This window comes from Camelus dromedarius, chromosome 5, assembly GCF_036321535.1.
Source record: "Camelus dromedarius isolate mCamDro1 chromosome 5, mCamDro1.pat, whole genome shotgun sequence".
NCBI classification, from domain to species: domain Eukaryota; kingdom Metazoa; phylum Chordata; class Mammalia; order Artiodactyla; family Camelidae; genus Camelus; species Camelus dromedarius.
The window spans coordinates 32,416,959-32,993,674 of record NC_087440.1 but is presented as its reverse complement, the minus strand read 5'-3'; the positions used below and the strand labels follow the sequence as shown (position 1 = coordinate 32,993,674).

At 43.3% G+C, this 576,716-nt stretch overlaps 13 protein-coding genes and 2 long non-coding RNA genes across 31 annotated transcripts; 7 read left to right on the top strand and 8 right to left on the bottom strand.

Moving 5' to 3' along the window:
* Positions 1-133,379: 133,379 nt before the first annotated feature.
* Positions 133,380-355,737, top strand: STXBP6 (syntaxin binding protein 6). Its single transcript, XM_031453518.2, has 6 exons — positions 133,380-133,616; positions 198,450-198,638; positions 304,471-304,601; positions 305,530-305,695; positions 347,389-347,546; positions 352,706-355,737. Exons 2-6 carry the CDS (start codon positions 198,485-198,487, stop codon positions 352,727-352,729), a joined length of 633 nt encoding a protein of 210 aa, XP_031309378.1. The 5' UTR covers positions 133,380-133,616; positions 198,450-198,484; the 3' UTR covers positions 352,730-355,737.
* Positions 334,103-484,085, bottom strand: LOC116153493 (uncharacterized). Of its 8 annotated transcripts, XR_010380922.1 has the most exons (8): positions 483,952-484,085; positions 481,798-481,850; positions 427,747-427,793; positions 355,132-355,325; positions 352,361-352,550; positions 345,906-345,991; positions 337,014-337,261; positions 334,103-336,612 (listed from the first exon to the last, which is right to left on the bottom strand). It is a non-coding gene; the product is annotated as an uncharacterized LOC116153493 (long non-coding RNA). The 8 variants fall into 8 exon arrangements; XR_010380921.1 differs by having other exon boundaries at positions 334,103-337,261; XR_004137278.2 differs by lacking the exons at positions 334,103-336,612; positions 337,014-337,261 and adding an exon at positions 343,121-345,698.
* On the bottom strand, positions 452,646-478,577 carry LOC135321300 (uncharacterized). The gene is made up of 3 exons (XR_010380923.1): positions 478,390-478,577; positions 476,077-476,166; positions 452,646-454,196 (listed from the first exon to the last, which is right to left on the bottom strand). It is a non-coding gene; the product is annotated as an uncharacterized LOC135321300 (long non-coding RNA).
* Positions 480,348-487,690, top strand: LOC105094200 (granzyme B). 2 transcript variants are annotated; one of them, XM_064485867.1, is made up of 9 exons: positions 480,348-480,576; positions 481,594-481,741; positions 482,216-482,351; positions 482,553-482,816; positions 483,457-484,983; positions 485,432-485,696; positions 486,508-486,729; positions 486,838-487,095; positions 487,417-487,690. In XM_064485867.1, the coding sequence occupies exons 1-5, from the start codon at positions 480,516-480,518 to the stop codon at positions 483,631-483,633; spliced, it is 786 nt and encodes a 261-aa protein (XP_064341937.1). In that variant the 5' UTR covers positions 480,348-480,515; the 3' UTR covers positions 483,634-484,983; positions 485,432-485,696; positions 486,508-486,729; positions 486,838-487,095; positions 487,417-487,690. The 2 variants fall into 2 exon arrangements, with proteins under 2 accessions (XP_064341937.1, XP_010984482.3); XM_010986180.3 differs by having other exon boundaries at positions 483,457-485,696.
* Positions 485,958-487,950, top strand: LOC116153492 (mast cell protease 1A). The gene is made up of 5 exons (XM_031453516.2): positions 485,958-486,058; positions 486,508-486,643; positions 486,838-487,095; positions 487,417-487,486; positions 487,796-487,950. The coding sequence occupies exons 1-5, from the start codon at positions 485,958-485,960 to the stop codon at positions 487,948-487,950; spliced, it is 720 nt and encodes a 239-aa protein (XP_031309376.2).
* Positions 487,951-488,170: 220 nt separating this feature from the next.
* Positions 488,171-492,513, top strand: LOC105106638 (granzyme H). 2 transcript variants are annotated; one of them, XM_031453514.2, is made up of 6 exons: positions 488,171-488,317; positions 489,302-489,507; positions 490,600-490,760; positions 491,282-491,417; positions 491,617-491,874; positions 492,252-492,513. In XM_031453514.2, the coding sequence occupies exons 2-6, from the start codon at positions 489,454-489,456 to the stop codon at positions 492,393-492,395; spliced, it is 753 nt and encodes a 250-aa protein (XP_031309374.2). In that variant the 5' UTR covers positions 488,171-488,317; positions 489,302-489,453; the 3' UTR covers positions 492,396-492,513. The 2 variants fall into 2 exon arrangements, with proteins under 2 accessions (XP_031309374.2, XP_031309373.2); XM_031453513.2 differs by lacking the exons at positions 488,171-488,317; positions 489,302-489,507 and adding an exon at positions 489,556-489,781.
* A 3,788-nt stretch (positions 492,514-496,301) lies between these two features.
* Positions 496,302-500,345, top strand: LOC105106639 (cathepsin G). Its single transcript, XM_031452781.2, has 5 exons — positions 496,302-497,704; positions 498,454-498,601; positions 499,051-499,186; positions 499,357-499,611; positions 500,056-500,345. The coding sequence occupies exons 1-5, from the start codon at positions 497,512-497,514 to the stop codon at positions 500,215-500,217; spliced, it is 894 nt and encodes a 297-aa protein (XP_031308641.2). The 5' UTR covers positions 496,302-497,511; the 3' UTR covers positions 500,218-500,345.
* Positions 500,346-502,959: 2,614 nt separating this feature from the next.
* Positions 502,960-506,040, bottom strand: LOC116153491 (cathepsin G-like). Its single transcript, XM_064486372.1, is given in 6 exon segments — positions 502,960-503,055; positions 503,057-503,197; positions 503,642-503,896; positions 504,067-504,202; positions 504,652-504,799; positions 505,549-506,040. Coding segments are annotated over 6 exon segments (969 nt in total). The 5' UTR covers positions 505,742-506,040.
* Positions 506,041-510,739: 4,699 nt separating this feature from the next.
* Positions 510,740-515,095, bottom strand: LOC135321299 (granzyme H-like). 2 transcript variants are annotated; one of them, XM_064485869.1, is made up of 6 exons: positions 514,948-515,095; positions 513,746-513,951; positions 512,493-512,653; positions 511,836-511,971; positions 511,379-511,636; positions 510,740-511,001 (listed from the first exon to the last, which is right to left on the bottom strand). In XM_064485869.1, the coding sequence occupies exons 2-6, from the start codon at positions 513,797-513,799 to the stop codon at positions 510,858-510,860; spliced, it is 753 nt and encodes a 250-aa protein (XP_064341939.1). In that variant the 5' UTR covers positions 513,800-513,951; positions 514,948-515,095; the 3' UTR covers positions 510,740-510,857. The 2 variants fall into 2 exon arrangements, with proteins under 2 accessions (XP_064341939.1, XP_064341938.1); XM_064485868.1 differs by lacking the exons at positions 513,746-513,951; positions 514,948-515,095 and adding an exon at positions 513,472-513,711.
* A 479-nt stretch (positions 515,096-515,574) lies between these two features.
* Positions 515,575-518,048, bottom strand: LOC135318497 (mast cell protease 1A-like). The gene is made up of 4 exons (XM_064485871.1): positions 517,207-518,048; positions 516,622-516,757; positions 516,170-516,427; positions 515,575-515,848 (listed from the first exon to the last, which is right to left on the bottom strand). The coding sequence occupies exons 1-4, from the start codon at positions 517,479-517,481 to the stop codon at positions 515,687-515,689; spliced, it is 831 nt and encodes a 276-aa protein (XP_064341941.1). The 5' UTR covers positions 517,482-518,048; the 3' UTR covers positions 515,575-515,686.
* Positions 518,049-521,004: 2,956 nt separating this feature from the next.
* Positions 521,005-523,492, bottom strand: CMA1 (chymase 1). The gene is given in 8 exon segments (XM_064486370.1): positions 521,005-521,293; positions 521,296-521,326; positions 521,709-521,950; positions 521,953-521,974; positions 522,213-522,348; positions 523,101-523,180; positions 523,182-523,274; positions 523,472-523,492. Coding segments are annotated over 8 exon segments (735 nt in total). The 3' UTR covers positions 521,005-521,183.
* Positions 523,493-526,950: 3,458 nt separating this feature from the next.
* SDR39U1 (short chain dehydrogenase/reductase family 39U member 1) lies at positions 526,951-530,005 on the top strand. The gene is made up of 6 exons (XM_010995802.3): positions 526,951-527,035; positions 527,334-527,440; positions 527,518-527,600; positions 527,976-528,097; positions 528,867-529,010; positions 529,261-530,005. Exons 1-6 carry the CDS (start codon positions 527,020-527,022, stop codon positions 529,671-529,673), a joined length of 885 nt encoding a protein of 294 aa, XP_010994104.1. The 5' UTR covers positions 526,951-527,019; the 3' UTR covers positions 529,674-530,005.
* A 1,349-nt stretch (positions 530,006-531,354) lies between these two features.
* KHNYN (KH and NYN domain containing) lies at positions 531,355-539,843 on the bottom strand. Of its 2 annotated transcripts, none has more exons than XM_031453512.2 (8): positions 539,714-539,843; positions 538,731-538,951; positions 536,802-537,922; positions 536,519-536,649; positions 536,336-536,432; positions 533,648-533,755; positions 533,337-533,438; positions 531,355-532,783 (listed from the first exon to the last, which is right to left on the bottom strand). In XM_031453512.2, exons 2-8 carry the CDS (start codon positions 538,929-538,931, stop codon positions 532,531-532,533), a joined length of 2,013 nt encoding a protein of 670 aa, XP_031309372.1. In that variant the 5' UTR covers positions 538,932-538,951; positions 539,714-539,843; the 3' UTR covers positions 531,355-532,530. The 2 variants fall into 2 exon arrangements, with proteins under 2 accessions (XP_031309372.1, XP_031309371.1); XM_031453511.2 differs by having other exon boundaries at positions 539,579-539,753.
* Positions 539,844-539,956: 113 nt separating this feature from the next.
* CBLN3 (cerebellin 3 precursor) lies at positions 539,957-546,028 on the top strand. Its single transcript, XM_010995805.3, has 3 exons — positions 539,957-541,063; positions 541,357-541,476; positions 541,815-546,028. The coding sequence occupies exons 1-3, from the start codon at positions 540,764-540,766 to the stop codon at positions 542,010-542,012; spliced, it is 618 nt and encodes a 205-aa protein (XP_010994107.1). The 5' UTR covers positions 539,957-540,763; the 3' UTR covers positions 542,013-546,028.
* A 4,796-nt stretch (positions 546,029-550,824) lies between these two features.
* On the bottom strand, positions 550,825-569,988 carry NYNRIN (NYN domain and retroviral integrase containing). 6 transcript variants are annotated; one of them, XM_064485866.1, is made up of 10 exons: positions 569,180-569,988; positions 561,572-562,224; positions 559,917-561,452; positions 558,904-559,034; positions 558,677-558,773; positions 556,947-557,048; positions 556,636-556,737; positions 553,518-555,463; positions 552,886-553,029; positions 551,446-551,510 (listed from the first exon to the last, which is right to left on the bottom strand). In XM_064485866.1, exons 1-9 carry the CDS (start codon positions 569,375-569,377, stop codon positions 552,890-552,892), a joined length of 4,905 nt encoding a protein of 1,634 aa, XP_064341936.1. In that variant the 5' UTR covers positions 569,378-569,988; the 3' UTR covers positions 551,446-551,510; positions 552,886-552,889. The 6 variants fall into 6 exon arrangements, with proteins under 6 accessions (XP_064341933.1, XP_064341934.1, XP_064341936.1 ...); XM_064485863.1 differs by having other exon boundaries at positions 550,825-551,603; positions 552,886-555,463; positions 569,180-569,987; XM_064485864.1 differs by having other exon boundaries at positions 550,825-551,510; positions 552,886-555,463; positions 569,180-569,987.
* Positions 569,989-576,716: the final 6,728 nt, after the last annotated feature.

Here is a 576,716-nt window from a genome sequence, read left to right as displayed (position 1 = left end):
CGTGCCAACTTTCACCTTCAGCCTACAGCAGCTGTACTTCCACAGCTTTGTGTCTTCCTCCCCACCCTCCCCGACCCCCATTCAAAAAGATTGTTGCCAGGAAATAATGGAAGCTGCTCTGATCTGTGCTCTTGGCCCAATGCTGCCTTTTATTCCCCTGCCTCGTATATTCTGATACAGTATTACCTCATTGCTGGGTTGGCTGAATTCTGCAGAACTGTTGGTGAGAAATCAGTATTATGTTGGGGTTTTTTTTTAATGCTCTAGTATATTCTTTTAAGAACTGTAGTTTGTAAAGAGGCCAACTTCATATTCATGTGTATTCCTCAGATTTATACTTTAAAACTACAAACAAAAATGAGAGCGATCGTGATTTTATAATTATCGGTCACAGAGCCTAACAGTCTTTCAGCTACTTTTAATTTGGAGATAAAAATGAAATGCACATGTTCATTTAAATGATATGGGCAATGCTAAAAGGTTTCTACTGCTTGAAAAGTAGACTTTGATAATTTGTTATGTATAATACACTTAATTTTCAAGAGATATTTGACCTAAAAAAATTCTAAATATTAAGTTTCCAATTTAAAGATTTCATCACTTCAAATTTTAAAAACATTTCCCCAGGAAATTAAGTGAAATTATAGTATAATTTCCATTTTTATATTTTCCATATAATTTCTATTTTTTCTGGTGGATTCAAAAAATTAAATATTTGCTCTAAGGGAGGGAAAAATGGGCTCCTGGGTATTTTTTAAAAAATCACACTTATCTCTTTACAAAGAAAATAACAACGTTGGTAGAGTAATAATAACCAAAAAAAACAGTTCTTAAATGAATAACAAGTATTAAAAACATTCATTATTTTACTATAAATGTCACAAACTCAAGTGAAAATGTCATGCATCAGAAACTATACAAATATGGTTATCTGCATTGATTTTTCAGCAAATTGCTTTTAAACAGTTCCAAGTATCTTTAAAATGTCTTAATTTTTTTCATAATTTTCCTATCCAAACTTTAACCATTATATCCAGTATTTTGCCACTTTGTCCATTAGCTTTACTATTCCAGGGCCTGACTACACCACTTGCCAATTCTTTACAACATCCATATACCTCAGAGAAACCATCTACCAACTGTGGGATAAATCACAGAAATGGTTAGACACATTCGGCATAGTCCTTTCATAAGGTAATAATGGATAAAAAGAATAGCTCACAATAAGTCCTATCTAAAGATGTAACTGTCAGGGAAATCCAACCACACTCTTTAAAAAGGCACAGCTTTTTTTTTTTTTTTCCGATGGAGACTCTGGGGATTGAACCTAGGACCTCGTGCATGCTAAGCGCATACTCTAAGACTGAGCTATACCCTCCCCACAAAAAGGCACAGCTTTTGAATGACAGGTTAACCTCCCCTTCACACACATGCACGAATACAAGACTGACTGGTATACGGAAAAATATTTTCAACCTTACTCAGAATTAAAGAAATGCAAATTTAAAAAATTAGACGTAATTTCTTTAACCTTCAGATTGGCACAGATCAAAAAGTTTTAAAGTGTAAAAGGCTAGCGAAAGTGAAGTGAAACAGGCACTCTCATATCCTGTTCAGAGTGTGAGTATGGCAGCTTCATATTTTTAAATGCGAATATTCCTTTTCCCAGAAGTTCCCCACAGGAACTGATTAGGAATCTGCCTTACAGGTATACTCACAAAATTATGTCATGGTGTATTTATAGGTATATTCATCTTGTTATCTGTATAATAGCTAAAATAAGTAAAACATACAAACTACAGGTGCGTTTTTATATACACTATATGTAGTACATGTATTACAGTCTGAATATAATACATAGTATATACACACTAAATACATACTGTATATAGATGCACTATATATAGTACATGTTGATAGCATATATACTGAGAGAGGACCATATATATATGGTTAATATATATAACTGGAGTATATATATTTTTGGATAATGCCTAAAAATGCATCTGGAAGGTGACTACTTTAGGCAGAGAGGCTAAGCCTAATTTTTCATCTTTCTGTTTCATTTAAATATTCAGCATGTATGTATAACTTATTTAAAAATAAAAACTCAATCCTGGAATTAGCAATGGAACACTAGGAAGATGGAGGACTCAGTCACTCATTCACCCTGAAATGTAAGCCCTGTGATTACTAAGGGCTGAGATACCCAGTCTCCTTCATAATAGAGGCTTCCCCAGTGTGTCCTAGGACATGGAGTTGTCTGGCAATTAACTAATGTCCAATAATGATCTGTAAATTAGTAGATTCATCACATGTGCAGCTTCTGCCACCAAACTAATGGTTTGTTTAACAAATGGCTGATGTCTCCATTAGAGGCTCTTTTGTTTCTAAGTATCATTTGTTGCATTTGGCAAGTGCCCCAGCATGGGTGTTTGCTAGCTGGCACTGCTTGATATCTACAATAACAAAAGTGTGCTCTACAGTGGTGGGCAGTATCAGGGGACTGTGAGAGAAGGCCTCCAGATTCTGAAAGCTCAGAGGTGTTCAACTGCAGATGAAGCCTAAGGCTTAACTTTCTTCCACTTGTTGACCTGCCATTGCCATCCATCCATCCATCCATCCATCCACCCACCCACCCATTGAGGCATTCACTGAGCATATGCTACATGCAGATAATGTTCCAGGTACTAGAAATGATTAAAAGCAATGAAAACCCTGCCTCTTGGAGCTGACATTCTAGTATAATATTGGAAAAAATAAAAAGTTAAAAAAATGTAGACCATATTTGATGGTGATAAGTATGTGAGGAAAATATAGTTCAATCTTATGGTCAGGAAAGTCCTCCCTGATAAGGGGATCTTCAAGTGAAGATCTGGAGAGGTGATGGAGCAAAGCCTGAAGATATGTGAGAGGAAGAACGTTTCAGACAATGCAAACAGCAAGGGGGCAAGCCCTTCCACGAGACAGTACCTGGAATGTTGGCGAACAGCAAGGAAGTGAGTAAGCAGGAAGAGAAGGTGAAAAAGGTATCTGCCTGGATAAGGTCAGTCCAGACCAGGTAAGGCCTTCTAAGTCATCAAAGGACCCTGGGCTTTCCCTCTAGTCAGATGAAAAGATATTGAAAAGTTTGAGTAAAGCAACTTGACATGACCTATGTCTTTAAAGAATCACTCTTGCTCAGTAGTTCTCAACTAGGGGTGATTCCTCCATTACCACCAGTCAAAGGAAGTTTGACAATGTCTAGGGACATTTTTGATTGCATGACTTGGGGCAGGGAGGTGTGCTACTGGCATCTAGTAAGTAAAGATCAGGGATGCTGCCAAGCATCCTACAACTCCCTGCAACAAAGAAGGATGCGGCCTGAAATGTTAGTAAGTGCCCAGGTTGACAAAAGCTGTGCTGGGCTGAGAGCAGTATGTAGGACAGGCAGGGGAGAAAACAGGAAGCAAAACAATCAAATAAGATGTAAACCAGATGAGAGTATGGCTTGGACCACCTGGTAGCAGTGATGAGGAGGGGTTAGTTTCTAAATGATCTTTGAGCATCGATTCCATGTGACTTGTAAATGACTGGATGTTTTAAGGCACAACAGAGGGAGGAGTCAGTGGGGAGAGCGAGGTAGTTGGTCTTACTCTGCCTTTTGAACCTTGTTTTCTCCTAATCCTTATTTTCTCCCCTAACCACAGGTCCTGAACCTCCTATCCTCTCCTGCAATCAGTGCTACCACACTCTGTCCCACCGCATCTAGTTCCACACCACGGCTTCTAACTTTCATCCTCAGTGTCCCACTGCATTTCACACCTTTTCCATTCCTCGAACACAATGCTGGGCCACGCCTGCTCAGTCCACACCCACGCTACCACGTCATTTTTCACTAAATCACGCTGTTGATCCAGGGTCCTTTGCTCCCCATCAACTCCCCAAACAATGGCACAGTGAAGACTCATCAGTTTAACTTCTAAACCTCCTCTTCCATCTACCTTCCAATCCAAACGTGCCAACTCTGCCATCTCTCACACGGACCTCATGTCATTCCCTCCCTCTGTAATTTTCCTCTCTTTACCTCTAAAATGGTTTTGCAATCTCACCTGTTACAAAATGTGGCTCAGTCAATGCTCATTTTTCTAAGAAAGCTTCCATGATTAAGCCGGGATAATTCTGTTCATACCTCTACTAGGAAGTTGGTTAGATGACTATTTGGTGGGCTGCTTTGAAAATTATTGTTCTTCTGATATCGCTGCATATTTCAGAATACTCTTAAGTTTCATGAAGAATTATATATTCAGTTCCCTTTGTACCCTTCCCTGAGATTCTATACAGTGCTGCCCATACAGGAGAAATTAATTAAATGCTTTCATTTACTGATCAATGAAAGAAATGTTGATGTATTTATCATACAAGAACATTTTGTAAAATACAAAAATTTTAAGACACATGATCAGATAAATGACAAAAATATGCCTACTTAAGGCTTGCTTTCTCAGGTGAGAGGCATATAGCTCAGTGGTAGAGCACATGCTTAGCATACACGAGGTCCTGGGTTCAATCCTCAATACAATGAATGAATGAATGAATAAATAAATGTACCCCCAACACAAAGAATTAACTTTAAAAAAAAAAGCTTGCTTTCTCTATTAAAACAATGATTGTCAACCAAAAGAAATAAAATAACACAATGCCAAAAGAACTAGAAATACAGTGAGTAGAATGCTCAAGACAGGAGCTGGAGAATATTGATGGAAAGAGGGCAGCTCATAATAGGCGTACAGGCACTGTATTAATTCTTGCTTCAGGTACTGCCTGGCTAAACGGCTAACTTGCAGGCACAAGTCAACAAAGGTGAAGTGCCAGTCAGCCTGCTCCAGTCTCTTTCAGTAGGTGCTCTTGCTGGTTTCTGTGGGTCCAATGGCACAGGCATTTGATTTTTCACAGGACCATAGTCTCGGGCCTCATACAGTGGGTCTCCCCAACAGGTAACACTTAGCCTCAGACACATGGATAATCCTACCAATAACCTGGCCTCCTCTCCTCCCATTATCTTGTCCTCCACCTGCTTCTGCTGCCACTGACTCCCAAGGCCATCTCCCAGCACTGTCATCACCAACAGAAGCCCCTCCACTGGCCCATGGGAGCCTCCTCATTGGTCTCCCTGCTTCTTCCTCACTCCTCTCTAGTCTACTGTGAGCACAGCAGCCAGAGGAGTAGAACAGAAGTCAGATCATGTCCCTCCTGCTCAAAACCCCCCAGAGGCTCCCATGGCACTCAGAACACAAGAACAAGTCCTTACACCACCTTCAAGGTCTTCCAGGATCTGAACCCCTTTTACTTCTCTAATCTCATCTCCTACAACTCGTCCTCACTTGCTCAGCTCCAACCACCCTGACCTTCTCTTGTGTTCCTCCAGCCCACCCAGCATGCCCAGCCTCAAGACTGCTGTCACTGCTGTTCCTTCTGCTTAAAATGCTCTTCTCCCAAATGACTCACTTCAGCATGAGGGACTTCAGTCTTCCCTGCTCATTCTATATGATGAAGCTGAACCTCCCACAATATTCCTTTTCCTCTGCCCCTACTTTTCTGTATAACACTTGCCAGCATCTGAATTGCAACCAACAGTTTTGTTACTGATTGCCTCCCTCCACTAAAACATGAGCTCCGTAAGGCAGGGATTTTTGTCTGTTTTCTTCACCCCTGTACTCTCAGTATCCAGAACAATGTCTGGCAGGTGCTTGGTGAATAGTTGAATGGACACTGCCTGCAGTGCCAGGACCTGTGCCTAACCTTGTGCATTTGCACACACATTTATGAGCATGCACGCACATACACACACCCACAGACAAGCGTGCACACATGTGCACACACAGAAACTGGGTTTACAGGTTTACAGAAGCATTGATTGAAGGGTAAGAGACTTCAAAAACCTCCCATTTTCCTCCTGCTCTTGGTTTTGCACTGTTCACTCCTTAATTCAAAGGCTATGGAATACTACTGAGCGATAAAAAAGAATGAAATGCCATTTACAGCAACATGGATGGACCTGGAGATCATCATTCTAAGTGAAGTAAGCCAGAAAGAGAAAGAAGAATACCATAGGATATCACTCATATGTGGAATCTAAAAAGACAAATGAACTCATTTACAAAACACAGACTCACAGACATAGAAAAAAAATTATGGTTATCAGGTGAGGAAGGGGGTGGGAAATGATAAATTGGGAGTTCAAGATTAGCAGATACTAACTAATATATATATAATAAACAAGGTCCTACTGTATAGCACAGGGAACTATATTTAGTATCTTACAGTAACCTAAAATGAAAAAATATGAAAAGGAATATATGTACGTATGATTGAAGCATCGTGCTGTAAACCAGAAATTGACAGTGTAAACTGACTATACTTCAGTTAAAAAGAAATGGGAAAAAAAGGCTATGGAAGTTGTACCCACACAAGGGACAAGATGACCAAATCAAGCACTCCCTCCGTTGATTCATTTCCTTAGGTACATTTCACTCCTGAAATGCCTGACTCTTCCAAACACTCACGTCTCTAACTTTACCTGAAGTTTCAAGCCTCTGCAACCAGAGATCCCAATAGCGTCCCCATCTACCTGATAAAAAGAAATAACTGGCTTTATCTCTGACAGGATATGGAATTGACTTTTATGCATTAGTCATTCAACCGTGAATTGAATTTTGACAGGCTCTGCAGTGTATTAAATTGCTCCCGCAAGGATGAGAAGTGTACATTCCTTATTAAATGTGTAACAGAACTCAATAATGCCTGTCATTTTCCACTGCTGAGATGAACTTGAATTAAAGCAGAATTAATTCAGCTAACTTAAGCAGAAGTCTAATACCGAGTTTACTTCAGTTAAGGAATAAAATAAATAAATCAGATTCCTATGCAAAGCTCCGTAGCAGTTCAAACAATAACCTGATTCAAAATGATAGCTAGAAATATGCCAGAATCAAAGATTTTATGAATCCTTTGCAGCCCACAAATGCTTAGATGAATGACATATGTTAAAAAGAAATGAACTATATTTTTAGAAAGGACATAGAGTTGCAGAAATGAGCCTGTCCTTAAGACAGCTCTGCTGCACATTCACAGGCAAAGTGGAACGCTGTGGCCTGTGTGGAGCAGATCTCTAACACTCACCGAGCACCTGCTATGAACACCTCATTACCTCCTTTTAATATAGCAATCCCATTAAGTTTCCTTCTCACTTCCCTTTTTATGTCAATTATGCCTTTCCTTTCTTCAAGACTCTGCAAGTGTATGATACACAACATCCTCACCCAAACAGTCCTCATTTACCTCTAGGTCATCTCACTGTTCATTATGCCCTGCTATTTGTAGATTTCAGTCTAATTTCATCATTTATGTATTTGCCATGTACCATAACACCACACACACACAGAGTCATGATTAATTTTTCCTTCATTAATAAACCTTACTTAACCTGAATTCTTGTTGTACAGGACTGGTCTTGGGCAACATTTTGAGGCAACTGCTTTTGGTTTTTTACCAAATCCCTGCTTTCCCGTCTTTGAATTTTCTCACTCCCCGGAATCATCAACAGCCTTCACAATTCCCCAGCTGTCCAGCACTTTCACAGCCCCTGACTCAGGCCTGCAATCTGCAAGCATCACTCTGAGTCCCTGGTCCCTGTCTTTCTCTTCCTCCTACTCTACAGAAAGCAGATCTGTTCTATGTCCCAGTCTCTCTGAGCCTGGGGCTCAGATAAACTAAAACATGTCAACATCAAACGATTAAGACGTTTTATCCAAGCCAAGTATCTGTAGTTACAGGCAGTCATGTAAGTAGTAACCGTCTAGCAAAGGAAAAAAGAAAAGAAAACAGGCCCGAAATACCAAGCAAGACAGCAGGCCAAGCCAGAAGCCACTTTGGAGCCAATGAACCTTCCATCAGTTATCAACCCCATCTTCATACGACTGCCAACCCAGCTCCTCACAGGACCGGCCTTGGCAAACCTGCATCGGTGCTCCCTGCTAGCAGCATCTGAAGGCATTTCGTGGTCCAGAGCTCACGTCCAGGTCCTTAGTTCCCCTTGTGTCCCTGTTATCTAAGTCAGCAAGTCAGACCTTCAGAAGCTTGTGCAGAAATCCCTGATGCAGAGTGAGCATCACAGGACTGCAACTAAGTTCTCACGGGGAGAAACGATGATCTTAGGATTCCAATCCATGCCTAACTGTCCTGCTGGACTCCTGAGAATGACTCATCCTTGGATTCTCAATTCCAGGACTTTGCCCGGCTGTTTGGAACCCCATTGCCTCTTTCTGATCCCCTGAATGCAACTGTTTGCCTGATCCACACTCCCCTTTGGATACTAAGTTCTGTTTGGCCCTTCTAACCTTTAAAAGGTAGTTTTCTTACTCCAACTGCAGGGAAATCTGCCTGTAGGTCTCGGTCACTCTAAATCTGTCCCTCTAACTGGACTTAAGGAACTGCTACATCTTGCTGTTCCAGAGAGAACAGGCTTGCTTTCCCCATCAGGATTCTACTGCTGTCTTACCTAAGATTGTGACGTAACAATCTACATAGCATCTTCCAACTCTGTTCATCCCATTTTTCCATGTTCTTCCAAATGCTCCACTATGGGTTACTTTACTGAGAATAGAAATCAGTCCTTTTCTTCTGAAGTCAATGATTCTGAAGATCATTCTAGTGGCCTGGGCAGTTGGCCACAATGATGTTAGTCCTAATAGACAATTTGTATCTAATTCAGCCAGCCTTGGTCAATAACAGAAGACTGCTAAGGAGTGATAAAGAAGGGGCATGTAAAGATAACAAAATTGGTTTTTTTTTTTTTATAAGTGATCTTAAAGGTTTATTCAAAAAGTGACTCAAAACTATAGGGCAAGGTGAGGACAGTTAAATGCCACATTCCTCCAAAACAAAGCCATATACATCGTGTACACCTAACACTGTATGTATCCTTATGCTCTTCAAGGTGCTTTCACATAATACTTTAGTACAACTTCTCTCCCTACTCACTGGTCCGGAATATGTCCACAATCTGATTTGAGAACAAGTATCACGGTCAAGGACACTTCCTGACATATCCCATCTCACAGAGCCGAGCCCCGTGAGGATGTCTTCTCCTCTGGGTTTTCTGCCTCACAAGCAGTGCAGGTGATCACAGGCTATTTGTCTTTATTTCCAAAGCACTCTGGGAGATCAGAAGAGATGAGAATTGATTAATGCTCTCTATGCAAAGTTCAATAACTATTTAATCACAGCTTGGAAATAAAGCAATGCACCTGATCTTTTACAAATTAATTTAACGTTGCATTAAAAATAAAATAGGCCGTAAATTGTGCTGTGCAGGGATAATCAATGGCTCATTATCTTTGCTTCCAGCAAAATGCACTGATTCTTTTAAAGCCATTAATGAGCAATATTGGGCAGTACACCGCTGCAAATGTGGCCAAGTATTATTGATCCTACATCTATGAAACTAATCTCATCTGGGCAGAATTTATGAGCAATAGCAATAATCACGCAAACTCTTCTACGGTTCATACTAAAGAAATAAAGAAAAAAATCCCTACGCATAAGGCAAGATTATAAGATCACTGGAGAGAAACAATTTCTGAGCCCTTACTCTATTTTGCTGCCAGGACATCATGGCACTTAATCACTGTTAAATATAAATCTAATAAAAAGAGATAATCAGTGGGGACCAGTGAAATGCCAGAGTCTTTCCACAGAACCAAACCATTATGACAATTCCATCATTTGGATTGATGTTATCGCTTTCTCTGGACAACTAGGACATTATGCACACATTAGCTATAAAGTTACTTCTGTATTATTCATATTTTGTGACATAATGCTTATAAGCATTTTGCTACTAAAACAAACATTGAGCTCATCGACGGTTTTCATTGTCCAACTTTGTAAAATAGCTGTGTTATCCATGTGTAGAACTGCCTGTTAGGTATCTCCCCCTTGGACATCCTTTAAACCCCTCAAACCTAACATGTCCAAACATTGTGGGGCAGCTCCCGGGGAAGTGGGGTCACAGCAGAGCCTTGGGACCTAGCTTACCCTGGATGCCAGAAGTGGGAAAAAGGCACAACTGACTCTTGCAGCTTCTTTAGAGGGAGAATGGTGGGAGGATGGAGAATTCCCCACCCACAGAAAGGGGGGTGGAAAACAGGCATCTAACCACTTCAACATGTATCAGATGTTTATGTTCCATTCTATTTTCATGGCTGCAAAATCGAAGTAAGACTATTTTCAGGCAACACCAAAGACTGCTTTGCAGTGAAACTGTAAATCATCACCAAAATGTATCATAAAAGGGGGACACATTTTGCTGAATGCTGCAGACTGGTTCCCTTCCATGCTTTTGGAGAACTTCACCAGCTTCGCTGAGCTGAGTTATGAAATGCAAAGATTTGACATCCTCCTTTTACTACCTGCCCTCATCTCAAACAGCAGGAACAAGAAACAACAACAATGCAGATGATACAAGTAGCTAGAAATTGCCAACATTCGTTAAGTCTCTTTAAAACCGTATCTCGAAATTCCAAACAACTAATCGTACTGCACCCCTTCAGGGGATTAGGATTGCTGGTGTTAACACTGGCAGCCAACTGACCGGCAAGCTCATGGAGAGACAGAGAACCCTTTCTCAGCATTTCTGGGTCCCAACATGCAGACAAGCAATATATCCCAATCTATCCATGGTAAGAAGACACGTATTTCCTTACACGGTGCTTAACTCTAAACAAATGTTCTTGCCTACTTATAAGAAAATATAATTTTATTATAGAACAAAAACTCATTCCCAATATGGCCTCAAAAAGATTACCCAACTTTTTATTTTTCAACTGTCAAACAGATTCAGGGCCAGATTAAGTCAACATTCAGTAATACTTGGCCAGTGTGAATCTGAAGACACCCATGTTTCTTGGGGATGGATAAAAAAGGGAGACAAATTCAGAGGGTGAATGAGGCCAGAAACAGGACGTGAGCTGAGGTGAGACAGTAAGTCCAAAGCAGAGGATGTTCGACTTCTCTCAGAGGCCGAACCATCCCCCAGCTAATCCAGGAGGGGGCAGCAGAGTGACAGCCTGGGTCTCTTAGCAGCTCCCGAGGTACACCCAGCACATGAGACAAAGATGATTTCTCTTTTTCACTTACTAGCTCCCAAGACAAGGCAGTCTTTGACGCATAATTGCTTTCAGCTATTGGGTGTGCCACAGACTCACAGGCAAGGAAGCAAGCTAGTGGGAGTTTCTGAGGTCATATATACTTGTAAAGACTGTTGGCCTAATCATGAATTATTTTATTATACTTTGAAATAGGCCAGTTTAATGTGAGTTTAATTCTAAGATCCCAGTACAAGGGTTTAAGCTGACTAATGACTCTGAATTCTAGTACATCTACAATCCTTCTCAAACTTTACTGTGAATGAAAATTACAAATCTTGTTTTTAAAGCACAAGTGTACAAAAAAAACCTCAACATCATGCATCATTAGGGAAATGCAAGTCCAAACCTCAGCGAGATACCACTTCATACTCACTAGGCTGGCTAAAATAGACAATAGCAAGTGCTGGCAAGTAGGTAGAGGAACTGGGTTGTAAAATGTGCAGCCACTTTGGGAACAGTGCGGAATACAGTTTCCAAAGTGCTCAAAAATGCTAAATACAGAGATACCATAAGACTGAGCAATTCCATTCTTAGCTGTATACCTGTATTATTCTGCTGGGGCTACCATAACAAAATACCACAGACTGGGTGGCATAAAAAACAAATTTATTTTCTCACAGCACTGAAAGTTCAAAACCAAGGTGCCAGCAGGGCTGGGCTCTCCTGAGACCTCTGTCATTGGCTTGCAGATGGCTAACCCCTTGCTGCCCCTTCACACATCATCCCTCTGTGCACGCACAGCCCTCGTGTCTCTTTGTATGTTCTAACCTGCTTTTCTTATAAGGACACTGGTCAGATTGGATTAGGGCCCACCCCAAAGGCCTCATTTTAACTTCATCACCTCTTTAAAGGCCTGCTCTACAAATACAGTCACATTCTGAAGTCCTGGGGGGTTAGGGCCTCAACATACGACTTTGGAGGAGACAAATCAGGGTAGAACATACGTCTACACAAAACCTGTATATAAATGTTCATAGCAGCATTACTCACAATAGCTAAAAGTGGAAATAAACCAAATGTCCATCGGCTGACAAATGGATAGCATAAACTATATCTACACAATGGATTATTATTGGGCAATAAAAAATGAAGTACTGATTTATGCTACAACATGGATAAAACCTGAAAGCACTCTGCTAAGTGAAGGAAGCCAGTCACAAAAGGCCACGCATTATATTATTCCATTTATATGAAATATTCAGAATAGGCAAATCCATAGAAATAGAAAGCAGATTAGTGGTTTCCAGGATCTGGAGGGAGGTGAGTACAGGGAGTGACTGCTGATGGGTTCAGAGTTTTTTTGGGGGGTGATAAAAATGTTCTGAAATTGCTTACTGGTGGTGGTTGTACAACTTTGTCAATATACTGAAAACCACTGAACTGCATATGTTAAAAGAGTGAACTTTATTGTATGAGAATTATATTTTAATAAATATATCATTTAAATTTTTTTAAATGAGTATATTATGGGCCCCAATTCCAGGAGTTCTGATTCAGGATATCTGTGTAAGGTCCAGAAATCTGCATTCTAAACAAGTGTTTCCACCCCATCAAAGATTCTGTTGAACTTTGAGAAGTAGTAACCTAAAAAGTTGATGATGTGAGCTTCTGGAGGCTACTCTGAATAAAAGATCAGGGAACTTTTTTTTAAAAAGTGGACAATAGAACCCTTAGACTAAGTTCTTTAGTCTTCGAGGGGTAAGTAGTCACCTTCGGGATGGGGAAGGAGTAGGAAAGAGCTAAAGTATACAAATCCACACTCGAACAGGTGGGAGGGAAGCTACAGTGTCTGACACAATGAGACAGATGGTCATCTGGGTCCTGGATGTCCTGGGAAAATGAAGCTCTAATTCATTTTCAGTCAGAGACAGTCAATCAAGTATTCACTAAGAACTTAGTGTAAAACCAAATGCATACAGTCTAGAGTTTTTTGCACAGGGGAGGAATATGGACTGCTTTCCCAGCTTCAATTCTGAGACAATTAGAGATCAAAGAATAATTACCACAGTCAAAGAACAGTTTTTTAGAAGTTACTTCATATAGAAAGCTGGCACTGGTTTTATCAGCTATTATTTGATTCTTTTAACAATTATTAAGACAATTGGCAGGCACACAATGCCAAGTTTTGGGGGTTAGGGTTCAGGTTGAAATGTCACACAGGATTCAGAATTCTGTCAGTCTTTCTAGCAAGAGTGTAAGGCCTGAGTAGCTCCACACAAGTAATGAGCAAGTTTCTTCCCAACACATGTGTTTGACAGAAAGCTAATGAGACGATAGGCAAATCATACAATTTTAAAATATTATGAAAAAAGCAGGCAAACAATGTCAACATCATCAATTCATGATGATGAATTCAACTCTTCCCAATTCTCAGCCACCAAAAAAATCAAAGTTGTGGAAGGTGACAGCCAACCTCCAGCACGGCTCCCAGGTAGCCTCCTGATATTCACAGGCTTCGTAGCCCCTTCCCACACTGACCAACAGAACATGGCAGAAGTGATCGTGCCGCACTTCCGAAACTAGGCTGTAGAAGACACCACAGCTTAGTCAGTCTTCCTCTCTTGTATCACACAGTCTGGGGGTAACCAGCTGCCCTGGCAGGAGAAACCCTAAAGAGAGTCTCCTATGTCAAGGAGCTGGGGCCTCTTGCTAAAAACCAGCTCCTCCTGCCCCAGCAGGCCACTCAACTGCTTGAAAGCTGCCTCGTGAGAGACCCTGAGCCAGAATCACCCAGCTAAGGTGCTTCAGATTCCAGACTCTCAGAAACTCTACTGTCTTCATCTTCTATTTTGGGGGGTAATTAAGTTTGGGGATCACTTTTGCATTGTAATAGATAACTAATACAGCAAGCTAATTCTGTTTTTTATACTATATTGTTTTAATCCATTGGACCTAATACCCATTGTCTGCTAAAAAGATAATACATATAAAGCAAATAACTAATGGTATTAATGAAAAAGTCAGAAGCTACCATCCACAGGGAGGAGGCATAATGCACTGAGAAGAGGTTCAGAGTCAGACAGACCTCGATTCAATTCATGCTCCACCACTTTCTCATTGAGCATCTTTGGGCAAGTTTCTTAAATGCTAACCTTCAACTGCGGACAATACCTTCTTCATGGGGCTTTTGGGACATTTAACTAAGTCATATATGTGAAGCATTCAATCCTTAGAAAATGTTCAAAAAAAGCTGATCTCTCCCCTACCCTTTTTGATAACTTATTGCAATCTTGGTCCTAAGTGACTGTATAATAGTCATCTTCTGGCAAAAATGTTCCTAATCAGATATCATAAAATATACCACTCCTTCCTAACGTTTTATGGAAAAAGAAAACCTTGACTTCTAGCTGCATCATTTGAATTTGATGAGAATAACTAGATTCTATGACTGACTTAGAACATACAATTATTCACTAATCATATGCATGTGGCAGGAATAAATAACATATCATTCAAGTTAACTACTTAGACAACCAACTCCCTTCCTTATTCCCATCTTCTGAGATGACCAAATTTAAATTGACACTAAATTCCACATGCTGAAGAACAGAGAGCAGCTTTAGGTACCATTCCAGGAAGTGGTATTGCTATCCTGTAATCAAGAAGGCCTGCCCTTTTCTGGACAGAGGAGAAAAGAGCAGAATTCAGTAGAAATCTCAGTAGAAATTTAGAAATTCATAGTAACGTCACACCTGAACCAGTCAAAGATCAAAAAATTTCCTCTTCAGGGAAACGTTTTTGAGGAAGTTACTTCTCTCAGCATGTTTTTTCCTCAGGCTGTAAAACTCCGGAGATTCTCTTTAAGAAAGGGGAAAGAAACATAGATGCTCAACCTTCCAGCTTTTGCCATGAGAGGAGGTTCCCCTTGGAGATTCTCTGAGTAGTTGGTTTCCGCTCCTCTGCCTGCACTGACTCTGTTCGTCCACGTACATGGGTAAGATGCTGTCTAATCCGGCTTCAGAGATAGACAGGTGCCATCTGCCCACGACTCAACTGTGGCACATCTAACACCGCCTAGATGATGAGGATTCCAATGGCACAAAAGGACTCAAGCTTATCAACAGCCCATCTGCTCAGCCATTCACCTCAACTGGATGTGAGAACAGGACGGGAAAGGCCCAGCAGAGCGGCCCCGTGTGCTATTAAGCGGGTTGATTTTAGAGTATTGATGGTGGTTTCAAGATGGATTATTTAATTAAACTGACAAATGCTCATCTTGAAATTAAGAGTTTAGAAACTAATACAAACACTGTGTTCCACCTTCTATTTTTCCTTAAACCACAAACTCTAGTGATATCCACATCACTTGTACCCTCCCCTCAAGTCTTTGTCCAACAAGCTCTCACTGGAGTTTTTCCAGACCACCCCATTTAAAATTGTTGGCCTTTTCCCCTTGAACAGCCTCTACTTCCTCCCTCATTTTACTCCATAATACTTACTGTCATATAATATAGCATCCAATTTACTGACGTGTTTAATATGTAGTTCCAGGAGACTGTAAAGTTCTGCTAGAAATGAAAAATGAGGATTTGTTGCCAATACCTAAAATAGTAACTCATGCGTAATACGTACGTGCTAAATACTTGTTAAACGACCACTATTTCCCCCTGATCTTTATGTACCCATACAGTGCCTTAGAGCTTTGTCTCCACCTCCAAACTAGCTCCACTGCTCTCTCCCTACTCATAATAGGCCTATCCCAGTGCTAAACACAGGATGGAGTAAACACTAAGAATATTGATCAATTAATCACTGACTCCACTAGAGAGACATGAGAGAACAGAAGGGAAAAAAGAAATCAATCACCTGGACTGAAATACCACAGTTGTTACTCATCTCTTCACTGGGCGAACATTTATCAAGAGTCTTCCATGCTATCCTCGCGTTCACAGGTGGCTTTGCTGCGATGGGAGACTGAACAGTGAAAATACCTACGCTCAGTGTAGTCACTTTAATATGCCGTTGGAATTTGTGATTTTTGCCTTTAAACAGCTTTCCTGAAGCAATAAAATAGAAACTTAAACATATAATGAGCTGTCTAAGAGTCAGGCACAATTATATATCATACTCTTATCAATCAGTTGCTTAGCAAATGGCCAACAACCCATTTACAAAAGGAATTTGGGGGATTCTGTTTAAAATGCAGAAATAGTTTAAAAGCTTGAGAGCACAGAATGGGCTGGTTGCTCATATGAGGAGAGAGATGAGGTAGAAATGGGGCTTTAGAATGGGACAGGCTGGGGATGCGATAACAAGGACAGAAGGGTCATGGGGACCCAGCGTCAGTGGGACTAAGACTCTACAAAGTACACAGAGGTACACCACAGGAGTATTGTCATTCTGAGGTCCCCTGAGATGCCATTAAGTAAATGTACTTGTTCGTGTATAAATGGTCTATTATTAACTTGTGAGGACTAGCCCCCATTCTAGAGGGTACCCAGCTCACCCAGTGAGCAGTGCTTTAAGCACCGAAGGAGTCTGGCTCACAGTGTGAAGATGGAGGACTTTTCAAGTGATCTTATGATCAAACCTATGTCATATGCATGTTCTTTGGAGTTAAAGATTTCCACAACTACAAGTTATTTCATTCATTTATTTAACCAACACAAGCTGAGCACCCATTCCACAAATCCCCAAGCATACAGTGGTGATGAATCAGACACTGAAGTTTCTTGACCTCAGAGTGGACATTTGAGATGGACAGGCTACTCAGGAACAACAAAAAAAATTAAAAGTCAAGATATCTACGGACTGTGGTAAGTGCTGTGAAAGAAAGATACAGAGTGATGACAAAGACTAACAGAGAGGCCACTGTGAGGAGTTGACATCGAAGTCGTGAAATGAAGGATAAACCAGCCATACAAAGAACAAAAGAAAAAAATTCCAAAGAGTCCAGAGAGGGCTTGCCCTGCTCTCCAACAGACAGGAGGCCAGAGTGGCTCGAGGGAGGGGGGAGCTGTGCGAGATCAGGTTCAAGGGGACAGCGGGGCCAGGTCACACAGAGCAATGCGGGCCAGGTTTAAGGAGTCGGGATTTTATTTTAGGTGTAATTGGGGAATAACCTTTTCCTAGGACTTCCAATTAAGGCCATATATAAAGGAGGCTAAGTGGAAAACTTCCAGCTAAAAACACCTAGAAATGCTGGATAAAACCACCAATATATTTTTTTCAAAAACTAAGTGCAGGATTGGGATAAATAAAGGGAGAGTCCCAGGATGTAAAATCTGTTACTAAAGAACTATTGAGAACACTGGAATAAAAAGTTACTCAGTAATACCTAGATTCTCAAAATTAGAAAATGCAGCTCTGAAAACCATCTCTTACTGTATTCTGTTATCTTTGGTTTATGCAATACTTTTGACAGTCCTAAATTTCTGTCCAAACTTATCTCCTTCCTGGATTACAAATCCCCCCAAATTAAGGGAAATGTCATATCCGCATCTTTTACATCTCCAGCAGAGTACCTTTAATTATACCAAAGGAATTGAATTTGAAGTGACAAGGGAGTCACTGTCACTGAACTACTGGAGCAGTGAGACCTCTGGAAAAACACAGGACTAACCATCATGAGTGAGGAGACCTTCCATGCACAAGACCTGCCTACGGTGTCTCTGATTGAATCATCATCCCCAAAGTTTCCATCCTTGAGTGTCAGTCCTGATTTCTGAAATACTACTTCACCATCAGAAACACATTCCTATTTCCAAGTACCAGAGAGGAGGAAAAAAGAACAGCTGAGAGCAATAAGTATTTGCCATTGCTGCCTTTCACCTTAATTAGGAGATTTTCTTCTTTAATATAGAAATATCCTTATTCATTAGCATCTTCCTATTTTGTACTCTATTCCTACATTTTTGTGATCAACAAAGTTTTGCTCCAAAATGTGCTTCATGGATACCAACACTAGAAATCGGGAAGCATCCATAAAGTAGTGAAAAAGGTCCAACTCAGAGGAAAAAATAATACAGACTGGAAATGGAAACTGACCTTCTCACATACAGAAGCAGCTTGATGTTCTCTCGGAATTAGTGGAATAATGTAGGAGTTTTCCAAGTTCACCTGAGGACAGAGATTGCAGCATCTTGGACAGAATGTGGCAAACACATCTGTTGGTGTTCACGTCCTTGCGTAGTGGCTGAGACTTGCCCATAGAACTGTGTACCCATGCCCTCTCCCAGGCTGCCTGAGAGAGGCCTATTTAACACCACAGCAGCTACGGAATCATGAGGTTAGGGGTAAGATTGTGCTTGCACCACTGGGGACAAGTCTGTCTTGCAAATTCCCCAAATGGCAGGTTTGGGAAGCCACTCTGCTCACCTGGAGCAAATTCCTCATCCGTAAAAACACATTTAGAACCATCGCCCCTATTTAGCTGCCTGTATTTCAGGCCCATCTTTCGTCTCTAGACATGGAAAGTTTAGCCCACCTATCCAGTGAAGAGAGGCTAAAATACACAACTCAAAAAAGAACCAAAGCAATTTTTTTTTTGAGGCTGAAAACTAGCAAATGGCCCTGTGCCAGCCAGTATTCCATGGTGTTCTGTGGACACTGTGTGACACACTGGCAAGAACATGCCCTGTCAAGCCGTGGCCACCCCTGCTCAGAGTAGAAGGTAACCATTCTGGTCCTCGCTTTCCTCATCTATAAAAATGGGAATAATGATACTTAACTCACACTGTGGCTACTAACGAAACAATGTTCAATGAGGCAATCACACTGCCAACTGTGTGGCGGTGAACGTGCACCGAGTGTGCTCACCCCTTTTAATGCCCCTCACTCCCAGGCCCCCATCCCTGCAACAGCTACACTTTCTCCATTAGAAGGAAAGACGTCATAGGACCAGATTACAGAGAACACCGTCTGCTCAGCTGCACCAGGCAACGAACTCGAAAGGCTAAAACATGTCTGGAAAGAAAGGGAGAGAGCTCCTTAGTGAGCAAAATGTAAACGGCGCTAACTCATATATGCATTAAAATATGCATATATTTTGAATGTTAATATTAACAGTGAAATAATGTTATATGTAACCTCCTGGAACCTTCACAGGAGGATCCTTTTGTTTTTCCTGAAAACAATTAAAATCTTCATCCCTCTCTGAATGGCTATCAAGGCGTTAAACTTGAAGGCAGTCTTAAGTTGTGGATGGTGGCATAAAAGCTGGGAGGTAGAAACCAGAAAGTTAAAAAAAATGCTCTGAATAAAAAGAACGACAGAGAAGGGACAGGAGAGGATTTAGAAAAATTAAATCAGAAATACCAATTCCTGGAAGGGGGGAGGGGAAAGAAAGAATATAGAAAGCTGTTGGGTCAAGAAGAGAATGAATGGTAAGAAGTGAGACATCCAACGGGCGCTTCCGGAAATGTTATGTATGGCAAGGTGTAAACATCCTCCCTGATCTCTATGGAATTTTTATTAAATTTTATTAAATTAGACAACTGCATTTTTGTTTTAAGGGAATTTAAAAAGGATAAAAGAGGCCAAATAAATGCATACTGAGGCATACTACATTTGTATTAGTAGAAAAGTGGTTTCACCCCACCCTCCCAGAAACAGATGTTGAATAAATACTTAAACCTAAGTTTGAAACTGTACCACAGTCCCTGGATTGCCAACTCATTTCTTCAGTTCAGCTGGTATTTGGGGAAGAGGAGAAACCAGATTAAGAAAGCAGAGATACTCAGAGGGCAGACCAGTGTGAAGCGAGGAGAGAACTGAGGAAGCCGAGAATCCGCTTATCTGCTGGGATTAGTCTGAGGTTGCTAACCTACTTCTACAGGATGGGATGACAAAGGAATTGCACAGAAGCAGGGAGGGAGAGTAACAGCCAAATGTGGAAAGAGGAGGGAGCTTCAGAAAGGCAGAGAAAGTGACTATTGATGTCAAATGCTGCATCAAGGTCCAGTGAGATCAGAAGGAGCAATTTTGTTTGGTGGCAAAAAGTCATCTCTGTGAAGCAATGAGACCTCCAGTGATCTCACAGATTAGCTAAGAGACCAACTTAAAAAAGGATGCTTCTGAGAGTCAGGGAAGGGCTCCATCCGAGGCTCTCCTCTCCCATCCTGCACACTCTCCCTAGGCGAGTCCATCCATTTCTGTAATATCAGTGACCTCCTAAATGATGATCTCCCCAAGTCTATCCCCCTAGCCCAGACACTCCCTTCTCCCCACTCCTCCCCCACCCAGCTTCAGGCCAGTCAGCATTCCCACACCTTGTCAGGCATTTCCATCTGCTTGTCCTATGGGACTTTCCATTTTGCTGCATCCAAAATGGAACTGATCTTCTTCCTTCCAAAGTGTCTCGCCTTTAACTTTCTACCTCAGTGAATAGTATCTACGTTGACACCTGAGAATAGCCTGGATTCCTCCCTTTTTCTCACTCTCCACATAAGCCACTAACCAAGTGTTAATGGTACTTGTAACCCCTGGATATCTCTTTATCCACCATCTCCCTTCCTTCCTCTGTTCAGTTTTTCAGGTCTTCATCATTTCCCACCTGTTATTGTACCAATTTCCAAAATGGTCTCCCTGTCCAGCCTGGCACTGTTCTACATCCTGGCCAGAGCGACCCTGCTGAAACACGAATCTAACCATGTAAGCATCTTAGATTCCTATTCTTCCCTTAGCATCAGTAATTAACAGGGATACAAGATACAAGAAGAACACGTCTCTTCAATGCTTTAACTTTCCTTCTGTAAAAAGGGAATCATGCTGAATTTCTTTACCTACAGCAGAAGGATTTCTGTGGTGATTAATTCAACATTGCTTCCTAAAAACTATGTTTTAAGGATTGTAAATGTCAGGGAAATAGGCCTAGGTTTTAAAGTTCTAACTAGCAGAATCCTCACTTATATTTTATAGGGTGATACCAGTAATGTAAAATGCATAGGAAAATCCTAGAAGAAAATGGTCTAAAATTTTAAATCACAAGTGTCTCTTAATGATGTGATTATGGAAATTATTTTTTCATAAAACATCTTCTACCTTTTCCACAATGAACATATAGTTCTTCTGTAACAGAGGCAAGATAGTCAACTTTTTAAAGCCTGAGCTGTCCAAAAGAGGCACTGGTGTAATAGAGAATTCCCAATATTTAAAATTGCTGTCGTAATTCTGAGGAGGACTGCTGGACTTGATTAGTTACTGAACTGTTACAAGGAATTGATCCTCTCTTTGTGTTTTGCCCAGAGTTAATGTCTAGGATGCATGACCAAGGACAGTTCTGAACCATCCCCGCACTCCTCAGCTAAGGAGGGTGAAAGAATACAGAAACTGACAGTTAATTAAAGGAGGCTACCATGTGGCTGGCAGGTCCCAACTGTGATGAGTAACAATTGGAGCTCTTCAGGGGCCTCAGAAGAAAATTCTGAATACTAAAGCAGGTTCTGAATAAAGTGTAATTCTTATTGGTACTTTAACAAAATTGCTAAGTGAAAATTCAGCCCATAATATTCTCTACCAATTTTATGCATACCATCCAAGGAAATTGAAGAACAACCCTAAAAGGAATCATTTATAGATTCTTAGAGTCTGGATTTTCATTAAAAGACTATTTCTACCTATTTTCAGCTTCTTGGCTTATCTCTTTCAAAGAGAAAGTTCCTCTTAAATGTTTCTATCAAGCAGGAGAGTAGACCCACACTAATTACAGGGGCCCAAGTAGATTTCTCCAGCTTAGTGCTTCTCGTTTCACACAGAACAATCTGCATAACAATTGTTTAAATGAAACAGACTTTGTAAAAAGTGGTCATTAGGAAAATTCAGTCACTTTAATTCAACGGTCCTCCATCAGGGGCAATTTTGTCCCCAAGGAGACATTTTTCATTAGCATTAACTGAGGAGGTCCTGCTGGCATCTAGTGGGTAGAGGCCAAGGATGCTAACCCAGCATCACACGATGCACAGGACAGCCTCCCCGCCACCCCGGTCAAGAATCATCCAGCCCCAAATGTCAAAATGTTGAGAAACCCTTAGATGGTCAAAAAGAGCAAAATTCTAGGTCATGGTAACCAACTTTCAAGAGTGAGAGCAAATTTTTATCTTTCTTTGCTAGACTGAAAGTCACCTACTTTCCTCCTAAGGGCCTGCCCAGTAGAACCCAGGACTCTCTCCAGAAACTTGGAGAATCCACTGCCCAGTCTTTTCCAATTTCTTTCTCCAGTACCCAAGAAGCAAGCCTCTCCTTATCAACAGAAATCAGAATGTTCCTCCTAGATTTCATACATACCTGGTCATCACATTAACTATTATTTTTCATCATATTAATTATCATCTTATACTTGACAAAGACTATTTAACAACCTGAAAGCAGAGAACAAGAATTAGGTTCAAATTAGGCTCTAGGTTGAACAGAGTCCCAGGGTGGAAGAAAAGGAAGAATGAAAGGAGAAGATGATCAAGACAAAGTCCAATATCCTCCAATTTCACCTAAATTCATCATGGCAAACAAAGCACATGGACTTTGGAATAAAGAAAACGGGGTTTGAATTCCAACCCTACCACTTAATAGCTGTGCAGCACATGACAAGTCATTATCTAATTTGAGTCTCAACTTCCTCCTATCTGAAGTGGAAATAATTACATCTACCTCCCAGTAATCCTTTTGATCCCCAAAACAGTGAATGATCAGTCAATATCAGCTTTCCTGCTCTCTTCTATATTCAATGCTGTAATAGTGATGGGATCACATTTCCTAACACTCCTCCTCAATGGAAAGTCGTTCAGTATCTCAGAGCCTTGGTTTCCCCCCATCATAAACAATATACGTAAAGTGAATAGCAAATGATACATGAGCACCGTGTATGGTGCCTGGTACTCAAAAAGTGCTCTAAGAGGGTAGCTATTGTTACTCTCCAGTCATTATCAAGGTTTAAGTTCATTACTGTATCTCGGCCTTGGTGAACACGTAAATAAGTCAGCAACAACACAGGAGGAGGGACTTTGCGTCTGGGACTTCAGATGAGTGAACAAGGCTGTCCTTAGACCTGGATCCTTGCTAACCATGATGAAATGATCTCTAATATGTTGACTAATTCTCTACTTGGAAATTTACTTATTTCTATTTTGACCTTTGAGAGAGTATATAACTATGCTCTGTGTCTTTTTACAGCTTTTGATCCAGAGCAATCAAAGTCAGCCTCTCAAAGCCATTGCGTGGGCTGTGCTGTATGGTCAGCTCCACAAAGAACTTCTTCCCTCCTCCAGGTTTGTCCTCCTCCCACCCTTCACTGAAAACCCAAGCTGATTTAGCAAAGACAAATCCAGGCAATCTTTTGTCCCAGAAAAATATTCCATCATCTGTCCCATCTTTCTACTGCAGTGGATTTTTGCTGCAGTAGGTAAGACGCTATAGTCTAAAAGAAGTCCAGTTAATCTCGTCTTCCATGAGTTAATTCCCAGATAATCCTTCAATACTCCCACCCCATCCTCTGCCCAACACAGTACTAACAGCTCAGCCCTCTTTACATACAGCTTGATGAGCTTTTTGTCCTCCTGCACTGTACCTGTTCACCTTTCCATGTAGATGCCAATTAGATGCTAAGCAAGGGCTGTCTCATTTGTTTCTATAAACTGGTATAGCACTGGGCATGGCCCATTAGAATTAAGCAATAAATATTTGCTTAGAAAATTTGCACCTAAAATATGTCTATTTGCACACACAACATAGGGAAACCCTATATACAGAAAATATGAACAGAAGTGGTTTATAAATCACTGTCATTGCACTACTTACACAACAAATGGCTGGCTATCCATACTCACAACAGACTGAGAAAGGCCTTTGAGTAATGGAAGGTGGTGATGCCAACCAGCAAACTCTGTTCACAAAAAAAAGGACCCTAAAGCCTATGAGACCTGGCATTGGCGTACCTTGCCTTCTTTCAGGCAAGCCAATTCAGATTAACCTCCACTCTTGCTGAGGGTGAGATCCTCTGGCTTCGTTCCCATGAACCCTGGGCTCATCCCTCAGAAGAATAGCTTCTTTTCTGAGGAGTTTGGGCAGTGACACATCTGAGACCCTCTCATCAATGAGTGTCTCTTAGAACCAATCCAGATCTGGAGACACAAGAAGGAAATACATTTTGAAACTGCTACAAAGGAGCTGAACTTCCCTAAGAGCAAGAAAGGAGAGGAGAAGAAATGGTTTCTGGGTTCACTATAATGCAATCCTGTATACAGTGTTGTAGTGAATGTTGAGGAAGAATTTATCTGACAAGAGCAGCATACAGGTCAGTCTTAAGAACCAGGATATTCAGGATAATCAACAATTCCATGGGCAAGGAGATGTGGTGGCCTATAAGTCAGTTTCAAGTACTTGAAATATTTATTGTTCAAACTTGTAAACACTTAATTTTCTTTAGAAAGAGAGACTGTGGGGGCTAAAAACAAACTAAAGAGTTGATCTGGCTCAAATCTCTCATTTTACAGATGAATTACCAAAGCCTCATAGATTAATTTGTCTAAAATCAGTGGTGGCTTGGTCTTAAAGTTGTATTTATTTATTTACACTCCAACTTGTTTCAGAAAATATTTAAGTCAGCTGAGCAAAAAAATACATTCATTTCAATAAGAGGAAATAAATGTTAAATAAGACTAAAGAGGAATGAGCAGGCAAGAGTGAGGTCAGTACACCACAAAGCCCTGTATACTGGTTAGAAGTGGGCAACAAAATTGGTCCCCAGCTTTCTAACAGCCAATGATATAAAGAAAGAGCCCCCATCTGTTTCACAGTTTAGGGTCTATAAATTAGGAGCCAGTTGATTTGAACGTTTCTAATCCTGTACTGAGATCACAGGACAATCTCTCCCACTCATCCTCAGGGCCTGGGCTTCACAGAAAAGGCTGCAGTGTCACTCAGTTCTTCCTGATAACATCCCCCTGTGCAGAATGACGGCACCACAACAAAGAGCAGCTCAGTAAGAGGGATTCTTGGCGAGGACTAAGATGTTTCAGACACATAGCTCAACAGAGGAGTAGACTCTAGAGAACAGAGATGGATAGGTCGACTATATACCCTAAGGCGAGGCTCTAAAAATGACACTCTTCTCCAGCATACTTGTGATGGATGTTGAGTGTTGACTGGTCAATACTTAACCTGCCCCATCTTCACTGTGTTCTCTCTCAACACGGGCTCCCACTCACTGTTCAAGCAACATCCAAGACCATTCTCGGATGTCTCCCACTCTCCCCCTACCCAGTCAGTCAGCAGGCTTTATTCCTTTTGCCTCCTAAATATCTCAGGATCAACTAATTCCCTCCCCCCTGAATTTTTACACCAACTTATCCTTTTACCTACCACCCAATTCTCTGCATCTAACCTTATGCCCTTCCAGTCGTGGTCCCCACGGAGACCCTGAGACCTTTCCAGATGCAACTCTGATGACATCTCTCCCCTGTTTCCCTGGTGCCCTCAGGATAAAACCCCAAGTCCTTAACACAGCAGACCAGGTCTTGTGTTGTCTGGTCTCCAACTGTCTCCAGCCTTTCTCACAGCCACTCTCCTCCTCACTCCTCCCTCCAGGCACATAGGTCTTTGGGCAATTCCAGTAAGTACTTTTCACTTTCCTCCATCAGAACCTTGAAGTCTCCAGTTATTCATTTTCATAGTACCTTATTTGCATTTATCACACTTAGTTGGGTATTTGAGTAATTATGTTGTTAACATCTCTCTACCCATGGACTGTAAGCTTCATAAGGTACAGAACTGCATCTTTCTAGCTCACTGTTGTATTTCTTATCTAGCACAGTACCAGGCACAATGCCTGAAACACTGTAACATTCAAATACTTGAATGAATGAATGAATGAGATAATTAAATGAATAAATTAAAAGTGAGCATTAGAGTCTAGCTATTCTATTTTTCTACATAAAGAGATGACAGATTAGATAATTTTGTATGATGTGTAGGGCCACATGTCGGCAGACATACTCCACTGGTCTCTTGTGTTTCAGCCTGTCTTCCAAGAAAAGGGCACCAGCAGCTTTGTTCTGGACAATCCCTGCAAGAACGTCTACAGAGCAAACAACCCTGGAAGACAGGTTTTTCTCCCTCTAAGGCAGAGGGCATATTTGTTTCCTGGCCAGAATAATCAACATAATGACTTCCCCTGGAGCAAAGGTTTGGAAACTTTGCCAGCAGCCCTCTTACACACTTAAGGGTTTCCTAAATTCAGAGTTTCTATGACAAAAACCTCCTGTGTGCACAGCATCAGCTTTCATGGCTCTTCATTGCCTCTGTGGGACTTAATGGGCCAAGGGACCCAATATAAAAATGAAGTTCATGAAGCTTGCAGTGCCTGGAGTAATCAAGTTCTTTGCCTCTGACCCTTGAGTCTCTTGTCTTCTGCAAGCATCTGTGAAACGCTAGCAGGCTGATTTGTTAGCTTGCAAAAAGGATAAAATCTACAGACTTTTCACAATTGTTGACACCATGTGATTGAACAACAAGCAGAGCTGTGAGGAGAGGTGGAGGCTGAGATTCTCTTATGAAAATTGAGAAATCTATGAAAGATAGTGTTTCCATCGGCTGTGAATTACAGACCATCCTCAAAAGCTAATTTTGGTGTGACTCAAAAAAGTAAAGTTGTAGCCCCAGATTTATAAATATCATGAAATACATTATAAAATGATGTTTAAAAAAACAATTCCTGGAACTCCTGCAACAGAAATATCTGTTAAAAAGACCCCTGCATCTTATTCCAAGTCTATTAAATCAGAAATATACTTGTAAAAATTATTTTTCTAGTTGACAAAGCAAGTTTTCACTGATCCATTAATATTTTCCCAATACTTCCTAGGAACCAAGAGTATGCATCTTCCCTGAGACCAAAAAAAAAAAAAAAAAAAAAAGATAGCGAATAACCGGCTTTGTGTTAGGATTGGGCCTAAATACAACACATATAATATCTATTCAGCACCAAGATCAGGACCTCTTAACTCTTAAGAACAGTTATAGCCATGCCCCTTCTCCTTACTCTCATTCCAATTTATGTGTAATAATCTCACCCATTTCTTTCAGTTCTATATATCACCGTGGTAAATAAGTTTTATAGACAGATGATTAATTAGATAAAGAGGCAGCATATCCAAAAACTATATACCACAAAAAAATAAGACTTCTCCCTTTGGAACAGGGCAAGTACACAAGGCAAATTTTTAAAAATGATGAAGCTACAGTTCAGTAAAAAATAAATTAACTTTAAACCTACAGATGCAAAATTAAATGATATCAAATCTACAAATACAAAATTAAATGACATCTCCAGCAACTGAAAAAGTTCAGTATTTATCGTCTTTCTTGCTGCAGTAAGGTCTGCATTTTCTGTTTCCCCTCATTTCACAAGTAAGCTCCAAACCTTGCAGTGTCCTGTATGAAAAGCGCTGCTTGCTCAAATGCCAAGAATGAAAGATCTAATTACCGATGGAAACTTACCTGTGAGCACAACCCAGCAAGAGCTGCTTGCAGGGCTCATTTAGAGGCTCCTAATGGTTTTGATTCAAAGAACTCCCTGAAGACAGAGCTGATTACATCAGGATTTCTGGCTGCATGGTCAAAGTGATATCCACAGGATATGACAGGAATTATGATGGATATCGAAAGCTCTGCAAGTTGAAGAGTAAAATCACTTTTCTACCTGAGAGTTCTGTTCCATGCAAAACTCAGTATAGGTCAACAGTGAAAAGTTAATCTCTTCCCAGCACAAGTAATGAAGACATACAGCACGCAACTCGGCCAGACAAAAGGAAAAGAATCTTTCCTGCATGAAGATTTTCTCCACAACCTAACTGGAAATTTGTGTATGTTACTAAATAATCCATCAGATTATTAAATATCCACCAGATTAACATGGGAAAAAATTAAATAGCCCTCACAGTGTATATAAATTTATTTTTGAAATCTGTTCTCAAATCAGTATATTCTAGATTTTAAAATGTATCTTTGAAAGGTATCTAAGGTTTGGTGCTATGGTAAAAAAAATTTCAATTTAACTTAAAAATCTAGTTGCAGGAAATTATTATTTTCCTTGCTTTTGAACCTGTATTTATAGAGCCAAACCTACTACTTTTCTTTTTTTTTTTTTAATGCACACACTTAAAATGAAAAGCATTTAAAGCCAAATAATTTGTGAAGCATAACTCTCCACTTCTAAAATGTGGCGTGCTCATAGTGACTTCCTTCCAAAGGAGACAGAAGGGAAAGAAGGGGAAAAATTCAAGGGAGAAACCTGACAAACACTCTGCCAGCCAAGTGATCAAGGCTTGTATCACCTGTGACAATTCATGGTCTCTTGAAATGACAACAGCACGTTTACCCCTGTGGTCCTCCTCTGCAAAACCCACAACCCCAGTCTAATCATGCAAAAAACATCAGACAAACTCCAGGCAAAGGACATCTACAAGATACCCAACCAGGATGCCTCAAAACTATCAGAGTCCTCTGAAACAAGGAAAATCTAGAGGTCAGTAAAAGGGTACAAACTTTGTTTTAAGCTGAAAAAGGTCTGAGGAGCTGATACAGAACATGGTGACTATAGCTGATAATACTCAATTGTATATTTGAAATTTGCTAGGAGACTAGAGTTTAAATGTTTTCACCAAAAAAAAAAAGATAATAAAAAATAATTTTTCTTACCCTACATATTAAATATAAAAGTAAAATGAGCATTATATACATATATATGGTATATAGTGGGTAGCAATTCTTATCGTATAGTGTTCATGGAATAATCATTAGAGGTACTCTGATTTGCATGTGAATTAAAGAGATTAAACTGTACTCCTGAAATCAACAAAACACAGGAAAAAAAAAAAGTCTGAGAAAGTTGTCACAGCCAAAAGAAGCCCAATGAGGGAGGAATGATGACTAATTGTAATGTGATATCCCAGGTGGGATCTTGGAACAGAAAAATAACTAGGTAATACTAAAGAAACCTGAATAAAGTATGAGCTTTAGTTAATAATCTGTCAAAATTAATGACTATTGACACATGTGCCATACCCTGAAATGTTAATAGGCGAAACCAGGTGTAGGGTATATGGGAACTCTGTACTATCTCTGCAATTCTCCTATAAACCTAAATCTATCCTAAAATACAAATTTTAAAAATTATTTTCATGAGTCAATAAACTTTTCTGAAAAACAAAGCTACAAGTACATTAAGCCAGTCGTGATGCTAAAATTCAGCAGTGATTACCTGACGTTATCCATGTTGGCTAATTATAAAGTATTAATATTTCCAAAGAACGGATAGCATCTAAAAGAGAGATGAATTACAGACTAACAAACCAACAAGTAAGAATGCACCTATATTTACAAAATCTTTCATATCACATCTGATTAGCATCTTCCACATGTCAATTTTTCTAGCAAATGCTTTCAAAGTGGAAGCCACTGTTTTATGCTGTTCCTGGTTAAATACCAAGCACTGACCTTGGATGACAGCACAAATTACATATGCAGTGCTAATGAGGTATGAATTCAGAATTAAAACTTACCTTCTCTTTTAAAAAAAATCCTTCTATACATGGTCCCTGAAAATCCTTTCCCAGGGCATAAATATCTCCTAACTACAGAGATTTAATTACAAATTCTTTCTGATTCATAATAAACCTAAATTTCTACTCAAGCCTAAATGACCCATATGGGTTGTTTTTCTTCCTCAGCTTGGCGATGACCTTTCACGAAGACATGGATTGAGATGACAAACAGAGGAAAGGACTGTACAATTCATCCTGGGACTCAGCAGCTCAGCGAGTTGTGTATTTATATATATTTCATGTACACTGAAGTGATGTTATAATTGGTATTTAGGTTGCCAATATATCTCGCATGAGATTTATTGGCAACCTAAATACCAATTATAACATCACTTCAGTACAAAAGTATGTCCTGATTTTCCAACACTGAGTTATAAGCAGCTGACTCTGGAATCCAGACCATGTGTAAAATGTTGCCTACTGATAGTCATTCGTAGCAGGAATTGTACGTATTGTATCCACTTGCAGTATTTGAGTGATGCTATTCCTATCCTTGTCTTCACGGAAGCCCTATTCAAGTACCAACATGGTTTGTCCTAAGGAAAAAGTTCAGGAGATACAAAAACTCTGTAGCTAGAGTTGAACAATTTTTATAATAGGGAAAAGCTCCTCTCTAACAAAAAGGAGACTGTTTAAATGACCGTGTGCATCTGTGCATCGGTGTATTATACCATCATTAAAATGGCTGTAGAGAAATGTTTAATATCAGGGGAAAATGTTTATGACATATTGTTGGGGGTAGGGGTTAAATTGCCTGTTGGTTCTCAAATGTTTCCCCATCATTATCTGCTCAGTTCCATGGCCCAGGGAGCTGTTTCCTTGCCCTGCGGCACCCAGTAGTTTCAGGTAATGTAAGGCACCGGCAGGACACTGCATGTGAGTGTCGCCTACAAGGTCACACTGCATTCAGATCACCCAGGATCTTAATGATACAATTTAGCCACTAAATTAGCCAAAGCTGGCACTGCCCTATTCTTGGTTTGTGAGATGCTAAATATCTATGTTTAAATGGATTACATTTGGAGTTTTCTATTGCCTGTAGCCAAAAACATTCTCATTGATATAGAAAGTATATCAAACCTTCTCCTGATGGTGGTGTTTTGGATGGAGTTTTTAAAGCTAGTTATACTACCAAATGACCCCCAAATCTCAGTGGTTTAACACAGTAACAGTGCAGTGCTGGCTCATGATCAGATGTTTGGCAGATGACCTCTTCTGTGTGGTTCAGGGATTCTTGCCTTTTCTGTATTATGGTTCTAAAATCCATTGGCATTTCCTTGATGTCATCTGTTGGGTCCTCTGCGTTCAACTCACTGACAAGTGAGCTGAGAAAACATGGAAGATGGCAGAAGATGTTTAGGGGCCAGAACTGCACAAGTGGTTGGATGCTCCACGCATTTGAGTTTCCATTTTCTACAGATAACAGGAGCCCAAGTACACTAGCACTAGCAAATAGAGTTTGTTTCCTGCCTCCTCCCCTCCAAAAAGGCAGTTTAATCCAGTACAACTGTACCAAGAAACCACTAGGTCCTAGAATCCTTTGATCTTTTCACTCTACCATTCTTAACACATGTATTTCTTCTTCATGCTTCCAAAATGGTGTTACACTTATAGGGATCAGAGCATTATACCAAGTTACAGACAGAAAGGAGGAGAGAGGGCTAAGCCACATGCCATCTGTCTGCCTCTTACTTAAATTTTTCCTGGAAACTTTAACCAGTAGACTTCCATTTATTTTTCACTGGCTAGAACCAAATTTTCTAGCAAGGCAGATTGGCATCATGAGTGCTTAACTAGCACATTGCCACACTGAACAAAAGCGGGCTTCTGTAACTAAAGAGGGGAGGGTGGAGTCAGGGTAGGCAACCATGAGTGTGTACCTCACCTACACACGTCCACCAACCAGAGCTTTAGTCGAGATCTCTAGTATATCCATTTTTTCCCTCCACCACCTTTAAAGGCCTTTAACTCTAGAATTTAACCAATGAAAATAAACACCCTCATCTTTAATATCCCTGTGTTGGAGGAACTAAAGATTTCAGATTTGCTGCCTCACCCAAGATATCACACTGATTTCCTATTTGAATCAGACAGGAGTTTGATCTGAGATCAAGTAACATAGGGTAGGGTCCCAGTCATTCATTTTCAGCCCAGGCACTTTCTGCTACATTCTAACTTTATCATGGTTTCCTGATCTGGGAATGAGATTTGACTGACTGTCTATAACTCTGGTTAGCAGGAACAAGAACTGGCAGTTCTGATCTCCCTGAGAGCACACATAAAACTGAGGAGACATCTCACTAGGGGAACGCAGTTTAAAGGCACCACGTAAGATACAACTTTTCTGAAATGGGGGAGGGGTCGATAGAACCACTTTGCATCAGCTAACGCGCTTTTGTTTCACTCACTTAACACATTTTGTAAAATATTTTCTATTATGTGTAAAATCAATATTATGTAATATTTGATATTCAAAAGAATATCAAAATATATTAGGCACAAACCACCTTCAAAGACTAAGGTTATAGACAGCATATAATGTATACCACAATAAACCACAATACAAATTAAATTATGATAAGCGCAATATGTATACTGAAAAAAAACACAAAGGACTGAAAAAAAAATCACTTCCTCTGTGGATGTTTAAAAAGGTGATTATGGAGTACTACTCAGTGATAAAAAAAATAAAAAAATAATGCCATTTGCTGCAACACGGATGGACCTGAAGATTGTCATTTGAAGTGAAGTAAGCCAGAAACCGAGAAAGAGAAATCCATATATCACTCATATGTGGAATCTTAAAAAAAAAAAAAAAAGAAAGAAAAAAGAGGACACTAATGAACTCATCTACAAAACAGAAACAGACTCACAGACATAGTAAACAATCTTATGGTTACTGGGGGAAACGGGATGGGAAGGGATAAATTTGGGAGTTTGAGATTTGCAAATGTTAACCACTATACATATAATTAGTTAAACAGATTTCTTCTGTATAGCACAGGGAGCTATGTTCAATATCTTGTAATAACCTTTAATGAAAAAGAATATGAAAATGAATATATGTATATATGTGCATGACTGGGATACTATGCTGTACACCAGAGACTGACACATTGTAACTGACTATACGTCAATAAAAAAAAGTTGATTATGGCATGCATCTGGGTCCTAAGTATGGACAGGATTTTGGTAAGTGGCTACAGGGAAGAGGAAGTTCAAATGGAGGGAAAATATAATATGTAAGCTAAACCTATAAAAGAAATTTATGTTCAGAAAAATCTAGAAGATACCTAGAAAATAAAGTTGTCAAATGGGTTGAGACCAAGTTATGAGATGACAGAAGCCTACATGTAGATGATATAAATACACCCACCTGTCCTGGGTTGTAAAACTGGCAAGGTTTAGTTTTGTTTTCTTTCTGAAGTTGCATTTCAAAAAGAGAAAGAATTTACAATTCTAAGTTTCCTAAAGTGAATGATGTAAGAAAAGGGAGGTCAGGGCTTAGAGTCAGGAAGAAGTCCATCTTGAGTTTAGCTGCGCTGAGGGGAACAGTGAGGTTCTATTGATCTTATATGAAAAAATTAACTGGGATCAGTGGGTCATGGCTATTTCCTGACATGTGGACAGGAACTGTAACACTGAGCTAAAACATAGTTACCAAATTCTGTACCTTTTTAATATTCATGGTTAGGTGGCTGAACATTTTAAAGTAAATATATGAAGGTTTTTGTAACAATGGCTTTATTTTTAAACCTGAAATGCATCACTGTTCTGAGAATCTGTTCAACCAATGCATATTCCTAACTGCATGCAAACCCACCTGCGGTACTGAGGGTACACAGACTTGCACCACAAGCAGAATCTTTCACCCCACCTGTTCTAAGAGCCAAGAATTTTGTGTTTCCTTGGCATCGATACCGGCATGGCTGTATCTCGCTGTCACTCATCTCTAAGAAATTAATGCATTAGTAGAACAAGAGCTACCCTCCTACCAGCATAATTCTGAGTTACTAGTGTCACTAATATGAAGGTGGGAAATTGAAGATTATTTTCATAATTGCCACCTACTCTGACGGAAACAGAATGAACTGCCTTTTTTTTTAAGTGTCAATGAAAATATCATCTCAAACATATAATCTCAATGATTCATAAAGCACACTGAAAATTTGCCCTTGCTCAAAGGCAAAGAAAAAAATTTCATAAAGAGTTAAGTAGGTAGAAGTGGGGATAAAAATAGATTCTCAAAAAAGTATCGGGCGGCAATAGGTGATGGTAAGAGACACTTCCTCTTAAATAACAATTTCTTTTCAGGATCGCTTGAGTCTTTCAGAGTACATCTAAAATTTTCCACTTATTTTCTGCTTCTCCAACTGCCTGGATGAAAGGCACAATAAGATTTAGTGTAGATGACTTTTATGTAAATGTCATTCGAAGAAAAATCCTATATCCCCAGGGCAAGAAAATCAACCCCGAACCTTACTCACGGTTTGGTCTATAATTACCTTTCTAAATTAGGTATTGGAAGAACATATTAGGCTTAATTCCACAGAATATTTTTAATGACTATTTAAATCATCACTGACACCTCCTATAATTATAATTTTCTCAGATAATTTTATGAAGAAATCTGATGATTCTCAGGGATTGTTTAAGGAATTTTCAAAGCCGTGCATCAGGAAGACAAAAGAAGTGCTGCATTACTTTGCTGAGTGATTTTCTAAGTGAACGAGGCAGAGTCAAAAGTTTGAATTTCAGTGTTTTATAAAAATAAAATAATCTATTAAGCAAAATTATTTAGGAATTAGAAATTAAGTTCAACATAACTACAGGTTTGGTTTGACTTAGTGCCAGCCATCTAAAAAAACACATGGAGGAAGGGGCCTCCAGATGGCAAAACAGAAGGACGTGGCGCTCATCTCCTCCCACAAATGAAAGATAGATGGGGCCACTTTTCCGATGGCAGCCCCGTGCTTCTTTTTCTTGCAAAAATAAGTAGCAACCAAAAAAGGAATAGGCAGAAGACCAACAAAGTGAAACTGAGAAAGCAGAGAGGTGAGCAAGTGCCGAAGCTGGCTTTGCAGAACGGTTTCTGCTGGACCTGGAGCCCTTGTTTTTCCTGCTTTGAAGTCTGCGTTAGTTTTAGGGAATCAGGGAAAGCAAGTGCAAGGTAAGGAACCTTTTAAGAGATTATCCTCCATGAGACTGAAATTCCAATGGGTTTTACCCCAATGTAAGGGTGAAAAAGAAACAAATACCTCAGGCATAAAAATGCAGTAGTCTCACCCCTAGCCCTGGTAAACGGGCAATGAAGAGATCCCCCGAGAACTTGTAACCACAGTCCAGGTTTCAGAGGTTAGCAAGGCAAACCATGTGCCTGCATGATCCACAAAAACTTTACTGAGCATTCACAGTGATTCTGCATTAGCAGTTACCTAATGGAACTAAGCAGATGTGAACACCAATTATCTCTGGAGATCTCAAATATTCTTTTGGATGAAATTCAAAAGAATATTAGCAGCTTGAGTCAAAAAAAAAAAAAAGACATCACAAAACATACAAGGAAACAACACTATAGGCAAAGGCAATTTAAAAAGTAAATGTTAGGATCAGACCAGCAGAGACTGAGGTTTTGAAATTATCAGAATACTAAACATTCTACACAGAATATTAGATAACTATTACAATATATATACAGAAATATAGGGAAAGTTGAAAATATGAGCAAGGAAATTATAAGGAATGGCAGAATACATATGAAAATAAATTGAATTTCTAGAAATGAAAATATAATTAAAATGTGACACTCAATGGTAGATGAAACAGCATAGTAAGCACTGCCAGAGAGAAATAATTAACTGAAAGATGAATCCAAACAAATTATTCAGAACATGGCATAAAAGACAAAGATATGAACATTCTTTTTAAAGAGATTAGGGAAATGTAAAAAAGATTAAAAAAATGTGACATGTATCTAACAGAAGTTCCAGAAAAATAAAATAGAGTAACAGGGAGAATTCAGAAGGACGTTAAAACAGACAATGGGCGAGAATTCTCTAGAATTTTTGAAAGTCTCCAAACTTTAGATCCAGAAAGTCCAACAAGTACCAAGCATGCTAAAGAAAAAAAAAAAGTAAATATCTGTATATATTTATAAACACTTTAAGTATATTCTGTATAAATCTACACAATTAGATGATATATCTCATGTTGGAAAACAAGACACTAATGATCATGAGATCTTAAAATAGATCACCTTGACTTTTTCAGAGCAACAGTGAAAGCTAGAAACCAAGTATGTTCAACATGCTAGAAAACAAAACAAGCAAAAAACTACAAATCTAGAATTCTATAACCAATGATGAAACCTTTCAATATTGAAGGCAAAATAAGTACATTTCAAGATGAATAAAAATCAAATTTGCTTTCTGCAAATCTGCACTAAATTCTAAAGGATTTCTACTTCAGAGATGGAAAATTACCCCAAATAAAAGGAATAAGATGCAAGAAGTGATGAAGAGCAAAGACAGTGACTATGAAGGCAAATCTAGGTGAATATTGTATAAAGCACCAATTACAAAGCCTTTGAGGATTCTTTTCATACACAATTGAAATATATAATAAAATAGCATATAGTTGAGAAGGGGATAAACAGAGTTATGGACCTTGTGTTGTCCTAGAGGAAGGTAAAGATTTTAATAACAGAATTTTATAAATTAGGAATTCATGTCATTAATTTGTACAGAAATCAGCAAAATAAATAATTGTATAAAATTTAAAGCTAGTGAAGAAAAAAGCTGATAAAAGATATAATTTAAAGGAAAAGAGAACATAGCCCAAGAAACATATTTAGGGGGAAAAAGCATAAATATATAAATACATGTAAGAGTTAAGTATGGATATTAAAATACAGAAACATAAAAATACAGAAAGCTGGACAACAGTACAAAATAAGGTGGTAGATTTAATCCAAATATATCAATCGTCACATTAAATGTCAATAGAGTAAATTCTGCAGTTAAAAGACAAAAATTATAAAAATGGATATGAAAAATATAGCATGCATGTGTGTCTATATTATATATATATATGTAATCTAAAACATGCACAGAAAAATTCTAAGTTAAAAGGTAGCAAAAGATAAGTACTAACAATAAAATAGTTGGTGAGCAAAATGAAAAAAATTTAAATTACAAGAGATAGTGACAAAAAGTTTAAATCACCAGGATTTATAGCAATCTTATATTTGCATGCATCTAGTAAAATTATTTCAAAATATATAAAGCAAAAATTGACAACATAACAAGAAGAAACAGAAAACTCCACCATCCCAATGGCATATTTTAACACCTTTCTTGCTGATCAGATGAGAAAACAAGAATAACCCCCAAAACAAAAGATGCTCCAGCTGATTGGTAATGGTGCGGGGGGGGGGGGGGGGGGGCGGTGGAATACCAGATAAAGCTATGTAGCAAGATACAATTTCACACCCAACAGTTTGGCAGAAATTGAAAAATCTAAAAAAAGGATGTAGAGCAACAGCAACTCTCATCTATTTGCAGCTCTTTAGAAAACATTTGGCATGTGCATCGCCTTAATCCCACAATTACACTCCTGGAAATAGACTTCAGAGAAACTCTTGTACATGTGTGTCAGAAGATTTGTTCATGAAAATGTATTTCAGCATTTTTCAAAATCCCCGAAGTAGCAGTAGTAGAAAAGATAAACTGTGGTATAAACAAAGGAAAAGTATAAAGCAATAAAAATAAGAGAAACAATGAAAACAAACATAGCAACAACCAGACCATGAAAGTCTCAAAAATATAATACCAAGTAAAAGATGAAAATCACGGACAAGAACATGGATTATGACTCCACTTAAAGTTCAAAGCAGGCAAAACTAAAGAATATGAGTGTGTGCACATCCATGTGCTGCAACCCACTACCGGGCTTACACTGGGTCCACTAACGATGTCAACCAACACAACCCAGGAAGATCAGAGCATCTTATAGTGATAGTCAAGATATTAGACAAGGGCTGACGGAACCCAAGCCTCAGAACATTTTTCAGTCCTCCACAATGATTGCCCCAAGTAATACAGGCACCAATCAAGTCTGAAAGGAATTTGAGGTTCAAAGAAGGAATCAAAACTCAGATAGTTCAGAAGCTGTGGCCCAAGAAACAGAAGCTGTAAGGTGTTGGAAAGATTCTCTCCTTCTCATCTTCCAATTATTCCTCTTAGTTAAATACCAGTTCCTTAGCACTCTGAACTCAAGCCACCTTAAACATGCTACTTACATTCCTCAACTCCACACTTTCTCCATTCCTCATTTTTTTGACTATTATTGCTTCTCTAAAATTCTTTTTGCTGCATCTCAGAAAGTCAAAATCGTACTGATCACTCAAGGTACACATTGTTATGCTATGAAATTTTCCCCCCTTTTCCTGGTTAACAGTAACCTCTCAACTTGCAAAACGCAAGAGCCCTTATGATAATGCAGAGCATTCTCTCCTGTATCACAGCTTAACAGAAGTCTGGGTAGAGAACCTGGTCTCCCAGGGAGACAGGTCCAGTCATTCTATTTGCATGCGCACCCCTGCCCCCCAGGGGCCGTGGCAAATGGGACTTCTGCAATGACAGATGCAGAGATTGAGGTTCCTGAACAAAGAGGAGTGATAAAAATTAGTCCACCCTATCCCTGCTCCTTGGGAAAGTGCTCGGGTGAGAAGAGTATACACTCTGAGGTGGGAAGTTAAGGTGTATGTGTTGCGCAACTCGAAGAGCCAGTGACCTGGCTACCCCAGCCCTCTCATATTTAATTGAAAATTGAATATGCCAGCCTATCAGTTTATGACTTTGAAGAAAATATGCAAATGATACCGGTCTTCTCAACATCAGGAGCAGCAGTGATGTCAGTAACAAAATTACAGGAAACCATCCACAAAGGCAGCAGCCACTGAAATATGGATCGAGGTCACCAAGGGGCAGAGAGTGATGGTGCTTTTCTCAGCAAAGGCAAACAAGACGTCACTCATTTCTACTAACAGCTATCAGGTGTTTAAACAAGTGATGCTAATAAGTGCAGGGAAGGTGAGCTTCTTTTGAAACAATCTACCAGTTAGAAATGCAGCTGCAGAAGAACGGAGACTGAAAAGAAGTGGCCATCGCATAACATTTCTCACATCTTTATGTGCAGAGCCAACGGTTTTATTATTTATGAAAACCACACAGGCGGAACTGTCAAGAATGAAACAGAACTGCCAGATCTTAACCCAAGGATTACTATATTGTTTTGAAACCCCAGTTTTACTTCATTAGAGACTGTTCAAAGAGAATGAATGTGATCATTTGTAACCATGCACCTGCCACTCTTTCTGCAGTGACCAAAAATCTGCCTAAAACCTCTGCAGTCTGGCTCTCAGGCTCAGCCTGCTGGGTGAGCAGAGCACGGGATACAGGACATAAACTGAGCGTCTTGCAGCATCCCCCGCACCAACCCTGTGAGCTCTCTCCAAAACAGGCCAAGTTGAGCACACTCGTCTCAGTCCCTGATCAGAGTCATCAGTCAAGATTACATTAGCTCGCAGTTATGACATATTAAATAACATTACCGCTGCCAGATTATTAGGACCAGTCATCGCCACGTCCCATTTGATCCAAGCCCTGCTTGGGTGTCGGCCGCAACTGAATTCTCTTTGGGAAATCTCAAGCAGCAGAGGTGTGTAGAAGATTCAGTGTCATTACATTTAATGAAACTGATCTTCGAATATGAAATTGCCCCCAAGAACTGTTATCAAATATATTGCTTTCATTCGTCATTCACCTACTCCAATGTCAGCTCAAAAATAAATCAGACTCCAACAAATTTATTTCTAGTTTGTATGTTTCAATAGCAACTAATGGAAAACTTAAGCAAAGATCTGTTAAAATATTTTTGAGAATGTAAAGAAGTGGATTATGAATTACCTTTGTTGAAAATGAAAAATAAAGGTGCATGTTAGCTGTGTTTGCACATTAATTGCCACAAAATTTAAGTTAAAGTTATGCTTATTCAGTCTATTGTAACCATAAAACTGATTTTGTCTACATCTGTTTACTAATAGGGGAAAAAATTGAAATATTTGTAACAATTACAAGGCTGTTGGTTTATAGCCTTAAGACTATGAATGTTATCAGAAACTATTTGTTGAAACAAAAGTTAAGTTCTAACACTATCATAGGAGGCTGATTTTTTTTCTCACCAACCTTGAGGTAATTAACCTACATGCTATGATTTCACTAATCTAGCTCTAATTTACTTCATATAGAAGACTAGAAAGATCCTCTTAGAATTAAAAATAGATGTAAAATGGATCGACTTCCAGAGGTGTGAGGACTGTGGACCTTCTATCCAATGATACAGCCATTCAGGTGCTGAAAATTTAATCTCTGGAAATCGTCCTAAGGGCAAGTGGGAAACGTCTAGTAAATTTCAGTAAGAACTACCAGAGCCTGAAGCCTCCGAGCCATGACCTGCTCTTTTCCATCACCCACCCGCCCCCAACTCATTTATTGTCAACTTAGCTTCAGGATGTATGTCCTACCTCCCCATCTAGATTATCAATTCCTTGAAAGAATGGCCTTTTTTTTTTTTTTTTTAACTCTCATATGTTCTAGGCCAGTGTAATACAAAAAAGTTCTAAATAAATACTTCCTAAACAAAATTACTTCCAGGGGTCCCTATCCAAGGAAAAGGCCAGGGATTTACAGCTGGGAGAATTCTATTGTTCTGGCTCCTGTGGTAAAACAAACATAATGTGTAAAGCTATTATCCTCTCCAAACCCAGGAATCTTTTCTCAATATACCCAGGCTGTTGGAAATATACTCATTCCTCTGTAAATGGTGAAATGGTGGGAACTCCATGTGGAGGAGACACACATTAGTGCACAATCAGATTCTGATACAAAGGAAGGATAAGCCCCTAATAACCAAGTATGAACTGTTTGCTTGCCAATATAGCCTTGTTCTTTAACACAGACTTGTGTCGTCTGTGGAGCCCTGGTCCTTGTGAAATTGGTTTGTCTGACACACACAGAGGTATCAGTTAGAAGCACTGGAGAACCACTGGGCTCTTTGTTCAGTATCCATTTGTGTAACACATGGCAACTCCAAGGCAAAAGTTGTGATGCCTTAGTTTTTCAGCTTCTGGTGGAGTCACCCATGAGCACTTTCAAACAGCTGCTGGAGAAAATTGTGATCACCACGTGTCTTCCTGGGGTAAAATTAATTTGAAAATAAATTCAAATGAATTTGATGAGGTTTACTCATGTCCAGGTTAGTCCCTCTGTAGGAAAAAAAAGAATGTTCAAACGCAGATAAGGACTCCATGAGCTGGGAGGGGGAAAGCATCCGGCATTCCTAAGAGGAGCAGAGCTGCCTTAGGCAACAACGGCTCCTTGGAGAACCCCAGCCTGCCGCAGCCACCAGGGCCCCAAGGCTGCCTGGGAGCCTGCAGAGCTGAGGAGTAAATTTCAGTGTGAAGAGGAGATTTGAGTCTATTTCTCTGGCAGACGCCATATGTTGACCAAGACACTATCAGTTTCATCTGATTTTGCCCACCTCTCTAGGGGATCAAGGAGCCAAATGCTACACCTGAGCTGTTCTGGCCAAAGAAATATAAGGGAAAGTCTCCTGGAATTTGTAAGAGATTTTCTCAATCACCCATGGCTTGTTCCACCCTCTTTATCCCTCCTGCATTGAAAGAGAGTGTTACAAGGTAAAGGTCCAGAGAATTATCAAGAAAACAACTCTGACGTCACTGAGCCACTGAAACAACCCCAGCAGACGCCTACTTCCGGACTCCTCATTCTGAGACAAAAACAACTTTTTATTAGTCCACTGTTGGTGAGGATTTCTATTTTTTGCAGCTGAAGGCATTCCTAACTAATTATACTGCCATACCAGGATGGGGAGAAGACAGTGCTTACAATTTCGACTGAGGCTTCCCACAGGACAGTGTGGAACGTCATTGTGGAATTTATATCACAATTTTGTTTCCCACACATAGCGTTCTGTTAGGCATCACATGAGAAGTCACTAGTACTAGGCTATCCACAATCTTAACCACCCCACACAGCCCTGCCATAGAGCAACCCTGTTTGTCTTCCAGGTTCTCAGTTTGTAGTTTAAAGCCTTTGGCCTAAAATTCATTGTCAGTGTGGTCAAAGTGGAAAACGTTGGCGTCTACACCAGACAACAGTAACACTCATTCCTATAAACAGGGTAAATTTAAACCCTGATAGCAGTGGTTGTTGTCCCCAGGTCAGCTCCATCGATATCACTGGGGAGCTTGTTAGAAATGCAAATTCCAAGGCCCCTGCAGGCGAAATGAATTACATGCTCAGTCTGAGAACCATTGCCCTGTAGTGCAATAGTGCAAGGGCCTCTCAGGTGCAATGTTCCCTATCCTGGTACTTTCACATTTTCCTTTTCTTCCCATCTTCTTCTAGTCTCCATTTTTCACCCTTCTCTTCTGTTAATGTTAAGTATCTTCAGGTGATATTCAGATAACTTAGTCTCATTAGTTACTAAGAGAATTACAGAAATCACTCTACGGCTCACAGGAGACGTGCCACTCACAGGTGAGAAATACGGAACTTGAAAGTCCCCTGTCCATGTGTGTCCCCACCCCTACTAAAGACATTGAACCCTTTTCCTCATTAATCCATCCTATATCCTGGCTCTTATTTCTCATGCTCTCCTATCCTAGTCCCTTCAAGGTTGCTTTAGTCCAAATACCATCCTTGTGGCTACAACAGAAACGTATTTCTCACAGTTCTGGAGGCTGGGAAGTCCAAGATCAAGTTGCTGGCAGATTCAGCATACAGTGAGACCCCACGTCCCAGTTCACTGTGGAAGGAGGGGTGAGAGGTCTCCCCTGAGTCTCTTTCATAAGAGCACTAATCCCATTCATGAAGGGGCCACCCTCGTGACATGATCACCTCCCAAAGACCCCACTTCCGAATACCATTCCCTTGTGGTTTGGGATTTCAACATATGAGTTTGGGAGACACAAGCACTCAGTAACATTTCTTTTTCTCCTCACTTACTGGTCAAACAGCTCTCACTTCATTTTCAAAGTAGCTCTTACCACCAACCATACCTCACTTCAATGTCAAATTATTATCCTTGCTTCTGCCTAAACCTCACGCTATTTTCATTTCCTTCTGCTAGGAGAGTGAAAGCTGGGCTTCGATGAACTGTGGATATACAGCCTAGAGTCAGTCTAATTACCTTGTGCTAAAGACAAGGTATTATTGTTTCATCCATTTTTAATTGGCTGTCACCAGTCACAGAACATCCTGTTTGAAGAAGCTGAGCTCAGCGTGAACCACCCCCCACCCCTAGTCCCCTTTTACCAACCTCTAATTTATGTAAATGTTCACATCACAAAGTTGTGTTTATCTGCTCCCCCACCGTGCATCCCCCCCAAGCAGATTTTTCAAACAGATATTCCTCATGTATTTTCCTTATCTCTTAAAGACTTTTGAAAATGTGGTTCTGGTTGTATGCTCATTAGAATGTCATCGAACACTGTGCCTCCACCTGAGACATCAAAGAGCACGGAGAACAGACCACAGCCAGGAGACCCCCGGTCGGGGTGTGAAGCAGGGTTCTCCCCAGGTACTATCAAGTGCCCTCGTTTAAACATCTGAAAAGCAATTTTTAGAAGGGCTATAGGACAGACATCTCCTCAGGTGGCAGCTGTTTGAAGGAACAACGAAGGGTTTAACAGAAGTGACACCTATGTATGTCTGTACGTCCTCTTTCACAAGCAAAGCTACACTGTGCTAACCTCCACAGTCTCCTTTTTCCTTTGGTCCTGATATTTTTCTATTTCTGGTTTATTATGCTCTTTGAAGCCACCCTAAATCCTTTTTGCAAAAACACATGAAGTCAATGGATTTATTCTTAAAAATAGTCACAATACTGTTACTTTCAGGAATGATTAAACATTAATAGCGTAATTTTTACAGTGATTTTAACTTTTCAAAGCATTAAATTTTTTTTTTTTTGAAGGACACTTACAGTAAACGCAGGAGCAGGACTTTTTTTCTTTCAATGGATGAGGAATTAAAATCCAGAACATGACTTCCCCAAGGTCACGCATTTAGTTGCTATTAATAGTAACACAAAACAGTAACAGCAACTCACGACGCTTGCTGATTACTAACCAGGACTTACACTCAGGTCCCCAGACTCCAAATCCCACACTATTGCTTCTATACATAATATATCCCCCCCCTCACAGTCCCCTCGAGACAAAGTAACTAAGGGACTGGGTTACCGGGATGGAGAAATAATGAAAACCCTGAGCCGATAATACACGTCATTAGTCACTGGCATATGACAGAATTTTCACTTAGTTGCTCTATTTTCTTAAGAAAATGTGGGCGAGAAACACGTAGGACAAAATAATGGAAAATCATTTTGGTCTTGGACCCACTCAGCAGGAGAACCAAGCCCAAGGTCGTTACCTCAACAGGTTCGATCTGCCCCGCGCACAGCAAGCCAAAACGCTGAGATGCCCACGTTTGCAGCAGACGGTCTCCTCGCACGGCAGCCAAGCTAGAAAACGGAAAAACAAAGCTCAAATCCGTGCTCCAGAAAGCAAGGGGCTTGGGGTATTTATGGGATGAAGAACAGAGCAGCAGGGCGGCCTGGGGCCGGGAGGCGCGGGAGGCGCGGGAGGCGTGGGCGGCGCAGGAGGCGTGGGGAGCGCGGGGTAAAGATGATTGGGAAAAGATGTGGTAATCATAGTTCTGCAAAGCCTTAACTAAGCTGCAGGCCTCTGCACGTGCAAAATAGAGGCTCTTAACAAGATCTGAAGGTAGAGTTTTCAGCCCTCCAAAGTCAAAAAATCCACAAGGATGCTAGTGAATGAACGTTGGAGGGTCGGTGGTCCTTAACCAGTCTTAACCAGTTCAGTTTGAACCAGGCACAGCTGACTCCACGTTCCTGGAAAACATCTTGTTGAGGCTCCGTGCCGCTTGGAGGACGTGCAGGTCTTCTGCAGACGACCTTGATTAGTGAAGGCAGGTGAAATGGATATGATTAATGATTACCTGCAGTTTCCATTACTACTCTCATCATGGCTGGGAACGCCAAATTACTCCCCCTTTAAATCCGCTTCTCTGTCTTCCACTCTGACATATGAACTTGGACTAGGTGGGTTGCTGAGCTCTGTGAACCCTGATGATGCTGCCTTTGAAATAATGTTCTTAGACCAGATGACCTCTAAGGTCCCTCTGTTCTAAGCATTTCTGCTTCTGTGAATGAGAGGCCGTCAGGTCCTTTGAACAGATCTTAAAGTGCAACAACTGAGAGAGCCATGCTAATGATCATCAGGTTGGGCCTGACCAGTCATAGCTCGGTGATGCCCTTGGTGCAGCAGAATCACCTGTAGTGCACATTTCTTAGTCCGCATGTCAAGATATTCTGATCCATGGACTACACTTTGGGAAACATTTATCCTCTCCTTTAAATGCTAACCTTGAATTTGGTGATTCACTGCAGTAATATCTGCTTCCAGTGGGTGTAGCTGAAGCTATTTGTCACCTCAGTTCTGGATGAAAATATTAATTGCCTTGTAAGACTTTTTAATACTTTTACTTGCCAATGAAGTAAACAAGTTTTCTATTTCTAACAATGACATTAGTAAAAAAAAAATACACAAATAAATCATTTGAAGAGAATGAATTAGCTATTAAAACAGTAGAAAGAGAAATTACAATATTACATTCTTTAAATGCATTTTTAAGATCTTCACAAATATTAAAAGGCATTTTATTGCAATAGAGACTTTCCCTTTCTGTAAAGATTCTCAGTCTCAACTTCAATATCAATTATTTATAAAAAATGAAAACATTAATTTTGAGTAATCTTAACTATTAAAATAAAGGTTTGATTGCTCTATGTATGAAATGACAACATCTCTGATAAAGTAAAACATTTTGGAAAAAACTCAATCATATAAACGTGTTAGCAGAAGGAGACAATGGGGAACAAAATATTGAACAGTAAAGGTTTGGAGACAGGGAATTTCCAAAAGCAGAGTAAATCCCTATAGTGCCAAAGGGGTAGTGTAGAATTCAGTAAAAGATGGTTAATAATAAACAATTTAAAACCAACTGATACATATCTGGTATAACTCACTGGACATGAGTAAAGCATAACGTATTTGTAGAGAGAATGCTACAGAAATACAGATTATCTTAAACCCTTCCTCAGCTCAGTCTTCTGAGAGATTTCTTTTTAACCTAAACAGCTTTCCACACATACACTGGAAATCAATGAAAAACTAAAACCCCTGTAACTTGATCTTATTGTACTGATGTGTTTTCCCACGAGGTTTCTAATTTAATATTTTTGAAGCAACATAATTGTTCTTCTAGTCTTAATTTTTTTAGGAAATATTTCATATTCTTTCATCTAAGACCAAACCCAAGTCAATGAATTTTGATTTTCAAGAGAAAAAACAGTATTTCCAAGCAAGGTTTCGGACTCTGTGATCTAACAGAGCAGTGCTTAGTCCACAGCAGATGCTCAATAAACTTTTGTTGAAAAAACAAGTGAATACAGTACCCATCCAAGAAACTATATTTCTGGTTTAATCATCACTTTTCTTTGTCAATTAATTCAATTTCTTAATTATTATTCTGTATCACATGGAAGGAAAGAACTTAACACGACAGAGAAAACTAAGTATAAGTAAGAGGTAAGTTGCTTCCTTTAAAAAGCTGAAAAATAAGAAATTAAGACAAATACATAAATAATTATAATACCAGATAGACTATGGCAGGTGCCCACAAAAAGATGCAAACATAGCTAATGCAGGTTAGATAGGAGAAAATAATTTTATTCAAGTAGGAAAAATATTTTATGGAGGCTGTTTTACTGGATATGTCTTGAAGGACTGGTGGAATCTGAACAGGTGGAAAAAAGATGAAAAGCTATAGGGCACAGATGAGTTTTTAAATTGCCAAATAGAAAAAAAAATCAAATGTATCCAAACAAATACCAGTTAGAAAATAAATGGAGGAGACAACACAGAAAATACATGGAGGAGAAAATACAATTTACATGCGAAATCTTGTAAAATAAAATGAAATACTTAGGCATAAACCAAGCAAAATATATTCAAAACCTATATGAGAAAAATGTTTAAGGACTCCTAAAGGACACAAATGTAGACTTGAAGAAACAGACACTCATTCCATGTTCTTGGATGTGTCATCGCAAATATATCATCTTCTTTATAAATTAATATAAATAGTATTAAATACCTTTATAAATTTAATGTAATCTCAAAAAAAAAAAGAATAGTCCATTTTGACTGGCCTAGGGTAGAGTGGGGTACAACTTGGCAGACTCGGAGCCTCTGCGTCACTGGGTTTCAGAGGAGTCTCTGGGTCTGACTGAATGGAATTGGCACAAACACCTCCAGCCAAGGGAACCCAGCAACAGACACTCTTGTTGAGAGTGTGGAGTCATCCACGGACCAGGCTTGCTGCAGCCGGGACTGGATCTGCCTCACCGCAAACTTCACTGAGCTGGAGAGCCAGAATCCAACAGCACAAGGGTAGTTGCCAGCAACGGCAACTTCAAGGATTTTCCACACTTGACAGTGGAACTCTTGTTTAGATTCCAAAAGCCCCTCCAAGTTCTTAACCCATGAGAAAGGGAGAAGGGGCAAGAGCGTGGTGACGCCCTCCCTGCAATATGCTAGGCACCAGTTTTAATTTGTTTGAATTGTAATCATTTGAACCAGTCGAACAAATTGGGGTGGAGGGAGAGGGAAGGGTGAGATATGATCACTGCCTTAGGAGAAAAAACTCCCAGTGAGCTTGTTTTATTGGAGAGTCTCCGGGAACACCTGTGCAGAGGGAGGGCAGCAGAAGTGGGCAGAGGGGGAGGTTGAGCTGGGATGTCAATCCAGGATGGCCCTGCAGAGTTCCAATTGAACCAAGGGGGACCATGCATTTGTTCCCTCTAGTTGGCCAGTTATTAGGGTGAGTTGTGTACCCTCAGGCAAGGCAGCTCCTTCCTGCAGGCAGACAGTGCAGCTCAGAGAAGGACTCAGGTGGGAACCATCAGCAGCCAACACACCAGGAATCAGGGAGAATGAATGGCTTGTTTCTGAAGGGAAATGGGTGGCACACCACGGCACCCTTTCCATCCACATCCGCACCGCCGATGGTTATGAAGCTGGTCATGCCACCTAGATGTTTCTGCTCAATGTCATCATCAAAGTTATGAAATCAGTGTATCTGCACATCTCTGTATACCCCACAAATTTTAACCCAGTGATTTGTGCATATTAAATACTCAGTAACTATGTACTGATATTCACAGAGGTTCTGAGACTAGAGACCAATGAAATAATCAGATCATTACCAGTGATAGGGGAACCAGGAAGGGACAATAGTTGGAGAAGAGGTGAGGGGAGCCCATCTTGGACAAATTTAATTTAAAATGACAATGGTGCAGCTAAGTAACGATGTTCAAAAGGGGTTAAAAATGTAGGATAGTAGTTTTGGGGCACTTCAATGTTATACAAAATAATTTATGACATCTTTTTCTCAGTTTTTCAGTGGAAAAAACATCTAGGAGTGGACGGTGGAATAGTAGGTAAATACTCCGCTTAATAATTTTTATAGAAGATGCAATATAGTTAAAATGAACACCAAGGGTTATCCTTGCAGCGAAAAACAAAGTAAAGATTGTGACCAGAGGGGTTAAGGGTTAAGTCTACTCCATTTGTCTTAGGATTCAGGCCGTATAAGCAAAGAATATAATAGGGCTACGTGCACAAGAATAACCCCAACCTCAATGCTTCAAGTCCTCACTCAGGTAAAGAGCACAAAGTGTCAGCTTTTTCATATAGGATGTCCTTGCCCTAAGTATGCCAAAATTTTCCAGAATTTTCCACACGTAGCACTTAAATGACCCCTATGCCTCACAGGAATGGGCCATTAATGAATTCACCTTCTCGGAGACTCCAAGGGTGTGGAGGGGGCAGTATGTGGTGTACAGCAAGGGAAGAGTTAATCAAACACCATCAGAGCCACTACTTACAGCTCAGCGGTCTCCCTGCTCCGATGTTCTCTACTGATGCTGGCCTCGGACCTCGGCCATCCTACAGGAGCCGCCCCCAGATGTCTGTTCTCTCCAGTTAGTAGAGAAATTCCTTCCCTCTTTTTGTTCACTTCTTCAAAGATGATCTCAGAGTGGAGCTGTTTTGAACCCAGACAACAGTCCTTTTTTCCTTCTCAGAGTTCGTGATCGCTTCCACAGTTATCTTTATCTTTCTTGAGTGCCTGGAGAACCTTGGTGGAGGAGGGAGGGGATTTTCACTGTACAGGTGGCCTCTCAGAGCCCCAGCCAGGCTGCTCCTTTCCCTGCATGTTAATGAGCCATTGTTCTATTCATCATCACCTTGTCTCAGTCCCCATTTCCCTCCTCTCCTCTTCCCACAGCTTCCTTTGATCCTAACAGGTACCCAAAGTGCCCCGAAGTATAAATCGCACAGTCATGCCCCTAACTGGGTACATCAAGACTGTCTCTGGTACTTTCTTTGTATCAGGCAAGTTCCACCTAAAAACAAAAAGCACAATCTATTTTCAATATGAAGAGACAATGTGGTCTGAAAGCCTGGGGATAACAGTTAAACCCACTGAAAATCAATAAAAAGCCCTTTAAGGGCCACCATTCTCTTTCATGACATTTTTCTTAATGCCGGATGGCCCATACCAGCAGGCAGTCAGGTAATGGGATTGATTTTTTATATAACTCTGGTTTAGGAACATGCAACCATTATAGGGAAGGTGGAAGGTCTGAGGAGAAAAGAGAAAAAGGAATTTTCTTTGCCTTCTCTCTGGCTCAGCTCCCCAGTTCTTTCTCAGGAAATAACACGTGCACAAATAGGATGAGGCAGCAGGTTTTTCAGCCCCCACATTTATTTGAGTGCTGGGTCCCCAACCCAGATATCCCAGGGACTGACCATACTCCCAACTCCGCCACTAATGTGCATTGCTGGGTGCGGGTGTAAAATGGAGAAAGGCATCAACCCCTTTTAAGTCAGCACCATCCTCCAAGCAAATCTACTGGTGATTTAATGGAATAAAGTAGGTAAGGAGTTCAAAAAAATACAGAAAATTTTAAAATGAGGGATATCCCAAAGGAATTTATGAAATCATTAAACATTTTCAGAAAACAATTTTCAGTCTTATCCAGGGATAAGCACAGTAAAGCATCCTCTCCAGTCAAGCAGAAAGCAGGGAAGGACAAACTGCTCCCCTTCGAGAGACCAGCACTGGGTCGATGCTCCTGACTGTGAACCCCCCAATTGCACTTCCACAGCTGGCCACGGACTTTCACAACTGGCTTTCTTTTCCATTTCTACTCAGTTTCCACCCTTGATATGGGACTCCGCTGGCCTTCAACTCCATCTCCCAGATCACATCTTTATTAGGCTGGCTCTGACCTCCGATGACTGACATCGTCTGTCCTGAAGACCTCTCTCATGAATAAGCTGCCAAAGTCCATTGTACTCTGACTTTCATACGCCTTGGTCCTGATGAAAACATTCCTTTGTACACAGAGAGTCAGAAACATTCTTTAGGAAGGCAGGTGTTTGCAAGAACTAGCAAATGATGGCAACATATCAACTCAAAAATGTTATCCCAGGAGTAAAACCCAGTCAAAAACCCAGAACAAATAACTCAGCTGTTCCTCCAAAAGGGCAGCTTTAGACAATGCCTGCATATGAGACATTGAAAAGTAAATATTCAAGTGATTACCTACCACCACTACTCCATGCGGTGCCTGGATATTCAACTTGCATTCTAGACCAATAAAAGCTTCTTGGACTATATTTGAGTTCTACATCTTCTTTGTTAGGAGAAGCATACAGACAATACTCAGCTTATAAAGGAATCACCCCTTCTCCTGTCTACCCTTCTTTCTCTGTTCTGTCAACATTCTTGCAGAAAAATGTGTTACAGCTCAGTTGTGACAGCCTGGATCCGGGCAAGACACCAAGCACCACTCGGAGACTCGCAGAGTTGGAGAACTCAGATTTATTACACCAGCAAACACAGAGAAGTTAACACTCGAAACTCTGGACCCCGTCTGTAAGTTTACACAGGCCTTTCATAGGCTGCCAGTTTTACACTTTGCAACATCGTATGCAAATAGAGTACAACAGAAGTTGACCAACCAGGAACAAACTTTGTACCAATAGACCAATCAGGAGTGAGCTCCATGCAAATAAAGTACTACAAATGGGCCAATCAGAAGTTAGGGAAGTGGACCAATCAGAAGTGAGAGTAATAACCAACAAGAAGTGAGACTAATAACCAATCAGGAGTGAGTAATAACCAATCAGGAGTGAAGGAAATAACCAATCAAAAGTGAGCTCAAGGAACCAATAGAATTCTAGGTGTAAGTTAGCCGCTTTAGAGGCAAAAAGTGAGATATAGCCTCAGGGCCAGGGAACGGGACGGTGCTAAGAGAAGAGCAGCAGCCCTGCCTAGGGGTCCTGCCGGTCTTTTTATGGGCCTTCCCGCCTCAACATGAGAGCTCTTTTCAGCTAGCAGATCCCTGAACAGCCGGAATCTGACCACTGCTGCTAGCACAGAGTTAGAAAATAAGTTGGTGCTCTTGGGTGCAGAAGTAAGGAAAGGGAGTTAAGAAGTTTTAAGTGTTACGTGCATCACTTAGAAATGTTCCTTTTCCATCAAACTGAAAACCTTCATAACAAGATACCTGTTGTTTTCTTAACAAGAAGTCCAAAAGTAAGTGGCCTTAAGATTGGTCCAACCACTAAGTGATTAATTTGAAATAGACATACGAATGGACTGAGGGCACCAAGGTCAAGAGGTCCACCCCGGAGGAAGTTGCAACAACCCAGAGAGAAGGGGCGAGGACCTGATCTCCTAAGAGTGAGAGCACATGATGAGGGGACAGAACCTTGGGGCCCTGGCACTGAAGGGATATGCAGGGAAGATAAAGGGGAAGCCAGGGTGGCCTTGGTGACTATGGCCGAGCCAGGAGTGCCATTAACAGGACAGCGAGATCAGGAGGAACATCATTTGATGAAGCTGGAGAGAAGTGGGGAGAGAATTTTCACTTTCAAAGTGTTAACTTTTAATGCATTTCCTGACCTATAGATAAATAAATCAGGCAGGTGTTTGGAAATGTGAATCTGCTATTGGGAGACAAGTAGTCAGGGGTGGGAGGTGTATCTATATACACAGTGTAGTCAGAGCCTAAAGAATGGATGCGGTCACCAGGGAGAGGGTGCAGAAGAAAGAAACAGAGAAAGGAAGGGGACGGGAGGGGAAGGAAGGGGCCCCAGGCATAGAAACCTAGAGAGTGCCCACATTAAGACAGAAGCTTACATTCTCCCCTCAGATAATCTCCCTGTACACAAGTTACATGCGGGCAGACTGTGTCCTGTTCACTATTGTAATCCCCAGTGTCTCCCACAGCACACATAGACACTTAAATATCATTGGATGACTAAATAAAGCTAAAGGGAGGAGGGCAGGGAAGGACAGATCCAAAAGAAACCAAGCAATGCAATGTCTCTGTAAGCAATGTCTCTGAAAGAAAGAATTGGAAGGATAAAGTTGTCTGTGGTATCATTTCCTGCATCAAAATGAAACAGGATGAGGACAGAGAGAAAGCTCCAGGATTTGGGAACTCATTCCAAATCTCTAAGCACAAGCACAGCTGACTCAGGTCAGAGTCAACATTGCAGTTGGATAACTGGGAACCGGCAGTTCAAAAGAAAAAAAAAGTATAGGTAAGTGATATACTCACGTCTTTAAAGAATTTCAGCTTTAGTAAAGGAGAAAAGATAGAATTTGGCAAAGTCCCAGAGTTAAGGGAAATTTTTGCTTAATGTAGAATTTCCTGAAAGGTGTTTATACATGTTAGTAAACATTACAGAAGAAAACAAAAGGGAAATGGTGGGGTTTATGGTAAAATAACTTGGGGATGTACTGAGTCAGCAAAGGTAAATTTCCAGCATTGCAGAACTTCTCAGAATGTTTAACAAACAAACTGATGAGTTCTAAATATTCAAAACAGGGATAACAGTATATAGGACACTCAAAATTATTTGACAAAGTGGTTCTTTTTTCCCACTGTGTACCTCCCAAAAGTAGTATTAGGTAGCTAGACTTTGGAAAACATGGTTTAAATGAAAGAGGAGAGAATTTTATAAGCCAAGGAGAAATAAGCAGTGAAAAAGGGAGAGGTTAAGGAAGCATTAGATAAAGAGGTACCTGATGGGAGAAGATCCAGAAAGTGTAGGAAGGGACAGAGTGAGCAGACAGAGAAGGGGAGAATACTCTATCCTCAGCTATCTGAGAGATAGGAAGAGAGAGGGAGATAGTAAGATGTCAGCAAAGTTTACAGGGAGAAAAAAAGTTGAGGCAGTTCATAGCAGAAGCCTTCATTCTTTGAAAACAAAAAAAGTTAAATCTGTAGAAAGGGTAAAGGGCAGGATTGGCTAAGGGAAAAAAGCCAAGAAGCCACAGACCTGGGAGGGGCACCAGGGACAAAGGAAACAGAAAAAAGGGAGGTGGGACAATATCAGTTTCAAAAATGTGTTTTTATTAACTGTCAAAATTACAATTATACATGAGCTTTGGCCTAACATTTCACTTTAATGGAATTTACCCCATTAGATATATCTGCATGAGTCTGTAGTTAGTTGGATGAGGATGTTCATGACAGTGTTATTTATAGTAGCAGGAAAAAAAATGTTTAACAACTATATGTAAATTAAGAGGAATTGATAAATAAGGCCACATCCTTACATCAAAACACTAGGTAAGCAGACATTAAGAATGTACTGACTTGAAAAAATTAAAAATAGAATTACCATATGATCCAGCAATTCTACTCCTGGGTATATATCCACAGAAAATGAAAACACTAATTCAAAAAGATATATGCGCCCCAATGTTCATAGTAGCATTATTTACAATGGACAAAATACAGAAACAGTCTAAGTGTCCAACAACAGATGACTGGACAAAGAAGAAGTGATATGCATGTACACAATGGAATGTTACTCAGGCATTAAAAAGAACAAAATTTTGCTATTTACAACAACACAATAGACCCAGAGGATACTTTATGCTTAGTGAAATAAGTCAGACAGAGAAAGACAAATACTGTATGTCTTTGCTTACATTTATATCTAAAAAATAAAATGAGAAAAGAAATATAACAAAACAGAAACAGACTCATAGTTACAGAGAACAAACTAGTGGTTACCAGTGGGGAGAGGGGCCAGGGGAGGGACAAGCTAGGGGAAGGAAGTTAAGAGGTACAAACTATTAAGTATAAAATAAATAAGATACAAGAATGTAATGTACAGCAGAGGGAATATAGCCAATACTTTGTAATAACTTTAAATGGAGTATAATCTATAAAAGTATTGTATATCTGAAACTAATATAATATTGCAAATCAACTATATTTCAATTTAAAAAGTACTGACTTAGACAGATGTCCAAGATATTTTATTAATGACTAAATCAATTTATAGAATAATTTGTATAGGATGAACCCATGTGAAAAAAGTGTGTGTCCATGTGTGTGTGTGTGTGTGTGTGTGTGTGTGTACGCCCAAAAAAATACGTGGTGGTTGCACATTCAAGTAGATATTTGTCGGCTATAGGTTTGGAAGAGCCCAGGCTGGAAAGGAAGGGGGAGTTTTTACGTTTTACTTAACATCTCTCTCTTTGGATATTTTAGGGGGAGGAGCATGGAGTACATGTTTGTTTCTTCCTGAGCTGAAACTCTTGAAACCCTCTTCTCCTCTGCAGCATGGCATTGCCCATAGCTCCAAGAAGCTCCTCTGTGATCAGCCCCTCACAGATCTCTGCCTAGATCTGCTGACAGTTCACTTTGAGACTCCAGACAAGTCACTAACCCTTTCTAGGTCTTTGATCTTCAGTAGATCATCACAAGAATGTCACCCAGCTCTAGGGTTAATTCCAATTCTATAGCAAACAGACTAGAAAGAGGCATGCTGGGATGAAAACAAAACATTAACTGCAGAGTAGAAACAAGTTTTGGTTTCTAATAAATAATTTAAAATGGATTCCTGGAACATAAGCATATTTATAAGTAAAGCCAATAAAAATACAGATTTGGAAATTATTTTCATAGAAACGCAATGTTGCCTGAATTAGCCTTTTATTATTATTTCTTCTCTGAATTCATATCTTCTCTCTCATTATTATTTTATTTACCTTCAAGGAGGAATTCATTGTCTCATACTCACTTTTCATAAAATCCAATCAAACTTAGCTGCTACAGTTAGAGTGCAGATGTTTCTTATAACCACTAGGGGTCAGACTACTACATTAATACAAACCAATCTCAACTTGAAAAGGAGCATTAATTGGTGGAGGGCTATGCCAACTTACTTTCCTGCATAAAAACGGAAGGCTGGTCATTTGAATTAAACATTACATAAAAAAAGATAATGAGAAAGAATGCATTTGACAAAAGAGACTCAGAAAGTTGAAACTATCATATATAATAAATATTATATAATAAAGAAGTTCATCCTTAATAAAAATTTCAATTATTCACTTGCTCTTTCTGGTTGGCAAGATATGACTCCAGTCTGAGTGGGTTCAGATTGGAGGATTAATCATGGAGCTGGGCAAATGCTAAGAGAGCAGAAACAACTAAAATTATAAAACATGTCAGAAAAAAGGAGAAATTCTCATTTCTAAAGAATGGATGGCACGACTAGCAGAGGATTGAGATGGATGGCAGAAACATTTTTCCAATCGATGTCAGCCATGGTAATAATAAATCTGAACCATCTTACAGCAATGAACGTGTTCAGTGATATGGGCAGAGGGCAGCCCAAGACTAGGTCTCTCTTTCCATCCCAGGTCTGCTACAAACTGACCCTGTGGCCTTGAACATGGAACTTGTATTCTCTTGATCTCACTCACCACATCTTCAGAATAAAGAAGTAAGATTATATTATTTCTAAAGAATCTTCAAGCCCTCAAATTAAACAGATTTATCTGGAACCATATTTCTTTATATAGTAAGGAAAAAACCTGCCAAAGTTTTAAAGAAGAAGATTTTGACTGTCAATATACATTATTATAAAGTTTCATCATTAAAGTGAAAAAACTGAAGTCATAGATCGTATCCAATGTCAGAGTTAAAATAATAAACAAAAAGTCAAACCTGAATTTGTTTACATTTTTAATGACCAAGTATTCTAAAGTAAATACTCTAAGTATACATGTGAAAATATATGCAGATCATTCTCTGGAATGGTGAAGAAAAAATTCAGAAGTAGTTACCTGTTGGGGGTGTGGTAGAACTGGATGGATTTGGGTTTGGGTAGGATGGGTATAAGACTATAAAGTGTGTTTCTTCATATGTTGTTTTGATATCGTTGCCCATGTGAATTTAGTAGCTATTTTTAAAAATTTTAATTAACTTAAGAACTTCATAGATGGGACAAAAATGTATGTCAACATGAAAACAAACACAATTAAAAATCCCCCTGATTAGAATGGGGATTAGGAATGGATATAGGGATATCTGTTGCTAATATAAGTTGGTAGTAAAAGAGTGATACTGTGTTTTAAAAGGACTGCATCAAATTACCTCAGCCAAACTGGTCCTGTCAGGATGGCTATATCCAAAATTTCTACCTGGCAGTTCTATGGCCTGAGCCCCAAGCCCTCACTGGGCTGCTTGTTCCTGAGCCTCTATCTCCAGAGAGGCACTAAATCAGGACAAGTACTATTCCATCCCCCTTCTTTCTTCACACACACACACACACACACACCCCTGCACACAAAAACATGTTTCTTTGCAAAGTCTTCATGAATATTAACCTATTGAAATAAACAATGGAGAGGGTCACAAGCCAATCAGTTCTATAAAGACCTGAACCCTGAATCCCAGACTTCCTAACATACAGGTTTAATGCAATTCCCATCAAAACTCCAGCAAGATAATCTGTAAATATAGATGAGATTATCTTAAAATTTATACGGAATGGCAAAGATCTAGAATAGCTAAAACAATTTTGAATATAAAGAAGAAAGTGGGAAAATCAGTCTCATTGATTTCAAATTATTCTATAGCTACAGTAGACAAGAATTTACGGTGTTGATGGAGAAACAGACACATAGCTCAGTGGGACAGACTGGAGAGCCCAGAAATAGATCTGCACAGATTTATGTCCAATTTATTTTTGACAAAAGTACAAAACCAATTCAGTGGAGGAAAGATAACCTTTTCAAAAATAGTGCTGGAATAAATGGACCTCAACCTCATTAAACAAAACCAACTCAAAATATATTAAAGACTTAAATGGAAATGTAAAACTAAATACTTTCAGGGGGAAAAAAAAAAACAAGAAAAAAACAGGAGAAATGCTTCCAGATCTAGGACTAAGCAGAGAATTCTTAAAGTTGACACCAAAAGCACAATCCATAAGGAAAAAAATGATATGTTGGACTTGATCAGAATTAAAATGCTTCTTCTGTGAAAGACCATATTAAGAGGATAAAGAGAAAAACTACAGATTGGGAGAAAACAGTTGCAAACCATTTATCTGACAAAGGGTTGGTATTTAGAATAAACTTGAAAACTCTCAAAACTCAACAATAAAAATTCCAGTTAGAAAATGGGCAAAGACATGAACAGAAATACTACTGAAGGGGATATACAAATGAGTACATGAAAAGATGCTTAACATCATTAATCATTAGGGAAATGCAAATTCACTAAAACCTCACTAAAATATCATGACACAGCAGAACGGCTAAAACTTTTAAATTGTGGCTATGCCCAATTCTGGCAAGGAAGTAAAGAAACTGGGCCTCCTACATTGCTGATGAAAATGTAAAGTGCCAAGAGAAAAGAAAACATGTATTCACACAAAACCCTGTACACGAATGTTTTAATGCACTTTGTCATAGCCTAAAACTAAGCATAGCCCAGATGTCCTTCAGTGCATAAACAGTACCCAAACTCTGGCGTGTCCATGTCACGTGATACCACTGCTCAGTAATAGAAGGGAATGTTGCAATGATAAATGCAACAACTTCAGTGCACCTCCAGAGAATTGTGCTGAGTCCAAAAAGCCAATCCCAAAAGGTTACATACTGTATGATTCCATTTATGTAACATTCCTAAAATGAAAAATGTACATATAGAGGAACAGATTAGTGATTGCCAGTGGCTAAGAATAGAGTTGGGGAATGGGTGGGGGAAGGGGCAGGGAGAAAGGAACGATGGCGATAAAAGGGCAACTCAAGGATCCTCCTGGAGATGAAACGTTCTGTGTCTTGTTGTCTGCATGCCAATATTCTGGTTGTCATACTGTGCTTCAGTTCTGCCATGTCTTACCATTGGAGGACAGTGAATAAAGGGTGCATGGTATTGCTCTGCATTATTTCTTGCAACTTCATATGAATCTATAATAATCTCAAAATAATAACTTTTTTGTGAAACATATATGCAAACACACACACAATACAAACTATGGCTACAAGTTCAATTACAGAAATAAGGCCAGCCACAGCTATGTATAGTTTTTCTTTACTAGTTGTGTGTGTGTGTATGTGTGACCACAAGTTATTAAGCTGTTGTCTATAAATTCTAAATCTACTCTTGTCTCTGCTCTGTGTTTGTAGGACTGGGACTCCACAAATCACATTCCCACTTTTTTAGCCTCTTCCCTCCTGAGCCACCAGTAAGGGGTGACTTAGGGGGACGAAAAGCCTGGAGGAGAAGGAAGAGACTTCTCCCAGTCCCCAGAGACTTCTTGTGGAGTCCCAGTCCCCAGAGACTTCTTCCTTCTCATTTTCTTCCTCTGGGCTTCCTCTCTGTTCCACAGCCCTCTGCACATCACACAATAAGATGTCTTCTTCACCTATGAGTAGCAAGGCCGTCCAGTAGCAGCAGCTGAATCCAATTTGCATTCTCCCAACACTTGTAAAACCAGTCACATAGAACAGATATCAGCAAACTTGGGCTGTTAAGGGCCAGATAGCAAATATCTGAGACTTTCCAGCCAAGCAGCCTCTGTAGCAACTACTCAACTCTGCCACTGTGGCATGCCAGCAGCCGAGACAGTAAATGCACAGGCGTGGCAAGTGTAACTTGATTTAGAGACACTGAAATTTGAATTTCACATAATTTTCACATCTCACAAAGTATTATTATTGTTATGGGTTAAATTGTATCCTCCAAAAGAAATGTTGAAATCCTAACTCCCTGTTCCTGTGAACGTGACCTTATTTGGAAATAAGGTCTTGGCAGATATGATCAAGATGAGATGAGGTCACTAGGGTGGGTCCTAATCCAACAAGACTGGTATCCTAATAAGCAGAGGAATATATCCTGTAAAGACAGAGATACAGAGAGGAGAACGCTATGTGGAGATAGAGACAGAGACTGGAGTTAAGGGACGGCAAAGCCAAGAACACTAAGGACTGACAGCCACCAGCAGAAGCTAGAGAGAGGCGAGGAAGGGTGCTGCCCAGAGTCGCAGAGGGAGGACAGTCCCACTGACAGCTTGATTTTGCATTTCCAGCCTCCAGAACTGTGGGAGAGTAAATGTCTGTTATTTTAAGCTACCTGGTTTATGAAATTTTATTACAGTGACCTTAGGAAAAGAATACAATTATTCTTTTGATTTTTCTCCAACTATTTAAAAATGTAAAAGGCATTCTTGACTCACAGTCTATACAAAAAAAACAGTGATCTGGTTTTAGCCAATGGGCCATGTCCTAGGGACTTCCCAACCCAGAGACACTAACACCAGCCAAGTTGTGTCCCCAAGGTCTAAGTTTTTGCTCCCTACTACTAAATGTCAGTAATTCTAACAACTTTCCCCTTTTCCTCCACTCTTAGGGGAAGGTAGCTACTTTCTGTAATTGCTGCCTCCATTATACCTTACTGTTCCCTTTTTCTTCTTCAGTTATCTAGTTAATAACTTCATATCTAGTTAACAATCATTTATATTAATTTCCAGAATATATAAACAGCTCATACAACTTAATAACAAAAAAAAAACAACCCAATCCAAAAATGGGCAGAAAGTCTAAACAAGCAATTCTCCAATGAAGACATACAAATGGCCAATAGGCACATGAAAAAATGCTCAATACCACTAATTATCAGAGAAATTGCAAATCAAAACTACAGTGAAGTATCACCTCACACCAGTTAGAATGACAAGTTCAAAAGTCTACGAATGATAAATGCTGGAGAGGGTGTGAAGAAAAGGGAACCCTCCTACACTGCTGGTGGGAATGTAGTTTGGTGCAGCCATTATGGAAAACGGTATGGAGATTCCTCAGAAGACTAAAAATAGACTTACTATATGATCCAGCAATCCCAGTCCTGAGTATATATATGGAGGGAACTCTAATTTGAAAAGACACATGTACCCCAATGTTCATAGCAGCACTATTTACAATAGACAAGAAATGGAAGCAACCTATATGTCCATTGACAAATGACTGGATAAAGAAGTTGTGGTATATTTATAAAGTGGAATACCACTCATCCATAAAAAAGAATAAAACAATGCTATTGGCAGCAACATGGATGGACCTAGAGATCGTCATTCTAAGTGAAATAAGCCAGAAAGAAGTAAAAATACCATATGATACTATTCATAAGTTGTTTCTAAAAGAAAAAAAGAAAGAAAGAAAAAAACTATGAACTCATCTACAAGACAGAAACAGACTTGCAGGCATAGTAAACAATCTTATAGCTACTGGGGAAAGGGAGTGGGAGAGATAAATATGGGAGTCTGAGATTTGCAAATGTTAGCCACTATATATAAAAATAGATTTTAAAGCAACAAACTTCTTCTATATAGCACAGAAAACTATATTCAATATCTTGTAATAACTTTCAATGAAAAAATATTAAAATGAACATCTGTATGTACATGCATGACTGGGACATTGTGCTGTACGCCAGAAATCAGCACATTGTAACTGACTGTACTTCAATAAAAATAAATAATTAATAAAGTAATTACTGACATGGGGGGGATTATTTGTAGTAAGTTCTCTTTGTTAAAATCACTGTGTGATTTCCGTCTCCTGACTGGTCTCTGACTGGTATGATTTTCTTTTTTAAAAAAAGTCTTCCAAATTTTGTATAAAGTGCACTGACCTTCAAGGCTTTTTGCACATCTTGGTAATTACTAAATTTAATCTTAGGTAATTAAGACAACTCTTTGCAGAGTTGGAATTTCTGACATAAAAATTGCATACTTTATTTGTCACAAACTTTAATTAATAATCATTCTTGCTTAATAGACTTGTTCCTCTGAGGATCCCCAAGTGCTTTGGAAGAACTGAGAAATTAATATCATGTTATATTGAAGCAGGAATGAAGCTGCCAGTGTCTTATAAATTTAATGTGCACCTATCCTTCAACTCAGAAATTCCATTCTAGGTATTTACCCAAGGGGAAAAAAAAAACATATGCTCACAAAAAAGCCTAACACAAAATGTATAACTGAATCACTATGCTGTACACCAGAAACTAACACAACATTGTAAGTAAAAATAATTTTAATTAAATAATATTTTAAAAAGAAGCAGAAGTCACAAAGAAATTTAAAAAATGGTATGTTACCAAGCTGCCTATAACTTCCCCCAAAACACAGCTGGTCACACAGGAGGGTTCTGGAGAAGCCGGTGGGTCAGGGCACTCTGGAATGCAGTGCAGGGGGAATTTATCATCTGGATCCTTCCTGTCACTTCTCTCTCCCCAGGTGGCATAAATATCACTACACTGCTTAGTGTCCTTCCTCGCCCCCTTCAGGGGCACCAAGAGAGCCAGAGCCTCTGCGGGCCCAGTGGCATCTGACCTGGGCACAGCTCCACAGTAAGAGTGACACAGGATGTGCCAGAGCCCACTGCTCACCCCAGGGAAGGTCAGAGACAACTCCTGGGTAAGAGGATAACTTGCCCACAATAGCGGCAGCGGGCAAGCCTTATAACTGGGGGAGTGGCAGGACGTGGGTTTAGCAGCCAAGATCTGGGAACAGATGAGGCTGAGCAGCTACAGGCTGGTCCACAGATGCACCAGTACAGTTTAGTAAGATGTTTTTTCTAACACTCAAAACCATCCAATAATGGAAAAGTCCAGCTCTTCTTAAACATGAAGTGTACATGAATAGCCCAGGAGCTTGTCAAATGAAGCAATTCCGTATTCTTAACTAACTCCCAGGTGTTGCCCGGCTGCTACTCCCAGATGACAACTGTGAATACTCAGCGGATGGTCTGCTTCACAGAGTCGTGAGTTTTACATCCCTAGATGTTTCAGCAGACCCTGCATTGATTGACCTTCCGTCACAAAAAAAGGCAAAGATTTCACAGAAAGTTCTGAGTGGGATGAAAGGCCATTAGAGAACCTTCCAAATCTAAGACTTTGATTTATTTCCAAAACATGGTAAATACTAAACCAAGGATGAACGATAAAATAGTTAACAAAGAAGAAATGCCTGGATTGTATTGTATTCATTGCCCACTCCTCAGTGACTCTTTATCAGACCCAGAGCACAATTAGCCCAGACCCTGATTGAAATTTGGAGTTTTGTCTAATGACGATTGACCAAGGACAGATTGTAATTCGGTCAGTAATTAACAGGTCTAATGCTTTTCTCATCATTTTTCTCCCAATATCCTTCCTCATCCACAATAAACTCAAGGAGTTAATGCAAAGATGTTAAAAGGTATAGACAAGACACCATTAGAGACTCTCCATCAGAGATTTATGGACCTTGAGTTAAATTCAAAGTAAAAATGCTTTCGTTTTATTTCATTCCCTAGTAGATAAAACCCGAAACAAAATCTCCCCAATCCAGAACCTCAGGGAGTGAGAGTTTCTGGATAGCTGTGTTTCCTAGAGAGATGAAAGTCAACGCCTTAGAACTGTATGTTTCTCCCTTTTTTTAATCTAATTATTCATAACCACTTAAAATTGCTCTAAGAATTTGAATTACAGATAGTTACTTCTATTTATTTTTCAACTAATTTCTCAAAGTCTCATATTGTCTAATATCAGGAGGCAGGACATCAGCCTCTTTAAGCTTCCTCCACGTACACACTGTCCCCTAGGGCTGGGGCTCCCACACTTGGAGAGCCTCCCAGCTTTCACGCTCCAGAGTCCAGGCTGGCTTATAACTGCCACTGCTCCTCTCTGCCACATGGTGGCACTGTTGAGAACTGGTTCTACCCCGGAGCGCGCCCACTGCTGCAAGGAGCCTTTGTGATCTAGACCTCAGTCAAGATTTCCATGATTTCCTGAAAAAGACCATCCCATCTCCCAGTGCTGAGCTCAGCCGCACGGTTGCAGCTCTTTGTGTCTTGCTCTTTCTTGTCGCACGCGCCCACTTCCTGGTCGCCGGTTAGCCCCCACGGATGCTGTCAGGGACTATTTCCAACATCCATCACTTCGCAGACTCAGAATCCTTTTCTCTTTCTTTCCCAAAGAAGGATGTACAGTTAGTGTTTAAACCCTCAAAGACAAAAGGTCTTATTACACCCCTCTTTCTTGTGCAATTGGCATTAACTTTTCCCAGGAAAGCTAACCTCAATGAGTTCTAAGTGTTCTAACCTAGCCTCCCATTCACTTCCCTGACTTCTTAGGCAACATACACTGAACACAATCTAACTTTGTATTCATCTCTCAAGGCCAACATCATGGTTTGGTTTGGTTTAGTGTTTGTTCTTTCGGGGTTAAGTATACAAGGGCCTTGTAAGTTGAGAGAGGTGATTTGACTTCGCTTATATGACAGAGCTGATGTTTGGGGGAGCCTTGATTTCAACTCCATCTCTGGAGGGAAGTTCACCACAAGGCCCCCCTGCCCAGGGCTTCCTGACACAGGTCATCAGCCTTCTCCTCCAACCTTACTCCTTCTTTTTTGACTTGCATGTCTTTATGCACCAGCTAAATTTAACGATTGCCTTTTCCCCACAAGTGAGTACACTTTTTTTTATCTCTGTGCCTTTCTTTGCTCATATTGTTTCCATTTTCCTACCTTGCCCTTTATTTAATTTCTGCCTTTTCAAACCTTAATCATTCTTTAAGGCCCAATCCATACACTAACTCCTCCTTCAGATCTTTTAAAACCCCTCCCACTGAATGTGACCATTTTCTCCTTTGAATCCCACGGCATTTTATGCAGACTTTCCTTAGAGTGATTTCATTCCTACCTTACAGACACTGAAGGACGTCTTGATCTCGGCAAACATATATCTCTTTAATTTTTTATTCCCTGCAGCATCTAGAATAGCATTTTATACTTAATAAATATTTAGTAAATACATGTTGAATGGAAATTCACTGCCAAAAACATCCCTAAAATTTTAGTAAAACCCTCCTTCCAACCTGACCTTGGTCCCTCTTGGTGTACTCTAATCCAGGAGGATTCGATACAAAAAAAAAAAAAAAGGAAATACAAAACAGGAAGTAAAGGAGGATATTGAGGGCATTTTTTATATGTTGCAAAAAACCCAAATTGTTCTAAGAACTGAAAACAACTATTGACGAGTTCAGTGACCTCACAGCACAGGAGGAAACCATCCGTCCCTGCAGCTGAGAAGGACAAGTGGGGAACTGCAGGCAATGAGAAAGGGGATGCCATTCCATGGAGATCATCACACTCTCTTCCCTTGGGTACCACGCTGCCACGCTCAGTTTGCCCAGGACTTGGTCTCTTTATGCACTTTCTCTTTCTCCATAGGACGGTGGCTCTTGCCACCTGGGCAATTTGTAGTCCACTGGAACTGACCAATGAGGGGCAAAGACAGGCACTGGTCGATGCCATTCAACCATCATAACACATTTCCAACTTCAGACATTGTGCAGACTGTGAGTGACAGGCAGTGGTGACTGAATAGAACCTGAACTTTGCATTTAGGTGCCTCCTGGGCCATGTGATGATTTCCAAGACTTGTAAATAAAATCAAATACACATTTGCTTGAGAGGCATAAGAAATCACCCTGAACTAATGTCTCTCTTTCTGCTTTTCTTGATGGTGATCAGAAAACTCCACAGGCAGCCTCAGACCTCATAAGGGAGGTCGCTGCTTGTCATCTTTTGCAGCCCTTTTGAAGATGAAAAGAGAATCATAATTGCAATAGCCTTTCACGCTCATTTCTTGTACCACCGCTAATTTAAAGCCTGCTGCTCAAAACACCCAGAATGCTGCTTGCTATGTATTCTTCCACTGTGGAAGGAGTAGCTAGGCCTCTGATAAAGAGCAGGTCAAATCTTCCCTGTAGGATACATAAGTGCTGGTGCGTGTGTGCCTGTATCTCTGTGTGTACATGATGTGTCTGGAGTTCTCTCCTTATCAAGTTCTAAGCCCCGATGCTTTGACTGCATTCTCCAGGGGTAGCTGCTGGATCACCCAGTTTTCTTCTCTGCGAAATGACCCAAAAAAACTCCTAAATAATGGGTTGGTGAGGATCCTTTGCAACTTTTTAGGGTTGGACCTGATTTTCTTGCCACTGAGAGAATTTTAGCCATGGTAGTAAATAGAAGACAAACGTTAAAGAAAAAAACTTAGCAAAATTAGTTTCTGTATAGGAATGGATTTATATAAGTCACTTTAGAAACTATCTCCAAAACCTGAAACCCATCAAGAAAGTATTTAAATCCTCATGGGAAAGCGTGAGTCACAAAAGTCATAAAATTTCTTCCTCTTTGAACAAAATTCTGGTTACTTCAGGACCTCTATTGCCTTGAAAAATGGCTCTATCATGTCCTTGATCTGAAAGACTGGAAATATCCAGGTTTAGAAAGGAGGAATCTAAGCTCTGTGATTGTGGCCAGTGATCCCTAAACATCTTTAATCACAGACCCTGCCAATAAGACCCCTTTGAGTGATATCTTGATATCCCTCATATGTGGAATCTAAAACAAAGAGAGAGAAAGAAAAAAGAGGACACTAATGAACTCATATACAAAACAGAAACAGACTCAGACATAGTAAACAATCTTATGGTTACGGGGAAAAGGGAGTGGGAAGGGATAAATTTAGGAGTTTGAGATTTGCAAATGTAAAACACTATATGTAAAAATAGATAAAAAATGTTTTTTCTGTATAGCACAGAGAACTATATTTAATATCTTGCTTGTAATAATCTTTACTAAAAAAATATGAAAATGAATATATGTATATACATGCATGACTGGGACATTATGTTGTATATCAGAAATTGACACATTGTAACTAACTATACCTCAATTTAAAAAAGAAAATGACACATTTGAGTACATTTATGTATATTTATATCTGTAAGTTTTACATACGTTCTGCTGTTTAGACTATCACACTGATTATATAATAAAATGGAGATAAAAATTTTAGAGGCAATTAAAATAAACATCACTATTTCAAACATTTTATTTATTAATGGTCCGCCAAAGCCTTTCTGCCCCTCCTTAAATAAACATTATAGTAATTTTTTAGTAACAGCAGTGATTGACTACATTTCATTGTTTGTGAACTTTTGGGTTGTCTCCATGGGCTGAAAGCTTAGTTTCAAATGTCTTTCTAGCTTTAATGGCTTCACACTATCATTAACTAATGCCTCGGGGCATAACACAGAAGGACTGAGGCCCATTACGTTGTCTTGACTGGATGTGCATCTGTATTAGTTGGCTAGGGCGGCCGTCATAATGTACCGTCATCCGGGTGGCTTAAACAGCTCACATTTATTTTCTCACAGTTCTCAAGGCTGGAAGCCTGAGATGGATGAGGTGCCAGCAGGGCCGGGTCCTTCTCAGGGCTATGAGGGAAGGCTCTGTTCCAGATCTCTCCTAGGCTAGTAGATGGTCACCTTCTCCCTGGGTCTTCACATGGTCGCCCCTCTGTGCACATGTCTGTATCCAAATTCCCTCTTCTTAAAAGGTCAGCAGTCATATCAAACTAGGACCCACCCTAATGACCTCATTTTAATTTAACCACCTCTGTAAAGATCCTCTCTTCAAATAAGGTCGCATTCTGAGATATTAGGAGTCAACACATGAATTGGGGATGCAGGGAGAGTGGGGAGGACACAATTCAGCCCTTAAAAAAATCCATATTTCAAACAGTTTTATTCATAATTTTGAAGTTTTGGGTCAGCTTTGTGTCAGATGTGATCAGCTCTGCCATTGACCTTGCATAGTTAGCTAACACTGCCTTTATTGCACGGTTCATAACAGAAGTCTTTAAAGACGCTTGCTCATTTAACCAAGCTCACAAAACTGCAAAACATCCCAAGATGCTGGAAGAAAACTAGTAAATGGTACTGGTGCTGGGCAACCCCGACCCTTTCCTCAGGGTACCTAGATTATTACAGCATCCAGACCAGTTGAGGTCACTGCTAATTTCTTAACTGTCTAGATTTAAAACTCCAATTCCTTCTCTTTTATCTATTAAATCAACATCTGGGTTCTAACATCTTTTTCCACTGTGCCAATGGATTGTCTTGTGGGTGTGATCGTCCCACGTGGGAGACCTCTGATCTGGACCAGGCTTTGAAGAAACTTTCCTCACATTTTCAAATTCTGATGGGGAAACTGACTTATAAGAAGAGCCTCTGGCTGTGAAGGAGGCTGTGAAATCATGTTGCAGTCAAACCACATCAAAAGGGCCCACAGAGCTTATGATTCTCACATTCTCTTTCCCTCGCTGCGTATACACAGGTATGTAACTGTTCTCCGAGGTTGAAGGCAGAGGACTGAGAATCAAATAGTCTCCAGCAGCACTGCATGAGCTCCATGGACGATGCCATTCCGACCCCATAGTTCAGAGGATTTGTTGAAAATGTCATTCAGAAGACGTCAACACTGCCCGAGTCATCGTTGGACTGCGTCTGTAGAATAATGGCGTAGGAACTGCGTTCGTCACAAGGCGGTAATGACGGCGGGGGTTGGGATGAAAGATGCCAAATATTCTGTCCAAACCCATCAGGCAAACAGACAGATTAAGGTAGTCGGTGCTGCAGGCATCCGCCTCAGCAGAATGAATGGCAATATTACCTTTTTCCTAAAGAACCCCAGGAGTAAGATCTCTTCTTTATAGTGAATTTGGCCAAGTGTATTCTAGCTCTGGGGGCCTAAGCCAGCCAACAAAAGAGCAGCAGTACTGTGGCCAGTGGTCTACCTAGAGGCAATGCAGGGAAGGGAAATCCAAATCCAAATCCAAAGGGAAAAGGCCTTCCCCCGGAGAGCAAGAAGCAACAACGCCACGTCGAAGAGCCCCAACAGTCTCAGAGCTGGCCCTGCCTGCTGCCCAAATGCAAAGGAAAAAGCCAGTTAAATGGAGGAGACCATGTTTGACAATTTTCACCCTTACAGTGCATTCCAAACTGGCACAAAGTGATTACTTTCTCCAATTCTGAGTAGAAAGGCAATAGCATGGGTGGGGACGACAGCTGTATCCAGTCACGGCACAGCCAAAGTAGAGCCAGCCCCGGGCCTCAGTGCTCTGTGACCAAGTGATACTGGCCTCAGAGCTGCCCCACCTCACTGACCTGCCTCCCAAGCACCCCATGTCACTGTGTGTCTGTGACTTTAATTGAGAGTCAGTGGATAAGTTCATGTCTCTGCTTTACGAAAGGGTTGCACTCAAGCCACTTTGATTAGTGCTTCTCTTTCATTGCACGTATTTCTATAACGATACATATTATCTTATTTCCTGACTTAAAAAAAATGCCAACCTCCTTTACTAGAGTATAAGTTCATTAAGATCAGGGACCATGTCTAATCTTTGTATTTCCATGAAAACACAGATCTTGACGCTTACTAGGTGCTCTGTAAGTGTTTGAGGGCATAATGAATAATAACCAGGTCTGCTACTAAAAATGCTTCGAAGTCCCTAACAATGTTATACAATGGTCTCAGGACTCCTCACAATAAACCTGTGAATTCTTTCTCAATATTCTCATTTTAAAGGTGGGAAACATGTACCCAGAGGAGGTAAGCAGCCTGCCCAGCATCTCAGAGCTTTGAGCAAGAGACTTCCACCCAGGGGGTGACCTCAGATCATTACAAGACTTTTTATTACAATTTTTATACAGTTTCCTCTCTGCTTTTTCCATAAGGATTAAGAAAAGACATCACAAATTCAAAACTACAAAGGGAAGCGTCTCACACTGGGCATGTCTGTATCTCATCACTCAGAAACCAGTAAATAAGGAAAGAGGTAGCAGTTACCACGTAGTCAAATAAGGACTGGCTTACCTGTGGATGATTCATCCCCAAACTGCTCTGAGTATTTGTGAGCTACAAAGTCCATACCTCTGAGTATATTAACCCAGTAGCTTTGCTGCAGGAAACCAGCTGAAAAGTATCTCTAAATGACTGATATCAGCCCCTGTGTTCTCTAAGTCAAAACCATGACAAAGGCATTTTTTTTTTTCCAAAGCCCCAGGGAGGGTGGGAAGGAGATGATTTTTTAACGTATAGTACTAATTCTTAGGTTGGCATCCTCTTGGTCAGTGAGCATCACATCTCCTTTCATTTAAATTCCCTGCTTTTGTGATCTTGTGATTTGGAACAGAGGAGGCAGAAGTGACAGTGTAACCTGCATGCTAAATTAAAATCTAGTGAATTCAAAGTAAAAATAGGTTTCCAAATTGTGGAGTCAGGCACATGGATGGTTAGACTGGTTGGGCCATGCTAAGGAAATGCGCCACCATGAGGAGCAGGCTGCCTTGGACTAGCCCCACCGTGTCCTGCTGGTGGCGCTATATCACACATGCTTTCTTCCTTCATTTAGGTATAATGTGGATGGATCTTCTCAAATAGGTAACATGTTGTGGACCAAAGGAGAGCATCTAAGCCCAAACAGCAAACACACAGGATGTCCGCAGATGCCTGGTGGGAGAGCTTGGCCCCATTATCACCATAGTGACTCATGCCTGCAATCTGTGTCTCTTTCCCAAACACCTGAACTCAGGTTGGACACTGAGAGTCAGTTGTGATAGACGTAACTGAAAGGATAAAGACACAGGAAGGCAATAATGACAGGTTTATATTTTGAGTAGTTCTGGGTCCCAGGAAATCCTGTAACAGGTGGCACCTATTATCTCCTTTAATCCTACAACAAGTCTATGAGATAGATAGAATTAGTATTCTCATTTTTCTGACAAGAACATTGAGGCCCAGAGAGGTGAGGTAAAGTGTCCAAAGTCATACAGATAATAAGCCAGCATTCTAACTCAAGCAGCCTCATTCCAGGACTTCAGCTAAGCCACTCTACTATGAGCAGAGACAGAACTGTTGAGTCACAGGAGGAGTAAGGCACCAGAGGAAGAAACCACAGACCCCTGCAGCTGGGCAAGCAATGAGTCATCCTGGTGAATCTCTCCAGGTCCTGAATCACAACTCCATGGTCCCAGACCACATCCCAGTTCCTGGATGCTGAGCTGTGCCAAGGAGTTTCATCATATCCATACCCTGGTTTTCAACTTTTCCTGGGTTCCCAGGAAGCCTGATTTCTTACTTCCACAAATGTTCTTGCAATAAGCCTTCTCCGTTGATTTGGATAACCCGGGGGAATCTTTCTTGCTTCTCAAAAGCAGACTTGAAACTATTATCTGGCAGTGGTTCTCAAACTTCAGGGTACATGAGAATTAACTGCAGGGCTTGTTAAGCTGGATTGCCAGGCTCCAGCCCCTGAGCTACTGATTGACTCGGCCTGGGTTGGGGCCCAAGAGTCTGCATTTCTAACAGGCTCCCTGGTGATGCTGATGCTGCGGATCCAAGGACCACACCTTGAGAACTGCTGACTTGGAGCCTCGCTCCCCAAAATGTGGACAGTAGCAGCAGCAGCCTCACCGGGGAACTTGTTAGGAATGAGACTTAGCACCCACACAGGCCAACTGAATCAGTGCCTGCATCTTAACAAGGCCCCCAGGTGCTCTCTGTGCATGTAGGAACTTGGAGAAGGGCTGCTAGAGACAAAGTTCCCAACTGGCTGCACATCGGAGATACCAGGGAGCTTGGAAAAAAGGACTGATGCCTGGTTCATACCCAGAGATGCTGATTTTGGTGCCTGGTCCTTTCCCCAGATTTAGCCAGGTCGGGGTGTGGCTATGACAGAGAGATGTTCTAAGTCTCCCCACTGTGATTCTGCTGTGCAGCCAAGTATGTGAACCACTGACACAGAGGTGCTGACTTTGGTTGATCCGCTAACATGTTCCCTTGCCCCACACTCATTTACAAAGTCTGTACTTCTAGAAGGATAAAGCCATCACCGTCATATTTATTAAACTGACAGAAGAGAAGAAAAAGTGGAAATAACTTTATGCCTGAAATCTCCATTTTGGCCAGGACAGGCTTCCAGTCGTAAAGGATCGAAGAATAAAACGAGAGCAACAAACTGAAATCATCTTTACATCCAGCAAATATTCCTGCAGCTCTGGTCTGCTGAGCCAACAGTGGAGTCAGAGAGAAAAAATACATTCTTCCCAAATGAGTACTTGTTCTCAGGATGAAGTGTTTCACTGCTGCCCCCTTTCCTTCTAAAGCACTTTTCCTCCCCTATCTTTCTGTTTGTTGGTTTAGTTTTTGTTTTTTTTAATAAGATATGTGACTTTAGACAAGTTATTCCAGTTCTCTGTAACTCAAGTTTCTCAACTGAAAATGGAGACTGATCCCTAGGTCCTTTGACTGTGGGGATGGAGTTGGATGCTGTCCGACGTGCCCAGCACCTGCCTCGCCGAATAGTGAAAGCACAGTAAATGGTCTACCTGGGAGAACTCCTCAATTAAGAACTTTAATGATTAGGTATCTAATGATCTGTAATACCCTCCTGAGCACCTGCTAATCTCACTTTAATAAGGAGAGTGTGTCTAGCCTTCTACAAGAAGTCACAGATACTTTAGCCAGCAAGGTTGGAGGAAAGGCTAGATCTGGACCTAGCAGGCTGGTCAGCAGGTGCTCATAAGCCAAGCACTGAAATCATGAATCAGAAAGGTTTCCTGCAGCTTCGATGGCCTGTAGGATGGGCAGTGGCAGGCAGCTCTCTAAATCTTGCTGTAGTCAGAGAGTTCGGGATGTGAGCCCACACAGAAGGGGCGGGGTGCAGCATTTCAAGGACTGTTTTCATCACCAGGAGAGAGAAGTATGTTTGAAAAGGCAAATACTTCTACAGATTCTCCTGAGAGATTTTTTTTTTTAAATAGAGGTACTGGGTATTGAACCCAGGGCCTTGTGCATACTGAGCATGTGCTCTACCACTGAGCTATATGCTCCCCACCACTCTAGGGAGATGGTTTTTATGTGAGAAATACAGCGGGGAAGGAGCTGAAGTGAACAGTGAAACAAGCTTCCTTCAAGCTTATTTCCTTCGAGCTTCTCCCTTCCCCTCCTTCTGAGCTCTGAGATGGGTGGTATTTTAAGAAGACATCTCTCCTAATAGATGTTTTGTAATGCCTCAGAGGCATTTCCAACTTGGAGTCAATATACTTTGTATATTGATGAGATAGTGCAGTAAACTAATTAGCTGTCTGCAACTAGTTAATTAAGAGATACTGCAGTACCTTGGCCTCAGGCATTAAGCAAGTCTAGCTGATAAGCTGGAAACTGGCAAATAAGAGGACTGACAGGACACGAGGGGATAATATGTCACTCACTTAGGAATTTGTTTTTCCAATGGGTAGATGAACAGAGCCTAGAGGAGGTCATATGGGTGGGATCTTCATGAGGCTCAGTTATTGTCAGAACAGGGATTTCCAACTCTCGGAAAATGCAGCAATAAACAGAGTTCTTCCTAAATTTCATTGTTTTCCCTCTATCACCCCAAGACCTCGTTTACTGTAGTCAAGGAAGGCATTGACTCAGAGATCTTTGGGTGTGCCACCTGGTAGGGCCATAATTAGCAGAGACCCTGGGCAGATTTGTGAAAGGTACCCATTTCTCTGGCTAGGCAGAGTCTGTCACCAAACCAAACTTGGGTCCACTTGCCTGCTGAGCAGCAAAACCAATCTACTGACAATAGACTGTGAAGAAGGAAAGTGCAGTGTTTATTGCAGAGTCTGGCAAGGAATATGGACAGCTCATGCTCAAAAGACTCGAACTCCCCAACAGCTTTCAGAGAAGGGTTTTTAAAAGGCATCACTGGGGGACGAGGGTTACAGGGTACAGGACTTTCTTCTGATTGGCTGGTGGTGAGGTAACAGGGTGACGTTTTGGGAATCTTAATCATCAACCCTCTGGTTCCAGCCAGTCTAGAGTCTACATGCTTGTAGTCAGCATGTAGTCACCATCCTCCACCTGGGTAGGGGTCTTAGTTTCTGCAGAACAACACAGAGTTCCTGCTGGGTTTCAGGCCCTTGACTTTGCTCTAACATCAGCTTGGTAAGTGGGAACTAGACTGGATTTCAGCTACCCTCACCCTTTGGGAATGCACCTGTAGCCTGCCTCACAGGAAGCAGGGACGCCACTTTCACTCCCAGCCCAGACCAAAGGGAGTCTAGACTGAAGGGGAGCTCTCATGCAGAAGGGACCAGGTTATCTCTCCCCACCCTTGAAGGGAAGGAACATTCTCAAAGGCAAGGTCTTGTCTGCTACTCGCCCACAATGCAAGTCCCCTGGTGCCCTGAGTGTTAGCAAGTCTCCTCACACATGGAAATTCCCCAAGAGATACCTGCTTTTCTCCAAGCTAAGAATCACCTATTGGTGAGTGGAGTGGGAAATAAGAAATACTACCAGAATCTGAGAGGGCTTTACATACGCCTGCCTGGAGACTCTGATGTGTGATTCCTGCCTCCTCATTGGTTCAAGTAGTCTCCCACTACCCCCACCCCTGCGGCCAGTTTTCAAATTCCTATCTGATGATAGTAATGGTGAAAGAACAGAGCAAAGTGAAGAGGATTAAAGCAGAAAAAAAATTTGGAAATTACAGATAACCCTTTAAGTCAAACTCTGGAATATCTGAATGGTGTCTCTCTCTGCCCCAAGCAGTTTCTGCTATTCAATGCCATGCTTTCTCAATGCGCGCTCCCTGACGACTTGCATAAGAATCACTTGGGGCACGTGTCAAAAATACATCCCAGGACTCCTCAGTCAAAATAACTGACAGCAGAGCTGGAAATTTACATTTTTTAACAAGGTCCCCAGGTGTCTTTTGTGTATTTTAAAGTTTGTGAATAACTAATCTACTAGGATAGGTAGCTTATATCATGAATATTTCTTCATCCGATTTATCTGCTTATGACTTCTTTCACATTTAGAGAGTGTAGAGTGAGTCCCCAGTACTATTCACACAGTTATCTATTAGCCTAAACCTAGTATAAGGTCATTCTACTTGGCTGTGAGCACAGAACAGCAATCTAGCTTCCAGTGGCCATAAATAATCAATCGTAAGCTTTGACCAAGCAGTTCCCTTTGAACTTATATGGCCTTAAGCACCCAGTTCTGTTTCTAAAACAAGTCTTATCTGAAGTACATGCCTTATTATCTAATGTGTAGTCCCAGGCATTCTGTTTCTAACTCTTGAGACAGGAGCTCTTTCTTGGAAAGAAGAGTGAAGGACAGAGCAGGGTCCTTCACTCTTGAACAGGGCAGTCCACTTCCGGGCCACATTCAAAACCCAGAGGGGACTGTGTAAAGTCAGAGGGTCCCCAGGGCTTTGGGTCAGAACAGGAAAGACTACAGACAGTGAAGTAGCCATGGAATACTACTTTCTTTCCTCTTTCTGCTGTAGCAAATTACCACAAACTTGACTTTCTCCGTATCTTCCTCTTAACCCTTACTTAAACAAAAAATTAATGAAAGGAAATCAACTATGTTGATTATCAGCTACCAGCTGGAAGCAAATGAACCTCTTTGTCATTATTTTCTGAATTTAATTTCATACATAAACTACATGTCAAGGACATCTCCTCAGGTGCGTTGCCTTTTATTCACCTATGAATAATTTCTCGAAAGTTTTGCATATATTTTAGCACCTATTATAAAGAATCTTACAGTGTCACGAACCCACTAAGCATTAAAATGTAAACTGAGGGGAAGAGAAAGTTAAAAAAGATTGCTTTGGTGGGGGGTGGAAACAAGAGGTCATTCTGAAGTTCAGCGTCAAAGGAATTGCTGAAGAACAGATAATAATGCTACTAGGAACACTGGCTGGAGTACATTGGTATATAGAGAAATTGGATTCTTGTTCTCCCAGTGGCAGCTCTGCCTGGAGCAGATTTTGTGGTTCTCCTAAAGTGGGGCTGATTTCAGCATGTGTCTGTATTTCTGTGGTATACACTGCTACAGACTCACCCACGACCTCAGGTCGCTTTTCTCTGCCCAGAAAAATAATTGTCTACTATTGACTCTTCTTCACTTTTATTTTATGAGTATATTTTAAATTATAAGAATAACAAATGCTTAATGTATCTTCTGCAAATTCAAACTAAGAAGAAATGTGTGAAGAGGGTCATACATTCATTCCCTCCCTACTCTACCTTCTTTCCTCCAAAATAACCACAAAATCCACTAAATGGTAGGCATCCTTCCTGACCTTTTCCCACATAAATACGTATATCATTTTTATTGTTCTCATTAGCTTTTTGGCACTCAATATATCCTGGACACCCTTCCACATAAGTGTATATTGTTCAACCACATTTTAAAATGGCTTCATTGTACTCCTTAGGGAGAAATGCACTGTAATTGTTTAACACTTTCTTTATGAATAAATATTTGCTTGGATTCAGGTTTTTTTTTTTTTAAATTTTTAAACAGTGTTGGAATAAGTACCATTGTACACATATCCTTGCATACTTGCAGGGTGAAAATTTCTGGGCAGATTTTAATAGGCGCTGCCAACTTACATGCCTACCAACAGGAAATTAGAATTCCTTTTTTTCTATACTCTCAGGGACCCTGGATATTAAAATATTTATAGTTTTCCTCTATCTGATGACATGAAAATGTATCTAAAGGTTCATTTGATTTGCTTTTACCTGATCAGTTATAGGCTTGAGCATCTTTTCATATTTTATGATAGAGTCTCCTTTGAAGACTATTAGGGTCCTGAGGATCCTGTGGAAGATGTCTGTGGTCACTGACAGACAGTATAAGGTGACCTGGAATTGATCTAGAACATAGCAAGCTAAGATTCTGGGAAAGTGGGAAAGAAACAGCCTTTAGATTCCTGATTAGGCAGCTCCCTATCTGTTCAGAGGCTTCCTCTTCCCTCTCTGTGAACTAATGAGAGGCTTATGGAGGCGTCGATCAATAGTTCTCACTCAGCAGGTCATCGACGTTGGGAAGGATCTTAGCCTTTTCCAACACTAACCTCCTGAAAGGGCTGTTGGGCAGCAATCCCTGAGAATCCCCAACATGGCAGAAAAGAAAGAACAGGGGTTGAGAATCAGTCAAACCTAAATCCTCTACTTAGTAAATTCATGATCTTAATCAAATCACTAAATTTTTCTGCAAAGAGTGTTCCCAGGACCACAAGAATCCAAGTAAAAGGAACAGTAGATGCTCAATGAATGTGAGGATTCCTTGCCTTTTCTCATCTCCTCTGTCTAGACCGTTTGAATGCCTGGGGTCTCTCCCTCTACCCACAAGGCACCCGTGCCAGCTGGCACAGTCCTGCCCTCTGCTTGAGTCATGGATGGAGGCTGGCTTTTTGGGCTCTGTCCAGCTGGCTGATATCTCCAAAGGTTGAGCTTTTGTCTTTGCTCTTCCTCCACCTTTTACTTAGAAAGATTATCTTGAAGGACACTGTTCTTCCTCATTGTCTCATCATCTTTTCCCTATAGTTTAAAAGCCTCATCCCCTTCCTCTGGATTTCAAAGCCTCCCTGACACTGGCCCAGAATTCCCTCTCCCAAGCTTGGATTTGGACTTGATCTTCTATTAAGCACCTCCACCCCCTCATTAATTCAGTCTCCATTTCTATCCCCATGTCCTTACCCTCCAATCTCACCTCCTGTTCCCGCCCTACTGTAATTTTCCTTTGCTAAAACAAGACATTGCAAAGTAGTCTCTTCCAGCCTCCCCGGAGCTCATGCTGACTGCTTATCTGCATTCTAGCAAGTGATGCTGATGAAGAGAAGGAAGTAAAGTCACCGTAAGAGAAAGACAGCCTCCCACTCTTCTGTTTCTCTTTCTTATCTATTGGCTTTCATGCAGCCACTCCCAGTACGAGAAGCTCCCCCTTCTCCCCAAATTGGAACGCTTTATCAGTCCATAGGGATAAATGTCACAGCCAGCTGAGCACACAGTATCCCATCCTGGATGCAAGGGACAGGAATGGAAAACAAAAATTGCCACTAACAATCTATAGCTTTGAGACCAAGTTTTAACTTGTAGAACTCAGAAAAATGTTCACCTTTTTCCATCTGCATCTGTTGCTTTTCTGAAACGTATGTGTATCTGATTATCAGACTAGCACAGACACCATGTTAAACATTTTCCCTTTCCTAATGAATCCCCTATCAGGACTTGCTACTTAGTTTTAAGACCAAGACCATTAGTGCCTTTCAGTATTAAATAATTATAAGGAATGAAAATTTAAAGATATTCAACACGGTTGCTATCTGTGCTCGTTAGGATATTAGCTCAGCTGCTTAAACTCAGACCAAACCGCAACGGCTGAAAACAAGATAGAAGCTTATTTCTCTTGTCAAAGTTCCATCCAGTGGGTTCAGCAGGGAGAGGCTGTACTCCACAAGATCATCCAGGCACCAAGGCTCTGATCTCATGGCTCTGTCATTCCTTAGAGTGTTGTTCTTGTCCTCAAAATCCAAATCGGCTCACCCACTACTGCGTTCACATATATGCCTATGGAAAGGGAGAAAGAAGGCACAGAGGGCGAGCAGCTCTCTCGGAAGTGGCGTACATCATTTCTGCTCACACGCATTGGCCGGAACTTGCTTGGGTGGCCATCCCTGGCCAAGGGGAACTGGAAATATCCTTTCACTGGTGTTTCTCTACCACCAAAACAGCATCTGGCACATAGTAGATACTCAGTAAATCCTTGCTGGATAAATAAATGAACCTCCTTCTCTCACTGCCAGAATCTCTTGACTATGTCAAATACTTAGGCACAGTCTGCAATTACCTCTTTTCAAAGACAAGTCTCGAAGGCCCCACACACCCGCTCCTGAGTCCAAACACACTCACTCACACTTTCAGGCTCTTGTCTTTGCCTCCCTCTGTCACACTTACAATCCCAGCTCCGTGCACCACCACCAATTACGCTCGCTCGAACGCTCCCTGCCCTGCATGACACATCCGGCACAGTTTCCACAAAGACTTATAGTCTCTAACCAAGATTAAAGAGAGAAGAAGAAAAGAGGAGGAGAGCCGTGATCTGGCTGCCAAAAAACTATTGTCCTCATGCAGAAAGGAATGTGGCTGCCTGACTTTCTGGTTAGAATCCCTGAGCTAAGAACAGGCTGTGACAGTAACAGAGCCAAATGATGTGTACTTTTCCAAGACAGAGGGTGGAGCAAATTGAGTCCACAACTGTGCTTCTCAATCCAACACCACTGATGTGGCAGTTTGTGGAAATCCTCCCAGAGTCTAGCACATGATTTTCCTGTATTCTGATTAGCAGAACTGCTGCAATTAAAAACTAAAAAAAAAGTACTTATACATTTTCAAAGGGATTTTTCACTTAATGTTAGGAGATGACCAATAAGTTACCTCTAGCATGACTTATATCAAACTGGAAGTCTAGCTAATGTCTAATTTTAAACTCACTTTTTTAGCATCAAGTAAGAGACAGGTACCATAAATCTTTGTGGATATTTTGCCCTATTTTACTTTCATTGTCTCAGAATTATTATGAATGGTTTCAAATATATTTTCATATTTTAAAATTCATTCCGCTTTAGTTAATATTCTGTTATGGACAGGACACCATAAATATCCTAGAAGAGAACATAGGCAAAACATTCTCTGACATAAATCCTAGCAATGTTCTCCTAGGGTGGTCTACCAAGGCAATAGAAATAAAAGCAAAAATAAATAAATGGCATGTAATTAAAAGTATAAGCTTATGCACAGCAAAGGAAACTATAAACAAAACAAAAAGACAACCTACAGACTGGGAGAAAATATTTGCAAATGATGTGACTGACAAGGGCTTAATTTCCAGAATACACAAACAGTTCATACAGTTCAATAACAAAAAAACAAACAGTCAAAAAATAGGCAGAAGATCTAAACAGACATTTCTCTGATGAAGATATACAGATAGCTAATAGGCATATGAAAAAATGTTCAATATCACTAATTATCAGAGAAATGCCAATCAAAACTACAATTAGATATCACTTCACATTGATTAGAATGGGGCCATCATTAAAAGTTCATAAACAACAAATGCTGGAGAGGGTGTGGAGAAAAGGGAACATTCCTACACTGTTGGTGGGAATGTAGTTTGGTGCAGCCATCATGGAAGACAGTACAGAGATTCCTTAAAAAACTAAAAAAAAGACTTAACAGATGATCCAGCAATCCCACTCCTGGGCAGATACTCAGTGAAAACTCACTTTTGCAAAGATACATGCACCCCAATATTCAGAGCAGTACTGTTTACAATAGCCAAGACATGGAAGCAACCTAAATGTCCATTGGCAGATGATTGGATAAAGTTGTGGTATATATACACAAAGGAATACTACTCGGCCACGAAAAAGAATGAAATAATGCCATTTGCAGCAACATGGATGGACCTAGAGATTATCATACTAAGTGAAATAAGTCAGAAAGAGAAAGACAAATATCATACGATATCACTTATATATGGAATCTTTTAAAAAATGACGCAAATGAACTTATTTACAGAACAGAAACAGGCTCAGACATAGAAAACAAACTTATGGCTACCAAAGGGAAAAGCAGGAGTTTGGGATTTGCAGATACACAGTATTATACATAAAATATATAAACACCAATGTCCTACTATATAGCACAGGGAACTATATTCAATAAGCTTATAATAACCCATAACAAAAAGGAATATGAAAAGAATATATATATGTATAACTGAATAAATAAGCAGTACACTAGAAATGTTACCAAGTACAACATTGTAAATCAACTATTCTTCAATTTAAAAAAATTATATATACACACACACTATTACGGTCTATAGTTATAAGAGTAACCACTTTGGAGACCCAACAATTAAGTACTTAACTTCTAGAATTTCTTTGACAAATTAAAAAGCAGAGGGCTGCACCAAACTGCATTCCCACCAGCAGTGTAGGAGGGTTCCCTTTTCTCCACAGCCTCTCCAGTATTTGTCATTTGTGGACTTCTGAATGATGACCATTCTGGCTGGTGTGAGGTGATACCTCATTGTAGTTTTGATTTGCATTTCTCTGATAATTAGTGATATTGAGCATTTTTTCATGTGCCTATTGATCATTTGTATTTCTTCCTTGGAGAATTGCTTGTCTAGGTCTTCTGCCCATTTTTGGATTGGGTTGTTTGTTTTTTTCTTATAAAGTTGTATGAACTGCCTATATATTCTGGAGATCAAGCCTTTGTCAGTTTCATCTTTTGCAAAAATTTTCTCCCATTCCGTGGATTGTCATTTTGTTTTGTTTATGGTTTCCTTAGCTGTGCAGAATCTTGTAAGTTTAATTAGGTCCCATTCGTTTATTCTTGCTCTTATTTCTATTGCTTGGGTAGACTGCCCTAGGAGAACATTTCTGAGACATATGTGAGATAATGTTTTGCCTATGTTTTCTTCTAGGAGGTTTATTGTATCTTGTCTTATGTTTAAGTCTTTGATCCATTTTGAGTTTATTTTTGTGTATGGTGTAAGGGAGTGTTCTAACTTCATTGATTTATATGCTGCTGTCCTGTTTTTCCAGCACCATTTGCTGAAGAGACTGTCTTTATTCCATTGTATATTCTTGCCTCCTTTGTGGAAGATTAGTTGACCAAAAGTTTGTGGGTTCATTTCTGGGCTCTCTATTCTGTTCCATTGGTCCATATATCTGTTTTTGTACCAATACCATGCTGTCTTGATTACTGTAGCTCTATAGTATTGTCTGAAGTCTGGGAGAGTTATTCCTACAGCCTTTCTTTTTCTTCAGTAATGCTGTGGAAATTCTAGGTTTTTTGTGGTTCCATATAAATTTTATTATGATTTGTTCTAGTTCTGTGAAATATGTCCTGGGTAATTTGATAGGGATCACATTAAATCTGTAGATTGCCTTGGACAGTATGACCATTTCAACAATATTAACAAACAACCCAATGCAAAAATGGGCAGAAGACCTAAACAAGCAATTCTCCAAGGAAGAAATATGAATGATCAATAGGCACATGAAAAAATGCTCAATATCACTAATTATCAGAGAAATGCAAATCAAAACTACAATGAGGTATCACCTCACACCAGCCAGAATGGTCATCATTCAGAAGTCCACAAATGACAAATACTGGAGAGGCTGTGGAGAAAAGGGAACCCTCCTACACTGCTGGTGGGAATGCAGTTTGGTGCAGCCACTGTGGAAAACAGTATGGAGATTCCTCAAAAGACTAGGAATAGACTTACCATATGACCCAGTCATCCTGCTCCTGGGCATATATCCAGAAGGAACCCTACTTCAAAAAGACACCTACACCCCAATGTTCATAGCAGCAGCAACATGGATGTCCCTGGAGAATGTCATTATAATTGAAGTAAGCCAGAAAGAGAAAGAAAAATACCATATGAGATTGCTTATATGTGGAATCTTAAAAAAAAAAAAAAGAACATAAATACAAAACAGAAACAGACTCATAGACATAGAATACAAACTTGTGGTTGCCAAGGGGGCAGGGGGTGGGAAGGGACAGACTGGGAGTATGAAATTTGTAGATACTGACAGGCATGTGTAGAATAGATAAACAAGATTATACTGTATAGCACTGGGAAATATATACAAGATCTTGTGGTAGCTCACAGAAAAAAGAATGTGACAATGAACATATGTATGTTCATGTATAACTGAAAAATTGTGCTCTACACTGGAAATTGACACAACATTGTAAACTGACTATAACTCAATAAAAAAAATGTTAAAAAAAAAAAGAAAAAGAAAAAGCAGAGGGAACATATAAGTTGCTTTGGGAACTTAGGCTGAATATTCTCTAGTGAAAATAAGACCTATTCTTCTGCAGTGCCCGGGGCAAGCACACCCCTGGTCCTCCCAATTGCTAAACATCTTCCAACCTCTCTTACTCTTCCTGCATCTACTCAACTTCTCTTGTGAATTCAACAGAAGCCCACTTTAGTAAACCTTCTTCAAAACTGTATCGTGATCACTCTCAACCCCAGATCTTTCCATCTTGAAACAGGGGGAAAATGCTGTTTTTTCCCTCATTGCTCCATTTAAAAAGCTCTACAAACTCATGAAAATACTGCATGTTACTTTAGGGTCACACCAGCTACATTTTTACTGGTTTGAAGGTTTACTGGTAAGAGAACGAGCTGTTGGCCAGATAACCAAATCCCCCTCTGTGTGTCCCATCACATTACCATGTCCTAACCACGTGTTCGATGGTGCTGTCTACTGTGGCCAACATCCAGCACGCCTGGAACGGAAGCCGACTTAAGTCGTTTCTTTAATGTCTTCCAGATCTGGCTGAGCTGCTGGGAACAGGGATAGAGCACCTCGAGAATAATTAAGTAATAATTAAAAGGAAGAATATTTACTAAACAATGCATGGATGTGGCAAGCCAACCAAAATATCCCTGGTCAGGGGTATGATGACAAACTGTGTCTCTCTTCAAGTCCTCTTGTCCAGCCATTGCTTGAGTAATTATATCTCATTCCTTCTCAGCACTTCTTAATGTTCCTCACAAATTGATGACCTAATACTTCATGCCAGGATATTCTTGTTATGCTGGGAATCCAAGACATTCTTATTATCATTATGACTTTAGGGATGTTGATTTCTATGATACAGAAAATGTTAGGAACTTGCATGTCCGTGAAATCAGCACTTACAAAACCTGTCTTGTTCTGGGTAGCATGAAGACAGTCACGGGATAAACTGGTCTCTAATAAAACTACTCTTTATTACACAGGAACTCTCTGCAGCACACAAATACAAATGCTCTCAGGGAATAAAATCAATAGGATTGATACACTGTACCCCCGGCATATTAAAGATGAAGCAAAATGACGTACAAATATATACAATTTTAAACAACTTCATGGGAAGACGTTTAAAAGTTTCCAAGGTGCTCAGTTTATAAAGCCAATTTTTATAAAGTTTTAATACACCAACAAAAGTTTTAGGAGCTCAGTAAGAACCTGCCTGATAACTAATGAATCTGGAGGATTCAATCTGGGCAGAATTATCTTTTTTTCTCCCCATAGTATTTTAAAAGACATGAAATCTCAGATGTTCCCCGATTATTCCTTAGAAGAGTTCAAATAAATGGCTTTGACAGAGATGGCTTTGAAGGTGGACCGATGATCATTTCTAAGAGGAAATTTGAAACTAGGTTGACGCAGTGACAGCACAGAGCAAACACAGGTCCACGAGCCTGTAAGCAAGGTCAGGCTTTAAACCCAGCAAGAGGCCTGCCTCACAGACGCCTCAGACTGAGGACAAGTTACAATCCTAGCTGCAGAAGTAGGCGAGCTTCTCAGCGATCCTGCAGGACTTCTAACAGCCAAGTAGAGATTGATAAGACAGGTTCATCCAGAGGAGGTATGAAGGGAAGACTAAATCATTTTTTCTGTTGAAGAAGTAGTTTTAGAAACTACTAGGAAAGGAAGTGTGCTGACCTGAATGCAATTCATGTACCCGAACTAACTGTGAGCAAACTGGAGGCTCACTGAGTTGTGATGGGCCTCACGGGTCAAAGTATCTACATCAGCGGTCCCCAGAGGCCAGCCTGCAAACCAGCTGGATCAAAGTCCTCTTGGGGGGACATTTGAAAATACAGATGCCCAGGCCACCCCCTGGGGGCTTGATTCAGTTGGTCTGGAACAAGGCCCAAGCATTTCTGCTTTCGACGAGCTCCACTGTTGGAAAAGCCACTTGGAAAAAGAAGGATGGATCAGACTGATAAAGCTCAGGGCCCAGGAACCTGGCCCACCTGCCATCTGGATGCAGGCACTTGGGTGAAGTTCCAGGCAGGAAGTCACACCAAGGGGCTAGCAAACTGGGTGTCCAGCAGAGGCCGGACATGTGCAGAGATCCAAGTAGACAGGCAGGCCAGCAGAGGCCACCAATTGTATCCAAAAGTCTGGAAGGAAGAGCCGTCAGAGCCACAGGCCAGGTTCACAGACAGATACTCAGTCTTGAAAGTTTTCAGGCCCTGAGGAGGTTATGCACACAGGGACATAGGCATGGAAGGACCAGAGAGGTACACGGAGGTGGGCAAAGCTGGGGCCTGGTCACGAGAACACAGCAGAAGCCCAGTCTTGAACACTAAGACAGAACCAAGGGGTAATAATATTTGCTGAACAGCATCTCTCTGGAAAGCACTTTTTACAGGCTGTCCCCTCCCTGTGTTACCCTAACACATGCTAATTTAATCCCCGCTTAACAGGTGAGGTGAATTTATAAGGTGACCATAGATCAATTTTTCTCTCTCTAGGCCATAAGATCATCATCCTTAAAATGGGTGGGAAAATCTATACTCCACAGAGTTTGCAAAGGATAAATCACAGCAGTATAGTCAAAAGGGAATTTCATACTTTCTAAAAAAAAAAAAAAAATCTTTATATGATACTATTTTGCAAAACAATGTGTTTAAAAACCTACCAGGACTTTCTATATCCAGTTAATTTCCCCATCTAGCTTTTAGAGCCATCTGTTAACCAATCACATCCTCTGCACCAACTGCATTTCTTACCAGTCCTCTGAGCCCCACACTGTGTACAGACCAACCCAGAGGGACACCAGGCTCCCTCCTCATCCTCACCTCGGTCTAAATGGTTGTCCTCACCTGTACATCCTTCCCTCCCTCCTTCCTTATATAAACAGTGAAACTGTTTTCAGCACAAAGACAATGCCAGCTAACTGTACTGAGTATTTTACTGGTATTATTTCCTTCAAGGACCACAATAACCCTATTAGGTAGGTACTATTTTTTTAACCCTTTTACCAGTAAGTCAGGGCTTCACAGAAGAGAAGTAGCACGCGTAAGCTCACACATTCAGTGAGCAGCAGAGCCATGTCGTGGACTCAGGTTTACCTGCGGCCAAAACCCTTGCTTCCAGCCATGCTGTGCTCTCGGCTGTTGGCCAAGCCATCTGTCACTCAAGGTGGAATTCAAACTCCACAGAATGAGGGCAGCTCTAGGCTTCACTGGATCAAAGAAACACCATGAAATGTATTTAAGTACATCCTCATCTGGAAACCAAGCAGAGAATCAGTGAGAATGCCTCATTATCCTTTGCAAAAGGTGCCTGCGGGGCAAGCTGGGAAATGGCGAAGCTCACTGAATACTTAACTGGAGTCTTTTCCCAGGAAGACATAAGCTGAACCTCGTTTTTTAAAAAACAGTCAGTTAGAAGCACAAAAACAAACAGCAATAAATGCTTTAGGAAAATCACTCTGACTTTGGTTTTAAGTCTGTTTCAGTGGAGATGGTGTTTGAGGACAAACAGGTCAAAGTCTGCCCAGTTCTCATGTCTGCATCTTTCCTCTCTTCCTGCACGACAGCCTCCTCGCCCACACCTGTGGCCCCAGCCTCGCCAGGAGGACACTGAGTTCTAGCCTCACGCTCTCTGACTGAGGATTGTCACCACTTATGCTATTCTGATCTTGTATTCAGTTTCAAAAACTAAGAGATAATATTTAGATAAATATATAGAAAAGTTTATATAATTATACACATATTCACAGGTCTATGGATCTATATAGATTAATTTAGCTATCAAGCTATATAAATATACCTGTATATCAGTCACCCAGTAGGTGATATTGCACAGTTTAACAAACATTTATAAAAGGCCTATAATGCACCAGACTCTGTATTAGGCACTAGGAAAAAAAATCAGAATAAGAATGGGTTTCTGTCCCCGAATACTTGACACCTAGAAGTTTCTTCATTTATTCGTTAAAGTAACCCTGTGACACCATTATTGTTTTAAACAAAATAAAAAGTGAGACCAGGGACACCCAGAGAAATTAAATAATTTGCTCAAGGCTGTACAGAGAGTAAGTGGTAGGTAAATGTCTCTGACCCAAAACACAAATACATCCAGTCTCCATGTGTTGCCTTTGAGTCTTTCCAAGACCTGGTCTTCCATTTTGATCCTGCTTTTAGCAGTTCAACCAACCTATTGATCCCTTTCCTTATTCCTCTCCCAACAACCCTTGAAATTATTTCTGAACTCTCGCAGTCTAGTCTGGGAAGCTACCCTAGGGATCGAAATTCTTCCACTAAACTCCACGTGGCGCTCTGTCCCTTGAGGCTGCTAGACTGCCTGCTTAAGGAGGAGAGGGCCACAGTGCTGGTCCCATCAAGATCTGTGTTATTCCAGTGGTGACCTCCCTGATGCTCCCAGCTTCCCCACATGACCCCACTGCCCGTCCCCTTGCCCTCTGGAAACGCTCTGCCTAGCAGCCTGCACATCCTCACGGGCCTCCTAGGCGTGCTTGAGTGTGTTCTAGGTCTTTACTTCTCCATGTGTTGTGTGTGTGTGTGATCCATCTCAAGGTGGTTAATCAACTCATGCCCGACCACGCCCCAGGACAGAACAAGAAGTACCATAAACGTATTCAATTTTCCAGCAGTGCAGTTTGTCAATAAGTAAAGGCATATAAAATGTCTGGAAGGAAAGGGGTTCTGCACCAGAGGAGAGAGGACTGGCAGGCTGGAGGGAATGACCTGAATGAATCTCTCTCTCACACACCTGCGCACACACACACACTCACTCACTTTCACATACACAAACACAGTTTCTGTCTCCTTCTCTCTCCTTTCTCCCTCTCTCTCCTTTCTCTCTCTCTCTCTCTCTCTCTCTCTCTCTCTCTCTCTCTCTCAGTTATGATTCTATAGAAGTAAAGTTCAGAGCAAGGAGTTCTCACCCAGAGCCACAGTGGAGGGGTCAGAGTGACTTAGTCCAGTGAGGCTCAGCTTTGGGGCCCCTCACTGGCACTGGCCTCTCTGAGTAGCAGGAATACTCTCTGGGTGTTCTAAGTGGCAAAAGGAAACCAGGCTACAACAGGAAGCACTTCATGTAAGCTTTCCTGATAAACTGCCTAACGAGCTCTCTGAAGAAAGAACCAGGAATCTCCAAGGAGTCATGCTGTGATTTATTTTCTTATTCTAAAGAAGCGTTTACATTTGTACTGAAGTTAGTATTGATAATTTTGTAGGCTATTGAGAAAGCTCCCCAAACTGAATAAGATTTGGGCGCCACAAAACCAAGATCTGCTCCTGGGAAGGAAAATACTGATACTGAAGAAGCAAGGGAACTCAAAAATTGTGCTGAGATCCAAAAGATTGGAGGGTTCTGTGAAGCGGCAGCTAGCAGAAGGAGCAAAAGCAGTCAGGGAAGTCGATGCATCCAGTCTGGGATCCAGGAGTCTAGTGATAAGCAAACAAAGTGGGAGGGATTCCAAGAAGTGCCAGAGTGTGGCAGCTTGCTGCGAGGGGTCCCAGTCAGAGCAGAGGGTGATGGGAGGGGGGATGGGTAGAACAGGCAGGGCAAGGCAGGGTGTCAGGGACCCAACCAAGAGCACTGGGGTCGGTGGCCAGGCTGCAGCCCAAGCAGAGAAAACCAGGACATGGGCACCATTGCCTCACCCTAAGACACTGCACCCCAGTAGTGCAGTTGGGTACCTTACATGATTTTAGGCTGCATCAGGACATCCTCAGAGAGGATGCAGTGCTAAATTAGTAGGATTGGGGAAGGCAGGCAATGACAGGGACACAAGATAAGCAGCAGAATCTCACCTATAAAACAGGGATAAGACTATTACCCATCTCAGAACATTGGTGGGATGCCCCAGTCAACTGGGCAACGGTGTAGGTAGGATGTGTAGCCTGGTGCCTCATTCAGCCCTGGAGAAGCACTCACGCTCTCTTGAGTGTGATCCTACCCAGCTGCCCTTCATCCCGGAATGTGGTGCACTGTGTGAGCTGAGTTGCTGATATCTATTCAGAGATAGTCTCCAGCTTCTGGTCCATCACTCAGAGATCCTGCCCTCAGGAAGACACGTTGATCCCTGGCACTGAGACCTGTCACCAAGGCTTTTGGAAGTAATTTTATCCCCATCTGAAAAGCTAGGTTCTAATTCTCTCACAAAAGGCCGAGTCCCAGCCTTCCAACAGAGCTGTTCAGACCAAAGCATGAGATACACGCAGAAGATGCCAAAGGACCTCAGAAGGTTAGAGGCTGGGATTTTTATTCAGTTCAGACGGGGACCCTCTTGCCTTCCTCTGAGGGGAAAAACTACTTAATGTTTTTAAGCAAAAATTTCCACTCACTGTAGTCTGTTCAAAGCACTCACAGAAAATATTTCGAATGCACAAGGTTTCTCTCAGGGAAGAATATTTATTATTTCAGAGGGGGAAAAGGAATCAATCATAAATTTTCTCCCACCTACCCTAGCATCCACAGTTAAGGGAATTAATTCAGTTTTGCCCAATCTCCATGACAAAGCAATCCTTGCCTGACCTTTCAAACTTCCCTCAATCTGGAGGTTATATAACCAGAAGGAGTGGCAGTAAATTCTCAAGAGACGACAAAGGTGAAAATGGGCTGAAGTCTGGAATCACCAATTGCTGCCGAAATTTGTGGGCTCTGGGAGTCTTCCTAAATTATATCCATAAGCCATAGCAAGATGCTTAAATCTCTCCATCCATTTTTTTTTATTGATAAGTTGTAATTCTTTTTGAAAGACAGGAAACATCCACCCCAGCTCTTATTTATTTAAATGAGAGCGATCACCTACATAAAGAAAATGCAAGTGAAAACAAGGCTACCATCAGCATATATTATTTTCTGAAATGATTTATAACACAACACTGCATAAATAACAGCCAAAATTAAAAGAGATTCATCAAGTACAAAATGCATCCAACTCAATAAAGTCAAAGTCAAATCAACGTTCTTTAGGAAATGTTTGCTAGAACCTCAAAAATGTACATGAATTTTAAAAAAACTTCAGAAAGAAAACATCTGTACAGAATTCTGCTCAGTGTTTTGTATTTAGTATGTGCCAAATAAATTTTTACTAAGTTTTTCACCTACAACTATAATGGCCCATATACCTTTATAGGATCTTCTGGGGACATTTGTGCAGTTTAAAACTAATTCAGTTAATTCAGTATTATAAATGCTACCACTAAGCTGCCAAAATTATACTGCCAATTCCTCCTTATTTATCTAGTTGATTTATCAGCCCCATATTGCATTTTATGTCTGACCTCAGAGTGACATACAAACATAATGAAAGTGAGAGTTGAGGACACTGGCAGACGTGGTTCAAAATCTAAATCCATGACAGTGTGGGCGTCGAGAGTGAAAGAGCTCTCGCCATGTGGTCTCCAAGGATCAAGGTAGCAACAGGCCATCCCTGCAGCCAGGCCCTCACAGCTGAAGGAGGAAACTGACAAGCAGTGATGCCTCCGGGCAACTCTGTGCTCTGCTGTAGAGAAAATCCAGTTGGGGAATTACCTGATTGGGTACATTGATTTTTGCCCTAATAGATATGGATTATCTGCCAGGCCATGGCCTCCTTCTAGGTGCACTGTTGAGAGACGCCAACAGATGCTCTCCTCGCACTAGGCTGCTAGCTTAATCTGTAGCCTTACATAGTGATCAGGGCAGCCTCTGAGTAATAGAGTTCAGCCAGTTTGGGAATCTGGTTGGAGAGGAGGGAAAATCCTTCAGTGCTTCACAAATGATTCTGACTCTGAGATAGCAGGAAAAGGATGCTTAGTAAAAAATAGGAACAGATAAATGGTCGGTAGAGGTGACTCTTTCTAAGCGCTCATGCAACAAGCAGGCCTCCTTCCTTTATTGATCCCTTGAGATCTTTCAGCGGTTGGCTTTGAAGTTAATTTTTATCTTGGGCTTCTGAGACTTCCATCAGTAAGATGGGATGATTTTACAAGGAGAACTGGTCCTGCTAGCTTTGAGTGTGGTTTCAGCGTAATTTTAGGCAACAAGGAACACATTTCACAAGGCAGTATGGGAGGGAGAGCGCCTGACTGTGAGTCACAAGACCCAGGTCTGGTGGCGCCCCCACCACCAACAATCACATAGTCACTGTCCAGGTCAATTTCTCCATCTTCAACATGGGGTTGATAGGCTACTTTCTACTATCTCAAAGGAAGTACTGTGGGAAAATAATATACGAGAGTTCAAATACCTTACAATTCTTTGGAAGAGAAACTCAGACCATTAAGATAAGTCAGGGACATAGGCTGTTTGCACATAGAGGCAGAGAATGGCGCGGTTAGTCAAACAATTACTACAAAAACCACTCCCACCTGCCTCAGAAAACAGGAAACACTTCGCCCACACTTACCAACACTTACCTCACTAAGCCAAGTATGTCAGATCAAAGGAAATTTTTGATCTGATTAATTATCTGAATTATTCAGATATTTCCCTTAAAAATCTCAATTTCACATGGGTAGTGATAACCTCAATAAGGACAACATTCTCTTTTTTAGGGAAGGAGGTCCTGGACCTAAAATCACTTGTTTCCCTTTCAATGTCATTTCTGAGGAAGACACATTATTATGCTATGTTCACTCAAGTGGAACCTGAAGACTTCTGAAGACCATGAGAGCTATCTGGAGTTCAGCTAAGGGGTTAGGGGTCAGAATCTTCCAGAAAGGCATCTCTCTTCAAGACATCTCTTTAAGGTGACAGACTGAGCCCAGGGGATTTCTGGGTGGCTCTAGCGAAGCATTACACTTTAGTTGCTGCCAGGCGGTATACATCAAGACGGCAATAAACTGCAATGCCTCAGGCTTGGACAAGCTTTGAGGGATTTTATTGTGGTCATCAGTCTAATTTCTGAAAAGAGTTTGGGAAAGTTCTTCTCAAACCAATGGATAAGATAAGAAAATGATATACCAACTTTGTACATTCAATTTAAATATTATTTAGGGGGGAGGAGAAATAATTCACTCGCCATATCTTGCTCTTTGATCCCAGAAATAAATCTACATTCCTAATTTTTCAGATACTTGATATATACAACTATATATACATATACTTCTCAATTTATGACTACCCTTAGTTGTTTTTATAACTCAGATAAGTCATTTAGCATGACAAATTCCTTATCTTTCTAAAGCAGGTACTTTAATAATGCATAAGAGTTACTAAGAATTTTAATTCAAAACCTTTATTTATGTTACATCTTTATAGTAGCCTTGGGTGGAAGACAGGCAGTGCTGTATGTTTATGACTATGAGATGTTATATATAACTTGAATATACCTAGTTGCCTAAGGGGAAAAAAATGCCTCTTTTAGAAGCATCTTCTGTTAAAGTGTCTTATGTTCAGGAGAAATTGACTGAACAAATGTGACAATGCAAACACCACACCTACTTACACTACTACTTTGTCAAATTTGGACTCAATGTCAGCCTTCCACAGCTCCTGTAAGTTGTCAAATTCACCATCAAATTGTATAAACTTGGAAAACCAAGCTTTCTAATAGCTTACTGCATAAGTCTTACCCCAAACCTTCACAGAGGTCAAAGTCTCCCCTTTTGGCCTTAATGCTCAACCCTTTTATCCAAGCAGTGTTTTTGCCCTTCTCCTAAGACACAAGCTCTTTTTTCAGCTTCTGTCTCAAGCCAGTCAACCCTACACCCACCTCTCCCAACCTCGGGAGAGCCACACTCATGCTGGCTTCATCCTGGACCCTGATTGGAGCCAGAGCAACCCAATATTACAGAAGAAACCACATCAGCAAGAGAGAGAGGGAAAAAAGGTCTTCTGGCCTATAGTGCCCTAGTCCTGCTCAGTAAAGCTTCCTTAAAGATACAACTTGAAGCACACTCAGAACCTTGCATTATATGTTCTCCCAGAATTCCAAATCAACAAACACTGATTTGTTTTACAGATTCAAGGAAAAATAGGTTGCAGGAAGATATGTCAAAATCAAGGATCTCATTCAAAAATATATTGTTATGATTGCAGAAAATAATTTGAGGCAATATGACTATACATTGGGTTTCATAATTTTAAATATTTGAGGTAAATAGACCTATCTAAGCCTCCACATTAAATATATATGTATACATGCAAATCTGTATGTCTGTGCATATCCTGACCCCTTATAATTGAATATCAGGTTTAACGGGGCTTAGCATACAGACACTCAAATGCTGACCTACAGGCCCATTAAGTTGATATTGATATTTGCAAGATTTAAACAAAATAAGAAGAAAAATTCAGTATGTGAATATGTATGTGTATCACTGTAAGATTACTCCTATCCTTATCCCAAAAGACCTATTCTTTATGATTTTTTTTTTGTAAAATTCTCTCTTTCTTTATGCAATGATGCTTATGATAGAAAATTATTGTGCTTCTTTGGGGTTGCTTAGTTTGTTTTTCATTTGGCAAAATACAATGTTGAAAACCTGGTATCAGTCTCCAAGTCTGGGGCGTGGCATGAGTTTTTTTTACTGATCCTTGAAATTCTTACTTCTGGGATATAAGTCCTGGGCAACATACAGCAAACTCTAGCTGATGTTTAAATGCTTCTTAATAACCTTCCCCCAGCAGTCCTAGTTCTGGGTCCTGCAGCCACATTATTGTCCTTCCACATGAAAGCCCTTTTTATAGTTGAACACAGTTCCTCTGCTGCCCCTCAGACCTTTTTTTTCAGAATAAAAAAACATATATTTTATTGTCTTCAACTATCCTTTTGAGTCAGACCTCCAAAAAGAGCTTGTCAAGAGGAAGAAAAAACTTGAGAGAAAGAGAGATGTCTATATGATTGTTATTATTATTATTATCATTGAAGGAAAGAAACCACATCTCTTCTATGTTTTATAAATGAGGAAGCACAATCCAAGTGGTTAAGAGACTGAACCAAGATCAAACAGCTTGTACACGACTTTCAGTACACATTCAGCAAGACAAAATGCCTTGCCCTCGATCAAAGTATACATGAAGAACAAGGACAGAGACAGGAACAAATGTATATACATTGACTCAACAAACGTTTTCCTTGTGTAAATGATACCACGCCTCACTGCAGCAGCAAGGTTAGAGAGATCCTGGAAGAGTCTCTGCCTTGGGGGAGCTCCCAATCGTGACACAGTAGGTAGGCAGAGCAGGGAAAGTATGAACACGTTGCATGAGAAATCGGAATGAAAACAACTAAGCTCACTTGGGAGAGCTGGAAAGTCACAGGAGAGGACGTCACATTTAGGCTAGGCCATGAAGAATGAGAAGTTTGCCAAGGAGAGGAAGCCATGACCTAAGATATTTACCGCAGAAGGAGGAACATGTTTGGAGGGGAGACGTAGAGTTCCATTCCCGGGCTGAACTTCAGGTAACCTGGCGACGTCCGAAGGGATAGCCTGGAGGCAATTACCCTTCGTTAGAAATACATATATGAAAAAATAGACTTAGGGGGTACACACACACAGAATGTAGAGCTGGAAAAAACTTTTTCTCCCTTTTACTAAATTGCAAAATGCTTTGTATAAAAGCTTAGGATGAGTTACTTTTAACTCTATGATCCAAGAGGACTTTCCTTCCTTTATCATGGTGCAGAAAGCCATTTTTATTGATAATGATGAAATGAGAAGGCACATAGGAAAAAAATATCCTCCAAAGAAGTTTCAACAGTGTGAGAATAAAGTTATTCAGCATAAAACTTCCTATCTTTAACTCACAGATACATACAGTTAATCCAGAGCCAACAGCTTCTCAGGGCTTCAAGAATGTTTACTGTCGTTTGTCATTATAGGAAAACAGAAGTGAAGAGATAGCCTTAGCTTTGGAATTCTTGATACTGCCTGCCTAGGATTATTTTCATGTAAATATGGAAGTGACTTCTGGAGACTGATAAGCACTCTGTGATTTTTTTTCATCCTAGCAGAGATAGGTGGCTTGGTTTAAGTCTCCGTAGATTGGAATGTCTCAGAGATACTGACATACAGATCTGCCATCATTAACTCTGTAAATGCAGGCGGCTGGAGGACTGAGCTTGCCAAGGAGCCTCCATGTAACAAGCAGAGTCACTCTGATCATGGTTAAGGTGTAGGGAGCTTCCTTATAACAGGGTTACTCTGCAGGGACCGCAGCTGCAAACGACAGGCCGCACTCGCAGGAGATGGTTCTGGCATGATCTCAGCCTTGTGTTCGCTGAGCCTGTGTCCTGCATGCTCCCTGCAACACCCACAGACTCCGCTCCTGGTGTCTCCCGGAATGGAAGCTTGGACCTCAGCATCTTAGCTTCCAGCTACACATACACACAATGCCGGACACAGAGTAGTCGCTCAATAATTACTTTTTGTTGAATAAACACAGCCAACAACAGTTACCAATTCAAAAAAATCCATTTGAGTCCACCCTACCCAGCAACATCGCCTGCTCACCCACTTAGAGTCCACATGTGGAGGACTTCGGAAGACACTGATCCAGAAAACTTCCTACTGGCATTATTTCCTCCTTCCTTCTTAACCACCCCTTGCAAGTTTCAACTTGAAATTTTGAATAATAACCTGGATAATCAATTGGGCTTATTTTAACCTCTAATGCTGCGTTTAAACTTACTGAACAAAATGATCTCTCTCTGTCCTGAGGCTTCTATTTTGAGTTTTCTCTTGGCACCATTTTAGCGTGCACTTAAAACTGGGATTTTTTTGAGCTTGGATGAGATGCAGAATAATTTTCTGTTATGCATGACTGAGAGGCTGGAAAAAGTATTTTAGAGAAAGAAAGCTCTCTCTAAGTGGTTGTAGGAATAATTTGGGATAGCACTGATAGAGAATTTAATTTTAGCAGCATTAATGTGTAGAACAAAACACTAAATGTCACTTTCCTACTTTGTGGCGTATTGCTAATCATACGTAACAGCTGTGATTAATACATATTTTAGCTGCATCTAAAGAATTCTCATCTATGTGCCTGCATTATTCTGTAAATATAATTAGGATAAGAGCATTTTGGTGTGCTCTTGTTTATTATTATTCCTCATTCGTACATAAAGCCCAGGAAAGAAGAGCCCTTAGCAAATACACTCTAATAATGATCCCGGGACATTTAATTTATGCACAAAAGTTGCTGTAAAAATTCTTTCTGTTAGTAGCTTGTTTTACACATTGATGGCGAGAAAATTGAGAGCCTCTATTACAGAGCTTCAAAATAAAAAACGAAGACTTAGATAGAATCCATTCAGGAATATTGTTCTCTTGGGCTGTTGTTGGTCAGCTCTCTCCAGTTTAATCTGTCTTGCAGCAAAAAATGCCAAGACAGTTTCAGGGAATATCACACTCAAAAATATTGCTTCTGTATTTATGGGCAGGAAGCACATCTGAGAAGGAAAACCATCTTGTCCTAGAAGCCAGCCGAAAATGTCCAGCAGAAAGCAAGTAAATTCAACATGGCAAACCAATCTAAGGGAAGGAAAAAAACACTGTCTGAAGGCATTGGAAGCAAATCTGACTTTCTTTTGAAAATTTTTGAGTCCTGCATAGACTCTACTTCATAAGGCTGGGGAAAAATGGCTCTCTCTCTGATTATGAACCCTTCAGAGGAAAATCTGAGCAATAATTTGTGGTATTGTGGGATAATCCATTTTAAAACTAATTGTGAAAGCAAGGCCATAATTTAAAGAAAATCAGTGGGTGGTTTCCCAGCTAGCTAATCAGGGAATTGATGTATTCCTTGTTCTCTTTCTCCTTGACTTCTCTGTCCCGCCAGACACAGTTGGAAATCTTTGCCCCTTGAGCCTCTGGTGACAGCACCTGCCTCATTCTTCTTCCTTTCCGTCATCTTTGCGTTCCCTACTTTCCCGCTCTGATCATTAATTCACACGAAGGTCTCTACTTATGTCAAGTTATGGGAACCTCTCTCTTTTATTTTATGATTTTCCACAATAAATCTAATGTTTAAAACCCTACACATCATCTCCTGTCCCAAACCTGGTGTCCCTCCTGACTGTTGTATTTCTGACAAAGGCAGGCTCATCACTCAGACTCACAATCCCAGTCAGTGAATATCACACTTACGCCCTGATCTTCAGTTACCCAGTTAGACACCAAGCCTTCTAGATTTTCCCATTGGAATATCCCCTGACGATGTTTGTTTCTGGGTGATGAGATTTTATGTTAAATACATATTAATCATTTAAACACACATACTGCATCTCTAATACACACGTAGACAATACATTTCCCTATGTACGTATATTTTAGGTCTTTTTCTTATCTCAATACTAAACTTTGTGTTTGTCTTTACCTCAGTCCCCAGTTCATCTCACTTGTCCTCAAACCTCACTTCTGACTTGGCTAAGAAGATCTAAGGCTTCCAAAGTATGTTCTCCCTACTTCTGTTCTTAAAAACTTCAAACGGGGTGGGTACAGCTCAGTGAGTAAGGGTACAGCTCAGTGTTAGAGGGCATGCTTAGCATGTATGAGGTATGGGGTTCAATCCCCAGTACCTCCATCCAAAATTTTTTTTTAATAAATAAATAAATAAATAAATAAAAACCTCAAAATTTCCCAAAGTATTCAGATATTCCTCCCCTTATATTTTCCAACTGGCCTTGATTCTTTGCCTTTATATCTGTTCTTAGAGCTTGGCCCATCAATTGGTTATCCTGTATCTCTCTCTGGCATTTTCTACCTCTTTCAGAAAAAAAAAAAAATCAACTTGTCCTGTACCCACAACATTCCCACATTTTATCTGAGAAGAAAAGGTCTTTTTTTAACTCTGATAATCTCCCAAGCTACCAGGCCCACTTCCCTCTCCCTCACACCATTCTTCTTGAGAGAGATTTGCCTTCCCTCCCTAACTTCCCACTGATTCCTCAACCCGCTGTACTATTTTAAGTTTTTAGCACTCTACTCCAAGAGCTGTCTCAAAGATCATCACTTAACTTCCCCAGAATAAATCCAATAGCCTCAGTGTAGTTCTTAGCCTTCTTGGCTTCTCTAAGACATTTGCCACCTCCAACAACCCCCTGATTCTCAAAATTCTCTCCTCCCTTGGTCCTGTGGCTCTCCAATCCTCCGAGTTCCTTTTATTTTCTCGACACGTGTCAGGTCTCCCTTTTTGGCATATCTTCCTTCTTCTAGCCCTTAAATATAGATTTCCCCCAAGGTCCCATTGTTAAACCCTTGTTCAGCTATATGTTCTTTTTCAGGTGAATTCATTGGCTCCCATGTGACTGGCTAGCAAATTTGTGTCTCTTACTTCTCCCTTGAAATGAAGATTCAGTTTCTAACCACTTTCCACATAGCTCTAGTCGGTCTTTTGCAGGCACCCCAGACTCAACATGTCCAAAAGGTAGCATAACATCTTCCCTATAAATTTCTTTTCCTTGCCTGAATTTCCTATTTTATCCATTTTCTTCCACATTAAAAAAAAAATCTATTTACTCAACCATTTCTTCATAGCTATTTTAAGTGATCTTCATTACTGGGATATCTTTCTTCTTTCTTCCCAGAAATCCAGACACTGTGTAACTTTTCCAGTCAAAGTGTCATGTCCCTACTGTGTCATGACCTGACCACTTCTCCCCCGACACTTTTATCACTTATGGTCCATTTCTGTGATTGAACATTTAACAATATTACTTGTGCCTCATTTATTTCTGTATCATATTTCCATTTAACATTTTATGTGTCTATATTCCATTCATTCAATTAGATTGTAATTTATTTTAAAGCATGGCTCATTTATTACCTTTCCTCAATCTGTCTTCCTCATTCATGTATTAAAAACATGCTTGTGGGTATGGATTATGAACCAAACACAATGTTAGATATTGGAGAAAAATATATGTGACATATTTCAGGCCATAGAGGAGGATGGCCATAATTTACCATCCAATAGAAGAGTCAGAAGTAAAATAAACAGATACAGCAATGTGATGAGTGTATGTTAGAGATGTGTGCAGTGTACTTTGGGCAAAAAGGAAGAAAGGACTTAAGGTATTAAAAATTACTCCAGAAGACACCACCTGGGTTTATTCTTAAAGGAGGAATAATGGTTTAGAAGGTGGACAAAAATGAAATGGCATTCCAGGCAGAGCGAAAGTAAATAGCTGAGAAAAAATACAGTCTATTGGTAGGACACAAGTCATGAGGTATGGGGGCTGGGGATGTGACAGGTATATGGAAAGACAAGACTCACAAAAGATTTTAAATATCAAACTAAGGGTTTGACTCAATCCTGCGGACAATGGGAAACCATGAGGAGATTTTTAAATATAACCTTTTGATTTAAGTCAAACATACACAAAAGTACACAACTCATACATTCACAGCTCAATGAGTTTTCACAAAGGAAACAAACCTGTGCAGCCAACACCCAGGTTGAGAAAGGAAACACTACCAGAACCCATGGAAAGATCTGAAGCAGTAGAAATATATTGTCAGACTTGCATTTTGAAAGATCTTTGCAGTGCATTAAAGGAAGAAACTGCTTGGTAGGGTTTTGTTTGTTTGTTTATTTGTTTGTTTGTTTTTGTAGTTCCTGAATTGTTCATTTTCCCCCTGAGATGGGGATAGAGATCTGAAGCCAATTTTTTAGGTAAATACCACTCACTTCTCCTAAGTAAGGGGCTCTCCAAATCAAGATGTCTAGAGCGGGTCTTAGCCCTGATAAATCGGACTCCAAGGGAGATTCTCCTCTGCCCTTCCCCAAAGGTCCTCCAGCAAATAAGACAAATTCGCCCAGGTGAGCTGTTCCCTGCACTGCATCACTTGTTAGGAGCTGGTGGACCCTCAAAGGGGATAGGTGAGAGATCTCTCCAGAGTTGCCAAAATTTGTTACCCAAAAACTGAGTTCACTTCTTAGTGAGTTTTAAGCGAAAAGACACAACTAAGACAAAGAGAAAGGTACTGTCCAGGGCCTTTGCACATACAGTCATCTTTACCTGAACATTTTTTTCCAGATACAATTTTTGAGATACAATTGACATATAACATTGCATGAGTTTAAGGCATGTAATGTAATGATTGATATATGTATATATTGTGATAAATTGCTTTTGTCTGTTTATCTTGCTTTAAAATAGTGAATTTTTAAAAGCTAATTGAACAGTTCTTAGTTTTAGATACCCTCTTATTTTTTTAAAAATTTCTCTAGCTTCAGAAGCCATCTTGTTTCTCCTTGGTAAATTTTTAACTTTTTATCATGCCTGGAAAAAGCTGTGGAATGATACACACTCAATGATGGTTTGTTCCGGAACACCACTCTCCTTGGTTGTCTGCCTGCTTATCTGACCACTCTTTAGCTCTCTCCCCTGTACTCTCTTTCCCACTCCCTAAATATTCATGCCCTGTAAGCATCCCTCTTTGGCCCTTACCTCTTCTCAGTTCATGGCTCTGCTTGAATAACTAATTTACTCTCATTGCTTCAACCAGGTGCTAGTCTGGGTCCTCTGAGCAGCAGAAGCCAAGATGCAAAAGAAAATGAGAAGGGAGCTCGTATAAGCTGAAAAGCCATCAGATTCTGATGCCAGCCCAAACCTAAGTGAGGCACAAAGGGTAAGGAAGTTTGATGGAAGCATCCTGGATTGTTGTGCAATTCTGAGTGTTTGGCAAGGTCACCAGAGAGTCCTCAAACAAATCACACGCCATAGGAGCCCCCATTTCCCTTCTGCACCCACTCATTGTCTTGGATCAGCCTGTAGGAAGGTTAGCCTCAGGGTAGAAGGATTTCAAAGTGTAGCAGCTGGAGCCATTGATCAGTTACACTCCCTATAGTCATTGATATAAGAAAAGCATTGCACAGCTGCCACCAACCACCACTTCACAATTCCCAAGCCCTAATCTCCAGTCCTGGCTTCAATTCTGAGCATTAGAATCATAATTTTGATAGCCACCAATTATTTTCAACATATTCCCCATATGAATCTCATTAATGTATACAATAAATCATTACTGAGTTCCTATTATACACCAGACATTTTACTCTTCTGAAGAAGCTCATAGACTGGACAAGGGGATAAACATGTAATAAATAAATTACAAGTTGCTTGTTCTTTCAACAAGTATTGATTGTGTACCTATTGTTTACCAGGCACTGGGACAAGGTCTAGAGATACAACAGTAAATAAAATACGATATATGCCCTAAGGAGCTGACAGTCCAGTTGGAGAAGTCAAACAACAACACAATTATCATACAATATAGTAGGTGAAACAGGAAAGGCATAATCTATGTGTGGAAGTATAAAGAGGGAGTGTCCACATGGATAAGGGCAAGGACAGGGTTTTATCAGTTCTCAGCGGCATAAACAAAGACACAGTGACAAGTAACAGCATGGTGTGTGAGGAACTACACAGTCTTATTGTCATAATTGGCTATTTCAATAATTTTAGTGAAAAATAGTAAGTACCTGAGTTGATTACCAAATAAATGAAAGACTAAGAAGAGAGAAAGGAGGTAAGGGAAAGATATCTAAGACATACAATTGTGAAGATTTGGCAAAAGACTGGATTTAGGATGTCAGAAAAGAAGAATCTTCTCAATCTCAGCATGTCCCACACCTGTCCCACCTCCTGTATTTTATCTCTTCCTGCTGCCACCCCTCACAAAGGTGCTCTAGTTAGAAATTTCAGTGAGTTCCTAACACAGAGCCTGGCAGGCATACGATAAATGCATAATGAGCAAAGTACAAAATATCTGTGACTCTGAAACGTGGATTGGCATCACAGCCTGTATCACTGGAGTTCTTAGCTGCAACCACAGAATCCAGTCCCACCAGCTTAAGCAGAAAACTGTTAAAGGGCATTCGGCAGCTATAGCTAAAAAGAGAGTGCTGGAGAATGACTGGAGGCTAGGCTTCAGGAAGAACGTTCATGTCCAAACCACAGAACTGGTCTGAGGAGGAAACGGCCGCCACTACCTCCAATGCTAAGTATTAAACCTTGGGACTTGACCAAATGGCGGCTGCAGCCGGCACCAGGGCCACTTCTGTGACAAGCACTCAGCCTTCCCAACATGGCTGCTGCCCCACTATCAAAACTGGGCACCACCCACAGCAGCAACAGCCAAAGCCTCACTTCCAGATGCTCACTTCCAGCATCAGTGGGTGCATCCTGCGCGCGTGCATCTGACTAGTGGAGCCTGGACCTCTTGCTTGAGTCTCTGCTGCAAGGGCTACTGAGGTATTTCAGTTTTATCAGGCTTTTAATGAGGGAAATGCCCAAATATAGACAGTTATGATGGGCAGCTATACACATGATATGCACAGCCTCACTCATCGTGTGATTCTGTGTAAGAATTAATTTCTATGCCCATTTAGAAAAGGCACCAAGAGGACGCCCAAAGTTAAAAAGGAAGAGTCCCTGCCTTGAAGCACACACTCCAGAAGCTAAGACCCTTTTCAAGAGTGTGAGACCCTTTCCTACTGCAAACAAAGGTAGTTTTCATTGCCACTGATATGTGACATTGTTTCAAACAAATAGTTAGGCCTGTGTTCCACAAAAATACATTCTCCTTTTTCAGGCCTACCAAGTTGGCTGACAGTTTCTTCCATTTAATGGGTTCCATTATTTATCTTGGATTGAATAATAATAGTCTGTTTTCTTCTTCCTTCTTCAAATTGAACAGTTTGGGAGTGCTGTGTATCATTCTGCCAGCTACCACTGCTAGTTCCTGAATAAAAATGTGCTTGAATGTTTTATGGTCTAAACCAGCGCTTCCACTAGGAAATTTCTGTGATGACAGAAATGCTCTAAATCTGTTTTGTCTGATCAGAAGCCACTAGTCACAGGAGGATATGGACCCCTCGAAATATGGCTAATGACACTATAGGACTGGATTTTCCATTTTATTTTATTTTAATTCATCTAAATTCTGTATTGAAATTTAAATAGCTACATATGGAGGGTAGCTAGTGAGTTGGACAATTAGCTATAAATCTTAAATATTAAAAAGTGATTTTAAATATTCAAAAATGATCCTAGGCTCTTCAACCCCCAATTTTCTTTCCTTCTTTCTTTCTTTTTTTATTGAAATATAATCAGTTTACAATGTTATGTTAATTTCTGGTGTACACCATAGTGTCCAGCATTCTTTCCATTACTTCTCTTTATGCAAAACATTACTACCCCTGCTATGCGGGATTGGGTCATTTTCCTTTCCTTAAATTTTATTGACAGCCTTGACGTAGGCTTGCATAACTGTCTTCTTTATTGGAATCAATCAGAATTGGACACAATCCATGTAGATAAAATTAAGACGATCTAGATAATTGGGTAAAGCCCTCCTTGATCTATCCCAGGCTCTACCAGGAAAAGAATTCAGTGGTTAACAGTGAAGTGTGATTATACAAGCAAATTCTGGGAAAGGTTATGTATGTATCTGTTTTAACAATAGAAAGATAGATCATTCATATCCACTACATGTGTGTCTTTGAAACCTAGTTACAGAGGGAAACGGCCTCAACACTATCCATGCAAATATGCATCACAGCAATTGTGGGGTTAACCAAGTGATCTTAAATGAAAATAAATACACAATGATGAAACTAATCACAATTTATGTTTAAAAAAAAAAAAGGACAGATTGAAAACCACACCAGTGCCAAGTCTATACTTTATCAGCATTGAAGCAACTATGATATGAAGCAACTATCACTCACGTGCATGCTCAGCAGGAACCTGCTACAGAGCTAAACAATGCTTGGCAGCCAGACTTCTTAGCAGAACAGAGATATGATTTTATTTTATTATTACAAAACTTTAGAACTCACTTGAGAGGACAGTCAATTCGAATACAAATTTACCATCCACATAAATGGGGCATCATTCACCTGGAAAAACTGAAGGAAGGTCATGCTTTGCTTTTAGACTGGTTCACAGCCCAAACAAAGGACTCTCACACTTTGAGACTCCCTGCTCTAGAGAGGAACAGCATTGCATTTAGATTCTTTGTTCTCTGACACGGTGTTCCTTCATTTGGGTCACAGTCTGCAGAATTTAAATGGATAAACAAGCAGATAAGAAAAGCAAGGATCAGCTGCATGATGTTTAACTGCACTGGATATTAAAAGGCTTATCTTATAGTTATTGGGGGAAAGAGGGTGGGAAGGGATAAATCTGGGAGTCTGAGATTTGCAAATGTTAACCACTATATATAAAAACAGATAAAAAACAAATTTATTCTGTATAGTGCAGGGAACTATATTTAATATCTTGTAATAGCCTTTAATGAAAAAGAATATGGAAATGAACAAATGTGCGCGCACACACACACACACACACACATACGCATGACTGGGACATTATGCTGCACACCAGAAATGGACACATTGTAACTGACTGTACTTCAACAACAACAAAAATTTTTTAAAGGCATTCGTATCTATTTTGAGACTTTCCTTACCCGTCTAAAATATAGTATTTTCCATCACAAAAGCCCTCTTGATCCCTACACATGAAACTTGGGGGAAACAAAGTAGGAGAAACCAGAAAGCTGAGAGGGGTCAGCGAGAATGTCCTTTGGGGCATGAAGAGAGACATCAAAGCAAATGTAAACACCCAGGTATGCCTGAGTCCGGGTCTGTCCTGTGGCTTCTTAAACGAAAAACATTCACTCATTCAACAGTATTTTCTGGAGCCCTGCTTAGCAACTTATCCTAGATATATGAAAACCAAGACACATAAATGCTCTTCCTACCTCCCAGGGATTACAGTCTATTCAGTGAGACTAATTTATCAGGCTCATTCTGAACCTAAAGTGACAAAATATAATTCATCTCAGCATTAGGTAAGATGATCTTATTTTTTAGGGTGGCACATCACATTTAAATATTCCAGATGTTTCTATTCATTTAATTGTTTTCAGTAACGAATAAAAACAGAACTAAGAAATTATTTATCCACAACAATAATGTTAACGGCATTATGATACGGATGGTGATATTTGTATGGTGAAAAACAAACCCTTAGCATCCAAAATATTCAAGTCATATGGAAATCAAACATCAGATTCTCTTACTATGAAGAGTAATGGAAAAGCCAACATATCAAGAAGAATAGTTCCACAACCAGAGATGGAGATCTTCTATAGAAAAACAGAGCACTGAACCATTCTTAACATTTCTATGAACTAAAAATAAAAAGTGACAAATCTGAAACATAAGCAAAAGATGTGTTTAACCCTCCTGAATCCAGCTTCCTCCAGTCAATTCAATAGTAAGAACTACTTGTAAGCCTTTCACCCAACAGGTCCTTTCAATGCCTGGATGTAGAGAATAGTAAATCAATAAATTAATTTTAATGCTTCACATTATCCCTGGGAAAATCTTTATAAAGTTTTCTATGACACATTCATGACAGATTTCAAAATACACTGTTAATATGGTACAAACTCATTTATACAAATAGATTATAATAGGACATGATTTCTGTATATAAAAATATGGATATTCACAAGTCCAGAGGGACCACATTTACTTCTACATTTACACACAACATAAATTCTGGTTTGGAAGTAGTCACGAGCAAATCTTTTCAGCTCCTTTTCCATATACATCCAGATTCTACTGCCATTACCTCCAAAGAGAGGTGCACGTACCCCTGAGAACTATATTAGAAGAAAATATTAGAACATCTACTTGTATGTATACAAAAAATAAGAAATAGGTTAAGGTTACTAATATCTTCCATACTAGGTCCCGTACTTTGTTCACTCATTAGATGGTCACGTGAGTGTAAAACGTAAGGTCTCCAGAGGGAATCTGGGGCGTTTCATGATATGGAAGGATTGGTATTTGGCCATCTCACCCCATCTCTGCTTCTATCAAACTTCAGTAAATTGTAGTTTACAGTGTTAAAGTTATTTTATCTTTATTAGTTGAATCCTAGGCACTGGAGTCTAGTTGTTAAAAGGAGAGTCTCTAAAGCCAAAATGGACAGGCTCAGATCTTGCCTGACTTTGAACAAGTTTCTTGTTGATTTGTCTCTGCCTTAGGCAATTTCATCTGTAAAATGGGAATGAAACCAAACTGATAATGTAATTATGAGATTAACTGAGTTAATATTTGTAAAGTGCTTGAAACGGTGCCTGGCAAGTAGTAAGCACCATATAAATCTGTTAAATAAATATTTACTCATGAGATGAGGAGTGCCTCTGAAAATATTTTGTACTGCAGAGAGGTTCATTGGTTGTCCCTTGGCAAAACATTTCAAACTCTTGTCAAACTTAAAGGTGAATTATGTATTTTTCTTTTACAGAGAAGAAATGTGTTCCAAATTTGCTGATCTTTTCTGTGATGCTCTGGGGGAGACAAGTAGAGAAACCCCAGTTGCCCATCCAGACAGGGCAGTCAAAGACAAGAAGCAGGCAATGATCAGGATGGATATGCCCAAATCAATATTGTGCTCCATCAATATCAAGCATTCTAGCAGATATGGAGAAAAAAGAGAAAAGGAAATTTGCTAATCTTTTCTGTGATGACAGATGCCTGTCAGTAAGTAAGCCTCCTAAAAATATTAAAACAAAATAAAATGTATCTGTCCCATCAAGGTAAAGGTGAGATTTTAGCAATGAATAAGAAAACAACTGCTTCTTTTTGAATGCTATGAAAGTCTTCTGAAAACGGGTGTTTAGAAATGTTTAAATCATTGTGCAATTTTGTTTGAAAATGATGTGTGTTATCCATAAACATTTTCATTTCTACACACAGAAAAAAACTTAGAAACAGAATTTTCTAACTCATTACAAAAATCTGGAGCCTCACTGGAGTCTGGAAATGTTTGAAAAACTTAAAAAGCAACACATATCTCATTTATACCTTATATTTTTATTTATTTTTAAGTAGTGCTTATTTTATCTTTGCCATGTTCTTTTCAAATTTTACTTTTATGTATGTTTTACACCCATGCAATGTTAGTCAGAAAGGAACACGTATATAATTTATAAATAAATAATCAAGGCTATTTGATGAAAATATTTTTACTACTATGGGTACATGTGAAAAAAAAACCACCATCCTATTGCCTAGAAATGGTCATTGTTGAGTGACTGCTAAGTAACAGAAACTTACCACATTGACCCTCCTTAATCGTCACAATAACTCTAAGAGACAGGCACTTCCATTCTCCCTGCTTTACAGAATAGGAAACAAAAGTTGAAAAGAACTTAAATAATTTCCCCAAAGCCAAAGGGCATGCAAGAGATTGAATCAAGATTGGAGCACAGTTCCATCCGGCTCCAAGAGCATAATGGTGACCACGCTGCCTACACACTTCCCGAAACACAGAGCAGAGGGGTTGTGGTGGTATCACACAGCAAAACAACTGGACAGAATAATAGCAGAAAATGCAGATTGGCTAACTTAAAGAAGGTAATTAATTATATTTTTGGTTATATATATACAAGCAGTCTTCAACTTTCAAATGGTCTGTGCTCTAAACTTGGGAATTACTTGCTAGGAATGTAGAATGCATTTTCTTCTAGGAACAGGACTAATGATAGTGGCTGAATTTCTGGACTATACACAATCTTATTCTGCTCATAATATATCTGAGTTATTAGACATTAGCAATGAAAAATAGTAGAAAACCAAACTTCTGCAACGGTCAGCAACTGAACACACACACGCAGAATCAGAATATTGCTGCCTAAGGAAATCATGTTCTAAAGGACTGTGATGATGTATAGGGAAATTTTGTGCATGTTTTCAAAGCAATAGTTTCTCATTTTCATGGACTTCAGAAGTTAATGGCATCATTTCTTCACAACACTTAATTTAACTTCAAAGGATATAAATTTAATTTTCTTGGTAGAGGTGTATAATTAGTGTGCTCTTACTTTTATCAGAATTGATTAAGGCTGGTTTTTCAGCTAATGGAATGGGGAAATGGGCAGAGAGAAAGAAAGAGGGACTGAGAGTTTGATTTTCCTGAGGTAATTAGGAGAAGGTAGCAAAAAAAAAAGACAATTAGATTAGCAATGACACGTGTATACCTGTGGAAGAAAACAGTCTTTAGTAAAACTGACATGGGGTGGAGAAGAGATAGCATGGCAGGGGCTTATTCAAACCCATTCCCTGTGGTTCTGCTAGGTGCCCATTTTGCTGTTATATTATAATCTTGTTTAATGTCTGGGAAGAGGTAGTTTCTTCTCCCAAGATTGCCAGGAGCTTGGATGGTCTGGTACAGTTTGGTTGGGTGGTGGTGACTGGGTGGACGTCAGGTATCTCTGTGACAAGAACATCCTCATGGTGGCTTTGAGAGCAGCAAATGACCAACACCAAAGTTCTGAGCCTGGGGTTTTTAATTCAAGAAGCACTTAAGATGCATCATTATGCTTGCTGGCAATGAATTAAAATGAATAATCTTCACTGAAATATTTAACTAATCACTCTGTGAAATCTCCCAGGATTCTCTAACTCCAAAGAGGAAGAACATTAGACTTGGAATACTTTTCAGAGAACAAGTCATTCTCATCTTTAAGAGAAAAATATTTGGTTTATTTTCTGTCAGCTTCCGTAGACTGTTGCTCTTGGAAATACTCTCCTCTTTCTTATAATACACTTTTTTTTGGCTTAAAAAGAAATTTATTTTCTCATAGTTCTGGAGCATAGGTGTCAGCAGGTTTGTTTTGTCCTGAGGCCTCTCTCCTTGGCTGGCAGACAGCTGCCTTCTTAATGTGTCTTCACATGGCCTTTTTTCTGTGCATGTGACTCCCCAATGTCTCTCTTCTTATGCATTAGGGCCTCACCCTAATGCCCTCATTTAAACTTAATCACCTTTTTAAAGACCTTTTATTTCCTTCTAGTCTTACTGAGATATAATTGACATAGAGCATTGTACAAGTTTCAGGTGTACAGCGTAATGATTTGACTTCCATTTATCAGGAAATGATTATCAATAAGTTTAATGACCATCTATCATCTCATATAGACAGAAAATAAAAGAAAAATTTAAAAACATTTTTTTCCTTATGATGAAAATTCTTAGGATTTACTCTTTAAACTTTTGTATATAACATACAGCAGTGTTAACTATTTTTATCACATTGTACATTGCACCCTAATACGTGTCTGTATTATAACTGGAAGTTTGTACCTTTCAACTGCCTACATCCAATTCCCCGCCTTTCACCCCTGGCCTCTGGCAACCAAAAATCTGATTTCTTTTTCTATGAGTTTCTTCCTTTCTTTCTTTCTTTCTTTCTTTCTTTCTTTCTTTCTTCCTTTCTTTCTTCCTTTCTTCCTTTCTTCCTTTCTTCCTTTCTTCCTTTCTTCCTTTCTTCCTTTCTTCCCTCCTTCCTTCCTTCCTTCCTTTCGCTCTTCCTTTCTTTCTCTCTTTTCTTTCTTTCCTTCTTTCTTTCCTTTCTTTCTTTCTTTCTCTCTCTCTTCCTCTCTTTCTTTCTTTCTTTCTTTGTTTTTGAAGTGTAATTGACCTACAACATTGTCTTAGTTTCTGTTACACAACAGAGTGATTCACTATTTCTATACAGTTCAAAATGATCATCATAATAAATCTAGTTGCCATCTGTCACAATACAAAGATACTACATAATTATCGACTATATTCTCCACACCGTACATTTCATACTTGTGACTCATTTATTTTGCCACTGGAAGTTTGTAACTTCTTAATCTCCCTCAGCTATTTCTTTCTTCCCTTCACCCCTTCTCCTCTGGCAACCACCTCTTTGTTCACTATATTTATGATTCTGTTTCTGTTTTGTTATGTTTGTTCATTTGTTTTGTTTTTTAGATTCCACATATAAGTGAAATCATACAGTATTTCTCTTTCTCTGGCCTAGTACCCTCTAGGTCTTCCATGTCCCAGATGGCAAGGTTTCATTCTTTTTTATGGCTGAGTAATATTCAATTGTGTATATGTATATATCTTCTTTATGCATTCCTCTATTGATGGGCTCTTAGGTTGCTTCCAAATCTTGGCTGTTGTAAGTAGTACTGCTATGAACATTAGAGAGCATGTATCTTTTTAAATTAGAGTTTTCATTTTTTCCAGATATACACCCAAGAGTGGAATTGCTGGATTGTATAGTAGTTCTGTCTTTAGTATTTTGAGGACTCTCCATACTCTTCCACGGTGGCTGCACCAATTTACACTTCTACCAGTACTGTAAGATCTGTACGGTACCTAAGATTCCCTTTTCTCCAATTCATTGCCAACACTTGTTATTTGTTGTCTTTTTGATAATAGCCATGCTGACAGGTGTTGAGCTGATATCTCGTGGTTTTGACTTGCATTTCCCTGAGGGTTAGGGATGTTGTGTATCTTTTCATGTGCCTGTTGGCCACCTGTATGTCTTTTTTTGAAAAATGTCTGTTCAGATGCTCGCCTCATTTTTTAATCAGGTTGGTGGTTTGTTTGTTTGTTTGTTTGTTTTGATGTTGAATTGTATGAGTTTTTGGTATATTTTGGATATTAACTGCTTATCGGGTATATCATTTACAAATATCATCTCTCATTCAGTAGGCAGCCTTTTCATTTTGTTCATAGTTTCCTTCACTGTGCAAAAGATTTTTGGTTTGATGTAGTCCCATTTGTCTACTTTTGCTTTTGTTTCCCTTGCCTGAGGAGACAAATACCCCCCAAATATTACGAAGACTAATGTCAGAGAGCATACTGCCTATGTTTTCTTCTGGAATTTTTATAGATAATAACTTACAACAAAATGGGTATAGAGGGAACATACCTCAACATAATAAAGGCCATAGATGATAAGCCCATAGCTAATATCATATTAAATGGTGAAAAGCTGAAAGCATTTCCTCTAAGATCAGGAACAAGACAAGAAGGCCCCCTCTTGCCACTTTCATTCAATCTAGTATTGGAAGTCCTAGCTATGGTAATCTGACAAGAAAAGGAATCTGAATTGGAAAGGAAGAAGGAAAACTGTCATTGTCTGTAAATGACATGATACTATACACAGAAAATCCTAAAGACCCCATCAAAAAGCTACTAGAACTCATCAATGAATTCAGTAAATTTGCAGGATACAAAATTAATATATGGGAATCTGTTGCCTTCCTATATGCTAACTATGAACTATCAGAAAGAGAAATTAAGGAAACAATCCCATTTATAATCACATCAGAAAGAATAAAGTACCTAGGAATAAATCTAACCACGGAGGTAAAAGACCTGTACTCAGAAAACTGTAAGACACTGATGAAAGAAATTGAAAGGGACACAAATAGATGGAAAGATATGCCACGTTTATGGACTGGAAGAATTACTATTTTTAAAATGGCCATACTACCCAGGGCAATCTACAGATTAAATGAAATCCCTATCAAAATACCAATGGCATTTTTCACAGAACTAGAGCAAATAATTCTAAAATTTGTATGGAAATGCAAAAGACTCCAAATAGCCAGAACAAATGTGAGAGAAGAACAAAGCCAGAGGTGTCATACTTCCAGATTTCCAACTATACCACAAAGCTACAGTCATCAAAGCAATTTACTGCTGGCACAAAAACAAATATATAAGTCAATGGAACAGAATAGAGAGCTCAGAAATGAACCCCCACTTATATGAACATTTAATCTACAATGAAGGAGGTAAGAATATACAATGGGGAAAAGACAGCCCCCTCAACAAATGGCATTGGGAAAACTGGACAATTACATGCAAAAGAATTAAACTGGACTACTTTCTCACTCCATATCCAAAAATAAATTCAAAATGAATCAAAGACTTAAATGTTAGACCTGAAACCATAAAACTAGAAGAATACAATACACTTTTAAATTCATTGTCATTTAATTTCTTGGTCCTCATCCTCTCTAACCTTAAGATAGGACATAAATTGATACTACCTACCTCCTTCCTTCTAGAAGCTCTCATGTCTCACTGTACTCCTTTCACTCTTCTCCTACTTTTTAAAATACACCATTTCTGTCTGTCTATGACTTTATACTTTATACTTGCCACACTTATAGATTTAAATATCTTCTAACATTCTTCTTTCAGCTCTACTTTTTTCTTAAACCCTCCTATGGGGTGTCGTCCACACACAACTTGAACAATTACCCCTATTGACTAATTCCCCATGTACAGTTGACACTTGAACAGCATGAGTTTGAATGGCTAAGGTCCACTTATATGAGAATTTTTTTTCAATAAATACGTATTACAGAATCTGAAGTTGGTTGAATTCATGGATGCAGGACCGTGAATGCAGAGGGTCAACTATAAAGTTATACACGGATTTTTGACTGCATACAGGGTTGGTGTCCCTAGCCTCCAAGTTGTTCAAGGGTCAACTGTTTATCTCTGTCTCTCCCACACTTACATCTCTTGACCTCTAAAGTCTCAGGACTTTACATCAATGGTCTATAGCAATTCAACTTGCTAAATCCAGTAGGCTCTTTTCCTCAGTGGTTTTCTCTTTCAATCTCTCTATCCAGTCCTACTGTCACATTGGCAATTTGGGAACAAACATTATTTCCATCCTGAGCTGTTGGATAGCAACTCAAATACTATCCCTGCTTCCATTTTTCCTCTATGGATTCTTTCTTCCTTCCTTCCTTCCTTCCTTCCTTCCTTCCTTCTTTCTTTTCTTTCTTTCTTTCTTCCTTCCTTCCTTCCTTTCTTTCTTTCTCTTAAGTTGCCTTTCACAAGCATATTCTACGTACAATATCCTTGTTCAGAAACACTTAATGGCCCTGAGAAGAACCTAGACAGGCTGCCTGGGAATCCTGACCTACAGAGCTAAAAGCTAATAAATGGGTGCTGTTTTAAGCTGCTAAATTTGTGGTGATTTGTTACACAGAAAAGGAAAATTTGAGGAAGGGTATAGCTCAGTGATATAGCTTAGCATGCACAAGGTCGTAGGTTCAGTCCCCAGTACCTCCATTAAATATATACATACATACATACATACATACATACATACATACATACATACCTAAACAAACCAACCTAATTACCTCCCAAAATTTTTTTAAAAAGAAAAAAAAATAGAAAACTAACACAGTCTTCATGACATGACATCTAATACCCCCTATAGCGAGTAATCCAAGAGACAGCAAGGAGGTAGTGACAATGCTTTTTTGGGGAAAAACAACGTACAGTCTATTTGTTAGAAGTCACTAAGCCACTAAGCCTCTCCCACACTCAAGAGAAAAAAATTAAGCTTTACCGGTTGAAGCAAGGAATATCAAAGAATTTGTAAATATGTCTAAAAGCCACCATAATAATAGAAATAGTTTTTTTAAATGTTTACTATTGCTAAACAATAGTTTATTTAATACAAAAAAAGTAGATAGCATTTTTACACACATTTTATAGATCCAGAAACCGAAGCACAGAAAACTTAAGTAATTTGTCCAAGTGTCATGGCTAGTAACTGGCTGTTCTGGATGCCAGTCTCAAATCTTAACTCCAAAGCCTGAGTTCCTAGCTACTATGTTAATTTTAGAAATGCAGTGAAAAATAAGTTTGATAATAAAATCCGTAAACTGAATACTAAAATATTGGCCAATGAAAATATAACTGGCTGAATTCATAATTAGTTCAATGACCGTTTCTTTCTAACTAGGGATGATCAATTAATGACTGAAGTCTACATGGAGGGGAAAAAAAGAGTAGTTTGTTTAAAATTATATCTTCTACTGTCCACTTGAAAACATTTCATTCATGCCTTGAATATCAACGGCAAAGGCACAATCACTGAATTAGTGAATGGCAAGAAGATAGTAGAGTAGCCAATATACCAGACAACTGAATCAGGATCCAAAAAGTTCCTGTGGTATATAATTATAGGCCAACTCTAACACAATGAAATTTTTAAATGATAAATTTAGAAGTTCAGCACTTGACTACTGGATTGAGAAAACTGACTTAATATTAGCACTTACAAAAAACAGTATTAGGCAGGTGTTAGTTGACTCTAAGCTTAATATATGTCAACTCAGTGATGCACCAGCCAGGGCTTTGAATAGAACCTCAGGCTGTATTAGAAGCAGAAGTGATTATACTTAGACCAGACCAAAAGAAAAATTCCAGTACTGACTGCTACATTGCAACAGGAGTGCAGGAATTTGCAGAGAACAGATTAACTAGAATTGCAGGAGTCTGAAAAAGCATGTCGTAAGAGAAACAATGAAAGCAGCCAAGAATATCTAACTTAGAAAAGGGAAGAAAAAAAGGAGAACATATTTCCTGACAAATACTGGTAGAGCTGATATGAAAAAAATTCATTTTATCCTGTGTGGTTTCAGAAAGCAGAACTAAAATAAATGGATAGAAATTGTGGAGAGGTTGATTTTCAATCAATACAAGAACTCTAACAGTGTGAGTCATCTAACAGCAGTCAGGCTGTCTTAGAAGGTGGTGACTTCTGAGTCACTAGAGGAATTCCAAAAGCAGCTGAATGGCCACTTGTCAGATACTGTAGGAAAGATCCACTTTGTAGGCGGAAAGTTGGAAAAAATTACTTCTAAATCACCTTCAAACTCTAAATGTCTCCAGTCCTCTCCTATCCCATGAGTCCTTGATACCTCCCAGCCTTAAATTCCATCTTTGGCTTACTAAACTATGCCCTCCAGCCAAGCTACTCTGTATTCTCCATAACCACCTCTCATTTCTTGACTGTAATTTTTCTCGTCTTTTCCCCTTCACTTAGATTGACCGTTACCATCTTTTGTGATTGGCAAAATCATATCCATCCTTGAAGATCAAACACAAAGCTTTTGCATCTATGATGCTTTCTCCAATAACTAATTATCCTCTTCATTTCCTTTCCACCTCTCTTGTATAGTTGTTTTGAAATTGTTTTGCATTAGACATTTTTATAGGTATCTTTATTCCCTATAAAATTGAAAGCTACTTGAAGGCAAGGACCATCTATTGCTCATTTCAGCATTTCTGTTCAGCTCTAAGTAAAACTTCCGATGACAGCCTGAATAATATGTGCTTATTAAATTGGACTTGACATAGTTACCACATGAAATCAATAGTAATATTGGAAGGATAATTTAAATATATTTTTTGATGAAATGTATTTCTGAAGTGGAGTATTTGTGCCTCTTTCATTGACCCTACTAATTCTATTTTTTTTCTGTCTGATTTTCAAATTATGGTGAAATACATGGCATTTACCATTTTAACCACGTTAAAGTGTACAGTGGCATTTAGTATATTCACAGTGTTGTAAATCATCACCACTAGGTAGTTCCAGAACTTTTTCATCATCCAAAAAGGAAACCCCATACCCTTAAAGCAGTCACTCCCCATGCCCCTCCCCCCAGCCCCTAGCAACCACTAGCCTGTTCTTTGTCTCTATCCTGTTAATTCTTTCAAAACTCTGACACAAAATCTTGTACCAAGTGGTTATTCAGCAAATATTTGTAAAACTAAATTTGAATAAAAAGGCTCTCCCAGAAAATACACATGATGCAAGAGAAATAAATAACAGGAGAGATCCATTTTTTTAAAGTGAAAATTATTTTTTAAAGGATATTGTTTCTTAGCATAATATTGTATAGAAGAATGTTAGTGATTTTATCAAGCAAGCACTTTGAAATATAAATTCCTTTACAAATGCTAAAAAAAGACCTAATGAGCTATACAAACAAATCAGAAATTAGCTGTGCAAAAATATTTTGGAAGAAAGTTCTTTGAAGTCTAATTTTGCAATTATAACTTCCTAATTTCCCTCAAAATACACATGAATGATTAAGAGGACAAAAAAACTAGGAGCAGCCAAGATGGCGGAGTAGAAGTAGCTTACCCTCTCCCACGAATACACCAAGAGTGACATCCACGGACCCACCTATTCACTCAGAACACCTGCTTAACTTTGACAGAACATCGCCTCTTCAAAACACAAAATCTGTCACAAATCTGGAAGAAGAAGAAGAAAAAGGAAATTAGTGTGGGACAGTCCCACAGGGAGGGAGAAGCAAAGCAGGAGTAGCACTCGTTTGCTGGGTCTCCCCCTCTCCAACAGAGAGGTCAGTGGGACGGAGGGTAAGCCTCCGAGGCCCGGATCTGTGCAGAGCAGCCCTTGACTGACAGAACTAAGTGAAATGGTCACAAAGAGCCCCTGTGAGCCCCAGCCCTAGACGTGAGCCTGCAGGAGTGGGACAGGACAGGCTGCCCGAACCGGGCGGAGGACTGGGGCCTGCTGTACAGAGGCAACCTCAGGGGACTGCAGGGTGCTGCGCGCCGTGGCTAGAAGAGCATACAGAACAGAACAGCCTGGTTCCCTCATAAAATAAAAAGACAGAAAGAGAGAAAACAAGCAAGCAATACTGCTGGTGTGCCCTGGGGGGAGGGGCGTCTTAGCCTTTGTCTCCTCAGACCCCGGGCACCATAGAGAGGTAAGGCTTGGCCACCATATTCACTGGTGCAAGGCTCCCAGGTGGAGGGGCCTCCGAAACCTGAATACATACCCAGGGGCTCCACAGCTTCGTAGGTGGGACTGAGGATTATTTACAGCCCCAGGTAGAGGAGACTGTTCTGCTCCATAGGTGCCTTTGTGGACCCTCACGCCTAAGACAAACGAGCAAGGAGCGGAGTTTTGGCACACAGCGGGGCAAGGGCTGGTGCGGCAGTTTTCTGCGAGCCCGCCTACTGCGCAGACGCAGTGCTGGGAGCGGCACTGACCCAGTGGCGTGACCCGCGGGGCTTTGGAACAAGCAGGTGGAGTCTGCACAGTGGGGTGAGTGCAGGAATGACGTTTTGGCACCGTGAAAGGTGCTGATCCAATAGTGAGCCACAATCCAGGTTGTGTGACCCAGAAATTGGCGTAACTGCACTTGTAGCTCTGACAGCAGAGAACCTGGGGGACACCAGAGCACCACACTGACATTCCCGCAGCTAAAGCAGGGACAAGGGCAGAGTCAACAAAGAGTACTTAAGGCAATCCAACCCCACCTACAATGCATCGCAGCTCAGAAACGGGTCTGGGAGCCTCCACTCCAACAAAAGGGTAACAGACCTGGCCGCTGTCAGGGCTGTGACAACCACAGGACAAAAAGGAGGCCCTGATCAGTAGCCAGGGCAGGCTCTGGTCACCACAACACCGGCCACACCCCCAACCAAAGGGATAACAGCCAATATACATGGAAGAAAGAAGTGGAAACCATCCACACTTATAACAGACCTCACAACAAAATTATTACGGGCACACAATCTACACAAGAATACATTCTCTCTTTTTAAAAAAATTTTATTTATTTATTAATAAATTTTTTTCTTTTTAAATTTTTAAAAATTAAAAAATTATTTTTTTATTTTTATTTTTATTTGTTTTATTTTTCATTTTTTCTTTTAATTTTTTTTTAAATTTTTTTAAATTTTGTTTTTGTTTTGGGTTTTGGTTTTTGGTTTTGTGGGGTTTTTTAGTTTCCTCTCCACATCCTCTTTAAAAAATAATAATAATAAGGGAGGAGGATATAGTCAAGTGGTAGAGTGCATGTCTAGCATGAACAAGGTCAATCCTCAGTATCTCCTCTAAAAATAAATAAATAAATAAATAAATAAATAAATAAATAAATAAATAAATAAACCTAATTACTCCCCCCTCCCAAAATAATAATCGCTTTAGGACCACAATAGATAACTGAATATCCATAATCCATACTGCCAGAGAGATATAAGTAAAACGAAGAAGCAGAGGAACCGCTCCCAATTAAAAGAACAAGAGAAATCCCCAGTAAGAACAATCAATGAAATAGACTTCGATAGTCTACTAGATCATGATTTCAAGAAGGGAGTGATCAAAGGAACTGAAAGAGACTATGAATAGAGACAGAGAATATGTTAAAAAGGAAATTGAAACTATAAGGAGCCAATTAAAAACAGAAAACTCAATGGCAGAGATAAGAGCTGAGCTAAAGGCAGTCAAAAGCAGAATAGACAATGCAGAGGAATGATAAGTGACTTAGAAGACAGGATAACAGAAGTCACCCAATCAGAACAGCTGAGAGAAAAATGAATAAAAACCAGTGAAAGCAATATAAGGGACCTATGGGATAATATAATGCATGCCAACCTATGCATAATAGGAATCCCAGAAGGAGAAGAAAGAGCAGAGGGATTGAAAAGGTATTTGAAGAAATGATGACTGAAAACTTCCCAAACCTAAAAAAGGAATCAGATATCCAATTACAGGAAGCACAGAGGGTCTCCAACAAGAAAAACCCAAAAAGACCCACACTAAGACATATTATAATCAAGATGACCAGGGTTAAAGGTAAAGAAATGATTCTAAAGACAGCAAGAGAAAAACAAAGAGTTAGTTACAAGATAACTCCCATAAGTCTTTCAGCTGATTTCTCTACACAAACACTGCTGGCCAGAAGAGAGTGACAAGATATATTCAAAGTCCTGAATGAGAAAAAGCTGCAACCTAGGATACTCTATCTGGCAAGACTATCCTTTAGAGTAGGAGAGAGAAAGAATTTCACAGACAAGCAAAAATTTCAGCAATACTAAACCTATCTTAGAAGCTCTACACAAAAAAAAACTTCTAGAGCTAATAAAAGAATTAGGCAAGGTAGGAGGATACAAAATTAACATACGAAAATCAGTAGCATTTTTTTACACTAATGATGAATTAGCAGAAAAAGAAAGTAAATAAACAATCACTTTTAAAATTGCATCCAAAACAATAAAATATTTAGAAATAAATCTGACCAAGGAAGTGAAAGACTTATACATGGAGAACTACAAAACACTGATTAAGGAAATTAAAGAAGACTTAAGAAATGGAAAGATAACCCATGCTCTTGCACTGGAAGAATCAATATTGTTAAAATGGCCATATTGCCCAAGGCAGTCTACAGATTTAATATAATCCCTACCAAATTACCCAGGACAATTTCTACAGAACTAGAACAAAGAATCCTAAAATTGATAGGGAATCACAAAAGACCCAGAATTGCCAAAGCATTACTGAAGAAAAAGAACAAAGCTATAGGAATAACCCTCTAAGACTTCAGACAATATTACAGAGCTACAGTAATCAAAACAGCATGGTATTGGCATAAAAACAAACCTGGATCAGTGTAACAGAATAGAGAGTTCAGAAATAAATCCACAGACCTATGGTCAATTAAACTTCAATAAAGGAGGCAAGAATATATAATGGAGAAAAGACAGTCTCTTCAGCAAATCATGTTGGGAAAATTGGATAGTAGCATGTAAATCAATGAAGTTAGAACACTCCCTCACTCCATACATGAAAATAAACTCAAAATGGCTTAAGGACTTATAATATAAACACAAGACGTGATAAATCTCCTAGAAGAAAACAGAAGCAAAACATTTTCTGACATAAATCTTAGCAATGTTCTCCTAGGGCAGTCTACCCAAGCAATGGAAATAAGAGCAAAAATAAACCAGTGGGACCCAATTAAACTTACAAGCTTTGGCACAACAAAGGAAACCATAAGCAAAACAAAATGACAACCTACAGAATGGGAGAAAATACTTGCAAATGGTGCAGCTGACAAAGGCTTAATTTCCAGAATATATAGACATCTCATACATCTTAATAACAATAACAACAACAACAAAAAACCCAATCCAAAAATGGGTAGAAGACCTAAACAAGCAATTCTCCAGTGATGACATGTGAATGGCCAATAGGCACATGAAAAAATGCTCAATATCACTAATTATCAGAGAAATGCAAATCAAAACTACAATGAGGCATCACCTCACACCAGTCAGAATGGCCATCATTCAAAAGTCCATGAACAATAAATGCTAGAGAGTGTGTTGAGAAAAAGGAACCCTCCTACACTGCTGGTGAGAATGTAGTTTGGTGCAGCCATTATGGAAAACTAAAAATAGATTTACCCTATGATCCAACAATCCCACTTTTGGGTATATATCTGGAGGTAACTCTAATTCAAAAAGATACATGTACCCCAATGTTCATAGCAGTGCTATTTACAATAGCAAAGACATGGAAACAATCTAAATGTCTATCAACAGATGACTGGATAAAGAAGTTGTGGTATATTTATACCATGGAATACTACTCAGTCATTGAAAAGAATGAAATAATGCCATTTGCAACAACATGGATGGACCTGGAGATTGTCATTCTAAGTGAAGTAAGCCAGAAAGAAAAAGAAAAATACCATATGATATCACTCATATGTGGAATCTGAAAAGAAAAAAAAAAGACACTATGAACTCATTTACAAAACAGAAACAGATTTGCAGACATAGTAAACAATCTTTTGGTTACTGGGGAAAGGGGATGAGAAGGGATAAATTTGGGAATTTGAGATTTACGCATGTTGGCCACTATATATAAAAATAGATTTTAAAAAAATTCTTCTGTGTAGCACAGGGAACTATATTCAATATCTTGTAATAAGCTTTAATGAAGAAAATGACAATGAATATATGTATGTATATGCATGACTGGGACATTGTGCTGGACACCAGAAATTGACACATTGTAATTGACTATACTTCAATAAAAAAATAAATTTAAAAAAAGACAAAAAATCAACTTAGGAGTTGGTCTTAAGAAATCTTTGGTTTTCCATGTAGTCTTCACAGCTTATTTTGTAGTATTCTTACAAAAAATGGATTATTTTGTAATATTCAAAATACTATTCTTTTTTATTTTGCCTTCTTAAAACCATTCAAGAAAGGAGGGGTTTTTATATATATATATATTTTTGTGTGCTTTCTGGTAGTTAGAAAATGCACGAGAGTTCCCATACCAGTTGTTACTTTCAAGCAAGAACCTCATTTAAAAATTCTGGCACTGGTTTGTAATCTTATCTGTTAGTGGTTGCAGAAAACTGAGTTTGACACATTAAAATATTCCTTTATCTTAATTTTTCTCTTTCTCCATTCATACGTTTATAATTTTATACTTTTTACTCTTGCTACTGTAGAATTCACTGCTTTATGCCCTAGTTTCTCCACCTAATAAATTGTTTGAGTTGATCTTATAACTTAGAGAAACTGTGCATTTTTTGTTCAGTATTAACAGCCTTCCAACTGAGGAGGGTTTTCTAAAGGTTAATGATGCAATGATGCACAAGTGACAATTTAAGTTAATTAAATTCAGTGACATTAAACTAACCATAAAACTCCCAATGGGTACAAAATGACTCGTTTCCAATAAGTCCCACTTAATCTCATGAAATGGTAAAGGGTTATGATTTAGTTAGCTATTATTCCAAACAATCTTGAGGCCAAAATTAAGAGCATCTTTTTGCTGAAAAAGACTACTTTGCAGTTATGGTTATTTTTACTTATTTTAATCCATTCAAGACATTTTTAAAGTCATGTTTTATTTCTTTGTATGTTACACGGGGAAATGGAATGCAGGAATTTCTCAAATTGTTCTAAGTGGAAGTAGAGTAGGTAGTAGATACATAAAAGAAAAAAAATAAGGGGAAAAAAACCTTTCAAAAAGTGGCAGCATTGCATTGGAATATATGGTAAATGTCTCATTGCCAGAGGAAATGTAAATAGGTACTGTCTTTCTGGGACTTATCTTGACAAGGGTCTTAAACAGGTACATGCTCTTTGCATTAGCAATATCACTTCTAGGAACAGATCCTAGGGAAAGAATTTGAAAAATGAGAAAAAATATATGAACAAGAATGTATAAGAGTTTCTTATAAAGAAAAAATAAAACCTAACTAACCTAGAAACAACCTAAACATCCAAAGATAGGGGACTAGTTAACAAATTATAGAGCATGAATTCTATTAAAAACTAGACAGCTATTAAAAACGATTACGTAGCTCTAGATTACTGTCATGAGGAGAAGTTACAACATAACACTTAGTGATAAAAGCAGTTTACAGAACAGTATGCCCAGCATGAGTCCATTGTAATTAAATGTATATAAAAATACACACATGCAGGCACACACAGAAAAGAAATTTTGTAAAGAGAAACAGTGAAAGTTAACAAAGGTTATCTCTAAGTGGTGTATTCATGTAGGTTTTTCCTTTTCTGTTTATTTGCATTTTCTCATTTTGCTACAATTATCACAGATTTCTTATGTGATTTAAATGCAAGAAATTTAGTTTTTTTCTAATCCTAAATTCTTATGTGAATTACCTAAAACCCATTGCATTGTTCCTAGATGACTATATAGCCTGCAAAAATAATGAATGTGGATAGGTGGATGGATGGATGGGTGGATGGAGAATTGATCGTAAATAATAACATTATTGCAGCTCTGGTACTCACACAAAACCACCTTATTTAAGAATGTATTGGGGAGCTCTCCTGCCAAAAATATTTGAAAATGAAATGACTTTATTCATCTTGAATGACTTTATTTTATTTATTTTCAAATTTCATGTATTTTTATATAAGTTCCATTTTATAAAAAGATACAGTGAGTCAAATTTATTTCAAACTAGATGATGTGACTAAATGATTTGATGCTGTCCCCTTTATGGCTTAGATGGAAAATTATTAAGCTAGACAAGAAGTTTTCCTGTGCTTACATTTATGCCAATTCTTCCAAATATGTTTATTAGTCAGCTATTGCCACAGCAAACTGGCATAACAAACTACCCTAAAACTTTGTTGCTGCAAGAACACACATTAGATGCTCATGGTTCTGTTGGTGGCTATGGCTCAGCTGATTTTTGCTGGTTTAGCTTGGAAGTTATGCTTCAGAAAGCAGGGTGTCTAGACTTGGCTCCAGGCTTTGGGTTGGATTCAGGGCTGCTTCATTAGTTCTGGGGTTTGGGATGAAGTAGCAGGATCTAACAGGAGTATGTTCTTCTCAGGACAAATCACTGGAGCACAAAAATTAAGCAGAATTACACAAATACATTTCATTTATAGCCTCTGCTCACTCCCATTAGCCAAAGCAAGTCACATGGCCAAAGTCAGTGGGTTAGGGAAGAATATTCTGTCTCAAAGGGAAGAGAAAGTGATTGAATATTGGTTAAACAGTACTCCAAATTATCACAGTAAACTAATCAGCAACTGAGAAATAACCCACAAGCCATTACATGGAAAACTCTGTAACAGGAAACTTTAATTTTGGGGTTGAGAGAAACCTTAAGTCAGTTCTTGAATGGGCATTTCCACATTCTGTTTTTGCTTTAGTATCTGGTCTACATTATCACTCTTTCCTATCCCACTAAATTTATCCCACTCAGTGAATCACAGGCTCATATGTGAGGCCAGTACTACACTGTGCTAACAAGCATTCTTGTGTAGCAATATAGTTTTCCATAGGCTGAAAAATATCTATCCACTTAATTGGACAACTTCACAGCAAGTATACCCCGAAGGACAACCAAAATCAGTGGGACATTTCTCCAAAAAGAGAAGTTGGTTTACAATAAAAGTGAAGGCGGTCATAGTAAGGTGTGTTTTTCGCCTACGACCTCTATCCTCTAATAGATAAAAGGAGAAATGCAAGTTAAACGTGACTGTATTTAATTCTCTCTAGGTGCAAATTAAGAGTCAAGAATGTCACTGGAAAAATGCAATCATCCTTCCCTAAGCAGTCTCATCTCTGACACCGTGGCATCTGCTGTGTAAAACCTTCAAACGAAACGTGCGCTTGCTTAATCTCCTCCATGCAGCTGCCAGAGTTCTCCAACTTCCCCATTTACTCCTTGTATCCCCAGTGCGGTGTGGGTTATGTTGTCCCATCCATAACCCAGAGAGGAAGGGTAACATATTTTCTTGATGCCTATTTGAATTATGCCCCATGATACAGATAAGAGGAAGTAGGAAAGTGAAAATATGAGCCAGTGACGGAGCTCTAGCTTGTCGCATGAGACATTCAGCATGGAAGCAGAGTTTGGACTGGCTCCGAGAAGCATAGCAGAGTTGTAGAAGCTTACAGAAGACAATCTGCACAGATCTGAACTGTTGCCAAGAAGAATTTGTGCTTGAGGCAAGAATACTATCTAACAGTTTAAGTAAAGTCCAAGTTGGAAAGTTAGGGGCAGTGAATGGAGTCTTGCTAAGTTTCCTGAAATCCGTCCTTTTGGAGCCTCGTTCCTCTTTCTTGTTTTCCATTCAGGAGTGTCACAGGGTGGTGATGCTCTGAGTCATTGTAAAGAAAATGAATAGTCAAGGTATTTAAGTTGAGGGGGCGATCAGAGAGTTTACCGCTAGTTCCTGTTCCAACCATCTCATTTCCTTTCTTCAGTTTCGAATATAATATCAGAATGTGAAAAAAAATTATACATACAGTCATCTTTGCCTAAGTCATCATCTGTCAAATTAAGACCAGAATTTACCTAAATAAAGTAGTTTTTTTTTAATCAGGAAAAGAAATGCTTTTGATGCTGTACATCAGAAATTTGCACATTGTAAACCAACTATACTTCAATTAAAAAAAGAAAAGAAGTACTTTGGGCAAAATTCTAAAAATTTAAAGAAAGAAATAGATCAACTGCTATAGAATATTCAAAAACTGATATGTAGCAAACTCTCAATTCTGTGTGGTGTCTATAAGGCAGGAACTTTGTGCATTTAGCAATTGTGCTTTTGGGCTGGAGGGCTGATCAGGTTTGAATCTTTTGAAGATTTACTCCGAGACAGGAAGTAACAGAGTTAACTGTTTAATATATAAAATGATAATAAATAAAGAGATGCAAAAATAATGATTAACTAAGTTTGGGGATTAAGATGATGTAAATACACTACAGCTATTATTCTGCTACAATTAAGTTATCAAAAATAATTTGATGTTAATTCGGTTTTCATTATTAAAGCTTAAACATTATAAAAAATAATACACTTCTAAACCACCACCCTAATAAAACAAGTATCTTTTAATCCATAGAAGTACATCATCTTGTTTGACATCTCAGCAATATTCAGCACAGCTGACCACACCTTCCTTCTTGAAATACTATTTTATTTGCTCTAAAATTATTCAACATCTCTCCAGCCCAGAAGTCACCTTCAATAGCTCCTTCTCCTCAACACACCTCTTAATACTGAAGCTGCTCAGAGCTGAAAATGGGCTGTTTCCCTAGTCATTCTCTACTCATTATAAACAATAGCATCAAATGCCACCTAAACACTAGTAGCTCCCAGATGTGTAACTTCCAACCAGATCTATTCTCTTGAGTTCCAAACCTGTATATTCAACTATTTGACTATTCCAGTTAGATCACTGATAAGATCTCATGTTCAAGATGGAGTTTTAAGTTTCCCTTCCTAAATTTCTAACTATACCAAATATGTCAATGACATCACCATTTACCTTGTTGCTTAAGGAAGTAGTGTAGAGGTTGGAGTTAATGTTTCCATTCCTACTCCCAACCCATTTGTAATTTACTTGTCTTACCTGCAGACTACAGCACTATCTGTCCTCTTTTCCTCATCTTCCCAGTTTTAAATGTCGTCTAAACCATTTCCATCTCTCTCACGTGGACTATCACAGTGGTCTCCAAAATGGTTTTTCTTCTTTCACTCTTATTTATTTTAACCCATTTCTCACATAGCACAAAAAGGTCTTAAAACGTAAATATGTTCCTGCCACTCCTCCACTCAAGAAGCTTTAGTGGCTTCCTACTGGGTTAAAAAGATAAATCCTGAAGGCATTGCATGGTCTGGTTCCTCAGCGTCCACCATCCTCCTCTCACTCATTGTGCTCCAAACATTCTGTTCCTTCTTCCACTTCTGTAATGGCATCAAAACTTACCACCTCTGAGCTTCCTCCTGTTCCTCTGTTCTTGCTGTTTGCACCTGGACGCTCTCCCCAAGTCTTCCCTTGTCCAACTCTGATTCCTCCTTCACTTCCTCAGAGAGGTTTCCTTGAGGAACACCCTCCTCCTCCATCCAGCATAAGTTCCCCCATTATCTATAACACCCTTACTTCATAGCACTAGTCACAGTTTGTAACTATATATCTACTTATTTAATAGCTTTCTTCCCCATCAGACTGTGAGGCCCCTATGCCAGGAATCACTGCTGCATCCCTGTCTAGCACAGTGCCTTGTCCAGAGTAAATTTTTAACATTGGGTGTGTGATTGGTTGCAATAATATATCAAAACAATTTTTATGTACTGAACTTTTTATAAAAATTAAGCTGGTTTCACGAACAGTCTCTAGTTAGTTATCCCATGTATAGTCTATAAAAGGTACATTATATTTGATCAAACAAATAGGACAAAATGCACTCAGTTATTTCCTGTTTTCTGAGAAGTGTTACCTATTTTTGCTATTATAACTAACACTGCTGTAATAGAGCTGTTTCTCTGAGAGAAACTCACAGAGGTGGGACTCACAGGACTATAATTTCTGACTATTTTTTTCCCGTAAGGTCATCATTTTTCCTTTGAAAGTATTATAACAAATAAACATAACCCCCAAAAGACTGATCTTGAATAATTAGGTCAAACTTTTTTAATCCTTATCGAAGAAAGCATGCCTACCTGATGCGAACTCCGCTCCTACAGCGAAGTCTCCCCACATAGGTCATCTACTCATTTTATGACTCACAACAGTACTGACACTCGTAAAGTCTAATTTCTTATAAGTCCTTAATTTCTAGGAACATTTCCCATTATACTTTATGTGTGGTAAAATTATAATGACACCAGGATGTCTGTTGGGAAGATATGTTTATTGGGAATATGACATCATAAATCTGATCTAGAGTCGAGGCTTTTAATTGACTCAGCTATCAAGAGTAATAAAATGACTGGTTCTTTTAACTTGTAACTTGCAGCCGGAAACTCACTGCCTTTACTCAAAGATGCATCACAAAAACTTGAATTAGGAACACTAGATATTTTTCAATACAATTTCTTTTTAAAGAAAAGATACCAGAACCTGAAAAAAACATATTTTAAATACTTTTTAAAAAAATGAATATTTTAACTTTCTAGTGGGAATAGACCTAGGACAGAAAGTGGCTGAAGAGGAATTCCTTTCTGAGCCCATAGCATGCTTTTTTAAAGCCAGGGGTCAAGCCCCTAGAAGACAGAATTGTGACTCTATTCCAGAAAGAGGCCTGCTTTGGGCCAGTTCTGGGTGGTGGGTGCTATGATGGGGTGGATTTGAATCTGATCTGGCTCTGTTAGCTCTGAGAAACTGTGACAGTTCCAGCCCAGTGTATTTGGGACTCTTTGGGGACAGACATGATGTGGTTCTTCGATTCCTGTTTCAAACAGGCTCATGTCTACCCTGGGGTTAAGCTCAGTTTTTCAGATAAACTGACTTCACAAATGGAGCTTTTTCTTCTCTGTTTCCCTTCCTTCCTTCCAATTCATAAACAAGTTTTTTTTTTATCCAGGGCCTACTGTGCTAGACTTTCCAGAGGACCTAAAGAAGGTTCTGGCAAGTCTTAAGCCCCAAGCGGGGTGGATGAGACCCGTGCAAACACGTTTGCACGGTGTAAACAGACCCTGGGAAGAGCTAAAGGGAAGATCTGAGTAAATGAGTGGGGGAGGCCTCTAGCTGACACAGTCAGTAAAGATCTCCACAAAGCAGGCATGTCAGACAGCTCAAAGCAAGACAGGGGTAGGATTTAGATAAGCAGAGATGAGGCCGGCAGATTGCAGTAAGAAAGGGCTTCCAGAGCAAAGGAAACAGATTTCACCATTAAAGTCCTTTTTGTTTTCTCCTTGTCTTTCTTGGCCAGGTGTCCTGGGGCGATGCTCCTTAAACTTAAATGTACAAGTGAATTACCTGTCAGTCTTGTTCAGATGCAGATTCTGATTCACAGGTCTGGGGTAGACAGGCATCTGCATTTCTAGTAAGTTCCCAAGTAATGCTGAGGCTGCTAGCCTGAAAAGTGCACTTTGACTAGGAAAGTCCTAGGCTGCTTGTTTCCAAGAGGAGGCAGCAGCAGTGGGAAATGATCGGTCCACCTCTGGCCAGGCACGTCCATTTGGCCGGAGTAGCTTCTGGGGACACGGCAGTAGGAGCTTCTTTCACTGTTAGTCTTTGGCAGGGCTCAGGGGCCAGAACAAACAGAAGAGATAGAGCTACCAGAGGCAACAGAGGAGACCCATCCTTCTCTGATCGTGAATGGATTGCATCATTCTATCCTCTAAACCAGCAGCACAGAGACTCGGGAAGAGATAACAGCTCTGTGTGTCCTGGCAGAATAAGGGATTCTTTGTTAGCTCAAAGCCTAGCAGCTTTTCTGGATCTTGGTGGAGAAAGTCATTTTGAAACAAAAGGACTGCTGAAGTAAAAACATTGCTGAAGTAAAGGAAGAAGGAAAAAGGATGGTTTAGTCTACTGAACCCTGAACTTAACACCACAAACCAGGTCTGAGTTAAGGTAATGGCCCTGCTGCCGCTGAAAGTGACTGTAAGTGTCTTAGTAGATTTTTATTTTTCAGCTGGAAACTATTCCTCAAGATTTTTAATTCAAGCAACTCAGGAGATAAGAGCTATACTTGACTATCTGAGATTGAAATACAGATCTAGTCACTGTTTAAACTTACATATCTGTCTAATATCTTTGTAAATCTTGAGTCCTAATTTAAAAAGTACAAATGTTGAAATCTCTAAACTACTTATCAACCCCGGATTGGGTCTTTCCTTTGGAAATAAAGTAATAGGTGGAGACGCTAGGACACCTGACCAGAAGAAGATGTAAAAAGCACTTTCTGTAGAGGTGAAATTGTTTTTGTGAAAACAGGAATGCTATATCACATCTGTGGAAATAAAATATGATCACTAACAGAGGCAGTGGAGCCGCTTAGAAACAGCTCAGGTTAGAAGTCCAACATGGTCTCCCCTCCCGCTTCTCTTGAAATTACCAAGATGGGTGGTCATGGGTTGAAAGTAATGTTGATTCAGCACTTGCTGTGGGCCAGGTACCGTGCTAAGTGTACTAAATATGTGTTCCCTTTTAACCCTCCAATTAAAACCATAAGGGGATAGTAATATACATTTTTTTTAGAGATAAGAAATCTGATGTTTAGAGAAGGTGTAGACTTTGCTCAAGGTTATAAACAAGGAGTTAAAGTAGAGGTTCAAACCCAAATGGTCTAAAATAAAATTCAGGTCCTTTCTACCACAGCGTGCTGCTTCTTAACGCCAGAGTGCTTTGTGGTTAAGACATATATTAAACGATAGTTTAATAACAGAGCATCTAAGCCCAGGATATAATCCAGCCTTTTTGCAAGACTAAAACTTCTTTGGTTTCACTTTTATTTCCAGGAACTGATTCTTGTTTCAGTCTATGTCTTATCTGTATGTTGGTATATGAAGGCTGCAGCAACTTAGGGGATAAAATAATATAGAGAAGGAGAAAGAAGCTTTGAGAAAAATGGGAGACCATTAAAGATAAAAAGGAAGAATGAGAATGACAGTTCTTTTACAGTAAAGAGCAGTGGACTCGTCCCATCATATTTAATGTCAACAGTCAATATTTACCCTGGTTCTTAAAAGCACTGGAGAGAAAAAAACTAGAGGCTTAGTAAATTAGGGACAGAATGTTGTCCCACGGTAACTCAGTCAAAAAAGAAAAGGTGGATTCTAATTATAAACCGGCCAGAATTCTTAAAAAGTAAAACCACAGACCAAGACTAATTGTGTGGGAAACAGAATAGGGTCCCAAACATAAGCTCCAGAAGCCCTTTGAATTCTGCAGATTTCCCAGACCCCATAGGCTCCACATTACTAGAAATGAGAGGTTTTGTTCCCAATCTGGAAATGATGCCTGCATGCAACAGCCACAGACCTATCCCAGCCTGGGGATGCTCACTGCTATTGCCAGGGGAACACTGTGGAAAGAAAAACAAAACCCTAAACTTCAAAAGAATCCGTAGTTTTCAAGAAGGAGGATGGGAAGAAATGATAAACTATAGAACGATCAGGAATGGAACTAAAATTCCTCTTCTTCCATGTATTGTTTCTACCCCTCACGACCAGAATTGATTCTCCTGTCACTTTTCATATGCTGGAATTGTATTATGGAAATGTTTCTTCGAGACCACAAAATACTCTTAAAATTGTATGTATGTTTGGAAAAGTTGAAAGGTTGATGGTCTTGCACAGATGAGTGTGAATTAGTTTAATCAAGCTATTTTACTGAGTTCTAACTTGCGGTATACTAAAGGAATGCTGATTTTTAAGACTACAGAGCACCAGCCAGGCTGGGTGAGACAGGGAAACTAAGACATATAGAAAATTTGGGGGAGAATACTGGGGAAGAAAGGCGCAAAGGGAGCAGAAAGGAGCTAGAGACTATTTTTGTTTTAAGACCAACCAACACTGGTGCTGTACTCACCAAGACAGGAAGAGAAATGTCCTCCTTTTTCAACCCTTCTGTACAGAATGGGCCCAGCTCTAGTATCATTACAAACTGCAAACATTAAATCAGCTTCTCTGAGCTGGTTAAGTGACATGGCTTTTGTAGGAAACTGAATGGTATTCCAGGCAACTTAAAGGAAAGATGCTTCCAGGTCTAAAAACAATGACCAAGTTTTGGTTGATTAAACCATGTAAAATTGCCAATATTCAAGTGACTGTGACCAACAAAAATGGCGGTTTCACATGGACCAAGCTACAAGTTGACAAATCGAAACATCCTGAGTTTCCTACCTGAAGTCACATCATTGGAATGAAGAATGTGGAGAGCTATTAGCTATGCTGCGTAGAAGGATAAAAAAAAAAAAAATACAGACTTTACTAGACTTGAAGACACTCTGTGATTGCTGATGCTGCACCACAAGTGATGCTGTTAAAAATAGTGATGCTATAATGCACAGCTCCCTAGATGAAGCTCTCTCTATGTCAATTCATTCCTTATTTAGACAGCACCTCCTTCTACAGCCCTGGGCAACCTAGGACACCTAAATCCGTGGGTCTTTTAGGTTGAAGTTGACAGTGGGCATTATGGGTTTCAGGAGAACTCTAGGTTTTTCTTGCACCACTCAGTGTTCAGAAGGAGGGCTTCACACATGTGATCTAATGTCTCTCTGGCCATGAGTTTACTTGGGCCACAAGAAAAAACTGCTTTTATGGTTTCCTTTTCTATTCTGTAATGTAATAGTAATTTAAAAGCCTGTAATTTGGCATCTAGATGAACTATATAAGATATTTTTCAGGTCTATAGATTCACGATTAGACTTTAAGGAAGAAAACCCAGCTATTCTTATTCTCATGCTCACAGGCTATTTCCATAATTATATGCAAGAAACTGGCAACAATAGTAGTTCTTGGGGAGAGAAACTTACTTTTTCTCTTTACTGAGCTTTTTTTGCATTGGGCTTTTATTCAATATCATATATGATTTACTACTACTAATAAAATAATTTAAAAACAAGTACAATTAAAACTTTAAGTAGACAAAGCATTTTACTTGTAAAAGCACAGAGCCTCTCCCTTTATAAATGTTTACATCCTGTTCTTCTTGCTCTTCTGTACAACCTTATCATTGTTGTGACTTTTAAAAATAATTCTTAGGAACTGTGGGAGGTGGAACAGAGATACAGAAGATTCTGATGATCGAAACTGCTATTTATTCTGAAAATATTTGTAATTACCTGTTATATGATAGGTCCTGGGCTAGGTACTTCCTTCTTTCCATGATTTCTGGAAGGCTTCTTGTGTAAACACCCAAGCAATTTTTTTTTTAAGAGTTCTTCATGCTTAAAATACTTCCCATAGATAAGTGGCACTCTGTTTTTCATGAATGCAGCAACCAATGAGCTCACCTGCAGGGAACATCAGGCAGGGCACTGAGGGAAGTCCCAGCTGTTAGAGGCAGAGACAGCACTGATGACTTGCAGGTGAGATAGAGGATAGTCATGTGTGTGTTTCTGTGTTTGTGTGTTTGTGTGTGTGGTGGGGGGAATCATTCTGAGCTAGATCTGCAACACTGAGAAAATAAAAAAGAGGAAGATATTAAAAAGGAAGGTGGAAGGGAGGTGGCAATAGAAACTAGTACAGGGACAATTTTTTTTCCTTCCAGTTTTATTGAGATATAATTGGCATACAACACTGTACAAGTTTCAGTGGTATCGCATTAACGATTTGACTTACATACATCATGAAATGATTATCACAGTAAGTTTAGTGAACATCTATCTCATATAGATATAAAATTCCTTTTGATAAGAACTCTTAGGATTTACTGTCTTAGCTTTCATATATAACATATAGCAGTGTTAATTATATTTATCATGTTATACATTATATACCTAGTACTTATTTATCTTATAACTGGAAATTTGCACGTTTTGACTGCCTTCATCCAATTCCCATATCCCCTATCCCTGGCCTCTGGTAACCACAAATCTGATCTCTTTTTTTCTATGAGTTTATTTGTTTGTTTGTTTTCTATGTATAATTGACCTATAACACTATGTTAGTTCCTGTTACACAGCATAGTGATTCGCTATTTCTATATATTTCAAAATGATCACAGTAAGTCTAGTCACCATCTGTCACCATACAAATATACTACATAGTTATCAACTATATTCCCCACACTGTACATTTCATACCTGTGACTCATTTATTTTGCCACTAGAAGGAATTTTGTACCTCTTAATCTCCCTCATCTATTTCTTTCTCTACAGGAATATTTTAATTCACAAAAATGTTGAATTACTCAAAAGCTGATTCCGAAGATTTGTAAACAGAATCTTGAACACACTGAAAGAGCTTGCCACTGAAGGCAATTTTGTAAAGCCATAGAACTTCCTTGTTTAAATTTCAGATAGAGGAGGTGTAGATAAGAACAATGCCTTATATTCGCTTAAATTCTCAGAGTTTTCAAAGCCCTTAGACATACATTGCTGCTCTGAATCCGTACAAAAATGCTGTGAGAATTGTTTTCCATTTCACAGATGAGGAAAGTGCAGCTTAAAAGTGGGGTCTCTTGCCCATGGAAACCTGGCAGAAAATGGCTGAGGCTTAGGCCCAGAGGCCCTCCTGCTGGCCCCAAGCTACCCTGCCTCGAGCCTCTCCAGAAACAAGCAGAGCTCATGTGAATGTATTAGGGAAATCTCTCTGATTTTCATAAAACCACAACAGTGACTATGCCTAGGTAGGCATCCCTATTCCTCCCATTCTTTCCCTCCAAGCCACCTTCCCGGGTCTGCAGCTCAGCCATCTTCCTAGAGTTCCATTCCACAGTTTGGATTATGCCTCGCTCTTCCCCCAGTATCTTTGCTAGCTCTGCACAGCCTACAAAATCAAGCTCAGGCTCCACAAATTGGCAACCAAGTCCTCTGCGTCAGCCCCCATCCACTACTCCACCCCTCCTTCCCACTTCAGCATGATGTTTCTTGCCCTTTATAGCTAGTCAAGCGGAGCAGTATACCACCATTTAATGCCCCATCAGGCCTGGGTTAGGATGAGGCGGGCCTTAAAATTTAACAGGACATCAAAGAACTCAATAATCAAGATAAATCTTTCAATGCAATATTTAAAAAATTAATGCCCTACATGAAAAATATCAAAATTTAAAATACAGACAGTGTCGGTCATATTACTCGTTTTTCCCTTTCCCCTCCCCCAGACTTCAACATGTCTCAGCAGAGTACTGTTAAGGAACCTACAGAGACTTTCCACTTGGGTACTTTTATTAATGATGTTTATCCAGAGTCAGTTCTCACACCCCTTTCCACATCAGTAACTTAGTTTCTTTTCTTGAATACCTCAGCATTTATCTGTAGCCCTCTTCTGTCTGGAAAATCTATTTTCCTTAGTAACTGGCCGTACTTCGATGGCAATCTGAATCATCTTGGACTCTTGCCAGCGCTTTCCCAAACCACCATGGGCACTCAGTTCCTCTTTGCTAAAAGAACGCAGAAATCATAATCCTCAAATTGGCTGGCTGCGGGTTGAGCAGAGAAAGAACTTAGATAGGTTTCGTTTGGTCTAGAGTTTTTAAAAAACTGAATTTGTTATCAAGACTTAAAAGTCGGGATATTTCACAGGAAAAAAATCGAAATCTCTGTTATGTATTGGAAAATCAGAAAATCTAGCCAAAGCAGGCCCAGATTCTTCCACGACACCAATAGGAATTTAGAGCCCAGCGCTCTCTGCCTTCAGAGTTCTCTCCAGTTCGCTGCCTCCTACCCGTTTCACTCACTTACATTGCCGGCCAGACCCTATTAGCTCTGTTAGTTTGCGACCCTAGGCAATGAAGAAACGAGTACATGGGATAAAACCCTTGTGCTGGGTCCACTTGTCTCTCCGGGAGAATAAATGTTTCCTCCTTCTCCTTTCCAATACAGTCTTGCAGAGAGGCTCGCAGAAGCAGCTCATCTTTCTAACACAAACTTCCCCCAACCCGTGAAACTTGCAAAGCCCTCCGCACACTGTTTCTCCCCTGCCCTTTGCTCCAGGGTCCTCTCCCCGGCATCAGCCCTCCCCCCCACCCCTTCCCTACCGCGGGCGCTCGGGAGCCTGGGGCGGGTCCCGGCCCCCAGCTCAGTGATTGCCCCGGGCCGGGGCGCTCGGGCTCGCCCACGGCGGCACTGGGCATGCTCAGAGGCGGCCGCGGAGGCAGCTTCGCTTCTCAGGCGCTCGCACTCGGCGGCGGGCGGGCGCGCGGCTGCAGCTGGAGCTCCAGCGCCCGGAGTTGGAGTTGCCGGGAGTTTCCCCTCAACCCCTCCCTCCTCGCGCGTCGCAGCGGGAGCCGGCGCGGGAGCCGCGGGCGGCGGCCAGCCAGCACACGGGCCGGCCGAGCCTTGTCCGGAGCCCGGAGCCCCGCGCGGGGCAGCTCCCGAGGAGGAGCCTCGCCGGCTGGGACGCGTGCCGCGCACTGGCACTGCCGGGGCACCAACTGGGCTACACGGTACGGCCGGGGCGTGAGGAGCCAGGCGGGTGAGGCAAAAGCCAGGCCAGGGTTTGGGGGGGTGGTGGTGCGGCTTCAGCGGCCGCGGCAACTGGGGCGCCCGGCGCTGGGTCTGATGCGGGCAGCTAGGTCAGGGACCCCGCTACGGGGCCGGGGGAGTAGGCAGGCACCCAGAGAGATGCTTTCAACTTGGCGGGCGCCGGGAGAGGGGGCTGTGCGCCCGCGCGCAGCTGCTTTGTGTGCGCCTAGAGGGACTCGGGTCCCTGGTTCTCCCCAAACCTGGGACCCGGTGTGCGGGCAGGGCTGGGCAAGCCGCACAGTGGAGCAGTTTCCTCTGAGAAAGTTGAGGATGGAGCCCTTCTTTCTTGACTGTCCCTGCGGTTGGGTGGGTCCCCAGGGTGCCTTCCCGAGGACCCCGGTGTGGAGGAACTGAGTGGGTCGCTGCGCCCCTGGGCTGAGTTCCTCCACCCCCGGCTGAAATTCACGGATCACCCAGATCTTCGCTTCGCTGGCGTCTTCTAGGAAAAGCATTCCTGCCAAAACTGAGGTAGGCTGTCCGAGCGGGCATGGCTCCCCGACTCCCGGACGTTTAGCTGGGCGACGCCTCCTCTCCAACCTCTGATGTGGCCAAGGGCGCGGGGTTCCAAGTTAGTGTTTATGATGCGCACACATGGCAGGGAACGTGGGAGTAGGTGGAGGGCCCGAGTTTTCCTCCAGCCTTTTCTCAGGTTTACAACAGCCCACCAACCCCAACCCCTTCATCTTCGCAAAGGACGTAACCTGGAGGAAGAATCAGGTGGAGAGTTTGGGCTGGCCTACTGCTCCTTAGGAGAGGATGCCAGGGTTGTATCTGGCTTGGGCTCCAGCCCCAGGACTTCATAACAGACCCTCTCCTCTGTCTATTATTCTTCCTCAGGGACTGGGTGGGAAGAAATAGGGGCAGTGGGTCCATAAGAATTTCCACTTCATCCTACTATCTCCTAAGATTGTGTTCCAGGCGACCCCAGGACCCTGGAACTGGCATTGGATGGATTAGGAGAGTGTGGAGGATGCTGACGCTTTCTTCCCGCTCCACGTTTTTCACTTCTTGTTTTGAGTTTTGGGGTTTTGCCTGCACACGAGTCAGAGCTGCTGTCATAACCTGGGGGGTGGAGGAGCTTCAGCCTGGCAATGAGCCGCTGTTCGCCTCTGAGGCTGCTAGTGGGAATTGGTCCAGAAATGATTATGCAGGCTAGAAATATGCCTCTTTTTCCCCCCTCTTTTGGCTGAACACCTTGGCTGTTGGGTTTATGTGTTAAGTTCTTAAAGGGGAACCCACACACTGCTCAAGTGCCATGTTTTAGGGGCTCGTCATTTCTGCTGCGCGCTTTTCTCTTTGCTTTTTCCTGGGGGTTAATCAGCTTTGGGGCAGATTTCCAGGTGCGGAAATCACTGAGTGTCCGGTTTTAGACTGAGATAGACCTGAGGTCAAGTTTCAGGTTTACAGCCAGATTACTATGCTGATGGACAAATTGTTAGACACTATGAACTTCAGTTTTCTCTCCTGTCAGTTGGGGATAATAGTGACCTTATCCCCTTGCATTGCAGGGTTGTTGTGAGACTCGGGGGAGATAATGGCCATGAAAAGGGCTAAGAAAACTTTAAAAGCACCTTTCATGTCTTACTGTGGCTGTGCTCTTTACTCAGTTTTTTTGAATTAACTAATTCTTTTGATTACAACAAGATACCTAAGTCTTCTCCCTTCTACCCACTCCTCACCAAAAGGTTTGGTTTCGCAGTCTTTGAAAGGAGCTCTTTGTCTTCTTTTTTTCTCTTCCCTTAAATCCATCTCTCTTTTGATTTTAAGAGTTGAAGCTCTAGTCCTCTTATTTATCTGAAGGAAGCAGTGTGGTGTAGATTAGGAGATGGGGGTGGGGCGGGGTGCCTTATCAATGTGCAGAGTCCTGGGCCCCAGAATTGAAATGTTAGTAAGGCCCAGTCTGAGATCCAAGGTTGATGAAGGAGTTAGCAGACCCTGAGCCAGAGCTCTGGCTTGATCTGTAATAGTGACCTTGGACTAAGGACTCAATCCCTCATCAGTGGAATCAGTCTGTGTGATTAAGGGCCAGTGCTGATCAGAGGCAAGAACAGGTGAGGATGCCTCTCACTCAGTTAATAAGGGTTTAATCAGGCTCCTGAGCCCCTCGCCCCCCAGGTGCTGCATCTTTCCTAATCCTAGGGCAGTGGTTCTTGAACGGGCGCATCAGAGTCACATGGAGGGCTTGTTAAACCACAGATAGCTGGCTGCACTGCCTGAGCCTTTGATTCTCTGGGTCTAGGATGCGGGGGCGGGGGGTGTCCAAGAATTTGCATCTTTAACTAGTTCCAGCTGATGCCAGTGCTGCCAAGCTAGGGACCATGCCTATAGAGTCACTGACTTCGGGGGTGAGAGAGAGAGAGATGAGGTTTGTTCTGAAATGCCGTTATTTTAATATTTCTTGTTATAGAGACAGGTTTTTTCTAGGGCATTTTAGGAACTTGCCGAAAGCATTTTGTATTTCTGATACTTGTGCCATTTCCCATCATCCAGCTTAAAGAATTCTGATTCCTCTTCAGATGAATGAATTTTACAAAAAAGAAAGTTCCCCCTTCTCTTCATACTGTAAAATACTTAGCCATGGCGTCCAGGTCACTCTGGGTTAGCCTGAACTTGGTGACTCTGATTGATAAATCCAACAGCTACCCTATTTACTTTCTCTGGGGGTCACAGACATTTGTGGAGAGGAGGTTGCAGAAAGTTCTGGCAGCTTGAACCTTAAGACTGGAGAACAGGTAAATCACTTATGAGCACATTTAAAAAGAATTTGCAATGTGGTATCTTCTCTGAAGGGACAGCTTACCCAGGTCTTGGAGGGAGGTGACAGATGTCCTGTGGTGATCAGACCTGCTTAAGGCCTTCCATCCTTCTGGAGGGTGGTGGTGTTGGCAGTGACTGAGAGAGACCCTCTCCTACTCTCCCCCTAATTTCAGGGGCAGCTGTGCAGTAGCTTCGCTATTCTGTATAATCGAGCTTATAATCAAGCACTGTTTGGGCGCAACCCCATCTTAAACCTTTCTCCTTGCCCCCTAAGCCACAGTCCTGGGCTGACAGCTTGCCATGACTTAAGAAGGCCTAGGTTGTGGCCTTGAATTTTAGCTGCTTTGTATCAGAGAGCCTTTCGGGAACCCGCTGGAATCTGAGGGTTCCTGAGATGACATCGAAGGGCAAGAATAAGGTTTGTGTCGCACCCAAGTGGACTGTGTATCCGAGGAGGTCAGCACTTTAACTAGTTCTTGTGTTGTCGTGCCAGATGGGGTCCCAGCGGACCGTCAGGCTTTATCTCAGCTTTCCATTTGTGCTTTGTTTCAGTTTTAAAATGATTAGCACTAGAGAAGCCTATCAGTAGATCAGAGACCTATTCAAAAGCTCAAGTGTACCACTTAGTGTTTCAGGAGATAAAACCGCAAGGTCTATGCTGGCCTTCCTGACCATAATCAGCATTCGGTGGAGAAACAACCTTGCGCTTGCAATTCCTGAGATTCACTAGCTAATTTAAATGCTTTCTCCCACTTAACTTGAGTAGGGAACATTTCTGTTTCAAAATTATTTTCCGTAACTTTATGTTTTGGGTGTTACCCCTACTTTTCGCTGGTGGGATTTTTTTCCCAAGTGGACGAAGCTTCTTTCCTTGCCTGGGGTTCACTTTTCTCAGCGCGTGACTGCTTGATTCTCTTTGCTCCCTAGGGAAAGTCTGTTGTGAGACGGTCATTTTGATACTTTATTTCTCTTTGATCACCAGGGCCTGTTGTTACTGAGTCAGAGAGAGTCCTGGTTCCTTCCTAGAGGGTGCTTTTAAACGAACACTCAGTTTACGTGGCCCTAACTCAATTCTAAGATACATTTTTTTTTCTTTTCATGCTTCGTCGTTTTCTAATTTCAGAAATCCAGGTAGGTCTTAAAGATTCTGAACTCATTTAATGTATAGTTTCTTCTTTCTCTTTCTGTAACCTATGGCATCTTAACAGTGACTTCCAATTAATGGCATCCTAAAACAAAGCAAGTTTGGTTCCTTACCCTGGTAGAAAATACGGTTTCTGCTGTCCAGCTGATAGAATTGAGCAGCAACAGAATTAGCTCAGCAGTTCCCAGAATATTCGGAAGAACGCTGTTGGGTGGATGTTAACAGGTGTGCTCTTGTAACGGGCAAATCACTTGGGGAGCATGCCTAATGTTTTTCCCTCCCTTAGAGATTCTCAACACATGCATCATATAAAAGACTCCGAGGAGTACTGCAGTCAGCAGTATCAACCACAGAAAACTTGGTTATATTTATTCAACTAAACGTTTCCCAGGACATTTTTGAGGTTATGTGTGTATCTTCCAAGAGCCCATTTCCGCAGCATCACATTCCAGCAGCACTAATGTGTTGTTTAACACCGTCTACGGGTGGGTTGGTTCCCCTTGGTATATCCCTAAAACAGAGGGGCATTCATAAAATATGGATGTTAATTGGTGAATTGGTGGTGAACTCTGTAGGTGATTTCTGATAACTTCAGAGTAGAGAGAAACCATTTTAAGCTGTGGTGGCCGAGGAAGTCTCCATGGAGGGGCTAGACTCTGAAGAGGTTGGAAACGATGGGTGGCACTTTTGTGGAGAGGAGAAGGGGTGTTTTAGGTTGGTGGCATTAGGGAGCATGAGTGCGAAGTCCTTGAGCCTACGTGTAAATGCTTGGCAGAGCACGGAAGAAAAGGGCCGTGCCTAGCATGGAGCGAGACCAAGTGAATCTGTGGTGCTGGTGAGAAAACCTGTCATTAAGTTCCTTCTTGATTCTGTAAATTCACCAAAGTAACAGAGGCGTTCTAGTGACCCCAGGAGAGCTCACTGTGGATAGAGAGGAGGGGAGGCACAGGCTTAGGTTGAAAGCAAGGAGGGGGTACATGGGACAGAAAGGGAGAGGGAAATGTTCCTAAGCTTTTTGAGGATAGTGGCTTCAGGCACAGAGGGATTAATTCAGATGTAAGTCCCGCTGGAGAATATTGGATATTTGGAGGAAGAACTTTCCAGGAAGAGGGGGTCTTGACTTGGGTTTCACAAAGAAGCAAAAAGAAAGAACTTTTCCAACTCAACAACAAAAAGGCAAACAATCCAATTTAGAAAGGGGCAAAGGATTTAAATGTACATTTTTTTTTCCAGATAAGATACACAAATGGCCAATAAGCAGATGAAAAGATGCTCAACATTATTAGTCACTGGGGAAATGCAAATCAAAACCTCAACAAGATACCACTTCACACGCATCAGGATGGCTGTGATTAAAAGGACATAGATAACAAGTACTGGTGAGGATGTGGAGAGATCAGAACCCTCCTACATTAGCTTGTTGATGGGAATGTAAAATAGTGCAGCCACTTTGGAAAACAGGCAGTTCCTCAAAATGGTAAACACTGAAGTACCTCATGAACAATTACACTCCTCAGTATATTCCCAAGAGAACAGAAAACCTGTCCACACAGGCCCTTGTACACAAATGTTCATAACAGCATTATTCATAATAGCCCAAAAGTGGACACAACCCAAATGTTCACTAGCCGATGAATGGATAAACAAAATGTGTACTCATACAATGGAGTACCATTCAGCCTTAAAAAGTAATGACATTTGATTTATGCTGCAACACAGATGAGCCTTGAAAATATGCTCTATGAAAAAAAGCCAGACACAAAAGGCCACATATTGCATGATTCCACTATGAAATGTCCGGAATGGGCAAGTCCACAGTGACAGAAGGTACATCAGTAATGGCCAGGGACCAGGGAGAGGGAGGGGTGGGAGTGACTGTTGAGGGGTGTGGAGTTTCTTTCTGGGGTGATAAAAATATTCTGGGATCATTGTACAACTTTGTGACCACATTAAAACTACTGAATTGTACACTTGAAAAGGGTGAATTTTATAGTGTGTGAATTTCTTAATTAGAAGGAAGCTGCAAGAAGGCCAGTTGGGTGAGACGAAAGGAGAGTAAGAAAGTGATGAGAGTGATGCAGGAAGAGGCTAGAGTTTCAGGCCAAACTTTCTGCTCTTGGGCAGAAAACACAGTTCTAGATAATTCCTTTCTCCTTGTTTGTCTTTGGGTCTTCTAGGATTTTACTGTTACTCTTTCATCTCAAAGTCCTTCCTCTGAATTAAAAGGGTTATGTTCTAAGTTGCTCCTGAATCAGTGAGATGGTTTTCATGGCAAATACCTTGTGATCTTCACAATGAAGTGTGTTTCTAGATTTCCCTCTGGAGACTAATTCCGTATTTAGGCTTCCTTGTTGTGGTCCACCAGAGGGCAATGGGCAGTGCTGACCATCCGGACAGCTTGTTCTTAGCTCCTCCCTGTTAAGATTTAATTGTAGTAGCCTTTTTGTTTGTTCGTTTTAATTTTTTCTTAATAGGAGTATAGTTGATTTGCAATATTGTGTTAGTTTCTGGTGTACACCATAGTGATTCAGTCATACATATATATATTCTTTTTCATATTCTTTTCTATTGTGGCTTATTACAGGATATTGTGCTATACTGTATGACTTTGTTGTTTATTTTATATATAGTGGTTTGTATCTGCAAATCTCAAACTCCTAATTTATTCTTCCCCTACCGCCTTTCCACTTTGGTAACCATAAGTTTTCTGTGAGTCTATTTCTGTTCTGTAAATAAGCTCATTTGTATCATTTTTTAGATTCCACACATAAGTGATGTATGATATTTGTCTTTCTCTCTCTGACTGACTTCACTTAGTATGATAATCTCTAGTTTCATCCAAGTTGCTGCAAATGGCACTATTTCATTCTTTTTTATGGCTGAGTAATATTCAATTGTGCATATATATATATACACATATATATATATATGTGTATATATATACCACATCTTCATTTCCAGTTATCTATCTATGGAGATTTAGGTTGCTTCCATGTTTTGGCTGTTGTAAATAGTGCTGCCGTGAACATTGGGGTGCTTGTATCCTTTTGAATTAGTTTCCTCCAGATATATGCTGAATCATATGGCAACTCAATTTTTAGTGTTTTAAGGAGCTTCTATACTGTTTTCCATAGTGGCTGCACCAGTTTGACTGTGGTAGACATTTTAGTGTCATCTTCTAAGCGGTTAGAACCGTGTCAATACTGCCCTTAAAAAAAAAATCTCTGACTGTATTAAACACGGTTCATGTGATACTTTACACTACACAATCACCAATGTATTTGCCTCTAAATCATGATGCTAAATGAGGTTTAAGACCACTGAAGCTGGAGTGGTTGTTCCCCTCTGTAGACTGTTTCTACCTCTTTAAGAGTGGTGGCTGTGCTTCTCAAACCCATGGATGAGAAGCACCTGGGGATCTTGTTAAGGGGCTGATTCTGATTGAGTAGAACTGGGTTGGGGCAGGGATTCTGCTCTTAGAACAAGCTCGCACTGATGCGGCTGCTGCCAGACTGAGGACCACTCTGTGGAAGCTGATCCAGTGTGAAGATGGCAGTGGGGTGAGCAGAGCTGACTGTGAAATGTGGCTCCACCATTCAAGGAGGACTTGGGGCAAGGTAACTAGCAACCAAGCCATGGTTTTCTTATCTGTGAGGTCAGAGTGAGACCTAGTTTGTAGAAAAGTGCTCAACACGATGCACCTGGAGTGCTAAATGTTTCGCCTTCTTCCCACAGTGCTGAGAATTCCATGGTTAGGACTAAGGAAAGAATATATAGAAGAAAGCCAAGGGCTTCAAGGAAGTTTCTGATTTGTGTAGGTGGGGTTGAGGTAGAGGGAGAGGTTGTAGGGAAAGGGGTATGAATTCTAGTCCTCAGAACAGCGTTAATTGGCTTCCTGGTTTTCAGATGACCATGGTTTTGGTCAGGTCACTGTGCGGGCCTCAGCTGAGTCCGGATCACTTTCAGTCCAGGTGTTGGGTCTTGACTCTGCTTTCATGAAATAGGTTTCTTTTTGACCAGAAGGGCGCCCCGGGGCTGCTCAGTTGGTGCTAAGCTTCCTTGGTGTGGTGGTCTCAGCCCATCCTTGCCTGGCCGTCTTTCCCCTTCACTGATGTTTATCTCTCACAAAGATGGCAGGAAATAAAGGGATCCAAGATGCACTCCATAGAGCTTCAGTCATAGCATGAGTGAACGTTTCTGGGGACCAAGTTGAGAATGTTTGCTCTGTGTTGGCTTTAGAAAATCTAGGTGTTTCATAAGTTTATTTTCTGTGAGTCTCTTAAACTCTGGAAAGATTCAGTTGAATTAGGTGAATGGGGAACAGCCAAAGAGGAGGAACTGGGAACTAAATCCTGGCACTGGCTGTAATTCTCCCGCCTAGAGCCTGGGTCGCTGCCCTCACCAAGCCTCAGTTTCCTCTCTTGCTCTCTGGGACCAGTCCCTGCCGGCTGGCCTGCCTCCTGGGCTGGGTTTGAAGCTCAAATAAATAGCACCTGTGAGAGCATTTGCGCTTTAGGATGGTGGGCTGCCGTAAGCATGGACCGCCACTCTGCAGTGCTGGCATAGGTGATGGCATCCTCTCAGGGTTACACGAAGTGTGTGGTGGCCTGTTAACTTTTGTTCTTTCTCCTTTGTCATCATCCGAAGGGGGAGAAATAAGAGATTGTGTTTATGTTTCGGTTAAGTTGATGGAGCCTTTGCACTTTCCTCTGGGGGGTGGGGGAATGACTCGCAAATAGTTTGTCAGATTTTTAACAAAACCACAAGTGCTGTAAATCAAACCAGTTTCCCGTCTTCACAGCCTAAACTTCATCGCTTTCCTCAGGGTGCTCATTTCACCTGTGAGGCCCTGTGTCACCTTGTTTGACTGTGGGGTGCACTGGCAGGGGTGGGTCTTTCTTGCCTGGTGGCTCCGAAGAAGAGGGGCTTGTTCACTGTGTCACAGGGCCAGGGCTGAGCGTCCAAACTGATGCTGCACCAACATCAAGTAATCAGAGGCAAGATGCCGGGTTGAAGCCTGGTAACCCGGGCCTCGCCGGCACGGCACTGCCCTTCCCGAAGGTGGAAGCGGGAACGATCTGATTTCTGAGGCAAGTGAATATGTGTGTTCTCCTGGCGTCACCTTTCACGAGCACTGTTGGTCAGAGAGGTTGTAGAGCACCAAGCTGGTCTTTTGTTTCTCGACTGTGCGGGAATAATGTGGCCTCATAGTCTCAAGTGACAGGCAGCACTATCTAGTGGTTAAGAAGTGAATATTATTCTTGAAGAACTGAAGCTACCCCGTCATTAAGCAGCAGTAAGGAAGCTGACCTGCTGCTGAGAAGGAGCTAGGTGTGTAAAGCTGGGTGTTCCTGAAGTAAGTCCTTTTAAAATGAAATCCTTATGCAACTGTAACAATAGTTGGGGGGAAAAAAACTCCATTGGAGGTAGAAATTTGGTGCTTATATAAAGAGCTCAGTGCTCATAAAGTAGACATTTCTCCCAATTTCACCCACAGAAAATGAGACTTTTCCTTTTGAATCAGATCCTTCACTGACATTGCCAGCCACACACACCCAGGTCTGTCTGGAGGTTGATTTTTAAAAGTGGAACAGGGAAAGCTGAACTTGTTGATGACCAGCCTTGCTGTCAAACCCCACTCAACCGTGAACCCCTCCAAAGGCGGGCTCTTCATTTTTCTATCTCCAAGGCCTCGCATGTCTGGTGTATGGGGAGAATCAATAAAAATACGTTGCGCTGGACAGCCGCTTTCTTCTGGGATTCCCCTTCCCGTCTGGTCTGTTCCGTTTTCACTTCAGTGTATTCTTTGGATAACATCTCCCTAGAGGTGATTATGTGCTCCCATAGTACATTGTTCTAAGTGCTTTATGGATACTGGTTCCTTTCATCCTCCCAGCCACTCTCAGAGCTCTGTACTGTTATTTATCCCTATTTTACAGTTGGAAAAACTGAGGCAGAGAGAGGTCACGTGGCTTGTGTCAGGTCCGGCAGCTGCCATCTCGCAGAGCTGGGAGGGACCTGGGTCCCTGCTCTGATGGACAAGACGAGCTTCAGTAGACTCCCCTCCCTGCTCAGAGCTCCAGTGTTGCCCTTCTCTTCCACCCTCTGGCTTTCCTGAAAGCTGCAGAGAAATGAGGGCAAGACATATCTCTCCATCGTCCTTTCTCCCTACCTCCTTTGTCCCCTGCCCCATGCCCTTTTCTGCCTGCTCCCAAGTTCCAGGAAACTGTGACCCCAAATTTGGAAATAGAGTAACAGGCACAGCACATGGCTCATGGGGATAGGCCCAGCCTGGGGGGAGGCCATTCACACAGGAATGGACTCTATCCCCTGGGCAAGGCTATGCCCTCTAGCCCTGAGTCTCAGTTTATCAAGTGACAGGCAGTGTGAGCTGGGTCTAGTGCCTCTTAAATCTTGAGGTGCACATACATCACCTGGGCATCCTGTGAAGGCACAGATTCTGATTCACTGGATTTGGGGTGGGGCCTGGGATTCTGCCCATCTCACAGCTTCCAGGATTCTGAGGCTGCCGGTGCTTGGCCCCAGGCCCTAAAGAAACCCTGAGTTAGGGTGAGGCCAAGACTGCTTTCCCAAGCACTACCTTGCCTCATCAGGCCTACTTCCTAACCTGGGACCCAGAGGGGACCTAAGACATTTAGAGAGAGACTCACCAAGAACCTGGAAGTCCCCTGAAGACAGAAGCTTCAGAGAGAATGAGGACATAACTGGGAGTCAAGGAAATTTGATGCTTCCAAAATGAAGCGTGGGTGTCATTTCCAAATGTAAGCTGAAAAGCCCTCTCTTTCTGGTGGAAAGCTTATTACGGAGTGGCTCCCGTGATGCAGCTGTGAGAACGCAGACTACAATAACTCCAGTTGGAGCTTCAATGAAATTTCACGAAGAACCTATGCTTCGGCCCCTGAAAGTAACTCCCCGGAGCTCCTCAGAGCCTCCCTGTGTCTCCTCCAGTTCTCCCTGCTTTCCAGCTGCATCTGCTGTGATTACGTGCTCCTGTCCTAGGAACCAACGTCGGAACACCAACTGTCCATACAAATACGAAGTGCTCTCATCGTATCTCTGGTTCTATCTTTTTTAGGGGGGAGGGGGTGGGGAGGTAACTCGGTTTATTTATTTATGTATTTTAAATGGAGGTACTGGGGATTGAACCCAGGACCTCGTGCATGCTAAGCACACACTCTCCCACTGAGCTGTAGCCTCCCCTTCATTGTACCTCATCTAAGTCTCATAATTACCCAGCTGTTTTTATCCATGAATATTGAGACCTGGGGAGTCAGACTCCCTCGGAACCACAGGCTCACAAGTGCAGGCACGAGAGGGGAGCGTGACCTGGTGTCTACTGCTCTTTATACTGGCCGTGACTGCTTAAATAAGTTTATGCCAGTAGATCATTAAATCAGTTTGTCCTCTTTGGCTTTGCACAGGAGGAGACATCTTGGTGGTTATACTTTTATTTTAAAAATTATTTTTTTAAAATGTAACATCTAGAAACAAGCACATATTACATGGATACAGTATAGTGAATTTCCGTTCCCTGAACACATCCGTTAAGTCTTAACACAGGTCAAGAGAGGGAGAGCCGCGAGCAGCCCGGAATCCCCCCTTCTGCCTGTACTTTCCCGTTACTTCCTCCTCGGGAGCACCATCCTGACTTCTAAGACTATAGAGCACCTTTGCCTGCTATTGAGATTTATATAAATACACTCATACTTTTGTATTCTTTTATGTCTGACTTCTTTCCTTCAACGTTATGAGATTCATCCCCCTTGTGCATGCAGCAGTAGCTGGATTATATTCCATTGTATAAACATATCACAATAACCGATTATGGACCTTGGGATTGTTTCCAGTTTTTGGCTATTATGAATAGTGCTGCTGTGAACAATATGTTTTTGTACACATAGGTATGCATTTCTGGGGTGTGTGTGTGTGTGTGTAATTCCTGGGTCCTTTGATGTGAATATGTTCACCTTTAGTAACGGCAGCTTAGCAGTTTTCCAGTATGGCCATTCTAACATGTGTTCCCGTCTGGCGTGAGTGAGAGTTCTGTTACTTCACATCCTTGCCAATACTTAGTTTGGTAAGTCATTTCAGTTTTAGCTGTTCTGATGTTCATATGGAGGTCTCTCATTTCGGTTGTAATTTGTATTTCCCTTATCACCATTTGAAGCTCCGTGTCTTTGCACTTGAATATCCTCTTTTGTCAAGTGCCTGTTTGCGTCTCTTGCCTAATTTTCAATTGTGTTGTTTGTTTTACTTTTGAAAACAAAGTGAAATCATCTATGAAAAAATCCTTGAAATCTGTAATGATGGGAGTCACCTGTCAGTGAGATCAGTTTATATTCTCAGACATTTTTTTTGGAGATCCCTCCCTGCAGGAGGCACAGCAGGATGAGGTGGGCCAAGCATATGCAGAGGCATAAAACCTTTAGTTGGGAACTTGCTGAAAAGTTGGGAAGCCCCAGAGTCTGTGGCTCAGGGCGACTGTAAGGTGGTAAGATAACCTGAAAGCTTAAAAGTACTTCACATCTAAATGTTTGCCTTTTATGGGCAGTCACTCTGGAAGATTGTAGACCGACTACAAAAGTATTGCCGAAAACATTTTTGGAATTGCTTTGAGTATATCGCTATGGATATTTTTAGTGGCTTTCCAGATGCCCTTCGAGCATGTATTTGATTTGGGGAAATAGCAAAAGACATCTCAGAACCCAGTGCTGTGAATAAGGAGGAGGCTTTGTGGGTGACTGAAAAAACAAAACGTTCTATCTAAGGCTTGCCTAGAAGGGGCTGAAAGATTAGCCTGACTTTCACGAATTCTTTTCATTTTTACAGTCACCTCTGAAGTGCTTACTGTTGTGAGTGTTCACACTTTGTAGATGAAAAGTCAGAGATGTGGGAAGAGAGCGAGCGTGACTGAGGAGGCAGGCTCAGCTCTGCTTACCCCAGGGCCACGAGTGCCATTCCCTTTCCCCACCCAGCCTCGCCTCTGATAAGTGTTGAAGGAATCACAAAATTGTTGCCTCCAGAGAACCACGTGCTGATGGCAGAGGTCTGGTTTCCACCCTGTCCTGTTGCAGACCCTGGAATCTGGGTGGGTCCTTGCCTGGTAGGGATCTGGGGGGAGGAGAACCCAGAGTCAGACTTCAGGGGGCTTGTTTTTTTCCAAACATGATTTCTGAGGCCCTGCTGCTCTGGGCAGCGGTGGAGGGCCTTTCCGTGTCCCGCCCCACATCCTGCCAGGACTGACAGTCTGACCTGCAGGCTTTGCTCTGCTCTTTCTTCCTTGTTGTGGGCAAACAGCCACCCAGGAAAGACGTGTTCATGGATATTGATTGTCACCATTGGAGACTTGATTCTGTGAGCACTTTTAGAAAATCTGATTGGAGGAGGCAGAATATGGCTGAGTTCTTTATTATTTATTCATTCCTGTTTTTTTTTTTAATTGAAGTATAGTCAATTTGTAATGTAATTTCTGGTGTATGGCATAGTGATTCGTTTATACATATATTCCTTTTTGTATTCTTTTTCATGATAGGGTATTAAAAGATATTGAATATAGTTCCCTGTACTATACAGTAGGACCTTGTTGTTTATCTGTTTTATATATAGTAGTGTGTATCTGCAAATCCCAAACTCCCAATTTATCCCTTCCCACCTCCTTTCCCCCTGGTAATCATAAGTTTATTTTCTATGTCTGTGAGCCTGTCTGTCTTGTAAATAAGTTCATTTGTGCCCCCCCCCACTTTTTTTTTTAAGATTCCACATATAAGTAATATCATAGGGTATTTTTCTTTCTCTTTCTGACTTAGTATGATGATCTGGAGGTCCATCCATGTTGCTAAAATGGCATTACTTTATTCTTTTTTATGCCCGAGTAGCAATCCCACTCCTGGGCATATATCTGGAGGAGACAATTTCAAAAAGATACAAGCACCCTAGTATTCATAGCAGCACTATTTAAAAAAGCCAAGAGGTGGAAACAACCTAAGTGTCCACCAACAGATGACTGGATAAAGAAGATGTGGTATATATTTTTATACGATCCTGATCTTGAGAGAAAATCACCCACTAGTTTTCTCCGACACAGAGTGGATTGGTGGCTTTGGTGTTTAGTCAAGACCTTCAGAGATTACTCCCTGAAAAGAGTGCTCTGGGCATGGTGCTTTCAGATAAGCACTGGGGCATCCAGCCAGCCCTGAGATGTGAAGGGTCTGGGAGAGACACAGAAATACACTTGGCCATCCCAGAGGCTTGTTCTCACCCTTCCTGACCCTCGGACCCCAGTGAGCCAGCCCCGCCCACTGAGCTGGGAGTGCTGTCTAGAAGCTGCGTGCGTGCAACGTGGAAGCTGCTGCTGATTTTTCTTGCTCGGAGCTGTAGCAGAGAAGCCTCCGGGCTCCTCTTGAGACTATAGAGCAGAATGGCTTCTTCGGTTGGTGGTTTCTTTATTCTTAGCACCTTACATCCTGTGCAGCCTTGGTTTTCAGGGCACAGCCCTGGGCTGTGGGTAACCAGATAACCAAACCATTCCCTAAAACAGATTAGAATTTTATTTCATTCATACTCACAGTTTTCCCCAGATAAAATGAGGGCTCTGAGAAAAACTGTGAGGACGTTTTAATGAACAACCCCCCCCCCCGTAAGGCACTCATTTTCCTACCACATTTAATTCCTACAGAGCATTCTAGAGCAGGTGTGAAGAGCCAGGTGTCGCTAAGGCGCGCTCGGCCCCAGTGCCTGTGAGAACCTGACTGGGCCTCTTTCCGTGCTTTCCTAGCAGATTACACGATCCCATGCGCATGTGTGGCTTGAACACCTCAGATTTGGACCTGGCCAGGGGACACCTGAACGTACTAGTCACCTCCTGCCAAAAGAAAGGAACTTATAAATGGTGCTTTGTATTTGAAATTTTCTAGGGCACTGAGTAAACACAAGATACACACTGTGATAGGAGGAGTAAAAAGTTCCGCCACGTCTTTATTTTTCAAGTGGGTGTAACTGGATGACTAGTTCCTGGATGTGTAACGAGGATGTAGGTCATGGTCCGGCTGTTGTCTCCGGCAGCTCTCACCTGTGTTATCTTAGAGGTGCTCTCACCTGTGTTATCTTAGAGGTGCAAGTGTCTAAAGTTCTTTTTATCCTCAGAAGTTTTCCTCGAAGTTTTTTTGTTTTAATTGGTTTGGTTTGGTTTTGTCTTAAGAAGCCTCTTGTTTTGGGAATAAGGTGCTCACTTCAATGAATACCTGAGGCTTCCTCAATACTGGATGTTACAGATGAGGACCCCAAGGCTGTGCATTTCTAGCGTGAATCGGTAGTAAACCTGGGACTCTTAATTCCAGCCCTTTGTTCCTCAACTCACTGTGATTTTCTAGAACTTTAAAATATTTCTAAGATTCTTTTCTTTCAAATCTAACTTTCAGTTTAAGGTCATTCTCTCCTAGAAGTTGGTTCCTTGCTTTATGGTAACCAAAGCTTTAAATTGGTCTGTACAAGGGGAGAACCAAGCAATGACTTTGTCTTGTTCCCAAATTAATATAACAACTTGTAGCTCTGTGAGTAATATTTACTGAATTCAACAGTATTTATATGTATGAGTAAATGATTTTGAAGTGTCCCCATATTTTATGAGTTCTGGCCAAATTTCCACTTGGAGGAGATTGTATTTGTGTTGAAACACACTGTCCTTCCTCCGTCAACCTTGTCATTATGTAGGGCGAGTCCTTGGAATCATCAGTTTTCACTCTGAGTTTGTGTAGGAAGTCAGGATGTGTTTAATTGTCATATAGGGTGTCAGGAAATTCTCATAACAGTTAATTTAAATCCACTTTAATTAAAAATAACACCTTATATAGCAACAGAATTTCCTTTTTTCTTTTGAAGAGGGATGGGAGGCCACAAATCAGACGAGGAATGGAGAACACATGGGGATTATTGCTCTAAAGGCCCAGGAGGCGCAGTTAAGAACCCACCAGCGCTGCCAGTCCTCACTGTGACCCGGCGCTTAGGAGGCTATTGATGCTCTCTGTAACTGGTGATCTGTGATCTACCTATTTCTCTTTAAAATCTGTCTATTTAAAATCAGTTCTCTCCTCTCCTGCCCAGCTCCGTGAGCATTTCTTTCTTTTCTGGGCTGACCTTGGAGCTGACCCTCAGGATGAAGAACCTTTGATGGAACAGCATCCTATCCTTGACTCAAGGTCTCAGAGTCATGATTAACTGGCAGATACTGGCTTCAAAAAATAAAAATGAAAGCAAGACAGTAGTACTTAGAATCCACAGAACTTAGGGTAAGAATAAAGGAGCTAAGAAGAGAGCTGGAAAGAGATGGCCAGGCTCTCCTGGAGGGTCGATGAGCACCGTGGCTTCCCTTGCCCCTGGCTGCCCTGACTCCTCCCTTTTCCCCATAGGGCAGGCCACTGTCTTGGGTGCTGAGCTCAGACAGGTGCAGAAGTCTGGTCTTGGTGGACTGGGACGTGTTTGACCTTTGCTTCTCCATTGGCCGGCTCCATCCTTCTTTCCCGGCTTTCTCTCTCCATTGTCATTTGATACTATTCTGAATGATATGAAGTACCCCAGTAGCATCATTCATTTTCATTCTTTAGTCTTTAAAATGCCTTTCTCCTCCTGTCCATCATATATCTTTGCAATCATTCTTCAGACACCACCTGTTTGACACCTTCTGTGACCACAGAACTTATACCCTGGGGCAGAGTTGGTCTGTGCTGCTTCTATGCCATGTAGACTGAACATCTGAGGGATGGGACTGTGACTTGCACATCTTGTATCTTCAGCATGGTGCCTGGTATGTGATAGGTACCCAAAAGGGGATAGATGGATGGGGCACATTCAAAGAGAACTTCTAAGAAGGAATAGAGAACACATTGTTTAGCTGGGATATATGAGAAAAGCTTTAGGTGTGAACAGGGGAGTTGTTTCTGCTATATACATAATGAAAAAGACGTATATATAGTAGGGGATAGAAGTGTGTGCTATGGAGAATGAACTGTGCCATTATTTTCAGAATAGAAACCAAGTAATTGGCAAGAGATGACATTGCAGTCATCTGGCTTTCCTTCTTAAAAGCTCTGGGATCTTTATTGAAAGATCCAGTTTCTTAGGTGTAAAATGAGATGATAGCCTATAAGGTAGGTTATTTTATTAATGCAAGGAACAGTTGAGACTTTGAAAGGGCTCAACACCCTGCCTTGTGTGTTGTGAAGGCTCAGTGGGGTAAATAGTAGCTCTGGCTGTTACTGCCTGCCGCTGGTGTGTGACAGAATTGAGATGCCCACTGTAAATGTTCTGAGGCAGCATTCCCTCCCTCCCTGAAATAAGAAATTTAGATTCATAGGTCACCACAATACGGTGTCCAGGTGGTAGGATTCATTGGAAATGGGATTATGTAATCTTTCCTCTTTCTGCTTATTTAATACTTTTTTTAAGAAAGGAAAGCACTTGGTTCTAAAGCAAATTTTTCATGCAAGGCATTAATGGGAGTCTTTCTGGTTGTTTAAAATATATATATGTGTGTGTGTGTATGTATATATTTATAATATTTGCAAAAAGTATAATTCTCTTCTTCCCTGCAGCTCTGGAGAGCAGGTGGCATGCACTGCTGTTTCTATTTCAATACAGAAGCACGTTGTGTTGGTCTGGGACAGCTTGATTTTGGCTTCTGAGTGTCATTGTTTGTATGTGTACATTTCTGCCCCCACAGTTGGAGAACCATTTAGAAATCAGTGGCGGGAGTTCCTAATGGTCTTTATTCACACAGTCGTTCATGCATTTCCTGCACTGGGTATCACTGCTTTCTCCCACCTGGTCCTTCAGTGCTGGGTCTGGCAATTATTACTGTTTTTTTTTTTTTTCACTTAATGTTCTAAGAACATCTCCAGTTGCCAGTGATGAAGACTATTTGCGTGTACCTCTGAACCCCTTCTTCTCAGAACATTTTGTAGCCTCTCTGTGGCTGTTTGGGTGCGTGGCCACTTTTATTTGTTGCCTAAACACAGGTCAGTCCTGCCGTAGTGAATTTCTGAGCAAATGAGAAAATGGATATGAAGGAGCCATGGACACCAATCAGGTGAGGTGGACTCCCCATCCTCGCTCTCTAATTCCGAAATCCCAACTGCTCTGAAAGCTCTTGTAACCCATTTGGTAATAGCTCTCCTGAACAAGAGGCTGTTTATAGTCTTCATTTAGCTCAGTCAGGGGGGTAATTTGTAAGCTTTGCTGCAGAAGTATTACTGTGTTTGAGTACGGGGTCCTGACCTACAGCCCACGGGGAGTGAAAGGTACATATTACATTTCCAAAATGTCAGCATGTTTGCATTCCCAGATATTTCTGGCCATAAGGGATTTGGATAAGAGATGTGTACCTACAGTATTTTTATTAGGGCCTCTAAGCATTTTTTTCGTTGACAGCCTTCCCTTGAGATTCTTTCCTTGGTACCATCTTTATGTGTTATGCAAATGAGGATCTCCCTTGCCAGTCGCTCCAGGAACATTTACTGAGCTGCTTGCTGTAGACTGGCTTGGTGCGAGGAATGGAGAAGGAGGCAGCATTGGCTCTCCTTGCCCTGGAGAAGCTCGAGATTCATAATGATGTGGAAGGTGGTATATGAGCCAGGCTGTGGAGTCCTGGGTGTGGTAGGAAAATCACAGCCAGAAACTTCCCCAAGAATGCAAAGGTAGAGAAATGTGGAAGAGAATGTGATCAGAAAGCAGTTGTGTCCTTGCTGTGGTCTTTGAAAAGTAAAGCCAGAAACCTATAATGAAAAAGAATATGAAAACAAATGTATGTATATATATATATATATATGACTGAAACATTATGCTATACACCAGAAATCGACACATTATAACTGACTATACTTCAAAAAAAAAAAAAAAAAAAAGTAGAGACAGATGGGGCTGGAGAGGAGTCAGTTTTTGAAGAGCCTTATCTACCAAGCTAAATGGTTAAGAATTTATCCTTTGGCAGTAAAGAGTCATTAAACCTGGGAATGAACTATTGGGTTTGCATTTTAGAAAGAGCCCTCTGACTTTAGCTTAAGGGACTCCCAAAAAGAAGTCATTGAAATATTCTGGGCAATAGGACATTTTACTACTCCTAAAATACTTTACATACTATAGTATTGGATGGTTTGCAAAAGATTTCCTCTAGCCTTAATTTCTTTTGCAGTTGCCTTGAGGGATGGTTAGGGAATAATTAAGGAAATGTTTCAAGAAGTGACTTGCCCAAGGTCATATCCAGCAACTGGCTACACCGACTCTCCTGATTCTATATCCATCCCTGCTTGAATGTGATGCTAAAACGTTTTAGTATATTGTCTGGTTATTGAGCATACTTAAGGTAACCTTGCCACCTGCATATCTTTTATATTTATACTTAATTGGACTGTTGCCCCTTGAGGATTTCCAGTATTAAATTTGATGTGCCCTTGGCACAGCGATAGGCTCACTGCAGGCACCACCAAGAATTTGCTAAACTGTTTCTCCTCCTCCAGAGCCAGCATAGCCTTAGGAAGAAGGAACCTTTATGAGGACAGAGGGACTGTCATTTTTCTTGTTGTGTATCTCACCATGTGTATTTAGTAGGCAGTTTCTATGTTTAAGACACAGCATTAGGTATTGTGGGGGATACAAAATGCAAAACAATTAGATTTAAAAATTTAAAATGTCACAAATTAAGCCTATTCTGTCTTATTCGGATCTCACACCAAATTTCTTGGCTTTTTGTAGCAAATCTTTTTTTAAAGGATGTTAAGTGTTGAAATCAGAAGACTTCTTGCACAGACTGATTAGAACTATTAGGCTTACCCCTTTGCTTTGCAAGAAGTAGGTAGAACGTGGCACCTTTCCAAATGGTTATTTTTGAAGCAAAGAAACAAACAAAATCATTAAATAGGCATATTTTATTATAAAAGAATGAAAGTCTTATCTTAACTAGATACCCAGTAATATCCCCTCACAAGTGAATATCGTCTTGTGATTCATGCTTAAAATTAATAGTCAACTGTAAGTTTTGTGTCAGCCCTACCGAGTTAGCTGTGAAATGAATGATGTAATCTTTTGCTTACACACCTGGCATATATTGCTCTTTATGTTTGAAGTCTTTCCCAGGCTGTCTAGGAGTTAGAGAAAAGTCAAGGCCTTAATTATTCCATCTTAGAATCCATGTTAATTTAAAAGCATTTTGAGTTGACTCAGTTCTGATTTCCTTTACCACCTTTGTATCAGAAAAGCATTGGGAGCCCCAGAAGAAATTTTCAAGATCATTCAGACCCAGGGGCTAAACTCAGGGAAAGACAGATTAGGAAACTGATCCTATGGGTTCAAATCTATTCTTCATCTTACTAATTAAAAATTCAAGCAGGTGTCTGAGCCTCTGGTTCCTTATCTGAAAAGTGAGGCTTATGATAATGTTTTTCAAAGATTCTAAGATGTACTTTTTTTTTTTGAAGTATAGTTGCTTTACAATGTTGTATTAGCTTCTGGTGTGCAGCATAGTGATTCAGTTATATATATATATATATACACATTCTTTTTCATATTATTTTTCATTATAGGTTGTTATAAGCTATTGAATATAGTTCCCTGTGCTATACGTATATAATAAGATCTTGTTGTTTAACTATTTTTTATATAGTAGTTTGTATCTGCTAATCCCAAACTCCTAATTTATTCCTTCTCCCCTTTCCCTTTGGTAACCTAATAAGTTTTCTTTTTTTTTTCTGTTTGTGAGTCTGTTTCTGTTTTGTAAATAATGTTATTTGTGTCATTTAAAAAAATTCCACATGTAAGTGATATCATATGGTATTTGTCTTTCTCTGTCTGACTTACTTAAGTTAGTATCATAATCTTGAGGCCCCTCCATGTTGCTGCAAATGGCGTTATTTCATTCTTTTTTATGGCCGAATAGTATTCCATTGTCTTTATATACCACAACTTCTTTATCCAGTCATCTGTCAATGGACATTTAGGTTGCTTCCATGTCTTGGCTATTGTAAATAGTGATGCTAGGAACACTGGGGTGCATAAGACATACATTTTTATTTGAAAACAAGATGCATTTCATAGTGCATTATATGTGTGGTTTACTTTGTGGTGTTTTTGTTTAATATAGTAGTGCATAAAATGGTGCATCTTACAGTCAGTGATTTCTTAGATCTGGTGAAATATGGTAATAATTTTCCTTACCAACCTCCTGGGTTGTTGTCAGGATCAAATCGGTTATGTTTGCTAGACAACTACAGCTGTGTTAACAAACATGCAAGCAAGAGCACCTTTCAAGGTCCCTTGACAATTTTCCTGCCTTTGTTAGTTATGATATTTTATTTCTATGTGTCTTAAAAATAAATTGAAAAAAATTGGGAGCTGGAACATGAAAATTGTAAATTTAAATGAATTAAGCTATCAGATGTCTTTCTGAGATATTTGAAGTAACAAACGAATTTCAGTTGACTGACAGTTGACTTTCCAAAAGATTTTATTTTTCTTGCAGGACCCCAGTCATGTTGGTCTTGCCGCCTCTTAGGTTCCCCTCCACCCCCCGCCCCAGATAAGAACTCTGAGTAAGACTACTTTGGGTGGGAGAGGAGTGTAGGGTGGGGAGACCATTAATTTCATCTTGAGCAAACTGAATTTGGGATGAGTTTGAGGCAGCCAAGTGAAGATGTTGAGTAGGCAGTTGAATTTGTGAGTCAGGGATAAAAATGTGGCATTTTTGGTATAGAGATGGTACATGAAGGCTCAGGCTTGGATGAGATCACCTAGGAAACAAATAGAGGAAGGAGGATTGGAACTGTAGGTTGACAAGCCACCTTCAGCCAGCAAACCTGTTTTATTTGGCCTGCGTAGTGTTTTTAAAATATTTGAACAAGCTGCTGTAGCATGTTTATGGGTTTTTTGGCTGCCCCAAATATACTTTCTCTCCTGATGGCAGCACCTTAATTTCCTTTTAAGAAATTCCCTATTCTCCAATCTCCGACCTTCTGCTTAGATAAAGTTCTTCCCCTGACTCTGAACAAAGCATGTGACTCGGGGCTGGCCAGTCATTCCGCAGTTGTCCAGCCGCAATGATTGGTTCAAGAATGGCCTTGTAGTCCGAGCTGGCCCAATCGGGGAATTTTGAGACTGGGGTGGGGTTGGGGGGAGCTCTTGAAAGAGCATCTTCCTTGTTTTCTGCTTAAACCTGGCAGGATGTGGTCAGGAGGTCTAGCAAGTGCCGTGCTGCCGTGGGGTAGATCTTACCTGAGAATTAGGGACACAAAGAATCCAGACAGAGAAACTGGTCCTGATCACGTTGATTAAACCCAGTGTCAGGCTGTACCTCTAGGCTTTGCAGTTAAATGAGCCGATCAATTCTCCTTTTGGTGTATCCCAGGATTTCTTTGCTTTGCACCAAAAGGAAATCTTAATTGCCAGAATTTAAAAAGCGTGAGTTTTCATGTATAAATCAGGACTTCTGGCTTGAGCTAAGTAATTGTTGTTTCAGTAGGAGCACCTGCTCTCCTCTCCATTTTATTATCGGCTGTACCTGTCCCCACTGCCATGTTACCCTGATGCCTATGTTCTTGCCAGCTATCCTGCCCAGTTTGTCATGTTTTAGGTTGTCCCCCTCAGTGGGAAGTGAAAGTCAACTTTGTTTCACATAACTGTATTACCTGCTTGTCCCTATGAATACTTGGGCTTTTGCCTGTTGCTGATACAGAGCAGAAAGCGAGGGAGATCTAGGTTCAAGCTTTGAAGAGTTTGAACTCTTAAAAGAATAGGTAGAGGAGGACAGGCCTACAAGGAGAAGGGAACCATGATGGCAGGAAGAAGAGCTTTGGTTGTAGCGGCCAAAGTAAGGAGGGCTTCAGGGAGAGATGGATCGACATTGCCAAATACCAGCAGGATGTCCAATAAGAGAAAGAATAAATAAATAAATAAATTCTCCTTTGAATTTGGCAACAAGAAGATCGTTATTGATCTGGCCTGGACCTGTTTCAGGGAATGATGGAGCCATGCCATTTGGAATGGGTTGAAAAATGAATGGGAGATAGAAAAATGGGAGATACCCAAGGAGGACAGTTTTTACTTTGTCTTTTGTAGGAAGCGGGGAGGTAAGCCACCAGCTAGAAACATGTGAGGTTGAGGGTGGAGTGCTTTGAAAACAGGACCTGAGTATGTTCAAGTACTGATGAGAAGGATCTGGTTGAAAGGGAGATGCCGATTGAATAAACAGGAGAGAAAAGATAAGGAGTAATTGATGATGTGAGTCTGAAGGTGAGGTGAAGTGGGATCTAGACCCTGGTGGAGAGCTTGACCTTGGATGAGGGGAAGCAGCAGGATGCAACAGGAGGGCAGGAGCTGAAGGTTGGTAGGAAGTTAGTCTGATACTGGCGAGTTGCTATGTGATGGGTTCCATTTCTGTGTTAGGAGGCAAGGTCATCTGAGAATGGGGGCAGGTGTGGTGGTGGTGGTGTGGCTGTCAGAAGAGGTGGTCGTTTGAAAGTGAGATGAGAGTGGAGGAAAGTGGGGGGAGTGAGTGGGAGACGTGAGCACTGGGATCACCCAGCGTGGTGGAGGACTGACTCATTTGTAGTTGGCACTCACGGATGCAGGGTGAGTGTCCAGTGCCCAGGTGCTCAGTTGTGGGCACAGACAGAGCTACCGTAAGTGTCGGGCTGGGGTTTGGCAGAAGAGGAAGGACAAAAGGGTGATGGAGAGAGGTTGAGGGCACTTGAGGAGGGTGATATGGAAGATGTGCTGTGGAAATGTCGGCCTTTAGAAAGAAAGCTGAGTCAGAAGGGGTGTGGAATGAAACTCATATGAGGCCCACATGGTGCAGCACAGTGAAGGAGGTTTGAATGAGGGACCCGAAGCTGAGGATATTGTGGTCAGAGGTGGGATGTTTGGGTGGTGGGACTCAGGTAGAGGACAGACAGGAGAGGTTTTGTTGGAGGTGAGACAGGCAAGAGAATGGAGACCAGAGTGATGATTCTTTTTTTTTTTTTTTTTTAACATTATTATGCTTTTTTAAAAATTGAAGTATAGTCAGTTTACAATGATGTGTTAATTGCTGGTGTACAATGTAATGATTCAGTTACACATATATATATTCTTTTTCATTATAGGCTGTTACAAGGCACTAAATATAGTTACCTGTACAGTAGGACTTTGTTGTTTACCTATTTTATATATTTATATGTAGTAGTTAGTATCTGCAAATCTCACACTCCTAATTTATTCCCCTATGTCCCCCCTCCCTTGCTGATAGCAGGATGAAGAGGAAAGGAAGACTTTGGCCAGGGTGGGGCATCATTTGTAATTGAGTTGGCTGTTTCATAAGAACAGGCTGTCCACTTCCTCTTAACCTCCTTACCTTTGATTTCAATGGAAATTCAGCTGGGATAGTATATTTAAGTGGTTTGGAGCCTCTCTCTGATTTTGCAGTGTGTCCTGAGAGTGATATTAGGAAAATTGTGCCTTAAATCACTCTGTGGTACTACAGAAAATGTATATCACTTAAACCTCTTGCGTTCATAGAATCTTCAGTTGCTGGGAGGATTTGGTGCTCCTTTGCCTTCCATGGTCATGTTGCTTCTGAAGGTGACCGATGGTGTGATCAAAACCTCTAAGAGGAGGCCAAGTTAAAGTGACTCCCTTGTGGCTCTCACTGTGATGAGCTTGGAAGGAAGGGTAAGTAGGAAGCTGTGTTAGCGACATCTGTTGTCGTTTGTACCGTGTGTCGTGCTTTGGCAGTAACTGAGTCTGAGCAGGCCTCCCAGTCTGTAGTTTATACGCAGTAATCTGAGAGCTCAAAAATTTCTTCTCTGAATGGTAAGGCATTGAACCAGCTTTGCTTATACTTGAGAGGGAAGAGGGCTTGGAAGGCTCACCAGGAAAGAAAAAGCACTTGGGTTTGGGGTTTCATAAGATGCTAAATGTGATCATCTCAAAACAACTGAAGGTTGTGATAAAAACCCTCACCAAGTAATCAGGATGCAGAAGTCTAGACTCAAAAAAAAAAAAAAAAATCGAGCACGTGGGCTTTCAGCCATAGCATCTTTTGGTTACTGATTCTGGAAAGATTGAATCAAGACAGGGCACGGGGCAAGAGTGTCCGCGTTCTCAGGCTGAGGGTGGTGAGGGAAGGTAGCGGGAGAAGTCCTGCGACACCCGGAGACCTGCCCCGGCACAAAACGCCTTCCAGCCCAGGGCGGCTCTGCTGCCCCCCGGCCCCTCTGGGCTCTCTGGTGGTCTGCGTCTTCATTCTTCCCCAAGGAACCTCTCTATTCATCCCTGCCCTTGCCTGGACTTTGCCCCACCCCAGTGCCTCTCTTCCCTTTCCCTGCATCTCATCCATGTTTCTCTGCCCAGTGAGGCCAAAGCCAAGTCCAACATGATGCCAGATCTTTTCTTTCTCTTACTCTTTTGTATCTGTTGTTTGTGTACCTTAGTAAGTTCGCTCTTCTGTAGATTTATAGATTAAGATTGTGAGAAACCTTGGGTTTTATTTTTATTTTATTTTTTCCCAAATTGTTCACAAAACAAGGATCACTTTACCCAACTCAAGGCTTAAGCATCTGCAAGCTCCTTTGGACCCTGGTGTATTCAAGAGACTGGAGACTTGGCTTCTCCTCTCTGGGGCTTCGGGCCTTTAAGGATTGCTTCATTTTTTTTTCTCCAATAAAGAGAACAAAGTGTTGCTGATGAGCACTGCGTGTCCCTGACATCTGCTGTTTTATCCTGTTGTACCCAAGTAGTCGTTTTGGCCCTGCCTTGATCATTTTTTCTTGCTTTCGAAATACTGAAACTACCTGCTTTGTTCTTACAATTTTTTTTTGAAAGCCTTAGTTCATTCTAGACACAAGTCATCTTGCGGCTTATCCATTCCTCCCATGCTCCTGTGTACATCTTTACTAGGTCTTTTAAAGCTTGTAGAGTGGGAGATAAGGTGTAATCCATCAAACATGGCTTCCTGGGCTCAACAGAACAGAAGGGGACCGAGCTGAGTTGCAGCTAAGGAGCCTAGCCGCCCTCACATCCTTTAGGAAGTCTCTGTTGAATTTGTAAACTGCCATGGGCGTTGCCTGGGACACAGTAGGCCATTGATGGTAATTATTCTTACAGGGCCGGGTAGCTGGCCAGCAAGATCCACATTAAAGAAGTTCATCGGTAAAGAGCTTATCTCCTACAGGAGTTGCACCTCACGATTTTCACGTCATGGTAGTTCTCTATACGTAGGCCAAAGAATAAAGAATAAGTGGGGACTTGAGAATCATAGTGTTACAGCTGGCAGGAAATTGATCTCAGCATCCCAAAGCATTACATGGAAGGAAGCTGAAGCCTGGAGAAGTTTGGTGACTGTCCCCAGGCCATATAGTTTGTGTTGACAGATTGGGACCAGGATTGCAGCTTTCTGGGTTCTGGAACCTGAATTTTCCTCCTAGACCAAGCTGTGTGACTCTGAAAAGTCACCCTGGAGGGAGGAATGTGGAAAGACAGGAGAAAGGGGGTGGTGTCCGGAGGGCGCCCTAATCCTGGTGGTGATGTTATAGAAGAACATAGGTTGAGAGGTTTGGCCCCTTCTGTTTTACCACATTGCTGCCCCGTGATGGTCGGATGGTACATCTGCTCATTTTTACTTAGATTCTGGGTCAGGCTTTGGGAAACCAGGAGAGTCTGGGATTCCAGGGATAATTAGAGCCTCCCGTACTATTAAAGGTCATAGTTTTGAGACTGCATCTGGAAAAGAGTGAGAGAAGAGCCTGGGCTCAGAGGCCCCCGGGCCTCGTGGAAGCTCAGGTTGTAGTGCGTTGCTGTGGAGGCCTGGGGTGGGCGCTCCGCATTTAGCTGTGTGAGAACTGAGTTGTAGGCAAATGAGAAGAAGCCACTAGCGGTGGCTGAGGTCCTAGATGTATGGAGAATTTCTGGGAGTCTTGCTTGTGGACACTGCAGGAAGGATGAGAGAATAAAGAAATCATGCGAGGGGGAGGGTATAGCTCAGAGGTAGAGTGTGTGCTTAGCATGCATGAGGTCGTGGGTTCAATCCCCAGTACCACCATTTAAGTAAATTAATAAACCTAATTACCCCCACAAACTAAAGTAAAAAAATAAATAAAATTAAATCAAGAAATCATGCAAAAAAAGAATAAAAGGAGTAATGCAGCACCATGATTACAAAATAGAAAGGAATCCATCCAAAGATCAGGTGAAGAATATGTTTTCTGAAATTGCTGAGAAGGGGGCAGAGGATAATTAAATTGTCTGTTGTCGAGAAGACCGCGTAGTGACCCACACCCAAGAGAACTCGGACAGAGGGGAAGTTCAGGGATGGATGTCTGAGCAGACAGAGCAGGCGCTGAGTGTGAGCTAGCGGACGGCAAGCTGAGGTTCAGACCCAGGTAGTTTGGTCTCACAGCTGGAAATCTCAGCGGCGTGCTGTCGTCTGCCCCTGCTCACCTGCCGGCGGTGATCCAAGGCTGGGAGAAGCAATCAGATCTAATAAGTGCTCTGGTAAGTTCCCCTCCCCGGGTACCTGACAGCCTGGCGAGTCCTTGAGGTGCTCTGTGGTCCCAGAGCCTCCCTCAGTCAAGTGACCATGACTTTTAGATTCCTATGGAATCTCCATCTTTTAATGTTCTTTCCTTTCCTTATACCATCAACCTTTTATCTTGGTAACTGAGTAGCAGCTGGTTTTCTCTGCCCTTTGGAGACGTGGCTCAACCCAGAGCCTTCTCATGATTCTACACGTTTCTGTGTCTTCCTTGCTCACACCTCCCTCTGCCTCTGAGCTTCGTGTCCTGACGTGCATCTCGGTGTCACTCACGTGCGTCCTAAGTGCAGTGCTTCTTCCCACACCGGTTTCCATGGGAAACCGTGTCCCATCAGAGAGGCTTCTCTGAAGGTTTGACGGTTCACAGTTTGACACATGTGATCCTTCCCCAGCTTGACTGATTCTACCCCACCTCATAATTCTTTCTCACTCGAATATCAATCAAAGTTCTACCCACACTGGGGCAGCGGTGGGAGGAGGAATCCTCACATTATACCTTAACCATGAGCACAGATAAATGCTGCCTGTTTTCTAAGAATTCTGGTGAATAAAAATTTGCCCATTACATGCACTTCAGCTTGGGTGCAGACATATGCAATCAGAGATACCTAATGTCTAATCCACTAGGCTGTTGATTCTGCCATTACTGGACTGTTTGTGTTAATTCCCCATAAACCTTTCACTGCTTAGTCAGCACCATACACTGTACATCTGGGCAGCACTCACCTCAGATTTCTTTCATCTCCTTTATCTGCCAACTTCACTTCAAGGCAAGTCTCATTAGCCTTGCTTTTAGCTCTCATACTAATTCCCAGGTTTTTAAAGCCTGAAGCATGTATGAATCTCATTCCATCTCCCCTTTCCCACTGCTTGGGGCCTGGAATATCATCTTGGGTGTTTTGTTTTGTTTTAGTTTTGTGTGTCTTAGGATTATTTTATGATTTCAGCCATCTTTTCTATGTCCTGTTTCATCATCCGGAAGTCTCTCTGATAGTAAAGCACACCTAGAATTTTCTTTTAAGTGAAAGTTCTGTGTGGCATGCCAGTGTTCTTTTTATTTTTTAATTTAAGTATAATCAGTTTACAATGTTGTGTCAGTTTCATGCTTATTCATATACACACACACATATATTCGTTTTCATGTTCGTTTTTATTATAAATTACTATAAAATATTGAGTATAGTTCCCTGTGCTGTACAGAAGAAACTTGTTTACTATCTACAAATCTCGAACTCCCATTTTATCCCTACCTACCCCTTTCCCCCTGGTAACCATGAATTTGTTTTCTGTGTCTGTGAGTCTGTTACTGTTTTGTAAACAAATTCATTTATGCCTTTTTTTTTTTAAAGATCCACATACAAGTAATATAATGTGTAATATTTTTCTTTCTCTTTCTGGCTTACCTCACTTAGAATGATGATCTCCAGGTCCATCCATGTTGCTGCAAATGGCATGCCACTATTCTTAAGACTTGTGTTCCTTTTTTGTAGAATCATGTGAATTTCTGCCCATCATTCTTATTGGTATGAATTGGCTGAAAGACTTTTTTTCCTCAAAAGAGCCAGGAGAGAATTAGTGTAATTGGAAACTAGATTCCTAATTCAAGTTAGGATTTTGGGAGATTGGGGAATCACTCTCTAATTCTCAGGAGTGCCTAGTATCTCAGAAAGTGTGAGATTCTTTTTTGTTTCAGGGAGTTAGGAATCTGTTACCATTCGCGACTGGCACAAAGTAAAGAGAAATCTAACTCCATCTTTTCTTATGTTTTTTTCCTAGAGAAAAAGTTAATTTCTACTCTGGGGAAAATAGAAGAGTCCAGGTTTAAAATAGATTACAGTATTCACTGATGAGGCTAAAGAATTAGGCATTTGTAGAATCTTTGTTTCTTGGATGAAAAAAGGAAGGAAAAGAGAGGAGATTAGAAAAAAGGTGTCTTAAGTTATAATAACAATAGTTGGTAGCATTTATAAAGCATGTATGTGTTAGGCTTTACCCTAAACATTTTTCCACTTCTCATCTCAGTTATTACAACAGCCCTGTGACACTCCCACTCTTTATTTTATAGAGGAGGAACCCATGCTGCTCAGAGAGGTTAAACAGCTTGCTCAAAGTCACAAAGCTAACAAACGGCAGACTGGTGGAAGGCTAGTGCTCTTTAACTACAAGCTTACAATGCCAGATATTGAGTCATTTTAACTTTTCCCCTCTCTTTGAGTACAACCTCCCCCGATATATATAAAGTACAAGAGAAGTGGCAGTTTCAGCTTTTTTTTTCCTTGTTGTTGTTTGTTTATTTAATAGCAGGGCTAAAAAAAAAAAAAAAAAGGCAGGGTGCAGTCTAAGTCAAGTTTAATTAGACCCACGTGGAAAACTTACCAATTATCTACGCCAAATTGCCAACGTTTTTCTTTTTTCGTGTTCAATTATTAATAGATACTGGTGCATATTTCTTTCATTTATTTTCTGAGTGAAATAATCGAAGCAAGCATAGGATTCTAAGCTGTTGCCTAGTTCTTTAAGAATCTTTAGCTGAAAGGAACGTTTTCTCTAAAAAAGAAAAAAATCTGTCTTTGTTTGTGGGACACATCTTCCTTCAGAGATTACGACGTTACCTTGTGGTGTGGCATCTTGGCCTTAAACAAAATTTCCTGTACCCTTCCTTGAACTGATAGAAGGGAGTGGGAGGGGGTGGGGGCGAACAGAGTATCTGGTGATACATAGATATATAGATGTATATGTCCAGACTTGTCCAGTATCTGGGCAGAAGGTGTTTCAGTAGGTCTCAGACATCCCTGTTTGCCCCCAGCTTCCTGTGCTGAAACTGAGGTTTTAGAAGAACCTCAAGAGATCTTCTCAGGGTAGGTTGTCCAGATGTGATTTAAAAATAAAAAAATAGCATCTTTATTTTACAGAGGAAAAGGTAATGAAGGATATCCTCCTCTTCCCAAATATTAAAAGGGTGTTTTTCTATTGCTTTCATAATTTAACTGAAAATCCCTTAATGATAGTTTTCAATATTTTCTTCATTATTATAATATTTTCCCTTTATCTGAACCATAACGGGTCACAGGAATAAAACAGATACAATACTCTTACTATTTAAAAATAGCTAGCTATAGAGTTTTGATATTATAAATGACTTAAAAAATAGTTGATTAGGTTTCTGCCCACATTTAAGATAATACAGCAATTGCAGAACATTTGGAAAATTCAGAGAAACAGAAGTAAAGTAAACTCCCATAGTCCCTATACCCAGGAGGTTAAAAAAAAAAAAAAAAAAAAAAAGCTTACTGTTTTCACATGTGTATCTGCGAAGAGTTGTTACACCCTTTTCTGTGTTGGGTTTTTGCTTATATTTCTTGGTTGGGATCATACTGTAAATGTAGTGCTGGTTCCTGCTCTGTTGGAAAAATGTCTCAGGGTCAGAGACAGCGGGATCAGGACTTCTTTGCTGAACCCGCCCCATCACAGGTCATCTCTCAGATCTTGGGCTGGTGGCCTGGACCATGGGGTGTCCTGGACACGTGCCGTGTGCACCGTGTTGCTGAGTGCTGGGTGGCGGAGAGGTCTTGCCTTCCCAGCTCACAGAATCGCTGGAGAAGACAAGCAGACGTTTTCACGGCCACTTTTGTTTTATTTTTCTGGTGTGGAAGATTTCAAACATGTACAGAAATAGAATATTATAATGGACCCTTTGTGCCTCTCTCTCAGCTTTAACAATGGTCAGTTTATAGCCATCTTTTTTTTTTTTTTTGAAGTACAGTCAGTTACAGTGTGTCAGTGTCTGGTGTACAGCACAATGTCCCAGTCATGCATGTACATACATATGTTCATTTTCATATATAGCCGTCTTGCTTCATTTAGACCCCAGCCTCTTTTCCCCAACCCTGGACTATTCTGAAACAGATCTCTGATACCCTATTATCTCATTAGTAAGTATTTCTGTACACATCTCTGAGAGAAAAGGGCTCTTTTTTTCTTTTAATACTATAATATCATTATCATACTGAAATTCTCTAAGATAATCAAATATGGAACATCCGGTCAGTGTTCAGATTTATCTGTTTTCCTCCTTGCTTGTCAGTTTGTTTGTATCAGGATCCAAATAAGGTCCATACAGTGCGGTTGATTGACATGCCTTTTTAGTCCATTTTATCTGTATGTTCACCCTTCACTACCTCTTCCTTGCAATTTATTTTTTTGCCAAACCAGACAGTTTATTCTGGTCTAGAGACTGGATTTTGCCAATTACATCCCAGGGAGTTAAATGTTAAATATTCCTCTGTTTAACATACTCCACTAGCCACTGTGTCACTTGTGAATTTGTAGTCACATCTAGAGGCTGATCAAATTGTTTCCATTTTTTTTTTTCAAGAATACTATGAGTGTGTTGTGTACTCTCATCAGGAGGCACTTAACATCAGTTTCTTCTGTGTGTGTGTATGAGAGAGAGAGATGTTAACAGTGAATGCTGATCACGGCTGTCTAATCAATTCGTTAGGGGTTGTAAAATCTTTATTTCCATCATTCATGTATTAGCTAAGAATACTTCTATAAAGAGAAACTTCTGCTAATTAGCTACTTGGTTCTCCTGAGGCACAATTTATATAGGAAAGACAGGAAATATGCCTGATTGTTTCCCTTTATTTATCAAGTTTTAATTACAGTCGACCCTTGAACAATGTGGGGGTTAGGGGTGCTGACGTTTTGTGAACCTGTCAATTTATGTATGACTTATAGTCTGACCCTCCCCATCAGCAGATTCAACCAATAGCAGATCGTGTAGTACTGTAGTATTTGCTGTTGAAAGAAATCTGCATATACGTGGACCTGCATAGTTCAAACCTCTGTTGTTCAAGGGTCAACCGTCATTGGCTCCACTAGCCAACTAATTAGTAATGCCTTCAGAAGGTAACCATGGAGAGGGACGGAGAGAGTGACCAGAGGTATGTGATTTTTAAGGAATTCATGAATTTAAATATATTGCTGTTTTAATCCATTGCATTTATTTTTGGCACTAAAATTGTCCCGTCTTTGGCCAGTGGGAGTCCCTTTGTGCTGGTTTCTGGATCCTTTGGTTATGATTCTAGTGGTTTTTGACAGCTTCCTTGCTTTCCGTATGTTAAGATACCTGAGGCTAGTGGTCCTCAAAGTATGGTATGAGGATACCTGAGGGTTTCCAAGACCCAGTGAGTACATCTATGAAGTCAAAACAATTTTCATTAGAGTACTAAGACATTATTTACCTCTTTTACTCCTATTTTTTATGTTTCAGTGGAGTTTTCTAGAGGCCATGTGTTGGCTCTTGGAATGTGTGTGTATATATTCTTAAGTTTTCTAGAATTTTCTAAGGTAAACTCTTTGACGTATTCAATAACCTCTAAGAATATAAAGGGGTCCTGAGACCAAAAAAACTTGAGAACTGCTGTTCTAGGCTCATCTTTTAACATTTCTCGTCACATACACAGAATCACTGGTGACCTTAGAAATCATCTCCCTTGCTTCCCAACTCTTATTATGTGAGTGATCTGCTCCAAATCTCAAAGACAGTAAATAGCAAGACCAGAATTTGAATCTCGATGTTTATGCAATAGCTTTTTCCCCCCATAAAACAGTCACTGCTGTTCAAAATGTGTGATTAATTAAAGCTTAGAAGCTGTTAACACTGCCTGAAATGCCAGATATGTACATTTTAGGGGCCACCAAGCAAAATCAGCAAAATCAAATGGAATACCCCTCAAAAAGGGAAAAACATGTCGAGGCTGGATGAGTGGTTGCTGTAGCTCTGGGATGTAATAGAGAACAATGCACTGAATACGTTTTTCTGGTCACAGTAGGGAAATTCACAATCCAGTAGTAACTCAGTAGAGTATTAACTTTAGAAGATTTCTGTCATCCGGAGAAGAGCCTCTGTGGCCCATGGAATTCAATAATGGCTCATGCGTTTTCCACTAATTTCTGAACCCAGGATCTGATCAATCTTTTGACCATGTAGCTTAGAAATGCTTTTTTTCATCTTGTCGTTAGTTGAACCAAATTGTGCAAGAAAGCATCCTGCAGTTTTACAATAATGAATAATGGTGCCTTAAGCCTGGGACTCTAATTTTTCCATCATGGAATGGTATACACATCTCTAAAAGATGGCTACTTGAAACCACTGGAGTTTGCAGTTCTGGGTCCTCGAGGGAATCTTTATTTGGTCTCACTCTGTGGACCTGAACTCAGTAACTTGTCCTTTGTTCACTATTCCCAGTAATAAAGGGATAAAGAACAACATTGACTCTTACTTCCCAGGCACACAGGGAGCATTCCCGTCATAAGAAAAGGACGTATGCCTTCAAAATGGCTTTCTAAAGTTAGCGTAGGTACAGGAGAGGAGCAGCCTTACGTAATGTCCTTGACTAATTCCCAACGTAAGAAGCACCTGACGGCCTCAGGTGCCATCTGGAACAGTGTCATCACAGAGGAAGTTTGGCTCAGCACTCACATCACCGTTCAGGTGCTTCCTAATTATTTTGTGGTTCAGGTGGGGAGTGAAGCAAAGAATTTGTCAAGCGTTTCAGGGCTCTTAGGAAAATGTGAATTTCTTTGTTGGAAAGTAGATTTTTTTGAATACTAAATAAGTTTTTATATTTATGAGCAAACTCATTTTCTACTGGAGCCCCATTTGTGATTTTTCTCAACATTAAATCTGCCCTAGTGAAATGATTTCTGTGCCTGCTCGAGGTGACCCGTTGCATTTAGATTTATGTATTTGGAAAGTCAGGTGCCTGGACTTTTCTAGCAAGTCGTCTCATTGGTGTTGCTGAAGGCAATTTTAGAATACACACACGCCAGAGTACGAAGTGGAAAAGTCTGTTTCATGGAGATGGGCACTACCATCAGTCATGTCAAAATTTTATTTTCTTTCGTATTTGTCACTTTTTTGGGGGGTTTTAAGTTTCATGTTAAATTCATGGATCAGACCCATCTCCATGTGGAAATCATGTGATATATGATGAAGCAAGCCTTGAACTTATGGCTGGGGAATGTCAGGAATTTGCGGTTCTGGTGTCACTGAGGAAAATGGCCCCACCTTACTACACTTTGGTTTCCTGTTTAGAAAGTTCTGTTCCTTCATAAGGACCTTGAAGCACTAGGAGGAAAGGTGCTGTGTGTGTGTGGAGTTTTCCATAAGTCCGGTCCTAACTAAAAGGCTGAGTTAAAGGTAGGTGATTGCTTTATCAGAACATGTTTTACAGATATATGAAATATTTATTAGTTTATGCTGCACTTAGTTATTTACCGAAGTATAAAGCAGCCCCAGGCGATTTGAATTCAGATTTAAAACTCATGTTTTGTTTACTGAATGCTCTTCTTTCTCTTAAGAGCAAAGAACAGAAAGGCTCAAGAAGTGGAGATTGAAATTGATTTTAATTGCCTGAGTAGGTTTACTGGAGAATTTTACTGAAGTGAAAACGAGGGCCAGGTTATTTTTGTTCTTGCTCTGTGTCTAATTCCAGACAAGTTTGGAGTAGTCTGTAAATCTCTTTGCAAGTCTAAGGGAGACTATCGCTCTTACAGTGGAGCCAAAATGTGACAACTCACTGTGACAATTGCCTTGGCTAAAAAATCTCTATGGTGAGAACTCAGAATTCCAGGAGTGCATTTGGAGGTGGAATCAGTTATGCTGATGATCCCCACGAGGAACATGAAGCTATTTTAGAGTCTCCCAGGGTGCTTCTGAAACTCTGAAGACCTCTTTCCTGTTCTCTCAAAGTTCAGTGAGCCCGTGTTAGGAGCAGTTGTGTTGTGTATCCTTCAAGCGTGTGTTAAGAGTTAAAAAACAGCTGAAGTTGGACTGGTATTGAAATCGAGGCTAGTCTATTAGAGTAGCATTTCTCTTTGGAGAATACTACTCTTTCCAGAACATATAAATAATGGCATTGAGTGATTCATAACTCCTACACTGGCAGTCACTGTTGCTTAAATGTAGGACCACGCTGTGTACAAATTTGTGGTGTTTTGGTTTCATTCTCAATGCAAAACTTTTGTGTGATGTCCTTTGGCATCAAGAGGCTCCATGTGGGTCTTTTGGACCCCAGTGACAGAAACCAGTGGGACTGGAGAAGCTGCACTGTTGAGTTGAGGGTCAAGGCCAAGCTGGAGTGAGTTCTCAAAGAGTTTGGGACATTGCGGCCATGGCGTGTTCCTTAGTGAGTGGGGTTGGGCTTGCTGGGTTTCTGTTTCACCGAGGGATGGAAGCTTTTCTCTGCATTTGGCTATGCTCCAGGAACTATGGACCATGACATCTGGGGGCTTAGGTCTGGGAGAAAAATGTGGTTTAATTATTTATTGCATAGTTTGGTATTGTTCGTGTAATTTTTCTTTCTTGTTTTGCGAAGCAAGTAGGGAAATGGAAAAGCAAAGGATACAGTTGATCTGCAAATGAGATTAAGAGAAAAAGTCCCTAGGAACTAAGATAGGAAGATGTATGTTTAAGTTTTAGAACATCAGATATTAGAACCCAGGGATCAAGAATTCTCTAGTTACCAAACTATTTTGCAAATTTCACTTTTGCATCGCTGCCGGCCTTAACTTTATGTCTTAGGTGGCTAAAAGCTTTTGATTTGGAGGAAAGAATCCAAATATGTTCTTTATTTCATCCATTCCTTCCACAGATGTTTATTGAGTGCTTCCTGTATTCCAGGCACTGTTTTAGGTGCTGGACAGCATGGACATAATTCCCTGTCCTTATAGAGCTTCTCGTGGGATGAAAGGCACACAAATACGTTTCATGTGTCAGGTGGTGATACATGCTAGGGAGAAAATTAAAACGGGTGGGAGACAGGAATTGTGCTGAGGGGTCAGGGACCCCGTATTAGGACCTGGGGTCTTGTACCACTTCCGGTGGCTGATTAGACCCACGGACGTGAAACAGCATGGTCCTTTATGCCTGATCATGCTGTCATAGCACCACCAGCTTTGTCACTGTCACAGTCAGAAAGCATTTATCTCATACCTGTTAGCAAGGTTGTGTACAGAATGAGTCATACTGATGAGTCCTCGAGACTGACAGATCTAGGTGATGCATGCAGAGGACTTACAGTTGACAAATTTTAAAAATGACAGGATTCATTCAGTACATATTTCTTGAGTGATGGTATATACAAGGCATTGTGGAAACTAACAAGATAAATCACATGTATACCTTGCCAAAAGAGTGTATACTCTAGTATATTTCTGTATTACAGATCATTTGCATGTCAGTGATTTGAGGTAGACTATGAAAAGTCCACGACATACGCTGATCTGTCATTTTGCTGAGGCATGGTTTTAAGTCAGCTGCTTTAGGAGACAGGTGGGGGGTAACGAACCCAGGAGCAGTGGGTTAGTGGGTTAGCAGCTACCTGGTGTCCATATTCCAGTGCAGTGTTGTTTCTACCCATTGTTTAGGTGTGAAATGCCTTTGAAACAAAATATGCTCTCTTTGTGAAAGATGACTCTGAGAAAAAAGCCAGCTTCTAGTGCTTGTGATGAAAGTGCTAATTCCAAGACGTGATGGTTCTTAGCTGGGAAATGGAATCACTGAGGAAATACTCGGCATTTTGCTCCCTTTATGAGGGAAATCACATACTGTACTAGTGTTTTGCCAGCTTGAGATGAACCCTTCGTGAGTGTATTATTTGGGTGGATCTTGATAAGGTCCCTAAAGGCAGTGTGGCCATGGGAGTGTTTATCTCCCTTGTCTGGAGGTGACTCTTGGAGGAAGCTAAGCAAAGCTTCATGAGCTGTTTCTTCTGGGTCCCAATATCTGGTTGTTCCTGTTCCTTCAGAAATTAAGGGTCAGCCATCTTTGTGTGAGGGTCTCTGGCATTTATTATGCAGATGGGATAAAAAGTTTACTGTATAAAACCACATTTTATATATACACATATCTACATACACACGTTCATCCATACACGTATGTCGAGAGCACGAAAAAGCTCGGAAGGGGGAGGAAAAACCATAAAATACAGTGACAGAGGGTGTTGGCTTCTCACCACCATCCATGTTTCCCTCTTGCAGAGCCCACAGCAAGAATGCATCTTCCAGGCTCCTTTGCACTTGGGTACAGCATGTGACTGAGTTCCAGCCCATAGAATGACCCAGATGGAGACGGCAGAGCCTGGCAACCCAAGTCCCTGATTCAGTGTGAGGGAGAGGAAGACCTCATTCCCCCATTCCTCAGACACAAAGCTCTGAGTTGTCTGAGCCATTAGATATTTGGGGGTCTATTTCAGCGGTGACTAGCCTTCCCTAACTGATACTGATACTCTGGGTGGTAGAGGAGAAAGGCAGAGACCACCACATCAGGGCCTTAGTCTTACTTGGTTGGGACGCTGGGCCCAGTTGTTTCCGCCTGACTGGGATGAGCTCGTAGGTCCAGGCTGTGCGTTTGTTACTGCGCTCACCATTCCTGCTTGCAGAGAGCTGTGCTCCTTCCTGTACCCCCAGGGGCTGAGGGCAGAGTCCAGGCAGTATTAGCTGATGCTGATTTTTCTTCTTTTCTTCCTCTTCTCCACAAATACTGTGGTTGACCAGACAACCCTCAGTGAGACTCTCAGCTGGAGGTAACAAAAAACTCAAAGAGAACAAACAGGTGGTTGCCAGAGGGGAGGGAGTAGAAAGAGGAAAGAAGTAGGTGAGGGAGATTGAGGTACAAGCTGCCAGTTGCAAAATAAATGAGTCACAGATATGTATGTACAATGTGGGGAATAGAGTCAATAACTATGTAATATCTTTGTATGGTGACGTATCGTAACTAGACATCGCGGTAACCATTTTGAAATAAATATCAACTATCGAATCACTCTGTTGTGTAACAGGAACTAACACAGTGTTGTAGGTCAATGATACTTCAAAAACAACTCATAGGAAAAGAGATCAGATCTGTGGTTACCAGAGGTGGGAAGTGGAGGGAGGGAGAATTGGATGAAGGCAGCCAAAGGGTACGAACTTCCAGTTATAGGATAAATAAGTACTAGCATGTAGTGAACAACACAGCAAGTAGAATAAACACTGCTGTATGTTAGATATGAAAGTTGCTAAGAGAGTAAATCCTACCAGTTCTCTTTACAAGAAAATATATTTTTGTATTCTGTTCCTTTAATTCTGTATTTAGATGAGATGATGGATGTTCACTAAACTTACTGTGATAATCATTTCATGATGTATGTTAGTCAAATCACTATGCTGTACACCTGCAACTTACACAGGGCTGTATGTCAATTATATCTCAACAAAACTGGAAGAAAAAATAGATTTCTTGTAGGGAAAAAATGTGTTTAAACAATTAAGTGATTTTATTAAGAGCCGAGCAGTACATTTGACTTAAGGTGCTGTTTCTCTGTGGTTCTTAATCCAATCGGGCCTTAATCCGAAGACCCCCACACCTCAGCCGTGTTTGTGCTCTTTTCCCCGGTCATTTACCTCCGAGCATCGCATGGTGCTTTATATATTATGTATGGCTAAATAAGTGGTTGATGAATTAATTGATTACTTAAATCTCTTACATGGGAAGAGCTTCTCGAGCTAGCTTCATGCTTGGTGGATAATTCTTTCCACGGCAAACATCACTTCCGGTTGCCTTTGTGTTGCTGTCAATTCGTGTGATGTTTCATCTTGTTGCTTAACTTTGTGACACTGGCCTTAGCCAATAACAGGAGTCACCCAGCATGAGGTTTAAGAAGGGAGAGTGGTGATGTGCTAAATAGTCGCTGTGTAAGTGTAGTAAGATGTGACTTGACCTGGTTCAAAGAGGTACTTGTAGGTGCACGTCTGGTGGGTGATGCTGAACCGGGATTCCTATGCTTTTCTTGACAGAAGAGTCCTCCTATGTTATAGGTATTCTACTGCTCAGTTTAATAAAAGAACAACAGGTTAGTCTTTACCTGTCTGCTAACTAGGTTTGTATCTTAGGTCTTGCTTGACTCACCAAAGTTTCTGGAGAATTTTCTGAAAAGAGGTTCATGCACATTCATAAGTAGGCTTATTTCCACGAATCAAATTACAGCTGAAGTCCTTCCCTCAGGGATTTGTTACGTTCCTTCCTCAGAGTACATTTTAGTAGTGGTAACACAACAACAGAAGGGTGACTTAACAGGATTTACGGCACTAACATCCAGCGGAGAAATGAGAAGTTTCATCAGCCTGTCTTCCTTCGAGCAACAGTGGGATTACCTTCCATGTCTCTCTTCACTGGTCCTTCCTTACTCTCCAGCTGAGAGGTGACTTTGAGAGAAGCTGGCTAGAGCTTTTCTCTGATCTTGCTCTTCTCACCTTTTTCAGTTTATGATCCTTTTGCCAAAAGTCAGGGAAGCAGAAGATCATCTTCACATCTTTGAAGGTTTGACCTTTACGTTCAGGAATCTGTGATGTGAACGTTTCAGTGCTGACTTACTTGTTGCTTAACTTCAGTCAGCTTTGCAAAGACAGGGAAACCATTGTTTCTTTAACAGAACTCAGAACACAATTGTATAGGGAGTCCCTGTCATGAATTACATAAAAAATTGTAAGCATTTATGTTGGAAATATGGAGCTTATTATCTTCTCTCAAAATAGTCTGTGATGATTAGTAGTGAAGGAGTTCAATTTTTCCTGCATCTCAATTCACTGGCCTAAATGACATTATAGTAGCCTGAAAATACTGGTCCAGTCTCAAGTACTTAGAGATTAGTTTTGGAAAACGTTTTCACCAAGCATCTGTATGCTGGATTATATGAAAAGCAACTAGTTTGTAATGTGGATAGGTTAGTGCTCTCTCTAACCTTGGTTGGTGGTGTGACCCCACCTTTCATAGTGGCCTAAATGGTGTTGTTTCAAGTGGTAGCCTGAGGAACTAGCTCAGTGACTCTATGTGTACATTTTAGACCAGACACCTAGCAGAAGGTACATGTTTGAACAGAGAATAATGATTAATAATTTCAAAAGTATGTGTTATCATGGAAGATAATGTTACCCTCTACCTTCATTATAGTCTTTATGATGGAAAAATAACTAAATCATCACTGCTTACCTCGTTTCCTATCAACTGTTGTGACATGTCCCACACTCAACCAAAAATTACAAGGCATGACAACAGGTAAGAAACAGTCTGGAGAGACAAAGTAGTAAGCAAAAACTGGACTCTGCTATGACATAGATGTTAGAACCATCAGACAAGGAAATTAAATGAACTATGATACATTAAGGGCTCTAGTGGAAAAAGCAGACAACATGCAAGAACAGGTGGGTAATGTCAGCAGAGAGATTGAAACTCTAAGAAATAATGAAAAGAAAATGCTAGAAGTAAAAAACATAGTAACAGAAATGAAAAATAACTTTGACGGACTCAGTAGTAGACTTGACACTGACGAAGAAGGAGTCAGTGAACTTGAAGTTAGAGCAATAGAAACTTTCCAAGTTGAAGTGCAAAGAGAAAAGATAATTAAGAAAAAGGACAGAACATACAAAGTCTGTAGAACAGTATTAAAAGGTACAGCCTGTGTGCCACTGGAATTCCAGATGGAGGAGATAAAAGAGCAGAAGAAATATCTGAAGTGATTATGGCTGAAAACTTTCCAAAACTAATGACAGACACCAGACCACACATCCAGGAGGCTCAGAGATAAATACCTGAGGGTCCTTCCCACTCCCACACTAAATATGTGTTGTTGTTTTTTTTCACATGAATTCTCCAGATCTCTGACACCAACTGGGTGTCTAGCAATTCAATTCAATCCTGACACTAGTTCTTGGAGTTGGCACAGACCCTGCAGATTAAGGGCTCAGTCTCGCAAGTCTGTCCCCACTTCAGATGCCAGCCACAAATAGGGTACACAGGCTACCCACATTTCTGCCCAGCCAACTTCAAAGTCTGGGGTCCTACAACCCCAACCCTCTGAAGGTGGATAATTCACTGAAACAAGTCACAGAACTCAGGAGAAGTGCTTGGCTTACTATTACCAGTTTATTATAAGGGATACAACTCAGGAACAGCCAAACGAAAGAGATGCACAGGGTGAGGTGTATTGAGGAGGAGGGGAAATAGAGTTTCCATGCCTTCTCTGGGTATGCTCTTCTCCTTGTACCTTTGTGTGTTCACCAACCTGGAAGTTTTCTGAACTTCATTGTTTAGAGGTTTGTATGGAGGTTTCATTATGTAGACATGATTGAATCAGTGGCCTTTGGTGATTGAACTCAATCTCCAGCCCTCCTTCCTCCCTGAAGGCCAGGAAAGGGTAGCTGCTGAGAATTCCAACCCTCTAATCGTTTCCTGATCTTTGTGGCAAGCAGCCCCCATCTTGAAGCTCTCTACCTAAGGGTCCACAAGAGTCACCTTATTAGCATAAACTCAGGTATGGTTGAAAAGGGCTTTTTATGAATAACAAGACACTCCTGTTACTTCTGTAACTCTGGCAATTTCAAGAGTTTTGGGAGTTCTATGCCAGGAACCAGGGTCAAAGACCAAATAGATACTTTCCATTATATTCCAGGACCCTCTCCCCAAGAAAAAAACCATAGTAGGGCATGTCTTATTCAAACTGTAGGAAACCAAAGACAAGAGAAGATCCTGAAGGCAGCCAGAGGGGAAAAAGGAACACCTTACCTGTGATGGGACAAGGATACAGTGGCTTCTTGCTCATCAGAAACCATGCAAACAAGAAGAGAAGGGAGTGAAGTCTTCAGAATGTTGAAAGGAAAGAACTTTTTCATTCAAACTAACAACATATTGAGTATCTGTGCTGTCATCTAGGGTATAAGCAAGAAAGAGTAAACCATTGAATGTTGCCCCAAAAGAGCTCACAGGTGGACCAGGAAAGAAACATAGATGTGTGACTTGCCATAAAGTCACGTGCCCGCTCTAAGCCTCAGTTTCTCAATCTGTTAAATGAGTGTGGTGGACTAGATTAGTGGCCTCCAGTGCTTTTATTTTCCCCTTTCTTTCTTTCCACATCCAGTGTCATTTCTCATCGTGCCTGAAGGGCTTCTTCATTTACGCCCGTCTTCTTGCCATTTTTCTTCTTGCATGTCTCTTATTTCTTATCAATTTTTTCCACTGTAATTTGTGGGAATTTAAATTGTGGGCTAGCCATTTTTAGGAAACGAAATTATGAGAGGCAACACTTACTGAGTGACTACTGTGGCTACTGTTCTAAACAGTTGGTGTAAATTGTCTCATTTCATTGTCACAACACTTCACGGGGCAGGTGTTAACATCATCATTTTACAGACGAGGAGCAGAGCGGGTGCAAAACGGCACATGTCGTGATGAGGTCAAAGAGAAACAGTCGTCAGAACTGACTTGAACATAGACCTGCCGGCTCCAGAGCCCTTCCACTTAATCAGGGCCTAACCTTTTTAACTTTCACTTTCTCAGCTGTCACTTCCCAGGAGGGCACCCCCTCACCCCCCAATCATGTCTCTGTGGCTCTGCAATCTCTCCTTCCTTTCTCCCCACCCCCGCTTCTCTTTTTTGAAAAGAAAGAAATGAAGAAGCCCTATGGGACACCAAGAATGAGATACTTAATATTTCACTGAAACTCACAAGAGAAGTGGTTTGGGGATTGTTGTTTTGAGTGAAATTCTCTGGATGTGACCAAGGGAAACAAGGCTGAGAGGTTCAGGTGTAGCAAGACCACTTAGGTTGACAGTTGGAAGTTAACCAAGGAATTTGCTGCGAGGGAGAAAGGGGGCAGGGCCAGCGCTGATCCACCGTCAAAGTCAAGAGAGAGTAAAGTAACGATGGAAAGTGGGGACACTTCCCCTATTTCGAAAAGCTTTTCCTACTTTAAAAAGCTTTCTCTATTTTGAAAAGCAAAACAAGTTTTGAGAAATGATTTCTCCTTTTGTGGTGCTGTGTGATTTTAACATCATGCCAGGAATTGTCTTAATATAATTACCTGAAAATAAATAAGGATTATGTGCTATTTTTGATCTTTGCTAAGTATATTGTTGCTACCAAGAAATCAAGGACAAAATAAATGATTAACCAAATTCCTAAGGACAAAAACCTTTTAACTTATTATGTTTACTTAGCAGAAGTAAGTCTACTAAATGGCCAAGAAGCATTAAAAAAAAGTTAACCTGGAAGCTTTTGGCCAATGTTTGATCTATTTCATCATAAAGTCTGAAAGGTAAGTTTTGAGAAGTAAAATTCATGTAGATCTGTTACTTGTATCTATAAAGTTATGAAACTATCCTATTGGAAAACTTAGCCATTTCTCTTATTATTTCAACTATTTGAGGGTTAGGGGAAGAATGATTTCCAAATAGGAAAACACATCTCCAATTTATATAGCAAACCTATGCAGAGAAATCAATAGAATGATTTTTCCCTCATTGAAGCATTTCTCTTTCCATTTACTGAGTTCTGAAAGTAATGTTCAGATTTATGACATACTTGGTTTAAAGCAGTTTCTGAAATCTGATGTGTATGAGGTTTTTGAAAGGAAAGCGATAAAGGGAGTTTATTGGGATCTCAGTACACATTTTACTTTAGAACAGATGTTGGCAACCAGGTAGGCCTTCTAAAAGGGGAAAGGACGGGTCCATAAACATCCAGGGGAGTTTAGTCCCTATATTTCTAAGGTAGTTTTATCCAGGTGGTAGCCTGTGGATAAATATCAAAGATGTAAGTTTTATTCCCAAGAAGCTTATTTTTCAAGAGTTGCTTGAAAATTTGGGTACCCCTGAAAGAATAGGAGATCTTTTTACTTGTTTTGTTAGAGAGTCCGTGGAAGCTAAGGATGGTATCTTCTGTAAACTTTCTACAGTGCTGGAGATTGGGCTTAGCACCCCAGGGCAAAATTCAAACTTTAAGAAGCATTCCCAGATCTCCCTAGTAGGAGTTAATCTACACCTTCTCATTCATGGATTTGTTCATTCATTCAATAGACTATCATTAAAAACCTGCTATGTGGGGTTAAAAGTGTGAGCAAGCTAATCATAGTGCTGTCTTCCCAGAATTCCTGGTTTTGTGTAAACACAGAGTTAACAGGCGATGTTATTCCTGCTGTAGTGGATGAAGTTAGACCGCACGCAGATCTGGGAAGACTGCTTGGAGAAAGTGTCGTCTGAGCTAAGTAGAAATAAACCGGGTGAACAGAGAGGATTAGGGGCACCATATATGAGGCTGGGGAAACAGCTTTGTGAAGGGAGTGAAGGAGGACAGTGGTTCTGAAATGGAAAGGAGTTGAGAGTGGTTCGAGCTCGGGGCATGAGGAGGAGGAGGGAGCAGCAAGGGGAGAGACGAGGGAGGCAAACGGTGGCTCTAGAACCTGAGAGCCTTGGTGCACCCACTCACCTGATGGCCGCTGAGGTGACAGGCCCTTTATCAAAGTCACAGTGGCTGCTGTGTAGGGAGTGTCCTGGGGAGAGGTGTGAAGTCATCACTGTTCAAGGTCAAAGAGATCAGCAACCCAATCCCAGAATCCCATTTTAAGGGCTTCTTTCCTGGGAGCTAACCCTGGTGCCAAATACCGCATCAGCCAGGGTCCAGTCAGAAAATAGATGCCCAGCTGTTATTTCAAGTAGAGGTTATTTGACACAGGGAATTGGAGGCACAAGGTACTGGGGGGCTGAAAGAATAACTGGTGGAAGCAAAGGTAACCTGGAAATGAGTAACTTCAGGAAGTAGCTGCCATCCTGGGGCCTGGGGAGAGCAAAAGGGAGTGGGTGTAGTTAACGGAAACGAGACACTCAGAGAGGGGCCATGACAGAGCTGACCTGCCGACTGCCCAGGAGCTGCTTGGGCCTCTGGGGACGGATTACCTTATGGCCAGTGCTCCTACCACCCAGGGGGTCTGTGTCTACTATACAGGGTGCTAAAAGCATGGGGAACTGGAGTGGCCACTACTGTGAAGTCTGACAGGAGCTGGAAAACGGGGAAGAGAGTTTCTTCTCTCCACCTCTGCCTTCCAGTCTGCTATAAATGGCTCCTGTTGACAGAATTCAACAGGAAGCCAAGTGCAACATGATCCTGGAGGACATGGTTTGCAGACTTCTAGCTCCAGGCACCATAAAACAGCATATGAAAGGGTGGGCTTGGGCTAAGAGACAGCTGGTACTAATCTGCCCTAGGCGTTTTAGAAAAGTAACTCTAGCTCTGCTGTGGGAAGTGGATTGGAGGGAGGCAAACCTGGGTACCCGTTGATCCGTTCAGAGGTTGTTCTCTAGACAGGAGATGGTGGCAGCCTGGTTGAGGACAAGGACAGAGAGAGATAGAGAAGTGGGTAGATGTGGAGAATGTAGACATGAACAGAGTTTGGTGACTGATGTATTGTGAGGGATGAGGACATAGATCAGAGGGAATAAAGGAAGGGGAAGAGTTAAGGAGGAAGCTTGTGTTTCTGGTGTCTGACTTAGGTGGTGGGTGGTGCTGTTTGCCAAGATGGAAACACAGGCCAAGAAACTGTTGAGGGGAAAATGGGTTTTGGACTGTTGAGTTTGATGTGCCTGGGGATCACCCAGGTGGAAATTCATTATGGATATCTGGGAAGATGCAGATGTAATTTGTTTTCAGCCCGTAGGTGGTACTTGAAGTTTTGGAAATGCGGGAGTTTACCAAGGGAGACTATAGAAGGCAGAGAGAAGAGAGCAAGGGCAGGACCTGGAGGAGTAAGAGCATTTTAGGGAAGAACAAAGTAGTGGGGAAAAGTTGGTGAAGGAGACTATGAAATACTGGTCAGAAAGATTGGAAGAAGACCAGAGTGCATGGTGTCCCAGAAATCAGGCGGGAGTGGTTGAAAATGCCGTGGTCAACAGTTTAGGTGCTCAAAAGCTTACTGTTGAGTGGTGTTTGTGCTTCTTTTATCACGCTCATAAGTCTGCTTGTTTTTCATAGTTACTTTTGGGTGCCTCTCCTCTAGAACAATGTGGGCCTGGGACACTGTGCTGCACATCCCTCAGCATCTGGCGTTGATGTTTTGCACGTTTCGCTCATGTGTACGTACATGATACGTGTTTGCTGCATTGTGTAATTAGGTATCTGCAAACTCCAGCTTGTGGATTGGCCACGTGTTCTTGTAAATTCCGTTTTATTGGAACGCAGGCCTGCCCGCTCATTTACCTGTTGTCTGTGGTGGTTTTCGTGCTGTAACAGCAAAGTTGAGGAGCTGTGACTGAGACCTTGTGGCCTACAAAACCCTAAATCTTTATTATGTGGCTCTTTGTTTACTGATCCCTGGATTAGGGTCTTGAAGCTGTTCTGTGTAAACTGGTAAGATTGTATCTTTGACTTTTTCTTTTTTTTTAAAAATCTTTTTAATACTTTAAGGGAAAATGTGGGGAATAGAACGTACCTTCTCAGGGTTGGTTGTGGTCTTGATTTTGGGATGAAGGCAGCAGAGCCAGGGGAAAGAAAAGTTAGCAGATGGTCGCAGCAGTCTTTTTCAACATGACTGTGGGCCTGAGCAGTACCCTTATAAGGAAAACCACCAGCCCAGGGAAGGTAGGAAGAGAGGGAGCACGGACCCACGCATTTGAGATGTGCCTTTCCAGCCCTGGGATGTACCAGCTACTGTGCTAGGTGCTTGGGTTTCGCTAGTAGCTCAGAATCTGTTTGGAGATGCAGATCCACAGGCAGAAACTTACAATTTCCTGTAATATACCACGCACACTGAAAAAGCTGCACACGTGGTACAGAAGAGGGGCAGCTAGCCCAGCCTGGGGGGAAGCAGTGGGAGGAAGAATGGCCATTTCAGGAGGAGGCCACCAGGTCCTCGGGTGCTGCCTCGCCACGTGGGAGCTGGGAGTGGGTGTGGAGTATAGGAGGCTGGGTGGGGAGGTCTACCAGCTCTCCAGTCAGAAGTCCTATGTGAGAAGTTAGGCCCTGAGGCTGTGCAGTCATGGAGAAGAGGCAGTTCTGAGAGGTCTCCTTGTCTGTCACCAAAGTTTGTCTTCTAGACATTCTTTTTATTTATTTTTTTTCTTCCAGATGACATATTTAGTGTGGTTTAAGTTTGTGGGGATCGTAACCTTGAATTGGTTGATTTTCCCCTAACAAAGTGCAGAAGTCATTTTGCATTAATATGTCTTTTGACTGGAGTTGTCTTGCCTTCAGGGACGATAAAAGCTCAGTGAGCTGAGTGGCTGACATAAGCAAGGAAAGTTCTGTTTACTTACAACTTGCTGTCATTGCACTATCCATGCCCCTCAGTAACAACAAATTTCACGTTCACATCAGTCTGACTGTGCTCCCCCAATGGCCTGGGTGAACTGATGGGGCAGATATTAGGCCTAATATATGAACAAAGAAAGTGAGATACATACTTAGATTTTAAGTTACTTGCCAATGTTCATGGCTTCCAATAAGTTTTTTTTGTTTGCATGTAAGAGCAACTCATCCAGTTACTTCAGAAAAGTAAGAGTTTTTCATAACACTGTTTATGAACTGTAAAATTGGGTGCACCCAGGGAGCTCTGAGTGCTTCCTTTCCCTTTCTCTCTCCCTCTCCTGCCTGTCTCTCTGTCTTCCTCTCCTCCTCTCCACTTACCTGCACCATCCTTTCCTCAATCTACAGATCCATTTTCTCCGTAACTTTGCCTTATTTGTAATCTGTCTTCTCTCAGACACTCTCTGCATCATAGACAACACTTAAAGCTTCAGCTCCCAGTGTTCTTTGGGTCATTAGCTGTTTTCTTCCAGAATCTGATGGGCCCAGGTTCTCTTTACAAGTGAGGCCATATTGTAGCTGGATTGACTCTTCCTGGGTCAAGGGCCTCTCCTGTTGCACTCAGCTTGGACTGAGAAGGTGCACCCACGTGGTTCTTAAAAGTAGGTGGTTGGGCAGCTCCCCTGAGAACCATCAAGTGAGAAGCGAGGCATCCTGAGTTGTGACCTGTCCCGCACGCCACTTCCCTGCCTGGCTCATAACTCACTTCCTACACCTAGTTTCAAAGATACCCTCTTCTGATGTAAGCTGATCCTCATAGGTAAATGCACACATTCACTTACCCTCTCCCAACAGAAAGCACCCCAAAGTCACAGTCAGCTGCTGCTACATTAAGAAGCAGTCATGGGATCCCATCCAGTCTGAATCCACCACCCTCAGTGGTGTCCATTTAAACTCTAGTTCTCTCCAGATGCAGTCCTAGCCATTCTGGACCCTGTGGACTAAATGTTATGTGTGACAGCAGCACACGCTGTGTACAATGGTGGAGACTATCTTAATTCTCACTTTAAAAATGGAGAAGAAATGTCTACCTCTTAATCTCGCTGCGAGAAAGACACGTCCTGCATTGGTCACCAACTCAGTCTGTATTCTGTCTGGTAGAACAGAGCCCGGATCCGCTGATGGGCAGCCTCTTGCTGGCATTCTGAAACCAGATGCTTGGATGTAGTAAGGTTAATCGGAGGAGCCCTTACTCCTAAGCCCTTGACTTGCTGCCTTTTCTCTACTCCTATGAAAAGAGTTCCCTCATCTAGAAACAAGTACTCTATAGAGTTGTTGTCTTTGGCTATTGAATGACTGCATCTTTGGAAATACCATGGAATCTTCTGTTTTCTTCCTGTGCCTTTCTTTGTTAAAATCTGGTTGTGGAGAGTTTTCTTTTCTTTTCTTTTTTTATGAGTTCTTCAGTAGCTAGTGATGTGACATAGAATTATCAGCTCAGTGGCTGCATCTCAAACCAGAATCTTTTTGGATGTTTTTCCCCCTCAACTCCTGTTAAGAGTTTTGAGCACTCTAATTTTGTAATAGATAGAGTAGGTATCTATGGGGCTTGGATTCCGTAATCAAGCTTGTTTATTTCTGAGTATTCTTTCTTGGCTAATTTCCACTGGCTTCTTAGTTAATTGCAAAGGAAAAAAAAAAGAAAAATTTCATTTTCTGCACAGTATTGACATGACTTGCATTTGCACTTAATCATTTGCACTTCTCCCTCAGTAAGTAGAGTAATGTCTTTATATTTACATACCATTAAGAACTATATGATAAATGAAGGGTGGAATTAGAATAGAGGAAATCAGCATAGTCATTTCGTAAATAACCAAGCATCAAGGAATGCTTCAGCCATCAACCAACACCAAATAACTTTAGCCTAATTAAGGCATTGGAGTTTTTTTTTTAACATATGTTGTTTATCTAGTCTTAATTTAGGTAGTAAAAGTTCCCCTTCCCAACCCTGTCCTCTTTCTTTTCAGAGCTTCCCAGCTTTTACTGGGTTGGGCTGGGCTTACCCAATGAGAAATGGGTACCAGTATATCCAGAGCCACAGGAAGATATCTGTGTTATAGGAACACACACACACACACACACACACAGAATTAACAGACCAAGTATGTAATGCTGTATAGTGTTAGATATATCATACAGGGAGTAAATCAGATGGTGATTGTCCTGGGAACAGTGGTTTGGCATCATGTCATTTATTGCTCTCTAGGTATTTTCGAGGTGAACATAGACAGCTAAGAAGTCCACTGCATGGGCTGTGAGAGAAAGGCCAGCTATAAACATTCTTTTAAAAAAAACAGAATGCAGATCTTACATGTTTAACTCTCCACATGAAGCCGGGGTTCTTTAGGACAGCAGTGGTTAATGAGATCCCCCTGCAGTTTGAGCTCCTTCCTGCCAAGTCTCCTGCCCACGCCCACCCTGCTGTGACTCTCATCTCATGTGCGTGTCTCAAGTCTAGCACAGACTTGGAGTCTAGTAGACATTCGATGAAGTGCTTGGTCCAAAGGATGAAAATGTGGGTAGGTTTCGAGGATTAGGCCTCCAAATTTCTGTGGAACACTGTCTCTTTAAGGTTTATATTGAGATTAAATAGGACATTAGTGAAAGAAAACTACCGGGCTCATGTTTGAAGAAAACCAATCAGGTATATGAATATCCGTGAACATGTGTTCTTGCCCACTTGTTTGATGATTTCTTTAGGTGTGGAATTGTTGTGCCAGTTTTCAGAGCGTTTGATAAATATACCAGAAGTGGCTTCTGGTTGGCTGTGTATGAGGCTGCAGGTGTCCCCATCATCCATATTTCACTTTGTTTGTGTTTGTGGCTCTAGGGCCTGCTTGGTGGCACTTTCTCAGAGCAGTTGGCTTGTTGGGAGAGGTGAGAACAGAAGGTGTTTATAAACTTCTAGGATAACTATGTGATAGGAACATTTGACTTGTTTTTTGTTTACTTTGGTACCCTTCCCCAGAAGGGTTTCATTCCCCAGAATTCATGGGATGATTTCTTGATCTTGGCTCTACTCCCCATTGGGCAGTAACTTTTTTTTTGAACTGTGCTCTCTCTCTCTTATGTATTCTTACAACTTTCCTAGTCATGCTTATTACTTTAGTATCTACATCAGGTTCTTCATACTCAGGAACTAGACAGAATTAAATTAATCAACAGGCCAGATAGAAGAAGAGCAGGGCAACTTGGATGATGGTCAGTTGACATTAAGCCTCAGTTTGGGCTTAAGAGTGGTGGAGATGATGAATTTGAGACTGTAGACATTGCGGGGATGGGGGCAGCTGCAGGCCAGGAGTTGCCAAATCCTCCCAATTTTCAGGAGAAACTAGAAATCTGTTGTACATTAAAAAAAATATTTTTTAATGCACGTGGGCCAAGAAAATTTCTCTCAAAACTACCCATTGATGACCTCGAGTCTGTCCACCCCCACTTCAGTGAACAGGTGGGGATGAACATTTTAAAAGTTCACCTTTCAGCTTCCCTCCTCCCACCCTCCTCATCATACTTAGTACCAAATGGACATCTCAGGAGCTTATGTTTGTCTCAGTCACCTTTTTCCTGTATCAGCTTCTCTGTGACCGTTTTCCCCCCATACATGTACAGAGAGTTGCCCCTTGCTGTTCTGGAAGTGTGTAAGGTCTGTGCAGATGTGTGTCCCTGCAGGGAGTCTTCTGTGCTCACCTTAGATCTGGCTGTGTCTGTCTCTCGAAGCATCTAGGGCATGTCCCTGGCATGGATCCCAGAGGGAAGCCCAGGTGTGCGTCCAGGTCACTCAGAGTTAACAGCTTCCAGGGCTTTCTATCGAAGTGGATCCCCCTGTGTCATCCATGCTGGTCAACATAATTAAATTCTTTGATTACATCTCAAGGATAGGCTTCAGAGAGTGAGTACCTCCTGATCACCAGCCTCAGAAGGATTAAAGTGCCTGCATCTTCTGTGGCTGCAGAGCAGCAGCTGCACACCCCTCATTTGGTCCAGGGTGGCCCGTTGTCCTTATCTTTCCCCTTAACTGGACTCTTTCCCTTGAATGTATCTAGCTTGTCTATCATCTGCATCCTTTGTGCAGAGCCCAGGTCATGCTAGTTACTCAGTGAAATTGTATCAAAGGAAGAAAGATAAGTCCCAACCCTGGGTGGAAGTCCTTTGTTACCTCTGATAATAAAGAACAATACATGCTGGAGCAGAAATAGTCATCGAAGCTGGGTGAATGTCCTCTCAGAAGTCTTGGAAAGCTTTGCCTCCATGTGACGCGATTTCCATCCCAGTCTGACCATGAAGGGTGAGTGAAAGTGACTGTTATTCTTCATCCCTTTGCTTAATTGCCGAACCCACAGGACCAGTCTAACTCCCACAGGAGTTCTTTTCAACTGCTGCACTGAATTGCTTGCTTGTTTGTTGTTCTTCTCCACTGGAATGTAAGCTCCATGAGGGAAAGACTGCCACCATCTCATCTCCCTGAGCGTCCTCAGTATCTGGGACAGGGTTGCATGCTGAATAAGTAAGACTGTGTCTTAACCCAGCTCTGCTCCTTGTGTGTGCTTTTTCTTTTCTTCCCCTCGCCTTTTTTTTTTTTTTAATGTCTACACAAGCCTGCACCTCCCTTGGGTAACAGCCCTTCCTCCACATTGGGGCAGACTTAAATTGGCTCTGTCATTTTCCTGCTTAAGCTGGCAGTCCCACATGGTGAGGCAGAGAGGTACAATGGAAATAGGACAGGAATGCAGGAAGAAAACCCATCTTTTTCCTGGCTGAGTCTAGCAGAGTCATCAAGGTAGGTCCCCTCTCTGAGCCTCATTCTCTTTACCCGACCAGGAGAGATGATGAAACCTCCCTCACAAGATGGGAAGATGCAATAGGATGACACCTGAGGGAAGCTTTGTAAAATAACACTGCGATGTGTATATGCTGCTGCAAGTGTAGGCTGACTTGTTTACATGCTCGTCTGTCTTTCAAGGACCAGGGCACCCCAGGTAGGAGCAGGCTGGTCCAGGGAGCTGATTTCCATAACCTCTTCCTTCATCCTGCATGATAGTCTTGTGAAGTGGGTGGCATCATCCCATTTTAAAGACAAACTTTCGGCTGTCAGAGATAGAGAATTTTACCCGCAATTATTCATCAAGTAAAGGCAAAGCCTGCTCTCAGATCTGGGTCATCTGATGACAAATCCAGCTTTCTTTTTACCACCCAGCATCTGTAAGATTGAGACGGGGAGGAAGTGACCACTGTGCCTTGGCCCCGGATTCTGAATGGTGAGCTGGCATACGTACTTGAACATCTCTGCAATTTGCTAACATGTGACACCATACGCTTGCAGTCATGTTAACCCGAGTTAGTATTAGAGTAGCAGTCAATTGATAGATTTTCCCTGTCAAACACTGCACAGCTGGTTAGGTCAGAAGTTAGTTGTTTTCTGGAACATGCTGATTAAGAATGGGGTTGACACTGAATGACAGAAGAGCTGATTGAATGGGACAGAATTTGCATTTGCATATGGGCCTTGAGTCTGACCTGGATTTGTAGGCTATTCTGTGGCCTCCCCAAACATAGAACATGGATGCCCGCCTGCCCACCCATCCCTCTTATGTGGGGATGTCACTGTTGATTGGATGCTGGATCCCAACCAAGGCATTCTATAGTTGGTTGCTTCCGGGGAGTCTCGAGTGAACCTGGAGAGACTCTTCAGTTACCCAGCAGGACCTTGTGCAGCTGCGTGTGGAAATCAGGGTAATTTTGGCATTTCTGAGAGCATTTTAATAGAGCACTGATTACAGATTGCAGGCACCTGGTGGTGGTTCTGTACTGCAGCTGAAGGGTGCAGTTCCAAAGACAAGAACGGGGCTTGACAGATTCCCATTTTCCCACCCTGCTGTATCCCAGGGCCTGGAATAGGTACTGAGGCACCCTTACAACAGCTGATCCAGGCTCTTGGCATGGTTAGCTTGTGCTTTCAGGAGACCCCCCTAATCCAGAGCATTAATTCCCAGAATGATGATGGACTTGTGCCTTGGCCCAGGGCGTGTTCTCCTTCCAGCGGCTCAGAGCACTGAGTCTGTAGGACGGGCTCCTCCTATTAGTTGGGGTCAGCATAGAGCCCTGTGGCTTGGGACTCGGCCAAAACAACTCTGTGCTTCTTGGGCTGTCTTAGGCTGTTCCACTTGGGCAGACCATCGTTGCTTTTGGCCTTGACAGCCAAATGAGCAAACATAAACTGTGAAAATTCAAGAGAAGAGAAGGTGATAGCCAAAAGTTGAGGTTGAGAAATCTATGGGCTGGAGATACTCTAGTCTAACACTAAATTTCATACCAATTCATAAGAAAAAAGATGACTCTGAGAGGAGTCCCCAGTGCAGTTAGTGATGTCTTCTCTCTCTTTCCCCTTCTCTGTTGACATACTTCCTACTCTCACCTTCCACGAGCTTTGGGTTGCTCTAACAGCTTCTACTTGAAAAAGCATCGCAGAAAAGTGGAGAACAGTGGCTAGCCCTAATCTCGGGCTTGCTACTCTTTAGTTGGATGATGTGGGAATCTCTGGACTTCAGTTTCCTTGTGATGTAAGGAAGAGAATTGGATGATCTAGACAATAACTATATCACTTCCATCTGTTGAATTTGCAAGCTCAAGAATACCGACCTTCTAACTTGCCCACATCTTTCTACTGAATGAGCTACTGGTGAGTAGGGCCCCCAGAGATGTCAAGGGATGGTGGTTGGTTTGGAAGGTCTTGTTGAGATGGAAGTCCTCTTGCCAAGACTTTCAGATTTGTGAAGCTGGGGGCATTGCTTCTAGGGAAGCAGCTGTGGTGGCTTGGAGCACTGGCAGTGGAAGATGGAAGACGCAGAAAGAGTGTGGGCTATGAGGTAACAAGGAGGGTCCAAGTTGTGCTTTTGAAATACCAGAGGGGGCTAATACAGCACAGGAAGTGGAAAGAGGAGTTTCCCCTGAGAACCAGCAGAAACCTTTGAAATCTGTGCCTTTCATTTTTAAGCCTTTTCCGGTTTGGAAAATAGCCTACAAGGTTCATAAAACTGCCTGGTGGCAGCCATCCAAGATCCTCCCAGGAGCTGACTCCTGTTGTAAATGGCTGGTCTCCAAAAGAGGGTGGCAAACAGCTGTGGTGAGGCTTCAGTGGGCATTGTCCTGTTTATGGAGATCAGGATTTATTGTAGACTCTCTCTGCTAATGTCTTCTCAACAACCCAGTTTTTAATTTGTGGAATCAAAACAAGCTCTATTCTAACTAGATTACATGATCCTCTTCCAGTTACACAGTATGACCTGCACACTCAAGATGAACAGATATCCAGAAAGAATGATTTGAAATTACAGCCTGATTCATTATCTTTGTAGTTACTGGACAGGGATGATAACAGTATCCTGTCCTCTTGAAAGTAAGGCTGATCAGAGGCAAAACTGTGAAGCAGATGAGTTTTGTCTTGATTTACCTGGAATACGTTTCTATCTCATCTTTTCCGACCTTTTTAATTTCTTCAATAGGAGATGGTGAGGGAGAGCAAAGACTTTTAGGATCACGCTTCCTAGGTTCAAATCCCAACTCTGCCTTTGAAAAGCTGTGTGACCTAGAGCAACTTACTTAATTACTCTGTGCCTTAGTTTCCTCATCTATAAAATGGAAACTTTCCTTCCCTCCCTCCCACTTATAAAACATACTAATGAGGACTTTCAAATACCAAAGTCCCATGTTTAAGTGTGTGTGCCTCATGTCGCATTTGAGGTGCTGATGGGGAAAGCTTTGGAGGCTTGGGTGGAAATCTTTCCAGCACTGTTCAGATTATACTGTGTAGGCACAAAGTCATTCAGTTGACCACTGGGGAGACTGATTAAAGCTGAAATTACAATCCTTGGCTAGGTCCGTATGAGAATAGTTTAATGACCTTATTGAAAATTTCATTCGTGAAATTCAGCCATTGAAGGACAGAGTGCCTTATCTTTTAAATTTTATTTTTATTTTTATTTAAAAAAAATTTTAGTGGAGGTATTGCGGGTTGAACCCAGGACCTCGTGCATGCTAAGCATGCACTCTACCACTGAGCTACACCCTCCTTCCAAAAGTGCCTTGTCTTTTAAGTTGACAAGGTAAATATGTAACAGGGCTCCCGAATGTGTCACATTTCTTCGGTGCCCCTCATTGCTGTGAAAGACTTCATGTCAGAGTGTAACACTGACAAAACAGCAATTACAGAAAACTAATTGAAACTCTTTCAAGAAATGATGAAGTGATGATATTCTCCAAATAAGGGATTCAAGTAGGAAATACTCTTAAAACTGATGATTTAGAGAATATTTTGAGAAGTTTCGTTGTGAGTTTTAGATTTTTAGACAATACATAAACTTGTTTCAACTATATTTTCAGTTTTTATAGGTTTCATACACTTAAAAAATGGAGGGTCTTTTTAAAGGCTCATTATCTTTTTAGTGTTACATTCTCAAGTCTGTTCTAAAGTAGAAATAGCTGAATCAAGAGAACTTATAATTTACCTATGATTTAACAAACAGCTGATAGGAAGACTCATTTTATCCTTGCTGGAGGATTTATTTCATCTGTTTGTTTCTTTGTTTTTAATGGTTGATGTGTTTGGTCCTTTTTTTTTTTTTTTTTTACCCATAACTTTAGTTGTAAACTTCGGTATAAATCAAGCCCCTCCTCTAAAAGGGAAAACACCTGCACCACACTACCTGCGTCTTCCCCTTCCTTTCATGTGTGGGTTTAGTGTTTCCCCCACTTCCAGCTTCAATGTGAGGAAAAGAAGTGTACTAATTCAGCAAGCAGTACAGAACATCGCGCACAACTGAAATGTTTATTTTCGTGTTGTCAGTCCTTGTGTGGCTTTGTCCGTATTTGGTTGGGATAGATTTGTATTACCGGTGTTGTCTACAAACAATGGTCTCAGGCCAACATCCTGTTTTCTTAGTTTGCCAACGAGCCGTGGGGCACCACAGTGACATGAGTACTCAAACATTGGGAGATGCTGCCAGTTCAAGCTCCTTTGGGTTCGATTTCTTTTACAGCCCTTTCTTCTTCCTCTGATATGGTTAAATTCATTTCTGAGGCCCCCTCACACTTTGGATTGATGATAATCCTGGCGTAATCCAGTTGAGTGCACCCCAACCTGCCTTTCCCTCTGGTAATTTATTTCTTCCCTGTAGAATCGAGGTATGGGGACTGTGGAACTTCACTGGTCCTTGAAATTTATGCTTGTGAATGTGGAGGCTCTGTTTTAAAACGAATGCTTTAAAATGGGCGATGCTTTATGAAATCTCCATCTCAACTGAACAAACCCTCCAAATGGCATACTCCTGGCATCTTTGTTTGTGGTTGGTAATGTTGTTTTCGGGTTTTGTCATATCATTTGTTAAAGTTAGGAAGTGATTGACAAGGTGGTTCAAAAATCCACTCACCATATAAATAAACTTGTGTAAAGACGAGTCTTATGGTTTGGGTATAGAGCAGGATTTGTTCTTTGGATATTAACTGACAAGAATGTGCTTGCTGAATATATAAACAAGGAAAGAGGAGATGACAATAGTTTAGGTTTATAATTGAAGCAGGCATGAGTCACTGGCTTGGAGGATCCTGTGAACATAATGTCTCTTACAAGAGGAGGGCTAGTATATACACGGAAGTGAAACCCAACCAGGTCTTAGGGTATTTGGCAGCCTGATGGCAGAAAAGGGCTGCTGCTTTTCCTTAAAGAGCTGAGCATCATGACCAGGGGTGCTGTGTATGGTCGTGCTATATTTGCACTGCTCCAACGGCGTGTGTCCAAGGGAGCAGGGGCAGGCTGACACCTGCTCGGTGTTAAGTTCACATGTCACGGGCCCCGGTATGGAGCTACATTGGCTTAGGGGAAAGGTGCCATTTACTTCTTACAAAAAATCACTTCCAGGCCTCGTTGTAACTGTTCACAGCATTTGCTCTCCTTTCTCACAACTCTTTGAAGATGGGAATTTATCCAGTTTCACCTTTGGGAGTCCTAACACCAGGCCTGGACTGGAGTTGGAAACAGAGTTGGGTAGGCTGATAATTGGATCTCAGTAAAATAGATTTTGATATATCTTCCAGGTTGGGGAGAAAGAGTGTACCTCAAAAATGACATTTTTAAGGAGCACTGTGGTCCAGTTATAGTGGATTAAGAATACTGCCCTGCAGAATCTCGGACCTGTTTTTTTTGTGTCAAAATCCAGAGAGAATCATATTAACATTTCAGCAGACTTTTTTCTAGACATCTTTTTGTGCATATCAATACACACATATAATTTTACATTCATTTTTTCAAGCCATTATGTATAGCTCTATGCCATGATTTTTAAACATTATGTGATATTCCATTGGGTGGAAGGGCTATACTGCATTTTACCAATGAATATTGGATGGTGATGGATATTTAGGTTTTTTAATAATGTTTTGCTTTGAAAAAAAGTGGATCTGAAGTAAGTATGCATCATGTGTAAGACACACAGCATTTCCTTTTTTTCTTTAGTGGAGGTGCTGGTCAAAAGATTTCAGTTCAAATACCAATCTCTGTAAGAGAGGAATTATAACTTCCTTAGACCAGTAAGGATGGGTTAAAAATGGCATAGTTTACAGTTCGTCAGTGCACATACCTAAAGATTCTAATTTACAAAATAAGCAAACTTTGGAAGATGCATTCAGGTACTGTCTTGGTTGTATACATGGGACTGTGTGTGGAAGCGTTTTTGTATATTGTGAAGTGCTGTGCAGACTTCAGTGACTCACTGCTAGAGCTTTACGGATTATTGGCCATGTACTCCCCCCCAAATATTTATGGAGCCTTTTTATTTATTTTATAAATAATTCATTAAATACAGGGTGAAAAAAATCCCAAAGACAATGGTTCTGGACCTGGATGTACAGTAGAATATATCAAAGATATCTTCAAGAAAACAAGTCCTAGGCCCTGCCTCCCAGGTCCCCCGAGTCTCTGTGAGCAGGATTTGGGCACCACAGTTAATGTCGACGTACAGAGTCTTTGTTTGGAATTCCTCCTTTAAGGTATTTTTTGGCTTCTCTGAATATTTTTCTGGCAGAATAGAGAATATTTTTAGCTGTTATTCATACACTTAGATTTTTTATTTTTCCTGTTTGAAAGTTTCAGGCTCCCTCTGGGATATTTTTTTGTGGATTTGCTGTGTGAACTACTGATTTAATCTCAATCCTTGTAAATCTTGTGAAGTCTAAAGTATGGGTTCTTGGTCTGCCATTCCCGTCTTTTTTTTTTTTAATTATTATTTTTTGTTGACGTGTAGTTAATTTGCAGTGTTAATTTCAGGTGTACAGCAAAGTGGTTTGGCTATACATGTACATACATTATATATATATAGTTTTTCAGACTCCGATCCACAGCTCATTACATGAAATTGAATATAGTTCCCTGTGCTATACAGTAGGTCCTTGTTGTTTATCTATTTTATATATAGTAGTGTTTATCCATTGATCCCAGACTCACATCTCGTTTTATACCCTTGGCAAGCCCTTTCTTTAGCCTTTGTTGTTTTACTGAAAAGAATGATGAACTTGTAGTGATGTCATTACTAGATTATAGTTATCTGACCACTAGGGCATATCCAACTCCCTTTTTAGATTCTACTTACAACAACTTTTAGCTAAGAGTTGTATTTGAACTACATGGAAAAAATGGGTGGTGGATTGAAACTTTTGTCTAATTTATCTAATTTATCCTCATGCTTACAGGCTATGGAGAGACTGAAGTTTTCATTTTTTTTTCCTTTAATTTTTTAATCGAGATACTAGGGATTGAACCCAGGACCTTACACATGCTAAGTGTGCACTCTACCAATGATCTGTACCCACACCCCCTAAAGTTTTCATCTTGAAAACTATCTCACCCAAGTTGTCTAAGTAGAAATTTTGCATATTGAGAATAACCAGTAACCCTTACTTGAGTAAACTTTCATAAAGTAGCTAAATTGGCCACAAATAATCTCACTGGCCTTAATTTATGAAACCAGAAAAAATAAAATTGATTTTGATCACATAACAAGTGGCATATTTTCTGGCTACCAGGTGAAGTTTTTGGATTTTGGAGTGTAATTAACTTTTTAGATTATCTCTAAGGTTAATGATTCTATAATATCTGACTTGTAACATTTAGTATTTATATACTGTAGGGTTAAGGGAAGCAATGTAACATTTCTCTACTTTGGTTTCAATATTTATAACATTCCCCAGTTCCTTGTCAAGGTAATTGTGTTTCTCCATCAGGACCTGAGGCTTAGAGAAGAAACAGTTGAATACAGTTAAACTTGAATCCTGTTTATCCTTTAGAATATTACATTGGATGGTGTAGAGGGACCATTGTGAGCAAGATGGGAGTTGGTACTGGAGCCCTTTTAGGATGCTTCCACATTATTCAAACCAGGGATGATGAGGATCCTAGACCAAGGCAGAGGATGTGAGGATGAGGAGGAAATAACTGGTGGAGTCCAGAAATATTAAATCAGATCCACAGACCTTGGTGATTGGTTAGTTATGGGGACTGGGAGGTTTTGAGGGACAAGACTGAGTCCAAATTAACTCAGTGGAAATGCTCAGTTGGCAGCTAGATACATGGATTTAAAACCAGAATGGCAGTGGGAGCTGGGTGCTTGATTTAGGATTAGTGTCAGCAGGTTAAAGGCAGGAGTCAAAGTTGCACGTGAGAAATTTCAAAAACAAAGTGGCAATGCAGAGAAGTCCTATCTTCGAGAACAACCTTATTTCTCTTATTTCTAATTGTTTGAGGTCACCTTACTAGAGTTCCCATGCACTAGGGGAGACCAATTGATTCTCCCCAAAAGTATTCCAGGATGATATCCTGTTTGCTGCTAACTTGGAGAATTCTGAAACTTGCTATCAGCTTATTTTGAGTGCCTCTACCTCAGGGTTGAGTCACAGTGACTAGTTTAAGAGGGTGATGTCTAAAACCAGGGGTTCTGGTTACTCCTTGGTAGTGGGAATAAAACTGTCATGTAGTCCAGATTACTTGTGTTGACACAGTGTAACCATGATCAGAAGATTGCATGTTAAGCATGCAACGTTAATGAGGTTAGACGAATCAGTTCTCTAGTAACATTAAGCTCGGTAGATGGTGGCTCTGTTTCTCCAGAGGTGTCTCTTACCTCTCAGGTGAGAAATATTTAAGCCTTGTAGGCTGTACCAACTTAGAATCATCTGCCTGATAACGAACACCCTACCACGGGTCATCTGCGGTTTTAATTTGCTGGAGTCCCTGCCACTCCTCCTTGTCGCCTGACCACAGTACAAGTGTCAGTTCAAGTACTGGAAACGTTAGTGTTGAAATACAAAAACACCTCACCTCCCCACCCCTTTACTTGTGTACTTTATCTGCCCTACCCGTGCGGTCGTTTCAGTTGACAACTCCTACTGGAAAGGAGGATTCCCTGGGAGTGACAGAAGTGGTTATACGTTAGATGGCTTCAAGTGAGAAGATAGAGGAAAAGACTTGAGGGAGCTTAAAGCAAACTACGATTAGTTTCCACAGCTGCCACTTAAGGCAGCCAGCTGCTTTGACTTGCAAATGATGCTGTAGGTTGGTTTCTTGGATGGGAAAACTTTGTAATTATAGCCTCTAGAAACTGTGGACAGGGAAGAGAGAGAACTTCCATGGGGTTGTAGTGGAAGATAAATGATTGTTCCTGTACTCTTCTGAGTTCTTAGCCGAGACCCCTGTAATAAAAGACAGGTTAACTAGAGAAAAACAATTGGAAGTTTATTACCTCATGCATACATGGGAGAGACCCTTGGAAAAATGAGTAATTCCTGAGGTGGCTTATAGAATTCAGGACTAAATACCATCTTACTAGAGAAAAGGGCCGGTGGGGAGGGGAGATGTCAGCCTCTTAGGAAGAGTAAATGATTTTTAGAAAAGATGAAGGGCCCTTAGAAGATTAAGTGGGAGATATGACAGTTCATAATAAAGTGCGTCTGAGTGTGGTGTCCACTTCTAGCCTCCTCTCTCTCCTGTGATAAGAGTCAGTCTTCCCTGTGGATGAAACTCCTGGAGAGGGGACTGAAGAAACTGAGTTCTCTTTGGAGGATCTTTCTCTAGACAGATAAAGGGAACTCAGAGAAAGCCCCTCCCTGCATTTGTTGTGTTTTTTTTTTCAGATGCCTTCAGCTCAAATCAGTCAATGTGCCAAAGCAGTGTATTTTGGGGTGGCATGTCCTGCTCCCCTCCAGGGTAATGTCGGTTGGAGTCACTGTGGTCATTGGGGCACTGCTGCTCTGTATTCATCTTGTTTTCCTCACAAAGAGGTCCCAGCGATGGGCTGGACTTTGATTTACCAGGAGGAAGATGTAGGACCTGATAAAGCTGGTTGCTTAAATGGAGAGAACAAATCCTGTACATTCTCTTTCTGTATTCTCCCATTCCCATAGGTCCTCCTCAGGCTCTCGGCTTTTAAATTAGGTGTTGGGGTGGCTGCAGGAGAGCCGGTTAGGGGGTTGTTTAAAATACAGATCTCAAGATTCTGATTTGGTCAGGTGGAAGGCAAGGCCCGTGGGTCTGCAGTTTTGCAAAGCTCTCCTTGCCAAGTTGAGATGTGCAGTCAGGTTTGGGAGACATTCAGAGATGATTGCCATGAAGCTACAGCAGTATCCCTTTTACTCTCTGATTCTTGCTCTCCTAATCTGCCGTCCATTCCCGGTTCTGGGGTGGTGTTAAAAACATACACAGGTGCTCCAGTCACACAGGTCTGTTAGTATCCTCGTCCTGAACAAAACCTGGAGACAATTTCCCATAAAAATGAGCCTGATAATCTCCTACTAGTGACTTTCCTGAGGGTGAAGCGTATAAATTCCTCATCCTGATAACACTTTGTACAGAGCCTTCCATGTATTAGACTGTTTATCCACATGTAGAGGGTTTCATACCAATGAAGGAGAAAAGCAAGGCTTTGGTAAATAAAGTTGAGTTTCTGGTATGGATGGCCACATTTGTTCAGTGTCTATAAGTTCAGAGTGTCTTTTATTTTTTATATGAAAAAATGTGAATCTGAGTTGCAAAAGCAAAAGTCATGCCATCGTTGGGAAGCCCGATGAGTTTGGGAAGATGACTTTCTACATTGATTACAGGACATTTGAAGCCACTGTGCTGCCACTGGCTTTCTTTTTCACGTGTTTCCCAAATGGTGAGAGGTGGGAGGCCTTGGAGCTAGAAAAGAACTAGTACATGTTTCTCTCTTTTTAAAGAAATGTCCCTGTAAATTATAAAACCTTGCCTTGGAAAGTCATGGTGTAGATCATGGCAGGGGAATTTCTGTTTGTCAGGGTATCAGTTAGAGGTCAGCACACTGAGAAGCAGGTCCCCCTACACTGTTGTCATTTTGTTCTCACCAGTATGAAGAACCTGGTGGCAATGATAAAATGTCATGATCTGAGCACATAGATCTGGCCACAGAGCTCTAATATGTAGACAGAGGTATAGCTAGATAATAAAAAGCAACACTTTGTATTCTTTATTCTTGGTGCCATTAAGAAAACCTGTTCTATTACAAAATTGAAACTAGGAGAAATTTCTTTAACTAGAGAAATTTTTTTTTAAAAATATATCTCTTTCCTGCCCTAAGGTTGCAGGTGGATGGCTATGTTGGTTGCATTTGTGAATCTTGCATTGGGAAGGATGTTTCCATGGTCTTCCATTATAAATCACCTGGACTTAAGGGAAACCTTTGATGTAGTCAGTGGTCAACTCCTGGAGAACAGGGACTATTTCTTAGTTATTTCTTGTATCTCTAATACTGAGCATTGAAGTGGCACAGAATAGGTGATTGTTTACCAGCTGGCTCAATTTTACAGCAAGTTGATCAGCTCTTTGAGCTGCTGTTACCATATCTTGCTGCACTGTAGATCCCTATGCAGGATGTCTGAGTACTCTGTACAGCCTGCCTGACCAACCCACAGGTCCTCTCTGCATCTTTAGTCCTGATTTGTTAATTGCTTGAACAAATGTCGGTTACTGATTAAGACATAGTCTCTGACTAGGATGATGGAATGGAAGATGCTTACTCAAGTTACAGTTGAGTTTTTCGATGATAGCGTTAAGATTAAGCTTGACCTTCAATATAATAAACACAAAGAAGCAAAATTAAGACCTTGAGGGAAGTACAACTTTGGAAAACTAAATATAACATGGGGACTGTATATATGTAAATTTGGGGGTAGGGGAGAGGGGAGACTCATTGTGAGTCAGCAACATGTTGCTTTATTTTCTTAATTATTGGGCACCACTGCCAGTTAACCACAGGAGCATGACATGTGGGAACTGCTGGGTCACATTTCCAAAATACTTGGCGTTAGTCAGACTTCTTTTTTTTTTTTTTTTTTTTTTTTTTTTTTTAAGAATTCTGTGTCCACTTTGGCTGAAGAAAACTGGAGAATTTGGCAGGGGTCCAGAGCATGGCATCTAGAGGGAGAGGAGCACTGGAAAATAGCACCTGTTGAAAGACGCCAACAAATACAAATAAGAGTTAATTTCTTAGCCTGCTCCAAAGCAGCTGAAGGGTGATTAAGTTAATGGTCTTCTATTGTGTGTATACTTATCATGTGGAAGATGATATAATTATTTCTGCTATGAATGGAATTAGGGAAATGGGTTTACGTTAGAGTTAAAGGAGATTTTGAAGTTACCTGAGGAACCTCTTGACCTGGAAGATGGTTAGACAGTGGAAAGACCTCTCGGCTGGAAATTTGAAACCGTGGTCCTTACAGGATGGGAATGGGTTGGGTACCACTTGTCAGTTACAGTCAGGTGCAGGTGGGTCAGAGACTGGCCTGTCTTCCAGATCCCATTTTGTGCTGCTCATCTTACATGGCGTTTGTCATTTTCAGCGAGGAAATCTGAATTCCCTTTCTGTCAGTACTTTTATCACAATTATTATCTATGTGAAGCTCTTGCTTTTAATGATTCTCTGATACATTTCAAGCAAGTGAGAGGTTAGACCACCAATTGAAAATTTTCTTCACCTGCAAATCGACTTGGTGCTCGTTCTTACATGGCCTCTGACAATATTGCCGGTTTCAACCTGCCTTTGCTTGTTCTTCTCTAGAAAACTCCCTGAGTGCTCTGCTCCCTTGGTCTACAATGAGCGCCAAATCTGCCATCAGCAAGGAAATTTTTGCTCCGCTGGATGAAAGGATGCTGGGAGCTGTCCAAGTCAAGAGGAGGACAAAGAAAAAGATTCCTTTCTTGGCAACTGGGGGTCAAGGCGAATATTTAACGTACATCTGCCTATCAGGTAATGAAAATCAGATGTGAATATTACTGAAACAGCTTCTGTTGTAAAGCAGTTAATGCTAAGATATCCAGGAGGGTTGTATCCTCAGGTTTGGATGCGACCTCCACCCATCCCCCGTTCTCTGTTGCCTTCTCTGATCTGTATTTACTCGTGCCACCTCGGCTTTTGAGGTTGCCTTGTCTGAAGAGGTAATGAAATTCAATTGTAATGTGTTTTCTGTTTCATTAAGAGCTTCCGTAAAGTGGTTGGCAGACACATCCCTTTGTCCATCCTTTTCCTTCACCAGGGCCCCGACACAAAACGGGCTCTTCTCTGAGATATTTGTTTCAGAACTGCTCCTGGAGTTTGCATAATTGTTACTACTAGCAGCCTGAGTTCCATGGACTTTTCTTTCTCTTCACAGTTGCCAATAATCAGTAATAGTTTGTCTCAAGATAAATATTGACACGTTATGGAATATGAGCAAGTAGACCCAGCTCGTAAATCACAGCTTTGCCTGACAGCTGTTCCTTGTCAGAAAGAGGCATCTGTTCTATTACGCTTAGAATTTTGTGGGATTATTTTTTTTTTCTCTTTCTGTTTGTGTTTGTGGGCTTCCCTGTGGATTCATACCAAGTGTTTTGAGATAAAATTTGGATAAGTTTTCCATAGAGTTGTGGGTGATGCTAATCTGAGCACCTGGGGCTTTTGTAATATTTCTGATATTTCTTGTAACTGGGCACTGGAAGAAATACGCTTACCCTAATGCATCTTTTTCCCAATTTTCTTCAATTGTGGCTTGGGAATACAACTTTATTTTTGGACATTTTTAGCTTTTTTAAAGAATTAAGCCTCTGATCATTTAAGCTTATTAGAATTTATTTTAGGGTAGAGATAACATTTTTCTAGAAAGAACATGTAAAGATGATAAGACTGTCTTAGTTTAAAATGAGATGAGAACATAGCCCTTCAGTAAGAAGGCCTTTTAAGTGGTTAGAAGAAAGCTTTTATCTAAACGAGTGTGAGAGAGTTAACTTTGAAATATTGGTCTCTCTTTCTCAGGTTATAAAATTTGGTGATTGTTGGACATTTCCAATCCTTTAGTGTGCTGGGCAGTGCTTGTCATATAATAGGGGCTCAATTAATATCTAAGGAAATCACCTTTCCAAATACCTTCCTCGTATTTTCTTAATGAGATTCAGGTCTTAAAAGTGTTTTCACATTTCAAAGTGTCAATTCTGGAGTTTTTGCTTGCATCAGTCATGAGCAGTATGCATTCAAGTGAATTTTGTTTTATATTTGGGCTGAGCTGAACATGGGACGAGCATGGACACAGTGATTCTAGTTTTATTACGTTCTATTTTCTCAGTGTATAATTGAGATTTCTTGAAGATGGGTAGTTGCAGAAAAGGTGGATGGTCTAGAAGCCCCTAGAGTTTTGCCTGAAACTGAAAAAGAGGGTGGTTTTGTTTGCCCTTGAGGCACGTGCTCTTGTCAGCCTGCTTCTGATCATGAAGTCTGCAAGAGTGATGCGGGGCCTCTCACTGCCTCCTGCCATTGAAATAGCATGACCGCAGCCCTGCCAGGGGAGGTAGTGACCTGGCGCTTGTTGGATAACTGCATTTTCTTTACAAGTTACACAGACCTTCAGGTTTAAAGTCTGAAACTATGATAATTGCTTTTTTGGTTGCATTCTAATAGAGGAGAGTCTTTTGTTCTGAAAGTCTTCATCCTTTTCATAGATTTGAATTTCGAGGGGTTAGGTTGATAGAGGAGGTCTGACATTTAAGCAGCTGGTTTAACGGAAACTAGGGCAGAGGAAAGCCAGGCAACTTTGACACCAAGTTTTTGGCAGTTTGATCTTTTATATAATTGAGAAAGAAGCAGCCACCTTTATTTTCTAACTTACACGAAGCATAGAGGGCTAACAGTCCCATCTCTGGTCAGGTATTGTTTTAATTAACAAGTTATTAATTACTCAAATATTTATTAAGCACTTTTAGTGTGCTGAGCGCTCGCGGTGCTGGGGGGTCAGTTAGGAGACAAACTCACGAAGTTTACCTTGTTTGGTGGGAAAGGAGCAGTAGACGTATATACATTACTCACTAAAGTAAACAAAATTATGAACTGGGAAGAGGTTAAAGAGGAAAAATACAGTGATGTGAAAGCATGTGTGGGGAGGATTTGGGAGAACCTAGAGCTGCAGGAAAAGTGGGGTCTCACTGGGTCTGGAAAGAGCTGGTGTGAGTACAGGGGGCATTTGCATTCCTGGCGGAGGGACGGACGGGCATCTTCATTAGAAGACTAAGCTGGATTCTGAGTTCTTGTCTTCTGTTCAGTCCCACTTAGTCTTTGCAGCTGAACTCGCACAGGCGGCTGTGATGTGAAAACAGAGCCCGGGAATGACAGCTCTCCCTTCCTGCTATCCGCGTCAACCACCTCTGCTTTCTGGGAGTCTGAGCCCTTCAACGCTTGTGTTTTGGTTGATGAAAACCAGCTATCCATTCTGAATAGACAGAATGTGTCCAAATCAGGGCAATGCCTGCAAATAATTTTTAATCACTTTCCAAACAGCATAAAGAGTTAAATTCTTTCTTTAAAAAAAGAGGAATATCAGCTTTAAAAGCTTGCCAACATATGCGTGTATAAGCATGGGTGTTTTATATATCTGATGTCTTTTACTAATGTTTCTCTGTGCGAGTTTTTTTTCCACCAGTGTCTGGCAGCATCTGTAATCTGAGAGGTAGGGGCCTGTGATCATAAGGCTTATTATTTTCAGAGTGGGTTGTGTATCCTCTGGAGAAATCCAAAATTTGCTGGAGCAAAGGAAATAAGATCTTTCTTGAGTTATTTCGCTATACGTGTGTAAGGAAAGAAATAATCTCTCCAGTTCATTCATGGACCTTTGGTAGAATCTGAGTCTTTCTCATTGGGCGTCCTGACTGGCTTTTTGAATTGCACACAAATACTGTCATATAGAGATGCCTCTGTGGTTGGCATTCTTGGTTTCTACTTTTCTGTTCAGCTATGGCCAAAATTAAAAAGACCGACAATACCAAGTGGTAGCAAGCATGTGGAGCAATTTGAGCTCTCCTACTTTGCTGGTGGGAATGTAAAAATGATAGAATCGGTTTGGTAAACAATTTGACAGTTGTTTATAAAGTCAAACATACATTTATATGACTCAACAACTCTGTTCCTAGGCATTTACCCAAAAGAAACAAAAACATACGTCCACATAATGACATGTACTTAGAGGTTCCTAACAGTCTTATTTATAATCAAAAATCAGAACTCAGATGTCCAGCTATATGTGAGTGGATAAGCAAATTATTTTTGTAACTGTGCAGTAGAATACTACCTGGCAGTAAAAAGAAGTGAACTACTAGTACATGCAGCAACGTGGATGAGTCTCAGAAGCCTTATGCTGTGTAGGGGAAAAAAACCCAGCAAAGACTACATGCTGTATGATTCTGTGTATAGGAAATTTTAGAAGGCACAGAACTTAGGCTATAGTGACAGAAAGCCCGTTGGTGATTTCCGGGGGGTGGAGTTTATGATTGACTGCAAAGGAGCATGAGAAGATTTCTTGCAATGGTCTAAATTCTCTGTGTTGATTGTGATGGTTAACTGGGGCATATACATTTTCCACAGCTCATCAAACTACATGCTTAAAATGGGTGCATCCTATTATATGTATACGTATCTCGGTAAAATTGATTTTACAAAATGTCTTACAGAGTCACTTGTGGGATGATTGTAAGAGTTTATTAACCTTTTTATCTCTGTCTGCCTGGTAAGGTGGACAGAAGCTAGCTCTCTCCTTTGTAGATATGAGACGTTATCCTAGACAGCCTTTTGAATCCTCAGACAGGAGCAGCTGTGTGTTATTAAACCTGTGCTTCCATCTATCTGGTCTGTGTGTCAGTGGGTTCTAAGTTGCTTTTAGCACCTGGTATGTTGCCAAATATAGACCCAGTAGATGCTTAAATGGAAGATGCTGTTTAAATGTATGGCTTACTACATACCTGGTTATAGTATAGACTTTATTTATAGCTTAGAGCTGTTAACTCATTCAAAGTGTACAGCAAGCTCTGCCCACAGTCGTTTCTACAGTTGGTTGCCCTCTCCATGATGTCTGGGTCTATGAAACTAAACTAGAATCATGCTAAGAAATTAAAATCAGTTTATTATTCAAGGCCAGTTACCTGCTGAACATTCTGCAATTTCATGTTTAAAGTCTATTTTCCTGATGCTGTTTTAATTCTGTATGCAGAATGTGTAATGCTACCTTTCATGTCCATAGATGGATAAAAATCTTTCCTTGGCTGCTACTCATTGTCCCCATAGAAGGAGCATGAAGAAATTTTAATTTCTGTGATTAAGGCATTCTCTTCCATATTTTGTTAAAACAGGAAATCTTAGTCTTTTCAAAATGATTTTAAATTTGTAGTGAGCCAAGTTTTCTTATACAAAAAGTTCTGAATGATCTTTGATGGAATCGTTTATGTAAATGGATCCCCATGGAAGGTAATGATGTAGATTAGGAGCCTAGAACCTGGCAATACTGTTCTTTATCTCTGTGGTTGCCAGTCCGAAGTGTTCCTTAGAATAACCTCTAGAACTTCACAGGTGGCCTGGTCCCACCTAGGCCCTACTAGTGCAGCACTAGGAGTTGGGGGAAATGCACCCGCATCTTGAAAGTATCATGCAGGAGACGCTTAGGCTGAGGTTGAGAAGCTTCGCTGTCTTGAGGAGTTATGCTTTTGTTTGTCTTATTGGTATACTTGACATAATGATGTATTTTTGGTACTCAAGTCTATTGAAAGAGGGACTTCTTAGTCGTTTTCTTCTTGACTGGCCATGGCCAAAGCTCTGAATTTCTCTGGTATTCAGAATGACAAGTTCTTCAATTCAGTTGACAGGTTCAAAGCTTTCTTTGGGCTCTGAGGTTCTAGGATTTTATAGCAAATTTCATTCTCATTTCATACATATCATGTAGGGAGAAATTCAGCTTGTTAATAATCCAAATGGACACTCAGAACATTTACGAGGGTTTGAGGACATGCTTTGTAAGTTGTTACTGGAATTAGGGTAACCACAGTTAATTGTCAGTGATCTGGCATAAGAAAGACATTCTTTTTTATCTGCTTTCTAATTCAGACTGGAACTCAGCTCAAGGTCTATAAATATTAGAAGAGAGAGAAGAGAAGAATACAAGACAGATGAAATTTGACCTTGATAGAGATGGTTTATTCAGGAGTGGTGAGTTAATTTTCCAAGAGTTTTTATCCAAGAAAAATGAAGAAATCAACACTGAACTCAGAGGCATACAAAGATATTAGCAGGGAAAGAAGAAATACAAAACGCCTGTAAGGATGATATTTATTTATTATTCTTTATTACAGAAGTAGTAAATATTGCTGAAAATATCCATCTTTCAATGCAGAGGAAAATAACAATCATCTGTGTATATTTTATTATATGTTTTAATCCGGTTAACCCTCACAACATCCCTATCAATTAGGCAGTATGTTCTTTTCCCAGATGAAAGGACCATTGTTGATCAGAGAGGTCGTGATATTACAGGGCCACCACTTTGGAAGTGACAGACAGAAATCCACACAGTCTTGTAACCCCAGTGGCCATACCTGTACTGCTGTAGCACCCCACTTTTTCTGACATAAGTCAAGAGGGGTGTGGTGAAGAGACGGCCATGTTTTAAAGACCAGATTTCTCCCGAACTCTTCAGAATTGATAAAGACATTGAACAGTTTTGACCTCTAGTGTCTTCTATGTAATTTCCAAGGTTATTGAATAATAAACTCTCCTACATTTGGAACATACATCAGGGTGAGCCTTTTATCACTTTATTATAGAGATTTGGTATGTAAATCTAGCCATAAAACTTTAAGTAGCTCTGTAAGACAATGCAATAAAGCAAAGTTATTTCCAGTGTCTTGATTATATGAGTCTTTCTACATCCTTTATTTTATTTTATTTTATAGAAATACAGTATCTTATGTTATACTTTATATTGAGAATTTGGCTGTTTTGTGATACATGCTTAGACATATGAAAAAATTTGCAACAACAATATCCTTAGTTAGGTGAAGTTGGGATTAGTTAGGGCTTTCTTCTGAAATGTTTTCAGCAGATTTTGCCACTGGGTGTCGTTGGTAAATGACCTTCAGTGTAGCACCTGCCATACATCTATCACATGCTTCGTGCTCAATATCCTTAGGGCAGCACCAGCCCCCGTTTGAATTAGGAACAGTAATAATACTAACAGTAGTAATGGTATCTATTGAGTTCTTGTATTGGTCAATGTTCTATACCCTTTATGTATATTAACTCACTTAATTCCTTATAATGATGTTCTGAGGTAGATGACAGTACTGTCCTCATTTTGTAGATGAGGAAACCAAGCATAAAGAAGTAAGCTGGCTTGCCCAGGATTATCATTTTGTGAACAGGCGTTATCTCATTTAATCCTCACAACAGCGTTGGGATGTACTGTCTGTTGTAGTTTCTCTTTACAGACGAAATAGCCGAGGTTTGAAGTGGGTAAGGACACTGCCCGGGGTCAGGCAGCTGGATGATGATAAGGCTGAGACTAATATCTGGGTCCTTCTCACTCCCAGGTGTGCACACTTAAGCATTTTTTTTTCTTCCATCCAGGCCTCGGACCAAGACACCAAACTCCCTACTTCCTTAAAAACAATGTGGCAACATTCCTTGTACAAAGCATCTTAATCTCCAAGGATTTAGAGGATGTGTTGTTGGCCACTTCTGCTTTTCTAGTGGTTTAGCACGGCAGCAGAATTTTCTTTCTCCCTGTTCTCGTGTATGTGTTCCAATACTAAAACCAGATGGAAACAAGGGAAAACTCTTCACAGAAGCTGGTGCCAAAACATTTCATTTAAAAAGGAAACTCCATCTGCGCGCTCTCCCACCACACAGCCCACTGGGAAGAACAGGAATTTCACAGCTGATTCACTTCTGTTCATTTTGATTGGTTTTGACGAATTGCAAAGGTAGAGCACGCGGTGGCGGGGAGATTGCAAACTAAGGCGGCTCTTCTCCTGGAATGAGGCCGGCAAGGCTCTGGGAAGCCTGCTGACGTCCTAAACAGCAGCCGAGCGAGCGGCAGGGTTTCAGTCCTCGCAGATGCATTCCTTAGTGGTGGTGATGTCCTGACTTTTAGATGTTAGTGCTCTTTGCTGTTGTACAGTGAGTTAAACATCACCAGGGTTTCATTTGTCAGTAATTTGTAGTCATAGTCAGTAATTTGTGGCCACTTGTCAATAATTTGGAGTCCCCATTGCTCCTTGTGTTTTTCCAGCCCAGCTATGTGGAACACAGGCATAGGCATAAGACTCACTGGGTAAAATACTGGCTGTACTAGGTCTTTCAAGTCTTTGAGCCTCTGTTTTCTCATCTATATAATGGAAATATCTCTATCCCAAGGGCATTTTGATGATTAACTGAACCATATATGTATGTATATAAGGCTTTACGAGCAATATTATTTTCTTGTCATTAAATGGGATATCCACCTGTTCTTGCTACATAAAGGTGATTCATCTGCGGCTTTTAGAAAACATGTTGATGTGTGTCTGTGACAGGCTTCTGTGACTGATGTCATGGGAGGCAGAATCACGTGAAAGATTTGTCTTGGGCGTTTCCCACCTCCCCTTCCACACTTTTCCCCCTTTACCTGTCAAGTTCACTTTCCCCCTCTGTCCCGCACCTGCCAGGGATCTCAAGATCGTTCTGACTCCTGATTTCTAAGCCTGGCTTCTCTTAATTCTCTGTTCCAAGTTATCCCCCCTACCTCCAAACTGGAATGATGCATCCCACGCCGTTCTGTTCCTGGGAGTTTGAAGACTTCCCCTCTGATCTCATGAGGATTTGCGCGTTGTTGGGTATACTGGATGCTGAAGTCCTTGTGTTCAGGCCCTTTTATCCACCTTTGTGGGGAGTTAGAACTGGCTTAGTCGAGTTCCAGTCCCTGAAATGGGAGATGTTATTTTCCTACACCTGTCTTCACTGGATCAAAAGAAAGTTGAAAACAAAATAAAACAAAGCCTTCCCTGGGGTCAGTCCAGTGCACTGGTAAGCAAACAGCAGAAGTGGGAGAGGCAGGCACAGACGCCCATGGACCCAGCCTTTCAGCCCAGATCAGGTTCTTGTTTGCCCAGCTCTTTCCTGTTACCCTTTCTTGAGAGAGAGAATGATTATGAGCGATGTTTCCATGCCAGTTGCAGTCATGCTAAAGCATATGCTAGATTTTCCAGAAGAAGCTAGAGATGACCATGAGGACAGCAAAGCTGCACGAGACCAGATGACCAGTTAGTTCCTGTGCTCTGACCTTGTTCACTTTTCTCTCTGGCCTCCCATGGCATCTCCAGGATCGCAGTGAGCATGGCTGGGTTGTGCTTGTCAGTCTGCTTTCTGTTTACCTCCCCCGACTGCCGGCCCCTACAGGGTCAGGCCCGTGTTGTAGACACCTCTTCCCCGTGTGGAACAGATGAAGCGCCTGGAGGGGGAATCAGGCAAAATCTCACTTCTGCTAAGGCTGCTGGTTAGGGCTCACTTTCTGGGCTGGAGCTCCAGTCTGTGAGCTGCAATGTGGTGGAGTTTTTTGTTTTTGTTTTTGTTTTTTGGTTTTCTTTGCTGTTATTTGTACTAAAATGCTACTGGGTGGTCTTTTAATTTCTTTGAAATTTATCAAGTTGCTGAGCAGGAGTTTTTATTGCACCTAACAGCCCAGTTACCAAGAAGAAAATGTAGATTTCTCTCTGATTTATTCTGACTACAAGAATCATCAAAAGCGAGCAGTTTAGAAATGCTTCCATTGTAACCTGCAGTGGGAAGCTGTTATCTCAAATTGCTGAGGTACCCGAGTGCATCTCCTGAAGAAGGAGTTCATATTACAGGGGAATAAATGATCATTTAATTGAGCATTGAATATATCAAAACTGGCCCTGAGTGCTCTTTTCTCACAGTAATCATTTTCAGTTCTACATTTCCTTAAAGTCGGCTTTCAAGGGAAAAAATGGAAACTCCACTTTTATTAAACATCTCTCCGAGGATATTCATACTGTCTCCCCTGCCCCCCCCCAATACCCTTTTAACACAGATTATTTTTGATCCGCCACACATGGCTCCCATGTAGCTTAGGTTGTAGACCTCATGCCCAACTACCTTTTGATGTTTGTATCAGTTTAACAAATTATGCTGTTCTGAGAAGTTGCAGCAGCTTGGCAAGTAGGTTTGAGATGACAGGAATGTATCCAGCCCTTGATTCTGCAGATCTAAGTTTCCATTTTCATAAGAGCAAGCAATAGAATTGAGAGTTGCCCTCTTTGATTTTCCAGTTAATATGAGTAAGCCGAGTTTTATACATACTTTCCTCTGGTTAGAATCCTTTTTTTACCTTGTGGCTAGGTAAGAATCAATTGTTTTTGGATGCGTGCATTTTTCAATGGTTCTTCTCCCTATAAATTTAAATGTGTTCTTTATCAAAAATGTAAAGTGCCACAAAAAGTAGGAAAAAAATGGGAAAAATCATGACTTTGGCTTTTTAGGTTCGATGTTTTTAATACTACCCCCTTTATTATATTCTAGGTACAATTTTGCCTTTTTTCATTTACATGGTAACAAGGTTTTTAATTTTTTCACAATTTTTATACGGTTAATTTTAATGACTTCTTGAGTACCATAGAGTACTTAACCATTCGTCTATTGCTGGCTATTTTGTTTTTTTAATTTTCACAGTGAGAAATTAGGAACTTGGGCTTGCTGTTAAGAAAAATACCCATCTTACAGATGAGGAAACTGAGGCACACACAGATAACTTGTGAGAGGAAACCTCCATGCTGCTCATGAGTGGTACAAGCAACTGGAACCTCAGTGCTCTGTTCTCTGCTCTGTGCTCTGCCACAGGCCAAAATGAGCTTATTTTAAAACCCACATCTGACAGAAGTCCTTAAAAATAAAATATGCTATTGACTTGGTGTGCTTAACAGCTGGTTAGTCATCTCCATGATATTTAACCTAATTCTAGATCAAGTTCTCTTTGAGGTTACATCTGGTCCCTGCTCCCTATAGGGTTAAGTCATCGTGTGATTTTCCTGTGCATTTGCAAGTGTATGTCAGTGTGCATGGTGTGTGTGTACATGTCTATGTTCTCAGAGAGAAGGTTTGTGTCTTCCTTAGAGTCGGCCCTCATGTTCCTTCAAAGAGGTGTCTCTTTGCCTCATCTCTTTGGTCTGGGTCACACACTAATTCATTTGACATCTTCTTTATAGGTGTTAGATGAGGAATGGAGGAAGTGGTAAATATCAGCCAAACGTATGATGCTTTTTTTTTTTCCCTTAGGTCAGTGCATTTCATTAATGATTCACATCTGACATTATATCAGATCCAATATTTGAACCTACAGAGCAAATAAAATGAGGGAAATTAACTTCTTAGGAATTTTCTTTTCGAACTCTAGATTTTTATGGCTTGGAGACTCCTTAGTCCTTCTCAAATAGAATACCCATGTTTACATGGAAAATGAAGCCCAGAGGGGTTGGATGGTTTGGCTGACATCACTGAACCACTACAGTCTGGCAAAAGAAGGAAGGAAGAAAATGTGCCCAGATCTTCTTGCTGGGCTGGTTTTTGACCTTGGGACTGACTCTGGTTGAAGCGGGGTTAGATGAGAAAGAGACAGGCTAAGCTGAATTTAAGGATCTATCTCCATGCCATTCCTTTTCACATCAATAGGCAGGAGCGAACTGTCCCACTCACTCCCGGGAAGAGCCTGTCGGCTGCCATTCAAGGAAGTGGCTCTGTCTTTTCTAGGGCCTGGGTATTGTAAGAAGTTGGGTGTGGGTTATCTGAAACGGCCAAGTGTGCAGCTTCACCCCACTTCTCCATCACTTCTTCCAGGGCTTGGGGCCACATAGAATGGAGAGTGCCCAGGGAGAGTATTTTTGAGGGGAAAGGCCAAAATGCCATTGTCTTTAAATGTGGTGTACTGCCTGATCCATTGGGTTAGGAGAAGAAAATATTAGAAAATTTATTTAAAATGTAATTGTTTTCAACTTTTTATCTTTCATGTATTCTTTATAATCGCCATGATATATAGAGCTATAGTCCAAATCTGTAACTGACAAATATGTGTAGATTGGCAGTTAATACTCATGATTTTTTATTGAATGAAGCATAGTTGGTTTACAACGTTGTGTTAGTTACTCTTTTACAGCATAGTGATTCAGTTATACACATAAACACAAATATATATTCCTTTTCATATTCTTTTTCATTGTAGGCTATTACAAGATATTGAATATAATTCCCTGTGCTATACAGTAGGACCTTGCTGTTTATCTATTTTTTATATAGTAGTTAGTATCTGCAAATCTCAAACTCCCAATTTATCCCTCCCCACCTGCTTTCCCCCAGTAACCATGTTTGTTTTCTATGTCTGTGAGTCTGTCTCTGTTTTGTATACACGTTCATTTGTGTCTTTTTTTTAGATTCCGCATATAAGTGATATCATATGGTATTTTTCTTTCTCTTTCTGACTTACTTCACTTAGTATGACGATCTCTGGTTCCATCCATATTGCTGGAAAAGGCGTTATTTTATTATTTTATGGCCAAGTAATATTCCATTGTATATATATATACCACAACTTCTTTATCCAGTCATCTGTCAATGGACATGTAAGTTGTTTCCATGTCATGTATTGTAAACAGTGCTGCTATGAACACTGGGGTGCATTTATCTTTTCAAATTAGAGTTTTTTCCAGATATATGCCCAGGACTGGGATAATACTCATAATTGTTTTACTGAAGGAATGCGTGGACAAAAATGGTTAGAGAGCACCAGCCAGATCCTGGGGGGGGGGTGGAAGCTTTTGCTACAGTAATGACTACTTCTAGCCAGTGGACTGGAATCTACTATTGTGAAATCTCTGGCTTTAGTGGTAGTTGCACAAAGCAGTGAGCATGCAACTGCCTTTTGGAATCAGCCTCAGCCCCACTCCCTGCCCCCAGTGATTCCACGGCTTTCTGGAAGGCAGAGAGCCGGCTGCTGTGCGGACTAAGTGTCCTAACACAGGGGAGGGGCCTGTCTCAGTGCTTAGCGCTTGGTGGTTGGAAATGGCAGCTCTCCTTTTGGACCCTGAAATCTGGCTGAGACAGGTACCCGTTTCAGTTCTAGCACTGGGTTTGGTTTGGACTGGCAGTAAACAACTGTGACTTTGCCTTTCCTACACTATCATCAGGTCTGGCCTGGTTGATTTAGTTCTGAAGCTTCTTGGCCCTTTGTACTGTTTAAAGAAGGGAAACTTGCATTTCCTTTCTGGACCTGATGTTTATTGATTCATCCAGGGGAGCCTCGTTCTTTGCTGATAGAGCAATGTCCTTGGTTCTCGTATGAGCAGTTCTGTTGGAGTTCATGCATTTCCTTTTTTGTACGTAATTATTTCTCTTTATTTGTCAGTTATACTTCATATGTAAGAGTTGTGGAGACCACTTACTTAACAGCATGGCTCTGTCACCCTTCATTTTTCGAACTTAAATTCAAATACGAGGTCTCCAAAAGACACTCAGATTTGCCACATCTTTTATAAACACGAGTCACTTTTCCATGGAACTATTTCCATGGAATTTGGAACTATTAAGAGTTCACTTTTGGAGCGGTGGGTATAACTCAAGGGGTAGGGCGCATGCTTAGCATGCGTGAGGTCCTAGGCTCAATCCCCAGTACCTCCTCCAAATATAAATGAATAAATAAACCTAATTACCTCAAGTATCACTTTTGTCTGTAGAAGTAGCATAGCTCTGAGATTACATTTGATTTTTTTTTTCCGAGTATGTATTTCAGAGATTGTCTTTTCCCTCCGTTCCCTTTTCTGTATTGCTCCTCACTTCAGGTGTCCTGTTCAGCTCCTCTTAGGTGCTAAGAGCCTCCCAGAGCCTCTCTCTGCAGCCCGTCACGGTGACCACTGTTCTCTCAGCCTGAAATCCCTCTCTCCCTTCCCTCACCCACACTATTGAAAACATAATTCCTTCAAGTGACTGCTCTGACACATTAGGAGAGAAATCTTTACAGACTGATACATAATCTGAATACCTTCCCCAAGGGCATTTGTATTTGCAAAATGCGGCAACCCCTCTGAGGCTGATGGTGATGGTGGTGGTAGTAACACTGAGAGCATTTATTGAGCAACGACTATCACCCATCTTAGACCTCAGATAATGAAATCTGGGGTTAATACACACACTGGCTAAACATGTGGGTGTCCTGTTTTGGTCATTATTGGCTAGTGCCTATTTCCTTTTGTCTCTGTTGGAAGCATTCATTTGTTCAATGTTAATACTGAGGGACTCTTGCCTGGAACCTTTATATGATGACAGTTTTTACCTTGAATTTTAGAGGGCAGCTGTGAAATGGACTTTGATTTCATTTAATTTGGCCACCGTTGGTTTGCATTTTACCAAAGAGTATTACAGAAAAAAAGCAATTTGATACTAAGGAGCCTTGCATCACTCATTTTCATAAATCGACTTACTAACCACATGCACTTAGGATTATAAATGCCTCCTTCAGTTTCAAAAAAGTGTGTTTGTAGGTTTCTTTTTTTTTTTTTTTTTTTTAAGATCACAGTTAGCCAGCCTTCCAGATAAAATTCTCTGGCTTTAAGACTATGATATGATACGGCTCTTGTTGCCAAGATTTTTCTACATAATATTTCAAACTCGCTTCTTTCCAAAATCTAATTTTATTTTGAGCTACAGTACAGCTTTGTGAATGTCGAGGTCAGAAGAAGAAAGGAACCTTCTTCCTCATAAAATGAGCTCTTTGAATCTGGACTGGAAATACCTTACAGGTCACAAGCAAGGGGGAGAGTTTTGCAGACATGAGTTTAAATTTCCCTGTGACCAGTTTAATTTTTGCCTAGAGGCAGGAATACGATGGCAGTACTTGAAGTCTTTTGAGGATACAGCATTTGGCATAATATAGTGTAGTTACTATCATAAATCCTTTGGTCTGTGCAGTATTGAAAACAAGATTTGGATTGGCATGATTTACTTAGATTTATGAGTTGAATTGCTCTAATTTTAGCCTAGCCACATTGAGTCCAGTTAGAACTTTCAAGTTCTGCTTTTGTGAGAGGTGCTCTGTAGAGCATCGTTTTCCTGAGTTCTAATCGGTCTTGAAAAGATAGAGTTGTCTGTGTATGTTGACAAGTCAGGTACACCGTATCAGTGAGAAGCTGCAGGAGCCCTTCTGATAGGCTTTCTTTTGTCACACACAGAGTAACAAGCGGAGAAAAGCCAGGGCCCAGGAATGGCTAATCAAGTGATGGTTCTGCGTGCACCATCTGTGTTTCATCCTGTTTCTAGGATTAAAGCGACCAGAAGTAACCCTGCTTAAGGGCAAAAGGCTTTGGAGACAGAAAAATTGGGATTGCAGTCTTGGTTCTCTACGGACTAGCTGTGTAACCTCAAGAGAATTATTGACCTTTCTGAGCCTCAGTTCCCACTTATGTAAAATGGTGATTAAAAATATCTATCTCAGTGGACTATTATGGGAACTTCTTAAAAATTGTATAAGATGATATGTATATATATATATATATATATATATACCACCTAGTTTGGCCCCAGAGTATAATAAATGCTTCATAAATGTTACTGTCTTCATCACCCTCATCTGACATTTGGAAGTGTTCTTCTACGGGTGACAAGGAGTAAGAGTCATCAGTCATCTGTCAGAGACTGGTCTAGAAAAGGCAGGAAAGCAGCCGGTGACTTTGCACTTTCCTCCAACAGGAATTGGAATCTGGGGGAGGGGCGGAAGAAGGTTTCTAGTCCAAGGGGCTTGACACACAGTAGGAGCCTGATCACAAGTTTTGTCTCTGCCATATTGGCTTGTATTAAATTACGCACTCCGAAGATGGAAAGTATCCATCTTTTCTGAACAGCACATGAGTGACAGGTTTCAGTTTAAAGCAAGGAGGCAGGATGATCCTTAATGTCATTAAATATGTCAAAAGGTTTGGTGCTCTGGGAGAGCATGGCTGGGCTCAGGGACAGCGCTGTTCGGAGCTCAGCCAGATCCCTTTCTAGCTGCAGCCACAGAGCACACTTAACCCCTGTGAACCATGTTCCTCCACTAGACAGTGGGGACAAATCAGACCTTGTAACAAGAAGCAAGGCTACCTACAAAGAGCCTGGCTCACCAAAGACCTCAATAAATGCTGGCTGACAGCGTTCTAAGCATCATGCTTGTGTGTGTGAGTGTGTGTGTACACACAGAATCGTGCAAAATGCAACTCCAGAGTCCTGAGAAAACAATGAATCCTTCAACAGCAGTACATTCAAGGGAGGAACACAGGGGCACCCGCCTCTAACTGCTTTGTGGCTGTACTACTGCTTGACATGAGTGCTGGCCTGGTTCAGAGCTAAGTTCCACCACCTTCTCTGGAAGGTATGGTTGATCATCATGTTATAAAAACAAAGCCCACAGATGCTTGCTGGTCGTTGAGTGTGAGTTTTTTTTAATTAAGCTGATATACTGTCAATGTTTTTTTGTTCTTACAACATCGTTGTTTTGGTGGAGAGCCTGAAACCCCTGCAGGCAGCTGCGGCAAGTCTGCCCACAGCCGCGGCTTTAAGCTGGGCGCCCAGTCCCCAGAGAGCTTGAACTCCCTGTGGTTTAATAACAGGCTCTCAGAATACAAAGGAAACCTCTGCAAACCCGTTTCTGGTTTATCATTTTATTTTCTCCATGTTCATTTTTATGCAAACTAATGCCATTCATTTGGATTTTCTTCTACCATTAAAAGCTTAAAAAGCCTCTGAGGACTTAATCAGCAGCGTTTCAGCTGTGCCCGTGAGGAGGTACCATTCCCTTCATCCTGGTGGGCAGTTGCGACGGTGGGTGTACCGGCCTCTTAACGTGGTCCTGAACTCCTTACTGAGGGCTTGTTCTTTTCTGTGTGACTCCAGTCTCTCCAAAGTTTCAGTGATTTTTTTTTCCTCTTAACTCCACTGACCCGCATGACCAAATACCTGGTAGGTGATGTTTTCTTCATGTTCAATTACCCAGTTGTTTTGCAGCTGAAAATTAAACTTCCTCTTGTGCTTTTGCCTGTGCAGGTAGCTCAGTAACCAGCAGCTGCCTGATGTGATAGAGGAAAGAGCTGGGGGTTTGCAGTCGAACAGGCTTGGGTTTGAATCTTGCGCTGATACCAGCTGTGTGACCTTGAGCCAGTGTCTTCCCCTCTCTATGCCTTGGTTTCCTCAGTAATAAAGCTGAGTGTTTGGTGTGGCTGTAAAGATTGGAGGTTAGATGTGTGAAGCACCTGGCATGTTTCCTGGCACATGGGAGGTGCTGTTGAGCGGCAGGTGCTTGTCTTATGGTGGTGGTCTCCTGGTTGTCTGCCCCGGCACTGGTCTCTGGGGAGAAAAACTTGCTTAGGGAAATGGGGCCAGATCCTCGAAGCACCTGCAGGCTGAGATACACGGTGCTTTGAAGAGCCTGATTTCCTCACCACAGCTGCCCACTGCCCATCATGCCTTCGGTTTGGCTTGCTGCCATCGAGGGCTGTGATTCCGTCTCACTTTGCCCCTTGGGGTTGAATGCTGGTGGTGAGAGTTCCACATTACCAGTTCCCTCTGCAAACTTGTCCACAGTGTCTCGGGTACCTATGTTCCCACTTGTTTGTCCTGATTAGCAAAGGATGCAGCCAGGACTCCAGGGGCCATATCCAAAAAGATGATAAACCTTAAGCCTTTCCCTTCCACCAGTGTGGTGAAGACACAGAAGGTGCAGCAGGTGAACGGCTGTTATGGCAGCTGGAGTGGAAGAATTTGGAGGTGTGGCTGATGGAAGCTTTGGCATCAGATGTGGGACTCCCGGGTCTAGTGGCCCCCAGGAGAGTGATCACTTTAACATCTACCTGCCAGACATTCCACTAGTCCTTTGACCATTTGGAAGCAGATGACCACTTAGGCATCCTACTGAGGATGTTACTCTCCTTTCCTGACACGTGTGATTTAATTTCCAACGGCTGAGCATAACATAAGTCTCAGATGGGAACAGCAGTGCAAATAGCTGACACTAATTGAATGTTTATTATATGCCAGTTACTAGACTAAACAGCTTACATGCACAATCTCCTTCAATCCTTACACCAAACCTCCCAGAGAGACCTGCGTGATTGTTTTCCCCTTGCTCAGATGAGGTAACTGAGCAGCAGGAAGATTCAGTAACTTACCTCATATGACAGAGTCAGTAAACATTGGAGCAAGGATACAAACCAGGTCCTTCTGTCTCTAGAGCCTGAGCACTTAACCTTCATGCTTCCAAAAGCCACTTCTTTCTGGGTCAGGCTGTGTCCTACTCCTCAGAGAATATTCCTCCATCACCAGAAGCCAAGGGGGAATTATTGATCATTTATTGTAGCACCTCTGTTGCACTGCCTGATAGCAACCTTATTTCTCGGAAAGATGACCTATATCTTGCCTGGTGGTAAATTACCAGGTGACCCAGACAGCACTTGGCCTCTCCTCGCCTGCCTCCTGCACACATACCTGTACCCTGTCTGTGGTCACACCTCGGTCCAGATCAGGTCACATGCAGATCTCAGTGCTCCGTTAGGACTCCATTCCAGGCAGTTCACTTAGCAAAGGGCATTAGTGAGCAGTGTAGATGCTGTGAAGTTTCCTGAGTTGAGGTGGGTGAGAGTGTTTACATCACATACAATAGCAGGTAATGACGTACTCTGTTCCCCAGAGCCCGGGCTGCCCTGCTTCTTGGGACTGCTCTCTCACAGCTACCTTTTTAGGAAGAGTGTAGGGCTTCTCAGAGCCCGCTCTCCCCCTGATATTACACAGAGCAATTCAGGACTTCTTCAGCTGCCACTCCCACCCCTTGTTAACCAAGCCCATTTTAACCCATAGAAAGCAACCGTAGTCATTAGGACCTACCCTCCCTAGAAAGCAAGTAGGGTTTATTTTTTATTAACTTTATTTCCCTCTTTGTTCCCTGAGTTAAGGAGCTTTGGCAACCCCTTCCATGTATGCCAGAGATGTAGGTGGGCCTCTTTACTTTGGAAAAGTACTGGCCACTTTCGTCTCTAAGAGCCAATGACCAGCTGGCTCTCCCCTTTCTTCTTGTGAGCTGGCAGCCCTGGCAAGGATCCTCAGCCCACCCTGGGATTTGCTGTCTTCTTCCAGTCCTCTTGGAGCCCCCTCTCTCCTCAGCCCAAGAACGGCAAGTAGCATTTATTACACACTCCACGTCTTCATGCTCTTAGCCTTTTCTCTGTTGGTTCTGAGCGAGATGCTGACCTCTGCCATGAGCATCAGCGATTCTAAGCCTTACCATCACCATTTAGCTCAAGTTATTTTTTTCATCCCTTCAGCAAATATTTATTGAGATCTTACTGTGGACCAAAAATTAACATGATCATAACGTAACTGTTCCTATGGTGTATAGATGGGGAGAGAGCCATAAGTTAATCAGCTGTAAACCCTGAGTTGATTTCAATGAAGGAGAGCATAGAGCAGAACTTGAGGTCTTTAGGAGGAAGTGAGTGATGAACTGGGATGTGATGTTTGGAAAGAAGTTTACTTAAAGTCTTGAGAAGAGGGTGGGAACAGCAGGGCTACAGGCAAACACTCTGCTGTCTGTGACAGAAGGGAGCAGGCCCACCTTGAGAAACAGCCAGAGAGCCAGTGTAACTACAGCACAGCAAACGGGGAGTGAGGGACCAACAGGACCAATAGCGGCTCCTGAAGATCTGTGCACATCCTCATGCCGGAACCTGTGAATTTTACCTTATTTGGAAGCAGGGGCTTTGCAGATGTAATTAAGTTAAGCGTTCTGAGATAAGATTGTTCTGAATTATCTTGGTGAGGCTTAAATGCCACCTCATGCATCTTTATGAGAGCGGCAAAGGGAGATCAGGCACACAGGGCTTCCTTCTCTGAGCTGGAATGTCCTTTGGTCATCTTTTCTTGTTGTCCTTGTTTGACAGAATTCGTTGAGAGCATTAAACAACCAAGAGGGGAATACACCTTTTCCACCTATGCTAGTGAGGGAGGTACTCATATGCTTCCAAGGATATTTTCCTTGAATAACAATACTTCAGAATCTTTCAACTCAGAATTTTGTTCTAATAATAGAGTTTTAATTGTGGAGTCGGGGTTAAATTTTCATGATTCAGATCATTTAATGCTGCTGGCAGAGCATGAATAGTCACATTCCTGCCACTTCAGAAATTTAGTTTTGTCTAGAAGAACTCAAAAAGAGAAATATAAAATACTTGGTTTAGCCAAGTAAAACCTTTAGAGTTGCTTTTGGTTGTGCAGGGTATCAGCAGTGAACTTCATGGAAGTTTAGAAAACATTTGGGGAACAAAAGATCTGTGCTATCAATAGCAATAGTAATATGAATGTAATACATGATAACTCTGCTGACGCGTAGTAATTATTTATGTGCATTTACTAAAATCAGCCTCTTGGTCTGCAGGCTTGAAATAAGCTTATTTTTCTGAATGGAATTTTCTCAATATTATATAAAAAAATTTTTATGGAAAGTCGTAAATATGTAAGAAAAGAGAGAAGAGTATAATGTATCCTATGTACACATCATCCACTTAGAACACTTAACCTTCCTGGCCAGACACACTGCATTTATTTCCCATCCGCTTCCCGTCACTGAATCATTTTTATGTAAGTCATCTCATTTCATTCTTAAATATTTCCATTGTATATATTCAAAAGACAGAGACCTTTAAAAAGCACGGTCACGTACATCAGAAATGAAAATAACATTGTAAATAGACTGTATTTCAATAAAATAAATAAAATACACCCCCCCAAAAAAGGCACCTTCTAAATCAATACCTGTATCATAACAAATTCCTTAATGTCATCAAAGATCGAGTCAGTGTTCAGCTTTCCCAATTGCCCTATATAGATTTCTCTGTCATATATATAAACTCAAAAAGTGTGAAAACTGGAATGAACTGTAAGAAATATGATTTTTATACCTCATACATATGTGTACATGTTTATGTACAACTCTAATTAGAATCCAGATATGACCTAGACAGTACAACTGCTTGCTAATCTCATAATTACTTAAATTTATATTTACATACAAGGAAGTATTCGGATTATAAGTGTGCAGCCTGATCAGTTTACACAAAGGGAACACTTCCATGCAGCCAGCACCCAGATCAAGAACCCAAATATTACCAGCTCTTCAGAAACTCCCTGTGTCCCTCCCATTAGTACCCTGCTCCCTACAAGGTAACTATGATTCTGATTTCTAGAACCACAGTTTCAATTTGCCTGTCTATGAATTTAAGGAATCCCAGAGTATGTCCAATTTAGTGCTTGACTTCTTCCTTTCAATATTGTTTGCGAGACTGATGTGCCCATGCTGTTGCATGTAGCTGTAGTTTCTCATTCTCATGACTGTGTAGGATTCTATTGTAAAAACTGTACCACAGTTTTTCATTCTATTTTTGATCGACATCTGGATTTTTCCCAGGTTTTTGGTTATTAGGAATAGTGCTGCCTTGAACATTTTTGTACTTGTCTTTTGGTGACTATGTACCTACTTGTTTCTGTTAGGTCTATACCAGAAATACAATTACAATATGGAAGAGTATGTCCCTCTTCAGCTTCAGTGTATACTGCCAGCCAGGTTTTCAAGAGGTAGTACCAATCTGACAGTCTCGCCAGCCGTGTACAGAGTGTCAGTTTCCCTACCTACACGGCCGTTATTAATTGCAGATTACTTACTTAGGCAGCGAGGGTTACTTAATGAAGTTCTGCAGCTGAAAGTAGATTTCAACAGTAAGAAAGTTCTTTTCTCTTAGATCTTAGATACAGAGTTTAGAAAGCACATCCCTATTTCTATTAATCAGAAAGTTTAAGGAAATGGATTTTGACCAGATTTAAAGGCAATTTTTCTCATTCATTCTCCATCTAAGAAACAGTTCCCATTTATCAAGGATCCAAATCTTTGTTTGACCATCTTCTGTGAGTGTGTCTCTCTCACTGTGATGAAAATGGAGAATTCTTCGCCATGATTCCTTTGGGAAGAACTCTTAGAAATCTGGTGACTTAGTCTTTTCTTTTCAAGGCCAACTAGTGCTTAACCCAGGTACCCACTTTCCATCTCTTTAGCTGTCGGTTACTCTTCTGTGGACGCAGTCAGTTTCTGCAGAAACCCAGGTGGCTGGCCACTGCATTTCATTGGTCGAGACTCTGTCACGTAGCCACGTTCAGCCTTGAGTGAGGTTGAAAACACAGTGCCACCTTCCCACTGCCAAAACCGGGGTTCTGTTACGAATAAAATGGATATTGGGTAGGCTGCCAACCCTGTTAGCACCTGGATAGTGAATATGCACATTTGAAGGGTTTTCACCTTAAGGAACTGATCCTAATTAAATTAAGATTTTTCTCTGACCCGTCTCTCGCTCGTTTTCTTTTCTGGGCCACGTCACTTTCCTCCTTCCTAGTAAGTGGACCCGTCTTGACTTTTCTGCTACGTAGCAATCAGTTTGATAACAATCGCATAAGCATTTAGATAATTGGTCTGCGGCATTAGGAATAGGCCAAAAGGACACGAGTCACCCCGTTATGTTCTGTGGAGATTCGTGCCATTTATGGGTAATTGACTTGCTCTTTCCATGGTCTTCACAGCACAACCTGCCCTCAGATCAAGGGTGGCTGTGTTCAGTAAATGCTGAATAAAAAACAGAACTGTCAGTGATGAAAGCCTGAAGACAAAATAACTAACCATTTGATTCTGAGCATTTTAATTTTCTGGGGACAAGTGTGAGAGAATACCATTCATGTTATCGTGATGACATGCGGTTTTCTGCAGAACACACGATCTCCCACCCAGCATGGCCCCTGAAGTTCCTTAACCTCATCCCCTCAGTGATGGGACCGTATGTGGTGGATACAGTCACCAGGGAGTTTTCTCACACGCTCCCCTCCTCCTTCCCACCTCTACCCGCTGAGTGTGAACCATTTCCAGATGATTGACTGGTCTCACCGTTCTGCCTTGTCTGGATGGAATTGTTGTTAATGTGCATTTGGTTATCCAGTCTGCTTTGAAATGTGGTTCTAATTTTCCCCTATAAAAATGAGGTTTGAATGGTCCCACTCGTGTGCCTTTAGTCTCATTTTCACTGTTAAAACATCTACCAGTGGGATCAAAAGTGGTTCAAGACCTAGTTGAAAAGAGCTGTCTTCTGCTTACGCTCCTTCCCTTCATTTTCTTTTAGAAATTCTGTCAAACTCCATCCTGCACTTTCATTGACCCATTGCTCTCTACAAGTTAACGGCATTCTGTACCTTAGATTTTCATTCTCTCCTCTTCTCAGCAGTCGGTCTCTTCATAATCTCGGTGAACTGAAGGAAGCCCATCTCCCAGACAGGTGTGTTGAGGAGGAGGTTGTGCAGGTGTCCATTATGGCAGCCTGCTGGCGTTCAGCCAGCAGCTCCTGGACCCATCCTCCTGACCTCTTGAAAACTGGAGGAAGCATTACCTCACTTGCAGACTTGTACTGGCTTCTGGGATGCTTTCCTCCTGTGGTCCCTGTGTACCTAGGATGGCACTCAGTCAAGTAGAGGAAGGAGCCAAGGAAGAGGTTGGACTGAAGCAGGGAAGGGCAGACACCTAGGAGTAAGGATGCAGGTGCAGCAGGTGGAGGGCTCCCAGCCTAACCCTGAGAGGGAGAACCCATCGCAGGGCTCTGTATTCATGGCAGTGACCCTGATGTAGCTAGTGGATACAGCGTCTGCTCCCTAATGGCCCCAGGACCAAAGTTGAAACTCCACTTAAAATTGTAAGGTTGTAATGATCTGGTGTTTGCTCATTTCTTCGTTACTCACAACCTCCTGACACATATCAGCCTCTGTTTTCCCTAACCCCACACAGCACCTTCCTGTCTGTGTCAGCCATATTGATCAATCTGATGGACTTTCATATTCTTCCATCTTCCTTTTTATTTATTTATTTATGTTTATTGAAGTATAGTTGATTTATAATGTTAGTTTCTGGTGTACAGCCTAGTAATTCAGTTATACATATGCACATATGTGTATATTCATACATATTACATGTGTAGATATATATTCTTTTTCTTATCCATCTTCCTGTAATTACATCTCCTATTTACTCAGCCAGATTTAATGAGTCCTCCCAACTTCTGCTCACATGTCTCTCCCGGATGCCAGCTTGAGTCCTGCATCCTGAGAGGGTGCCCCTCAACTGAACTCCCACAGTGTCCTTGTGCATCCCCGTCATCTTGCCCTGCAGTTTTTGTTTTCTTGTCTTCTCTCTTATTCGATGGCAGGACTTTGAGGTTAGCCATCATGTTTTTCAGTGTCCTAAACACAGTGTCTAACATGGTGTCTGACAGAAGGTTTTTGCTCAGTACTATTAGCTGCATTAATGGAGAAAAGCCTAAGAAACTGGCTCTGTTGTCAGGTGTTACAGCTGCATTTTTCATCTCTCCAGTTGACATAATAGACCCTACTTGCCAAGCCCCTGGATGATTACTTAGTCTGAATGTCTGTTTGGGTTTGGGGTGAGGCGGAGTGGGAGCGGAGGAAGTTGCTGTGGCGAGAGAATGGGGGAGGATTGATTTTGGAAAAGGTTTGCTTGCAGGTCAACAGGTCTTTGACATGCACCAGCTTTAAAAATAGACCTGCAGTTCTTATCGGTCTGCAGTAGCCTCTTTACTGAAAGGTCAAAAAAGAGGCATCAAGCATCAAGCCAGCAGAGCAATAATGAAAAGCAGCCAGTGTTAGATTCAGGATGAAGGGAAGGTGAACATCCTCTTAACCGCAGACAGTACGTACACTTCATGGGGTTTCTCACCCATGGAACCTCCATCTGGCTAAATGCTTTCAGTATGAATGTTGATTTTGCATAGTCACAATTCTGAGCTGCAGTTTGCCTTGTCCCTTTCAGCAGTCATATTTCCCACTAAGGTTACCCCTGCCTACGTGAAGGTAAGAGTTTTGGAACTGGAACCATCCTTCTCTATTCCTTCTAATACCCAATCTTGTCATTTTGTCTCACATTAGGAACCACCCCAGTAAAGGTCATCCTTTTCACCCCAGTTCTTCTTTAGGTACCAGTTGCATGGACAGGCAGGTCATCCTCCAAAGTTACTCTGAAGGGTTTACATCACTCTCTCAGCTTTATGGAAACATAAATAACTCAAAAAGAGCAATATTTGGGGGTACATGTGCAGGAGGTCAGTAACAGCATACTTTTTGAGGATACTGTGGGCAAACAGGTAGCAGAACCCTGCTTTCTAAAGGCTGTGGATGGGGCCTTAATTTGCTGTATTCTACAGAGGTCCAGGGATGTGCTGTCCGGTAAGGCAGCCATAAGCTAGATGTGGCTATTGTGCACTTGGAATTAAAGCTAGTCCCAGTTATGTTATGCCCTAAGTCTAAAATGTACACCATTTGTTGGGTTAAATAAAATGTATTATTAATGTCATCTGTTTCTTTTTACTTTTTAATACAGCTGTTAGAAAATGAATGTTGTGCACATATTATTTCTCTCGGACAGTGCAGGCCTATTAAGGTAACATCATGATGCAGTACACATACTGTATACATAGTAGGAATTCAATAAACGTATCTTGATAGCTTTGACTTAGAGATAATGGCCACCCCCAACTGTAGAACAACAGAAAATCCCCCATTTTCACTTCTCAGATTAGCCCAGCAAAGCTATAATTCCAAGGATAGATATACTTGCATTGTGTAACCTCATCTGATCGAACCTTTCGCTGAAATCTTTTATCTCGGTTGTTTCCAGAGGAAAACCACTGCTTTTCAGTTGCCTAACCAAGCATTTAGGGCTGGAATCAAGACTTCCCAAACTAGAATAGAAGTCAGGAAGATTCTCAGACACCAAGAGCCAGAATTACATTTGTCCATATGGTCTGCTGATGCAGTATCTCTGTTGCCTTGACCACCAGATCACCACGAGGGGAGGTAAATGTTATTAGGTAATTGCAGCAAAACATCTTGGCGTTTCACTTGATCTAAACCTCTTTAGACAAAGGCAAATAAATGCAATATGGTTAATTTCTTTTCATATAATGTTGAGACATAATTTTCTGATTTTCAACACCCCGTACTGACCTAATTTTTTCATTTCTGGGTTTATGCCACTTTCTGGGTGCCTGGAGTTGACCACTTAAGTCCTCTTTTTGTCCCTGGACATCAGTACCCCGCTTTGTTAGTTCACCAGCATGGCTTATTTGAGCATTTGAACAAATGTTTACACAGAAACTGGGCTCGACCATGTCTTAAACCAGCACGGTGACTTTTCTAACAGAAATGTCTGGCCAACTGGGAAGAGACTTGATGTGTAGGGGCTTTGTGAAAGCTTCTGGGTGTGGTTCACCACAGAGATGTTTTCTGCTGTTTCCAGGGAGGCCAGGCCTGATTTGCCCCCATTAGGAGCAAATATTTAAAAATCCAAACATCATTCCTTATATGCAGTTTAGTACCGGTGCAATGAGCTAACTTTCTTTTGGGTTTTTTGTTGTTGTTTTCCTTTTCTTATTAAAATGTGAAAGAGTGATTTCCTCTGGACCTTAGAAAATGGAAGGGGATCTGGTGTAGACGTTGATTGTAGTATGCCTTAGAAATGGAGGAACAGTGTCTCACATAAAAAAGACAGGGCTCTTGTGGTGGGGTGTTTTTTTCTTTTAGCAGAGATAAAGTCTGAAGTGTGGTTAAGTACCATGGTCATCAAATCATCAAAGAAGAGAGAAGTGGATTCTTTTGAAAAATGTATCTTTTCTTGACTATGTTAGCTGTTATAGAGATTAGGAGAAAAGTGAGCCTTTGGTCAGCAGAGCACAGCATCTAATAAAGCACTCTCCTGCAGTTACCTGTTTACTATTGTGGTTAATATTACTCTTCTATTAAAACTACTATATATAAAATAGATGAAAAACAAATTTCTTCTGTATAGCACAGGAGACTATAGTCAATATCTTGTAATAGCCTATAATGAAAAAGAATATGAAAAGGAATCTATATATGTGTATGTATGACTGAAACATTATGCTGTACACCAGAAATTAACACATTGTAACTGACTATACTTCAATTTAAAAAATCAAAAACAAAAACTAAAAAACAAAAAACAAACCCACAAGAAAAACACAAAAAGTGGTGAGATTGCCATGGTCCCTGTATATTGTGTTTTCGGTCCAACAGCCAAATACAAGGACCTAGCCCTCGTGTTCTCCTATATGTAGTTTCATGTGATTTCCATTGCAGAGTACAGTGTGTGCATCATAGATAAACAAGAATTATTTTCTTGCCCACGTAAAGCTCGGCAGAATTTTTGCACCTAATTAACATGTTACTGCATTTGTAAAGTGCTAAAGTATTAAGTGATTTTTGACTGGCAGTTCTAAAATGCCTTCCATCCGTAAAGCCCAGAATACTGGAAGCAAAATGATTACCAAAATCTCTGAAAGCCTGAATGTACACAGGGAATATTGTTTTGTCTCAGCCAAATGCCTACGTGTGGACACACAAATACAGAGACACACACACACGGACGATACAGCTTAATGCCAATTTATTTAAAGGCAAAACTTATAGCCAGGAAAATAAGTGCATAATTATTATCATGTTTCATGTGTTCACATGTTTAAAATGTGTCATCTAGAGTCAGAAATGGTAATATAAACTATTGTTTCCTGTATTTCTAAGGTGTATTTTTTTTCACATTTTACTGCTTCTCCAAGATGTGTCTGAGAATCTGTGACATCTTTTAATTGTTATCAGCTGGGTGGCAGTCGTGGCATAGTTGTGTTTGCTGTGCAGACTGGGTGTAACTGCCTGTACCATCATCACTTCACTTCAGGTAGATGGGATATGGTTGCCCTGTAAGCTGCCTGCTAAGGGATGATGCTCTGCAGTGTAAACCCATGGAAACAGAGCAACAGAATATATGATAAGTCTATGGCTAAAGGAGCTCTTTCAGAAAGTAAAAGAGTATGTGGTCAAAAAGCATTGTGTCATGGTTTAATTGATGATTTCTTTACTTATGTAGTTTTACATTAATAACAGTGCATCTTGATAATCAATAGTGACTTGGATATGACGAAAACCAAAGTGTAAGATCAGAACCTTTGCAAAGGGACTGTGGACTTTTTGCCTTTACACTCTTCCTGTGGGTATATTTCCCATTTCTCTGTCTTCCTACAAACCAGCGGTCTCTTCTATCTGACGGCCGCATTGCTGACTCAGCAGCGGGAAGGCAAGCCACTCTGGCTTTTTGGTGCATCTTAGTGCACCAAGGAACAATCCTCGCATGTTCTTTTGCCCATCATCTACCTGTGTGTGTGTGAATGTGTGAATAAGAGTGCTGAAAAGGCACAGGGCCAGTGTTCAAGTAGAGCTGTGACGAATGGAATAGAGTAAGCGGCTCGACTCCCAAATGGCCCTAAGTCTTGACTATGATCTAACACAGGCCTCTAGCCAGCAGAGCTGATGAGTTACAGACACAAAAATGAAGCGAAGTTCGAAGACATCTGGTCCTAGCCCACCCCGAGTCACACTTCTAAACCAAAGGAAGTCTCGCGTGTGCTTTGTGAGTCTACGCACATCCTCCTATTTCTCCCGTTTGTTCCGGACTCCTGGGCTAGGTCTCTCGTGTGAAAATAGACATGAAGGAGAGTAGCCAGGTTATTTCTGTCTGGTCTACGTGTGGATGCGCAGTTGTTTTGTGGTACGTGTTCATCAGGAGAAGACTGTTACTTCCGAGGACAACGCAACGTTTGAGAAGAAGGCCTTTCGTGGTAGAGATATGTTGGCTCCTCCTGGGTTTCAAGAAAAGACCTCAAAGAAAAAGCAATCTAGTATTATTCTATTCTAGTTTATTTTAATTCTGTAAGTCTAATTCTCTAATTCTTTAATTCCAAGTTTATTATAATTCTGTAATTATGTGTTCTAAAAAATAAGTTTTATATTCCTTGTGTTTACTCTTAGGTTTTAGTAAGTACTATTTTTTTGTATGCTAAGCCCGCCCGACTTCATCTTGGATTACCTTAAATTTCACTTGTTTGCATGATTCTTTTACCACAAGTACTTCCACAACTTTCCTTTTCCTGTTAACATTCAGATCATTCTTACTACTTGTTTTGCTCTAGTTTGGCTTTTTTGTTTGTTGGTGAGCTCTTTTTCACTTGAATCATGCATATGGATTTTTCCCTTGATTTTCTTTTTTCTTTCTTTTTTTTTTTTTTTTTTGACATTTTACCTTCAGTTCATTTTCAACTTTATTTTTTTTACCTTTTCTACATCTTCTACCATTGCCCCAAATTCATTTATTTCCTTAATTTGGAGATTCCTCTATTACCCATATTGTCCAGCAAAATCTATCTCCAATGGAGAGGCTCTGCAGGCGACATGATGGTAAAATGGTTTCTTGCTATGAGAAACTGTGCCTAATAATCCTACATTTGTCTCTTTCACTTTTTCATATTTACCAGCTGAGTTTAATCCAATGCTATATTTGAATATTGATCTTTATAAGATACAGCTCTAGGTGGTGCTGAATTTCTCTCTGGGAAGATGAGTCCCCTGGAGAGGTTTTCTGTCCCTCCTTCTTGTGCCCCCCTCTTCCACCATCCTGCTGCCCTGCTCAACATAGTCTGGTACCTGATACACAGCAGGTACCCTCTAAATGCACTTGAATGAAAGGGTCTGCCTTTCATGTGTGTTTTTTTCCCTTCCAAAAAACAAAGACGCCTAACTCTCCCAGGAGAAGTTCTGTGGAAGCTCTGAGGAATGCGGGAGAAAATGGGTAATAACTCTTTAACAAGTGACTTTTTCATCTTGGGAAGCAGTAGCTTGCCGAGGGTGCAGCATGTGCTTGAACAAGAAGGTGTTACTTCATACACATCCAGGTAATTTAATTACTTTCACTAACATAGGAGTGTGGTAACCATTTACAAATTCTCTTGTGAAAGGGCCAAAATCCTTAATCGTGTCACTCACACACGCACTTTTCAGCCCTTGTCCATGTTCTCTGATACAGTTGTAATTTTAGTAAACCACCCCCTCTCCGTATCTGATAGAATGTCTCGAGAAATGTTCTCTGTGGTGTTCCTGGTTAACCGTGATGGAAGATCTTCTGGATGTGATCACCCGAATAATGAAGTGATTTACTTAGTTCCTAGAGAATAAGGCACAGAGCATTTCTCCCCCTAACAGTCATCATGAAAGAATTTTTTTCAAGGATACTACATGCCGGCAAAAGTTTTGTTCATAAAAATCTGTTATCACTAGCATGATGCTAGTCTCAGAAAATGTGCGGTCATGATTTCATCACAAAGGATATGATTTATTTATTTTTTTAAGGAAATGTGGCTTTTCTTCAGAAACTCCAAGTTCAATGGACAACGTAAAAACACTTTAGAATACTCTGCACCATTTCAGGGAAGTGCAGGCACGGTGAGATCCGAGGCGAGAGCGGGCAGTGCTGTCTCCAGCTGGCCTGTCGCGGGCCTGCTCTCCCGGAGGCTGTCATGAGCCGTCAGAGGAACATGTCACCGCCAAAGTGGATTCATTCTGTGCTAACAGAAGCCTAGCAGGTCTTGAGGAAATCTAACAATATTTCTGCACCTATGGCCCGGGGAATATTTTCAAGTTCAAGTGCCTCTGAAGGTTCAGCCTTGCACCCGGCAGACACCACCATGTTCCTTGGGGGCCAGTAATGAAGTGCTGCTTTGTGAGTGGGAGGCCACGTGTTTCCTAGATTCTCTAGACGCCATTCTGGTATGACACTGACACCATTTTTGCCAGAATTCGCTTTCCTAAGGGCTGGGATCCGGGAGGAGAGGGGAGGGAGGGGAAAGAAGTTAAGTGGAACATGTTTTCCTGAGAGTAGTTGTTTGGCTTATTGAGTGATGCCCAGGGTGATGTAGAGGTCACTGGCCCGTCCTGTGGAGAACATTTTTTCTCTCCGTAAGCCTTTTAAAGCTGGTACAGTCTATAACATTTTGTTGCTGATATAAATATCTAATTTGAAGAAATTCTGCTTGTGCGGTGTGTTCCTCTCGTACTAAAAATCTAAATGGGAAACTAGACAGCTGTTTATCCGCTTCCTTGGAGGTTCAACAGTAAAGTTCCTAAAAACTGCCGATGTGGGCAGAAAGTCTTTTTAGAATTGCAGACTACTGCTTTAAATCTCTGTAGTCTCTGGTAAGAGATGAAAGAATTTCCTGTCCCAGAAAAGGAATGGTTTGGACTAGGTGGTGTCATAAGCAAACAGAAACGTTCAGAAGTCCAGCCTTTGGCCTGAGTGTCTCACACCTTACAGGGAATGATGCAGGGAAGACAGCTGCAGCTCTGTGCAGGTGCGTGGGAAGATGGAATGGAAGATGTTTGCTGTTGCAGTGTTAACTGTGTCCCAGGAAGGGGAAGATTGAAAGGCTCCCAAGAACTCTTTGATTTTTGGGACACCTTGTTTCTGAAATGCCTATGACTTGCAAAGAGAATAATTTCCCACTAAGAGATTTTATTCAAATAACCGGTCTCTACTTGGGATTAGTGAAGGGTCCATTTGGGGGAGAGGCCTGTGTTCACTCTCTGTTTCCAAGCAGATTCTTCTTCCTACTGGGTTTCTGGGTGAGGTTTGGAAATCTCAGGACCTATTTCCCTTTGTTGTTCTGCTGAACTTTTATCTGATATCTTCTGTCATCCATTGACCTTGTAGAGTGTCACACCATTTTTTTTTTTTTTTAAATCTAGTGCCTGTGTTGGGTTGTACTTTCCAACCCAAGGGAACTACGTGGATTGATTGAGTCCTTTTATTTTTCAATAAATTTTAAGAACACTTAAAAACTGTCTTTACTTCTTAATACCCATGCACCAGAATCCTAGAGATATTTAAATATCTGGGAATGCATGGTTTCAAATAAGTCAAAATAAACAATGATCAGATATGAAGACTGCCAGTCTGGTTTGGAAGCTCTGAGCTGGTGATTGCATGTTTTTGCTTTAATTACCAAGATACTAAATTATTTCAGCTCTGTGTGCCTTGTGTCTATATATAGGTTTATCAGTATCTGAAGTGATTGCTAAAAAGCTGGAAAGTGGTGTCAAAAGCTGGGTAGGTTATCCAACTCTTAATTTGTTTTCACAGTGTGAGGTTGCTAATAGACTAATAAGCTAGTAGGGAAAGAAATAATGAGTTTATGAGCTAGAGACACTATTAAAATTGCAAATGAACAACTTAGCATATGGCTGTGATGAGAATAAAAACAAAAATGTGGAAAAAACAGAAGACAAAACAAACCCTGAAAACGCCTGGTTTGTTTAGAAACATTGACAGGGAGCAAGGTTAATGAGGGTGAACTGGAATCTCTGTGTTCCAGAACATTTTCTCCCCACTTTGCAGTCATTTCCATTGTGGTGCTGGGGGCGAGCTCTTGTTTCCGATGTAATTGTACAGTTTTAATTTTCTAATTGGTAACGATCTGCATCTGTATTGATTAGGCCTGGTTTTCTAAGGAAAGCGAGAAGAAGTCTGTAGGATGTGGACAGATCAATCCAGTTAGGCGTTGATTATTCTAAATTCAGGGGGACTATTTTGCAGTAGGCAGGGTTTCAATTTTTCAAATTTTTATTTATTACTTTAGCTGGGGAGGTTTAGGTATTTATTTATTTTTAATGGAGGTACTGGGGATTGAACCCAGGACCCTGTGCTTGTTAGCAACATACTTTGCCACTGAGCTATATCCTCCCGCTTTGTGTTTCAGTTTTTCTACTCTCTCCTCACCTCTCCCTCCACTCACTTGTGTGCAGAGGTGTAACAGCATTGGACAGTAATTCACAGCTGTCTGTGCAGTAAACGAAGATTAATGAGAATTAAATCCCTGACTAATGATTGCTCTCTAAAACTAGAGGAAGAGGACTTTTTGTCAAGTGGCAAACATAAAGATTCGGCAATATTTCATTTTAAATGTTAATACAATGCGCTGAAGGGAGGGAAACTATAATAAAGAAAAATAAGCCCCAAACATCTCTGGTTGACATTTCTGCTAATGTCACCCAAAGGAAAGCCGCTGCACTCCATCCATCCCTCGGACGGAGAGGGACGGCGGGCCTGTCGCCGTACAGACGCCGGGAAAAGGACAACGTCAGAAGGGATTTAGAGAATAAATAAACTGTTCTTTTGAAGATGTCTTTAGAGAAAAGGTTATTGCAAAGTATGATAGTTACAAAAACTTTCTCCGCAAATCAAGATTTGAGGGATAACACTCGTAGGGTTTTTAAAGGATTTTGAGCATAATACGCTCCTGCCTTTGGCAGTTATAGATAACATGAAAAATATTCTGGCTTGTTCCACTTGACTCTTATTTCAGAAGGATGTCAACACAGCCCAGAGGCCAAGGAGGAAACAACCTCAGCCACTGAGAACCAAAGATTAGCCTTTGAGGGAAGATGGATTGTGTAGCCGGGAGTGGGGGGGGGGGGCGTCAGGGGCGGCCTGGGTGTGGAAGCGTGGAGACCCAGGAGGCCGCCACCATCACACACCTCAGTCCTGCCTTCACGGACATCCTTCTTCAGCGGTGGCTCCCAAGGGCCTGATTCTTCACGCTGTGCCTGATAGCCCACTCAGAGCAGGCGAGGAACACTGGACGCATACCTCTCATTTTCACTGGTAGTGTTCTACGCACAGACTTCTCTTTGTTTTTGTCCACCAAAAGTTTTTTATTATTTTAAAATTAGGGAACTGACCTTGAATAGTAGGAATCGGAAACCTTATTCAAAAAAAAAAAAAAAAAAAAAAAGGCCAGCTGGCTAACATTTCCGGAGTGCTCACTCACTCTGCTCCAGGTAATATTCTAGGTATTGCATGTGGATTAACTCAGTGGATCTTTGAAACAGCCCTCTGGCCTGGTTCGGATTATTGCCCTCCTTTTAAAGATGAGGAGCAGGCACAGAAAGGTGGAGTCACTTGCCCACATGTATGCAGTGAGTTAACTTAGAGCTGGAGGAGGAATTGAGTGGCCTGGTTTCACAGTCTGTTCCTTTTTCTTTTTTTAAGTATGTTAGTATAGTCTTTACTTATGCATTCATTCATTCATTTATTTAATGGGGTACTGGGGATTGAACCCCGGACCTCATACTACATGCTAAACATGCGCTCTACCACTGAGCTGTCCCCTCCCTCACACACAGTCTGTTCTTAACCATTGTGCTGTTCTTTCCTAATTGGCAAATGATGAGCTTTGCATTGCAAATATTTTTTAAAATCTTAGTTTATCATTTGTTTGTTTATACCTCTACTCTCCAGCTATAGGCCCAAGCACGCGCGCGCGCACACACACACACACGCACACGCACACACACGCGCACACACACACACACACACACACACACGAGCAGTGTACCACTAGAGTTCCTTAGCCTCTATGTGTTTCTCAATAATCCCAGGGAGTAAAATCTGTGAAATCTTGCCTCTTTAACTTGCCTGGCATAAATGGTTACCTGCCCAAATGAAAAGCCTTGAGACAGGCTAACCCCCTGGTTTGTACCTGGTGGAACATATATCCACCTCAGTAGGCAGAGCAGTGTTGCGAACCCAAGGACATCGAGAGAAGCAATTTCAGAAAGTCTGTTTAATCTCTCCTTTTAGTCCCACACTTCGTGTCCTAATTTTCACCACCTACTCGCAATTCCCATTGTGTTCTGCCCTCTTTTTGCAAGAGATCCTTTCCTCCCTTTTTTCATCAGGCCTTTGCTGGGCTGGTGGGAGATCAACTCAATGCTTTCTTGTTTGTTTATCCAAAGGAGACAAGTGGAAAGGAGAAACAAGTATAAAACTTCTTGCCAAAAATTGAAGAAAACTAGACAGGCAGCAGAGCTGAACTGTTTGAGAACATGTCCAAACTCTCCCTGCCAAAATATTTCCATTGGGTTTTTTTGGTATATAGTTTAAATTGAAGTATAGTCAGTTTACATTGTGTCAATTTCTGGTGTACAGTGTAGGGTTTCAGTCATCCATCAATATACATATATTTGTTTCCATATTTTTCACCATAAGTTACTACAAGATATTGAACATAGTTCCCTGTGCTATACAGTGTAAACTTGTTTATCTGTTTTATATATAGTAGTTAGTATCTGCAAATCACGAACTCCCAATTTATCCCTTTCTACACCCTTCCTCTGCCTCGGTAACCATAAGTTTGTTTTATATGCCAGTGAGTCTATTTCTGTTTTGTAAATAAGATCATTTGTCTTTTTTTTTAGATTCCACATATAGGTGATATCATGTGGTATTTTTCTTTCTCTTTCTGGCTTACTTCACTTAGAATTACGTTCTCCAGGACCATCCATGTTGCTGCAAATGGCATTATTCTATTCTTCTTAATGGCTGAGTAGTATTCCATTGTATAAATATACCACAACTTCTTTATCCAGTCATCTGTCGATGGACATTTAGGTTGCTTCCATGTCTTGGCTATTATAAATAGTGCTGGCTATGAACATTGGGGTGTTATGTATCTTTTTGAATTAAGCTTCCTTCTGGATATATACCCAGGAGTGGGATTGCTGGCTTATATGGTAAGTCTGTTTTTAGTCCTTTGAGGAATCTCCATACTGTTTTCCATAATGGCTGCACCAAACTACATTCCCACCAACAGTGTGGGAGGGTTCCATTTTCTCCATGCCCTCTCCAGCATTTATCCTTTGTGGACTTTCGAATGATGGTCATTCTGACAGGTATGAGGTGATACCTGATTATAGTTTTGATTTACATTTCTCTGATAATTTGCAATACTGAGTACTTTTTCATGTGCCTATTGGCTATTTGTATGTCTTCACTGGAGAATTGCTTGTTGAGGAGGTCTGCCCATTTTGGGGCTGGGTTTTTTTATTATTAAGTTGTATGAACTGTTTATATATTCTGGAAATTAAGCCCTTGTCAGTCTCATCTTTTGCAAATATTTTCTCCCATTCCATAGATTGTGAAATATTTCCATTGTAACAGTCCTGTTCTGTCTTGCTTTTACATCTAAGCCACTCACAAACACCTACCCTTACCAGTTTCCTCGGTGACAGCGTAGGGAGCTTCTGGCCAGAGCAAGGTGAAGCGCTCTCTCTTAGTGTGATGCGGTAACTCCCAAACAAGTCAGAGAGCTGTTTTTTAGTTGGTGTCTTCTCCTTTTCCCTCTTTAATGTAGGGAAAGGTTGGAGATTATAAAATTTATTGGGGGGGAGGTATTTGCAGGTGATGAAAGACTTTAAAAACCTGTTGTGCAAGCTTATTCAGTGTATCTGAAGTCAACTGACTAATTGCTAATGTTTTGCTTGGTCCATATATATGCTCTTGTTAAACTTTAAAAATGGAATGGCTGGCTTCTGAGAAATGACTCAGAAATCTCTGGAGGTGAGAAGTGTCTGCGTGTGGGGAAATGCCCGGGCCCCTCTCCTCGATATCTACTCCTGCACTGGGCAGCTCCCAGGACTGAGCCAGAAGCCTCCCTTCTCCCACAGCTACTGTAGTTTTACACTTTTGGAGGCAAATACCTGAGTAGCTGTGGTATTATCTTGCAGTGTTTTCCAGCCAGTGTTACTTGAGTTGTTTTGCTTCTGTAATTGCTTGTGCCTGGAACGGAGTTAGTTGTCTAAACCCTCTAGTGATGGTAGGGAGCATTCTGATCGTCAGGGTCCATGGACCTTTGTGTTCAGCTGATGCAGGGTGATGCCTCGTGTGATGCTGGCATCCGTGCACAGGCTGGCATCTTCGTCAGGGTGTCTTGTAGGAAGCAGAGGACTCCTGAGATACTTAATCTAAACCACATTTCATGAATAATTGAATGAAAATGCATTTAGGGGGATTCACCATTTAATGGCATTCTACTGTGAATTCACCTTTAAGGTCAAGTCTTACCCCTCAGTAACTCCACATCTCTACATGTCACGTGTTGTGAAGGTGGGGTGCATGTGTGACTGCGAGTAGCTTCTCAAATTGAGCACCGTACCGTGAATGCAGAGCTGAAACTTGCTAATCATATGGGCAGAAGAGTATCTTGGTACAGTGTATCTGATTTTTATGGTAGCTGATTCTTAGCTGTAACTTTTCTGGAGAAATTTGTAGAAAACAAAGGAGGTCAGGAAGTATTGCTCCTTTTTGACAATTCCCTGAACATCCCCCTTTGCAGAGTTAATTGTTCCCTCCCGTAAGTGTATACCCCTAGCTTGTCACTTGTCATAACCTGAAATATACTGAGCCATGACCCTGTCTGTGTCCCCACTGAGTGTGAGTGCCCCCAGGACCCAGAGACTGGGGCCTAGTGATCTGGGTATCCCCTGACACCAGCACAACAGTGAACATACAGGAGGTAAACACGCGCTTGTTTTAGTGATTCTTTGAAGAAATTGACAGGTAAAGAGATGGCTAGTGAGAACGTAGAAACACCAAATAGGGCACAGAGATCATGAAGAACTAAAAGTAGGTCATGACCATTGGTACACTTACTGTTTCTAACTACTCCCATGGAGTTTGAGATTTTATCTATTTCTAAGTGTACTCAAAGGTCTGTAGTAACTTTGTAATTTTGTGTTCAAGGAATAATTGCATTGCTGGGTTAGAAATGAGTCGCTTAGCTCTTGGTGAATGTGCCTGTCAACCACTCAGCATCTCCATTTCACTATAGTTGTGGTCCCTGTTTATCCCAGAATAGGAAGAATTTTTCTGGGCCATTTCCACAAAAATGCACTGCTAATGCAGCAGAGGGAAGAGATAAAATAAACTGATGATCCACGCATAGATAGAACCTTGATATTTGACAGTTCTCACTGCAGGTCAGTAGGGCAGGGTGGGCTGACTGTTCAATAATTGGAACCATGACATTCAGTTGGTATAATGAGAAGACAGTGGACCTCTATCCCACACCAAAACCAAAAATCAATTCTAGGTAGACTGAGGATCTAAATGTGAAAAGCAGAGCCTTAAAGCTTTTAGTGAAAAATATGTAGGAGTCTGTTCTTACTTTCTTAGGGTAAAGAAGGATTTCTTAAACAACTTCAGAAAGGGTGAATCATAAGGGAAAAGATTAATTTGACTACATTAATGTGAAAATCTTTTGTACATGGAAATGCATCATCCACAAAATGAAGCAATTGCTGCATTCAAGAAAAAGATACTTGCAACTTTGTGTAACTGACAGAGGATCAGAAGAATTTCCAGAAATCAATAAGAACCACCCAGTAGAGGACAAAGGCTAGGGGCAGGTAGCTCAAAGAAGATGAAATGCAAATGAGCAATAAACATGAAATGTGCTTAGCCTCACTAGTCATCAGGAAGATGTAAATGAAAATGAAATGCCATTTCACACTCATCAGATTAGAGAAAGGCTTTGAAATTTGGTAACAGAAGCACTGGTGAAGATAGAGAGCCATGGGTAGCTCTGATACATCGTGAAAAGAAATGCAAATTGATCTAATCACCTTGGAGAACCTAGGTGGGTCCTAAAGTGTAAGATATGTTTCTAGGACTCAGCTACTAGCCACACCCTAGAGAAACTAACATGTTCATAGGGAAACATGAGAAAGAATTTTCAAGGCAGCATTGTTTGTAATGCTGAAAAATTGAACATAGGAAAATGGATGAATACATGGTGCAATTTTAATGAAATGGAATACTCTACAGCAATGACAATAACTAAAACTACAGGGATCAACATGAATAAATTTCACAGACATAATGTTGAGCACAAATAGCCAGTTGTGGAAGGAAATAATTTCCTGTGCTGACATTTATATAAAATGTACATATGTATAGAGTTAGTAACGTACTAGTATAATGACATGCAGAGGTGTTGTTAACATCAAATTTAGGGTTTTGTCCCAGCAGAGGAAACGTAATCAGAATGGATCTGCGAAGTTCTTGTTATGGGTTATTTCTTATATTGAGTGTCAGAAATATTTCATATTAAAATGTGAGCAAAGAGAAGGAATACTTCTTAATTGAGAGATAGAAATTAGGTTAAAGATTAGTATACTAAATTCACATTGGCTCAAATTTTTGTTATGAATAAGTCCATTGTTGAACTGGACATGCTCTTCTCTTATGGAAATTCACTGATGTTCAGAATCAACTTCTTCATCTAAAGTACACTTTAATTAGTCAGAAGTGCTCTCAACACTGTGGCTGCTTCTCATCTGTCAGAGCCGTCAGTGCCATTACTTGTCCTTTCTGTAAAATACGTTGCCCAGGGCATGTTTTCCTCTGCCCCAGTCAGGCTATCATCTCTGTAAAGATACTCTCTTTCTCTTTCTTAGTTCTGACCTTCCCCTTACTAACTCGTAGTGGTTGGAATTCTGCTTGTTTCCAACACTCTTCTGAGGATGCATCCTTTTCTACCGCCTTCTAAGTCCTTTACGTCCTTTAAGTCTGCAGGAATGCTGCCCTTTGCAGCTGCAGCCTGGACACCAGGTGAATGCACCTTTCCACTTGATACAGTCTTTATTTTGCATCTCTGCTCTGAGAGCACATTTGACAAGGAATCAAAACGAGGGAAGGCCTGCCCTGGGCTCCCCCGCATGCTGACTGTGTGGCTTTGTAGCCGTCACTCAGTCCCTCTGAGCCTCGTTTCTCTTATCTCTAACATAAGTTAGGGAGTTGCTTTTGATGACCTCTAAGGTGACCTTCGGGTCTGAAATTCTTGGTCTGCTAATTTTCCATCTGCAGAGAGGGAAGCACACGGGAGAGGAGTTAAGGGGAGAAGGCAGAAAGAGATGAAGAAAGGACAAAGGGATGAATAGAAGGGCTGAAGGGTGACTCATCCTGGTGAGATGGCAGCCGTCAGAGTGAAGGAAGAAACCTAAGAAATCCGGTTGTAAAAAGGAAGAGCCAGGTAGACTACTGAAGGAAGAAAGGAGTCTTGGTGAGGTCCCGAATTGGATGTATGGTGTTCTGAAGAAATGGGATGAAGACTGAGGAACGTGGATGTCCACTGGGTGTCTTACCAAGTAAGGGTGATGGTGGAGGGGAGCGTGGGGACCCAGTGATGGGAAGTGTGGGAGGTGGGGCCAACTTTGGAGCAAGAAATAGCTGAGATGTCAAAGGAAGGGTTGGAGCTTTGGGGCCGTGTTCTTATTTAAAAATACAGTAGGGAGGGCAGCAGTCAATAGAACAGGTTAAAATAGGCAGATGGGGGCGATTTCCTTCCTATGAGAAAATGACTAATTTGCTGCCTGGCGTTCCTGAGCCATTGGGGACACTGTGCATGTGCCCGGGCACTGCGGGTCTTTGTTCTGGAGGAACAGGGACAGGCCTTCAGCTGGTATCAAAAAGGGATCATGAGCTCTGGTTACTTTAATGCCAGTCGATTTTAAACCCTGAATTGGTATAGTCTCCTACCCCTTACGATGAAATTGTATTTAAACAAACAGAAAGAACTTAAACAAGATGCCACTTGATACCCAGAAAGAAAGGATATTATATAGATTGAATTAAGCCAATGCTTGCTGGTATGTGTTTGCAAATATTGGAAAATTTTACTGAAATTACATTTGTTAGGCCATAACTATAAATTCCTTCACGGAGCTCACATTCTGCTGTAAGTACCTTATTAAACTGTTAAAGGGCCATCAAACAGATCCCTGGTGAAGCTGGGAAGATAGAGCTCACCTCAGGTTTGCTTTGCTCAACGGGATGAGAACAGTACTGATTGTTATTTTGCATGAGCTCTGGTATTGTATAGCATTGCATTAATTAAGTACTTCACAGACATTTCTTTGAATCCCGGCCATATCCTGGTGAGGGAAGTGGTGCTATTCCACTTTACAGATAGGGGGTAAAAAATGAGGCTTAGAAGGATGATACAACTGGCCTCCTAAGTAGAAGTGACTGAAAGGCAGAACCTGTTTGAAACTGGGACTCTGACTCCAAAGCCAGGTTTATTAAGGATGGTCCTCGCCTCTGGTGCCTGGTGTCTGTTGTGCCCTCAACAGTGTACCCCACGTGCCAGGTTTCTAGATGCCACGCTTGCCTCATCGCTGGAGGTCTCGGCACGCGCTGCGCTGCTGAGCTTGTGTTGCGTTTCCCGGAAACCAGTGAAACGCGTTAGTGGGAAAAGACAGTCTCCAGTTAGGAACGGGCATTGCTTGGCAAACCCATCATAAAATAAAAAGCGAGATGTCTTAGGACATTTGATACCGAAGGTGAGAAACTGTGGGGTGGTTGGAGCTTGAGGGATCTGGCACCGAGGGAGGCGTAGGGGATTGATTGGCAGGTGAAGAAGATGGAGGCGGGGCTTGTCGACCTCCCTTGGGAGCAGCGTGACTCCACTGGGGTGAAGGTGTGGCTGGTTAATGGAATTTTTCCAATTCAAATAAAATATGGTGTGTTAATCAGGGTTCTCCAGAGAAACAGAACCAAGAGGATGTATATAGATAAATAGGAAGAGATTTATTATGAAGGGTTGGCTGGCTCGTTTATGGAGCCAATTGTGAAAGCCAGAAGTCTCACGATCTATTATCTGTCAGCTGGAGCCCAGGAAAGCAGGCAGTGAAGTTCTATTTCAAACCTGAGAAAAGGCCCAAGAACCAGGAGCACGGATGTCTGAACGCAGGAAAAGACGGATGTCCCGGCCCAGGCAGACAGCAGATTCACCCTTCCTCCCCCTTCCTGTTCTGTTCAGGCCCTGGGCGGTTTGGATGACGCCCACCCGCCTGGGTGAGGGTGACCCGCTTCACTCGTCCACCAGTTCCAGTGCTTATGTCTTCCCCAGACACCCTCTCACAAGCATGCCCAGAAATTTTTCACCAGCTACCTGGGCATCCTTTCTCTTGGTCCAGTTGACATAAAATGAACCATCACACGTGGCGAGCATTTTATTAAAAATGAAACAGAAAATAGCTAGGAATGTGCACTTACTCAGGAGCCTTGTGCTTCATGCTCAGTAAACTAGAAAAAGAATAAACTATTACCAGCAAGGAAGTGTACAGCACAACCCTGAGGAATCACCTCATCTCTTTAGAAGCAATAAAGAGAAAACGTTAAGTAGTATTGATCAAACATTAAAAATAGTCACGGATTTTAATGAGCAAGTGTTTTTAAACTGTTAAAAAAAATTAAAGATGAATTGTAAAGGATAGTCTTGTTATTTTTCTAAAAATGGCCACATTTAACACACCTCTTTTAAAAACGAATGTTGTATACAAACAGCGGACATTTACATACCTTCCTCCAGTGTGTTTTGGGTGGTGAAGTCCAAATTCTTGCTTTCTGAATACCAGGAGCAAGTACACATGTGAGTTTCCAGACTGGTTTCTCGTGCTTTTTGATACCTGGCTGCTGTTTGATATTCTCTTTCCCTTAAATTGGAAAGACTGAGAGCTACACATAAGAACTTTTACAGTTTCTAGGTATCAAAATCTTGAGAAGCTAAACTTTTTTTTAAAGGTTTCCTTCCTCTTACTTTATTTTATATTTCTCAGTAGGACACAAATGAAGCTTCTGTGGTGTTTGATTTGACCTAACTTATATCTGCTCACCTGAGTAGCTATTTTCCTTCTTATTACAAGCAGACTTTCAAAATTTCAGCTCTTGGGCACAGTAAGCAACTGAAGATTTATAAGAAATGAACCCTGCTGTCACCCACGTACTCCGTCCTTAACTATGCACACATGTGTGCCTAGACACACACACGCACCCCTCCCCCTTCTCCCACTGCTGTTTTTCCTAACAAGTATACATTTACTTATTTACCCAAATTGCTGTTTCACACCAAGAAAATGTAGGGTAGGACAGAGTCACAGATGTGAAGTATACTCACAGGTTTGTTAAAATCATGGTCGATCAGACAAAATCATTCCTTCTAGTTTCCAAATAAGAACAAAATTTAACCTGAAGTACTAAGCAACTTGAGGGCAATTTGGTTTTAAAAAAAAATCCTGTTGAATCTTTCTGAAGTAATTCTTCTTTAAAGGAGCCTGATATACTAAGTGAAAAATTCCAGAAATTAACAACTCGTAAGTCTTAAATTGCTTGCTGTTCTGACTATCATGATAGCGTCTCACGCCCGTTGGCTCCGTTCCACCCGGGATTCCCAACCATCTCATGGTCTGCCCCTGACATCCAGTTGTCGATGTCGGTTGTCATGACTGGAAGACCCAGCGTCACCCAGAGCAGATGATCCTCCTCCCGTTCCTCATTTGGATGTATTGTCAGAAAGTCAAAAGTAGCCTAATGCTGCATCACAACGCTTACGTCATTGACCTCACTTCATCTGTCACATAGGCATTTTCTCATCTCTCACCATCACATAACTACTATATGTAAAATAGATAAACAACAAGGTCCTACTGTATAGCACAGGGAACTATATTCAATACCTTGCAATAGCCTGTAATGAAAAAGAATATGGAAAGGAATATATATATGTGTGTGTAACCGAATCACTGCACTGTACACGAGAATTTAACACAATATTGGAAACCAACTACACTTCAGTTAAAAAAAAAAGTGTGGTGAATCCTAAAGGAAACTTAAAATTTGGTTTTTGGGTTTTTTTTTTTTTTTTTTTGCATTTATTCATCAGTTGTTAAAACATTTGAAATGTTTTCATGAAGAACTGGGAAATAAAACCCCACACATTTCTGCCAGTGTATTTGTCATAGGGTAATCTTCCCTTTCCTAGAAACCTTTCTTCCTTCTCTTTAATATGATCTACTAGTGACTCTATCATGCACCCATGTCAGGATGAGATTTGATAATGAGGTTATTTTAAGCATCGGAGGCAGAAATTGCCCCGAAAGTACGTGTTTTCTGAGTGAGCCTGTGCCTAAGGAAAAGGCAGCCAACACGGGCAGCCCTGACACATCTCACCCTGAGCAGCGGGCCTTGGGAAGGACAGAGTCAGAGGCCAGGGTGTGTGACACCTCCTCGGCTGTCACGGCAACAGCAGGGATCTCATCTGGAGGACACACTTGGATTCAGAGCCCCCTCTCTCCTTCCCCTTGGGGCAACTTAAGCTTTGAAATCAGAAAGCAGGCGATACTTCGTAGTGCAGTTGGGGGCAAGTTCCTTTCTTTCAAACTCTTACTTTAGAATAAAATCAAAACCTAATATTTAGACCCGATATTTGCCAATCAGTATTCCCATGGGAGGTATGATTTTTGCTTTCCTCTGTCTGTGAAAGTCAGTGGTGTTCCAGGGCAAGAATGTGCTGTCACGGGAGAGAAGGCAGGACCAGAATGATGGATATCATAGTCTCTGTGTTATAATAAAGCATTTGTATTGAATAGATAAATCCTTAGTCTTCAGCAGTTTGATGGACTGCCAATTCTAGAGGACTTCATCAAATGAAAATTTTCCTTTCTTTCATTTCACCAACTAAATAAGATTTCCTGTTGGTTAGACATCCATGCCTGCAGTTTATTTTTTGTTTGATTGGGTTTTTTGAAAGAAATAATCACATCATTTTAAAAAATTAAATGTTTCCATGATTCTTAGAAGTATCAGTGACTTCCTCACATCATGAACACCCCATAATTCCAACTCCTTTGACAGTGACTGTAGGTCAGTATTGACACAATTTAAATAAAACCTTTAGGGGTCATTCCTTTGTCCCCTTATCTCTATCTACTTTTTTTTTTAAAGAATAACTTTATTGATATATAAGTCATAGACCATGGAGTTCTCCTATTTAGAGTGTATAATTCAGTATTTTATATATTCACAGACTTATGAAAATATCACTGTCTCTTCAAAACTGTTTATCACACCCCATCTACCCTGCAAAAATTACCCCTTAACAGACACTCTTCACTCCCTGCCCCACCCCCATCCCCTGACAACCAGTAATTTACTTTCTGTCTGTGTGGATTTACCTACACTGGACATTTCATATAAGTGGAATGATACAGTCTTTTGGACTGGCTTCTTTGATTTAGCATAATGTTTTAAAAGTTCATCCATGTTGGAGCATGTATCAGTATTTCAGTTCTTTTTATTGCTGAATACTATTCCATGGTATGAATATAGCTCAACTGGTCTATTAATTCATCAGTTGATGGACAGTTTGATTCAGTGATGGGCAGCATAATGGTACCCAAGGATGTCCACGTCCTTACTCCCAGACCCTGGCATGGCAAAAGGGACTTTGTAAATGTGGTTAAGGTTTAGGACCTTGTGAGATGAGGTTATCCTGGATTGGCTGACCAATCACATGAGTCCTTCAAAGTGGAGAGCCTTTCATGTCTTTGATCAAAGGAGATGTGACTATGGGAAAAGAGACAAAGAGATGCAATATTGCTGCCTGTGAAGATAGAGAAAGGAAAATTCCTTGAGCCATGGAATATGGGTGGATTCCTAGAAAAAGCAAGGAAATGAATTCTCCCAAAGTGCTTCCAGAAATGAGTGAGACCTAGCCTGTACTGAATTTGTTGTGGTTTAAGGCATTAAGTTTGTGGTAATTTGTCACAGCAGCAATGGAAAACTCAGGTAGGGTTGTTTCCACTTTGGGGACCAGTGCTGCTATGAACATTTGTGGATACAAGTATTTGTGAGGGCACACACGTCTTCATTTTTCTTGAGTCTCTACCTAGGAGTGCAATGGCTGGATCAAATGGTAACTGTACGCATGCCATTGTAAGGAACTGCTACACAGTTTTCCAGAGTGGCTGCACCATTTTACTTTCCCATCAACACAGATTTCCACTTCTCTGCCTCCTTGCTAATGCTTCTTATTATCCGTCCTTTTGATTGTAGTCATCCTAATGGATGTCACGTGTTACCTTGTTACAGTTTTGATTTGTATTTTCCAAATGACTACTAATGTTGAACATCTTTTCATCTGCCCCTCAGCCATTTGTGCATCTTTGTAGAAATGTCTATTCAAATCTTTTGTTCATTTTTAAAGTCAGGTTGTCTTTTTTATTGTTTAAGTTGTTCTTTATATTCTGGACTGCAAATCCCTTATTAGATGCATGGTCAGCAGATATTTGCTCCCAGTCTCTAACTTGCCTTCTCAACTTATTGATGGTGACCTTTAGCCTGAAATGTTTTCACTTTGATGAAGTCCAATTTATTTTTCCTTTTACCGCTTGTGCTTTTAATGTCTTATCTAAGAAACTATGGCTTAATCCAAGGTCACAAAGATTTTGAAAGTATTACCTCTTACATTGATGTCTATGATCCGTGTGGAGTTAGTTTTTGTGCAGGGTGTGGGTAAATGTCCAGCTCCATTCTTTTGCATGTGAGTATCCAGTTTGTCCAGCGCTTAGATGCAATTAATTTTTAATTGGAAATGTTAACCCCTAGAGCTTATCTGCAGGTGTTCAGGATGCTGCTGGTGCTTGGGGGAGGCTGCTGCTGCTGGGCTCCACGTTTGGAACTTGCTGTGCAGGTGACAGCCTTTTCTCTCAGGCTTCAGTAAAGACCATATGATGAAACTCCTGTTCTCAGATAGGTTGCAATGTCTTGTCAAAATGTGTGCATAATATAGGAAATCAGACAAATTTTGCCTACCTCACCCTTTGACCTTTTCCTATAGTTTTTGTTTCATTCCTGGTAGTATTGGATTTTTCCTATAAAATCATCATGTGAATTGCCATGATCAGGAAGCATGTCAAAAAAAGGATTTTTTAGTATTATCTTTTCCTCACTAACTTAGAATTGTTCAACTCCTTCACCCCCTGGAAATTTTCAGGTGCACCAAGGACCTAAATGCATTTTTTTCCTTCTCCTTTGGTTTTCTTATACTCTGCTTCCTGTGCAGAGATGGATTTTTCTCAGCTATTCCTAAACCATAGGATTGCTCTGTTCTATCCCTAGTTTGTCCATGATAGGACGTCCCTGGAAACTATGGTCTAGGAATGGTCATGTTTGTGTCCAGGAGTTAACGACTACCTCTAATTCCCAAGCTGGAGAGATCCTTACTCAGGAAAGGACTGGTTCCTTAAAGCAATGCTTCTCAAACTTGAATGTGCGTGCAAATCTCTGGGGGATCTTATTAAAATGAATTCTAATTCAGTATGTCTGGATTGAGCCTGAGGTTCTGCATTTAGTCCACGCACAATCTCCCAGGGGTACTGAAGCTATTGGTCCACAGACCATATTTTGAAGAGTAATGGAACCGGGAACCCAGATGTTAGGGGGAATTCAGGAACTGGTAAACTTGGAGGCATTTAAACCTAGACACTGAGTTTTCCCTTAAGTTTTCTGGAAACCAAAACAAATTTTTGTTTGTTTCCAAGAAAAATGGAGAAAGTGTATTTCTTAACAGAATTTAGAACTGTTCTGACAGACGTAATACACGAAATGTGCTGTATCAACTTGTCTTACCCCCTGTTCTCTTCATTCATTTATATTACCTGCCTAGCCTCTCAAAACAAAAAAAAAATTTCATAAAACAAAATACCCCTCCCACACCCTTCAAAACAAGCCTGTTCCAGATAAACTCCAGCAGCTGTAGAAAGGAGGTAGAAATTAAATTTTTTGAAGAAATGAAAATTTGCCTTAGGACAATCAGAAATTTTGCTGTGGCTAGTTACATCATTGCAAAGCTTGGATTTATACGCACCAGGTGGTGTCAGAGTGACATCTCTGGTCTTGTGGTATATTATCCCCATCATGGCTCGGAAAGGTGTTACTTGATTTGTGCTTTAAGAACAGTGCCCAACTGGCTGTTTTAGTAATAGACTTCCCCAGGTGATTTAAGAATGAAGTAGGGATAAGAGTTGGATCCCTGTAATTGGTCAGTTTTCTTTTTTCTTAGTTCAGCTAAGCTTTCATAGCAATTTAGGCAGACATCATCTGATTCCTTTATCATGAAACTCATGTCTACCCCATATCCAAGGGTGGGAGACCTTGTATGTTACACTTCTGGGGAATGATTTTACCTTAATTCATACAGTGAAAGGCTGGTCTGTCTCTGGCCAGGGCGTATATCTTAACTATTAGAGTCTTTCAGTTTTTACTGGTAGTTACTTCAAAATCAAAGTTATAACTGCCTTAACTATCACAGTTAAAATAGTGACTTTTTTCAAAAGACATGCAACTGTCTGCTGAATGCTATTAAGAAACCAGTTTTGAAATGTCAGTGAGTTTCTGGAAGTACAAACCACATTTCTGGTTCTTTTATGACCATTGGAATTTTCCTTTAGGTTCACAGTTGATGCATTTGTGTTACATAAAACTTAGTTCAGGAAGGGAAAGGAGGAGAGATTGATTGACTGACTCACTGACTCATTTGTTACTCCACCATCACCTGATTAAGATTATTTTTCTTGAACCTGGATTAGAACTACAGTCGTCCCGTGGTATCTGCATGCAGTTGGTTCCAGGAGCCCCTGCAGATACTAAAATCCACAGATGCTCACGTCCCTTATATAAAATGGTGAAGAACAATGAATACAGTCAACCCTCTGTATCCACGGGTTTCACATCAGTGGATACAGAGGGCCGGCTGTGGGTGGGCATATTGATTGGAAAGGGGAGAAAAAAGATAGGAAGATTGTATAAATGTACCAAGACTTCATAGTGTATGTGAATTTCTGTAACTTAAAAAAAAAAGTCTTTATAACTTAGCTTCTTCACTAGAAGGATGAAGCAAGTTAAAAATTTGTATGTCCCCCTATTTAAAAGTCCAAATGATTTATATAATGTATTGGGGCTTTTTTTTTTTTTTAAGTTACGGGTTTTTTTGGAGGGGGTAGGTAATTAAATTTATTTATTTACTTTTGATGGAGGTACTGGGGATTGAACCCAGGACCTCCTGCATGCTAAGCACGTGCTCTGCCACTGAGCTATACCCTCCGCCACTTAATGTGTTGTTTTTGATAAGAGCCAGCGCCTTACTATGACTGGATTAGAATGAAATACAACTGTAATAGTAATCATAATAGTAATACCTAATAGGGATAGTGGCTGTGGTTCCATTGTTTTAGCTGTGAAGGAATCCAAGCTCCAGCATGTGTGTGTGTTTGTATGTCTGGGTAACTCAGTGCACCATCTGCTTGGCTCTTGAAAACTTCACTTCTAAATACTCTCTGTAGGAATTACATCAGAGTATGGTTCTCAACCATCATTGAAAGAATTTGCAACGCCCTATCATTTGTGCTCTTATCTCAATATAGTCATTTTTGTTCTATCTCAATGCTGAAGTATTTACAGGAATGCTGGGAGCTCCAAGCCTGACCTCTGCAGTCAGTAATGACGTGAAATGCAATGGCATCCTTTTGTTAGGCTCTGAGAAACATCAAGTTGCCCTCATCGATGATATTCCCATCTCTCCTCCTTGAAAAAGACAGTGTTGACCCAAGCCTTGTGATAAATAATTTCTGGCAACAATGGGGAAAGCTGAGGGATGGTCATGTTTTGCTTTGCAGCCATCCCGCTGCCTCATACTTAAATTTGAAACAGTTAAGGAAATAATTTTCTGAAAATGAGTAAAAATTCTTAAGCTAAGAGCTATGCCTGTGGACATGGTTGAGTGAAATATTGAAATGCAGAAGCAAATACTGAAATATGCCAAAGCAAGCTCATAAATCTTGATGCCTCATTGCAAACCTCCATCAGTGAATTATATGCAGATCATCCTTTGAATGTACATTTTAAATGTGAAAGATAAGAAAAGGTAAGAGTCTTTATGACAACTCATACAAGATGGTGGAAGAGATAGACATTGCAGATAGCCACCAGAGTCCTTGGCAGGGATGTGAGGGGCTGATGCAGGATAATTCCACGTGGTTTGTTTTTTTAACACTTAATCTTCATTAGAAGTGTATTTTTGATATATTCTACAAGAAATTGTTTACTTTGTGTTTATCTGTAACATCAGCCTCTTTCATTCTGGAACCATATGGTCTTGAAAGTGGGGAAAGAAAGGGATGGATAGCTTCTTTAGAAAGGGGGAGGACAATGCAGTCAGCCTGTCTTTCAAGATGTATAGTTGTCATGAGTTTGTAGATTTTTCTTCCATTCACTTCTTAAGGACAATACAAAAAAAATCATTGCATTAGCTGCGAAAAAACAAAGGGAAACAAAAAGCTCAGCATTCGACTCTCCGGTTAAGATGCAGATCTCACATCTCAGTCTTCTGATTGAGAGTATATTAAATGATACTATAAACACTGCAGAGGTACTAATCTATTGTACTGAAAAATGAAGGATCAAGGAAAACTCTAAAATATTTCTTATGACCAAAACTTGGAAGAGAGTGCTGGAAGGACAAATGATTAATTAGAAAAATATTAACCTCAGCCACCAGAAGGTGCCTGTAAGATCAAATCCATAAGAAATTAATTTTAAATAACTTCATTTTTTTGCATCACAGTGGCATATTTTCTGATACTAGCTTTACTGTCTGTTACCAAATGACAGTGAAGTATGATGCATAATTTAAGGTTCAGTAAATCCCAGCAACCCTGAGCAGCTAAAGGAAGAATGACATGTTGACATCAAACAAAGAGCGCAGCAGCAGAGAGGGAAGGACCACGCTGCCTGTTGGCTGCAGTGTCTGTTGAATCCTTCCCTGCATCAAACCCCTTCCCTGGAGAAGGAACAATGTTTTTCCCTATCCTGGCGACCTCTTTATCCCATTTCCACTTCCTTGGTGGCGCTTTTTGGAGATTGGTACGATGTGAAACAAGACAGCAGACTGTTTTCAGGGACCGAAAAGATTTCATCACTCATTGTTTTCAACTGATGCCTTTAAAACACCAGGTTAAATGGAGAAATTTCAGACTATAGCAAAGCAATTCACTTTTCAAATTGACTTTAAAAATTTTCAAATGAAGACTAATTGCCTTATAGACTTTCCTGTCCTTCTTCTCAGCATACCCGTGAACTAGAGTTCTAAATGAGATCAGTCATGCTTTTCTAAAAGTAGCCCAGGAAATGCACAAAGATGACCTATTCTTTTTAAAGTGGTGTTCGTCTCCTGTTTCCAGGACTGTGGCCCCTTAGCACGGAGGGAATAATTGCCTTTTGGCCAGGGAAGAATTGAGTGACTGTAATACTCGAGCTACTTCTTTTTGTTGGAACCGCCTCAATGGACATTTTCCTGTGCAACATCTTTTAAGATAGTTTGAGTTTCAGACCCTTTAGTGATTCTGCACATCACTCCCTCATTACATCCATCTCCTGGCAGTGTAGCTGTTTGCAGCATTAAGACTGGGCACATAACTCAGGATAGCAAAGAAAAAATTGTCTAAGAAAAAGAGCTCAAACTCCAATGAATCTAGTGCTAACTTCTCAAAATAGCTGTGTGGTGAAGGACCCATTTTTAAATTTCTAGTCTGCTTGGGCCCACGCTTTAGTAAATGGGGTCAAAATGAATTGGTAGAAAAAGGAAATGAGAAAAGACAAGTCCCCATTTTTTTTAAAAAAAAGTATTATTAGATTCAACAGTCATAAAATTACTTGGTCCCAGTTCTACAGTAGTTTCTGAATGCCATTTCTCAATTTCTTCTCTTACTGCAGAACAGGACCAGATCGCACAGCACACCCTCTGAGTAGCTCTAATCTCACGCACTCACCCTCACTCACTTGTACCCAGAGCCATTCCAAGTCGTCTTATTCTTTTAATAAATTGTAGTTTAAACCTTTAGGCAAACTGTGTGCTTCAGACAAGGCCGTGTGATTTTTAAATAGATGGAAGTACATCTAAATTGCAAACTCGAACACATTGTTAGTCATGGAAGATTTGAACAATTATTTGGCAACCGCTAGTTGCTGCATTTAACATTTCTTTGGCATCATTTCCTATCACCCATTATAAATCTCACCGGCCACTTCTCCCTATTAAAAATACCAAAGAGTGCTACCAAGTGACTTTCAAATATATCCATCTAGATACCTTTCATATCTTAACAATTTTTTTAAAAATCTTGAATTATTTCATTGGAAAAAGCTAATCTGGGACCTTAGTTTTGTTAAAATTACTTTTAAGACTATAGAAAAATAATCACATTCAATTTCTAATCTCACTCATATCTCAAGCAGTTAAAAAAATGTTTGAGTTCCATGAATTCCTTGTTCAGATTGAGTACACAAAAATAGAACGTTACTTATGCAGAATGCCAGCTTGATGGACCTCGCATACCAAAGAGAGATTGCCTGCCCTTGGTGGTTAGGTGAGCTTCTCTATTCCCAGTGCACAGGTAGTGAAGTTTAACATGGAAAGAACTCATGGGGATGCATTTGGTATCTTGCAGTATTTGGAAGGCTGCCACGTGGAAAGGAAGGTTGAGTTGCTCTCCATGACTGGAGAGCGCACAGCCCTGTGGGTAGAAGTCAACAGAGAGGCTGATTTCAATTAAATGAGGGGTTTTCAAACATGCACACACATGTTTAGAGGGAGACAAAGAGAAACTGAAGAACTCTTCTGGTCTTTCTCAGCTATGTGAGTTCCTGTGCAGCAGAGGAGGCTGCTGGGGTGAGCATGAGAATAGAACGAAAGTTTGGAATACTCATTCCGAGAAATGGAAGAAGGCCTTGCCAATGGAGGAAAGATGGCCAGGCAGCACTGCCAGGAACATGACTGACTGTTGGGCTATTGGAGAACGGTACCTACCCTCTGCTACAGACTGGTCTGGGTGAATGTTCAGGTGTTTTCCATCCCTGAGAAGCTGAGATAGCAGATTCTGGTATTGCAGTGGAGATGTCCTACTGCTTCCTTCCTTCCTTCTTCCTCCCCACCCCTCCCCATTATGAAATGGCTTAAGTCTATAGAAAAGTACCACATTTAACATTTTGCCGTATTTTTTCCATCTCCCTCTGTCTTTCTCTTTTTTTTGGTGTTATGGGTACAGCTAAAGCCTTATCACCACCACTGCATTCTTTTCCCTTCTTTCCTTCTCGGAAATGGCCACTGAATTGTTCAGAAACTCTTGACTGTCTGTTGTGAGATTCCTGTTGTGAGGAATTTTATTTGTACTTTCTGACTGATGCACAACCAAGGCAATTCTGAGTGGTGATGGTTTTTTAACATCTCTGGTACAAGCAATACAGATAGAAGTAGAAGCTTTGAAGGCTGTGCTGAAATTGATGTTGTTAAAATCAGCCTCTGGTAGCTAATTATCATACCTATGTGTTCTCCAGCCCTGTGATCTGCTAACTTATACGCGGTTGTGAGTTGCGAGGTTTCCTCTGATTAAAGACACAGATTTTAATAGTCATCCGATGGTGGACAGACCAGAAGGGACTTGAAGATGATCATCGTAATACATTCATTCATACAATTACTTTATTCACTTATTTCCTCCATTTATTAGATCAGTGTTTGAGGGGCACACTCGATGTCAGCCACTGTACTAGGCATCGGGGATACCAGGGAACAGCATAGAATTCCCTGCTTTCATACAGTTGACAATCTAGTTATGAGAAGACTGAAAAACAAACATGTCAGATGGAGAGAAAATAGGTTCTTTGGAGAACTATAAAACAGGATAGGTGAAAAAGCAGTGTGGGTTGGGAGGCAGGGGCCGCCATTGTATTTGGGTAGTCGACGAAGACCTCTCTAATATGGTGCCATGTGAGCAGTAGCCTTCCTTAAAGAAATGAGGGACAGGTTGTGGGTATCGAGGGAAGCCTGTTCTAGGGATCAGCAAGCGGAGGGATGTTTCTGTGGAAGGGTGCTCTGTGTGGGGATGTGGCGAGGCAGTGCGGGGCGACTGAGGTGAGCTGAGGACGAGCCACTGGAGATGTGATCAGAGATCACAGTTGCTTCTCAAAACAGTGCTGTGGTGGAGCTAGGCCAGTTGTTATTATGCCCATTTTTTGGTTTATTTTCAGTTCTTATTTTTTATTGAACTGTAGTAGATTTATAATGTTAGTTTCAGGTATATAGCAAAGTTATACGTATACATACATGTTTTTTGTTTTTCAGATTCTTTTCCATTACAGCTCATTACAAGAAATTGAATACAGTTCCCTGTGCTATACAGTAGGTCCTTGTAGTTTATCTATTTTATATACAGTAATGTATATCTGTTAATCCCAAACACCCAATCTGTCCCTCCCCTCCATTCTCTCCTGGTAACCACAGTTTGTTTTCTGTGTCTCTTTCTGGTTTGTAAATAAAATTTGTATTTTTTTTTTTTACATTCCACATATAAGTGACATCATATGATAGATATCTGTCATATCTGTGACTTACTTCGCTCAACGTGATCATCTCTCATCCATCCATGTTGCTGCACATGGCATTATTTCATTCATTTTTATGTATTATGCCCATTTTTTATATGTGAGGAAACTAAGACCTAAATAGGGGACTCATTCAAGGTCACCCTTGCTGGTTGATGACAGGACCAGGATGGGCTTGCCTCCTGGATTCCAAAACATGGCTCTTCCTGTGCCACAGCTTCAGCTTTAAAGTACTCAGACATGGTCTGGTCTTGCCTTTGTAACTCATTCTTTGGTCAAATTGTGTAAAATCCCTGGACCTCAGTTCCCGCATCTATAAAATGATGGAAATTAGATTCAGGGTTGTTGTAAGATCCAAGCGGGAGAACATAGATGGGGCCCCATGGAGTGCGATGCTCTGCACATGGTGTGCTGCTGGAGCTGGCTGGTGCCAGTGGCCAGGTTCCTGATGGGCAGTCCTGGAGCTTGTAAACTGACCTTATTCAAGGTCAAACCTGTGTAACCAGCGCAGAGCACTTTTGGTTCTATAGATGCCCCCTTATTCTGGTTTTCTGGGAATCTTAGACTTAAATTTCAGTGCAGGTTCTAACACATTGAGAAATACTTCAGTGACTCTGCATCTCTTTTCCTGCTTGTCCCTAAAGATAACACAGAAATGTAAATATGGTTTGATGTATTTAATTGGCACAGATTCGACTACTGTGTATTTTACCTGTTTCTATTTTAAGTGCATTTTCCTTTGTGATATCTTGTTTCCTTTTATGCTCTGCCAAATCCCATTAATTTGTCCTTGAGCTGTGTAATCTAGAGTTAGCTGCTCAGGGTGGCGGGATTTGCCCAAAGTAAAACCTGGCTGCCAGGAGTGATGAGCTCCTTTCTGCCAGGGCCACAGCTCAGCCCAACCTCTCACCCCTCCGGGGCTCCTCGATCTCCCCAGGGCAGCTGTCGGCCTCACAGGCTTGGTACAGCCTGCACCTTCCAGGGGAATCCCAGGTCTGGCTGGTCTTAGCAAGGGAAGGACCATTTGTGGAGGCAGCCCTGAGAAAGGGCTTTCCAGGCAGAAAGGACAAAAATGATGCAATTCAAGGACCAAAGAAAGGTCAATGTGGCCAGAGCATAGTTGGGATGGAGAAGAAATGAGACTGTGGTGGGAGGAGGGTCCAGATCCCACAAGGCCTTGCCAGCAACAGTATGGAGCTTAGATTTTATCATATAGATGGTGAGATGTGGGGACAGGTTTTAAGCAAAGACATGACATGATATGTTTTACATTCCTGCTGCCATGAAGACAAATGGGGTCACAGTGCACACCGCTAGGCAGCTGGTGCAGAGGTTCTGTTGAGATATGACTGGCAGTGGCCAAGTGGAAGCCACAAAAGTGGTGGGAGGTGTTGGATTCAGGATGTATGTTGAGATGGCACTAACAAGTCTTGATAATGGGTTGACTTGGGAAAGAAGGTTAGGAAAAGAATGGAATCAAGGGTATAATGCCCAGTGTTTTGGTGTAAGCAACTGAGTAAATTGGTGATACCACTTCCTGTAAAGGTGAAAGACTCCAGGGCATGCGGACTAGGATGGGAGAGGGAGGAGGTAGTGAATCAATGGTGCTGTTCAGCAATGTTGTGTTTGAGAGACCTGTGATAGTCCCGAGTGGGACTGTGGGGTTGGAGGGCGCCATCCAGAGCTCAGGGAAGAGATGTGGGCTGGAAATACAGACTTGGGATGCATTAGCATTGAAGTGACGTCCAAAACAATCCACTGGATGGTTGAGATCACACAGGAAGGGAGTGCGGTCAAGACAGAGACCTGGGATATTCCAACACTTAGAGGTCTGACAGAGGAGGAAGAGTCAGAAGAAGGAGCAGAAGGACGCAGACTCCAAAATAAGTGGAAACAAAGGATTTGGTAACATTTTTTCAAAGAGGGAATAGTATCAGAGTCTTTTTCATGGGAAGAATGTTATTGGTATAATTTCTTCAAGTTCAAGAATAATTCACAGTGACTATCTTGTTTTAATTTTTAATTAAAAATTAATTAATTTAAAACTAATTAAATTAAAATTAAAATATGATACATTTTCATTCTTTTTTTTAAGTTGAAGTGTAGCTGGTTTACAATGCTAGTTTCAGATGTACAGCAAAGCCATTCAGTTATACATACACATATATATGCTCATATATTTTCAGATTCTTTCCCATTATAGCATATTACAAGAAACTGAATATAGTTTTCTGTGCTCTACAGTAGGTCCTTGTTGTTTATCTACTTTATATATAGTAGTATGTGTCTGTTAATCCCAAACTTCAAATTTATCCTTCCTCCCTCTTCCCCTTTGATAACCATAGTTTGTTTTCTATGTCTGTGAATCTACTTCTGGTGTGTAAATAAAATTTGTATCTTTTTTTAGATTCTACATATAATTGCTATCATAGGATATTTGTCTTTCTCCGTCTGACTTAAAACATTAAAAATATAAACTAGAGAGAGGAAGAGAAATCACTTAAAATTTGAAGATTCTTAGACATTTCAATTTCAAATGCTAACATTTTGGTGTGTTTTTCTAATCATTCCTAATGCTTCCAAGGTATTTTATATAATTGAGGTGACATTACATAGATATAGACAGCTATTATAATGGAAGTGAGTTCTCATGTTATAAATTTTTAAATAAAATGTTAATTCCTGCAAATATATTTTTAAACTTTTAAAAAATGTTTCCAAATATGTATCTTTGCTATTCTTGAGAAGTTCCTGATTTTTTCATTTTTTCTCTTGGGGGAAAAAGTGAAGTAGACCACTCATCTCCTTGAGCGAGTATCTCCCTACTGTATCAATTGACTGCACAGAAAAAGTAAAGTCAGTCAAACTGCCTGTTTAGAGATTTGGCTTAGCAAGATACCCTCTAGTGAGGGACATGAAAACCTTGTGATTCCGTGCTAGCCTTCAATTTTTCTGTAGCCCTTCAATTAAACCTTGTCACGAATGCTCCATTTTCAGATTAGATTTTATAACAAAACAGTCCTTTAAAATATCCAGTCCAATGACTTAAAAAATAAAATGGCTGACAAAAAGGGGAAATACTGCTGAAATATTCAGTGTTCTGAATTTGGAATTCTTCACGCCAGAAAGCTAAATGTACTTTCTGCTCAAGATCATCATCAGTGGCAGTTGAGATAGTGGCCGTTTCTGACCTGATGATTGGATTGCTGTGTGTAAAAATCATTAAAATGGCCTCAAAAAGACAGACTAAATAAGTCAAAGGTACGCCCATACACATACCTGATTTAAAAGTGTTCTGTGTATATTGGAATATCAGGGGCAATTTATAAGCAAATTGAAAAGTAACATGATACTCATTTTATGGTAGTAAGGTTTGAACTGAGAAGCTGTCTAAATAAAAGGATGAGAGAATTGTCACTCGTGGACTTTCTAAAGAAAATCTGATTATTTGGGACTATGGAAATACATCTTTAATCAAGATGCATTCACCTTTTAGGGAAATTGTATGATGAAGAAATGATAATTAGAAATAGTTGATGAGTGTTCTGTGTGTAGGTGTGCAATGTGTGCATTCCTTTTTTGCTGCTCCAGGTTTTTACTCTCATGTTTCCATGGCTGCTACTTGTGACAAGGGATCCAAGGATGTCTGTGGCCCATGCTTTCATCTCCCATTGCACATTGGCACCATCTTCTACAAAAAGCGTGTGTGCGTGTGCACAGTTGTGAGAGCATGAGGCTACGTGAGCTCCGACCACCAGCAGACCCTCTGTTGTCCTTCCAAGATTTTCTTTAGGAACTGACACATTAAAAAGTCTCCAGTATTTATTTGTTGGAGTAAGTGAAAAACAATGTTGTAGAAACAAAAGTGAGTCCAGCTGGGAGGGGATCGCCTGACATGTGGAACTGGAGTGAGACAGCTAGCCTCACAGGTTGTCTTCCTCCTTTGGCAGTTTTGCTCCATAGGTCACGGAGCCAGAGGTGCCATGCTGTTTGTAGATCGGAACAGCAGACTTCCTGTAGCTTCTCAAGGCTTTCCTCCATAGACGGGCAGGATTGCAGAAGACCAGAACCCTAGGGCGGGGAGCACACAGCAGGGTTCAGATTTCAGCAAACATGTATTGAACGTCAGTTGCATCCCAGGCTCTGGGGATCACTTTCTCGTGTTCCTCATGTCAGATGGCACTCCTCTACAGAGACATCACTACCCCATTTGACCGATGAGGAATCTGAAGCTTAAACAGTGTAAATAACTTGACAGGCCACTTTGTGTAAAGGTAAGACTGAAATTTGAACTCAAGCCTCCAGACGTTTAAACCGCCAGAGGGACTTTGAAATAAATAGCCCCAAAGAATAGATGGTTAAGTCTGAATCCTGTTTGAGATGGTTTCTCATTTGTCCCTTTTCTTCTTTTCTTTTTTCTTAAATTTAATGAATTGTACTTGACTTACGATACTATATTTAGTTTCAGGTGTACAACATAGTGATTTTTACATTTTTATAGATTAGGCACTCTACAGAGTTATTATAAAATATTGACTATATTCCCAGTGCTGTACATTACATCCCTGTGGCTTAGTTATTTTATAACTGCTCGTTTGTACCTCTTTTTTTCCTCATTGTATTTTTTATTGAAGAATAGTTGACATACAATATTATACAGCATAGTGATTCACAGTTTTAAAGGTTATACTCCATTTATTTGTATTATGAAATACTGGTTACATGCCCTGTGTGGTACAATGTATCCTCGTAGCTTATTTGTTTTATACATAACAGTTTATAGTTTTTTTTTTTAACATTTTTATTAATTTATAATCATTTTACAATGTTGTGTCAAATTCCAGTGTAGAGCACAATTTTTCAGTTATATATGAACATACATATATTCATTGTCACATTTTTTTCTCTGTGAGCTACCATAAGATCTTGTATATATTTCCCTGTGCTATACAGTATAATCTTGTTTATCTAGTCTACATTTTGAAATCCCAGTCCCTTCCCACCCCCCATCCCCCTGGCAACCACAAGTTTGTATTCTATGTCTATGAGTCTGTTTCTGTTTTGTATTTTTGGTTTTTTTAGATTCCACATATGAGCGATCTCATGTGGTATTTTTCTTTCTCTTTCTGGCTTACTTCACTTAGAATAGCATTCTCCAGTAACATCCATGTTGCTGCAAATGGCGTTATGTTTCGGTTTTTATGGCTGAATAGTATTCCATTGTATAAATATACCACATCTTCTTTATCCAGTTATCTATTGATGGACATTTAGGCTGTTTCCATGTCTTGGCTATTGTAAATAGTGCCACTGTGAACATTGGGGTGCAGGTGTCTTTTTGAAGTACGGTTCCTTCTGGATATATGCCCAGGAGCAGGATGACTGGGTCATATGGTAAGTCTATTCCTAGTCTTTTGAGGAATCTCCATACTGTTTTCCACAGTGGCTGCACCAAACTGCATTCCCACCAGCAGTGTAGAAGGGTTCCCTTTTGTCCACAGCCTCTCCAACATTTGTCATTTGTGGACTTTTGAATGATGGCCATTCTGACTGGTAATAGTTTATACTCTTAATCTCCTAACTCTATCTGGTCCCTCTCCCTTCCCCCTTCCCACTGTTAACCACTAGTTTATTTCCTATATCTGTGAGTCTGTTTCTGTTTTATAAATATTCACTAGTTTTTTTAAAATTTTTTAGATTTCACTTACCTGTCCCTTTTCTGATCTCCAACAAAAGATCCATACAAACCATGGCAGAATCAAATAAATCACAGAATTCTCTGTTCAGAAAAGATAGTTTATTTTATAAGATAGGCACAGAGAGGACAGTGATTTACCATAGCCACATCGCTACCCGTGACAAAGCCAAGACTGAACTCTCAGACTGGAGTCCTTCAGCATCCTCTTAATGACCAACGTTCAAATGACATGGTAACTTTTTAGTGACTGGCTACGGTCAAATAGATCTGCTTTAGATGAGTCAAAGGAATATTAGAGCACTGAGCCCCTATCACTTAGACAGGATGTTTGACCTAACAATTTAGGTGTGAAGTTGTGGTCACCCTATTAGATTATGCCATATAATATAATGCAGTATCATTCCATAAAATCAGTTCAGTGACTTTGGGTCTGTGTTTGGATTGGACGTGTGGGATTTGGGGAACATATTTTATTTTGATTTCGTAACTCTGTTGGTTCTACTATGAGTGAGTGGTAAGGTCACTCACAAGCGTGAGGTTCTTGGTGCAAAGCCTCTGGCATCCTTTGCGCTGAGTCCAGCCCTTGAATTCTGTGACTGAATGTCGTTGTTCTTGCTCCCAAAGGACTATATCAAATCCTGGATGGGGCGGGAGAGGGACGCAGAGCCGGAAACATAAAACTAGTCTCTACGTGTACAGGCCCTTTTATAGAAATCCTCATTTAAGCCTATAAAATGTTCTGCAAAGTAAGCACTATCCCCATTTTCTTAGATGGAACACTGAAACTCAATGATGTTACATAGTTCGAACACGTTCTTTAACGTGGAGTGAATGCCGAAGCTCTGCTTTAAACCTGAGTTTTTAACTTTGAGGTTCATACTCTTTTTCACCTCTCTGTGTTAAGTCCCTAAGGTACAGATAACAAAATAAAGCATTCTTATTTTGTAGATTTTTTTTTTAACGATAGATTTCACATTGGCTGAACTGGTCATCTCTGATTGAACTTTTAGGCATATTAAATTTTAGAATTTCATTTATGTACCAATGGTAACACATCCCTCAAATTTTTGTAGAGAACTTGGTGGGGTGGAGGGAGGAGAGAAATAGATGAGGGAGACTGAGGTACAAACTGAGTTACAAAATAAATGAGTCACAGATGTAAGATGCACAATGTGGGGAATATAGTCAATAATTACGTAGTATCTTTCTCTGTTGACAGATGGTAACCAGGTTTATCATGGTGATCATTTTGAAATGTATAGAAATATCAAATCACTGTGTGGTGTACCAGGAACTGACATAGTGTGATAGGTCAACTATACTTCAAAAACAAACAAACGCATGGAAAAAAAGATTAGGCTTGTGGTTACCAGAGGCCAGGGGTGGGGGAAGAAGGAATTGGAAGAAGATACTCAGAAGGTCCTAACTTCCAGTTATAAGATAAGTAAGTACTAGGGATGTAATGTACAACATGATAGATATAATTAACGCTGCTGTACATTATGTATGAAAGTTAAGAATAAATCTTAAGTTCTCATCACAAGGAAAAACTTTTTTCTATTTCTTTCATGTTGTAGCTAGAGGAGATGATGGTTCACTAATCGGGGAGGGTACAGGGCAGCCTTGAGATCAGTAACTAGGCTAGTCTGGCAAAAAAATAAAAGGGGGTTTATATAAAACAGTATTCATAGGTAAGGGAGGAAAGAAACTTTTAAGTTCAATTTAAGGTACAGAACATTTAAAACTTAAAGTTTGAATTTGTCCCATGGAATGCTGGTTTTGGTTTTCACACCCTGTCGCTGGAGACTTCGGGATCCGTCAAAAGATAGCAAAGCACAATTCCAGTCATGGTAGGTATGTTATGGGTTTTTTTTTTTTTTTTTAAATCTAAAAAGAAGTGTGTGTGTTTAAATGACCTTAAGTAGCTGGATTTGAGAACATTTTCATTTTACATAAGAAAAGAAAATGTTAATATACTCTGTACGTAATCTTGCTTTTTAATAGGTAGAAAAGCCAAAAAACCTGTCTATTTGGGCCCATTAAACTAATTATTTTTCCTCTCCTTATTTAAAAGAAGACCAGTAATTAGATTCTCAGTTTTGAGGTTAGGCTTTTAAATGTAAGTGTTTTGCTTTACGTTGTAAATTTCAAGACTCAGTCTGTCCTGGGATAATAAAGTTCATGCTGCCACAAGCAGAATTGCTCCTTCTTCACCCAATTAAGCAGACACCCAGTTTTTATTGCCTTCGTCTCTGCTTTAGATCTTGCTGGTCACCGTTTATCTCCGATGTTTAGTCAGAGCCGGGCCATTGGGGGTCCTGGTTCCTTTAGAGAAAATAGACACTATTACAGGACAGGCTGATGCTTCAGTGTTGGGTGGAGAGGTAATTCATTTTCATGATCTTTATGGCAATATCATTGGATGCTGTTATTCTGCCAGTCTGATATGGACCTCATTTCTTTCTCTTTCAATCCTCTGATGACGGGCCCAGAGACCTCTAAATAGCACACTGGAAAAATTAGGCATGACTAAGCCACAGTAGCTCAAGGGAATAATTCTGCAGAAGTTTCTCTTGTCATTTGGCCCAGTTGTTCCATGTAGAGCTCTTCCAACATTGCTCCCCAACAGAGGTCTGACTCTCTTAATCTGTATCAGATGCGAGGAGGAAGCCTGGAGTTTATTTTGGACTTCATGATGGGTTAGAAAACAAGCCTGCACAGAGTTTCTTCCTTGCTGTTGGCCACTGGTTGTGTTTTGTTTTGACTCTTCTGCTGCTCTCCTGTAGTTCTACAGAGCCTGGGATCATACCACACCCAGTAGGTGCTTTGATAAAACCTTTCAGGGATAACATTATCCTATGGGGTTGAACTGTAGCTCTCCTGTAGAGCTGAGAGGAAAGAACTTGAGATGTGCTAGCCCTAGGACTTCAGGGATGTATGTAAGTTCTCCCTATAGACAGTAGAGATGTGCCTTTCCCTTAATATAGGTCCTAACAAGATGGAAAGAGACGAATTTTACATTAGGAACAAAATTGAGCAGATGAGCTAAGATCATATGCATTCATTTTAATCTTTCTCACTGTTTGTAAATTACAGTCTGTAAAACATAATGCTCTGTTTACCAGTTAGATAATTTGTCCTGTGGCATTTAGCAAGACACTTAACCTGTCTCTACTTCCTTCTTTGTGAGAGTTGGTTCTAATGGTCTCTAAGGACCTTCTCAGGTCAGAGATCAACCCATGGTTGCATAGCATGGTGTCTCGGAGCATCACTCAGGGTTCTTAGTAGATGTGTGATGTCTGAGCAAGTCACTCACTTTCTTGGCACCCTGTATAGCATGGTGGTAATTACAGCACCACCTCGCTGGATTGTTATCATGATTCAATGAGGCAGAAAAACACTTCAAATTCCTCCGGGCACAGAGTTGTTTCTCTAAAGGGTTAAATCTGATATCTCTGTGGTATCTGTGCTAATTTGAAATTTTTAAAAATCATTTTTAAGGAAGTATCCTTTTACATTCTTACTGGGCACAAAGGAAGACAAATCAGTATTGACTCTTTATTGAATATAGTGCTTTAATTTCACTGAAATAAATTTCCAAATCAGATTATATAAAATATCCAAAAATATTTTGGAAAATACAAACTAGTAAGAAGAAGAAAATAATTAAATGACTTCTATGCTCACCACCCAGATGTAATCATTTTGTTTTATTTTCAATCAGGCTTTGATTTTTTCTTTCCTATTCATAGGTTAACTTCATTTATTTTCCAAGTTGTAATCATTCTTTATAAACCATTTTGATTTTTAAGCTTTTCACTAATCATCAGTCTTAAGCATTTTCCTGTTATTACCTAGGATTAATTTAACATCACCTCACTGGTTGCATAATCATTTTGAATAGACACTTTTTGATTTATCTATCTTTTGCCAGACTGTTGAATATCATGGTTGTTTATGATTTTTCAGTCCTATAAATAATGGTGCAATAAATATCATGTTTAAACTTAAGTTTACAGGGTTCATTATTCCCTTAGGGTAGGTTTCCAAAGGTAGAATTATTAGATCAAAGGCTATGAATATTTTGAAGAACTTCAGTTTGCCAAGTAACTGTCCAAAATTGTTGCTAATAGTGATGTATCGGGATGTCTATTTCATCATATTTCATCAGCAGTGATTATTATCATTTTTCTAATCTGTGCCAATTTGTAGGTAAGTTCTTTAGTACTATTCAGTTGCACTACTACTGTTTTTATTTGTGCTTCGCTATAGGGTGCCTAACTGTTTGGTCATGGATTTGCTTAGTAAAGGTATTTGCTCTTTCGGGAAATGTCTGTTCATGTCCTCAACCTGATGATTAGGAATGTTGGTGTCTTTCTCACTAATTTGTGTGAGTTCTTTTACAAAAAGAACACAGCCTATATGTGAAATATTTTCTAAGAATATTTCCTCTTGTATTTTTGCCTCCTATTTTGATTTTGATCTTTCAAAATCATACAAACATAAATGAGAGTGTAGGTGGTTAAATCTGTAGATCTTTTCTATTGTCATTTCTTCTATAGTTTCTAAGCTTAGGAGGTCTTCACATTGTAGAGGTTAGGTAATTATTCAGTTCTTTGTCTCTGGGTTTTCTAGAAGTTTGCACATGCATCTGTCTATATCTGCACTTAATGCCTTTATATAAACTTAAATGCTTTTAAAGGAAAAAAATGCTTTTGATCATTTCCTTAGTTTTCTTTTTTTCTTGTGAACCACTGAAATAGCCTGGATTCAAACTTAAACCCCTTGACTTTCTGTACTTGGTTAGAAAAGCCTGTGGTTTCAGTGGCTTCAGTAATATTCCCCAGTGGTGCAATTATACTAATGAGGATCACTGTCAAGGAGTATCTGTTAAATCCTCCCTGTACGAGGCAGTGTCTAGTCACAGTAGATGGACTCCTTGTGCTCGAAGAGATTGTAGTCAGAGATGGAAAGTTGGGATGCTCAGTAAATGCCAACTGTGGAAACTTCTGATGTGAGAGTCTAGCAAATGACTTCCCTGCTCTGCCCTCAGTTTCCTCATCTGTGAAATGAACGAGTTGAACTGAATGATTTCCGAGGAGCTCTGCAGCGCTGAGATGGCTGGGTTTGATGTACACAGATGCACCTATACACAGACAGCTGTGTGAAGGTGAAACAGCCTTTGTCCACATCCATTCACCATCTGTTTTCCAATTTGCAGCATCATAGCCTCCGCTTATTTACCCTTGGAGAGACAGGGAGGCCAGGACTGATAAGAGTAATGAGGAGGAGTTATAAATGCCAAACCACTTCGACAGTCCAAAGGCACCTTCCCCTTTAGATAAACCTCCACATCAGTTACGTGGTCCTGGAAAATTGGCTGCTAGGAAAGGTGGCACTGATGACCCATACTTATATATCACCTTCTAAAAGGTTTCCTTTGTCTCTTAAAGCATCAAGGCCACTGAACCTCCCCGATGTCTGTAAAGGTCCACAATTCCTTATCAAACCTTAAGATGTGTTTTGAAATTCAGAATTTTTCTGAGTTCAAAAACGTACATAGTACATGAACTAACTATTGTAGCGTCCCCAAATGGGGCTTGGGGCAGCATCTCTAATGAAACAGGTTAATATTCTGGCAGCAGAATGCATGAAGATTCACAGTAAGTTGGCCAAATAGTGACTATAAGTAACCCCACTTCGTTTCATGGCAGGTTTTGCCACCCAATGAGATACAGAAACAGCTTCTTGTTTCCATAGCTTTTTGGATTTAGGAATGTAGATAAGGCATTGTGGGTCTGAGTCACCTTTTCCCACTCATTATTCCAGACTCACCTTTCCAAAGCTCAGATCTGCTTATGACCCCTCTACAGAAACCCTCCACAGCAGCTCCTGCCAAAGAGACACCGGAACCCAGACTCCGTCTGGCATTAAAGGCCTTCCGTCCTGTATCTCATCCAGGAGCCCCCCTCCCCACAAGCCACTCACTGGGGCCACAGCCATACTTACCTGCTCCGACATATTCCAGACCTGCTTACTCCCGGGGCACCTGTTTAGCCGCTCCCCTCTCCCAGTGACACGCTGGCGTCCTGCTGCTCCTTGTTCTGAGCCCAGCTTTTTTTCCTGCTGTTTATCCTAACTGCCTTCCAAGCTCCCCTCCAGGAAGTTCTCCTAGATTTCCTTGTTGGGAATGACCCTTTGTCTCTTTCATTCAGCCTCTATACTCCACATCTTTATTGTGGTACCTGTCAGAGGCTGCCTAGTACTAGGAAAGCTTGTGTGTGTGTGTGTACTCTACTAAATTATGAGCCCCTAGAATAGTGGTTCTTGAACCTGAATATGCATGAAACGCTGCTCGTTATAATATAAATCTCTGGGTACCCCCTCCCACCCCCAGGAGATGCTTTTTCAGCAGGTTTGAGTGGGACTCAGGTAACTGCATATTAGTAAGCCTCTAACAGATTTCAACTCTTCTGTTTCATCTCCTCGGCTCTGAGGAGCTCGACAGCAGATCCTGTTTTTGAAACAAGAAGCTGCCCCAGGACTCCAGCCAGAACTGAAAACCAGACTGTGGCCTCAGCGTCATTGCACACACAAGTGCTGCCTTTGATTTCCTTGTCTTACCTCTTCTCCTTTGTGTAACTCTGTTAGAAATTAAATCCACAACAGATGATGGTGATTGTGGGAGAGTCTCTGGTAACAATATATAGGAGGTCTCTTGGTTGAGCAAAACTGGAGTCAGCCCTGCCTCTGGAATCATCAGTGTGGAAAACAGCCATGGCCAGTGCCAAACCAGCTAAGCATCCCCAGACTGACAGGTCATCAGCCTGAGAATACTGGATTATGGACTTGAAGGGTGAAGAATTCTTCTTTGACATCCTTTGCCTGAGACAGACAGTTCAGAAGTTCTGCTGCCTCTTATTTAGATTTCTGAGGTTGGAGAGAGCCTAGTTGTAGCCCATCCCTCCGCCCTACCGAAGACACCCCGCGCTCTTCTCTTTTGGTTTCTGATAAGGATGCTGTTGATGGACATGATCTCTGATGTAGCTGATGTTTGGTGAGCTCTGTGTGTCGGAACTGTGTTAATCGCTGGATGTAAATTATCTCATTTAATCCTCAAAACAGCCCTAAGAGGAAGTGTATTCATTGCCTCATTGACCGGTGAGGACTCCATGCCCAGAGAGGTTAGGCAGTGTGCCCGTGGTAACACAGCTAATGAGATGTCAGCCCACGTGAGCGGACTCCAGAGCCCACGCTCTGTAACTGCTCCAGCTGCACTTTTGAAGTTCTCAGGGCCCTGACTTACCATTGTAATTAGAACTCTGCTGTATCTCTTGTGCATTTGAGTATTATTCAATTTTTCAATTGTATCTTCGAGTGTGTAGGTTGTGAATGAGTATAATTCAATTCTGCATGTATCTGGACTGCTACGAGGCGTGATTTGGCGTATGAGCAGCTTGCCCAACTCAAGGCCAGGCCACCAGGAACGGCTGGATGCTACTGTAACTCTTCAGAGAAGTTAAATGCAGCTCCTAGTTGCATTTTCACTGAACACGAATGCCAGTGTGTCTTGGCTGTGGGTTAAGTCAGAGCGGAAGAACGGCACACTATATGAAATGCAAGCGCATTACATTTATATCACTTCTGATCACTCTTAATGGGACAAATAGAAAGGGATAAACAACAAAACATGTGGGAATTACCTGTGACTTTTTAAGTTAGTTTCATGGCTGTCGTCCATTAAGTGGTCATTTCAAAATGAAGGAATCTGGACATTTTGATGTTCTGTTTCTTGCTCCTTAGCTGTTGATACTGGAAAATGCCACAAATTGGACCAACTACAAATTAGAGACTGATTTCAATGTGGAAAACATTGAGGTGATTAACACATTGACCATAATTGGGATTGAGATGAAAATAGATACTGATTTGGCATTATTTACTTAGAATCTTATTTTAGAGGTCAGAACTAATACATGAGAGGTAGAGAAAAATCTCCAGACAGGCTTAAGGGAAATATCATAAAGCTACTGGAATATGACATAGAGGGAGTTGGAGAAATTTTCCTGAGCATTAGTTTTTTTTTTTTTTTTAAGAAAGGAGAAATAAAAAGAAGCATTAGAATGGAAAACTTTCAGTTGGAAGGAAGTTATGCAAGTAGGAAGCTATACTGTCCATCAGCCTTTTATCTGCTTGGTAGCTGCCACCTTGCAGTGCAGTGAGGGAGTTTCCTAGGCTGGGTAGAGAGGGTGGTGTGTCCCCTGCCCCACTGGCCTCTAGAGAGGTTATTTGAATGTGTGCAGAGTTGTGAGATATGAGCAGGTAAGTACCCCATAAAGCACACAGGTGTGGGCAAAGCCAGCTCTCAGACTATGAATATAGTCAAAAGAAAATGCAACGTGTTCTGCAAATGTGATGATATGGAATCTGTTTAGATTTAGTTCTTTTAACCAGCATTAACGTCCTGTTCCTAGGAGACAAGCCTGCCCTGGTTCTCCTCCAGTTAGCACGGCTGTCTCTGGTCCTCTGCCCACTCCACCCTGCCAGGCTGCCTATTAAATATTTCCACCTGACCTGAATCCAGGCACCACACAGCACCTCCTGGCCTCCCTCCCATAAATGACTGACTATATTACCCTTGATCACTTTCCCTGAGCTAGAAACCTTAGAATTAATTGAACTTGGTCTTTCCACTTTTTTTTTTTCCAGCTTTTACATTTAAGTCAGTTACCAGATCCTCATCATTTTGCATTGTTTGTTTCAGACCTGCATCTTCTCTCCTGTAAAATACCAAGATACTTTCCAAATTTATCTTCATCTTTTCTGTCTCCTTCCATTCAGGAAACACTCAACTCTGCCAAGAGATTTCTATTTCTCAAATGCAAACCTAATTCTAATAGTCCTGGTTAATTTCTAAAACAAAGACCGAATTCTCCAGCATGACTTCATCAGGCCCCCCACTGTTTTTCCCAGAGAACCCCCTCCCCTATATTGTATGCTTTGTCCTCTTCTCTAGTTTGCTGCTGGATGCATATTTTGATTATCCTTGGCTGTGATTTTTATTCTTGTTTATTTTTTGTCATTATTTTATATTTTACGGTCTTTTTATGAAATGCCAAAAGAGAAATGACTGAATTGAAGTTCAAACCCAGATTTTACTGTAAAGCCAGCTCTTCCTTAACAAGATTTGTGATCTTAAACTTGAATGTCATCCAGGAGGTCTATTCACTAACTTTGGAGTTCCTGGAAAGTATTCATGGGGGAGGGCATGTATTTCATTTTCATTTGAACACAGGGGAATGAAGTACCTGACGAGTGAGTATCCCTTACAGCCCCAAATGCTATTTGTTAAGATTCTCTGTTGGGGATTACTCACAAGATTTTGGTTGTAACTGAAAATCACAGATCCCTCTTTAAAACCCCACAATTTGCACAGCTAGGGTTTTGTTGTTGTTGTTTGTATATATACTGTTATTCTGACACTCTAAGTGCTTGAGGAGTCCCAACACACGAGGTAGCTGGCAGGTCACAGCACAGACTCTGAAGCCTAAGGGCTATGTTCTTTTTGGGGGGTGGGGGGTTCTATTTTTTTAAATTGAAGTATAGTCAGTTACAGTGTGTCAATTTCTGGTGTCTACTTCTAATCACAGTTCTGCCACAGCTGTGTGATCTGGGGCATATCCCTTAATTTTTGTGTACCTTTATTTCTCCATCTGTAAAATGGGTTTAAGAATAGTAAGTTTTTTTTAGGTTTGTGGTGAAAATTAAATGTTAATATATGCAGAACCCTTAGAATCAAACCTGACATGTGACAAGCCCTCTTGATGTCAGGTGTTGTTTTTTTGTTGTTAGAGCTGTATTTAATCATGGGCAAGGTCAGGTTCCCTTTGTTCTCTGTTAATATTTCTACCATTGGGTCAAAATTCATCATCTAAGGACTGCCAGGATCTCTGGATATCTGAGCAGGGGGGCTACACCGCATGGTGACCTGGAGGCTGAGCTCACAAGGCCCCTCTCAGCCCAGCTGCTGTGAGTGGGGTTCTCCGCCCCTGCTCCTTGCTGAGGATCTCCCCAGGGAGTGCTCCAGTGCAGCAGAATGTGGAAAACGAGGCTCGTTGTGCTCCCTTTTCAGGACTGTGGGAATTCTGTTTGTAGTAATTGATGGTTGAGACTGTGCCGGTCCCCTCAGCTCCCTCCTGGTTCTCTCCAAGCCCCTGCTTTGTGACATCTTGGCAGCGTGCCTCGCATTTGAGATCCTCTCTAGTGGCTGCTGAGGTCAGCAGCTCCTGGGTCTGCAGGCCAGATGGAGCAGTGTGGGAGCTGCGTGGCCCAGAGGGCTGCCTCTTGAGGCTGCCAGTGCAGCACCTGGACCCAGGCACAGGGTCAGACACCTGCTCAGGCAGTCTGCTCCCAATGCTCCCAGAGGACCATGTGGAGAGGAGGCCCTGCCCTTTGCATGACTCTTCTGGAAAGAGGGACTCTCATCCGAGGGGTGTGGTTGGCCCCAGATCAGGATCACCTTCTGAGGATGCGGCCTCATGTTTACCCCCCTCTCAGAACTCTCCTGTTAGAGTGTAGGAGCATCTGACTCATTTTCCACGTCCTCTGGCAACCTCTGAAATTTCTAGAGCAAAATGACAGGTAGACACAGAAATAAATAATAAAAAGTTCATTTAATGTAAAAATAAACACTACTACCTAAAACTCAGGATTTGTGCCCAGAACTTTTCTTTCTTGTCCCTTCCTTCCATCCTCCTCTCTTCCCTCCCTCCCCGCTTCTTGTTTTTCTTCCCTTTCTCTCTCTTGCTACACACCTCCTTCCTTCTTTTATTAACTCATTTATGCATGATGGATGCATTGGCTGCCTGCATTGTCAGACACGGTAAATATGTGGGTGAGCAAAACAGACACTACTGTGCAGTCATGAAGACCTAGTGTGCGGGGGTGGGGACACAGTCAAATAATCTCAGAGATGCGTAGCAATGCACTGAGACAGGTGCCAAGAAAGAAAAGTACTAAGAGCCACAGGTATTTATGAGGGAGCCTGATCTGATGTGGAAGTTGTGCAAAGTGGATGGGCAGGCGGGCCATTCCAGGAAGAGGACAATTCATGCTTCAAGGTCATGAGATGGAAGAAGCAGTATGTGTTCAAGACATTAGGATTTTTATGATGCAAATGTCAGAAGAGAAGGAATAGTGTTCCATTAGAGTTAACTTTTAATCTGGTATAGAGATTTTATATACATATGTTTTATATATATATATATATGAAACAAATCAAAGTTTTACCTAAATATTTTTTCAGATATATTTTCAGATAACTTTTTCTAAGTTATTAAAAGATGGGGTGCCCTCAAGGCTAATACCAGTGGTGGGTAAAGAATTTGTTTTCCTCTATTTAGCTAATTAAGGTAGGTTATAGTACTCAAAAGGATTCTAAGTAAACTGCTAGGGGGTCTCCACTCCACAGTTTTTTCTCTTTATGGTATGAGGCTGGAGGGTAAGGAAAATGAATTAATGGTGAGGTCTTTGTGTGAAATTGTGATGTTTTAGTGGCCTTAGTGGCATTTTATTTGCCTTTTGACATACTGGCTGAACATCACGAGATATAAACAGGGTAATTCAGGGCGTTGTTAGTCTCCATTTAACCTTCAGAGGAAGAAGCTCTGGGAGAGACAGATTCAAACTCTCAGTTGATTGCCCCATCCTTTTTTTTAAATTGGGCGTATTTTTGTCTGAAAATGAAATGTCCGTAAGCCTCTTAGAACTGATTGGTGGAGGCAGTCTTTTCTCCTGACTTGTTTTTAGGCCTTATTTGGACACTGCCCAAAGGTGTCTGTGTGCAGAAGTTTTAATAAACCCTTCCTTAGGAAACTCCTTGAGAACAAAGATGTAACTGAGCAAGAGGGAAACGTGAGATACGAAAAGCAGGGATTCAACACAGGAGAGAGGTAAAGGGAAGTCCCCAAATGAGGGTCTTGCAGGCAGACAGGTTGTTCATGCCTGCCTGCAAATGTTGTGAATCTACCCTGATACTTGACTGATAGCTTAGCTAGGTAGAAAATTCCAAATTGGAATGAGTGTCCTTTGAAATTTTTGAAGGTGTAGTTCCATTGCATCCTAGCTTCCAGTAATGCTGTTGAGAAGTCCAAAAGGTTCCAAATCATTGATCTTTTCTATATGATGTCTAATTTCTTTTTTCTGCAAGCTTGTGAATAAGATCCTCTTTTGATCCCTGGTGTTAATGGAATTCCACAACAATATATCTAGGCGTGGTCTCTTTTCATCTATTGTACTTGGATGCCATGGCCCCCTTTAGTGTCGAAATTTATTTCTTTCACATTTTCTTGGACCATTTTATGCATGTGACCCCCCTTTCCTCCCTCCCTCTCTTCCCCCACCCTCTCTTTTTCTTTCTCTTCCTGAAACTTTATTATTCATACATAGAGAACATTGTGATGGACATGGTGAATTACCTCACATCCTTACAACCTCCTTCTAGTTACATGTGGGTACCGCAGAGGCAGGAAAGCTGAATACTGAATACCAGACTCTCTCGCAGCTAATGCTCTGGATACAATTTAGAGTCAACTGTACTTCTTTCTATTTTATTGGCAAACATGGTCATGGAGACTTTTTACAGCATTAGCAGGCATCCTGGTGTTGGATCTCTAGCTCTGTGAGGGTCAAGAAGCAGGCTGCTCGCCATTCACTTTGCTCGTATGGATAGTGGCAGGCACAACCTGGCCTTGGAGGCAAGAGCAACAGCTGTGACTCTCTGATCTTGGCAACAGCAACATGCTTCTGGATTTAGCAGCTATGCGTGGCAGTCTGCCACTTCCATAGGCAGTGTCCTGATGTACAAGTGGTTGCAGCTCCCTCTGTGGCTTGATTCTTTGGTGTTATTTGGGAGTTGGGCTGACAGCTCAACCCCAAATCTCTTTCTTTAGCCCTTCCAGTGGTTATGTCCTTTAATGTATTGTAAGAAATAATTCTGCTAAAACTAACAAGCATGGATTCTGTTGTCTGCAAAGAACCATGATCAGTACAACACTCCTAGATTTGTTTCTTTAATTTCTTTTTACATTTTTTCTGTCTTCCAGCTCTATTTGGGGGGAAGATTTCCTTAACTTTAGCTTCTAACCCTACAATTGAATAATTGAGGTTTATTTGTTTAATTAACATATAGTCATTTTATAATGTCAATTTCTGGTGTACAGCATAATGTTTCAGTCATACATATACATACATATATTCATTTTCATATTCTTTTTCACTTTCATTGTAGGTTTCTACAAGATACTGAGTATGGTTCCCTGTGCTACACAGTATGAACTTGTTGTTTATCAATTTTATATATAGTAGTTAGTATCTGCAAATCTTGAACTCCCAATTTATCCCTTCCCACCCTATGTCTGTGAGTCTGTTTCTGTTTTGTAAATAAGTTCATTTGTATCTTTTTTCAGATTCCACATATAAGTGATATCATAGAGTATTTTTTCTTTCTGGCTGAGTAATTGAGGTTTTTTAATTCATATATTCGTACACATAATATCCAAGTATATTTTTTCTTCTCTGAATGCTCCTATTTTATAGTGTCCTATTCTTATTTTATCAATAGATCATGTTCTGTTATCTTTCTGAGGATATTAATGCTAGATTTTTTTTTTTAAGTTTTCTTTTTTTTGGCATCGTCCCTGTTTTCTCCAAGTTGCTTTTGACTGTCTAGGTCTCTAACTTTCATACTCAGGACTGGCTCGGTGATCCTTGATTATCTACTCATTTTGGAGAGTAAGTCCTTAAAAGCCAGTCAGAAGCCCTGAGCATGTGGTTGGATGCTGTTACCTGTAGGCGTCCCTATAAGGTGGTCCAGCTGTGCTCTTTCACTGGGGGAAACCCCTGATGTTGGCACTTTTATAAGTTTGCTTCTTGTCCGGATTAGATTCCCCAGAGAAGGAATTGTAATAGTCTGCCTATGAAGTATGGGCTGGAGACCAGGATCCTGGACACTGAGAGTGAAAACAGTCATGGGGTCTAAGCATAAGTGTATGAATATTCTCTTTGAAGGAAAAAGCAATAGGAACTCTTTTTAGTATATTGCCTCAGCCTAAACTGTGTCCAGTACAGAGAGGGTTGGAAAAGTCAGGCACCCATCTATAAGAGGCTTCCAGAACAGCCTTTCAACTGTTTCTTCTATTTTAGCTCCATCTTTACCCCTACTTCCAAAGGTGCCTGGTGCCTTAAAATCCTTAGCTTTGGGGAGGTCCTCTACCATGAATTGGCAGGGTTTTTGTTTTGTTTTTATTTTGGTTTTGGTTGTTGGTGTTTTGTTTTTGTTTTTGTTTTAGCTTTTCCCCTCTGTCGGCTTTGACTTCAGCTTTCTTGATCCTGCTTGAGTCACGAACCACCATTGTACTATTTGTTCTACAGCTTGCAAAGTTTTGATGTATATTTCCTCCTGTTTTCTGTGTCTTGGTGGGTTTATGCCTTTAAAACAAAAATCTGCTGCTGTCATTTAAGTCAGATTAAAGAGAGACTGTAGGGAAAGTTGTCTGTGCAGACCCACCGTTTTGACCTGGGAGGTGGTTAACGTTTGTGTGACTGGTGAGGAATAGAAGGGTATCGATTTGCTTTACATGTCTTCACTTGATTCGTTATTAAACTTAATTGTGTAGTGTGTGTCTTTAAACGGTGTGTTATTAGACTTACTTGTGTGTGGATGTCTCAGTTTAAAGTAGAACGGAGACAAGCTGAAAGACAGAAATGCTGTATGTCCTAAAATATACCCCCATTTCTTTCCTTCACAGCTGGTGGGACTTGCTTCCAGTGGCACTAGTACCATAGGTTTGTTCTCCATGATGGTTTGAATATATTTAATGGGAAGCGTCTGCAGTCAGCATCATCTCTGCCTTAACCAGGCAGGGGGCTTCTCTTATCGCGTTTCATGTGAGGGGAATTTCTGTTTGCCAGCCAAAAAGCGTGCTTTTTCGGCATTTATGCTGGGGAGTTGTGGCAAATCAGAAATGATTTGCTTGAGTTCAGTGAAACCTTTCGCATCAGCACCTTTTCACTGTTCTTCATTCCCGGCGCCTACAGCAAAGATTTAATAAGCCCTGTTTGTAAAACAAAAGGAGAAAAAGGGTAATGGCTCCACGGAAAGCCCATTAATGCCTGAGACCACTGACTGTTGCATCCAAACATGGATTTTAGGAAGGAGGGCTAACCTCGGATGAGGAGGGTGAATTTCCTCTAGAACATAACCTTCTCATTTTTGCAATGAAGAAGGAGTTTAAAATTAAACCATGGAAGGGAAATATTAATGGCAGCAAGGTATGCTAACTCTAATAGTTTTGGTTTGGAATTTCTTAGTTCCTGGGGATGACAAATTAACAGGTTCAGCATTTTGCTGATTTTGAGGAAAAAGGATTAATGCATGACTTACCTTTTAACAAAAGGTACACTTAAAAAAATCTGTTATGAAACAAAGGATCAAAGGGTAGATAAAGGGTATAACTAGCGTAATAGTTTTGGGGGGGGGTTCATTGAGGCCTTGACTGTTGAGCGCTCATAAATGTGTGGAAGTAAAAATCCCATTTCTGCCAAAGTATATTCTTTCATGTTTTGAGTCCTGATACCACTTAGGGTGCGGCAGAAACTAGATGAACTAGATTCTATAGTTGATGTTAATTGTTTGGAAACACAGAGGAGGGGGTTTCACTGAACGTGACTGGCTGCCTCTTGGGGGAGGATTTGGGGAGTGGAGGATATAGCTCAGTACCTATGTGGATTCAAGAAACTGCAAAGTATTTTTCACTAAGAGTTGGGCAACATGGATTTTAATACAAATGTGTCTGCTGACTAGTTGCATGACCTGAAGCAAGTCCTTCTCAATTGTTTTGTTGGTAATTTTTTTAAACTCTGAGTTACAGCTAAGATGCATTGGCAGAAGAATAAAGTGATCAAGAATCATGGTAGTGTTACTTTGAAAGTCAGATGTAAGTTCAGTCCACTTGAAGTGCTGGACAAAGCATGTATATTTAAAGGTTAGAGCTAAATAACAGATCACAAAGGTGAACTGAACTGTTGGCATTCCATGGGGCAAGTCACACCATCAAAATTCCAGAATTCCTGTTTAGCACAGGGAACTATATTCAACATCTTGTAATAACCTATAACGAGAAAGAATATATATATAACTGAATCAGGATGCTGTACACCAGAAACTAACGCAACATTGATTCCATAAAGTAGCGAATCAACTATACTTCAATTAAAAAGAGATTCTAGAATAAAATAGTGAGAACATCTGATCTCAGTTGTTGATGGGTTCTAGATGTCAGAACCCAGGGATGATTGTTATGATAACCAAGACGTACTGAGTACTTAATATATGTCAGGCCCTGGACTAAAGGTCATTAAGTATATTAGCTTATTTATGATCCCCATAACAATTCAGATTTATAGTTACTGTTATCATTCCTATTTTGTAGGTAAAGGATCTCAACCAAAGTCATACAGATAAGAAGGGGGCAGGTCAGGAACTTGGAGCTGGATCTGTTAGACTCCAAAGCAAAAACGTTTTCAACCACTGTGTGAGATGGTGCCAAAAACGGGCACCAACTGAAGCTTGTATCAAAGAGTCAAACATCAAAAACAGCTAATGCTTCTTTTCTCTCTTTTATGAGCTCTCAGCTATTGGAGCTAGTAGAAGATTCAGCAAATTATATACAAAAAGTGTCTGTCAGACTGTCCTACCCAGTAGGAGGGTCTAGTCTAGTTGAAGAGGTCAGAGATTAGAGCAAGCTGAGCAAGGAGACAAAGCAATGTGTGATCGTAGGTGAAGAAGTGACTCCTATTTACCCTAAAAAAGAGCGAATTCATGAAGACTAATTCCAAACATCTCAGGATAGTAAATGAAAGGCGAACCAGATGTATCTTCTGGGACTTGAGAACCACATTTGTACTTCTGTGCATGGAATGAATGGGCGTCCGTCCACAAGAGGCAGTCAGTGTCCTTTCACTGCTTAAGTTCAAGTGACAAGGATGTTGTGGAGGGAGTTCACACAGCCAGCGCTCTTTAGGTCCTCTTCCACCTACAAATACTCAGGATAAGGATGCTTACCAAAGAGATTTAGAAAAGATCAGCTGGGGGGAAATGGAATGAATAGGGAGGACTTCAGGATGAAGGCACACCCGGAGCTAATACCTGGGAGAATAAGTGTGATTCATTTGTGGGTTAACAGGTCAAACTGCTTTTACAAGTGGAGAAACCAGGAAACCCAGAGAGGTACTAGGGTTCACCGTCCTGGGCAGGTGATCTGTTCTCTAACCTTTGGTTGTGCCCCACGGTGAAGCAGGGAACTGGGGCTGGTGGTAGTTTTAGGGGGTCGGGGAGTAACTAGGTTTATATATTTATGTATTTTAATAGAGGTACTGGGGACTGAACCAGGACCTCATGCATGCTAAGCACACGCTCTACCACTGAGCTGTACCCTCCGACTGACGGTGATGGTCCTAAAGCCTATCCATTCCAGGCATTCTCAGGGTCCTGAGGGGCCTCCCCTGTAGCAAACCTGCCCAGCCTTAGCAATGTACCCTGTGGCCTTTGGATCTGTCATATCTTGAGTAGAGAAAACAAGCTCTCTGCCCAGGACCTTTATTTTGGAGACAGAGAGTCTCACCAGAGCATGAAGACTAGCCTTTTTCAGCAGCCTCTGGAAGTGGTGGCAAACAGCTCAGAAAACCTCTCAATTCAAAGATACCAGTTGTATTTTTTTTCCCCAAGCAATGCTTTGCATCCAAATGAGTAACAGAAATATCACGGAAACTCACAGTCCTCCAGATTTCCAGGGATACCACACAAAGTTTTATTTTACCCTGAACAAGCAGGTTGAAGCCTTGATTTCCTTCCAAATGGGTACATTGTTCCTGCACCTTGATTTTCCATGGCTGGGTCAAAGCAGAGCCCTGGCAGGGAAAGGTGCGAAGTTGAGCTTGGAAAATCTAAAAAAGTAGCTCCTTTCCTTGCATTTCTGACTAAACAGTGGGAAACATGCTTCCTTATGTTTTTTACCTGCAGAACTTTAAAAATACTTGTTTCTTGTGTGACTTCTGACACAAAGACAAAAACCACATCCAGGTACCCAGTAAGGGGATTTAACATTCAATATCTCATTTTGAGTGTACCTCTCTTGGGGCAAAAATATGAAAATGGAGGATTTACAGGTAGTAGTAAAAATAACTATCAACAGGTCTGCATGCTTTACTGAATGCACGCATATTTTTGGAACATTGGAATTGAAGATTGATTTGCCAGAACTCCCTTGATGCCAAAGCATTCTGTGTGGATGTTTGGGGAAAAGACAGAGGCAGTGTTTGAAATGCCATGTCAGCAGGTGCTCTCACTGACTCCTGGATCAAGTAGGCGAAGCTTGGGGTTTTTATTGCTTTTGGAAAGGAGAGCTTTATTAGAATTACCATTCTCTGAGAAACAAGTCAAAATAGTATTCCTTCAGTATGTCACTGAAATTTAAAATGAAAGCGTATTGATTCAGAAGTGGAGATAGGGGTACTTCTGTTCTTGAATTTCCATTATGAATGGAAGATGGAAGTCAGGAACTGTTGCAGACCTTCCTTCAGATAGTTTTAACTGAAATTTTAAAAAATTATGTTTGAAGATGTTTTGACATGAGGAAATGGGTTCTGGGTTTTTTCCTAGCCTACCTTTTACGGAGTAGACTAGTCTGCAGCCTGCCTCCCTCCACAGAATCTAAGTGGCTGAATCTCAGTGGCTCTGCTGAAGCCTTCTCTTTCTCTTTCTTCTATGTAAGTGATGGCCTTTTTGCAAAGACAGCTAGACAGTCACGTGCTAAAAGGTGACTACGACTCCGCTTTAATGAGGGACGGCAGCCTTTAATAAAACAGGATTTCTGTTTCTGTTTCAGTTGTTTTCCCTCCTTTTAAACATGGCCTGTTTCTGTCCTTTCCTTTGCCAGTTACTTAAGAGCTTATGTTGTGGGAAAATTCCAATTCAAAATAGTTTAAAAAGGCATTCTTCCTGAGGAAGCTAATCTGACATTTCCATCCACTTTTGCAGAAGAATCCCAGGGGTAAGGAGACATTATGAAAGAACAAGCGACTGATCAGGGAGTCAACTCCCTGGACCATAACAAGGTGATGGTGGTTTGCAGACCGATTCCAGGTCAACAGTGGCAGTGGGTGTTTTTTCTGAATGTTTTGGAAGATTTTTTAAATGTCTAATAACAGCCTTTAAAAGTATTCAGCTCAGCATGGGTACTTCAGGGAGTAAGGCGTTCTCATGTCTAGGTAGTTCGCTTGAAGCAGGCGCCTCCTCAGTGCAGGGTATCTGAGATTTCATCGCTCGTGAACACTGGCTCCATGGTCTCTGACATCAGCTTTGGGGTATCCTTGATAGCTACTGGAAGAGAAAAAGGACAGTAGGTCAAAACTAAGGAAATCTGAATCAAGTGTGGGCTTAATAATGACGTATCCATAAGGATTAATTAGTTTTGACAGATGTACCCCTAATGGAAGATGTTAGCAGTAGAGGAAACTGGATGTGGGATACAAAGGAACTGTCTGTATTATCTTCAAAACTTTTCTGTAAATTTAAACCTATTCTAAAGTAAAAAGTTTATTAACAAAGAAAAATATAACATGATATCACTTCTATGTGGAATCTTAAAAAAAAAAAAAAAAGACAGAAGTGAACTTATTTACAAAACAGAAACAGACTCACAGACATAGAAAACAAACTTACGGTTACCAAGGGGAAAAGGAGTGGGAAGGATAAATTGGGAGTTCGAGATTTGCAGATACTAACTAATATACATAAAATAGATAAACAACAAGTTTTATACTGTACAGCACAGGGAACTATAGTCAGTATCTTGTAGTAACCTATAGTGAAAAAGAATATGAAAATGAATATATATGTATGTATATGTATGACTAAAACATTATGCTGTAACCAGAAATTGACAGAACATTGTAAACTAATACACTTCAGTAAAAAAAATTTTTTTAAATAATAGATGCTTGTAGAAAATTTGGGAAGTACAGAGAAGTAAAAAAAAATTGGCTTGCAGTTCTAACACTGAGAGGAACTGTATTTTTGTAACTTTCATATATAGTTTAATATGTATGATTTTACGAGACAGATATGCATATCATAATCCCCTTTTCTGATATACATATTTCCCTATCATTAAATGTGTTACAGCACTGTACTTGTTACATAATATTACATTATAGGAAAATATGCCGAAATGTACTTAACCAGTCCCTGCTTGCAGAAATTTGAAGTTATTACCCATGTTTCATTATTATAAATAATGCTATGACTTAGCCATGTAACTAAAACTTTGTTCACATTCACTGTTATTTCCTCAGATGCAGTTTCTAGAAATGGTATTACAGGCTCAAAGAATGTGCAAGTTTCAAAAGTGTTGCTAGCTTTCCGGCTGAGTACGCGTGAGGGAGCATGTGAACAATAATTCATGGTGGAAAGATCGGGGGCTGGAACCAGTTAGGTAGGAAGAGGAGGAAGAGCTGTTGTAAGGGTTCTATTTATTTATCTATTTATTTTTGAGGCTTTCCTGAGAACGACTGTGGGTGGGGTAGGGAACTAGAAGAGGATGACTAAATAAATAAAGCCCCATGAAGGCCTGTGAAAGAGACCTGAGCAGATGCTGGTCAGTGCAGGCTGGGTGGGAAGTCGAGCTCTAGAGACAGGGGTGGGGGTGCAGGCCTGTGGTGAGGGGTACGTATCTCCTTCTGCTGATCCTAGGAGGACACAAAGGCACGAGACTCAGGCATCTCAGATTATTTAGGTTGGGACCAGGTCCACGAGGTATGGGAAGGCCCCTTGTTAATGCTCCATCACCCAGGAGAGGGAAGAAAGTTTGGTATTGACAGACAGTGGCCACTTTAGGTAGAAACTGTCTTGAGATAGGTTAAGACATGTCAGATAGTGAGGGGAGGACCTGCCAAGGTATAGGGAGGAGAAAGCTCACACCCTGATTGGCACCTTTCAGTCTGTAGGCCACTAGCAGCCAATTTTGAGCCAACTGGGATGAACCTTTCCTATTCGTGGAGATACTCATCTGTCTGCACTGGGCATTGTCCCTGCAGCCGACCCCCAGCCACTGTAGGCCCAGTTCCTCTCTCTTTCCCACCCTTTGGTAGCTGCCCTCCAGGGTAGTGACCAGACTCTACTGGCTCCTAAACATTGCAGTTATCCTGCCCTAGCTTTAGGAAACGCGTCCGTGTCAGTGCTGGGAACAACCCCCAGGTAATTTCCTGGTCTGCCCTCTGCCTTCCAGGGGCTCGGGGCAACTCCAGTGGAGCCTAGATGGCTCCACATCCTGAGTGGCTGTAAATGCAGCAGTGTACGTTGTGTGTCTGTCTTCAGAGCTGCTCAGTGGAGGGTCATCCCTGTTGTTTCACCTTGACTTGTCCTTCTTGATGTTTTGTCTCGTTTCAAACGTCTTCCTGCTTTCAGGTCTAGATGCCTTTTCATGATGTTTTGAAAGGAATTCTTTTCTGAAGTCTGCTCCCTCCAGGGCCATGCTTTCCTGCCATAACCTTGCAGAGTATTCCAGTGTAAACTCCATCTGCTGGCTCAAGCTCCGGCCACCCAGCAGGGCCGGCAGAAAGCGAGGAGATTCAGGAAGTCAGAGTTCAGGGGAGGTGTAGAGAGTGCTGCCTCTGAATGAATGACCTGCAGACACTGAATGCAGCCCAAGCCTTGTCCCCCAGAAAGCCCACTCTTCTGTTCAGATTTGCAGAAAGACCCAGGAGATCAGATCTCTGGACATCTCTCTCGGGGTAATGTCACCTGCTAACTACGGTGGATAGGGAAGCAAATCGGTGGTAGGGGAAGGAAAAGCGTGTGAGACAATGATGACAAGACAATAGACTAGTATCTAAACAGTGTCCTTGATTTGGGGATTCTCACGGCAAGGAGAAAACACCCTTGCAGTGGATGAATGTGGAAAAGCATAGGAAACGTGACTCATCTAACCTTTCAAGGACTGGAATGGCCAACCTTCTACTCAGCTGAGTCCTCTTCTCTGCCCCTAACCGTCCCTGCTCCCTCTTCTGTTTCTTTTAGGACTAGATGTAAGGATGTGGGTTCATCGTAATTGCTGGTTCATGACTGGTTCTCATCACTGATCCATACGTGACCCACTTTCATGGATTTGGTCATTTTTAATAACTATTTCTTCTATTAACAAAAATTATGCTGTTTCTAGATTTTTGCTCTTGTATCTACCTTTACCTCTCATTTCCAAATTCCCAGCCCCAGATGGCAGGGAGCAGTGAATCACAGCTCGACTGCGGGTCCCAGCACTAGAGACGTGGTGCTGCTGCTTCCTATTGTGTGTTTCCCAGCCCCGACCTTCAGAGGCTCTGCCATCCTCCCAGGCTCTCCTGCTCTGCCGACCTTGAACACAGAGTCTTTGATTGACAGCCCTCCGTCTTACCTGTGGCCGAGTAAAAGCGTGGGAGTGAACTTCGTGCCCTTGTACCCCCTAGGGGTTGAGAACTGGTTTCAGTTTCTCCAGGAAATTTTCAAAATCTGTGATCTTGTTCCTAGCCACTGCATTTTTTTTTTTCTTTAATGTCAGAAGTGAATTCTTACTAGTGCCCAGACCAGAAACTTTCCACTAGTTTCCCTAGGGAAGCATTTGAACAAAATCGTGAATTAGTAAGTCTGTTTTTTCTTTTTGAAGTGTTTTCCCGTAAACCCTTTAGTACAAGAAAGCCTGGAACCCAATGAAGAGAGAAGAAAAATGTCAGTTCTGTCTTGTCATTTCTTAACCTTGCTTGCAAATGCAGCCACATTGGCAGCTTCTCAGAGCACATGGCTGTCAAGCCTCTTGGTAGAAACAGTCACCGTGGAGTGGGTGAAGAGAGAGCGGATGCCAAGAGGAAAAGAAAGAACAAGAACCGCATCGTGGAAGTCTTGGCCCTGAGGCAGTAGGGGGCCAGGAGCAGGGCAGCCAGACGCCCCCTCCAGAGTCCCTAGGATGCTGCCCCCAGGTTGTTTGGGAATCTGCTGGGCTTTTTATTGGTCACAGAGGGCAGCTCCTGCCCACCAAGGTCCTGTTTCTGTTTTGGTGAAAAGGATGCCAGGAGCTCAGAGAAAGAGAGGCTGTGTAGAGAGACAAGAAAGAGTCAAAGGAGAGGAAGAAAATGGATTCTGTCAAGTTGTTGGTACAGTTTCTCTCCTTTCTTCCTCGTCTCTTAAAATAATTGGTTTAGGACTGTAATAGAATTCCCTCCAAACACAGCCTGAGAGTTGGTTATCTTGATGGAGGCACATAAGTAAAAGTGTACCAAATGAGATCGTGAAGTGAAAATGAAAAGAAATATCGATCCAGACTCCAGAGCCAGCGGGAACAGGGAAGGAGGGTGATGTGTGTGTGTTTGGATCAATAGTATGTTGATATACTAAGCATTTGTCCCAATATCAAAATGGATTACAGGAAAAACATTAGGGTACAGAACTCTTTACTTTTGCTCTGTTCTTTTTCTTCTTTTTTTAAGAAGGAAGACTTATTCACATTGTGTGTAAAGGCTACAGAGAGGGTATCAGTGGCTGTAAAGAACCCAGTCTTACGTATTTTCTATGTAATATTAATATTTAATGAGTAATTGTTTCATAGGAATGATGAACTGAATACGTGGAAATTTCCTTCCTTGTCTTTAACAGGAATCTGTTTTCTAACCCGCTTCAGCAGCGTGGCTCCTGTGGTGTAAATTTCCTTGGCCATGTCATTGTTTGTTTTCTTTTTTTTTTAGAGTTCACATGCTTTGTTTCTTTTATAGACTCTCTGTAGTCTTTTCAGTGTTGTCCATTGCAACATCGAGGCCTGTGGAGGTCCCGAGCACGCACAGCATGATGGGAACCTCAGGTGCTGTGTGCTTGGACAGGCATTCTCTCTCGCGCACACCTTCATTTCAGTAGGGACGGGAATAGTTGTAACAGCTCCCTTACTAGTTTATATTGTGCGTGTACATCTATTCAAGCAGATACCAAACCACCTCCTGAGGCGAGAGCGATTACTGAATTTGTGTCAGACAACAGGGCAAGGATGGAGGGAAAGGGTGGAGCAGAGGGACACAGAGGTGGGAGTAACATATCTCAATATATAACTTTCGGTTTTGTTTGTTTTAACCCCAAGGTTGAGATTTTTAAATATAATTTTTAAAGGCTACACTCCATTCACAGTTATTATAAAATACTGGGTATATTTCTTCCCCATGTTGTGCAGTACATCGTTTAGCCTGTCTTACACCCAAGAGTTTGTGCCTCCCGCTCCCCAACCCCTATGTTGCCCCTCCCCCCTCTCCCCACTGGTAACCACTAGTTCATTCTCTGTATCTGTGAGTCTGCTGCTTTTTTGTTATAGTCACTAGCTTATTGTATTTTTTAGATTCCACGTGTAAGTGATATCAATACAGTATTTATCTTTGTCTTATTTCACTTAGCATAGTGCCCTCCAAGTCCATCCATGTTGCTGCAAATGGCAAAATTTCATTCTTTTTATGGCTAGGTAATATCCCATTGTGTGTGTGTGTCTGTAGGTATATATACCACAGCTTCTTTATCCAGTCACCTGTTGGTGGACATTTAGGTTGTTTCCATGTCTTAGCTATTGTAAGTAGTGCTGCTATGAATGTTGAGGTGCATGTATCTTTTCAAACTAGTATTTGTGGGCTTTTTATCAGTTTCAGTATATTACTTTTGAATCATGTGAATGTTACTACCCATTTAAAATACCAATTAGTAAAATTTTGAAAAGAATAAGAAGTCAACAGGCACCCGCAGTCACCAGTGGCCTTGAGGTCTTTGATGGAGATCATCACAGCAGGACCATTCCGTTCGATGGACAGCCAGCTCACTGCCTGTCTTCTGATGCCCCCTGAGTGGCCAGATTCTAACGTGCTTTTTGCAGTTCAACCGTGTCATGTTCATAGTGCTCAGACTTCTTGGTATTCGCTGTAGGCATAAGCAATCCTGATTGCTTATCAGACCAAATATATACCTGCTGAATTGAACTGAACACTTTTAAGGTGGAGTTTTGTGAGTGGGGAGGCCAGGCTTAAAAAGTAAAATATTTTGATAACCCCCAGCATGTGAGAAAATTGAAGAAAACCAGCCAAGCTCAACATCTTCAGCTGAAAACACTAGTTAGCTGTGTGTTAAATTACAGTGCCAAAATTCATCCACTTTCCATTTGCATCTGATTCATCATTGCTCTCATTTTGAATGTTCTTAAACATTACCTGTTGAAGCTGTTAAAATCCCGTAAGTGCCTTCGCACTCCCAACTAAATGCCCAATTACCAATTATGGGCTCTTGACTTACGTTTTAAAATGAGATGGACCTGGCCCTGCAGCTGAGTTGTTAATGGATGGCAGATCTCAAGGGAAGTAGGATTTTCAGCGTTCTCGCTCAGAAATGTTGTTTCCACGGTTTAAAGAGGAGCACAAAGCACATCATTGCTGCTTCTACATCAGACCCTGTGTAGTCTGTCCTGAACCAGTGTGAGCAATAACTGTGGGTGTCCTTTCAAGAAGAAGAAAATTGAGGGCATGTCGGAGTCTTTGGAGCCTGGACAGGGGCACTGGAATAATTTCCTTTTCGAGAATATAATCGTGCCTTTGTGTTGAGGCCAGGAAACAAGACCAGGAAGCTTGGAGTCCTGCTTTTGAATATAAATACGTATTTAACAAAATGACTTCCTAAACATTGAGTTTGAGCCCCGAGGAGTATCCAGGATTCTTGGCCAGGAAATGAGTTGTTTTAAGATTCATTCCCAGGTCAAGGTAATCGAAAAGAAATCAGCTGCTCTCTGGGTGGTCTTATTTCTGTTTCCCAGACAGCGGGACTCATCTTCTTAGTTATAGAAGCACATGGATGGTTTGAAGGGAAAATCAGATCTGCTTTGCTTTTTTTGCCTTGATCCTCATAAGACTTACCCAGCCTTCCGGCCACAGCTCAGATGACACAACTTCAGAAGAGAGCTGTCCTGCCTCTGCCGAAACCCACCTCACATCCCTCTCTCCTGTTCCATTCAGTGTGTGTTCCTTCCCTCCCCCAGACGCCTCATTATCTGCCTGCTGGTGGTAAGAAATACACATCGTGGTATTTATCATGCCCCGCCTTGTACTTTAGCACTTAGGGACTTGTCATTTCTCTTCTAAAATGCAACCTTCCTGAGCAGTAGGGCTGGACTTGAATCACCTTGTCCTTATTTTCCCCTCAACTCATCTTCCTTCCCTCTACCCTCCCCCCTTGTCCATCACTGTTCCTTCAGTGTGCGCACAACAAATATTTGTTGAATGAATGTTGTTTGTGCCTTCAGATTTTTCCCTGAAGAATGGACTAGTCACACTGCTTTCTGATCCAAGTGTTGGCAGTTTAAATTCTTCTTAAGCCAAACAGAAAATTTACATAAATGTCTCCTGTTCAGCCCTGATTCCCTCTAGGGGAACTTAGGAAAGTTGGGAGCATAACATTTTGCCACTCCCCAAAGAATAGTTTTCTCATCACCATGACACTCCCTTCCTGCCAAGAGACCTCCCCCTGCCACGCCTTGGTTCATCAGCGCTGTGAAGGGAAACAGCAGGGCTGGCGATCTCTGTTGAAGAATCTCAGATGAGTCTAGAATGATGACTGAGTAGAAGGAATTAAAGATATCCTTTGCATGTTCAGCATTTTAAAATGAATGGGTATTTTGCATTTTCTGCTTTCATTAATTAATTGATTGAACTAATTTTATGAATAGAAAGATCAGCCTTACTATTTTTATGTGCAGAATAGTTTTCTGAGTTTGTTTCTCATCATATCAGTGAGATAGCTACATTGAGACACTGTGCATTCGTGTGACTCAGAGCCCTAGAAAGTTAAAGCTGGGAGGGGCACACAGCATCCCTCTAGTCTAGCTTCATTCTAGAAATGATGAAATGAGACCCAGACAGTCCAAGACATGTGTCTAGAGTGCCCAAAGACAGGTGGGCAGGGTTGGCACGAGAACCAGAGCTCCCCGCCTCCCAGTCCAGTGCTCTCTCTCACTGAAGCCTTCCCCTGCCTTAGAAGCATTGCTGGGAGTCACTGAGCTCCAGTCTCAGGTGAATGGACATGCGGTTCGTTCCCCGTGTAGATCACCTTCCTTCACAGAGGGGATCGCTTCGTTTCGAGGCCAAATCCTGAGCCTGGATGGCAGTTTTGGTGCATCGTGGAGCAGAGGAGGAGCTGCAGGGTGATTCAGTGCAGGTAATGGTGGCCTCCGCCGGAGAGCCGTTTTAATGAGCTCATCCTCTGACAAGGTGTCAGTTAGAAGCATTACCTCCCTCTCAGGCGACAGCACACTGAGCTGTGGTTCTTTTAAAGGGACTTTTCTAAGACTCCCAGCAGGAAACATGTTATGTATTCTCACAAAAGTTTCTTCTTACTTCCTTGTCTCAGCAAATAACTCTTTCCTTATATTGGAAAAAAAATAGCCATTTAATTAGCTTTACTCTTTCTGTCAAGATGAGCTTCCACTCATGACAGTGCATGCCCTGTACCAGCTTTCTGCTTGGCTTATATTTGGTGAACAGAGCTTGGGTACCATTAGGAGCTAACGTGGGTTCCAGCTGTGTGTCTCAGAAAGCTTTCAAGTGTTGGGGCCCAGATGACATGCATGGGATGGAGTCTGTGGCATAATGTGGTCTACACCTGCGGAGGGACCTGGGGCAGGTGGTTTTCCACAGTCCTCTTTTGAACATGCCTGAACAACAGAAATGGAGGCTGCAACACACATTTGACATCAGGGCATAATCCCTGGACATCAGAATCTGAGGGACTAGTCCTCTCATCAGCTCTGGCTTTGATAATGCAGCCTGGAACCTGCCCCTCTCAGCTCAGACCACTGACCAGCAAATCTTCCTTCCTCCAGGAGGAGGGAGAAGGAGTGAGCAGGACTCAAGGACAAAGCAGGTTTTTCTCCCCTCACTCTCACTCTTAAAAAAGGCCATTCCTTAAGATGTGAAGTTCCCATTTGGAGTGCTCAGTGGATGCTACTTTTAGTTTGTATCCTACAAATGCTTCCCTTATCTCATTCATAGGCAGTAGAATTGACAGTGGAGATCTCTGGCACCTGCACATCAGCAAGAATAGGCACCTCGGCTGTCCGAGGCGGGTGCAGGGCTCTGCAGATTGCTAGACACATTGTCTTAGGAGCAGAGTGTACACAGGGGTCCAGGCAAATACGGCTGTGTCTGCGATATTTAGACACTTCACTGTGAGTTCTCCCCTCGCACCCTCGTTGTTCCCAGCAGTCAGGGAAGAATGAGGTGGACTTGCATCTGCAGAATGAACCTCCTTCCAGCAGAGCCCTCAAGAGAAGGAAAAAAGTTAATGGTCGTGGTCCAGCACACAGGAGGATGGACAGACGTGGATGCAGAAGACAGTGACTTCTGTGCACCCTTCAGTGGGGACACCATGATGGCTCCAGTCCAGACACGGAAGTCACTGTTCTCATTTGTCTGTTTCCCCAGGATCCGGAACCAATCATGCTGATGCCCGTTTCCACCTTTACTCTTCCTTTTGGAAATGGGGCTTTTCACTATTCATTCTTGCACTTGAGAGGGTGCATCGCCCAAGTCTGTCCTTCTACTCCTCTCTGAAGGATTCCACTTCCTCGCTTTCTTAGAGTCTTCCTCTAGGATGCGCCTCCCCTGAACACTGGCCCGGCTCTTCAGGCCTGTTGAACCCTCTGTTGGCATTGAACTATAACTACCATTTCTTGCTTGAATTTTTTTTTCATCCAATGTATCCTGAAAACTCTTGAGAAACAGGAACTGTATCCTATTTTGCCTAAAGTGCCAAAAAAACTAACTAATTAACAACATCAAGATCCTATTGCAGTATTATCAGGGAATACATTTCCATCTGATAGAGCCTCGTGTGTTCTGAATTCAGAATGTTGGATAATTCGTCCCAAGTGTGCCTGGAGTGTCTCTTTGCTTGACCTATGGGGTAAAAATGCATCCTGAGCAGATGAACAGAATGATAAGATGTGTACAAAAAGGTTTAACCTATTAAATTAAAAAAAAAAAAAGAAAAAACCCGGCAGATGAGGACTAATCATTTGCTTGCAGACAGCATATTCCCTTTGTGTTCCTGAACTAGATTCCTGAACCAAACCCTGAAATGAGTGTTACAGAGAAATACCATAGATGTGTTGGGAAGGTGAGGAGAGTGGACTGCCAGGAAAGGTCTTGTAGCTCAGGGAAGATCTGGAGTTGGCAGGTGAAGGATGAGCACAATTTGGATTTGCAGAAGGTGGCCCAGAGGCCTCCCAGGCTGAGAAGTCCCAGGGAGCAGACAGGTGGGCGAGGACATGAAAGGCACTGGGAGGCACTGGTGCCAAGTCTCTGGTGGTCAGTCTTGGAGGTGTGGAGGCTCGCTAGAGGGGGACCAGCTGGGCATTCAGTGCCCAGGAACACTTATGATCCATTGCATTGTATTACTTAAAGAACTGAACATCTGTTTTTCTGAAAATAAGCTCCAACCCAATCCATCAGCTTGAGTTGTCAGGGCTTCTGAATGGTTTCCCCATCAGGATAGCATCTTGTACACGTGGCAGCAGTGGAAGGGCTCACACCCAACACCACTGGCACAGGCTTCTCGCTAACTGTGAGGATCTAGAGATGATGGCCTGGCGCCAGGAAGGCAGCCTTTGCCATACATCTGGGGTGGACACTGGCTGCTCCCTGTAGAACCCTCAATGATGTTGTTGACCTCTATTAGTTAGAAGCATTAATAATATTCTTGTAACAACATCAGACCCTAAAGTGGCCTTTGTGACGTGCAGCAGTCACTTCCTCAAAGTCTGTGTGGAGTCGGCACAGTTTCGCCTGTGCTTTGTGTTGGCTTGTGGGATCTGTCTGTACAGGGTCACAGGTGACTCAGAACTCCAGAATGCGCATGCCCAGCATCGCCTACTATCACTGACGACAGGTATGGAACTAAAGCAGCCGAAAGACCAGGAGTCTGCGGATCTGTCGATAGAATCTTTGTGGGGATCTCAACATAGTTCAGTTTCTCTATTTGTTTAACATTGCTAGATCCTGGAGAGTTTTCCACCTTCAAGGAAGTAGTACCCCTCGGTGCCAAGGCACGCTAAAGGCTCAGCAAGGGTGAATTAGGGAATGGCTCTGCTGGTTGTGGAGATCTTGGCCTGCAGAGTCAGATGGGGAAAAATTGGTACAAATTTGTGCCTCGTCTAGGAAGTCCTCCATTAGGATGTTCTTGGAGATAATCAGGAAGTTGATCCCTGTAGCCATTAGTGGGATAAGGAAGAGGCACCAGACTGTAGGTAAAGACCCTCAGGCAGATGCAAAGCCTGTGTTACCTCACTCATCCCTCAGAGCCAGGTGCTTACAAAGATACTGCCTGTGATGAGCAAGGTGAGTATTTTGAGTCCATGTTCCGAGGCAGTGTTATTTGAGGGGACTAGAGCTTAGGTTATGGGAAGACATCAGAGTTTCTGAGTTAGCGATTAACATTTGGAAAATGTGATCCGGTCTTAGCCCCAACCCCCCAGGAACCATGTGGCAGTGAGCCTTGGCTGGGGAGCTGCAGCACAGCACAGTGGTCCAGGCGCTGGAGATGAGATCTTTTATCATCTGCTTCTATAAGTAGTTGATATTCAGCTGGTTGCTGCATTGTGAGAGTTCTGTGACCTTTGGACCCCTCACATCGTCATCTGGCACATTCCAAATGTACAGGTTGACAGAACAAGACCTCCAGCACATACCCGTCCTCTCCATGGCAGTTGGTGAAACCATGGCAAACTACCAATTATGCCTACATGGGTAGACTTGGAGCAAAGCCTTTCATTTTGTATCTTTTCATTTCCAGTGCCATCCTCCCGCTTTCATCAACCCGCATTCCCTGACGTTCACGGCATCTATTCCACAGATAGTCAGTCACTACTGATGCTTCCTGCATGTGAGGAAGGTGTTTGACTGAACTTGGATTGAGAGTAGGGGATGGAGAAGGGATAGACGCAGAAGCCATGCCTGTGCAATGTAAAATCTTTAGAGAGGCCAGGAAATAGCCTCTCTCCCTCAAGGAGCTCAAAAAGGGCATGATACCTGCCGTAGGGAAATAATGGCCAAAAGAACATAGTAGGATGCAAAATATTGGTGTGGCTTGTAGAGAAAAAAAATGTTTAAAGTGTCAATTAAATTTTTCTCTGACCTCTTTGAGAATGTGGCCGAAGACTGGGCTATAAATCCTTGTGATAAATAATAAGATGATGTAAGTGTGCGGCATCCTGGATTTAAAAAAATACTAGCACAACCAAGTAGGCAGCCAGCCCAGTCCAATGCCGAGTGTGAGCCGGTCACGTTGTGTTCGCCAGTTTTTGGCTGTTCTACTCAGATCTGGTTCCGTGTCTAAAACGGAACTGGGTCACTGGCAGCCCACGGAGGGTAGTGATTGAAAAAGAAACCCTATCTGGGAAGGCTGAAGGAACTGGGAAGGCTTTAACTAGGAGAGAACTAGAGACCAATTAAATAACGACTTTCAAAAATGTGAAATGCAAGTGTCTTTCTTCATAACCCAAAAGGAGAGTTTCTCATCAGTGAACAGTTTCAACTATTAGGGTGAGTTGAGAACTATTATTGCGGGCACAAAAGAAGCTAGAAAAAGAATCTATATAAAGTAGCTGAGGAGATAACATGCCCAAAGGCAAGACGTGGACTGGGGGAAAACCTCTTGAGACATCTTCCAACTCTAGAATTCCAGATTTCTGTGATTACGTAGGCAGAAGTACAGACCATACAGGTAAGGTCAGTTAAGTGAACTTTATGTCAAACTGGTGTGAAAGCTGAACAGAACTTTAGCTTGTACATTAGAAGAATGCAAAATATTGCTTTCGTAGGAGCCAACAGAAGTTACAATTTTTAGTATATTGTTGATGTGAAGAATTCACATATTTGGCCCCTGGTTATAAGTGCTAAGTTTAGTTTTGAAACTAATTTGGGTTCCCTTGCAATGCAAAATTGGTGATTTCTGCTTCACATTTCAGTCAAAGTACACTGAGCTTTTGGTACCAAATTAATTGCTTGCAAAGGGTTTGAGAATTCAGAGTTGGTAGGTCTATTTCCTGGCATCCATGATCCTTCGGTAAGTTCATTCTCTGCCTAACAGTAACTATGCTTGCTCTTGCTATTCATCTTTTAACATAACGTCTTTACTTTCATTGTGAAGCTATGTAGTGACATCCAGTGGGACTGAGGAACTGCGCTCCATAGTATATACATCAGGGGTTGGGTAAGCACTCTACTGTATCCCTGAGGCCCTGGGCACGGAGTTTAGTGACCGCATTCGGCATTTACAGCAGCCGATTCTCTCTTTGGCACGGAGTGGCTGCCCAGTACAGCTACTGCTCTCCGATTCAGACTGGCCTCATCAGAAGAGCCCATGGTCTAGGCTGTAAGTCCGAGGGAGACGAAGGATACCTTGGGACAGACAAGTGGAGGCCTGCGGGCATCACGACCAGCTGAGTTTGGAGCCGAGCTGAAGTCTCCAGTCGTGCCTCACCTCCCTAAGCCCGTTTGTCCTCCAATTGTGTTCTGATTTATGTGGGGATTGTCACTGGGGAGCTGGATAGAGAAAGCCGGACGTCTTGCTGCTCACGCGGCACAAGCGGATCAGGTGTTTTTCTCCCTTTGTTCTGAATCTTCATCAAAGCTGTGCTATTGAAAGATCCCCGGGGATTTTTCTTCAGAAGGAATCATTTAACATAAGTGGCATCATTTATTTCGGAAATGATTCCTAGGCGGTTCCATAAATACTAATGAAGTGCTTAACAATGTGTTCCACCTTGGAATTTGCAGCAGAAGTCACGGAGGTGCTGGCTTTCTGGGTGAGAGGAGCAGCTCTTTACCACGTGTCAGAATTTGTAATCAGGTGTGCATGGTTATTCTTTTTTTTTTTGTTTCTTCCCCGACATTGCCTTAAATGACTCCAGATAGAAAAAGAACAACAGCGACATGGCCAAAAAAGAGAGTGGGGTGGGTGAGATATTGCTGACCACAGTCATCAGTACGTACAGCAAATAACCTGTTTATTTCTGATGGGAATGGCGAGATTTCATGTGATGCATAATTGAATTAGGACTCTGAGTAGGGCACCCTCCCAGGTGCTCTGAAGTATGCAGAGACATACTCTTTTATTCTCAGGGTGTCTGTAATGTGGTAGATGAGAAAGCACACGCCGATTAATAAAAGTAAGTACAAATTGGAGAGTGATCTTTATTCTGACATGTACAAAGTAAACAGCAGCTTACAGTGCACCAGGCATTAGAGTAGGAAGGTGACTGGGACTTGGTGACTGACCTTGAGGATTTCCTCTGGGGGGTCAACAGCTATGGAAAGTGGGACACACCATCCATCCCCTTTGCTGTCTGTCTCCACTACGTCCGCCTGGTCTAAGCCCCTGTCTCCTCCCTCAGGGACTGCTGCTGTGGAAGCTCCTAAGTGGTTTCCCTGCTTCCATGCATGCTCCTGCCATGACCAGTTTGCCCTACAGCAGTTAGCCAGCATCTTTCAAAATGTTAATCAGATCCTGTCACACTCCTGCTTCATGCTTACAAAGCCTCGTGCACCAGGGCCTTCATGATCTGGCTTGCTTGTGTCTGTGACCTCATTCATTCATTCCTTTCCTCTGTGTTTCGCTTCCCTGCTCTTTGTCTTCCTTGAACATGTCCAGCTCTTTTGCACCTTTGAGCTTTCATATTAACAGCTGTGCCCAAAAGGCTTGTTCTGTCCAAAGAATTCCTGAAGAATTGTCTTGGGTGTGTCTAGATTACAGGGAGTGGTGCAGGGAAACAAGGAGGCTGAAAAAAAGAAGCAAAAGCCACAGAGTTTTACAGTTTGGAGGCATTTTCATTTCCATGGGGAGATTTCTGGAGCCTGGGAAGTGGACAGGGAGGTGACAGGTTAAGCAGTGAGTGGGTAGTAAGCAGTAGAGACTTAGCACACATAACTTCTCTCTCACCACCACATTCCTCAAAAGTATGATGGGGCTTGAGGACCAGCCTTGCCAGTAAGAGATTCTCATAGGAAAAGAAAACATTCAACATGTTCACAGGCAGAGCAGAAGAAATCTGAAAAGTGGGAGCAATGGAGGCTTCAACTAAGAGAAGGAGTAACTGAAGAAGGATTCTAGAAGAGGTGAGCAGAAAAGGGGACCATGAGCCCACCTGGAGAGTTTTGCAAGAAGAATATACTTTCACGTCTCACAGGTAGATTTTCATAAAATCAAGTATCAGAATTGCGGTGAATAAATTCACTTCTGTTATGGACTGAATGTTGTGTCCCCCCCACCGCCCCAAGCTCATATGTTGAAACCCTAAACAACCCCCATATGATTGTATTAGGAGGTGGGGCCTTTGGGAATTAATTAGGTCATGAGGGTGGGGCCCTCACAAGTAAGATTAGTGCCCTTGTAAGGAAGCCCCTCGAGTGTCCTCTCCCTCTTCTGCCATGTGAGACACAGCAAGATACTGGCCATCTGTGAGCCAGGAAGTGGGATCCCACCAGACACTGAATATGCTTTTGCCTGGATCTTGGACTTCCCAGCCTCCAGAACTATGGGAAATAAATTCCTGTTTATAAGCCACCCAGTCTGTGGTGCTTTGTTATAGCAGCCTGAACAGACTAAGAGACCTTCCAAGTTTGCACATTATTCCTCCACGGAGAATATTCTAGGTGGTGTGACCTTGCTGGCATTATCCTTGAGGGCAGTAGGTGTGTGGCACCTGCTAAGATACATCTCTCAGGGCTGGTAATTAAAAACTGGTAGCAGAGAAGTTCACGGCACCGCTACTGGGAGACTCTCAAACCCTGCCGTTATTATTATCATTATTATCATTGGTTTACCTTTTATTAAGGTGTAACTTACATATTGAAAGGTATACAGATCGTAAGTGTACAAGTCAGTGAGTCTCTTACATGTGTATAAACCCATGTAAGTATCACCTATATTGACGTGTAGAATCTTTCCAGCACCCCAGAGGGTTCCCTTCTGCCTCCATCAAAGGTATTCTCTATTTTGACCACAATTGCCATTGATTAATTTTGTAACTTTTTAACATAGCTTTGTTGAGGTATAATTGATAGGCAGGAAACTTCACATATCGGAAAGGTACAGTTTAGGAACTTTTTACATGTACACACCCATGAAATCACCACCACAATCAAAGTAACGAATCCATCCATCATCCCCCAAAGTTTCCTTCTACCCCTTTATAATGCTTCCCTGGCCCCAACATTCCCATACCCCACCTGTTATGTGCAGGCAACCACAAATATGCTTTCTGTATTTCTACATAAATTTGCACTTCCTAAAATTTTATATAAACTGAAGTGTAAAATATGTACTCTTTTTTTGATCTGCCTTTCACTCAGCCTAATTATATTGAGATGGATATTTGGGTGGTTTCCAGTTTGGGGCTATTGCAAATAGAGCTGCTCTGAATATCTGTGTACAAGCTAACACCTGGCATGGTCAGACTTCTGAATTTTAGCCATTCTAACAGGTATATAATGGTACCTCATAGTGGTTTCTGTTTCCATTTCCTTAATAGCTGATGATGTTGAGTGTCTCTTGTGCTTTTTTGGTTTTTTGCATCCACATTGTCTTTAGTATAGAGTTTTTTCAAATCTTTTCATCATTTAAAAAAAAATGGGTAGTTTGTTTTCCTTTTATTGGGTTTGGAGAGGTTTTTTTTTAAATATATGCTGGATACAAGTCCTTTTTCATACAATGATTTGCAAATGTTTTCTGCGAGTTCATGACCTGTCTTTTTATTCTCTAGAAGAACAGTTTTTCATTTTGGTCCTAATTAGTTTATTCCTGTGTGAGTTATGTTTTAGTGTTATATCTGAGCAGGCTTGCCTAGGACAAGGTCACAGAGATTTTCTTCTATGTTTTCTCCTAATAGAAGTTTAAAGTTTTAGACTTTTGCATTTAGGTCTCTGATATGTTTTGATTTAATTTTTGCATATGGTACAAAGTGTGAGCTGAAGTACCGTTCAGGTTTTTTTTTTTTTTTGGCATGTAGATACACAATTGTTCCAGTATCATTTGTTGAAAAAGCTACCCTTTATCCACTGCATTGCCTTTGTACTTTTGTTGAAAATCAGTCATCCACATATAGGTGGTCCCCAACTTAGCTTATGTTGGTTCGACTATGATTTTTCAGCTTTATGATGGTGCAAAAGCGATGTGCATTCAGTAGAAACCGTACTTCGAATTTTGATCTTTCCTGGGCTGGCCACGTGCAGTACGATCCTCTCTCATGATGCTGGACAGCGGCAGCGAGCCAGGCTCCCAATCAACCAGGCACTCACAGGTGTAGACAAATGACAAACAAATTCAAACCATTCTGTACCCACACAACTGTTCTGTTTGTTCACTCTCAGTACAGTATTCAGTAAATTACATGAGATATCCAACACTTTATTATAAGACACTTTGTGTTACATGATTTTGCCCAACTGTAGGCTCATGTAAGTGTTCTGATAACCTTTCAGCTAGGCTAGGCTTAAATGTTTGGTACGTTAGGTGTATTAAATGCATTTTCGACTTAAGATATTTTCAACTTGCAATGGGTTTATTGGGATGTAACCCCATTGTAAGTCCAGGAAGGGCTGTATACTAGACTCTCTGTTCTGTTCATTAATCTATGTCTATCTTGATGCCAGTACCACAATATCTTGATCAGTTTAGTTTTATAACAAGTCATGTAATCAGGCTGTATAAATCTTCCAACTTTGTTCTTTTTTCCCCCTCAGAGTTATTTTTGCTCTTTTAGATCACTTGCATTTCCATATGAATTTTTGTAATCAATTTGTCATATTCTACCGGACAAAGCCTGCTGGAATTTTGATTGAGATGGTGTTAAATCTATAGATTATATTGGGAAGAACTGACATCCCCTTTCGGGGGGGGGCTTTTTTTTCATTGAAGTATAGTTGATTTACAATATTCTATTAATCTCAGGTGTGTACAACATAGTGATTCAATATCTTATACTTGATACTCCATTTGAAGTTATTACAAAATAATGGCTGTAGTTCCCTGTGCTATACAGTTTATCCTTGTTGCTTTTCTATTTTATACATAGTAGTTTGTATCTCTTAATCCCATATCCTAACCCTTCCCTCTCCTGACCTCTTATATTCTTGCCTTCTGATGTCTTAGTAATACTGATTCTTCTAACCCATGACCACAATGTGTCTTTCCGTTTGAATCTGAAGATCAATTTGGGGGTGATTGCCATTCTTAACAATATTAAATTTTCTAATCCTCGAACACAAGATGTTTTTATATTTATTTAAGATGCCTTTAATTTCTTTTAACAGTGTCTTATGGTTTTCAGTATACAATCTTTGTTCTCTCTTGGTGAAACATGTTCCTAAGCATTTTACTCTTTGATGTTACTGTAAGTAGAACTGTTTTCTTTGCTAGCTTATTAGCTATTGTGTTAGGGTTCTCCAAAGAAATAGAACCAATAGGATGTGTGTATATATTATTACTATATACAATATGTCTATTATATATGTTTATGTACGGAATTCACTCATGCGATCATGAGGCTGTCAAGTCCAGAATCTGCAGGGTGGGCTGGCAGGCTGGAGACCCAGGAAAGAACTAATGTCACAGTTCAACTCTGAGCACAATCTGCTGGCATAATTCCTTCTTGCTCTGGGGAAGTCAGTGTGTTGTTCTGTTCCAGCCTTCAGCTGATTGGATGAGGCCCACCCACATTATAGGGTGAAAACTCCTATGCTTAGAGTCCACCGATTTAAATGTTAATCTTATCCAAAGACACCCTGGCAGGAATGTCCCAAGAATGTCTGACTGAATGCTTGGGTGCCATGGCTTAGCCATACCCACATTGACCCAGAAAAGTAACCATCATGGCTGTGACTCTTTTGTTATTTTAGTGATTGCTTTAGAGTTTATGGTGTACATCTTCAACTTAACGTGCTTTACCTTCACGTGATACTGTACGACTTCACGTATAGTACAAGAACCTTCCAGTAGCTCACTTCCCTTCCTCCCATTCTGACCTTTGTGCTATTGTTGTCATAAATTTTACCATTTCGGGTGTTACAAGCTCTATACACCATTGTCATTTGTAAGCAAGACTAGAGCGTCGTTCAGTCCAGGGCTAATTATTCCTCACTAATAGGGCAAGAGTCTCCTGTGTATTCTCAGTGCCCCCTGAATCTTGAGATTCTCCAGTCTGGCCCATGGAAACATTCCGAGCCCTGTTGGAGCCTGGAGTACTGGTCCCTCTACTCATTTTGAGCGGTTCCTTCTCTGGCCGCAGGTAATTTGCTCGCACACCTGTGGTGGGAAGTACTCGGCTAAGCACCGCGGGCCGAATCTCCGCAGGTCTCGGGTTCTGTGTGTGCGCAGTCCTCTTTTCCTCATTACTCTCCCCTGAGAATGCGAATGACCGCGGGCTCCCCGGGCTCCCCGCTGTGCCCCTTCCGTGCAGGGGTCTCCCGGTCTCTGCCTGGGGACCTCCTCCTTACACTACAGCCTGAAGGTTCTCTCAAAGCAGGAGAGCAGGGCGGTCACGGATCTTGCCTCGGCCGTTTCGCGTCTCTCGGGGATCGCTGCCGTCCCTTGTTCCGGGCGCTGTCCGCTCGGGGTTGCTCCAGGCGGCAGGGTGGCTGTGTGTAACACTCGTTTCTGTTGTGCGGACGCAGGGTTAGAATTGCAGGGTCGTATGTATGTTTAGCTTGAGCGGATATTTCCAGAATTCACCAAAATAAATTCTGCTCATTTTAATTGTAGATAATTTTCACAAACACAGTTGGCGTCCATTTTACCTAGAACAGGTTGCTCGGTTTTGCTCCCCAATTCAACACAGTGGAGAGTGAAGGTGACAAGAGCTTAGTGACATGGGATTCACTTTCTTACCAATGTGAGAGATGTGCACCCGCATATTAAATGTATTGTTAAAAGTATCGAGCGCATGTGGCGGTGAGGCGGGAGGAAAGCAGAGAGCAGGTCAGCCTGCCTTTGCTCGGCTGAGAGTTGTCATGGTATTCGACAGCATATGTTGGCTAAGTAATAGCGGCTTTGATTTTCCCAAAAACCTAGTGACGTTCTACGTGGCCATTAAATGTACCTGGTGCATTAGCAAGTTCTCTCTGCTGCTCTTTCTCAAGTCTTAGTTGCATTTTGGGGGGATACGCTTGTCACGCAGAAGATGGTGACCCACACCCACAGAACACCCTTCCATGGCTCTTTTAGTCTAAACATTCATGTGAAAAGCCGCGGGGAGACCAGGAAGTAGATGCTGCAGAGATGATCCCACCTCTTCTCGCTTCAAGAGGCATTTGGGCCCTAAGGGTGCTTTTTAGCTGCTCCCCCTGGTAAAATCCGGATTGAACTTCTACCGAGTGTGACCCTTCCCTCACCAGAGTTGCTGCTTGGCCTGTGCTTTTCGGTATATAATGGATCGTATGGAAGGAAAAAGTGTCACGTTAAAGAGATCTCTTTTCCCCTTTTCACCCCAGCCTTTGAGCTGCATGCAGAGTCATTGCATCCTTCGTGAGCCAGGTAGCTGCTGCTCTGATGCTTTGTCTTTAGGGCCTCTGTCTGTAAATCTCTCCTAAGAATAGATTAAAAAATGGCGCTCAGATCCTTTTCTAGAATTAAGTAAGAACAGAATGAGACTTTATGACTGCAGTTAACCCCTTCTGTTACCAGCTCTGTCTATGATTTAATCTTTTTGAAGCCATCACAGGCCTCACAGATTGAGGCATTTACTTCCCTGGCTTGGTTGGGCCTGTTAGTGTGTTCCACGGTTACACTACACAAAGCAGATGTGTTACACCCTTTCTATATAAAATATGAAATTGCAATAACTAATATTAACCAGGTTTTATAATTCATTATATGTTTACCCTTTACCCAAAATGCATGCAAACTGATTTTTTCTGCAGGTCAATGGGGGAAAGTCTAAGGGAGTTAAAACCTCAAGCAGAATGGGAATCCTTGGGTTGCTGAATCTCGGGCCTGAAATTGTATTTTCAAAGGAGGCTGAGACAAACAGAATTGCCTGAGAGAGGTGCTGCTAGCGTGAGGATTGCAGGGGGGGAAAGATTGTTTTAAAAGGTCTTAACCCAGAAACTTTCCTCCTTCTAGTCTCCTAATACTTCTGTAATGTCTTGGTTTTTACCATTTTCTCTACTCTCTTTAGTTCCCAGGATACCCCTCTTTAAGTTCAAATCTCTTACAACCGCGGCTTGATCTTGGAGCAGAACCACTGAGCCTGAAATAAGCTGTTGGCTTATTCATGCTTTCCAGTGGGCACAAGAACTGTTCTTCCTTCTGTCCAGGGAACCCTTGTTTATTCGCTCATTCATTTTTGCGTGTGTACCTGGATTGGCTCCGTGTATCAGTTTATAATAGAGAGGGCGTCGAGGTACTGGTGGGCACCACCGGTCTTGTAATGGGAACTCAAGCCTTCTGGGGATTTGGCTTCCTGATTGCAGGCTAAAGATTTAAAGCCCAAGATGACCTTTGGTGTACCTGAGCTGGTCATGACTCAAAAGTATAACTCCCCTTCAAAATAAAAATCCGCATATTTTTACAGTTAAAAAAGTTTAAATTATGAACAGGGTTAAGAAGATTACAGTTGGAAAAGACTAGATTTTTAAAGTCCCAACTGGAGTTCGTGTTGGCATGAGACATTGAAGTTGTACATTCCAAAGTATGCTGTCTCCTCGTTGGGAAGTTGGAAATACTAAAGCTAGTACTTCCAGCAGAGTTGGTGGAGGGGGCTGCTTGCTGTGCAGTGTGTGTTGTTGGCTACCCTGGGTATGATGCTGTACCTTCGTATTAAAAGCACCCTTCCTGAAGAATGCTTGATGCGAGACGTTTGTTATTCTCCTTCTACTAAAGGACTCATCCCAACATAGCCACAAAAAAAGTTTCTCATGCAAACTTCTTTTTTTGGCATCCCTTTGGAGAAGTTTCCTGGACTTTGATTCTCCTCCTCTTTGGAGGTGAGAATGTGATGTAGGCACAATCCTAGGAACTAGTGGTACTAAATAATCGTTTGTGTGGAAAACTCCTTTCTTGGTGACGATCCCTTCTGTAAATGACAGAAGTCTGCCTTTAAGATAAAAATCTCAAAGCCCTGTGCACTGACTCTCCCCTCCCTCCCTTTAGGGCCAGGGAAGCAGGAACCGTGGACTGGCATCCTCTAGTCCTCCTCACTAGCTTGGTGGTCATGGCTGAATTGCCACCAGTTTGTCGTTGTAGCTGTTGTTTATTTGGAAGAAAATTTTCTTCCTTAAAACGTGCAGATTCAAGTATACCCCTTCAGACCCATTCGGGTCCTGCCAAGAATCTTGGCCAGCGAGCCCCCAGGACCTCCGGTGGGAGGAGAGGATTGGGGCCCCAGAGATGAGCTGGGCTATTTCATGAATTGGTCTAATTTGGGAGCCTGCGGAGCTTAAACAACTATGTCCCTAAATTATGGCACATTTTGAGAAATAATGTAAGGATCACTGTGCTCCTTTCCCCACTTAACTATAGCAGAGATAACAGGTCTCTGTTCTGCAAGTATTTGCAGTAACAGTCTAGATATTTTTGTTTTGAAGCTTTGTAAATGTTCAGCCATCTCACTGGATAAAATTGCTGATGCAGCCTCAGACCTGCAATTTATTTCTCCATCGCTACAGTGAAATCCTGGAATTATCATACGTTAGAGTTTTAGAACAGCTTTAAAAAAACAAACAGTTGCAAGTAGTCATTTCTTACCTTGTCCTCTTGTCCTTTTCTTCACCACATCAGCACCCAGAAGGCATGCTCAGTCTTGCTTTTACTTCCTGAATCACATCTCAGAGGATTTCTTTTTTTTTCCCCCCCTTTATGTCAGTCACCTCTGACACAGCCAGACAGCGGCCCTGATGAGATTCTGTGTGGACATCACTTTTTTCCTTTGTTCCAAACTATTTCTTTCTGGTCAAAAATCGTGTTGAAATCAAAATGTCTGTTCATTAGGCTTCTGCAGAGCACAAAACGCTGACCTTCGCTGAACTTGAGATCATGAGAGGACTAGGCGTGGCGCAGGTTTAAGGTATCTTAGGTACTGAGGTGTGGTAAATTCTACATTTTAGCTGCCTGGCCTTAACATCAAACTATATTGTAGATACAATTTGCTTGTCAACATCTTTTTTTTTTTTTTAAAGAAATGACCACATAAAGTTATAAGATGATTCGAGTTTAACATGTAAAAGGAATGTTTGTGTAAATGTTAGTAAATATACCATGTATGTGAAAAATGAGATGATACAGAGGTGAGTCATCATTTTGTTTGAATGCTGATTATTTCTTTTCTTTAAAATAATATCTTAAGGACTGAGACTAGATATTTCATATTTAGGCAAGATTGATTTTCCTGTTTGAAATGATTGAGAAATGGTGCTGTGAATAATGAGATTATAAGGGAAAGAATGTGACTTAAAAAAAAAAAAGTGGTCTCTCGACCACTGGACCTTGAAGTAGAAGGTCAGACTCTTAACCCCTGGCAGTCTGTGCTCTTCTGTCATTTTTCATCACGGGGGAGTAACTTGGATTTCTGTCTTTCCTGCCCTCACCAGCCTTTGTCCTGTCTTCCACCAGTTCCTGGCTTGGTGCAAGACCGGGTTTGATCTGACTAGATGGTGCTTTACTATTGGCCGGCTTACTGAGTTTTAATTAAATAGAATTTTCTGATTGGGCAGAAGCCTGGCTGGTGGTCTTCACTCTTTGACTACAGATCCATGTCTTATTTGATTTTTGTATGATGTTTCATGGCTGGGCCATTTTTAAAAAGAACTCTTTTAGGCCATTGGTTCATGAGAGAGAGAGACGTTACACCACTTGAGTAGTGATGGCAACGATATTCTAGACGTAATAGTTCCTATCACTGCTTCTTAACCACAGCTGAGATGTAGATCAAGTCTACGTGAAGGCTAAAGAGGAGGCATGCAGCCATGAAGACCACATTCTTTTTATCAGAACTGAGCAGCAGGACCTGGATTCGATTTGCTCCGTGCTTCTGTCTTCCTCTGATAACCACCATCAGATGCAGTGGGTTCCGGGAGTGGGAGTGAGTGAAAAGAAGCATTAGGCTTGGATAACCCCCAAAATGTATCGAGTGAGTCCCAGTGCACATGACTCAGTGGTCTGGGGGAAGCCATTTCCGGTTAAGCTCTTGATCACATCGAGGAGGACATCTGTGTGCCGTGATAGTCTTCAACACCCAATTAAAGGTCGCATTTGACGTTGCAGCAAAAAGCTGTAGTGGAAAGAGCAGTAGACTCTAAGCTCATTGTTTAGGTCACAGTTTCTCCATTCATTGACAGTATTGCTTTGGAGAGTCCACTCTTTCTGTGCCGCAGTTTCGTCGTCTCTAAATCTAGTAGGGGACAAGAGCGTGGACCCTGCCCCTGACTTTCCCCAGCTCTACTTTGGTCCTTGAAGCTCCCTCCCTCCCCCGCACTCAGATGACTCCTGTGTCATTTATCCTGTTATGCTTTAATATTCTTTTGCATCATTCTTATCTTCTCCCCACCAAAGTACTTGACTCAGAACCACACCTCGTTCAATATTTGAATTATCCTCAAAACTTACTTCTGTCTTCCATCTAATAAACATCCCATAGACATTTGTTAAGTGAATAAAGACATGGTTCAGTGGTTCTCAGCAGTCAAAGTGCCTCAGAGTCAACTGGAGAGATTTAAAATATGGATGCGGGGGCCACACCCCCAGAGACTCTGATTCGCAGTATTTGGCGTATTTGTTGTTAAACTCTGGAGTGATTCTGATGTGTAGGTCTGAGTGGAGAACCAGGGGACTGGGCTGGTTCTCGGTGGTCTGCAGGGTTACCTGGGAGTGTCATGCCCACCCTACCCCCTTAAAATGCCTGTGTATTTACCTTTTCCTCATGAGTATTGAAGGCGTGATGGAAATGTCCTGATTTATCTCACCTTTAAAGGTACTCAAAATAATGAATAAGGAATCTATCATACGGAGGTAGGCACACAGCAGTATGATATTACTGATCTAGGCCATTTGGTTCCTTTTTTCCAGAGTGTGTTATTAATTAGCTTTCCTTTGGGAGGAAAAGATAAATTACTGTTTTTCACTAGACATCGGGAATTTGACTGACTGACGTATTTTTAACAACTGTGGACCCTGAAAACACCAAAACAGGAAGGGGTTAAAACATGACTCCTTCAAGCATGGAACTCAGAAAGTCTGGCAATGGTGTGATTGTGCAAGTGTTTTGATTTCAGAAAGTTAAAGTCTTTATTTAATTCTGTATGATGTGTATATAATAATATAATTTTAAGGCACCTGCTTCAAAATAGAAACTGGGATGTTGGAGATAATTAACAATAAACAAAAATTAAACCAGACTGGGCTCAGCGCCCAGGAAAGCTATCAGAATCCAAGAACTAGGCAAGGAATAAACTAATATGGGGGGAAAAGGCAGGAATGGATGAAGCTGTAACTGCCTCTGTTAGAAATGGCCACTCCACTATGTGGTCGCTGCTGAACAATTCCATGGGGCATTTGTTGGGTGGGTGGAGTTCCTGCCCTTCTCATTTCAGTGACAAACTTCCAAGGGAGCTTGCCTTTCTAAAATGTCAGCCCTAAACATGCCAATAATTACAGCCATCTTGCATTATGTTTGAACTTTTATAATGCTGTAAACCACTTGGCAATAAATGGGCCAGAAATAAAAATAGAAGTTCAGAGCAACTTTAACTGAAGTTAGAAGAGAGCCTTCATGTTTCCCAGGGTGCCTAACTGTCATGTGATTTACATAAACAAGGGAGGAAATCCTCTTGGTGTGTTTAGGGGTGTGTGTCTAATACAGGAACCCATGTTTTCCTGTTATTGAGAAGCATTCTTTAATCTTTTAAGCACATTTTAGGACCTGCATATATTCCAGGTGTGCTGTTTCCTTTAACATTAAAACAGCAGAGCAGAGCATGCCTGTCAGAGAAATGTTAGATCTCCCTTTTGGGTCATACAGGCATACAAAATAAATGAGTTAAATTAAACAGACAGGCAGCCCTGGACAGACTGGTAATATCGCCTGAAGTTAGTTAGGGGAATGGTTGTTCCTAATGGGACTTAAACAGACTTAAACATGGAACTATAGGCTGGACAGGCCATCTGTGAGTGGAAGGCTATAAAATGTCCTCGACTGTGTTAAGAGATGATGACTTTTTAACCATGGAAGTAAATGTAATTGGTGTGAAATGTGCATAAGCTTTTAGCCAAATATAACTGAAATCATGGACAACAAACCTGAGCATTATTTGAATTTTTTTTTTTAACTTTGCTAAATTCTGGTTATGAGCAGAGGGAGAAGATTGTACCGAGACCCTAAAAATAGCCTAGTCCTGGAACAGTAGGGTTCTCACCAGACCTAAAGGCAGGGTGCCCACATTTCATTCCCCTCTAGGTCGCTGCTTTCCTGCCCTAAGGCCCGCAGACACCGAAGCTGCAGGCAGCTCTGTCTGGTATACATGGAGAGCCTTCTGACCACCAACCGTGACTGGAATAGGTGCTTTCTGTCCTCATCCCACAAGGCTTCTTTTTCTGCCATCCGTGGAGCATTTGCATGGTTATTTGAAAGTGGAGGATCTGTGGGCTTATTGAAACTAAGAAGGAATGTGCCACTGATGCGCACTCTTACTAGGACTGCATTCATTACAAGGAGTGTTTTCCACTTTTCCTCACTCCTTCTACTTAATCTTAACAATTCCTACAGCCAGGGCTCAGGAGGGGCTTTTAGGAAAACCCTTTTAAAATCCTTAATTACCTCCCCACCCTTGAGGCTCTAAGTCAGGGAGTAGGCAGACCTAGAAATATTCAGAGTGACTCTCTCCTGGTGGCTGGTGCTGGACCTCTGAGAGGTGACAAGGTCCATCCTCAGCATGGAGGGGAGAACGAAGGCCGGGAGCTGGAAGGGTTCTGACCCTGCTGGTGTGGTGACTTCAAGAATTCATATGGGGCCAGGGGTGGGGGGACCCAGAGTGCCAGATATAGTTATAATCAGATGCAAAGTAGATACAAACCCAACTATATTTTAAAGCCAAATCGTTCTCTCTCTCTTTTTTTTTTTTTTTTGAGTGAGGTATTACTTCTTATCACTGAAGCCTGGAATATTTACACTGGACTATAAAATTAGAAATATGCATTGCATTTCCCTAGGGGAACCAGTAACCTCCACTTCCTGTAAAATGCAGCCTTTCCCAACCGCCCCTGCCTGATGCTCGTCAGCCCCGCGCGCTGCTTTCCCTTTGACCATCACTGGGCGTTTGTAGCCTCCATTAGAGGTACCCAGTGTCAGTTGTTCCAGCCGTGTTCCGTGTGAGTGGATGAAGGCATAGATGAAGCAGCCCTTTGATTATAATTATGTTGTAACTGCTTGAGAGTGCAGATTGTAACTTCTGTTTCCTTCGCATTCACCCCTCACTAAAGGTGCACATAATGATTTTCATTTTCTTTCTCTGCTTCTCTTTCTCTCTCTGTACTTGTCTCCAGCTCTCCCCATCCCTTTGTCCCTCTTTCCCTCCCTCCCTCCCTCCTTCTCTCTCCCCCCAGTATGCACACACATATCTCTCTGTATATACACACAGGTGTATATATACACACTGTACACATACACAGATAGATACATATTATGTCTTTCTCTCTCTCTCATTGCACATATGCATGTAGGTATAAAGTAGAAACACCACTGAGTGAGGACCCAAACCACCCTTCACATCCACTAATCCGAGTGATCTTTCCTTGACAGTGACAAACAAGAAACCCACGCAGGCGTCCATCACGAAGGTCAAACAGTTTGAAGGCTCCACGTCGTTCGTGCGGAGATCACAGTGGATGCTGGAGCAGCTTCGCCAGGTTAATGGCATCGATCCTAATCGGGTGAGTGAGCTGTCCAGTGCTGAGCAAAGGGGTTTTTTTCACACAGAGGCTCTCACTGACCTTGGCAGTTGTCTGAGACATTTTTAACAAGGCTATTTCTCTGTTTCAGTTATGAGGCTAAGACTTTCTGATTCCTGTGCCCTTCTTATGGGAAATTATAAATCTTTTCATCATGTTTGATGGAGACACCGAGGGGGATGCATACTGAAGAAATGCTACCTCCAGTAATATGTTTATCAGCCAAGTGCAAAGAGCAGAGTTCAGATAATCATATCCATGGGTATCAACATGAAAATTGAAACCATGTTCACTGAAGCTCTGTTTATCTCTGAATGTCACCAATCAGATTTATTTACCAAAACTCAAATAAATGATCTGCACCTTAAAAACTACATATTAGAATTCGTTTGGGTTTAATAAGAGAAATATTTCATGGTAGAATTATCTATTTCAAGTACATTCTCTTTGCTCACACCCACCCACCATAAAAGACATCAATAATGAGGAAAAATAAACTGTAAAATGCAACTATGTACTAAAATAGTAAGGGGGAATCTTTTGCTGCCAAATGTTAGGGACAAGATGAATATGGTTCAGTGCTGAGATCCTGAAGGAATCCTTTTCCAAGTCATTGGGAAGGCAGTGTGTAGTCTGCATTCTGACACAAGCTGACATGCAATTAAGCTGCAGGGAATTCTGTGCTCTTAGCTTCCTGGGAACATCTGAAAATACTGTGAGATTTGGGGTTTGTTTGATCAACAGAGAAAGGCGACTCTCTGTGCATCTAGGTACTAATGAAGATGAGTCTTGTGATTAGGACCAAACTCTTTGAAAGGTGTTTTAGCCTTTATGAGTGTCTTGACGTGGTAAACTGGGAGCAGCGGTTTTTACAGCTTGAGATCAGTTGTTATTTCACTGTCTTTTCCAGGACTCTGCAGAGTTTGACTTGTTGTTTGAAAATGCTTTTGACCAGTGGGTAGCCAGCACAGCCTCAGAAAAATGCACCTTCTTCCAGATCCTCCACCACACCTGCCAGCGGTACCTCACAGACCGGAAACCGGAGTTTATCAACTGCCAATCGAAAATCATGGGAGGTGAGTGGGCGTTTGTATGACTTTAGTCATCGTGTTTCCTTCGACTCACTTTTACATACAAAGTTAGGTGTTCAACAGCATAATTAAAGACCAGAAAAAAAAGAATCGAGATGCTCAGTTACTCGGCATGAGGACCATTCCAGGGAGTTCACTGTATGCTTATCTAGACACAGTGGTTTGTTTTCACTCTTACCCAAAAGCTGATCTTTTGAGGAAATAACCATTCAGCTAAGATTATTTGTACTGAGAGAGCAAACCTATCCCATTATTAGAAAAACCTTTTAGTTTGGTTTCTTCACTGCCATTTCTATAATTTCATTGCAGAAGAGTTTTCTGGGTTGCTTTTTCCTAGTATTTCCCAAGATATTTTGCAAATATTAACATGAGCGCTCCTACAGATGTGGTCCTGTTCATTCAGATAGCAACCAGTCTCACGTCTATTCCTCGAACGGCAGGCAGAGCTGAGTTAGGATGAGTTCTGTAAGCCAGCCTTAAGGGGGCGACGACCAGCAGCGGCATCTGAATGAGAAACATTTAGAGGGTGCTTAGCACGTTTCTTTTAGGTGGCATTTCTTTTTAGGGAATTGAAACTGCTAAAAATAAGAAAGCCTTGCCAATCACTCTGAGTTGAGGAAGACTCTTTATATCATTGGTCTTTTCACTGACCTGTTCTCCTGGTTTTGAAAGCATCTTTTAAAAAATGCACCGACTTTGTCTTAATCCAATGTCAAGTGAAGGTCACGTGAGAGACATGACCTCTCCTTGGGCTGTGTATATCTTTCATATGAACATGAGGCAGAATTGTTCTGTCCCAGCAGTTGATGTACACGCTGTCATTTTGCTGTTATGCCGCTAGACGTGAGGAGAAGACGCTGTCCAGTACTTCACTGTTACCCACTGAAGTGTTCGTGTTCCTCTGAAATAGGGAGTTGCTCACATCATAGGAACCTTGAAAGGTCTCCCTTAGGCACTAATGCAGACTCTTGTGCTATAGCTTCTCTATTTCGTCTTAAAAAAATGTAAGAGTTGACGAGTGCATATTTTCTTTAAAGTGGCCACATCCTACGGTACAAAAATGGAAAAAAAATTAGATGTAAGTGTTGAAAGGAAAGGGAATATCAAACATTAACCTCTTACCATTTGGAAAATATAATAAGATGTAGCTTTCTATCATGTCTGTGCCACCGAGGCTGTTCAAATGAATCCTGCTTTGAAAGTCCAGCCTTAATGGACTTAGCCAAAGGTCACAGTGCCCATCTGAGGACCACAGATGGCCACGTTTTCAGGAAATGGAAAATTGCCCAGGAAATCCCAGCTTTCCCTCGTTCTTCATTAGGATTTTCTCTGCTATCTTAGAATCAAATTTGTCTCTTGAGCTGAAGTTCCTGTTATGAAACATTTTCCCCAGTGATCTCAGTATGGTCAGTAGCTTGTCTGGCTAGCGCTTAAGCAGAGTCTCCTCTAAAAATAATATGACATATGGATTTGAAATTTCTGTTGCCCTTGGAGATAGACTTCCCTCAAGCATTCCACTCCCCCAGGTTCCATCCTGAGAGCAGAGAGCATCAGAAACAGTTCCGTCCACAGGAAGGACTGCACGTCCTCAGAATGGAATTGTGAGGTGGAAGCAAGGTGGGCGGAGGCTCACTTCTCCTCTGTCCCTGCGAGGGAAACAAGACGCCTCTTTGCTGCCAAGGTTGGGGAGAGCTTTGGGACTCTTCTCTTCCTCCTCCTCTAAGGGACGGCACTGAGTAGCCCTCTTCTGTGTTGCATCTGAAGCTCTCATTTCTTCTCTCAGAACAGACTCTGTCATTCATTCCTTCTTGGTTCATCGTCCAATAAGATGTACCCTCAGAGTTCCCACACATTCCCACCCAGCTGCTTCTGTCAGTCATTGACCCAGTCTTCCGATGTCTTCCACTGCCCTAGGGACCCCAAATTATGCCAAGTTGAGACAGGAATCTATATATCCAGTGTTAAATTGTTGGTATGTATATTGCATAAAGCTGAAGACTGATTTCCCGTAGTAAGAAAAAGAATAATTTGATGAGACCAAGTGCTAGCAGTGGCTCTGCCTTTTGTGACCATAGGTATGTCTCTCGTCTTCCTTAGACCTCAGTTTTCCCTGGTGGAACATGTGGAGGTTAGACTAGAGGAAATCCAAAATCCCTCTCAGGTCTATCACTGGAGAATCTCTAATTCCTAAGTTATAGCTTTATTGTGTGGGTTAGTCATGTCTTAGCCACTCAAATAGAAGAGTTAAGCAGTTAAATATTGACTAGTCCTGGATTCCCAAGGAAGGCAAGAAGTTTGAACTGAGCAAATTGTAATTTGTTGGCAGCACGTACATCCTTAAAGAGCACAGCCGGTCTTATTTAAACAGCCGCTTACCCTTGATAGCAGCTGCACCCGCACGCCCTAGGTAATTAGCATGCTGATTAGTTTTCCTTTCTGCCAGTTATCACAATTCAGAGACTTCAGAACTGTGTAGTTTTCAGGTCAGTACATTCTGACCGCTTTAACTTTTACGGTACCCACCCCATCTTCAGCAGATGATATCTGTTCCAAATTTGACAGTAGCTTTTGGTCTGGCCTCACAGTAGGGGCCACAAGTGCTAGACACAGTTGTTTGCTGTGCCGTGAACTGTGATAGATTTTGTGATCTGGAGGAACTGGTGTTGGTGTTGGTGTGCTGCCCTCCCTCTGCCATGTCCCTTATGAATGTTATCTCATTTACTTTTTACGGCAGCCTTTGGAAATATCATTTATTATCTCTATTTTACAGAGAAGGAAATAGGAGCAGAGAGATTATTAAACAGCTTGCCAAGGCTCATACAGCCTTTGTCCTCCAGTGGAAGAGCTGAGATTCAAACACAGGCCCTCTCCACTCTAAGAGCATCTTCTTTGGAGCCACTGAGTGGCATGCTCTAGGGAACACCATTGACGTGGTCTTTGGTATGAATGGTGCCCCCCGGAGTTGTGCAGGAAGTTTTGGAACTATTTTAGCCAGCACATTTCCAGGTATTAAAAAAGGGAGCTAAGAGGAGAGGGCCAGAGATTATGGGCAGTTTTAACTTTTTTCCTACTTTTATCACAGGTATATGATTAAGATAATGACTCAAGCATTTTTCCCCCATACTAAGAATGATGGAATCATCAGGGACCTCTAAAATTGTCTTATTTTTGTTTGTTGTTTGTTTTTGTTCATCAGAACTTCAGAATATTAAAGAGATGAAACTGAGGCTGTTTTAGTGGGTGGGGAAGACGCTGGAGCCCTGCCCACTCACCAGGCCTCTCACATGCTTTGTTTCTGGTCCAGCGTGTCACTGGGAAAACTGAAGCCCAGTGATTTCCGGTGGCACGCTGACTTTTGAAGGACAAATCTGCCTGATTCCCACTGAACCACACTTTCTTTAAGACCCCTTCAAATAGGATTGTCGTGTAAGCCTCTACAGTTCCATGAGGTTCTTCTCTTAATACTTATTGATTGTGTATCTCCCATATGGCCATATTTTTCTTCTTCCCTTGGGGAAAGTCAGTTCCACAGAAATAAATTCTTCGGCATAGTTGAAACTCTTTCCTCCAAACATGATATTTCCTTGTCTCCAGAGAATAGACTGGGAAGCTTTGCTCTGATGCTGGTTACAGGATTCAGGAGACACGTCTAAAGTCTACAGTTGTAAAGACCCTCATAAACTGAAAGCGAGCAGGATGCTGTAAGCAGCTGTGAGAGGAGAAGCATTGGCTTCCTCTGCCTCAGCCAGCATCTTTGCAGCCATCTTCCTTCCCTGGGTGGTTGGGGGGGTTTGTCTTCAAGCCTTGATCATTCCTAACCTCCACTTTACCTCTCTTTCAGTTCAGTAAAGGTCAGTCACCTTCAAAACTACAAAGCCATTCATTCAGCTGCTGGGTTCCTAAGGTACCAAGCAGCCTGTATAGATGGAAGGCAGAGGTGTGGAGCCAGTCTGGCTGCTGCGATGTCAGGTGGCATCGTGAGCGATGGAGCCCTGAAGGTGAACTCGCGGGTTCACAGAGGTCATATTTACTTCTGAGATGGTAGCTTTTTCCTGTTTATCACAAGCAGAGATGATGCTGTGCTGTTACATGTGTGATAACACATCTGTACTTCAAAGATGCCTCGCAGGAGTTAATCACACACATAGAACTTTAGACTCCAGAAGAGAGACTTGCTTTCAGCTAGGGGGAGAAATGGTCTGCTCCAAATAGTAGCGTCAGTTTAGCTATAATGGACGTGTCATATTGAGACACAGTCCCAAGAGAGACTTTCTGTTTCACTTTCTTCATGCTGCTTAATAAAATGTGAGCGAATCCCACATAGCTCCCCGTTGCTATTTTATTTCCGCTGACCTTCTGTAGTGATTATTGTTGGCCTGTTATTTTTTTATGCCTAATACTGGAAACTAAAGAAATCCTTAATGGTGTTGGCAACATCTATGTTAGAACCACAAAATAGATGCTTTGTAAACCTATTTTCTTTTTAGTAAGTGTGGTAAATTATTTGCAGGGGGAAAAAAGTGACTTATTCTTCAAGGCAAGGTTTTATTTAAACTGAAGCCGGGCCTAGCATTTTCCCTCAATTCTGAGCCCAAGCCCCTTGGCCGACTCATTCAGTTACCTCTCCTCACTCTTTCATCTGTTCTCCGTGGGGCATCCTTCCGTGGGCCCCACCTAGACCGTTCGAGGCCCAGCTGGTTCCACAGGCGTTTACTCAGCACCATCTGCCTGTCGGACACTGAGCTACCTGTGAGCATCCAACAACCAAGTAGGCACCTTTGCCAACTTTACTTACGTCCCTGGAGGGACGTCAGGTGCAACAGGTATAAAAGAGTTATGATACACCAGGGTGATGGTGGAGCTGCATTTAAAGGATGGTTGGCAGTTGACAGACATTACAGGGCAGGATGAAACAAATTCTCTCATTACAACAGTAAATCCAGACTGTTGCATTTCAATGTTGGCTATATTCAGAATTTGAAATGTGGCAGATTGTTTTTCCACAATGCAGGCTATTTTGAAGTGGCATGTATTTTTATCATCATCAAAGGGTATTTCTTAAGCATTGTCCTTCTGTGCGCAGTCCTTCAGAGGATGGGATGAAGCCTAGACTTCTGAGCTCTATTAGCATTGCAGGGACGCAGATGTCCCTGAGGTCTCCTTCAGAGCAGGCTGGCCCTCGTTTGCCCCTGCTGATGGGTGTGCTAAACGAGAACCGAATGGCTTTTTCTGGACTCCCCTGAGGTGGAACAGAATCTCAGGATTCAGACAGTGACTTTGTACTGTACCTTTCTCCAAAACAATGCAGGGGCATCCCTGGGGGAGTCGTGCAAGCATTTCAACTTGGGAGTGCCCCGAGCACGGGCATGTGTAAGGTGTGGTCACAAAGGAACGACACAAAGAGCGCAGGTGCGCATCCTAGCAGGGTTCTTATGAAAAGGAAAAATCAAAAAAACAAAAAGGTGGTTGATATGGTCATTCTTAGTCCAAATATATTAACATAGTGCTCTAAGAGAATCTATAACATTTGCCACAATTTTAATTTTCCTTGTGTTTTAAGGTTTTCTGTCAATGAATAATGGCTTTGTGGGATGTAGACCTCACACTCCTAACCGTAGGCACATTACAAAGAGTCGCTTGTTTCTCAAGAATAAATTCACATGTAATTTTGCCTCTACGTCTCAAACCTTTAATATACTTTGGGATTCAAGCGCGCGCACGCGCACACACACACGCGCACACACACGCACACACACACACGCACACGCACACACACACACACACCCCGGAGATTATACTTCACATAAAGAGTTACACTGTATTAAAACTACCTTGCAGTGGGGAGGTTATAGCTCAGTGGTAGAGTGCCTGCTTAGCATGCACAAGGTCCTGGGTTCAATCCCCAGTCCCTCCACTAAGTAAATAGATTAATAAACCTAATTACCTTCCCCACCCCAAATTTTTTTAATTAAAAAAAAAAAAAACAAAAAACAACCCGCCACGTCGTTGCTTCTTGATCTCATGTAGATACAGAGCAGGGGAGGAGGACAGGCTGATGCACTGTTGTGAGAGAGTCAGAAAGTGTTTCCACCAGCTCTTTAAATCCTGAGGAATCCATGTCATTGTTCCTCCAGTGAGGTTTTGTTGTCCTTGAAGAAGAAATAACAAAATAACGAACTTCGGTTATCCTCTACCGTGGTACAAACGAGGAAACTGATTTGCAGGGAACCTGGCTCGGATCCCACAGTGACAAGGGCTGGAGCTGGTACCTCCGTCAGCTCTACCACTTACCCCCAGCCATTCAGTGGAGACCAGGACTTCCAAATGCCCTCAACAAGCAAAGGTCTTCTTTTCCTTACATTGATTCAGCCAGGCAACAGAGGCGATAACACCAATTGAACAAGATATTTATGAGGCTCAAATTAATGGAGGTACTGGGGATTGAACTCAGGACCTCATGCATGCTAAGCATGCGCTCTACCACCAAGCTGTACCCACCCACCGAGGCTCAAATTAAAAATTCTGTTACAAAGTTCTCTGTAAATGACTGTTCATATTAATTGCATGCACATACAGGCTCAGCACCCGCTCTCCATCACTCCATCCTCTTCACTGCAGCCAGTACCATCTTTTCTTACACAGCGTGATAGTTTATTTAAGAGTTGCTTTATAGAACCTTTTTGGAGAGAGTAAGAAATTAATAGGAACCAAAAATTGTGCATCAGTAAAAATAACAGTATAAATGTTTTCATATACAATTGGAAAAGCCCCGTTTGGGGGATTATTTTTGTCTGGGTTATTGGGATCCCACCAGTGTAACCACTACCTGAAACAAGTTCAATGTTTATTGTGCTACATAAACTACTCACGTAACTATCTGACATCAGCTGACTGCTGTTTGGAGCAGGATGTTGTATCAGAAGCTATGTTTCAGGATCTGACTCTTTTGCGCATTTATTTTTAAAATTTGGGATGAGATTACCAATCATTATGTTGGGTATTTTCTCATATTTTCTGATTCAGTCATTTTACTTCATCTTGTTTCCACAAAGTGAATCGAAAGCAGATACTTTTATTTTCAGTGGGAAAATGAAGTAACCAAGGACTAGTTCCTTAAGTTCCACCCGATTCTGTGCATGATGTAAATGACTAGTAACTAAAGAAAAATTGGGTCACAGATGTGGTTTTATCTTTTTCATTGCCTGTTGGCTGTAAGCTCCACTGAAATGCATGCTGTGAAACAGCTGGTGGGTTATGGTTAGTCATCCTGGGCCCAGTGACTTTGTGCATTAAGTGCTCTTTGAATCATAGCTCTCCATCAAAATCTTGAAGCAAACCAGGCTACATAAGGGTACTTCCGAGGTATCATTTATTGGCGTGACAAGGATCGTGAACACATTTTGTCTATCCCAGGGTTAAATAATCTGCAATAGATGATAGCCATTTCTACTTTCAGAATCCACCAGAACATGTAATCAATTACACAAATTGATGTAGTGAAAGAACAGACTAGATTCATTTCCCCCTGACTTTGGCAGCCTCACTCATTAGCTCTGTAACTTTCTCTAAGGTGCTCAACTTACACTCAGCCTGCATGTTTTTCTATATCGTGGATAGCAGCATATACCTTGAAGAAATAGTGTGGGGATTAAAATGAATTTAAAGTACTCAACCAGATGGGAATTTTGCAAAGTGCCAGTACAAGTCTGAATATTCTATTTAAAAAGCATGGAAATTATACTATGACTCTCCATAATATTATATGCTTTCTTCCAGGATATTTATCAAAAGCTCTTTCTTATGAAAGAAGCAAGAAAATATTCTTAAGCTTTCCTGATCCACGTTGGGCATAAGAATGGCAAAAAAAAAAAAAAAAAGCAATTTCTTTGTTCCAAGTGGGAATGAACTGAGCTATATTATAGATATTTCAAATGTCTAGAATTCTGGGTTGTTGGCCATGGTTTATAGAATGCTGAACGTGTTGCATTTTATGTCTGACATTTATAGAATGCATATGTTACTGATGACTTTACCAAAACAACAATGCTTAGAATATATTGAGTGCCACTGTGCCAGAGATCAGGGCACATAATTCAGTTCTTGTAGGAAAGAAAAAAAAAACCTAAAACATGTTTTCTGAACTTTATGAGAGAAAAGAAATATTCTTTTTTTTCCACCAACGTTATCTTCAACCTAGACTATTATTTTGCGTCCACTTCTCTTTCCACATCCAAAAAAGGAGGCAATTGGATCAGAGTCAAGTTGTTTAATACTGTTAGACATGAAATGGTATTTCTGAAACAGACATAAAAGGCATGCTGTATGATGTCCATACTTTTAGATACCCAGACACATACCATTTTTAAAAGAATTTGGGTGACATGAGTTTGCCAACCAATTTTCTGTGTAAGACGTTAAAAAATCTTCATCTCCAGTATCACCCTAATTTCATAAAGGTTTACTTTGATACTAAAAAGGGACATAATCTCTGAGTATAAAGGGCTATTCCTTATACTGAAAGCATTTACCTTAATGAAAACCTTAACTACGTTGTCCTCATTTTTCCTAGACCAATAAAAACCCCATCGTCAGCTGGCATTTAAAAATTGTTGCTCTGCTGTAACATAGAAGCATCAAGAACTAAAAATTACTTGGAATTTTAGTGAAGAGAAGCTGTAAATTCTCAAGAGCAGTAACTGGTTCTGAAAATGGTTATTTAGCGATTCATGAAATTCATTCCCACGTCGGGGGAAACCACTCAGAGCACACACCTTTAGGACAGCAGATCAGAATGTAATCTTCAGGGTTGAAAGCTCTAGTCCTATTCCTTCCCTGGAATAGAAGTAAGGAATTTATGCTTAATACCTGAGAAACTATCCAGAAATATGAGATTTCAAAAACCTTTAATGAAGGGGTAAATAAAATGGCTTTCCCCCCCATTATATCCTAAGCTTTAAAAAATTTCAGTCTTGTATCTGATCATTAAAGTAAGACTGAGTCACTAGATTTATCACATGGAGTTATTTGAAATTTGGACATTGATGTAAATATGAAGCTGGAGACTTCAGATTTATAAGACCAAACGTTTCTCACCCTTCTACTCACAATATGCCTGCCCAGGGTTGGGTTCATTAGCTGTCCTGCAAGAAGCAAGAGAATTAGGGATGCCAAATTTAGGAAGTCAAAATAGAAGATGCACAGTAAAATTTGAATTTCAGATAAACAGTGGATATTTTTTTGTATAAATATATCCCACGCAATATTTGGGACAACTGAAAAATTATCCATTGTTTACCTGAAATTCGGATTTTACTGAGTGTCCTGTATTTTATCTAGCAACCTTCGTGGGCATCCCAGTTTCTAGCCACCATAACAAATATTAAAAGCAAAGTAAGTTTATAGATTAAATAAACTTAAGGATGGCCAATTATTAGGACTTAAAGATAATTTGAGATGGGAATCTCTCAGGCATAATGTTAGCTGATCAAAAATACAGAGGAAAATATGAGACAGACTGTGAAACAAGGACTATTAAAAAACCTATTGTGGGTATTCTACAGAGAAAAGTGCTTTTAAAATGCAAATTAAATTAGTAATAATTATAGAAATTCCGCTAAAGCTCTTTTGTAACCAAACATGAGATTCCTGGTTAATTTTGCACAGGAAAGGAAGCTGAATCCTGAGTCTGAATGTCTTTGGCTTGGTTTTGAGGAGTTAGTTTACTGCAAGAACAAGGAAAGGAGCCTGCCACTGACTCCTGGGGACACCAGCAGAACTAAGGCTCCCCATTTATGGAGAAAGAGTAAGGGTCTCAAGAACTGGCAGGAGCTGCCCCTTTAAAAATGTAGCCTCCTCTCTGGCCAGTCTGATGGTTTTCTTCGTGATGGAAGTGACTGGTCTAGCGAGGACCCTGGTCGGACCCTGTGGCTTGCCTGCAAGCTCTGCCTCACCTTTGTCCACAGGGTCCATCTGTAGCCTTCTCTCACTGTCACGTAAACGCGCACGGAAAGTGACCCTGGCTTAGCTTTTGGTTGGCTGGTTTGATTTGGGTTTTGTTCCAGCTTCATATGAGTACAGCATCCAAAGGTCTTGCTACTGTCGGGTCCCTGAACCATTCCCTGCGTCATACCCGTGAAGGGGGAAGAATATCTTCAATGTTTTCTGGCCATGAAAGCACACCGAGCATATTTCAACTGCAAGACTTGAGTGGCAGGAAGGCAATAAAACAAATCAGTCATTATATTGAGGAAAAATATATGTTTTAGGAAAAGAATGAGGAAAGTCTTCGTTGGCTTAGGGACTCTCTTTCTCCAGCTTCCGAGTGGTTGAATTGTGAGGTGGCAAATGAGTGCCTTTTAGACTTAGTGGGTGCTGTTAGTGGCAAAGCGACTACTTGTTTTCCTTTTGTTTAAATTAGTGGTTCATGCCAAAAAAGACAGTAGTAAGGAAGACTCAGAGTATTTTTGAGTTTAGATATCTAAGCAGAAACTGAGTGTTTATGCTTTGAGAAAATCTAAATTGTTATAATTACTCGTAATACTATGCCTTGTAGAAAAGAACCTTCAAGTGGAATCAGTGTCCCCCTCCTTGAATCCGACTGAGAACATTCTGGTCAGGATCAGCTTCATGCCCCTTATGACACAGAGAAGTAAACAGCACAGAGTATGATGGGTAAAAGTCAGGGGCATTCCCTGCATCACGTATAAATATGGCACACGATCTAATCTCCTTGTGATTATTTCTACTATCATATATTATTCCCTTGATCAGTGTTTCACTCCATCCTGTGGACCTTATTTTCACAGTTGGTTGATTTTATTGATCTTCTTTCCAGTTCTCATTATAAGAGGTTGAGACTTAAGGGGAGGGGAGGCTGTTTTGTACAAGCTCAGAGTAGATTCACACATCTGTGATAAGAGCCAAAAGCTTGTCCTGACGGTTTGCTTCTAGGACTGTTAGTTTTTTAGAGACCACGTAAAGGAGAGGAAAAACACGTTTGTACTTGTAAGAAAGTCTTTTTTTTCATAATTTTATTTTTTTAACTTTTTTTATTGATTTATAATCATTTCACAATGTTGTGTCAAATTCCAGTGTAGAGCACAATTTTTCAGTTATACATGAACATATATATATTCATTGTCACATTTTTTTCTCTGTGAGCTACCGTAAGATCTTGTATATATTTCCCTGTGCTATACTGTGTAAGGAAGTCTTTTAGGTGTCAGTATACAATCCTTGTGCATTTTCTTTAACCTTTTGACTTTCTGACTTGAATACGATGGAATATAATTGTTTAAAGGCTTAATCATTTAAAAGCAAATGGTCATAACCTTAGAGTTAATGCATATTTTAATTTTCTATTCACAGTAGGTTTACCATCTTGGCCATTTGTATAGTTTCCTAATAATGCTATAAGCATTTAGCACAAACTTAGTGGCTTAGAACAACACAAATGTATTGTCTTACAGCTGTGGAGGGCAGAAGTCTAGAGTGGGTCCGTAAGGCTGTGTTTCTTCTGGAGGCTCTAGGGAAGAACTTGTTTTCTTGCTTTTTCACCCTCTAGAGGCTGCTTGTTCTGTGGTTTGTGTCTCTTCCCTCTATCTTCAGAGTCCCCAGTGCAGCATCTTCGAATCTTTCTCTCTGGCTTTTACACTCCTGCCTCCTCCTTATAAGGACCCCTCTGGTTATATTGAGTTGACCCCGGTAATTCAGGACAATCTTCCCATCTGAAGATCCTTAACTTAAGCACAGCTGCAAAAATCCCTTTTACTGTGTAAGGTAATATGTTCACAGGTTCTGGGAATTAGGATGTGGGCATCTTTGAGAAGCTGGTGTTCTCCTACCGTACCATTTTTCTAAAAGCTAGAATATACACTATTGTAAATGTCCTACATTTTTTTCCTTTTATAAGATGTATTTTTAAGTATTTCCTATAGGCTGTATTTCTTGTATGAATCTATTATGACTTAACACATTTGAATTTAGAAACACGTAAACTTTTTAGGAAGACTCAGTACTTAAGTGGCTGAAAGGGCTTGCTTGTGCGACATTATCCAGAAGCTCCTTACTTTACCGGCTGCAATATTTGTACCCTGGCCCTTTCTCATCACTTAAGGAGTTGATTTTCCTGAATAATTAGGTTCTTTACAAGTTTCTAGGGGGTCTGAGTATTTTAGGAAGTCTTTTGAGGTGGAGATGCTGTAGTCCATTTTGTTTTGTTAAAGATTATTCTTTTCCTTGGTGTTCCCCTTCCTGCATCCTCAGAAAATGATCTACCTGCCCTACCTGTAAACACCTTGGTGGTATTCCTCTAGAGACTGACAGTTCCTCTTCAGCTTTGATATAAAATGTCAAGGTCAAGTGTATTTAACACATACTCATCAGACAAGTTCACGTTAGCTGGTTGGATTTATCGCTTTAATTCAACATACGTTTAGAAGTGATCCAACATGAGCACCTGAAATGCAATTAACATGTTCATTCAATAGTTTTCTGTATTTCTTGGGATGTGTATGTACCTCCTTCTCTGTGGTATTGCTTCTTAAATCTTGTCTTCCTGGTATGGTGCATTACACATTAGAAAGAAAGAAACTTTGTGCAGATCTGGGTTTGACTTTCTGATCTGTTGTTTACTACCCATGGATGAGTTACTTAAACTGTAAGCTTGACTTCCTCTTCTAAAACAGAATAATAATGCTTATTCCATGGGGTTGTTGTAAGATTTTAAATAAGGTCATGTGTGAGCATTTAGCGTGGTGCATAGGGAGAACTGTGGAATGCAGTGGTAGCTGTTATAATTAATAATTATATTAGTACATTATAATTAATGTTTTCCTTTAAATTCTGCCTTCCTGTTGTCCTGCCTTGCCTCCTATTAAGGGGAATTAATACAGAATTAGAGACACAGAGGAGAGAGTGGAGGTACAGAGATACTTAGCTTTCAAAGTTGCCCTTACATCAGGTACAGCAGAGATGCAGCCATATGTATTCGTATTTGCATTTTTCTTAACTTCTAGGGAAAAAGGCAGCTAATGGATGATGACACTGATAGTCACCACACTGAGTTCCTACTATATGGGGCAATTTTTTTTAGTTCACATTAATTTTAAAAAGTAATTATCGTTATCCCCATTTACAGGTAAAGAAATTAGGTCTCAGGTTACTTAACTGCCTACAGTCACACAGATAATAAAAGAAAGGCAGGATTTGAACCTGTCTGTTCCTAAAATCTATCTTTCCGTCTTACCCCTTGGAGAAAAGCAGAGAAACTCTTCAGAGCTGTCACTGATGCATGGTTTTGTCTAAAAGTTCGAAGTGTTCTTCCAGCAAAATTGGGTTCTCTTCTCATTTCACCAGCAGTTAGTATAGTTCTTGGCATTGGTCAGTGTTGTATTTTCAGTATAATATTTGAACTACCATAGTCATTGCTTTATCACTATTAAGTTTTTTTCCAGTTAAGTGTTTGACTAAGTTCACTCTCCTAAGGCTGCCCTTTCTTATGTATTTCAGGTCATATTTTCTTTTCCTCTAGGAACACATCTTTGAAATTATATTATACTTTAAAAGGAAAATGCAGTTTTATTTGTTGAAATTTAAGATATACGTACATTTTCAGCAATACATATGTTACATAAAGTATGATACATTTACATCCAACTCTTTTGCATAAATAAACACTTACAGACCAGCGACACCAGGGGTAACTAAGGTGGAGTCCCTGGTAAGGCAGCCTTTGAAACTAGAATATGTATGAATCTTCTTCTGGAAAGTAAAAGCCTTGGAAGAACATGGTAAAGCTTTCCTCAATGATGACTAAGAAAATTCCAAATTACGATTCCCCTCTTTTGGACTATTATCCTTCTCAGCTTTATCTCTTAAAAGCTGAGTAAATGCAAGCACAAATAGCTGGATTTCTTTCTGATTAAGATTAAGTAAAAAGCTGCCAAGTTTTAAGTTCTAAAACAGATCATAATAAACAAGACCACTGAATTATTGCTGCTTCTCCCCCCCCCCCCCCCCAACTGCCGTTAAAAAAAGTAAATTTAAATGCAGCATTTGGGACCATCTACTTTCAATTTGCCAGGCTTAGGTAAATAAGAGAATCTGTCATAAGATATAATCAGCTTTTTCTTTGTTTGCTGGTGAGAACAAATGGAAAAATAAGTTTTATCACTGCTGAACGTTACAGAATTTTTGGATTGTTATACTGATAAAAATGAATGTTTTAAAAATTGAATATTGGAGCTATTCAGCATTGTAAATTCACATTTTGAGACTCCTTCAGCATCACCACATACAAAATAGAGGAGATTGAAAAGAAATGGTCACTTTCAGGAAAAAAGATAAGTATGTGCCTAAACCAGAATCATAAAACAGCAGGAATGAAGCTACTTGCCTGCTGGGCTGCAGGTCTGGAAAGAGGTAGTTTGAATTCCATGCTGTAAAAGTGACTAAAAGTGCCCCATGCAAAGCAGAAGACCAGAGCCACATTCACTGCTTGGAACCAAGCCTGTTCTGCCCAAGTAAGGAATCTACCAGTAAGTCATGACCAACTGCTTTATGGGGTAGTGGCTTACAAGAACCTGCATTCCTGGGGAAGCAAGAGAAAGCAGACACAGCCTTTCACCCAAGACTGGGAGCCAGCTGCCCGCTGGCTTAGGGCTGGCTCTGCGATATCCAGAATAGCACCCAGGACAGGAGCCTCAGACCATCACTTTAAGTCCCAGTTGTCTTAGGTGCCAATCCTGGAAAGAAAACTACACATAGGGAGGAAAGGACCAAAGTGAGCTTTATTTTTTTATTTATTTTTAATTATTTTTAAATGGAGGTTCTGGGGATTAAACCTAGGACCTCATGCATGGTAAGCACATGCTCTACTATTGAGCTGTTACCCTCCCCCTGAGAAAGAACCAAAGTGATGAGGAAAAGGGGGAAGAAATTAAAATTTCCCACTCAAGAAGAATGTACACACCAAAATTCTACAATATATGAAAAAAAAGGAAATGAATTTACTCCAGGTGAAATTAAAATGACAGAGCAGCTTGCAAATGACTTTAAAGTAAGTAGTTTATGATACTCAAAAGATAAAGGAAGGAATTAGGGAAAAAAGAACAAGGTATTACAAACCAAAACCAAATGAAAAGATGAAGTAGTGGGGAGGAAAGAATTCTGGAAATGAAAAAATATAGTCTTTGAAATACACTGAGTTATTAGAATAAAATCTAGATTGGCCATAGTCAAAGACAGAATCATTGAACTGGAAAACAGTGAGAAATCCACCCACAATGCAGGTCAGAGACATGAAGCATATGAAGGAGCAGGTGTATGTGATGGGCAGAAGCACAGAAGAGGCCCCAGCATGCATCTCATAGGAGTTTCTGAAGCAGAGGGGATAAGAATGGTGGGAAAGCAATATTCCAAAAGATAATGACTAAAACTTTTCCAGAATTGAAGACTCAGATAGGGAATACCAGCAAGTGCCACACTTGAAGATTAAACAAAGCTATAGCTAGAAAAAACATAATGGAGTAAAACATTGAGGACAAAGAGAAAAATCTTAAAAGATACTAAAAATAAAAGTTTCCTTCAGTGGAAGGACAAACTGATGGCTGCTTTCAAGCACCAAGAGATACCAGAAGTCAAAATTAACTTCCAGAAATAACTGTCAATCTAGAATTCCATACCCAGCTAGACTATAATATAGAAGTGAGAGAAAAACAGATCTTTCTAGACACGCCAAGATTACTTGCTCCCTCCCCCACCCTTGCTGAAAGAACTACTAAATGATGTACTTCAGTATGAAGCAAGGTGAACCCAAAGGGAAGGAGCAGAACGTAAGAAACAGCAGTGATCATGAACAGGGCAAAAATACATGGCCAAACTTAGTAGCCCAATGATTATTTTTTAATTATTCTGGATGTCTCCTTAAAAAGCTGGAGCTAAAATTCTAGACATAGTTATCAAGGAATATATGCTGTATGTTTAGTGGATAGTTAATCCATGCTGAAGTCTGTACTGGGAATGATAGAATTACTGAATTAATTTGACTTTGACAAGGCAAAAAGGCATAGTTGCATCTGTTAGGCTTTGGGTTTTAAAATAATAGAATAAAAAAGGATTTTCCTCTCTTCTCTTGAACAGTATCCAAAATCAACTAGGAGAATGTAGGAATCAAATTATCTCTGATGAGATGAGTTGCTGTTTCTAATTACAAATCCCTGTATGTAGTGAAGGGCTGACAACCACAGTAAAGGTCAAGGTAGACCCCAAGAGAGAGCTCTCACTGCTGTGGTCTCAGACAAATCCAGCAGAATGAAATGGTCCAAAGTGGATGTTAGCAATCCTTTCTTGAACAATGAGCCAGTGCCAGGAAGCTCTGGGTTTGATGGACTCAGCTTGGCACGATGCCTGGACAGCAGGAAAATATGGGCTGAACACAGAATCACACAGTCAAAGCCATATTTGCAGGAATCAATCTGTTGATGTGGGAGGAAGGAAACTGCATTCTCTGCATCCCTGTGGTACAGATCTTCTTTGGGGAAGTAAAGACTTAAGAGGTCTCTGTCACACATACAGCCCTGTGTCATAAAGAGAACATCTGCCGCCTGCTAGATGGAAACATGGTCCTCTTCCCTCTTCGGTAATATGAACCTCCTGCAGATAGCTGTTCAGAAAGTGATCATATTATTTTCAAAATGGTCATCCCAACGGAGCCAGCATAGGTGGCTCCATCACTTAGTAGGGTGTGTCCCTGCACAATTCATAACCTCCTTAAGCCATGGTTTTTGTTAAAATAGGGTAATAGTTCCTCCCATAGAGCACTATGAGTAGGATTAAATAATATATGTAAGACACTAGGCATGCTATCCAACACATGGTTGAAAGTCGGGAAATATTTGCTGATGCACAAAGAGCCAAGCATCCATCCCTGAGGTGGAACTCCCAGGGCTAAATATTGACTTGCCTTCCTTCTCCTCTTGCTCTCTGAAGAGTAGTGATTAAGATCACAGATTCAGGAGCAAGACTGCATGAGTTTGAATCCCACCTCTTTCACCTACTAGCCTTATGATCTCAGCCAGATTATTTATCCAGCCCTCAGTTTTCCCAACTGTAAAGTGGGAATAATAATAGTACCTACCTACCTCACAGAGTTGTTGTGGGGATTAAGTGAGTTAATTCTTATAGAGTATTTTGTATAGTGTCTGGGACAGAGTAGTTCAGTACATATTAAGTATTGATACTTTTATTTTTCAAGAATTATAAATCACATCATAGATATGGTTACTATATTTATTAGGTTTTTAGGGACTGTCACCTTCTCAGGAAATGGCATTATTGAAACAGAATTGACTGAATTTTTTTTTTTTGGCAGGTGTAGTACCCTATTGCTACATCGTGTATTCCTAATTCTGATTTATTTAGATCATAAGCAAAATTCTCTTTTGCCTACGGTTATTTTTTTAAGGCACTGAATAAATTGGTTGTATGCTGATACCACCCAGGCGAATTTTCAGTTATAACCCCAGAGCAGAGGTCCACAAACTACAGGTCCCAGGCCAGATACAGATCCAGCCTATTTTTGTAAGTAGAATTTTACTGAAATACAAGCACACCCATTAATTTACATATTTGCTTATGACTGCTTTCATGCTACAACAACAGAGCTTATGGCCTTTCAGAAATATTTGCTCTTTGGCCCTTTACAGGAGCAATATGCTGACTTCTGCCCTAGAGGAGTCGTTTTCAGTGAATTTTTAGCTAGTCAAAAATAGCATTTTTGGATGCATTTGATTATAGCCTTCAGTGTACTTTGAAAATATGAAGTGTAATATAATTAGAAGGATGTTGGTCATGATACGGTTCCAGTCCTCCAGAATGTTTTTTGTGATTACATAAAAGCTCTCAACCTACAAGAAGATGGCAGGGAATCCCGCTCCTTCCTCTTAAGTGCGGGAAACGTCAGATTTGGGACCTGAGCACTTACTGCTGATCTTTTTATTAAGGGACACTGTCAAGGCCAGTATGTCTAAAATTAGAGAAAAGGAGAGAAGTAGGGCACACAGGGACAGACAATGCAACTTTCACTCATCATCACAGAACTCAAGTCCCCGTGGGGCTGCTTGGCCGGGTTCCCAGTTGAGAAGGGAGATCTCTGATGGGCTTGGATGGTCTGGGCTAGCTTGTTCTTTTCTTCTTTTTTAATGGTTTGGATTTTTTTTTGTGTTTTCATCTGACTGACTTTTTAATCTCAGCTTACAGGAAACCTCACTATTAAATCTGCTGGGAATGTTTCAATGGGTAGGAAGTAGGGGTTAAATAAGGGAGGGCATTTAAGTTGTTCATGCATATAGGTGCTTATGCTTAGACTTGCTCAGTCCCCCTCAGTACACCTCTGAAAGGCATTAGATTCAAAGTACTTAACAGACACGGAAGGGCCCTCAGGTATACTGGCCAGTGTGTGCGTGTGTGTTTTAGTAACTTTATTTTCTAAAAATCTATCCTACAAATATTTTTTTCTGCATCTCCACTTCTTTAAGAAGGAATAGAAATAAAGACAAAGCTTATCATGATACAGGTTTAGTCAGCCAAATTCACTAAGAGTTAAGGGCAACCAGAAGTTCTGCAGCTGGCTGCTGCAAAGCCCTGGCCCTCGAGCAGCATTGGACGCTCTTCTCAAGTCTCTCCCCAGGGATGGAGTCCATGACGTCAGCAGCTGGGAGAGAGGGATGGAGACTATAGACCATTATAGCAGAGAGCACGTACTGACGCTCCCCTGAGTAAGGTACCTCCTGGGTAGTCATTTGCCATAGAGTGATGGCAAAAGAGTAGATGTCAGCTTTGAACGTTATGATCTGTCTTTTCAAGCGCTCCTGGTCTCTCTGGGTGTTTGTGCCTCCTGGGTGGTGAGGAGGAGTCTGGAAGCAACCAGTCACCAATCTTGCAGGCAGCCTGCTTAGTCCCATGACTACAGACCACAACAAATATGTCTGTTGCTCATTTAAAAGACAGCAAAGCTCTCCTTTGGGAAATTGAATCCAGGTCCTCAATCAGAATTTAACAAGAAGGAAAATATTCTTTCGATTGCCAGACTCTAAGAGGTCATTAGCTATTGTTCTTCCTTTCCAGTTCCTATTTCCAGCCACCCTCAGCTCCCCAGAGCCTCTCTGACACTTACAGCCCCTTCTCCCCCCCGGCCCCACTCCGTTCCCTTGCAAGTGACCAGGGTGGGAGGTGAGAGTGGGCACTGCTGAGTGAAGCTCCACCATGGTTTTTTCTGGAGAATTTGTTTCACTGGGACCCAAGGCCCCAGCGCAGGCGTGGAGCAGATGTATTTCCACCCATGGCGGTGCGAGTGGGAATCACAGCGGTGGCTCCGGATGCTGTCATCCTCAATGATGTCATTCTCAATGATGTCATTCATTCCATTGGGACAGTCAGGCTGGAGAGCTGGCAAGGAGGGGCTGCTGCTTCCCCACACGCACTGATCCCCAACAACCCAGGCCAGGGCAGGGCCGGGTCTGGGGATGACCTGTCTTTCTGGCAGACCTCCCCCAGGGCGGGAAAGTCCAAGATAAAGATGCTCATTTACAGCCAGTCATGTCAGAGTGCCAGGCGAGATTTCTTTGAGTAATAGCAGGATTATGTTTCCTACTCAGCTGTCGTCTGTTCATTTCATTTGACTGACACATTCTGTCCCAGCCTTCGCTGAAATGAGCCCAAGTCCCTGTGTAGCAGAGCTCTGGGTGACTCTGCTGGCAGGTCCTCCACTTGGACTCAGCCCCAAAGTTCTGGGGACTGACAGTTCCAACCTGCCCACCACCCCCAAAGCCCCGAACAACATTTTGCTGCCTCTTTTTCTTGCTTTTGACTAAAGCGTATGTGTGGAAGGACTTAACAGGTGATCACGCCATCTAAGCGTACAGCTAGGCGGCACTAAATTCAGATCACTGATGGTGAATCTGCTTCTAGCCCTGAACTTAAACCAAGAAAGACAGTCTCGCTTCTTACAAGAGTATGAATTTAAATTCTTCCATGGAAATAACTGCCTGGTAGCCCCTCAAGTCTGCATAGTTTTCAGACTCCTTTTCATCTTTAAGAATTCTCAATTCTCCTGTGTTCTGCAGAGCTTAGGAATTTGTCCTGTTTCTGCCATCTTCCCTGCTGTTTCAACTCCTTGTTCTAGATCATTTGTGTCAAGTTACATTTATTCAAAATAAGCAAAGTGTTCAATTACCTAAAAAAAGAGACTAGAAAAAAACGGCAATGCCATATATTTCCCGTAACTTCTAATAATTATGTCTGTATCGACTAACGCGTGAATTAAAATATGCATGTTCTTGATGTCGTCTAGTTCACAAAAGGAAATGATTAGTGCACTTTGTCAAACTAATGCCAATATGATGATAGTTAAAACATCCAGCCTGCAGCTGCAAGTTACTAAGCCGTGTAAGGGAAAGCTTTAATTACAGCTTCATCCTGCAGTAAAAGTGCTTAATTAGACTCATGTTAAGATTTTACTTGAAGCTGGATTTTTTTCCCTGAAGATTTAAAGAGTTAAGAGGAAGATTTCTTTTCCTCTTCATCTTCCTTTTTCACTTGTTGACCTTGATCTGTACGTACTTCCCTAGCTTCTCTGTGTAACAAGAACTGACGCAAGGAGGTTTTAGTCTGTCAGTTAACAGATACGCCCTCTTTACTGGTTACTGATTTTCACTTCAGACTTGGGAGTTTTCAAACGCTAGTTGTCTTTAGTATTTTGACCAGGTCTTGAGTACAAAATAAGTATTTTACACTTACAAAGTCCCTTCGGTACTGAATCGAGTTGCACCGTTTGCATGTTGCCAATAATCTTATTAAAAACCATTCAGGTACCAAAGGTGGAGTATGATTTCATACACACATTCAGGGGTGTCTCTAACTAAAGGGTGAACGAGGGTATTGCTCCTGGCTTCTCTAGTGGCAGTGAAGAATGGAGTGACAGCCAGCACCCCACTTTTCTCTGCTACTGGATCTGGTCCCCCCAGTGGCCACAGTAGTGGCACTAGACGGTCTCACTTGTACAGCGCAACATTTCTTACCTTGCTGCTGCTGCTCCTTTTAGTTTACCCATGGACACATTTTCTGATAAGAAGGCAAGTAGAAAATGGGTATTTGCATCTATACCACGCAAGAGAAAATGACATTTTGAATACTGTTACTGAGCGTAGCTACAGTTACAAATTCAAAGCAGAAAATGAAGTTTTAACTAACTATATTAGTATATTAATCTATATAAAGTCTATGTTTTTATATTTTAAACCATAAAATTAGGTTAATTCTTATTTGTCAATAGCACCTACTTTTTTGTTCTGATAATATAGAAGTAAGAAAAAAACAACTTCCTTAAAAAATAGTTTGTGTTTTTTTAATTAGATAATGTTATGGACTGCATGTCTGTCTCCCCCCATAATTCATATGTTAAAACCCCAATGTTCAGTGGGACGGTATTAGAAGGTGGGGCCGTTGAGAGTTAGGTCGAGGGTGAAGCCCTCATGATGAGATTAGTGCCCTTATTAGAAGGGCGCCGGCATCCTCTCTGGCTACATGAAGGCGCAACAAGAAAGCCATCCACAGCCCGAGGAGAGAACCCTTAGTTTAGTTAAATAAAACATTTTTAAGGAGGTCTTCTAAACCTGGGTACTTTCCTCAAAATGTGTTGAAAATGTGAACATCATCCTTTTTATTGGTCAGAACGACACCTGGTTATGCTTCGATAACAAACATACATACTTCAGACTCAGTGGCGTAACAAATAAGATATTTCTCATGCCAGCAAGTTCTGTGAACTCAATTTCTCTCAAGGGTAGCTTCTAAGTAGTGACTCAAGGATCCAGCTTGCTTGCATCTTGTTGTCCACCATCTCAACAAGTGCCTTCCAGAGTCAGATTCTAGGAAAGAGAGCTCCAGGGCCACCCCGACTTCTCCTAACCTCAGCCCAGAAGTGACACTCACTGCTTCTGCTTACGGCCCACTGGCAGGATTGCTGATCTAACTGCAAGGAGGGCTGGAAAATAGATCCTCTCTATGTATCCTGGAAGAAGGGAAATGAAACACAATTTTGTGAATACCTACCATTATTTCTACCAAACTCTTTTTGCGTATCATGCAGGAGCACTTTTTGAGATTCAGAATTTCCAATCAGACAACTTGAACTGATCTTTTAATAAATTACTCACCCAAAGACCCTGCTTTTTCCCTTAGAAATCCATGATGCACTGTCTGCAAACAAGTCATCTTTAACAAGCCAGTCTCCCTTACTCTGGGTGCTCCCTCTGTCTCTTAAAATTCTGCTCTTTTATTTCCATCTTTCCTATTACAGTTTAAGCCCTTGTCATCTTTTCCCGGAATATTCGCAACAGTCTAATCACTGGTCACCTTACTTTCATGCTTCCCACCCCAAACCCCTCATCATTATTTACTCAGCACTGCGTGGTCTCTCCACCTTATAAATTTCAAGGAGCACTAGCATCTGTATGATTTATGTAATATGTAACAGTCACATACCTTAGAAGTACAGAGTATTATTCCTCAAGATATAAAGTTCCTTCCCACAGCAAAGATTGTAAGTGGCTTAAAATGACACTTGGAAAACCCAGTGAGTGAAATACAATGTTTTTAAATTGACAGAAATCTTTATCTTTCACATGTGATTCTGTTAACATTTTAACCTGTTTGTTGGCAAGGGATGAAATACACTAAAAGTTGATTCTTCTAAATTGAGTTTTCAAAGCTTAATCCTTTTTAAAAGTGTAGTATTTAAGCAGGAGGTGTGAAAAGCATGCCTTCCTTAATATTCTAAATAGAGTAAACACAGGAAAAAGCAAAATCTGTTTTGGTTTTCACTCACTATGTGTGTCTCTTCCCCACCAGAACCATAATAACAACTTTGTAAATAGTGCCATTTCTTTTGAAAGGAACATTTTCCATACCAGTCAAATATCCTGAGCTTGTATTTTGTACATGATTATATTTTTGGTATAATAAAAAGATGTCCCAAGCAATTTAGAAAAATGCTGTAAAACTTGAATTTTATCTTAGTGCCTCCAGGAGTTGCTCCTTTCTGTGTGCCGGTAAGAACAGCACAATCCAGGATGAAGGCCAATGAAAATAGGATTTAGGCATAAATAGTAACCTCATGACATCTTTATAAAACCAAAACTATTTTCTATTCTTTATCAGTTCACTATCCATTCAACAACCATCTCTTGAACGCCCACTAAATGACAGGCATCAGACCTGGAAATGCCCAAAGAACAAAGGGGCTGCCCTTGTGATCAAAAATAAGTACAGACAAGCAGACTAGCAGTTTGGGTGCACTGCAATGAACACTTCGTCAGAGAAGCGCTGAGGGTGCTGTGGGAAGCATGGACAGAATGGGGATCCGAACTGGATTCCAGGAGGAAGCACTGTGGCTTATGTTACTGAGCTGATCAAAGGTAGGGGATGACAGTCTGTGAGTGCCACGCTCACAGCCTGAGTACATATCATGAGGCTGGGACAAGTGAAGATCTATGCTTGGTACGTTAAGATTTCACCTCACAATGTGTATGTACCCTTAAGAAATTTCTTTGGAAACTCTTAAGATACGAAAAAAAAAAAAAGTGATATTGGAGTCAGCCAGACTTGAATTTGAACCAAGATTCTCTCACTCACTAGCAGTATAATCTTAGGTGAATTTCTGAGTTTTAACAGTTTTAAGGGGGAGGATAAGAATATCTTCAAGGGTAGTCATTAAGGTTTAGAGAATAATGGATGTAAAGCATTGGCACAATTCCTGGTGAACAGCGGGCACTTAGCAGTAAGTATAAATAATAAAGAGTACAAATGGAAATTGGGTTGCACTTGTAACTTTTATAAATAGACATCCAGGTCTACAGTTGGCTGAGCCTTCTTTCCTTCAGTTTGTGACTTGCTAATATGAATTGAAAATATTTGTGTTTAAAGTGATGCAGCATGGATTAACTCCCCTGTGTAATTGAGAGCAATTTGATTCAGTTGATGATAATTGTTGTGGATTTTAATGACCAGTTGGCAGGAGTTTTCAGAGCATTCTTCTTAGGAAGTAAAATATGTTACAGGAATTCATTAGTAATCAAACAAAATACATTAAGACTGTAGAATAACTAATGAATAGTCATGAAACCCATTGGAATTTTGTATCAATTTTTAAATTAAGTATGATACCAGAGAGATGGTAAAAACACCCCTACAGCTATCAGCCTGGACAGAAACTGTACTTGGCATCTGCTAGCATGGCCGTTAACTCATCACCGTATTCCCAGTTTGTCTGTGAGATGAGATTCCCTGTTTTGCATTCACCATATTAAAACAAGAAATTAAGTGACTCTCAATCCTTACGGGTGTCAGTATGGGACGGAGTCAGAAAGAGATGCTGAAGTTCAGTGAACTGACTGCTGAATTCGACTGCCCTTTGTGACAATGTCTGAAGCATAAATGACCCAAACTTTGAAACTTTCAGATGCCAGTGTCATAAAAAGAAATAGGTCAAGGCTGCAGGCTGACTTGATTCTCTATCTCCTAAATAATAGGATTTAACTACAGCAAAAAATGACCTAATCCAGTAGTAAAGCAACCCCTGTGACTAAAACAGAAGACTTTTGTTATATGCAGCATAGTTCACCTGAAATTGAGCAGCAAGTGTATCTCTTTCCGTGGAAGTTCATCTGTCTCATTTCTCCTGCTCAAGATAAGAGGTTTCCCACAGCGCATGGTTGCATTCTCATCACTTTGCCGGTTTAAGGACTGAACTGTCAGAAGAGCTTTCAGTAATTGAAAGTTTTCTCCACGATTCTCCAGTCCTTTGGCCCACGTATATTGGCCATGTAAGATATCCCTGTTGGTATGTACACATACACTTTGCCTTGAAGTGTACGATTTTCCCCTTGGATTTATGTTTATGAAATCAGAGCTGGGTAGTAACATACACTGAAATCACAAACTGGTGTATGTGTACATACCCGCTGGGGTGAAGTTCTCCAAAAGGTAAGGGTCACACTTTCCAAAGGGGACACAAGCATGGGTGGTTTCACGGAAACCAGTTGCCAGATTCTCAGCTTCTGCATGTGTTTTCCTTAAATGCTGAAGACCATGAGTGAGCTGAAAACTTTACTGAGCGTCAAGCCAGCGAACACGGCTTCCAGGTCCAGCTCTGCTGTCACCTGGGGTGCACCTTGAGCAAATCCTTTCGCTTACCCCTCCGACCACAATTTTCTGAGGAATTAGATGACCCCCAGGTTACTTTCCAATGTGAAGCAAAAAGGGCTTCAGCCTGTTTTACTTGAAGTCATGCTAAATTCCCAGAGCCTGATCGCTTAATAGCAGTAGGTTTGAGGCACATTTGAATTAGTTTGAGGTAAAACATCTCTTAAGAAACACTTTGAGCTGGACACATACTGTGGCGTACATATTTTTTTAAGTCAAAGAGTACAGTAAATTCATCTTTGATTGTTATGAAGGATGCTCAAACCTCAGACTTCGTTCTCTATTAAGTTCTCAAGCCACTTAACCTTTCATTGTTTTAATCCAAGACCATTTAACTTCCTACCCCATGTTAGTAAATCAATCTTAATGGGTTCTTCTTCCTTGGTGAGGTTTCTCTATTATTTTCCACCCTTTGTAGTCTTATCTCCTATTTGTAAAAATGTGTTTATTTTCATACAGTAGTGTTAGCTACATAATGCATAGGATGTATGGGTGGTACTTGCCTTGATACCAAATATACAAATAAGGAGGCGACAATGTCTTTCTTACGAGAAAATGTAAGAAATTCAGTCTAATTGGCTAAACAGATACTTAACCTGGTAATCATAATAATGGGTTGAATATGGTAATGGAGGCCTGAATAAAGTGCTAGGGAAGCTTGGAGGAGAGGGCACAACCTTCTTTTTCATGTTGATGAAATCCAATTTACTCTTTTGTTGCTTGTGCTTTTGGTGTCATATCTAAGAAAACATTGCCCAGTCTAAGGCGATGAAGATTTGTGCCTATGTTCTAAGACTTTCATAGTTTAGCCCTTATGTTTAGGTCTTTGATCCATTTTGAGTTAAATTTGTATGTGGTATGAGGTCAGATCCAGCTTCATTCTTTTCCATGTGGCCATCCAGTTGTCACAGTACATCTCATTGAAGACGATTCTTTTCCCGCTGAATTATCCTGACACCACTGTAGCGCCACTTGGGTGAACTGTCCTGACTTAATCCCACTGTGCCAAATTCACCTTGGTTTTCTTCCTGCCTCTCAGGCTATCTCCTCTCAGTGCCCTTACAGGCACTTTACCTTCACCTTACTCTAAATGATAAAATTTTTAAAGGTGTGGTTTGGAGAGCTCTTCCCATCTCTCTCTAGTGTTGCTTCCTAGTAAGCTTACCCACTCCCATTCTCCTTCTGTGCCAACGACTTGGAAACTTTATCTCCATCCCAGACCTCTGCAGAGCTTCGTATCAGAATATCGATTTGCCTTACTGGCTTCACTCAGATGTCTCATAGACAGCTTAAGTATAACATTATCTAAAGTGAAATATTTGATTCTCAGGCCTACTCACCCTTCAAGGAACTTTCTTTCCTGCAGCTTTTTCTATCTTGTAAATTGCACTGTGTACATACCCACGAGTTCAAGTCGGAAACCTGGGATTCACTCGCTGTTTTTCCTCTTCCCTCATCTGCCATATGCAGTCCCTCGGTGTGTGTCTCAAATCTGTCCACGGCTCTCATCTCCACTGACATCATTCTACTGTAGGCCACCATCCTCTCTTACCTGAGTTACTTAGCTTCTCACCTGTTCATTCTCTTTTCTCTCTTGCTTCTGTTCGCAGACTATAGCCAGAGTAAGAATTTAAAAACTGACCTCAGTCCAGGTTACCCCCGTTTTAAAACTCTGCAGTGGCTTCTAGAATCTCTTACTATCCATCTCTTTACCACGGTCCCTAAGCCCCTGCATAATCCGGCTCCTGCTTCTCTCTCTAGGCTCATCTCAAAGCATGTTCCCCCTTTTACAGCTGCACTAGTATTTTGGTTCCTAGAACACAAGTCCCCCCCCCCCTTCAAGCCTTTGCCCATGGGTTTGCCTCAGCTTGTCTTTTCACAACACAGCTTAAACATTAGCTCTTCAGACGGGTCTCCCTCACTGAAGCTAAGTCAGTTTCTCTTCCCTTGAATTCACTATCGCAGCACATTGTTTGCTAATTGCCTGGCAATTTTTAAATTGTGTGTGTGTGTGTGTGTGTGTGTGTATGCGTAACACATACACACCTACCCATACGTTGTTTGAACCTATACATGATGTGCCTCTTGAGACAAGCTCCTGGCCTGGCATGGAGGTGAGGACAGTGTGTTAGGGGAGCTTGTCGACTTTACCTAGGACTGTGTTCTCAGCCTGCTCCTTTGCCTGTGGCAAGTAAGATGACCAGAAACCATTTCAATGAATAAACAAACTAGCAGGGAAATGTGGAAAAGACGGGGTGACCTCTGATGGGTGTGAATTACCAGGTAGTCAAGGAAGGAAAGTGCATCACAAGTTGAATAATAGCCAGAGTGTGCAGAGGCTCAGGGCAGGGAGAGAGAGCATGCTTGAAGATACTGTTTATGTTCCTTGAAGATTGGTAGGACTTTGTGCATGGAGAGGAAATACTTTTTTCACTTTGTTTCATGCTTAATTTATTAAATATTTCTACTAAACAAAACTTGGAAAATCAGATTTTCTTAAGCTTTTAAATGTTCTTCATCACAATCTAACAGGACTGATTATTCTGAATACTTTAGATACTTTAAACAGATAAGACATATGCAAAAATAACAATTACAATACTTAAAAGAATATTATATTTAAACCTGTTATGAGCTAGCAACACCATGAGTTTATTAATATATGTCTTCGCTACTTCTTTACTTCTTCATAGATCTTCCAAATGTAACCAAAGCGCTTATTTCCACATTTCCTGAGTCTAGAGGAATCGGGTTGCCAAACAATTTGTTTTCAATGGGACACAGCCTGATGATACTGTCTCCCAAAGTGATTCCAGCCTGAGTCCCTGGATATCTAACTGGGCCCTTTCTGTAACTGGACTTCGTTTCACATCAGTCGCACTTATGTTAAGCCCATGGTTTTTACATGAGTCTGTCTGGGATGTATCCTTTGCTTGGCTGGGCCGGCATTATATAATCCTCCACCATGTCATTATACACTGATCTGGTATGTATCTTGTCATCATTGGTCAAGTTATCTAGGGGTTTCTTCTGGCAAATGTGATCTAGTGTCAACAGACAGCCAAATTTCTAGAGAAGAGAACACACTGACCACTGACACCTTTCAATCCTTTCTGGAACGGTTTCTATTCTTTTTTTAAAAAAAAAAACCATTTTTTTTATTGAGTCATAGTCATTTTACAATGTTGCGCCAAATTCCAGTGTAGAGCACAATTTTTCAGTTACACGTGAACATACATACATTGTCACATTCTCTTTCACTGTGAGCCACCACAAGATCCTGTATATATTTCCCTGTGCTACGCAGTACAATCTTGTTTATCTATTCTACTTTTTGAAATCCCAGTCTGTCCCTTCCCACCTCCCATCCCCCTGGCAACCACAAGTTTGTATTCTATGTCTATGAGTCTGTTTCTGTTTTGTATTTATGTTTTGTTTTGTTTTGTTTTTTAGATTCTGCATATGAGCAATCTCATATGATATTTTTCTTTCTCTTTCTGGCTTACTTCACTTAGAATGACATTCTCCAGGAGCATCCATGTTGCTGCAAATGGCGTTGTGTTGTCCATTTTTATGGCTGAATAGTATTCCATTGTATAAAAATACATCATATTTATTCAGTCATCAGTTGATGGACATTTAGGCTGGAACAGTTTCTATTCTTTCTGAAATGCCTTAGCTTACTCTCAGTTTCCTGTATTTACCTACTGCTACTGGCACAGATAGAAACAAGTAATACTTTCACATATAGATAGATACATAAAAGAAATAAAACATCTAAGTATTTTAATAATCTTTACATATTAACAGCAATCAAATAAAAATTAAGCATCTGGTTATAGTTAATCTTGTTTTGGATTTCAACTTCATTTTTGTACATTTTCTATTAACTCAACATTAACCAGTTATGGCTGCAACAAAGTTATATAAAATTATTATAATTGTTATCCTCTTCACTGTTACGACTTTTATTGCTATCGATGTTCTAACATCACAGTGGATATACAACTTATCTAGTAGTACCTGCTTTAAACTGGCTTCTCTTTGGGTGCTATCCCTACCATCTCTGAAGGTATCTTTAATATCTTTGTTGTCTGGCAATAAAATATGTCAGGCCGTTCTGAGTTTTCTTTGCCCCAAGGTATGGAACCCACTGCTTTCCGAAGAACTTTGCTTTCTTCTAGCAGAAAACAGGGTTGGCCACCAAAATCTGTTAATGTTTGGACACCGTTAGGGACAGAGCTGGACATAGCATTCCTTGTTATTCACACTGATTTATTTACAAATTCATTTATTACATACTCTACCTACAGAAAGAGACTGATCAAAATTTAACAATTTTCTAAAATTTGTCAAGGAAAAAATTAGGCAGTAGATAGAGACTGGAGTTTGTTGGGTGTGGCAAATGAGTAGCTTGGCACTTGATTAGGAAGGACCCAGTTCAGTTGACTGTAGCTGAGATAAATGCCCTGGACTGCATCAACACTTGGATGCAGGGTATGATGGAGAGTTAACAGTTAAAGGTGAACTGAATGTAGGATGCTGGGTGGACAGAGGGCCACTAACTAACACAGTAAATTCAGGAGGAAGAGGAATAAAGGGTCACATAGAGGGTGAGGAGGGAAAGAATGGGCTAATGTTACAGTAAAGGTTGAGAAGCAGACAAATATAGATAGTATCTGGCCCCTGTTTATTCCACAGTAAATGTGCTGAATGACAGATATTACTAATGCCACAGTAGGTATGAGTTCAGACTGCACTACAAATGCTAGGCTAAATACATATTTTATTTAATTCTCAAAACAAACTCTGAAAAAGAGGTACTGTTTTTATCACCTTGAGGCTGATGAGAAAACACAGGCTCATAGAGATTAAGAAGTTAACCTGAGGTCACACACCTAGTACGCAGCAGAGACGCACTCAAACCCAGACCTCTCCGACCTCTTACCCCAGCCAAGAAAGGAATGAAACTGACAGGGAAGAATCAAAGTGATGGGGAGAGGTGGGGAGAGAATCAAGAAATGGTGTGCCATGGAAGCCCAGGGAGAAAGCCACTTTTAAAAAGGAATAGTCAGTCCACTTGTGGTCCCATGGCCAAGTGGAAGAAACTTAAATTAGGCAATAGACTTGACAGGTCATTGGTGAGCTTGAGAGACCATGTTAGGAGATTGGGGTGGAAGCCACAGCACTGAAAGTTCAAGGTGCCTGGGAGCATGAGAGGTCACAGTAGGAGTAGACTCTTCCTTCAAGAACGTTCATGGTGAGTGAGAGAGTAGGGAAGGAAAGATGAGCTTAAATGGAAAGCTTAACAGAAAGACACTTTAGTGCCAAATACCTGAAGTTTCTTTTTTCAGTAATGGCTAAAGTTTAGTGTCTGCCGTGTGCCCAACACTATACTAAGTACTCCATTTGGACAACTTCATTTATTCTTCACATCCTTACGAGGTAGGTTCTAGACCAACTCCATGACTGGTGAGGAAACAGAGGGCAAGGTATTTGTTCAAGGTCACACAGCCAGCAAGTACCAAGCTTCACATGTTGAACAGAATTTGTTTTGGCTAGTAGCACTGTGGAGGGTTTTCAGATTGTATCTATCAGGACTTGAAACTGTGGTTTTTATGGTAAAAGGCACTCGCTTCCAACTGTAATAAAAAGCAGAGCAGATCATAGCCGGTTTATTGCCATATATACCAAAGACAGAGAACAAAATCCATTTTACCAAGTTTAGAGCTATTTTAGGTTGTTAACTTTAGAACAAGGGTTCCCTCTCTGCAGCTGCATTTCAGCCACCCTTCTGAGAGCCTGATATTCTCTGAATAAAAGAGAACCAAAAGAAGTGTCCTTGAATTCATTCTCCTGATGCCCTGTGACTCAGAACATCTTCATAAGGACCAAGTTTAAATGAATACTGAAGGAGACTGGTGGATTTCTCTACATATCTCAAGTTTAAGTGTTTAAAGGACATGAATAAAATCCTAAATGTTTGACCCCTGCTGTTGAAAATATTGGGACAGTGATTTGACAGCATAGTATGAACTCATACCTTTTATGGAACAGGGAGGGGCTGAGTCCTTGGCTATGGCACATTCCTGTGACTTGGGAATGGCCGAGGTTCCACTAAATTATTTTAACGTCACCAGCAGAAGAGATTTGCTTAATAGAATGGTCTGTTCTTCTTCCTTTGGTAACGCCAGCAATAGATAACTTCAAGGTCTCCTTCAAGTGGACTTTTGAGTTTATGGGTTTACAAAGTGCTCCTGAGCGCTGAGTCCATTTTTCTTTGTCATCCAGCTGCAGGCAACAAACAAATTTCATGGTCCCTGAAATTAGCCACCAACTTAAGACAAAAGATAATTCTGGACCTGCCACTCAGCATGCTATATCTGTTCTGCTGCCTCTATAAAGCAAGCCTTTTTAATGTAATTACATGACTTGTCCATCTGTTGCTTAGTTGATGAGGACAGCCTGGATTTATTTATTTTTCCTTCTTTAACTTAGGAGTCAGTATAGTTTATTGTAGCATTTCCCAAAACAGATTCTGCAGAAATCCAGCCTACTAAAATCATCTCTGCAAAAGGAGATTATCTGGGAATAAACATGTTTGGGAAATTCTGCTCACAGAGCTTTCCTGCTTCCACCTCTACCACTTTTTGATTAACAGTTTACATTCATATATTCAGGGTTTTCTAAAGTTCTGCATTAAGGAGCCAGCTAGAAAGCCATTTCGTAAAGCCATTTACTACAGAATTGAGTTTTCTATGTAGCACTTTGTTAAACCACAGGACCACTTTGGGAAATGCTGACACAGTCATTCAGAGCTTTGAGGTCAACTCTCAGCTTCTATGTATTCGACTTTTGTTGATTCCATATATAAGTGAGATCATGCAGGGTTTTTTCTTTCTGTGTCTTGCCACCAAGGCAGGGAGGTGGGGGAAATGGGAAGGTGCTGGTCCCGAGTACAAAGGTGAAGCTATGTAAGATGAGGAAGTCCACAGAGCTAATGCACGGCATGATGACTGTAGTTAATAACACTGTATTGAACACGGGGAGTTTGCTTAAAGAGTGATTTCAGGTGCTCTCACCACAAAAAAAAAAAAAAAAAAAAGGAAAAAATGGCAGCTATATAAGGAGATGGCTATGTTAACTAACTTGATTGTAATGATCACTTCACTATTTACATGTATATAAAATCAGCATCTTGTATTCCTTATATGTATACAATTTTTATTTAAAAATGGTTTTTAAAAAAGAGCTTTGAGGTCAAGATCTGGGTGACCTTGGGCAAGCTATCTCCCCTCTCTGAGCACTTGTTTCCTTAATTGTAAAGTAGGTTAAGAATAGGTTCCTCTGAGGGATTTGACGAGTTCCCACGGCACCAGCACACAGTAACCATTCAGCGAACTGCAGCTGTCTCTGTGAGTGACTGGCTGATGTTCGCACCGCATCCGTGCCCAGCATGGGTTAACAACTCTTCCTTTTGGAAAGGCTTGATCTAACATAACCTAGGTTTGTAACAGAATTTATCTGATTAGTCACTACAGCAAAAGTACAAGTGAAATTTAACCTTTTGGAAGAATCTCCTATCTCAAAAGGGAATCCTAGAGATTGTCCAACACTGAGATGCAGCTGTGTGATTAGTATTGATTAGTCCATGTAATGTAGAAAGAACCTGGTAATTTACCCAAGCTCTCAGAGAATTAATGGAGTCTGTGAATTAAGAACCAACTTATTTCACCCGGTAGGCCTCTGCATTTAATCACTGTTTGCAGAAGTTAATATCACCATTCTTACTTAAATTATTCATTTATAAAATGTTTAATGCAGACACAGTCCTAAGCAGCAACTCCCTGGAAGCATCACGATTACCATGCAACCGAATTACCACCATCTGGGGAGGAGGTGCCTGCTCACGCTGGGACGCAGCACTGCGTGTTAGTGGTTCCGAGCGCCTTTAGGACTGAGAAGGGACCCTGCGGTCTGGGAACCAAGTTTCCATGGGACTTTTCTTTTCTTTTGCTAAAATGGCCCCTAGTGATAGAGACCTGAGCAATGAAAATTGGAAGCAGAAAAAGGAAAGAAAAAAACATCTTGGATGAATCCCATAGATTTGTATCCAATAAAATTAATTTGTTTCCAGTACTGGACCAGACTTAAGTGAACCTTACGTACCCATGAAAATAGTTGTGCTTTAAAAAAATTAATACTATAGACAAGAATAGAATACGGACTATTTAATCTATTCAAGGAATAAATTATCATTGAATACTTTGGGAATACAATATGAGAGTTACTGATGTTCCTGGCCTATTAACAGGTTTCATATAATAGATCTCCCTGCCAACTTTTTTGAGTTTATTATATTAAAACCTAAATTTTTTTCCCCCACAACTGGTCTTTCTTTAAGTTAGTTTGGAAAAATGGGGCTTTATTGTACAGTTATTCCTAAGTGGTTGATTGCAGAATACAAGTAGTCCACACAAAACTATTACCAGATTTCAGTTTTAAAGAGCGCCCTGCAATGACCATGTTTCCTCAGCACTGAGTACAGACTGGCAAAGTTTGATCAATCGCCTATCTTTAGGTGATTTTTCTACTTTTCTCCAAATGAGTATTCTGCATTTCAAATATCTACATATATATTTGATATAGGAAGTAGCTACTGAAATTGTTTAAATTGCCTCTTTACTAGCCATAGAATTAGAAATTTTGATTACCAAGATACAACCTGAACGCTAGGGAGATATTAAAAAAACCAAACAATGTTTATAGTTGTTGGCATGGTTTGTGTGCTTCTAAAAAAATCTTTCCTCTTCTTTCTCTTGTCACTTTTCAATATATCTTACTCTCCTTCCCTCATTTTCCTATACATTCAGATTTCTTTTAATTGTCTTCAGTGACTGAATACAATGCTATAGCATTATCTCAAATTGCTCTCAGTAAAACCTTCTCAATCACTTAATGTAAAAGATGCCAACATAATTTTTTTAAAAGCACATATTGAGTAGAGCCAATGTGAATGTAACATCAATGAAGTAAGACTGGTCCCTGCTCTGTCCTCAGAGACTATAATTCAAAAGGTAGTTGACTTTATTTGCAGTGGCTGACAGCCTCTTTTCAGACTGCTTGAATAAATTTGGGTATTAATATGCTTCCTGCCTATTTAGAGAGAATTACTGTTCTGTCTGCCTCAGGAGACTGTTTTATTTCCAGCTTTAACTGAGCACAATATGATGGGCCCCAACTTTTGAGTTACGCATTCTGCTTAACAAAGCATACCTTGATTTAATAAGCGTGTGTTCCGCTCTCTCTGAGCAGCACACCAAACTGCACACAGCAGGTATACAAAGATCTGAGTGTCTCCTGGGAGCCTCAAGACACTTGGCCCCAGGATAAAAAGAGAAATAGACATGCAAAGGAACTGGGTGGGGCTGTGCAATTTTTCCAAAATTTCTGGAGAACAGATGTGATCTTAGGGAGGTGAAGGGACAAACAGCTACTGAGCACCTGCAGGCACTTTGTATTAATCCTTATCTTCATGTCCCCAACAGCCATGTGAGGTGGATGATACAGTCAAGGAAACCAAAGATTAGAGCAGTTAAATCACTCCCTCAGCATCATTCTGCCAGTGTGTCAACACAACACTGCCTGGCACATTGTGGGCACTCAAATGAGGAGTTTTGAACATTGAATGAGTCTTTCAGGGAAGCAATTTTTAGCATGCGCCAAGAACCTCAAAAATGTTAGGTCCTTTTTTGTGTCTTGTGTTTACCAGTTTATTATAAAGGATACAAATAAACATCCAGACGAAGAGGTGCATGGAGTAAGGACTAGAAGGGTCCCAAGCACAGGAGCTTCTCCTGTATGTCCTTTGAATCAGCAGTTTAACCTCTAAGAATTATCAGAGATGTGGACAAAGATTGTGTGTGTGTGCATGTAAATGCAAGAAAGAAACCGTAGCCTCACTCTAAAAAGTAAAACTTTCCTAATGATTAGTGATCGTGAACATCTTTTCATGTACCTGTTGGCCATCTGTATGTCTTCTTTGGAAAAATGTCTATTCAGATCCTCTGCTCATTTTTTCATTTTTTACTGTTACTAAGTTGTTTCAAATATATTTTCTATATTAACCCCTTATCAGATATATGATTTGCAGATATCTTTGCCCATTCATTAAGTTGTCTTTTTGTTTTGTTGATGGCTTTCTTTGCTGTGCACAAGTTTTTTAGCTTCATGTAGTCCCATCTGTTTAATTTCGCTTTTATTTCCCTTGCCTGCAAAGACATATCAAGAAAGATACTGCTAAGGCCAAGGTCAAAGAGTGTACTGCCTGTGTTTTCTTCTAGCAGTTGTATGGTTTCAGGTCTTACATTCAAGTTTTTAACCCATTTTGAGTTGATTTTTGTGTATGGTGTAAGATCGTGGTCTAGTTTCATTCTCTGGCATGTGGCTGTCTAGTTTTCCCAGCGCCATTTATTGAAGAGACTGTCATTTCTCTACTGCATATTCGTTGCTCCCTTGTTGCAGATTAATTGTTCGTGTATGTGTAAATTTGTTTCCGGGCTCTCAATTCAGTACCAGTGATCGGTACGCCTGTTTTTCCGCCAGTACCATACTGTTTGGATTACTATGGCTTTGCAGTCTAATTTTAAATCAGGGAGTGTGATACCTCTAGCTTTGTTCTTTTTTCTCAGGATTACTCTGGCTGTTTGGGGTATTTTGTGGTTCCATACACATTTTAGGATTTTTTGTTCTATTTCTGTGAAAAATATCATTGGGGTTTTGATAAGGATTGCATTTAACCTGTAAATTCCTTTAGTAATAGGGACATTTTAACAATGTTAATTCTTCCAATCCATGGGCAAAGAATATCTTTGTGTCTTCTTCAACTTCTTTCAACAGTGTTCAACTTCTTTCAACAGTGTCTTACAGTTTTCAATGTATAGATCTTTTACCTCCTTTGTTAAATTTAATCCTAGGTATTTTATTCTTTTTGTTGCCAGGGTAAATTGGATTGTTTTCTTAATTCTGCTAGTCATTAGGGAAATTTAAATTAAAACCACAATGAGATATTACCTCATACCCATTAAAATGGTTATTTTCCAAAAAGATAAGAAATAACAAGTGTTGGGGGGGGGGTGTAGAGGAAAGGAAACCCACATGCACTGTTACTGGGAATGTAAATTGATGCAGCCACTATGGAAAACAGTATGGAGATTCCTCAAAAAATTAAGAACTATATGATCCAGCTCTTCCACTTCTGGGGATTTATTGAAGAATATGAAAATACTAATTCAAAAAGATATTTGCACCTCTATGTTCACTGCAGCATTAATTACAGAGGCCAAGATATGGAAACAACCTAAGAGCCTACTGATGGATGAATGGATAAAGAAAATATGGTATTTATATAGAGAGAGACAGACAGACAGGCAACGGAACTCAGCCATAAAAAATGATGAAATGGTGCCATTTGTGACAACACAGATGGACCTTGAGAGTATTATATGAAGTGAAATAGTCAAGGAGAGACAAAATACAGTATGATTTCACTCATGTGGAATATTTTTAATTAAAATTAAAAAAAAACCCACACAGATGCAGAGACACAGTAGTGGCTACCAGAGAAAGAGGAGGTTGAGGGAGGATGAACTGGATGAAGGGGGGTCAACTGTACGGTGACAGATGGAAACTAAACTTGGTGGTGAGCACACTACAGTGTATACAGAAGTCGAAATAGAGTGGTGTACACAGGAAACATGATGAAAGCCAGTGCTACCTAAATAAATAAGGCCAGGAGGAAGGAAAGAAAGAACTAATGACCAAACACTTTTGGACACACACCCAATATCTCTAAAAGGGAACTAACTGAAAAAATTACAAGTGTCATGTAGCCATTTATAAACAGTATTTTCAAAGAAGTCTTCATGACATGGGAAAGTACCCACAATAGGACATAGTACTAAATAAATACAGTATGGTCTCAACGTTGTTTTAGAAAATTTACTGGAATGAAAGGTACCATAAATGTAAATATGGTTATCACTAAGCAATTGAGTATTATACAATTTTATTGCCTTTTTATAGTAAAATGTATTCTAAATTTTCTATAGTAAGTTTTTTTAGCTTGTAATAATGACAAGATGTGTTCGTTTGTGTTGTGATTTAAAGAAATGCTTTAGGAACTAGTACACTGAAGTCATTCCATATAGTTAATGCAGACTGTCATTAATCTCAACACAAGAGAATTCCCACGGAGAGCCAATGAAACAGTGCGTCAGAGAACTGGCTCTGCGGCTGGGCTGCCTGGGTTCAGAACCTGGCTCTGCTGTTCACTTCCTGTGTGATCCCTGGTGCACTGCCAACCCTCTCTGTGTTCATTGGTGCTCCCATCTGTAAAAATGGGATCAGTGACATGCCCAACACATAAGGTTGTTGTGAGCAGCAGACTTTAGTAAGTGCCTAGACCGTAGTAAGTGTTCAGGCAGCTGTTATTTCTGCATTGGATTTACGAAGCTGTTTAACTTCTATTATTTTTATACCTTAAAGTTCTTTATTTTAAGGCTAATAAGCACAACAGATTTTTTTTAATAAGCTCTCCCTTTACTTTTACTATAGCAATAGCATTCCCCTTTCTGCATTTTGTTGTTGACTTAATTCATTGAATTCCTGGCACAATCTCTAGATGAGATAGTTGGCTTCATTAGACACAGACTAAATAAATCCTTAGTCATTTGGCAAGTTTAGAATTTCAGAACCTAGTTAGATCATGTAGCAGCATCAATCATGTGTCCAACCCTCTGCTAAGCCATGGAGAAAGCATTAGAAGGATGATATATACCTCCTGTCTCTATGTCAGCCAGTATTTACTGAGTGTCTCCTGTGTATCATGGATTGGAGATACATAAATGAGAGAGGCACAGTCCCTGCCCTCAAGGAGGGCACACTAGATACCCAACAATTACAGGCATCGTAATAAATGCACCATCTGAAACAGACACAAGGTAATGTGTATGCTGGGGGAACCTATGGTACAGGGCAGGCTAGACATGACAGAGTTTCCTAGGAGAGCGGTCTGAAGGGTACTGAAGCACAGGAGTAAGTGGGGAGGCTGAAATGAGAGCAGAGGTCAGGCAGAGGTAGCAGTCAGCATGAAAGCATGTAAGTAAAAGAAACATGACACATCTGTGAACATTTAGGTAATCTGGCAAGACGTAGGATTAGGGAATGCTAGGGAGGAGGGAAAATGGATGGGCTTCTAAGAGATGAGCTGAGAGAGAGGCAGGGCAGAAGTCTCAACTTTACCTTGGAATTAGTGAGCAGATGGTATCGGATTTGCCTACTTAAAAGTTTACTATGAGGGAACTACATTCAATATCTGATAATAACCAACCGTGAAAATAACCTGAAGCTAACACAACCCCATACATCGATTACAGTTAAATAAATTTAAAAAAAGTTTAGTATGGAAGCATGTGGAAGATGGACCAGAAAAGGTGGTGAGGGCACGGGACAACAAAAGGCTACTGCTGTAACTCTGAGGGCAAGAGGGACTGGACAATACAGAGACGATGAAGGTGGCCGAGGGCCAAGAGTAGAGAGCTGGATAGGAGGTGACCTGTCGTATGTGGTAAAGGTGAGGGAGGAATCTGGACTGGACTCCCAGGTTTCTGAATGGGGGAGCACGCTGGGCAGATAGTGGGGTTATTCACTGAGCAGGGGGCCCCAAAGGGAAAACAGGTGTGACAGCTGAGCAGGGGGCTCCAAAGGGAAAGCAGGTGACAGTGGGTCAGGTATATACATACTGAATTCAGGGTGACTTTGGATCACTCACCTGGAGTCGTCCAGTAAGAAAACATGGGTCTGGGTCTGCAGCCTCAGCAGCCCAACCCAGAAAGAGAGAGAAGTTTGGTCACTGAAGCCATGAGCTGAGTACAACTGTGCCAGGAAGGGTCTGCAGAGTGAGAAAGAGAAGAGGGCCAAGGACAGATCCCTGGAATTACAGCATTTGCAAGATCTCAGAAGAGAGTAAACAAGCAGGAGACCCAAGTCAAGAGGAAGATTTTGAAGACTTAGGGAATGGTCAACAGAGTGAAAGGGGCCCGTCTCGGAATTTACAATCCAGCTAGGAAGTCACTGCACCTACAGGTGAAGAAATGAGGTAGAAGAGTTGCCCACGACTGTGTCTGATCAGGTGCCCAAGAAGGACACAGACAGTTCTTACGAAGTTGAGAAGAGAATGGAACTGACCTGAAGCTTGAGAAAGGTGATGGGACTTCACTGAGCTTGAAATATGGGTAGAATTGAAACCAGGAGAGGACATTTCAACAGAGGCAATGAGATGGGTTCAAATCCATCTTCATGCCTGAAAATAACTGAAGGTAGATTTTTTATTGAAGACAGTGTTTGGTTCCCTCTTACAGTTAAAACATTTGGTTCTCTTTTAGTTGTAACAACTGCTGGTTAAATAGTTCTCATATAAAACTGGGGTAGTGTTGATCTGACATCTTGTACGAGACGAAAAGGAAGTCATGACAGGACAGCAGTATGGCTTACGCAGAGCAGATTCACTGCAGAAACACAGATGGCTTTGAGGGCATCGTCAGGGTCAATTCCATATACCCTCTTCATTTTATGGCAACTAACTCTAAAATCCCTTTGGTTTAATATAGCTGTTCCCGGCTATGAAGCTGCAGCGTCCCTGCCCCATCTTGTCTTCAGCCTCTGGTGGCTAAGTGTGGATATGAGGAAGGAAGCAAGAAAGGGAGGAGATTTTCTCGTGCCCCACCCCCACCCCCTGCACCTTCAGTCCCTTCTCCATCTTCCCATCCCATCGGCCTGCTCCTTCCTGGGAGCACCAGACCTGCAGTGCAGCTTAGGCAATAACTCTTCATTTACCAAGAGGAGTACCTTGAGGACAGAGACAGTCAGGCGTTACCTTGGGAAATAACCTGTCAGAACCTATCTATGCTGGTCTGCTCACAGTTCTGTCACAGTGATTGCTTTCCAGGATCAATGCCGTACCTGCAAAGAGAAGGGTACAGAATCAGGAAAAGGCATTAGGAAACCAGGTTCCAGTGCTAGCTGTGTCACTTCCCCAGTGATGTGATCTTGTGCAAGCCACAGAGCCTCAACTAGTCTCGGTCTTTCCACAGAATTTCTGTGACAATCAAATGAAACATTTGTGAAGATGCTTTATGACTGCAAAATGCTACTCAAATGTTAGGCAATAGTATAGGCTATCATCAGAGTCGTGATGTGAGAGCAAAGGGGGACCCGGATTATTCCTCCTAAATGTGTTCTGAAGACCTAGCATTTCCATTCCAGCCCTTGCATTCAATCAGGTTTCTCCAGAGCCACATCTCCTCTGGTCCCTATCCATCTGTGCTGATTTATCTTGGCTCCTATAGGGCCTGATGCAGCTGAGTAATAGTAAGTTAACTCCATTCTCCTCCCCTTAGCGCATACCCTTAAAATCCATCCCTAAAGAAGAAAAATGGAGAACAATTTACAAAGTGCTTCCTCGGGGCCAGGTACTTTCTTCGCCTGAGATCCTTTTCCACAAACCACAGACTGTTCCCACGGAGGAGAAATTAGGACACTTCTGCAGTTGAGACCAGTGGAAATTACATTTCTATTAAAAGCTGTCTGTGGCTAGATGTATCCATCCCAGGTACAAAGTTAAATGATGTAATAAACTTACTCAAAAACATAAAGCTATTACATAAAATGCCACTTAAATTATCTTCCACTCAGTGTTAACAAAATACAGCCATCAATTTCCCCTGGCTGTAATATTCCGAGTTGCTAGGTCTCAGTGGGTTTTGCGTCTGCAAGTTCTTCACTGTTGAATTCTGTTTCCCGGTCCTGGCAAATGGGATGTCAGGGCTGCGTAACTGTCTGAAACGTGATGGTTTTCAGCTTTCTCAGTATCATCACTCGTGAATCTGGGAGTGCTAAGTTTCTTCTAGGACAGGTTTCTGTCACTGTTTCCTACCTGCTGGCTAAGCGCAGTGCCAAGGCCCCGTATTTCATGTCCTAGAGATGGAGGCAGAGAGGCCCAGCCAACCAGGCCATGGCTTAGGATTCAAGGTCAGGAGCCAACGTGTCTCTTCTGAACTATGAGGCTGATCCAGAGCTTCTCACGGAGCCATACATTTAGGGATGAAGGGGCAAAATGGAGGGGAAACATTGAAAGGAATACAGACATTGTATCTGGAGAAGTTCCGTGCGCCCAGTTTTCCTGTGGTTTTTCACCTAACCCCAGGTCAAGAGGACGTGCTCCTAAGATCCAGATGTGTCTCACTGAACTTGCGTGATTCTGTGAACGTGTTAGGATTTCCAGGGTGCTCACCCCTGCAGGGGTCTGTCCCTGTAGGTCAGCTGAGCCAGCTTCTGACGTGCTTGCTGTCCTCCTTCAGGAAACAGCATCCTCCACTCGGCGGCCGACAGCGTCACCAGCGCAGTACAGAAAGCGAGCCAGGCCTTGAACGAGCGCGGGGAACGGTTAGGCCGCGCAGAGGAGAAGACGGAAGACATGAAGAACAGCGCCCAGCAGTTTGCGGAAACTGCACACAAGGTGGGTCCTGCAGAGGTTGTCAAGGAGCTTCGGTGCCCAAAACTGTATTTCAGTGTATTTCCCATGATGGGAGGTACAAAATCAAGCCCTCCTTTTTTCCTTTGGCCCCTTTATGCAATTTCCTTCCACTACTTAGTTAAGTACTAGAGTCATGGAAGATTTCGTCTTGGACCCGTTTCTTTGGTTAAACCAGTCTCCTTCCTGACATCTTCATCCTTGTCTCTGATCTTGGATCTTTGGGAAGTTTAAGGCTCAAGTTCCAGGGAACAGGATGGAGGGTGAGGAGGGGCGGCAGGTCTAAGAATGTCCCCCCTACCTTGGCCGGCGCTTGAAAGGACTGTGGGCTGCTTGTGCTTACTCTTTTTGTGCTGTCCCTTTCTGGTCATGAGCCCGGCATCCTGTGTTCTTATCTCTTTATCATATGAAAAGCAAGCTGTAGTCCAGGGCACAGGGCACCTCGGGGCTAGTTTCCCCTCACCAGGGACCTTGGACCTCTAAGGCTGACCTGCGAGACTCCCACCACCTCTGGGTCCAGAGGATGCCGTTGGTGCACACACTCACCAAGAATCTGCCTCTCAAAAGGGTAAGGGAGAGTTTTTATTGGCAGCCAGCTGTCTAAGGCAGGCGCAAACCAAAGGAAACAGAGGCCCTGTTGGTCAGGTGATGAAAGAGGATTTATTACTGTTCTCGTGCTTCAGATCAAAGTACAAATACAAAGTACATTCGAAGTTCTTTTCTGGCTAGTGATTCAAATTTAGGTTTCCAGAAACAACAACTGATAATTGTTGGCATCTCAGACTCATAATCTGGCCTTTCAGATATGCTTTTCAGGTGACCTTTAGGGAAAAAAAACTAATTTGCTTTAACAGAAAACCCACTTCTGCTGAGGAAACAAGAATGGACAACCTGAAAAATAATGGGAAAAATCTCCCCAGCTGAGCCGGGGTGGTCTCTCCCTGGTGGATCTGGATCTGAACAGATGCTTCTCACATCCCCTTCCTCCAGCCCTTCTGCACAGACCTGTGTCGTTGTGCCATCAGTTCCCTATTATGACAGCATCTTACTGCACTGCTGCCTTGAGGGCCCATTTGGAGTTCAGAGTTGGCCAAAAATGCAGGCAGCCTTGCTGGGGGCCAGAGCCTTGCTTGCCGTGGCTGTCACAGAGTGAGTGAGCTCAGAATTAAGGTTCCCCTCCTCCCTTCTCCAGCCTTTGTGATGCAGGAATGATGATGGAATGGGGATGCTAGAATTCCCACCCAGCTTCATTTATAGCAACAGCAAGTGTAGTGATTTAAGTGGTGGGGGTTGAGATGGGCAGTGGAAGTCTGGGGAAACATTTAAAGTGTTGATCTGGGGAAGAGAAAAGCTCAAGGGAATTATTTTTTAATAATTGTCCTCAAGTCTGGGAAGGGTGATAATGCAGGCAGTTCCCTTTTCTGTCTTGTCAGACAGAAGAGGACACTCAGTAGTGCACTGATAACATTTTGCTAAAACAAGAGTTTAGGTTGATGATTAAACCATGGACCAGGTTACCAAGGAAGTCTGTGAAACCGCTCTTCCTAAGGTAGAACAGACAATACTTGGAGGTCATCCATGTCGGCGTCCGCCTCTGATGTACAAATAGTGGCTGGGATAAGCTAACCATACGGCTAGAATTCCTGGCCTCAGTCACCGTTTCCCTGACACTGTGGCCAAGTCTGCTAGGCAGCTGGGGAGGCAGTATGGCATGGCAGTTAACGTCTTGTGTTTGATCTACCGTCTCAGTGACCTTGGATAAGGGCTCAATTTCTCGAAGCCCCAGCTTCCTCATCAGCAAAAGAGGGCCAGTTAATAGTAGTAGCACCTCTGTCCTAGGGCACTGAGCAAACTGAGTGCACTCAGACCTTCAGATCTGTTAGCGCCATACTTGCTGCATATAAACCTCAATTAATACTAGTTATATTTCCATAAAAATGGTTTCTGCCGAACCTGCCCTAATTGGTCATATGCTGAGAACCATAGGGGGTTGGAGGAACGTGACCCAGGATCCCAGCACAGGGATGCGGAGGGACTGGAGGTGAAGATTTTGTGTCCTCCAAAGTAGGCATCCTGCTGAATGCCGATCCTGTCTAGACACAGAGCGGCCCTTAAAAACTGGACCTGTCAGAACAGAAGCTGACGAGGCCACCAACGGCCCAGGGGGCCCTGCCCACTGGGAGGACCGTGCCAGCCAGTTACCTGCTTTGCTAGAGACAGATGAGGTGTGGGGCAGTCTCCACTTACTCTCATTTCCCCTCCAGGGGGTGTTATTAGGGCAGGTTCGGGAGCTGCTAGTGTCTGTTAGTACGTTTGAGGAGGTGTGAGAAAGACACTATGGCAGCCAGACTTGTGGTTTTCTAAAACGGACGTGTGCTTATGAATCACAGCATTGGCAGGGTTCCTAACAAGGAGACTGACCCCTTGTAATAAGGTGTGGCTATTTTCCCAGGGGCTAGGACTGATCTGTCCCCTTGGCATAGGCTGACCACGATGGTATCATTTACAGGCTGAGACTCCGCCAGGCCTACTGGTAAGGAGAGAGTTCAGAAATGGAACCCAGGCCTTCCGCTCCCCCCAGCATGGCTATGTTCAGAAGTTGACACACAGTACGTACGTTAGAGCCCTAACAGAGCGAGGCAGTTCTGGGTTACAGTTTCTTTGGACTCCCTGGCTTAATAAGGACACACAACCCCAGCTGGAGAGTAGGGCACACCTTCTAGACTGCAATAGAAGAGGATCTCCTAGGCTTTTCCCAGGACCCCGACAGTGATCCAGGTACATTAGTGAGTGAATCACCTTCACAGGACCCTGCCATCAAGATATCTGGTTGCTTGCCTCCTGTAAAGCTGATAGAAATGTACCTGCATCCCCTTTCCCCCACTTCCCTTCAGCCTGGCTTGGAGAAGCATGGTTCCTTCCTGAGCTGTGGGCTTGGCACAGTCTCAGATCTCAGGAGAGGCCAGAGAGCAGGCCTGCTCTCTCTCCCTGCCCCAAAAAGCACAGCGTTGCAGTGTGCACGGTGCTTTGACACCCGCCTCGGCTGGTGAGTCAGCAGGCGAGAGCGGTACCCACACCTAGGCATCCTCAGATGACATTTCCCCCAGAAAGGAGCAGTGATCTGCCCTATTTTGCACAAGCCCACGTTTGTGGGGGAGGGAGTGGTAAGTGGCATTTCCCTCACTGGCCAGGAATGGCTGCCTCTGTCGCTACTACACTCATCTGCTTCCTGTGGGTCTGAGCCAGAAGGGACCTCAGGAGCCCAGGCCTCTTAAAGAACACCCCCAGTGTGAGTAATGGCTTTCTCCACGATTGCTGTTGTTACTAAGATGGGGCTATTTACAGTTTTGAAAGAGAAAGCTTTCCATGTGTTTAAAAAAAAATAGCAGAAGGAAATTTTTAACTTGTATAGGAACTCTGACATCAAAATTAATCCATAAGCAGTTGAGTTGGAGATATTTACAGACATGAGAAAACTGAGGCACCGAGCAGTCGTGACTTTAGAGCTCAAGGTCATACAGCAATTTGCAGCAGGGAAGCAACAGTACCCTGCCTTCCATATTCTAAAGCTTCTAACTCCCAGGAAATTAAAGAAAAAAAAAATTAGGTAGCATAAAGAGTGCTGGCACTTCCCACAAAAATACCTCAAATGGCAAAATGTCCAAACCAGCTGCATGTCTGTAAAGCTGAGCTGGCACGGCCCTGCCCAGCTGGGACTCCCTCAGCATCAGTTCCAGCTGCACTGGAGTGGTGACCAGGGCCCAGTGTGAGCAGCAGCACGATCACTGCCGAGGATTAATGGCTGTGGGTAAATTGGCACAAGCCCATTAGCTGAAGGCTAACAGCTCAGTGAGTAACAGGACAGCAGCACTGATCAAATATTTATGGTTGGTATTCATTATGCATGATACTAAACAGCTCTGTGTGGATCTGAAGGGTCTGCATTGCTAAATAACGTATAAAACCTAGAGACAAAGCGAGAAGTGGAGGCCACACAGGGGAGGGGCTCCGAGCGTGGCTGAGGGGTGGGACGGATCTGAGGGAGAGCACCGGCCCTGCCATTTCCACCCACCATGTTTCCTGAACTATAAAGTCTCCGAGGTCAGGAGTTAGTAACCACCTCCATCCTTCTTGGCAAAAACCTACAGCACTTAGCAGGGCAGCCTGGGCATACTCGGGACTTCATGAACACCATCTGACCATTGACTGCTGGTGTCAGCACTACTGAAGGTCCGTGGTTTAGGATGGCTTCACCAGCCAGACGCGCCCAGAGCTAAGGTTTCCCAAGTAGAGACTGATTTAGCAACACGACTACTCCCAGTCACTCCAGCCCCAACCTCAGAGTCAATCCCTAATAACAGACGCTGGACACACAAGGACTCCCATAGGTCAGCCTCCGCCCTGCCTTCTGCTTCACACCAGCGTATGGGCTCCTTGGTAAGAATCTGGCTAAGGAATGCAGTATCAGGTTTACTTTTATGTTTTGTACCTGCATACATTTCCTTAAATATTTATCAACGTGGGCTCCAGCTGGCTTGGGAAGCTATTGCATGATACAGTGGTATCTGGTGTTCCCATTTATAAAGACCTTACGTTTCAATAAACAACATTTCTCAAACACCAGTGGGAGTAGTAAATCAAGGTCTGAATTTGGTCTATTGTTCAGCCGTGCTCAGTGACACATTCTGTCAAGTGCTCTGGACCTCACTGAATGTCCAGGATGTTACGTGGCTTATTGCAGACTGTTTCTCTACAGCTGGTGATTTGTAATACTTTATGAGATGTCAGTAAATACTTACATTTGAGGAGTGTTGGTCTTCCTGGATAACCACCAACCTGGGAGCCCAGAGGCCTCTGCTCTACTCCCACTGATCTGTAGGGTAGGTCGCTTGTTCTGCCTGCGCTTTGCCTTTTCCATTTGCTCCTTCAGTGAAATGAAAGGAACATCACAGAACATCCTCCGGGACCTGGACACATTCACCACCATCACTGTAAGGAGGGGAGACAAATGCAGCGCTCAGTGGACGGTTCGGGGAGATGGTGCACACCTACCAGGTGCCGCTGTGGGTAGTAACGGTGCTCGGCCGCAGCAGGAAGACTCCTGGGGCTGCTAACATCTTACTTGTGTCCCTCTCTCTGTTTAGCTTGCCATGAAGCACAAATGTTGAGAAACTGCCTCTCCTGATGACCTCTTAAGAGAAATGGAAGTTTGTTCAGCAGTTTTTACAAGAATTCCAGACCTCCGCTTGCTTCTTTTCCAAAATACGGACATTTAGGGGGTTTGTTTTGCCTTTTCAGATGTTAGTATGAAAGAAAAGATGCTGTGTTTATACATTTCCCTAATAACCTTGCTAAGAAATGCTGCATAGCATCAGCTTCAGTTCTTTTCCACTGTGTGTGTGCGTGTGTTTGTGTTTTCCCTTTTTTTTTTTAAGGTTTTTTTTTTTCAGTAGTTTGAATATGAAATTTTGACCAAATGATATACTGGCAACATGGTTTTTTTTCCCCTGATATTAAGCAGGAAGACATTTTAATGTAGTGACATCAGCTGTTACTGTTCCTGGTTGAAAATAAAATTCAAGCAGTGACTGGTTTCACTCAGTCTCCTAGCTACTCTTAATTTGAAGGTTAAGATTCTATATCCTGAGATGTAAGTCTGTATTATGGAAAACAAATGGATTTATCAGGGGAAACAGCAGTCTTAGATTTTGCTTTTTGTGTAGTAATCTCATGCATGAGCCATCACCAGCATTCAAAAAAAAAAAACATCAGAATCACAGATAGAAGTCTACTTTCTGAGCTACAGTTTAAGTACTTCCACTACTTGTTTCCAGGCTGATTATTTGGAATTGTCAAATGAAGGATAAAAATTTGAGATTAAAGACCCAAGGAAAAGCCTATTTGTAAAACCTCTGTGCATTCACAAATGTTTCTTTTGTCACTGTCCCCAATTACTAAGTTAGCTGGTCTTGAAAAGAGCTTGGATTTTAATCAAGAATCGATTTGTCCAGATAAAAGTCTGTGCAAATGATAATGTGAAAAGATACTACATTAAAAATCTTTTTTTTTTTTTTTTTTTTTTTTTACAAAGTCATGCCTATTTCAGAGACACCCTCACAATGCCTTGGGAAATGGCCATCAATAGCTTGGTATCTGATTTTTGGAGGTTTTTATGTTGTTACTGCTGTCTGTTTACTTAATGTAATTTAAAGTGTGGGTTTCTTGACACATCACATTTCATGGCAATTGCAACTTGCCAGGTCTGGCATAAAACAGCAGTCAGGAAGCCTTTCCATTGCAGTCAGACTGAATAAAGTCAGTTCACACACTTTCCGATCTCGTATTACTCAACACAGTCCTGGGCTTTCAGTCTGGGAATTTGGTTCCTTAGAGGGTTAAAATGCTAAATAGAAGCTGTGCTTTGTCTTCATGAAACAAGGAGGCAGGCTGCACATCCCAGACACATTCTCAGCCTCCTGCTGCGGTGCATTGATTTTTAAGCTGCCTGGATCTTCAGGACCCTGTTCTATCCATTGAGCCGATTGAGGCCACGTGTATTATAGCCTCTTACACAGCAGCATACAATGACTTTGGGATTATTTATGCTGATTTGAATAGCTTAAATTCTCCTGATAAAGCATTCCCAAAGTGATAGAAAATTAGGCTATTGGGGGGGGGGGATGATCTTGGTACATATCAAAAGGGAGATAGGATTTACCAGAGACAAATTTCTGGATCCTCTTAGGGAAATGATCCAGTTCAAGAAAACTCTGTAAAGTTAAATAGTTTACCCTATAAAGTTTAATATTTTGTACTTTTTTTTTTTTGGTGTCTTAAAACTTTAAAGAATCAAGGAACTTGGTATCTGGTGAGTATCATTAGACACATTTATAATTTTTAAGAAAAGCTGCAAACATCACACCAAATAGGTGTTGTTTGCAGACCTCGGTCAGAAAATGCACACGTACACACACATATATTCATCTTCCCAAGTTGGATTCTAGCCTCAGAGATAGATAGTTGGTATAAATAATTGAAAGGGTAAATCTAAAACCCCCTGACAATCGGCCAAACTCAAATATAAAATTTGTTGCCAACTATCTAGCAACAGTGTTTGTGAAGCTGCTTCTCAAATAGCAGAGGGTGAGGGCATAAGCATACTGTGAAATCTGAGAGTCCTCCTTCCTGGTAGCCTTGTGATAGTTACTCTTCATAAATATAGGTGTTCAACACCTTGCCCTTTCTTTACTATTTGTCCTGATAGACTTAAGTCTTACTGGAAATAGCCTGGACTAGAAGAAAGTCTATGTGCATCTTTATTAGCATCCTCTCCTGATTTGCTTCCAGGCTGTGGTCATGCCCTTGACCTCCCTGTGTCCAAGTCCTACCTAGGCTTCCACCCCACAGAGGCCAAAAAGCAACCCCGGCCCCTCCTGGACTCCTGACTGTTTGCAGAGGAGCGAGCCCTGTGATGGCACACGTGAAGTTCTTTGCTATCCTTTTGTGGAAGGTGCTGCTATACAAAATATTAATACAGTCTAACGTAGAGAAAATTGCTAAAATAACTTACATTACTTGGGAGCAATTCAGTGGCTTGCTAGAAGACGTTTGTTTCATTTCCGCACTTCACTGTTGAGTTTTGGAAATACTCTGTATCTGTGAAGGCTTTCTTAAATCGTATTGACAGCGCATAAAGATTTTCCCAGTGTTCTCACTTCCGCCTGGAGCGCAGCTGCAGTATTCTTCACTAGTCCTATTAGATACCTGTGTACAGGAAGTAGACGCTAATTCAGGCTAATGTTTCATATTAAAGAATGTATTTGTAAAATGTAACAAGATCAGTAGTTACCTTTTTTAAGCTCTGAAAAAAAGATTATGTGTTAGATTTAAAATTACAGTGAAATTTGTCTTAATACTACTTTTATGGCTAACAAAGGTTGTGCATTTATGTAAAAATATTTACAGAATGTTCTCAATAAAGGATATTAAAGATAGGTTTTGCTCTTAATTTTTAGAATTGTAACACTGCTAATGTCTGTTGTACAGTTATTCATTCTCCAGAAGTTCTCTAACATGTCAAAGATAATTTTTGTTCCTTTCAGAGACAAGTAACACTTGCCCTGTGATTCACTATTACAGCAAACTCTAATTTTATCATTAAATATTTTAACCGCGATGAATGTTCGTTTCTGTCAGTTATTTTCGAAATCTATAAAACACTACCGGATAGGCAGGCATCACCCTTTGGATGCTAATGGGAAGAACTTGTGTGCCTACAGGAGCCATTCTGGTAAGTATTCTTATGGACATTTGACTGGGAGAACTTGAAATTTAAAAAAAGACTAAAGAGCTAACTAAAATTAATTTAAACAATGAGCTTCTACCCAGGAAGAGTTAAGATTTTTTCCTTCTTCTCATGGGCAAAGCAGTTAAGCTGATTAATAGTTATTTTTCTGAGGATATTAGTGATGTCTCAACTCAAGTGCTTATTACTGCACACACCCTCATTCAGCAGACTACTTTCATGTCCTTTTAAATTGGAAAGAAGACAGTCAAATTATCTCAATTTATTTTTATGGAAAAGCAAATGCAAGTTATCGCATTGCCCCGCTTGTTTTCAAAGGAAGTGACTGAGGTGACGACTGTTGCAGAACAGTTGTCATGGACACTGGGTGAAGCAAGTAGGACTCTGAAGTATTTCCTGGGAGGACTTCAAGTGTAAAGGAAAGGCTACCACCTCCACTTTGCAGAGAAAGGACAGAGAGATGGTTCGGCTAGATGAGGACCTGGCCTTGAGTCATTAGATATTTAAAGGCACCTTTCTTACAAACTAATTATCAACCCACTGATTTGCAAAGATGATCTTTTTTCTTAATATAATTTTTGCTAGCAATTATACCACAAGCAACTCTCAAATTTTATGGGAGAATACAAGGTTTAAGACAAAAATCAATGGTGCCTTTCCTCCTTGCTGTCAATGAGAACACACTTAGGAAAAACGTTTGTCCTAACATGGGTTTGAACTGCCCGGGTCCACATATATGGGATTTTTTTCAATAGATGCATACTACAGTACTACAAAATTCACAGTTGGTTGAATCTGGATTCAACCAACCACACACGGAGGACCAACTGTGAAATTATAGGCTGATTTTCAATTATTTGAGGGAGGTGGGGCTGCACCTTTAATGCTCACATTGTCCAAAGGTCAACTGTATTGACTCATCAATCATCGTCTGCCTAAACAAGCAGACTGAGGGCAGGGCGAAGTAGAGAGAAGAGAGGGGAGAAAAATACCAGAAATAAATCTCAAACAAATGCAAAGTCTCCATGTTATTTCCTGATGATATCCCTTCTGTGTGCCTCTTTCCCTTGGTGCGGGCGAACCTGGGTGGTAGCTGGACACAGGTATGCACATCCATATAGGCATGCACACAGCTGGCATCGAGAAAAGAGCTGAACTGCGCTGCTAGCTTCCCCCGAAGTCACATCTGGCCATGGGTAGGCAGGTGACAGTATTCCTAAAGGTCAGTGGAACCGGGAAGTGCCTCAAGTGGGCCATGATCAGAGCAGGAGAAACGTGAAGACTGAGACACTGAACACATCCCACCCAAAAGGCAATGCTCACTTCGTTTCTCTAAGCCTGAGTGCGCTAATAGCCCTCTTTTAACAAGATGTTGCAAAAGACAGATTTCCTTTTGGCGTGCTTTTTGAAAATCCAGAAACTGCATATACGTGAAATGATTTTGTAGAGCCAGAGACAGTCTGATTGCAAAACTGATCTTTATACCCACCCGCCAAGTCACATTTCTCCCCTCCGTGCCCTTCGCCTTGTTTTTCCACCTTACCTGCACTACAGCGCCGGTTTATAGCCACTTAGGGCAGCTTCTCCATCCAGGCTGCATGTCACAGTTACTTGGGGAGCTTTTGGAAAATGTACACATTTTATTCCCAAATTTGCCCCTGGCCATCTTGTCTTTTGCTAAAGAAATAAAATGGCTCCAGCAGGCCTGGATGGTGAGGCACCTGGCTTCCCCAGATGCTTACTAGGTTTAAACCAGCAAATTAAAGCCCTCAAGGAAATTAAACATAATGTGCATTTAAGCTTGATTACTGCTATAGTGCAACCTCCTGCCTTGACCCCCATTATATTTTCTCCCTAGAGCCTCGTCTAGAGCCTCAGGATTTCCTGAGTCATATTTTCACTTCCCAACCCCCTCCCACCCCTGAAGTTTTCTGCCACATTTTCTTCTTTCTGCTAATGAGTCATAGTCCTGGGCATTGCAGGTCTTCAGGGGGGCTGCTTCGGGGGTCCGCCCCACTGGGCACTGCTGAATGTAGGCTGGTGGGGCAAAGCCACCTTGCTTCCCTCAGTCTCACAGGAACCAGTGGATGGACCTAAGAGGTTCTGAGTTGACTGCTGAGGGGTATTGTCACTGCGTCCACATTTTGTCTATTAGACATTGTAAATGCTGAGATGGAGTGGAGATGTTTTTATAGAGCATACATTTTTTTCCTGTCTTTAAGTGGTCGACCGGCTCAAGGATGCCTGTTTCAATGGGGGCTGGCCTAGATGTGTCAGAGGCTATTCAGGAATCGCCATTCCTGCAAGTCCCAGGTGTCACTTGTCAACATTGGATATAAGCCTTTGTCCTATGACATCGTATCCCCCACCAGTTTCACCACTCTGATTATTTGTCAGATAACCAGAAAGAAGAAAAATGAGGCCATGAATTCTCAACTTTACCCTGAGATCTAAAACATGGCTTGGGTGATTCACAATTTCTGAAGAAAACACCTGTTACGTGCTCTGATCAAGTGCGCCAAATGCTCTGTTTAATTGTAAAACCACATCCTTGATGACTGAAACCTGAAGCTTTCTGTTAGTTTTTTTTTTTTTAAACCAATCCTTTTTAGTTACTACCTCAGGAGGGAAAATCTGGTTCCAACTATCAAACGTGCTTTTTTTATTCACAGTACAGTGGCTTCCTTCAGGGAGCTTTGCTTTTTTTAAGACCTGGAATTACAGTGGCTGATACTGGTGGACACATTTACATTGTTCTGAAAATTTCCAATATTGAAATGGCCTCAACATTTGGACAGAAAGAAACTGTGGGAAAGAAGGATATATGAACTGTGCCGCACCCCACATCCCCAGAAGGAGAAATAAAACACATCTTTAGCTAGAGTGGACATGGGCAGGGCGCCCCCTTGTGGTGGCTTGCTGAAGACAGCGTTGCCCTGTGGTCCTGCAGTGCTTTGAGGTCCAGCTCCAGGCTTACCAGGTGGGTGGCCTTAGGCAAGTTACTGACTCTTTCTGTGCCTGCTTTCTTAACTTTGAAGTGGGAGTGGCTATCTACTTCACAGGTTATCATAAGGATTAAATAAAATAATGACTGTAAAGGCTTCAGCCCTGTGCCTGGCACATAAGGGCTCCACAGCTCATCTGCAGGCTGTTCTCTATGATGGATCCAAAATAAAGCAGTGAGCCCTGCAGGCTTCCCATGCCTGTCAGATTGTGCTGCTGGCTGGAAAAAAGGATGTATTTTCCTTAAATCCATGTTGGCACAAGGCACTTGAGCAGACATTCCAGGCCTCTTTGGCCATTTTTAGGATCTATGGACATAGATCCCTTGACATTTCATGTATCCCAACCCTGACATAAAAGAGAGGCTTCTGGCCTAAAGGCACATCTTTGGAAGAAACTTCCAAAAGGACTAAATTCACAAGAAAAAGGAATGGAAGAAATTGGCTTTAGTGTCTGGCATCAACTGCAAGAATGGAACTGAGTGGTTTTACAGTCCGGGAGATTATCTGATGTGTCCTTTGGGCAGCAATTCATACTCTAAAAAGAAGCTCAAGGTTGGTCTACATACGTATACGTATAGCGTGCCTTTTTTGGAAGCATCTTTAGACATTCAGCTAAGAGACAGAAAAAGGCTCCAGAAAAACTCTGATGTCAGCCTACTGTTTCCCACAGCTGTCATGGGTCTATTATTTATGATGTCCAAGTTAAGCCTAACATTACTTGGGAAATAGGCTACTTGTAAAGGACCGTCCAGGCAAGAAGGATCAGGCTAGTGATAATAGTGGATCTGTCCCGCCCCAAATCCCAAAATCTACTTTTCTAAAAATTGCCCTGAACATTACTTTTTAACAAATTGCAAGCCATACAAATTTCTTTTAAAAAATTCTTCCTAACAGAGAGCCTCCTGGCTTTGTCATTAGCTTTCTGTCCTCAGGCAAAGTGCATAATTTTTCTGTGTCTGGTTCTTCATGTTTCAAAGGAACATAATCTACACCCTGCCTGCCTCAGAGTCCTGGGAAGGGGGAGGCGTGGAAAGTGAAGGAGCTCTGGGAAGTGCGAAGTGATAGAGAGGCGGGTTACTCTCTAAAACCTCGACCTTCAACTGTTCCGCCACACCCCTAAGGGATTCCTTTACCCTCCGACTCCCTCCTACAGGCCCATCCTCCTGGGACCGAGTGGTATCATCACTGCCTCTTCCCTCTACTGAGGGGAAAATTCCCTACAGTCAGAGGCTACTTGCCACCTGGGAAGTGGAACAAAGGCAGTAAGTAGTAGGAGACAGCCCTGAACTGCTCAGGGAAGGGGACAGCTGGGCATGCCAGGGGCTAAAGGAGGGCACTGTCCTGGGCAAGTGTCCTGGGCAAGACACAGCTCACCCCAGGACCACAGGTAACTCTTTGAGAGTTCTGACATCCTGTGTAGAAACTGGTCTCCACCGCCTGGGAAGACTCGTTGAAAACAAAACAAAAAAAATTCAGAAACCAGTCAGGGAGGCTGGACATACTCTGCTCATGTACAGGGACTGGATGGAGGCACATCTGAATCCTTACTGTGTCTGGGCATGTAATGTTAATGTAAGATTAACATGGAGAGGGCCACAGAAATGGCCAAAGTCTTAGGAATTCACTGAGTAAAAGTGAAAGCAATGACAGTTATTCCAGAGAGACAGGATACTGATTAAAGGATGCGATCTGAGGATGTTCCTTTAGACACAGGAAAGATTAACACTCTTCAGCTCCAATCACTGGTAACAGCATTATTTTCCTGACCAGGGAAAGCTGGGGAAGCCAGCTCTGTACTCACCTTTAGGAGTGCCCCATCTGGCCTTACTTTCCCTTTAGAAAACAGCAGGATAAAGGGCTGGAAGTGGGCATAACTGTCTCCTCCCAGGCGTAAGGCTGAGCTGGTCTAAGCTATCTACTCATACTTGTAGGCTGGGCTACCTGGGCTACCCCAGATTCTCCATGGTGGGTGAGTCCCCACCACACACACACACACACACACACACACACACACACACACACACACACACACACACACACACACACACACACACCTGCTGCCCTCATGCCCATGCCACTCAAGATAAGAGAGCCTGAGGACCCCACAAGGAGGAAGGGAGTGCATGGGGACCACAGCTGACCCCGTGAGACTTCCTTCAGGTCCCTGTTCAGTTTTCTGCCTACTCAGTTTCTTCTCCCCGTAGTAGAATGAGGCTGGATGAAAGGCAAAAGGAGGCTGATGTTGCCACAGAAGGCACACCAAATACCATCCTTACGAAGCGTAAGTGACAGGAAGGGACAATTAAGGGAAGTACCAACTCTTCCTTCAAAAGCCATTCAAACCCATCCTCTGTGAGGAACAATCCAACAGTAGCCAACAGCAGACGTCACCTTCCAAGCCTTAATTCCACAAGCAAACCCACAAAAGACATTTCACTGTAGAGTTTTTACCTAAGAAAAGCAAGCCTTAAATAAAGTGCTCGGGTCTGCTTAAACCTGTACAGATCTATCCCTCTGAATTTGGTCGGGACTGTGAATAAATGCCACCTCATTACTCACTGTGCTTTCACTGGTCTGGCCATCTTTCACTTCTCCAAGCAAGCCAGATTCTTTTGCCCCTGAAAACCTTCACACGCTGTCTCTGATGCCAAGAGTACTCTCCCCAGCTGTCTTCACGGCTGATCACTTCTCACCTGTCAAATCTCCACTGAACGCCTCCTCAGAAAGGCCTTCCCTGACCACTGCATCTGCCTCTTCCTCGCACAGCACCCCTTCTTCCCTTTCACAGAACTGATGGTGATGTGTTTTTATGCATTTGTTTTCTTTTCTGTTGTCTTGCCCACATGCAGCCCTGAGAGGTCAGGAACCGTGTCTGTTTAGCTCGCCAGGTTGCACCAGGATTAACCAGACACTTAGTGCACTCTATTTCACACAAATGGACCTGTCCCCCGTGAAAGCCCCCACGCAGGACCAGCGGGAGCTCACAGAAAAAAACCCAAAGAGCTGAACATACGAAAAACATTAGCCTCACTCATAGTTAGAGAAATTCAAAATTCTTAAAAAGTGGCATTCGGAGACTTGATAACACTTGATAATCAAATACCATTGAATGAGAAGATACATTGAGATCATATTTTTAAGGGCAAACTGTCAGCATTTATCAAGATTCAGCTCGCTTGTACGTGCCCCCCTAATTCAGCCCCATCCCCAGCCTCCTGCTCCACAGCTCTTCACCCACCAGCCGCTTGAGACCAGCCCACCCTGTATCCACTCAGCTCACCGTTTCCTGGCTTGTCCTCATTAGAGCAGCAGAATTACAGTAAGTTTCCCCACCTCTGAATCCAGAGAGCAGTTAGCAGGGGTCAGTTAATTCCCCCAAATGAGCAAATAAAACAAATGTGCTCTGCTTTTTATTTTCCTGTTTTATATCGGACATAGCACTGCTCCCAGCCACTTTCTGAAGGGATGCGTTTTCCTTGACTCTAGTGCTTCCCTCTTCTGTGGGACTCTGAATCTGGAAAGGAAGGAAGGAATGATGCTTCTCTAAAGTACGAGATGATTTATCTACTGTCTTGGGCAACCCTTTTATTCATCTACACCAGTTGTCAGTTAATTGTCTCTCAGTTCCAAGTCCACACTTTCTAGACCTGCTTTGTGATCCTGGAACTGGACTCTGAACACTGCACCTGCTGCTTTTGGACCCCTTAGCACTTAACTACTTTTAACTATTTAACAATTATTTATGTCAAATTCTGCCTATTCCAATAACTGGCATGGCTGCTGCTTCCTGCCTGGACCCTGCCTGATATAACATCTCAGTAGATTCTCAGGCATCTTGGCACAGTATCTGTTTCAGCCCGTAACCATTCTCCCCAAGTCTCTTTTGACAAATCCCTTACTGCTGGCAAATCAACTCATTTTCTACTTTGCTAAGATAAGGACTAGCCTATTTAAAATAGTTTCACTCCCCCCACGTCCTTCTCTAAGTTCAGCTGCATCTCCTGCACTCCCAGCTTTAACACTCCTCCACCTGTTTAAGAGGACCCCTCTTCCGGAGCCCTTGATCCCCACTTCTTTCTGCTTCTTCAGAGATCTCACTCCATCAGTAATAGCCTCATTTTCTTGTATCTTTAGTTCCTCTTGCTCCACTTTTACTTCTCTCAGAGGACAAATGTTTGCCTCCTCTATCATGAAATCTCTTAAAAACTTTTCTTTGTCCTCGCTGTCCATTAAGATACCACCTTCTCATCACGCCTGCACAACAAACTTTATGAGCGAGTGGTCTCGACTCACTGGCCCTTACAAGTCTGGTTTCTTTCCCCATCACACTGCTGGTGCTGCTCTCTCAGGGATGACCCAAACCAAAATCCAGTGACCAGCTCTCTGCGGTCCCACTGCAGACATCTAGTTTCCAGCTCTCCAACGTGCCTTCTTCTCACCCCTAATAGCATATTTTCCCCTAAATTCTGTCCTTTCCCTTTCCTCTTTTTACACACCTTTCCCAAATCAATGAATTCATTTCACAAACTAATTTTTTACTTGTAATGCAATAATATTACTCTAGCCTTGACCTTTCTCCTGAAATCCAGAACTGAATTTCTGCTGGAAATTTTCCACATAGCTCAACAGGTCCAAATCTGAATTCATCTCTCCTCACAAGCCTGTTTTTCCTTCTGTTAACATATCCTACTCAGGCTGAAAACCTAGCTCTCCTTGACTTTCTCTCCCTGTTCTCAGTCATAAACTAGGAATAATAACAGTGCATATCTCATGGCATTGCATAGGGATAAAATTTTGTTGTAAAACCATTAGGAGAGTTAATTTTTTTATTAATATGGTCCCTTCAACTAGTGGAAGTCTGGCAATTATATTTCTATACACAGTCATTCCTGCATGAATTTTTCCATCACTGCCTTTGACCCTCACCAGTGTTTACCTGAACTATTCAAGTTGGTCAACATTTATCCATAGTCTACTGTATGCAATGTTTTGCATAATAAGATCATTCATATCCAGTCTCAAATAGTTCTACTTTCTACCCTGGTGGGAAAGGCAAACATATAAATTGAATACAACCCAAAATGAACTGAAGTCCGCTGCACCAGAGATTAGGGATTGCAACAGCATCTTCCTGCCTCCCCTGTCCAAACCTGCCTGTAAGTACTGTCAGATTCATCTTCAGAAGCCAGATCTGATCATTCACGTCAGAGCTCACAAATTCACATGCCAACAGAGGCCAAACAGGGAATAAAACTGAATGAAACAGATCTGAAGAAGGCCGTAAGAAGCGGTGTGGACTGCGGCAAACTGGAAGTGCATGAACGTATGCCGTCAAAGGGCAGGCTGCTACTCAGCTGCAGTCGCTGCAGCTAAACAGGAAGCAGGCGAGCCCTGCTACATCTTCTAGACACTTTTATGTGAACCAACCCATTCAAGCCAAACAAAACACATCAGTAGGTAACACTTGGTTCTTTGGCTACCATTTTGGGAGCCTTCATTTATGTCTCTTATCTGCTCAACAACCTGAAGGGCATCCTCATTATCTACAAAATAAAATCTGAATTCCTCAGTCTGGTGTGCAAGGTCCTATGTGATCTAGCCCCAGCCACTGACCCGGCCTGCCCCTCACTTTCACACATGACAGTGCTATCATAATTCCACCACACGAGGCCACTGCTCCTCCCACTCCTTGCCTTTGCTCAAGTGTGTCCTGGGCCTGGGACTCAGATCCCATTCAAATCTGGTCTGTCACTCAGGGTTCCACTCAACACCTCTTCTTCCCCACAGCTTCCCCTGATTTTTTTGCCAGGCTGAAGTAACCACCTCTTCCTATACATTTCCATTGCTTTTCCTGATATTCTGGCACATTCTGCTGTATATTACAGAGGTGACTTGTCTTCACTGCCAAAGAGGCATCTACTGCAGAACTGAGACTGAATTTCAGTTACCTCTGCATACCTAACAGCACACATTAGTAAATAATACATGTATGTTCATGTATTGAATGAATATACTGTCTCTGTCAGCTCGGGCTGCTGTAACAAAATACTATAAACTGGGTGACTTAGCCAACACCTGCCTCTCGCAGCGCTGCAGGCTGGGAAGGCTAAAGTCAGAGTGCCAGGCAGATCTGGCTCTCGGTGAGGACACTTCCTGGCCTGTAGACGGCTGCCTCTTCGCTGCATCCTCACACAGCAGAGAGACATCGCTCGTGTTTCTTCCTCTTTTTATAAGGGCATTAATTGCATTATGAGGGTCTCACCCTCAGGAGCAAATCTAACTATAATTACCTCCCAAAGGCCCACCTGCAAACACCATCACATGGGGGATTTGGGCTCTGACATATAAACTTGGGGGTACACAAACATTCAGCCCACAGCGCACACAAATGATGACACGTTACTGTAACGCTTTGCCATGCCTTCTCCCCTCAAGCCCAGCCTGAAGTATTTTTCTCTCTTGTTGACATTTTCTTACTGCTTCCATTTATATATTAATTTTTGGATTTTTTTTCCTTGAACCTAAACTCTGCTGAGAAGTTGTGTGTGTGAGTGTACACGTGTAGTGGGTATGTGTGGTGGGTGTATGTACATACGTGCATTGAACAAGTCACTTTTCTAAATCTTAGTTTCTTCTTTGTAATGTTAGAAAATAATACTCATTTCATTGGGGTGTTGTCAGGATTAAATGAGATGGTACACATACGACAGTTTGCATGCTAACTCCACTGCGGTGGTGGCTGTATGTATGTTTGGCCATGAGAAGGCTGAGGTCTTCCTTTTTATGACATAACAGATCTGAAAGACTACTCAAACTGTGGCACCTATGAGCTCTGCCAATACCTGTTGTACAAGAACTAACTGGTCATGCAGAAGAAAGAGGATGAGAACATAACATCCCTGGAAGAGAAGGCAAGGATGAGAGCCTGAGACAGAGGTGACATCAACAGATGACCATTGAAACTCTGTGTGGTAGTGGTGGGGGGAGTGCGGTAGATTTTTTACTCTGAAATACAGATGCCAGCAGCACAGTTGGTGCTTCCTGTCAAGTCAGGTGGAGCTCGGGGTGAGAGCAGGGCAGAGAACGGGAGGGGGCAGACCGGGTCCTTCCTAAGGAGGCCTAGGCCCGGGGAGAGGGTGCTGATGATGAACTCACATTCCCTGTCCCTATTGTGTTCTGAAGGCTTCCTCTTCGACCCTTCTCAGAAGTATGGATGTAGATCACGCATGTAGATACACCAAGGTGTGCAAACCAAGAGCCAGAAGAGACCTTGAGAATATGTGCTCAGCCCCAGCAGGTGAATGTTGAAGCCACCTGGAGAAGAATTTCCCTTCCCTTCTCTGACCACCTTGATGGCACTTCTGAAGCCTACGCACATATTGGAGTTCTTCACTCCCCCTGGACACCTTATAAGGAATAGATTTCCTCATTAAGACAGACTGGAAAAAACCTGTGAGAACACTAACGATGGCTATGACCTTTCAGTAACAAAGCCCCTAACCAAACAACCTAAAAGTCTGGCTTGAGAGGACCCTTGGAGGCCAAATAATGCCTTCCCAAAAGTGTCCATGTCCCAATTCCTAGAATCTGTGAGTATGTTACCTTACACGGGAAAAGGGACTTTGCAGAAATGACTAAGTTAAGGATCCTGAGATGGGCAGATTATCCAGGTGACCCCAATGCAGACATAGGGTCCTTATAAGAAAGAGACAGGTGGGTTAGGGCCAGGAAAAAAGCAGTGTGATGAGAAGGCAGAGAGAGAGAGACTGGAAGATACTAAACTACTGACTTTGAAGATGAAGAAAGGGACAAAAACCACGGAACACAGATGGTCTCTAGAAGCTAGAAAAGGGAAGAAACAGATTCTGCCCTGGGCTCCTAGAAGGAACACAGCCTTGCCGACACCTTTATTTGAGGACTCTTGACCTCCAGAACTGTAAAATAATAAATTCATGTTGGTTTAAGCCACTAAGTTTGTGGTAATTTGTTACAGAATCAATATAAAACTAATATATTCCTTAACCCCCAAGATGAGGTGAGTTCTTAGGAGGGGAGAGGGGGCTAGAGAGTCCCTCTGATACCAGAGAAAGCCAACAGCTCCACTCCTGCCAAACTTGGTCATGATCAACAAGCATTTATTGAGGCTTCTGGGTCTCTCCTGGAGGGTGGAAATATGAATTCAGACCCAAACCTCAAGCACAGATCCATATAAAGAGAAATGAAATTTTAAAGCAGTATATACTAATTGCCAAATGGGTAACAAGTTCAGCTAGGGCTTCAGGCATTCAGAGATGTTCATCCTTGCTTGCAATGAAATGCTTCTCCTATTCAGCCTTTCCATGATAGGCAGAGGGTTGTGCCCCCAGGTTTGTCTAGGACAGTTCGGACTTATAACTGTCGTCCTGGGGTACTCATGAGTAGGGACTCCTTCCATTCTCAAAATTGTCCAGCATCATGATAAACCACATGGGCACTCTAACGATAGGGCCCTGGACATAAAGCCACTGGACACTCCATGCCCTGTTAGGAATAGCTTTGAACTTGAATCTCAACGCAGAAATTAAAAGTGATCCTCAAGTTACTACGCTGCCAGCAAAATCTTAGTAGAGAATACTTCCGATTGACTGTGAGTAAAACAGACATTTCAATAGTACTTGACATACAGCACTCAGATCCTCTTCCTGGCAAAGGTGAAGTGAGGAAACTTCATTTACATTGTCTAATGAGATACAGTGATTTTAATGTGTGATACCTCCTGCAGCTGAAGCAGCCAAGGAGAAGGATTTTTGTTTTGTGTCATTTTGTTTTCAAGCATTACTGTGAGCAGGATGGTGATAGTGGGTGGAGAGTTGGGGAGAGGAAGAGGAGGAAGAGTTGGAGAGGGAGATTATAAGACTACAAGCAACACTGAAGGGAAAAGACAGCGAGTTCTAAGTTTCTTACCATATTCACCAGACTTAAAGAGCAATCATTTAATTCTACCCTTGAACTTGATTCTCAAGGTGCTTTCCTTTCAAAGAAATTTCCTGTTCCAGATGGGAGGATGGGCAGTGGTGCCCTACTGAACTCCCAGTCTGTGCCGGGAGTTGGATTGTGGAGGTGAGAGCTATGTGTGGGGCTATGAATCTACCTATCACATCAAACGAGGCGTGGGGTGAATCATGTCACTCAATTTGGTCCATAAAGGGATAAAAATTAAAATACTGATAAACAACACAATTATCAAACTACAGGAAGCTATTTAGTGTGCTCAGGTTCACGCCTGCCTTTGGGGGATTTTGATGAGACTCTGTTTCTTCTGTTTTTTTCTTATCTTCCAGCCAACTTATTAGCCACAATTACCACTGCCTCCTGGAGGCAGCAGTGACTTCTTTCTCAGGATATTTATGTAGTTTTATAAGAGGAAGAGAGAAAAGGAGAGAGGAGGAGAAAGGGGTGAAAAGAGGAAGGGAGGGGTGAGGGGAGTGGGGAGGGGTGGGGAGGAAGGAAACACAGGAGGAGGGTAGAGGCCGAGGAGAGGGGAAAAGACTCTAAAAGTTCCTGGTCAGTCACAGGTCCTGTGTCCCCTCCACGCTTTAATGTCTCACACGGGCTGCAGACGGGTCTGTGGGAAGTCGTAACACCTACCAAACCCTTGACAGCCGCTATTCTTCACAGAGGCTGTGAGCAATTGCCCGCCTGCCAGCATCTGACTGAAATAATAGCTGTACCTACAGGATCATTTGGAAGACAGATGGTGGAGGCAATCCCCATTCATCTGCCAGCAGCCATTTCATAATCCTCACTGTCCTGTCAGGCCCGGGACGGAAGGCAGAATGCAGCCTTGCTAATTATCCGAGCTCATTAGATAATTGTGTTAAAGACAGTACTTCTGCCCCACGCCTGTCCGGCTCCTCCACCCAGCCCCGCCGTGCCAACGCTGCTCTGAGGTGCTTCTGAGAATACCTTTGGTATCCTGAGAAAAGCACGTCTCCAAAGCCTAACGGCCCTGACGTTTGCTAGGTGGGGGTTATTTCTTCCTCTCTATCCTCCTTCCCAAGGAGGTCCTGCAGCTCCAGAAACAGGTCCCTCACCCTCCCTGCTATATGCTGCTCCCGTGGTCCGGCCCATCAGTATCCTGCATTTCAAAGACTGGGTTGCCATTTTCTTCTTAAAGTATCAGACACATCTGTTATTATTTTTATAGCATGCATTAAGCCTAAGACTTAACTCAATACACTTTTTATGGATTTAGGGAACTTTTCAAGAGCTCTATAACATTCCAGCACATCTGAGATCCTCGGCTGTCATTCAAACACAATGTCTAAGAACCTACTAAGTGGATGGGAACAGGAATGAGGGTGGAGAGGAGCACGGAAGCCCCATAAGTGAGGGCGGTTCACTGAGCTTTGACCTGCACAGTGACACAGGACCTGAGCTCCCTCTAATACCCTGCAGTCACCACTTTGAAATTCTTAATCATTATGAACAAGAACTCTGCATTTTCATTTTTACACTGGCCCCCAAATTGGCAGCTAGTTCTGCTTCCATTGTTGGAAAAGGGGAGCATTTGGCAAGGGCTCAGGAAGGAGTACTCCTGAGCAAAGCTGAGAGGTTGGAACTTCAGATGTAACAGATTAGCCAGTGGAGGAGAGGCAATGATCAGTACGTGCAGCAAGGGAGACACAGACGGCACAGATTATCAGTGTCTGCCTGAGTACCACCCCAGGCGTGACTGCTATGGTGCCTTTACTGACAAAATCAAGTATGTGAGTCTGAAAACTTGAGACAGACCTGAGATCTCTGTAAATTCAGCAAACAAACAGCACCACCTATGATTCTTCTTGAGAAACAATTGGCTGGCATCAGTCCCTTCCCTACATTACCAAATTCACCATGTACCAGACCTCAGCAGAAGATGCATTAGAAGGATTTGTGGGAAATAAAGTCAAAATGTAACTTGGACACTATAAAGGGAAGGCTTTGAACACCCGACTGTGGAATGTGGGAAAACTTTTGAAAAATTTATTCAGGAGGGTGACTATTGGAGCTCTGGCTGCCCCCTAAAAAAGAAATACTCTTTCTAGGCCATTGGGCCATTTGTTCACAAGGCTTATATAACAAATAACTCTCCACCACCTTCCCCTTGGGGCACGTCTTCCTCCCACTACTCTCCTTCCTTACTGCCTCTGCCACTCATGAACACGCAGTGGAAAAAAGCGTAGCTGTTGTCTCCAGTTCTGGCCCCGCTGCTGCCTTGACCTCCCTCGGACTCAAGTCACTGACCATGTTTCAGTCCATGGCACCGCACATGTCTGAATTCACATCTCTGACCTCTTCGAAACCGCTTAGGTGAGCAACCCCACCCATGACCCTGTCTTTGGTAGACAGAATCCTACAAATGACCCCAGTGACCCCTGGCCTTATATAATCTCTCCATCAAGAGGGTGAGTGGTACCCATGAACCTGATGAGACATCATTCCAATCATTATGCTGTGTCGTATCGCCAGTGTGATTAAGGGTACTAATTAGAAATAACGGGCCTAACCTAGTCACACGAGCACTTTAAAAGTGGAGTTTCTTCCAAACGGTGTCGAGGGCAAGTCAGAGGTGGAAGGAAGTAGGAGAAGGACTCGATGCCTGATGGGCTATGAAGATGGAGATGCCATGTGAGAAGGAATGTGGGTGGCCTCTTAGAGCAGTGACCCCCAGCTGATAGCCAGCAAAGAAATGGAGACCTCAGGCCTAAAACTGCAAAGGCACTGAATTCTGCCAACATCATGAATGGCTTGGAAGACTCTTGCCCAGAGCCTCCAGGTAAGAGACTAGTCTAGCCAACCCCTTGATTCTGGCCTTTGGAGACCCTGAGCATAGAACGTGACCAGTTGGCTGGATGTCTGACCTACAGAACCGTGCGACTATAAATGTATGTCATTTTAAGCTGCTGAATGTATGGTAATTTGTTATGTAGCAACAGCAAAGTAATATACTCTTTCAGCCCTTCTCAGCACTCTCCTGTTCAGTGGCTTAAGCCCTGCCACTTTAACACTTAGAATCACAATAAAAGAGCTTCAGAAACTACACCTGAAGGGACAATAAACTGAAAATGAGAGATGAATGTTGCATTAACCAGTTGGGAGATCACTGCAAATGACCAGCATGAATACATAAGGTCCTAAATTTAGTGGCATTAGGTATGGATAAAAGTGATGGATTTGAGTCCTTATGAAAGAAAAACTGTCCAGATGTAGCAACTGAATGGATGGAAGAGAGAGCGAGACGACTATCATGTTGGCTTCTGGAAGGAGCTGAAGAGAACACTGGTCCTCTGTGACTGCATGTAAATTAAAGTAAAGAGAAATAAAGTGTGTGCTCAGCTCCTAAAGGTGACTCTTCTCCTAAGAAGGTACCATGTTAGTTAAAACTGTTGGTGGCAAGTGACAGCACTAGTTTAATTCAAACCAGTTTGAAGTGGGGGAAAAGGGGAGGGGGCTTCATATTGAGAAGCAGGTGTTTCACAGACCCTAGAGAGAAGCAACAGAGCCTCGGAGAGGGCTGGACTGGGATACGAACGTCCCTGGGGCCAGAGTGTGGTCCCTCCATCTCTCATCTTTTCTTCCCCCAGTGACCACTCCTGTGTGCCAGTCAGCCCACCCAGCTGACGGATGATGGCCACAGTACAACTCTCGGGTTGAAAGGGAGCCCAGGCTGGACTGGAACTGCTAAATCCAATTTTCAATCTCCAGGGGAGATGGTCAGGTTGGTTAACATGGTTGCCCCACCTCCCACCCTACCACCAAGCTGCTGCTCTCTGGAGAAGTGGGAGAAGGGTTGGTTCTTGAGCACGGCAGACATTCCCAAAGTTGTTTACCCAAAAAGCAGAAACGACTTTTCGAATCCTAATTCCCATAGACACAAGAACGTGCTCTCCTGTCTACGGGAAAAGCACAGCATCACGCGGCAAGCTGCTGGATTCTAATCCTGGTCCTCCCTCTAACCAGCGGTGTGAACAACACTGAGGAACTTCTCTAGATCCTGGTACTCTGAAGCTATAAATCAAGGAACTTGGTCCAGTTGGCATCGAGGGCTCCAGCTTTAATGCCTTGTGATTCTAAGTCCTTGTGAGCAGAAACAATGCTATATGGATCCAGTTCCCTTGTTTAACTTTCCCTTGCCTTCCGAAAGATCAGAAGTAAAGCCTCTCAGCATTAATCCTCTCATTGGCTTACAAGAGGAAGAAAGTCAGCCAAGGAAAATATATAGTTTGTATTCCGAGAGAGCTGGACCACCCAAAAATCTGCTTAGGACTCAAAAAACACTCACCCTGAGCCTGGTGTTAATTGGCTCTAAGCCTCTTCCTGAACAAGAGCAGTGGTTCTGTGCTTCCAATAAAACTGTGTCTCAGATCCCCTGGGAGCCGCAGCTGCCAAACTTCCTGGCTCGTCTTGCAGTTTTCTTTAGAGCCAAGAAGGTTAGAACGTCAGGGGTTTTATTCCAGTTCCTTCATTTCCTATATGACAGAGTGAAGGCTGAGAGAAGAGAAGGGACTCGCCCAGGGCCATATGGATAGTAGGGGGCCAACTGCGGAGTAGAGTCAAGTGGCCTGACTCAAATTTTTCCACTGCCCCTTCCTCTGTGAACAGGTATGTGATCCGAGGCTGGAGCCTCAAGGATGAATTCACATCCTTCACTGATGGTACCTATTACGGGTTCATTGGTGACTCACCCCAACCAAAATTCATATTCTGAAGTCTTAACCCTTAGTATCATAGAATATGACCTAATTTAGAGACAGGGTCTTTACAGAGGCAATCTAGTTAAAACAAGGCCATTCGAGTACACCTTAATCCAGTATGTCTGTGTCTTTACAAAAAGTGGTTATTTGGACAGAGACATACACAGAGGGAAACTGATATGAAGAGACACAAGGAGGAGATGGCCATCTACGAGCCAAGGAGAAAGACCTGGAACAGATCCTTCCCTCTCGGCCCTCAGAAGGAACGAACCAGCTAGACACCTAGACTTCCGGTCTCCAGAACGGTGGGACAGTGAAGTCCTGTCGTTTAGGCCACCCAGTCTGTGGTGCTTTTGTTCCAGTGGCCCTAGCACATGAAGAAAGCACCAAAACTGCCTGCCAGTCTCTCTTCATTTCAGGGCAACTTCTCTGACTGGGTTGAAAATTGAAAGCAATGTAGGCAACAGTGGGTGTGAGGAAACTGTCCTCCCTCACTGTCTTCCTTAACCTCCTTCCTGACCTCTTACCCTTTCTCTTTCATTCAGTCCCCTCCAAAGCCAGAAGTCCTCGCTTGCTTCCACCGGTGCAGGAGCCTAATAACCACCCCCACCATCACCTGAGTAGCTATCCATGTTAGCATTCTTTCTTTTAAGCTACAGCTAGAAGCACAAATCAGTTTAAAAATAATGCAAAATTCATGTTTGCAAAAGTATGCTGTGATCATCTCCTGTCATATATATGATTATTTCAACTGTCCCTGTGATAGTGGGTTGTGTCCTTTCCATAAGCAAAACCATCTCTTTGGAGCCAACATAGTATCTCACCATAGTGGTCACGGGGGTGCACCACACAAACTCTGAACAAGGAAGAAGTATGTGGGGGAACTTGAGAACATTTTAAGGTAAAGACAAGCTAGTTCCTGACAATGCAACCCTCCCAATATTTTGAGATTTTCAAAATTATGTTCGGTGCATACCCTACATCCACTGCTTCTTCTTTTCCATGTGAACTCATGGCAGTGGACTCAGCCATAGGTCATTCTGTCACTAAACTGGAGTTCACAGGAAAATTCTGGTCAGTATCAACAATTCCCTCAATACCAAACCATCCTAACATAACAAGGAATTCCAGAGTTCTAGACCCAAGGGTGTCCAGAATAGTCTTCTGACATGTATTTGCAAAGCAGCCTCAAAACTAGGTAGATCAAGGTTCAGAAGCAGATGGATAATTCTAAATTTCTACCCCACCTATTCTTCTGCCCTGACACTTCCCTCTGCTGGATATCTCCTTCTGTGCTTTCTGCGCCCAGCCATGGAGGTCCTGCCCTCTGCTCCCTCTCTATCCAAGGCACTGAGATGCCTTTCTTCACCTCTCCAAACTCAGGTTAGAGTCTCATTTCTGCTGCATGATTTTTTAAGGCTCTGAAGACATTCACTTCTTGCAGCGTTCATCTATTTCCTCTGCACAGTGGCCATAATCTCTCAAGCAGCCATAAGTAAAGCGCCTGGTTAAAACAAAAACAAAAAAACAAAAAACAGAAGTCTCTGTCTAATACTGGAGCAGTGGACCTGGGATCCGAACAAGAGAGGCCATGGCAGGAATGTGGCCTCCTAGGTCCTCACTTTTAAAGGGAGAGTTAAATAAGGCCCAGTGCAAGTCTGGCACCATGAGATGCAAAACTGTCTACTCAAGTGTTGGCAGTTCTCAGATAAGCTCAGGAAATCATAAGAAGGAGGATGACAGACTTTTAAATTTTGTAGAGTATCAGTTTTAAATTGTTGATGTGCATTACTCAGAAACTGTCTCTGTAAAATGTCTGTCAACCTGTGTCCTCGTCTATACAATTTGTTGACATAGAGACTTGCACAGCATGCTAGCTAACGCAGAAGCAGGTTAAAATGGGACACAGTCTCGATGTCAGCAGAGACCTCAAGACTACCGATGCTGCTGGAACTGGAAATGGGGGTATGTGAAAGCCAGTTTCTGTGACCATTCCTCATCTCCAACCTCCAGAGACGCTGAAGAGACCAAAAGGAAAGATGGGAACTGGAGAGAGGGTTTTCATTTGGAGGTAAGTGGTTATAAGCCTCTAAAGAGGTTAAAGCCCCTCCATGAGGGAGGCTGATGCCGTCTGTCAAGCCTAGGAATAAAGATGTTAAGGAGGCCCTGCAGAGGGCTTCAGGTGAGCCCCCCTAGAGAGCAGTCCTCTTATGTCTGACTCATGGGTAAGAATCTGAATGTGCGAGAGGTTTGCAGAAGCACCATGAGGCAACAGCATGAAAGTCCCTGGTTGGGAGTAATTTTCATTCCCTCTTCTGAAGGATTTAACATGAAGACATTTTCTGTGCACCAGAGGTAAAAGGAGAGAGACAGAGAGAGAGAGCAGAACCATCTCAGAGGGACTTTGGCAATAAGGCCACCTGGAGGATTAGTGGGAACAGAACAGGGGAGAGTCTGTGTGGAGGTGGTCACAGAGAATTGGGGTTGTTATGGACTGAATTCTGGCCCCTAAAATTCATACGTTGAAGCTCAATGTAACTATATATAGAGATAGAGCCTTGAAGAGGGTAATTAAGGTTAAATGAGGCCTTAAGTGTGAGGCCCCAATCTGACAGGACTGGTGTCCTTATAGGAAGAGGAGCTCTCTTTCTCTTCCCTCATGTGGCCACTTGAAGACACAGTGAGAAGGTGGTCATCTACAATCAAGGAAAAGAGCCCCACCAGAAACCAGCACTGCTGGCACTTTATCTTGGACTTCCAGCCTCCGGAACTGTGACAAAACAAATGTCTGTGATATGCCACCCAGTCTGTGTTATTTTGCTACGGCAACAAGAGTAGACTAATACAGGGGTCTTAGGCAGCCAGCTGGGAAGTGCGTCCCCTAAAGCAGAGGTTCATAGGTGAGTAGTCCCTAGTGATGAGAGAATCTCCAAAGAACCCCCAAAGCAATCCAAAAGGAACAGATTCAACCTACAAAGAAATCTCCAGGATTAACGTTTCACTGGTGACGTCTACCAAACATTTAAGGAAGAAATAACAACAATCCTACATAAACTCTTCCAGATAATAGACAGAGTATGTATTTCTCAAGTCATTTTATGAAGACATAACCATGATAACAAAACCTGACAGAGACATTGCTTGAAAGAAAAAATGTCAATCTTCCTCGAAAGTATAGATGCAAAATCTTAAACACAATATTAGCAAGCTGAATCCAATGATTTAGGAAAGGATAATAACATCCTGACTGGAGTTTAATCCAAGGGTGCAAATGTTACCATTTTAAAAAAAATCAATGTGATTCACACAGTTACAGAAAAAAGAAAAAGGATCACTTGATCATCACAATGAATATAGAACAACTTATAAAATTCAGTAGTCATTCACAGTAAAAAAAAAATTTTTTTTTACCAAACTATGATAAATATGACAGTGTCTCCCCCTCAAAATCCTGAGATCAGAAATAAACATTGTACTTACTGAAGTTTCTTGCTTACTGAATAAGGCAAAAGAGCCCTGAACATCTGCCAGACACAAAGATAACAGTGCCAGATCAGGACTGCACCAGTCAGGTGAGGCCTTCCTAACCTCTGGTCCCTCCTTCCCACCACTCCAGCACTGGAGGGCAACAAATTCCCAACTAGAAAGTTGGGAGTGGAGTGGGGAGATGGCAGAAACAAGAAAGAAGAAACTAGGGGGAGATACAGCTGAGTGGCAGAGAGCAGTGCTTAGCATGCATGAGGTTCTGGGTTCAATCCCTACTACCTCCATGAAATAAACAAATCACCCCCAAAGATTTTTTTAAGGAAAAAATTTTTTTTAATTCTCTCTATATATATACGGGGGAAGAGAAAGAAAGAAAGAAACAAACCACCCAGCCTCTCCCATCTCACGCTGCTTTCCATTGAAGGCATTCTATCATAGCAATGCCAAACTAGGGGAGGGAAGAGTTTTAGACATTATTTTTAAATGAAGATTGGAGTTTTGACTCTTACACAAGGCTGGAAATTTCAGTTACTGAGATGGTGCTATGTTGTAATATGTAGTGGCCACAGACTTTTCCTTACCTGAGAATGACCAGGAAACCAGAGAATCTGCTCTAGATTTTATCCAAAGGGTGAGGGGATACTGTATCAGAGAACAGGCGTGCACTAGAGAAATGGAGAATAAAGTTGTTTTCCATTCCACGTTACGACTAAAGCTCCTTCTAAATCCTGGTCATCTTGTTCTTAATGTCGTTCAACTGTTCACTGCTAGTCCTCAAAGGGCAAATGCTTCCCCTGGACCACACTTTCCTAGGTTTGTTGGAAAAAGAGCCTTCTTCTGCTGCCTTTTAAGACTCGCCTTTCGGCCTGGGCTGTTCCTGGGCAGGCAAAGCACACATCCTGTGCTGACTGAGAAGGCAGGGGACTCTGCAGCAATCACAGATGGTAGTTTCTGTACTGGGTGTGAGCAGAATGTCGCCTTGTGCCTTGTGCTCATGCCAGCTCCACACTAACCATCCCAACCACCTTACTTTGAAGCAAAGCAAGGAGGAGCAAAACATAAGTGCTATGGGAAATTTGTCATCATGCAAAGATGGAGAGATGGCCCTGAAGGGTGTCGCTCTGCAAGTCTGAGGCAATTACCCACACAAGAAACTCATTCTAAGGACATACTTATTGTGCACAACATACTCAGCATATTATTATAAAGACTTAATAGACATGGTCTCTATCCTCAAAGAATTAACAATTTAAAACCAAAGATGGAACTAACATACAAAACACTATAAAATACAAACAAAATGAATATACAAGGTTATTAAATATTGCCTTGAGACTGATGTATCATCTCAGTCAGTGGAGAGTCCAGTGTCATTAGAAACAAACTTATTTGTTAAAAGTCATTTTCTTAATATCTGACTTAGTTCATGCCAGATTTCAGCAGGGCATTTGGCCCATTCTGTTATTTTTTTTGAAGTTAGTTTCTCATCTTACTCCTGCCTGGGAAATGTAATGCATCACTGAGGCTGTTCTGAGTTTATGTTGTGTTCACTTTTAATGTGTGCTAAATGACTGGAAATAGGAAGCAGATGGACACTTGGCCCAGAGATTAAACTCTATCTCCTTAATTAGATGATGTTGATTAAGGCTTCCATGGGGTCCTTCTTCTCACTGCCAAGTAAAAGAGCTCTCCAGTGGGGCTCCTCAAAGCATTTGGGAAGTAATGGTTTATTCAGTTCCTCCTATGCATTTATTCACAGATACTGAACAAACAGGATCCAAACTGTCTTTGTCTCTTTGGTTTTTCTGTAACAGTTTTGCCATTGGACTTTCCTTTTTGGCAAGAGTTGAAACAGAATAAAGGGAATTCTGGATAGCCCCTGGCTGAACCTTCCTTCCTATTCTGAGTTGGCAGAATTTAGTTGGGAGGTTGGGGGGAGGGGTCTTAAGAAGAGAGAACTTCAGGGCCTTCGCTAAGTTCTGTGTAGTACAACAGACTATCGCTTCTCTTAACACAGGGAAACAGAGCAAGAGTTCAGAGACTGACAGATGTGAGTCTGAGTCTTGGCTCAGCTTGTTATTAACTGCAAACTGTAGTGTGCTGGTAAATGTTTAACGACAGACTCAAAGTAAATAAATAAGGCCTTAATCTATAACGTGCCAACTTTTGTGGTGTCACTGCTCCCATCGTGGCTGACTTTAAGCCACCAGTGGGTTGTGACTAAAGCAAATTTGGGAAGAGAACGGTACTATTGGCTCTCATAGCCTACATAAGCTGACTCCAGCTCACCAGGAACCAGTGTAAGCACCAGCGTCACCATCTGTATGAAATGGGTAAGATATTTTGCAGGGTCATTAAAGAGACTAAAGTAATAACTGCAAAGTGGTCAAAACGGAGCCTGACCCACACTAGGAACTGAATCAGTTGTCACTACTACTATCATTTTAACCTGGGCTTTGAGGAAGTGATTTCACTTTGCTGAGCACTCCAAGTCAGAGCCTCTGTCTTAAAAATTTAGCAACTAAATTTCATTACACTCGTGTCTGAGGAATGGATTCACACTAATCAAATACATAAATGGCAGTTATATAAGTCAAAATGCCAATTTACTACTTTGATTTAGTGTGCACACAGAATAATAATTTTCCAAAGCTAAATTGGGTAGCATGGTCTAATAAAGGATTTTGTGTGTGTGTGGTTTAGGAATATGTTTATATGCAAAGTGCTACAAAAGCTTAAGTGTTAATTATATTTAAAAATCCTTAATTAATGATCTGGATGAAAAATTAAATTGGGGTTGCTCCAGAAATTTCCTGGCCTAGGCTGACATTAGCATATCCCTGGCATGTTACTCTGTACCTGTCTGCCTGCAAACAGCTAGCTTTTGTGTTGACCCTGTGGAAGGCTGGACAGGTGGACACTGTTCAGTGGAGAATATATTTAACCACCCCTGAGAGAGTCCTGCCTGGAGTTTCCCCAATCACAACTATAATGATAGATTTTAAACTCATTAGGTAGGGGAGGAAGAATGGAGATTCCTGGTTCCATTTTATAGTTATGTAAATTGACAGAGACATAAATGCAGATAGAAAATTTACCAGGAGAGCTAAGACTAGAATTCAGATCTCTGACGCATACTTTAGTCGCTCTTTCTTCTGCCTCTAGGATGATCAGTTGGGCAACACAAAAAACACAGATCAGTGCATTTGAAAACCATGTAAGTAGATAAATATTGAGAGAGAGAGAGAGAATTTCTGTGATGGAGGTGATGGAATCATATACAGGATGCTATGGGAGCAGAAACAAAGGAAAACTAACCCAGTCTGGAAGGGGAGATTGGGTATGGGTATAGGTGGGGGGAGGTTCTAGATATGGGTACCTCTGAGCTGAGTTCTTAAGGGATGAATGAGAATTCCGTCCGAAAAGAGAGACACTGCAGGTTGGGTTCATCAGAAAGCAGAGTCTAAGGTAAGTATTAGCATGTGAGACATTTATTAGAGAACGCTCTTGGGAGGGGAAGGGCACAGGACTGGGGAGAGGGAAGAGTTGAGCAGTGATACAAACCAAAGGCTTCAACCAATCCCTTAAGAACTCTAGAACAGAGGTGGTTGCTTCAGAGTTTTTCCAAGTAGGAGTGAGGAAGCCAGGTCATTATACCATCATGTAGATCAGTCACTGGATGCAGGCTGCCCTTAGAAGGAATTTTCTTCAAAAATGGCTGTTTCCCAGCAGCAATTCCAGGTGACAGGGAAATAAGCCCTCCATTCCTGAAGGGGACCTGGGCAATAGATCACAGCATGCACCACAAGGGGGAAAAGGTTTCATACACAGAGAAAAGCACTGAAGAAAGAAGCAGTCGTGTAGGTGGGTATTATGTAAGTGATTCAGTGTTTGTCATGGAAAGGGTTCCATGGAAATCAGATTTTGAGACAAGATGGTTCACTGGGGAGTAGTCTCAAGAACAGTATCTCTAAGGGAGTGAGCAAAGCAGGACTGGGTCAAGGGGGAAGTTGAACTGTAATACAGTTGAGGCAGAGAGATCAGCCAGTTCCACAGGGATGACCCTTCAGAGATGTCCTGAATCAAGGTAAATGAGATGGGCCTTAACCATGGCATCGACCAGTCACTGGATATGGGCTGACCCTGAGGAAGAGTGCATAACCTTTTACATGGCAGCCCCCTTCAGCAAAGGGCAAGTCCTTGGAAAGATCAGCTATAAGCCATCAGGAGTCAACACTCTTTTTTTTTTTTTTTTAGCCCTTTTTAAATTTTTTTTTTTTTGAGGGAGGAGGTAATTAGGTTTTATTTATTTATTTTTAGAGGAGGTACCAGGGATTGAACCCAGGACCTCGTGCTTGCTAAGCATGCACTCTACCGCTTGAGCTATACCCTCCCCCCAGGAGTCAATACTCTTAGCAGCAAAGGGAGTGAGTATCCTGGTCCTGAAGGGACCATAAAGGTTTACTTTTGTCTATCTCAAGTGCATGTAAATAGTGTATGGTTCTCATTCTCAATGAGGATGGAAAAGAACATGTTGGCCAACTGATGGCCACGTAACATGTACGTAAAGATGGGTTCATCTACTGTTTAGATAGGAAAGATACCACCATTCAGCGTGGTAGCAGTGACTGGGGCTACCACTTGGTTGAGTTTGCAGTATTTAAGTTATCATCCTTTAAGATCTGTCTGATTTTTGTCAAAACTAGATTGGTGAAGTAAAATGGGGACCACTGGCCCTGACCCCTTCGCTCTTTAAGAGTATATTAATCTCTGCCATTCACCTTGGGAAAGAATATTTTTTTAAATTTTATATCTTGCCTGGCTCACTCAGGGCACCAATTTTCATAAGTAGGATTGCCAGAAAACCAACTCTGAGACGGAGATTTCCATCAAGGAACCAATGTTCCTTCTAACTAACACATGTGTACCAATGATTGTTTTTTGAGAGTGGGGAAATGACCACTGGAGGGGTCCATGAGCCCAGTGGACTCACTATGAGCTGGACCTAGACTAAGATTCTACTTATTACCTGCTCCTGGCTACCTCTACTCTAAAAGTGGGTAAGACTGTATCTCTGAGTATCAATGTCAACTTGAACTCTGTGTACAACATTCCTCAAAATGACTGTGTATCCCATTTTCCTGGTTACCCAAATAAACATCCATAGGGAACCCAGCCTGTCCTTCACTTATTGGGTTCTGGATCTAAAAATGACTCAGATATAAAAATAAGGTAAGAGACCTCAACTTTTTATTGGAATAAATTCCTTCAGCCTCCTGATCATACACAGTTGATTTGACTGTATAGACTGAGCAATATCCTTTTCTGCTGTCCACCAATCTTGTTTCATTAACCATTTCTTTTTTTAAAGCCTTTATTTTTTATTGAGATATAACTGATTCAAAATTATGTAAGTTTAAGGTGTACAATGTGAAGACTTGATACATATATACATTGTGAAATGTTACCAGAATAAGTTTAGTCAATACCTCCTAATTACCACTTCTTGTGTGTTTGGTGAGAACATTTAAGATCCACTCTCTTAGCGACTTTCCAATATGTAACGGTATGTTAACTATAGTCACCGTGCTGTACCGCAGATCCTCAGAACTTATCTATCTTATAACTGGGAATTTATACCCCTTGACCAGCATCTCTCCATTTTCAAGGGGGCCTCTGGCCTTTATACTTTGCCTTAAATTGGTTATTAATTACCCTCAACACTTCCTGCATTTCTCCAACCCACTGAGAGTTCTCAGAAACAGCCATCTGATTCCATGCTTCTTATAGTTACTTCCTCCCTCTACCCTGAGATACTGCACATACCAGTGCATTCCCTCCCATTGTTGTATCACCCAGTTCACTACTGGTGAGAATTTCAACAATCACCTCACTACTTCATGCCATAGTCTGTTAGTACTCTACCTAGCAGTAGTGATGGGGCCTTCATTTCCAGTCGGCCAGTGAATAATTCATCTCCAAAATCTCACAGAGTCTGTCTCCTTGGTTCACTCAGGGCACCAATTTTCGTAAGTAGAATTGCCAGAAAACCAACTCTGAGACGGAGATTTACATCCAGGAGACTTACTGGGAAGAGTGCTCAGAGACAGAACCTACAGGTAAATGGGGGGAGGAGAACTGGGGTTTAGTCCCATGGGAGCTCTGGAACTTGAGATGACCCTTCAAAGACAGATCAGAGAAACAGGGGGGGAATTAAAAGCTATTAGGAGTGAGGGAGAAGAAAGAAATAAAATTATCTACTAGAATTCTTGTTTGGATGCTTGGATGGATGTAGGTTTAAAGAAATAAAGAGAATTTTGGAATGATAACCAGCTCGGGAAAGAGGATGAAGGCACATTTTTAGACACCCTGAGTTTGAGCTGAAAGTGCCCACAGGGCAGTTAGGTTTCTGATGATGAAGCTGGGGAAGCAGCCTAACCTAGAGATCGTCTGACTCAGTGAGAGTGGATGACACCACCTGGGACAGCGAGTAAGGTGAGAAGACAAGTGGCCCAGGATGGCACCAGAGAATAACAACACTTAAGGTCAGCAAAGAAAGAGGATCCTCTTAAAGGAGACACAAGAAACGATCTTAGGTAGCAAGAGAAGTGATTTGAGAAGGTCAAGAAAGGAAGAATTTAAGTGAGCAGAAAGGATAATAAAAATGCGGGGGGGTTTGTATTTGGTAAATTTTAGGGTTATCATGATCTTAAAATAGTTTACTGTATCTTAAAGTCGTTCAGTGATGGGTCTGGGGAAGCATAAATCAGACTGCAGTAGACTGAGAAATTTATGGGAGTGAGACTTTATGGGAGATCAGCACAAAAATTACCTCAGCCACGACGTGAGTGTGCAGGTGGAGGTCGGCTTCTCTTTAATGCTTAACATTAACATTTAACTTTTAACTTTACGTTTGCAATAATATCATAGAGGAAAAAAAATTATTGAAGTCCCCTAGCCTCTGTCTCAATGGAATCAATGGGAAATAGCTCATTATTGCTTCTGAATGAGAAAGTATCTCTCTTCATAATGGCTACATTTAGATGTTCTGCTAATCAACTGCTTAGACTGGTTGAACATCTGTGGGCACTTTATCTTGGTTAATGGGGGTATTTCAAAGTGCCCAGCTTAAGGGAATTTTATGACTGGGCAAGTTTTATTCAGTGCTGGGTTTCCTAACTTCTACTCTGAGACCCCCTTCCTTCCTCCCCAACCCTCTCTCCCTAAATCACCACCTTCTTCTGCCTCTGCTGCTGAAAAACACTTCAGTTCATCTGGATACAGAACTGTATGTATATGTTCATCTGTCTTTATCTTTGTGTATTTTTATTGTTTTTATTTATGTAAATTCTCTTTATTTAATTACTAATTTTGCCCATAATCAACTTATGATTTAATTAGGATCTTGGAAAGGGGGAGGGCTGGCCATCTCCCTTGGGGAAGGGGGGAAGTGCAGACAAAGCTATTAATTGTGACTTTGTGGTCCGTATCAAGTGCAGTCACAGAAGGGCTCTCCAAACTTCCAGAATTTGAGACTGTACTGTCAGTCACTCTTCTTTTCTGCAGTCCTCAGCAGGACATTTCGGTGTGTCAACTTTTCATACATTTTGCCTGGTGGTGCTGCTGCTGCTGCTGCCAAGACCACTGACGACGCTGACGCCTTCGCAGAAGGAGAATGCCCTGATAGCCCTCTGCACACTTTTTTTGACTTCTTGACACCTTTAACTACCCTCCTTCTTTCTTAATGATCATGGTTTTAGGGTCTGAGATTATGCCCAACTATTCTAAGGTACCAGAAACCTGGAAAAACTTCGTTTGTCTTTAGCAGGCAACAGATTCATAGTCTTTCAAATGTCTAAGAAAGTTATTTACCCCTAAAGATCCCATTGAGGGGGAGAAGTTTCTCCTGGCTGGGACTCCCTTAAATTTCTCTGTAGCAGACTTTCTTACAGCTCTCCTCCTTTCCTTACTCACTCATTCACTCTTTTATTCTTTTTGTTAACAAATATTTACTGAGCAGCCACTTTTTTCCAAACACTAGAAATTACCATCCTGGAGATACAGTGCTGACAGATACTGTCTCTAGCTTCACAAAGATCATACTCCATTCACTTTGCTTAATCTCATGCTGCCCCTACTCACAAGCACCCCTCTCTTAGGAGAGAGAGCATGGTGTTTTAAAAGCTTTGATATGAAAGAGGTGTACTCAACAAATTTATAACACCTACCGTTTGGTTGAATACCAATAGAAGCAAAGATCGATGGAATTAAGGAGAATGGATGGTATTGCTGGGATGGTGGGGAGATACGTGCTAATGTCTTAGAGCATGAGGGAAACTGAGAATGTGTGTCTGTACCCATCAATCAAGTGGATTGTAAAGGAACATAAAATAGTCAAAGAAGAGTTACACTTGAACTTTAAAGTATAAAATGGCACTCATAATCTTCTTTGTATTTATTTTCTATCTTCATGAAGACTTGATTTATTTATGCTGTCACTTGAATGAATACAATTGTGACTTTCATTTCACACATCATCTGATTTTAGGTACTTCTGACTATTGCATCAAGTATTCAACAGGACATTCTTCTGGAAGACTGGGACAGCGTAACTGCCTCCTCTCCCCACCCAATCACCTGTCTCAACTCCTTGACACTGCACAAATGCAAGAGAACATTCCCTGGGGGAACTCAGTCCCTGACGTGAACCACACCTACTACAATTAACAAACACAGGTCCAGAGCAGCCCACTGTCTGCCAGTCTCCTCTGACCTTCTGACCTGTTTTATGAGGCCTTTCCTTTCCGTGCCTAACAGACATAGAAAATGCACGATAAATATTTCTTGATTGAATAAATTTTGTTTCCACGTTCATATTCTTTCTCCGGTAAGAGGTGCTTATTACTTTTGAACAAATGAAAAGGAAGAGTAAGTCAAAGTCTCTAATTAAATCTTTCCAACTAGGAGTGGGGGGGGGTTGATTTTCCACTCCTGTTCCTTTATTCTAGGTACTGACTGGTCCTTAATCTAAAAAGGCACATTGGCTTGTGGGCTGGGACTGTCTGCAGTGCACACGAAGAGAAGAGCAGGTGGTCTGCTAGATCCAGGAATCCCCAGGAGCTTATCTCCACTGCTCAACAGATCATTAATTTGGAGCTTCAAAACCACAACTGAGCACTGAGACACACACACCAAGACCTAGTTGGTCTTTTGCCTTCAAAGAGATCAGTAATAGTTAGGTTTCTCACCACCAATAAACTCAGTGAAAGAAAGCTCAAGAACAAAAGCTGCTTTTCACTAATTCAAAGCACCCTGACAATATAATGCACACAGGGTAACGGGATAGGGACACTCCCACACGCCCCTGCTCCTAGAGCATGAGACCCGAGGGAAACTCTCCTGCCTAGGCCTGTTTTTCCCAGATTCTGGGTAGGACGTAGAGTTCCAATGAAACAGTGCTGCAGTGTGCAACAGCCAGAAGAAATATTAGTGATGATCTTGGCAACTTCATTTCACAGAAATCTGGAATTCCTAAATCACTGAACAGCTCATATAAAACACCTGGAAATAGAGCATAAGATATATCAAGTATTTTTTAAAACGCATGGCTGAATTCAGAAGAAAGTACGGAAATTCCAAGAGGGTACCGCAAGCAGAGCTACAAGCCAAAACAGGTCCCTGCTTAATACGAACCAAGACTGGTTAATGGCAGTGCTGGGGCAGGAGACAAGGCTTTAGGCCCATGCTAAGTGGGGAGTGGGAGGCCCCACATAAATTCACATCCCGGAAAGACCTACATCCTAGAGAAAAGACACAATAGGAAAAAAGTCATCTCACCAGCAAAGGGAGACAAGGAAGCTGGCCGATCTTGACATGGATTCCAGTTGGAAATTTTACAAAAGGTTTCCTCTGAGAATTTGTAACCTTAAGCAAACCCTACGAAAGTATTTCCTTATCCGTTCCTGGGCAAGTATCTATACCTGAATCAGTACAACCTGAGTTAGTAGTTAATGCTTGAGTTAGAAAGAAACGGCAGTTGAACACACTGTAGTTTTATTTGTAGAGTGTTTATTTTACATATTTCTAAGTCTTTGTATCTCTACCTAAGTAGGCTTGCACAAAATTCACCAGAATATAATTAACCCCCTCTCAAGCACCTCCTTTTATTGTCATTGTAAACTTGAGGTAGAGAAAATGTCCCTTGTTGCAAGACACCTGAATCTGGGTGGCTCCAGCCAAATCTGTCGTCTTCTGTCCTAGTACTTTAAGAGGGAGAAGTCCTGATTATACAGACCAGGTTACAAGCTGTTCTAACTGGTGAGAACTCTTTTAACATCTAGGAACCACAAGCTCCTCCTTCAAGCCAACACAACTGAGGCCTTAAAATGAGCACTGCATCCATAGTGGAAAAAAAACCAGTTTTAACTTCCCAGAAATGTACTTGTTCAGCTCACTCAACTTTTCCATGATCTGCCCCTTCAGAATCCTGACCCAGCTCTGGGTTCCCCTTTCCTTCTGCCTCCTTCCCCCGACTTTCCCCAACCCTGCACTCCAACCAGAAATCTCAGCTCCAAACCAGATCATGCCAGTCATCACTGCTTACTCTGTGGAGTCATCTGCCCTGTGCTAACTCCTGAAATTGCCTCTAGAACCCCTTCCTTATAGGTTCTGACTGAGAGCTGGCCAAGAGGGGAACCTGAATGGGATTTGGAAGGTGGGAGTGAAGATCATCAAGATCAGGTGCGGAGGCGCCAGAAGGGTCCAGCTCATCCTCGCTCCCCTCCCCTCTGGGTCCAGCCCTTCTTTCTGACTTTTGATCCGGCTGACCAAGGATAACTCCAGGCCCTCCACACTTACGGGCAGACCTGCAGAGGCCCAGCTGCCCACAGACCTCCCATGACCTTATCCTTTGCTAAGTCCCATTTTGAAGGCCAGATGTGCCTGGGGTCTCATACAGATTGCATATTGACTCCTCTGATTCTCCAACTTCATTTCTGGACCTTCACCTCCTCAGATCCTCCCATAATTGAGTTAGATCTAGTTTCTATAACAAACCCTTTATCCTTTATGAATAGTGGTTCTGTTCCTCTGACTGAACCCTGACTGATTCATCCTGTTATCTGGTGCCTAAGAGAGGCCTGTAACACAGAACTGGGTGATAAATACTTGATACATTAGGTTTAACCTGAGCATTTTTCCCCTGAATTATGGAGTAATGAAATCAGACAGAAAAGCTGGGATGGCACTTCTCCAAAGGAGGAGTACTGATTGCTACAATCTGCAAAGCTCTTTGTTAGTTCATTTTCCTGGTTCAAAACATCATTTTCATGTTCTGCTGCTTCTGCTCACCCCTCAAACCATGTAATGCTCAGATTCACAGGTTCAGGCCAAGGCAGCATTGCCAAACAGTCTTCCCTCACTATTTCCTTCCACTCCCCACCCCCACCCCAACCCCATTCGTGTGCTTTGCGTTTCTTTCTCTCCCACGCCAGGCCAGCAGAAATCACAACGCTGTCACATGCTCTGGAAAAAAGCTGTTTGTGAGCTGTCGTTTTTAAAGCTGCCTCGCTGGCACTGCGGAACGTGCTAGCACGTCAGCTAAAAGACGGGTAACCTTCATCTTGGCACACATTTCTCACTCAGTGAGTACACCCCAGCAAATCTCATTTAGACTTTTTTTTCCCCCATTTAGACTTTTTAACAGAACAATTTTCTAGCATTTCCATTTATTACACATTTAATTGCCTTTTAATTGGTGCAGCTGTTTTCAGCACGTTTGAGGAATCCTGGAACTATCTTCCTTAGAACACATTTCAGGCTCACTTCCTGCCCTGGTTTACATTCCTGTTAGCCAAAACTTTGTGTTTGGGCCTCCAAGTTTAATCAAAGACTTACTGTCTAGTATAAAGACTTCTGATATCCTTAATTCCTATGGACAGTGGAGAAAGAACAACACAAAATTTCAGAGGTAATCTCAGGACCTAAAACTACCATTGTAACACACCAAGTTTATGTCAACTTGTCGATAACCATCACTGGGGCTTGCAGTCCAGGCACTTACATCGAAGTTCTAAATCCATTATTTTCAAGTCGTATGTCGGAGGCAAAAGTTTTAACTTTTCTGGACTAAGGAGGTTGGTCTGTACATTCCTGCCTGCATTTAATATTCTGTCAGTCTGATCATAACTTTACAAAAAGGCACTTATGACTTATATGTCTGAAATATTTTTAACATCAGTAATATAGTTTTAAAATTTTATGATTGTATTATTTTCACCTATGCTACCAATAGGCTCTTCTTATTCATATTTGCTTCATTTATTTATTCACCTGTTACACTAAGGACTAAAGTGGTAGGGCAGATTCTGAAGAGCAAGTTTAGAGGACTTGGCTGGGAGAGGGAGCCTTGATTTTCACACTTGTGGCCCTGGAGTAATAATACCTACCTCACTGGGTTGTTATAAGGGTAAAAGTGAAAATATGATCATGGGAGTTCTTCACAAACTGAAAGACACATTAATTCAAGCAATCATTATTTTAATAAGAAATACACACCTAGGTCATGAGAAGAGTTCTTTCTGGGGGTTGGGGGGGTGTCTAAGCAGATTACAGTAAAACCTCAGTTATTCTGGGAACTTTTGTTTCTGGACTCTTTCTTTGTCCTATGCTGAGTGGATATAATTAAAAATCTAACCAGTTCAGTGGCTGCATTAGAAAAACTCTGATTAATGCTTTGGTGTGAATGCACACAAAGCACTGGAACTACATATTCCAGAATCCCCTTCCCTCTGGCTCCTGGCTGGAGTCTACCTCTGAGGGGCTCTCACCTGAGACTGCAGGTGGGACAGAAGGTGAGGCCTTACTCTCTGTAGGCAGTGGCAACCAGACGTGGCAGACCTGAGATTCAGAAGCTCTAAGAGGGTCTCGAATTCTGATCAGTCATCTTTCTTAAGGAATTGAGACCTAAAGAATCTTACCTGGCTTTCAAGTTAGGTTTCAGAAAGATTTCCTCACTCTAAAGAGACACTGCCTGAGCCTCATGATATTAGCTGAGCAAGAGCCCATGCAGACACTGATGTGATAAAAAAAAAGTTCAGCTGTGGTCACAAGGCATTTTAGTAATTTACAACATTTCCTGAATCCAGTCAAAATAGTATGGAATGTATTCCTTCCTAGAGATGACTTCAAGTGTAACTATTATAGGGTTGGGTTGAAGGAAGAGGAAGAAATGTAGAAGAATCAAGGAACTTAAAGAACTGATTTTGTAGTAGATATCCTCCTGCACAAACTATAACGTGTAAGAAATGTGACATTTTCTTTAATGAAGGTGACTTTGAGGTCCCCATTCCTCTGAACTAGTGGGAAATTCAATTTTAGTCATCGCTAGGGTTCTCTCTCCTCCTGCCCTCCCGCCAGGGGCATGTGAAAGTTCTGAAGCTCCTCTGCAGAAGAGGCTATTCAGGAAGGCCGCTCTGGCAACTGGTCCCTGATGACTGTGATCTTTCAAACTCACACAGCTCCTTGGAAATTAGAGGCTCTGCTGGGACTGTACCACACATAGGTTCGGGGATCTCTGCACCTTTGCATCCTTTTTCTGGGGCTGTACCTCCCTGGAAAGCTCCTCACCAAGGGCCTGGCCCTCCCTGGCCCACACTCCTAAGGGAGGGAGGCTCTGCCCTGGTACTTTGCATCTGTGATCCTATCATTCAAGTCATTTTCTTCACAGTGCTTTTTTCAATCTAAATTAGTATGGTTCGTTTGGATCATTTATTTTTTTTTTTAAATCCATGTACTTTATCACTCGTTTTTATTTTGGGGGGCAGGTAATTAGGCTTATTTATTTTAATGGAGGTATTGGGGACTGAACCCAGAATCTCAGGCATACACTCTACCACTGAGCTATACCCTTCCCACTGGATCATTTATTTTAATTGTCTGTTTCCCATCTTTCTCTAGACCCCTTCCCATATTAACTACGTAAAGGGTTTACTGAAAGCTTACTATAAACCAGGTACGAATCCAAGGGTTTTTTAATCAGGCTCTTTTAATTGTCTAGATAATCCTATGATATGGGTTTTAACAATTATACTTTGCAAGTGAGGTAACTGAATCCCAGAGAGGTTAAGTAACTCATCTAAAGTCACACAGCTAGAATGGCCAAAGCAAGATTTAGAACCAGAGCATCTGGCTCTAGAGTTCTGCTGCTTAACCATAATATCATTCAGTATCTTTCTGTTACTATCATTCAAAATTTTACTTCTGGATTATTAAGACTATGCCCACTTCTTCCTCCCTCCCTCCGTTTTCTTCCTTCCTTCCATTCTTTCTTCCTTCCTTCAGTGCTTATTCAGACAAAACTTAAATACTGTTTTCTCATCCTAACATTCATAGCCTTTGATTTTAATTACTCTTCTTGCTTCAATAATTTTTAATGATTTTTTCCAAGCAGTTTTTGTATGTTAAATTTTCTGGGGCCTGGTATGTTTAAGAATATCTTATCCCCATATTTAGATAATTGGTTAGATATGGAATTCTGGATGTTTTAAAAATATTAAGATTTTTGTTATATTCAAGATTATTGAGAATTCTAATGTCAAGCTGATTCCTTTTCCTTTGAAGATGATCTACTTTTTTCTTTCCAAAAGACTGTTAAAATTTCCCTTTGCCTTTTATGTTCTTGTTCTACGGGTGTGTGTGTGTATATGTATGTGAGTGTGTGAGTGTGTGTGTGTGTGTGTTTAAACCTGTCCTGTCTAACCTACTATGAGCCTTTTCAGTCTGAGCAATTAACATACTCAGTATAAGCTTTCTATTGCTATTATAATAAACACACCAAAACACAGTGGCTTAAAGCAGAAACTTTTATCAACTTATATTCTACAGGTTGGTAATTTGGGCTGGGTTCTGCTAGTGTTTCCTCTGCACTGAGCTGCTAATCAGCTAAATGGTTCCACTTCATGGTTTTAGCTGGATGTCAGCTGGAGGAATAGGTCAACTGGGCCATATGTCTTTCTTCATCCACCTGGCTTATAGCTAGGGCTTGTTAATATGGTGGCTCAGGCTTCTAAAAGCAACACAAGATGGCAAGCCCCATGTGCAGCACTTTTAAAGTCTCTGCTTGCATCAGTTTTTCTCTTGCCCCATTAGCTAAAACAGGCCATTTAGCCAAGCCTAGAATCACTGTGGAGGGCACTATCACAGGTTACAGACATAGCTGAAACAACTCGGGGGCCATCACTGCAAAATCCGTCACATCCTCCTTCAATTCTGGAAAATTCTTGATTGCTTTTTCTCTCCTACACTTAGTTTTGCTCTCTCCTGAGATTTCTATCATACAGATGTTAACTTCTATTTTTACCTTCCACCTCTCTGAACTTTCACTTTTATAGTTTAAACTGTTTTAATCTTTCTTAAAATCTTTCAGAAGAGTTCTTGACCTGAGCTTTCATTTCATTTGTTCAATTTGGTAGGTATATCCACTCTGTTATCCAAATAATCCATTGAGTTCCTTACTCAAACAATTACATTTTTCACTCCTAGCATCTTCAGTTAGTTTTTCTTTGTTCCTGCTTCATGTTTTCCAAAATCCTCCCTTATCCTACCAAGGGTATTTCCTATGCTTATTTTAAATCTGATTCTGCCTGTTTTATTAATTCTACATCCTTTGCCAAATGTTTTCCTTTTGTAGCTTTTCTTTCAGAGTAGTGTAGATGTACTGTAACCTTTTCCCTATGACTCATATTACCCTGGGAGTATCAGTTGCCTTGGCTGACAGAGGGTAACTAGAATAAAGGGTGACGGCTCAGGTCCTTGTCTGTGCCTTTTCTGGTGAGCTTAGGAAACAGGCAGTGCGTAAAAAACATACTTCTGGGCTCCACCATTCCCTATTTACTCCCCAACTCCCCCAAAAGTGACACTGCCCCTCAAGGCAATTCTTCCAGTTTTCAAAATAATGGCTAACATTTCTTGAGCACTTGATACATATTAGTCCAAGTTTAAGTAGTTTTACATGTATTGCATCTTTCAAACCACCCCAGGAATTAGGTAGTATTATTATGCCCATTTTAAAAATGAGAAAACAAGGACAGAGAGAGAGGAAGTAACCTTCCCAAAGTCACAGAGCAGTAAGTGGAGGAGGTAGGATTAAATCTGGGCTGTCTGGCTTTAGAACCCATGCTTTTAGCTTTTATTCTCTGGGCTGGGAGGCACTGCCCCAGTTATTACCTGCTCTCCACCCAGGTGGGCTCCAGCACTTCCCTGATGCCATCCTGATGCTTCTAGCTGGTGCTTGGCCAGCAGGGCTGTTTTTCTGCCTGGCAAGCAATTTTCTGCCCCAGCAATGCACGAGAAAGAGCAGGATACAACCAGAAAACTTCTGTAATCTGTTTCCAATGTTGGCACCAGATCCACTCTCCCTCTTCACACTCACCCACCGCCCTTCATCTCCCAGCCCCCAGCCACACACCCTGCGACCCAATCACATTCTGCCTCCCAAAGACATTTAATTTATCTATCTGATCAATCTATTTATCACCATGTTATTAGATGCATCAAACTTGTTTATGTGACATGTTTGGGGTTGGTTCAAGGGAGGAAGCCAGCATCTCATATTAGGTCATATTAGGCAGGAAACATCTGTATATGTAATTTCCGAAGTAATTTATTCACTAACACGAGCCCCCAAAGAACATCTAGCTGCATGAGTGCTAACCTCTGCTCTTCACTAGATATTTCCTTCCAGCTCATAGTCAGTTTCCAAAATCAACACAGGAATTCTATTATTACATCAATCTTTAAAAATGTCTTGGTCTCCTGCAGAAATGGACTCCAAAATTCAGTTGCACACATACAAACACCAGATTCAGAGCAAAACTTATTATAAATGGCAACATTTTTGAGTCCTTCCTGCCACTGCCTCAGATAATTGACTTTCTCATTCTTGATTCTAATGTTTCATACCTGATGCTTTAAAAGCTTTAAACGTTTTACTTGAATAAGGCATTCAGCGATCTCCCCAGCCACATTTAAAAGGGCACCAGGCTTCATGCTAACTGCAGTCCTCCTACAAATGTCTAGGACTCATCTTTTGCAAGGCTAGGCCTGCTGGTCCTACTCTTACTCCTCGTCTGAATTGTAGCCAACCTTCAAAGTTTAGTTCAAATGTCCCTACCTCCAGGAGCCTTCCCTCATGGGTCAGCTTCCAGTGATCTCTCTGAACCTACACAGCAAGGAGGTCATAGAGGCCACACACACATAGGGTTTGTTCCCTTTTTCTATGAGTGTCTGCATTCAGGGCCTCCAAACCATCTGCTGGACTGTCCACAGTCCATCCCAAGGCTAAGCACAGAGGTCAGACATCAAGACATTCGAGTTCTGGCCTTTCCCCTGCTCTCATGTCCCTCCTCCTTTTCCAGTTTATTCCAGCACGCACACACAGTTTAGACTTGCATCATGATTATAATTATGGATACAAGCTGTAAGTGAGACACCAACCCTGGCTCTCTACCACTAAGTTTCATGACTGAACCAGTCACCTTACTTATCTCATCCTTACTTTCCTCAACTACAAAAAGAAAAAGTTGGTCTATGTGATTTCTGAGGCTCAGTCTATGATTCAGGTTGTAGATTCCTTTAGGTCAGAGACCTCATGCCCTGATTTTTGGCTGGGCACTGTGAGCAAATACTAGTGCTTAATATTATTAGATGAATCAAGAAACCAATGATTATCTTCAGTGCCTTTGTAGTTCTAATTTTTTAGCAGGTGGGCCCTAATCTAGTGGCTTGCCATCATGGGAACATTTTCAGAAATGATCTCTGGAAAACAGCCAGCTTTGATCAGCTGGCCCTATTTTTTCAGGAGAGTCTAAGTTTCCCACAACTCACTCACACTGAGCAGTTTCCCTGAGAAACTGCCCCCTAGGCGGGTGGTACAGGTTGCTTATTCCTCCACCCAAATTACACAATTCCCATTTTCCCAGCAATTCGAGTCGAGACCCTCGGGAAAAACCAATTCCATCCAAGGTATTTTATGACAGGGGCCTTCCAGGGAGTTATCCTCAGGAGGTGGCCTGAGGGTGATGAGGGAGAGAGAAACTGGATTCCTTCCTGAGGTTGAATCACTGGTTCCAGAAAACTGTCCCCTACTGAGACCGCAGAGAAAGGAGAAGAAATGGTTTCAAAAGCAGCAGCCCCAATTCTCAAGGGGATCTCTGGAAACACAAGGAGCAGGCAATCATCTAGAGACCATCTAGAAAGAGAAATCTGGAGCTCCCAGGGCCACGCCAACCAGTAACTTTGTGCCTCCTCCCCCCGACCCAGTATTTCTAAGAGAGTTTAACAGGCCAAAATCTTCACAGCTGATTCCCCACACTGGCACACAGTGGAGGGGCTGCCTCTCTGCTGTCACATCAGTTAAAACCCAACCAAGCAGTGGGAATTCTCTGTATGCTGTTCTATTATTAGAATCCAATTACCATCTGGTGGTATGCTATAGGGAAGTGCTAGTCTTCTGCGTCAGCAAACACAACACACAGCAGGTTTGGTGAGCAAGCTGGGAGCCTTCAGAGCTGAGAGCAAAAGGTAAAGAAATCATTTTATTTCTGCCCAAAGAATCTCATGCCCACTGGGAGCCCCCTGGCTTCAGGATACAGTTAGTTGAGCTTAGCCTTATAAAGGCAAAGATCTTATTCCGGTGTCATGCTGACCTTTTAAGATGTGAAACCCTTTGCCCAGGCCTAAGCCCATGTATTTTGGTCTGCTTTATTTATCATGCCTACCTGTTTCCATCCCTCATGCATACAACCCCCAAAACCACTAGACACCTCTCCTCATGAGGTAAGAAGCTGCTACTTCTTTAAGAACCGCTATCTTGAGGCACGACTAAACAGCCCCTGATCCTCATGCTCATCCCTCTTCCTACTTCTTGACTGAGGTCCCCCTGGTGAGGGAAGCCATAGGCTGCATCATGGTATATGGTTTGATGGATGTGGAAACAGTTTGATGCCTTTCTGATGGATATAAATAGTCTGATGGATGTTCAGCTCAAAGGTTCTCTGGGCAAACTCCTGAAATCATTTGTTTTACCAAGGATGGAAAAGAAATTAAGCCTAGAATCTCTCTTAGACAGTCTGAAATTCCTCGGATGTTACAAGAATTAGAATAAAGTATTGCTAGAGTGATGGCAAAGGAGGAGAGAGGAGAGAAAGCAGGGGCACAGTGTCTTCTAAGTGCAACTAAGGGACAGTACTTGTTTATCTCAGATCTTCTAGAAGCCTCTGAATTAAAAGATTTTGTTTCTGTCCCCTTCAACCACTGAAATTCCTAATTTGATTCTTTTTGATTCATTCCATTTTTTCCCCCCTGCAGGTACACCAGATGTTGTGAATGGAGAGGCATGGGAAAGTCAGGAAACAGGTTCCTGAGTCCTTAAATTTTATACTCAGTGGGCTGCCTCCAAGCCCATGTTGTCCCTTTGTGGCCAGGGAATTTCTCTGTCTGTATTAGAGACAGACCTAGGGCCTGAAACAAAGCAGAACAAAGGGCTATCATGTTTCCTTCCCCCTATGACCGCACCCAGATCTCAGCCCTCTTTATCCCACCTCCCCTGTGTACGAAGGAGGACATGCAGGAGGGATGAAGCAGAGAGAGAGCACATTGGTCCCAATGTCTGGAGAAGAGCTTGTAGGAAGCCACCCAAACAGGTGTCCTAGACCACGGCAGCAGTCTTAGGCCACCTGATTTCACCTTGGACTTTCTGAATTATCCTTGAAATCTCTTGGGTTTTTTTTCTTTTACTTGTAGCCAAAATATTCCTATGTAACATAGCCAGGAATCACAGGAAATCAAAACATGTTTCAAAAGAACTATAAATTTCAAGCTATCTTCTATTTCCTGGGCCAGGCAAAACAAGATAAAACTTTTTCTTGGAACTCTATGCTCCCATTTTTGTCCCTGTCCACTTTTCCAAATCACCAGCTTTCTTTTGATACACAGGATCTTGTGGTTTATACACTTCCGATATTAAATCCTGCTTCCAGAAAATATTATCAACCCATAATGGTGTGTTTTATAATCAATGAAATAGAGTATTAAGCTTGGCCTATGTATTAGAACTATTACATGTTATCTCACTTAATTGTCACAAAATTCTGCAAGGCTGGTAACATTGCTATTTAAGAGATTTGGGGAGTGGGGACCATAAACATTAATTGAATTGTTCCGTCATATGTCTGGTAAACAACAGAACTGGGATTTGAACTCAGGTCTTTCAGTTCCAGATCCCATGCTCTTTCCAAAACAACATGCTGCATCTCAAAAACAAATGAGCACTTTCCCCATGCAGAAGGTCATCTCAGAATGAACAGCAGGATTGCAGAGACTGTTCTGCTGCAAACGTGCACAGAGGCAGCTCGTGGGGGTGAGCAGCACAGCCCAGAGCTCTGTCCACAAGCCTAAGGCAGGCAGTACAAGTGAGAGGAAGGCAGCGTGGTTATCACCATGTGCAGGGGAAGAGTGCCCTTAGAAGAATTTGTAGGAAGCACAGCAAATCTTTCTTAACCAAAGAGTTGTACACTAAATACCTTGAGGAGGGAAACTTCTGAGTCTTCTGCCACATAAATTTAAAAAGGATAACATATTAATACATAAATATAGAGAAGCAGGACATGGATACTGTACCAGGACACTCCTGATAAAGAGCTACTGCCAGCTCTTTGGTGGAAGGAACTGGTGGTCAAAATTAAGTTCAAAATTGTTGAAATGCTATTTGAGGAAGCCAGTAAATCCCTTAAAGAATATCCATTTTGTATTTCACTTAAAAAGAAACCCTCCTGGTTGTAACTATTTTAAGAAGCCCAATACAATAGTGTTGTACACTTGTCCCTGTGGAGTTTACCAGTCAGGTGCTCCCTCCGCTGATGCTCCAGTAGGGACGGCTATCCCTGCCTATCCGCACTCTGCACTCAAGAGAAGGAGATTAGGAGTTGGGACCAAGAAAGGAAATGTTCATCATTGTTGCCCTAAATTGAGTCTGTTAAAATGATAATGATGACCAGTTCTCCTGCTCTTGACAGGGATAATGTGAGGACAAAAGGAATAATGCATATGCCTTTCCAGTTGTGGATTAGTTTTCTTTGTAACAAAGGACTTAGTCAAGATGATTCCATTATAGTCAACTCATGGGTAGTATTTATTTTAGAAAAAAACTGTATCCATATTATGTAGGTCACCCACGTTAAATGAATTGGGCAATAAAAGATTTGTTAAATACCTTTCTCTGCTGGGCACTGCACTGGGGTTTTTATTAAAGACTAATTGGGCATTTAGTTGGCTGGAGAATAGCAACTGCCCTGAAATGTGAGCTATTCTAAATAACAGCTATCAGTTTAAAAAGGATTTGCTCTGCAGACTCTTTGGGCACAGAGGGAGAGGGTTTCAGAAAAAGACCTGAGCTTACAGGGCCCATGCGGTTTCATTAGACAGCGTTTCCCTGTGAGTCCCTGGAAATGGGCATTGCTTTTCCCCACAGAGTCACAGGGCCTGAGCTTGTTATTCACTAGGAAGAAACAAAATGTTCCGACAACCCAACAATTGGCTAATCTGATCTTTCCAGATCTTAGCTTAAGATCTGGCCTCTCAGACTCGTGGTGGAAGAGAAGCTCATTTTCAAGGGAACAGAATTAAACCAAGTACCAATTTTTCACAGAGGAGAGGAAATGTTTTTGTTCATCCTTTACTCTCATTTATAGCTTTTGTAAATTGATACTTAGGTATACAGGCTTGATCCGATTCAGATTCACTGTTTTGCCAAGACCACATCATCAGTGATTTTATCATTTTACTAGGAGGCAATAAATGCCTGCTTCTCTCCCTATCTGTGATATTAGAGCCACTGATTATCAGCCTCCAGATTCTTTAACCAGGGCTTGCAGCAGGTGATACACTGATTCTGTCATTCCTTTTGTATTTATTAGGTGAAGTACTTCCATAAAGAAAAAATTCCCCTTAGCAACTACTTGGTTACCCTGAGGTACACTGAGTTTACCGGAGAAAGGCAAGTTTCAAAGACCAGAAGTCATAATGAAAATATTGATAACTTCAACTTTGCACACACACTGAAACCATCCCCACAACACACACACTCTCAAACTTCTGCATAATCAAAAACACAAGCAAAGTTAAAACACAAATGATAAACTAGATAAATAGTTGCAACACATACCACAAAGGGCTAATCCCCCTAATATGTAAAGAACTCCTAGAGATGGGTAAGAATAATCAGCCATTAGAAAAGTCAGCAAAGCATACTCACACAGAGTTCACAGAGACGGAAATACAAATAAAATGCCACTAAGAAATGAAATGATGTCGAAACTCAATCACAATAAAAATCTAAAATACAAATACACTGAGCTACATCTCTCCTCACGCATCGGTTTAGCAAATACAGAGCAATTCTGATAACATGCTCCCCTGGCAGAGCTGTGGAGAAACAAGCCGTCTTTTACAATGCTTGTTTCTATAGAGAGCAATCTCCCAATTTCTATCAAAATTACAGATGCATATACCATTTGTCCCAGCAATCCATAACTGGTAATTTATCCTACAGGTATTGTGCATGTATGCAAAATTACATAAGTATGAGTTGTTCACTGCAGCATACTTTGTAAAAACGAAAGATTGTAAGCAACCCTAAAAGACCAACTGTCCTTGACAGACTAAGTAAATAAATTGTTGCCCCTCCACACAATGGAATATTATACAGCTGTGAAAACAGACTTCTCCACTAATATGGAAAGACCTGTAGAATATTGAGAAAAGTGATGTACTACGAACATAGCACAGGGAGCATTTGCCTGATGCAGGCAATCCAAGTTTCATTGTAGAAATTTAAAAGCAATTTTAAAAACAGACTACAAATTGGTCTTTTGGAAAAATAACCATGTGCCAATAATTCCAAGCAACGCAGGTCAACACTCTTTCCTCCAAAACTCTTTTATTGGTCTTTGTTCTACTTGCTGATCTCCTACGTCTCTGTGGGACACTTCCACCACCCTGCCTTTGGCATGCTGCTGGTACACAACAGTGTAACAGTATGTCACCTTCTGGGTAAAAAGGAGGGAAAATAAAAATATATGTCTGTATCAGCTTGAATTTAAAGAAAGATATGCTGGGGATGGTTGGCTAAACCAGCAATTAATAGCGCTGCCATTGGTGGTACAGACCTGAGGAGATGGATTATGAGATATTTTACTGTACACACAAGCATGTGGACGCACACACACACAAACACGTGTATACAATTACATGATTTTTGGACCATATGAATGTACTACCTATTAAAACTAAATTAAAAAAACAATGAAAAAAAAAAAAAAGAAACAAGATAGATTAACTCAAGAGGAATCCCCTCCCAATAATACATTTTGGGGAATGCTTACCAATTTTCTTGGATGTTTTTATAAATTTGCCGTTTTTTTTCGTATCTTACAAAAGGGAGAAATAAAAATACATGAACTTTAACATCTGCACACAAGGGTTATCTAAACGTACCTCCTTCACATGTGCTCAAGCTTGGGAAAAAATCACATATGCTTTAGCTGACTTTATCATTAAAGATTCTGATGATTCTGAATAGAGCATTTATTTGCCTCATTTGTCTCAGTTCCAGGCAGACTACATGCTGCATAATGCATCAAAGTTATATTTATTTATAGCCTATTAGTCACACAAGCTCTTTACAGAGATGCTGGAAGAACTTTTTTGAAAACTTGGAAATAGATTTTATGGTCTAATTCTTGTCTCCTCTGTATATACCTATGACAGTAGGATATTCCAAGGTCATTTTCAACAATTGTGTCTATAATCAAGATTCTGATTGCCCTAGTTCTAAGAGCAGAGGCCAAATGATTACATTTTACATAAAAATCTGTGGGGAAAGAGGATTTGAGCACCCCCTACCAGAGACCAGGAGTTCTCCCAAAGATCCTGTCTGTGAATCTACCATCTATGTTCTAGAGAAGAAGTGACTGACAACCATGAAGCAGCTGCTTAGTAACAGTGGAAATGGCAGTAAATAAATAGTATTAAGAAAAAGGATCAAATCAAAGCAAGATATAGAAATAATCACCTAAGCTCCCTCCCCTACACTCCTTTCCCAAATAGAGAGTGTGGAATAGCCCCAAATGTTACAGGATGAGAGACAATCACAGAATCCCATAGATGGTGAGACTGGTGGCAGCCCCACCTCCCTCAGTCCTTGCCTCCTGAATTCCAGGGGGGAGGGAGTCACACCTGAGCATGTTCTGGTTCAGAGGAAGCAGAGGGAATTCAAGGGACAGAAAGTGGACTTGTTAACATCCTGGAGGGACAGAGGACAGCAAAACACCTGTGTGAATCCCATACAATATTTTTTTCTAAATGTGAGATACTGTATTTTTCATCTCTAAGAGTTTCATTTGGTTTTTTTGGTATCTTCTATGTTTCTCCTCATTATGTAAAGGTTTTCCTTAAACTCTGAGGATATATAATAGCTGAAGTCCTTGTCTGCTTATTGAATCATCTCTATTACTTCTGGGTCTATTTCTACTGACTGATTCTTCTATGTGTCAAATTTTCCTACTTCTTTGAGTATCTAATTAACTTTTAATTGGGTGCTGAACAGTGGTTAAGTTGTTGAGTGCTAGATCTGTTGCATCCCTTTGAAGAGCGTTTGCCTTTTTCTGGCAGACAGTTAGGTAAAATTGTCTTTATTCACAGATGACATGATTGTATACTGAAAATATTAAAGTAGCTATAAAAAGCTACTGGAACTACTAAATGAGTTTAGCAAGTTTACAGGATACAAATTCAATATAAAAAATAAATTGCTCCAGCTAATACTGGATGCAGCTTATTTTGCGTAATGTCTACAACCTAAACTCATATAGAAATAATATTTAGATAGCCTTTACTTTGTTTAAATGTACAGTACACTAAATATACACTAAATATTACAAGTAGAAATTAAGCTGAGAGGATGCGCTCATTCAACATGAAGTACTGAAATCAGTTGTATATCAAACTTCAAGAAAAACAGTCATCTGCAGAAACAGTATTTTTTTTAAAAGAGGATAAAAGTTAAACAATTATCTCCCAACATTCTTACACTGTTGACATGTACTTGAGTTCTTGAGGATGAAAACATTTGTTAAAGCCCACTTTCTGCATTAAAAATTCTGTATCAAATCAATTGAGAATTATTTTTTCTTGATTTCCTACAATTTTAATTTATTAATTTATTCACCCAATATTTGTTGAGTACCAGCTGTGTGCATATTATTACTGCCGGTAGGAGGACAGATACATAAATCAGATTCCATTCTGGCCCTCCAGAAGCTTACAAAAGAGAGAAGAGATAAACAAGTAGAAAAGCAACTTTAAAGTTAAAGATATGGTCGTTTCTGCCCTGCCCCTGGCTCTTTAAATGCAGTCTGTCCTCATTCCTCCCTCACTTTACCCTCAAAAGTGTCATGGAGATAATAAACAGGCAGCTGTGGGTGACTGCTAGGCATTCTCTGGTCTCTCTGGCCAGGTGTTCTGACTTTAGCTCTGGTCATCTACTTAGTGGTGATGAACTGTTTAGGCTCCCTTTATTCACTCATTAAAACTTACTGAGTGCCCACTATCTGCCAGGCCCAGCTCTGGTGCTGGGCACTGAGAAAGCAATGCAGGAAACAAGTCTTTCAGACCTCACCCCATGACCTACTTTGCCTTGATTCTGTGTACTCGCTTCATCCAGGTCGCATGCACTCCAAGGAACTGACATACACCCTGCTGACATCAGCCCAGGAGACCTCTACCCAAGGCAATAAAACTGGTATAAAGAAAGGCAGTGAGTGGGGGTGGAGAGAAGGATTTACTTTATTGAAAAACACAGTCCTGAAGGTCTAGAGATATATGCATGTGCGTGTATACACACACACATGTTCATACACGTATGTATGATTAAAGACCATGTCTGTCTTTTTTCTTTCTTCTCCTTTTCCATTTCTCCATTTTCCCTTAGAGGAATCTGAAATGTGTGTGTAATTGCTTTTTGGTTTGGGGATTGTTTATTCAGCCAAGTCTCTAGCTCCGGTGTGTCAATCCCTACCTCTGCAAGGGGTGGGCCTCTGCAGTCACGGATATCCGTAACTCCTTCTACAGCAATAACTGATCAAATCAGGGTGACCATCTGACTCCAGGAACATCAGGTAGCTTCTGCCTCCCAAGAATTTGGAATTGGCACACAAAGGCCATTACTACTCTCTGTTGGAAACTTTTAAAGCTAGGGCTGGAGGGGCCATACACAACCTGAGTTCAAATGGAGCAGAGAAAGGTGGTAGCAAAGAGAGGGATAAAAGGAGCACCTGCCCGGAGGCTCAAAGAGGTAAGAGACTGTGTGGCCACAAAGGAGCAGAGACGGCAGCTGCCGCCTGGCCAACTGGCCCTGCTTTGGATCCTTGGAGAGCCGTGGCTGCACTGCCAGCCCAAGGGGGCTCTGTAGCTGTCACGTTACCTTTCCAACAACTCTTTTTGTTGTTTGTTTAAATTAGTTGATTGGGTTTTTTTCTCAAAATCAAACAATCTAAAATATATTTCACTGTCTGGCTAATGTGATTTTTGAGTAACTTCTACTGTCTCCTAATGGTTAAAAAAAATCTGAGAACTCAGGCTTAAACACAGGGTAATGCCAGAGACAATGCTACTAAATTTAGCTAGTATCTGTGCAGATAAAAACCTGTCCTAGGATGGACCGCATGTTTGTGTACCCCCAAAATTCATGCTGAAGCCCTAACTTTCAGCAGGACGGTATTAGGGGGTGGGGCTTCGGGAGGTATTAGGCCTAGACGAGGTCATAAAGGTGGAGTCCCCATGATGGCACTAGTGCGCTTGTAAGAAGAGACGAGACTAGAGCTTACTCTTTCCTCATTTGAAGACACATCAGCAAGCCAGGAAGAGAACCCTCATCAACAGCCCAACCAAGCTGGCCCCTGACCTTGGATTTCCAGCCTCCAGAACTGTGAGAGAAAAATGATTACTGTTTAAGCCACCCAGTGTATGGGAATCTGTTACAGCAGCCTGAGCTAAGACACAGAATGTCATGTCCATGTCACCCTAAAGGTCACTCTCCAGACACCTGGGCTCTTCCAGGGCTGGGAAGGGGGTAAGGTTGGTTCTGCAGAGCTGTCTCTGCACAGAGACACAGCCCCCAACAAAGCCGGAGAGGAGAACACAGGCCAGCCCAGGAAGGACTGGAGAGACAGCAGGCCAAGAGATAAGCACAGATGTGTCACAATCAGCAAGGATTCGTTCCTCACCAGAAGCTGTGGGACTCTGGGGAAAATTCTCAACTCCTAGAAGCCTCATAGTTTTCAATTTTACGAATGAGCCGGATCAAAATCAAATAATAATGCATATTTCTCATGCATAAAGTCAGTAATCTATTACTTTTCTCTAAGAAAACACGAATGCAGAGCCTCTTTTATATAATTTTAAATGGAAAACTTAGCAGTATACCTGCAATCAAAACACAATGCCCACTCACTTTCCTGAAGCCAGACTAAAACACCTATATTATAAGTCACATACTCTTACATTAGAATGGAAAATACTTAAAAGATCACTCCATCACCAAACAATTAATAGGCTTGCTGACAAACGGTCCTTCTGTATAACTAGTGACTCAGCCCCTCGGTGCCAGCAAGGCTGTGTTGACACCACATGTGCTTTCCAAAACATGGAATTCCGGTGCTCTGCCAATCATATTTGGAACTCAAGACCTCTCCTTCATGCCATTTCATTAAATGTGATGTATCGACTCCGGGAGATGTAATATAAATGTTTTAAATGTAAACATCAGTCAAAATGTTTCAAGAAATATGTATGTTTTGTGAGGTTTGGGTTATTAAAAACCAAGAGAGAAATTTCTACTGCAAGATTGGTAATGGGGTACACAGGGTAGGACTGTATACGTGAAAGCACTATTAAATGGACGAGCTTACCACTGCAGTCTTTGCCTTGTACCTAAAGAACATCCCCGGAGGCGTACAAAAGAAGGAAAAGCAGGCAAAGCAAACACAGGCTGAGAATATTAATGGAAGAACAAAAGCGACAGTGTCTGATATCTGATTAATGATTTTCAATTTACAAAACACTTCCAGGCACATTATCTCCTGATCACCATAAAATTCCTATGAGGCAGGAGGGCAGTTTTTCCTAACCTCCTTTGTTTATGAGGCAGTTAAGGCTCAGCCAGGCTAAGTCACAGCCCAAAGGCACACACCTGGCATCCAAGGCAACGACTCACCCCCAGGCTCTTGACACTAGTTCAAGTCACACTTCGCAGTTCAGCCCCAGGTGCTGTCCCTCTCTTCACTGGCCGCACAGCCCCCAGGGAACACCCAATCACCGTGGCCAGGTGGGAACCTGCGTCTTCATCCATCTCTAGTCAGTGGCTTTTGTCTGGCATGGGATATGCCATAGATAATCCCCTAATGTCACTGGAGGGAAAATCAAAGTTGAGGGAGGTAGATTAAAGGAAGGATGTGGAGAAGGCTTTCTGGACAGTTGATGGGAACACAACAAGGAAAGGACCAGCCGGGAAGATGAGACTATACCAAGCAGAGGAAACAATTTATATTAGGTAACTTAGGTGCAAAACTGCATGATGCATTCAGGGAAATTGTAAGGAAGACTAACACAGGATGTCTCTAGAGAGGGAATGGAGATGAGGCGGGCATCTCAAGGAGGGCCCTAGGGCTAAGCTGAAGTCTGGAATCCTGAAAGCTACTGAAGAACTTCAAGCATAAAATTGACGTGGGCTGAATCACATTTTAACAGCATTATTCTGGCAGCAGGGGGCAGAATGGAGCACAGGAGACCTGCCTAAGTCTGACAGAGCTGTTTAGGTGATCCTGGTTGGTCCTCGATGATGAGACCAGAGCTAAGGCTGTGATCCTGCAAAGAAGGCAGCAGGTTGAGAAGATGAGACAGGACAGGCAGCACTTGGTAGCTAATTCCAAACCTGAGGCAGGGTGCAATGGGGACCTGGGATGCCTCTCATGCTTCTGGCTTGAGCAACCAGATGGTAAAATTCACTGAAGCAGAGATATTCAAGGAGATTGATGGGGCAAGTTTTGCTGAGCTCAGTTTTGGACAGGTTGACCTGAAGTTGTGGATGTGACTCAGTGATGATGCACCAGGCAGTGTGATACATCTATCAAGAGCGACCTAGCCAGAGGTCATAGATTAGGGAGTCATCAATCTGTAAGCAGTTACTGAAGCCATGCATGTGGCTGACATGCAAACCATAATTTTCCTCCATATAAAGGAGAATGAAAATACATTAATTTACCAAATGGACCTATCCCTTTCCGGTGCCCAGATGACTCTTATCTACTGTCCATGGTGCTTCTCAGAATCAAGACACCTGAAAAACTGAATCACAATCAGTGCCTTGTTAGTTAGCATGGAATCAGACCACAGAGAAATGGAGAATCAAGAAATATTTCATCCAAACATGCAAAGGTCTGATGAGTCATCCCTGCTCCAAAACGGAGAACAGCTCTAGGATAGTTCAAATGCTCACTTCTAGATCCAGGCTTTTTTCTCTCCCCTGCCTGCGCTGAACAAATTCTGCCTTACTTTCCTCTGTCTCATAGGATAACTATAGCTATTCTTTTTTTTTTCAATCTGGTTACATACATTGATAAGGCTACAGCTTTAGGCCATCAAATGTTAACATATACTCTAGGGACTGACCTGGGTTAGCACTTTTCAAGCTCAAGTGTTCTTGAAAATTACCCATCACACACTCCTAGATTAGTCCTTAAAGATTGGGAGCCAATCTGATTCATTATATGTTTGGTTTTTCTAATTTCATTCTCAAAGGGAAACCTGAACATCAATATCGGAGGCCACCTTGCTGTTACCTGTGGTGTAATAAAAATATACTTGATGTTTGTCCCTGGTTTCTGGCACAGAGCTCCTAAACCCTTGGAATTTCCTGTGTGATAGGAGTGCCTTTGGTTATTCACAATGAGCCCCCTTCCAGGACACCTGAGTTTATACCAGTGTGGTGATTTAAGATGGGGACCCCTAGATAGCTTCAAGATGAAGACTGATTATCAGAAAGAACAAATACAGGGATTAGAGTGTAGGAATTTTCAGTCCCATCCCACTCCTATCACTGGGGAGGACAGGGAAGCTGAAGACTGGGTTATAACAATTCTTGAGAAAAGAGATTCAGAGACCTTCAGGATTGCTGAACACACTGATGTGCTGGGAGGGTGAGGTGCACTGAGAGGGTGTGGAAGCTCAGAGCGCCCCCCACTACCTTGCCCTGCACATCTCTTCCATTTGGCTGTTCCTGAGTTGTATCCTTTAAAATAAATTGGCAAACATTAAGTAAATTATTTTCCTGAGTTCTGTGAGTCATTCTAGCATATTATCAACCCCTAAATTTGTATTCAGTCAGCCATAAGTGTAGGTAGTCAGCACCCCATGTGCAGCTGATGTCTGAAGTGGGGGCAGTCTTGTGGGTCTGAGCTCTTAACCTGTGGGATCTTTGTTAACTTTCCATAGTGTCAAAATTATATCGAATTTTTGACACCCAGTTGGTGTCAGAGAATTGGAAAATAAACATAGATATAAAACACACATTTCATGTCAGAAAAACCACCATGCACACCACTGTGTGATAGAGAAAAGCCACAAAATCTTTACTGAGCTCAACAAATGTCTTACCATAAAAGGCAAATGTTTATCACCAGCTGTCTCTCAGTAAGGAACCACCAGCAACTAATGAGTTGTGTTTTTAGATAGTGCACTGAGTTGGGGCTAAGAGATGTGGTCAAACCCATGTGGATACAGGGGACAGAAACTACTTAAGCACATAGAGAACCTTTTCCTCACCCTAGAGTGATACAATAGGGACTCACTGCACTCCTCTCTGAACCCAGCTGTTAGCTGGTTTCTGCTTCTTGGCCAGTCACATTCGATTCAGATGCTATGCTTGAATTATCAGCTTGGCCTTGGATCCCAGCTTTGCCTAAGGTCACTGACTTTTGGCTTTCTCTTTGCTGCAAATCATGCAGCCCCACGATCAATCCAGAGTCACCTCCATACCAGACTAAGCTCCTTCAGTCCCCCCAAATCTAGTCATCTGCTTATTTGATAGAGGGGGGTATGGACAGAGTTTAAGAGATACTGACAAACAGAAAACTTTTGATCATGATGACAAAGGAGAGAAAAGCGGCTCACATCATGAGACATTATTAAAGATTTTGAACATGTTCAGTCTTCAGGAGAGAGAAAATTGGAAAGAAAACTGGACGGTGCTTTTCAAAGATTTGAGGGACAATTGAGAAGAAGAAGATCAGAAGTTGCATCGATTGCTTAACAACTCAAAGCAGATTTCTATCTACATCAGGTGACCAGAAACTGTGCCCTGTGAGCTAGAGCACGCTCCCTCGGCCCCCGTCACTGGAAGTGTTCACACGTGAGGAAGATGACCGAGCCGTGAGGGATGCCATGAAAGGGCTTGCCCCCTCCAGACCTCTTACCTGGACTCAGAACACGAGGGCTACATTTCCAGTCACACAGCACTTGTTCAACACAGAAAGAGAGAAGAAAATCACATTATAAAAAGCTCAAATATATAAAATTAGTTCGGAAGTCAAGTATGCAGCCTGAGTAAACAAATTTGAGCACTGTAGGAACATTTAAAATGCGAAGAAATGATGAGTACAACAATTCTCATAATTAAGTAGGTTAAGTGCCTTAATGAAACTCAATGTGAATCTGCAGAATAGTAATCAGCGGAAAGTGTAGTTATAAAAAGCGGTGAGGCAAGATGACCCAGGCTCAGTTTCTCCAGGAAGAGATAACCAGCCATGCAGAGGAAATGAAACGATGGAGTCCAGCCTGTCCTGACTGCACACGTTCCCCGCGGCAGAGCCTCCTTCAGGATGACAGGGAAAGGTGCACCTTCCTTATACAGCCTGGCAGGAAGCGGTGGGAGATTTATACCCCCTGACCAAAAAGAACCTCCCTTTCCTACATATTACTGCCTGAAATAACTTTGCGAAGGTCATCGCTGGAGGAAGAGTAGAGAGAGGAGGAGGAGGAGGAGGAACCAAGCCCAGAAATGCCAAGATAACTCCACTGTTTTAACATATTCAGACATGCTCCTTTTGACAACAATGACTCCTCAGGGGGTCAGAGGTGGGCTGACCCATGGGGCTATGCCCCAAATGGACAAACTCTAGAGATGGCCTATTTCTGAGCAGTTGTGGGCAATTATAGGCCACAATAAAAACAGTACCACCAAGAAAAAACTGTTGCATGTTACATCTACTCCTTAAAAACTCTTACATGAAATGGATTTGCCATCCCAGTGTGGTCACTCTCCACTCTGCAGGGGCCTCTTCATGTTCTAAATGTCCTCTCCTTTGTTATCTTGTGCTCTTGAAACAAGAATGGCTCTAGGGAATAATTTAATTGTAACGCCCTCTGTTGGTCCTGCAAGACACAAACCCCATCAGAAGCCGCCAAACTTTTCACTACCACAAAGCCATTCTATTATTTTATTAATTTCAGGGACTTCACATTTTGAAACTGATTTTCAAGAAAGCTCCATCTGTTAAGTAACTATTAATTCTTTTACCAATTTACATTTATCAAAGGCAACAAAAGCTGTCAATTAGAACTTGTGATCAACATGCAATAACCAAGTTTACGATACAAAGATTATTTATTTCTAATCAAGCCTAAAATTTTACCTTTTACCTAGCCTGTAAGTTATTGTGGATGAAAGTGAAACTTCTGTTCAGCTTTTTAACATACTACAAATAACTTAAGGACCTGGTCCTACCTAGAGATCTAGGCAACCCGGGTTGGAAACTACAGAGTTAGAATATCCCAGTATCTAAAGAATAAGCTTATTTCTCAGAAATTTTTACTTTACTGGAAGCACTTCTGGATGATGCTGAATGTTTTCTGCCACTTGGATATAATTCTTCAAATTACTTTGGTGTGTTAACTGGTCATGTAGTGGCCTGAAAGATTAATACAGCATCCAGAATTGTAACTATCAGAGCTGAGTTTCGGTATCAGCTTTTAGCAATGAGTAGCTGAACAAGGCTTGTGGCGGTTGAGATCCATGCACCTGGGAAGTAGGAGGGGCACATTACTAGTGATATCTGAAATCCAGCTCTCAGTGGCTTCCTGCCCCAGTGCCCTAGCAGTTTCAACTCCATTGCACTACGGCCCCATGCACGGAAAGCTGACCTATACACAGGAGAAAAGAGAGGAAGATGGAGGCACATGGTCAGCTCAGCAGAGTGTGTGGGATGGAGGGTGGGTGGAGCAAAGCAGGAGAGTAAGGAAGTCCAGAAACAGAATGGACAAGGAGTTGTCTGAGGGCAAGACTGGGTCTTGCCCACGGTTATAACTCCAGTACCTGACACAATGCCTGGCACACAACAGGCTCTCAAATATATGTCAAATTTTTGTAGGTATAATGCTCACCAGTTTTAGAAATGCTTTTAGCTAGGGGCAAAGCCTTTTACCGCTGACACTAAGAACTATGAGCACTAAGATAATAGCCAAGGGTAGCTTGTTCGGTGTTGGAACGGAGCTTGCTCTCTGGTTAAGTTTTGTACAGAAACGGTTGTATTTTGGGAAAAAGACTGAAGTATCTCAGAATGGTTTTCAGTGTTTTTTGTTTGTTTTAAAGTAAGAGGTATATTTTATTATAATACATTACACACATGGAAAAGTACACAAAGGGAACGCAACTGTACATCAAGCACTTAGGTCCCGGAAACAGATCATCTTGGTCCCCCAGAGGCCCTAGTAGAGTCTCCTTTTCGCTATCTGACCCTCATCCCTTCTATTCTGACTTCTAACACCACAGATTAGTTTTGCCATTTCTGAAGTACACACATGATATACTCTTGTGTCTGGCTTCTTTAGCTCAACATTATTTTTGTGATAGTAATTCACGTTGTTAGTTGCAGATTGTTCGTTCTCATTTCTGTATTTTATTTACAAGTACACTGCAATTTTTAATTGATTACTGATGATGGGTTGATTCCAGCTTTTACCATTCTGAATAGTGCTGGTATGAGTGTGTACATTTCTTTTGTGTGCATGTATACCCATTTTTCTTGGGTACAAGCTAAGTGGTAGAACTGTCAGGTCATAGTTATGTGCACATGATTAGCTTTTGCAGATACTTCCAATCAGTGTCACAAAGTGATGCCAATTTTGTGAGCTAGCTTTTTGTACAAAGCTAGATGCCAGAGATGTTCAGAGAGGGATAAAGGACAATGGGAAAATTATTTCTAGGCCTATGACCTGGAACCTAAGGGGACTTTATGGAAAGTCCCATCGTTTAGCAATTCATCACTGGAGTGATTTGGAAGTGTGAATGAAAAATACTGCAAACCACATCAGTAAACAAAGAATGCTGAAGCCATCAAGTCATCTGCAGCTACGGCCACTGGCCAGTGAAGACCAGCCTGCAGCCCAGCCTCTGCAGCCACTCACAGTGGTGCACCCTGAGGGGACTCAGAATACGAAAGGACAGGATACTGGCCCTAGGTAGCTAGGTGCTTGTCAAAGGAATGAATTCAGTGAGCCCAAATGTTTGCTCCCTCCCATACACAGAAAAGCACTAAATTCTTTAACTTGAGATGCCTTGTTTTCTTTAGTTAACAAGTAATATTTTAATGTTCCGGTCTTTGTTGTAAAGCTCCTATATATCCTAGCTTCTCCCCTGCCTCTTTGGAGCAGTCCCTCAGAGTGATCTGATAGGCTGTCATCCTGCGCTCAAAGGGGTTTGAGTCCTCAGAAATGTCCACCAAATAAAACATAACTCTCAACTTTTAGGCTGTGCATTTATTTCAGTCAACAGAAGCCTGCTTCCTAAGGATGAAAAAGGGAAACAGAACAATAATACAAAGGTGGAGGGGAAGAAAAGAAAAAGATCACAATAGTTGCAAATCCCAAGTGCCAAGGAACTGCTAACAATTTTACCTCTGTAAATATGGCACAATAGTGTCCCAGAGCCCCAACTCCAATAGGCCAGGTTAGAACCAGAATGCAGTAAAAGCCATCCTGTATTTATATGTTTGTGTTTATCATAAAATTTCCTGAACCTGTCTGGGGCTTTGTGAGTACTTAAGGTTATTAATCAGGACAGGTCCTCTTTATTAATTTAGAGATAAGACCTTTTACCACTGCTGATATTCATAGGAAAAGAATAAAAGAATAAAAAGAATAAAAGAATAAAAACTTATCATTGAGTTTCTCCATGAGACTTCTGTAAAGTCTGATTTGCAAATAAGTAAACCAAAGTGGAAATGCCAGATGCCATTAGACAAGAGGATCAGATTTTCCATTTAAATGTGATTTCCCTTTTTCAGCTGGATTCAGGGCTTTCCTCTCAAAGTTTCAGGAAACTCATTTGCAAGAGTGAGTCAGAATTAACCCACTCTGTAAGACTGGGTTATCAAAAGGCACTTAAAGCATTGCAAAGAGGAATGGAATGTTCTGTTTACAAAAAGAATTTGTTAATTATGAATCCCTAAAGAATAGGCGTTTCATACGCACCTCCTTTGCAATTCAGAAATGACTCTTACAGTTCTGGTCTCCTGTCAGGTGAGGTCCCCTCTGACACTTTGCTACAACAGAGAGCTCCCACCTGAGCACTGACCCCTAGGTATCTGCCTTTTCTCAGATTGATTTTCAGCTCCAGGACAATTTGCTCTGCAGCAGATGTTGTCACAGAACAGATAGGGGCTGCCTTTCCTTGCAAAGAACAGCCAGGTTTACATTTGCCTTCATTTCCTTGGGGCCCTTTTTGTGAATTAAACTTGGCACAGCCCTGCCCGACTGCTTTAGATCTGATGTCCTGGACAAGGAGTTCAGTTCACTTGCTGCCTCTCCAGCAACCATGTCCAAGGACATTATCCAGTTGGAGGTCTAAGGAAGCTGCCACTATCAGTGCCCAACAGGCACACTTGAAAATTCATGAGCAATGTGTGAAAAGGCAGTCCTTCCCCTTGGTGCTTTAACTGCCCTGCCACCTAGATGCTGGCTGAGCTCGAGAGGGGACCCAATACAGGCCAAGAAGTCAGTAGTGGCTCCAAGACACCATAAGGATCTGGAAGCTTCTGATTTGCCTTCAAACAATACCAAAGGGTACAAAACTTGGCATGCCCAAAACTTAGCTGGTCTAGATGACGCGCAAATAAACTTGCTTGCATCCTCCTAGTTATGAACATTCACCATTGTGAGCTCCTGCAAGCACAAAAGGACGTTTGCAGGGCACCCTACCACCCAGCTGCCCAGAGACTACTTGAGTTGTCCCCTAAGTCAAGAAGTGATGCAGTTTTGGATAAACACCAACTAGGGGCAATTTAATAAATTACGAATCTTTCTCATTCAACTAAATCTTCTCCTTCTTTTACAAACTGTCTCTGGGGGCCTGCCCATGCCACCCTCCTCATTGTTCTTCAGACTTCCCAGCTTTGACTCATTTCTATCTAAGCTTCTCGATTTGTCACTTACACACACACACACACACACACACTTAAACCCAATCCCCTCTTCTGCTCTCTCTTTAAACTCTGGCCTGGTTACCTTAGGGAAACATTTTTTTCCCTCTTAAAAGGCACTTTGTCTTGAAAAAAAGAAGAGCAATTACTTTAGCTCCCTGGAAACTTCAGGCAAAAGAAAACTACCCTGAAGCTATCAGTGTCATCAAATTCTAGAACACTTAAAAGTACACAGAAATCCTGTTCTGAATTTTATCAAAATTATTCTTCTATCCCTCTATCCTCTAAAATATCCAAAATAAACAACAGCTATTTTATATTCATTATTTCTTTTGCTTTGCTGAATTACTAGTGCTACGGTAATAACACTTTTTATTGCAAATGTACAATATTTCATTGTAAACATGCAGTCAAATTACTGATTAAACGTGGACTAGACGGGAGCCCTAATATTGCAGATAAGATGACTTTCAAGCTTTTTAAGTTCTAAACAACCGACAATAAATGAAGTTTTAGAGCACAATCAGTATAACATGTTTACAAGTCCATTTGGGGAAAGTCTTCCATTTTAGATCTACTACAAGGCCCTTGATGATCTGTGATCACGAATGGATAGCAGTATACACCGTATGTATTCCACAGAGAATCCAGAAGTTGACATAAGCCACTACTTTTGAGAGCACAACTGGGTCTAATAGACAACATAATGAACTAATTTGAGTCTTTATCACTCCTTGTTCTTGACTAATTTCTAATAGAGAGCCTCTAGCCTATAATATGAGTAATAGTCTTGACCCTGTTTCAACAGATGAATTCATGGTAGTGAGCTATTTAGGAATTCTCCGACAGAACCTAGTAAATAATTTCTGTTTTCTTCCCATTCCTTATGGTACAACCAAGCACCTTCACAGAGCAGGGTGCTTAACAGGGTTCAGAACATCCCAATTAACCTAGTTCAAGGATGGCAAATATACCACAACTTCCTCCTAGGTTAGAATTGAGGGGACCCAATAAATACATACCATCCCTCTTCCTTGCCCAAGTTCAGAACCAACTGAGAGATAAGCCCAAACACTATTAATGATACAATGCTTGGGCTGAATGAAACCAGCTTGGGCATGAAAGGCAAATGGACTTATTACCGTTGCCTAAACTAAACTTCCCAGGCTTCAAGCCTCTCTGATTGTGGTCAGTGCCTGCCCTTCAGGCCTGCCAAATAGTGTGGATAATAGAGCAAAACAGCATATTCTCCATGGGCAGACAGTTTCCAAAGAAACAGAAGGGACTGAAGAAAGCAGCACAAGAAGCGCCTCACCTGCCCACTTTCTTCTCTCAAACTTTATTAATCTGAAAGGTCACTCCCACCTTGCCCCCACTCACCAGGAACTAGGCAAGAAGGCGGCAAGAGACCAGCAGTTACTCCACTGCTGTGGTTCATAAACTTGAGCGTGTAACAGAATCACCTGGAGGGCCTGTTATACGCACATTACTGGGCCCACTTGAGTTTCTGATTCAGTGGGGCTGGGTGAGGCCTGAGAATGTGCATTTCTATCAAGTTCCCAGGTAATCACTGCTCCAATGCAATGGTTCTCAACCTTGACAAGCAATGGAATCAAGAGAAAGGAGTGTTTCCTCCTATCACTCCTCAGTTTTTTCCTTCTTAACCCTTTGGGTTTAACCCCTAATTCTATAGTCTAGCAGACACGTGGCACTCCATCCAGGGGAAGGAGCCAGCAGTCTATCAGAATACTGTAGCTCCCAGTTCATAAGGTTTCTCCCCCAATACTGACCACTATTCTTTCATGGCACTGTTAATCAACAGTGATGATTTCTGTCCCCAGAAAGCTATGTAATGGGTTATAACAAAAAGATAAAAACTCAAAGCCATACTACATGCAAGCACTCCCTATTCTATCTCCCATCCTAAATTAAGTCCAGCCACATTATCCAAAAGAGCTCATTAGAGATTCTTCAGTGAAACTGAATGACAACCTTAAGATATTCAAATAAAATGCCAATAATAAAAACATTCCAAATTCAAGTATAAATCTTCTCTTATCATGAACTTCCCAGGTTGAAATTATAACTCCAAAATTAAATTCCCTGGATATTAAAGTTTAAAATCAAATTATCTTTCTTTTGTGTTAAAAGCCAAAAGAAATTAAAGTCCCAAATTCTATCCTCCCTGTTTCTTATTCTTCTGAGTCCATCTAGAGGAATATCCCTATCTTGGTAGAACTGTGGTTCCTTTAGCAACCGCAGCTGAATTCTCTTCCACTGGAATAGGACTAATTCTCTTAGGATCTGAAAGTTCACCTGAACTCGTATGTGCCCACTTTTGAGGAGGTCAAAGAGAACACTAAAGATTATCAGAGTACCAGTCTCACATTCACTTGTTTCAGCAAACTCTTCAACCCTTTGCAGTTAGCAGATATCCCAGACAAGATTTTATTCCCAGACCCTCATTTATTACTGCCAAAGACCACAGCAGAGAGTCAGTGACACCTGAGAGAGGGCAAGTAGAAATGGGAAAGAACCCTTGATTGCAGCTTTGCCACGATGCTGGTCATTCTATGTCTTTGTTGGAAGAATGTGACCTTTATGGCACCATACTTCACCATATTACAGGGAGGGGCTGGGAAGGCCATTGACGCATACTGTCTCAGCAATTAAGAGGGTGGAATTTAAGACATGGCTCCCTTCCAACAAAGTTTAAAACCCTGCAATGGTGGCAGCTCCAGGCAGTAGGTCTTATTTTATGGTGCCTTTATTTCCAATCTAACATACTAAAAAACATCTTAATTTCCATTGTCCTTGGTTGGCATCCTGTGTTTCTGGCATCCCACTACTGAAGCCAATGAGAGGTACGCCTAGTAACTTAGTATCCACTATCTCTTACGAAGAGGGATTGTCAGTACTATGCCACAGCTGTTAAGTATAGGCAATGGAACAATTTGCATTGTTGCCTGGCTGCAAATCTACAATCCAAGACTTTAAAAGAGCAAAAGCAGCTACATTTCATGTGTCCTAAAAACCATTCACGTGTGAGTTTCTCACTCTAAAATGATGAGCCAGGTGAAACAGGCAGGGCTGGATCGGCCACAGAGCTTCTGGTCCCGTTGTATACTATTTTGAAAAATGAACAGGACTATAACCAGGGGTAGAGAGGAATGTTTTATAATGATAATGTGATCACTTCATCAGGAGAACATACTCATTTTAAATAGACATGATCATTTTAAATAATAACAGATTCAAAATTCATGAAACAAAAATTTATATAACCAAAAGAAGGGAAAAATCCACAATTGTAATTGAAGATTTCAACACATTTGTCCCAGTAATTGATAGAAAAGGTTCACAGAAAATCAGTAAAGACACAAAAGTCAAACAACATTACCAGCCAGGTTGACCCAAATTGATACTGACAGACTACTTCACTTCAAAACAACAGAAAACACATTCTTTTTAAAACAGCAGAACACACGTTTTCAAATGTGGAATATTCATCAAACCTCATAAAATTAGTCTCAATAAATTTAAAAGTCTCAAATTCATGAGAGAATTAAATTAGCACACACATAGAATGAATTAGAAATCAATGAGACAAATATATCTAGAAAATTCCAAATTAAAAACACATTTTTTAAATAACACATGGGTTTAAAAAGACCCCACCAAAAAATTAATGTTTTTGAACTGAATGAAACTAAAAATACAACATATCAAAATTTTTGAGATGTACCTACAGCAGTGTTTAGGGGGATCTTTGCAGCATTAAATGCTTTTAATATAAAAGAAAAAATAACCCAAATAAAAAAATCTAAATTTACACCTTAAGAAACAAGAAAAAGAGGGCAATCCAAAGCAGAAAGGGAGGAAATAATAGAGCTAACATTGGAAATCAGTAAAATAGGAAACAAGCATACAGTTGAGAAAAGCAATGAAATCAAAAGCTGACTGTAAAAGGCTGAGTAATGGTCCTCTGAAAATGTCCATAACCTAATCATTGGGACCTAGGAATACATTACCTGGTAAAAGGAATTTTGCAGGTGTGATGAAAGAACTTGAGCCAGGGAGACTGGATTATCTGGGTGGGCCCAATGGAATCACAAGTATCCTTATTAGAGAGGACAGGAAATTCAGAATTAGAGGTGTGATAACAGAAGCAAGAAGTTAAAAGATGCAAGAAGGGGTCATAGGCCAAGGAATGCAGGCAGCCTCTAGAAACTGGAAAAGGCAAGAAAACAGGTGTTGCTCTCAGAACCTCCTGAAGGAACCAGCCCTGCCAGCCCCTTCACTTAAGCTCAGTAGGCCTGATTTTGAACTTCTGACTCCCAAACTGTCAGATAATAAATCTGTGTTGTTTTAATCTACATTTGTGGCAATTTATGACAACAGCAATAGGAGACTAATGCAATAATCTTTTGAAAGATCAATAAAATAGATAAACCTCTATTCAGACCAAAAAAACAAGAGGGAAAATACAAATTACCAATATTAGGAACCAAAAAGGGGCTCACTCCACGCATTAAAAGGAGAATAAATGAAAATAATGAACAACACATGTCAATAACTTCTACGGCTTAAATGAACAAGCAATTTAAGACTCATACAGTTTTGACAAGAAGAAATAACCTAAAATGATCAATAAATAAACAATACCTATGAAAGGATTTGAATTTTTATTGAAAAGCTTCGGTCACCAGCAAAGCTCGCTGACAATTCCCCAGAAATAAAAATAGAATCTGGGTAATGAAATAAGGACTAACCTTTTTTTTCCTTTGTGCGTCTTCTAGTTTCATTTGCTCACAGAGTGCTGCTTGCAGAGGCCATACATCGGACATTTCAGACCAGAGGTCCTCCTGCATAAGGGCTGCGCGAGACCCCTCTGCACCACGGAACGCTGTGACTGGCACTTCGATTCTAACTGGCGGTTGTGAGCCACGTGCAGACACGGTGTGCGCGCCTGCGTTCTGGGGCGCGAGCAGCACGCCTGCGCAGTCTAGGTGGCTGCGGCGAGCCACGTGCAGACACGGTGCGTGCGCCTGCGTTCTGGGGCGCGAGCAGCACGCCTGCGCAGTCTAGGTGGCTGCGGCGAGCCACGTGCAGACACGGTGCGTGCGCCTGCGTTCTGGGGCGCGAGCAGCACGCCTGCGCAGTCTACGTGGCTGTGGCGAGCCACGTGCAGAGACAGTGCGTGCGCCTGCAATCTGGAGCCTGCGCAGCACACTTGCTCGGCACTGGCAAGAGCTCCGCCTCCTCCCCGCTGCCGGGATCCCTATAAAGCAGCCCCACCCAGAGCTTCCCCAAGAGAGCGTGTATCTCTGTTCCAAACGGTGTGATCTCCTGATGAAGTGACCATATTATTATATAACATTCCTATCTATCCCTGGCTATGGTCCTGTTCAGTTTTCAAAATAGTATACAATAGGACCAGAAGCTCTGGCCGATCCAGCCCTGCCTGTTTTACCTGGCTCATCATTTTAGAATGAGAAACACACGCGTGAATGGTTTTTAGGACACATGAAATGTAGCTTCTTTTACTCTTTTAAGGTTTTGGATTGTAGATTTGCAGCCAGGCAACGACAACAAAAATTGTTTCATTCCCTATACTTGAAAGCTGGCATATGAAAACAGTTTCCTTACCCCTCTAATCAAAACCTTGCCTCAGCTCCTTGTGTTTACTGAAGCCAGTGCAGCTCTTGGATGTTTGTAAGGCTGGCGCTTGCTGCCCTGCCTGTTTAAGAACAGCTGCTTGCCTGTGGACAAAGTTGCCATTAACTGCTAGGTCAAAATCCCACCGGACTACGCTTACTAAAATATAAAGCCTTAAACTGCCAGTCCAACCCTACTAGTCAAAAGACAATCACATCATTGTCAAACAAACAAACAAAACAACCATGTGTCACAATTAAGTCCTACAAACCCATAAATAAATAAATAAATAAATAAATAAATAAATAAATAAATAAATAAATAAATAAATAAATAAATTAATTTAAAAAATCACATTACCAGCGTTTATTCCACCTAAGGCTTAACACCACTTAATCAAAGCCTCATGTTTCTGGCTCCCCAAATTCAGCTGCTTGTCTGCCTCTCAAGGTTCCTGGGTTGTGCTCCAAATGTTGGGGGAAAAGGATGCTGTATATTGGATTCCTTTAAACTCCATCACCCTCTTGGTCCAATGCCAATCATCATAATTGATCACACAGAATGTATATTAGGCCTATTTTGCCGACCACGCAGTTCTTAGTACTTTTTTCTACACCATTCATCCGTCTGTAGTCAAGGTCCCTTGCCTCATTTAATGAAGCAGAGGTTTATAGTATACTGGAACGGTGACAAGGGTCGGACATGTCCCACACGGGACAGTTTGGGTGGAGGCTGGGCCACATCTAGGATCCCAATGGTGGTCCCGCTGCGGGATGGGCCACAGGCAGTGAGCAGGGCTGCAGGCTGTGCTGTGTTCTGTGTCTTTCTATAGGGATCGCTTTCATTTGTGGGGCCCCTCACCTCAGTCAGCTACTTCTTAATACAGCCTCTGGCTGCCTCCACAATTGTGTCCAGAATCACCTGATTTCTGTACCCTCTCCATCCAAATGACCCTCACACTCTCTCTGGGAGAGGAAGACATGGCCGTCAGCCTCACCCCCCATGTCTCACTAACCTTTGTGGTGCATATACCATGCTCTGCTCCCCTCCAGGCCTTTTCTTTTAATTCTTAAGAACCTAGTTTGGAAGCCAAACAAAAATGAGTATTAACCATTTCTTTCTCTTTCCATCTGAATGTTCTAACTGGGCAAAGGGTCCAGACATATAGCAAAGTACAGTGAGCACAGAGATTAATATTTCAGGATTCTAGGTCAGGACATGAGCTTGCCCACACTGTCCCCCAAGGTCTCACAATCCTTTTAAAATCCCATTCCATTAGAGTCGTTCCACATAAGGAAAACCTTCACTATCGAATCTAGTCAAATGACGGTGCTGGTGGTTAAGTCAGGAGGTCTTACAAATGAAGGCGCTACAGCTGGAAGAGGTTAAGCCACGTGTCCAAGACACACTGCCAGTTAGAAGTAGGGCTGGGATTCAGCTCCAGGCTGCAGAACCATCACCTGGGGTGACTCAGGATTAGTTGGCAGCCAGCTCAGAGCAAGATCTGGACACAGGGCAGAGGTCAAAGCAGGGAGGACGCTTCTTTCTAAAATGAAAGAGTCACAGGGGAAGATGGGAGAGGGAGGACAAGAGGAATGCGGGCCTGATTTTGCTCTGTGTGGGTGAGCGCACCACCCTTCTCCTAAAGCACCACGTCCCAGGAGGACCCTCTTTAGATGCCTTTTGATTGTTTCTCTTTCAAAGCTATGTTCCAAGACTAAGAATTTTCCCACCTGCCTTTATAAATAGGATATAAAGGTAATATAGAAAATTTAGGGCTGGGGTGAAATGCATATTCTAAGGAGGTGGAGCTGTGCGTGGCAGACCCTGAGGCTGCAACAGGTACTAAAAGCCCACCATCGGTGTCATTCCCCTTCTGGGCTGTTGTCTAGTTAGTTGTAATATGTTTTCAAATCATCCAGATCAGCAGAGTGCTGTTTTGATGGGACTCTGAGGAGAACTCCCAGGTGGGTTTTAGAGATATAATGGGAAAAATTGCTGATGCTTGGGGGATTTTGAAATATTGGCCTTACACTTACAACCTCAGAGAAAATGGATGCTTGATGGGCTTTTCAAAGCTGGATGGAGGACAAGAGTGTGTTTTTTCCCCCAGCTGACTTTTTAGATTCAAGGCTCACATGCGCGGGATCATCCCAAGGGGATTTTAGCCATTCCTGCCAACTGTAAGTGTGGCTAGATCATAACTGGTACCCTGAATAAGGTTCAAATTGAGCAGCAGCTTCAGCAAGAGTGGCTGTCCTGAAATGCTCTTTATCCCAATGAGGACAATCATAGTATAAAATTTAGATGGCACTTTTCAGTCTATTACACACCTTTTTAACATCTTAATCCTCACATCACTTAAGGAAACAGTCAGTGGAGAAACTACGGAAGGCTGTGTTCCCCAATGCCAGCTACTTAAAGAGTGATCCAGAAACTTGGTTCCCATCTGCAACAATATAAGTAAAGAAACTGAGGACAAACTTTGGGAAATTTCAGAGCAATTTGACAGAATAATTTTATATCTTATAATAAAAAGAGGTTTTACCTGTTTTTTTTTTTTTTTTTTTTTTTTAATGCTGAGTTTCACAGCCCCAAGTGCAGTCAAGATTCAGTCGCTCTCCAGTTCCAGCACAGCTGCCTCTCCCGCTGACCTCGGCTTGCATCCAGTCTTCCCTCTTGACACGCCAGCCCCACTGGTCCTCTTCACGTTTCTCGAGCACACGGGGGCTTCCACCTCGTGGCCTTTGAGCCCACTGTTCCCTCTGCCTGGAATGTTCTTGCCCAGCTCTGTGCCTGGTTGGCCTCTTCTCATTCAATCCACTCCTGAGAAGCTTCCCTCACCAGTCATACTAAAGCAGGTACCAGGGACCTCTCTTTCCCCTTTCCCTGTTTTATTTTCTTCATAGCAGCCCTTACTGTTATTACCTTATTTATTCATTATTTAACCATCTCTCTCTCCCATTATGATGTGAGAATCTTGTCTTCCTTGTTCACTGCTGTGTCCCAAGCACCTACCACTGTGCCTGGCACATTGGACACACTCCAGACATATTTAGCAGGTGAAGGAGAGGATGACAATGGATGAGATGCCCAGTGCTGCTTGATAAGGGGCCACCACTCCACTCATCCGTGAGTGACCACACATTCACAGGGTTCTGGGCGCCTTGGAGAAGCGCGTCAGTGTATCCCCCCAGCATATCAGCCTTGCTAGGGGGACAGCATTTGGCCTCATAGTTGGAAAAAAGAATTGCATCTGTCACATACCAGCTGGTTTCCCAGATAGTGAGGAGAGTCACAGAGCTTTCTCGTTTTAGGTATAGCTATGGTTTCCTAACCCATTTCTCTCAGTAGTGTCCCGCTTTTATTTTTATTGAAGTGTAGTTGATTTACAATGTTGTGTTGGTTTCTGGTGTACAGCATAGTGATTCAGTTATACATATATGTATATTCCTTTTCATATTCTTTTCCTTATAGGTTTTTACAAACTATTGAATATAGTTCCCTGTGCTATACAATAGGACCTTGTCCTTTATCTTATATATAGTAGTTTGTATCTGCAAACCCCAAACTCCTGATCTATCCCCACTTTCCCCTTTGGTAACCATAAGCTTGTTTTCTATGTCTGTGAGTCTGTTTCTGTTTTGTAAATAAGTTCATTTGTGTCATTTTTTTAGATTCCACATATAAGTGATCTCATACGATATTTGTCTTTCTCTGTCTGACTTATTTCCCTTAGTATGATAATCTCTAGGTCCATCTAAGTTGCTGTGAGTGGCATTATTTCATTCTTCGTTATTCCATTGAGTAGTATACCATTGTGTGTGTGTGTGTGTGTGTGTGTGTGTGTGTGTGTGTGTATACCAAACTTCTTTATCCAATCACCTGTTGATGGACATTTAGGTTGCTTCTATGTCTTGGCTATTGCAAATAGTGCAACTATGAGCATGGGGGTGCATATATCTTTTCAAATTAGAGTTTTTGTCTTTTCTAGATATATGCCCAGGAGTGGGATCGCTGGATCATATGGTAAATCTGTTTTTAGTTTTTAAAAGAATCTCCATACTGTTTTCCATAGTGTCTGCACTAAATTACATTCACACCAATAATGTAGGAGGGTTCCCTTTTCCCCATACCCTCTCCAGCATTTATCATTTGTGGACTTTTTAATGATGACAGTTCTGTCCCATGTGAGGTGATAACTCATTGTGGTTTTGCTTTGCACTGCTCTGATAATTAGTGATGTTGAACATCTTTTCATGTGCCTATTGGCCATCTCTGTGTCTTCACTGGAGAAATGTCTGTTTAGGTCTTCTGCCTATTTTTTGACTGGGTTGCTTGTTTTAGTGTTATTGAGTTGTATGGGCTGTTGTATATTCTAAAAGTTAAGCCCTTGTCAGTTGCATCATTTACAAATATTTTCTCCCAGTCTGTATGTTGCCTTTTAATTTTGTTTATGGTTTCCTTTGCTGTGCAAAAGCTTATAAATTTAATTAGGTCCCATTTGTTTGTTTTTGCTTTTATTTCTATTGCCTTGGGAGACTGGCCTAAGAAAACATTAGTATGATTTATGTCAGAGAATGTTTTGTCTATGTTTTCTTCTAGGAGATTTATGGTGTCCGGTCTTATGTGTAGGTCTTTAAGCCATTCTAAGTTTATTTTTGTGTATGGTGTGAGGGAGTGTTCTAACTTCACTGATTTACATGCAGCTGTCCAGCTTTCCCAGCATCACTCGCCAAAGAGACTGTCTTTTCTCCATTGTATATTCTTGCCTCCTTTGTTGAAAATCAATTGACCGTAGGATTGTGAGTTTATTTCTGGGCTCTCTATTCTGTTCCATTGATTCATGTCTGTTTTTGTGCCAATAAGTGGTGACCCATTTTTAATGACTGTCATTTCTCTCATTTTTCTTTGAAGTATTATTACTCACAGACTCTGGCCTGTCCTGGTTTGCAGGAGTTGAAAAGTAGGTCTGAGGAAAGTTGAAGAGAACCTCCGACACAGCACAGGAAGGTCAGGTCCCTGTACTGGAGCTTCCCAAGATAATATGGTGGAATTTGTTAAGACTCCAGGTAATCACTATTCATGTGCTTCATCCACCAGAATCTTAGAACCTTCCCCAGGGGTCCTGTGGTCCAACTTTCAACCTAGTGCGACACCTTCCATGACACAGTAATAAACAATCGTCTGGCCTTTGCGTGAATAGATTCAACAACATTGCAAGGCAGACGGCCCATATTTTACCCCTGGGAAAACTTTTCTGAGGAGATTTTCCAATAACATCGATTCTTTCTTCTTCTTTTAAACTTTCTCTGTGGGCAGTTGGTAGATATTTTCCAGCTTGGGATGCAGGCCATATGGAGTGAAATATTTAGAAATGTTTAGAGCTATGTTGTCCCTTATGAAAACGAGATCGAGAATAACCTAAGAGAAAATCTAACACCATTGGCTTTTCCATTCATAAGCATATGCTGCTTGGCACTTCCCTGACATTCTGTGAGGTGAGGGAGCCTGGAGTTTAAATTCCATTTGCATGTTATCCCACTGTGATGGGAAATTATTTCTCCTTGGCCGACTCTTATCATGCAGATTGCTCTAAAATCAGATTACAGCTGTTCGTTTTGATTGATTAGTTAGTTCTGCCTTAAAAAAAATCACTTATATATTTTATCAGTGAAAATAAAGCTGAGGAAGCAAACATAACACTTTCTGGTAGGTTTCTGAGCGTTTTAAGGAGAAACTGGGCAGACATAACCCCTATACACACGTGAGACAGAAACAAACTTTTAAAAAGCATGAGTAAATCTGTCAAATAACCCAAGGGGACCCAGAACTTAATTAAATGCAAATTAATCGATCTGTGCAGCATGGAGCACCCTTTAAATGCCAAGTTATTCATTAAATGGCAGGAGCTGCAGAGGATAGAGAATGAATAGAACTTGTTCTTGAACATTAAAGGCGCCCAAAGAAGCAGCCTGCCTGTTTGCCCCCAGCCAGGAAGATCATTTCGTGTGTACACTTCATGCTCTAGCCAAGTGTCCTGGGCTACTTACAAGGATAAGAGAAGTAGGGACGTAGCTTTAGGGAGATGTCATGTATATTCCAGGCCTTGGGGCCAGATATCCTGGTGTAAGTCCCAGCTCAGCACGTACTAGTTTCATGACCTTGGAAGCATTTTTTAACCTCTCTGTATTTATTTCCTCATCTGCTACATGGCAGTACTATTTTTCTTGTAAGGCTGTTGGGAAGATTAGAGATAACCTATGTAAAGCCCCTAGAACAGCGTGTAGCCCACGGTAGCATGCGCCAGCTGCGGGGTCTGGGTTTGGTTTCCCCTGTCCAGTTGCAGACACGTTTGCCGGGAAGTCAACTTTCATTAGTTCCTAAGTTTATCTTGCTGGAAGGTGACATTGGAGAATCTGCGCCAAAACAAGCTGCAGAAACCCTTTCCAAGCCCTTCGTTCCTTAGCAAGGGCTGCGGCGCTGCGGAGGGGTTGATTCCGGGCAGGGGCTGAGACCACGCCGCGCAGACAGACGCCGCGGAGGAGGCGGGTGAGAGGCGGCGAGGGAAGAAAATCCGGGATAATGTGTTTAATTTGATCCGTTCCCTGGAGTCATTAAAATGCATCCTCCCCTGGACTCTGAAATTCTTGAGCTGAAATAATCAGTCCAACAGGCTTTTTGCTGAAGGTAGTGGAAGCCGGCTTGATGCTTCCGAAATCTCAGGCCTGTTGAAATACTGCCCTCTTGTGTTGCGGGATGGGAGCAGCTTCTTTGGGAACCGGCTCAGCCTCCGAGCCTCTTACAGGCTATCTATTATGCTTCCAAACTAAACCCCAAAGCAAAGACGACCTAAATGATCCACCTAATGTGTGGGCTTAGAATGGGGGTGCTAGAAGTCCAAGCCCTTATTCGCTTGACAGAATTCTGAAGGAATTACGAACCTCTACAGCATCCTCTCTACAAGGGAGAAGAAAAACACTTGAGAGAACTGACAAACTCCAAACAGGAGCTCTCTGTTTCCCTCCCTCTCTGCTTCTACTCTCTAAGAGACTAGAATTTGAATGTTCACATACCCAAAAAAGGTAAAATAATAATAATAACAATAAAATAAATTATTTAGAACAAGACCTGTTCTTGTAAACATTTAACGGTAGCTTTGATTAGTCATTATTTTATCCCTTTCTGTGTCTCAGGCTTTGTCCTAAGTCCCAGGGATGCAGCTAGGGCAGATAAACATGGTCCCTGCCCTCCTGAAAGGTACATCCACAAATCCTGGGCTTCAAGCTATTTGGGATTTTATCCACCCTGGAGGGCAGAGAATAGTAATGCTCCCAACGTCTAATAAACATTCCAAGAGAAAATAATCCACGATAGCTCAAGGCTCACTAGGAAATATTAGTGCCAATTCTCCCTGAGCCAGAGTTGTCTGAATACCTTGGAGAGCTCTTTTTTCCCTCGGATATCATTCATGAAATAGAATTCTCCTCCTTCAAATTCTGGGGTTTATCCACATTTTCAGCTAAAGGGACGGATTAGTCTTCAGGTAAGTAGAATAGGGAGCTACTTGGTTTGAGTCATGCTTGTCTTAATCTCCTAGAAATCATATTCCTTTGTCTTAAAGAATTAGCATCTGCAGGAGTCCTCTGCGGAAATGTGCGTGTTCCCGCACGTGGAGCCTCATTCCATGTTAGTTATTAACGCTCACGGCGAGATTGATTTGTTAAATCCTTCCTAACCTGATGGCTAAAGCCAGGGAGGCTCAGAATAAGTACATTTTTAAAAATAACTTTTTCTGACTTTATAAATAATAAATGGATACAAACTACCATGTTCAGAACAGATAAACAATAAGGTCCTACTTTATAACATAGGGAACATATTCAATATCTTGTAATAACCTGTCACAGAAAGGAATCTGAAAAAGATATATATAAAACTGAATCACTACTCTCTACACCAGAAACTAACACAACATTGTAAAACAACTATACCTCAGTAAAAACTAAAAAATAAAAATAATAAATGCTCATTGTAGAAAACACGGGTAATAGAGAAAACTCTAAAGAAGAAAATTATTCCCACCATGAGAGAACTAATCTTAACATTTGATTCTTTTTTCCAGCTGTATAATTATAGATATTGAGGTCTAGGCAAAATGATGCTCACCTCATCCCACTCCTTGCAGAAGTCCAAAGCCTGCCCCCAAATTTATGTACATTGAGAAGGAGTGTACTGAGGGGGGGGGGTTGTAATTAGGTTTATTTATTTATTTAATTATTTTTTTAATGGAGGTTCTGGGGATTGAATCCAGGACCTGGTGCATGCTAAGAACACACTCTACCAATAAGCTATACCCTCCCTCTGAGTTCACTTGTTCATTGTCAGTTCTTAGTTCCAGACTTTACCTCCACAAATGCTCTCTCTGCTCTTTACCAGGTCTGCCTCCTTCCCTCCAGCATACACACTCGTGGATGTGCACACACAACACACAAACACACACACACACAAACGCCACTCACAGCAAATATTTGTGCCCGTGGCAAGCTGAAGATTAGGGAGGAGAAATACATACCGTGGTGAGCAGCTTCAAGCATGACACCAGTCAGACCCTTCTTATGGTTCTCTGCCAGAGAATCCCCGCCAGCCACCGCTTGCCCAGCTGTCCTCAGCCTGGGAGTACCTCCCTTGCTCTCGGTCCTTGATCCTGGCCTCACACAAAGCAGTTCAGCCACTTCCTGCTGTTGCTCAAGCTCCAACCAGCTCTCCCACCCTCGGGTCTTCCCTCTCACTCAAAGTCTTATACCAGGTTATTTTCTGAAACAAGGATAGTTTGCCCCTTAAGAGGACTGTTACTATTGGCAGATAAAATAATGAAATTTCCACCCCATTCCATTTTTTAGGGATATTGTATGGGTTGGGATTCTTTTAAAAATAAATGCTATTGGGAGCATTTCACCATGTCAGTAAAAATTACTTGAAAATATATGTATCACATAATATTTCATCATCAGGATGAGCTAGTATTCCAAGGACATGACGTAAGAGGGAGCAGGCCTCAATGGGCACAGGAGGATGGGAGTTAGCGGGGAATGTGGAAAGGGGCAACACATTACAAAGAGGGGTAGAGACATAGCCAACATCTTTGGGACATTCCATAATTTATCTTAGGCTCAGCTCTTAGGGCCAGCAATGTCCTCAGCACCCCTTTTGCTGAGACACTAGAAATGTAGAACATTCTTAATGAAGATAGCAACGCCAACAGTTGATATTTAAACATTGGTAACTGTGAGGTTGAAGCAAGAGGTGGATAGAATACAACTTCTTGAAGGTGAGAGTGTATCCGTTATTATCTATGCTAATGTACCACATGGTACACACAGCTGGAAATCAACACGTTTAAGATAAAATTCTGGAAAAGGTGACGCTTACCTGGCTTTTTACAAATCCTGAGTATTAGAAACTTCACCTTGTGGAATCTAAAAAAGGAAAGAAAGAAAGAAAAGAGAACACTAATGAACTCATCTACAAAAGAAACAGACTCGCAGAAATAGTAAACAATTTTATGGATACTGGGGATAAAGAGGGTGGGAAGGGATAAATTTGGGAGTTTGAGAGTTGCAAATGTTAACCACTATATATAAAAATAGATTAAAAAAACAAATTTCTTCTGTATAGCACAGGGAACTATATTTGATATCTGTTATAACCTTTAATGAAAAAGAATATGAAAATGAATGTATGTATGTATGTATATATATATATATATATATATATATATATATATATATATATATATATATATATATATATGACTAGGACATTGTGCTGTACACCAGAAATTGACACATTGTAACTGATTATACTTCAGTTAAAAGGAAAAGAAACTTCACCTTAGTTGAGTCCCTCCTGAATATGTATTTATATAACAGCACCAAGAGGGATTCTTTAACTCGAAACTTTATGAAGATAACAAAAGGATTTGATGGGAATATCTGGGTCTTTGCAAGAAATTAGACCCACATATAATTTTCTGTACAAACAGCAACTCGTTACAGCATGACCTGCAGATCAGTCAGTCCCGTGTTTCTACTCTCGTTTGTTGTTCTTATTCTCAAATTCCACCTAATCCCAGATTCTACTTTGCTCTCCTGACATTTCCTGGAGCTTTCTCTCTTACAGAACTCTCTAATTTTGAGTCCCACTTCCTAGTAACCCCGTTAGATGACTGGAGGCAGCACCTCACAGTGGAAAGAGCACATCCCAACACTTCCATCAAAGAACTAGGGTATCCTAGGCAACTCTCAACTATTGCAGTTTTCTTATTTACACAATACTCAAAAGTGGGTTTGGGAGACAAGAGAAAAACCATCTTCAGCATCAATTCTAATCATTCCTAAATCTGATCTGAGTAAAGGAGTAAATAGATAACTACAAAAGATTATTGTTTAACCCCAATAAAAATATTTCCTTAGCATCTACCTTAAGCAATTCTGGATTGCAACAGAAAAGAGGAGTTTGAATGTTCATTGGTGGGCAGGTAAACAGGTTAAAAGTTAGCAAAAATATACCACTGAACGACTGACCACAACTGGTTCATTGAAAATAAATAATCTATACAGCCGCTGTGGAAAACAGTATGGAGATTCCTCAAAAGACTAGGAATAGACTTACCATATGACCCAGGAATCCCGCTCCTGAGCATATATCCAGAAGGAACCCTACTTCAAAATGACACCTGCATCCCAATGTTCATAGCAGCACTATTTACAATAGCCAAGACATGGAGACAGCCTAAATGTCCATCAACAGATGACTGAATAAAGAAGATGTGGTATATTTATACAATGGAATACTATTCAGCCATAAAAAAGACAACATAATGCCATTTGCAGCAATATGGATGTCCCTGGAGAATGTCATTCTAAGTGAAGTAAGCCAGAAAGAGAAAGAAAAATACCATATGAGATCACTCATATGTGGAATCTAAAAAAAAAAAGAACATAAATACAAAACAGAAAGAGACTCATAGACATAGAATACAAACTTGTGGTTGCCAAGTGGGGAGGGCAGGAAGGGATAGACTGAGAGTTCAAAATTTGTAGATACTGACAGGCATATGTAGAATAGATAAACAAGATTATACTGTATAGCACAGGGAAATATATGCAAGATCTTATGGTAGCTCACAGCGAAAAAAAATGTGACAATGAATATATGTATGTTCATGTATAACTGAAAAATTGTGCTCTACACTGGAATTTGACACAACATTGTAAAATGACTATAACTCAATTTAAAAAATGTTTAAAAAAGAAAGAAAGAGAAAGAAAGACAGTAAATAATCTAAGGGATGTATTCTAAGTTCCTTCAGTAATGTGATAGTTCACTGAATGTTACTGTGGTTGTGGAGGTGAGTCTACTACAAGCAATGACCAAGGGACCTGCATTCTTTCCACTTGTAGTCATGTAGTAGTCATACCTTCTGCAACATGTGCCCATGGAAGAGGAAGTATGAGTGGAGAGAGCAGAGAATCACACAGGTGGTTTTATGCTCATCCTGGAGGTGGAGCACATCACCGCTTCCCGCATCTTATTGGCCAGAATGCTGTCACGTAGTCTGAACTGACCTGTGAGAATCTGGGAAATGTAGCCTTTCTCTGTGCCTAGGAAAAAGAAACTGGTGAACAACTGACAAGACTACTTACAAATGAGCTGTTCCTTGTTTCCACCTTAACACCATCTGTTGTTGTGGGCCATTTAAAGAGCTGTTCATTGTACAACCAATTGGATTCCATAATCCAGATCTCTCCTTGACAGCTAAAATAGCCAGAACGTGGTATATGGAAGCACAAAGACACACACATCCTCCCTCTCATTCTCTCGCTCCCTCTCTGTCTCATTGCTAGCAGCAAACGTGCTAACAGCATAGTTGATTTGTTATTAATTATTAATATTAACAATGGATCCTCATAATAGCATAGCTCTATGTCAGACACTGGGCTGTGGGCATTATCTCAATTGATCTTCACAAAATCATGTGAGGCAGTCATTAATTAATTACTAGTTTCATTTTTACAGCTGAGGAAATGAGACTCGAGGTGATCTGCTCAAGGTCATACAACGATAAAGTGGCAGGGCTGGGACTCCCATCCGAGTCCATCTGGCCCTCAAACCAGTGCTCTCTTCACAGCTGTGCTGGCCCGACCTCCCGTTCCTAAAGACACCGCCAGAGTGAGGAGGAAGAAAAGCCCGTGAGGAAGGAACTTCGGGCTTTTCTGATCTTACTGCTGCCATGGTTCTAAGTGTCACTCTCCGACCCTCCCGACAGTTTTGCAGACGAAACCCAGACTGAAGCCCTCGGTGGCCCCGCTTTACAGATGATGCCCTCCCTGCTCTGCTCAGCCTCAGAGCTCACCCCGCCTTGCACTCTGGCCTGTGGAATGCCCCCCACGTGGAGCACGGCTGTGAAACTCAGCCGGGGCCACCCTGCTCACACTTGGTGTCCGACCACATGAAGTCTTTAATGCTCTCACGTGACACTTTCTCTCTCCACCTTGAAGGCAAACTTGAGACCAAAGCCATGCGTTTCCATCAGCACCTAGCACCGTACAAGGCACAGCAGAGGCATCTAAGGCACACGTGCCGATGTGGGCTGGGCAGCCCTGACCTCACTTCTGTACCTCAGTTCCCTCCTCCGTAATGTGAAGGGCTTTGGTGGGATAAGATGTAAAGGCAAACCCAGCCCTCAAGTCTACACTATCCCTGGGCCTTGCTCTTCAAGGGTGCCCTGTCCAAAAGCTTGGTCAACTTTTCCTGCCAAGCCAACGTCACCGAATGGTCACGGGGCGGGTATAGTCACACACTTGCTAGCTAACATTTCCAGGTGCATGTGACTATAACTGAGTTTCCATAAAGAAAATTGCATTTTAAAGTGACAAGAAGCCATTATTATAAAATGACTAATAATGCAGCAAAGAGCCGTAACGTGATTCTTGCCCAAGTCATTAATCAATTGATGTACTTTAGAGAGGAGCTTCCTTCTGCATGTCGCTAGTCATTTATTCAAATCAAGTAAATATTGTCCACGTTGTCCACTGAGAGGTACAGGGTGATTTATTAAGGAATTGAGCAGATCACATTTGGAGGAATTGCACAATGAAGGATTCTCTCAATAAGGTGCTTTCAAGTTGTCAGGTGGGCTCTACCTGCTGTGCCATGTATTTGTGCATCTTGGGGCCTCTTAGTGTTCTGTCCAGTGGCCCGATGCAGTGAGGTTCAAGGCAACCTCCCTTGGCTCATGGGTCAGTTGCCATCACACCTGGGGACAACAACATTCAAGAGGCAATAGCTTGGCGACAAAGACACTAATACCCATTTGTACTTCTTCTTCAGTCAATGGCTTGCCTCCCTTTCTGGTTTATCAAATAATTAGTTACTTTGCAGAATCAAAAGCCTCACACGTAGGTGGCTTTCATTGGAACGTGGGGGTGTCCGAGCAGGACGTGCCACTTCAGCCTCGTTCTACGGCTGCCATCACTACCACAAGGAGGGGCCGGACAGAGGCAGGGTAGTTCTGGGGCCTCCAGCCAGTGACCTTTCACCACTTAGAGGGAAATGCTCGGAACAACACAAATGTGAGGCTACTGGAAAACTAGATGATGACCCACTTTATCACTAGCCAGAATAATAATAATAATAGCTGGAGGTCAGAGCAATCGATGAGTGCCAAATCAGGACAAAACTTAGACCAGGTTATATCCACCCAATTGCAAAACATCTAATACATTTGGGTAATATTTTTAAAGTACATCCTTTAACTTCAAGTAAGCATTTGATTTTTTTTTTCCTTTCATATGGGCTGTTACAACATCCTAGAAACAATGCCTGGGACTTCTCTCAGGAGTTTCATGATCTGATTTTGCAAACTGGCTTCCAATCCATACACACACACACACACACACACACACACACACACTCACAGACACACACGCTGGCATACACTTAGAAAGCTTCTTCCCTTTGTGCTGTGTCATCCAAACACCTACATGGTCCCCTGGGCCCCTAGAAGGAATATTTCCAAGGCCTCTACAAGTGTGGAAGAATGCATCTCTGTCCTTTTGAAGAAATAATAGCACTAGAAGGGAGGGTCCACCTTTCCTTCTTGTCACAGTTTAATATCACTCGCAGATGAAAAATGAATGACTTTAGCACTGGATTAATTGGTGACGGAATGCTTCGTATAAATGTTTCCTTACAATCCATGCTTCCTGCTGACATTCACCGAGACTCCCTGAGTGTGTGTTACCACGAACTTTACCTCCTAAAGTTCCCCTGATCTGCCCGTTTCTCTCCATCTTCATTCTTCCACCATCAGGAATAGTAATCGTGTCCTAACGACCTCCCCACCTCTGCACTTGCCGCGCCCCCTCACAGCAGCCACAGTGAGCTTGATCAGCCCAGGTCTTCCCTGTGGTTGACTACTGGCGCTATTGACCCAGTGGAATCATCACTATGAACCAAAGTCGCGTCTCTGCCTGTACGTCTTCAGCCTCGTCTCTCTCTGCTCCCCGTGTTTCTTACTCAAGAAACCAGGCTTTTTCAGGCCCTTGTCCGTGCCAGCCTCCTCCCTCCCCTCCGCCTTTGCCCACGCTGTTCTCTTGGTCTGCCTGCCCTCCCACCCTCAGCCCACCCCCGCCTTGCCCCTACTCCCTCTTCAGACTTCCCATTTAAGTGCTACTTCCCTGGGGAAGCCTTTCCTCCCTCCCCAGACTAAGTCAGGACGCCTGCTTTATTTTCTTATTGTACACTGTCCTTTTCCTTCATAGCCTTTCTCAGCTGCAGTGAAGGACTGTGTGCATGTAAGCTTCACAGCGGGCTCGTCAGAACAGCAGAACAGCCCAGGGCCTGCGTGCCCGAGTCAGACTGCACCACTCAGATCTGAGCACCGCCCTTTCCTAATGTCCTGGGTGAATCCCATCGCTTGTCTATGCTTCTGTTTCTTCATCTGCCAAATAGCATTAATTAACAGCATCTATTTCACAGGGTCACATGGGACATTAGATGTGGTAACAAGTAGCCTGTGCCTGGCATATAGAAAGCACTCAATACATATTAGGAAGAAAACCTTGGTAAGCTCCAAACACTTGTTTGCTGAAAGAACAAGTGCTTTTCATAGAAAATGGGGATAAGAGCTTTTGTCCTGCCACCACTCGAGGTGGACTGAAGATGAAATAAATTGCTGATTGTGAAAAGACTCTATCTCACGTGGAGTCCTGCCAGACTTAAGCCTATGTGGCTTGACCAAAATATCTCAGTGATTTGTTTTAAAAAACAAAAAACAAAACAAGAGCAAGGTTGAAGCAGAGCTGGCTGTTCTGTTGTCTCCTATTGTGAAGAAGTTTTCCCAGCAGAGCAAAGGCCACACCACCCTCATTCCCACCAAGAGAGGCATCACGGGAAACACAAAACTGCTTCCCAGGAGGTGCAGAGAAAGCAAGAACAAGGAAGCTTCCCCAGGCTCTCCTTGGACTGGGTAAACACAGTCTTTCCAAATTCAGGAGCTGACAGTCTAGCACTTTACCCCTGGGGAAGATATTAGCCCTCAGCAAATGAATGGACCTTGAAGTTTTCCTTCAGGGGAACAGGTCCTACTTAAATCTCTGCAACAGCTGGATGCTCCCATACAGCAACAGCAGGAGCAGTGAAAGTCACTGCGATGAGTGACAGAGGCCCCTAATTAATCAAGCTACTCCTCAGCCCATGCACAGCCAATGCATTTTCTCTAATTTAGTTCAGTGCCACATGGAAGCATATATTCCTGCTATGAATAGAGTTCTGGAGGTTTATGGGTTCTGAGGGCTGGCAGGCATCTTAAGGCTATTGAACCCAAAAGTCTGTTCCATGCACATCCATGATTCTCTCCTCAATATGTGGCTAAGCTGAGGGTCCCAGCCTTCCTGGATGGGGTCCCTTAGCATAAGGATGGGCAGACCTCAAGCTGAGCTCCTGGTGGATCTGCCCAGTGGGGCTCTGAGACAAGGGAGGAGAGCCTAATGCACAGCAATGACATGGCCAAGGTGGTTGGAACAAAGGAAGGACACTGGGGGCAAAGGAGAATTTAGACGAAGATTTTAATGCATTAAATCTTAAGAGATTTCTGGGACTAGAACTCAAAGAGTATCAATGACCAGGGGCCAGGCACAAACAGACTGGACTGGAGGAATAGGTAGAAGCCTGATTAGAATGGGGCACTGGGTGCCTCTGAGCATCCTCCTGTGAAGCAAACACCAGTGGGCTACTGGCTGTCATTTGAAGCTTCCCCTTCCAAGCAGCGCTATCAGAGTTTGCTGCCTTGGGGTGGCGGGTGGGGGGCACTGTTTGTAAAACAGCAAATGCACTGGCCCTCGTGCGTTATTCATAGGAATGTACAGTGGTGGAACTGCTGTGGGAAACTATTTGGCAGTTCCTCAAAAAGTTAAATATAGAATAACCGTACAACCCAGCATTCCATTTACCCAGAGGAACTGAAAGCAAGGATTCAGACCAGGTACCTGTACACCAATGTTCACAGCAGCGTTATTCACAATAACCAAAAGATAGGAACAACCCAAGTGTCCATCAACAGATGAATGCATTAACAACATGTGATGTGTCCATACAATGGAATATCATTCAACCATAAAAAGGAATGGCACTCTAGTACATGCTATAAAATACATGAACCTTGAAAACATGATGCTAAATGAAAGACTCTAGACCCAAAAGGATAAATATATAATTCCACTTACATGAAATATCTAGAATAGGCAAATCCGTAGTGACAGAAAGTAGATTACAGGTTACCAGGGGCTAAAGGAGGGAGAAATAGGGAGTCATTTTTTTAATTACTAAGAGATTCTCTTTGGGGTGATTCTTAAAGTTTTGGAAATAGATAGTGGTGATGGTTGCACAAAATTGTGAGTGTAATGAATGCTGTTTCAATTGTACACTTAAAAATTGTTGAGATGGAAAATTTTGTTACGTATATTTTTACTGTTTAAAAATAATATAATACACCAGAAAAAACTGAATGTACACTTTACACGGGCATATTGTATAGATGAATTATATCTCAGTAAAGCAGTGTTTTAAAAAAAAGGAAAAGCACTGTAGTGGTGCTGGGTCTATGCAGCCTTGCTGTGGGACGTGGTAAGAGCGTCAAACCCAAGCAAGAGGCTGGCTATTTCCCACTCCATTCACGATGGGATGTGGCAGCAAGGGCCCGGAAGCAGGGCAGGTGGCCCCAGGGGTCTGCGTGTTAACCTGGGGAAGCGCCTGGACAGAGGCTTGAAGTGAATGAAGCACAGAGGGTGCCCGGAGGAGTGAGAAGCAGTTCACACTTCATACCAAGCAGCCTGTGTTGCTTCCAATTTTTCTTCTTTCTTTTTTAAAATTATTTTTTATTGAAGTGTAGTCAATTTATCATGTTAGTTTCAGGTGTACAGAAAAGCAATTCAGTTATACATATACCTACATACATATGTATATTTTCAGTTTCTTTTCTATTACGGTTCATTACAAGAAACTGAATACAGTTCCCTTGCTATAAAGTAGATCTTTGTTAGTTATCTAGTTTATATATAATAATGTATCTGTTAATGCCAAATTCCTAATCTATAGCCACCTCCTCTTTTCCCCACTGGTAACCACAGTTTGTTTTCTATGCCCATGAGTCTATTTCTCCAAGACTGATTCTTAGGAGAAGAGTGACTCCCCTCGACCACTCGCACCTGCTGAGGCTCTTTAAGATAACAGTTGTGGGTGGAACTTGAAAGGGGGCAGAGAGACAGATGTTTCTACTTCCCATGGGTGAGAGCTAGCAAGCTGGCTAAACCACAGTAAGCACATCGATGTGGCCACAGTCACACCCGACGTCCTGTGTACCCCATATGGTCAGTCCAGGGATACTTGGCACACAAGCAAAGTCAGGAATGAATACAGTGATTTAGATAACTTAAAAAATAAGAAAGGCGATTTTGCTGTATTATCTGAAGTTCCTATTTTTGTCCATTTCTAGTGTAAGTGGGTACACTAAGGAGTACAAGGAAATGGGGAAAATAAGCTGATTTTTATCAATGTGGAAAGATACCTGGATGGGCTGAAAGATAGACCCTTATCAGTCTGCCTGTGAACTTATAATCTCTATCAGCATTTGTAAAGAATGAGTCTGTACGTTCCTGATTCCAGGAGAAGGACACAAAATTATTTAGGTAAGAGAGATGTTGTTAAAACAGGTCTCTGCATTCTCAATGTTGGCCATGCTTCCTCAATCTAATTTCCATGTTAAAGTAAGAACCAATGGACAGACTGTCATTACAACTCTGAAGGACCCACCTGTCTACTGCTGTAATGCACTGGAATTGATGTATTTGGATTTCCATAAAAATAGAAGCGAGACATGTGGTGCAGCCAAAGGCCTAAGTACTATGGGGAAACCGATTATTTGGGATGCATTTTTTTGTTTTAAATTTATTTGGAAATTAATTTATTTGGAATTTAATTTGTAGTTAATTTATTTGGAAATTAACTGGAAATTTGGAAAAGATAATACATTCAATGAAACATGGGGATATAGAAGAAAGTCTCCCTCTCTGCACCCTTCCTTAGAAGCACCATTGCTGCCAATTCCTTCCAGAGACTCAGTCTGACTGTCAATAATGCCAAAAGTTTCTCTGCACTTGGGATGGGTCAACAGTCCTTAGAGAGTCCCACCACTTTTCAGATGGATATTTTGTCCAAAAACACAAATATGTGTATTTGTAAACACGTAAACACACACAGGTTAGTCAAAAGTCTCTAACAGATTGGAAGAAAAACATAGCAATGGATTTATCCCTGCCTATAAATAGAAAAAACATCTCAAAAGCTTATGCAACTCAAAACACTTAAATAAGTCATTAATGATTGGAAGGATTTTTCTGGCTGTGTTTCATTTTGAAAAAGTGGAGCTGTCCTATGGAAGTAAACGCACTTCTGTAGTGACTTGGACCCTGCATTCTGTGCGTGTGTGTAGAAATAGCCACCCAAAATAGCCATACATCTGAAACCATCTTTCTCCTGGTCCATTAATCTGCAGGGGTAATTTGAGTAGGCATTGATGATGATAAACACCACAGTTTAGAAGGTGTTAAACCAAGCTTATCAGAGCTCACATCGAGAAACAAATTAGGCAAACTGAAGTAATTTGAGCTAATGAAGTTTGATTCCAAACATCCAGATCAATTAAGCTTCAAGGGCTCGCTTGAGTTCTGCTCTGTAAGGCAGTGAGGAGCTGCTGCCTAGGGGACGAGGCTGGGAGTACTGCCTGAGAAGGTCTGAAAATCAAGGGACAGACCATTCGGTGCTTCACAGATACAGTTCTCAGGTCTGTTTGAGGAGCACATCCTATTGAAACAAAGGGAAAGTGGCTGATGTGTCCACGTGGACCCTGCTTGTGGAGTCTTACAGGAGGCTAGGAAGAACAAGACTTAAGATACGCAGGGGTCAAATGTTTGGTAATGTTTCTAACGAGCTTGTTGTGCCTGGGCAGACAAATTGAAAGCACAGGTCCTGGTAACATGAGCAAGAGATGGGCTCAAAGAGAATTTGCCCGTTTCAATGGATGGAAAGTAAAACAGAGAGCTCCAAAATTCCAGGCTCTCAGGGCTGAACTATGAAACTGTGCTCACCTCCCACCTGTAAAAGATAAAACTGAAAGGTGCTTTGGAATAGAAAGACCGTTTAACACAACCTCTCAGGGCAAAGACCAAACCAAGGGTCTTGCTGTCAGACCTATGTTAAGACTTCTGATAGGATTAAGATGGTTCCTGGTAATTCTTTCCCATTGGGGAAAATGGTTCCAGGAAAAGAGATCAAGGGTATGTTCCCATGATGGGGGAGGGTATAGCTCAGTGGTAGCGCACGTGCTTAGCATACACAAGGTCCTGGGTTCAATCCCCAATACCTCCCATTAAAAAAGTAAATAAATAAACCTAATTACCTCCCCCAACCTCCCAAAAAAGAGTATGTTCCCATGGAAGCATGGTATGCTCAAAATCCCTGTAATCAAGTTTGGAGAGAGAGGTATGTCTTGGAAAAAATAGTGGCTGTGTTTTACTGGAACATGGATCCCACCAGAATCAAGCAGATTAAAACAAACACCATGATAAAGTGTTTGAGAGAGTTACACTGTGGACAGTGCTGCCAGCCTGTGACTATTTGAAATGTAAAACAACCCTTAGGCTAATGTTTCTGTGGGCAAGAACGTGATGAATTCAGGAGGGAAGTAAATACATGTGATCAAGGATGGAATACAGTGGATGGAATTATTGTTCTCAATTATGTGCTCCTGCCTCTAATAGGATGATTTATCCTTACTCATTTTTGATCACATGAGTTACCTATGCACCTTTGTAGGGAAAATACGTCCCTGTATATGGATCCCAATATGATTTGGTCAGTGAACTAAGAGGGCATGGGCATGTCTGAGGAAAAGCTGTAAGTGTAATTTCATGGTTTCTGTTGTACTCTCTGGCTCTGTCCTCCACCGTAAGAACAACACAGTCTGGAAAAGGGCTCCTTCGTCTAGAATTAGAAGTCACACTGAGTCCAGGCAAGTTAAGCAGAGCCACAGTCGGCCCACAGCCTTCATGTAGCATTAACTATATATACATGTTTATTGTAAAGTATTGAGATGTTGGAGTTATCTGCTACTGCAGAAAGAGTTGATAATACAGAGTCATCAATGTATACGTAACGTATTTAAGACGGTAGAACTCAATAACCTCACTTAGGGAATAAGCATAAAGAAAAAGACTGGGCCCCAGGAAGAGGAGAGTCCAGGAAAACAGAATGAGAAGCCAAGGACAAAGATATCAGAGGAAAGTCACAAGAGAACTATCCTAGAGGTCAAGTTAACAAAAAAGTAAAAAAAAAAAAAAAAAGTACTTTATGAAAAAGGACGAAGTCCATAATGTCAAGTACACCCAAGGGTACAAGAAAGAAAAAAACACAGAAAAACGACGTTAAATTTAGCAAGAGGGAGAACATTGATGATTTTGACAAAGATGACCTCAGTGAACTGTGGGGGAAATTGGCAAGAACTAGAGATAATATGAGGTGAGAACGGGGGGCAGTAAGTATGAGAGACATTTTTAAAATAAATTTTCTATAAATGGAAGCAGATATGTGAAGAGGAGCGAGTTGAGAGGTTTAGGAAATTGTTTTATTTTGTTTTCCAGATGAGAAAATGTTTGCATGTTGATGGGGAGGATCCAATAGAAAGCCACCTTTTATTTCAAGGTATTATGAGAAACTAATGATGCTCACATGAGTGATAAACATTGCCAGATTTTATATTGATATTATTTGACCATACCATTTCCAGGAACCCAAAGAAAAATATGAAGATCCTGCAATGCCAGTTATCCTTGTCCCCCCAGTTCCCTGAGGCTCCTTAGGGAGCCACAGACAAGGAAAAACAAATAATTTAAAAGATTGTTCGAGTGCCCAATACTCCCGCTCAAAGTCCTAACAACGGTTGGCTAAGACCTTACAGCTCAGGCCTCTCCTTCAAGTCCTGAATCTAATCCTTGGGATCTGAATCCCTCTAGAAAACTTCAGGAAGAAAGTCAATGGAAGAGCATGGTCAGAAACCAAGTGGTCTAGCATCCCCTTACACAACCCCACAGAGTGGGAGAGAGCAGGGAGAAAGGGCTATGTTTGCCCTTCTTATGTTACAGCGCCCCATCCCTTACCTATTAAGGCCCAGCCGGGGTCTTGACTTCCAATAATTCACAGTAGTGACTCTTCCTCCTTAAAGGAGCAGTCCACAAGGGTGTGGGCTGAGCTGGTCATGTCATGGCAAGTCTTCCTCGCCCTGTGTAGGTGACTGTACCATTCTCTGTGGGCAGCTCATTCATATTAAATTGGGAACCTCTGCAGACCATGCCTTAATCTAAAGACATGGCCTTCAGAGTGGAAATTTCAGACATCAAGGCACAGGACTGGCAGAAAGACTTGGGCTAATGCTCTGAACCCCTCCAACTCCCCTCACGGTAAAGCTGGTTCATGCAAAGTTCTGTCTCCTCTGGGACCCTAACATGTGCATCGCATAAAGGTTCTTCACTCTAAAACCTCCAGGAAGTTCCCTTATGATGTTTGCTCTGTCCTTCCCAGGATGCTCAAATCAGCCTTCCCTTTTTGAACAGCCCATAATTATTGAATCACTTCATTTTTATTGTAAAGAAAGAATAATTGCACCAGAATCCAGTGACCATGCTTTTTGGGCAGCTCAAAGGGAATTTCATAATTCAGAATTAATTAGGCAATAAGAGAGAACAGGAGGCATATTTTAGTGTTTTAATTCATGCCAAGTTCAAACTCATTCCATCTCTGTTGCCCAGTGTGAATAATTATGCCATTAATCCAAAGCGGGAGGAGAGCTATTGTGACTGCAACACATTTCTAAGCAAATAAAGAAAAATGTCACTTCTACCCTTCAACTAATGCTCTGAAAAGAGCTACATTATAATAATACTTTTATTTATTTATAGGGCATACATTCCCTAGAGCTCAATAAACTCTAGTATAAGCAAAATGCTAGTGAAAGAGGAAAAACAGAACTTTTCTAGCTAATTCTGAAACATTAGACAGGAAAAATGACTAAGGAGAGAGACTGAAAATTTAAGGAGAGCTTGGAAAAGAGCTAAAAAGAAGAGGCCATCAGGTGGCTTTTTCATTTCCCTCTTCCCTTCTGTCTCACACTCTCCCCACGGTGACGCAGGGGTAGCAGTCTGGAGGAGAAGTTTCATGCACACTTAATCAGCTCTGAACGTGACCCCTGACTCCAGTCATCCTTTGCTGTCAAGGCGATGCAGGTCAGCCTGCCCCCTTCCGCACTTCCAGAGACACTCCTGGTCACATGCGGTTTATTGAGCACAGAAGTAATAGGGGATCAGTGTGGTTCCCCATCCATACCCTCCTAAGAGGGATCAGAAACGCACAGAGTGGCCTGTGTGGGCCATTCCAACTTCACAGTGTTGAAGACGATACTGGGGATGGACAGGGGCCGATACTGCAGGAGCGAGGTTCACATGTCCTCTGAGACCGGAAGGAACTGAGTCCTCTGAGACCAGAAGGAACCCAATGCAGGCAGGGTCCCTGGATGCCAAGGAGACACAGAGGTAACAGGGAGCAGTCCACCCTGTCCTGACACTGGCCCTTCTGCATAGCCATGGTGTTGCTTGGCATACACACAGAGCTGCCCACTCCTGCCCACCGGAGCAGACAGGGGACCCTACAGCCACAAAGGCAGAGAAGATGAGCTGGGAGATAGGAAAAGACCTTCTTCTCAATGGCCCTTCAACCTAGCACAGTGTCTCAAACACAACAGGAGCTCTATCAGTGTTGCACCGCAAGAAGTGAAAAGCTCCAAGTCTGCCTCTCATTCTTTTTTCATTTGACTTAGTAAAGGAAAACTCTTTCTCTAATCACAGCACTTCTGACACCAAATGTGTAAGTTTTTCACACAAAGTAATTCTTCAACTTTGTGGATTTCAGCTAGGTGTCCTACAATTGAATTCATTCTGACATTAACAACCCAGGGTTAGTGAGATCCCATGAGTAAGGGCTCAGTCCCACAAGACTGTCCCCCCAACTTCAGCATCCAGTCAATAGTGTGTCCCCAGGTAACCCACATCTCTGGCTGATATGGCTACAAACCAGGGGTTTCCATGGCCCCCTCCTCAGGTTCATAATTTGCTATAACAGCTCACAGAACCCAGGGAAACACTTCACTTACTATTACCATTTTATTCCAAAGGATATTATAAAGGATACAAATAAAGTAAAGGAGGGAATTAAGATCTGAACATGTGCTGTTCCAGAAAGAGGAAGGAGCAGGGGCACAGGCTTAAGGAACAGCAAGAAGGCCAGGGTAGCAGGAAGGGAGTGAGCAGTGGGGAGGATGGAGGAGGACAAGGTCAGAGAGTGGGCCATGGGAGGACTTCTGAGTTCAATTCTAAAGGATTTCTGAGTTTAATTCTAAAGGAGATGGGAGAATTTTGGAGAATTTTGAACAGTGGCATGCTATGATCCGACCTGGAGTTTTACAAGATCACTCTGGTTGTTTTGAGAGGAAGATGGTGGGGTGGCAGTGGGAGACAGGGGGAGAAAAAGAAGACAGACCATTTAGGACGTTACTGTTGTCATCAGGAGGGAGACAATGGTGGCTTGGACAAAGCAGCTGTGTCAATGATAAGTAGTTATATTTGGAATATGTTTTGAAGGTGGACCTAACAGGAATTACCAATGAATTAAAAGTAGGATGCAAGAAAGAGAGGGATCAAGAATGATTCCTAGGCTCTGGACCAATGCAACTAAGAGGATGGCAGTGCCGAAGCGGGAAGAGTGGAGGGAGGAATAGGTTTGGGAGGGAGAGAATGAATCAAAGTTCTGTTCCCCACACAGTTCCATGCACTATGCATATTGGACATATATGGAGAGCTTGGGCAGGCCAGGGGAGCGTAGAGGAAAGGTCAGAGCTAGAGACAGTGTCTCTACTATTTTGGGCTAAAATAAGATGAAACATTTGCACACGTAGGGATCTCTACAGCGCTGTGCGAGGGCAAATAATGACTAGACGCTTCCTCTCAGTTGCTATTATATCAAATGTGCTTATTAATATTTTAGCAACAAAAACTCCCTCCCACGTTCTAATTTTGATCTTCCAGTTAATAAATTGGATAATCGAAGTTTTAAGAACGTATATTTCTCTTGAAACGCAGTCATACTATTATTAGTAAAACTTTCTTTTCCCTGAATTGCTCCCTCGTGTGGGAACAAAAAAAAATGCTCGGGACTTGACAGTGAAAGAACTCAGTCTGGACACGAGAGGGCGCCATGCAGACAGTCGGGGAGCGCAGGGACTGAAGACGTGGCGATCGCGAGTTCCCAGACCCCTTCCCTTCCTTCTCTCCCCTAATTCATAAATCAGGGTTCCTAGACCGTGAATCAAGGACAGCAGTCCCCAGACCACCAGCGTGTGACCATTTCGGTAAGGGTGTAACAGGGCCAGGCAGGAATTTTTCAGAGAGAGCCCTTTTCAGTCCTAACGTTCATTAGAGGAGAAAAGGGAAAATACGGAGAGCATGAGGGAGGAAAAGGGAAAAAATAAGCAAGCAAGCAAAAAGGAAACCAAAAGGTGCCTCTTATGGGGAATGGGAGAATTCCAGAAATTCAGAGCCAGAAGAGGCCTCACTGACTACCTTGTTGAACCTTCTGTGCCCCAGGTAAAGAGGCTGGGGTGGCTTCCTGGGGTTAGAGTTCAAGGCCTTCCCAAGTTGCTTTTGCTCAGCCAATATTCTTCATCGACCCACCATGTTATTTTCATAAAGTGTATAAAGTTCCTTAGGTGCCAGCTAGATGTCACTGTATCCTCAACAAGCCCTAATAGGAGCATGCACTATATTGCGAATTTAAAGTCCCCAATGCACTGTGATGTACCAGAGTAGAGTGCTACCAGGTCATCAGTGTGACGCTACCTCTCAGGCTAAGGGGCTAGATACAGGAAATCTGCGTTTGAGATGTAATTTCAATGATTGGTCTTGTGGTATAAACTTTAGAAGGGCTCTGGGGATTACCTGAGATTTCCCAGGATTCTTAAAAAATTAAAAAGCTTTCCCAGAATGCAGAATGGTAAACATAGAAGAATTGAAGTTACAGTATCACACAGATTTGGATTTAATCATGGCTTTCCTGGGTGGCTGACCCATGGGGCAATATTTCTAAACTTTCTTGGCTTCTCATCTATAAAATGAAAATAGTAACAGTGCTGTATCAAAGGATTGTTGTGAGGATTAAGTAAGATATTGGTGATAAAGTTCCTAGTTTACTGTATCCTCTCAATTAGCAATTTGTAATGTTTATGTCAAACAAAAGGTTAATATCCTTAAACAATGAGTTCTTATAAATAAAAAGGAAAATGGACATAGGGTATGAACAGACAGTTCACCAAGGGAGATAAACATATGTAAATAAAATTAAGGTCACAATTAATGAAAAGCTGCAAATTAAAGCAACAATGGGAATGTTACGAGTAATGGGATTAATTGATGGCAAGTGCCTCCTGATGTGATGCACTGAAAAGAACTCAGCATCATGTCTGTGATATCCCAGCCAGAAGTCCATAATCTGGATCTAATCACAAAGAAACATTGAACCCAAACTGAGGGCTGTTCTACAAAATAACTGGCTGGTGCTCTTGAAAACTGTCAAGGTTATGAAATATAAAGACAGCTCAGAAACTGCTCCAGATTAAAGGAAACTCAAGAGTGACAAGATGAAATGCAATGCATGATCTTGGATTTTTTTTTTTTTTTTTTTTTTTTTTTTTGCTATGAAGGACATTATTGAAACAATCAAAGAACTAGGAATAAGTTATGTAGACTATATAATAGTATTATAGCAATTCTGATTTTAATAATGGGACTGTGTTTTTAAGAGAGAATTCCTTGCTTTGGGGGAAACACACTGAAGAATTTAGATGTGAAAAGGCAATGTATCTACAAACGACCTTTAAATGAGAGAGACATTCAGAGAAAAATAAATATAGTAAAATACTGACATTTAGAATATTGGTAAATGGTGTTCAGGAATTCTTGTATTATTCATGCAACCTTTTTATAATCCTGAAATTATGTCAAAGTGAAATATTTCTTTTTTAAAATTTATTCCTTCCTTTTCTTCACCCCACATATATAGTCAATCAACAAGTCCTTACAATTCTATTTCCTAAATATTTCAACAATCTAGTCCCTTCTCTTCATCTCCACGGCCACTGTCCTAATACAAACCACCCCTCTTGCGGGGACTGCAACAACCAACCAAAAATAGCAAATATCTTAATGGTATAATCTAAGAAGCTTCACCTTTCTAGAATTCTTTTTAATCAAAATTGTCTTTGAGGTCCTAACTTAGTAAGACAAGAGAAGGGAATAAATGTTACAAGGATTGGAAAAGGAAACAAAATAAAATTTCACAAATGATATGACTATCTACCTCTCTGTAGATGACCCAAGAGAGTACAAACTAATACAACTAATTAGACTTGACATGATCAATATGCAAAAATTAATTTCTATACAACCACTTAGAATATGTATTTTTAAAATAACCCAGTAGCAGTAAAGTTATAGAATTCCTAGGAATAAATCTAAGAAAGATATGTGCAGGTGAAAATAATAAACGTTTATGAAGGGCATAAAAGAAGGCTGAATAAATTCAAAAAACTTAATGTTGATGGATGACATAGCAGATCTACAAATTACCTATTTGAAGTCTATTCACCACCTATGTTTTTGCTAACAAAACCCCAAATTTGGGGAGAGAGGGAGATAGCAGTATGTTTTGCTAAGTTTTCTTGCAGAGAGACATAATTTTTGACAAAGTTCTGGCCAATGAGAGGTAAACAGATGTCTGGAATAGTTTCTTCTTTATTTTTTGTCTGTCTGTTTTGCTTTCTTGGAACAGGCATCACCCCTCTTTCTTCCTTTTGCTTATTAGAAATTAAATATGATGCCTAGAGTAGCTGCAGCCATTTTGTGACATGGAAGCAATAAGGATGGGGATGAAAAATCAACACGTACAAATAGAAGGCAAAGACTTGTGAGAAACTTGTGAGTGACATTGTGCAGTCACTGCAGCCACCCTGGACTACTCACCTCCAGACTGCTTGTCATATGGGAAACATAAACCATTAGGGAAACATAAACCATTATTGTTGTCTGTGCTGTTGCGGAAAAATGCGTTACAGCTTGGTGTTACAGCTCAGTTGTGACAGCAACCTGGATCCGGCCGACAAGCTCCGAGAGCTGGAGAACTCAGGTTTATTACACCACCAGGCACAAAGGAGTTAACACTTCAAGATCTGGACCCTATTTGTACGGTTACACAGGCCTTTATAGGCTGCCAGTTTTACACTTTGCAACATCATATGCAAATAAAGTATAACAAGTTGACCAACCAGGAATAAGCTTTGTAGAAATAGACCAATCAGTAGTGAGAGAAATAACCAATCAGGAGTGAGCTCCATGCAAATGAAGTACTACACATGGACCAATCAGAAGTTAGGGAAGTGGACCAATCAGAAATGAGAGTAATAACCAATCAGGAGTGAAGGAAATAACCAATCAGAAATGAGCTCAGGGAACCAATAGAATTTTAGGTGTAAGTTAGCCGCTTTAGAGGCAAAGAGTGAGATAGAGCCTCTGGGCCAGGGAACTGGAAGGTGCTGGGAGAGCAGCGGCCCTGCCTAGGGGACCTGCCGGTCTTTTTATGGGGCTTCCCGCCTCAGTGAGACTGTAAATCAGATTTCGCTTACTTGAACCCAAAATATTGCTAAATGTTGCAGCTTGAAATACTTAATGTTTTAAAGATGGCAATTCTCCCTAAATCAATTTATAAATTCAAGCAAACAGTTGTGGCTTGCTGCATCCAGCGCAGCTTGGGACCATGTCTGAGGACAGGTGACGGAAGACTTAAGAAACAGACACAAAGTAAAGAGCAAAGATGGGACCAGGGGACTCAAGATCTCGTGGATCAAGAGTGCCAAAAGCCTGGTCAACATCATATTTATTAGGAGTATACAACTTTAGAAAAACTTGTGATCAAAGAGGTGAGGCTTTAGATATTCCATAGGACAAGCACTAGGTTCTGCTTGCTGATTGATTGATTAAGTCCAAGCCTATCCCCTCCAGGAACAATCACCCTCCTCAGGGTATCTTAGATTTACGAGTCTACCCTGTGATTACCTCCAGGACATCTTGAGATAGCAAACATTTCCCTCGGGTTAAACAGCATGCTTTCATGCCAGAACAAAGTTCTGTTAATGGATGATCCGGCTTTCCAGGACCATCCATTGTTTACCTTCAGGAAACATATGCCCTCCTTCCCGCCCTTATGGTCAATCCAAGGGTTGCTCACCACAAATTTTCTTTAGCATAATATGTGCTATAGGTCATCTACTGCGTAAAACGTTAAAACAAAGCAAGCATGTGCATTTTAAGCAAGCAAGTGTGAATACAGTGTTTAAAGCTCACGGATATCTAGGTATGGCTTGTTTTCTGGCTGCTTGTTGTCCAGCAGCTTGTTTTCCAGCAGCTTGTTTCCCAGCAGTGGCTGATAAACATTGCTGCTCTTTGTGGAGCTGTGTGAAAATGTCAAACAGGAAGCTACCACATCCGGTTCCGGACATTTTTAGGCTTTTTCTGGGACCAACCCAGACACCTAGAGGCTGTTGGCTTTACTGGCTGCATTTGTCCCCTTCCTTACACATCAGTGGCTCCATAAGCTCCCTTAGCGTTTATTTATTTTCTAGAGACACCCCTCCTCAGCAGTGACCTGGACCCCAGTGTCCACCCCCTCCCCCCTCCCCTTCTCCCCTTCTCATTCACACTCTGATTTGACCTGGAGCGGGATGCTAGTGGGCTTTACTAGAGCTGATTCAAAATCAGCAGCAGGAACCCACCCTCACTATGCCTAGCGTGGGGGCAGTGGGAATGGGGGTGGAGGGGAAAATGGGCTTCCCTCACTCACTTCAAAATGAGGAAAGAGGCTGAGTTTTCTCGGAAATAGCCTCCTGATTCTGGTCACTCATGGGGGCGGGGGGAGGTGGGCGATTCTGGTGAGTGATTCACACCAGGCGCCTCTCCCCCACCTCCTCCTGTGATGGCACCCGCCACACAGAGGAGAGCCATCCTTCCCAGAAACACCTTCTACGCTACGCCCCCAGGCTTGTAGTTGGGCCCTACGCCCCGGTCCATGAGTCGTCTGCGCTTGTCTGGCTTCTGACACAGAGGTGTCCCCGCCGAGCCAGACGCAGCCTGCGAAGCTACACCGAGGCACATCTGTGGTGTCACCACCGAGCCCTCACCTTCTTTAATGTGTTATGAGTGACTCGGACCATTGAGACCAAAAGAACGCTGCGTTTTCTTTGAAGTTCTAAAAGCCCCCAAGCCCCAATATCACGTGCTTCAGTGATGTCAACACCTTGACCGCCTTTCCTCGGTAGAGGGCTCTGATATTCCAGCAGCCAAGCACTTATGCTCGGGCCTCGGTGCCTCTCAGAAAGTTTTGGGGGAAAGAATGCTTTTGCTTTTTGCTCATGACCTCGCTCTTCCACTAGCTGAGGTGGGGCAGAGACCCTGCACCCTCTACCCGTCCTTCTCGCTATCGGGGCGACATCCCTTCTCCTTTAACCCAAGCCTAGCCTGGCGCTGCGCTTTCAATAAACGGCATTGCTTTAGTCCCTCTTCTAATTTCCAGAGAAGGAAGACAATCCGCCCGCTGGGCCCTGGTGGGTAACCTCATTGGGCTTCCGGCCTCGATTTTGTAGTTTGAATCTAGCTCCCTCCCACATGGGGCAGATTTTACTTTCGTTTCTCCTGTGAAACCTCAACTCCTCTTCAACAGCCTCTTTCAGGCCTGATACGGCTTCTGGAGAGCCTTCCTCTGTCTAGCCTGTGAGCTTCAATCTTCCATTCGACCATCAGAGGAACGTTTACCAAGCACCATCACTGACACGTACCACCCAGTATGGGTACACTCAAGAAACATTTAATCACGGATGGAGCAGAATTGTAGGTATAAGGATGTTTATAGCAGAATTTTTTTTCATGGAGGTACTGAGGATTGAACCCAGTACCTCCGTACATACTAAGTATGTGCTCTACCACTGTGCTATACACACCTCCCATAGCAGAAGTTTTAATTAAACAGTGAAAAAATACAAATAATTTGTCCCAAAATAAGTAGTTGGTTGAATAAATACTGGTATATCCATCACTGTAAAATCTTACAACCACTAGTCTAGTTAATCACTAGAGGAAAGGTCATGATATAATATTATATTAAAATTGTAGGTTATAGAAAAGATTTTACAATAAAATTCCATTAAAAATAGTGTAGCTAAAATAAATGCTAGAGAGGGTGTGGAGAGAAGGGAACCCTCCTACACTGTTGGTGGGAATGTAAATTGGTGCAGCCACTATGAAAAACAATATGGAGGTTCCTTAAAAAACTAAAAATAGACTTAGCCTATGATCGAGTAATTCCACTCCTGGGCATATATCTGAAAAAAGAGGAAAATGCTAATTCGAAAAGATACAGGCACCCCAATGTTCATAGCAGCACTATTCACAATAGCCAAACCTTGGAAGCAACCTAAGTGTCTATCGACAGATAAATGGGTAAAGAAGATACATATATACAATGGAACACTACTCAGCCATAAAAAGGAATGGAATATTGCCATTTGCAACAACATAGATGGACCTAGAGATTATCAGACTGAGTGAAATAAGTCAGACAGAGAAAGACAAATATTTATACTCTGATATCACTTATATATAGGATCTAGAAAATAATACAAATGAATTTATTTGCAAAAAAGAAACAGTTTCACAAACACAGAAAACAAACTTATGATTACCAAAGGGGAACAGAGGGAGGAATAAATTAGGAGTATAAGATTAACAGATACACACCACTACATATAAAATAGATAAACAACAAGGATTTACTATACAGCACATGGAACTATATTCAATATCTTGTAATAACCTATAATGAAAAATAACCTGAAATATATATGTATAACTGAATCACTTTGCTGTACACCAGAAACTAACACAGTATTATAAATCAACTACGCTTCAATTTTTTTAAAAGGAACTAAAACTTTTCAAATTTTAAAGTAAAAAAAAATTTTAAATAATGTAGCTAGATATGTGATAGATAAGACTGAAAGGATACAGGCCCAAAATTTTAACAGTAAAGGTGAGTTTATAGAAAGTTTTTATTTTACTCTTTTTATCGGTTTGCTTGTGTCCAATTTCTAAATTTCCAAAATAAGCATGTATTTCATGTGTGCTTAGCAAAACCAGAAAAGTTGCTTTGTTTTTACATCATCATATAGGAGTTAAACTGTGTGACTTTTTTTTTTAACTTTTACTTTGGATTTTAAAAAACAAATTTGAAGCAGTTTGAAAACTTTTGTACCACATAACAAAATTTCAAGTTGAAGAATTAGAAATAAAGGGAAAATACAAATATTAATATAAAATGAAACCAGGATTAAGGTTAGTTTCCAAGAATACATCGCCATAAACTTTAGTGTTGTTTCCAAAGTTAAGAAATTTGACTCTTCCTAATGTCACATGATAACTGAGCAGATGTGGGCGGTTAGGGAGAGAGGCATCGAGGATCACTGCAAACTTTTAACTTGGACAACTAACCATGTGGATTAGAGTGCCCTTGACCAAGACAAAAGATTCACTAGAGCCTTGATTAATCATCTGTGTTACCCTTCTCTTGAAAAGAGAACAAAAAGCAAGTATGGAAGAGAAAGCTCCCTCTGAGGCAGCTGCAGGGCATTCGGCTAAGTGACCACCACACACATGAGGCTTGCAGCCTGACATTCAAATTCAGGTCTCATTAAAAGTTGGGGACTTGATAAAAGCTGAGCAAAGGAGCTGAATAAACATTTCTCCAGAGAAAATATACAATGGCAAACAAGCACTTGAAGGGATGTTCAATGTCGTTAGTTATTAGGGAAGATGCAAATCAAAACCACAATGAGCTACCACTTCACGCCCACTAGGATGACTAAAAATTTTAAAAAGGAAAATAATTGTTGGCAAGGATGTGGAAAAATTAGAGCCCTCTTACGTTGCTGTGGGAGTATGAAATGTACAATGTAAATGAAACGTGGGACCACTGCAGAAAACAGTTTGGCAGTTGCTCAACAAGTTAAACATAGAACTATCATATGATCCAGCAATTCTGCTCCTAGGTATTAGGCTCACAATAACTGAAAACAAGCATTTTGAGAAATTCTTGTACACACGATAGCCTAAAGAGATGGTGGGGATTCAAACTGATGGATGGATAAACAAAATGCAGTATATCCCTACAACGGAACATTATTCAGCCACAAAAAGGAATGAAGTACTGATGCTACAGCATGGATGAGCCTTCAAAGCATTCTGCTGAGTTAGAGAAGCCAGACTTAAAATATCACATATTGCACGATTCCATCTACACTAAACATCCAGAATGGGCAAAACCATGGAGATAGAAAGTTGTTAGTGTTTTCCAAGGGTGGGGAAATGGGAGGTGATGGCTTAACAGGTGTGAGATTTCCTTTTGGAGTGATGAAAAAGTCTTGGAACTAGATAGAAGTGATAGTTGCACAACACTGTGAATATACTAAATGCCATTGAATTATACACTTTAAAATGGTTAATGGTTAATTTTATGTTATGTGAATTTTGCTTCAATAAAAAAAATGTCAGGGACTTTCAGGGTCACATAGGCATGGTTTGTGAAAGTTAAATCTGAGAATGCTGGGATTTTCAAGAAAACCCTGTTTGAAGAGGAAGTGGAGATAATTAGTTCAGTTTTGGACCTTTGAGTTTGATGTGCCCACAGAGCATTCAGGTGAAGGTGCTGGAAGTCAACCAGGATTAGCAGTCCAGAGCTGGGAGAGAAGTCTGGACAGCAGCTCTAGATGTGAGTGTCAACACGCTGGAGGTGGAAGATGAGTCTATATACGTGGGTTCTCCTCAGAGCACCGAGCACAGATTGAGTGGAATATAGGCCCCAGGGAAAGAAATCCCATTATTGGCCCTGGATCATTCTTCCCTGAAAGTTTCCTCTTTGGTGTGGACTTTATGTTCATTCATTGTTCTTAATGAAAGTGAAGTGTGGTATGTCAGTTTCCACCTTGCAGAAAAGCCTTTGCTCTGTTGCAGTTGGCTTTCTCCGATGTGGCAGATTAGTAAAAAATTGTGACGTATGTTTGGCACATCACCGAAACAACTGACCACAGGCACCTTCTCAGCTTTCATTTCTCTGTACCCGATGAAGTGTGAAGGGGGATCCTCTCTCGCCTTTCCCAGCATTCGATCCAGGTGTTTGTGGTGGGCTTACTGGAGAGCCCACTAATGTGTCAGAAGAAAAGATGTGATGCTGTGGCTGGCAGAGCCGGGTCATACTTTTTTCTGCATCTTTTCTGGTGTTTGAATTGGAACAAATTTCAGGGCACAACTAATATTTAAAATGGCATTTTAAAAAGAAGATGTGGGGGCGGGGGAAAGGGTATAGCTCCATGGTAGAGCGTGTGCTTACTGTGCACAAAGTCCTAGGTTCAATCTTCAGTACCTCCATTAAGAAAAATAATAAAATAAAATTTAAAAATAAAGCATGTTTTTTATTATAATAATAATAATAAATGTGATAAACTTGATAACTGTTTAATCTGGGTGAGACGTATATGAGTATTTATTGCAACATTTTCTCCACGTTTTCCATTTCCATGTTGAGAATATAATAGCTTTTTAACAAAATATTTAACATTATAGTCATTTAGATTTCACACAAGTTTATTAAGCCTAAGTTTTGTTCCAGGCACTAAGCTGGGACGTTTCAGACATGACTAGTGGCTGCACGTGGATTTCTTGACATTGCCTCTGAAGTGTCAGCAGAAAGCTACTTGACCATGGGCTGTGGTGGCCACAGCCCTGAGCAGACTAGTCCTCCTTACGATTGCTTTGGTGTGCAGATTTTTTTTTCACTTAGACAAATGTATCAGTATTTTCCTTTATGATCTGTGCTTTTTCCTATCTTGTTAAGGAAACTTCTGTACCCTAAGGTCATAAATAAACCCCAAATTTTTTTTAAACTTATAAAAATTTGTTATTTACATTTAGCTCTCCAATTTTTCATTTCTTTTTGGTAACAGTATGAATTGGGGATGTAATTTAATTTTTCCCCACATGCATAACCAATTCTCCAGCACCACTGATCAGAGTCCACCTTTCCTCCACTATTTTTTCATGCCTCTGTCATCTATGAAGTCTAAACGTGAGGAGATCTGTTTCTGAACTTTCTACTGTCTTCTGCTGGACTTTGTTTTTCAAAAACTCCCCATGTAAATACTGCATTGTCTTAATAACTATAGCCTTGCAACAAATATTGCTATTTGATAAGGTAACCCCCCAACTTATTTTTCTCCCATTTTTTTCTTGATTATTCTAGGCCTTTTATTTTCATATTTAAATTTTAAAAACAACTTGTTAAGTTGCTTGAAAAACACTATTGGGTTTTTGATGAGAATGTTATTGCATCTGTGAGTTAACTTGGGGAGAACTGACATTTTTAGGAGTGTTGAATCTTCTTATTCAAGGACAAAGAATGTTTTGCCATTTCTTTTTCTTTTTCTTTCTCTTTTTCAAAATAACTTTCTCCATAAGTCTCATACACTTATTATGTATTCCAATATACCTTAGAGACTTTGTTCCTATCATAAATAAAATCTTTTCTAAAAATTATATTTTATGACTGTCCTGTTGTTGTCTAGAACCCACTGATTTTTCTATATTCACCTAGTACCCAGCAATCTTGCTGAACTCTCTTATTATATGTAGATCCTATTAGATAGTCCAATGACTTTTTTCTGCAAATAGGTATTGCATTGATACAAAGCATGCCCAGTCGCTCAAAATTGTGGACGTACACGTATAAATTTTCGAAACTCTAGAATTTGAAATATATCACCTCCCTTATTTTCTGTAAATTGATGTAAGTTTGATTTGAGCTGGCAGAGAATTTAACCTTAGTGAGTCATTCTTGGGAATAACTTCACGCCAGGGTCTTCATCGTAGCTAGACCTGGGGGCTTGGGAGAGCTCCCTCTGGTCACGTGTCATCAGTACGATCGGTTCACTGCCAGCACATCTGTCTTCTCTGCGCAGCCTCCTCCATTCTCAGGGCTCTCTGCAGCCTTCATGCCCATTGGGTGACTGTCTGGAAGGTGAAGTGGAAGGGAGAACCCAAGAGTGGGCCTCATTAGAGCATCAACAGCTCTTTCAGGGTGGAACATGCAGGTTGGAAAAAAGACATTGCAACGGAGAGACAATGAGAAAGCAGACTAGTAAAAGGGAGAGGGGCGGAGGAGGAAGTTCTCCATCTTATCATGCCAGAGTCACCTGTCAAAAGTAGTGCTCCTTCTCAGGCATGAAAAGAGGGGACAGAAAGCTAAAGACAAGATGCCCTTTTAAACATCTCTCCTAGAAACCCTGCTTACAGTGTCTTTCATGGGCTAAAGTTGTGTCACACGGAAACCTTTACATGAAAAGCAATCTGGGAGGGTGAGTGTGTTTAGCTGAGTACCTTACTGCTCTGAACAAAATTGGGATTCTTTAGTGAGGAAGCAGGTGGGGGGAATGGACATTGGGCAGACAACTCACAGTATCAGTCACAAATAATATCTTCCAGTTTAAAATTGAGGACACCAAGTCTTAAAGCCTTATTCACAAACAGGAGCCAGGAAAACTCTGGGGCTGCTTGGAGGAGTCTTAATAAAACTTGATCTCCTAAGGCAGACACGGATGCACTCTGAAATGAAACTGTATTTCAGGTTTGCCACCTGTATATGATGAAACGCTGCTAGAGCTTGGAGCTTTAAGAGATGTTTTGATGTGGTTTCTCTGCCACCAGGGAGGAGACTCATGCAATTGTACCTGAGGTTGTGCACAGGAAGTCATCTGCCCACCCCACCCTGCCAAATCTTCGGGTGGTGACAGCTGAAGAGTGAGTGGGCAAAGCCACAGCCTGTCATTTTTCTTCTGCACCACAGTGTCCTAAACTTCTACGGTCGTATGGTGTCTCCCCAGCCTGTGATGGGGACCATGCTCTACGACCACCAGGAGGTTTTTTATTAGATTAGAGAGTTTTTGGATTTCTTGCCTAGGCAGAGTTGGCTGTCTGCACCTGGGCTACAGTGGGCGCATTCTCCCTCAGAATTTCGTGATACAGGTCCAAGCAGTGGCAAGCCAAGGTCCTCAGATCCCACCACTTTCTCCTTCATTCCTTGACCTAATATTTCTCATTCCTGGACCAGCCTATCTGCCACAGGGGCCTGAGTGAGGCATAAAACTTCTTTCTGCAACTTTTCCCTTCCAACTTAACTCAGAAATCTGCTCAAGGATACTCCTGACACAAGAAAATCACTTAAGGCTACCCCCTCCACACACACCATCACCCCTAGAAGGTGCAACAGATCCCACCTCGTCCTGGAGATAAGGACGGCTCTAAGAAGATCAGGGGACACTGACCATGTGGGTGGTAGAGAGACTGCTCAGGGAGCTTGAGATTCATAAGGACACATGCAATGTATTAAGTTTTCCCAAAGAGAATTTTGACTTGGATAAAGATTTTCTGTGTAGTGGTGAAGTGCTCCCGCTCTACAGCTGGACCGCTGAAGTGTGAATCCTGGCTCCATCCCTGCCTAAAGACACAACCTTGGAGGAGCTGCTTCACCTGGCTGTGTGTCAAGTTTTCTCAACTGTCAAAGAATGATGATAATAGTACAACCTCATGGGATGGTTGTAGGATTAAATGAATTCACATAAAACACTTAAAATAGTACCTGATGTGGAGCAGGTGCTCAGTAAATATTATCCACTCATCCTTATCCCATTCTTACTGCAAGGGGCTCACAGTAGCTCACAGTTCACACCTCCCTGGGTTGCTGATCCCCTCGGGGCTTCTCTAAGAAGGGAGAGCTGGACGGCACCACAAAGCAGGAGGGAGATCTTGTTTGCTTCAGAAGGTAATACTCTCATTCGATCGAACTCATGTCTCTTCTGCATACCTTCAAGTACACTCCCACAAACACATAAACATAATCTCAATTTGGGGGTGAGAGAAAATGGGGGCAAGGAGGGAAAAGAGAAGATGTATATGAGGCAGAGAAATTAATATAGGAGAAAAACAGAAAAGAAAGGATGTCATTCTTTTCATTTAATCTGGATCACATTCTGGATGAGATGGTTGTTATTCTCTCCTTTTCTCCACTTTTCTTTTCCCTAAAGAGGTAACAGGCTTCTGTCGGGTAGATTATCTCTGATTCATGCTGCATTTATTTTCTATTGCTGTGTAACAAATTGCCACAAACTTAGCAGCTTAAAATAACACCCCTGTACAATTTCATAGTTTGGTAGGTCAGAAGTCTGGGTGGGCTCAACTGGGTTCTCTGCTCAGGGTCTCTGAAGGCCAAATCGGGGTGTCAGCCAGGCTGGGCTCTCTTCTTCTGGAGACCCTGGGGAAGCATTAGCTGCCAGGCCCACTCAGGATGTTGGCAGGACTCAGCTGCTAGCAGCTGTGGGACTGAGGTGCCATTTCCTTGCTGGCTCTCAGCAGTGGGCAGCTCTCAGTTTCTAAAGGTTGCCCTCATTCCTTGCCGTGTGTCCCCCTCCATCTTCAAGCCAGCAATGTCAGCAGTGGTGCATCAAGCCCTCCTCATGCTTGGGATTTCTAGACTTTGTCTTCTGGAACCAGCTGGGAAAACTCTGCCTCTGAAGGGCTCATGTGATGAGGTCCCCCCAGATCATCTCCTTTTTGCCACATAACATAACAATCACAAAAGTGATATCTCATCATATTCACAGACTCCAACCTCACTCAAAGGAAAGGAGATTGTACAAGGGTGAGAGTCACTGGGGGTCATTTTAGGATTCTGCCTATCACAAATGCCATGAACTCCAAGAGTGGACAAAGCTTTTAAATGGAATGAGAGAGAAAAGTAAGTCAGGGACAGGTCAGGGTCTCCTGATGAGTTGAGTTTGGATATCTCCCTCCTGAGATCTTAGACCTTCTCTGTCTCAGGTTCAGGATCACCTCCAAGGCTCAGACACCCAGGAAACATGAACACCAACCCAATAAGAAGGCACATAGGCATTGGTGGAAGCAAGAGCAGGCTCCTGAGCAGGTGGAGCTGTGAGCAGGCCCAGGGGACCATATGACAGTGCTCAACTGGTTCTGACTTGAGGGGTCTTGATAGAGTGGCCTCAAGCCTTAGAGGTCACGAGATATCAGCAGAAGGTCAGGACATTCAGTAGACATTCAATGGATTAGGAAAAGGAGGATTTGCTTCTCTATGGGCTTCTCTTAAGAAATTTGAAGACTGGCTCAGCCACCAATGGGAAGGGAAGGTCTAGGCTAGTGGGAGTCAAAGAAGAGGAACTTAATAATGAGAGAAAAGACTGAGCCCATGATCTGAGAGCCTGTCAGCTAAGCATTCAAGTGCAGACCTCATCCTCCTGTTGGAGGGACCCAAGACACACCAGCTACAGAGTCAAATTCAGGCACACCAGGGATCTGATTGTAGATACCAGCTGATGTATATATTTATTAAGACAGTGTATTATAAAAAGATTTCAGCAAAGTGCCTTGTTCCAACTCAGCCAACATATTGTGATAATTTTCTTTTGTTTATTTGGGGGGGGGTATAATTAGGTTTATTTATTTATTTATTTTTATTGAACAGAGGTTCTGGGGGTCAAACCCAGGACCTCATGCATGCTAAGCATGCGCTCTACCACTGAGCTATACCCTCCCCCCTATGATTTTCTGATAGAAGGAAGTAAGTCTTGAGGAGGAAGGATAAGAGCTGACAAGATCAGCTAGGGGAGCTGGGCTTTCCAGAGAGGCTGCCCAGGGCAGGAGCAGCTCCGCACACCAGGTGTTTGCCCTCAAAGGTGAAAGGAGGGTGAGATGAGCTCAGTGGCCCAGCCTCTTCCAGCTCATGTAGGTTCTAATATCTCACTGGTCTTTGCTATATTTTCCTTCCCCTATTGTCTCTATTATCAAAAGCAAATAATGGAAGAAAACCAAAAGCTTTGGTTTCCAGCCAGGGCACTGGCTCAGGTTTAGAAACCAATGAGAGGGGAGCCAGGATCCTGAGTTAAGTTGTGGACGCAATGAGGGGAGCAGAAGGGAGCTGGTCGTTCATCACTGTGTCTGTTTTTAAACTTTTTAAAAAAAAATGATTTACCCTATACCAGCCCTCTGTGTCCTTCTTATTATTCAACATTAATTGAATGTATTGTATTTTTTAAAAAGAGAAGTACATTTACTTGGTGCAAAAATTTAGATTCCAAAAGCATAAAAAAGTGAAAATATTTCTCTCACCTCTGACCCCTAGTCATCCTGTTTCCCTAGAAGAAAAAATCGATTTTTTTGAGATTTATCCATGCTGATACATGTATGTATAGTGCATTCATTTTAATGAATATATAATATTCCAATGTATGCAAATAACACAATGTATCTATCCATTCTTAAGAAATTTAGGTGGTTTCCAATATTTGCTAATAAAAAAGGTTGCAATGTGCATTCTTTACCATGCCTCTAAGTTTACATTCCCAAGAATTTCCCGAGGGTGTAACCATAATGTGGAATGGCTGGGTTGTAGAGTATCTGTCCTTTCACGTGTATTTGATGTTACCTAATTGCTTCACAAAGCTGTTGTTTCAACTGATACTCCCAACAATACTGGGTATTGTAAAGCTTAATAATTTTTGTCAGTCTACTAGGTGTGAAATGGTAAGTCATAGTGATTTTTATAACCACTTCCCTGACTACTGGTAAGGTTCATTATCTTTTCAAATATTTTTTTGAGTTTGTTCTTCTGTGAATTGTCCGTTCATATCCCTTGTACATTTACATTTGAATTGTTTTCCTTAAGGATTTTAAAGACTTCTTTATATATTCTAGGTACCAATTTTTCAACAACTATTGAAAACATCATCCCCCAATCCAAAGGAGTTTGTTTTGGGTTTTTTTTTGCAGTATTATGATGCCTTTGGTTAAACAGATGATTTAAATTTTCAAAGTCTCCAATTTATTAATTTCTGCCTATTGTCTTTGAATTCCACATGTTTTCTAGAAAGTGGAAGAAATTAATTTTTGGTAAAATTTCTCATTATTTCTCGTAATGAATGCTCAGGCACTCCAGAACCTCTGAATATGCGACCTCAAGATAATTACTTGAACATATCTGAGAACACTTTTCCATCTTTAACTGTGTGCCTGCGTGACTGGTAAATATTACCTCCTCAGGAAGGTCTACCCCAACCCCTGTAAAAGGTCAGGTTAGCCTGTCATATTCTCCAATAATTTTTTTCCTTTGGAGTGTTTGCCCCATTCATAATCATATACATGTGCGTTTATTTGGCTAATGTATGTCTCACTCCTCAAGATTAGAAACTAAATGTTATTGCTCACCATCTGATTCCCAGTGCTTTGTAGAGTGCCAAACACAGAAAAAGTACTTGATGCATATTTTTAAATAAAAGAATTGCCTAGACTTGGACATTCCATCACCATCTGTATTATATTAAAACCCTTCCCTTAGGCCCTTTTCCCTGATGTTCCTGTGATTTGACTTCCCCATATTAGCTTAAGCAATGGAAAGGCTCAGAATTTGTAGGAAATAGAATCTCTATCTTTGATCTATGGCCCATATGATCTTTTAATGAAGTTCTCACTGTGGCTCCAATGGCTGTGAAGAGTCAACGGCACTTTCAACACACTGAACCCTAGAAGGGTGACTTGTGGTGACAGCAGTTAATTGCAATTTGTGGTTACCGACAAATCAAAATGAGTTCTCAGCCTTAGCTCATCCACCAAGCATTTTGAGTTTTTCTTATGACATGTTTTCAAAGGATTATCTTATTTTTATTGAATTTAGTGCAATGAAAGGAGTGTCAAGGTCATCTTATGACTGATGAGTTCAAGTTGGGATGTCTGCCTTCCATCTGGGTGCTATAGCACAGGGTTATCACCCACGGACCCCACCCATAATGCTCCCATTGTCGGCCTGTCGCAGGTTTCCCTGACTCTGTCATATATGTTCTCCTCCCTCAGTCTGGCTAGAGTTTGGGTTGGAAACGAGATGTCAGATGGTAGCACTGAAGTGGAGCACCAAGTCCATGGCGTACAGTCATTTTATATAATGAAGGAAAAGGGTGGAAATCATACAGGAAAGAGGGAGTCCACTGGAATTCCTAAAGATGAAAGTTCATTCCTCATATAAAAAGGCAACACTGAGGTTACACAGTGGGTCTCCACTTTCAGAATGTCATGTCCCTAGAAAGGAAACAATGATAGATGGTAGTGATACACAGGAAGGGGCCTGCACATCACACCACGTAAAAGTAACCCAAAAAAGGCAAAGACGGTGAGACCAAATTTCAGAAATGAAACAATCCACAGAGAGACAGGAAAAGTAAGAGATAAAGTTTTTGTTGCATGGATTAAGAAAAATGCAGGAAAAGTACTTGGAGACAACTAATCAATTCTAAAAGATTCCTCCAAGCCTGATTCCCTGGGGATCCCAAGAGGCTCCTAGAAAGTCGTGCTCTTTTTCTATCACTGGTTCTTCAACAGTCTTCTGAGTATCTACTCAGTGATTTATGAACTATCAGTTTATTTCTCACTATCTCTCTCCTTATGCCACGTTCACCCCCAGCCTGAAAGTCTTTTCTGTGTTGCCTCGTTCTTATCATCATCCCCATGGTTCCCTGACAACACTAAGTAAAGATCTACATGTGGATTGTCCCCGGGGCTGTCACTGAGCATACTGCAGTGCACATTCAGTTATTCTTTGCCTATTTTTGTCACTCTCTGGTTGGATAATCACACAAGGAGCAACGAATATGGAAGAGTGGAGAAAGTACAACCTCTTTTGAGAACAGCAGTTTTTTCTGGTGACTTTGTAGCACTGAGCCCCAACTCTCCCGTGATTACTAATGTATTTGCCGATACAGACATCTCATTTTCCCCATGAGATGCTTCACCTTTACAAGGCACAGGATGTGCTTCCTTCTCTCAGTGGGGCTGAAAATCTTGGAATGCTTTTCATAGGGCTGCAGTGCTGGCTTTACCAATATAAAATACTTGGGTGAAATTCCTGGTCAGTCCCCCAGGAACAGATTGTAAAAAGGAATAAGAAAAAGCCTTCCATCATAAAACGTGGTTAAACAGACTGCCGGGAGGAGATAGCATGAGGAGGAAAGGCTTTAATGGCAGGCTCTCCCGGGGGATATCTTTGTAACTTATAAGAAGATTTCCTCTGAACTTTAACTTCCGGTCTGAGGTACAAGGAAGAAATGCCACAGCCTGTACTTCAACACTCTGTCCTATACTGACTCCTATAGAAGACAGAGCCTGAAGCAAGGATTACAGAAATAACAATTTCTTTGGGAGATGCAAGCCCAGGGCAATGACAGTAAGGAAAAAGAGTGGAGTCAGTGAAGAATGCAAGGCAATGTGACACGTGATATTACCCCAGCCAGCCGCAACTTCACATCAAGTTGCTAAGGGACAAGGCAAGGTGCTCAACAAGCTTGGTCACTCAGCACCTGGGGCTTCTCCAGAACAATTAATTGCAAGGAGTGTCACAAGAAAGATATGGCATTTAGTGCCTGAAACAAAAATCTGAATTATTGCTTGCTAAGCAAGGGAGAACTGTACTTGTAAAGAACAGTGACTCTGAACCAAGCAAGAGCGAATCTTACATAGAATTTGAGAAATGTGAAATCCAGAAATTAGTGGACTCTCAGAAATGAGGATGTTTTGGGATTGGCTGACTTTCAGCCTTGGGAGCACGGACATAGGGATGAGGCTGTAGCTGGTTGGCTGAGGTCATCTGTTGTCTCAGTCACCCTTCAGAAAACCAAGTTCTCACGACATTGTAAAATGACTGTAACTCAATAAAAAAATGTTTTAAATAAATAAATAAAATAAAATAAAAAAGAAGTTCCATTCTGGGGCCCAAAAAACAAGAAAACCAAGTTCTATGCCCCCAAGCGTGCTGTTTCACCAAAGTCCAAAACGGAGGGGCACCCACTATAGATGGGGCATAAGCTGAGAGAGGAAGGGCGGGGGGCGGGGGGAGAGAGAACCCAACTTGCTTAGTCATGGAACTAGGCCTCTATCAGTAAGACAGGGGGTGAAGTAGAGAGCCTGGCCCTGGACGATAAGGACTAAGGTACAAAGTTCTCCTGGGGAGAGTGCCAAGAAGGGGTTATCCACAAGCAGTAACGTCCCAGAATAACTGGGAATATCAGTCTTTCTTTCTCAGATTTTCTTTAAAAATAAACAGATAACTTGAGCCCAAACTGCTACCCCCATGCTGTCCCCATAAAGTTCTGATTCTGGTTGTCCAAAACGTGGAGAAGAGCAAAGCTCTTCTGCTGTCGAGCTCAGTGAGGGACCATCACAACGACCTCTCTCACCAGGAACTTACCACACCTAGACCCACTTAGACCCACCACCCAACAGTAACGAACGGATGTGTCCTATAAGGGCAGGAGTGGAGCTTGGCCTCTGTGCCCTGATGATCTCCCCTGAACAAGAGAACCCCAGCACCACAAATACAGGAGAACACATCAGAGTCAGAGCATCAGGTCCAGGGAACTGGATTTAAAGGTAGAAAAAGAGACCATAGGACTACAAAGCCTCCCCTCTCTGTTTCAGCCCTGCTTTCTCCCTTGGACCTACGTTTTACATTCTCCCCCATTTTTTCTCTATAGACTTCCCTGAAAGGATCCCACTTGGGATATTTTCCAAACTCAAGCCTCCCAAGGAAAAGAGCTGGGAGAAGAATACCAGTATCACACACTTTGTGTGCAAAGCAGCCTGAAGAGAAGGGCTTTCTTGCATTCTTGTGAGAAAGATAGAAACCCCAATTTTCTTAACTAGATAAGTGGTTGATTATATGGTTTCTGTGGTTTTAAAGATACTGTTTGTTAGATTAAAGAAACTTCTTTCTATTTTGGTCTGCTAAAATGTTATCTTTGTTATCAAGAGTGGATGTTAAATTTTAGCAAATGCTTTTCTGTTTATTAAGATAATAATATGATTTTTCTCTTAGATCTGTGTGGCAAATTACATTAGTTGACTGAAGGTTAAATGATATGTTCATTAACGTAAACCTAACTTGCTTGTTATGTATTAACCTTTTTATACATTTTTGGACTAATTTTGAGAGTTGATACTTTGTATAGGGTCTTTATCTGTGAGTCATGAATGAGATTAACCTATAAATTTCCTTTCTTATTCTGTTATTTGTATTAAGACTATGCTAGCCTTGTAAAGTTAGGTGGGTAGTATTCCTTCCTTTCTCTTTTCTGGAAGAGTTTGTAGATTAAAAGTTTTCCTTCCTAGACTTTCAGTAGAAATATACAGTAAAGTCATCTAGGTCACTTGGAAATTTGTGATTGCTGGTGCAATTTCTTTGATAGTTCCAGTATTATCTAAGTATGCAATTCCTTCTTGAGTAGGTGTTAGGTAGTGATATTTCCTTTTTGTCTAAAATTTTCAAATTTATGAGTAGAAATTTTTTATAATATTCTTGGCTTATCTTTTAATAGTTTGCAGCATTGGTAAAAATACTCTCTTTTTAGTTCCTGATATGATATATATATATCTTCTCTCTGTTTTCCTTGATTAGTTTCTGCAGAGGTTTTGTTAATTGTATTAGCCTTTTCAAATAATTAATCTTTGCTTTACTAAACCTCTATATTGTATGTTTGCCTGTTATTTCATTAACTTTAGCTACCTCTATTTCTTCCTCCTACATCATTGAGTTTAGTCTTATAAATCCCTAATTTAAAGTGTATGAATAGATCAATAATTTCAATTTTTTGGTAATGTGTAGCTAAAAATTTTCCTTCACTTGCTTTAGCTGCATTCCACAATTTTAATAAATGCTGTCATTGTTATTATTTCAACTCAAAACATATTCTATTTCTTTTTAAGTTTTATTGTGATTTCTGGGGTTTTTTAAAGTGTATTTTCCCCTAATATTATAAGCAATTTTCTAGTTACCATTTTATTGATTTCTAGCTTAATTATGTTGTGGCCAGAAATTTTTTCAGAGATTTAGTTTTGGAATTCCTCAAGATTTGTTTTATGGCCCAGGATATGATCATTTTTTGGCAAACGTTTTATGTGTACTTAAAAATATATATATATTCTGCACTGGATGGGTGCAATGTTCTAGACAGGTCTACTAGGTCCACTTTGGTCATTGTTTTATTTTAATTATACATATTCTTCCTGATTTGGGGGAGGAGGTCTGCTTATTTGTACCAATTCCTGGAATAGTGGTGAATTTATTTATCTCCCTGGAGTTCTTTCAATTTTTATTTTATATATTTTCTGGTCATATAATTAGGTGCATTAAGGTGTAAAATCATTTTGTCTTCCTGATGAATTGAACTTTTTATGATTGCGAAGTGAAAAATAAGTAAAAATTTATTCTTACGGGCGCTCTTGACTTGAAGTCAATTTTGTCTGGTATTAACAGAACTATGATGGTTTTCTATGATTACTGTAAATATGCTACATCCATTTCCTTTCTTTTACTTTCAGCTTTTTAAATGCATCTGTTGCACAGAGCACGTATTTGTTTTCATAGCTGATCTGGCATTCTTTGACTTTTAACTGGAGCACTCAGGATGTTTCTTTTTCACATAGTTATTGATATATTTGCTTTTAAAGCTACTCTTACTTTATGTTTTGTATTTGTCCCTCTTCTTTCTTACCTTTTCTTGGGTGGCTTACTTTTTAGCTTTCCTTTTTTCCCTTCTGCTAATTTGGAAGTTACACATTGTTTATATTGTTTTGGTGATTACATGAAAGTTCATCATGTTTCCTTAATTTATCAAAGATTAAATTTAACCAATAGATTTACTCCCCTTCCTGAAAATACAAGAAACACAGAACTTTTAATCTCATTTACCTTCTCCCAACATTTATGCATTTTAATTCTACCCTGTTTTTTAAGGGCCATTAGAAATTGTGATTATCAATATGTAAAGTGTTCACTTTCTTTAATAGTTTCTAGATTTTAAACTGGTTTTGTCTTTTCTGCATTATATTCTAATAATTTATTCTGTTTCTTCCAGTTCATAATTCTCTTTTCTTCTGTCTTCAATCAGCAAGTAAATCATCCATTTAATTCTTTATCTTGTTATCTCATTTTCTACTTTTAGAAATTCTGTTTCGTTCTTTATCAAATCTGTAATGAGACTTCATATTTTCCTGTTCCCTCCAGTTATTTTAAAGTTTGTATTATAATATGTGCCAGATAATTCCAAAACCTCAAGAACATGCCGATCTGTTCCTGCTAAGAGTTATTCCTCCTGGCTCTCATTCACAGTGTCATGTTTTCCTGTGCTCTTCGGTATTTCGACTATGTGCAGCTTATTATGTTTAAAAAGATCTCGTATGTGTGGTGGGGGAGGGGAGAGGCGGGCAGGATTCCCAAGGCCTAGAATAAAGGCATCTTCTTCAGAGAGGATTTGCTAATGCTTCTGCCTGGCATTCCTCCCAGTAAACCACTTGAAAATTAAGGCTGCTGCTTGAGACCCAGTGAGAACCTAGGATGTAAATCTTCAGGAAGGCTGGCTCTTAGTCACAGCTTCTCAGAGTTGGGTCATTTTCCCCTTTTTCTGCTTTGCTCGGTACCAAGGCTATCTGCTCTGCTGGGGGTAGATTTAGTTCCACTTCACTTTATGCTAAGGGACAGCCCACGGGGCCCCAGGCAAACATGAGGAGAGTTTATTTCTTGACTATCCATTTTGGTTGGATACAGTATGACTTTTATCCCTCATGCCCCAAGAAATCACTAAAACCAAAGGCCAGATTATTTAGATGACAAATACCTTTAGAGTATCCCCAGGCTTACTTTTCTTAAAACCATACGAGTTGGAAAACCATAGCTCCAAAATTCCCAAAACTGATGGAACACCTATCTTGATTGGTATTTCAAGGTTTCCTAAAGTTACTGGCAGCCTAACATTGACTTTCTGCAAAATAAAATTTTAAGCTTAACTGAGGCAAACAACAGTTAAATAAAGCTAAAATGGCTTCTGACCTCATGCTCTTTCCTCGGTTCCTCGTGCTCAGGCCCCGCCCTCAGCACCATGGTGCTCCTTCCCTTCTATACCACCTACACCTCCTCTATACTCTGAGATCCCCCACACTAATTCTCTCACCGAGCCTCCCTTTTCCCCTGAAACTCTCCCCACTCCTGTTTCCCCTGAACCTGTCCCTTTAAAATTAAGCCTTCTGAGGATCCAGAGGTTCAATCCTTAATTTTTTGGCTGATCTGTAAGCCATAGTCAAAGATTTTCCCAAAGTAACAGAAGATCCTCACAGATTTGCTGAGAAATTTAATAAAGTCATTCAAACTTATCAACCTGGTTTCTCTGACTTTTATTAGCTAGTTCACATGCTTGTCAGTGAAGGCCAGGCCCAGCACTGAATCAAAATTGCTACTTGGGAAAATCCCAAAAGTTCTCTAGAATTACAACTGAGAGGTCAGCCCAACAACTGACTCTATGATCAGGCTCAGGAAACTGTCAGGTGACTTTATCGGACAATTCCCAAGGCTTTCCCAAAGTCTGTTGGTTAGAACAATATTTAGGCTTGTACACAAAAATCTGATGAATCTGATCATGACTATTACAAGTGACTTCAGATTATTTTTAAAGAAAATTATGGTTTTCCTTCAGAAGTTGACTTACCCAGGTAGCCTTTAACTCTATGTTCATTAATGGGCTGAACTGGGACCTTTGCCTTCAAGTAAAAGGGACCAGGATTGAACGGAAAACAATATTCACTCCAGATTTAGTTAATCTGGCAAACCAGCTGCCTTGCACTCTAGATGAGTCACCTAAAATGAAGACAGCTAAAAGTCTTAATCTTCAACTCCAGCAAATGAAGTCCCCTAAACAAAATCAAAAACCCTCCTAGCTTCTGTTATTATTGTAAAAAGCCAGGGCATTGGAAAAGAGACTGTTACAAAGTGTAAGTGCTTCAGATGCCTGCAGCCCTCTAACCAGCATTGCAAATGTCCTCCCAATTTTCAAGGATGGGGCTCCGAGGAAGCACAGGAGCTCTTCCCAACCTCCCTCTTAATCGGTTTAGAGAAATGTTTCTCCAGATTGGGGATGAATCTCCTCTAGCCCTAATTGACACCAGGGCTACTCTCTTGGGGCTCAACCCACTACTATAAAATAGCCCCTGCCTTGGAGTGCCGAAACAGTTCAGATGGTGGGGATCTCTAATGAACCTCAAAAGGTTCCCGTCTCTGGCCCTATTCCCTTTTGTTTAGACCCTTTGAGAGATCCACACCCCTTTCTCCTTAGGTTATCTGCCCCTGTCTATTTATCAGGCTGAGACTTCTTTGAGAGTTATCATGCCAGAATTTCTTTCTCACAAAAGGGGGAGGCAATTCCAGAATTGGACAGTAGAATTTGACAATTCACCACCATGTGAATTAAATGACTCTGTGACATTTTTTATTTGCTCTGTCCCTGGTGGTACTAGATCCGATTCTGGAAACACTGATCATTTGTCCCTGTAAAATCAGCTACTACCCTCCTTATGAGCAAAATTTCCAATTGATATTGGCAAAATTCACAGCACACCTCCCATCATGATTCAAATAGACCCCTCAAAACCTCTTCCCAGAATTAATCAATACCCTGTAAATAATGAAGCCCTTCAAGCCATAAAGCCCCTAATAGAAGATTACAAGTTTCAGGGGCTCATTATCCTTTGTACTAGCTCCTATAATCTTCCCATTTTATAGGGGAGGGGGGAGAGCTGAGGGTGGAGGTTTGTCCGAACTTCCAAGCAATAGGCAACATTGTTATCTCTTGACACCCTGTTGTTCCCAAACATCATAAGCTACTAACATCCATCCCCACTGGAAGCAAATTCTTTTCTACGATTGATTTATGCAGTGCCCTCTTCAGTTCCAGCTGAGGAAGCCAGCCAATTTTTTGCCTTCTCTCCTGAAGAAAAACAATTCACTGGGATAGTAATGCCTCAGGGTTTTACTGAGAGGCTTTCTTATTTCTCATAAATCCTGAAGGCTGATCTAGATGATATAAAGTTCCCTAGAGGTTCTACTTGGTTGCAGTATGCTGATGACTTGCTTCTTTGCTCTCCTTCACAAACCTCTTCGTGAGAAGACGGCATCCTCATGCTAAAGCTTTTAGCCTTAGAGGCACATAAGGTCATCTAGGAAAATTACAGTTTGCCCAAAACCATGCTTTTTAATTCCCTCTGAAAGGACCTAGAAATAAGATACATACATTTCAACTTTAAGAAGTAAGGCCAAACTGTTTTTCCCTAATAAATGTAATATTGTACACACTCAACAGCAATAGATGAGAGTTCCTGTCACTTTACATCTTTGTCAGTACTTAGCATGGACAGATTTTGAAAGACTTGATAATCTGTAAGGTGTGAAATAATATCCAATCCTGGCTTAATTTTCATTCCTCTTATTACTAATGTAACTGTGTATTTTTTCATCTTCATGAGCTGTGCCTCCTATTTTTTTTTAATCTTTTCCTAACCTTAATTTAGTTGAATTTATCAATCTTTTATTGTTAGTACATGTTGAGTCTTGTGGCAGATTGCTACCAGTTTATCAAAAATGTATTTTTTTTCCTTCCAGGGCACACAGCTAGACCACATTTCATACTTTGTATTGTTAATGTGGCCGGGTGACTGAGTTCTACCCAATGGCATGTGAGTACACGATGCATGCCAGCTCTTGGGTTGGCCCAAAAATCTCTCTCACACCTCCATGCTCTTTTCTAGTTGACTAGGTTAGGAAACCCCTAGGAGATCTTGGAAGCCATGTTTTGAAGATGGAAGGGCTGCCCTCAGACTGACTGCTTAAAGGAGAGCCACCCTGCCAGTTCTGTGTCTCTTCCTTAAACTGTTATAGAAGTGAAAAATAAACTTCTACAGTGTTTGAGAAACTGTACCTTTGTGGGTCTATTTGTTAAAGCTGTTATCATTAAGCTGACTTAACATATGTTTAAGATCATCTTTGTTAATCTGAGATCAGAACACCACCACCTGCTTTTTTTTTTCAAAAAGACTTGAAGCATTTCAGTAAAAAACCAGATGGATTATTGGACAAATAAGTACTCTTGATCTTTGGGCCATTTCCATCTGTAACATGTTACATTATGTCATTGTGTACCCCCACCACTGCCCCGCCCAACCCCAGGACTCCTGTGTTGAAGTCCTTACCCCCAGTACCTCAGAATGCGGCTTTGTAGTGAGATAAAGCCTTTTGAGAGGTGATTAAGGTGAGATCATTAGGGTGGGCCCCAATCTAGCCTGACTGGTGCCCTTATAAAAAGAGGACATTTGGTTATAGATCTCTACAAAAGGAAAACCTGTGAAGGCACAGGGAGAAGCCTGTCACCTATAAGCCGAGGAGAGAGGCCTCTGAAGGCACCAGTGCTGCTGGCGCCGTGATGCTGGACCTGTAGCCTACAGAACTGAGAAAATTATTTTCTCTTCCAGCTGATCTGGTTTCTGGTGAGGTCTCTGCCTGACTCATGGGCAGTTGTTCTGTCTCCACATGGCCTTTCCTTGGTGAGTGTGTTAGGGGGTCAGAGAGAGCAAGTTTTCCAGTGTCTCTTCTTCTAAGCACACTAATCCCGTTGGATTGGGCTCCCCCTTTATGACCTTATTCAGCTTTATTTGCTTCTTTGGAGGCCCTGTCTCCAAATACAGCCACACAGGGAGTTAGGGCTTCAATACATGAATTTTAGGGGGACAGAAACCTTCAGGCCATAACAAATGTCTACAGCTACATGCAACAATATGGATAAATTTCAAAAATGTAGGTGAAATAAATTAGACACAGAAGAATACATACTGGGTGATTCCGCTTACATAAAGTACAAAAATAGGCAAAGCTAATCTACGTTGCTTGAAAACAAGTTAATGCTTTGGGCTGTGAGAGAGCGATTGGAATGGAGCACAAAGTGGAGGGACTTTTGGGGGCTGGTAATGTTTGCTTTATTGATCTGGGTGCTGGCTGCATGGGTATGTTCAGTTTGTGGCAATTTATCTAATTCATTTATATCGTGAATTGTACTTTATTAATAATTTTTTAAAATGTACCAGGATCATGCTCGGAAAGGGAAAATGAAGAAAATGAACAAAAATATGCAAGAACTATACACACAAGCACACACAAATACACATGGACACATACATATATGTGTGTATGTAACCATATAAAAATATATATAACAACATGTACACACGAATCTATATACATGGGTATAAATATAGATACAGCTATATGATTTCAAAAAGCTAACTCAGTATGTGTAAAATCCATCTGAGGAACAGTTTCCATGGTTAATAATGCTAAAAAGCCTCTACCATAGCCCAGTCCTCTTTTGTGAGATAAAGACAGTGAGACCCAGAAAATGGCAATTGAGTCACATAACTGAACAGGATCCCAGAGCTCCTAACCCCCAGGTCATGTCTCTTCCTGTTAGAGTAGGCAGATAGCTAGATATGAGCAGAGAAAGGGGACACGGGCCAAATGGCAGGAATTGGGCAGAAAAGAGGGGCACAGGCCAAATGCAGGAAACCATACATCATGTAAGCACCAGGGGTCCCTGGGCAGAGAAAGAAAAGCAGAAACGTTTGAGCTGATAAGTGGTCACATGATGAGCAGCCTAGAGGCCAACCAAAAAAAGGTGGGAAAAGGCAGGAATCTCTAGTGTCTGAATGTAACATTTTGCTCACTATGCCCTCATTATAATAAAATTAGCCTTGCAGATTAGAAGTACCCATCCTGCACCGATGCCATGACACTTCTGATCCAGACTAAACAAGGACAAAAATCCCTCCTCCCTTCAGGAAGGTGGAGTTGGGATGAAAATCATGGAATACGACTTCAAACCCTTCCCTCCCCAGTGAATTCAGTTTTACACTCTATGTAACCAAGTTGCTAAAGAAAGCTCACCTGGGCCTGCCCGCTCTCCCCTGGAGAGTGTGCTATCTATCCCTTAATAAATCCTCACTTTACTTTCTTAACCTCTGCGTCTTGTCTCTGAATTCTGTCTCGGATGGGACAAGAACCTGGACACCAGCTACATCCACTGACAACATTCCTACCAAGAAAGGCTCAGAGCTGCAAAAGGTCTTAAAAGTGATTGTATGCCCATGCCCATGATGACCTCCCGGTCCTCCTGACTAAGGTATTTCTGGGCTCTGTTGGGACAGTTCCCTGCAGAGAAAGCACCTAAGCAGCCATCCCAAGAGAGCTCAGTCAGAACACTCTCCTTTGCTGAGCTGAAACCTGCCTGCTGTGGCTTCCACCACTTCCAAGAGTGGTATAAAGGAAGTTTGCAGCTTGGCAGGCATGCATCTTTGTGTGTGTGTGTGTGTGTGTGTGTGAGTGCGTATGTGTGTGTACACACTTTTGGTAATCATGTGACCTTGGGCATGTCATTTAATATCTCCAAGTCAGTTTTATTTTAAAATGTGATTAATGACAATGCCCATGCAGAAGGTGGAAAAGTCAGTGAGATAACATACACAAATTATATACACTTTGGAAAATAGTAAGGTATAGATTAATATTAGTGCCCTCTGCCTTCCCTCTTCCAAGATTTCCCCTATACTGTATTTGTGTTAAAATAAAATAAAATTAAAATTAAAATGACAGCCTCAAAATGTTTGAAGATAGCTACAATGTGTGCCCCTCGCTGAGTCCATTTTCCCCTACGTGAATCAGCTGGGAGTTAATTTATCAGTGAAGAACCCTCTCCTCTGGACACTCATCAGAGCCCAGGGTGGACACCCTTTCAGGACAAGGCTTTCTTCCTCTTAACTGTTATATCCTCTATGGGATCAAGAAAAAAAGCCTTACCTGCCTGCCCCTGAAAGTCTGTCAAAGAGACGAGATTTCTGAGAGAAAGGGGTCAAACCACAGGACATAGGCCAATGCTAATCCCACTGATTCTGTTCCACATTATCTCCTCAGAAGTTACCAAGTTGTGAGTATTTTTGTGTAGATATTTAAGATGCTCATAGCTGCACAGCCAAAGTCTTAGTATATGATGCCCAAGGGGCTGGAAAGTCTCAAAGGTGGAGTTCGATGCCTTGGTGAGTCAAGCATGGTCCAGCAACAGACCAATCCTCAGTCTTCCAGGTTTGGAAACCCAAGACAAGAGATCGTAAAAAATGTTTAGAGTTTTGTGGTAATATACTGGAGGTTCTGGCAAATGAATGCTTATAGAGAACACAGACTAACACGGTCATTGGGATCACAGTAAATCATCCTGCCCTGTTCCGTTGGTAAAAGTGCTTTCAGTAGCCCTATAGGTTTCTGCAATACCTGATTTCTCATGGGAAGACTTTGAAGGGCTGGCTGCAGTGGGCCAGATCTTCTGCTTTGTTCACATATATGGTTCGAGTGTTGCTTCCCAGTACTTGGTCAGAAACAGAGGACCATAATAGCGGGGCATGTCTACAACTAGGAGGTGGCATACCAAGACTGAAAGGCAGATAGAAGAAGTGACACAAAAATTCTTAGGTATGAATTACATTTTCCAAACGTAACGCTTTGTTATATCTGCCCTGTACTGTGAGATAGAGAGAAAGACCAAACAATTTTGCAGTCATATGCTGGAGATTCTTGTAAATGACTCAGCAGCCTCCCTCTTACCTACCCCAAACCAAACCATTTGCCACATCCCGTACACCGTACAGACATGCTAAGAAAGCACACAGCACTAGACCCTGAGCGGGATGGGAAAAGAAAGAACCCATCCACTCCAGAAGGTTAGGGTGAGAACTTTAGGCCTTGTGGGAACTAAATGCTTTGGGGAAAGGAAATGGCCTTAGTGGGCAAAGATCTTAGGGAGATAAAGATTCTACGGTGGTTAGTAGGGGGTCTTAAGTGATCCAAGGTCACATCAAAGGCAACATCACAACCCAGAATATCACTCCCTTCTAACCAACTCCCACCCAGAAGTGCAGTCAACACCAACTGATTTTTCAGGTTCTGTAGTTTCATACTTGCCCTCAGTTTACTGGGGGTAGGCACGCACACTGTTCTTACTCAAGCGCACTTCTCCTCCCCCTTCCTCTGTATTCTTCTCTCTACTCTTCGCCCCAGATATCTACCCACTCGAGAGTTTTACTGAATTATCCCCAATCCAACATCCAGAACTTCCTCTTCTTTGGCTGAGCAATGATTAGAGTAGGCAACATGGGAAAACTAAAGGGTGTTCTATGTTTACCAAAACTCTGGAAAACTCATAGGTGTATATATGTCCTACAGACAAATTCTCTCCATGTCCCTGCCCTATCATTCCAGCATTACTACTACAGAGACATGATGGAAGCAGCCTCTTCCCCACTCCATCCCATGACCTAAGTTCTCCTTCACTGACAAGTCTCTCCCTCAAAACTGTTTTTGATGTCACGAAAGCACCCCAAAAGTTCTGACTATCATCCCAGCCTCCTAAAAAGAATGCAGAGATAACTCCTAATGGAGGCAGGAATCTCTTCTCAACAACACGGCTAAGTCTCACAGTCAATCAGCTGGGGCCGGGTTCTGACCCCTTAATGTCTGTGGGTTCTGATTATAGGCATAACAAGAGAATGATCAGGCTCAGGGAAATTAGTTTATAGCAACAGACTCAAATGCCATTCATGAGTGTGAGAAGGTGGGAGTGTGGCAATGTCACATCATTGTGCCATTGTCCTTGCCTACAAGAAATAGCTGTGCCCACTTCCAATAGTTACTAGATATTCGAGGTTAAGACCCAAGGGAATTACCTGTTATAAGCCAGGCATGACACTATCTTGCATGTTGGGGAACAACATCAGGTTATAAAGGATAAAATCAAAGAGAATGTGTAATCCAAATGACCTTTTCCATCACAATATGGTAGCCATGAGGTACCTTTCATTTCTAAGAGAACCAGAGTCACACGTTACAGATACAGACAGAAACTTTAATTATTCAGAACCTCCTTAATTTTTCCCCCAGAATAGAGGCGGAACAATATAGGAAAAAAACAGTACAGGAAATGGTCAAATTTGTAGAATCGCAGATAAGATCACAGACTCTGAAATGAGATCCCTCCACTCTTAAAGCTGAATGAGGTGGGACAAATTCTTTTCCTTCTCAGTGTCTTAGCTTTCTCATGTGTGAAATGGAAGAAGTATCAGTAGCTAACTCAGAGGGTAGAGTGAGGATTTATGGTCAGTTATCAACAAATATTAACCAGCACTGTGATGTTGGATATTATTTTTTCATTGGTTCAGTGAACTGATTAATCATATCTCCTTTTCCAGATATATTTTTATTATTACTCATTTTTACTTAGACACAGATTCTTAAAATTACAAATCACAGCTTGTTTTCACTGCCTTTCAAGTTGGCTCCCTTTGGTCACATCTAGGAAGAAACTTAGTGTCTCTACTGAGGCTTTTTCCAGGTGAGGATTCTTTCTTAGGAAGATTCCTGTATCATGCTCTTTTCCACTCAGGAAGCTCTCCTCTGCCTTAAATTTGTATTACTACCTCTGGATTTGGGAGGGCTTTGCTACACGGCCTTGACCTTTGACTAGCCATTGAAGTTGAAAGAAAAATCTCCCTGAGCTTCCCATCCCCTCCCTCTCCAGCCTTACCAGCATATCATGTCAGCATGGCTATGTTCTGGACCTCAGCCCAACTCTTGAATAACCAATCCAAATAGGGAGGGGGACAGAAAGGAGGGTGGTAGGAAAGGGCAGAACCTGAGATCCTAAGGGTTCATGGCCTCCTCTTACATCTCCTTCCTGTACGAGGAGCTGGCGCTTTCCAAAGACACTAAAGCAAGGGTTTAGTTAGTGAAATTGAGGGACCTCTAGCAGTCCAGAGGGATGTCAGCCTGGGCAGGGATGGATACAAAACCCTGAAATTCTCTAGCATCAAGACAGCAGAATGACATACACACACACCTGAGACATAGAGCAAATAAAGGCTCCAGAGAGCTATGCTCTACTGATTCTGTCATTCCTCATCTTGTCAAGGGACTGACTTCAGATAGCACCTAAAGCCATGAACAATATTCTGAACTATTTCTCTGGTTTCTGTACTTACAGAGATTGAGCCAGACTTCCCAGCCACAACTAGACAGAGAAAAGGTAACAGAGACTTCAGTGACCACACAAACAAGAAATACAGTCCTTGCAAAAATACTCTGGAAAAGTCACTAGACAAATGGGTGACTGGACCACTCAACAAACAATACAAGCAATCCCTGTGGGATGGGGACAGTGTAATTCCAAGAGAACAATATTATATTCAAAATATCCAGTTTTCAACAAAAATACGCAAATACAAAGAAACAAGATAGTAGGGTCCATTCACAGAGAAAAACAGAACTAGACAGAAAATTTTTTGAGGAAACCTGGACATTGTTTAAATTAGACAAGGATTTTAAATCGTCTTATCTTAAAAATACTCAAACAGCTAAAGAAAACCATGAAAGGAACTAAAGCAAATCAGGAACAATGTATGAAAATGTAGAGAATGTCCATAAAGAGATAGAAATTATAATTCTGGAACTGAAAAGAACAATAACTGAAAAGAAAAATTCAATAGAGAATTTCAACAGTAGATATAACCAGGCAGAAGAAAGAATCAGTGAACTTGCAGGGAAAATAAAATAACCCATTCTGAGGAACAGAAAGGGAAAAAGAATGAAGAAAAATGAACAGAAGCTAAGGGACCTATGAGACACTACCAAAAGTACCAACATACGCATTATGGGAATCCCAGAAGGAGAAGAAAGAAGGATCAGAAAAAATACTTGAAGAAATAATGGCCAAAAATATCTCAAATATGATGAAACACAGAGATACACATATTGAAGGAGCTCAACAAACTCTAAGCAGGACACTCTCAAAGATATTCACACTGAGACATACTACAATCAAACTAATGAAAGACAGAGAAAAAACTAGAAAGCAGCAAGAGAGAAGTGACTCACCATGGACAAATGATTTTCAATAAGATTAATGGTCAGTTTCTCATCAGAAACCATAGAGGCCCAAGGCAATGGGATGGTATATTTCAAGTGCTGGAAGAAAAAAAAAATGTCAACCAAGAATTCTATATATGGCAAAACTTCCCTTCAAAAATGGAAAAATAAAGATATTCCCATCTAAATAAAAACTAAGGGAAATCATCATTAGGAGACTTGCCCTACCAGAAATAATACAAGGAGTCCTTTAGTCTGAAATGTAAGGACACCAAGATGGCAACTTGAAGCCAAATGAAGGAAAAAAGATCTCTGGTAAAAATAACTACATAGATAAATATAAAAGCTAGTAGTATTGTATTTGGAGCTTGCAACTTACTTTTTTTCTTGTATGATTTAAAAGAAAATGTATAAAACTATAATTATAAGCTATGTTAATTGGCATACATATATAAAGATGTAATTTGTGATAATAACAACATGGGGGTGGAGCTGAATAGGAGCCAAGTTAATATATGTTACTGAGCTAAATTAGTATCTATTCAAACGAGATTGGTATAAAGTTAGGGTGTTAACTGTAATCCCCATGGTATCCATTAAGGAAGTAACTTTAAAATGTACAGAAAAGAAAATAGAGAGATTCAAAATAGCACACTAGAAAAGGAAGTGATCAAACACAAAAGAAGGCAAAACTGGAGAAACTGAGAAACAAAAAAAAATTTTAAACGTATTAAAAAATAGTAAAATGGCAGAAGTAAGTCATTCTTTACCAGTAATCACTTTAATTGTAAGTGGATTAAACTAACCAATTAAAAGACAGAGATTGGAAGAATGAATTTAAAAATATGATCCAACTTGTAGCTTGCAAGAGACTCCCTTTAGATCCAAAGACAAAAAGGGTTGAAAATGAAACAATGAAAAAAGTTATTCTAAGCAAATAGTTACCAAGAGGAAATTATAGTAGTTATACTAATACCAAATACAACAAAATTTAAGTGAAAAATTGTTAAAAGAGGCAGAGGATATTATATATTGATAAAAGGTTAATTCATTAAGAAGATAAAACACACCAAATATCAGAGCTCCAAAATATATGAAGCAAACATGGAGAAAATTGAGGAGAGAAATAGACAATTTTATAAAAATAGCTGGAGACTTCAATACCTCACTTTCAATAGTGAGTAGAACATATGGACAGAAGATTAATAAGAAAATAGAGAACTTAAACAACACTATAAATCAGTTAGACCAAATAGACATACACAAAACACTGACAGCAGTGTGGTACATATTCTTCTCAAGTGCACATGAAGGATTCTCTAGAATAGACCATAGGTTAGGCCATAAAACATCTATCACTACATTGTAAAAGACTGAAATAATACAAATTATATTCTTCAACCACAATGGAATGAAGCTAGAATAACAATAATGGAAAGAAAACTGGAAAAATCACAAACATGGAAATACATGGAAACAGCACACTCTTTTTTTGGGGGGGGGGGTAATTAGGTTTATTTACTTAATTAGTTATTTTAATGGAGATACTAGGATTGAACCCAGGACCTCCTGTATGCTAAGCATGGGCTCTAACCACTAAGCTATACCCTCCCCTCGGAAACAACACACTCTTAAGTTAACAGGTGAGTCTAAGAAGAAATTACAGGAGAAATTAGAAAGTACTTTGAGACAAGCGAAAATGAAAACACAAAGTACTAAAATTTATAAGATGCAGTAAAAGCAACGCTCAGAGAAAAATACATAGCTATAAATGATTATATTAAAGAAGAAAAAAGATTTCTAATCAACAGCATAACTTTAGTCTAATGACACTAAAAATAGATCAAACAACCCAAGCCAGCAAAAGGAAGGAAATAGTAAAGATTAGAGCAAAACAATCAAAATAGAAAGAATCAAAAAAACCGAAAGTTGGTTCATTGAAAGGATCAGCAAAATCGACAAACTTTTAGCTAGAGCAACAACAACAAAGCAAGCAAGTAAGCAAGAAAACATATTACTAAAAATCAGAAATGAAAGAGGAGGCATTATTACCAAACTCAGAAAAAATAAAAGCATTATTAGTGAATACTATCAACATTTGTACACCAACAAATTAGATCATCAAGATGAAATGGACACACTCCTAGAAACAGAAATTACCAAAATTGACTCAAGAAGAAGTATGAAATCTAACCAGTCTTATAACAAGTAAAGAGATTGAATCAATAATCAAAAATCTCCTAACAAAGAAAATCCCAGGACCAGATGGCTACACTGGTGAAGTCTGCAAAACATTCAAAGAATAATTAACATTAATCTTACCCAGACTTGTTCCAAAAAATTGAAGAGGCGGAAACACTTCCTAACACATTCTATAAGGCCAGCTTTACCCAGATACCATAACCAGACAAAGATACCAAAAGAAAAGAAAATTAGAGACAAATATCCCTTATGAAAATAGATCCTCAATAAGATGTTATCAAATTGAATTCAACAGCACAAAAAAAGGATTACACACCACAACCACATAGTCAGCCCACATGTATGGGATGTTCTTCTGGGGTTTTAAAAAAGTTTTGAAACTAGAGAGAGGTGGTAGTTACACAAAATTTTGATGCACTAAATGCCACTAACTTTAAAGTAGTTAATTGTATGTTATATGAATTTCTCCTCAGTTTTAATAAAGACTCACAGCCTTATATTTAGCAAAATCCCCTTGTAACTTTAAAAAATGCACATATACATGAGAAAAAATATGTTAGATGTTACTTCATTACATTAAAGATTATTATCAATGAGTGATAGAAAATTAGGTAATTTTAATTATTGTCTCTGCCTAAATTTTTTTTTAAATTTCCAACATTTTTGGAAATTAAGTACATGTTAAAAATTTTAATAACTAGGGAAGAGAGCTATGGTGATGTTGACTAATAGATACTTAAAAGCAAGGAGAAAATGCTTAAATTGCAGGGTTACATGAGGATAAAAGAAAATGTCATTGTATATATAACATGATCCCAAGTATTTAAAATGTACTGTTTATGGTGACAGTCTGTCTATGGGACACAGGAGTGATATTTTTCCTTTCTACTTTCCAAATTTTCTAAATGCACATATATTACCACTAAAATCACAAAGCTAACTTTATTTTTAAAATTTCTACCACTGGGCAAGCTAAGTTCAAAAAAGTAGAGGTTTGGTAGATGCATTTGGTTTGCTAAGGAGGATACTGACCCTGGAATTATGCCTTTTGATACATAATATTCCTCATAGAAAAAGTGAAAGTACAGACAATGTAAAGACAGAAACTTTAAATCACCAGACTCTAACCCCTGAGAGGTTCTTTATTGTTCTTGAATAGAAGTGGGCTTGGGCTGTTTAGAAACACTGGTCCTTCACTTCCATTACAGCAAGATCATCAGGAGAATTTGTTTAGTGTATGTGAGCCCATAACGGGCCGGGCAGAAGTCTGGCTCTCTGGACAGAGGACAGAGAATATCAAAAGAATAATTATTGGTCCTTGGTCACACAGCATGCTTTCCCACTTCACATGGTACAGGCAATTTTTCAATCTGAACTTCCTTTGGTGAACCAGCCCTTTCCCCATCTTAACTCATGTGGTTTGGGTGGGACTGACCCTAGCCTATCCAAAGTAGGAATGATCTAGGCTCAAGTCAATCAGTAGATTGAATTTTTAGGGTCAGAGTGATTCATTACTTAGGGCCAATAAATGTCAAGGGCAGGACTTTTGTTAAAAACATTGACAAAAGAGATGGACTCTATCATTTATAACTTAAAAGATGTGAAAAATCTGCTAGAAATGAAGCTAACATGATGAATGGGTGATTCTATGGATTTAGCAGATGGTGGCCATGCTCTGTTACGTCTTGTGCCTCCCTCCACCACAGCCCTCCCCATGTTGCACTCTGATATTTCTCCTCCACCAGACAGTCAGCTCTCTAATGAGAGGAGACACATCTCCAGTATGTTTGGTCATAGCATAGAACAGAGCCTAAGCACACATCTGCTAAAGAAATCATCCTGATGAACTTAGCAGCATGGAAATGAGACATTGGTGGTTCTACCATTGAGGACTCAGGTGTCTGGGGTCCAGTACCTCTGCTGGTCGATACCACATCCTACAGTCCCCACCGTGTACTCTGGGGTTCCTGCTCTGAGCTGGAACAAGTGGTCTGCTCTGAGTCATCACCTGTGGGTACTGACGTGGTCACTGCACGTTTCTCACACAATCACCCAGAGAACATCATCAGGTAGACGGAGTGGGGGCGGGGCAGCTTTCATAGAAAGCCTTCTCGGATGAAGCACCACAAAACCAGAGGGGAACACCAGGTCACCGAGCCCACTCGTACCTCCTTCCTCTCCTGGGGGCTAAAAGAGAGCAACAAGGAAGCACCAGCAGCTCCAACCTGGGCAGCCTTCCTGGGAAGATGCAGCCGCTCCTGCTCCTGCTCCCACTGGCCTTTTTACTGCCCCCTGGGACAAATGCAGGTGAGTGACCATCCCCACTCTCAGAGGCCCAACTACATCCCCCATTTGGCACAGATCTCCTTCCCTCTCTGCATATCCCTGACCCATCTATCCACCAGGAACGTTTTGAACACCAGCTCCTTTCCCATCTCATACCCCCAAGTATGATGCTGGAGACGCCACTGGCAGGAATGGCAGAGAAGAATGCTGTTCTCAAGAGGAGCCAGTGGGTACTATCCCCTCCTCAGGCCCTACTTCTGCCATCTGGAAAGCAGAACTTTTCTAGATGATGACAGAGGGTTGGAAACTGGAAAAGAGAAAATACTAAATTCCCCCTGCAGAGGGCAGAGCGGGCCTGACTTCTGCCACGAGGATAAAATAGGTGCTCCCCTCAGCACCTACTTAGGAGAGAGGCCCAGAACTCAGCAGACCCAGGAGCTGGTGCTGTTGCCTTTGCTCAGTCCCAAGGCCCCTCAGTCCCTATCTCCAGCTCAGTTTTCCTTCCGAGGCCATTAGAGGCTCCTCTCTTTCAAGGATGAAGCCACTGTTTGGCAGACCTGACCTCTGCTTTCCAGACTCCCACCAGCACCGGCCCTACCAACCACCCTCATCCTGAGGCCCACTGGGTCCTTCCTTCATGCAGCCAGCACCTACTGGCCACTGACTACATGTCAGGTCCTGGGAAATAGGCTATGACAGCTTCTAGATCCCTACACTAAAGTCCCCAGCACTGGAAAGCAGGGCTGTCCTAGACATCACAGGATAACATTGCCCCCGGAAACTCACCTGACACAAAGCACAGTCAGGATTGGAGTTTCCGGAAGCCTCTGGGACTTTGCTGTCCCTAAGATGCTCACTTTCAGTTGTGTGTGGAAAACAGATTCGCAGACCAAGAGGAGGAAGTTGAAGACCCTCCCCAGTCCTCTGAAATCCAGGCCAGGCTGGGCCCCCACCATGCCCAGCAGTTCTGAGCATGGGGCAGAAGCCTGCCGGGTGTACTCAGTGGGTGCAAACAAGCAAGACAAACTTTTCCTTCAGGGGAGATCATCGGGGGCCATGAGGCCAAGCCCCACTCCCGCCCCTACATGGCGTATCTTCAGATCTGGAATCAGGATGTCCGGAGCAGGTGTGGCGGGTTCCTGATACGAGAGGACTTCGTGCTGACCGCCGCTCACTGTTGGGGAAGGTGAGAAGCAGCCAGCAGCCCCCACCCTCCTGAAAGCCCCTGGCAGGGAGTCCTACCTTTTTCTCCAGGAACAACCAGGCTCCTAGGAACACATGAGCTGGGAGGGCTCCTGAGAGGGTGAGAAAGCGGGCAGTGGGGAGAGGGGCAGGTCAGTGCCAGCGGCATTGCTGAGGCAAAAAATACTAAAGGTAGGGCATGCCTGGGTATCAGAATGCAAACTAGTGCAATTCCAGCTGTTTTCCTGCGGGGGGTACTGACCCTCGAGAACTCCCGTGCCTTTAACAATGGCTCCAGAATCACACATCGGCTGCCAAGAAACAGGGTATGGAGAGCTCGGCCTCCAGGCCATTTTGTCACCTTGATTTCCCCTCAGCTGCAGCCCTGCTCTGCCCCCATGTCACCAACCCCACATGGCTCCGGGGCTGGCCCTCCTGTGACACCACACTCCCCACACCCTCTCTGCTCTCTGTGCAGCTCAATCAATGTCACCCTGGGGGCCCACAACATCAAGAAGCAAGAGAGGACCCAGCAGGTGATTCCAGTGAGAAAAGCCATCCGCCACCCAGACTATAATAAGAGGAACTATGCCAATGACATCATGTTACTGCAGGTAAGGAAACCTCCGCGATTCTCTCGCCCTCGTGGAGACACATTGTCTCCCCTCCGACTGCAACCAGTCCCTTTCCTCCCTCCCGTCCTGGCCGCCCGACCTGTCCCCGGGGCTCAGGTGAGAGCGAGGGCTCTGCGGTCTCACTGCAGTGTCCCGGCCCGGAGGCCACTGGCTGAGCTGGACCCTGTCTCTCCCCATCAGCTGCAGAGAAAGGCCAAGCAGACGGCAGCTGTGAGGCCCCTCAGGCTGCCCGGGGACCGGGCCCGGGTGAAGCCAGGACAGGCGTGCGATGTGGCTGGCTGGGGGCGGGTGGCGGTGGCGATGAACAATTACCCAGACACACTGCAGGAGGTAAAGCTGATCGTGCAAGAGGATCAAAAGTGTGAATCCCACCTACGCAATTATTACAACAATATCATCCAGCTGTGTGTGGGGGACCCAAAGAAAAAGAAAGCTTCCTTTAAGGTGAGAATGACAGAATGCCTTGCTTGGCTCTGGGAGATCTGGGACCTGAGGACCCAAGTCGTGCGGACTGCCTCACCCTCTAGGCTGGGATCTTTCTGTCCAGGAAGACAAGAGGGGAACAGCCAGAGCTGGAAGTGTCTAGGGCCTCTGCAAGGCTACAAAGGACCTAGAGTGAATCCAAAACGGTTCCCCTCCAGAAGGAGGAATTTGCAACACAGTGAGGCACAGGTGTTAGAAAACTGTGCTACCTGAGTGTGTGGTAGTTAAAACCAGGTGCCTCTTAGAGCTGGAACACGCCTCGATTAAGGGCTCGTCCTCCGCGCTGAGTGTCAGCCCCACCCACCTGCTTCCCTGTCCTTAAACAGCAGCCTGGAGCCACCATCCCACAGCACCTCCATAGGGAGAGGATCAGGGACCTGGGGGAGGAGAAGGAGCTGCCACCCGGGGTGAAGTGAAGCAGTGACAATGTCCAGGGTCAGGGCTTGGCAGCCAAGGGGTCCATGGGAGCCAGCCCTGCCCTCTGACCTCCTACGTAGAGGCTATGCAAGGTGGGGCGTCCCCCGAGAGGGGGCCTGGGAGGGCAGGGAAGGTGGGACCAGGAGGAGAGCGGGCTCAGTCCTTTCCCTCCCTCTGCCCTCAGGGGGACTCCGGGGGCCCTCTCGTGTGTGACAATGTGGCCCAGGGCATTGTCTCCTATGGACAAAATGATGGGTCCACTCCACGGGCCTGCACCAAAGTCTCAAGTTTCCTGCCCTGGATAAAGAAAACCATGAAAAGTCTCCAACTGCAAGAACCGGGCCGTCTTCCCTGGAGCTGATCTAGGATCACACTGGGTTGGGGGGCCAGCAACGGAATAAAGCCTCTTAGCTGAGCAGGAAGAGTTGGTTTCTTGTTTATTTGTTGACCCCCATTCACAGGCACCAGCTCTGTGCTTCGAAAGCCAATGACACTGTTCTGCTGGTTTCTGCTTCCTCCTCTTCCCCCTCCCACCATCACTTCCCCTAAACCCCGTGCAAAGCTATACCCAGGTCCCCCACACCTGGCTTTCCAGGGCCTGCCCTTCTGCCAGGGCTGAAGCTGAGTACCATCAGGAGAAGACAGGAACCTCTCTGGTCCTGGGGCCAGAGTGCCTTACCTCCTTGCCCTGTGTCCTATGGCAGAGAGGAGGGGAAGACACCACGGGTCCTGGACACCAGGCAGGCACATTCTCGGGCTGCCACTCAAGGACGGAGCCCCCACCGGGGAGGGAGGGGCCTTCCTGAGCAGACATTTCTCTCCCACAGCCCGGGAAGCAGGCCCAGGGCAGGGGTGGATCTCCTGAGAAGTTCCTCCTTCTCAGCTGGGCAGAATGTCCTTCCTGTCCTCATCCGAGCTCTTGTTTGCTGTGGCTCTCCAGCCTGAATCACTACTGACAATGTGCTTTTTCTTTAGCTATAATTTCGTTGCTTTTTAAGAGACTTGGAATCAAGATGTTTAGAACTAACAATAATTTCACCTCCATGAAATTCACCTCTGTCCTCCTTTTCCATTACGGGGACATGATCAGGATAACTTGTTTAGCAAATAGTACAGGGATATTAGAAGTGCAATTCTCTGCACAGTGGTGTGGGAATTCTACTTGGCTCCCTGGCATCCTTTCCCACTTCACGTGGTATCAGTAACTCATCAAAGAGAATAACTTTCGGGAGAGCCGTTCTTCTTCCACTCTCAGTATATGTGGATTGGACAGAGCAGACCCCAGCCTAGTCAAAGGCTCTGACTAGGCTGAGGTAGAGCAGAGGTTTCAAGCGCCCTGACCACAGGCACCTGCAGCACCGAGGTAGGCTGTGCTCCGCGGGGACTGCCACTGTCTGTCTCCACCCCACAGGTTCCTCGTACATGACTGCATCGCTCCTCCCGCTGGGAGGTGGGGTCTGTAGCCCTTCTTTTCTAATCTGGTGGGAGCACTCGATTTTCCAAGATGGAATATGGTAGAATAGAGGCCATATGACTTCAAAATCTAGGTAATAAAAACAACACAGCTTCTGCCCGGCTTGCTCTGTAGGAGATACTCACTCTGAGGAAGCCAACCACCATGCTGGCAGAGAACCAAACAACTGAGACTACTTGAGAGGCCCTCATGGAGAGAAACCAACATGCTCAGTGAGCAGCCAGCACCAAGCACTGGGTGTGTGTGAGTGAGCCCTCAGGTGGTTCCAGCTTCCAGGCTTCAAGCCACCTTGACAGCAAGGGTAGCACAGGGGAGACATCCACGCTGCACCCTGACCAAAATGCAGACTCCTGGGTAAAAGCAATGTCGTTCTTTCAAACCACTCAGTTCTTTAGTAATTAAAACATTACTCCATACCATTCTGTCCCTCCCTCTAACCATGGACTTCACCACCCTCGTCTGATCACTGACGGTTTTGTCTCCTCCCCTAGAAGCGAGGATTCTCATCTCCAGTGTCCCCCACAGTCTCCCACAAAAGGGGCCTCAATAAAGAATTACCCTGGTGATCTATAGTAAACTACAGAAATGACGACGTTCTTTGATCTATTATCATAAGACCCAGGTTGCTAGGGTGGGGGACCAGCTGTTGGCGGATACAACATCTCCAACCACCCTTTACTTGTAGCTTCATTTCCTGTTTTCTGCTGCTGCAGCTGGCACCAAGCCAAGAGCTACTGGTGCTCTGACAAGTTCATACTCCACTCAGACCCAGGGACTTGATCAAAAAGCAGTGTGAGGATTTCGGAGAAGCCTTGTAGGATGGAGGCCACAACATCGGAGGAGACACTTAAGGTTAAAACACTGGAAGGAAGAACTGGGCAGCCTTTGTGGAGAGCTGCTCCTGCTTCTGCTCCTGGCAGCCCATCCTCTGTCCGCCACCGGGGACGCAGGTGAGTGACTGTCCCCACCCGCAGAGGCCCAGGCCCATCCCACACTGGCACACACCTGCTGAGACACTACGCTCATACGCATCCTGGATGGTCTACCTGCCGAAGCTTTCTGGACTGTGCCCAACTCCCTCAGAGACCAGCAAATCTGACCCCATCTGCCTGCTCCAGCCGAATGCTCCACGAGCACACAGGCAGGCTGGGATGTTTCTTTTAGGGAAAATCATCAGGGGCTATGAGGCCGAGCCGCATTCTCGTCCCTACATGGCATTTCTTCAGATCCAGACTTCAGGGAACATTATACTCTGGGGCGGTTTTCTGGCGCGTGAGGACTTCGTGCTGACAGCAGCTCACTGCTGGGGCAGGTGAGGAGCAGCGCCTGGGCCCCCGCCCCTCTGTCAGCGCCTCACAGGGAGCCCTCTTCTCAGGGGCCGCAGGCCTGGGCCACCTAGTAACACAGACGAGCTCTTTGGAGGACAGCTAGGCTTTGAGGAGAGAGGGACAGATCAATGCGAGTGGCCTGCGGAGAAAGGAACTGCCCAAAGCTGGGATGGAAGGAAGCCAAGGTTAAGCCCTGGAGCCCAGAGTTCAAATGTGAGACAGATGCACGGACTGGCTTACAGGCAGGCAGGCCCTGTGAGAACTCAGCACCCTAAGTGCTCTCCAGGAACTGCCGCCCAGCCCGGGCTGCCCGCAAGCGGACAGAACCGAGATGCTCTGCCCCAGGGCCCCACTGCCTAGAATTCTCTCCGCTCCAGTCCTGCCCTGTCCCGAGCCTGTGACTCCACCTCCCTCTCTCTCTCTATCTGTGCAGCTCAATCAGCATCACCCTGGGGGCCCACAACATCCTCGAGCAGGAGGGGACCCAGCAGGTCATCCGGGTGAGAAGAGCCATCCCCCACCCAGATGATGATGATGAAAACACGGCCAACGACGTCATGTTACTGCAGGCGGGGCGCGTGGCTGCACCGGTTCTCACACACTTTAACCCCAGGGCTTTGCATCCCCCATCACCTCACTCCTGTCCCTCCTTCCGGTACGACCCCTTCAATTATCCCAGAGCTGTGAAGAAAGCAACCCTACGACTGTCCCTGCAGTCTTTGTGGGCCATGGGTAGGTTAGAATGCCTTTCCTCTGCCTTCAGCTGACGAGGAAGGCCAACCTGACCACCGCTGTGAGCCCCATCCGGCTGCCCCAGGGGAAGGAGCCGGTGAAGCCAGGGATGGTGTGCAGTGTGGCCGGATGGGGGCTTCTTGGCGTGAACAAACCTGCAGCAGCAAAACTGCAGGAGGCAGAGCTTGAAGTCCAAACAGACCAGCAATGCATCCATCACTACAAACATTACGATGCCACCACCCAGATATGTGCAGGGAACCGAAGAAACAGGGAGAATTGTTTTGAGGTGAGATCCCCAGCGTTATCCAGGCAAAGCCCTGGGCACATCCCTGGCAGTGGGAACTAGCCGTATCTCCACGTCTGCAACATTTCCTCCTATCCAGTCTCTGGTCCTGTCTCCCTGGGGGATGGGAGATTGTCCCACACATATGGGCAGAGACTTCCTAGGGGAGGAGAACGGGGGATGAACAAGGCTGGGCTGAAACCTCAGGACCCAAAACCTTCATATCAGCCACGGCCCCCTAACAGAGACCACCCACCCCCTGGGCGGCAGGGAGGGTCAGACCACAAGATGACCCAGCTCACTCCTTCCCCTCTCTGTCCACAGGGAGACTCTGGAGGCCCCTTACTGTGTAACAGTGTGGCCCAGGGCATTGTCTCCTTTGGAACCAAGGATGGTACACCTTCAAGTGTCTATACCAGAATCTCGAGCTTTCTGTACTGGATACAAAACACAATGAGAATCTGTGAACTTCAGGGACCAGACTGAGGTGCCCCGGGATGGATCTGTCCATCTTCTCTGGGGCAGAGGCCAGAACGGCATTGGGCCAAGGGGATGGAGGGGAGGCTGCCAGGGATGTAATAAACTGTCATCTTCAGAAGTCATTGATTCCTCCTTTATTCATCCACACAGATTCGTTAGGTAACAAGAGTGTCTGGCAACCCTCTGTTCAATTTTCCGGCCTGTCCCTGGCTTCCCCCTCCAGCAGACCCCTCCTTCCAACTCTGGAATAAAAATCCTGTTGCAGTGACAGCCAGCGCCCTCCGATCACACGTCCCCAGTGTCAGCTTCCCGGCCAGGCTGCCTGTGAGTCCATCAGAACACGGAGACATCTCCTCAGGAAAACTGACCCTCATCTAGAGGACGCTCCCACCTCCTCCCTCGTCCCCACCCCCACCGCACCCCAACATTCCAGGGCCACATGGCAACGTAAGAGGATCCAGATTTCAAAGGAGGATCCCCTGAGACGCGCTGGGGTGGGGGTGGGGGGACTTCTCCACCCGAACAGAAATGGAAGAGGGGAGGCTTTGAAAGAGTGTAGCTCACCCCTGCAGAACTTCCTCCCACATCAGAGTAGCCAGAGCTCAGAAGCCTGAGAACGTTTCAGGAGCGCCTCAGAGTTCCCAGGCCCAGCCCCGGGGCCTGGCCCAGCTCCGGCTTGGAGTCTTGGGCCCAGGGCTCAGTGCAGCCTCGGGTGTCCGGACAGCTCAGCCTCCTGCAGCCCCAGGTGAGCTGCAGGGCGCTCTCCCATCTTGGTCTGAGCCAGCCTCCCCCACCTCCACTGTTCCTGATTGTGTGTGTGTGTGTGTGTGTGTGTCTGTGTGTGTGTGTGTGTCTGTGTGTGTGTGTGTGTCTGTGTGTGTGTGTCTGTGTGTGTACACATACATATCTCCAAAGGAAACTCATTGTAATGAAAAGTATTGGTCTCAGGGGTTTCCTAATGTTTCAAAGATGTCTAACAGCCTACAGCATACTGAGCAAACTTTTTCTTCTACTTTTCAACATCTCTTAATTTTTTTATATAAGAATGTTCAGGAAAGTGAACTTTTTCAAAAACCATGCACCTGAGAGAAGGCTCGGCTGAGGAGGAGAGGCTTACTGAATGTTTGCATTGGTCAGTGAGTCTCACTAAGGGAAAACGCATTTTGGGTCTATAGAAGTAACACATGCTCATCACAGAAAGACGCTTAAATACAGAACATATAAATAAGAAAATAAAAATTACTGGGAATTCTACCACCCCGAAGTCATCATCACGAATGCTTAAGTGTCTTTCCTTCCACTCTTTGTCTACTGACTCGTAAGCGGCTGTTCTGTCGGCATTGGAATTGGGCTATTTAGAACTCCTCGTGCCTTCCTTTCCCTTTCTCTTCTGGCCCCACGGGGGTGAGAGTGTGGGGAAGCACGCAAGAGGTCAGGATCGCCACGGACAAGGGCATCAGAGACACGGGTCTCTGGACACTGGACAGAGAACACTCAGTGCAGAGTAACTATTAGGATGAACGGCATCCGAGTCTGATTTCATCTGAATGGAAAAGAACCAAGAGTGGGGACATGGGGACACTCTTGATTCATGATGGAGCCGACTCTGGGGGTCCAGCCCCTCTGCTGGCCGCACCTCAGACTTCACTCTCTTGTGCTTGCTTCTTGTTTTCACCTTGTGACTCAGCAGTGGGAGGGCAAGTGTGGTGACAGCGCCCTTCTCACCCAGCCCAAGGCAGGGACCAGGGACCCCCACGTTGCTGGCTGACATCCGGCCCAGGAGTCTGTGCCGGGCTGAGCCTCCCCTCCTCCGGTCCCCTGGGCTTTGTGTCTGGAAGGAAGGAAGACCAGCAGCTCAACCTGCGCAGACTTTCAGGGAAGATGCAGCCACTCCTGCTCGTGATGGCCGTTCTTCTGCCCGCCGGGCGGGGACAGGTGAGTGACAATCCCCATTCCTCGGGCCTGGGTCCATCTCACTAAGCCCCCTGTTCTCCTGACCCTCCTGCCCAGCTCCAATTTCTGAACCCCAGCTCCAGGCCCAAACCCAGACAAACAAGTTCGATGCCGCCCAGACATTCACATGGGCGGATGGCAGGAAGGCAGGGTGCTCACTGGAAGCTTTAGCAGGGCACAGCCCCTCTCTCTCTCTCTCTCACACCGGGAAAGTGGGTTGTGCATTTGGCAGAGGATGTGAAGCTACAAAAACCAAGTAAGTAAAACCCCTCACTCCAACCCGGGAAAGGGCAGCTCAGCCGAAGCCACTGCAGGCTGGGAGTGGTCAGTGGACCCAGCTCAAGGACCGGTGAAGTCTCTCAGGGCCCCCCACCCCTCGGTCCTGCCCAGGACAGGAGCCCAGGGTGCGATGGATCAGAAGTGGCAGGATGGCAGCACCCAAAGCTCTCCGGGTGCTAAGCTCTGCCCCGGCCCCACGCAGCCCACTTCCAGTCCCACCTCCCCTGCCTCCCAGGCCCTCAGTGGCCCCAGTGCCTTTGGCAGTGCCCTCCCCACCCCTGTGCCCTTGAATCCACCAGCGCCGTCCCTGCCAAACTTCAGCCAAAAGCCAACTGGAGGCTATCACTCATGCAGCCGGAGTGTTCACTGCAACCCTAGGGTGTGTTAGGCCCTAGGACACGAGGATTTCAGAGAATCCCACTCCGTAAGCTCGTAGGAAGATTATTAGAAAAGGACACCTATCAATCTGCTAACAGAGGCTCAGAGTAGTCAGGGAGACCCGCAGGGAGCGAAGGCTCATCAGGGAGTCCTGTCCACCATTCTCCGGGGCTCCACCACGTTGAAGGCAGACCTTGCCTCCGCCACGAACGTGTCTGAAGCAGGACGTGAAGGACAAGCTGACCCCCTTTCTCCGAGGGGGAGTCTGAGGCTTGAGGTTAGAAAATGTTACTCTGTTGCAAAGAGAACCTGGAGGACACTCCCCTGGGGTCTGCAGGGCTCTGTGGACACACCTCAAACGCCACCTTCCTGATTTTCACTCCTGACCACAGCCGCCCCTGTCACCCTGTCTCCCAGCCCTCTCTTTCAGGGGAGATCATCGGGGGCCACGAGGCCAAGCCCCACTCCCGCCCCTACATGGCGTTCGTTCAGTTTCTGGATCAGGAGAGGATGAGGCGGTGTGGCGGTGTCCTCGTGCAGAAGGACTTTGTTCTGACGGCTGCTCACTGCAGGGGAAGGTGAGGGGCAGCAGCCAGCCTTCCCCTCCTGACACCCCCGCAGGGACCCCGTCCTCTGCCGGGGGGCCGAGCCCAGGGAGGGCCCGCAGCTTCTCATAACACAAGACCGAGAGAGCTCATCAGACGACCATCTGACGGCAGGACTAAGGTGATGAGAAGCTGAGAAACAGGGCAGTAAGTTTCGAGGTCCGGGGATCAGAGGTGAGAGCAACACGCATAGGTGAGAAGGCGGGGACCCGACCGGCCAAAAGCAGCATCAGTGAGGAAGAAAGCACGCATTGAAGTCAAAGTGCAAACTCAGAGAAATTTCACGATACTGCTGAGAAAGCTCCATCATGTCCCTGCCTTCATGTCATTGAGAAGCACAGGGCTGGGCGTCACTCCGCCCCAGGACCTTCTGTGGCCTCAATTTCCCCTCAGCTGCAGCCCTGCTCTGCCCCCGTGTCACCAACCCCGCACGGCTCTGGGGCTGGCCCTCCTGTGACACCACACTCCCCACACGCTCTCTGCTCTCTGTGCAGCTCAATCAATGTCACCCTGGGGGCCCACAACATCAAGAAGCAGGAGGGGACCCAGCAGGTGGTCCCAGTGAGAAGAGCCATCCCCCACCCAGACTATAATCCTAAGGACCACTCCAGTGACATCATGTTACTGCAGGTAAGGAACCTCCCCGCTTCTCTGCCCTCCTGGAGACACACTGTCTCCCCTCCCACTGCAACCAGTCCCTTTCCTCCCTCCCGTCCTGGCCGCCCGACCTGTCCCCGGGGCTCAGGTGAGAGCGAGGGCTCTGCGGTCTCACTGCAGTGTCCCGGCCCGGAGGCCACTGGCTGAGCTGGACCCTGTCTCTCCCCATCAGCTGCAGAGAAAGGCCAAGCAGACGGCAGCTGTGAGGCCCCTCAGGCTGCCCGGGGACCGGGCCCGGGTGAAGCCAGGACAGGCGTGCGCTGTGGCCGGCTGGGGGCAGGTGGCGGTGGGCGTTCCAGCCACCACTCTGCAGGAGGCAGTGCTGACGGTGCAGGAAGATCGTGTGTGCGAATCCCTCTTCCCAGGCTATTACAGCCACGCCACCCAGATTTGTGTGGGGGACCCGAGCACGGTGAAGACCAGCTTCAAGGTCAGGTTTCCAGCATCTAGGCACACAGGCCCCGGGGAGCAGAACTCAGGGAAGGTCTGGGGCTGGGGAGAGGCCATCTTCATTCCTCAGCCCGAGGGCTTGGGCAGCCTGGTCCATGAGTCCACACTTTAGATATTTTTCCTGAGTGGGTCAGGGTGGAGGGGGCGGAAGGATCAGTCATGTGGCAGCTGTGTTATCAGCAGAGTTTCCATGAGGACTGAGAAGAAAGGTTGGCCTGGGTCTCAGTAAAGACCAGTTAGAGCCAGACGGGAGCCCTGGGACCCTGCCCTGGTCCCTGACAGACAGCACCCAGCCCCAGGCTCCAGGGAGGGCGGGCCCCGCTGAGGACCCTCAGTCCTTCCTCTCTCTGCCCACAGGGCGACTCCGGAGGGCCCCTCGTGTGCAAAAACCTGGTCCAGGGCATTTTCTCCTGTGGGAAACAGAACGGGACACCTCCAGGAGTCTTCACCAAGGTCTCCCACTTCCTGCCCTGGATAAAGAGAACAATGAAGCGCCTCTAACAGCAAGCTGGAGACTCACCTTTTTGTGGGCTGGCCATCTTCCTGGGGCAGCGGCAAGAATCCCATAGGGGTTGGCAGTGGGATCGCAGGGCCATAATAAAGGGATCTCTAGAGCAAAGATGACTGAATTCCTGTTTATTCAGCGACCACTTCTGATATGCAACAGCCCTGCCCCAGGCAGCCCTCTGCTGCCAGCTCGGGGTTCTGCTTCTGCCTTTCTCCCCAGGCCTCGCTCCGCCCTAAATCCCATGCTGTCTGTCTAGAGTCTCATTGTGTTACTGAATGCAAGCTCCTGTGCCCGACGCACCGTGAGTCCAAACAAACTAAAACGTTGGAGTTTGGAGCGGAGAAAGGTTTGTTGCAGGGCCGAGCCAAGAGAACCCGTGGCTCATGTTCCTCAAATCCCAAACTCCCCAAAGGCTTTCAGCTGAGCCTTTTTAAAGGCTCGCTGAGGGTGGGGCGGCCCAGGGTGTGTGCTCAGCTGTGCACAGTCCTCTGATTAGTTGATGGTGGTTGATCCTTAGATGCCAGGTCTGTGTGCTACTTACGCTTGATCATCAAGTGGTTAATTTCTTCAATCTGGTGGTGGTTTTGAGCATCTGAAAAACTCAGGAAATATGCAGGAGATACTATTATCTGGGTACTTCAGAGAGGAGCTCCAGCAGAGCCTATGGGGGAGGGGTCTGCCCCCCCCCCCCCGGGAAGGCCCCATGGGATCCTTCTGGGTTACAGTTGATTTCCCAGTTACACGTCTTTGGTGCTTATCCTTCTGCAAGGGCTGAGTCTAAAGGACTGTCCATTAGAAAAGGACAGCCTTCTCTCCCCCAGAGTGGTCCTCTCTGGGCCTCGGGAACCTCTTAGCTTCTCTAAGCCACATCTGTCATCAACCCCTCGGCAATCGGCAGAGTAAAGAGCAGGTCAGCGGAAGGAGGGTGAATCCAGGAACCCAGGAGGTCAGGGGCCATACCAGGGACACTCAGTTTCCTGTTTCCAGGGCCTCTCTCCGGTGAGGGCAGGCTTCCCCTGTAACCAGCACTGGCCATAGCTTAGGAGGCTGGGATGCTCCCACAATGGCCCTCAGCCTCCCCCGGTCCCATGTCCTGCTCTGCTCCCGGCACTGAGCTCAGTCAGCCTTGCTCCCTGACTGACCGGCCCACACCAGCCCCTGTTTTCCATTTGAGGGCCCTGGCCACCAGCTCCTTTCCCTGCCTGCTCACCCTGCCTTGAGACAGCCTCCCTGCCTTCTCCCCAGCAGAGGTCCCATTGCCCGTGTGAGTTCTCCTCCACTGCTTGTCCCTGCCTTAGCTGAGGTGCCAGCCCACCTGGTGCTTATCAGAGAAGCCAGAACCCACCTCCCACCTGGGCAGGCCAGCTCAGGCCCTCGGTCCAGCCCAGCACGCCCCAGGGGCTTAGGCAGCACCAAGGCCTGTGGAGACTCCCAGCAGCCTCAGGCCTTCAGCCTGTCCTGCACTCAGACCCCTGCCTCCCCCTGCTGGCGGCCTGGGATATGGCAGCCTTGTGAGCCAAAGGGACCCAGGGCTGCTGGGCAGGAAAGCACCACTTCGCCGTCCATCAGTAGTCAAGGGTTGATCCCTCTCTTTGTGCCAGCACATAACAGGCTCTGTCCCCGTCATTGGGAAACTTACAGTGATGAGAAATTTCTTCTACGTTCCCCTGGACCCTCATCCAACTCTTCTCTCAAATGTGCCTCTGCGGGGGCTGTGAGCTCCAGGGAAGACTCAGCAGAAGGCCTTATGGGCTGTCTTGTGGGAAGCATAAGCTTTTATTTCCTTCATACAGTATTTTCTTAATTTAAAAAATTCTTATTGAAGTATAGTCAGTTACAGTGTTTCAATTTCTTTTCGTCCTATTTTTGAAGGTGCTGGATTTTGCTTTCATACACATGTGATTCATTTGCTATTGTTTTTAGAGCCTTCTCTTCTTGATGTTCATCTCACTCAATTCAGTGTTTGTCCAATTACTGTGAATTTGTTGTGTTCTGTCACATCCAACTCACTGGCGGTACTGTTTGATAGATACAGGACATCTGGGTCACAGCAAACTGTCTTCCCCTTGAAACGAGGCATCTCCTGGGTTTCTGGACTGAGGTTCATGCCCCTACATGTAATATAAATAAAGATAAGTCTGTCCCAGGGTGTGAGCCAGAACCAGCGGCAGAGTGGCCAAGGATATCCACCGCTACGGGCAAGGGTGTGTGGACTTGCGAGGCGGTGTCTGACGGGTCAGCCTGCCCCCTTACACCTGGCAGTAGGACTTGACATAGTGTGAGGTAGATTAGGAGGAAAACTATTACCATATAAAGACTGTAGCTTCATGAAGACCGGACTGCCCTGGGTGGCTCCTTGGAACGATTTCTGTGTGTGTTTACATTATTTCTCTCTTTCTTCTAGTGATTTTATTTCTAGGACTTTATCCTGCGTTAGGTCTAAAGTGTGTGTTTGTGGGGGGTGTATAAAAGGGTTACTCACAGAGATGTTCATCACACCATTACTTAATAAAAGATCTCAAAATGGAATCAGTGTTGATGTCCAAAATAGGGAGCTAGTAAAATATTACACATTCACATTGTATATCATGCAGCCTTTACCGTCTACATTATCCCCACTCTAGAAACTAGGCTGAGAAAACAAAAGAACGAAATCTAGGCTAAGAACATTAGTAGGCAAGTTATTTTTAAAAACCTAATAAATATTTGAGGAAAAGCAAAAGCTCGCCAATTAATCAATGCAAATTAAAAATATTAACCATTTTGCTTATCTGATTGAAAAGGATGACAAAAATGATAATACTGAGATTCAGCAATTACATAGAGAAAGTGGCACTTTCACACCTGTACCTAAAGGTCCTAAAAAAAAACGGGAAAAGGAGTCTGATGTCGTCATCAACCACACAGAGAAAAGTGGAGAAGGTAATGCCTAAACACCTTACACAAGTGACATCTTAGAAACAGTACTTAATCCAGCACTACATTGGGGATAAGCTTTTAAAATTTTTTATAGCTTGAACGCTATGGAAACTTTAAAGTCACAACACAGAATGACATTTGCCATATGGAAGAATGTTCTCTAGGTACGTTCAGGTCATAAGTAATGTATTTGACTACATGCCTGTTACTACACTTGAAAATTTAAATACTGGAATTAAGTGAATTTCCTCTACACTTGCATTTGATTCTGCCAAGCACTTGGGAAACAGTTCATAAGCACATGAACGGAAGTTCAAGCTTGGGGAGTTCATGAAAGTCCAGGTAATTCCATCTTTCATGAAATTACATGCAAGGATTAGCCGATTAACTCTTCGTTGTCAGTGTGAGCTTGTAGACCTACGAGTCCCCAGATCACCGCGCAGAGGGTCTGGTTAGAGCTGCTCGTGTGGGTCTTGGTCTGTCGTTTCCGTGCCGCTCACCTTACGTGCTCATCAAGAGAAGTTCAAATTTTGTGTGTTCAGTAAATTTCCTCAGAACAATAGTAGCTGTCTGAGTGAACTCCCATTGTTCCTTCAGTTGTGGCCTGGTAATCACTCTTGCTTTGGCAGTTCTTCAAAGCTTTGAAGAGTTTGAGACCTTTTCCTCGGGTTAGTTTTGGTTGTTTTTGGTAGGAAGATGGAGTGAAATCGCAGCCCCTGGCGATGCGCTGCTACCCATGTCTCAACTGGGTGCCTATTTTCACTCCCCTTTCTTTGCACTCTATTCTTTATCCTTTTCTCTCTCTCTCTTCTTTTAAAGTTGTGTTAATGTTTTTAAAACAAAATAAAGTGCTGAAAAATTTAAGTAAGAATAAATTCAGATCTCCTAATGCTCAGGCACTTACACAGCTGTTACACTATTTCCCCTTTGCCCTGCTTTCTGCTTAGTACTTCTCAGATACAGAAACACATTTCATGAGCTGTAACCATAATACACCTAAGACACAATACATGTATTAGAGAAAGGACTAAGTTCTTTGCAGCTTTGAAGTAAGTGCTAAGCTGTGTGTGTTTACGGACAGGGAGAAAATCCTTAACTTTCATAAGATTTTCAAGAGGGCTTATCACAATTCATAAACAACTGAGAATTGTATTAGTTTCCTCTTCTGATATTTTTGCAACCATGTCCCTGTGGGACACAAAAGCCTTCACCCTGAGGAGGAAGCAGGAAAATTGGGGTCTTTCGCAGTGTCGTGATTTCCACTGAGTCTGTTGGGGCTCAAGTGACCTGGACGGTAACGGTCAGGGGCAGAGCCTCGTTCTTCCCTGCTCTTTCCCTGGCAGTGCCGTCCACCTGCTCAGGAGAGAGAGCTGCTCAATCTGCTTGACAAGTTCTAGAAAGAAGTGGAAGTAGCCATGGTCTGAGCAGGGGGCCAGGACAGATGAGAAGACAAGCAGGCTCCAGTCCCAGGGGGAGAGTGTATCCAGCAGGACCCTATGGGGCCTCCCTGGGACAGACCCCTCCCCCAACGCCCTGTCCTCTGCTGTGGCTTCCCTCTGAAGTGCCCAGATAATGTCCTATGCATGTTTCCTGAGGTTTCCGACGCTACAAACCTCCACCAAATGGAAAAAATGAACTATCTGATGATCATGAGCACGAGGCCCCCAGACCTTCTTGTCCTGGGGACTGATAATGTTAACAGCTGTGTTACCTCACGTCATCCAATCAGAGAACTGTGCATGAGCCGATCACATGCCCTGGGACGCCCCTCCCTCACCTGGCCTTTAAAAATGCCTTGCTGAAACCTCTGGGGGCTTCCAGGGTTTTCAGACGTGTGTCCCCTGTTCTCCTTGCTCAGCCCTGCAGTACACCTTTCTCTGCTCCAAACTCGGACGTTTCTGTATTACTTGGCCTCATGGCGCCTGGCAGGCAAAACTGTGCTCGGAAGCGAGAGGAAATGAGGAAACAGACAGCTACCAGCTTTCAGGCTCCTTGGGAGGTTACTGAATTTGGTGGGTTTGGGGCTTTGGGACACAGCGCCCCAGCCCCCGTCCTTGGGGCCCTGGGTTCCCATTTCTGCTCCCGGCACCGACTCAGCAGCTCTACAGGGTATTGGGTGACAGCCTGGGGGGCCCTCTTTCCCCACACCACGGGCAGTTGGTGGGCTAGCCCCGTGGGCACCCTTGGGTGATGAAATCTAGCACAGCAGCAGGGGATGGGGCTGCGGATTCTCCAGCCCCCACCTCCCCCTTCCTTCCTCTCTCAGGGGCTCAAAGTCTGGCAGGAGGAAGCACCAGCAGCAACTGCCTGGCCGGCCTTCCCAGGAAGATGCGGCCACTCCTGCTCCTGGTGGTCTTGCTCCTGCCCCCCAGGGCGAGGGCAGGTGAGTGACCTTCTCTGTCCCATAGACGCTGGGCCCAGACCGCCCAGGCACCTCCTAACGCTGTACCATTGGGCAGCTCATGGGAGTTCACAGCTCCTCAGCTTTCTCATCTGTAAAACAGGGATTCTGTCAACGCCTACCTCAGAGAATCACTGAGAGTGAGAGTACCTCCCGCAGAGAAAGCTCTTGGAATTGCCCCTGGGATACAGTACTTGCTGTTCTCCGTGGCGGCGTCCACACTCCTTCTGCAGCTCATGGGGCAGAGCCTAGGAGAGGAAGACACAGCGATAGCAGCCGCATCAGCCCACGTCTAGATCCTTAAACACCAGTCCCGTGCTGGGCCCGGGCGGGCCTTGAGCTGGACTCCCAGGGATCTGGGACGCTCCCTGAGGAAGATAGTACCACAGAGGTTCAGGGAGAGGCCACTCCAGAGGGCTCTGGATTTGCCATCCTGACAGCAGAGAAACCCTCCTCCTTCTGGGGGCTGGACCTGGCCCTGCCTTGTGGGGAGGTGGGAGGGAGCAGAGGCTGGGATGGGGAGTCAGCAGTGCTTCCTGCAGAATCTGGAGCCCTCTCCCAGTGCTGCTGCTCTGCAGACCCCAATTCCCACCACCAACTTCCCCTGTGCCTCAATCATCTCTCCTGCATCCCAATCTTCCCGGCTTTCGGGAGTCACCAAACTGATGCCCACATCCCCCCCACCACCACCACCACCAGTGCAGAGATAAGTGCCTAATGCTTCCTTTCAGGGAAGATCATCGGAGGACAAGAAGCCAGGCCCCATTCCTTCCCCTACATGGCATATGTTCGCGGCCGAACTTCACTGGCTCTCATAACTTGTGGAGGATTCCTGGTGCGAGAAGACTTTGTCATGACAGCGGCTCACTGCTTGGGAAGGTGAGGAACTAAGGAGCTTCTGGCAGCCAGTAAGGCAGACCCAGAAGAGTTCACGAGGGGAGCCATCTGTAAGCAGGGTTCTAGCCAGGAAGGGGTCAAAAACAGACCAGGTGGGTCTTGGGGGCAGGGGGTGGCCAGTGCAAATGGGGAGAAAAGGAGGACGTGATAAAAAAAAAAGAGCAGAAGGGGAGATCGAAGGCACACATCAGGGCTCAGAATAGGGATTCAAGTTCTTTCTCTGTTATTCTGGGGGAGGCAAAACTTAAGAGCTCTGCATACCCCCATCCCCAGCTCAAGGCTGGGGCACAGGTCAATCAGCCCCAACCCCACCCTCTCCTCAGTTCCCTCAGCTGCAGTCTCCTGCCTGGGCTGTTCCCCTGGCCCGCAGAGCTGCGGACCTGAGCTCCTGCAGCAGCTCATACCTACCTCTAGCCTCCCTTCCTCTGCAGCCAAATGAATGTGATCCTGGGGGCCCACAACATCAGCAGGTCTGAAAGCACCCAGCAGCAAGTATCTGTGCGCAGAGCCATCCGCCACCCCAGATACAATCAGCAGAACAACCAGAACGACATCATGTTACTGCAGGTACCGCCTGCCTGACCCTCTGCTTCTTCAGCCCACATGGCTGCTCCCAGCTGGAGCCTCATGGGTCTGGGACCAGGGAGGAGGAAGCAGGGGCAGATGCCCAGGGCACTGGTGGGCACGGGGTGAGGTCGGCATACGTGGCCCCTGAGTGCCTGCCCTCCTCCGGCCAGCTGGCGAGCAGAGTCAGGCGGAATCGAGCCGTGATGCCAGTGGCCCTGCCTCAGAGCCAGAGCAGGCTGAGTCCGGGGACCGTGTGCACCGCGACCGGCTGGGGCCTGGTCGGCCTGAACAGGAGGACAGACACACTCCGGGTTGTGCAGCTGAGAGTGCAGAGGAATGGGGAGTGTCACAGACGCTTCAGTTTCTACACTGGCCAAACGCAGATTTGTGTGGGGGACCCAAGAGAAATGAAGTCTGCCTTCCTGGTAAGACCATGGGCATCACCAAACCCTGCATGAGGCAGAGGGGGCTGGGCAGACTGGGTACTGGGGACAGACTACATCCTTGTGGCCTCAGTCTGGAACCCAGACCAGAGTGAGGTGGGGGCTTTTCCCATCAATCCTGTCTCTGGGGACCAGGAGGAGCAGCAGACACACAGGACACACAAGTGCAACCTTCTCCTGGGGAGGGTGAGGGTACCTTGACCTGGGTTGCCTGGAGAAGTAACCTCAGCCAGGGCTGAAGGCCAGTGATGGAAAAATCCAGAAGCTTGACTTCTGTACCCCCACCACCCAGCCATCTCACACACACCCAGCAATGGAAGGAGCCCACCCACCCCTGTCTTCTCTGAGGGCCAGACCTAGGGCAGCAGGAGTGGGAGCCCTGGAGGGGGGAGGCCTGGCTTAGCGTCCCTTCCTCTGTTTCCACAGGGAGACTCTGGAGGCCCCCTGGTGTGTAACAACATGGCCCAGGGCATTGTCTCCTATGGAAATCAGTTGGGAACTCCTCCAGCAGTCTTCACCAGGGTTTCCAGCTTCCAACCCTGGATAAGGAGAACAATGAGACGCTTTGCAAAGCGGGGACCAGACTGAGACCCCACTGAAACTGACTCTTTCTGGGGCAGAGGCCAGCTCCAGGGTGGTTCCCAGAGCCTTAATAAATGTCTAAGCCTAGAGCCGAAATAACTGATTTCTCATTTGTTCGTAAACATGATTCAGAACACAATAAATGTACACCAGGACTGAGTCTGAGCTCCTCCCGGAAAATAGGGTCTCTTGCCCAGGACATGCAAACCCCTGTCCCTACCGTCCTGGGGGTCAGGATGAGCGTCCTCCCTTCCTCTGTCACTGCTCCACCCACAGCCTCAGGGAGTGATGGAGAGACATCTCTCTCCCCAGAGCAAGGCTCCTTATTGTTACCCTCCCAGAGACTCCCCGCTAGGTGTTAAGGTGTACCCCAAACCGTGTGCCATCGGCGTGGGTAGGACAGGCCGACCAAAGGAACAGAACTGAAATTCCACACGCGGCCCACTTTAACATGTGGGTCACGTGGCGTCTCAAATCACTGGGAAACAGTGAACTCTTAATAGATGCTGTCTAAACAAACTGATAGTCATTTGGGGAGAAAAGATAAAGCTGGATCCGGGCTTCTCATCATAAACCGAAATAACACCTCAAATGGGATCAAAGAGCTAAATGTGAAAAGTCAAACCAAGCGAGTACTAGAAGAAAGACAAAAAATTTACTTTCGTAAAAATATCTAACAAACACCCATGTTGAAAGCAGCGGTATTCACAGTGGCCAAGAGATGGGAGCAACCCAAGTGTCTACGGACACCCGGACCCTTTTCTCCTAAGCCCTTACCCACACCAGCCCCCACTGCGCTCTCGGCCGGTGTTCTCATTTTCAGTGTGACGAGGGTCTCCTTCTGGTTTTGTCAACCTAAAGTGATACAAACTCTACACAATGTGTTCACTAAAATAAAATGACTTTTATGCTAAAGAATAGCCCATGACTACTACATCAATGTGGTAATCAAAAGAGTTCTGAAGTCACATAATTTAAACCTAAACTTTTAACACCTTGAGGGAACGAGAAAGAACCAGCTGGGAGGTTCTTCTACATCCATCAAATGTTAACTACTCCTCACAGTGTGAATTTTGCCATCTGAACTTCTGCAGTGTCCATAATCTTAAATGGAATATACTATAAACAGATATCAAATCCAACTGGCAATGGGGAGCCAGGGTCACAATGGATAATGCATCTGACTGTGGATCAGAACATTTTAGTTTCACTCCTAGCTGGCTCGTTCCTCCTTTTAAATGCAATCTTCTTTAAATTGACATCCAAATGAATTTTTTTTTTCAAAATGAAACTTTTTGGAATCCAACTGGCTATACATAGAAATGCTTTGGTAAATTTGATCATTCTTTTATAGACATTTCTTGTCAGAAAGTCATTTGCCTAGTGTTCAGTATAAGGATTTATTGACAAAATTTTAATCAACAATATCTTTGCCAATACTCAGTTATTTTTGCTATATTTGCCACCACCTACGAATAGGAATTTTTTCTTAGTTATATATTCTCAAGGAGAACAGTCTCATTATTAGATGTTTGCGTGGCACATGGAAAGCGCGCTTGCTGGTTGAAGGGGGAGGAGAGGGCAGAGGAAGAGCCCTGTTCCGTGCAGCCCTTCCTCCTTCTGACATTTACAGGAGGCCCGGAGCACCGACCTGGTCCCCAGCAAACTCCCAGGGGAGTGCGCTTTCCATTTGATTTGTGTTCAGTGATTATTCCATTTAAGATTATGGACACTGCAGAAGTTCAGATGGCAAAATTCACACTGTGAGGAGTAGTTAACATTTGATGGATGTAGAAGAACCTCCCAGCTGGTTCTTTCTCGTTCCCTCAAGGTGTTAAAAGTTTAGGTTTAAATTATGTGACTTCAGAACTCTTTTATTTGATTACCACATTGATGTAGTAGTCATGGGCTATTCTTTAGCATAAAAGTCATTTTATTTTAGTGAACACATTGTGTAGAGTTTGTATCACTTTAGGTTGACAAAACCAGAAGGAGACCCTCGTCACACTGAAAATGAGAACACCGGCCGAGAGCGCAGTGGGGGCTGGTGTGGGTAAGGGCTTAGGAGAAAAGGGTCCGGGTGTCCGTAGACACTTGGGTTGCTCCCATCTCTTGGCCACCGTGAATAGCGCTGCTTTCAACATGGGTGTTTGTTAGATATTTTTACGAAAGTAAATTTTTTGTCTTTCTTCTAGTACTCGCTTGGTTTGACTTTTCACATTTAGCTCTTTGATCCCATTTGAGGTGTTATTTCGGTTTATGATGAGAAGCCCGGATCCAGCTTTATCTTTTCTCCCCAAATGACTATCAGTTTGTTTAGACAGCATCTATTAAGAGTTCACTGTTTCCCAGTGATTTGAGACGCCACGTGACCCACATGTTAAAGTGGGCCGCGTGTGGAATTTCAGTTCTGTTCCTTTGGTCGGCCTGTCCTACCCACGCCGATGGCACACGGTTTGGGGTACACCTTAACACCTAGCGGGGAGTCTCTGGGAGGGTAACAATAAGGAGCCTTGCTCTGGGGAGAGAGATGTCTCTCCATCACTCCCTGAGGCTGTGGGTGGAGCAGTGACAGAGGAAGGGAGGACGCTCATCCTGACCCCCAGGACGGTAGGGACAGGGGTTTGCATGTCCTGGGCAAGAGACCCTATTTTCCGGGAGGAGCTCAGACTCAGTCCTGGTGTACATTTATTGTGTTCTGAATCATGTTTACGAACAAATGAGAAATCAGTTATTTCGGCTCTAGGCTTAGACATTTATTAAGGCTCTGGGAACCACCCTGGAGCTGGCCTCTGCCCCAGAAAGAGTCAGTTTCAGTGGGGTCTCAGTCTGGTCCCCGCTTTGCAAAGCGTCTCATTGTTCTCCTTATCCAGGGTTGGAAGCTGGAAACCCTGGTGAAGACTGCTGGAGGAGTTCCCAACTGATTTCCATAGGAGACAATGCCCTGGGCCATGTTGTTACACACCAGGGGGCCTCCAGAGTCTCCCTGTGGAAACAGAGGAAGGGACGCTAAGCCAGGCCTCCCCCCTCCAGGGCTCCCACTCCTGCTGCCCTAGGTCTGGCCCTCAGAGAAGACAGGGGTGGGTGGGCTCCTTCCATTGCTGGGTGTGTGTGAGATGGCTGGGTGGTGGGGGTACAGAAGTCAAGCTTCTGGATTTTTCCATCACTGGCCTTCAGCCCTGGCTGAGGTTACTTCTCCAGGCAACCCAGGTCAAGGTACCTTCACCCTCCCCAGGAGAAGGCTGCACTTGTGTGTCCTATGTGTCTGCTGCTCCTCCTGGTCCCCAGAGACAGGATTGATGGGAAAAGCCCCCACCTCACTCTGGTCTGGGTTCCAGACTGAGGCCACAAGGATGTAGTCTGTCCCCAGTACCCAGTCTGCCCAGCCCCTTCTGTCTCATGCAGGGTTTGGTGATGCCCATGGTCTTACCAGGAAGACAGACTTCATTTCTCTTGGGTCCCCCACACAAATCTGCGTTTGGCCAGTGTAGAAATCGAAGCGTCTGTGACACTCCCCATTCCTCTGCACTCTCAGCTGCACAACCCGGAGTGTGTCTGTCCTCCTGTTCAGGCCGACCAGGCCCCAGCCGGTCGCGGTGCACACGGTCCCCGGACTCAGCCTGCTCTGGCTCTGAGGCAGGGCCACTGGCATCACGGCTCGATTCCGCCTGACTCTGCTCGCCAGCTGGCCGGAGGAGGGCAGGCACTCAGGGGCCACGTATGCCGACCTCACCCCGTGCCCACCAGTGCCCTGGGCATCTGCCCCTGCTTCCTCCTCCCTGGTCCCAGACCCATGAGGCTCCAGCTGGGAGCAGCCATGTGGGCTGAAGAAGCAGAGGGTCAGGCAGGCGGTACCTGCAGTAACATGATGTCGTTCTGGTTGTTCTGCTGATTGTATCTGGGGTGGCGGATGGCTCTGCGCACAGATACTTGCTGCTGGGTGCTTTCAGACCTGCTGATGTTGTGGGCCCCCAGGATCACATTCATTTGGCTGCAGAGGAAGGGAGGCTAGAGGTAGGTATGAGCTGCTGCAGGAGCTCAGGTCCGCAGCTCTGCGGGCCAGGGGAACAGCCCAGGCAGGAGACTGCAGCTGAGGGAACTGAGGAGAGGGTGGGGTTGGGGCTGATTGACCTGTGCCCCAGCCTTGAGCTGGGGATGGGGGTATGCAGAGCTCTTAAGTTTTGCCTCCCCCAGAATAACAGAGAAAGAACTTGAATCCCTATTCTGAGCCCTGATGTGTGCCTTCGATCTCCCCTTCTGCTCTTTTTTTTTTATCACGTCCTCCTTTTCTCCCCATTTGCACTGGCCACCCCCTGCCCCCAAGACCCACCTGGTCTGTTTTTGACCCCTTCCTGGCTAGAACCCTGCTTACAGATGGCTCCCCTCGTGAACTCTTCTGGGTCTGCCTTACTGGCTGCCAGAAGCTCCTTAGTTCCTCACCTTCCCAAGCAGCGAGCCGCTGTCATGACAAAGTCTTCTCGCACCAGGAATCCTCCACAAATGGTTGCCCCCACTTGAGTCTGGATCTGAACATATGCCATGTAGGGGAAGGAATGGGGCCTGGCTTCTTGTCCTCCGATGATCTTCCCTGAAAGGAAGCATTAGGCACTTATCTCTGCACTGGTGGTGGTGGTGGTGGGGGGGATGTGGGCATCAGTTTGGTGACTCCCGAAAGCCGGGAAGATTGGGATGCAGGAGAGATGATTGAGGCACAGGGGAAGTTGGTGGTGGGAATTGGGGTCTGCAGAGCAGCAGCACTGGGAGAGGGCTCCAGATTCTGCAGGAAGCACTGCTGACTCCCCATCCCAGCCTCTGCTCCCTCCCACCTCCCCACAAGGCAGGGCCAGGTCCAGCCCCCAGAAGGAGGAGGGTTTCTCTGCTGTCAGGATGGCAAATCCAGAGCCCTCTGGAGTGGCCTCTCCCTGAACCTCTGTGGTACTATCTTCCTCAGGGAGCGTCCCAGATCCCTGGGAGTCCAGCTCAAGGCCCGCCCGGGCCCAGCACGGGACTGGTGTTTAAGGATCTAGACGTGGGCTGATGCGGCTGCTATCGCTGTGTCTTCCTCTCCTAGGCTCTGCCCCATGAGCTGCAGAAGGAGTGTGGACGCCGCCACGGAGAACAGCAAGTACTGTATCCCAGGGGCAATTCCAAGAGCTTTCTCTGCGGGAGGTACTCTCACTCTCAGTGATTCTCTGAGGTAGGCGTTGACAGAATCCCTGTTTTACAGATGAGAAAGCTGAGGAGCTGTGAACTCCCATGAGCTGCCCAATGGTACAGCGTTAGGAGGTGCCTGGGCGGTCTGGGCCCAGCGTCTATGGGACAGAGAAGGTCACTCACCTGCCCTCGCCCTGGGGGGCAGGAGCAAGACCACCAGGAGCAGGAGTGGCCGCATCTTCCTGGGAAGGCCGGCCAGGCAGTTGCTGCTGGTGCTTCCTCCTGCCAGACTTTGAGCCCCTGAGAGAGGAAGGAAGGGGGAGGTGGGGGCTGGAGAATCCGCAGCCCCATCCCCTGCTGCTGTGCTAGATTTCATCACCCAAGGGTGCCCACGGGGCTAGCCCACCAACTGCCCGTGGTGTGGGGAAAGAGGGCCCCCCAGGCTGTCACCCAATACCCTGTAGAGCTGCTGAGTCGGTGCCGGGAGCAGAAATGGGAACCCAGGGCCCCAAGGACGGGGGCTGGGGCGCTGTGTCCCAAAGCCCCAAACCCACCAAATTCAGTAACCTCCCAAGGAGCCTGAAAGCTGGTAGCTGTCTGTTTCCTCATTTCCTCTCGCTTCCGAGCACAGTTTTGCCTGCCAGGCGCCATGAGGCCAAGTAATACAGAAACGTCCGAGTTTGGAGCAGAGAAAGGTGTACTGCAGGGCTGAGCAAGGAGAACAGGGGACACACGTCTGAAAACCCTGGAAGCCCCCAGAGGTTTCAGCAAGGCATTTTTAAAGGCCAGGTGAGGGAGGGGCGTCCCAGGGCATGTGATCGGCTCATGCACAGTTCTCTGATTGGATGACGTGAGGTAACACAGCTGTTAACATTATCAGTCCCCAGGACAAGAAGGTCTGGGGGCCTCGTGCTCATGATCATCAGATAGTTCATTTTTTCCATTTGGTGGAGGTTTGTAGCGTCGGAAACCTCAGGAAACATGCATAGGACATTATCTGGGCACTTCAGAGGGAAGCCACAGCAGAGGACAGGGCGTTGGGGGAGGGGTCTGTCCCAGGGAGGCCCCATAGGGTCCTGCTGGATACACTCTCCCCCTGGGACTGGAGCCTGCTTGTCTTCTCATCTGTCCTGGCCCCCTGCTCAGACCATGGCTACTTCCACTTCTTTCTAGAACTTGTCAAGCAGATTGAGCAGCTCTCTCTCCTGAGCAGGTGGACGGCACTGCCAGGGAAAGAGCAGGGAAGAACGAGGCTCTGCCCCTGACCGTTACCGTCCAGGTCACTTGAGCCCCAACAGACTCAGTGGAAATCACGACACTGCGAAAGACCCCAATTTTCCTGCTTCCTCCTCAGGGTGAAGGCTTTTGTGTCCCACAGGGACATGGTTGCAAAAATATCAGAAGAGGAAACTAATACAATTCTCAGTTGTTTATGAATTGTGATAAGCCCTCTTGAAAATCTTATGAAAGTTAAGGATTTTCTCCCTGTCCGTAAACACACACAGCTTAGCACTTACTTCAAAGCTGCAAAGAACTTAGTCCTTTCTCTAATACATGTATTGTGTCTTAGGTGTATTATGGTTACAGCTCATGAAATGTGTTTCTGTATCTGAGAAGTACTAAGCAGAAAGCAGGGCAAAGGGGAAATAGTGTAACAGCTGTGTAAGTGCCTGAGCATTAGGAGATCTGAATTTATTCTTACTTAAATTTTTCAGCACTTTATTTTGTTTTAAAAACATTAACACAACTTTAAAAGAAGAGAGAGAGAGAAAAGGATAAAGAATAGAGTGCAAAGAAAGGGGAGTGAAAATAGGCACCCAGTTGAGACATGGGTAGCAGCGCATCGCCAGGGGCTGCGATTTCACTCCATCTTCCTACCAAAAACAACCAAAACTAACCCGAGGAAAAGGTCTCAAACTCTTCAAAGCTTTGAAGAACTGCCAAAGCAAGAGTGATTACCAGGCCACAACTGAAGGAACAATGGGAGTTCACTCAGACAGCTACTATTGTTCTGAGGAAATTTACTGAACACACAAAATTTGAACTTCTCTTGATGAGCACGTAAGGTGAGCGGCACGGAAACGACAGACCAAGACCCACACGAGCAGCTCTAACCAGACCCTCTGCGCGGTGATCTGGGGACTCGTAGGTCTACAAGCTCACACTGACAACGAAGAGTTAATCGGCTAATCCTTGCATGTAATTTCATGAAAGATGGAATTACCTGGACTTTCATGAACTCCCCAAGCTTGAACTTCCGTTCATGTGCTTATGAACTGTTTCCCAAGTGCTTGGCAGAATCAAATGCAAGTGTAGAGGAAATTCACTTAATTCCAGTATTTAAATTTTCAAGTGTAGTAACAGGCATGTAGTCAAATACATTACTTATGACCTGAACGTACCTAGAGAACATTCTTCCATATGGCAAATGTCATTCTGTGTTGTGACTTTAAAGTTTCCATAGCGTTCAAGCTATAAAAAATTTTAAAAGCTTATCCCCAATGTAGTGCTGGATTAAGTACTGTTTCTAAGATGTCACTTGTGTAAGGTGTTTAGGCATTACCTTCTCCACTTTTCTCTGTGTGGTTGATGACGACATCAGACTCCTTTTCCCGTTTTTTTTTAGGACCTTTAGGTACAGGTGTGAAAGTGCCACTTTCTCTATGTAATTGCTGAATCTCAGTATTATCATTTTTGTCATCCTTTTCAATCAGATAAGCAAAATGGTTAATATTTTTAATTTGCATTGATTAATTGGCGAGCTTTTGCTTTTCCTCAAATATTTATTAGGTTTTTAAAAATAACTTGCCTACTAATGTTCTTAGCCTAGATTTCGTTCTTTTGTTTTCTCAGCCTAGTTTCTAGAGTGGGGATAATGTAGACGGTAAAGGCTGCATGATATACAATGTGAATGTGTAATATTTTACTAGCTCCCTATTTTGGACATCAACACTGATTCCATTTTGAGATCTTTTATTAAGTAATGGTGTGATGAACATCTCTGTGAGTAACCCTTTTATACACCCCCCACAAACACACACTTTAGACCTAACGCAGGATAAAGTCCTAGAAATAAAATCACTAGAAGAAAGAGAGAAATAATGTAAACACACACAGAAATCGTTCCAAGGAGCCACCCAGGGCAGTCCGGTCTTCATGAAGCTACAGTCTTTATATGGTAATAGTTTTCCTCCTAATCTACCTCACACTATGTCAAGTCCTACTGCCAGGTGTAAGGGGGCAGGCTGACCCGTCAGACACCGCCTCGCAAGTCCACACACCCTTGCCCGTAGCGGTGGATATCCTTGGCCACTCTGCCGCTGGTTCTGGCTCACACCCTGGGACAGACTTATCTTTATTTATATTACATGTAGGGGCATGAACCTCAGTCCAGAAACCCAGGAGATGCCTCGTTTCAAGGGGAAGACAGTTTGCTGTGACCCAGATGTCCTGTATCTATCAAACAGTACCGCCAGTGAGTTGGATGTGACAGAACACAACAAATTCACAGTAATTGGACAAACACTGAATTGAGTGAGATGAACATCAAGAAGAGAAGGCTCTAAAAACAATAGCAAATGAATCACATGTGTATGAAAGCAAAATCCAGCACCTTCAAAAATAGGACGAAAAGAAATTGAAACACTGTAACTGACTATACTTCAATAAGAATTTTTTAAATTAAGAAAATACTGTATGAAGGAAATAAAAGCTTATGCTTCCCACAAGACAGCCCATAAGGCCTTCTGCTGAGTCTTCCCTGGAGCTCACAGCCCCCGCAGAGGCACATTTGAGAGAAGAGTTGGATGAGGGTCCAGGGGAACGTAGAAGAAATTTCTCATCACTGTAAGTTTCCCAATGACGGGGACAGAGCCTGTTATGTGCTGGCACAAAGAGAGGGATCAACCCTTGACTACTGATGGACGGCGAAGTGGTGCTTTCCTGCCCAGCAGCCCTGGGTCCCTTTGGCTCACAAGGCTGCCATATCCCAGGCCGCCAGCAGGGGGAGGCAGGGGTCTGAGTGCAGGACAGGCTGAAGGCCTGAGGCTGCTGGGAGTCTCCACAGGCCTTGGTGCTGCCTAAGCCCCTGGGGCGTGCTGGGCTGGACCGAGGGCCTGAGCTGGCCTGCCCAGGTGGGAGGTGGGTTCTGGCTTCTCTGATAAGCACCAGGTGGGCTGGCACCTCAGCTAAGGCAGGGACAAGCAGTGGAGGAGAACTCACACGGGCAATGGGACCTCTGCTGGGGAGAAGGCAGGGAGGCTGTCTCAAGGCAGGGTGAGCAGGCAGGGAAAGGAGCTGGTGGCCAGGGCCCTCAAATGGAAAACAGGGGCTGGTGTGGGCCGGTCAGTCAGGGAGCAAGGCTGACTGAGCTCAGTGCCGGGAGCAGAGCAGGACATGGGACCGGGGGAGGCTGAGGGCCATTGTGGGAGCATCCCAGCCTCCTAAGCTATGGCCAGTGCTGGTTACAGGGGAAGCCTGCCCTCACCGGAGAGAGGCCCTGGAAACAGGAAACTGAGTGTCCCTGGTATGGCCCCTGACCTCCTGGGTTCCTGGATTCACCCTCCTTCCGCTGACCTGCTCTTTACTCTGCCGATTGCCGAGGGGTTGATGACAGATGTGGCTTAGAGAAGCTAAGAGGTTCCCGAGGCCCAGAGAGGACCACTCTGGGGGAGAGAAGGCTGTCCTTTTCTAATGGACAGTCCTTTAGACTCAGCCCTTGCAGAAGGATAAGCACCAAAGACGTGTAACTGGGAAATCAACTGTAACCCAGAAGGATCCCATGGGGCCTTCCCGGGGGGGGGGGGGCAGACCCCTCCCCCATAGGCTCTGCTGGAGCTCCTCTCTGAAGTACCCAGATAATAGTATCTCCTGCATATTTCCTGAGTTTTTCAGATGCTCAAAACCACCACCAGATTGAAGAAATTAACCACTTGATGATCAAGCGTAAGTAGCACACAGACCTGGCATCTAAGGATCAACCACCATCAACTAATCAGAGGACTGTGCACAGCTGAGCACACACCCTGGGCCGCCCCACCCTCAGCGAGCCTTTAAAAAGGCTCAGCTGAAAGCCTTTGGGGAGTTTGGGATTTGAGGAACATGAGCCACGGGTTCTCTTGGCTCGGCCCTGCAACAAACCTTTCTCCGCTCCAAACTCCAACGTTTTAGTTTGTTTGGACTCACGGTGCGTCGGGCACAGGAGCTTGCATTCAGTAACACAATGAGACTCTAGACAGACAGCATGGGATTTAGGGCGGAGCGAGGCCTGGGGAGAAAGGCAGAAGCAGAACCCCGAGCTGGCAGCAGAGGGCTGCCTGGGGCAGGGCTGTTGCATATCAGAAGTGGTCGCTGAATAAACAGGAATTCAGTCATCTTTGCTCTAGAGATCCCTTTATTATGGCCCTGCGATCCCACTGCCAACCCCTATGGGATTCTTGCCGCTGCCCCAGGAAGATGGCCAGCCCACAAAAAGGTGAGTCTCCAGCTTGCTGTTAGAGGCGCTTCATTGTTCTCTTTATCCAGGGCAGGAAGTGGGAGACCTTGGTGAAGACTCCTGGAGGTGTCCCGTTCTGTTTCCCACAGGAGAAAATGCCCTGGACCAGGTTTTTGCACACGAGGGGCCCTCCGGAGTCGCCCTGTGGGCAGAGAGAGGAAGGACTGAGGGTCCTCAGCGGGGCCCGCCCTCCCTGGAGCCTGGGGCTGGGTGCTGTCTGTCAGGGACCAGGGCAGGGTCCCAGGGCTCCCGTCTGGCTCTAACTGGTCTTTACTGAGACCCAGGCCAACCTTTCTTCTCAGTCCTCATGGAAACTCTGCTGATAACACAGCTGCCACATGACTGATCCTTCCGCCCCCTCCACCCTGACCCACTCAGGAAAAATATCTAAAGTGTGGACTCATGGACCAGGCTGCCCAAGCCCTCGGGCTGAGGAATGAAGATGGCCTCTCCCCAGCCCCAGACCTTCCCTGAGTTCTGCTCCCCGGGGCCTGTGTGCCTAGATGCTGGAAACCTGACCTTGAAGCTGGTCTTCACCGTGCTCGGGTCCCCCACACAAATCTGGGTGGCGTGGCTGTAATAGCCTGGGAAGAGGGATTCGCACACACGATCTTCCTGCACCGTCAGCACTGCCTCCTGCAGAGTGGTGGCTGGAACGCCCACCGCCACCTGCCCCCAGCCGGCCACAGTGCACGCCTGTCCTGGCTTCACCCGGGCCCGGTCCCCGGGCAGCCTGAGGGGCCTCACAGCTGCCGTCTGCTTGGCCTTTCTCTGCAGCTGATGGGGAGAGACAGGGTCCAGCTCAGCCAGTGGCCTCCGGGCCGGGACACTGCAGTGAGACCGCAGAGCCCTCGCTCTCACCTGAGCCCCGGGGACAGGTCGGGCGGCCAGGACGGGAGGGAGGAAAGGGACTGGTTGCAGTGGGAGGGGAGACAGTGTGTCTCCAGGAGGGCAGAGAAGCGGGGAGGTTCCTTACCTGCAGTAACATGATGTCACTGGAGTGGTCCTTAGGATTATAGTCTGGGTGGGGGATGGCTCTTCTCACTGGGACCACCTGCTGGGTCCCCTCCTGCTTCTTGATGTTGTGGGCCCCCAGGGTGACATTGATTGAGCTGCACAGAGAGCAGAGAGCGTGTGGGGAGTGTGGTGTCACAGGAGGGCCAGCCCCAGAGCCGTGCGGGGTTGGTGACACGGGGGCAGAGCAGGGCTGCAGCTGAGGGGAAATTGAGGCCACAGAAGGTCCTGGGGCGGAGTGACGCCCAGCCCTGTGCTTCTCAATGACATGAAGGCAGGGACATGATGGAGCTTTCTCAGCAGTATCGTGAAATTTCTCTGAGTTTGCACTTTGACTTCAATGCGTGCTTTCTTCCTCACTGATGCTGCTTTTGGCCGGTCGGGTCCCCGCCTTCTCACCTATGCGTGTTGCTCTCACCTCTGATCCCCGGACCTCGAAACTTACTGCCCTGTTTCTCAGCTTCTCATCACCTTAGTCCTGCCGTCAGATGGTCGTCTGATGAGCTCTCTCGGTCTTGTGTTATGAGAAGCTGCGGGCCCTCCCTGGGCTCGGCCCCCCGGCAGAGGACGGGGTCCCTGCGGGGGTGTCAGGAGGGGAAGGCTGGCTGCTGCCCCTCACCTTCCCCTGCAGTGAGCAGCCGTCAGAACAAAGTCCTTCTGCACGAGGACACCGCCACACCGCCTCATCCTCTCCTGATCCAGAAACTGAACGAACGCCATGTAGGGGCGGGAGTGGGGCTTGGCCTCGTGGCCCCCGATGATCTCCCCTGAAAGAGAGGGCTGGGAGACAGGGTGACAGGGGCGGCTGTGGTCAGGAGTGAAAATCAGGAAGGTGGCGTTTGAGGTGTGTCCACAGAGCCCTGCAGACCCCAGGGGAGTGTCCTCCAGGTTCTCTTTGCAACAGAGTAACATTTTCTAACCTCAAGCCTCAGACTCCCCCTCGGAGAAAGGGGGTCAGCTTGTCCTTCACGTCCTGCTTCAGACACGTTCGTGGCGGAGGCAAGGTCTGCCTTCAACGTGGTGGAGCCCCGGAGAATGGTGGACAGGACTCCCTGATGAGCCTTCGCTCCCTGCGGGTCTCCCTGACTACTCTGAGCCTCTGTTAGCAGATTGATAGGTGTCCTTTTCTAATAATCTTCCTACGAGCTTACGGAGTGGGATTCTCTGAAATCCTCGTGTCCTAGGGCCTAACACACCCTAGGGTTGCAGTGAACACTCCGGCTGCATGAGTGATAGCCTCCAGTTGGCTTTTGGCTGAAGTTTGGCAGGGACGGCGCTGGTGGATTCAAGGGCACAGGGGTGGGGAGGGCACTGCCAAAGGCACTGGGGCCACTGAGGGCCTGGGAGGCAGGGGAGGTGGGACTGGAAGTGGGCTGCGTGGGGCCGGGGCAGAGCTTAGCACCCGGAGAGCTTTGGGTGCTGCCATCCTGCCACTTCTGATCCATCGCACCCTGGGCTCCTGTCCTGGGCAGGACCGAGGGGTGGGGGGCCCTGAGAGACTTCACCGGTCCTTGAGCTGGGTCCACTGACCACTCCCAGCCTGCAGTGGCTTCGGCTGAGCTGCCCTTTCCCGGGTTGGAGTGAGGGGTTTTACTTACTTGGTTTTTGTAGCTTCACATCCTCTGCCAAATGCACAACCCACTTTCCCGGTGTGAGAGAGAGAGAGAGAGGGGCTGTGCCCTGCTAAAGCTTCCAGTGAGCACCCTGCCTTCCTGCCATCCGCCCATGTGAATGTCTGGGCGGCATCGAACTTGTTTGTCTGGGTTTGGGCCTGGAGCTGGGGTTCAGAAATTGGAGCTGGGCAGGAGGGTCAGGAGAACAGGGGGCTTAGTGAGATGGACCCAGGCCCGAGGAATGGGGATTGTCACTCACCTGTCCCCGCCCGGCGGGCAGAAGAACGGCCATCACGAGCAGGAGTGGCTGCATCTTCCCTGAAAGTCTGCGCAGGTTGAGCTGCTGGTCTTCCTTCCTTCCAGACACAAAGCCCAGGGGACCGGAGGAGGGGAGGCTCAGCCCGGCACAGACTCCTGGGCCGGATGTCAGCCAGCAACGTGGGGGTCCCTGGTCCCTGCCTTGGGCTGGGTGAGAAGGGCGCTGTCACCACACTTGCCCTCCCACTGCTGAGTCACAAGGTGAAAACAAGAAGCAAGCACAAGAGAGTGAAGTCTGAGGTGCGGCCAGCAGAGGGGCTGGACCCCCAGAGTCGGCTCCATCATGAATCAAGAGTGTCCCCATGTCCCCACTCTTGGTTCTTTTCCATTCAGATGAAATCAGACTCGGATGCCGTTCATCCTAATAGTTACTCTGCACTGAGTGTTCTCTGTCCAGTGTCCAGAGACCCGTGTCTCTGATGCCCTTGTCCGTGGCGATCCTGACCTCTTGCGTGCTTCCCCACACTCTCACCCCCGTGGGGCCAGAAGAGAAAGGGAAAGGAAGGCACGAGGAGTTCTAAATAGCCCAATTCCAATGCCGACAGAACAGCCGCTTACGAGTCAGTAGACAAAGAGTGGAAGGAAAGACACTTAAGCATTCGTGATGATGACTTCGGGGTGGTAGAATTCCCAGTAATTTTTATTTTCTTATTTATATGTTCTGTATTTAAGCGTCTTTCTGTGATGAGCATGTGTTACTTCTATAGACCCAAAATGCGTTTTCCCTTAGTGAGACTCACTGACCAATACAAACATTCAGTAAGCCTCTCCTCCTCAGCCGAGCCTTCTCTCAGGTGCATGGTTTTTGAAAAAGTTCACTTTCCTGAACATTCTTATATAAAAAAATTAAGAGATGTTGAAAAGTAGAAGAAAAAGTTTGCTCAGTATGCTGTAGGCTGTTAGACATCTTTGAAACATTAGGAAACCCCTGAGACCAATACTTTTCATTACAATGAGTTTCCTTTGGAGATATGTATGTGTACACACACAGACACACACACACAGACACACACACACACACAGACACACACACACACACACACACAGACACACACACACACACACACACACACACACAATCAGGAACAGTGGAGGTGGGGGAGGCTGGCTCAGACCAAGATGGGAGAGCGCCCTGCAGCTCACCTGGGGCTGCAGGAGGCTGAGCTGTCCGGACACCCGAGGCTGCACTGAGCCCTGGGCCCAAGACTCCAAGCCGGAGCTGGGCCAGGCCCCGGGGCTGGGCCTGGGAACTCTGAGGCGCTCCTGAAACGTTCTCAGGCTTCTGAGCTCTGGCTACTCTGATGTGGGAGGAAGTTCTGCAGGGGTGAGCTACACTCTTTCAAAGCCTCCCCTCTTCCATTTCTGTTCGGGTGGAGAAGTCCCCCCACCCCCACCCCAGCGCGTCTCAGGGGATCCTCCTTTGAAATCTGGATCCTCTTACGTTGCCATGTGGCCCTGGAATGTTGGGGTGCGGTGGGGGTGGGGACGAGGGAGGAGGTGGGAGCGTCCTCTAGATGAGGGTCAGTTTTCCTGAGGAGATGTCTCCGTGTTCTGATGGACTCACAGGCAGCCTGGCCGGGAAGCTGACACTGGGGACGTGTGATCGGAGGGCGCTGGCTGTCACTGCAACAGGATTTTTATTCCAGAGTTGGAAGGAGGGGTCTGCTGGAGGGGGAAGCCAGGGACAGGCCGGAAAATTGAACAGAGGGTTGCCAGACACTCTTGTTACCTAACGAATCTGTGTGGATGAATAAAGGAGGAATCAATGACTTCTGAAGATGACAGTTTATTACATCCCTGGCAGCCTCCCCTCCATCCCCTTGGCCCAATGCCGTTCTGGCCTCTGCCCCAGAGAAGATGGACAGATCCATCCCGGGGCACCTCAGTCTGGTCCCTGAAGTTCACAGATTCTCATTGTGTTTTGTATCCAGTACAGAAAGCTCGAGATTCTGGTATAGACACTTGAAGGTGTACCATCCTTGGTTCCAAAGGAGACAATGCCCTGGGCCACACTGTTACACAGTAAGGGGCCTCCAGAGTCTCCCTGTGGACAGAGAGGGGAAGGAGTGAGCTGGGTCATCTTGTGGTCTGACCCTCCCTGCCGCCCAGGGGGTGGGTGGTCTCTGTTAGGGGGCCGTGGCTGATATGAAGGTTTTGGGTCCTGAGGTTTCAGCCCAGCCTTGTTCATCCCCCGTTCTCCTCCCCTAGGAAGTCTCTGCCCATATGTGTGGGACAATCTCCCATCCCCCAGGGAGACAGGACCAGAGACTGGATAGGAGGAAATGTTGCAGACGTGGAGATACGGCTAGTTCCCACTGCCAGGGATGTGCCCAGGGCTTTGCCTGGATAACGCTGGGGATCTCACCTCAAAACAATTCTCCCTGTTTCTTCGGTTCCCTGCACATATCTGGGTGGTGGCATCGTAATGTTTGTAGTGATGGATGCATTGCTGGTCTGTTTGGACTTCAAGCTCTGCCTCCTGCAGTTTTGCTGCTGCAGGTTTGTTCACGCCAAGAAGCCCCCATCCGGCCACACTGCACACCATCCCTGGCTTCACCGGCTCCTTCCCCTGGGGCAGCCGGATGGGGCTCACAGCGGTGGTCAGGTTGGCCTTCCTCGTCAGCTGAAGGCAGAGGAAAGGCATTCTAACCTACCCATGGCCCACAAAGACTGCAGGGACAGTCGTAGGGTTGCTTTCTTCACAGCTCTGGGATAATTGAAGGGGTCGTACCGGAAGGAGGGACAGGAGTGAGGTGATGGGGGATGCAAAGCCCTGGGGTTAAAGTGTGTGAGAACCGGTGCAGCCACGCGCCCCGCCTGCAGTAACATGACGTCGTTGGCCGTGTTTTCATCATCATCATCTGGGTGGGGGATGGCTCTTCTCACCCGGATGACCTGCTGGGTCCCCTCCTGCTCGAGGATGTTGTGGGCCCCCAGGGTGATGCTGATTGAGCTGCACAGATAGAGAGAGAGAGGGAGGTGGAGTCACAGGCTCGGGACAGGGCAGGACTGGAGCGGAGAGAATTCTAGGCAGTGGGGCCCTGGGGCAGAGCATCTCGGTTCTGTCCGCTTGCGGGCAGCCCGGGCTGGGCGGCAGTTCCTGGAGAGCACTTAGGGTGCTGAGTTCTCACAGGGCCTGCCTGCCTGTAAGCCAGTCCGTGCATCTGTCTCACATTTGAACTCTGGGCTCCAGGGCTTAACCTTGGCTTCCTTCCATCCCAGCTTTGGGCAGTTCCTTTCTCCGCAGGCCACTCGCATTGATCTGTCCCTCTCTCCTCAAAGCCTAGCTGTCCTCCAAAGAGCTCGTCTGTGTTACTAGGTGGCCCAGGCCTGCGGCCCCTGAGAAGAGGGCTCCCTGTGAGGCGCTGACAGAGGGGCGGGGGCCCAGGCGCTGCTCCTCACCTGCCCCAGCAGTGAGCTGCTGTCAGCACGAAGTCCTCACGCGCCAGAAAACCGCCCCAGAGTATAATGTTCCCTGAAGTCTGGATCTGAAGAAATGCCATGTAGGGACGAGAATGCGGCTCGGCCTCATAGCCCCTGATGATTTTCCCTAAAAGAAACATCCCAGCCTGCCTGTGTGCTCGTGGAGCATTCGGCTGGAGCAGGCAGATGGGGTCAGATTTGCTGGTCTCTGAGGGAGTTGGGCACAGTCCAGAAAGCTTCGGCAGGTAGACCATCCAGGATGCGTATGAGCGTAGTGTCTCAGCAGGTGTGTGCCAGTGTGGGATGGGCCTGGGCCTCTGCGGGTGGGGACAGTCACTCACCTGCGTCCCCGGTGGCGGACAGAGGATGGGCTGCCAGGAGCAGAAGCAGGAGCAGCTCTCCACAAAGGCTGCCCAGTTCTTCCTTCCAGTGTTTTAACCTTAAGTGTCTCCTCCGATGTTGTGGCCTCCATCCTACAAGGCTTCTCCGAAATCCTCACACTGCTTTTTGATCAAGTCCCTGGGTCTGAGTGGAGTATGAACTTGTCAGAGCACCAGTAGCTCTTGGCTTGGTGCCAGCTGCAGCAGCAGAAAACAGGAAATGAAGCTACAAGTAAAGGGTGGTTGGAGATGTTGTATCCGCCAACAGCTGGTCCCCCACCCTAGCAACCTGGGTCTTATGATAATAGATCAAAGAACGTCGTCATTTCTGTAGTTTACTATAGATCACCAGGGTAATTCTTTATTGAGGCCCCTTTTGTGGGAGACTGTGGGGGACACTGGAGATGAGAATCCTCGCTTCTAGGGGAGGAGACAAAACCGTCAGTGATCAGACGAGGGTGGTGAAGTCCATGGTTAGAGGGATGGACAGAATGGTATGGAGTAATGTTTTAATTACTAAAGAACTGAGTGGTTTGAAAGAACGACATTGCTTTTACCCAGGAGTCTGCATTTTGGTCAGGGTGCAGCGTGGATGTCTCCCCTGTGCTACCCTTGCTGTCAAGGTGGCTTGAAGCCTGGAAGCTGGAACCACCTGAGGGCTCACTCACACACACCCAGTGCTTGGTGCTGGCTGCTCACTGAGCATGTTGGTTTCTCTCCATGAGGGCCTCTCAAGTAGTCTCAGTTGTTTGGTTCTCTGCCAGCATGGTGGTTGGCTTCCTCAGAGTGAGTATCTCCTACAGAGCAAGCCGGGCAGAAGCTGTGTTGTTTTTATTACCTAGATTTTGAAGTCATATGGCCTCTATTCTACCATATTCCATCTTGGAAAATCGAGTGCTCCCACCAGATTAGAAAAGAAGGGCTACAGACCCCACCTCCCAGCGGGAGGAGCGATGCAGTCATGTACGAGGAACCTGTGGGGTGGAGACAGACAGTGGCAGTCCCCGCGGAGCACAGCCTACCTCGGTGCTGCAGGTGCCTGTGGTCAGGGCGCTTGAAACCTCTGCTCTACCTCAGCCTAGTCAGAGCCTTTGACTAGGCTGGGGTCTGCTCTGTCCAATCCACATATACTGAGAGTGGAAGAAGAACGGCTCTCCCGAAAGTTATTCTCTTTGATGAGTTACTGATACCACGTGAAGTGGGAAAGGATGCCAGGGAGCCAAGTAGAATTCCCACACCACTGTGCAGAGAATTGCACTTCTAATATCCCTGTACTATTTGCTAAACAAGTTATCCTGATCATGTCCCCGTAATGGAAAAGGAGGAGAGAGCCATGGAGGTGAAATTATTGTTAGTTCTAAACATCTTGATTCCAAGTCTCTTAAAAAGCAACGAAATTATAGCTAAAGAAAAAGCACATTGTCAGTAGTGATTCAGGCTGGAGAGCCACAGCAAACAAGAGCTCGGATGAGGACAGGAAGGACATTCTGCCCAGCTGAGAAGGAGGAACTTCTCAGGAGATCCACCCCTGCCCTGGGCCTGCTTCCCGGGCTGTGGGAGAGAAATGTCTGCTCAGGAAGGCCCCTCCCTCCCCGGTGGGGGCTCCGTCCTTGAGTGGCAGCCCCAGACTGTGCCTGCCTGGTGTCCGGGACCCGTGGTGTCATCCCCTCCTCTCTGCCATAGGACACAGGGCAAGGAGGTAAGGCACTCTGGCCCCAGGACCAGAGAGGTTCCTGTCTTCTCCTGATGGTACTCAGCTTCAGCCCTGGCAGAAGGGCAGGCCCTGGAAAGCCAGGTGTGGGGGACCTGGGTATAGCTTTGCACGGGGTTTAGGGGAAGTGATGGTGGGAGGGGGAAGAGGAGGAAGCAGAAACCAGCAGAACAGTGTCATTGGCTTTCGAAGCACAGAGCTGGTGCCTGTGAATGGGGGTCAACAAATAAACAAGAAACCAACTCTTCCTGCTCAGCTAAGAGGCTTTATTCCGTTGCTGGCCCCCCAACCCAGTGTGATTCTAGATCAGCTCCAGGGAAGATGGCCCGGTTCTTGCAGTTGGAGACTTTTCATGGTTTTCTTTATCCAGGGCAGGAAACTTGAGACTTTGGTGCAGGCCCGTGGAGTGGACCCATCATTTTGTCCATAGGAGACAATGCCCTGGGCCACATTGTCACACACGAGAGGGCCCCCGGAGTCCCCCTGAGGGCAGAGGGAGGGAAAGGACTGAGCCCGCTCTCCTCCTGGTCCCACCTTCCCTGCCCTCCCAGGCCCCCTCTCGGGGGACGCCCCACCTTGCATAGCCTCTACGTAGGAGGTCAGAGGGCAGGGCTGGCTCCCATGGACCCCTTGGCTGCCAAGCCCTGACCCTGGACATTGTCACTGCTTCACTTCACCCCGGGTGGCAGCTCCTTCTCCTCCCCCAGGTCCCTGATCCTCTCCCTATGGAGGTGCTGTGGGATGGTGGCTCCAGGCTGCTGTTTAAGGACAGGGAAGCAGGTGGGTGGGGCTGACACTCAGCGCGGAGGATGAGCCCTTAAGCAAGTCAAGTTTTCTCTCACAGCAACCAGTAATCAATTAGAACCGCTAGGGCAGGCTCCCTGCTGTGCTTCAATATCTATTCTACCCCTGGGCTCAGGATTCAGAGCTATTGTCCTCCTGTCCTGAGCAGGACTGACCCCTCTCTTCTTTGTGCCACTGCACTAGTCTTGAGCACGTTGAGGGTACACAGACTTGTGTGGTGTGGGAGCAGCCGTTTGTGGCTGACGTTCAGCAAGACTTGTGATGCTGTCCCGCTTCTTATCTGCTCCAGGTATCTGTCATGCAGAAGTGAGTGAGGGATGGTCTCCCCTGCATCTCAGATCAAAGCTCCACAGATGCAGATTTTCTCTTATCGAGGTGGACTGTCACAAGGGCCCAGTGCGGCCCCAACTGCCTCTCTAGCTCATGCATCCGAACTGCTGGTTCTCAACTGAGGGTGATTCCTTCCCAGCTTCCTCACCCACCCCTCACACACCCCTGGGGGACATTTAGCAATGCCTGGACGTGTTTTTGGTTCCTAACTTGGTGGTGGAGAGGGGGCTGTTGCTACCAGCGTCTAGTGGGGAGAGGTCAGGATGCTCTAAATACCCTACAATTCGAAATGTTCTTAGTGCTTTTGAATATCCCTAAAGGTAAATCACGATTGCTGTTGAGTTGATGGTGAGTCAAGGAAGGATCTGGTGTGATTTCTTGTTTAAGTTGGACATGAGGGTCCTGCCTCTCCAAGGAATCCCTTTCTCTTCTTTCTTTCCCTCTTTTTCTTCATTGTTTCCTCTCTGACTCTGACACACCGACTCCTTTCAAGGCTTTTAGAGCCTGATGCTGGGAGGAGAGAGCTGCAGAGGGAGGAGACACAAACTCAAGTCTGGAAACTGGGTCTTTATGGAGACTGGGAATTCTGTGATCTGGAGGAACATTCTTGAGGCTTAGGGGTGTGGCAGGACTTCCACAGGAACCAGAGGCAGACCACCAAGAGTGAGTGGCACAGACAGCATGATCGGATCCAGCTCCAGATTTCCCCTCAGGCTGGCCCAGGCTCCAGGTTAATCCTCCTTCAGGACCTCATTGATCCAGGGCTGGTGATGGGAGATCCGGGTGAAGACAGCAGGGGGCTTTGCATGTGACCGTCCATAGGAGACAATGCCCTGGGCCACCCAGCACACAGAAGAGGGCCCCCTGAGTCTCCCTGTGGGACGGAGAGTGAGAGGGAGAGAGGGAGAAGGTGAGCCAGGGAAACCACCCACTCCTTCCCGTGGTCCCAACTCTGAGTTGGTCAGACCTAGCATCAGATCCAGAGCCCGGTTCCTCATGGGGTGATATATCTCAGTCTGATTCTGCTTCTTCCTCTCCTTCATGACACCCCATGACTTCTGTGCCCCAGCCTGGGAAGGATGCTCAGAGACTGCCTGGGGCTGTGGAAGGACAGTCGGCAGAGGGAAAATTCTAGCTCCTCAGTCCTACGATCTCAAACTTTTTCACCGCTGACAAATTTCTGACTCCATCTCCTTCCCGGAGATGTATGGACCCTGAACAGTGATTTGTGGAGAAGACCTTGGTCTGAGGATCACCTTAAATGCAGATTTTGTCTTCCGGGGTCTGCCCACACACAACTGGAGGCCGTGGTCAAAAGTAGTGAAGAGTCTGCAGGCCCGGGGCTCCAGGACTCTCAGCTTCACCCCTCGCGGCGTGTTGCAGCCCCATCCCTCTGCTCGGGTTCCTCCCCAGCCAGCCGCCCGGCACAGGCACAGGCACACTGCCCCGGGTGGGAGGAAGCTGAATTGGGGTGGAAGGGGGAGCATCCCCACGGCAGGGTCAGGTTGGCTTTCTCCCCCGGCTGTAAAGGGGATGAGCGTGTCAGTGCTAGAAGTGGGTTTGGGAGCAGTTGGAGGCAATCAGGGAAGGACGGGGCAAGTTGCTCCCCATTACAGCCACTTCCAGAGGGGGGAGTTGTGGGAGAGTCAGGTTGGGGAAGTGTCAGAGCAATGGAACCTGAAGAAGCAGCCTAGACAGCAGGAAGGGGAGAAGGAAGCCCTAGGGAACAGGAAGGGGAGAAGGGGAAGAAGAATTTGCACCTTCAGTAACATGATGTCATGGTGAGCAATAGAGTCGTTATAATTTGAGTGAGGGAACTGCTTTATGACCTCAAGCTTCTGCCATGTGTCTTCTTTCTTTTTTATGTTATGAATTCCCAGGGTGACCATTATAGACCTTTGTGAGGGAGAAGAAGGACAAAGAGAAACAGTGATGGTTTGGGTTCTCCCTGAGATATACCCATTTTGAGAAAAGGGTATGGAGTCTCTCCTGGGGTCAATGGTCTCTACCCACCCCTCTCCCTTTTCCTTGGTCACTTTTGGTATTTGAGGGACTCAGGTTTTACTCAGGAAAGAGCTTTCCCAAGGAACAGAGACAATTTCCAGGACTCTTGGGACCTTCTGGGGACTGAACAGGCCACGGAGGACCTAGGGGACTGGGTTGGCCCTTCCTAATCAGGGATCCCTAGTGAGGGCCAGCCCTCTGAGCTAGAGGTATCAGAGGTAAGGGGGAAGTGGTGGGATCTCAGGTGGACTCTGTTCTTGGCCTCTGATGGAAATGGTGAGTTCAGGTTCCTGGGAACTAAAGGCCAGTGTTCTCGGAAAGGGCATAGTGGAAGTGGCCAGCGAACGGCATGGGACCCTGAAGACTGAGTCCATGTCTCCTGTGTTGGGGTCAGGGAGGAGGAGCTACTTTTAGAGGAGGATGCTGGGATGGGGCCTCCTTTCCTTTGTAGGGGAGCTGAGCTCACAGTGACTGAGGGTCAGGGCAGCTCTTCAATTATGAGACTGCTTTCCTTAGGCCCAGGTCTTGCCCCTCCTTAAAGAGACTCAAGTCCAGGAGCCCCTCCTCAGGCCCCAGGTGGTGTCCCTGGTTCTTCCCTGGCTGTTTACCTCCCGTTTAGAGATGAAAAGACCTTGATGTCTCACCTTCCTGTACATGGAGCAGCCGTCAGCACGAAGTCCCTTCTCACCGGGAAACCACCACATGCCACCAGCTTACCCTGGTGGGGTGATAATTTCCAGGTAGGCCAAGTAGGGGCGGGAGTGTGGCTTGCACCCTGTGCCCCCAGTGATCTCCTGTGGAACAGAGAACCCCAGGGCCTGAACATAGAAAATTCACAGGCTGGGTTGAAGTTGGGAGAGGCCTTTCAGTTCATCCTGGCCCTGTGTTCTGCCCATCTTCCCTCTCAGGTGGCTCTGGTATCTGCTTTCCCCCCTCACAGCCTGCTCACAAATTCTCATTCTTCCTCCAGACACAGCAGCCAACACGGCCTCAGATACCATATGTCATTTTTCACCTCAGATTTCCGCCACTCCATTCTGCCCCTGCCCTACACTCCTCTGTCACCGTTCAGGACAAGCCCTCTGGGTTCCTATCTCGACCTTCTCCGTATCCTGTGAGCACACACAGATCAGCCAAATTACAAGGCCAGAAGATGAAGAGAATATAGGACTTTAAGCACAGTGTCACACGTTATATAAAAGGAAGTCACCCTCTTCCTCCCACCTGCTCTTGGCTTTCCCTCAATCAGTGTGGGCTTCCTTGTCCCTTGGGTTCCCTTTTCACCACACACTCTCCAGCATTTCTTATTTGTAGACTTTTTGATAATGGACATTCTGACTGGTATAAGGTGATAACGCATTGTGGTTTTGATTTGTGTTTCTCTAATAATTAATGATGTTGAGCATCTTTGCATGTGCCTGTGTTCTTTAGAGAAATGTCTGTTTAGATCTTCCACCCATTTTTTGATTGGGTTGTTTATTTTTTTGTCATTGAGCTGTATGAGCTGTTTGCATATTTTGGATATTAATCCCTTGTCAGTAGCCTAAGCACTGAACTTCTTTCCTTGGTTGTATCCCATCTACTAATGAGCTCATCAAAGGCATTCTTCATTTCTGTTACAGTATTTTGATTATTAGCATTTCTTTCTGGTTCTTTCTAAGTATTTCCATTATTCTTCTTACATTGCCCATCAGTTCTTGCACTCTGTCTCCTTTATCCATTAGAGCCCTTAGTGTATTAATCATAGTTATTTTAAACTCCCAGTGTGCAATTCCAATATCCCTGCCATAACTGGTTTTGATGCTTGTTATGTCTCTTAAAATTATGTTTTTTTATCTTTTACTACACCTTGTAATTTTTTTTTCTTGATAGCTGGACAAAATATACTAAGTAAAAGGAACTGCTATAAATAGGTTTTTAGTAATGTTCTGGTGAGGTGTAGGGGAAAGGGAATTTCTCTATAGTCTTATGATTAGGTCTCAGTCTTTTATAATCAGACCAAGACATAACACCCCATGAGGAACCGGGCTCTGGATCTGATGCTAGGTCTGACCAACTCAGAGTTGGGACCACGGGAAGGAGTGGGTGGTTTCCCTGGCTCACCTTCTCCCTCTCTCCCTCTCCCTCTCCGTCCCACAGGGAGACTCAGGGGGCCCTCTTCTGTGTGCTGGGTGGCCCAGGGCATTGTCTCCTATGGACGGTCACATGCAAAGCCCCCTGCTGTCTTCACCCGGATCTCCCATCACCAGCCCTGGATCAATGAGGTCCTGAAGGAGGATTAACCTGGAGCCTGGGCCAGCCTGAGGGGAAATCTGGAGCTGGATCCGATCATGCTGTCTGTGCCACTCACTCTTGGTGGTCTGCCTCTGGTTCCTGTGGAAGTCCTGCCACACCCCTAAGCCTCAAGAATGTTCCTCCAGATCACAGAATTCCCAGTCTCCATAAAGACCCAGTTTCCAGACTTGAGTTTGTGTCTCCTCCCTCTGCAGCTCTCTCCTCCCAGCATCAGGCTCTAAAAGCCTTGAAAGGAGTCGGTGTGTCAGAGTCAGAGAGGAAACAATGAAGAAAAAGAGGGAAAGAAAGAAGAGAAAGGGATTCCTTGGAGAGGCAGGACCCTCATGTCCAACTTAAACAAGAAATCACACCAGATCCTTCCTTGACTCACCATCAACTCAACAGCAATCGTGATTTACCTTTAGGGATATTCAAAAGCACTAAGAACATTTCGAACTGTAGGGTATTTAGAGCATCCTGACCTCTCCCCACTAGACACTGGTAGCAACAGCCCCCTCTCCACCACCAAGTTAGGAACCAAAAACACGTCCAGGCATTGCTAAATGTCCCCCAGGGGTGTGTGAGGGGTGGGTGAGGAAGCTGGGAAGGAATCACCCTCAGTTGAGAACCAGCAGTTCGGATGCATGAGCTAGAGAGGCAGTTGGGGCCGCACTGGGCCCTTGTGACAGTCCACCTCGATAAGAGAAGATCTGCATCTGTGGAGCTTTGATCTGAGATGCAGGGGAGACCATCCCTCACTCACTTCTGCATGACAGATACCTGGAGCAGATAAGAAGCGGGACAGCATCACAAGTCTTGCTGAACGTCAGCCACAAACGGCTGCTCCCAAAGCAGCAAGAAGTTGAAGGCCTAGGGTCTGCTCAGCCCCAACTCTTATCAGTTGAGGGACTGACTGGAGGAGAGGATAGGGCAGAACAGGGACAAACACAACGGGACCTTGAGGCTGCTACCACTCCTCGCTTCCAAGGGTATGGTGAATCCCTTCAATCAAGTGAACTCTCTCTAGCAATTCATCTTGAACAAATAATCAGAATTGCAGTGTGTGGAGTTTGGAGAGAAGAAACATGCAGAAGCAGAGAGACTAATCAAAGAGACTACTGCAGAAATGTAGACAAAAAGAGGATAATAACTTGAAGAAGAGTGGTAGTGGCAGAAAGAGACAGAAAGAGATGGATCTGGGAGATATTAATAAGTATAATCAATAGGGTTTCAGACATCCAGGAAGAGATATCTAGTGGGAAGTTTTTATAGGATTCAGGAGCTCTGAGGCTCTCCTATAGTTGCATAGATTTTGGAAGTCTTCTCTGAAAAAGAAAAAAACTGGTAACTGAATTCACCGACGTAAATGTTTGGGAGAAAGTGCAGAATGGGAAGAAAGGAAAATCCTAGGAGCTAGCTTTGAGGAATATCAACATTTTAAGACACTGGAAGAGGCAGAGCAAACAACAGAGACTGAATAAATCTGGGTGAAAGACCCAAAGAGAGTGTGGCTTTCACTGAGGCTGCGAAATGAGCATTTCCAAAGGGAAGGAGTCAGCGAGCATCAGTAATACAGAGGTCAAGAAAAATGACTGAAAACTAAGCATTAGTTTTGGTAACACGTGGGAAATTGGTGATGTTGCCAAAAGAGGCAATGCCTGATAAATGCGAAGCCGGACGGATGTGAAGTTGATGGAAGTAGAAAATGGACACTACTCTTTTAAGAAGTCTGGCTATGAAGATGAAGAGAAAGAAAGGACATTAGCAGAGGAAGAGGACTGGAAAAGGGTTATTTTAAGTCGAGGGGAACTTAAGAACGTGTAGATCCCGACAGGAAGGAGCCAGAACGGGAAGCAGAAAAGGTAAAATAACAGGCCGGGTAGAAAGAAACCTATCGTAGCACTGGACGGATCTTCTTATACTCCTGAGCCACCAAGCAGAATGAACATCCAGAATTCGGCAGTTGGAGTAGCCTGGGGTTTTAGGTCAAAGGTTTTTTCCCACACTCAAACCTTCCCTACTCCGCCTCCTCCCCTTCCTTCCTCGCCCCTCGGTCTATTCCCTGTCCCGGCCTCCCATGCCCTTGTCCCCGCCACTCCTTGCAATGAAATACACAGCCTTCTCCAAGAATTCTTCCGGGTCGCCAGGCAAGGCCACGCCCAGTCTCAATCCTACCCGCGCCGCCACCGGAGCGCGCTTCCCTAAAGACGCATGCGCAAAAACGCCGTAGTCGCGTTCTAGGGGAGGCAAACTCTAAACCTTGCGCAGGCGCGTTAGGTCGTGGTCGCTATGCGGGTTCTAGTGGGTGAGGGAGGGCAGAAAGGGGGCGTGGGAGGAGGCAGGTTTATAAAAGGAAGCTATTAGCCAGAGACTAACGGCTAGGAGGCCGTTCCGTCTCGTGCACAGGCAACTTGGCCTTGGCCTCCAAGCCGGAGAAGGCGAATCTCCCTAAGCCCTGTGACCTGTGTCATCTCTGCATCGCGGGGAGGGGGCAAGAAGGAGGGGAGAAGTCTGGAGTTAGATGGGATGGCACCAGAGGAGAGCACCCCGTGCGGGAAGGAAGGCGCCCCCAGGAGGATAAACACCTTGTATTTTCTGATCAGGTGGCGGGACGGGCTTCGTTGGGACAGCCCTAACCCAGCTGCTGAAGGCCAGGGGCCACAAAGTGACTTTGATCTCCCGAAAGCCAGGGCCCGATCGGATCACGTGGGTATGTCCAGACTCTGGGAGCCCCGGGGGGAAGGCCTGGTTGGGTGGCTCGCGGGCACTGTGTGCTTTCTCCCACAGGATGAGCTTGCTACGACGGGGCTGCCCCGCTGCGATGCCGCCGTCAACCTGGCTGGAGAGAACATCCTCAACCCTCTCCGCAGGTCAGCCAGGCTCTAAAGCTGATAACCTTAAGAGCGGAGGGAGGAGAGGGCCGACTCTGACAGAACCTGCGAGCTGCAGCGAATGGAGCTGCCAGACTGAGAACTGGACCCATGTCGCAGACTGCTATCCCTCCACCCCTGCTCCTCTACACTTACCTGCCCTTCTTCACACTCAGCCAGTGGACCTTAGTCCCCACTTGTAACTCAGGATGCCCAAAATAGATGTGCCTTTTCCCTCTACAGGAGAAATAGACCATTTCTCTAAGCCACAATGCATATTTTACTAGAAATGGATATGGATGAGCCCCAGGGAAAGAGAGGGAAGAATGTGTGCAAGTAGTTAGTGTTTTATTTTCCCCTATGTTTCTCCTGCAGGTGGAATGAAGCTTTCCAAAAAGAAGTTCTTAGCAGCCGCCTGGAGACCACCCAAATGCTGGCTAGAGCCATTGCCAAGGCCCCACAACCCCCCCAGGCCTGGGTCTTAGTCACAGGTGTAGGTATGCCCCAAATCACCAACCCTTTAGACCAGCCAGGGAAAGGGGGGTACATAGTACGGGGTGGCTCAGGCCCCAAAGTCCTGGTCTTTGCCAAGCAGAGGAACTACCCAGGCCCTCAATCCATGCATACTTCTCCTGACTTTTGTGTACTGTCAGAGGAACAGGGACCCTCTGAGAAAGAGGGGGGAGTGACAGTGCTCCCAGCCCCAGAAGAAATCTCACCTACCCTCAAGTCCCTTTTTTCTCACAGCACAGTCCTTTAGGAACAGAACTCCTAATTCTTGTATTTCACCTTTGGGACCAAATGATTGCAGACAATTATCATGTATACATACCAGCCACTCTTCTAAGTGTTTTGTACATATTACATTTCATCCTCACAAGAAACTTAGGAGGTAGATACTATTATCCCCATTTAAAAGATGCAAAAATTCTGCACAGAGAGGTTGTGTAATTTGCCTAAAGTCACAGAGTTGAGAAATGGTGGCGCTGAGATCAATACTCAGGCAGCCTGGCACCCATGTCTTTGTTTTTAACTTCTGCACTCTAGCAGCCTCTCAGCTTAGCCCTGTAAAGAGAGATACGAATTACTTCAGGGCAGGAACAGGTCAGCTCGTGGAAAAGCTCAAGGGAAATGTATCCATGTCTCTATCTTCCCATGGGGAGATCCCAAGGGCCAAGGAGGGTGAGGCCAGGGGAGCCTTGACCACAGAGGGCCAGGTGGGACCAAAGGACACCCCAAGGCAAACAAGTACTCTTCCACCCGCAGCTTACTACCAGCCCAGCCTGACTGCTGAATATGATGAGGACAGCCCAGGAGGGGATTTTGACTTTTTCTCCAACCTCGTAACCAAATGGGAAGCCGCAGCCAGGCTTCCTGGAGATTCCACACGCCAAGTGGTGGTGCGCTCTGGTAAGAAGCAGGGGCCCGGGTTTCCAACAGGGTTGGAATGTCTCTTCTCTGGTCTAGGGAAGTAGGGGAGGGGGGATAAGGGGAACTGAGTTTACAGTGGATGCCACCACTTCTGGCTAACCTGCAGATGGGAGGACAGGATGTCTCAGAGAGCCGTAACCCTCACCTGCCATAGAGCCAAGTCAGCATGGGGGAGGAGTGAGGAAGGGCGAGTACAGAGGAACCCTGTACCATCCTTCCCCTGCTGTAGGGGTTGTGCTGGGTCGTGGGGGCGGTGCCATCAGTCACATGCTGCTGCCCTTCCGCCTGGGCCTGGGCGGCCCCATCGGCTCAGGCCACCAGTTCTTCCCCTGGATCCACATCAAGGACCTGACAGGAATCCTGGTCCATGCCCTTGAAGCAAGCCACGTGCAAGGGGTCCTGAATGGAGTGGCTCCAGCCTCCACCACGACAAATGCTGAGTTTGCCCGGGCCTTAGGCGCAGCCCTGGGCCGCCCAGCCTTCATCCCTCTCCCAAGCCCCGTGGTCCGAGCTGTCTTTGGGCAAGAACGTGCTGTCATGCTGTTGGAGGGCCAGAAGGTGGTCCCGCGGCGGACACTGGCCGCTGGCTACCAGTATTCCTTCCCAGAGCTGGGGGCTGCCTTGAAGGAAGTCGTAGCCTAAGTGGGGAGGCTCTTGGCAGGGTCCGAGGCCTGTTCCTCAGCAGAGGCTTCCTGGTCAGACCGGGTGTCGGCCGAGGTTGTGACCTGGAACCATCTGGTTCTTAGGGAGTCCTCTTTCTTTCTCATTGTTCTGTTGCCCCACCTTATTTAACTCAGAGACTGTTCAGTTTCAAGGCTGCAATCTCATCAGGTTGGGACCTTACCCTCCTCAGCTCCTGGTAAAAGAATTTCCAAGTTTGGTTTCTCTGCGCGTCCCGTTCTTGCCCCGTTTCTCCATTTTGCTGTGTAGAGAATGTTCTGCAGTTGAGGCAATAAAGGTAAATTACCTCACTAGCTCCGGCTCATCTCTTTGGCCCAGGTGCTCCTGACATTTACTTCAAGGAATGTCATCCTTCCCTTTACAGGGGATTTTGAAGGTTATAACAGGCCACATCTCCCTTCTTGGGCCCTCCACTGCCAAAAGAGCTGGAAACAAGTTTGGGGGCACGAGGTTATGACAAGAGGAATGACGATCATTTCCGGGGGGCTCTGTGGTCACCCTGCACACTTGTTCACACAGTGCCATCAGGATACCAGCAGAGGAAGAGACAAGGCCCAAGTCTAGGACAGCCTCCAACCTGTCCCCGGACAGCAGTGACTTGGTAAAGCCATCACACGCTGGCCCCAGTTCATCAAGCTGCAGCAGGACAAAGCTGTGCAAAGCTTGAGACTGTCAGAAGCTAAGGACTGGCCTCTCATCTGATTGGGGCCACTTCAGTCAACCAGGGTCCTCAGCATCAAAGGGCAGAACATACCTCTAGTCCGCTGCACACCCACCAGCATTGGAAGTTAAAGATGCAGAAACCTATCAAAACAACAAACTCAACCCTATCAGGTGAAAAAAAGTGTTCATCAACGACTCTGTCCCTTTTTATTGACCCTGGTAGCTGCCATAGCTTGACCAGTAGTTCTTCTGGCCCCCAATTCAGGCCATATTAATCAATCTCCTTTCTTCTGAGGGGACTGTGTTGTCTTTGAGTCACTGTCACCTCCCCAACCACCCACTCTCCAACACACCTGCCCCCAGCCTAGCAGAATAGTGATGATCATCACCACTGAGGGGCAGGGGGCGATGACACTGGGAGCCAGGGACCCTCTCCATCATCATTCAGCTCTGAATGCTAGCTGCTGCTAACAAGGATCTGGGGTGATTTCAACTCAACTCCCTATGCCATTCAGGGAACAGAAGTCAGAGCCTAAAAAAGGACCATGCCCAGGGACTTGCTGCAGGGCCCAGACAGCACAGAACTCAGGGGCACTTGTTCCACTTCTTTATCTGGTCTTGGACCCTCTAGGAAGTTGACTGGCTCTGTACTGTTCCTGAGGGAATGACCAGTCCCAAAGACAGAAGTAACAGAAAAGCCTATTGGGGGCTGCACTAAAGGAAGGACAACTAATACTGTCCAAGGCTGGCTGTGCTGCCTCAGAGGCAGGAAACTCCCTGGCACAGGAGGACTTCAAGCAGATACAGGACAATGACTTATAGGAATCAGGGTGGAGAGAGAGTGTCCAGATGTGACAGCAGTTGGTCTGGTGGCCAGTCAGGTACCTTCTGACTGATTCTTGGGTTTTCTTCCTCCAGATAATCGGTTCCTCTAGCTACAACCTCTATACATCCTCCCATCCCCATACACACACAGAGAGAGCAGAAGTGGGCTTTGCTTTATGCAACATATGTGTTTGGTAGAGAAAACACTAGGGTCAGAGCACATGAACGTTGTCCTCACAGAGCATGGCTTCATCGGTTTGCTGAATGCTCAATGCCTGAGCAAGTGCGGTAACCGGGGACTGGGGACTTTCTGACACATTCGTTCATCTGTAAACACCTGAATGCAACAGGAAAGCTGCCATTGATAGGAACGAACCCTGAGAGTATTCTGGTAATGCCAACAGCCACCCCTAATTAACTGTTCTGTAAATGTGGATTTGGGGGGTTGCCCAAAGGGATGCAGCCATTACAGGGCACATTATACTGAGGATGCAGTGTTCAAATCTAGGGCACAGGCCCTGGGGAAAGAGGAGGTTTTGGTTAGGACACCTGTGCAGCCACAGACACACCTGAGACTTGGTCCAAGTACCTTTCCTCCCAGGAGCTTTCCTCTGTGTTCTCCTCTCTCCTCCCAACAGGCATTCTTACCCTTTACCCTCGTAGGCAGAAGTAAAGACCAAGATCAATCAAGGTCACAGACAGGAAGAGCTGAAACCAGAAGCCAAGTCTCCCTCTGCCTTCTCCACCAGCTCCCTGCTGCCCCAGTGTGACCCAGACCCCAGAACACTAGCCTTTCCAGGGCCCAGCATTCCCTTCGATGTGCCCAGGAGCCCAGCCAGGACTGGGAAGCGTCCTGTCCTCTGGCCATCAGAGCAGGAGCCAAGAGGAGGAAAGGCTTAGCTTCCTTGTCACCTGTTCCACATTCCCCTCCCGCCCACCCTAGCCTCCCTAGCCTCCATCCCCAGCTCAACGTGGAGGAGGGGCCGGCCGTCCCAATCTCCAGGACCCACCCTTTCCAGCAGACCCCACTCCCTACAGAAACCCTGCATAAGGCAAGGTTGAGAAGTTAAAACTGAGCAGAACCTCCTGAGAGCTGGTTGAGGTCCTGGCTCAAGAAGAGATCAGGTCACTTCTGGACCTGTCCCCAAAGTGCCCCAGGCAAGAGCATTCCCCACACCACAAATGCTCTAACTCAGTGCTTCCCTGACCCAAAGCACCAACTCAGGGTGAGTCTGGGTCAGGGTCTGAGCAGCAGAGGGACCCTCACAGAATGAGCTGAGCTGGGTGAGGCTGAAGCTGATGGGGTGGCAGCCACTCAGAGACGTGAGGCTCAAAAGTTGAGACTGAGCAGGGCCTCGGAGAGCTGGTTAATGTCCCGGCAGTATGGCTCCCGCTGCAGGATGAAGTCCACCTTGTGATCCTGGCCCCAGAACACTTCCAGCAGTTGGCGCCGGAGCCGCTCTGTCTCCCGCGTCTTCCGAATGCCAGCACTGCCTTTTTCCTCCTCTTTTCTCCCCTGCTGCTGATTACCAGGTTCTGCAAAGCCCCTGGAGGAATGCTGAGCCTTAGAAGACCCCTGTGCCCTGGGAAGAAGCAGAGAACCCAGGAAGAGCTGATGAGCATTGGGGAGGAAAATTAGAGTCCAGTGGGCCTCCCCAGCCCCCCACTCCCAGTTAACTGCCCTGCCTAGTCCTAGCTATGGGGCGCGACCCTGCAGTTCCAAGAACTGACCGCTGAGTGGCAGTATCAACCCACTTCGGAAGGGAAGATAGACCGTTCCTTTGGAACCCGGAAGGTGAACCTGCCGCTAGTTCTAGCCTAATAAATTAATCACTTTGTGTCCAGCAGAGGGAGTACTCAACACAACTGGCTGTAAGTAGAAGCAACCATCTTCCAAATAACTCCACCCAACGCACTAATTAGGAAAAACAGGAAGCAGAAGCTCCCCTCCCAGCCAGGAGGGTCTGCATCAGGACTCCCTGGGAAGCCATGAAAGGCCCAGCCTAAGGCAACTTGAACTACAGAATAAAGCGGGCCCAGGTTGAGGTCATTCTTCCCGCAGTCCTCCAGACTTGTATGGCCCTTGCAGGGCCAGGGCCAGGGCTAGGGGCTGCCTAGGAGAGTCTGAGACATTACCTGACTGGCTTCTTCAGAAACTCATCCAGTGTGGGGCCGTTTCGCCCCAGCGGGTCATCAGGCACCATGAAGAGGTTTCCCACGAAGGTGAAGGGCAGCAGGCTGGATAGGCGACGGAGACCGTGTGGTCAGAGAGGGGCCCTTGCCCACCTCCCAGACAGCCAAGACCAACACCACCAGAAGCGGCCGGCTACCGTCCTTCACAAAGCAACATCAGCCCCTTCCCAGAGTCCTCACCCGGTGGCAGAGCAGAGCTGGTTTTAGAGAAAGGTCTGAGTCCGTGCCCTGTTCTCAGGGGAGGGCTCCCTCACCGCTCTCTGATGATTGCCATCCACTTCTCGGATTCCTCCGCCAGGTCCCGGAACTGGTCGTTGGAGACGATGATCCCATCGGTCTCTTCAGCCAGCTTCACCATGAACCTGTCTCAAAAACCACAGCGGCCACATTGGGATTCTCCAAGGTCCCAACCCCAAAGAGTGTTACTGACTCTGATGACGCACTTCTGGAGACAGAGATTTGGGCCCCTCACCTTGACCCAGCCACCAGGTGACTGACTGGATACAGGTGCCAGGGGTTAGAAAGGAAACAATGAAACGTGGTCCGCCATTAGCATCCCCTCTGGTCACCACAGTCCTCCACCAAACACTCTCTGCCTTGTTAGTAAGAGACAGAAAGATCCAGCTCTGGCTCTCTTCTTCTACCCTACCCCACCAATCAGTCACAAATCTATCATGCTCCTCCGCTGGAAAGCCTTCCACTCTGCCCTCTCCCTTTCCAGTCCAACCATCACCACCTGAGCTACCTGGACATAGCAATTGAGGAGGTCCCCTGCCCCTAGCCATTCACTACCCTCCAGTCTCTCCTGTCCTTCCCCAAGAGAACATGCTCCCCTACACAGAAGTCTTCCATACTTGCCCTTTATAGAAAATTTCCACGTGCCCAGGCATGGCACCCAAGGCCTCCTAGAACCGAGCTCCAAGGCACCCTATGGCCTTATATCTCCCCATACTCCCTAATGTACTCTCAGCTCCTGCCAGAATCAATGATCAGATTACACCCTGTTCTCCAAACATGCCCTGTGCTGTCTGACCTTCGTGTTTCTCAAACTGTTCCCTCCATCTGGAAGATGTTTCCCAAACCTCACAGATGAACAGAATCACCAGGATGACTTCCAAAAAACAGATGCCTGGGCCCCCTTTAGTCACCCCACAGGATTCCACAGGACGTGGGCAGGACTCATGAGATGAGTCCTTTCTAGCAGGTTTAGAAACCAAGAGATCCAACACATGCCATGTCCTTCTCAATCGACAAAAAGCTCTCAAATCCCTGCCTTCCCACAAAACCCCAGCCAGAAAGGGGATCCCTTTCCTCCAAATTCTGTAGTGTTTGATTGACAGTTTCTTTGGGCTCTTTGAAGTCAAGAATCAAGTCTTCCCTGATTCCTTGCATTCCTGCCTCCTTCGGCAGGCCATGCCCCTAGTGCTAAGTGGGCAGTCAGTGTTTGAAAGACAGTGTGGTATAGAGGGGCCTACTAATCAGGATTTGGTGTAACAGATGTCTGATTCTGAGTTTTTGTACAGGAAACAAATTAAAGAGATGACAGATAAATGTATATGGTATCTTACAAAGTACAAAAGGTATTTTCAAGTTCAGCATATTTTACTATTATCGTGTTACATCCATATTGTTCCACACACAGTATTCCGTAGGCCTGCGCTCTGCACCACTGTGCTTATTTGCGCAATTAGGCAAAATTCCAAATTCATATTGTGCTGTCTGCCTACCAGGACCTACACAACTGTACAGACACATGCCTTTAAGATTTATTACAACTGACTCCATTTTCAGTTTTAACTCTATGCCAATGCTGGCATGGAAAGAAGGTTCCACATCTTGGATAACCTGTGAAATCCAGACATAAAACAGAGTAACATCGGCAGAATGTGCCCTGCCTTCTTGGAGAATATCATTTACCCATTGGGGAGTAAAAGTGAAGTATTTGAAAAGACAAAATATATAACCACTACAGTTTGGAAACTAGTCTTTATATTTAAACCTGAAAGTCCTGGAGAATAGAGAACTTGTCACTGTACATTGTTTTAATTGGTTAGCTTTTAAAATCCGCCCATCTCCCACACCGCTTACATGCTGGGAAGGGAATATGCTCCGTGTTTTTCATTTAAACCATCTGGCAGCTTTAGGTTCTCATTTTCCCTTTGCCACTTCGTAGCCTTTGCCAAGGGAGTTAACCACTCTTACCCTCTGTCTCTGTTTCTGGATGAGAGAGGTGAGACCCTCTGCCACATTTGATGGGTCCGTGAAAAACTAAGGAATATCACCGTCCTCCTCCCTAGCATGGACTAAGGCAGCAAGCACATAACTTGGCTTCTTTTGACACTCACAAGGAGGAGGAATGAATGGAAGAGGACTCTGAGACAAAGAGGTTAATCCACTAAGAGACTGGTCCATAGTCAATGACTGTGCAACTTGAGACTCAAATTCAAATCTTCCAAGTCTAAGTCCAGGGAGCTTTCAGTATGTCTTTTAATATACCATGTTTTGTACAATCTTATTATTCATGGATTGCATTTCTTCATTTGTTATTATTTTGAACATTTATTCTGGTCTTTCCAGAAGGTGGGGGAATTTCTCTCTGTGTTTGGACATTTGGGTTTTAAGAGGCATTTGTCAGCTATTCATGTCATCAGCTTTCCCATCCTTCCATTAAACCAGTATTTTCTAGGCAGTAAGGCACTATATACACACAAGGCATCGTTTAGTTCAACGAGTGAAAAGTGAAGGATGAATGAATGGATAAACACAGTTGTCCACCATCCATCTCATTCTGCCTGCAGGGCAGGTTTACCTCCCCAGTCGTAGGAGACACTGGCCCTTTTCCTTCGACTCAGGCTTAGAGACAGTGTGAAGGGGCAGGAGCTTCTGTCTCTCCCTCTGGGCTCCCTGAATATCAAGCCTGTGGCCAAGAGAGAAGCAAGTACCTGTCGTCGTATGAGGAAATCCTCTTGCCATCCAAGACCCGGGAAGGAGTGAGAGAGAGCAGGCTGAGGGAGTGCAGCTTGTGCAGGAAGTGACCCTCTAGAGAAACAGAGGTGCACAACGGGGTTATCCTCAAGATGGAAGCAGGGCTCATCCCCTGACACTAATGTCCAGGCCCAACTCACCTCTGACTTTGGCATCTTTACTGAAGCGCCACTGAGGCACAAAGACGGTGATGTCGCGGTGGCCTCGGTCCCAGAAGTACTGCACGGCAATGGCAATGCCCCGGCTGGAAAAGTAGTGCTGGAGGCCATGCCTGCAGGGGGAAGGGGTCAGCACTCTGGGGCTCCAGAGGAGGGGCCTGGCAGCTTGGCTGGATTGTCCCCCACTCAGCACATGTCCCCGAGGTGAATAAAATTGCCCATCTCATCCCCCTCCCCAGGACCCTCAGCCCGACCGGGTACTCACACCATGGCCACATTGCTGCCATCAATGACAATATGGCGGAGGTCTGGCTGGCCGGGCACATTGGCAAGACACAGGGTGAAAGGGTCCTGGAGGGCCTCCTGGAAACGCTGTGTGCCGGTCACCAGGTTGCCCCCCCGGGTGCCTCGTTTCCACGGAGACCCCCGACCTCGAGCCATGGCCTGCTGCTTTTCTGCCCTGTCTCCTCTGTCCCCTCGGTCTGCACAGTGCCACGGGGGTTCGGGTGCAGGTGGGGGGCTGGGCACTCTTGGTGGTGAGGCTTTCCCATTATGGAGCCGCTGGAGGAGGGAGGCTCCCCGGAGCTGAGCTGCCTTCTGACAGGGGCCCTGGGCACCAGGAGGCTCACCCTGGACCCAGAACCTTCCTCTTTCCTGGGGCAGCCCCTCCTTCCCCAGGGCCTTCCCTTTCAAGGCCCCTGCCTGCCCTGCCTCTCCTCCCCCTGACTGTGACCTGAAGGCCACTTGTCTCTCCCAGGCCTCTTCCCCGAGCAGCTCCTTCCGCCACAAATCCATCTCCCTGGGACCACTCTGCTTTGCTCCCTCCTTCTCCATAGCATGTCTCTCTCCCCTTGACTCTTGCCACCCTACAGGTCCTGTGTCCAGGGACTCCCTGCCTTCACTCAGGGGAGCCCTGACTCCCTGCTGCTGAGCACCCAGCAGGCCAGGGCTCCCCGGCTCCCAGAAGGGGAAGGCTTGGGGCCCCTGCGCCCTGGATGCCTCTTGCACCAGGCTCAGCAGTTCCTCCTGGACGGCCAGGGGCAGCTGCAGCAGGGCCTCGGTGTGGGCATCCCCCTGGGACTGCAGCAGGGCAGAGAAGTCTCTCAGCACTCCAGCACACTGAGAGGCTCCAGCAGACTGCCCCAGCTGAAAGTCCCAGCTCAGCCGCTCCACCAGCTCCTCCACTCGACTCTGGACCATGACGAAGGCTTCAGTCAGGCCGCTGACCATCAGTGAGCCGGGCGCCCCAGGCACCAGGTGGGCTGATGTGCTCCAGGCCAGGCAATCGAGGAAGAAGCCCTGTGCCCCCAGGAAGATGCAGTGCAGTTTGGGCGGATAGTGGATTTCATTCTGCAGCTCCGGGCTGCAGAGACCCTTCAAGTACTCCTGGGGGAAAGAGAGGAGGGGGTGGGGGAAAAAAGGAGACTGCTGGAATCCTAAGGGGTCCAGTAGCCCTTTCAGGCCCACTGCTCTCCCCTGAGCTCTGGGATGCCTGGGCAGAGCAACAGAGCCCTGCAGATCCTGACAAAGGTGGGGGTTAAAAGGGGATTAAGAAATTTACTTCTTTCCCTTTTCAGCTGACAGTCTGTGGCTAAATTTCCGTTTAGATCTTGATTCAAGATACTGTTATAATTAATTGGTTAAAAGGCTCTATTCTAAACATTTATGTGTGTGTATGTGTATTATTCCATCATAATGATCATCATGGCTAACTTTTACTGAACTCATGTTTTACATGCTTTGCCTCATTCACAATCACAGTGAGATTATGCTATGACGTTATGATTCACATTTTGTAGATAAGGAAACTTAAACTAGGACCATAAGAATGACATTTGGTGGTGGCGCCTTTACTGAAAGCCCTGACTAACTCCAAAGGAAGCAATGTGGCCTCCCACCGCACAGAGAATTCCTTGGTGGGGCCTGCTTGCCCAACCAGATTATCTCTGCTCTCCCAAAGAGTATAAACTGATGTGAACTGAATCACTTATCTCCAAGCCCTGGCAGAACCTGGGTCATAACAGCAGAAATGAAACCAAAACTCGAGACAAACAGAGCTGGTCTGGAAGTTCCTCAAAGCTCAGGGCCAGGGAGACAAGCAAGGAGTTTAGATCCTCCCCAACCCCTCCTCTCTTCTGCCTCCAAGAGGGAGGGAGATATTGTTTCCCTGGAAAGGTCAGGGAGAGGCGTTCACCTTGGCTCTGCTGGCGTTCTCCTTGGGGCCCTCCAGCTGCAGCCAGATGTGAGGGTTCTCAGGGCAGTCCTTCGGGAGGACGCTCATCCCCACCCTGAAGATGCGCTCCACATGGGGTTGCTGCTCCCGCACCTTGTCCTCGGCCTCCGCAGACACGGCAAAGCGGTCAGGGGACGGGGAGCCAGCCCCCCAGGTAGGCATGGCTGCCTGGCTGCCCAGCCCTGGAAGGGGGAAAAGGCAGCTCTGAGCATCGACGTCACCTCAACCCGAATCTTGGTCTCCTGGCCTACACCAGCTATCAACAGGTCGCATCTAGTTACCAATCTGGTAAACAACACCGGAGGTAACCGGTATTTCAGTCCATCTTGGGGGTAGGAGGGGAATGTCAGATTATCTGGACACGAGGGCCTTCTCTCCGGAGACGAAGTCATGGACAAACAAGGCTGTCTGGCCTTCTGAAAATAATAACCACAGCCCTGAGCAGGAAGGGTGGGGGGATCCAGCTCGGTCTGGAGGCCCGGAGTCGATGGATGACTAAAGAGTCCCTCTGCTCAGGGTCTCCGCAATTTCTGGGTCCAACACGGCCTCTTAAACATGAATCCTCACTGGGGCTTGAACTGGGCTGTCCTCTGGGGTCCCCTGTCAGCCATTTCCAAGGTCTAGCCACTCCCATCCCTCCCCCTCCCTCCGCCGTCTGCTGCACCCCTTGGTCGCGCCACGCGCCCCACTAGGGGCCCAGGGGCCGGGCCGGGCCCCGCCCACAGCCGCTGGCGGCCGCCGCCCCCCGACTGCGCTCTGCACTGCGACCTCGGGGTCCCAGGCCCGGGCGCGGGGGAGAGCGCGCCTACCCGCCTCGCCGCCCGCTGCGGACTCAGTCCCGCCGGCGCCGCTCGGTGCCCGCCGGCCCCAGCTTCGCCCGCGCCCCCGACCCAGGGAAGAAGGGCGGGGGGCCCGAATCTGGGCGGGCCTTCCCGATTCCTCACCCAACAGGGACCTCTCTTCCCCACATCACGAACAGTTTTTTGAGTCACTTCCTGGCCCGGGGCGGAGTCAGCTGGGCCCCTCCCGGGGCTGGGCCTGCACGGGGTTCGGCGCGCGCCCGCCCCCGCCAGCAGCTGGCTGCTCCCCGCCCCCCTGCCCGGGCCCCCGGCCCCGGCCCCCGCCCCCGCCCCCGCCCCCGCCCCCGCCTGGCCCCGGCCTCCGGCCCCTCCCCCGGCCTCCGGCCCCGCCGCGGCCCCGCCCCCTCGCCCGCTGTCGTCACCGACTCTCGCTCCAAGCCTGAGGGTCAGCTCTCCCCGCTCCTCTGGGTTTTCGGTGGCTCCGCGCAGTTGTTTCTCAGGAACGGGGAACCACTAACTGAGAGTCGGAGGTGAAAGGGCCTTAAAGGGACTAATCCTGTCCCTTCGGATGAAGATACGGAAGACCAAGGAAAGAAAGAGACTGGCCCAGGGTCACAGGATAGTGACACTGTTGGCCCAAGCACTTTCCACCAAAACAAATGTGGGGAATACACTAGGACACTCTCTTGTTTCCAACAAGAAAAGAGGGAAAGAGGCTGCTAGGAGGGATTCTGAAGAGGGGAGGAGTGAGGAGGAGGAAGAGGCTGCAGGAACTGTCTCACATATATGCACACACTCACACATATGCACACATGCACACACATTCTCAGGCATACACCCGTGTTCTCTGTGATCCCAGTTCCAGCCTCCAGTGCTCTTGGGAGGGGCTGCCCTGGGGTTCTGGCTGTAGCCCTCCTGTCTGGCTGCCTCGTTTCTCCTCTCCCTCCCAGAGCCCAACTGCTGTCATTTTGTGCCCTGCCAAGGAGGAGGGAACTGCAGTGACAGCAGGAGTGAGAGGCAAGACAGAATCTTGGGGCACAGAGAGGTATGGAGAGGGAGATGCCAAGACCAGGTGACAGTGAGTCCCAGAGAGAGAGCTGAGAAGCAGGGTGTGGGGTGGTTAGAGCCTAGGGGAGAGAAGGGCAAACCAAGGAACAGAAAGAGAAGGCTTGTGGGTCACAGAGCCACTCAGCCATGCTGGGAGCAAAGCGATACTGGCCACCAGGTCCCTTACTCAGCCCCGGGCTGCCCTTGGCCCTGACACTTCTGGCCCTGAGGGCCGGGTCGGCCCAGGAAGGGACAGAGCCAGTTCTCCTGGAAGGTGAATGCCTGGTGGTCTGTGAGCCTGGCCGAGCTGCTGCAGGGGGTGCCGGGGGAGCAGCCCTGGGGGAGGCGCCCCCTGGAAGAGTGGCATTTGCTGCAGTCCGAAGCCACCACCATGAGCCAGCAGGAGAGATTGGCAACGGCACCAGTGGGGCCATCTACTTCGACCAGGTAATCCCCCTACCCTGCAAAGACCTGGAATCGCTCTCCAAGCCCGCTCTGCTGCTAAGGAAACAACCCCTGCTGTGGCCAGTTGTCCCCAAGCCCCACTGCCTGTCTCCCTTCCCTTCACTCCCATCACACCCTCCTTGACTTTTCTCACCATTTCTTTTGAATCCGTGCATTCCTGAGTCTACTTGCCACTCCTTCCTTTCCTTACTCACTGTCCCTTCCCCCAACTCTGAGGTTTCCCTGAGGCCCCAGGCATCCCTGAGCCCCACTCAGCAAGGGTCTACTTCCCACAGGTCCTGGTGAACGAGGGCGGTGGCTTTGACCGGACCTCGGGCTCCTTCGTGGCCCCTGTCCGGGGTGTCTACAGCTTCCGGTTCCATGTGGTGAAGGTGTACAACCGCCAAACCGTTCAGGTGAACTGAACACTAAGCCCTGCCCCATCCCCAGCTCTGGAGGTGGGGGAGGGTAATAAGTGGAGCCCAGCTGACCCTCAGGTAGACCTCCATTGACCTGTATCCTGTGGAGCCCAGAAGCAAGGAGGAAAGGGCCTGCCTGGCAGAGAGTGTTAAGGAGGTGCAGAGTCCAACATCGCCCCCCCCACCCCCGGCCCTCTCAGGAGAGTGTGCTGAGCCCCAGATTCCCAGGTTCCAGAGTGTCCCTCTGGGGCTGGAGAGAAAGGAGGAAGCTCTCAGAAAAGTGGGGGTCCTGAGACAAGGGCTGGGAGAGGTGCTGACTGGGCTCCCCTCCTCAGGTGAGCCTGATGCTGAACACATGGCCTGTCATCTCAGCCTTTGCCAATGACCCTGACGTGACCCGGGAGGCAGCCACCAGCTCTGTGCTCCTGCCCCTGGACCCTGGGGACCGGGTATCTCTGCGCCTGCGTCGAGGGAACCTGCTGGGTGGCTGGAAATATTCCAGCTTCTCTGGTTTCCTCATTTTCCCACTCTGAGGACTCTAGCCTTTCAAGGATGGTAATCTAGGCCCTGACTTCTGTCCTCTGCCCTCTCCTGCCCCAGAAGCAGCACCTTTAGGGTGGGAGAGGGGCTCCCTCTGGCTGCCTATATTCCACCTCCTTGCATGGGACCCTGTGCCATACATCTAAGATGAAGAGTAGAGCTGTGGTGTCTCGGGACCTGCCCCTCTTACTCCACCCCCACAATTGCCTCCCAGCCTCCCACTGCATCTCCTTCTGCCAGCTGCCCTAGGGTCAGGGCAGGGTTTGGCAGGTAGGGAGGCAGGCGCTACTTTGCAGACTCTGCTCCTCCTGCCCCCATCCCCAACTCAAGCTTCCTGCTCAGTGCTATTTGGAAACAGGTGGTACAGGTGAGCCTGACAGGCACCTACAGGGGACCAGATGGACCAGCCTCAGTGTGCTCTGCAGGCTCCTTCCTGTGAGGAGTGCCAGCGTCACAGATCTCAGCCAGCACAGTTAGAAGCTGAGCCAGCAGTGTGTGGGCTGGGACGGGAGGTTCAACCAGTAGAAGGAGTGTGGGGAGGTCCACAGAGCAGCCCGGAGCCTGTGGCTGTGGCAGCAAGAAGGGGACATGCGCCCAGCCCAAACACAGTACATATTTTTCATGTACCTTGGGGCAGCCAGCAGGCAGTGAACCCGGTGCCTGTCTCAAATCCCAGATGGACTCTGGCCCTCACCTCCCCACCCAGGACACGGGGTGTGTATGTTTGCTTTGGCCGAGAGTGGTTATATAGAGCTGCCTTTGGAGGCTGGTGATGGAGGTCAGTCACACGTGGGCAAGTATAGATCTCCAGGTATGGAACACATCAGTGACCGCTACCTCCTGGAACTGGTCCACCTTTATAGTCAGAACTATGATCGCTCCGTGCTCTGAGCACCACTTCCTTCCTCCCAGCTCTCTCAGTGACCTTCACTGTACCTGCTCAACACTATCCCATCACCTTTCTTCTTTCTCCTGATCTGTACTGTCTTACCCTCCTTCTTAAAAGTCCGATTACCTTGGATTCCATGACTCACCCCTTCAACCACTCTCCTGCCAGTGTTATAAATTTTGTCTCACCTGTCTGTCCCATTGGCCCAGCAAGGTAAAATCTACCAATAAAGTAGAGAATAGTGATCAGTGAGACCCTGTAGGATCACTAAAGAGAGAAGATGCCATTACAATTTGGTTCAGGGCTTATAGGGTACAAGAAGATATGTTGTAGAGAAAATAAATGTCACTATATGTTAGAGTCAAATAAAAAAGGATTTGGTAGTGCTTGAGTTAAATAGGAAATACCAATGTGAATTTGTGGTTTTCAAAAGAAATAACTTTTTCAAACTTTGTCACTAAAGTAGCATAGAAACATCAGGAAAAATCTGATATGCATTCTTAGCACCTGGATCTTTGCCTCAACTATTACTCACTTTTAAAAGGACTCAGGGTTTTTTGAAGAATAGAGCCATAAATAACTCTAGGCATGGAACATGTTATTGAAGACAAAAAGCAAGGATGCTTTTTTTAAATGTACAGCTTAGAGATGAGAAGGCAAAGGAACCAATTTTATAGGCTCCTAACTGACATTCTGTGACAATTTGATAATCAAAAGAAAAATAGTACAGTTAATTGGAACAAGGTGAATTTTTAAAATCCATGACTCTTGTGATTTTCAAAAAGGAAAAAGTCACTGTAAAATATGCAAAAAGGTAGTTAATATACTATGTGAAGTATGAATATAATAGAATATTTTTAGTTAATTTTGGTAAGTAAAAGAGTATAAACATAATATAGCAGATATTTTATCTATTCATAAAATACATTTATTTTTCTTTATCTGCATAAGTAGGGAAGGGTGGATACAGAGAACTGTGAGTGATTCCAGAAAAAAACTGGAACTTTACCAAGAATGAAAGAGACTGATTGGCACCATCTGGTCATACGTTACAACTAGGAAGAAAGTCCAACAGTGTGTTACATGATGATGAATTAGTCAAACATCCAAAAGATAACGGCCACTGCTCAAACCTGATCCATCATCTCTTAGAAAGAGAGCTTCTATACTACCCTACTAATTATAAGGAGATTACAGTGACAATAAAACACAAAATCATAATAGCTTGAACAAGATAATGGATTATTTCTATCTCACATAGAAGAACCTGCAAATAAAGGGTCAAGAGATGGATGGCAGTTTTATGATCATCACAGCCCAGTTTCCTTTCTTGGTGTTCTACCATCTTTAGCATATCACTTCCTGACCCAAGATGGCTCCTTGTGCTCCAACCATTACATCAGCCTTACAGCCCCCAGGAAGAAAGAAAGAAGAAAGGGCACACCCATTTCCTTTTAAAGAAACTTTTTGAAAGATGCACCCAACACTTCTTTTTTTTTTTTTTTTCGATTATTTTATTTGAATGTACAATGAGGGAAGTCTAGGATCACAGCATGATTTACTAATAGAACTATGACCATAAACCATGTATCTTGTTTCCTAGTTAAGATTCTGCATTCTCTCTTCCTCTCTGTCTCTTTCTTTTTTTTCTCCCTGGGAGTGGGGTGAGGTAATTATGTTTATTTACTTACTTTTTTAGTGGAGGTACTAGGGGTTGAACCCAGGACCTCACGCATGCTAGGCATGCAGTTTACCAATGAGCTATACCCTCCTCCCCACCCAACATTTCTGATTGCATCTCACTGGCTAGCATTTAGTCACAACCTGGCCACACCAGGCAAGGGAGAGAGGCTAGGAAACAGAGTCTTTAGTCCAGGCAGCCATGCCTAGCTAAAAATCGGGAGTCACATAAGAAGAAGAAGAGGAGATGGGATATTGGGGAAAGCAACCATATCAGGGCTATTGGGGAAGTTTTTTATAAATGCAAATGAGCTAGATGAATTTATACAATAATGGCAGTAAAGTTATTGTATTAGTTTTCTATTGCTGTAAAACAATTACAACAAAGTTAGTGTCTTAACACAACTTTGACCTATTTACTATCTTACAGTTTCTGTGGGTCAGAAGTCCAGCACAGCATGACTGGATTCTGCTTGGGATTTTATTAGGTCAAGAGCCAGTGTAAGCAGGGCTGCCTTCCTTACTGAAATGGTGCAGTCCACTCCCAAGCACATTCAGAAATCAGTTCCTTGTGGTTGTAGGATTGAGGTCCCTGACTATCAGTCTTCGGGTTAACAATGTCAGACCAAGTCCTTCTCACAGTTTGAATCTCTGACCTACCCTTCTGCCATGCCTCTGACTTGAGTGGAGAAAATTCTCTGATTTTAAGGACTAGTGTGATTAGACTAGGCCACCCAGATAAACCAGGATAATCTATCTATTTTAAGGCCTATAACTTTAATTACATATGAAAATGTCCCTTTGGCATTAAACACAACTTACTCAGTGGTTCCAGGGATTCAGGCATGGATATCTTTGGGACATCTGCATATCACAGTCATTAAATTTAAAGATGACGTCATTTAAAGAAAAAAACATCCGGTTACAGTGTGCTTAATACATGGAAAAGGTGTGGGCTTGAAATTTCCCAAGATATATAGGATAAACACTGTCTCAGAGTTCCATCGTCTTAGAAGGTAAAAGCAGTGTCCAGGTCCCAACCAAGAATTCACTGATTAAACCCAAAACTTCATCTGCACTGAGATAATACTCCTCTTTTGTATATCCAAATTCAAAAATTGTTCTGAACTGAGACAGTGTCCTCTTGGGTCTACAAACCCATTTTTATAATGAGTTTAAGTGTAGGTGTAATACATTTTATAATCCTTGCAAGATGTATGTGCTTTACCAAAATGTTTATGCTTTTAGAGAAGCTGACATATTATACCGGCGATTCTACTGAAATGTGTAGGGGGATTTAAGTTTGCAACCAATGTTTAAATAATTTGATTTGTAAAATGTGTAGATTTTGACTTGTTGGTTATATAAATGGTGTTTAAATATTTAGACGTTTTTTGCTTAAGTAGGTTTATGAAGTAAATATATTAAACAAACAATAAATACAGCACAGATGGTAGCCAGTGTTCCTCTCCAGGCACAAAAATCTCCTAGGACTTAAAGGATCCTAAGAATAGAATCCAACTGTCCGCCTTCCCTACGCCCACGCCCTGGCAGCTGATTCCTACAGAGAGAAGTCCCGCTGAAGAATTAGCTGTGGATCTAAATCCCTGGTCTCCAGCCACCCCTGGTCCTCAATCCTCCAGGCAATTCTTCCGTGCTTTCCTTTGCCGTCTTCTTTCCTCATTTTCCCCGGAATCCAAATGAAGCCTTCTGTTCTCTCCTTAAAATTTTTACCCCTCCACCTCTGTCCCCACCTCCAGCAGCAGACTCCTACATCACTGAGAAAGCAGAAACACCGAGAGGAACCCTTCCCACCTCCACCTCCGGAAACTCACCGTCCTCCTCATCTCTCCGTCTTCCTATCTGACCCAGGAGAAGTCGTGTCCTTTCTTCTGTCAAGGTGGCTATCTTCATCCACCAGTCATGGATTCCGTGTCCTGCAAACATACCCTTTTCTCTTCCTCTCCTCCTTGTTGTATGTTCAACGTCTCCCCCCCTACTCACTCCTTCTCTTTAGCAGTTAGATAGACTCAAGTCTCTTAACTCTCAAAGAGAAGGTGGGTATGGAAACAGTGGTAGACATACAGCTATCCTCAGCTTTATGTGCTTCCGCAGCTAGTCAACATCATGTCTCCTCCCCTTTAGAGCCAAGTATCTATGCTCACCACCGATTGCTCACCCCTTAAGTCAACTGTGGCTTTTGCTGCTCCACCTAAATTGCCCTCAGCTGGTCACTCATGATTTCTGAGTCACTGATGTCACTATCTTCTAGTCCTCTGTTACTCAAACTCTCCCTAACATGTAATCCTGTTGGCCACCCCCTCCTTCTAGAAGCATCCCCTGCCCCGCTTCCCTGACCCTGCATGCTCTGGGCTCTCCCTCCACTTCTCTGCTCAGGCCGGTTTCTTTCTCAGGCTCCTGTACCTCTGCCCATCTCCTAAAGGTTGATGTCCCTCAAGGTTATGCCCTAGGATTTCTGTTGTCCTGACACACCCTCAGAAGCTCCAGTCTCCATCCATTGCCAACTACTTCCACATGTTTTGTCTCTACACAGGACCTCCCTCCTAAACCTCAGACTTCTACGTTGGCCATCCCACCTTAAAATCAAACTACTAAAATTAGAGTCTTTCCTCCCTAAATCTGTTCTTCCTCCCTTAGTCTCTGTGTCTAAAAATGGAACCTCCCTGTTGCCCGAACCAAACACCAGCTATGATCCTCAATTCCTCCCTCTCCTGTAGCCTCCACATCCAGTCACTGACATCCATCAGTTCCATCCATTGTTCCCCATCAATCCTGACTCAAGCAACCAATATCTCAGATCGAGTCCTATGAAAGCTTCCTAACCGTCCACTTGGCCTCCAGTTTTGCTTCTCTGAATCCATGCTCCACACTGGGGTTGCCATAGTGATCTATTTAAATAAACTTCACTGCCTAAAGCCCTTTAGGGGATCCCAGGGGAGGGAGAGGGTCTAGAATTAAATCCATATTTCTTAATGTGATTTTTCAGGTTTTTAGCAATCCAGCTGCTGCAATCTCCCCTAGTTCATTTTTCACCATCTACAAGACTGGAAATTTATGAAACAGCACCATTTATTAGCTGAGGGAAAATAGTACACCTGTGTGTCAGGGGACCCACAGCTGGTACTAAATTAAGCGTATGCAGATTATGATCTGTTGGATGAGGAGGCATAGCCACCACATGGGATTGGCAGGTATCTCGCAGAGAAAGGGAGGCAGTGAGTTGGGGAAAGGCAGTCCTCCATCCCAGGTCACAAGCGAGCGTGGTAGCAAGCACCTGTTACGTATAAGGTGGTTGGGATGGAGGTCGCTCCCTTTACATAGGCTCAACCTCAAATGGTCATTTTAAAAGGTGCCTCAGGAAAAGCAAAGCAGGAATTTGAGGCAGGAGTCCTAAACTTATGTCCTCATCTAAATGTGCAGTTTCTGGGTGTGAGCACAGAATGCCTAGGCAGCAACTCAAAATAGCTGTTTTCTCATCACAGCTCAGAAAAAGGGCGTGGCTTCGATTCAAAGTTTATCAGGGCAAGAGAATCATTCTTGGACCCAACTGAGGTAAACCAGGTCCTGTTTTAGTTCGTAAATCATCTTAATCGGGACTTAAACTGAAATGGAGAAGTCTTAACTGACACTATATAATACATTAATAAAAGATGGAGAGGCCATAGATTCATGGGGGGAAGTAGCTCCAGCAGCAAAGTGAATGTACTTGCATGAGAGGCAGTGAGCTTAGTGGTAAAGATGGTGGGCACTGGAGCCTCTCACGTAGTAGCTGCACATGACCTTCGGAGAGTTACCCAACCTCTCTGTGCCTCATTTTCTTCCTCCATAAAATGGAGAGAATAATTGTATCTACCCCACAGGCTTGGAAGGCATGGAGCAAGTACTCATTATATGTAAGTTACTGTTACCATAGGAATTAGGAAACAAGTTAAAAATCGTGCACAGCCCAAGTGTTCTTGGACGGTCTTTAAAAAGCAGGAGAGATTTTTATTTTGTTTTATTGTAGCCATTTGTCTGTTACAATGCTTCTTTCTTTCAGGTATGTCCACTTTTACCCAGAAACACAAGGACATAATGAATGGTAGCTAGGAAAAAACAGTATAGCAAAACGTAGGGGGTCCCCATCTCACCAGATCATTTTATAAGATTACCATCCTGTATACTTTTAAATATAGGAATGAGATACTGTGTGGGTTGTTCTTTATATTTTGCTTTGTCTGGGACTATCTGCCTACTGAGGACTTTATAATTTCTCTGTTAGTGCCTTGGGAAAGCTGAGCTCTCAGTGTCCCCAAAGAGAAGGGAAAACAGAGACGATATAAAGGAGAGAAGCAGTGACCAGTAGCCCACCATGCCCACGGTGCTCGGCTGTGGACCAATTTCTTTATCTATTCTTCTAAAAGTAGGAGGAATCTCAAATCAGATCTTATAAACTGTTCAACAGTGAAGAAGAGAAATCTCACTATCCAAGGGCTCAGAAGCCAATGTGGGTCAGATCTGATTCTTGCTTAAAGTCCTCTTGAGTAGAAAATAGAGATTTTGCTAAGCCATCTTTCTGTTCAATCTTCCACTTAGGAGTTCTGAACCTTTCACTCGCTGCCTTGTCCTAAGAGCATGTGCATTACTTTTGGTGAAGGGGGTTAGGGAAGGCAGGACCTCTCTGGATCCTGTGTGAGCTGAGACTTCAGGCCCCTGCACCCTGGGCTCCTGTGCCACACTCCTTCTTTTACCGCCTCACACAGTATTTGCTTGTGAAGTTGGCTCCATCACCTGACTGTGCACTGCAAAGGGGCAGAGACCATGCCACTCCCGTCACCTGCCATCCACTCCACACCTAGACAGGGCCTGGCACACAGCAGATGCTCTGTACATACTGGGTGATGGTGTCCATGTAAGCTGGGGAGCTCTCAGGAAGGACAGTTCCTTCCAGCCACTCCGCCCCACTGCCAGTGCTGAACAGAAGTTTGGACAGATGAGAAAAGCAGCAAGAAGCGGAGACCCAAATTCTGGAAGCTTTGCCAGGGTTAGGAAGGTCTCTGCGCCTGAGAGCAAGAACAAGTGTTCCAGGGGCAGGAAGAAGAGACATGTTAGCTAGTACATTACTGTCTTCATCAGTTCGAGCTGCTGTAACAAAAACACCAAAGCCTGGGGAGGAGGGTATAGCTCAGTGGTAGAGCATATACTTAGCATGCACAAGGTCCTGGGTTCGATCTCCAATACCTCCATATAAATAAATAAATATCCATTTACCTCCTCCCCACGAAAAATGTTTTTAAATAAAGTAAAAAAAACAAAAACAAAAACAAAACAAACCACTGCAGACTGGGTGGGTGGCTTAGACAACAGAAGTTTATATCTCATGGTTCTGGAGGCTGATTCAAGATCAAGGTGCTGGCAGATCATGGGTCTGGTGAGAGCCCACTTCCTCAGCTGCAAACGGCCGTCTTCTCCTTGTATCAGGTGGTGGAGAGACTGCAAGATCTAGTTTCATTCTCTTCTTAGAAGGACACTAACCTCATCATGGGGGCTCTACTCCCAGGACCTTATCTAAATCTAGTTACCTCCCAAAAGCCCACCTCCTAACACCATCCCACCAGGGATTAGGGGTTCAGCATATGAATTTGGGGGAAACACGAACGTGCAGTCCATCATGGTGATGAAGACTTACTCCATACCGGGCACCACAGCAGCCTCTTCGCACAGATTATTTCATATTCTCCTTGCACCATCCTTAATTTAGGAATTGTTACCCCACATGTGATACATGGAGATATCGAGGCCTCAGGAAAAGGCCACACAGGTAGCAGGCACAGAGTCAGTATTCAAACAGCCTGGCTGGGGCAGCACTGATGCCGCCCTCTTACACCAGTCTTCATCCTTCTGCATTCTCCCCCGCCCACTTCCAAGACAGGAACTGGGAAGAGCGCTAGTGTGAGGCCCGCGGCCTGGGCTCTGCACCCAGCCCTGCCATGAACCAGCCGAGGGCGAGGTGGGGGTGGCCTTGAGCTGTATCACTGCCTGGGCGCTGGTCTCCTCATCTGTCAAATAAGAGCCTGGATCAGACGAACTTGAGAAGTTACTATCCAGGCTGTCAAATCTGCAAGTCTGCCTGGGGAACATGCAGCGGCCATGCCCCATGACTGCGTCCCACCCTCCTCATTTCCATAATTGAATCTAACCCTAAAAAAAAAAAAAAAAAAAAACTAGACTCTAGCTCCATTTTGATTCGTTTATTGACAAATCAAATGAAAAAAAAGGTCACATAAAAGGGTATAAGATCATAAATGTGGTTAACAGAGGGGAATAGGTACAGCACTGGGGAGGGAGAATGAGGTTGGACAGACCCTCAGAGGGAAGAGGAAGAGGGGGAGAGGAGGAGGGAAGAGGTATCTGCTAAAAACCCCACAGCTCACCTTTCCATTTCTCAGCTGTCATCCAAGCATGCTTTCCTGGTCAGAATTAACAGCTAGAAATGGTTTAAGGGCAACATCTAAGTAGTTCATCTACAAGATTTGGGAGACGGGGAGTTGGAAAGAAGATGGATGTAGGATTTTGAGAGCCTCTCTGGCTTGAACCCCGTCTATGGTAAACTGAGAGTCAGAGGCTTAATCCTGGTCCCAGCTCAGCCACTAACAATCTGTGTGACTTTGGGCAAGTCACTTCCGGTCTCCAGGCCTCTTTCCTAAAACACGCAGGTTGGACTCAGTGGCAGGTTCTACTCTGGCTCTAGCAATGTCAAGTGTTTTGGCAACCTGAGCTAGGCCGGGAGACTGGCTCAGCTTTGGAGAAATCCAACTACTTAGAGGCCCAGCCAGAGGGACGGGGTGCTGTCCTCCACCTGGAACCCATTCTGTCGGCGGCAGCAGCAGCAATTCGGAGGGGTGAGTGAAGGCGCACACACCTGGGAGAAACGCACTCTTGCAGCCAGTCGTCTTTGCAGAGTGGCTCTAAGAGAGCCCAGGTTTTTCTCAACACGGAAGGCAGGTCCAGGGGACTGGGGCAGGGGCGGGGATCCAGACAAAGCGGTCATACACAATGTCGGGTCTAGGGGTGCAGGGTATAGCAGCGGTGGGAGGAGGAGAGGGCTGTGGGCTTTGGGGTGGGGTCGGGAGGTAGAGCCACGCCAGCACCTCACCATGGGCCAGACTGCTCATTTCAGTCACCCTCCCCCCGAAACAGAGGCCTGGGCCCCTTGGTAGAGTTGAAGCAGCTCTTCAGATAGAGATGCCACACTTGGCATCGAGATCCTTGACTCCTGGGGGTTGATATCATCGAAGCAGGGGGTGGGAAATATCTCCACTGGGTGGAGTCACATGAGGTAGGCTGACTCCGTCTCCCCCTTGCCCTTCCTGGGCTGACGGGCAGGACGTGCCAACTTGGCTGGCCATCCTTCCACCCCAGCTGCCAGCCGCGAGGCCCGGGTCAGCCAGCCCTTCCTCAACAGCTGGGCAGGCCTAGGCTGGTCTGCCAGACTGGGCAGACTGGGAGCAGGCTGCCTCTCCACAGCCTGCATGGATCTGTGTCAGCTGTGACAGCTTCAAGGGCAAAGGGCCCCCAGATGAACAGGTCGGGGGAGGAGCCCACGTTCGAGGTTTCTGTTTGAGAGGGGGATGTGGTTTCGATTCTGAGGTCCAGAGACACAGTTTCGTGGTTCCCACAGCCAGGAGTCAGATTCAGGAGGAGGGTGGGTGTGTATTTTCATTTCACTTGGGAAGAGACCCTGAATCTGGCCTGCCTCAATAAGGGAACTCTCTACCCGACCAGAGACCCATATCTGACAGCCTTTAGCAGATTCTCCCAAGACCCCATCCTGGGGATGTTTCCATAGGGATGCTGGTCCCCAGTTCAAGGCAATTCAGCAAAGCGTTATGAAATAACTTCTCTACAAAAGGCACAATGAAGGCCCCGCAGGGGGCTGTGAGAGCACTGCTGGGGGCAGGGGGAGGCCTAGCAGCGAAAGCCCAGGGCCCTGGGGTGGGGGCTCCCCTCTCTGCTCCAGCTCACTGCTCCAAGACCTTGAAGGACAGGGGGGTGCCGCTCTTGGCAAAAGTCTTCATCAGACTGCTAGGATAGATGCACCCAAGCTTCTCTGGGGTTGGGAAGCCCCAGACTCTGTAGAGGGACAGGCTGAGGCGGTCCCCGATGTAGAAGGGACCCACCCACTTGGCACTGCTGCCGTTCCTGGGGAGGGACAGCAGGAGGACCTGGTCGCCCACGTTCCACTCCTTCTCCTGGCTCTCCCGCTTGAAACGCCTGTTCTCGGCCTTTTCGCTCACCTTCTCAGCCGCCCTCCAGTGGAGGTCCAGCAGCTCCCCCCTCAGCTGCAGCAGGAAGACATCCATCTTGAGCCCTTCGACATTGGCACTGCTCATCTCCCACCACAGGGGCTCGGTCAGCCTCTCCTCGGCCCCCGTCAGGATCTGGAACGGTGAGGCCTGGCTGGAGGAGGCCCTGAAGGCCAGGTGCAGCAAGGGCAGGGAAGCCGCCCACTTCCTGCCGTGCAGGAAGATGAACTCCTTGAGGGCCCGCTTGAATTCCCAGTAGGCCGCGGAGCTGGTCAGGCAGGGGAACTGGAGGTCCCTACTCAGGGAGGCGACGTGGGCTCCCAGGGCCAGCCCGCAGCTCACCAGGACGTGGCGGGCAAACTGGGGGCCCTGGGCGGCCTCCAGCCTGATGGGAACACCCCACCTGGCGAACACGTGCTGAAGCAGGACCTGGGCCACAGCCGTGTGTGTGTAGGGCTTCAGCGGGAAGGCCTCCACCCACCTGGTGTTGGGGTCAGCCACAATCAGCACGTGCTTGTGGCCCTCCTCGCTGATGGTGACAGGGCCCACCACCTCGATCTGCAGGTTGGACCAGGGGGCGGTGGACCTGAGGGGCCACAGGGACTCAATGACCTTGGACTCACCGCCTGTGAGATTGCGGGGGATGCAGAACAAGCAGCTCCTGCAGTAATCTCTCACGTGCTCCTGCATCCCCGGCCACCAGCCCAGCAACCGCAACTTCTTGTAGGTCTCCTCAGGCCTCTGGTGGGCCCCCATGGGGAGGTCGTGCACAGCAAAAATCAGATCCCTCCGGAGCTGCCTCGGGACCACCCAGACCCTGGGCTTCTTGTCTCCCTTGAACATAAGCAGGCCACTCTCCTTGTCAATGCTGAGGGAGTTAAAGGCCGAACTGAAGGGTGAGGAGCTAGACAATTTCTGCCCAGCCTGCAGCTTGGTGATGATATCGGCCAGGGTGCTGTCGCTCAGCTGTAACGCCAGCAAGTTGGGCCTCTTGCCCGTGGTACGGGGAGGCACTACAGGGACCGGCACATCCTTTGGCAAATTCCACCACTGGCCGCTTCCCTGGGCGCCCTGCTTGGCCAGGGTGTCCACCGTCACAGCAAACAGGGAGCCCCGGTAGGAGGTTCGGTAGATAAATGGAAGGGATGAGAGGCCAGAGGTGAGGGCTATGATGTAGGAGAGCAGGCTTGGGTGAGGTAGCGGAGCCCCGTCGGAGGACAGGAAACCCCGAGCCTTCCAGAGGGGCAGGAGCTCCCAGAGGAGGCTGAAGATCCAGTTGCAGTGCGTGAGGAAAACCACAGGCAGGTGGGACTGGCCAAAGCGCTCCAGGCCACAGGCCACGGCTGCCAGGTGGGCATAGGTGGGTGTGTAAGGGGAGCAAGAGAAGGAAAGGGAGACAGGGGGGCTGGTGGGAGACAGGACATACAGACCGAAGCCAGCACACCACTCGTCCTCCCGGTAAAAGCAATAGCCCGACATGTGGATGCAGACAAAAGTGGACAGGTCGGAGAAAGGAGGCAGAACCTGGAAAAAACGAGGCATGGAGGCAGCGGGAGTGAGCAGCCGGTTTTCCCCCAGCAGGCCCTGGAGAAGGGTCAGTTCCAGCGCCCTCTTGCCCTTGTCCTGTACCAAGAGGGACCACCGGATCAGCCATGCTTTGGCCACCCTGCGGCCGTCCCACGCCTCAGGGTCCACAGTGGTCCGGGAAGCATAGGAAAGGTCCAGGACCACTGGGGTGTCTCCAATGCAGCGGGAAAAATGCTTGAGGGCCCAGGCCACAGCGTAGGGGCTGTCTCCCCCCGACTGGGGGCCCTCACTCTCCTCATCAGGGAGGAGGGGTTTCGAGGTATAGGCTATGGGGTGCTTCCTCCCAGAGACCTCCTGGTACACAGCGGCCGTCAGGGCCACTTGGCTGACTGTCACCTCCAGGCGGAAGGGCAGCTGGGGGTTGGGGGCTGTCAGACAGAGGGCAGACACCAGGGCTCGTTTCAGGGCCAGGAAGGCCTTCTCGTGCTCCCGGTCCCACTGCCAGTCCGGCTTCTGCTTGAGGAGGCTGTGCAGGGGCCCCATGAGGGCTTCATAGTCGGGGATGACGTCCCGGTGGGAGTCCATGAACCCCACAAAGAAGGAGAGCGCGGTGAAGTTGCTGGGGGTGGTCAGCCGGGCCAGGTGGGCAAGAACCTGCTGGCAGGGAGCCTTCCCATCCCAGGGGATGCCCAGGTGGGGCGAAGCCACCGCCGGCAGGAGATCGATGTCGAGGGCCCCGTCTGGGGGGTCGTGGAGGCTGAGGCACCGGAGTATTTCCTCTGAGAGGGAAGGGCACTCAGCCCTGAACACGGACACCAGCGAAGAGTCCAGGTCGTCCTCCTCCTCAGCCGGCTTCTGCATCTCCTGTCCCTCTGTCTGCTCCCCACCTTGCCTCTCCTCTTTCTCCTCCCTGACTTCTTCCACGTTCTGCAGACTCTCTGGGGGCCCAGGGTCAGCGTCATCACTCTGCTCAGAGATGCCAGCTGATCTGGGAGGAAGAGTCTTCCACACCTTCAGGAAGTTGCCAATGTCTGTGTCCAACCTACACCGAAACAGCAGGGCAGAGGGGCCTGATGGAGGAGGTGGGGGACAGCCCGCCCCAAGAGATCATCCAGGGGGGAAACCACATCTGTGGAAGCCCCACAGAACCTCACCTCATTGCTAAGTGTCCCTGAGGCCAGGCCCAGGGCCAGCCTCCAACATGGCATAGTTTCAGACGGGACCTGCCTACAGATACTTCCTGTACCTCCAGCATGTGCCAGGCCTCAATGTTAGAGAGTCATCTGTGCTTGGAAGGCTCAACTAATCAAAACCTCATTGACCAAGTGACATTTCCAATCACTAATTTGATAAGCATTAAATGACTGGTATTTCCAACCCAACCCCAGGGCAAGTGAGGGGGAGGTCGAGAGAGAAGGAGGCCTGACAAGGGGCTTGAGAGGGCACAGCACACAAACCTTAACCACATCACTTTTCTTCAACTTGGGGAACTGAGACTGGCGACCTGGCCCAGGAAGCAGTGCCCTGCCCTGCAGGTCCTGACCACAGTCCCCTGCTGGGCCCCGGGAGCTGGGAGGGGGGCAGCTAGGTGGCTTGGAGGGGGCGGAGGCAGGGGATCTGAATTACTGCATACCAGTTCTGCCAGCACCAGTACAGTGACCTTGGGAAAGGACTTGAGTCTCAGATTCCTCATGTGTAAAATGAGGATAGTGGTCACGGCTGTCTAACTCCAGTCGTGAGGATCAAAGGGGAAAAGTTCTAACTAGGTAGATAGTCCAGACACAGCCCCCATTGCACACAGTGAAACAAGAATGAGGCTGTTCACACAGCGCTGGTACCGACTGCATAACGTGGAAACTGTTGAATGGCGCTGCCCAAGAGGCCCCATAAACCTGTCGGGTACTCATGGGATGGAATACCACGCGGATGTCAAAGTGAGCCACGTGAATTAACACGGCCTACGTCTGGGGAAAGCAATAAAACGGCAGTTGTGGAAGGACACATATCGTATGAAAGCATGTGTGCGAGACTGTGAAACTGTAAAAGCATACTGTAGGTGGTTTGTGGATGCACAGATGGGGGTGGAAGTATAAAGACCTGAAAGAATCAAATTACTCTGCTCATTATTAAGCACCAGCCAAAAGCTGGCACCAAGGGAACATTTCTGGTCAGTCCCAGGAGGGGCTGGGAGGCAGGGGAGGCCTGGCCCATTACCTGTTTGGCTTCTTCAGAAACTCGTCCAGGGTGGGACCATCACGGCCCAGGGGGTCATCTGGCACCATGAAGAGATTTCCCGCAAAGGTGAAGGGCAGCAGGCTGGACCAGGGATGGAGAAGGAAAGGTCACAGACGAACCCTTGATCCACTGACATTCCACTGCCACCTGGTGTTTCCACGGGAGCTGAGACCCACATCTCCTCCCTGAGCACAGCTCCGAGAGGCCTCTCCCTGCCCAACACCCTCCTGCCAGGAGCTGCCTGACATCTGAGGGTAAGAAACAATCCAGTCCCCTGGGAGCTGCCTCACCGATCTTTGACCATCAGTTTCTTGGAATTATTCATCAGGACATGGAGCTGCTCATTGGTGACGATGATGCCATCTGTCTCTTCCGCCAGCTTTACCATGAACCTGCAGGAAGAGGGGGAATTGCTAACCACTCAGCACTCAGTCCCTTGCCTCCCCAGTCCTCTGAGAAAATGAACTTGCAGCTTCCTGCTGAGGCGTGTTGTACAAAAACACTGCCCTTGGTAGTCAGGGAGCCAGGGTTCAGGAGCCCATCCTCATCTACGCAGCCATCTGGGATCACCATGAGCCCCTGGGAGGGTGAAGTGGGATGCACACCTCCCCCAACTGTATGTGCAGACACAGACTCCCTATTTTATACATACGCATTCACATACACATGCTCAGACACGCACACGGAAACCCATGCACTCCACATCCACACATGCATTTGTACCGCTTCAGTTTTCACATCTGTAAGACAGACATAAAACACCTACCTCATACTGCTGTGAGGATCAAACTGAATGAGACAATACACTTAAGTGTCTAGCTCAGTGCCTGCCACACAGTGCACACACACTATGCCATGATTATTCTTCACCAATGCTCAACATTCACGTGCATGCCAAGACATATATACATACATGTGTGTGTATCTATACACATATAGAAACACATACCTGAGCAAACAAATCCACTTTTCCAAGGATCACTTCTCCTCGAAAGAGGGCTGTGACCAGGAAAGAAAGCAAAGGCCACCTACTTCTAGGCATTCCCTGCAGATCGCCATTCCGGCGGCCCCAAGCATGCAATTCCATAAGTGCCCAGCAGAGGGCGCTTCCGCAGAAAAGCCATCGTCCCTCAAACCCAGGCTGGAATTAAGAGGTACTTTAAAAACTTACTCAGGGAACTAGCTCTGAAGGAAAGATGCCTGAGCCACCCTGCCCAGCCCTTCTAGGTCTGAAGGCTAAGTGGGTGCCAGGTCTAGGGAAAAATGAGGAGGAACAGAATTTCTCCCTGCCTGGCATGCAAGGTATCTAAGTGAAGCCAACACCTGTACCTGCCAGGCATCGACTCTAGCCCAGGGCCAGTGACCTTGGCAGGGACTCCCCAACCCCAACAGAGGAAGCATCTCAGGCTCCCTTCTGCACAGTGGCCCTGCAGCCATGTTGTGGAGTGGGTACTTAGGGCTGACAAGTAGGGAGACTTTCAGGCTTGAGCTAGTAGATGGAGCCAGTCTGGCTCCATTTTCAGAGCCCACCCAGGGCTCCAGCCACATACAGGCACACACATACCTCCTCCCAGGGCCAGGGCTGTGGGGGAGGAAAAGACTGTGGCAGTTCCTAGAGACATGAGCTTCAACCCAGACTGGCACCCAAATCAGCTGCTGGAAAAGCAGCTCACTTGAGGCACCAGGAGTCACCTGGGCTGGTCCCATCCAAAGAAAGCACTGAGTCTCCGCCCATAGTTCATGCAGGAAGAAAGCCTGTTAACTAAGAGAAATGGGGCTGCAGGGTCTCAAATTCAGGAGTGTCACTTGGGCTTAGATAGAGCCAAGCTTGGAGCCCTCTCCTCTCTGTGTCCCTCCCTCTGCCTACAGAGGGCCCGTGGGCCACGCCCCCCTCTCTAACAGGACCCCTCTGACCTGTTGCCTCCATCTCCCCAGAGCAAGTGAGGCAAGACTCCACCCGACACACCAGCCCAGCCCAAGCCCCGGAGCACCACGAGAGGAGGCCTGCGGACCGGCACACCTATAATCGTAGGTGGTGATCTTCTTGCCGTTCTCAAGCTGGGAGGGGGTGATTGAAAGCATCTTGAGGGAGTGAAGCTTCGTCAGAAAGTGGCTCTCTGGAGGTGAAAGGCAGAAGACAGCAGGTCAGAGGAAGGGCTAAGTGGACATGCCACGGTGGGGACAGACAGGCAGGGAAAATCAAAGCATGATGACACTGGCGGGGCTGGGGGGCTGTGGACAGCTCACCTCTCACCCTCCGGTTCTTCTTCAGCTGCCAGGTGGGTACAAACACAGTGACCTCTCGGTGTCCCCGGTTCCAGAAATACTGCACTGCCATGGCGATGCCTCGGCAAGAGAAGAAGTGCTGGAGGCCATGTCTGGGGGTGCGGGGTGTAATGCGTGAGCAGCTTTCTGCCTGAGGAATGGCCCTGCCTCACCGCCTCTCCGTCAGAGCTAGCCCGGGGCAGCACAGCCAGCAATGCCAGGGCTCCAGCATCAGCACCACAGGCACCTCCAATATCCTCTCCCTTCCCTCCATCATCAAACAGCGAGCACCCCCTGGGTCCTCTCAAGTGTTGTGTGTTTGTGGGGGCCTTCAGGGCAAAAGGAAGAAGGCAGAGTTCACTTTAGGGCTGGAAGCAAACAAACATTCACTGAGCACTGACTGTGTGCTGGGAGTGTGCTCAGCACAGAGAACTACAATACTGCATGGGCAAATGAAGTGGTCTTGCATGTATTTATGCCAACATAATTGCGGGGCAGGGAGGGTGATCGCTAAGGGTCGGCATGGTCAGGGAAAGCTCCACAGAAGAGATCTGTGCCAGGCCTTAAGGTTTGGGCTAAATATCTGACAGCTGGCCTGGGGTTGACAGACCTCATGCTAGCTGAGGCAGGCTGCAGTTGGGAAAACCGTGGGCCTGGGCAGTGGGCAGATCTGAACCCAAAGGCCAGCTGGGTCCCTTCCTGGCTCTGGGATGTTAAGCAAGATTTGTCACCTCTCTGAGCCTGTTTCTGCTTCTCTCAAGGAGGGAGAACAGAAACCTATGTTTGAGGGAGGCTGTGATGATTCCATGAACACCACCCGGCATGCAGTAGCCTCTCAAGGTGCACCACTGCCCTCCCATCTTTCCCCCATTTGAACCCCATGTCGCCCATACACAGAGGTCAAGAAAGGATACCGACACTCTACCCTCCCCACCAGGGGAGCCCTGCCCCAGTCCCCAGCACCCCCAGCCCACCACAGGCTCGCGGCTACTCACACCATGGCCACGCTGCTGCCGTCGATGACCACTCTTCGCAACCCCTGGTTGCCGGGTTCCCCAGACAGGTTCAGCTCAAAGGGTGTGTTCAGGGCCTCGTGGTACCTCTGGAAGCTGGTCACTGTGCTGTTCGCCTGTGGGTGGCGAGGCGACTGCCTCGGGGCCCCCTCCCAAGCCCCCAGGAGCCCCTCCGCCTGAGGTTGGTGCTTACTACTGGGAGATAAGGTGCCGCTGGCCTGGGGCGCCTGCCTTCCGGCCTCCCCTTGGCCCTTCAGGAAGGAAGCACTGCTCTTTGACGAAGGCTGGCCCTCACTCGGGAGTTTGGCTGCATCCAAGGTTGACACCTTCTGAGCTGCAGGCGTTTTCGGAGCTCTGGAGGTTTTGGGAGCTGCAGGGGCTTTGGGATCTGCAGATCCTGTTTTAACTGCAGGCCCAGTCTGGGCTCTGGGTGTTTGGGGACCTGCAGGTGATGTTTTTGCCACAGGCCTTTTCTGAGTTGTGGGAGTGTTTGGAGCTGCAGGCATCATTTGAGCTGCTGGTGCCGGTTCACCCACAGCTGCCTTTTGCACTAGGGGCACCGCTTCAGCTGCTGGCTTGGTCGCAGCCGAAGGCACTTTGAGCGCTGCAGGTTCTTCATGGCCTGCCGGCATCATCTGAATTGCAGGCACTTTAGGGGTTGCAGGCAGCACTGGGTTTGTGCGTGGGTTTTGAGCTGTGGGCATTGCTGCAGCCGTGGGCACTTTGAGAGTTTCAGGCACTGTTTGAGGGTCAGGTACTGACTGAGCTGTAAGCCCCTCTTGAGCCGTGGGCCTCCCCTGAGAGGTAGGCACCCTTTGCCCTGTGGGCAGCACTGGAAAGGGCTGCTCTTCTGGCCCCTTACAATCCCACTGCATACTTCCTTGTTCCCCCGGCCCACTTCCAGCTTGGAGTTGGGATGTAGAGGTCAAAGGTGGCCCTATTTGTGGAAGTCTTGGGCTAGTCTTGTCTTTTACCCCTGAGCCTCCTGAGACCACCAATAAACTCATGACTTTTTTAGGGGTCTCCGGCCTCGGGCAATTCTGGAGGGCCACCTCTCCTCCCAGCCCCTCGTCTGGCCTACAATCTGCGCTTTCCACACTGGGCAAAGGAACCAGCTCCTTCTGCTTCCATTCCAGATTTAAGGGCAAAGGATTCTGCCCTGGCAGCTTGAACTGAATGGGGCCCAGCGGCCTCTGCCAGAAGGGGAAACTGAAGCACGCCTGGGACAGGAGCCAGGCCAGGTGGAGAGATTGCAGTTCATTGATCCTCCAGAAGGTTGCGGCAATAGCCCCCGGCCACAAGGGCCCAAAGGCTGGCCCCGGGGTCCAGGCCTTCCAGGGCGAGCACACACCCAGTGTGGACACCGGAGGCTGGAAGGGGAGCTTGTCTTCCCCCCTCCGGACCTGCCTCTGCTGCGACAAGGCTTGTGTGTGGTCCGCAGGGTCCTGGCCGCTGCTGGCTTGCACTGGCCCTTCCTCGCGAGCGCTGTCTGTACCACCTTGGTTGTTGGAACTGACCCTGGAAGAAGCCAGAGTTTGTCAGAAAGGTGGGAAGGCCAGTTAGGTCCTAAACTATTTCCTTGGGGTTTGGGAGCAGAAGTAGGGGCAGAAAACCCAAACTGATTCTCCAGAACTTACCGTACCAGCTGGTTTGCTGTCTCCGGCTGGGTGTTCTGGCCTGGAATGCCTGAGATCAGGGCCCCCGTGGCTCCCAGGCTGGTTAATCTCTTTGAATTGTCTGGGCTTCCCATCTCCAGAAAGGGCCCAGGACCATCTCCCATGGACACCATGGCTGGGCCTTCCTTCTGCTGCTGGGTTGGGCAGATCAGGAGCTCGGGGTCAGAGCGGGAGTTGGAGGAGCCGATGCGGCCAAGCCACTGGATGATGTCCTCCTTGCCCGCAGCGTCCCGCACGAGGCTCAGCAGCAGTTCCTGCACCGCTGGGGGCAGCTGCAGCAGGTCCCCTGAGTACTGGTCACCACGGATCCAGACCAGGGCCCCAAAGGCCCGGGTCACCTCGGCCTCCCAGATGCCCCGGGGAGTGAGCAGAGGGGCAGGGCCCCAGCGCAGCCGCCCCACCAGCTCCTCTAGCCAGTTCTGGGTCATGATGAAAGACTCGGTCAGCCCGCCCACCATCAGGGAGCCCGGGGGCCCAGGCACCAGGTAGGCCAGGGTGCTCCAGCACAGACAGTCGAGGAAGAGGCCCTGGGCCCCGAGGAAGGCGCAGTGCAGGGCTGCTGGGTAGCGGACCTCCTTCCACAGCTCCGGGCTGCACAGGCCCTTCAAATATTCCTGAAGCCAGTGGAGAGAGCACAAAGGAAGTCAGCCGTTAGGGACCTGCCTCTCCTCACTAAGCATGCATGTGCCCTCCCCCTGCCCACCAAGAGCCAGATGACTCCCCATGGCCAGCCCCTCTTCTCCCCAGTCCTGCCTCCTCACACACTCACTTCTTTCCAGGGAGCTCTGACAGACTGGAGGAGGCCCAAGAAGAGGGGGAGCACCCAGGCTTGGAATCAAGGGCCCTAGCTCCAGTTGCAACTTGACCTCAATAGGTTAAGATTATTATGGGAAACAGATCATCTTCTCAGGGCTTAAGTCTCTCCATCTGTAAAATGACCAATTAAACAAGATCCTCCTAAGGTCCATTCCTAGCCTGGCATTCTAGAATTGTGAAACAGTTGGTGGGACGGGGATTGCACATTCACCAGGAACTTATGGGACCCGGGGCAAGTTACTTACCCTCCCTGTGCCTTCATTTCCTCACCTGTAAAATGGGATTAAAAGTTCCCACCTCATGAAGCTACAACAAAGCTTCCATGAGTTAATACAAAGGAAGTGCTTAGCCTGGTGCCTGGCATAGCTTGTTCCCATTTTGCAGGCTCAGAAAGGCTATATCACTGACCCAAGGACACACAGCTAGAGTGACTGGGCTAGGACCACAACCCACATCTGTCTGACTCTGAAACCAGAGCTCTTTCCACCTCCTTGGGCTGACTACACATGACCACGGGGAAATCTTGCGGGATTCTGGTTAATCTCCCTCCAGAAGGTCTCTGGCACAACCTGTACCTGTAACCATGGTAACTCCATTGCCCAAAGGGGACAGAGGAGGAGATAAGTTGCCGGGCCAGTGTCCAGGGGAACCCCGCAGATATGCACAATGGCTGAACCAGAAGGCCTCTGGCTGGGGAGACCAGATCCTCATGTTTAAAAGGCTCACAGACTCAGTCTTTAGCAGTTGCTGGGATGGGAGAGGTTGGGTTCCTCCACTATATGGCTGAGTTCCTCCAACATGACCCCATGAGCTCCAAGGAAACATGAGCCCTCCCTCTTAATCAGCCAGCCCTTGGCAACTGCATTCACCCTCATGTCCCTCCACATCCCCGCATCGATGACAGTCATCACTCTTCCCAATTTCCCTTGATAGTTCCATTATGGAACAAATGCTCCATTTCAGATCTCCAGCAGTCATCCCGAAGACCACTCTGGCCCCTCTGCTCTGTGCCCAGACCATCCTTCCCTGCTCAGGCCTAAGCTTACCTCTTCCACCAGGCCCAGGCCATGGGCCTCCAATGCTTTCCCCGAAGGGCACTTAGGGAATTTCCCCAAAATACACTTAGGCACTTAGGCCCACATCTAACCCCTTTTCAGTCAGTCCAAAATCAGCTCAAAACCTGATGGACATCCCACGCCAACCTGCCTACCAAGAAACCCAGCTGGTACCCACCACCTGGCAAGGGTGACTGACCAGCTGGAATAACTCTCATAGACCTGAATAAACTCCCCTACCCCATGCACCCCACATTCTAACTACGTGAAAACAATATGTAGCAATGAAGAGATGTGCTGGGGAAGATTGTGGGTGATTTCTTTCTCTTTGTGCAAAAAGCTTAAAATATTTATTGGTCCATTAACTGGTCAATATTTTTAAGGGAAAAGATATATAAGAACTGAGATAATTTTCAAAATAATAAATCTGGACAAATGTCTTTTGAATACTTACTATGTGTCAGGGTCTGTCAGGCTCTTTACATACATTATCTCATTGATTCTGCTCTCAGCCCTATGAGGAAATTACTATCATCCCCCTTTAGGTGAGCAAGAAAGGGCACATGTCCGAAGGCACACAGATAGTAGGCTGGGACACTCAGCGCTCTGACTCCAGAGTCCGAGGTCTTAACCATGATGCTTGTCTATCCCTTAAAGCAAAAAACAGATAAGGAAACAACAGGCATTTACATCCAGAAAATACCTGGAACAATTTTCCTGTTTAAAGCCCACCCAGAGCTTTTTCTCCAAAAGAAGAAAAAGTCAAGAAGAGGCAGGAACAAAATAAGCACAGAATAATGTGGTCTATTTGTAAAAATATACCACCCCATGTCTCAAGAGAAGTTTGTCAACTTGTAAGTTAAATTAAAACAATACCACCGAACAGTTTACTGCTGCTCTGTACTTGATCAGGTGCTCTACGATTTAACACCTGACTTAGGATTCTCCTTTCTCATAAGTCAGTTACCATTCATTTTCTGCTTTCCAGAACCACCCCAAATTAAACTGCACAATACTCAAAGGCTCAAAAATAAAATGGCAGCACCAAGGAAACTCTTAAATTGGGAGTGAAGGAGAACTTTTAAAAAAAAAAAAAGTGGTCTGAGATAAAGTTGTTCAAGGTGCAGTTAGATCTGGAAGCCCTCAACACAAAGGCTGCACAAGTACCTCTCCACCCACTGGAGTTTGTTCTGTAGAAAGCAAAAGACAAGGTGCTGGGATCAGAGATTGATCAGCGTGCTGGAGGGTGTGGGTACCGTACAAAACCACGGAGGAAGGGAGGAAAGCCAATAGCGATGTCTACGTGGACGCTGAGTGCAGAGAAACTCATTCTTCCCATTCAGAGATTCGGCAATAGCAACTGACGATGGATGAAGACAGACACACACAAAGGGGTCTCACTGGGAAACCCTCAGAACAGTGGGGGAAACTATAAACTTCCAGAGAGAAAAAAAACTTCATATTCTAAAGACCAGGGACCAGAATAGCTTCAGAGATCTCAAAAGCAAAAAGTCAATGGAGTAGTGCCTTCACACTTCTGAAGGAAAATAATTTTCCATTTATAATTTGATACCAGCCAAGCTATTAACCAAGTGACCTTCAGATATGCAATGTAGATAGGCCGAGGTGCAATTCCAAGATTTTACTGCCTATAAATCCTTTCTCAGGAAGCTACTGGAGAGCATTTTCCAGCAAATCGAGAAAGGAAACCAAGAAAGGAGACCCAACATAGAAAAAAGCAAAGACAACCTCCAGGGTGATTGTGGAGAGAAATCTCAAAAGCTATTCACCTATTCATCCATTCAACAAATCATTACTGAGCATCTACTATGTGCCAAGCACTGTTCTAGGACAATAACTGTCAGCAGGCACGGAGGATGACTAGTTCAGATTGGACAGCAGGACTCAAGAAACAAGCATGTTGACCACAGTTATCGCCATGCTCTTGAGCCGGGCACCATCTTTTCAATCTGATGATGCTACTGGTGGATGTGCTCCACCAACTCACAGAAGAGAAAGGCATGGCATCCAGGAAATGAGGCATTTAACAAAGAAGAAAAGGCAAAAGGGTGACAAGAATGACAGTCAACAGGAGTCTCAGGATGACAGCTGTGCAGACCAGACCAGACAGAAGGATGCCCCCAAGAAAAAATTTGGAACTGACAGACCACTTTGAAGCTACTGAAAGTTATAAGAATTAGCAATAGGTACAAAGGAAAACAAGTAAACTGGAAGGGAGTTAAGGGGTTCTTTACCTCAAGGAAACTGAAAAGTAAGAAAACCTAACCACAGTACACTTCAATGCTTAGGTGTGAATGATAAAAGCATGGGCATAATGTTGCAAGTACTAAATATAGATTTAACAGAAAATGAAACATAACTATATTGGGAAGAAAAGGCAGATGGCAATAAAAGGTGTTAAATCCTCATCTATAATAATGGTAAGTAAAAAGATATCTAAAATTGATTAATCAAAAGATACAGTATCTGTATGTTTTTTTAGGGATATGGAGATGGGAAAATACCAGAGCAGATATTTCCTATGAGGAAGAGCACTGAAGGGGGAGTTGGCAGGGACGAGGCAGGGAATCACTGTGTTCTACTGTGAGCTTTTTAAAAATTATTGGACTTTTAAATTATGTATTACTTTGATAGAAGAAGAATTAAGTTTGAAATAAAGGAGAAGGATTAAATGCCCACAACACAATTAAGTAAGCTAGTAAGTGTTTAATCATCAACCATTGGGGTGTGGGCGGGGGCAGGCGGTGGAGAGCATTTGCCAATTTCTGTGATGTATATACTCCCACTATGGCTGATTTCAGATGACCAAAGGGACTCCACTGGCTGGCAAACTTCCTGAAGTTTCAACAATGGGACAGCAGAAGCCAGCTCCAGCACACCCCTGGCCACTTCCAGCTTACTGCTGGTACTGCTCAGTCAGTCAGGCAGGGACAGATCAACTTCCACCTGACAGCCAAACCCGAAGTCAGCGAACCACACCCTGTCCCACAGCTCCCCGAACCCAGTCTCTGGCTCCCCATCACCTCCATCCATCGTCTCCAAAAAGGCGAGAAGCAGACGTGTCACCTATCCTCTCTGCTCCCAACCCTTCCTTGCATCATTGCCAAGGAGGACAGAAGGGCTGAGCAAGGCCTGTCCTTGGGTGACTCTGATCATTAGTAAAACCCTCCTTTCCACTTGCTGATTTCGTGCTCAGAGAGGCCAGGCCTTCCCAGTGTTTGTTTTTGCTGCCTAGGAATGTGATTTCCAGCAATGTCTTCATTAAAAAAAAAAAAAAAAATTCCACTACAAGGAAACTACTTAAAGGCACTCTTGGGTTCTACAGGGATTCTCCTGGAAAACCAGTGCATGTATTGTAGAAATACATGCCAGCTCTTCTCCAGGGAAGCCTGTATCCTTCTTGACCCTTCTTCCCCTCACAAACCAAGCCACCGCCATCCTCCCCTTCCCCATCCTGCAACCGTCCATCTCACTGAGCCATCTCTGCCACTTAGCCTGCGTAGAGAAAGCCATTGTCAAAGTGCATGATTCTGTGTCCCTATAGCTGGGACTTGGGGTCAGCCACAGCACCTCCACACGGAAACCACGAGACACCCTTAGACGTGGGAAATTTTCCTGTATCAGATCGCTGGACCTTAGAGAGAGCATTCAATCCAAGCCTCTTATTTTACAAACAAAGAAACAGAGACTCAGAGAGGGAAAAGGACTCATTCAAAGTCACACAGCTGGTTCACAAAAGTAATAACTGACATCTCTACACTATAGCTCTCTATATTTGCAAAATTACATAAGCATGCATTATTTTAATTGACTCTCACAACTCCTCCATGAAGTGGGTATTATTAAATTGTTTTATAGATGAGGAAATAGGCTCAAGAGAAGGTAACTGATTTGACCCAGGCCAGCCAGTCAGAAGGTAGCAAACCTCAATCTCAAACTCTCTCCACCATACGCCTCTGTCCCAGCAGTAACTTGGTGACAGCAAATTAAGCCCAGATCTCCTAACTCCTGGAGCAAAACCTTATCCTTACCCACCTTCCCTGCCCTCTTGCTCCAAACCTCCAACCATCTCTTCTGTTCATTCTGTGCAGTAAGGGGGGGAGTTACCCAGACCCTCTTTCATTGTTTCCACCTTAAACAGTGGCTTTCCCCAGGGGAAAATAAAGGGGAATGAGGTACAGGATGGAGGGAATGGAGAAAGTCACTGGTTACATTAGCAGGACCTGGGATGTGAGGGAGAGTCAGGAGCCCTGAGGCAGCAGTGGGAGCAGGAATAGACAAGCCTGGAGAAGCTGACTGAGGATTTAAGCAAGGGACACCCTAAAAAGCCAGTCCCCAAAAGGGTGAGCAGCTGTATTTCAAATGAACAAGAAGATTAAGAACCCAAAACAACCCAAAGACTCCTCTCATTAACCCACCATATCCCAGCTGGGGGGTTGGGGTGGGGGGAAAGTCTTCATCTCAGGGGCTCCTGCACATCTGTTCCCCAGGCAGGCACCCCTCCCCTCCCCCAGCACCTCTGTCAGAACTGGAAAAACTGCTGACGAAGCTGCTCAACCCAGGGGCTGAGGGAGGAACTTTCCAGCCTGACTGCCCACTGGCCAGCATGTTCTGGGCCTCCCCCACCCATGGCCTTGACCAATTAGGATATTGAGATAGACCCAGCTGGGGAAGGATGTGTGTCGGGGGAGCGGGTGGTCTGGGGCTGAAGGGGGCTGTAGCATTCCTACCAGGAAAAGATAAGATAAGGAAATCTGGGGGAAGAGGGAGACCTTGGCCATGATTGGGGGTCAGAGGGAACCTGAGAGGCCCAAGTGGAGGAGAAGCTTGTGGGAGAAGCCAGAGAAAATGCAAGAGAGGCACACTGTGACCCGGCCTGTCCAGCGTCCAGCTCCACACAGCAGGCCCTTTCATCTGAAAGCCCACAGCTCTCCTCCCAGATTCCCACCCATCCCCAAGGGCTGCTGCCTTCCAGAGCCACTGCACCCCTACCTCTGAGCTCCTGCAGGAGGTTTCCTAGGGCATCAAGAGGGTGTGGCAGGAAGCCCAGAGCCCTGGGTTCTGGTCCCAGCCCCTGCCACCACCCTCCCACCGGCCACCTACCTGGCCACAGGGAGGCCCCTTACCCTCTCCGGTCCCCAATACCTCATCTGTAAAATGCCAGCGTTGCTCTAGAAGCATCTCTAAGGGCCCTTCCAGTCCCAGCACTCTGAGAGGCTCCAAGGGGCAGCCCAGGATTTAAGGAGACTTAAAAGGAGACAGAAAGACCTGGGCCTTCCAGCGTCTTGGTAGAGAACAAAGAAGTGTGTTGCACAGGCTACAGAAATGCAGGACCTTCAATTGCTCCCCAGATGGAGGAGCAGGCTGTGGAGACGGGGCTCTGGCCAGGGAAGGTTCAGGAAGGGGGGAGGGGGAGACACTGGACGCCAAGCCTCTCTCAGCGCACTTGAGGGACAGAAGTGACACGCAAGAGAGGGGTGGGGCAGGAAAGAAAGAAGGAACCAGAGGGAAGGACCCAAGGCTGCAGATCTGGAAAGGCGGGAGGATGGCCCAGTACCTGCCCGCCATACTGACAAATCCAGGTCGGGGGACCTCTGGGGACCCCTGTCTCCCCGGGGGGACAGAGGAGCGGGAGAGGGGTCTGGCTGGAAGGGATAGGTGGGGAGAAGCTGTTTACCTTGGCTTTGCCCGTATTCTCCCTGGGCCCCTCGAGCTGCAGCCAGAAGTAGGGGGTGTCCGGGCGGCTCTGGAAGGCGTTCAGCTTGACCCTGAAGATGCGCTGCACTTGCAGCCGCTGCCGCTGCACCCGGGGCTTCGACTTGGTCTGCACCATGAACCATTCCTGCGCCGGAGGGTCGCCCCCGGACAGGAGCATGGCTGCCCTGCCGGCCCCGGGAACGAGGGAGCCGACAGTGTCACCGGGGTCCCCGGGTCCGAGGCGCCTGGGCCACGCCCCCTCCTCCCGGCGGCGCGCCCCCGCCTCCGCCTGGGTCCTCCCGGCGCGCGGACCCACCCGCCGCGGCTCGGGCGCCCGCTTTCCTGAGCTCCGTCCGTTTCGGCGGCGGCTCCCGCGACAATCTCTTCCTGCCAGGGGCTGCAGCCGGGGGTGGGACCGGTCGGGCTCCCGCCGCCCTTCCCTCCGCCCCCAGCCTTCCCCCTCCACCACTCCGCCAGCCCCTCCAGGATGAACTCTGGCGGCGGCTGCTGGGTAGCTTAAAGGGGCGCGGGAGGCGGGGGGAGGCGGCGGGGCAGGGAAGGGGCGGGGGGGAGGCTGCTGGAAACCTCTGCCTTCCACCCAAGGTTTGGGCCCAGAGCCAGAATCCCGGGGTCAAAGTTAATTTCCTTCCACCGTCCCCTTTCCCCAGTGGGAGGAAGAGGAAGGGGGAGGAGGGGCACTTGGGTGGGGGAGAGGGAGGTTGGTTTCGGGGACCGGCCCTTTCTCTCTATTCCTCCTGCCCACCCTGCCGCCTCCCAAGCCTCCCTGGAGAATCGAGACCTGCGATCCTCCTTCCCTCGGAGGAAAGGGTTAAGGGAGAGCGGGGTGGAGAGGCTGGGAGGCTGGGGCCTGAGGAAACTCCGGGCTGGAGACCGAGCAGGAAGGAGTAACAGCACCGCCTCCCCACCCCCCACCCCCACCCCCGAGTCTGGGGAGAGCCCGGGGCTGGCAGGCAGCCCAGACCCTCCTGAAGCCCCCAGAGCTGGAAGGGCGGGGAGAGCGCCCTGGTTTTCAAGAGTTTTCAGACTTGTGTTGTTTATGAAAGCCCTTTTTAGCAAGTTTGAACTAGGCCAGGAGGGGAGGCTTTAGGATGGCAGGGAGGGTCTGGTTAGTGACAACCTCCCAGGGTTCTGTCAACCCTTGACCCACAGCCAGCTGGCGGCTTGGCATCAGTGCACAGGGACCAGCCCAGGACTGGGGGGCCTCCTCCAACACCCCGCCCTGGAGGCACCCCCAGCACAAAGAACACCTTCTGCAGCCCTGTGACCTGAACAGAATCTGGCTCTGTGGAGAACAGAGTCTGTATCCTGGGCTTCAGTGACCTTTATTTTCCAAAGCCAATCCCAGAGCCGCAGTCTGACAGGCACAAGAGTACTATGGGGACAAAGGGCAGCGGACTTTAAATTAGGCCTGTCTGGAATGTCAGGGCTGCAGGGGCCGTGGTAGGTTTGTGTGCGGGTGCAGGCAAAGAGCCAGGAGCACCTCACTGCAAGAAAGGGGCCCAGTGGAGGAGGAGTGCGCTCACACTGAGTCCTAGTCTGCTCTGGACTCAGCCCCTCCCATGCCACCCCACCTCCACTCCTGCCCCTTCTCCTTACGCTGGAACCAAAAGGTAAAGATGCTCTGTCACCTCAGGCTCCAAGGCCTTCTGCCCTGCCCTGTCCCCCGTGCTGCCCCTCCACAGTGCCTTGAAGCAGAAGACCCTCCGTGTGAGCTTCCATCTCTCTCCACCCTTCCCACCTCTATCTGCTCAGAAGAAACTCCTACCTTATTGTGCTTCCGTTTCTCCTCTGAAGCAGATGAGAGCCTTGTACCCCTGCTCCCCACTCCTTCCTTGAATAAATACGTATTTCTTGTTGCCCTCTTCCAACTGACTATGGACTCCAAACATGGAGAGATCGTAAAGGAAAACTCTCAGGTTTAATCCTGTATTCAAAGAAGCCTTGTGGAGGGTGAGAAGAGGTCAAGCTTAGGAGTCAGGTACTTGATAAACGAGCAAAATAGGGTAATTTATTTAAACTCTTGTGCCTCCATTTCCTAAGCTTATTAAAAAAAAATGAAGATAATTATGCCTGTAACACAAACTGCAAATCAGACCACATGGGTACCACACCTGGCACAGAACAGGCACCCAATACATTTTCATTTCCCCTTCCTTGATCTTGTCTCTTCTTCCCTACCTCAGATCTGGCCAGAGATCTCCTCCTTCCCATCCTTTTACGTCTGACTGCCACCAGCCCAGCTCCTAGATCAGGCTCTCCTTACCCATCCTGCTAACACATGCCCCAACTCCTGCCTCTCCCCCTGGATGGAGCAGATTTAGTTAGATTGCCTGGTTCTAGTCCCAGCTTTGCCCGTGGTGAGTTGTGTGCCCTTAAGCAGGTCGCTAAGTCCCTTGACATCTCTAAGATTCCTCATCTAAGTTCATTCATGGTGCCAAATTCGTTCATTTATTCAACAAATTCAACACATATTTATTAAGTGTCTATTATGAGCCAGCCCCTAAGAAAACAGCATTGACTAAGAAAGTTATCTCCTTGCCCTCATGGAAAGGGTAAAGGAAGAAGAAAACAGCTCTGCTTTCGGGGACTGAGAAATGCTCTGTTGGAAATAAAACAAGGTGTGGTGACGGAGAGTCCTCTGAGGGGCCTCTCTGCCAAGGTGAGATTTCAGCTCGAGAGAGAGCAAGAACACGGGCACTGAGATCGCAACTCACTAAGCTCTTCATGATTTTTGAGCAAAATCTCTCCGCAGCTCAGATGCATTTAGTGATTCCTTGACTAGAATAGTAGGTTAAAATTTGTTTGCTTGTGTTGGAGGCCTTCCTCACCCAAACCCAAACCAACCTTCTCAACCTTGGTGGAAGGATCCTAGCTCAAGTCTAGGCAGACTTAGATATGCCTAGGCGTGTCTGACGGCAGGATAGCACCCCTACCTGCCTGTTTGCCTGAGGAATGAGAAGCCTCCAAGGAGAATGCTTGTCTTGGTTAAAGGAGGGGCCTTCCCTGTGAGCCTGGCAGCCTGACAGAGTAATGGATTCTCATCCCTCCAAGGCTCCAGCGGGAGAGGCGGATTTGTCACTCAAATCCCTCCCCTCCTAGCCCAGATCAACACCTAGCCCAGTTCCTGGGTAAGGCAGGTGCGGAGACCTGGGACCTAGCCAGCCTGCAGAGACCTGGGATCTAGCCAACTTTTGTGTGGGAGTGACCCAGAGTGGAGACAGACTTCTCCCTCACTTTGCCAGAATCCCTGAGCAGACTGCATTCCTGGAGAGCTCCCATCAGCAGAAATGGCTCCCCAAAGGCACGTGGAATGGTCAGGACTCAAGGTGGTTCCAGGTGAGTAGGTGGAGGCAAGATGCAAGGAAACTGAAGTTAAGGCGGGGGGACTCCCCACGTTGGTCAGAATCTGTATGGGAAAAACATGGTCTTCACATAGGGGTAGATCTTTTATGGGGATGTGGGCAGGATTAAGGGAAATCAATAAGAGAATGGTGCAGTACTCTAGGGCTCACATGAGGGAAGCTGTTAACATCTGTAAACATGAAAGAGAAAAGGGGGGAAGTAGTTATGGAGCCTACGAAGGGGTCAGAGCCGGAGCTGTAGAAGGTCACAAGGCACGAGCTGTGGCCTTAGGGGAAGATGCACCACCACTGACAAGCTGGGCCAGAGTGGAGGGAGCTGCCTTCAAACTTCTGGCCAGTGCCTAGCACTGGCCAATCCCCATTAGAAGCCAAACAACAGTGAGGTTGAGGCCAGCCACAGAGGTCAACCTCCAGGACACAGGGTAGGGAGGAGAAGAGTGAAGAGGGGAGACAGAAAGGACACAGAATGGCCAGCATGCCCCTTCGTCCCTTAACACCCACAGGCTGATGAGGCCCAAGGAAATCAGAATTTCACTAATCTCCCCTGCTCTTCCCCTCACAAACACCCCTCTCTCATTCAGAGCACAGGACTCACAAAGACTTGAGTTCAGATCCCAGCTCTGTTACCGTGTCAGCTTCCTAGGACTGCCATTACAAGTTCCCACAATTGGGGGGGCTTAAAACAACAGAAATGTATTTTCTGGAAAGTTCTGGAAGCTAGAAGTCCCAAATCAAACATCAAGTTGCTATAAGCAACTGGTTCATAAATAGACAAACTAGACACCTAGAAAAGGAGCAGTTACGCTGAAATTTAGCATCTCACAAAGATAGCCGCTCAGTCAGTGGAGATATGATATATTTTTCAATAAATAATCTTGAGGCAATGGGATAACCTTCTGAGATAAAATAAAGTACCCACACTTCATCCTGTACAGCAAAACAAATTCCTGAAGAATCAAACATTTAAATATTAAAAATGACATCATGAAACTACTACAACAAACCATGGGAGAAAATCTTTTTATTATTATTGTGTTTGGGAGAGGCAGACCTATCCAAGAATGATACCATAACAGAAGTCATTAAAAATGCGTTTAACACATTCAGTTACATAAGTATAGAATTTTTTTCCATGGGAGAATAAACTACATAAACAGAGTCAACAGACAAATGAAAAACTGGGGGGAAAATTTTGCCAATTATATCACAGACCAGGGGCTAATTTCCTTAATGTTTAAACAGCTCTTATGAATCAATAAAAGACTAACTCAGTAGAAAAATGGACAAATGATACAAGCAGTCTGCAAAAGAAGAAATGCAAATTGTTCTAAAACATGTGAAAAGATGCTCCCCTTCACTCTTTTTTTTTTATATTCAACTTCTTTTAATAACATATAATGAAAAAGAATCTGAAAAGAAAATATATATGTATGTATATATGAAACTGAGTAACTTTGCTGTACACCTGAAACTAACACTGTAAATCAACTACATTGCAATAAACTTTTTTTTAAAATAATGATAATAAATGCTTGTTATTGGTCCCAAGGGGGTCCCCTTCACTCTTAATAAGAAAAATGCAAATTAAAATTACAGCAAGACAGCATTTTTCACCTACAGAGTGGCGAGAATTAGCAACGTTTGCTAACAGAGTGTTAGTCACTCTCATACCCTGCTGGCATGTCCTCACAACCACCAAGGACAGCAATTGGTCATATCCATCAATATTTCAACTGGATATACTCCATGACCCAGCCGTCACACTCTGAGAGTGTATTTTACAAATACATGCTCACATTGGCTTAACACTTATATATGAGCAAGGATATTCTTTGCAGCATTGTTTGTTGTGTCAGATTGGAAATAATTTAAATGTGGATGTTCATACGATGGAATACTATCATTCCAAAAAAGTAGGCGGTAGAATTAGGCTCTGCTATTTGTCCTAATATGGAACTATGTCAAAGACATTTAAAGGCAAACTTTGTAAAGCCAAGCACAGGGGGAGGAGTTGCTGGAGAGAACCATGAGCTTCCAGCTGCCCCAGTCCACCAGCCAGCACCCACACCCAGAGGTACATTTATCATGGCCCTAAGGAAGCTGAGGCTTCTGGGCTTTTCCCTCGCACAGGCTCCTGTCAAGGCCCGGGGAGGGGCCCCAGCCGTGTCCTCACACACTCCTGTGTTTTTTGTAAAATCTGTCAAAGATATTTTAACCCCAACTGGTAAGACCACTGTGTCTTTCAGACTTCCTCTGTCACCCTTCGCTCTGTGACAGGTGGCAGTGAAGCAGCCAAGGGCATTTTGGGGACCGGGCTAAGGGGAAAGTGGGTTGGAGACACACTAATTGCAGGTTGATGGGATAGATTTACGTGGCTTGCAGTTACTTCCCCACCCAGTCAAGTTGTTGCTTGCTGTTCCTGTGTCAACACGGCTTCCAGAAATAGTTCTATCACCCACCGTGCCACCTCATCTGAGATGGATGGTCACACCAAGGTACAGGTCACACAAACTGCACATCAAGCAGTTAGTATTCATTTTAAAACACCATGATATTTTTCTGGATGTCAGAGTGTTGGTGGTATTTATGTTTTTTAAGATGTGTAATTTAGTTTGATTTTTCTATGTTTTATACCCAAAATTAAAAGCAAAATGCTGAATCCCTTTCTAACCTCTATCTTTAGCGGGGGGTGGGGGGTGGGGAGTCTACTGTCAGGAGTGTCCACCCTAATGGCTTAGACCTCAGGAGTCCAGGTAGCCTGATTCCACCTGTTTGTACTCCTAAAAGGAATCCTTCATTACTAGGAAACACGTGTCCTCTATTTGATAATGACCCTTTGTCTCCCCTACAGAGTCCCCAAAGCCAAGTTTCTTATACCTAAAGCATTTGCTCCCAGTGTCTCCTCAATTATATTACAAATTAACAGACGGTCCGCCACGTTTCACTGTTGGCGAACATCCAGGTAATACAGCCTTTCCGCTGGCACTGGCTTTTCTGTAGGACAGATTCCTAGACACAGAATTGCTGCACTGAAGTCTGTGCATGCTCGGTGGTTCTCCAGCATTATGGTGCACTCATACCATGGAAGTTTGTGTGGCCAATACAAATAATGAGGTAGATGATTGACCGATTCCTTAGTGTGGGGGAGCAGGGCACAGGCTGCAAAACAAGACACATAGCATGGTTTTAAAATGAAGGTGGAAGGAGTGGGTAGGGAGTGAGGGAGGAAACTTCCAAATTATATTTGTTTAATTTTTAAAGATTTTTTTTAAATAAGCAGGTACTGCCTTTATAACTTTTTAAATATTAACAGGGGGAAGGTATACCTGCTGTTGTACAAACATATCAAAACCTAAGAAGGAGATTCGACTCTCTGTTATAAAGAATATTCTAACTGACACCTCTCTCCCCAACCATTTCTGGGACACAGACCATCCCTAGGACTTTAGGATTACTGTTTATCTTGGCTGGAGCTGACAAAGAGAGTCTCTGTCCCCGACATCATACCAGATACAGTGATTTCTGCCTGCCTCAGTCCTGGCGTGTTTCCAGCCTTTCCTAGAACAAGCCTGGGGTGGGGGTGGGGGGTGCTCATGAGGATCGGCTCCCTGGCTTCCCAGGGACACTAGAGGACCCTGGTGGCTCCCACGGTTTTCCCATATTTATGGCCACAAGAGGCTGGTGCACTTTGGGTAATTGTTGCAAAACACCAAGAGCAACAATGTTTCAGAGCTCTCTGGGTGTTGGGCTGCAGCTTTGAGGCTGGGTGGAAGGACTTCCAGGGTCAGCAGCTCTGGAGAGGCTGGAGGCCTGGTGGGGGAAATGTGGGCACCCTGCACGCTGGGACAAATGCCTAGAAGCCACTGAGGGGAGAGTAGGGGGCAACGCTGGTCAAGTGGGGCTCCAGAAATCAGAGGCCATCACAAGTCAAGCAATGCTGGGTAGGCAATGGGGAGCACTGAGGCCAGGTTGCTAAAAAGGCTCTGACAAATTAAAGCCAATCCAAAACTCTGCCCACCTCCCTCACCTCTCCCATCCAATCAGTCATCAAGACTTGTAGATTGATTTATTTCTCTTTCCTTCAGCCGGTAAGAATTGAGTGCTCACCGTGTGCCAAATTCTGTTCTACTGTTT

Coding starts and splice junctions, on each gene's coding strand:
- STXBP6 (XM_031453518.2), top strand. CDS start 198,485: ATGAGCGCCAAATCTGCCATCAGCAAGGAAATTTTTGCTCCGCTGGAT. Junction 198,639..304,470: donor AACGTACATCTGCCTATCAG/GTAATGAAAATC, acceptor TTTCCTTGACAG/TGACAAACAAGAAACCCACG. Junction 304,602..305,529: donor ATGGCATCGATCCTAATCGG/GTGAGTGAGCTG, acceptor TGTCTTTTCCAG/GACTCTGCAGAGTTTGACTT.
- LOC105094200 (XM_064485867.1), top strand. CDS start 480,516: ATGCAGCCGCTCCTGCTCCTGCTCCCACTGGCCTTTTTACTGCCCCCT. Junction 481,742..482,215: donor GCCGCTCACTGTTGGGGAAG/GTGAGAAGCAGC, acceptor CTCTCTGTGCAG/CTCAATCAATGTCACCCTGG. Junction 482,352..482,552: donor ATGACATCATGTTACTGCAG/GTAAGGAAACCT, acceptor TCTCCCCATCAG/CTGCAGAGAAAGGCCAAGCA.
- LOC116153492 (XM_031453516.2), top strand. CDS start 485,958: ATGGCATTTCTTCAGATCCAGACTTCAGGGAACATTATACTCTGGGGC. Junction 486,059..486,507: donor GCAGCTCACTGCTGGGGCAG/GTGAGGAGCAGC, acceptor CTATCTGTGCAG/CTCAATCAGCATCACCCTGG. Junction 486,644..486,837: donor ACGACGTCATGTTACTGCAG/GCGGGGCGCGTG, acceptor CTCTGCCTTCAG/CTGACGAGGAAGGCCAACCT.
- LOC105106638 (XM_031453514.2), top strand. CDS start 489,454: ATGCAGCCACTCCTGCTCGTGATGGCCGTTCTTCTGCCCGCCGGGCGG. Junction 489,508..490,599: donor TGCCCGCCGGGCGGGGACAG/GTGAGTGACAAT, acceptor CCTGTCTCCCAG/CCCTCTCTTTCAGGGGAGAT. Junction 490,761..491,281: donor GCTGCTCACTGCAGGGGAAG/GTGAGGGGCAGC, acceptor CTCTCTGTGCAG/CTCAATCAATGTCACCCTGG.
- LOC105106639 (XM_031452781.2), top strand. CDS start 497,512: ATGAAATCTAGCACAGCAGCAGGGGATGGGGCTGCGGATTCTCCAGCC. Junction 497,705..498,453: donor GCCCCCCAGGGCGAGGGCAG/GTGAGTGACCTT, acceptor GCTTCCTTTCAG/GGAAGATCATCGGAGGACAA. Junction 499,612..500,055: donor AAATGAAGTCTGCCTTCCTG/GTAAGACCATGG, acceptor CTGTTTCCACAG/GGAGACTCTGGAGGCCCCCT.
- LOC135321299 (XM_064485869.1), bottom strand. CDS start 513,799: ATGCAGCCACTCCTGCTCGTGATGGCCGTTCTTCTGCCCGCCGGGCGG. Junction 511,637..511,835: donor GTGACATCATGTTACTGCAG/GTAAGGAACCTC, acceptor TCTCCCCATCAG/CTGCAGAGAAAGGCCAAGCA. Junction 511,002..511,378: donor CGGTGAAGACCAGCTTCAAG/GTCAGGTTTCCA, acceptor CTCTGCCCACAG/GGCGACTCCGGAGGGCCCCT.
- LOC135318497 (XM_064485871.1), bottom strand. CDS start 517,481: ATGGTCTACCTGCCGAAGCTTTCTGGACTGTGCCCAACTCCCTCAGAG. Junction 516,758..517,206: donor GCAGCTCACTGCTGGGGCAG/GTGAGGAGCAGC, acceptor CTATCTGTGCAG/CTCAATCAGCATCACCCTGG. Junction 515,849..516,169: donor ACAGGGAGAATTGTTTTGAG/GTGAGATCCCCA, acceptor CTCTGTCCACAG/GGAGACTCTGGAGGCCCCTT.
- SDR39U1 (XM_010995802.3), top strand. Junction 527,441..527,517: donor GGCCCGATCGGATCACGTGG/GTATGTCCAGAC, acceptor TTTCTCCCACAG/GATGAGCTTGCTACGACGGG. Junction 529,011..529,260: donor CCAAGTGGTGGTGCGCTCTG/GTAAGAAGCAGG, acceptor CCCCTGCTGTAG/GGGTTGTGCTGGGTCGTGGG.
- KHNYN (XM_031453512.2), bottom strand. CDS start 538,931: ATGCCTACCTGGGGGGCTGGCTCCCCGTCCCCTGACCGCTTTGCCGTG. Junction 537,923..538,730: donor AGAACGCCAGCAGAGCCAAG/GTGAACGCCTCT, acceptor TCTTTCCCCCAG/GAGTACTTGAAGGGTCTCTG. Junction 536,433..536,518: donor TAAAGATGCCAAAGTCAGAG/GTGAGTTGGGCC, acceptor CTGTTTCTCTAG/AGGGTCACTTCCTGCACAAG.
- CBLN3 (XM_010995805.3), top strand. CDS start 540,764: ATGCTGGGAGCAAAGCGATACTGGCCACCAGGTCCCTTACTCAGCCCC. Junction 541,064..541,356: donor GGGCCATCTACTTCGACCAG/GTAATCCCCCTA, acceptor TACTTCCCACAG/GTCCTGGTGAACGAGGGCGG. Junction 541,477..541,814: donor ACAACCGCCAAACCGTTCAG/GTGAACTGAACA, acceptor TCCCCTCCTCAG/GTGAGCCTGATGCTGAACAC.
- NYNRIN (XM_010995801.3), bottom strand. CDS start 569,377: ATGCTCCTGTCCGGGGGCGACCCTCCGGCGCAGGAATGGTTCATGGTG. Junction 562,225..569,179: donor AGAATACGGGCAAAGCCAAG/GTAAACAGCTTC, acceptor CACTGGCTTCAG/GAATATTTGAAGGGCCTGTG. Junction 557,049..558,676: donor ATCACCACCTACGATTATAG/GTGTGCCGGTCC, acceptor CTCTTCCTGCAG/GTTCATGGTAAAGCTGGCGG.